At 40.7% G+C, this 546,749-nt stretch overlaps 13 protein-coding genes across 39 annotated transcripts; 7 read left to right on the top strand and 6 right to left on the bottom strand.

Moving 5' to 3' along the window:
* Positions 1-7,199: 7,199 nt before the first annotated feature.
* On the top strand, positions 7,200-36,290 carry ACSM3 (acyl-CoA synthetase medium chain family member 3). Its single transcript, XM_057528449.1, is given in 19 exon segments — positions 7,200-7,418; positions 8,001-8,064; positions 8,067-8,217; positions 19,302-19,484; positions 19,984-20,001; positions 22,357-22,500; positions 22,617-22,773; positions 23,042-23,121; positions 25,126-25,252; positions 26,173-26,224; positions 26,227-26,252; positions 27,484-27,490; positions 30,586-30,680; positions 31,675-31,730; positions 31,732-31,794; positions 31,899-31,922; positions 31,924-31,996; positions 35,208-35,334; positions 36,208-36,290. Coding segments are annotated over 19 exon segments (1,749 nt in total).
* On the bottom strand, positions 34,690-51,208 carry ERI2 (ERI1 exoribonuclease family member 2). 5 transcript variants are annotated; one of them, XM_007189979.3, is made up of 9 exons: positions 50,989-51,208; positions 48,607-48,674; positions 48,437-48,520; positions 47,776-47,903; positions 46,921-47,077; positions 45,427-45,527; positions 44,878-44,959; positions 39,142-39,230; positions 34,690-38,945 (listed from the first exon to the last, which is right to left on the bottom strand). In XM_007189979.3, the coding sequence occupies exons 1-9, from the start codon at positions 51,075-51,077 to the stop codon at positions 37,611-37,613; spliced, it is 2,133 nt and encodes a 710-aa protein (XP_007190041.1). In that variant the 5' UTR covers positions 51,078-51,208; the 3' UTR covers positions 34,690-37,610. The 5 variants fall into 5 exon arrangements, with proteins under 5 accessions (XP_007190041.1, XP_007190042.1, XP_057384426.1 ...); XM_007189980.2 differs by having other exon boundaries at positions 48,405-48,515; positions 50,989-51,043; XM_057528443.1 differs by having other exon boundaries at positions 48,437-48,515; positions 50,989-51,043.
* On the top strand, positions 51,120-97,859 carry REXO5 (RNA exonuclease 5). 6 transcript variants are annotated; one of them, XM_007189981.3, is made up of 20 exons: positions 51,120-51,201; positions 51,549-51,693; positions 56,794-56,906; positions 57,879-58,005; positions 59,094-59,190; positions 62,805-62,948; positions 65,285-65,373; positions 66,329-66,444; positions 68,029-68,167; positions 68,310-68,404; positions 69,345-69,447; positions 72,050-72,153; positions 72,912-73,032; positions 86,071-86,175; positions 86,674-86,811; positions 89,789-89,881; positions 90,519-90,735; positions 90,980-91,164; positions 92,093-92,211; positions 94,410-97,857. In XM_007189981.3, exons 2-20 carry the CDS (start codon positions 51,553-51,555, stop codon positions 94,489-94,491), a joined length of 2,328 nt encoding a protein of 775 aa, XP_007190043.2. In that variant the 5' UTR covers positions 51,120-51,201; positions 51,549-51,552; the 3' UTR covers positions 94,492-97,857. The 6 variants fall into 6 exon arrangements, with proteins under 6 accessions (XP_007190043.2, XP_057384421.1, XP_028024299.1 ...); XM_057528438.1 differs by having other exon boundaries at positions 51,135-51,154; XM_028168498.2 differs by lacking the exon at positions 51,120-51,201 and adding an exon at positions 51,206-51,337.
* Positions 97,860-100,037: 2,178 nt separating this feature from the next.
* Positions 100,038-138,230, bottom strand: DCUN1D3 (defective in cullin neddylation 1 domain containing 3). Of its 6 annotated transcripts, none has more exons than XM_057528980.1 (4): positions 138,113-138,217; positions 133,602-133,693; positions 106,533-107,068; positions 100,038-105,247 (listed from the first exon to the last, which is right to left on the bottom strand). In XM_057528980.1, the coding sequence occupies exons 3-4, from the start codon at positions 106,961-106,963 to the stop codon at positions 104,764-104,766; spliced, it is 915 nt and encodes a 304-aa protein (XP_057384963.1). In that variant the 5' UTR covers positions 106,964-107,068; positions 133,602-133,693; positions 138,113-138,217; the 3' UTR covers positions 100,038-104,763. The 6 variants fall into 6 exon arrangements, with proteins under 6 accessions (XP_057384963.1, XP_007190037.1, XP_007190038.1 ...); XM_007189975.2 differs by having other exon boundaries at positions 138,040-138,193; XM_007189976.2 differs by lacking the exon at positions 138,113-138,217 and adding an exon at positions 137,727-137,932.
* A 108-nt stretch (positions 138,231-138,338) lies between these two features.
* Positions 138,339-165,135, top strand: LYRM1 (LYR motif containing 1). 7 transcript variants are annotated; one of them, XM_057528986.1, is made up of 5 exons: positions 138,339-138,422; positions 141,019-141,121; positions 158,519-158,677; positions 163,174-163,282; positions 164,077-164,199. In XM_057528986.1, the coding sequence occupies exons 3-5, from the start codon at positions 158,519-158,521 to the stop codon at positions 164,181-164,183; spliced, it is 375 nt and encodes a 124-aa protein (XP_057384969.1). In that variant the 5' UTR covers positions 138,339-138,422; positions 141,019-141,121; the 3' UTR covers positions 164,184-164,199. The 7 variants fall into 7 exon arrangements, with proteins under 7 accessions (XP_057384969.1, XP_007190031.2, XP_057384965.1 ...); XM_007189969.3 differs by lacking the exon at positions 138,339-138,422 and adding an exon at positions 138,433-138,749 and having other exon boundaries at positions 163,174-163,266; positions 164,077-165,135; XM_057528982.1 differs by lacking the exon at positions 138,339-138,422 and adding an exon at positions 138,433-138,749.
* Positions 165,136-168,215: 3,080 nt separating this feature from the next.
* Positions 168,216-381,254, bottom strand: DNAH3 (dynein axonemal heavy chain 3). The gene is made up of 62 exons (XM_028168507.2): positions 380,851-381,254; positions 376,556-376,605; positions 372,327-372,431; positions 371,559-371,781; positions 367,919-367,991; positions 367,480-367,654; positions 365,151-365,340; positions 363,487-363,682; positions 358,764-358,889; positions 357,385-357,580; positions 355,500-355,679; positions 351,156-351,292; positions 348,315-348,420; positions 347,947-348,125; positions 331,985-332,169; positions 330,606-330,729; positions 323,442-323,595; positions 322,511-322,655; positions 310,661-310,872; positions 306,508-306,599; positions 302,056-302,170; positions 298,858-298,974; positions 297,735-297,914; positions 296,925-297,061; positions 294,336-294,537; positions 292,633-292,725; positions 290,668-290,778; positions 287,053-287,167; positions 284,884-285,082; positions 283,523-283,631; positions 283,181-283,294; positions 281,895-282,071; positions 279,809-279,900; positions 277,796-278,015; positions 276,753-276,887; positions 273,769-273,880; positions 271,905-272,146; positions 268,783-268,883; positions 266,956-267,061; positions 264,504-264,633; positions 254,945-255,190; positions 230,773-230,876; positions 228,321-228,615; positions 226,563-226,742; positions 218,290-218,413; positions 218,052-218,208; positions 217,663-217,806; positions 216,031-216,697; positions 214,646-214,811; positions 212,452-212,668; positions 210,282-210,464; positions 206,159-206,357; positions 191,275-193,416; positions 185,664-185,889; positions 182,494-182,738; positions 180,440-180,556; positions 176,873-177,027; positions 175,842-176,009; positions 173,437-173,579; positions 170,856-171,060; positions 170,005-170,142; positions 168,216-168,571 (listed from the first exon to the last, which is right to left on the bottom strand). The coding sequence occupies exons 2-62, from the start codon at positions 376,592-376,594 to the stop codon at positions 168,218-168,220; spliced, it is 12,219 nt and encodes a 4,072-aa protein (XP_028024308.2). The 5' UTR covers positions 376,595-376,605; positions 380,851-381,254; the 3' UTR covers positions 168,216-168,217.
* LDAF1 (lipid droplet assembly factor 1) lies at positions 381,182-398,479 on the top strand. Of its 3 annotated transcripts, XR_451721.3 has the most exons (6): positions 381,182-381,319; positions 383,788-383,985; positions 390,768-390,936; positions 392,165-392,342; positions 392,419-392,522; positions 393,204-393,298. XR_451721.3 is itself a non-coding variant. In XM_007189967.3 (5 exons), exons 2-5 carry the CDS (start codon positions 383,890-383,892, stop codon positions 394,657-394,659), a joined length of 441 nt encoding a protein of 146 aa, XP_007190029.1. In that variant the 5' UTR covers positions 381,182-381,319; positions 383,788-383,889; the 3' UTR covers positions 394,660-398,479. The 3 variants fall into 3 exon arrangements, 1 of the variants encoding a protein (XP_007190029.1); XM_007189967.3 differs by lacking the exons at positions 392,165-392,342; positions 392,419-392,522 and adding an exon at positions 394,623-398,479 and having other exon boundaries at positions 393,204-393,342; XR_451722.2 differs by lacking the exon at positions 381,182-381,319 and adding an exon at positions 382,135-382,269 and having other exon boundaries at positions 392,165-392,522.
* Positions 398,480-407,628: 9,149 nt separating this feature from the next.
* Positions 407,629-418,843, bottom strand: ZP2 (zona pellucida glycoprotein 2). Its single transcript, XM_007189966.2, has 18 exons — positions 418,780-418,843; positions 418,606-418,694; positions 417,673-417,756; positions 417,174-417,268; positions 415,490-415,642; positions 414,688-414,729; positions 414,371-414,535; positions 413,504-413,600; positions 413,234-413,415; positions 412,389-412,515; positions 411,366-411,553; positions 411,193-411,284; positions 410,968-411,092; positions 410,620-410,809; positions 409,326-409,461; positions 409,153-409,249; positions 408,660-408,743; positions 407,629-407,785 (listed from the first exon to the last, which is right to left on the bottom strand). Exons 1-18 carry the CDS (start codon positions 418,839-418,841, stop codon positions 407,640-407,642), a joined length of 2,154 nt encoding a protein of 717 aa, XP_007190028.2. The 5' UTR covers positions 418,842-418,843; the 3' UTR covers positions 407,629-407,639.
* Positions 418,844-436,733: 17,890 nt separating this feature from the next.
* ANKS4B (ankyrin repeat and sterile alpha motif domain containing 4B) lies at positions 436,734-452,295 on the top strand. Its single transcript, XM_007189965.3, has 3 exons — positions 436,734-436,925; positions 445,842-448,012; positions 451,870-452,295. Exons 1-2 carry the CDS (start codon positions 436,762-436,764, stop codon positions 446,932-446,934), a joined length of 1,257 nt encoding a protein of 418 aa, XP_007190027.2. The 5' UTR covers positions 436,734-436,761; the 3' UTR covers positions 446,935-448,012; positions 451,870-452,295.
* CRYM (crystallin mu) lies at positions 451,575-475,367 on the bottom strand. 2 transcript variants are annotated; one of them, XM_057528294.1, is made up of 9 exons: positions 475,271-475,367; positions 473,412-473,649; positions 471,098-471,525; positions 470,435-470,588; positions 468,106-468,168; positions 458,420-458,603; positions 454,558-454,679; positions 453,755-453,839; positions 451,575-451,923 (listed from the first exon to the last, which is right to left on the bottom strand). In XM_057528294.1, the coding sequence occupies exons 3-9, from the start codon at positions 471,265-471,267 to the stop codon at positions 451,859-451,861; spliced, it is 843 nt and encodes a 280-aa protein (XP_057384277.1). In that variant the 5' UTR covers positions 471,268-471,525; positions 473,412-473,649; positions 475,271-475,367; the 3' UTR covers positions 451,575-451,858. The 2 variants fall into 2 exon arrangements, with proteins under 2 accessions (XP_057384277.1, XP_057384275.1); XM_057528292.1 differs by lacking the exons at positions 473,412-473,649; positions 475,271-475,367 and adding an exon at positions 464,795-464,896 and having other exon boundaries at positions 471,098-471,458.
* Positions 475,368-482,329: 6,962 nt separating this feature from the next.
* On the top strand, positions 482,330-483,849 carry LOC102999038 (apoptosis-associated speck-like protein containing a CARD). 3 transcript variants are annotated; one of them, XM_007189963.2, is made up of 3 exons: positions 482,330-482,645; positions 482,881-482,892; positions 483,593-483,849. In XM_007189963.2, exons 1-3 carry the CDS (start codon positions 482,330-482,332, stop codon positions 483,847-483,849), a joined length of 585 nt encoding a protein of 194 aa, XP_007190025.2. The 3 variants fall into 3 exon arrangements, with proteins under 3 accessions (XP_007190025.2, XP_007190024.2, XP_028024292.2); XM_007189962.2 differs by lacking the exon at positions 482,881-482,892 and having other exon boundaries at positions 482,330-482,588; positions 483,542-483,849; XM_028168491.2 differs by lacking the exon at positions 482,881-482,892 and having other exon boundaries at positions 482,330-482,597; positions 483,539-483,849.
* A 13,119-nt stretch (positions 483,850-496,968) lies between these two features.
* On the top strand, positions 496,969-527,613 carry LOC102998746 (cytochrome b-c1 complex subunit 2, mitochondrial). The gene is made up of 14 exons (XM_007189961.3): positions 496,969-497,121; positions 499,696-499,779; positions 499,877-500,026; positions 500,983-501,047; positions 502,389-502,445; positions 502,663-502,787; positions 504,768-504,865; positions 514,495-514,552; positions 518,338-518,433; positions 518,738-518,937; positions 521,739-521,819; positions 523,845-523,921; positions 526,009-526,162; positions 527,348-527,613. The coding sequence occupies exons 1-14, from the start codon at positions 497,089-497,091 to the stop codon at positions 527,429-527,431; spliced, it is 1,362 nt and encodes a 453-aa protein (XP_007190023.1). The 5' UTR covers positions 496,969-497,088; the 3' UTR covers positions 527,432-527,613.
* Positions 527,614-528,780: 1,167 nt separating this feature from the next.
* PDZD9 (PDZ domain containing 9) lies at positions 528,781-542,314 on the bottom strand. 2 transcript variants are annotated; one of them, XM_028168506.2, is made up of 4 exons: positions 542,267-542,314; positions 540,195-540,374; positions 533,648-533,837; positions 528,781-529,177 (listed from the first exon to the last, which is right to left on the bottom strand). In XM_028168506.2, exons 1-4 carry the CDS (start codon positions 542,295-542,297, stop codon positions 528,781-528,783), a joined length of 798 nt encoding a protein of 265 aa, XP_028024307.1. In that variant the 5' UTR covers positions 542,298-542,314. The 2 variants fall into 2 exon arrangements, with proteins under 2 accessions (XP_028024307.1, XP_007190022.1); XM_007189960.2 differs by lacking the exon at positions 540,195-540,374 and having other exon boundaries at positions 542,267-542,297.
* Positions 542,315-546,749: the final 4,435 nt, after the last annotated feature.

Here is a 546,749-nt window from a genome sequence, read left to right as displayed (position 1 = left end):
TGTGTGTTTTAATGGAATACTACTCAGCCATAAAAAGGAATGAAATCCTGCGATTTGTGACAACATGGATTGACCTTGAGGGTATTATGCTAAGTAAAATAAGGCAGACAGAGAAAGACAAATACCATATGATTTCACTCATATGTGGAATATAAAACAAACAAACAAATAAAATAAATGAAAACAAACTCATAGATGCAGAGAACCAAATAGTGGTTACCAGAGGGTAAGGGGGTTTAGGGTGGGTGAAATGCAAAAGGAGTAAACTGTGTGCTGATGGATGGTAACTAGTCTTATGGTAGTGATCACTCTGTAGTGTACACAGATGTTGAACTATAATGCTGTACACCTGAAAATTATATAATTAAAAAAATATCAGAGCCCCAGAGACCTGTGGGACTATCACCAAAAAAAAAAATGTAACATTTGTATCATCAGAATCCCAGAAGTTGAGAAAGCTAGGGCAGGGCTGAAAAATTACTCCAAGAAAGTTAAAAAGTTCTAAACTTTGGCAAGAAAAATAACCTATAGAATTTAGCAATATATAAAAATAATTATACACCAGGACCAAGTGGGGTTTATTCCAAGGAAGCAAGGCTGTTTAATATTTGAAAATCAATCAATGTAATCTATCTTATTGACAGGCTAAAGAAGAAAAACCACATGATGGTATTAATTGGTACAGAAAAGGCATTTGCCAAAATTTAAGACTTATTCATGATAAAAACTCTGGAAAATAGGAATGGTGTAGGAGAACTTCCTACACTTGATCAAGTTTTTTGTAGATGCTCTTTATCAAGTTGAACATGAAAGACTGAATGTTTTCCCACTAATATCAGGAACAAGACAGGGATGTCTGCTCTCAACACGCTTAATCAACATAGTGCTGGAAATTCTAGGCGGTCTAGTAAGGCAAGAAAAGGAAGTAAAAGGCATATAGATCTGAAAGGAAGAAGTAAGCCTGTCCCTATTTGCAGATGATATAATTATCTACATGGACAATCCCAAGGAATCAACAACAAAAAAACTCCTAGAACTAAAAAGGGACCAATAAATTCCTCATTTTGTTTAAGTGAATTTGACTTGGGTTTTTCTCATGTGTAACTCAGTCATTTATTTATTTATTTACCCATCAAACATTTATTGAATGCCTAAAATTTGCCAACAACTGTTCTAGGCAATAGTGATACATCCGCAAACAAAACAAATGTTTACTCATAAGGGTGGTAGTAAGAGATGTAAAAAGTGAAAACAGGTTAAAGAGACAAAAATGAGGGATGCTATTTTAGAAAATGTGGTAAGGGAAGACCTCTTTGATAGGACATCTCATACAATGAGGGATTTGGTAAAGGGGATATCCCAGGGAAGAGTGTTCTAGGCAGTGGGAACTGTAAGTTCAAAGATCCCAAGGCTGGGACATGTGTATGTTGGAGGAAAAGCAAGGGGGCTGAGGTGGCTGCAGCAGAGTGAGGGAGAAGAGGAGAGGGCAGTGGGTCAGAGATGACATTGTGCCAGATCATGCAGTTTCTTGTAGTCCATGTAAGGACTTGAGGTTTCACCCGGAGTAAACTAGGAAGTGCTGAAGGATGTGAGCAGAACAGCAACCTGATAGCATTTATGCTGAGTCCTGACCAGTTCAACAGGCCAAAAGATAAACACAGCAACTGGTTCACCGAGACCTAGAGCAACCTATACCTTAATTTCTTTCCTTTCCATTCAAAACAGCTTTATGTCTTCTTCCACCCCTTTTTCTTTCCTTCTTCTGAGAGAAAACTTCCTCAGTCCCTTTACCAGACTAACCTCTCCAGCAACTTCACAGACACTTTTCCTCCTATAAATACATTACTTTCTCAGCCCCACAAAAGCTTGTGGTGTATGTAAATCATTAACTATAAAAGGGATAACCTTGGGGGACTGTGTAAACTTCCAGCGTAAATTTAGCCCAGAACTTCTGCTCCTCCCTCCAGAATATCACACAACTGTCAGACTACTTTTCCCTCTTCTTTTGGTTACTACCAGGACCAAAGCAGATGTGAGAGTTCAAGTTTCAGGGATGCTCTCCTAGGAAGCAGATCTGCCATCATCTCCAGCTGTGTCAGAATCTGTCACTTTAGCGAATATCACCTTATTTGTCTCCTATTTAAGGTTTTCTGGCTGGCACATGAACTTTTGAGCAAAGATAACAAACAAGCAAACAAAACCAACAAATCGAATGCGCTCACTGAAATCTTGGGCGGCTGGGGTGTTTCTATCAGAATTTCTCAGTTGTTGTATAATACTATCTAGTAAGTAACCAGGAGTATGTACACACAAAAGGCTATAAACATAGCAGCTGAGTTTTTTCATTTTAAGCTTTTTGTGCTATTTAATTGTTTAAAAACTATGTCCATATGTTAACTTGTTAAAATGTTTTAGAAAAAAATTCAGTTGAGTCCAAGTAGCAGCTGAGTTTTTCACTGTAGTGTCTACTTAACTCCCTACCCTGCTCAGTGGCAAATAGGAATCCATCTTCTGCATCATCCAGAAAGTATGCAAACTACCTCTAGGAAACTTTGAGAAACATATGCATGCAAACTCAGGGAAATAACCTGGGCGCAGCCACTTTTCTCCATTAGGTGGTCAAGCGTAGATCTAAAAACTCTGTATAGAAGTTTACGGCAGGGTCTCGTTAGGTTGGGGAGAATAGTAGGGGCTTTGTCTTGCTTTGAGGCCATATATGCCAAGCCACTGTTATTACTTGGATTACTTGATGGGGAAAGTATTTATGGAGATGTGGGGAGGCGAAAACCCCCTTGGCACTGCTGTTTAGATGGATGTAGAGGTTGCATTTCAGATGAGACTTTAAATACATTCAAAAGCCCTCTGACCAGTAGTGGTACTGTTTCTATTAGAAGAGTTTTCTATGACTCAGTATAAAAATCTGGACTCACACTGGGAAACTTGTCTCAGCTCTTTCACCTACAAAGAATATTAGAAGCCTGGAAAATGTATGCTATGAAGTGCTAAAATCACTGAAAAGACAGGAAAAGAACTTTGTTGGGGAAAAGGCAGTCTTAAGAGTTTTGATGACAAGGATGTTGAGATTTTCTTTTCGGTGGAACAGAATGGTTAGGCTCGTTTTAAGCTCCAAATGACTGGTCAGTTTTCTTTTCAACGTATGTTTGAAGGATTCTGAATGCAGTGGAGAAAATAGTTTGAAATTTTCACTTTAATTGCAAAATAATGGAAATAATTCAAATGATGATTGATAGGGGACTGGCTTAAGATATTACGGTACAGCTGTTCAATGGAATGCCATGCAGCTGTTTAAAAAACAAAACAAAAGGGGCTTCCCTGGTGGCGCAGTGGTTGGGAATCTGCCTGCCAATGCAGGGGACACGGGTGCGAGCCCTGGTCTGGGAAGAACCCACGTGCCGCGGAGCAACTAAGCCCGTGAGCCACAACTACTGAGCCTGCGCGTCTGGAGCCTGTGCTCCACAACGGGAGAGGCCGCGACAGTGAGAGGCCCGCGCACCGCGATGAAGAGTGGCCCCCACTCGCCGCAACTGGAGAAAGCCCTCGCACAGAAACGAAGACCCAACACAGCCAAAACTAACTAACTAAATAAATGTATAAAAACAAAACAAAACAAAACAAAAAAGCAAAATGAGGACGATCTCTGTGTACTGATATGGAAAGCCCTCCAAGGTTTTATTCTTAAAAAAAAAAACATTTAATGGACGAAACAGTGTATATTTTAGGCTACATGTTATATAAAAGTGGTGAGGAAAAAAGAAACTAACAGTCATTTACTTGAATACACATAAAGAAACCCTGAAACAATACATAGAAATAATAATAGTAGTTTTCTGAGGAAGTGAGGGTGGGATGAAACTGACCAGCTGTGAGACTGGGGGTGGGAGGCAGATTTTTCACTGTGTACCTTTTATGATTTTTGAAGCATTTGAAGATATTATGCCCCAAAATTAAAAACAAAGTTACAACACTAAAATCTTAGTGGTGACTACTTAACTTCTTCTTTCCCACTGAAGTAAGTTGTTAATTCTATTAAGAAGGGAGAGAGCTGCCAAATGTGCAGGATGTAACTTGTCATCAAAGAGCAGAGAAGGGTGGTTCCTCCTACTCAACCCCCACTGCCAAACAGAATGATGCTTGAAGATTCAGGGGCTTATTTCTCTTCTAAAGAGCAGCCTCTTCTAGAGCCTAAGAGAACTACCAAGGGATCTCTGGTTAACACTTTTCCTCCCACGGCCCTCAGATAAGAGAACAGTGATGCGTAATACTTCACTAAACCTGAACTTTTAGAAAAATCTTATCTTGGGAATGCTTCCTCTCAATTTTCCTGTATTTTAATGTTTCATATCACTCCAGTTCTGAGCTGTTATCAATATAGATTAGCACTATCCACAAGAATTTTCTGCAATGATAGAAATGTTTTGGGACTGCACTGACCTGTATATGGTAGCCACTGGCCACATGTGGCTGTTAAGCCCTTGAAATGTAGCTGGTGTGGCTGAAGAACTGATTTTTAAATAGTATTTAAATTAATCTAAATTAGCCACATACGAACAGTGCAAGTAGTCATACATTTCTGGTTAAAGCAGGAGAGGCACTTCTCAGGTCTGCTATAATTCTGAGTTATTGGGAAACAAAACAAAAACTGTGTGCAAAAGTTCTGCCTTCTGAAAAAGTCATTTACTGATTCAGCAAATATTTATTAAGCACTTACTATGGGCCAAATGCTATTATAATTCCCATGAACATAACAAACAACGCCCATACCCTCAAAGACTTTACATTCTAGTGCAAAGATTAGCAAACTGTGGCCTGTGGGCTAAATCCAGTCCTCCACTTGCTTTTGTACAACCTGCGAAACAAGAATGATTTTTGCATTTTTAAATATTTGGAAAAAATCAAAAGAGGAATAACAATCCATGACACATGAAAATTACCTGAAATTCAAGTTTCAGTAGCCATAGTTAGTTTTTTTAGTAGCACAGTTACGCCTATTTATTTATGTGTTGTCAGTGGCTGCTATCTCAACCAGAATGGAGCTGAGCTGCTGCAACAGAGGTCAAAGGGCCCACAAAGCCTAAAATATTTATTATCTGGCCCTGTACAGCGAAAGTTTGCTGACTCCTGTTCTAAGGGATAGTAATATGCTAGGCACCATGATAAGCACTTTGCATGCATTATTTCATGTAATCTTTGGGATGACTCTCTGAGGGAGGTTCTATTAGTCTCTATGTTGGTAAAATGTAAAATTGGGGCCTGAAAATGGGTATTTCTAACAAGTTTCCAGGTGAGGCTGATGCTGCTTGCTCACGGATCATAACCTATAGATCAGTGATTCTCTGCCTTGGTTGCACATTAGAATCCTCTGAGGAAATTTTTTAAAATGTGATTCCCAGGCCCTAACCCCAGAGATTCTGATCTAATTGCTTCATGTCCCAAGCATCAGTACATTTATAAAGCTTTCCTCATGACTCAAATATATAACCAGGGTTGAGAATCACTACACTAATGAAATCCTATTGAACTGTAGTAAAGAGAAAATTCAAAGACCAACATTCTAGTTCTCTCATATCACATTAAAGCAAGTTGCTTCCCCTCTCTGGGGCCGTGTTTTCTTTGCAGGTGAAAAATGAGGAGGCTCAAATCAGATGATCTCAGAGGGCTCAATCTCACTGCCTTGTCAGGTCCTCACACAAATAGGTTGGAGAGTCACAAGAAGTACCCAGGTCTCCCCATGCATTGGGTGCAACAAAATGATGCCCAAATGCCAGGTCCATTTAGGGTACAATTTATGGCTGGTGTCCATTATTAATTATTGTTTGGCAATTTATCAATACAGAAATGCTTCCACATAGATATTCTGCCTTACATACCATACAGTTAGAATTGCAGTTAAAAATGATGATTCAATGATTGTGAGAGTAGTGTTTCATTGTAGGAAATTTGGAAGATTACAGAAAGTATAAAAGTAAAACCCTATAATCCCTAGAACAGTGTTTTTAAAACAGCCTCATTTATGAGACCTCAGCCAAGTAAATGCCATTGTGATCAAATGATTTCCCACAGAAGCCGGGAAGGCTGGGTAGCCCAGAGAAGCCTCCCCGACAAAAGTCCTAAAGGCTTAAGCCCTATTATTATATCTCTGGTAAAGAAACTCCAAGCCTGGACTCAAAGATAGCGTGGGCTCCTATTTGGAGTATGGGAACTGTAACCTATAAACTAGAGGATCTTTGGCAGTGTTTTCATGCATAGTTGGTACTGAGCTACCTCAGTTTCTTCATCTATGGATAATCCACTGTGAAAAATTCTCCTAAACATTTCTGCACTCCTTTTGAAATCGGTAGGTGAAAGATATTAGATTAAAAGCTTAACCCTTTGATTTCACTGAGAGTAACTGGGTGACCCAGATCTTTACTTCTTTAGAAATGTATATGGGAGGTAATAGCCCTTAGTAGTCAGAAGAATGGGCTGGGACCAGATAGTTCTGGGTTCAAAGCCAACCAATGCCTCTGTTACAGACCAAATGCTTGTACCCCCCTCCAAACCAGTTCTTAATGTTGAAGCCTTAACCTGCAATGTGATGGTATTTGGAGATAGGGCCTTTGGAAGGTATTAGGTTTAGATGAGGTCATGAAGGTGAGGCCCCTGATGGGATTAGTATCTCTCAAGAAGAAGAAGAGAGACCAGAGCTCTCTCTCTCTCTACCATGTGAGGACACAGAGAGAAGGCAACAATCTGCAAGCCAGGAACAGAGCTCTCACCAGATAACTGAATCGGCCAGCAGCTTGATCTAGGGCTTCCCAGCCTCCAGAACTGTGAGAAATAAATGTCTGTTGTTTAAACCACACAATCTATGTTATTTTGTTATGGCAGCCAGAGGTGACTGAGACAAACTCTTACTCATCATTTTCTCTATCTGCAAACAGACAATAATTGTATCCACTTCACAGGGTTACGCTGAAGATTTCATGATAAATTGTATGTAAGTAAAACACTGAGCACAGTGTTTGGAACATAGTGAGTTCTCAGAAAATGGTATTTTATGATGATTAACAGTAATAAAACTTAGCTGTTTGGAGACATGGCTACCTTCAAGCCAGAAACAAATGCATGTCTTTCTGCTTGTCTTTTAGATGAGTTGGTCTCTGTAGAAATCCTGAGTGCTAAAACATTCAGCAGGACTGATGCTAGCTCTTGTCACCATGCAGATATTGCTTTGTGCCAAGTATTTTCAGTGCCTAGCAATTCCTTGTTCTTTGAGAGCATTGCATAAAGATTATAGAACAGTAATCTCTCAGGATTTCTCCAACTGTGAATCCATGAAGCAGGACTTTAAACTAGAGATCCCAGAGTATTTCAACTTTGCTAAAGATGTCCTAGACCAATGGACCAATATGGAAAAGGTATGGAGCAAGGGCCAGTCAGACTGCAGTTTCTTAACTGTGAGTGATTTTTCCCCCAAGGGACAGTTGACAATGTCTGGAGACAATTTTGTTGCCATGACTTGGGGGAGGGTGTGTGCTAATGGGTAGAGGCCAGGGGTGCTGCTAAATATCCTGAAATGCACAGGACATCTGGTTCAACATGTTAAGAGTTCCATGGTTGAAAAAGCCTGGGTTACAAAAATGTATGATTATAGGTTAATTTTTTAAAAAGCAAAAAGGAGTAGAGTGAAAAGTGAATCCAAGAGTAAGAAATGGTAGGAAATGAGGCATAGAAAGTGCATTGAGAGAAATACAGAGGGATGCAAGAATTCTAACTTTATGGAAAGAAAAAGGCTAAATGGAAATGATGTATGCTGGAAGAAGTGACATGGCTCCCAACATCTAGAAATAAGGACTCCAGAGTTATTCCCAAATACTACAAGTATGTCCTAACTAATGACCTGTGAATTTTCTTCAGAGAAAATATACCACTAAGTCAGCTGAAACAGAATTTAGCTGCATAACCACCTTTAAATCTATGACTGATTTGTCTTTCCGCAGGCTGGAAAGAGACCTTCCAATCCAGCCTTCTGGTGGATAAATGGAAATGGAGAAGAAGTGAGATGGGGTTTGAAGAACTGGCATCTTTTTCAAGGAAATTTGCAAATATACTTACAGACACCTGTGCCCTGCAAAGGGGAGATCGAGTAATTGTGATTCTGCCCAGGATCCCCGAATGGTAGCTTGCATATGTAGCCTGTCTGTAAACAGGCTAGTAGTGTTTGCGATCTGATCATATTTAAACTAAGGTGGATGAGAGATTTTCCAAAACGTATAAGTAATCATGAGACATTTATTTTGGCAAATTATTTGAGGAACTATACAAAGTATAGTATTATTCTCACGAACCTTGGAAATGTGTTGGAAACATGCCATATCTTTTGACCTAAACTATGAGTTGGGTTTTTCATAATGAAATTCCATTCACTTACCAAAAGTTTAAGTGAGTGGCAATCAACAATTGAACACATTTATACCTACTGCTTTTCTCCTCCTATAGGACCCATGGTCATCTGTAACTCAATCAGTCCCAAACTCAAGGAACCCACCCTAGTTTTTGTTTCAAACCTTTATTCGTCTCCTGGTTAATTACCATTAATCTGGTGCCCTAAGCCAGGCATCTGCTACTCCTTCCTAATCAGTTCCTACATCTTGTAAATTTGACTTCCTACATGCCTCCTCTTCTCCCATTTCATTGCCATTGCCTTACTTCATATCTTTACCGTCTCCTGAGTGGATTTTCCCAAAAGAATCCCTAATTCTGGTCTTGTGTGTGTCCACACCCGACCTCAATCCAATTCATCCTCCATAGCCAGTGTTCTTTCTAGAGCACATATTTTATCCTTTTATTTTGCTGCTTGATATTATTTAATAACTCCCTGTTGCCTACCAGATAAAATCTGAACTTCCTTAGGTGTGTCATGGAAGGCTCTAGCTATCTTCCCTTTGTTTTTCTCATTTCCCCACCCTCATACTCTGCTCCAACCATGTCAAATGGTTTCCTATAAAGTTTGTGATCTTTCTCATCTCCTTGATTTTGTGCACACTATTTCCTATGCTTAGAAAGCCTTTAATTCACACCTAACCACCTGGACAACTTCTATTAGACTTTAAAGTCTCAGCTCTAATGTCACCTTCTCAGCAGCCCCACCCTGATGTCCCAGTCTAGATGCTTTCCTTTTTGGGATCCCCCAAAGAAATACACGTGTTTCTATTTTAACCTATACAGTATTGTCTGGCGATACTATTTGTTCATAAATCTGTCATTCTCATAGGACTATGAAAGCTCCTAAAACACAATGACTGATATATTCATCTCTATGCATCCAAAGATTGGCATACAGTAAGTCTCAGTGAAATATTTGTTGAATTAACATCATTATTATCATAATAAATCATTATGTTAAGTAACCATTCTTAATTTATTATAATCATTGGCATTTGAGGACAGCTATATGCTCTAATCTCATGTGTACATATAAATTATACACTGGAGTTGCACAGTCCACTTTTGCACAGTTTTTTTAACAAAATGACTGCTTTCATGAATGCTGCTTAAGCTCACTGTCTTAGTAACAGACTATTTGATTGCCAGGACCAGAAATCCATTCATATTAATTCAATAATGAAGGAGAATTATTGAACATCTACTGGAGAATCTTACAGGGGAAAAAGTGCAGAAAGAAAAACTGGCCTCTACAAGAGAATAGGCTATTCATCAGGCAGCTTCTATCTCTGTCTCTTTTGCTCTGAAGCCACAGGGCCTCTTGCCTTGCCTCTGCCTTTCTCAAGTACCTGCTCCAAAAAAAAAAAAAATCACCTGCTCCTTTGACCTCTTCTTTCTTGCTAACACATTGCTTCTCTTCATTTTGGTTGGTGCATGGCTTTGATTTGCCAGGCAAATGTCTCAGGCCTTAACACTGTAGGTCGCGTCCACTAATCCACTCAGTCTCTTAAAATTTAGGGCAGAATCTGATTGGCACAGCTTGGGTTAGGCCAATCAGAAGTTATCAGAGGCAGCTTCAACTGATAAAGCTTGGTTACTGGGGCTGTGGGCAGAAGGAAGGCAGATTCTCTTAGAAGAGAGAATGAGAGGGAGGCAATAAATGGTAAATCTAATATACTACTAGTGCTAGTCTTCAGGGCAGAATAAGAAATAAGCTCATAGTTGGAGTTTCCTAATAATTTTTCCCTTTTAATAAACCTTATCTAATTTAAATATTTGCAAGTTGTTTATGTATTACATAGGGCTATATACATATGTGATAAAATGATAAAGAAAGGCAAAGGAATGGTTAACACAATATTCTGGATCATGGCTACCTGATAATTTGGGGTAGAGCACACAGAGGGCATCAAACATATTGTTAAATTCTCTTTTTTAAGCTAGATGGTAGATAATTCTTATTTTCATATTTTTTAAAGGAAATTGTAGATATACACTACATGAATTATGTTGCACAGTTGGTATTTTTTGCAATAAAAAAAGAAAAATGTATAATTGAACAGTGTCTTAGAAGGAGTCTTAAAATGTTTGGAAATGCATTACTAAATGGGAGAGTAGTGAGATAACTGTTACTGTGCTTTCAAAGAAGGAAAAGTACATAGTACTGAAAAGGGATAATATTAAAATATAGCATTTGAAATGAGAATTACTGGGAACTTGGAGAAATGTAAGTTCTTCAGCTCTGCCCAAGATTTACTGGATCTAAAACTAGGGTAGAGATATACAAAACCCAGAAATCTATGTTTTAATAAGCTCTCCAGGTGATTCTGATACATGTTCAAGTTTGAGAACCACCGAGCTAGAGGAAGTGAGCCTCTATCTTACTGGGGGCCCGGAGAATGATGAGACCTTGGTAAACTGAGGAGATCTGGCCACTGGTCACTAATCGGCTTATGTTAGTGTGTGGAGTGGAGCTCTGCATCTTGAGGGAGGCCTCTCATTACCATGTTTATGATACAGGGTATATAAAATGATATTACCAAATTATTAATTTGCCTGAAAGGGCCAAAAGACTGGCATGAGTAGCCCCCTCTCTCCCTGTTAACAGACCTACATGAGAAGAAAAAATTTAGCCAGAAGTTTGTTTAGTGGACAAAACAAGTAACTTTCATAATTCAATTTATTGGCACTGGGGTTTGAAAGCCCAGTTCATCCACCCATCTCTTTATACACACAATCCTTTCAAGCAATAAGTGTTTACTGGGCACCTGCTATGTTTTAGGAGCTGCGGGGTTTAGGGTCCAGTGGGAGAGAGAGTCATGAGTCATGTAAACACATAATGTCACAAGTGCTATAAAGGAAATAACACAGGAGCCATCAGAATGTATAAGAGCAGTATCACTATAGACTGAGAGAAGGTCAGGGGGATATTTAAGCTGAAACCTGAGGGATGAGTCAGCCAGTAGGAGAAGGCATGGGTAATGGGAGCATTCTAGGCAAATGGAAAAGTTTCTACAAAGGTCCTAAGGCAAGAAATAATTTGTAGATTTGAGAAAATCAAAACCGTCCAGTGTGAATGTAGGTACTGGATAGGGGCCACCTCATCCCAGGGACAATAAGTGAAATCCCCTAACAGAGACTTCTCCTCTAGACAGGCTTGGATGAGTACTGTCAGGATTTGCCCTAGTAAGTCTCCTTTTTCTATGTTCTGTGGCTGCAATATCCCTTTCTGAGACCAATTCTATATTAATATATCATATATCAGGGTATGGTTTAATCTTGCTTCTCTGTGAATCATTATGTCTGTTTGCACTGACTATGAATATCTCTGTTCTGATCTATTTTATGCTGAGTTTAAAGTTTAGCTCCTGGAAGGCAATCTATTTCTGTTATTTCCAAGTTCTCAGAGAGATATACTCTATAGTCCCCAGTGCCAACAACAAACTCATATCACATTTTAGTTTTCAAACTCTTTTGTATGTATTGTAGGCCAAATCCTTTTACAACAGAACCCTCAGTATATAATTATTAAAAAATATTAATTGCCAAGAATTTGTTCCTTTAAGTAATATTTACCACAAAAAGCTAGTATAACACCCAATCTCAGCCTACAGGTCTTGAAGAAGTTTCTATAATGTACATGGTCCCTCTGGAATTATAATAAATGTTCACTCATTTGCTCATTTTATCTTCACAAGAGCCTTATGATTAGGAAGGGGAAGTCTCATTTTATAAACAGAGAAGGCAAAGCTTTCATAGATGGGGGAAAAGGAACATTGTCATTTGCCCAAAGGCATTCAGAAAGTCAGTGTAGAGCCCAGTGCACTCTCTAGAACTTTCTAGAAGTTTTACAAAATTTTGAAATAGGAACAGTTCTTTTTTTAAAAAAATTATTTATTTATTTATTTTTTTTTAGCTGTGTTGGGTCTTCGTTTCTGTGCGAGGGCTTTCTCCAGTTGCGGCGAGCAGGGGCCACTCTTCATCGCGGTGCACGGGTCTCTCACTGTCGTGGCCTCTCTTATTGCGGAGCACAAGCTCCAGACGCGCAGGCTCAGTAGTTGTGGCGCACGGGCTTAGTTGCTCCGCGGCATGTGGGATCCTCCCAGACCAGGGCTCAAACCCATGTCCCCTGCGTTGGCAGGCAGACTCTCAACCACTGCGCCACCAGGGAAGCCCCCGAAATAGGAACAGTTCTTAAAAATCAACTATACTCCAATAAAAATTTTTTAAAAGTCATCTAGGTGGGGGAAGTCAGCATCATGGCAATGTGAGATGTTTCCTTTGTTTCTCCCCTTCAATTTACAACTAGTAAAACATATATAACTCTACAAAGGTTCCTCTGCTCAGTACACCGGGACACCAGAGAGATCCACACATCTGTACATCTGAAGGTGGGTGGAATGGCACATAGGAGGTGGAATCAAGGGAACAGTGGAGGGGGTGCCGTAATCCTGGCCCTCTGGCCCATCAGTGGATGAACACACAGCCCCAGAAGAACCCAGTGGTAGCAGGGGAGGTGGTGCACACAACTCCAGCTTCCCAGCTGAGGCAGCACATGCAGCCAAAGGGAACCAGGCAGCAGCAGCAGCAGGGCCTGCGACCCTGGCCCCACCAGCCACAGTGGTGCCCAAGACTCCAGCTGCCCGCCCAAGGCCGTAGTGCCCGCAAACCTGACAAGCCCAACAACCCCAGATGTGGCAGAGGTGCCTGCCATCCTGGTGCCCCAGGGGTGACCTGAGCGACAGCAGCAACGCTGGCAGCAGCAAGGCACCAAGGACCCCAAAGGCACAAGCAGAGACAATGAGGGCTCCAGTGACACCTCTGGCAGGGGTGGTGAAAGGTGGAAAATACTGATTCGACAATACAGTCACGGGCAGGTCAGGTTAGGGAAACCAAAGACTTGTGCTATAGTGCCACCTACTGGAACACAAAAGAAAGTCCTCTAATTACCAACCTGTTGAATCGTTAGAATGAAAGTAAACAAATCTTACCTAATAAGAAATGTGTTCACGCCTTCAAATGGGTGGGCAGAGGAACAAGTCATCAGGCACTGTGAAAAAGCACAGTGGCAAGGTATCAGGAAACAGACAGTTCTCTAGAAACCAAACTCACGGAAGATTGCAATCTGATAGAGAATTTAAAATAGCTGTCATACAGAGTGAAGTAAGTCAGAAAGAGAAAAAAAAATACCGTATGCTAACACATATATATGGAATCTAAAAAAAAAAAAAATTGTCGTGAAGAACCTAGGGGCAAGACGGGAATAAAGACGCAGACCTACTAGAGAATGGACTTGAGGATACGGGGAGGGGGAAGGGTAAGCTGGGACAAAGTGAGAGAGTGGCATGGACATATATACACTACCAAACGTAAAATAGATAGCTAGTGGGAAGCAGCCGCATAGCATAGAGAGATCAGCTCCGTGCTTTGTGACCACCTAGAGGGGTGGGATAGGGAGGGTGGGAGGGAGGGAGATGCAAGAGGGAAGAGACATGGGGACATAAGTATATGTATAACTGATTCACTTTGTTATAAAGCAGAAACTAACACACCATTGTAAAGCAATTATACTCCAATAAAGATGTTAAAAAAAAAAGAAAAAGAAAAAGAAAACTCAGAAAGTCATTTCAATGAGCTCAGGAATAAAATTAATGAGCAGAAGGAATATTTTACGAAAAGACTGAACCTCTAAAAAGGAAACAAATAGAAATTCTGGAGCCAAAGAACTCAATAAATGATATAAAGAATGCAATAGAAAGCATTGTAAATAGAGCAGACCATATGGAAGAAAGAATCAGCAAGCATGAGTACAGAAATCTAGAAATGATCCAGGATGGAGAGGAGAGAAAACTAAGTTTTGTTTTGGTTTTTTTTAATGAATAATTTCTAAGAGAACCATCTCATTCCATTAGGAAAGGCAACACAAGGAGATGAGAGCGAGAAGCGAACAGAGAGTTTATTTAAAGAAATAATAGTTAGAATTTCCCAAACCTGGGGAAGGAACTGTATTACAAGTCCAGGAAGCTAATTACCTCAATTACTTACAAGTCCAGGAAGTTAATTACCAGGAAGCTAATTACCTCAATGCAAAAAAACCTTAACCAAAACACATTATAGAAAACTGTCAAAAGTCAATGATAAAGAAAGAATTTTAAAGGCAGCCAGGGAAAAAAGACAGTAACCTAAAAGGAACCCCCACTAGACTATCAGCAGATTTCTCAGCAGAAACTCTACAGGCCAGAGGAGAGAGAAATGACATACTCAAAATATTTAAAGATAAAAACTGTCAGCCAAGAATACTCTAACCAGCAAAGTTATCCTTCAGATATAAAGGAGAAATAAACGCTTTCCCAGGCAAACTAAAGCTGAGGGAATTCACCACTACACCTGCCTTACAAGAAATGTTGAGAACTTCTTGAAGATGGTGGAGTAAGTGTACATGGCACTAAACTTTCACCTGAACACATCAAAAATACATCTACATGTGGAACAATTCTCACTGAAAACTAATTGGAAACTGACAGGACTCCTGTACAACCAAGGCTGTAAGAAAGACACACACACAATTGGGTAGGATGGGAAAAAAAGGGATTGGGTTGGGACCTGTGCCCCTGGGAGGAAACTTAGAGGAAAAGGGAGATTGCTTGGGTAGACACCTGCCCTAGGGAGTGAGTAGGTCAAGCCACAGACTGGGCACCTCAGCCCTGGGGACCTATGTGGAGGAGACAAGACCCACTGGTTGCTTGGAGAGCCACTGGGACACAGAGAAAGTCTGGAGAAGCTTGGATTCCACTTGTGAGGAGCACACAGGTGCTGGTTTGCCCGCAGGCAGGGCAGAGAGAGGTCTACCCTAGTGGCTATCAGGTTTTGTGAGACCACCTCACTGTGCACCCCAGCCCAAGCTGACCAGCTCCCCCTCACTCCACACCACAGCATGGCACTACATCTAGGGCAACCATAACAGGGAAAAGACACAGTGATGAGCTGCATCTGAATGAAGCTGCAGACACCTACATATATTAATGCATATATGTGGAATCTAGAAAAAATGGTATAGATGACTTTATTTGCAAAGCAGAAATAGAGACAGACATAGAGAACAAATGTATGGATACCAAGGGGGAAAGGGGTGGGTGGGAGGAATGGGGAGATTGGGACTGACACACATACACTATTGATAACTATGTATAAAATAGTCAACTGAGGGGAACATACTGTATAGCACAGGGAACTCTACTTAATGCACTGCGGTGTCCTAAATGGGAGGGAAATCCAAAAGGCAGAGGATATATGTATATGTATGGCAGATTCATTTTGCTGTGCAGTAGAAACTAACACAACATTTTTAAGCAGCTATACTCCAATAAAATCTAATTTAAAAAATCAAAACAACAGTAAAACATCACTGTACACCTATTAGAATGACTATTATCAAAGACAAGGAATAACAAATGTTGGAGGGGATGTGGAGAAAAAGGAACCCTCATACACTGTTGGTGGTACGGTAAATTGGTGCAGTTACTATGGAAAACAGTATGGAGATTCTTCAAAAAATTTAGAACTACCATATGACCCAACTATTCCACTTCTGGGTATTTACCTGAAGAACATAAAAACACTAATTTGAAAAGATATACGATGTCTATACACTTACACAAAATAACAACTGTGAAACAGAAACGGGCATTTCATTTCTGGAAGTTTTGAACTTTTTTTTTTTTTTTTACATGAAACTTAAATATTAGTAGGTATCCTCCTCAGAGAGGCCATCCCCAGCCAACCTATCTAGAACAGCTCCTGCCCCTACCTTCACCCAAAGTGCTCATTCTTTATTTTTTTAAACAAATTTATTATCATCTGATATTGTATATGTGTTTCCAGTCTGTCTAGAATGAGGGCAGGCACCTCTGTCCATTTGTTTTCTACAGTATCCTTAGCACTTAGAAAAGCGTCCACCACATAGTAGGCTTCAATATATTTTTTTAATGAATACAGGTATCCACTGTATTTATAATTGTTACTGAGTCCAAGCTTGCTCTGCTCACTGCAGGACAGGCCAATAAATCAGGAGATGAGGTGTTGAGGCAACTAATAGAGACTTTTTTCGGAAAGCTGGCAGATGGAGAATATGGCGGACTATGGTCCCCAAAAAACCATCTTATTGAGGTCTAGATGCCAGTTTCTTTTAAAGAACAGGGAGGGGGGTGAGGTGAGGAAGTAAAGTAAAAAGGCCATTTATCTTGCAAAACATCTCCTCAAATGGCCTGCAGTGGGGAGGGGATGTGTTAATTTCTTCTTTTCTGCAGCCATTCACAGGTGGGCAGGGTCAGAGTGTCTCTCTGTGAGCTGAACAAAGGCACTTTAGTTTAACAGTCAGGCAGGGGGGCAGGGTTCCCAGTGGCAGGCCATTATGTGTGCTTACAGCTATAGACAGTGATTATAATAACAAAAGCAACGAAAAGCAAAAGTTAAAGAAACAGATCCAACATGGAGTCAGAATTGGCTCTTCCCTGTTACATAATCATCTAGGACATCACTCCAGAGCAATACCAGAAGATTGTTTTATATTTAAAGTAAACAGTGTAATGCTTCCCAAATGATAATTTGGATAGGAAGGGGTTTAATAGGTAAGACTGATCACTGTTAATAGATTCCTTTAAAGATATTTTAGGAATTATGTATTGGCAGAACTTAATTATCTAAGGGTAATGTGTTTAAATAAAGTACTTCTTCTTGGTCATGAAATGTCAACAGTGGGTTTGTTGTAAGTGCCTTTAAATTATGGAAAGGTGTTGGCCATGGCAGGCTTACTACTTATCTCTAGGTGCAACATCTCTAAGGAATAACCTTGGAGTTAAAGCCTCATAAAAATTGCTGCATTGCTTTGTTTAGAAAGGGAAGATATTCTAAAGAACCTTGTGTTTTGGTCCTGGTTGTCTGTTTCTTGAAGGACTCCATGGGAGGGACTTGTCCTTTCCAAAATGGAAAGATAAGCCAGTGTCAAGAGTCCAGGAATGGGGCTTCCCTGGTGATGCAGTGGTTAAGAATCCGCCTGCCAGTGCAGGGGACACGAGTTTGATCCCTGGTCCGGGAAGATCCCACATGACGCGGAGTAACTAAGCCCGTGCACCACAACTACTGAGCCTGCGCTCGAGAGCCCGCAAGCCACAACTACTGAGTCTGTGTACCACAACTACTGAAGCCCGAGGCGCCTAGAGCCCGTGCTCCGCAACAAGAGGAGCCACCGCAATGAGAAGCCCACGCACTGCAACGAAGAGTAGCCCCCGCTCACCGCAACTAGAGAAAGCCCGCGCGCAGCAACGGAGACCCAACACAGCCAAAACTTTAAAAATAAATAAAAAGTTTTAAATAAATAAAGAGTCCAGGAATGACCAGACATATGTTCTTCAAACTTCCTTGCCTGCTGTGTCATCAGGAAGAGGAAAAACCATTATAAACTAAATGCCTTCCACCCCTACTTGAAGGTCTGGAATTTGAGTGGTGGAATCTGGAACACAGATAGAGACAGAGATAGAAATATGATTCAGATATAGATATATTCTTGAAAGTCCATTAATCCTTAGAGAAAATAATAGCTAAATTTTATTCAGTACTCTTCTAAGCTCTATATGCATTTTAACTCATTTAATCCTTAATAATCCTATAAAGAAGGTAGTGTTATTATAATCCCCATTCTACAGATGCAGAACCTGAGAATCCCAGAGGTGAAGTAGTCTTGCTCAAGGCCAAGCACTAAGAGTGTCTGGCTCCAGGACACACTCTTAACCATTACACTACGCCTTACAGTGTAATTTACAGCAGGTGGGAGTAGAAGCACAGAAGAGATAAATGCCTCAACCCTTCTCTTTGGAAAGAAACCATAAAATATTCATGTATGTTTTAAGAGGCACTGAACTGAAGTGGTTAAATGTACAGCTCTGAAGTCAGGCTGCAGGGCTCAGTCCATGCACTGCCACTTGCTACTTCAGTGATCTTGGACATATTATTTACAGGGCGGAGTAAGAATGCCACCTGCTATATCAGCAAACAAAGGATGTTGCGGCCATCAAGCCATCAGCCACTGTAGCTGCCCCTGATGGTAAAGCCCTGAGGGAACTCAGGATGGGAAAGAAGAGGATCTTGGCCCTAGACAGTGGAGGTGCCTATCAAAGGAATGATTTCAGTAAGCCCAGACTCTTGCATCTTCCCATACATAGAAAAGCGCTAAATTCATTAAATTGAGATGTCAGGTTTTCTTTAATTAACAGTAATCTTTTGATGTTCCAACTACCTGGTTTTTGTTGTAAAAACCACCCCTATATATCCTGGCTTCTCCCTTCACCCTCCGGAGCAGTCCCTCAGAGCTATCTGAGAGGCTGCTCCCGGGCTTACATCCTGAGAAAGTCCTCCCAATAAAACATAATGCTCAACTTTTATGTTGTGTATTTTCTTTTTAGTTGACAATAGCTTTTGAGTTTTGTGTTTTTTGGTAGGGATTAAATGTTAAAACATGCAAAACACTTAAATAGCACCTGGCACTCAAAAGTACTAAATAAATGTTGGGTAATATTACTTTTCAATCAAAACCCTCTTCAAGCTGAATGTTATGAATGGTCTCCAGATAGAAGATAATTATCCAGGATTTAATACCCTTTCATGTTAGGTCAAAAGGGTCATAGACTTTGAGATCCCTTGAAAGGCAAAAGCATAATAATGAAAGGAAGACAGATACCTTGCCTAGAAAACCAACTAACTCACTCTGAGAAATACAGAATGTACATGAGTTATCTACATTACCCTAACATGGTGAAGGAAATCCTTTCTAAACATTTTCTTTTCTTCTCCTTTAGGGACAGTTTTAATCCAGGAACCACTCAGATGACCCAGAAAGACATCCTCTACCGACTACAATCTTCAAAAGCAAAGTGCATTAGTACCAATGATGTTTTAGCTCCATCAGTAGATGGTGTTGCATCTAAATGTGAAAATCTGCACTCCAAGCTAATTGTGTCTCAGAGCCCCAGAGAGGGGTGGGAGAAGTGAGTAGCCATAATTGTTGTAGAACAGCTTCCCAAGAAGAAACGCAACATTGATAAGATAGTCAATCCATGACTGACCAGAAAAATGAAAATTAAAACAATAGACAAAGGGAACAACTGGTGATCATTCCTGCACTTATAGTGCAAAGCTCTGAGGCAATAAGGAGCTGGCAGTGTTTTTCATAGGTTGGGATCTCAAGGAAGCACACCCTAAAACAGAGATTAGTTGTGTAAGAAGTTTGTTGAGGAGTTATCTTGCATTAAACACCTGTGAAAGAAAGGGAAAGATGTGGGATTGTACTTCCAAAAAAGCCCTCAGCCAGCCTACTGAGATCTCTGGAGTTTGGATAGCCCTTCAAAGCTCTGCCCAGCTAAAGCAAGAAGTCCTATGCTGATCAGTAACTGGGTATGGGCTGTCCTTAGGAGGCATGACCTTGAGCAAGGCAGCTGTCTTCAGTCAAGGTAGTATCTAAAGAAGGATCCCAGCACCTGGAGGGAGTATGTTTGAAATCCTGCAGCAGGATCTAGGAGGTGCATCACAGCATCAACCACAGAGCTGTTATCTCCCAGGGGAACTGATCACAGTCAATCCTTCTTTGTAGGCTGCATCATTCCCTTGCTGACAGTAACATTTCTATCAGGTTACAGTATGAAGAATATTTAATGGATGCAATTATAAAACTGAATTATACTGACGTTCAAGCCCTGCTCTGGGGTGCTTCCAGGGGTCACTTGGAAATCTCGCCAAGTATTGGTTATATTTTAGCTTTAGGGTGGCAGCAAATTCCCTTTCTGGAATGAGCTTCCTACCTTTACTCAATGATTTTGGAGCATGCTGGCAACTATGGACTTGTTCCTACCTCTTCTAAAATAGTTAACATTTATTGAGTTATCAAAGGCCAAATTCTGTTCTAATAAAAATAATGCTATAATTGCACCATAGCTAACATTTATATGGCACTGATTATGTGCCAAAAACTAATCCAAGCACTTCAGATATATTAACTCATTTAAATATCACAACAACCTAGGGAGTAGGAACTGTAATTATACAGATGAATAAGGTCAAATGCTAGGATCTGGCAGAACTGGGTTTCAAACTTAGGCAGTCTGGTTTCTGAGCCCACATTCCTAACTGCTAGGTATAATGCTTCTGAGAGACTGGTACACTAAACCTGCCTTAGGTTTCAAGAGCAACCATATCTATGATAGAAGTGATAGGTACACAGCTATAGTACTAACTTTTTTTAAAGAAAAAAATTATGGAATTATAGCCTAAACATTTGGTTTATCATTGTTAGGATTTAAAAATAGCTTTTCTGGGCTTCCCTGGTGGCGCAGTGGTTGAGAATCTGCCTGCCAATGCAGGGGACACGGGTTCGAGCCCTGGTCTGGGAAGATCCCACATGCCGCGGAGCAACTGGGTCCGTGAGCCACAATTACTGAGCCTGCGCGTCTGGAGCCTGTGCTCCGCAAGAAGAGAGGCCGCAATAGTGAGAGGCCCGCGCACCGCGATGAAGAGTGGCCCCCGCTTGCCACAACTAGAGAAAGCCCTCACACAGAAACGAAGACCCAACACAGCCATAAATAAATTTAAAAAAAAAATAGCTTTTCTGTATTTCTCATGGCTGGATATTTCTGATTCATTCATTCTCAGCTCAATATTCCCAAATAAAATTCTGTATGCTTCTTAGACACTCAGATGTGCAGAGTTTACCTCCCCTCAGCTACCCTGATGTATGACATGTATCAAAGCCCAATTATCCTTTGGAACCAAAATTTTTTTCTCCTTAACTGAGGCCCTTCCTTCCCTAGGTGGATACTTAGATCCTCTTCAGTCTTATTGTTTACTATATACAGAACTATGTAGACTCTTTTTTGTGAAACAGAAAAACCATCCTTTTGAGGGGTCAGCAAATGTTTTTTATAAAAGGGATGGATAGTAAATATATAGGCTTTGCAGGCCATGCAGACTCTTATCATACCTACTCATCCTTGCTGTCATAGTGTAGAAAGCAGTCACAGACAATATGTAAAAGAATGGACATGGTTGTGTTCCAATAAAACTTTATCTGCAAAAACAGAAGGCAGGCCATATTTGGCCTGTGGGCTATAGTTTGATGATCCCTGCCTTATACCATTAGCCATGACTTCTATTAACATACCCATTTTTTTTTAAATCACAGTTTTCTTCACATATCCATGATTATAAGATCATAGAATCCTCTTTCTGTTGGAGGTATGATAAAATTCTTGAGTTTTTAAACTGCTTCAACTCTTCCTTATACAGTAAAAAGTTATGAAGTCAACTTGTTATAAATGGGCTATTGACAACAAAGTTTAGTTTGCTTCTGGAAAGCACCTTAAAAGATGCAGAGAGAGATGGCTTTTTTTTTTTTAATATTTATTTATTTGGTTGCGCCGGGTCTTAGTTGCAGTGTGCTCCTTAGTTGTGGCATGTGAACTCTTAGTTGCAGCATGCATGTGGCATCTAGTTCCCTGACCAGGGACGAACCCGGGCCTCCTGCACTGGGAGCACAGGGTCTTAACCACTGTACCACCAGGGAGGTCCTGAGAGAGATGGCTTTTACCTTGGAATTCACCCTAAGTCACTGGGGCCTGATCAATGAGATGAAGAGGTCTGAGTAAATCCTTCTCTGTGTTAACAGTCTGTGACGCTGTGTTTGGGACCTCCCTGGTGGTCCGGTGGTTAAGACTCTGCGCTTCCACTGCAGGGGGCATGGGTTTGATCCCTGGTTGGGGAACCAAGATCCCTCATGCTGTGTGGTGCAGCCAAGAAAAAATCAAAACTAAAACAAAAAATATGATGCTGTGTTTAATGTGCAGAATCATTGTAATTCTTCCTTCATAGACATGCCAGTGACAACAACACTTGTGTGAAGACAAAACACAATAAGATGATGGCCACTTTCTTCACCAGCGGAACAAGTGGATCTCCTAAAATGACCGGACACACCCACGGCAGTTTCGGTTTAGGATTATCTATAAATGGAAGGTACTCTCACAGAACTGTAGCTTGAAGTGTCAGTGCTACAAAGGTGATGATTCCTTTACTGGTATTTTAAATTTGTTTTCATATATATATATAAAGTCTATTCTTTGTTTGCCCAGGTTCTGGCTGGATTTGACCCCTTCGGATGTCATGTGGAATACCTCAGACACAGTCTGGGCAAAATCTGCATGGAGTAGTGTTTACTCTCCATGGATCCAGGGAGCATGTGTATTTGCACATTATTTGCCACGGTTTGAGCCAACTTCCGTCTTGCAAGTAAGGCAGAGCAGAAGAGGTCAACATTTAGAAATGCATTAGCACTGTCACTGACAGGACTGGTGCATAAAGTAACTTGCAGAAATCAGAGTAGACAACATGATTTAAAGTATTTCACGTCTGTAAAATCATTAAGACTGAAAAATATACAGAGGAAAGGTGTGAGCGTGTTTACGTTAGAATAAACAATGTTTTAAGTTGTGCTGTATCTACCATAGACATTTAGGCACTTACTAAAAATTGTGGTAAGACCACTTCTAAATTGCAGACACTTTGCAAGTTTCCCATCACAGTCTTCTGTTCAGCACCAACTGCAGATAGAATACCTGTGCAGAATGATAAGACCAGGTAAGAAAGGTTGGTGAATGGGCACTTAGTGGGAGGAGGGGAGAGGAAGAAGAAGAAATATTATAAAATATTTTTTAAAATATTATAAGAAATATTATAAAATATTTTTATTTTATAAAATAAAAGATCTCTCTGCCTAAAAACACAGCTCCAGGCCAGTAGGTATGGGGTTTAGCAACCTCTTCTCCCCTTCCTTCTTGCTAACATTCTGTAAATGATAATTACTATATCCAGGGCGGTTTCCCTCAAGCAAGGAGAGGAAAGGGAGGGTTCAGCCAAGTGTATAGCTCTGAGCCCAGTGGTTATGGATAAGAAGGTGTTTATCCTTTGTATGATGACTGTTACCTGAGCTGAGAAAATATATGTCACCCCTATTTAAAACCCTATCCCAGCAAACAGGAAAGAAGATGAATGTCCTTTATTACTGATTCCATTTGAAAGTGTGGATTGATCACTACTTTTAAATTGACTTTATTTGATTTTTGAACAGGAAACAATTCACATGACATAAAATTCAATAGGTATATAAAAATATATTAGTGAAAGTCTTCCTCCATACCTTGTCCTCAGTCTCAGTTCTCCCTCTCCCTGAGATCTATGCATGCACAAGCCAATATGCATATGTTCTCCCCCTCTTTTTTATAATGGGAACATGATATGCATACAGTTCTGACCTTCCTTTCTTCACCTACAATACATCCTGGAACTGTGCTGTCCAATTTGGTAACCACTAGCCACATGTAGATATTTAAATTTAAATTTTAATTAAATTAAAAATTCAGTTCCAGACTATAGCTAATAATACTGTACAGTAAGTCCCCCACATACACGAATGAATTCCGTTCTGAGAGCACGTTCGTAAGTCCAATTTGTTTGTAAGTCCAATGAAGTTAGCCTAGGTACCCAACTAACACAATTGGCTATATAGTACTGTACCGTAATATGTTTATAATACTTTTCACACAAATAATATATAAAAAACAAACACAAAAAATAAAGAAAACATTTTTAATCTTACAGTACAGTACCTTGAAAAGTACAGTAGTACCAGCTACATCACCATTGCTTTTACGCTTGCTTCCAGACATCCTGGGCTTGAAATAAAGATACTGTACTACTGTCCTCTATACAGTACTGCACAGTAAAGTACACAAAAGCACAACCACTTGTAGAGGATGCACGCACGTGACAATGTATACCAGACACATGAACTTATGTGACTGGACATGCAAACACACGTTCACATCTTTGAAAGTTTGCAGTTTGAAGGTTCGTATGTAGGGGACTTACTGTGTTGCATATTTGAAGTTGCTAAGGGAGTAGATCTTAAAAGTTCTCATCACAAGAAAAAATAGTCTTGTAACCACGTAGGGTAAGAGATGTTAACTAGACTTGTGCTGATCAGTTCACCATATACAAACATCAAATCATTAACATTGTAAACCTAAAACTAATACAACATTATAAGTCAATTATACCCCAATGAAAAACACTCAGGGCCTCAGTTGCACTAGTCATGCTTCAAGTGCTCAACAGCCACACAGGGCTAGAGGATACAATAGTGGACAGCTCAGCATAGAAATTTCTATCATAACAAAAAGTGCTATTGGACAGTACAATCCAGGAGCTTCTTTTTTCTTAACAACTGTAGAATGTTCTATTGTATAAATACTCCACAATTTAACCAGACAATTGGTAAACCTTTCATCACTGATTTAACATATTATGTGGTACCTTCCCTAGGGATGGCATGGCTTTTCTCTGCAACAAATCACCCCCCCGCCCCCACTCCCCCACCCCAGATAAAAGGGAGAAAAAGAAAAAAAAAAACAAACTGGTGTTTCGGGAGTCATTTTATGGTAGAATGGTTTGTTTATTTTGTATTGGAGAAGGGAGTTGGGGGAAAAACTAAAACACTTTGTATGAAATTTCACTAGAAATAACCCGAATTTCCATTTTTTCTCCATTTTCCTCCTAAATTTAACTCGTTATCTGTCTTCTGAGAAACTATAAGTTCAAAAGCTTAAAGCACTGTGTAAGTGCTGGGGAATCAATCAACTCTGAAGTGACTGAACAATGGAGAAACAGGACAGGTCTGGATATCCACGAAGGATATGGACAGACTGAAACGGTATACAGACTACACTGAAAAGACAGGGCTGGACTCAATTCAGTCAGATGAATAAAAACCAAAGTGTTTATTATATCTTTGTGGTTGAGGGATAGGGAGGGAGTGGCGGGATTAGAAGAAGAGTTAAAAAAAAAAACTTGAGGGAAGATAGTTGCAAAAAAGCTCTGTAACAGATACAGTTTAAATAGCCATTCATTGAGGAAAGCCACTATATAATTGATCAGGGCCAGGGCATTAAAAATTTTTTTTAATTAAAAAATACTAGATCTACAAAAAGATCTCCCCTTATGTAGTGAGGAAATTTCTTAGGGCTACCTCAAAAATAGAAAATGCTGAGCTCCTTGTTACTTGAAATATTAAGTTTGCTGGACAACTCCTTGACAAGCACACTCTAAAAAGGTTTATCTAAAGAGCTCGTAGAAATACGAAGAAATTCTAGAGGAAATGAATGACAATAACAAAAGTGGTTATTATGTAGGAAAGGGAGGGGTAAAATTGAGCAGATAAGGGAAAGGCTGAAAGAAATTTTTCAGCGTGTCTTTTTATAATGCTTCAGTTTATGAACCATGAGAAAGTAGTACCTGGTCAAAAATTAGAATACCAAAAATAAAATAAAAACAAAAATTGACGAATTTATTAAATAGAAACAGCATAACAAGTATCATGCAAATATGAGTACAAATGTTTTCATAAATATGGATATTTTAGCAATTATAAATTTACTTAGTGTTATAACTTTATTATATTTATATTTGTTTAGTGTCTATCTCTATACTTCATGAGAGCATAGAATTTGTTTTATTTTGAGCCTGATTCACAGTAAGTTCTGAATAAATATTTGTTGAATGAATGCATGGTGGATGAATGAATAAATTTAAGTTATTTGCAATGTTACTTTACTCTTTCTTCTTCTTAACTAGGTACTAATCTGTGGAAATTTTAAGGGAATGAAAATTAAGCCTGGCTCAATGGGACGCCTTCTCCTGCTTTTGATGTTAAGGTTTGTACATCCCTTCCCAGGAAAATATTTAACAACCCAATCTGTTTACCACCTACCCCACTTCTACTCCCTTACATTCCTAGTTTTGGTGATGATTATGTTACTTCTATGATATCTTAACTTACATATAAAGATGGAAATGGGTTAGAAATGTTAGTTTATTTGTCTCTTTTTTCTCTCAAAAGCAGTTCTTATGCCAAATAGTTCTAAGCATTTTACAAATATTAATTTCCAGAAGGAACCTATGAGAGACATGGCAATATTAGAACCATTTTACAGATGACGCCCAGAGATGTTAAAGACTCACCCAAGGTCACATAGCTAGTAGCTGCTAGTGCTGAGATTCAATCCCAAGGAATCTGGTTCCCGTATCCATACTCTTAACTGTGACACCACACTGCCCCTTCTGGTTAGGGAGCTCCAGACCTCCTAAAAGGGTCAAGTAGGCCAAAAGAGGCTACAGTTTACAATGGTTGCAGCGTTCTCTCTCTCTTCCTAAGCCTGCCTGGCCAGTTCCTGGCTGTCATGTAACCACTGCCATTTTCATCACTTGATCCCTAGGGGGCATCCTATTATCCCGTCAGCAACTTTGTACAGGGTTAGACTTGTTCTCGGATCAACCCAGCCAAAGCTAAGTATAGCCAAAGGAACTTACACTAATACATAAAAGAAAACAATAGCAACAAAAACACAAAATGGATGAATTTACAGAGACCTTAGAATCAATCTTAACTGAGGGTTAGTTGTAGATTAGACCAATGTTTCCCAAGCTTATCTGATCATAAAGAATCACATGGGTACTTGTCAAAAATACAAATTCTCAGGCTCCTTCTCTAGAGAGCCTGATTCAATAAATTTAGGGTGGGATGCTGAAATCTGTGTTTTAAATAACACCTCAGGTAATTCTTATAATCAGGTAAGTTTGAGAAAGTTTAGATGAGATTGATTGCTGATGTCACTATTTATGGAATAAACCAGATGCTGGTTCCTTTCCCTCACTTTCACTTTGCTACAGAAACTTGTCTAAAGGTAGGATTGCCTGATGGTTTTGGTCTGGCTCTGCTATTCACTAGCTGAGTATCTTTGGTTAAGCTGTTAAAGTCTGTTTCCTTATTTGTAAAACAGGAACCAGGGTGAACTTGTCCCAGTTTGCCTGAGACTTATTTAGTTTTAGCCCTGAAAGTAGTACATCCTGAGGATACACCCCTGCCTTAGTCACGGGCAAATCAAGGTGGTTGGTAACTCTAATAATAACAGAACTGATTTCATAGGTTTCTAGTGAGGATTAATGAGGTAATATTTCTAAAGAGCATAGCAAAGTGCTTGGCACATAATAAAGTCCAAAAGATAGGCGCTGTTATTATTCACCTCTCCCTGGAATTCCTTTCCTTTGAAAAACTTTTCTAAGAAGAGATGGTAGAGCAGCATTGGTTACATTCTGTAAAAAGACTTAACAATAGTTCATTGGTTAATAGGCTGAATTGTCTTGATGACAATTCCCAACATGCTATCAGAGTCTCACAGGCATAGCTGTACTCACAGCCATCCCAACTGCAATGTACCACCAGTTCCCCACTCATTTAAGCTCAGTGATTTATTGGAGCAGCTATCTTTGAATGCAAAAATTGTGTGGCCAAGAGGAACAGTACATCCCCAATGAGCATCTCCACTTTCACTTATTTATCCGAATTTCTTTTTATTGTGGTAAAAGACAGATAACTTAAAATTTACCATTTTTACCATTTATAAGTACACAATTCAGTGGTATTAAATAATACCACATTAAATAATGTTGTGCAGGTGTCACCACTATCCATCTCCATAATTCTTTTCATACTGTAAAACTGAAACTCTATATCCATTGAACAATGACTCAATTCCTCTTCCCACCTGTCCCTCACAATCACCATTCTACTTTCTGCCTCTATGATTTTGACTACTCTAAGTACTATGTATAAGTGGAATCATACAGTATTTGTCTTTTTGTAACTGGCTTATTACATTTAGCATAATGTCCTCAAAGTTCATCAATGTTGTAGCATGTGTCAGAATTTCCTTTCTTTTAAGGTTGAATAATATTCCATTGTGTATATATATATACCACATTTTGCTTGTTCATTCATCTATTGATGAGTGCTTGGGTTGCTTCCATATTTTAGCTATTGTGAATAATGCTGTGATGAACATGGGTATACAAATATCTCTTTGAGACCCTGCTTTTGATTCTTTTGAGTATATACCCAGAAGTGGAGTTGCTGGATTATATGGTAATTTTATTTTATTTTTATTTTTAATTTTTATTGCAGTACAGTTGATTTATAACGTTGTGTTAGTTTCAGGTGTACAGCAAAGTGAATCATTTATACATATGGTAATTTTATTTTTAAGTTTTTGAGAAACTGCCATACTGTTTTTCCACATTTTACATTCCCACCAATAGTGCACAAGGGTTCTAATTCCTCCACATCTTTGCCAACACTTGTTATTTTGGTTTTTTGATAGTAGCCATACTAATAGGTGTGAGATGGCATCTCATTGTAGTTTTGCTTTGCATTTCCCTCATGCAGCCACCTTCATTTTTAACTCTTTCCCATGGGCTTTTATTATTGGGCCCCTCCCTACCTAGCTAAGAGCATCTTTAGTGACATTCTGACATCCGGGGATGTACTCTAACCAGCTGGATATCAGATTTTTGCAACTTCAAAGATCAAAGCTCATAATTTTCATGTTTAAACATTCTAGGACCCCCTTGAACAATGAGGAATTAGATTCTTCCCAGAGAAAGAATATTTTATCTATTTTCCCATCTATTAAATAGTAGTCTGTGTTAAGTAATTAGAACTCTTAACATATCTCTTCTTGATACCTGAAACCAAATAATTCTTTAGATGACTGGGTGGGAATTTATACTTTTTTATTTGCAAGAATTTAAAAATAAGTTAACATTTAGAATGCCTTTCAAGTTTCTCGTTAGGGACATAAGCGCTTTTCCTTCTGGAAAGGGCCAGATAAATATCATACCCTTATTTTCCAACAAGCTACATCTCAGGTTTGAAGGGTGTATATAAAAGCAGAGTAGAGGGGCTTCCCTGGTGGCGCAGTGGTTGAGAATCTGCCTGCCAATGCAGGGGACACGGGTTCGAGCCCTGGTCTGGGAAGATCCCACATGCCGCGGAGCAACTGGGCCCGTGAGCCACAACTACTGAGCCTGCGCATCTGGAGCCTGTGCTCCACAACACGAGAGGCCGCGATAGTGAGAGGCCCGCGCACCGCAATGAAGAGTGGACCCCGCTTGCCGCAACTAGAGAAAGCCCTCGCACAGAAACGAAAACCCAACACAGCCAAAAATAAATAAATAAATAATGTAAAAAAAAAAAAAAAAAAGGAACACCCATCTTATAAAAAAAAAAAAAAAAGCAGAGTAGAGTTTTCATATTTAGAAACAGCTAAAAGTAAGAGCAAAATCTGGTATATGAGATGAGCAATCAATCTGAGAAATGCTTATTTGGATTTTTAGAAAATGGACTGAACTCCCTGGAGAGATTCCACAGAGAAGTATAATGATGAAAAGTATAGGATCTAGAGTGTGATTGCTGCGATTTGAATTCCAGCTCAATCATGCACTGTGGCGCTACGTAAACTCTCTGCGCCGCAGTTTCCTCGTATACAAAATGAGCATAATAATACTCCTAACCAGATATGGCTGTTATAAGGACTAAAGAAGATAGTACATATAAAGTAGTTAGAGCATTAGCATTTATTATTTAGGATGCTAGCTACTATTAGGTACTTCAGAGAACACGAGAGGATAAGAGAGCAAGGCTTCGGATTACCCACCACTGTCTCAGCCAGAGAACATTCCCCTTTTCCTGCTTACTCATATTGGGCTTCTAAAGTAAGATTTTGTTTGTTTCACAAAGTTTGAAAACCAGTAATGAAATATTTATTTGAAAGGAAAAGACAATTAAGATATGTTGCTAAATGATAAAAGCAGGTTGCAAAACACTAATATTATAAAGTGATCCTATTTTTTTCTATGTCTATATCATCTCAAAGGATATTACCAAAATGTGATTATTGTTGGATGATAGAATTAAAGAAAAATTTTATTCTTCTTTCACATTTTGCTAACCTGCATTTTACAATATATTTTGCAGTAAGAATTTAGATAAATACATTTCTCTTAGGAATTTAAAGTATACTTAAAATTTTTCTGAAGTCTGCATTCTTAAATGGCAAAAAACAAAACAAAACATTCAAAGCAAAGATTTCAGATGTGGCATTAAATAAATACTCCCTTAAATAAATTATTCTGTTTCACTCTAAATTTTAGATGTAGATGGCAATGTTCTACCACCTGGACAAGAAGGAGATATTGGCATTCGAGTTCTACCTAACCAACCATTTCACCTTTTTACACATTATGTGGTAAGAGACTTATTAAATAACATCTCATTTTCTATTTATTTCTCAAAAGTGCTTGGTAACTATCTCTATTTGCCACAAAATACACCTAGGATAGGTATTCGGCCTTTTCTTGAGAGATTTATTGTCCTGAACAGTAATCCCTCACAGGGAACTGAAGAAATACCCAAATGCTTATTAGAGAAGGGCACGCTGGTCTCCCCAGGCTAGATCACTGCTCCAACCCCGTGAAGGTAAGAGGAAGGGGGCCCTAGAAAGAAGAGAGCCCTTTTAATATCATTAATCCTCTCTGCTGTAAATCAGTACCCAATAATTTTCCTGAAATCTGATTAGTGGTTTCCCTTCATGTAAGGAGTGAGAGAGACAGAGAATGGTGCAGTGAGCTTAAGTAATTTTCTTTCTCCCAAGCTCCTTACTGTTTGCAAACATACTTTCATCTCTAATTACAGTATACAAATTAGAGAAAAGTTTACCTCAGTATAATCAAAGGCCCAGGTTCTAATTGTCAGTGGATTTTACATAATGTAAAAATACTTCCTTTTTCTTCCTGCTAAACTTACAGAATCAATTCTCTACTTTTGTGTAAAACGAAACCAAATACAAAACAAACACAAAAAAACCCCTCTCTGTTGACTCATTCATTAGGTATACTTTCTTCTAACTCTGAGTATTGACTTCTCTTTTTTCCTGCAAGTGTTTAGATATTAACCAATTAGCAAAAGACTTATTTAGCCTTCTCCTCTGAGTGCCTGCAATATTTATTTTGTGACCAATCTAAGAAAATTCTCAGGATGGCAGCATGCCTAGTCTTTGTAATTACAGTTTACCTTTCTGATTATTGGGCTGGCTCAATGTTAGACTTTCATCCCTATTTCCCATGCTTGCTCCTCTTCATTCTAAGGATTCTCAAAAACACCAAACTTTTCTTTCTCCTTAAATACTTAAAAATCCAACTGAAGAATCACATTCAAAATAATATTAATTATTAGTTTTATAGGATAATCCTACAGAAACAGCTTCAACTCTACGAGGCAATTTCTGTATCACTGGGGATGGGCTATATGGATGGACATTTCTAGTTTGTTGCAAGAGTGGATGATATCATATTATCCTCTGGGTAATTTTCGTCTGTGGATATGTTTGTGTTAACAGATTGTAAGTATTCTGGAGTTAACCTTTTGCTCACCTTTACAAATTCCTGCCATATGTTTTGTTTCCCAGTTAATGAATTGGACCGTTTGAGATAAAGTGCCCTGATTGAGCATTCTGCACTTGCAGAGTTAGCTGTCATCAGCAGCCCAGACCCCATCAGAGGAGAGGTAAGAGAACTGATTCGTCTCTACCTTATAGTTTGTTGGCAGTCTAACATACTTCTAAACAGTAGTTCATTGAAACAGAATTATCCAAATGATTCATTCACTATTTAAGTTAGAGACTCATTACTAAATATGCAAGTCAGATAGAAATATGCTAATCAGAGAGAACTGCTACAGAATGAGACTGAAAATACATACTATAAAGAATTTGAATCCTTTCCATGGAGTGCTGGGGCAAAGACGGTGTGAATGCCAGCAACCCAGGCTCACACCAGGATAGGGTGCCAGAAGTCAGGTAGAAGGCTCAAGTTTTTACCCAGAAGGTCTGGAAACCAACGTGGACCCTGGTGTAGCTGAGGAGGATAGGCTGGCATCAGATGTCAGGAATGGGAGCAAGGTCTGAGACAGGAACTAAGTAACCAGAAGTAGGCTGGCTCAGTCAGTAAGTAGAGGGTTCAGGAAATAAACTATGAATAAGACAGGAGTCCTGAAAACTCACTTTTGTTGGGGCTGATCATGTGGTAGTTTGTGTTTAAAGGTTCCATGCCACTCTTCAGTCCCCCTTTGCCAGGCAGGACCTCCAATATTCCAGGTAATGAGAGTATGGAACAGATTCAATGATTATTGAAGTTTGTCCCTTTTCTCTGAACTCCACCAGTAGGGTTTCATGAGTCTATATATATATCTGAATCACTTTGCTGTACACCTGAAACTAACACAACATTGTAAATCAACTACACTTCAATAAAAAAATTTTAAGAGAGAAGGATTCAAAGCTGTAATGTATAGATAGCATGGTTCAATTTTTAAGTATAAATGTATTGGGGAAAAAACAGGAATAATTTATACCACTTCGCTGGTTTTCTCTGGAGAATAGAATTGAAAATGATTTTTAATTTCTTAAAAAGTTTGTGAGGATTAAATAAGTTAACAAAGGTATAGGCCTTATAGCAACATCTGGAACATATTAAGTCATTAAAAATATTAGGTATTAGTTGCAGTAGTAGAAGTACAAGATTTTTTTTTAACCTAAAATCCATAAGTGGGCTTCAAAGTTTCTCTGAAATTCTGTGCAAAAGAAATTACTACAACTAATACCTAATATTTTTAATGACTTAGTATGTTCCAGGTATTGTTAGAAGCCCTATACATATGTTAATTTATTTTATTTATTTATTTTTTTAATTTTTATTTATTTATTTATTTTTGGCTGTGTTGGGTCTTCGTTTCTGTGTGAGGGCTTTCTCTAGTTGCGGCAAGTGGGGGCCACTCTTCATCGTGGTGCACGGGCCTCTCACTGTTGCGGCCTCTCTTGTTGCGGAGCACAGGCTCCAGACGCGCAGGCTCAGTAGTTGTGGCTCACGGGCCTAGTTGCTCCGCGGCACGTGGGATCTTCCCAGACCAGGACTCGAACCCGTGTCCCCTGCATCGGCAGACAGATTCTCAACCACTGCGCCACCAGGGAAGCCCCCATATGTTAATTTATTTAATCCTCACAAACTCCTTTTGCAGAGAAGGAAATTGAGGCAGAGAGAGGTGTCCTAACTTGCCTGAGATTACATGCAAAGTGTGACTTGAACCCAGGTTGTCTGACTTCAGAGTTCATGCTCTTAACCATGTTAGATTGTTCCTTAATAATTTATCATTTTCTGTAATGGTTTATAAAGACTTTTATAAAGATAAATTAGACTTTACCCGAAGTGTACAAGTCATCAATATGCAAACCAGTATTTAGACACTAGTTCTTAAAATAATTTGCCTTTGAACAATTCACTTATAGCAAGGATAATTTTTTTTATTCATAAAAATGTTGATAAGAAATAGAGCAGGCATAAATACGATTAAATTCTATGAAATGTCAAAAAATGGATAGGATAAAATTATATACATGCATACACACACAACTGCTCCATGGCACATGTAATTTAGAAATTTTCAAGGTGTTTTGGTAAAGACAGAAATAAATAATTGCTCATAAAATGTTATAAAACTGCACACTGGTAAGCAATGACCAAAATTTGAAAATTTTATAACTGCAAGTCCTCACTTCTCACTAACTAGTTGTCCTGAGTGACTTAAGTAAGTCTTTCAAATAATCCATTTTTGATCAACTATTTACTCCCAGACCAAGGTAGATAGGTAATGTTGCCAACTTATCTTCAAGCTAGATACATGAATCTGTGAATTCAAAAAGATTTAAGCCTCTTAAGTGCAGAATATTTAATCATAAAATTTACAGGTGACTCTCCTGGAACTATGCCCACAAGGCAGCATCATTCCATGGCAAACCCTAGGCTGGTATTCTGGATTTGGTGGTGCATACTAATTGACTCACCTAGAGTCCTGCCTCTAGGGAAGGCAGTAAATGGCAGTGCTGGCAGTGCCCCAGGAGAGAACATTTAGAATTCCAATACACTCTTGAAGGGGACTACACATGAGGAATGGCCTCTGTCTTCTCCAGTAAAGGTCCAAAATTTCTGGGCAGGATTTTCTAAAACATTTCAAGGAAGGGTGAACTTTGGGGAACAGGATTTGTGAGCATGAAGTGATGAAGTCTTCCCTGTCTTCTGCCAATTATAGAGCAAGGACCATTACCACTTTTACTCTTGTTACTGAAGGCCAGGTAAATGGTTCAGAGCAATAGCAAAGTGACTGCTGGAATCTTCATAGCCTTGCATCAACAGAAATGTCTATGGAATAAAGAGTGGACAGTCTCACTCAGTGAACTGTTCCCTTCAATAAGGATATGGCAAACCCATGAGAATACTGTTTATTAGGCCCACACTGAGGGTGGTGACCTATGAGCTAGACTAGATCAGGCTGGGTTGTTATATAAAAGACTGTGCTTAGTGCATTACCAAGTTTCCAAAAGAAAACTTTTTCGAAGGAGATAAAAGATGAGGCAAGAAGTCAAGAGCAGAGATGATCAGAAACAGGTCAGAAAGTAGAGTTTAAGATGTAGTTAGATGAGAAGGTTCAAGTATAGATCATAATCAAAGCAGGGGTTCCAGAAGCTCTCGTATTAGATACAAAATCTAGGTGTGGGAGTCAACTGGCTGGCTTAAGAGCATAGAGCTGGGATCAGGCCCTAATAAACCTTTTGGCCCACCCCATCAGGTATTTAGATTAGATTCCCAAGTTAAGAGAAAGAAAAGACACACTAAAACATAAGAATATACAACTCATCTTCCTGGTGTTCAAATATTTATTTTAGGTAGTAAAGGCTTTTATTGTTCTGAACCCTGATTAGAAGAAGTCAAACGATCAAGAACAACTGAAGAAGGAGATTCACGAGTGTGTAAAAAGAACTACAGCACCTTACAAATATCCCAGGAAGGCAGGTATTCTGATTATGAACAATATTTGCTTAGTATTCTGGAAATTCTCAGCTGTTTATCTTTTCCATTTTAATGAACATTCTCCTCAAACATGCTATACCAAATATTCCAAACTAAACTAATGACACGGATAAGAATCAGAATCTTTGAGATTAAAATGAAACCCTTAAACTAATTTGTTGGGTCATTTGGCTTACCTGACTTATAGTAAATACAGTAAGTCCCCTATATTCGAACAAGTTCTGTTTGGAGAGCATGTTCATTAAGTCCAGTTTGTTCGTTAAGTCTAACAAAGTTAGCCTAGGTACCCAACTAACACGATCGGCTATATAGTACTGTACTGTAATAGGTTTATAATACATTTCACACAAATAATACATAAAACAAATACAAAAAATAAAGAAAACATTTTTAATCTTACAGTACAGTACCTTGAAAAGTACAGTAGTACAGTACAACAGCTGGCATACAGGGGCTGGCCTCGAGTGAAAAGGCAAAAAGAGTTACTGACTGGAGGAGGGAGAAGAGGTAGAGTTGAAGGATTGTCAGCAATAGGAGGCGGAGGGCAAGCTGCAATTTCACTCAGGCCTGATGCTGATGGCACAGGTTCGGGTTCCTTGCTGGAACCAGATGCACGTTCGCATCTTTGAAAGTTCACAAATTGAAGGTTCGTGTGTAGGGGACTTACTGTACTAAATATCAAGAAAAATATCCTCAACAATACCCCTCTCCCTTTTTTGGTTGTTACCAAAAACCCACCCCAATGGGTGTCCTGATTCTTTCACCTAGAGTTCATAATAGAACTTTTATATAATTGACTTTGTCTAAAGATGAAAACTTCTGGACTAATTTTCTTCCCTTGATATCTACAGGTAGAATTTATTCAAGAGCTGCCAAAGACTATTAGTGGGAAGACAAAAAGAAATGAACTGAGGAAGAAAGAATGGGAAACAATTTAAATTCATTACTTATCATGGTATCTATAAAATAAGGCTCTGTAAAACCACAAGACTATGAAAAGGTGATTTAAAAATGTGACAGTATGCTTATAAACTAATCAATTTAAAATATCTTGTGGGGCTTGCCTGGCGGCACAGTGGTTGAGAATCTGCCTGCTAATGCAGGGGACACGGGTTCGAGCCCTGGTCTGGGAAGATCCCACGTGCCGCGGAGCAACTAAGCCCGTAAGCCACAATTACTGAGCCTGCGCGTCTGGAGCCTGTGCTCCGCAACAAGAGAGGCCGCGTTAGTGAGAGGCCCGCGCACCGCGTTGAAGAGTGGCCCCCGCTTGCCCCAACTAGAGAAAGCCCTCGCACATAAACGAAGACCCAACACAGCCATAAATAAATAAATAAATAAAATATCTTGTGGTTATAACATCATAGGCTGAATTCTGAAATAAAATATTGAGTAAATTCCTCTGCAGTAGTGTCAATGTTCTTATAATTTGGTAACATAAATAGAATACCATCAGCTGCCGAGGAATTTTTAAACATATAGTATAGAAGCGTTTCTGAACCAAATCTCTGACCTGTTGGATTTCAAATCTTAGTTGAATAATTCTTCTGATATGTTGACATACAAATCAGAACCAATTTTCAAGGGTTGAAATAAAACTAAAGTTATAAAAGTTTTTAGAAAAACTTAAAATATTAGATTATCATAATTGAAAACAGTCTAGTGATTTTTATTGGTCACATTTTTATTCAAACAATTAAAAATAGTTTAAAATTTGTTTCAAGGTCTAACTGTAAAAGAAGGATATCATATGTTGTACACCTGAAACCAATATAATATTGCATGGCAATTATAATTCAATAAAAAGAAACAAGGATATCATATACTAGTATTGCTGCTTATTATATTTAATCTAATAAATACAGTTTACCAAGTATTTCATTTGTGGTTCTTCAAAAAAGTATGATAAATTTGGCATGGGTTAATATATGAAATATAAATAAAATAGTATAAGACATTATCAGAATACTCATAATGTGTGGGAATTCAAGGGGCAATCAGGATTCATACATGAACAGAAGACAAATTAGATAACTGGTCAATGAAATTAGAAGCCTGTGAAATTCTTTTTTCTATTTTCAGTGTGTGTGTGTGTGTGTGTGTGTGTGTGTGTGTGAGAATGTGTTGAATAGCCTCAGTGTAGCTTACAGAGCTCAGATACACTATGTCCTCACAACTTGTAGCCCTATACAAATTTTTTTTCTCTTTACTGCAGTAAAAGTCACATTGAGCTAAAAACATAGTTTACATGTAAAAAAAAGTCAATTCCTCATTGAAGGTCTGAGTCTCAATGAATTTTTAGTAGAAAAATCTACATTTCTGTCAAAAATATGGCTTGTTTCTGGAGAGTTAAAAGTGAGTCCCCCTGGAGAATGAGACAGAACTATGCTGTTGGCTCTCTCCTTTTGAAGTGTTTGTTCCCATTTGAAATAACCACAACATTTTCCCTTTTCTTGGTACTTCCCAATAGGACAACAATAGAAGACTTTTCCATGGTTCGGTCCATTATTAGAAGCAACAAGTCTCTTAGATCTTCGGCCACACTTGCATAAAGGAGGTGTTATTTTCCCACCCTTCCAAGGATCTTGTACATTAACCGTAGAAGTTAAGATAGAAGGGAGAACCTTCCTGGAAGAACTTCCCCCTGGGGAGCCATTAGATGACGTAGGCTTTTCTTCATGAATAGTGAAGGTCTGTTTTTTTGCTGGTGGGAAAGGTAGGGGACTGGATGGATTCCTCTTAGCACCACCTAAATGAAGAGGATGTTTCCCCAAAACTAAAGGATGAGACATATTGGCATTAACACTGTTGAAGCTACTTGATTTACATTCAGGTAACTTAAAGTCAAAAGCATCTGAACCTGGATCTTTGGCTTCTTTTATATTATAAATAGTAGTATGTGGACTCTTATATACAATAGACTTAGAGGTATCAGATTTTTGAGGAGTTTCTTCTGTGCCTCCAAAGTTTTCTTGACTTAACATCTCAGATTTTTCTAAAACCATTAATCTTTCTCCAGAATTAAATGAAGTGTCTAAGTTTGAGTCACTAATGGGAGGCATACAATATATATTCTGCTCAGGTTGAGATGATGGCAGTAAAGCTACATCCTCCCAATCAGCCAACATAGGTAAACAGTCAAGAGCAGAACTCATTTCCATATCAGAAACATTATTAACAGATGAAATGGTAGTTGAAACAAGTATCAATCCTGAACCAACTGTTGAAGACTCAGAATTGGTATTAAATGCAAGATGTTGGTTTATTTGCTTCTGCATAGGTGTATTCAAACTGGAAGACTGTAACTGCCCCAGACAGGTCCAGGACTTAGTATTAAAAAGAGATAAACAGCTTTTGACATTCTGAAGACCTGCTTTTCCATTGCCCTTTAGTTGTAACTGATCTTGCTGTACCTTTATAGGAAAATTCACACCAACTGACTTCATTTGAACTTCCTCGTAGGATTTTATTGTATTTTTAGGCTCCCCACCATATATGCTGGGATCATGAATGCTACTGTTGCAGGCTGATATTTCTTCAACTTGATCCATATTCAAATTTCTGGTGAAAATGTTAGGATTCCTCTTAGTGGGAACCTATGATTTCATAGACAAATCCAACAGCTTTAGACATTCTGCATTCATAATTTCTTTAGTACACATTGTATGACAGAAAAGAAAAATGTCATCATTGATTTATAAATGATAGCATACATGACATCTACATTTCAACTTGCCTATGATTACTTCTGGAGTTTGAAATAACAGAATAAAGAGGTAAGACACCACTAACCTTGTTCAAGGACCTTGTAATTTTCATTAAGCAACCATCCCTAATCATTTTCCAAGCAAGAAGGGCAGTATTCCTAGAATCATCCAACCCTGAGGAAAGAGATATCAAACACTGAACTTAGTGGTACCAGTGTAAAGAAATATAGCAAAAAATACCACCACTTAAGCAGACATTGGAATATACTGTTGGTTTTCTGATCATCTACTAATTTTAATCATGAAAAATGGTCTTGTAGAAAGCTGTGGCAGCCTTACCAATGAAAGATTTCTCACATTTACAGAGGAGGAGGTGAAATTTTGTTAGACAGTTCGAAAATATATGACCGAGTCCTGCCCACACTGTCCTGGGAGTGCACGGAGAGCGGTTGCCCATAGGAGACCTACAAGCAGATGCCAGGCCCAGCCCCTGCGGTCCCAGGAGTGCGTGGATAACCCTCACCCCTAGGAAGGCCACAAGAAGCCACCAAACCTGCCCCTGCTGTCCTGGGAATGCGTGGAGACCACCTGCCCATACAAGACCCGAGAGCAGGTGCCAAGCCCTGCCCCCACTGTCTTGGGAGTGTGTGAATAGCAGTCACCCATAGGAGACCCATGAGCAGGTATTCATCACTGGTACTGGCCTGTAATTTTCTTTTTTTGTGGTATCTTTGTCTGGTTTTGGTATCAGGGTGATGGTGGCCTCATAGAATGAGTTTGGGAGTTTTCCTTCCTCTGCAATTTTTTGGAACAGTTTCAGAAGGATAGGTGTTAGCTCTTCTCTAATGTTTGATAGAATTTACCTATGAAACCATCTAGTCCTGGACTTTTGTTTGTTGGGAGTTTTTTAATCACAGTTTCAATTTCATTACTTGTGATTGGTCTGTTCATATTTTCTATTTCTTCCTGGTTCAGTCTTAGGAAGGTACAACTTAGGAAGCTGTACCTTCCTAAGAATTTGGCCATTTCTTACAGGTTGTCCATTTTATCTGCATACAGTTGCTAGTCTCCTATGATCCTTTGTATTTCTGTGGTGTCAGTTGTAAGTTCTCCTTTTTCATTTCTAATTTTATTGATTTGAGTCCTCTCCCTTTTTTTCTTGATGAATCTGGCTAAACGTTTATCAATTTTGTCTATCTTCTCAGAGAACTAGCTTTTAGTTTCACTGATCTTTGCTATTGTTTTCTTCTTCTCTATTTCACTTATTTCTGCTCTGATCTTTATGATTTCTTTCCTTCTACTAAGTTCAGGTTTTGTTTGTTCTTCTTTCTCTAGTTGCTTTAGGTTCCTGAGGTAAGACTGTATTGCTATAAACTTCCCTCTTAGAACTGCTTTTGCTGCATTCCGTAGGTTTTGGATCGTTGTGCTTTTGTTTTCATTTGTCTCTAGTATCATTCTTTAACACCATACACAAAAATAAACTCAAAATAGATTAAAGACCTAAATGTGAGACTGGACACTATCAAACTGTTAGAGGAAAACATAGGCAGAATGCTCTGACATAAATCGCAGCAATATCTTTTTTGACCTGTCTCCCAGAATGATGGAAATAAAAACAAAAATAAAGAAATGGGACCTAATTAAACTCAAAAGCTTTTTCACAGCAAAGGAGACCATAAACGAAACGAAAAGACAACCCACAGATTAGGAGAAAATGTTTGCCAACAATGTGACTGAGAAGGGATTAGTCTCCAAAATTTACAAACAGCTCATGTGGCTTAATATCAGCAAAACAAACAACCCAATCAAAAAAGGGGCAGAAGGCCTAAATAGACATTTCTCCAAAAAATATACAGATGGCTAAGAGGCACATGAAAAGATGTTCAACATCCCTAATTATTAGAGAAATGCAAATCAAAACTATGATGAGATATCACCTCACACCAGTTAGAATGGCTATCATCAAAAAATCCACAAACAATAAATGCTGGAGAGGGTGTGGAGAGAAGGGAACCCTCCTACACTGTTGGTGGGAATGTAAATTGGTGCAGCCACTGTGGAAAACAGTATGGAGGTTCCTTAAAAACCTAAAAATAGAGCTACCATATGATCGTGAAATCCCACTCCTGGCAGGTATCTGGAGAAAAACATGGTCTGAAAGGATACATGCACCCCAATGTTCAGCGTTGTTTCCAAAACATGGAAGCAACCTAAATGTCCATCGACAGAAGAATGGATAAAGAAGATGTGGTACACATATACAATGGAATATTACTCAGCCATTAAAAAGAATGAAATAATGCCATTTGCAGCAACATAGATGGACCTAGAGATTTTCATACTGAGTGAAGTAAGTCAGACAGAGAAAGATGAATATCAAATATCACTTATATGTGGAATCTAAAAAAAATGATACAAATGAACTTATTTACAAAACAGAAACAGACTCACAGACTTAGAGAACAAACTTATGATTGGCAGGGGTGAGTGGGGAGAGGGATAGTTAGGGAGTTTGGAATTGACATGTACACACTGCTACATTTAAAAAGGATAACCGGGGCTTCCCTGGTGGCGCAGTGGTTGAGAGTCTGCCTGCCGATGCAGGGGACACAGGTTCGAGCCCTGGTCTGGGAGGATCCCACATGCCGCGGAGCAGCTAGGCCCGTGAGCCACAATTACTGAGCCTGCGCGTCTGGAGCCTGTGCTCCACAACGAGAGAGGCCGCAATAGTGGGAGGCCCGTGCACCGCGATGAAGAGTGGCCCCCACTTGCCACAACTAGAGAAAGCCCTTACACAGAAATGAAGACCCAACACAGCCATAAGTAAATAAATAAATAAAATAAATAAACCCAAAGTTAAAAAAAAAAAAAAGAAAAATGTTTAAAAAGGATAACCAACAAGGACCTCCTGCATAGCACAGGGAACCCTGCTCAATATTATGTAACAACCTAAATGGGAAAAGGATATGAAAGAGAATAGACACATGTATATGTATTACTGAATCACTTTGCTGTACACCTGAAACTAGCACAACATTGTTAATCAACTATACTCCAGTATAAAATAAAAAGTTAAAAAAAAAAACCCTATAGGGTCATCTCAATAGATGCAGAAAAAGCTTTTGACAAAATTCAACATCCATTTATAATAAAAGCTCTCCAGAAAGTGGGAATAGAGGGAAATTACCTCAACATAATAAAGGCCATATATGACAAACTCACAGCTAACATCATTCTCAATGGTGAAAAGCTGAAAGCATTCCCTCTAAGATCAGGAACAAGGCAAGGCTGTCCACTCTTGCCACTTCTATTCAACATAGTTTTGGAAGTCCTAGCCACGGCAATCAGAGAAGAAAAAGAAATAAAAGGAATCCAAATTGGAAAAGAAGAAGTAAAACTGATACTGTTTGCAGATGATGTGATACTATGCATAGAAAATTCTAAAGATGCTACCAGAAAACTACTAGAGCTCATTGATGAATTTGGTAAAGATGCAGGATACAAAATTAATGCACAGAAATCTCTTGCACTCCTATACACTAACAACAAAAGATCAGAAAGAGAAATTCAGGAAACAATCCCATTTACCATTGCATCAAAAAGAATAAAATACCTAGGAATAAACCTACCCAAGGAGACAAAAGACCTGTACTCAGAAAACTATAAGAAACTGATGAAGGAAATCAAAGATGACACAAACAAATGGAAAGATATACTGTGTTCTTGGATTGGAAGAATCAATATTGTCAAAATGACTATATTACCCAAAGCAAGCTACAGTTTCAATGCAATCCCTATCAAATTATCAATGGCATTTTTCACAGAATTAGGACAAAAATTTTAATTTGTATGGAAACACAAAGACCCTGAAGAGCCAAAGCAATCTTGAGAAAGAAAAAGGGAGCTGGAGGAATCAAGCTCCCTGACTTCAGACTATACTACAAAGCTACAGTAAGCAAAACAGTATTACACTGGCACAAAAGCAGATATATAGATCAATGGAACAGGATAGAAAGCCCAGAAATAAATTCACGCATCTATGGTCAATTAACCTATGACAAAGGAGGCAAGAATATACAATGGAGAAAAGACAGTCTCTTCAATAAGTGGTGCTGGAAAAACTGGACAGCTACATGTAAAAGAATGAAATTAGAACATTCTCTAACACCGTATACAAAAATAAACTCAAAATGGATCAAAGATCTAAATGTAAGGCTGGATACTATAAAACAGAGGAAAACCTAGGCAGAACACTCTTTGACATAAATTGCAGCAATATTTTTTTTGATCTGCCTCCTAAAGTAATGAAAATAAAAACAAAAATAAACAATTGGGACCTAACTAAACTCAAAAGCTTTTGCACAGCAAAGGAAACCATAAACAAAACAAAAAGACAACCCACAGAATTGGAGAAAATATTTGCAAACAAAGCGACCTACAAGGGATTAATCTCCAAAATACACGAACAGCTCAAGCAGCTCTATGTCAAAAAAAACCCAAACAACCCAAATGAAAAATAGGCAGAAGACCAAAATAGACATTTCTCCAAACAAGACATACAGATGGCCAAAAAGCACATGAAAAGATGTTCAACATCACTAATTATCAGAGAAATGCACGTCAAAACTACAGTGAGGTATCATCTCACACCGGTAAGAATGGCCATCATCAGTCTACAAACAATAAATGCTGGAGAAGGTGTGGAGAAGAGGGAACCCTCCTACACTGTTGGTGGGAATGTAAATTGGTACAACCACTATGGAGAACAGTATGGAGGTTCCTTAAAAAACTAAAAATAGAACTACCATATGATCCAACAATCCCACTCCTGGGCATATATCCAGAGATAACCATAATCCAAAAAGACACATGCACCCCAATGTTCAGTGCAGCACTGTTTACAGTAGCCAAAACATGGAAGCAACCTAAATGTCCATCAACAGAGGAATACATAAAGAAGACGTGGTACATACATACAGTGGAACATTACTCAGTCATAAAAAAGAATGAAATAATGCCATTTGAAACTACAATGGATGGACCTAGAGATTATCATACTAAGTGAAGTATGTCAGACAGAAAAATACAAAATATCGTATGATACTGGTCATATGTGGAATCTAATTTAAAAAAAAAGATACAAATGAACTTATTTACAAAATAGAAACAGACTTACAGATATCGAAAAAACCTTATGGTTACCAAAGGGGAAACATTGGGGGGAGGTATAAATCAGGAGCTTGGGATGAACATACACACACTACTATATATAAGATAGATAACCAACAAGGACCCACTGTATAGCACAGGGAACTCTACTCAATATTCTGTGATAACCTATATGAGAAAAGTATCTAAAAAAGAATGAATATATGTATATGTATATATGAATCACTTTGCTGTACACCTGAAACTAGCACAACATTGTAAATCAACTATATTCCAAAATTAAAAATAAAAAAATATATATGACCAACATTCTGTAGGGACCATGTTTTATGAGTAATCTAATAGCCTTGTTCAGTTTTTTCCCTAGTCCACTGTATTATTTGGGCATTTGTTTATAATCTCCATTTGATTTGGCTAATTCTTTTCATTCTTTTTAGCAAGTAGAAAACCACTACATGACAGTCTTTATCTTACAATATTTTATGAAAGTGGTAATTTGAAAATCTTGGAAACAATTTGAATTGTATAGATTAGGGCTTTTTTCAGGCTGAAGGATATTCTTTGTTAATGACATCATCAAAAAATGAAGTTCAAATGAAAGACTGTATAAAGATAGAATGACTTACATAATAAAATTTTAAATTATACTAACCAAAATGTTCTCGTCCCAAGAATTCTATTCCCACCTCCTGCAGGGCACCACTTAGTCCTTTTGGTTTTCTCCTATAGAAAATCTAGTCAAATAAAAGACAATATGTCTTAAAAAATGATTACTATTTGAAAGGCTATGTATTTTTTTAAAAGTTTTTTTAAAAAAAATATTTATTTATTTGGCTGCACAGGGTCTTAGTCGCGGGATCTTTGTTGCAGTACGTGGGATTTTTAGTTGTGGCATGTGGGATCTAGCTCCCTGACCAGGGATTGAACCTGGGCCCCCTGCATTGGGAGTGTGGAGTCTTAACACTGGACCACCAGGGAAGTCCCTTAGGGGCTAGGTATTAACCATTTACTTCTCATAATTTTTATTCTATTAGATTTGGAATGTGCTTATTTTTGTGTTGTTCTATATATTTTAAGAAAAGTATTTATGTGAATGTTTCAAAGCAAAATATTTTGTTTGTAGAAACTCATACCCATGCGTGGGATAAAGTTTAATCATTTTTCAATAGAAAGTGAACATTCCCCCATCTTTGACCCTTACCTTGTAAGTTACTCTGAGATCAATCCAAGAATTAAGGAACACAGGTTTCAGCAACTGTTTTCTTTTACACTCATACTCCAGGCAAACCCCCAAGTCCCAGTCTGCATTAAGTATATTAAAATAGAACAAAGTCAATGATGCCAGCAGTTTTTACTTATGCTATCATTTACAAATAAAATGGTGAAAGATGACATAAAACAGAATAGCAGGACTTAGAATAATATATGAAAGCATATATTATACTATAATAGTATACTATATTTTAAATATAATATATACTACATATGGTATATATAACATACTATATAATATACAAAAGAAGAGTAAAATTTAATTGCCCTGGTAATATCTAACAATTATTCATAACTTACTATTAAGAAATTAGGTTGGTAACTAAGTTTCAAAATGATTTCTTAAAAACCCACTAAAACACACTGATACTTCAGAAAGAAGAGTAAGGTGTCACATTACAAGGTCTAGATGGAAAAGATTATCTGCTTTCAACATTCTAGAAAATATTAATGTAATTGAGAAACCAAACATCTTACAGGGACCCTTTTGGGCTATACCCCACAGGCCTGCAAGCCCTGTACTTGCCCAACCTCACGACAGAATAAAGAGCCCGAATCAGTGACACAGACATCAAGGATTTAATGAACAGGGGGAACATACATGTCTGAAGCAAGGTCTTAGAGCGACACTCCACCATGTGAAGCAGATGGCAGCAGTCTTCTGCTAAGTGTTACCAGTCACAGGGGGAACTGACATCAGGTTGGCTCATGAGTTCCCAGGGAAACCAGCTGAGGAGCAAGCCCTTATGCCCCTTTGATAAGCTATCATGGTGGAGATATTCTGATCTAAAGATTAGAACAATCACTAGCTGCGGCCAGGGGCAAGTATGTATTAAGAGGGGAGGTCAGTCATGTGAGTAGGGTGTAAGTAAAGCAGGGACTGGTCAATCAGGGGATGTACACAGAACAAGAGAACAGCCATCTTGAGTGGCCTGATCATACAGACCCAAGACTATCAGTGCTATGCTATCAATGGCACAGCATTGCTATCAATGACTATTAACGGGAATGCTCTAACATGGGCATAGAAAAGGTCTACTTTAAATGGCCCATTTTTCCCTTGATGTCTACATTAGAAGTGTGAAAGTATAAAAGCAAAGGTTGTGAGTTGAATAAGGACTCTTTTTTTTCAAAGTTGTAGAAATTAGCATGCTAAGAGTTTTCACCAGTCTTTGCCTGGATTCAGGAGAACAGAGAGGAGCAGTCTAGAAAGATTCTTTAAAGTTAGGGCTTAAATTTTTAAGGCATTTAAAAAATTTAAAATATGAATAAATTTACTTTTCTTGGTTAACATCTGCTAGACACTTAGATTTCTTTTCGTGGCCCAGGAAGCTAACAAGTATAATTCCTACCAGAGATAAAGAATTACATGGTGGCAACACTACTCATTTATGATTGATAGATACAACATTTTTTTTTTTACCTGACCAAGTAACAAATGCACATAATTTTACTTCAGAGGTAGAAATATCTGAAACCCTAGTAGCAAAAATAATTTTCTTCTGTTGCTGAATCTTCTGAATCCATTTACAGAACTGAGATAAGCAAATCTTCAGAGGGACTCCTTCATCAACTTGAGCCTGAATAGAGTCATAAAATCTGAATTCAACAACAGAATTCCATAATTATTGAGCACATAAGTAGGCAGTGTTGGGGGGATATACAACAAAAAAGAAGAAATTCTAACTGGCAAAGAGTTCATCTAGTGAAAAGATGTTAAAACACATGGGAGAGAAATAATATAATGGTTAGAATTCTGCCACATGGGAGAGAAATAATATAATGGTTAGAATTCTGCAAGGTAAGAAAAATTCGGTTGATCAATCCAAATCACACAGAAATACAATAAACATATCTCGATCGACAGAAATTTGATGTCACTTAATTTCCATAAAATATGGAAATTGATATACATCTTTATAACACTATTCTTTCTTTCTTTCTTTTTTTTTTTTTTTGGCCACACCACATGGGATCTTAGCTCCCTGACCAGGGATCGAACCTGTGCCCTCGAGGTACAGCGTCTTAACCACTGGACCGCCAGTACAGTGTCTTAACCACTGGGAAGTCCAATTCTTTCTAATTTTTAAAGATTCCAATGGGCTTCTGGAGGGGACATTATTTCTCCTAACAGTGAATAAATCTAATTCCAAATGGCATATAGCTTTTATTTTCTTTTTGAAACTGATTTCTGAATTTTAATAGCTGCATCTCGCCTGCTTGCTTTTTGTTGGGGTGGGAGGATGAGAAGAGAAGTGAGGAAAAGAGAAGGGCATACCTGCTTTATGCCTGTTAGTTCCATGCAAAATTCAGAAAGAATTGGATGCTCCTGAGGCTGAACATAAGCATGGAACTCAGATTCAATCTCTCCAGTTGATGTGTTTAGCAATATAGCTGGAAATTCAACTACATGAAAGAAACATCAATTGACACTTGAATATACAATTGTTAAATTAATGCTGCAATCACTCTAAATATATATTACCATCATTTGGCATTCATTATTAAACAATCATTGTTTTAGTAAAAGCATATTAAAATGAACAAAACAGTGTAATGTAATGGTTGAAGTTATGCCAAAGAATAAGTCAAACTATTAAAGTTACAGGTATATCTACTTAAAACTCTTGAATATATTTCCATAATTAAATATGAAGGCCATATGAAAATTGAAACATACTTCTTTTTGCAAAGGCATTATGTTTTTTTCAGTTTCTATGCAATTGAGATTTTGTATACAATCCTAAAACAATTATTTTATATGATGACACATTTAGGTATTAGGTTTTTGGGTTTTTTTGTCAAGTCAGATTTTATAGTAAATTACCAATTCATAGATCATTTTGTTTTCTTTAACTGTTAACTGTTTTATATCTATAAACTTTAAAGTAACTTATCTAGTGTTACCTTTGGCCATTCGCAGTCAAGTTCAGACTTACTTATTTCCTGGCTACGGTGGCGTTTCCCATCATTCCAACAAGTCGACTCAAAATCAATGACAATTAAGTAGTCAAACAACTGCTCTGCAAAAGATCAGAGTGTCCTTATGTTTTACCAGTGTTAAAAATGCAAGGCTACAGAAAATAAAGAAATGAAGCACACTACTTACTAGATTTGCTTCTTCCTAGATTTCCATTTGCCGGTGCAATTGACTTTCTCCTAATTAATCCAAGCTGCCTAAAAATGTAAAACAATCCAGGTATGCTCAACAAACTCATTCATACTCCTGCTTATATAAGCTAACAAACTGATGGTATAACCCTCATTATTAATGGATTAATGTATTGTGATTGAGAGGAAATTGAACTAGACTGGTTCTTTGCACTCTTTTGACTTTAGCAGTCATTCTACCTGCATGGGCCTCAAAGTGCATATTTGTAAACTTAGACCAATTATTTGTGCTCCCCTTATTTTACAGTAATACTGAGGAACTCAAGTGATTTTAAAGATGCATTGAAAAGCTAAGTGATTTTTGCTTTTGCATTTTTCAAGCCCTTGCTATGTGTACAGCACAGCTGAGAGGAGACAGGGCAGGTCCAGTCTTCTAGGAGCTTAAAATATCTGGGTAAAGAAACTAGATATCCATAGCAAACTACTGAAAGGTAATATATGATAAAGGATCCTTAAGGGCAATATGCTAAGTCCACAGAAAGGGAAGCGCTTGTTACCTGAAAACTGTGCTCCCCTCTTGGTGGCTGTCAAGCCAAAAGACACAATCAAGGCAAAGAGTGGGAGAAGGGGTTCTTCCCTGGTGGCTCAGTGGCTAAGAATCCGCCTGCCAGTGCAGGGAACACGGGTTCGAGCCCTGGTCCGGGAAGATCCCACATGCCGCGGAGCAACTAAGCCCATGCGCCACAACTACTGAACCTGTGCTCTAGAGCCGGTGAGCCGCAACTACTGAGCCCGCGTGCCACAACTACTGAAGCCCACACGCCTAGAGCCTGTGCTCCGCAACAAAGGCAAGCCACAGCAATGAGAAGCTCGTGCACCGCAACGAAGAGTAGCCCCCGCTCGCCAAACTAGAGAAAGCCCGCGTGCAGCAACCAAGACCCAACGCAGCCAAAAATAAATAATAAAATAAAATAAAATAATTTTTAAAAAAAAGAGCAGGAGAGGGAAGGATTTATGACGTGCAGCAATTAAGTAGAACAGCAGGGATCCTTTCCAAAGCAGTGTTTCTCTCAACTGCAAAAATGGGGAAGTTTTCAGCTAAGGGTACATGCATATTCATGAAAGATTCCAAGCTTTAGCTGATAGAAGTCAAGAGGGTCAAAAAAGGTCAACATCAACATCCCTTGGGTTCTAGCTGATCTGGTGGTTGAGCGCCTCAGGCTAATCTTTACCACTGAAACAGAACCAGGAGTCTTTTTTTTTTTTTGGCCGCAGCACGTGGCTTGCAGGATCTTAGTTACTCAACCAGGGATCGAACCCGTGCCCGCTGCAGTGGAAGCGTGAAGCCCTAACCGCTGGACCACCAGGGAATTCCCAGAACCAGTGGTCTTTACAACTAATATATTATCTTTGCCACTGTTGCTTCTCTTGCCTAACAGTCGTTTGTTTCTGCATTCTTTTGTTCCTTTAAGATCATTACTTACTGAGACCTCTTCAAGGACAAGCATTGTGTCCAGGCTTAGATTACAAAATGGCTTCGGCCAAAAATAGCTTCTGTTATGTTAAGAAAGCCATGCCTGGTTCTCTTTCTCCAGGGAACCCCTACCCTAACTGCTTACATGCTTACTGAGGTCCTAAGTGCCCTGAGACAAAACTACTGTGCTAAGTAGAGTTTAACTAGGTAGACACCTCCTGTTCTAGTTTTTTGTTTGACCTGTGATGGGGAGTTGAGAATAATGGCTAACACCTACTGACTGCTTACTACATAGTAGGCACTGAACTAAGATGGTGACCTCCTTTCATCCTCAACAACTGTACAAAGTAGTCACTTTTGCTACCTATATTTAATGGATAAGAAAACGAACTCAGCAATTTGCCAGAAAACACATATTTAGTCTGTGAACCCAGGATCATCCAACTGTGAAACCCATGCTATTCACTAATGCATTATACTGCTTCTATTAATCACAAACGTGAACAGCGTGTCCAAGAATGAGGAAAAAGGCCACAATGATTCTCCCTGTGAATTAAACGGATCACGAGTAAGTGGTGGGGTGAACGGCTTGATGAGTGCGGTCCGGGCTCCCTGCGACCTCCGAACAGCCCTCCAGGGTCGTTCTTAATAGTTTCCCGAGGCCTGGTATAGGCAGACTGTGGCTCAAGGGCACAGAGTCGAGAGCCTTGGTCCTTCCACGCTCGCGCAGAGGGCTGCCTGAGGCTCGAGACTGAGGTCCAGGCAGAGACCTTTCAGTCTGGGCCGGCCAGAACAGGTTGGGACGCCCGAGCTGCAGAGAGCGGAGGCTGACACTGCGCACTCTGACGCGAACGCCAGCGCCGGACCGGGACCGACCCCCGCGCCGCTCGGAGCCCCCTAGCGTACCGTGCAAGCCTCTTGGTCGCCATTCCCGACGCTCCTTTCTCTTCACAGCCCAACTGCCGGAAGTCGCTGTACTCCCACTTCCGGCCCATTCAAACGCCGCGCGCTGCTGAGGAAGCAGCGAAGCGGTCGGCTCCGCCCAAGGCTGAGGCAGCTGCTGGGGTTGTCGGTGCTCTCTGCCCTGCTTCTCTTCCGCGTCTTCGGGGAATCTGTGGGGTGGGGAGTGGTTTTAGCAGGAAAGCAGCTAGGCAGCGCCCCCCTTCCCTCTTTTCCAAAGGGCGGAGGCGCGTTTGCGGTTGGGGAAGCGTATCGAATCCGGCCTCTGGCGTCGCCTGTAAAGCCGTTTGGCTTGGTGCGGCGTGGTTTTCTGCGCCGCGTTAACGGGGAAGACCGTTGGCACCCTCTCTTTCCGCGGCGGGCGGGGAGCGCTTCGTAAACTGAATTAAGGAGAGGATCTGAGGAGGGTTGTAGGCTGTCGAAGCCCTTGTGCTCCCCACTCAGGAGACGGCCCGGGCCATCTGGGCGTCGTGGTTTTCTCGTCTCTAACCGATCTTTCTCCACAGGCTCATGGAGCCAGAGAAGGAAAGGACCGGGAGGACCCCCAAGAAGGGCAGGAAGAGGAGGCTTGTCCCGAATAAGCTGGTCGGGGCGTCTGAGGTGATGAGAGACCGTTGGGATCTTGAGGAGAGGCAGCAGTCCGAGGCCAAGGTGAGCAACGGGGGATCCCGAATGGGCGGCCCGAGGCAGTTTGGAGCTCCCAAATGATAATACAATACCACATACCTTAGGGCTGATATTGGCGGTTTAAAACAGGTGTTGTGCCTGGCACACGGGAAGCATGTTCATTCAACAGATATTTATTGAAGTCTTCTGTGTGCCAGGAATTGCTCTAGCTTCTGGAAGTATCCCAGTGCATAAAAGCACAAAATCCCCTGCCCTCGTGCAGTTTACATTCCCAGAGGGGAATAAGATTGATGATCATCTCTATCATTTATTGAGAGCTAAATAATGCCTTTCATCCCTTTAGTCATCAGATTTCTATTGTCTTCCTTGGCACTTGGGGTACATCAGTGAATAAACAGAGATCGCTACTACCTTTCTAGTGGAGAGAGAAAGAAGATAAACAATAGATAATGATAAATCAGTTATACAGAAGGGAATTAGTGCTATGAAAACGTTTTTTAAATGGGATTCCTTTTTCTTTTTTTTTGCCCTATCCGATTGGCAAAGCAATTTTTTAAAGGTTAACGTGGTAGAAAGTCGAAGGAAGTTGACAATCTCATCACTTTATTTTGAAACAAACTTAAAGAAAATTTGCAAGGACAGTATCAAAAACTACCCCCCAGCCAACATTTGAAAGTACTGTAGTTGCTAACAGAATGCCTCCCCCCACCCATATTTTAGTGTTTACATATTTCCTACAAACAATCTACATAACTAAAATGCAGCCACCAAAATCAGGAAATAACATGGATATATTGCTACCATCTAATACTCAGACCCCATTCAAGTTTCTCCAGTTGTTCTAATAATGTCCTTTTTAGCAATAAGATCAAGTCTAGAATCATGTGTTACAGTTAGTTGTCATGTCTCCTTCAATCCAAACAACTGTTCAGTCTTTTCTTTGACATTTGTGACATTACTACCTTTGAAGAATCCTGGACCAGCTATTTTGTAGAAGTTAGGTTTGTTTGTTTCCTCATTAATTAGATTCAGATTATACATCTCTGGCAGGAATATCACAGAAGTGATATTCTGTTCTCTTGTATTTTATCAGGTTGTACACAAGTTTGATTTGTCCCATTACTGGTGGTGTTAACCCTGATAACTTGATTAAGAACATGTGTGCTAAACTTCTCTAAAGTTACTCTTTTTCTCTGTTATTTTGTGGGGAGATGCTTCCTCATTAAACTTGCAGTTTATTCATTTTTTTATTAGTATGAATTTGTGGATACCTATTTTATTCATTGAGTTATAATCCATTACTGTATTTATTTTGCTGCTCAAAATATCCCAGATTTGGCCATTAAGCTAGCTTCTGTGTCCCTTTAACATGACCCCATCATGCTTGAGCATTTCCTTATTTTTCTGGCACAAAAAGATGTTCCAGACTCTTCTGTGCTTTCCCTGCCCCAGCCCTGGAATCAGCCACTTCTTCCAGGAGACTTAGTTCTTTTTAGTGGAGAGTGACATTTAGAAATCAAGATCTGGGTGCTAGATGTGTTTATTGCTATTGGTATGTCACTAATCCCAAAAAGAGAGCTAGGAAATATGTGTGTATATGTTTATACACACATACGTATGTTTACATTTAAATATTTTTCTGTATACATATTGAAAAACTGAATTCATATCAATATCTCTACTTCCAATCCAATTCCACAGGGTTCATTCTAGTTTTCTCCCTTTTCATATTTATAACTTCCTTATATAACAGTGAGAAACCTGACTCCCATTATCTTAGTATATTTGATCAGTCCCCCATTGCTGCCATTGCCCTAAACCCTCACACCTTCCTTACCCTGCTTGGGCCCTTGTCATTCTGCATCTTATACCAGGTCACTCTCCTATGTGAATGCCTTCATTGCTGCTGTGACAAGCTACTACCCTCATCCTTCTCACATGGACACCCGCACCCTTTTCAGGCTTTGAATTTGGTGACAGCCCTATTTATCCCTCAGCATTGATGCCCTCCTTACTGTAAACAATTTCTGACATCTGATGCCAGCCTCACTGCTCTCCATTTGCCACTGCATGGATGCCCTCCTCATACCGCTTAGGCTTTGACACTTCACATTGGGCCACTGTCCTGCATATATATCCTGGGTTCCTACCCCTAGTCCTGGGCTTTCTCCCCTATAGGATGCCCTCCTCACCCTGCTCAGGCTCTGACATCGCATGTTCAGCAACCATGATTACTCACTGCCACATAGATTCCTTACTCATACATTACCAATATCATATAGTTTTGTTTGGTAAATATAAATTGGTATATTCTTTCAGGAGTTAGTAATATTGTCAGAATATAAGATATACATGCTTATTTTGACCAGGAATTTATCCTGAGAAAATAGGTGTACAAGGATGTCTGTACAAGGATGCTTATCATAATATTGTTCATAATTTTTTAAAACAACAACAGTGTCATCAATAGGGAATTTTTTTCAAATAAATTATAAGTTTTAAGTAAATTGAAAGAGTGGACTATTATTAAAATTGACTTTTGTTATGTTTAACAGATATGGAAAGATATTTACAGATTATTATTTTTTTTGGCTACGCTACGCAGCTTGCGGGATCTCTGTTCCCTGACCAGGGATTGAACCTGGGCCGTGGCAGTGAAAGCGCCTAGTCCTAACCACTGGACTGCTAGGGAACGCCCCAATTTTTTTCTCTCCGTCTTTTTTTTTTCTTGGTGGTGGGAGTTGGTTACAAAACAATGTAAAGTATAATCCCTTGGGAAACATATAAAGTAGAGATGGAAAGAGTTTGGGCTTTGCAGCCTGCATTCTAGTCTTCGTTCTGCCACTTATCTGTTCCTCCATTTCTTTATCTGTAGCTTGCATTCTAGTCTTGGTTCTGCCACTTATCTGTTCGTCCATTTCTTTTTTTTAATTTTATTTTTGGCTGCGTTGGGTCTTCATTGCTGCGAACAGGTTTTCTTTAGTTGCGTCGAGCGGGGGCTACTCTTCGTTGTGGTGCGTGGGCTTCTCATTGCAGTGGCTTCTCTTGTTGTGGAGCATGGGCTCAGTAGTTGTGGCTCGCAGGCTCAGTAGTTGTGGTGCACGGGCTTAGTTGCTCCGTGGCACATGGGATCTTCCCGGACCAGGGCTCAAACCCATGTCCCCTGCATTGGCAGGCGGATTCTTAACCACTGTGCCACCAGGGAAGCCCCTGTTCCTCCATTTCTTTATCTGTAGCTTGCATTCTAGTCTTGGTTCTGCCACTTATCTGTTCCTCCATTTCTTTATCTGTAAAATGGGGATAACAGTAGTGCCCACTTGAGAAGACTTAAGAATTAAATGATTTAATAGATATAAAGTGCTCAGAACTATAAATGACTAATAATAAGTGTTCAACATTAGCTTTAAACAGTCACAGGGGAAAATAGCAATAATAATAATAATAATACCTGGTTTAAGTACTTATCTTAGGGTATGTCAGGCACTGGCCTCAGTACATTGCACTTACAATGTACCTCATTGGTCTTCCCAGTAATCTCATGAGGTAGGATTGTAGTTATTCTGTAAATGAAAAAACCTTAGTCTTAGAGAGCTCAAGGCACTTGTCCCTAAGCTCTTAACATCTTAAGGCACTTAAGATGGTAGAGCTTTGGGGGACTTCCCTGGTGGTCCAGTGGTTAAGAATCTGCCTTCAAGTGCAGGGACGTGGGTTTGATCCCTGGTCTGGGAACTAAGATCCCACATGCTGCGGGGCAACTAAGCCCACGCACTGCAGCTACTGAGCCTGCGCACTCTAGAGCCCGCCTGCCGCAACTAGAGAGCCTGCGTGCTGCAACTACTGAGCCTGTGCACCACAATGAAAGATCCCACATGCTGCAACGAAGATCCTGCACATCGCAACTAAGACCCGACGCAGCCAAATAATTAAATAAAATTTAAAAAAAAATGGTAGAGCTTGGTATTTGAACTCAGGTAGCGTGACTCCAGGGCTTGAGCTCCTAACCACTATTACTCTGCTGCCTCCCAGACCAAATTGAAAGTGGTATTACTTGTACTTGAATTGTACAAATACAGGTGACTTATTTTCACTTATTTGTTGTGTTTTATCTGTTTTACCCTTCTCTATTATCTGACTCTTTTTTAACAAGCATGAATTACTTCAATAACTATATGTAAGTACGAAGCTATTTTAAGGAGAGTCTTAAAGTCTGACTCCTTAGGTTAGACCACATTGATCATCTATGAACTGGCTCCCACTTCTCTCTTCTCTCATATCTCTATCACTCTGCAACATGCAGTCTTGACTCCAGCCAAACCAAACTAAGTGTTTAGACACAATGTTTCCTCCTACCTGGCTGACTCATTATTTTCAAGGTTCAACTCCATTATTTTCATCTCAGTGATGCTATCTGCAAAACTCTCCAATCCCCAAGGCAGTTAGTTAGCCTCCTTTGCTCCCTTACCTTTATAGTAACACCCACATTATATTGGAATTACCTGTTTCTGCATTTTTCCCCCTAGTAGAGTGGACTTCTTCTTTTTTTTTTTTTTTTAATTTAATTTAATTTATTTATTTATTTTTGGCTGTGTTGGGTCTTCGTTTCTGTGCGAGGGCTTTCTCTAGTTGCGGCGAGCGGGGTCCACTCTTCATCGCGGTGCGCGGGCCTCTCACTATCGCGGCCTCTTTTGTTGCGGAGCACAGGCTCCAGACGCGCAGGCTCAGTAGTTGTGGCGCACGGGGCTAGTTGCTCTGCGGCATGTGGGATCTTCCCAGACCAGGGCTCGAACCCGTGTCCCCTGCATTGGCAGGCAGATTCTCAACCACTGCCCCACCAGGGAAGCCCAGAGTGGACTTCTTGAGAGCATGAGTCATGTTTTATTCATCTTGCTATCCCTAGCACATAACCAAGTGTCTATAATTAAGGTTCTGTATCAGTGTTTATTAAATATCCTATTAATAATGTCATATCACAGTTTGTTTTAGACCTTCATTTCTAATTAGTAAGAACCCTCCTTATGTTTAGAGTATGCGAAAATAATAGAAACTAGAATATTTAAAAATTTGCCGTGTTTTGTTGATGTTCTTTATAATCATAATTTGTTATACTCTTATTTATCTTTGCAGAAAGCCCGCTTATCTGCCATTTTATTTGCTGGAAACCGTGAAATAACTCATGGGCAGCTATGTGAATTGCTGAAGCGTGCAGTTCTGGGCAAATTCAGTGTTCCTAAACCTAGGTATGAGAAGAACGTAAATGGTGGGTATAGACCTGAGGTTTCATATTGGTATCTAGAGGCCCATGTCTGCCTGACGTTTTTTATTTGCCACACAGAATGTCCTAAATTTTTTTTTTTTACAAAGTTGCCAACAATTTAAATTGGGAATCCCTTTATATCCATATTTTTTACTTCTTCGAAAAACTCTGGCAACTGTCCCTATGGCAACAATTTGTTGAAGCTGAATAGTGGCCTCCTGTTATAGATGTACACTTCAGTGTCCCACCTGGCCTGCTTCCCTTATTTACAGTATCTGTCTGGCTGCTATAGGTATTTTGGTTTATAACCTCCAGTGGAGACCTGATTGAAATAACATGATCATGTATTAAGAATCCCAATCTTTTTTCTTCTTTTACAAATCAAGGGCAAAGAGAATTTTACTACTCTGATATCCTCAATGCCATTATTAAATGTCTAATGAAAATTGCATTTCTGTATGTACCAATACACAGTAGAGAGATTTTCATATGTACACTTCCGTCTGGGGGTGGAGTGGCTACGTACCTCAAAAGCCCGCTTCTGCCTTAACAGATACTGTCATTGCTCTGTCACTTTATCTGAACTGGCTTTCTGGAAGCTGGTCATGTTACTGGCTTAGGAAGGACTGTAGAGCAGATTGGGATCTTGAAGATATGCCTTTGTAAACTGAGCTTAATTAGTTCCAATTTAAAACAAATCTTAATAGGATTTTGGATTTGAATGCATTGTGTTTCACTTGGTATTATACTTGATTTGAATGGAATAAATAATTATCTCAAGAGATCTTTATTTGAATTCTGTGCAGTAATAGCTGTTCTCCATTTCCAGGCAGTCAGTGAGTGATGATAAACTCCAATATCTGTTGCTCAGTGCTTTTTTCACACTTCCCTTCTGTATGTCTGTAACTGACTTGACGGTATCAGTCTTAGCTTTGTTGGTTTGATTTTTCAACAGCGGGTGCCAGCTTTTTCACCAAAACCACCTGAACAACGTGGTGGTTTTTATACTGCAGGGAATGAGTCAGCTACACTTTTACAGGTTCTATTTGGAGTTTGGGTTTCTCCGAAAGGCATTCAGACACGTAAGTTAAGAAAACTTTGTATTCGGACCTGAGTCAGGTCCTCACACTCAGAGATTAGTGCACATGTCTCAGATTGTGCTCCTTGGCAACCTGATTGAACAAGCAATAGAAGTTGTAGAAAGCTAAAAAGATTACGCTTGATACCTGAGATTAGATTGTTGAAATTAGATTTATCTCTGATTTTTTTCTTTGGTAATCTAGGCAAAACCCTTAATCCCAGATTGCAGTCTAGTTCCCAGATTGTAGTTGATATTGTCACATTTTATTTGGGCTTTGGCATTTTCAAAAATTGTAAAATTTACATAAAATCTATATTTTTTGGCCTCTCTTGACAACATCACAAGATTAGGTTCCCTTAAAATAGTATCTGGAGCTGAATAGCAGCTGTCTTTAGAAAGGGCATGTGCTCTCCATTTTACCATAGGCTCCTCCATTCTTTATCAGACTGTTTCATCCATTTACCCCTGAGAGCATTTGAATTGGTGAGCCCTAACCTAACCCCCTTGGGTCTCCATTTTCTTTTTTGCTTTCATCTATTGAACACTACCTATGTGCTAGGCCCTGTATTAATCATACTATATGCATCATCTTTAATTCTTACAATAGTCCTATAAGAGATACTTTTTTATTCCCATTTTATACATAAGGAAACTGAGTAAAGCACCCAAGTTACAGCCAGTAAGTGGAATTTACAGCTGGAATTGAAGCCCAGGTGAGCCTGAGACTTGAACTCTCAATCTCTTTGCTTTTCTGTGTCATCCACCTGGCATGTTATCCACTAAAGTAATAGATATGAAAGTGCTTTGAAAAATATAAGGAACTTTGCTTTTCTAAGTTATACATTTTTGTAATGTTTGTTTCTTTTGTATAGTGTGTAATTAGAGAAGCAAAGAAAACTTCTGGGGTAGGATAAATGTGGCTTCACTTATTTAGTCACTTTTACAATTTAAGGAAACAGTCCTCATTTTACAATGCAAACAATTAAGGTCCAGATCTTTCATAGCACTGAGCTGACAATAAAAGTCTAGGTCTGAAAGTATTTTAACTGTTTTCAAGCATTTTTGTAAAAACCTATTATGTATCTTCAGAAATTCTGCTTGCCTCCCCCATCATCTGATTTCCTAGCTGATATCATTGGGCTGCAAAAGAAACAAATAATTGGGGATCTGCCTAAAGAAATGGAAGGTATGACTATAAGTAACTTAAGCAGAAAAGCAATTGTGTGTGTGTGTGTGTGTTTTAAGGAAAAAATGGGTAAGTACCAAGGGGGATTAGATAGCAAGAAACATAACCAGGGTTCATGCCTCAGAAATCATTTGGTTAGGTTAGATAGCTAAGTCTGCTCCCTGGATATCACTGACACTGGACTCAAACTGTCACTGGGTCTTTGTACCCACAAGTGTACACATGGGAAGGAAGATCTTGCCTTTGACTAATGTAGGGGATGCTCACTAATACTACTCACAGTGGGGAATAGGCAGATTTGGATGCTGGCCAGCTAAACTATAAATATCCATGATAGCAGTGTTTTTCAAACTGGGTTGTGTCCTGTTAGCAAGTTATAGCTGACCTTCTCTTTTGGGGGGAGAGGAGGTGAGTGATGGAATAGACCTTAACAGTTCATTGCACATAGTAAGGTAAGTATTGTTCAATAATGCTTTTTGTATGTTTGTTCAGAAATAATTAAATTATTGAATAGTTGCGCTGAGGGGACATGAAAAAGTGGTGAGGAATAACTAGTGATTCCTTTCCATATCCTCCATGACTGTGTTTCCTGTTATCTTCTGTCTCAAAAGCATCTAACTTCCTACCTTTCCATTGTTCCCCTTTCCTTCTAATAGATGTCCATATTGGACCTGCAGCTTTGTTTAATTTGACCTCCCACTGTATTTTAAACATCTTTGAGTGAATCACAGAGTAGTCATTATGAGATTCAAAACTCAGGTAAAGACATTGAGTTGTAAAAGAAAAGGGTGTAATCAGAAAAAAGAAATTGATGTGATTGAAGAATATAGGTTGTTGAGGATGATTAGGGGGTGGAGATGGAATAAGAGGGCGGGTAGTGGTGAGAGATGAGGCTTAGAGGTAGGTTAAAGCTTTGTCTTACAGGCTGTAAATGCCATGCTAAGGACTTTGGATTTTATCCTGTAAGCATTGAGGAGCTAGAGGGTTATAGCTACTTCTCTGTCCTCCTAAGGATTTTGCTTCATTTTCCCAACCTAAATAAATATCGAGGTCCCCAAGATATAGTCCATACACTTTAATCTTTCTTCAGTTCTCTTTTGAAATATTCATCTGTTCTTCCCCGGTTTATCCATCACTCTTCTGTGGATAACTCCTCTGTCTTTAGGTTTGATATCCCAAACTCCAGGCCTGTATTTTCAACTGCTACCTGGATGCAGGATGCAGTATGGATGGATGTAGGATGTAGGATGTTGCTACCTGGATGCAGGATGCAGTATGGATGGATGTAGGATGTAGGATGTTGCTACCTGGATACTCCACTGTACCCTCAATCATAGCATATATGAAAGCATTTTTCTCATCCCTAAATAACAGACTCCCAACTTCAAATCCCCTTTTCTGTTGGTACTGTTTTTCTCTAAGCCACCAGTATTGAATTTTAGAATTACTTTTCTTTTGGCTCTCCATACCCAATCTTCACGGCTCATTCCCTTTGCTATTAAGAATCTATTCAAATGTTACTTTATCAGAGAGACCTTCCCTGATTATAAAATATATTACATTAACCCTTTTCCTGCCCCAGCACTCCCTTTCCTCCTTTTTCTCCTTTACTTTTCTCCATAGTCCTTATCCTCACCTGCTATATTATGTATTTGTTTGTTTATTGTCCATCTTCCCAACTAGAATTTAAGTTCACCTAGAATTTAAGAGAATTTTGTTGATTTTGTTCATTGGGGAATCTACTGGCTAGAGCAATGCCAGGCATATAATAAGTACTCAGTAAATATTTTGTTGACTGAACTGAATTACTCTGTCACTATGCTCTACCAGTTTTTCCTTTTTTAAAAAAATATTTATTTATTTGTTTGCTCCGGGTCTTAGTTGCGGTTTGTGGGCTCCTTAGTTGCGGCAGGCGGGCTCCTTTAGTTGCAGCTTGGGAGCTCCTTAGTTGTGGCATGCGAACTCTTAGTTGAGGCATGCATGTGGGATCTAGTTCCCTGACCAGGGATCGAACCCAGGCCCCCTACATTGGGAGTGCAGTCTTAACCCACGCCCCCTGCATTGGGAGCCAACAGGGAAGTCCCTCTACCAGTTTTTCTTGTGTAATGTTCCTTTCTTATAACCTTTTTCCTCCCTCCACCATCTTAATCCAGACTTTTTTTGTTTTTGCCAGAATTATTGCAAAGTCATTTCTCATTTCTCTCTCTACTTCATTTTCCACATATCTTTGAGGTTGATCTTTGTTAAAGTACTGTTTGGTTATGCCATTTCCCTTCTCAGGAACTTTCTGTTGCTCCACCTTATATATGGAATGATGGACTAAAGTTCAAACTCTTGAGCCTGGCATTCACAGTGGTCTACAATTCACTTTTATCCTCCTCTTTCAACCTTGTTTCTTTCTATTTTTTTTTTAATTTATTTATTTATTTATTTATTTTATGGCTGTGTTGGCTCTTCGTTTCTGTGCGAGGGCTTTCTCTAGTTGTGGCAGGTGGGGGCCACTCTTCATCGCGGTGCGTGGGCCTCTCACTATCGTGGCCTCTCTTGTTGCGGAGCACAGGCTCCAGACACGCAGGCTCAGTAGTTGTGGCTCACGGGCCTAGTTGCTCCGCGGCATGTGGGATCTTCCCAGACCAGGGCTCGAACCTGTGTCCCCTGCGTTAGCAGGCAGATTCTCAACCACTGCACCACCAGGGAAGCCCTCAACCTTATTTCTTATACTGCTCTTCTACAAAGACCTTTTTTTCTCCCCGACTGGTCTAGTCACTACCATACCAAGTTTGCTTTGTACATTGCTATCTTACCTGGGATGCCCTCTTTCCTTACTTCTGATTCTTTGGCTCTTTTGGTTGCAAGGACCAGACACTCATTGAGGCCACCTTAAGTGAGAGAGTATTATTTGAAGGATGCATGTGGACTAGAAAATCATCAAGAATCTAAGTGCCTCTGGTGAAGAGCTGTTCTCCATCCCTTTCATGGCATCTTAGCTTCTTTGTTTTCTGTTCTAACTGGTGTGTTCTCTTTATTTCCTAGTTCAGTTCTGGAAGCAAGCAATCTGATCAGCTTAGCTAATTACCCTTGTCCCTTTTGAGCATGTCTTGACAAGGAATATCAAGTCACTGGTCAGTTTATAGATGGCTCCCTCTTTAGCCAAGTCCCCACTCTTAATCCAATCAGTAACCAGCCCTGCCTAAAGAACCAGCACCCCTGCTGGTGCTTGAGCAAGTGGTTAGGGGTGCAGTAGATTTAGGTAGAATGGGCTATTAGGAGTGGCAGACACTGTAACAGACTGGTCTAATACACCAAATATCTGAATTCTGCCTTTTCTTTAAGACTCAGCTAATCTTTTCTTCTCTTGAACCATCTCTAACCATCTCAGCCAGTATATTCTCCCTTTCCCTTTTACAGCTTTTATTATTATAACCCATTTGAGACTTATTTTCTCTTTGTGTTCTTTATAAGTGTATGAGAGTGCAAGCTCCTTTAAAATTGGGGCTGGGTCTTAAAAATCTTTTGATCTTCATCATGCTTACCCTATACAACATTAAAAGGACATGTCCTCTGAGGCCTCTTAAACACAGATTCTAACATATGTACGATTGTCCTTGTTTCAGGGTCTTTACCTTCTTCCAGCTCAAAAGTCAGCATCAACCTGCAGAATGACCCCATCGTTCAAAAGTATGGCTCTAAGAAAGTAAGCTTGACCAGATGCCTTCTCACAAAGGAGGAAATGAAAACATATCACTTTCCATTACAAGGTTGGTTTAGATTTAACCTGATGTTGGTAACAGTGGAAGAATATCTATCAGTTTATTTAAAAATACTACTGTTGAAAGTTCATTTTTATGGGCTGCTTTCCAAGTGATTTATTCCATCTTCTACTAAAGAGGAAATACTTTCAGTGCAATGTTTCCTAAAGTGTAGGCTGTGTACCATTATTGATTTTAGGTAGTATGTGAACATGACCTTAAATATTGTGGGAAAATTATTCCTTTTTCATTTTTCTTTCATTCCTTAGTATATTGAAAAGAAGTCAATATGTCTTTAAAACTTTAACACTTCTCTGGTACTTCTAATCCTCCTCCCAGCCACCCCACCCCCATTTTCTTTAATAAATAGGACAAGTCTAGGCTCAGAGCCTTGGTCCGTTATGTAGCAAGAATTTAATAAAAATTCTTTTATTTATTACCTCTTAATCAGAGCAGTCATGTTAAAATTTCTTTAAAAAAAACAAAAAAACAAAAGCCCTATTGAGATATGATTAACCTACCATACAGTTCACCCATTTAAAGTATACAATTTCAATAGTTTCTAGTATGTTTAGAGTTTTTCAACCATCACCACAATCAATTTAGAACATGTTCATCACCCCAAAAGAAACCCTGTACTATCATTTCCCCCCAGTGCCCTTTAGCCCTAGGCAACTACTAATTACTTTCTGTTAATAGATTTACCTATTGTGAATATAAATGGAATCATACAATATGTGGTCTTTTGTAAGTGGCTTCTTTCACTTAGCATCAAATTTTCAAGGGTCATCCATGTTGTAGCATGTATCATTACTTCATTTATTTTCATTCTAATGATATTCCATGTATGGTTATACATTTTATTTATCCAGTCATCAGTTGATGACATTTGGGTTGTTTCCACTTTGGGGCTGTTATGAATAATGCTACTTTGAATATTCAGATACAAGTTTTTGCGTGGACATATGTTTTCATTTTTCTTGAGTATACACCTAGGAGTAGAACCGCTAGATCCTATGGTAACTCTATGTTTAACCTTTAAGGAACTATCAGACTGTCTTACAAAGCAGCTGCACCATTTTACATTCCCTCCAGCAATGTATAAGGGTTCCAATTTCTGCACATCCTTACCAACACTTGCTATGCTCTGCCTTTTTGATTATACCCATCCTAGTGTGTGTGAAGTAGTATCTCATTGTGGTTTTGGTTTGCATTTCCCTGATGGCTGATGATATTGAGCATCTTTTTATATGCTTATTGGCCATTTGTATATTTTTTCAGATCCTTTGTCCATTTCTTAATTGGGCTGTCTTTGGGGAGTTAATAGTTCATATATCATAGTATTGCCATGAGGATTAATTGAGTTAATGTACAAAACGAGCTTAGCATGGGGCACATAGTGCTTTAAAAAGTTATTCTTTGTTATTATTGGTACTAATAATATAGATAAGGAGGGCAGCAAGTATAATGTCTCCAGGATTTGGGGGTACTCCTTTCTGGTCTAGACTGTATTTTGATTCTTTTAATTGTAATCAGTTGGAAATTTCAGGGTACTGTGACATAGAAACTGGTCAAAGCTTTTCATACTCCCCTTAGTTTCTTGTCAAATAAGATCTAGGTATTACCTTTACTGTTTCAGCCTCTGTCTGAAGGTAGGAATCTTCAATGATTCAGACACTTTTGGGCCTCTGAGCTGAATGTGCCTGGTTATTGACTTAGGGTACACAATGGAAGGGGTACCCTAAGCCTATATCTGAGCCTCTGTAGGGAATTTTCAGGCTATGATTCCAGAAAATGAGGCACGTTTCTAAAGAGAGATCTTGGAGAAATTTTAAGGGTAGAGTTGAGTACAAGAGCGCGTATGGTGAATGTTAAACGTTCTGCCTACCATGAAATCCTTTTATATCTCTGCTATGGTGGAATCTCATTCCTACTTTATCTTGTTTTATTTAGGAAAGAAAGATGCCACATGCAGTCATTTGCATACTTTATTCATCCTTCCTTAGTGCCTACATGGGAAAGGTCCAGTGACTTTGGATTTAGCAACAATTTAATTACAATTTCTAATAAGGAGGAAAAAATTGTTACTTGGTAACTGCAAGGAAGTCCAGGCCCTAGTATCTCCAATAACAGCAGCCTACATTATTCTCCCAAAATGTAAAAATAAGTAGATGGAGAAAAAATTAAGGACAGAAATTGTCTTTTATTTAATTATATATTTCAAGTGTCTAACATAGAGAAGGTGCCCTACAAATGTGGTATCTCAGTTTCCCCTGGATAAATATAGGAGTAATGTTTACCATTTCTAGTTCTAAAGGCAAATATTTTATTCCTTTTCCTCCTAGGTTTTCCTGACTGTGAAAACTTTGTGCCTACAAAATGTTGTGGTTCTATAACCGACAACAGTCCTCTCTTTGGGCTTGACTGTGAAATGGTAAGTACTACTTTTGATTTTTCAACTGGAGTGTTGCAAACTAGGGTCTAGTTTTCTTGAGTGTGTTCAGTTCTAGTATTCAGTTTAAATAACTGAAAGTAGACCCATTTAATCACATTTTAGAAAAACTGGATCTTTGCTCCAGGATGAGAAATAAATATCACGTAAGTTTTCTAACTAGTTGATATATTTAATCTAATTTTTGAATATTACTAGAAGTTGATTGCTTCTGTCTTTTGAACAAGTGTTTTGTTGGTATTGCCTTGAAGACTTTGCCTGAATTACCATTGGTTTGGCTTAGTTTTACACATTTAAGATCAGAAGTAGGATTTTCCTGCTTAAGCTCCCCTTGTGTTTTACTTTGTCTAATTAGTAAGTCTCCTTTCAGAGGCAGTGTATCCCCTCTCACTTAGTACTCAAGTAACAGTTTCTCAACACTGAACAGAGTGGCTAAGAGCTAAGGATTTGGAGTCTGTCGTATCAGGGTGTGTATACTGGCCTTGCCTGTCACCTTGGACAAATTCCCTAATTCTCCCTCTGTGAAGCAGGGATAATATTAGAGGCTACTTCATGGGGTTATTATGAGGTGGTATATAAAATGCTTAGTATTACATTAGATAATAGAGTGTGCTAATAAAAATTATTTTTTGTGGTACTTAGCATAATACTGGGTTGTAGTACACAGTAAATAGTACAATTATAATTGATGTTATTATTTCTGTGCCTCTGGGGCACATCCTTCCCAGAGAAATTGTACTGTGTTGGTTACTTTAAATGTAATGTTCAACAGCCTGCTTAGCTTTAATTTCATTCATATTGGATTCTCTGGTCAGCAAAAGGCTGTGCCATTGTCGCAGAGTAGATTAGAGTAGATGGCAATTGATGTAGTCTTGAATAATGAGAGGAAGCAAGAGCTTCCACAGTTTAGCAGCCTATCTACATCCTGGTCTTTCAGTGCCTGACATCCAAGGGGCGAGAACTAACACGCATCTCATTGGTTGCTGAAGGAGGCTGCTGTGTTATGGATGAACTTGTTAAACCTGACAACAAGATTGTGGACTACCTCACCAGGTATTTTTCACCCTGCCTCCAGCTCTGTATAGCTTTCAGACTAGAGTGGAATGAGACTTAACAGGAATAGCCTGTAGCTTCTGTTTGGTTAGGTATTATCTACTTATTTATTATTAAGTAAAAGTCTGGGGTGCCACAACTAGAAATTTTAATACTGAAATTGCACAATGTCAGTGTATAATGCTCTTACCTTTCTTCCTCTCTAATCTTCCTGTGACCTAAGTCACCAGAATATTATCTTCCTTGTCATAGAATCTGACAGTTGTAATTGTTATCTAGCAACTGCCAAACAGCTTTGCTCTCTGATGAGACCCCATCTGAAAAATCTGCAAATCATCTTCTGGCAGTCAAATGATTTTAGAGCTTAATCTGCCTTGACCCCAGAAACCAAAACAAAACTAAGTGTTTCCACAACAGAAATTTTTTTTTTTTAATTTTATTTATTTATTTATTTATTTATTTATTTTGGCTGTGTTGGGTCTTCGTTTCTGTGCGAGGGTTTTCTCTAGTTGCGGCGAGCGGGAGCCACTCTTCATCGCGGTGTGCGGGCCTCTCACTGTTGCGGCCTCTCTTGTTGCGGAGCACAAGCTCCAGATGCACAGGCTCAGCAGTTGTGGCTCACGGGCCTAGTTGCTCCGCGGCATGTGGGATCTTCCCAGACCAGGGCTCGAACCCGTGTCCCCTGCACTGGCAGGCAGATTCTCAACCACTGCGCCACCAGGGAAGCCCCCACAACAGAAATCTGAAGCTCAAAAATTTTTCTCTCTCTTTCCAAAGATTAGCAAGTAATTTCAGAATGTACACACTACAGTGATTAGGCAAAGAAAAGCCAGTGAAACGTTACCGTTGCTGCCCATTGTAGTTGCACCTATCAATTCATGCTTACTTAGGCACAGAGAGGCCGTGATGGTGATAAAGACTCCGCTCTTGGCAGACATGACAATTAGACAGTATTTTTAGGGAACAATCATATGTGACAAAGATGTATGTATAAGGGTATTTGTCATAGTATTGCAGAAATATGGGAATATGAATGAAAGTAGGGGGTTGGTTAGAATGTTATATTTATCTAATGGAGTACTCTAACCATTTAAAAGGATGTGCTGAAATAGATTTATTGATGTGAAAACTTGTTCATGATATATAGCACATGTTATGATCATATTATAAATAGCATAGGCATTATGATTGCTTTTTTTTGGGCCGTACCATGTGACTTGCGGGATCTTAGTTTCCTGACCAGGGATTGAACCCAGGCCCATGGCAGTGAAAGCATGGAGTCCTAACCACTGGACCGCCAGGGAATTCCCATGATTACATTTTTATAAAAATGAAACATATACATGAATATATATGTATCAAAAAATATGATAGAATATTTACTAAAGTGTAAAAAATGATCTCTGGGTGGTGGGATTATGGGCAGTTTTTAATTTCTTCTTTGTTATTTGATTTTCAACCTTGTTACACTGAGCATTTATTAATTTTTTATTAATTTTTTAAAATATTCTTTTTGAAATGACTTTCCGGGGAGGAAAGCTTATTAATATCATGGTCTGTCCATTTCTCTTTTTTTATTGAAAGTTTCTCAGGAATCACAAAGAAGATTCTTAACCCAGTGACAACCACACTCAAAGATGTACAGAGACAGTTAAAAGCACTGCTTCCTCCCAACGCTGTGTTAGTGGGCCACTCCTTAGACTTAGATCTCAGAGCACTGAAAGTGAGTATCTGATTTAGGACTTAGTTTTTCTAGCATGTGTCCCTGTTTCATTAATCTCAGATCTAAAGCCTTCTATCCCCCAACCCACCTGTTTTTTCCTTTAGCATAGGATGCTACTCATTGTATTCTCTTTCCTTCTCAGATGATACATCCATATGTTATTGATACATCATTGCTTTATGTTAGAGAGCAGGGCAGAAGATTTAAGCTCAAGTTCTTAGCCAAAGTTATTTTGGGGTAGGTTTGTTTGCATATTATAATATTGTCCTGATAGACTCTACATAAGTTAGCATATTGTATCTTATTTAATGCATATTGCAGTGTTCAGCCTCTCTCCTTTCCCTCTTAGTTTGTAAACATTATTATGAATTCTGAGATCCTAATTTCAGAGAGAAGTATGACTCAGAAATGAAAAAACTGTGGGAATACAAAAAGGAGTTGTATTCATAGCTGAAGGTTGATGGATAGAACTGGACAGAGAGGCAGAAAAGTTACCCAGAATTTCGAAACATAACGTTCCTATATTGAATGTATCCTATTATGTACAAACACATATTGTACAAAGATATTCATTATAGTATGATTTAAAATAGTCCAAAAGAATTCAGATATTCTACAGGACTAGTTAAATAAATTATGGTTATCTGCGTGACTAATACTTTGTTACTGAATATGATAGATCTTTATGTGCTAATAAGGGGACCTCTAAGATGCTACTGAGAATAAAATGGAGATGCAGAACAAGATGCGTAGATACTGAGATATTGATTGATGTAGATTAGATTTAGATATATCTATAGACATAAACATATGTATTTTTTAAGATTTTAAAAAACAAAGGATTTTTAAGTATATAATAGAAAATTTCTGGAAGGTAACTTTAAAACAACAGCTACGTCTAAAAAATGAGACAAGGGGTTGGCTGGGGAGTGGACCAGAGACTTTTTATTGAGTAGCCTTTGATGATATGCTTGCTGTAAACAAAGCCGTTCCTGATCATTCTGTACCCTCAGTACCTCTCAGGCCCTGGCACTAAGTAATAAAGGAATCTTGATTGTTGTGACTCAAACCTAATTACTAGAATGCTGAAATTCTACATGTAGCCAGAATATTTGGGATGAAAGAATCTATCATTAAAAGTGCTCCCAGGTATGTCAATTTTACCTTGACTTTCCAGGAAGGATATACAGTGTCCAGATAGGTTTGGTCATGATGCCACAGAAGATGCTAGAACAGCCCTTGAATTGGCTCGGTATTTCCTCAAATATGGCCCAAAGAAGGTTAGTACCTTTGCTTTCCTTAAAATTATGAGACTAGAACAGAGTCACAGACCACCATATCCTGCTGTTACCTTTCTTTACAAAAATGGCAGTGTAATTCAAGGTGAACATGTATTTGAAATTAAGACCTGTATCACTAGCATCATGTAGTGGTTAAATATGTAGTCTCTGAAGTTGGACTTCCTTGTTTTTAAATAGGTCTGGCTATATGATATCTAGCGCAATTTCTCTGAGAAACTTTAGTTTCTAGATCTGTAAAATGGTAGCACACTTCTCTGGGATATTGGTGAGGGTAAATGAGATATTATATAGTATAAAGCTCTTAGCACAGTGCCATGAATATATTAAGCACCATAATGTGGTGTTAATCATTGTAGCTGAGGGACTTCCCTGGTGGTCCAATGGTGAAGACTGCACTTCCACTGCAGGGCGCACGGGTTTGATCCCTGGTTGGGGAACTAAAGATCCCGCATGCCACTTTTAATTCATTGTAGCTGATGCTAATAATTGTGATAATTATAAAAATCTAGATAGATTTTTGCTCTCTTGGGGTGTGAGTAGCATATCATTGTTTCAAAAGCAGTTCAGTGGGCCTGGATTAGAACAGCACATAAAGGAGGCATTGAAGAGGATGTAGTTTCTGACAGACTGTGTTATAACACATTCTAACCTATTAGATTGTCCCATTGTGTGATATTTTCTAACATGACCCCATTATGAAATAAATGGTAGTCCATATAGAATAATAAAAAGCCAGAATAGTTTTTTGTGTCATGGTGATAGAAAGACATTGTAAAATATCTTATGCGGCATGTGAATAATGGCCAACATTCACTGAGATCTTACGAAGTATACTATTCTAAAATGCTTTATATACATTATCTTATCCTTATAGCAACCCTGTAAGTTAACTATTGATATCATTATATATATGATCGTTCAGAGGTTTTGAAAGGTTAATAACTTATTGAGGGTCCTACAGTTAGAGGCAGAACCAGAATTCAAACCAGGGTCTGTCAGATTCTAAAGCCTGTCTTTGCTCTACATGAGGAATTAGCAAACCTTTTCTGTAAAGGCCAAATAGTAAATATTTTAGGCTCTACAGACCATACTGTCTCTATCACAGCTACTCAACTTGCTGTTGGTAGTGCAAAAGCAGCTATAACAGTATGTCAGTAAAAGGACACAGCTATGTGCCAGTAAAACTTTATTTACAAAAAACTGACATTAGGCTGGACTTGATCCAATGACTGTAATATGCCAACCCCTGCTCTAAACCACTGCACTGAGGTTCTAAAAACTTGGTCTCAGGACCCATTTATCCTCAAAGAGCTTTTGTTTTTGTGGGTCATATCTATCAACATTTACCATATTAGAAATTACATATGAGAAAAATTATATTTACTAATTTGTTGAAAATATTTTTAAAAATCATTACATGTTAACATAAAAATGTATTTTTATGGAAAAAAGCATTTTCAAAGAAATTAATGGGAAGACCGTCATTGTTTTACATATTTTGCAAATCTCTTTAATGTCTAGCTATTAAGCTCCTATTAAGGAGACTAGTGACTTTCTCATATCTGCTTTTACGTCTAATCTGTTGTGTTATATAGTTGGAGAAGACAGGACCTTGTAAACTTCCCCCTGACAGGGTCTCTGGAACCCCTAGGAGTTCTCAAGCCACACTTTGAGAACAGTTGCATTCTATTATGCTGCCACTTGATTTCCAGGAAAAATTGCATCTCACTTGAGTAAAATCTCAGGAAATCTGAATTAAGGATGGACTTTAGTTAATAATAAGATACCAGAAAAGAATCTAAAAAAGAGTGGATATATGTATATGTATAACTGATTTGCTTTGCTGTACAGCAGAAACTAACACAACATTGTAAATCAATAATACTCCAATAAAAAATTTTAAAAAGAAAAAAAATAACATATCAATAGTGGTTCATTAATTGTGTCAAATACACCATACTAATCTAAGATAGTAATAATAGTTGAAAGGCAGTTGGATATATGTGGGAACTCTGTACTGTCTTTGTAGTTTTTCTGCAAATCTAAAATGATTCTAAGTAAAAAAAATATCTGTATCTCTATACATCAGAACTCCCAAGTGGGCTCCCACTTTATGGAAAGAGAATAAACTAGAATACTTTTCATGATTTTGTGTTAATCCAATAAAGTCTTTTTCATATTGCCATGAAAGCCATTCTTTTATAATTTCCAAAAGTTGCATGTTTGCAGAGAAGTAAGTTTTAAGCGACTTTGGAATGAATGATGAGCCAAAATTGCCATTGCTTTTCACTTAGCCCTACTTGGCCCTTTCCCATATTCATGTCACAACATCAGCAGCTGGTAACAGATTGCCATTCTTGGCTAAGCAGCCAGAAACCATCTGGTAACTATTGAACCCAGCCTGGGACTGTGGCAACAGCATGGTCACTGTCTACAGAAACAGAGAACACCACTTGAGTGGGTTTTTCTTGGATTTTGGGGGGGTTTGGGTGTTTTTTTGTTTGGTTGGTTTCTTTTTTTTTTTTTAGCCTCAAATACTTTGCAAGATATTAAATGATTTTACCACTTTATTTTCCTTCAGATTGCAGAACTAAATCTGGAGGCACTAGCTAGTCACCAAGAACTAGAAGCAGCACGCCTAGAGCCGAAAAATACAGCAGAAGTAGTTCAGCAGCTAAACACAAGGTAATATTTTTTAGTTCTAAATAGTCGCAAAGACAAATGGAGTATCTGGTTTCTTATTTAACAACAAAACCTGGAATATTTTTTTCCTCTTTTGAGTCTATTGAGAAATGTTTACCAATTATATGAGTAACATTCTTCCATTAGAAAAACCATGGATGGAAAAATACCACCTACTGCCCTAAATAGCATCTGTTTTTCTAATTTTCTGAATCTATTGATTGGTCTTAAAATAACTCACTTTACAAAAAAAGTAAGACATTGAAATACATTGAACTAAGTGGCATTAGGGGAGATGATAGACTAGTGAGTATTTTGATTAGAAGAGTCAGCTATAGCCTTGATGTATTGCCCAGATTGGGAAAAAAACAAACAAAAAACAGACTCAGAAGAGGTTTGTCTTCATACCATAGTAAATGTATCAGATCCTTAGAATCTAGCCTAAATTTTGATAAAGAGTTTTGAGTATATTTTTTGTTTATCCTTCCTCTCCCTAAATGTAGAGCAACAATGTTCAATATGATTTCTGTAATGGTGGAAATGTTCTATATCTGTGCTGTCCAATAAGGTCCATACATGTGGACCTTATAGTACATGTGACTAGTGCAATTAAGGAACTGAATTTTTATTTTATTTAATTTTAATTTAAATAACCACACGTTGCTAACGGCTACCAGGTTAGACAGTGCAAGTATAGAGAAGTAATTCTTGGGTTAGGGAAAACTGTTGTTCCTACCTTGATCTCTTCTCCTTCTTTACAGTGTTTTAGAATGCTTGGACTCAATGGGCCAGAAGCTCCTTTTCTTGACTCGGGAGGCAGATGCTACTGAACTTTCTTCTTCCAAAAACTGTCAAACTATTAAGTGCCTTTCAAATAAAGAGGTGAGTGACCCAGTATCTCTTTGAAGGTTGCATTCAGAGTAGAGGGTAATGTAACCCTTTGCAACCCATGCAAGTATCAAGCTTTTTTTCATTAGCAACCTTGGCTACCATTGGCCAGTCTGGCTTCTATCTCAAATTTTGTGTGGAGCACTTTTAGTCTCAATTACCCCATAGGAGCAGAACTGTCAGCTGCCAGTGTCTGTTTCCAGATTCCAGCAGGCCTGTGGCTTTGGCCTTGCACACCACTTTGAATTTCTGTTCTTTTTTCTGGTTCATGGAGATGTTTATCTTGGCTCTTAGCCTGACTATATCTTTTTGGTTTTCCTATATATATATTTTTTAATATTTTACCTATCATTTTTTTAATATATTTTACCTATCATTGCTGTATGTGTATAGCAGAAGGGATGCATCAAAGCATGAACTTATGTCATCTTGTTCAGAGGCTCTGTAATTTTTTTTAAGCATTTTATTTGGAAATAATTTCAAACTTACAGGAAACTTGCATGAATGGTGGAATATCTGTATACCTTCTATCTAGATTCATCTTCTGTTAATACTCTGCCTCATTTGCTTTATTATTTGTGTGTGTGCTGGGTTGCTCCTTCACTTTTTACACTTTCTTGCTCTCTCTTCCTATGTCTATATGACATTTCATTTTTTAGTTTCCTTTAGTCTGGAACCATTCCTCAATCTTTCTTTGTCTCTCATGACATTGGTAATTTCATTTTGGGTTTCCTCATGATTAGATTCAGGTTATGCCACAACAAGAGGCATATGTTGTCCGTCTGTCCCTCTCTTGTGTTTATTTTGATGACCTTAACAAGATGTTGTCTAGTTTCTCCGCTGTAGAGTTACTATTTTTTCCCCTTGCTTTGAATAAATAATATGTGAGGATATACTTTAAGAACAGCAAATATCCTGCTTTTCATCAAAATCCCCACCTCCTCTTATATTTAGCAAAAACTGATGATTCTTAACTGAACCACTTTTTACTGTGAATTAGTTTTTATTGTACAATGATGGTTTTCCAACTCTATATATTTCCTCCATATTAACTAGTTGTTACTCAGTATTCTATGAGCAAGAGTCCTCCCTTTACCTTATTTGTTCATTCATTCATTCATTCTGTGTGGACTCATGGATTCCTGTTTATTTCAGTGGTTTATAATTTATGATTGTACTAAATTGTTTTGGTTTACACATTTCTCAGATTTGGTAAGCAGTAGCCCCTTCAAGCTGGCCCCTCTGTCCTTGTGACATGCACCCATAATTTTTTTTGAGCATTTTCTTCCTGCTGGCACAATAAGAAAGTCAGGTTCGGGGCTTCCCTGGTGGCGCAGTGGATGAGAGTCTGCCTGCCAATGCAGGGGACACGGGTTCGAGCCCTGGTCTGGGAAGATCCCACATGCCATGGAGCAACTGCGCCCGTGAGCCACAATTACTGAGCCTGCGCGTCTGGAGCCTGTGCTCCGCAACAAGAGAGGCCGCGATAGTGAGAGGCCCGTGCACCGCGATGAAGAGTGGCCCCCACTTGCCACAACTAGAGAAAGCCCTCGCACAGAAACGAAGCCCCAACACAGCCAAAAATAAATAAATTAATAAATAAATGAATCACAAGAAAATAAATTTTAAAAAACCTAAAGGGCTTTGAAAAAACCAAAAAAAAAAAAAAAAAGTCAGGTTCATCTTGGTATTAGAAACCAAGATCTGGGTGCTGGGTGTGCATATTTTTACTGGGATGTCTTTGCTTCTAGACCCTCAAAGCAGACAGAGTTAGGAAATATATGCATGTAGGTAGGATATGCGCACACACACACACACAAATATGTATGTACAAACAAATACATATTTAAGAAATCAAGTGTCTATACCAGTACCTCTAATTTCAGCCCTTGCACAGGATTCTTTGTTGCTTTTCCTCATTTCATCTTTGTATCTCCCTTTATAAGTTACTTGGATTCCTTTTTTCCTCCCCTTCAGATTAGCTCTTATGCATTTAGAATACAGTTGGGTTCATTTGTTTCAATTTGCTTTTAGTTTTAGTTTTTTTTCCTCTCTTCCATCCTTGTTGATTTATTTTTTGGATCTGTAGAACATTAACATGCTTCCAAAGGCGAAACTACACAAACAAGTATACTAAAAGAAGTGTCATTCCTTCTCATATCTATTTCACCCAGTCCGCCCTCCACCTATCTCATGTAAGTAAATAACATTGTTGTTTTCTGATTTATCCTTCCTTTGTTCCATTTTTTGTAAAGAAAAGTAGATATATATACACTTTCTTATTTCTTTTTCTTTCTTACACAGAAGACAACATACTATATAAATAAACTCTTTTGCTTTTTTCCCTTAACAAGATGTCCTGGAAATCATACCAGGACATAAGGTTCCAACTTCCCATTTTTGCATATGGATATCCAGTCTTCCCAGTCTCATTTTTTTGAAGAAACTATCCATTTCACATTGAATGTTCTTGGCACCCTTGTCAAAGATCACTTGACCATATACACAGAGCTTTATTTCTGAACTCTCTTTTGTTCCATTAGTCTATTTGTCTGTCTTTATGCCAGTACCACACTGTTTTGATTACTGTAGTTTTTAATATGTTTTGAAATCAAGAAGTTTGTGTCATCTGACTTCATTCTTTTTCAGGATTATTTTGGCTATTCAGAGTCCTTTGAGATTCCTTATGAATTTTAGGATGATTTTCTTTTTCTGCAAAAAATGACATTAGGATTTTAATAGGGATTGAATTGAATCCATAGATTGCTTTGTATACTGTTGACAACAATAGTGTGTTCCAGTCCCTGAAAATGGAATGTTTCCTTTTATTTGTGTCTTTTAAAATTTCTTTCAGCATTGTTTTGTAGTTTTTAGCATAGAAGTGTTTCACCTCCTTGGTTCAGTTTATTCCTAAGTATCTTACTCTTTTTTGATGCTATTGTACATGAGATTTTTTTCTTAATTTCCGTTTTTGATTGTTCATTGTTAGTATGTAGAAACACAACTGATTTTTTGTGTGTTGATTTTGAATCTTTCAAATTTGCTGAACTCATTGATTAGTCCTGACATTGCTTTTGTAGAATTGTTAGGGTTTTCTACATGTCCTATGTGAACAGAGAGAGCTTTTCCAATTTGGATGGCTTTTGTTTCCTTTTCTTACCTAATTACTCTGGTTAGAACTCTCAATACTGTGTTGAATAGAGTGGCAGGTGCAGGCATCCTTGTTCCTGATCTTAGAGGAAATTTTCAGTCTTTCACCTTTGAGTGTGATGTTAGCTGTGAGCTTTTCATATATGGCCTTTATTATGTTGGGGTAGTTTCCTTCTATTTCTAGTTTGTTGAGTGTTTTTATCTCGAAAGAGTGAATCTTGTCAAATGCTTTTTCTGCATCAGTTGAATGATCATGTGGTTTTGTCTTTTCATTCTGTTAATGTGGTGTATTACATGGAATTGTTTTCATACATTGAACCGTCCTTGCATTCCAGGAATAAATCTCACTTGGTCATGGTGTATAATACTTTTAATGTGCTGTTGAATTCAGTTTGCTGACATTTTGCTATTTAATGTAATCACTAGATTGGAAGGACTATTTCCATTTTGTTGTTTTCTGTATGTCTTACAGCTTTTTGTCCCTCCTCTCCTTTCTACTGTCTTCCTTTGAGTTTTGATTTTTTTTTTTTTGGTAGAGACATGCTTTGATACCCTTCTCATTTCCTTTTGTGTATGTTCTATAGATATTTTCTTTGCAGTTATCATTGCAGTTACATAAAACATCTTAAAATTATAACATTCCATTTTAAACTGATAGCAGTTTAATTGCATACAAAAACTGTACTCCTATAAGCTCCACCCCCTCAACTTTGTTACTGATATCATAAATTGCATCTTTATATGTTATATGCCCATTAACATAGGCATATAGTTATTTTTTTCATGTTTTTGTCATTTAAGTTCTGAATAAGAATTAAAAGTGAATTTATGCACCAAAGTTACATTAATACAGGTTATTATATGTGTCCATGTATTACCTTAACTGGAAAACTTTTTCATGTTGTTGTCTAGTATCCTTTCATCTTGAAGGACTCCCTTTAGCATTTCTTATAAGAGCAGGCCTAGTGATAATAAACTTTCTCAACTTTTCTTTTCCCTGCATTTTTGAAGCATAGTTTTGCTGGATACAGTTTTCTTGGTTGATGGTTGTTTTTTGTTTTTTTTTTCTTTTTTTGGTTGATGGTTTTTTTATCACTTTGAATGTATCATGCCACTCTCTTCTGGCCTGCAAGGTTTCTGTTAAGAAATCCACTGATAATCTTATGAAAGCTTCCTTGTATGTAATGATTCGCTTTTCTCTTGCTACTTCCAAGATTCTCTAATTTTTACTTTTAACAATTTGATTGTAATGTGTCTTTGTGTGGGTCTCTTTGGATTTATCTTTCTTGGAGTTCTTTCAGCTTATTGAATTTGTATGTTCATTTCTTTCCTCAGATATGGAGAGTTTTCAGCCATTATTTCTTCAAATAAGCTCTCTGCTCCTTTCTCTCTTCTTCTGGGACTCCTGTAATTTGTAAATTGGTCCTAAAGATGGTGTCCCAAAGGCTCTTAGACTCTGTTTCCTTTTCTTCATTCTGTTGGTTTTTTTTTTGCTTTAACTTAATGATCTCAAAGATCTGTTTTCAAGTTTGCCTGATCAAGTCTGATGTTGAACCCCTTTAGTGAATTTTCCAACTCACTTAATGTATTTTTCAGATGCAGAATTTGTTTGGTTCTGTTTTCTTTTTTTTTTAATTTAATTTTATTTATTTTTTTATACAGCAGGTTCTTATATAAGTTACCTATTTTATACATATTACTGTATATATGTCAATCCCCATCTCTCCCAATTCATCCCACCACCACATCCCCAACACCTGCTTTTCCCCCTTGGTGTCCATACGTTTGTTCTCTACACCTGTGTCTCTATTTCTGCCTTGCAAACTGCTTCATCTGTACCATTTTTCTAGATTCCACATATATGCGTTAATATATGATACTTGTTTTTCTCTTTCAGACTTACTTCACTCTGTATGACAGTCTCTAGGTCCATCCGCGTCTCTACAAATGACCCAATTTCGTTCCTTCTTATGGCTGACTAATACTCCATTGTATATATGTACCACATCTTCTTTATCCATTCGTCTGTTGATGGGCATTTAGGTTGCTTCCATGACCTGGCTATTGTAAAGAGTGCTGCAATGAACACTGGGTTGCATGTGTCTTTTTGAACTACCGTTTTCTCTGGGTATATGCCCAGTAGTGGGATTGCTGGGTCATATGGTAATTCTATTCTTAGTTCTTTAAGGAACCTCCATACTGTTCTCCATAGTGGCTGTATCAATTTACATTCCCACCAACAGTGCAAGAGGGTTCCCTTTTCTCCACACCCTTTCCAGCATTTGCTGTTTGTAGATTTTCTGATGATGCCCATTCTAACCGGTGTGAGGTGATAACCTCATTGTAGTTTTGATTTGCATTTCTCTAATAATTAGTGATGTTGAGCAGCTTTTCATGTGCCTCTTGGCCATCTGTATGTCTTCTTTGGAGAAGTGTCTATTTAGTTCTTCTGCCCATTTTTTGATTGAGTTATTTTATTTTTAATACTGAGCTGCATGAGCTATTTATATATTTTGGAGATTAGTCCTTTGTCCATTGATTCGTTTGCAAATATTTTCTCCTATTCTGAGGGTTGTCTTTTCATCTTGTTTCTAGTTTCCTTTGCTGTGCTAAAGCTTTTAAGTCTCATTAGGTCCCATTTGTTTATTTTTGTTTTTATTTCCATTACTCTAGGAGGTGGATCAAAAAAGATCTTGCTGTGATTTATGTCAAAGAGTGTTCTACCTATGTTTTCCTCTAAGAGTTTTATAGTGTCTGGTCTTACATTTAGGTCTGTAATCATTTTGAGTTTATTTTTGTGTATGGTATTAGGAAGTGTTCTAATTTCATTATTTTACATGTAGCTGTCCACTTTTCCCAGCACCACTTATTGAAGAGACTGTCTTATCTCCATTGTATATCCTTGCCTCCTTTGCCATAGGTTAGTTCACCATAGGTGCATGGGTTTATCTCTGGGCTTTCTATCCTGTTCCATTGACCTGTATTTCTGTTTTTGTGCCACTACCATATTGTCTTGATGACTGTAGCTTTGTAGTATAGTCTGAAGTCACAGAGTCTGATTCCTCCAGCTCCATTTTTTTCCCTCAAGACTGCTTTGGCTATTCGGGATCTTTTGTGTCTCCATACAAATTTTAAGATTTTTTGTTCTAGTTCCATAAAAAATGCCATTGGTAATTTGATAGGGATTGCATTGAATCTGTAGATTGCTTTGGGTAGTATAGTCATTTTCACAATATTGATTCTTCCAATGCAAGAACATGGTATATCTCTCCATCTGTTGGTATCATCTTTAATTTCTTTCATCAGTATCTTATAGTTTTCTGCATACAGGTCTTTTGTCTCCCTAGGTAGGTTTATTCCTAGATATTTTATCTTTTTGTTGCAGTGGTGACTGGGATTGTTTCCTTAATTTCTCTTTCTGATTTTTCGTTGTTAGTGTATAGGAATGCAGGAGATTTCTTTTTTTTTTTTTTTTTTTTTTTTCAGTTCCCGTTTATTTTTGGCTCTTGGGGCAATGTCATCTTTTCAATATGAAAAAAAGCAGCAAGTTCAACACAATAGAAATCTGAAGTGTAGAATAGGACAAAACCAAGAGTAGGCGGGAAGGCAGTAGCAAAAGTAAGAGATGAGGTGTTGCCAAAAGATGGAGGGTGTCCTGTCCCCTCTCTGGGGAATGACATTTAGGGGGTAGCACATAGCTTTCCATATAGGTACAGAAGGGCTGATAGTCATTTTTTTCTGTAAGAAAGGCAGGGCTGGGGAGGGGCTTTCTGGAGGCTTAGAGACTAGTCTCTCTTGCTGGAATGCAGGAGATTTCTGTGCATTAATTTTGTATCCTGCAACTTTACTAAATTCATTGATTAGCTCTAGTAGTTTTCTGGTGGCATCTTTAGGATTATCTATGTAGAGTGTCATGTCATCCGGAAACAGTGACAGTTTTACTTCTTCTTTTCAATTTGTATTCCTTTTATTTCTTTTTCTTCTCTGATTGCTGTGGCTAGGACTTCCAAAACTATGTTGAATAATAGTGGCGAGAGTGGACATCCTTGTCTTGTTTCTGATCTTAGAGGAAATGCTTTCAGTTTTTCACCATTGAGAATGATATTTGCTTTGGGTTTGTTGTATATGACCTTTATTATGTTGAGGTAGGTTCCCTCTGTGCCCACTTTCTGAAGAGTTTTTATCATAAATGGTGTTGAATTTTGTCAAAAGCTTTTTCTGCATCTATTGAGATGATCATATGGTTTTTTTTCTTCAATATGTTAATATGTTGTATCACATTGATTGAGTTGCGTATATTGAAGAATCCTTGCATCCCTGGGATAAATCCCACTTGATCATGGTGTATGATCCTTTTAATGTGTTGTTGCATTCTGTTTGCTAGTATTTTGTTGAGGATTTTTGCATCTATATTCATCAGTGATATTGGTCTGTAATTTTCTTTTTTTGTAGTATCTTTGTCTGGTTTTGGTATCAGGGTGATGGTTGGCCTCGTAGAATGAGTTTGGGAGTGTTCCTTCCTCTGCAATTCTTTGGAAAAGTTTGAGAAGGATAGGTCTTCTCTAAATATTTGATAGAATTCACCTGTGAAGTCATCTGGTCCTGGACTTTTGTTTGTTGGAAGATTTTTTTTTTAATTTATTTATTTATTTTTGGCTGTGTTGGGTCTTCGTTTCTGTGCGAGGGCTTTCTCTAGTTGTGGCAAGCGGGGGCCACTCTTCATCGCGGTGCGCGGGCCTCTCACTGTCGCGGCCTCTCTTGTTGCGGAGCACAGGCTCCAGATGCACAGGCTCAGTAATCGTGGCTCACGGGCCCAGTTGCTCCATGGCATGTGGGATCTTCCCAGACCAGGGCTCGAACCTGTGTCCCCTGCATTGGCAGGCAGATTCCCAACCACTGTGCCACCAGGGAAGCCCTGTTGGAAGATTTTTAATCACAGTTTCAATTTCATTACTTGTGATTGGTCTGTTCATTTTTTCTATTTCTTCCTGGTTCAGTCTTGGAAGGTTACACATTTCTAAGAATTTGTCCATTTCTTCCAGGTTGTCCACTTTATTGGCATAGAGTTGCTTGTAGTAGTCTCTTATGATGCTTTGTATTTCTGCGGTGTCCATTGTAACTTCTCCTTTTTCATTTCTAATGTTATTGATTTGAGTCATCTCCCTCTTTTTCTTGATGAGTCTGGCTAAATGTTTATCAATTTTGTTTATCTTCTCAAAGAACCAGCTTTTAGTTTTATTGATCCTTGCTATTGTTTTCTTTGTTTCTCTTTCATTTATTTCTGCTCTGATATTTACGATTTCTTTCCCTCTACTAACTTTGGGTTTTGTTTGTTCTTCTTTCTCTAGTTCCTTTAGGTGTAAGGTTAGATTGTTTATTTGAGATTTTTCTTGCTTCTTGAGGTAGGCTTGTATTGCTATAAACTTCCCTCTTAGAACTGCTTTTGCTGCATCCCATAGGTTTTGGATCGTTGTATTTTCGTTGTCGTTTGTTTCTAGGTATTTTTTGATTTCCCCTTTGAGTTCTTCAGTGATCTCTTAGTTATTTAGTAACCTATTGTTTAGCCTCCACATGTGTGTGTTTTTTACGTTTTTTTCCCTGTAATTTATTTCTAATCTCATAGCATTGTGGTCGGAAAAGATGCTTGATATGATTTCAATTTTCTTAAATTTACCGAGGCTTGATTTGTGACCCAAAATGTGATCTATCCTGGAGAATGTTCCATGTGCGCTTGAGAAGAAAGTGTAATCTGTTTTCAGATGGAATGTCCCATAAATATCAATTAAATCTATCTGGTCTATTGTGTCATTTAAAGCTTGTGTTTCCTTATTAATCTTGTGTCTGGATGATCTGTCCATTGGTTTAAGTGAGGTGTTAAAGTCCCCCACTGTTATTGTGTTACTGTTGATTTCCTCTTTTATAGCTGTTAGCATTTGCCTTATGTATTGAGTTGCTCCTATGTTGGGTGCATATATGTTTATAATTGTTATATCTTCTTCTTGGATTGATCCCTTGATTATTATGTAGTGTCTTTTCTTGTCTCTTGTAACATTCTTTATTGTAAAGTCTATTTTGTCTGATACGAATATTGCTACTCCAGCTTTCTTTTGATTTCCCTTTGCATGGAATATCTTTTTCCATCCCTTCACTTTCAGTCTGTATGTGTCCCTAGGTCTGACGTGGGTCTCTTGTAGACAGCATATATATGGGTCTTGTTTTTGTATCCATTCTGCAAGCCTGTGTCTTTTGGTTGGAGCATTTAATCCATTCACATGTAAGGTAATTATCGATATGTTCCTATTACCATTTTCTTAATTATTTTGGGTTTGTTTTTGTAGGTCCTTTTCTTCTGTGTTTCCCACTTAGAGAAGTTCCTTTAGCATTTGTTGTAGAGCTGGTTTGGTTGTGCTGAATTCTTTTAGCTTTTGCTTCTCCGTCAATCTGAATGAGATCCTTGCTGGGTAGAGTAATCTTGGTTGTAGGTTCTTCCCTTTCATCACTTTAAATATATCGTGCCACTCCCTTCTGGCTTGTAGGGTTTCTGCTAAGGAATCAGCTGTTAACCTTATGAGGATTCCTTTGTATGTTATTTGTCGGTTTTCCCTTGTTGCTTTTAAGAATTTTTCTTTGTCTTTAATTTTTGTCAATTTGATTACTATGTGTCTCGGCATGTTTCTCCTTGGGTTTATCCTGTATGGGACTCTCTGCGCTTCCTGGACTTGGCTGGCTATTTCCTTTCCCATGTTAGGGAAGTTTTCAACTATAATCTCTTCAAATATTTTCTCGGTCCCTTCCCTCTCTCTTTTCCTTCTGGGACCCCTAGAATGCTAATGTTGGTGCGTTCAGTGTTGTCACAGAGGTCTCTTAGGCTGTCTTCATTTCTTTTCATTCTTTTTTCCTTTATTCTGTTCTGCGGTAGTGAATTCCACCCTTCTGTCTTCCAGGTCACTTATCCATTCTTCTGCCTCAGTTGTTCTGCTATTGATTCTAGTGTATTTTTCATTTCAATTATTGTATTGTTCATCTCTGGTTGTTTGTTCTTTAATTCTTCTAGGTGTTCGTTCTTTAATTCTTCTAGGTCTTTGTTAAACAGGTCTTGCATCTACTCGATCTTTGCCTCCATTCTTTTTCCAAGGTCCTGGATCATCTTCACTGTCATTATTCTGAATTCTTTTTCTGGAAGGTTGCCTATCTCCACTTCATTTAATTGTTTTTCTGGGGTTTTATCTTGTTCCTTCATCTGGTAAAAAGTCCTCTGCCTTTTCATTTTGTCTATCTTTCTGTGAGTGTGGTTTACATTCCACAGGCTGCAGGATTGTAGTTCTTCTTGCTTCTACTCTCTGCCCTCTGGTGGATGAGGCTATCTAAGAGGCTTGTGCAGGCTTCCTGATGGGAGGGACTGGTGGTGGGTAGAGTTGGGTGTTGCTCTGGTGGGCAGAGCTCAGTAAAACTTTAATCCGCTTGTCTGCTGATGGGTAGGGCTGAGTTCCCTCCCTGTTGGTTGTTTGGCCTGAGGCAACCTAGCACTGGAACCTACAGACTCTTTGGTGGGGCTAATGGCCGACTCTTGGGAGGGCTAACGCCAAGGAGTACTTCCCAGAACTGCTGCCAGTGTCCTTGTTCCTGGGGTGAGCCACAGTCGCCCCCCTAGCCTCTGCAGGAGACCCTCTAACACTAGCATGTAGGTCTGGTTCAGTCTCCTATGGGGTCACTGCTCCTTTCCCCGGGTCCTGATGCACACTTTGTGTGTGCCCTCCAAGAGTGGAGTCTCTGTTTCCCCCAGTCCTGTCGAAGTCCTGCAGTCAAATCCCACCAGCCTTCAAAGTCTAATTCTGTGGGAATTCCTCCTCCTGTTTGCAGACCCCCAGGTTGGGAAGCATGACGTGGGGCTAAGAACCTTCAGTCCCGTGGGTGGGCTTCTGTGGTATAATTGTTCTCCATTTTGTGAGTCACCCACAAAATTTGATTTTATTGTGATTGGGCCACTCCTACCATCTCATTGTGGCTTCTCCTTTGTCTTTGGACGAGGGTTATCTTTTTTGGTGAGTTCCAGTGTCTTCCTATCAATGATTGTTCAGCAGTTAGTTGTGATTCCGGTGCTCTTGCAAGAGGGATGAGCGTACGTCCTTCTACTCTGCCATCTTCTCAGGAAATTTTTAGAAGACATCCATTTTACAACATATGCTTGATATGTAGCTGTTTCTCACCTCTCCACTGCCACTCCAAGAGGAGAGGGCAGGCGGGCAGATTGGTGGCGCTGCACACTGGCAGCCCGTGGCCCTGCTGGCCCAGGCTCGGCCAGCCGCTCCACCCCACCGCCATTGCCTCCGCCGCCACAGTGTGTGTCTGGTTCTTTTTTATAGTTGCTGTCTCTTTAATGAAATACTCATTTTGTTCATGCATAATTTTCCTGATTTCATTAGTTGTCTGTCTATCTTTGTTCTCTTTTAGTTCTTTTTTTTTTTTTTTTTTTTTTGTCAACTACCTCTCCAATTGTTAGTGCCTGGCATGGTGGAAGGGAAGACTTTCACTAATCAGCTCAGCCTGAGGTTTCAGGACCTCTCAAACATACTTTGAGGATGTGTCTTCTCTGAGCTTGTGCAGGTGCTTTTAGTTGTCTCATATTCTCTGAGCAGCTTGTCCCTGTTTCTCCTCAGAGCTTGCAATCTGTTGCTCCTCCTGACATCTGCCTTTGTAACTGCAGCTCTAATGTGCTGTGGTGATTGCATATGTTTTCAGTGGGTTCCAAACAAGGCTGCCAGTCCTATCAGTGCTCTGAGTCAGGTGAGACAGAAACTAGTCCCTCAGGCAGTGTCCAGCCTAGCCATGACATTGGCTGCATGGTCCACTCTTGTTTCTGTCCAGAGGGAAGATCCCCAGTGTGGGAAATTTCCTCTGTGTTGAGCCCTGCTGGGTCAGATAGGGCAGGGACAGATGGGTACACAAAACTACATATTTTCCTTTCCCTTTTGCTGGAATCCCTTCTGGTTGTTGTTGTGTTGTTGTTGTTTCTGGGTGCTGTAACTTCTCAACTGGTCTCTAGAATTGTTGCAAAGGTATTCTGGTCTATATAGTGTTAACTCGGTGTCTGTGGAAAACTGAGGGCCTAAAGCTTCCTTGTACTCTATCTTGCTGATGTCATGCTCTCTTTTTTCTTTTTTTAAAGTGTTGGGGTTTTTTTTGAGAAAGATGTACTGGGAAAAATAAGAAGTTTATAATGCTCTTGGGAGGGATTGGTATTTGTTTTATTTTTTTTTCCCCCACAGGATCCTTAATTTCCCTCCTGATTTCTTTATTTCCTTCTTTTCCTTCACTGCAGTGTCTCCAGCAGGGTATTGCCTCTTCTCTATATATCTGATTCTTCCCCAGAAGCACTGCTTCTCTGAGGCTGTCAAGTCTCTTCCTTGTAGTTAAGTGCTTGAACTATCAAAGTTGTGACCTGTGTTCATTATTTTGAAATTTTGTTGTACTTTCTTTCTGGGGCTGATTTTGTTTCATCCAAGTCTTCCATGCCCCTTGATTTTTTTTTTTTTTTTTCCCCCAGAGTCTCTTGCGTCTCTTCTCCCTCTCTTTATTCACAGGCTTGCAGAATTTAACTTGTTTGTTTACTTAGAGGTAATTTGAAGATTGTAGTAGCCTGCTTCTTAGTAATGCTAAAGATCTGGGTCATATGTGATTCTATTTATTCTCTTTCCTGATTATATGGTTTTTCTACAAGGCTGTGTGGTGTCACCATTTTCTTCTGGACCTTGAAGTCAGCCTCATATTGCTTTTTAATATGGGTAAAAAGACAACTATTGTTTATATTACTGTGGCTCACCTCCATGAGCCACAGTAGACTATTAGGTTCCTGCTTCATCCAGGCTGTGCTGTTTTCTGCAGGTTCTTGAGCAGGCTAGAGTGGAAATCCCCCGGTTTACCTTCAGCATCGTGCAGTTCTCTTTTGAACCCTTTCCACCCAACCTCACTGAGGAGATGAGCAAAAGAGTAAGTGAATGGGTTCTGCTAGATGATTTATTTGACCTATTATAATCTCCCCCCATTAAGGACGGTAATACATACTTCATTAAGTTTACTGTATACTTCTCTAAATTTTTTCTATATGTATTAATATATTACCATTTTCATTTTTATAAAAATGGGAATCAGACTTATATACTGTTTTGCAACTTTGTTTTTTCCTTTAACAGTGTAACTTACACATCTGTTCATAACACTGTATAATCTTATTTCCCTTGTGTTGCATAGTTTTCCATTGTATGATATACCTGTTTTCAGCATTTGCACTTTATAAATTTTTGCTATTCCAAATAATGATGCAGTGAAATCCCTGTATACAAATCCTTGTACATTTGGCAAGTGTGTTTGTGTTAAGAAATTCCTTGAAAGGAATTATCCCATGTTTTGACTCATGATTTCTTTAGATTTGACTTAATTCTCTTTCCACATCCACCTCCTTACTATATTCTGTTGTTTTTCTTATAGATGAGGATCAAGTGGATGGAGATGTCAACTGTCTATGCTGGGCCATTTAGCAAAACTTGTAACCTTAGAGCTCTGAAGAGGCTGTTTAAGAGTTTTGGTCCAGTCCGGTCAGTGACTCTTATTCTTGAAACCCATCAGGTAATGAGACAAGAAAACTTTTTTTTTGATCTTCTAATCTAGTGTGGGAAATTCAGATGCCTTCTAGGGTCCTTCAAGTATTAGTGATTTGAGCTTGATTGTCACCAACTGGAATGTGAGACATGCTCTGTCTCTTGGGAACAGTGTTGACCCATAAGAATGTGTGCCCCATATTGCCAGATCTTCTGATTTTTTTGTTTTGAGAATCGAGAAATCTGCCAATTTTCATATTGTTGGCTCCAATTTTCTTAAATATTATGTAAGCCAGACAAAAAATATGTCTAGTGGTTTAATGTAGTTTATGGGCTTCATGCTTGTGACTTCAGCTTTAAATGATAAAATGCCCTTTCAAAAACAGCAGTAGCTTCCATGTGCCGGGAAGTCTGTAGGGCTTAAATCCAAAGTAGGCTCATAGCTGGGTTAAGATACTAGAGGAGCAGGGCTTTTTTTTGTTGTTGCTGTTAGCTCTCCAATCTCTTGGAGTAAGTTTTGTTTATTAGTTTGTTATTTACATAAAAACCCTATGAAGAGTTTAATTATTTTTACTTTTTAAGAAATAATACTTGTATATGGTTTAAAAAATTCATACTTTTTAAAAGGATGTAATGAGTAAGCCTCTATCTTCATGGTCATAGCAGGAAGTCAGATAAAGACTAAAGTTACTATATGAAGCAATAACAACATTATAAGCACTATGAGACAGGAAGCCATGAAAAGAATTGAAAATAAAAACTTATAACAGAATATCTGTAGAATGATATATAATTATAATAACTGGTAACAATGAAGGCCTCCAGGGAGAGAGAAACTAGGTGACTGGGAACAGGGGTTAGGGGAAGACTTTTCACTGTAAATTCTTTTGTACCTTTAGAATTTCGATATAGGCAACTATTAATCTGGTGCATTAAACTATTATGTGTAATAGCTAATAATATAACTAATAACTATTAGGTTTAGTAACTATTAAAGTGAAGCAAAAATTAAAGTCTCCAAATCGATCTAACTGCAGAATCCTAGATGTTTAAAATGTGCTTTCCCCAAATCTTTTATTGTCTTTCCTACACCTAAAAACAGAAATAAAAAGATCATCCCTGGGAACATAGACTGAGGGATGGGAAAGGGTATTCAAGGGACTGTAACTCCTTCCTGTAAGTCGTCTTGTCTTTTTTTTTTTTCTTTCTTTTTGTAAAGTATACATAAAATTTGCCTTTTAAACCATTTTTACGTATAGTTCAGTGTTATTAAGTACATTCTCTCTAGAACTTTTTCATCATCCCATACTGAAACTCTGTACCCTTTAAACAGTAACTCTCCAGTCCCCTTTCTCCCAGGCCTGTTAACTACTATTGTATTTCCTGTCTTATAAATTTGACTACTCTATGTATATCATATAAGTGGAATCCTACAATATTTGTCCTTTTGTGTCTGGCTTATTTCACTTAGCATAATGTCTTCAGGGTTCACCCATGATGTAGTATGTATCAGAATTTCATTTCTTTTCAAGGCTGAATTATATTCCATTGTATGATTATACCACATTTTTTTTATCCATTCATCCATCGATGAACATTTGGATTATTTCCACGTTTTAGCCATTCTGAATAATGCTACTGTGAAATGAACATGGATGTACAAGTATTTGTTTGAGTCCCTGTTTTCAGTTCTTTTGGGTGATATACACAGATGTGGAATTTCTGGGTTAAATGATAATTCATTTCATTTTTTGAGGAACTGCCATACTGTTTTCTATAGCAGCTGCACCATTTTACATTCCCACCCGCAATGCCAAGGGTTCCAACTTCTCCATATTCCAGCTGACACTTGGGGTTTTTTTTTGTTTTTTGGTTTTTTTTGGTCTTTTTTTGTTGTTTGTTTGTTTTTGTTTTTGGCTGCATCCCATGTAGGATCTTAGTTCCCCGACCAGGGAACGAACCCGTGCCCCCTGCATTGGAAGCTAGGGGGTCCTAACCACTGGACTGCCAGGAATTCCCCTGACACTTGGTTTTTTTGTTGTTGTTTTTGGTTTGGGGGGCATTTTTTGTTTTGATAGTAGCCATCCTAATGGATGTGAAGTATTAATAGTATCTCGTGGTTTTGACTTGCAAGCTCCCTAATGATTAGTGATGTTGAGCATTTCTTTGTATGCTTATTGGCCATTGGTGTATCTTCTTTGGAGAAATGTCTATGCAAGTCCTTTGCCTATATTTTAATTGGGTTGATTTTTTTGTGTTGAGTTTTAGGAGTTCTCTATATACTTTAGATATGAATCCTTCAGTAGATATGTGATTTGCAAATATTTTCTCCCATTCTTTCTGCTGCCTTTTGACATTGTTGGTGGTTGTTCTTTGATACACTTTTTAATTTTGATAAAGTTTAACTTCTCATATTTTTTTTGTTGCCTGTGCCTTTGGTGTCATATTCAGGAAATCATTGCCAAATCCAATAAAATGAAGCTTTTCTATGGGAGCACTTTAATCTCCATGATGATGCTGTGGCTCAGACCATCACATAGATTTAGATACTCTGGTGTTAATCAAGTGCAATTTGAAGATGCAAATCCAGTGGAAGAACTTAACCTCCCCAAGCCTGTAGGAAAGCTGCTTGTCTAAAATTAAGCTAATAAGGCAAATGGGAATCTCTACCTGTGACTTGCAGCGGTAACTTTAGTGATTAATAATAAATGGTATGAACAGCAAGTTGGGTAGTAAAGAATTTGTTAGTGCTTTCCCCATACCACCCAGGGAGAGAAGGCTTCAATTTTAAGTGACAAGATTATTTTCTGAGAGAAACCAAGCCCTGAACCATGATGATTCCACTTAAAATTGATGGTCTGTGATCACTATCTAGCCCAGCACAGCAAGAACATCCATTCAGGTGGCTCTGGCCACTGTAGTTTAGGTGGGCCCCCGTTCCTAGCCCCGTCTCTGGCAGTTTGAGCCTGGAAAGCAAAAGTAAGGAAATCTTGATTTTTCTGCAGCCACATCTCTGTATACAATACGAAATCCTGGAAGGTGCCCAGCTGGCCATAGAGTCTTTGGATGGCATCCTGGTAGAAGGTACCTGCATCAAGGTAGGGTTGCCAGAGAAAGCATAAAGTAGTATACTTCACTCAATCCTGTATTTTCAGTACTTGTATTTACTCAAGCCTGTATTTACAGCACCCTAAGACATAACAGCTTAGACAAGCACCCTCGAGAGGCTTAAGACACAAGATTTTCTGTTATGGAAAGCCTTTAGCCAAGGCCGGCATTCTTATAGTGGTGACCTAAGACATGATAGCTTTTCATTTTTGTCAAAATCAGCCTGGGCTACATCTTCCATGTACTCTTTATCACTACTTAGACCCCAAATGGTTTGTTCAGGGTGGTTTTTTTTGTGGTTGCCCTTTAGCTTTCAGGGGAATCAAATGGTATTTTGATGTTTCTTAACGCAATTAAACAATTTCATTGGTGTAGAAGGCAGAGAACTGATTGCAGTTGGTGGGGGAGAGAAGGAAAGGGAAGAGAGTATTATTTACACAAAAATATTTACATTTTGTATTTATTTATCTATTACTTAAGTTTCTACCGTAGTCCTTTGGGGCAGTTATCATTAGCTTCCTTGTATAGATAAGGAAGCTGCAGAATTAAGCTACTTGCTAGTATGTAACAGGCCTGGGGTTTGAAGTGGTGACTTTTCTACCATTAATGCCATCTTTCCTTGGTTAGGTGCAGAGGCCTGTGACAGAGCTCACCCTTGATTGTGACATCCTTGTGAATGAGCTGGAACAAGATTCTGAGAACCAAGGTACTATATACCTGTCTGGAGTGAGTGAAACCTTCAAGGAACACCTGTTGCAACAGTCCAGCCTCTTCCTGGGCCTGGAAGCTGTGATCTTGCCTAAAGATCTTAAAAATGGAAAGCAGAAAAAATACTGTTTCTTGAGTAAGTCTATGCCATCAAATATAGCCTTGGGGAAGGAGATTAGAGATGGTGGTAACATGAGGTCAGAGAAAGGAAATGGTCAACAAGTAGTCCCTCCTGGGCTGGACCAGGTCAACATCTCCTGATTTTGTCCTTCTCCCCTGGCTCTGGATGGGCTCCAGCTAGGATGGTGATCAGGTTTTTTGTTTTGGTTTTGGTTTTGGTTTTGGTCCTTAGTAACAGGAGGGGGTATTCCTGTTTTCAGGATTCAAAACTTTTGGTAGTGCCCAGAGGGCCCTTGGCATTCTCACAGGCGAGAACTGGAAGCTGAAAGGCAGGCATGCCCTAACGCCCAGGCACCTCCATTCATGGCTCAGGGGCTTACCTTCTGAATCAAGGCCCCCAGGGCTTCATGTCATACCTCCCCCCTCGGAGCAGGAGACCTTGCAGGTGAGTGATTAAAAGTATCCTGGGGTTAGGGGGGAAAGGTAGCTAGCTACCTTGGTTTGCTGGCTCTGGTGGTTGGCCTTCTGATGTTTATGGAAATTAGGCAGGATGGTCCTGCTCAAGTGACACTTAAGCCTTCAATCTTTTTTTTCCTGCCCTGCCACTAGTCTTACTTCACTCTCCAGTGTCTTCCAGCCCTGGACACACCTTTCTTTCTCCAAGATCTCTCATACTTTTGCCCCCTCCAAACTTGCTAAAATCAGGTTTTCCAGGTGTCTCTCCAAGGGACTTTGAGGGGTTAATACAGGAAGTTGGAGAGCTGGACAAGTCTTTAGTGATCTAGGATTTCCTGAAGTGTAGTACATACATACACAATATGATTTTTGGTGGTCATAGATGGACCTCTTTTTTTCACTTTTATTGTTATGAACTTGTTTTTCTAACATTCATTAAAGTATGCAACCACCACATTGAACGTGTGATTTCATGGATAGTATTACTTAGACGAAGCTACGGAAGAAATTGACTCGCTTTAAAGAAAACCATTAGGGAATATGCAACAGAAGGGTGAAGATAGAAGGTGAATGGTTTAAGTTTGGGAAGCCCTGCCGTAGTCTAATGTCCCACACTTAGCAGATGAGAAATAGACACCAGAGCTAGTGAGTGACTTTGCCCAGGTCACAGAGATACTTAATGTCAGAGGCCAGACTAGAGCTCTCCTTAGTGATTTGGTTTCCCTAACTCAGGACTCTAAACTGACTTGGAGGTCTGGGGATGCTGGAGCGGACAGGGAACCCTGCAGTATAGACTCTGGCTTCAGACTGAGGATTTGTACAGAGCCTTTCCTGGGAGCCTGAGGAGGAATGTTGCAGTCCCTCCAAAGGTCAGCGGTGGGTACTCTGACAGTGTCAACACCTGGCTTTGATTCTAGGTGGTGAAGGTGGACCACCCAAAGATAGCAGCCTGGCGCTGGGGCAGGAAGATAGGAGAGCTCTACCACAGCCTGTGCCCAGGCACCCTCTGCCTCATCCTGCTGCCAGGAACTGAGAGGTAAGGACTGAAGGGTTGCCCCTTCATGATTCTGACCTCTGGACTCTCTGGACTTAAGCTTTTCTTGGAGAAAAGCCTTTTGTTGACGTCCAGGCACATAAACGAAAACTGAAATGAATCATCTCTTAACTCTCACAGTTCTAAGAGAGAGGTACTGTATCCCCATTTTACTCATATTTGCTCTTATAACTACACTTAGTGGTCCCTCAGGGAGACAGCTCATCCCAGTTTAAAGGCAGAGGTCTTAGGTCCTGCAGCCTCTCTGGAACAAGAGCCACTTGAGTAAAAATGGTCAGGAAGTTCTAGGGCAAGGCCCAGGCTTAGATGTGACTAGAACCTACCTTTCCCACATATCAGGAGTGTGTTCCTGCCTTCCCTGCCCTTGCCCCCTTTACCATTTCTGTTAACTTTTAAGAGATAGGGCCTGTTTTGCTGTTTCTAAGCCTGAGGAATACTGGAGCAGGACTCTGGGTCCAGTCCCAGCTGTATCACCTATCTCTGCTGACAAGTAGTGGCCAAGCCACTTTCCCACTGTGGATCTCAATTTCCCTTTGGTAAAATGAGGGATTTGGAGTAAATCAGTAATTTTCAAACGCTTGAAACTATAAAACCCTTTCTTTAAAAGAAAAATTGATGTTAAATCTTTACTAAGGCATAAAGATGAGCAATTCTGAAATGGATGAGTAGGTATATGAATGAATGTGTATGCTGGGAGAGGAGAGAAAGAGGGAAAGAGGGCTTTTTTTGAAAAAAGCACAGTTTGAAAATCACTGGATTGTATTATTTCTAAAGTCCCTTAAAATTCTGACATTCTAGGATTCTTTCACAGGCCCAAGGTCCCAGGTGGCAAAACATGAATGCCTCAGGCCTTGAAGCCTGGATCAGAAGTTAACTTCCTATCATAAAATTCTTCTGACATGTATTAGGGCCACTAGTGAAACAGGCTACCTGCTGGGCAGCTTGAGAGAATTACTGTCTCTGAGAAACAGAAATAAGTACTAGGTTTTACAGCAAAAAAAAAAAAAAAATCTTAGACTGATACACTTCAAACAGGCTTATGGGTAGACTTAACAGCAAGAGGTTTAAAAGTGACCAAAAATTGCCAAAGAAAGAAAAAAGAAAGCTCTTTGTTTAAGAGCTTGGACCCTGAGAGGCAAACTTGCCTGCATAAAACTTCTCAGAGCCAGTGTATGGAGGTAGGGGTAAAATAGGGGTTTTCGTGTACCAAGTGGAATACTTAGCTTGTAGTTCCCCATTGTGTAGGTAAACTAAGCCAAGAGAGGGCCAAAGCTTTCTTCTTCCAGAAGTAGCTGGGATGTTCTCAGGGGATGAGGGCTTAGAGGAGGGAGCATTGGGTCAAGGAGCAAAAAAGGCTTAGGTTCTGACTGAGGCAGAGGTCCTAAGGCATGTTTGACAAGTCAGGAGAAAACTCTGGAAATAGCAAATCATGTAGTAACAAAACCTGCTGTTACTCCTTTGTTTTAAAAGTTGCACTCTGATTTCCATAGCCATAATGATCAAACCCAGCAGCAGGAGCATGTATTTCCCCAGACTATAAGCTTGCTGTGTGACTGACTTCTCTGGGCCTCATCTGTGCAACTGTCTCCATGATGCCAGCAGATAACACTTGGGAAAGGGTAAAAGTGGCTCAGGAAGAAGGAGTAGCAAGGAGAGTAGAAGGTTTCCTCGTGCTGGGAGCCTGACTCAGCTCTTAATCCTTATACTTCTGGTGACTGCTAAAATTAATACTGAAAACATTAATAATTGCTATAATTCATCAAACCCTTAATGTGTCAAGTACTGCTAAGTGCTTTTATATGCAGTTTTGGTTAAGGTTGTTGAATCTCCATTTAACAAGATGAGAAAAAGGCTCAGATTAAGCAACTTGCCTAAGGTCACCCAGCTAGTAAGTTGAAGAAACTGAGTCTTAGTTTGAGATCATTCACCCTTAGTTGAGATGTGCCTCACATCTGTTAAGTGGCAGAGCTATGATTTGATTCTAGGCATCTGGGACTAGTCAATATTCTTTCCATTGGACCATTTTCAGCAGGCAGCTTTCCATAAGCTGTCTACCTGCCTGCCCCCTGCCCCATGGCACATACGCATATCAAAAAAAACACCTTTTTCCTCTACCTTAGTTTATAACCATTCATTCAACCCTGTCGACAAAAACTATCTTTACTCCTCATCTGTTGCAGCACTCATGGATCGCTCTCTGGCCTAGGACTGATGGGAATAAAAGATGAAGAGGAAAGCAACAGCCCAAACGAGTGTTTGTGAGTCTGCCCACCATTTTCCATGTGCCATTTCTTAATCCCTCGTGGGCAATAGCAGAGAATTTGGTCAGGCTGCAGGCACTCCAGAGGCTGCCAGACCTCTATATAGTAGACAGTCTGTGGAAACATTGTACCAGCTTAAGGAGTCTAGTCCATTTATATGAAATGTACAAGTTTTCAATAAATGCCTAAAATTCAGACATTCCCCATCTTAAGACAAGGTGAGGGGAGGAAACCAGTTTGTACTTTCTTTGTGTCAGTGGGTTTATACACAGGTATTACAGCAGGTGCTTATTTCATGTAGCGCTCCTATTAAATGGTATACCATATATAGGTAAGGAAACCAGGAGGAGTGACTTCTCTGTGGAGAAAACCCAGGTATTACCTAGTTTGTCAAAGTGGTAACATCTGTGAAGCAAATTTCTGTAAGGCAAACTGTTTTCTATTAATGGCTTTTATAACACTGAAGGAAAAAGATAGGCTGACTGCAAATCTGGCAGGTCCACCAGAGCAAAGTTGAAGACTGACTCTTGTAGCTTTTAACCAATCCAGGAAGCCCCCTTTCAATTCAATTTTCAGGAATGCTGCCTTCCTTTTGGAGTGAGACTGCAGTGTTACCCTTTACCAACAGGTGCCTCCATCACACCAGAGCTCCCCCTTAGAAGCTTTAATTTCAGTAAAAGCCTTTGCTTTTTTTTTTTTAATCAACTCTCAAATTGTCAACATTCTGTGTTGGAAAGGACATGGGCACAGGCACACACAGTTCCAAAACTGATAGAGGTATTAGCTGCCCTCCAGAAAAGATGAATTAATCTGGCATGTAGTATGTATCATTACAAAAAGTCTTGTAAATTTCTCTCTACACTGGGACCCTGCAATTCCACTTCTAGAGTAATATCCTCAAAAACATGTATGGAGGAGATGTCATGGGGTTATTCAGTGGAATTCTAGGTAGCTATTTTTAAAAATTGTGTGTGCACGCACATGTGTGTGTAAATAAAATCTCTAGTGAAAGAGATCTGCAAGAAGCAGCAGTAGACCTCTGGATCCAAACTGCTAGACTCTGAATTCCAGCTTTCCTACTTTTTAATTAGGTGAGCTTGAATTACTGTAAATTATTTAACATCTCTGTGCTTGGTACATAATAATGGTATACATCTTATAGGATTGTTGTGAAGATGAGATTGTGCATTTATAGTATATTATAGGTTGTATAAAGCATGGAGAGTTACAGGATAATCTGTATAGTTTGAGTAGAAAAAAACTATACAAAGATATGCACAGCCTTGGAACAAAACCTGGAAGGCTATATACCAAAATATGAACAGTATTTGTCTCTGGCTGGTGGGATTGGCAGATCTGATTTTACCAAATGCTCTTCTGTATATAGGCCGTTTTTTTTTTTTTAAATCAGCATATATTGCTTTCATAGTTAGAAAAAAATAATTAAAATAACTCTCAAGGTTGGGCATTTGAGGCAGTGTTTAATCCTTTAAATGCAACTTCTGTAAGATCTGGAAGTTGGGAACCAGGAGCCAGAACTGAAGCTCTTGATTTTGGATGAAGTTTCCCTGTAAAGAGCGAAGTTCCCCAGGTATACTGCTGACATCAGCTGCAAGGCCTTGAGAACATCTTGAAACAATGTTGGCTGGATTCTTTCCCCCTGCAGCTGAGCTCCAAAGCTGTGGGAGTTTAGCTGCTGTTTACCTCTTGAGACTCCAGTCCTGAGACACAAAATAAGTGTCTGTCTAGGTTGGCACTTCAGCTGTGCTCCTGGGCCAGTCACTTAACCTTGTTTGAGTCCATTTCTGCAGCTGTATAAAATGAGGATGTATCTACTTTTAAGGATTATTATGAATATTTAAAGATTCAGTTTGTGGAAAATGACCAAATAGTGGGATATGTATGAATTATTTGCCCTCTCTGAGCCTGTTTCCTCATTTTGTTTTTTATTTTTTTAATTTTGGCCATGCCACTCAGCTTGCCAGTTCCCCAACCAGGGCTTGAACCCCGGCTACAGCAGTGAAAGCATGGAATCCTAACCACTAGACCACCAGGGAGCTCCCTTCAGTTTCCTCATTTTAAAGATGGCAACATTAGTACCTACTTCATAAGGTTGTTGTGAGAATTAAATTTGGGAAAGCCTACATTTTATTGAGGATCATCTTCCAACTGCACATTCACAGAGCAGATGAAGGTTCCCTGTGCCAAGAGCACTCCCTTTGCTCCTAGGAACAGCCAAGGCCATTCCTTTTCCTGGGTGGGTGGGGGTGGAAGTTTCCCCACAGGCCCCCAACTCTAGAACTCTACAGAGATAGGCCTGGACCATAAGGTCTCTGAGGCCCCGGTCTGCACACACTGTTCTTTCAGCTGATGCTCCCACCTTTTGGAAGGCAAAGCTGCCAACTTGGCCTCTTGCAAAACACACATTCCATTCATAAGTGCGTTTGTGCATTTTTCCTCCCACACCCTTCTAGGCAGCCAATGCAGAGCTGCCAAGGCAGCTGCAGGAGCAGCTTCTCATTTGGGGGGGAAAGGCAACTTGAAGGGTTTTCACAAAACACTTGGCTTAGGCTTTGAACGTATTACTCCCCAACTTTCTGGCCTCCTCACCCATAGTGGGGTTGTTTAGTAGGACACTCAGCCGTGTCATTTTCATTGCCTTTTGTCCCCCTTTTTGTAAATTCTCTTCCCTATTATAAAGGAAATCCATTAATGGAAACTTGAAAAATCTAGAAAAGTTAAAACCATATCTAATCCCACCACTCAGTCAATGACTGCCCCTGTTTTACAATCTTCTATCATACTTTTTCCATTATTCAAAAGCAGTTTTTAATAGCTGCATAATATTCCAACATGTTGATGCATGCCATAATTTCTAAAACAGTCCCCTACGGTTGGCACTAAGTTGTTCCCAAATGATGCTGCCAATCATATCCTTGCACATACATCTTTGGCAGATAATTATTTCTTGAGGAAAAATTCCTAGAAGTGAAATTACTGGGCTTTTTAAAAAAGTATGAACACTGAAGGATTTTTTAATTCCAGGAAAGTTTTTACCTTGTGTTTGCTAGCATCGATTTGTTTCAAATCTTTGTTAATTTGACAGATTAAAAAAGTTTTTCATTATAGGTTTAATTTCTGTTTATTTGAATACCCTTTAGATTGTCATCTGCTATTTTTTCCAGAAGGTTTTGGCCAATTGTTTTTCTTTAGAGAGTTGTCCGTATCCTTTGCTCATGTTTCTGTTGTCTTTTCCATAATGAATTTTCCATTCTGAATTTTTAAGGTCTCTTTACACATTAAGTATAGTGTCCATTTGTCAATTATTGCAAAAATGTTTCTAGTTTTTTAAGGTAGTAAGTATTAGAAGTTTGTTCTTGTCTTTCATTTTTTTCTATTTGCTTTTATGCTTAAAACATTTTGACTGATCCAGAGATCAACTTAATACTCATTGATAATATATATTACATACATATATTGTTTTTTTAATGATTTTTTACACATATACCTTATTCCTCCTGGAACTTATTTTGACATATGTAACTTTCCCCCAAATATTTAGATTTTATCCAATTATCTATCTTTACTCAGTAAAGGAGGCTGCATTATTTATTATGTAAGTCTGTGTATACAAGAGCCTTGTGTCTATGTGTTCTTCTGTCTTAACACTAGTACCATTTTATTTTGTAGCTCTGTATTGTAATAAACTAGCAATTTCAGCAGCACCACCGCAGATAAACATGGGCCCATAGTCCTCATCAGCATGGATTAAAGAACACTATGCAGAGTTAGGTGCTCTGCTGCTTCCTGCATTGCTGCCATATTCCACTACGACTTTCTTAGCACCCCTAAGGTAAGAAGAGAATCAAGGTTGGAACATTACATAGGAAGAATGTTAAACCCACATAAGAGCCTTATGGCTTTCATAAGACAGGGCATCCTTGGAAGTCATAGCAAAGGAAAGGAAGTGGGAGAGGTTAGGCTGGCTCTCTTGCCTTAACTTCCCAGGCAGACTAACTCTTTAGGACCTAGGTCAAAATCCAGAGCTAAAGAATGACTTCCAGAGCTAACCCAGCCATGTGCTTTGGCAGCTGGATTTGGGAGGAAGGAAGAGGCCAGTGCTGAGTTGACTACTGTTCTCTGAACCCTCAGCGCTACCTTCAGTATACCATTCCACATACTGTTATGCTTATCTGGTGATAGTGTGAATTAATTGCTTATCCCTCATCTAGTCAAAAATTGGATTTTAGCCATACAGCACCATGACAACACTTTGAATAGCTCCATGTTCTATACAAGCACCCAAATCAGTAAACTTCACTTTATTATTCCCCACACCTCTATTTGTAAGGCCTTGGCTGGGCTCAGTAACTCAGAAGAGCCAAAAAAGACACAAGCCCAAGAGCCAACTGGGAAAATAAGTACATGTTTTGAAGGTTTACTTTTTTAAGTGAGGAATAAGTCACCCCCTAGATTTCCTTCCAGCCTCCATCTGATGCTGACCTTGGTAATATGAGAAGAAAAGAAAAATTCCAGTTCATTGAGGAAACCTTATAACCCTCTCCTAGCTAGAAAGAGGAGGTAGTCATGACTCCTAAGCCCTTTCCAACTGAAAAGAAAAATAAAAGCACATCTCATGCCACCACTGTACTTATTTTTAGGAGATACCTATATGAGGCTGGCTGGGAATCTTTGGGAAGGCCACTAGGGCCTGCATCAAAGGCCCTACTTGGCCTTTAAGATGGCTAGCCAATAGCTTTCCTGAGCATAAACAATAACTAGACAGAAAATACAATTAAAGGAAGCTAAGATGTACCACAATTAGACTTCCGGAATGTAAGAGCCAGATGGAGCCATCAGGGATCATGGTAGTCTAAGCCCCCCATCCTCCCAATTTGGCACAGCGGGAAGTTGAGCCCCCAAGAGGGGCAGTGACTTGTGAAGGGTTGTGTGTGACCATGCCAACCTTCTTCTCCGGATTCCCTGCATTACTCACCTAACAGCCTTTTGGAAACCTTAAACTTATGAGTCTTAGGTGCTTTATAAATCACAGAAGTTCTTCTAAATCCTATCATCACTGATAGAAGTAAGTCTCTTGATTTTGCAGATAACTAAAAGGAAATGCAGAATTTAACTTGCCAAAGGTCACAGAGCAGTAGCACTTGACAGTTTTCATCTTGCCTCCTTTGCCTTAATCACTGCCAACCTAGTAGATGTAGGAGCCAACCATTTAGAACAGTGTTCACTTTTTATTCTTCAAGGGAATTGACGTCAGCTGCTAAGGTAAGACTGTTTAGGTAGTGGCCCTGTGAGGACTCATCTGCTTCTTGCCTACAAGTCCTGGGACTCCAAAAGCCATTAAGCTTGGTGAGTGGGAGGTCAACAATCCATGTTTGTAGCTGGGGATCCTGTACCATCCGGATTATTTTACAAAGCACAGGATTTGCCATCCAGTATGTTGGTGGAAGAGGCTCCTGGTGGGTAAAGCTCACCCCAGAATGAAGTCACTGTTTTTTTTGTTTTTGTTTTTTGCAGAATTGTCAATAGTCAAGTAAACAAATTTATTAAGTCCAACAGCAGGTTACCTTCCAAGTAAAAAAGTGACAATAATGTGTGTAACAAGTTAATAAAAATATTCAAGGAGCCATTTGGAGAGTGCAACAGTGCAGAGAATAAAAATCAAAGTATTGACTTTTGTCAACAAATTTGTACAACTTCAAGAAACAGACACACTGGTCACAAACCAAGAGGAATCCACAAAGGTGGAGGGTCACGTGAGTAGTGGACTCATCACCTCAGCGGGTTAAGGCAGGGTATCTTATTTGTAGGACCAATTTATCCAAGCCCCATTTGCCTATTGCTTCAAATTCCCCCTTTGAAACCTAGAATCATATTCATTAGTGCAACAGGTAAGAGCAATTAATAACAGACTCGGGGGCTGGGACCAGGGTCAGAGGGTAGACACTTCTGCCAGAATAAATGTGTGTTGGGAATAAAACCACAGCAGCTGCTGAATGGCTTCCTTTGGCAATATCCAAGATTTGTGTTGAAAGTTTCTACTAGGGAAGGTGGGTGGTGGAAGAGCAGGCTCAGTTTCCAAGAAGAGAAATAGGGAGGAGGATGTGATGCCCTAGCACCTGAATCAGAAGCAGAATCTGATGGTTACTCAATTTTGTCTTTCAATGAGGAAAAACACCTGCAGATCCTCACTGTAAGGCAGTGCCAGTCAAGGTGAACCTGGATATATGCTATAATTGCGCAAAGGAGTAAACTCTGAAGGGGAAGTGGGTGGGAACCCCTCTATATGAATCAGAAAACAGACTGTGGATTAAGAGGAAGATCAATGTCATGTGTTCTCAAATGAGTCCCAATTAACACTTTAATGACTTAATAGTCCTTTTAGTCCATCTTCTTTAAACAAGATACTGCTGGAGTCCCCCAAGGAAGACCCTGTCAATTACCAAGATGTTCAGGTCATCACTAACCAAACATAAGACAGAAATGGCAAAGTGGGCTACTACGGCAAAACAGCAGCTTTCTTCCAGCCCTTATAATTGTGTAATTGGGTCTACCTTTGGGCTTCACTGCACTGAAGACTTTACTTTAAATGTGGCAAACCAAACACAGTCCTAAATACAGATCTTCTGTTTTGTTTTTTAAACTTATACCAGGTCCTTATCCCAGTAATTTCCTACCGTTGTTTAAATTTGGCATGGTATAGTATACGAGGCCATCGTGTGAACTATGGAGTCCCACACCCTGCAGGCTCCAGCACTGAGGACTGAATTTTGCCACCAGTCCTTGGGAGATTGTACTGTTTAAAAGACCAAAAATAATGTGTGGTTTAATCTTTCTTCCTTTCCAAGAAGGCTAGTTTGTGCCTTCCTTAGGGAAGTTTAATTTTGAAAACACTGCCTTGTACGTTTTCTATTGGATTTCCTTGGGCCTGAGGGCTTGGTTGAAATTTGGATCTTTACCCAGCTCTAGATTTTTTTTCTTATCATCAGAAGGGTAGAAATGGGATCTTGGACCCAACTCACACATGTGAGCACATCTGGCAGGGAGAACCGCTGAGACAACTAGCTGAAGCATAGCAAAGTGTCATTACAGGAGGCAGGGCTAAGAATGATACATTCAAATTTGGCAGGGATAGGGGAAGAGCAGTTCAATGAAGCACACTTCATCTCATACAGCTTTCTAATCAATTGCTAAAGAAATACCACAAGCTCACACACAAAACCACTGCCAAAAATCAAGCAATTTCCCAACATATTCAGTTTGTTGTAGCCACTCTGATATTTGCCTATTTTCAAAATGGCATCCACATCCTGCCCCTCTCCACACCACCACACCACTCTGGTGTCATATTGTTAAAGTGAAGGGTGCACTGGCTTACTTGAGGGGCATGCATTGACCTGTTCAACACAATTACTGCTCACTCATTAAGCAGCAAACCTATCTCTAGGTGAAGAAGAACAGGGACCTTTTATTTCCCACAAGTGCAACTGCAAACCCTACACACACACACTACCTTGGATCCCTTTGCAGAAAACTGCTTTTCATGAGAAAGTTAAGCATTGGCCCAGGCTACTGCAGAAGCTTGAATTCCTTGCATTAAGAACTCAAACCTGGAAGGAAACTCCCTCCCTGACCATTCCCTTTTCAGGCTTCTAATTTGCATTTTTGCAACAAATAGACCATTAAATATATAACCCAAAATAATTTTTTTAATGGTTCTTTTGTTGAGGAATCTGAAGAGCTGAATTAAAACAAACAAAAAAAACACCCATCATAGCACACCTAATGCATGGAATTATGCCTTCTTATAGGCTGGGGAAAGAATCCAGTTCCTCCAGAGTCCTCAGGATATTCAGCATCTACCTCTTTTGTGCCCTTCTCTCCATACACCCTTCTGATCTGAGACAGAAAAAGCCTTACCTGGCTAGGAGCAGCCTGCCTTTACCCTTATTCAACCTCTACCCGATCCAGAATTGGGAAAACTGGGGGTTGCACACTGACTGGATGAAAAGGCAGTCTTGTTAACACCTCAGTCTAGGTGCCCTGACTACAGTTGAGCCACAGAACCTGCTAGGACCTCTAGAAACTCTTTATACAGGGATCTTGTGTCTTAGGCTAGAACAAAGCCAGACATCTGGACTGGGACCCTCGTCAGCTTTCCAGCAGTATTGCCAACCTACTGTGGCTGACTTTAAAGTTCCCCATCCATCCTCTAAGAAGGGGCAACTGTCAGGGTTAGGATTCAAAAAAGAAAATCTAACTTCAAATATGTTCCCTATTGTCAATACCAATTTTAGAAAAACATCGACTGCGGAAACTCCTTAAATCATTTTTGTAAATATGGGAGCCCAGAGCCATAGGCTACTAATAAAGGAACTCAAAATAAGTGATTCCTGCCCAGGCTGAGAAACATATACCTGGGAGGGAGATGGGGGTAAGTTGGGGGAGAAAACTCCAAATGTTTAATAGACAAACTCTTCATTACCTCAAGAGTGTAAATATTTTTTTATTTAAAAGATTCCCTTTTCAATCTGTTCCAAAGTGTTGGAAGCTGAACAGTACAAGTTCCTGCCACCCACCCTTCCAGTACAGTTTTATGAGGACACTTTTTTGTTTTTAATGGAAAAATAACAAGAGGACCCTCTACTGAAATCAGGTAGGACCAGAGTCAGCTCCTGTGTGGCAGTTTGGCCAAAGCTGGCCTTATGGAGCGAGCACGCAGAGGAGTCTGGGGAACTGGGACTCCCTCTTGTGAGGAAAAGGCTGAGAAAATTAATCTTCTCTTTAATGAAAATGGTCCAAATTCTGATTCAAAAGCCTCCATTATGATGTTCCCTGGCACTCTTCTTATACTATATATTGAAGGCTCCCTTTTATAGCCAGTTTTAGCAGGCAAAGAAACAAATATAGATACATATATGTGTATATATATATATTTTATATAGGTAAAATATATACATATCTTATATATGTATATATACATATTTGGGGGTAGGAAAAGGAGAGGTGGGTCATGTAAACCTAAACAGTCATCACATTACCCCAAATGAGCCTGACATTAACAAAGAAGAAAATAAATAACTTCTGGGGGTTAAGTGACAACATGGGTGCAGCAAGAAGGGAAAGGGCACACGTTTTAACTATTAAATACATTTTTATATTTGTTTGGCAGAGTTCAAGCCAGCCCAGGCTTCTGCACTTGCCAGACAAGTAAGCTGATGATACTCAATTTAAAAAAATAATAATAATAATAATTCAAGCAGAGCTCCATACCACAGTTTTCCTTCAAGTCAGTTGGCCGGCAGGCACAGTTTTCTGACCACCAGGAACAGAAACTTTGGCTCCAAGGCAAATGAAAAAAAAAAAGTATTTCCACTTACAACGTGAAAATACAGAAAGTTCATCAAAGAAAGAAAACTATCAAAGTCTACTTCCAGCAAAACTGAGGTAGCACTGCTTTCTCTGCATTCAATGCTTAAGTGGTTCTCAGTACAATGTGTTCTAAAAAAACCGCTCACTTGACTGACAGGTGCAGCATGTTGATGGATAAACTCAACATGAAATGCAATAGGTCAAAGAAGGAATGAGCAAGAAGTGAGGAAAATAAGGGTTTCAGATAAATTAGCTTAAAAGGGGGTTGTCACCAGACTACAAATGCTCTTGGCTGGCCTTGGCTCTCCAAGAGCTTTAAATCGCCTGGGAATTAATGCAATGTGGTTAACAGTTAACACTGCTATTCAACTCTGTGTAAATCTTTAAAAATAATTATTACAACCTAAATTCAACGATGTAAACAGCACTACACACAGTACAGACCTGCCCTGAAAAACAAGAATATGCAAAACTGAGATCTGGCACTGTATCGTTTTGTAATGATAATTCAACCTAACTGTCCCATTCCCCCGCTCCCTGCTCTACACCCTCCCCCACCCCCCAAAAAAATCTAATTTGTGCAAGAAGTGGCAGGCTTATTCTATCTGAAGGCTTCAAAAAAAAAAAAAAGATACACAACATGTAGCCAGGTTCAAATATTTTGGGGGACCCTCCCCCCAAAAAAGAAATAACCAAAATAACCAAAAAGTGAAGAAAGTGCCTAAAACATAATACAGCATTTTAGAGCCCTTTCAGATACAAGGCAGAGAAAGGTGTAAAGTAGAAAATATCCGGATCTTCAGTAATTTCCAGAAAGGTCCAATTCCTTGGTTGGCTGCAGGGCAGCGGGCAGATCCTTGCTGCTGCTCCTGAGACAGAGCCACTAAGTTTGCTCCTCGGGACATAAGCCCTCGGGCCCTGAGCTGAGTGCACCTCTCCCTTCCCCTTCTCTTTTCCTTCGCTCCATTTCCCACTCCACAAAGGTATCAAAGAGACTTGGCCAGGCCTCATCTTCACTGTAGTTGCTGAGGTCAGGGCCAATCACCTGAGTGAAGTTAAGGAACATGTTCCAAGTGTCCCTGGAGATGCCCTTGATCCCCGAGGGGTTCTCTGTTAGGAAGTTTAGCCACTGGTCCAATACTGGAGGATTGTTCTGGGTAAAGACTAGTTTCCACAGGGCAATGGCTATTTCCCGATGCAGTGACCGCTGCCCTTCTTCAGAGTCCAGGCCGAACTGAAATGTAAACCGGTAGAGATCCTTGAATTTATCCTCTTGTTTGGCTTCTGTTAAGAGGCTAGGGAACCGTGCACAGATCCCATCAATGCTGTCTGCACTTATTGCTTTGCAGCCATCAAAAAACTCCTTCCTGCAACAGGAAGGAGGGGGCACAATTAATAATTGTAAACGGTATCATTTACTGAGAGGCAATATAGTATCATAATTAAGAGGGTAGCTGTGAGGCTGTCTGGATTTGAATGCCAACTCCTCCGCTAACTGTAGTCCTATTTCTTCATCTGCCAAATGGTGAGAATACTACCTTACTTCATAGGGTTCTGGTGAGGACTAAACAAGTTAATATGTCAGCTGCTTCTAATAGTGCCTGGCACATGGTAGACAGCTGATAATGGTTCATTCATTCATCTATTCATCTTTCCAAAGCTAAACTCAAAGTCTCCTGCTCCATGCTCTGTTTCCCATTCTGCAACAGTGATTAAGCTGTAGACTCTCCTCCAAGATGGGGAGTCTCTTCCTGTTTTCCTTTTGATTCTCTAGGGGTTGTTTGTTTTTGGAATATTTTTGGTGACTGCCAAGGGAAATTTTTGGAGCCAAAGATTCTGGATGAACCTGGGTAACTCTGCCACCAGAGATCAAAGTTCTGTTATTAAAAAACAAAAATTGAGTATGTATTTTTAACATCTATATAACACTTTTAGTTTACAACATGGTCTCACATTGATCATCTTCTCGGAGATTTCTGCAACTGCTGAAGATAGAACGTCTGAGGTCTGTCGAGTAACCTACCCAGGGACTAAAAATTTTATCGAGGGATTCTCAAAGTCAATTCTTCTTACTTACTTATAACCCAGTGCTCTGGAAACCACACCTTGCAGTGACCCTGCCATGTTGTCTCCCACAAACAACCTCTACAGGGATGCATGACCATGACAATGTACACAACTACTGGTTGATAACTAGGGCCAGCTGTCCTTGTTGGCGCATAGGCTGGCTAAGGGTAATGTGCGGAGAGCTAGAAGGGGCAACTGGCTTCATGCAGTTACTGAAGCACATCCCCAGTGGCACTCACTATACTGGCACTCAATGCCTAACACATGATAGGTGTACAATAAATATCGAGTGAGGAAGTGAGTGAATTGACAAGTACAGGAGTGAAAGAAAAAAGTCAAACAGCAGTGGGGTAGGGCAGCAGCTTGGCAACATGGATTATTCCTCATTTAACTTCAGGCAAGGAGGGTTGCTGCCCAGTTCTTCAGAGGCTGAATAGCTTTAGAGAAATTGGTCAGAAAAAGAAAATAAGATTCACCCAAAACCCTATGAAGCCAACCCAGTTCTATCCTAGCTGGGCACCACTGCTCAATGGTGCTCTCTTTCCTCCTCTGATCACCTGGTGACATGAAGTATTTGTGACTAACCTGGTGAATTTGCACATGGTAGCAGCCTGGAACTTCCAAGCCAAGAGCAGCACTCGAAATTCCGTGGGGTCCACACATAGGTCATTGCAAAAGCGCTCCATGCCTTCCTCCAAAATTGCATCCTCCCGCTCATCCTTATAGCGCCTGAACAGTTCTTCCAACCTCTGCAAGGAAGACTCCTCGGCATTTGACCTGGGCTCCCTCCCAGCATCTCCTGAGGATGTTGGCAGCTGGCAGGTCTCAGTAGCAGCCTCTGCCTTCTTGGTCCCATTGACAAGGATATCCCCACCTGGCTTGCCACAGGCTGGCAGCTGTTCCTCACGGTGGCCTGCACCCCGCCTCCCGTGTGACTTGCTGCTGGGGTCACGGTCTCCATTCTTGCTACCCAGAGTTGATGAGGGATTCTTGCACTTGGTGACACACTGGCCCATGATGCTGGTGGCCTGGCCTCTAGAGTGGCCCCCTCTGGATTGGATGCCCTTGTTGCCACTGGCCCACTTGCCTCAACATGCCATCAGCCAGAGGAGCCAGCCAACCTGGAAGGAAATTAGAAAGCAATCACTGCTGGACAGGGAGACAGAGTATGCAAGCTTCCCTCCAGGGACTGCACACTGGAACACCACTCTGTTTCAATGAGCTAACCATGAACCAGGGGAAATTCCCCAAGTTCATCATCACCTCCCTCGCAAGCCCATACCTTCACCTTGGAAATGCAGTGGTTAGAGCACATATGGAGAACCAATAAGGAAAATTCCTAAAATTCTTAAGGTAACATAGATCACAAAGAAGTTGATTCATGTGCAGAATGCATCAAGGAAGACTATGGTTCTGCCAGAAATATTCCAAAGGAAATTTGTCTTGCCAACTTGCCGTCACATAAGAAAGTTATTTGGACCTGTATAAACCCATAAGGTACAAATAAAAGGTTCATCTTCTAGTCTCTAATGTCAAAATTCTCAGATGTTCTTTTTAAGTAGGATGAGTAGGAAGAAGGGGTAGCCACATCCAAAACAACTATATAGTTTCATAATGGCCTAAAGATGAGATAAAGAATTTGCAGAGTCAAGACTAACGGCAGAGTCCTAGCCAAATAACAAAGTAAAATTTGTCTTGATTTCTTCAAATTCCTTTCTGGGACCCACCCGCACAGTAAGTGAAATGCCCTTTCTCCACCCTTCCTCTATCCACCTATGGGAGCCATCCACCAAGACTGTTCTCCACGCCAAGGGTCCCAATCGCTGAGCTTCTTTTCTAACCCCCATCCCCGCCCCCAGCAAGGTGGTATGTAGAGGAAAGTCAAGTTCACACTAAATGTGAATGTCCTGTAGGGCCTGCAGGCTTAGTCTTCCAAGATAGCGTCTCCATTTTAAAAGAAGGGCTGATTTACCCAAATACAGTCTCTAAATGATAGAATAACTGCTAGATGAAAAAGAAAAGTCTGCACTGATACATAACAAACATCACAGTGGTTTATTTATTAAGTAACGAAAAAGTGGTTTTTAAAGAATTGCTAGAAATTTCTGGGCCAGGGATGAGGTGATTTCTCTGAAGACTCTATCTACTCACTCTTATTCTTACCTTCAACTAGTCCGCTAGAAGATCCATCTAAAATTTAGTACTTATAAAAGTTTGCTACCTGCTATAATAACTGCAGCCTCTGAAATTATAATGTTGATAGAAATTTAGACCAAGAACCAGAAGTATAGTCGGGAAAGCAGACCAAATCAATGTCAGTCCCATGCCTCTCCAGCTCTAGGGTCAGGGACCTCCACAATCCAAATTCAAAGCTCTAAGGAGACTGGCAGTGGGGCAGAAGGGTGCTTTTAATGGAAGGCTGGAGCTTTAAACTTTACCTAAAGAACTTTAGCTTCCTCCAAATAGTGCTTGGATAAATTCAGAGTTATCTTCAAAAGGAATTCTAAGGGTATGTTCTGAGCGTACAAGTTTAAAATGAAGACCAGAATCATTCCTGTAGTTACTGGAATCACTCTGTATTGGGGTGTGTCCCATTGTCCACCTTCAAAGAGAATACATGACAGACGTGATTATACACGCCCTTAAAAAAAGACTCGCAGTTCCACTTAGGTTTCAAAAACACGCTGAAACCCTTAGAAGGGTTTTGGTGTGGAAAATGACAGACCCAAGTAAGTTTTTTAAAGCCTTTTTATGCTTTTAGAATATAGCTAGTAAGCCATAAGCACAACTTGTTACAATTTTAAAAGGTAAGGGGTTAATTCTTAGAAGACCAGCATACAAGGGAAGCAACTGTTGTTCAAGCTGAATTATCTCAAAACAAGCAGGACTATACCATGTGGAGGGTCTGGTTTCCAGATTTGTGTTTCTAAAGACTAAAATGCTGAAAGAAACAAAAGGCCCAAACTTACACAAATCCCACATGCTCACAGACTGGCAACTCTAATTCCCAGGCACGCTGACTCACCAGGGTTTGCTGCTCAGCTCGTGCTGCTGAGGGAAGCCCAGGTACCTGGCAGGATAAGAGGATTTCCTGGTTTCCTACTGACCCACCTATCCCAGGCTACTCACCCCTGCCCCACTGGACAGATGCTGCATTATATCAGCTTCCTCCAAATCCTGGCGCCAAGGCCTTCACATAGGGACAGAACAGATGGGCCTCCCAAGAGGCCCTAATCCATTTACCCAACCAGCCCTCCACATGAGAGCATCTTTGATGACCTGGCACAGCAGTACCAGCTGAAACCTGAAGGCATTTTACATGCCCAGCAGATGAAAAAAAGGAGGGGGAAATCAATTTAGACAGATGATCAATCAGCAAGTGCTAGAAGGCTGGATCCCTTCCTTCCATTCTGGTCCTTTTCTTTGAAGCAAGTTGTGGTCTCAAGCCAGAAAAAAGTATTTTCAGATATGATGGTAAGTGTGGCCCCCTGATTACTCAATGAGCTCCCTTCTTTTGTGTCTCCTCTTTCTTTGGGAAAATAGTTCTGTACCCAGAGATTTCTCAGGCTCAATCATGGTGCTCAGCCGTGTGTCCCAGGGTGGCAGCACTTCAAGTGTTTTAAAGTTGAAAGTTTCCCTGGACCCACTAGCTGTTGGCTAATAGCTAATAATAGTAGTTATCAATTACTGAGCGCTTGATACCATGCCAGGCACTATGTTAAGCACTTTATGGACAATAACACTCATATATCCTCACCACAACCCCATTTAAAGACAGGGAAGCTGAGGCACAAAGAAAATTACCCAAGATCACAAGCAGAACCTGGTATGTCTGGCTTGAGAAACCATGACCTTTCACCACTAGGCTGGACTGCTGAGCCCACCTACATCAGATCACCTCGGGAAAGCCCACCAATGGATGGGTCCCAAGCTCAGGAGTGTCACCACACCAATCACAGAGCAGCAAGTTTTACAATTAGCCACTGGAAAAAAAAAACCATGGTCTGTGCCCTGTGCTAAGAAGGGTGTCCTAGCCACTGCCCTCTCCCAGGCAAGCATTACGACCGTGATGCAGGCAGGCAAGATGCCGTTAGGTTCAGTCTCACTAGAGGCGGGGACTAGAATTAGTCCAAAGTTCTTAAACCTGTGATGTTTCAGCCCACCAGCATGGTTAAAAGCTTCAGCTCTTAAAGTCCAACTCTGCCACCAGATGTTTGACCCTGATCAAAACCTGTATTTCTTCAACCTGCAAAATGGTATCTACTTCAAAGAGCAGTTGTAAGGATTCAGTCAGGAAACGCAGATAAAGGGTATCTGGCACACACTGTCCTCCACACAGAAAACACTTGATATGACAGCCATTATTAACAGCCGAGTAGTATCTGATTAGCCTGATGGAAGCCCCAGCTTGTCCCATCTGAACAATGGGCTCCAGGCTTTGGCTTCCCCAGGCCCAGACAGGACGCCTACCCTTGCCTTGAGTCATGCAGTTGGGTCTTGCTCAAAAACAGTCTCTTGAACTACAGCACTGACCCTGCTCAAATGCACCACTGGTCAGAAATACCTGGGGGAATCAGATCCTCCATAGGCTAAGACTTGTGAATGATGCTGAATAAAATCAAGCTGGGTATTTGCTGTGCGCTATGGATACTCTGAATTGCTGGTCACTCCCTGTCCCTAACCTGGGACAACCTTCCAGCCAGTTCCAGATTCCATTCCCTTTCCACTAGGTTCCAGCTCTGTAGATCTGCAAAAGACAGGATTTCTTACTTGCTACTTATTTATACTCATTTATACTTCCCAGTGGTCCTCCTGCCACCTCTCTGAAGTGGATAGCCTCAGCACAAGCTGGGCACCCCAGAGCCAAATTTCACTAACAGAGCATCATTATTAATGAATACCACTTTGTATTTGTTAGTACATTATAACAGCTACATATAAATGTAGCTCTATGAAATAATTACCCCCATTTCATAGGAAGAGAAATGGAGGTACACGGAGGTCAACGAGCTATCTAGGAAGGGAGAAACTGGAGCAGAGTAATTAAGAGGAAGAGCTCTGGGAGCAGACAAACCTGGATCTGAATCATGGTGATGGACCAACTTGTGACCATCAGCATGTAACTTTAATGGGACAGTTGTACCTCATGGTCTGGTGGATAGAGTAAATGAGATAACCCATGTAAAATCCTCTGCCCAATACCTGGCTCATAAAAAGTATTCAGTAAGTGTTAGCCTTTATTACAGTTGTTATTATCACAAAGTTGGTGACAGAATCAAGCCTCCCTTCTAGAACAGTGCTCTTGTCAGCAGCCAGGCCAGGTCTCCTGGGGCAGTTCAGGTATGCTGACGCCCCAAATGCCCACAGCAGCTTTCCTGTTCTTGCAGTAAGTGATTCTGCTCTCCTGTTTCAGCTAAAGTGGCATAAATGAGTGAAATGGAATAAGAGACAAGGAGGGGTGGGAAGAAAGGAAAGGTAGGAAGAAGAATAAAGGGGGCAAAGAAGCCACAAACCAGGAAACCTACTTCTATGCACAGCTTTGGGGGTTTACTTGAAAGACAGTAACTGCTCAGTTTATGCTGGACTAAGATCAGCCTCCAGCTTTTCTCCTTCAATCTCAGCTCTGACTTCGCCTCTCTCCCTCACTCCTTCTCTGCATCAGCTTCCAGCCTCCGTCCTCCCTGTGCCAGCCCCAGCTGCTGTTCCTGGGGATGGGCTTGGCTGCCTGCCTGGCCCCAGGCCTGGCGCTGGCACTGCTGGGCCGAGGGCAATCCCAGAGGTCGTGGTCCCAGTGGATGCTCTGGCTCCAGAGAGCCAGAGAAGAAGAGATCAGGAAACTGTTTCTCTTAGGCAGTTCCATGAAGTGACAATCAGGCAAGTCCCTGTCTTCTAGGACTTACTATCTACCTCTGAAACAGAATCACCTCTTATGGAACAGAAGGACCATGAAGGGCTAAACCACACAAAGACAAATGGAGACAGGAAAGGAGAGCAGAGTGTGGACCAGTGTTATGGAAAGAAAGGTGGAGGGACTGATGAAGAGAAACTGGTATTTGTGGGACATGGGGCTATATGCTTCATATACATCACCTTCAAACCTCACAACAACCTAGGTTGTCAGAGCCCTTACAGATTAGGAAACTGAGGTTTCTTAACCACTTAGCAGTGGGACTAGGAAATAAAACCAGTCTGTCAAGACTCCAAAATCAACTCAATGGGAAAGTTTCACAGAGAATATGAGTCTTGTTCTGGTCCTTCAATGACTGGAAGCGTAAAGTGGAAAGGAAGGAGGCAAAGGACCAATCTGCTTGGTCCAAGTTGAGACAGGATTTTAAAATGTTTATTAATAGCAATACCTTTTAAGTTACATGTATGTATTGAGGAGACTGACATAAATTATCACATTTAACCCACTACAATTCTATGAGGAAGATAATATAAACTTCACTTTACAGAGGGGGAAACTGAACAGAGTTTAAGGGATTTGGCCTGAGGTCATACAGGAAAAGGGATTCAAATCCAGGCAGTGTGATTCTAAACTCACCATTCTACATCACTGGCCTCACTACTTACTGTTCTTTGCTATGATGTATGCCAGGATATATCCTTCCCCTAAGGAGATGCTGATGGCCCAAGAAGAAAAGATACATTATCAACACCTGATTGTACTCCAGAGGTACTGAGTCAACAGGAACAGAGTAAACTCCCAGGAAGCCTTCAGTTCTGGTCTGGGATCTCCGTAAGCAATGTGTGCCCTTGAACAAGTCTCTTAACCTCTCTGAGTTTGTGTTCCCATGATTAAAATCCTTCCAAGTCTAATATTCTGGGACTACCTTCACATTTTGGTATCCAGAGAGGCTGAAGTTCTAGATTTGCAAGCCTTCTCAGGACAGGCATTTTGCCTCCACAGTGAACAGCTCTCATACTTCTTGCCCAAGCCTGTTAGAGCCAAGGGAAAATGAGAAGTCCAAAAAGACAGAGAAAGCAGAGCTACTCCAATCTGAACAAGACGTGAAAGATTACACTGTCTTTGCAGGCTTCCCTGTCCTAATCATCTTAGTTTGAACTCTGCAGGGTCAGGAATAGGCCCTGACATACGGAAAATAGAGCAAGCTGGCTCACTGTTATAGCTGGCTGGGAGCTAAAAAACAGGGGGCAAAGGCTGGCACCAAAATCCAGTGTCAGCAAAGCACTTGAGATCTACTCTGATGACTTCCTTGAGAGAAGGAACTGATCCAATCCACTCCTCCCATTCTGTTCCCATCTAGAGTCTGTTCAGAAGCAAGAAGCCACTGATGAATGTTGGTGCAATAAGCACCAAGCAATAAGAAACCCATCTTTCCAACTTCCATCCAAACAGTTTGTATAGCTAGTTGGGTGCATGATTTTACTTCTTACTATATATGCCAGACACCCAGCTGCCAGGGGCTGAAGCAGCTGTACTGGCAGAAACTATCCCCCTAGGGAGTCTCAAAGCAAGACCACAAGAGCCTCTTGATCCCAACTGGCAGCTGCAGATGCTGAATGACCTGAGAAAAAGTTGGGAAATGGGTGGTGTCCATTTATAAACTACTTCCTAGAAAGTAAACTTGCAAAAATAACAAGGAGGAAAGACTGAGGGAGTACTTTAAAATGCAAAGTCTTCTGCTTACTGTCATTTGGAACTCGGGACTTACAAGAGCACCTTTGGAGATTAGGTCTTACCTAGAGCTACTTGGGAGGAAAAGCTGTTTCCTCTGCCAAAGCAAATGAGACGCGTCTGCTATTTTCATGCTTTTAAAAGACTTTCTGTCCTAAAATGTACTGCAAGCAGCAAGCTAAAACAGCAGTTCCAGTTAGGGATGGGTAGGAACACAAGACTTTCTACATCAACCAATCTCAAAAGTGCGGAAAGAGGGATGGAGGAAAAGAGGGAGGGAGGAAAGGTAAAATTTTTAAAAAAGAAAATAAACCAATTGGTTATATTTCTGTAAAATAATCTTAGGTCACAGGACTAAGACCAGTCAGCTTTGTACAAAAGAATTTTTCTTTTCTTTTTAAAGGGTTCTTACATTCCTTACCTTGCATACTTCAGATATACTAAGGATATATATACAACTGAGGTCTGAGGACTGAAGTCAGTGTGGGCTGGCCAGAACAAATACTACTTGCCAAATACAACCAAGCCAACACACACGTATACTATAAAGTTTCCAAATACCAAAGAATCAAGCATTTTTGGTCTCTGGGTTCCAGAGCTGCTACATGTTTAATCCCACATGACTCAAAACAACCAAAAAAGAGCTGAATTATTCTACTGACCCACACTTGGAATATTTTTGCTGTCACTATTGATCTGGACAAGTCAGACTGTCCACTTATTTGCAAAGTATGCATCATTAACGGGCACCAGATTTCTAGGTTGGCCACTCTTTTTGTTTCTGCACCAGCTTTTTCATTAACTAACTTTCCCTGTTTAAAACCAGAGGGCTGTCTTGGATTTGTGCTCTGTGGTACCATAATAAAAATGGCATGCCTGCTATATGCTATACTCTTTATCTCTGGTTTTAGCTTGGACCTTATCTTCAGGATACAGCCTCATTAGGCCATACTGAAGGTAAAATCACTGGTTAGGCACCACTTCTCTGCTTCCAATTAGCATATGGATACCAGCCACCCTGGAGGTCTACCAGATTGTAGATAATTAGTCCTCAAACACCCAATTACCACATCAACTGTTCACTTTTCAGTCACCTGAGGAATTCAGTAGTCAATAACTGACTGAAAAATAGTTAACTGGAGTTGAGATTTGGTCTTTGCATCTAAGTAAAAGAAAGGCAAGAAAGGAAACTATGAAATGAGTCAAAAGATGAGAAAGGAACCCAATATAAAGATGATAGGGCTTCCCTGGTGGCGCAGCGGTTGAGAGTCCGCCTGCCGATGCAGGGAACACGGGTTCGAGCCCTGGTCTGGGAGGATCCCACATGCCGCGGAGCAACTGGGCCCGTGAGCCACAGCGACTGAGCCTGCGCGTGTGGAGCCTCTGCTCCGCAACAGGAGAGGCCGCGATAGTGAGAGGCCCACGCACCGCGATGAGGAGTGGCCCTCTCTCGCCGCAGCCGGAGAAGGCCCTCGCGCAGAGACGAAGACCCAACACAGCCAAAAAAAAAAAAAAAAAAAAAAAAAGATGATAAATGAGTGCATGCAGACGTCTTAGAGGGGCACCTGAATGACCACAAATGTACAGATGTGGTTTCTAGAGCCACATTTCTTCTAAATAGATCTCAGGTTCAGCACATGGTAACTAATGTGATGTTTGCTAATTCTTTAAAAAAAAAAAAAATCCAAATTCATTAAGGCCACATTTATCAGTTTTTTCCTAGAGGCCCATGATGGAAGCTGACTGCTAATGCACAGTAGATGGGAAGAGGAAGAGGGACAGAAAAAAGATCTGTATAATAAAAGAATATCTGTTTTCAACCACATCAGTAAGCTGGTCAGAGAACTAAGGCCACTAAGACTTTCTTACCCACTGCCAAATTCAAAAGCATTACATAGTTATTCTGTAAAGTTTAGAAAATACGAAGAAGCATAAAGAGAAAAAAGTCCCCCAGTATCCCACCACCTACAATTAATATTTTGGAGTACATCCTTTCAGTGTTTTATATAAGCACATGTGGATGGCACACCTAAGTAACACATGCATGTTCATACTACACACATTGAACTTTTAAACAAAACTGGGTTGTATTGTACATTCTATTTTGCAAATTTTTCCATTGAATACTTTTTCATATAAATCTTCTCTCATCAAATGCTTTTAAAAGAGCAGCATTCAATGGCAGTACTGGTATCACCACTGACACACCAGCTACTTCACATAACACATAAACTATTTATAGCCTACTACTCAATCTGTCAAAAATTTGGTGCTGCACTGCAGAGGGGTTACAGAAAGGTTGAGACTCTCTGTTAAAACAGATTTAATAGCCAGATAGGTCTTTCATTGATAATTTGTCAATTTAAAATAAACTCTCATTGTTGGACATTTAGTTTGCTTCCAATAGCTCACTATTATAAACAATATTGGGATAATAAGCAGAATAGCAGCTAAAATTCAGCACATTTATAATTATTTCCTGAGAATAAATTCCTAGAAGTGGAACAACAGATCAAAGACTGTGCAAAAAAATATTATATATATAATATTCAATGTGAATTCAAAAAAAGTAGTGTCAACTTATATAATGGGAGTGTACTGGGAGTATCTACATCATCTTGTAATATGTGTCAACTAATTCAATTTCTTAAAAAAAAAGCCAAAAAAAACACCTTACCAAAAGCACTTTAAGACATATTTAAGGAAAAATATCAAACCGCCAAAGGAGGATGGAAAACAAGAGAGAGACCATTTGCTTCATTGTAAATCACATCAAAAGACTGACAAATCCAACAATTTTGGCTCCAAGGATTTCAAGACAGTGTTGTTAAATGATGGGGGTGGGGTACGGTGTGGGGGACAGGAAGAGATTAATCATAAGGGTATGTTTCAATTATATCTACATTTCCCCAATTTATTCTTTCAAAAGAAACTGAACCTTCCCCTATGTCCCATACACACACAAAAAAGATAATGCCCATCCTAAGGTCTAATGAGGTCCCCTTATCATAGGTTTAGCGTTTGGGGTAGAAGGGTCTGACCCATGGACTTGAAACTGAGTGAATCACATGCCCAGGGAGCAAGAGCCTCGTTCAAAATGGAACTGTGGCACCCTTGAGACGGTTAATAGGCTGGATTTAGACCACAGACTTATTATATGGCTTTCTAGCTTCAGATTGGACCAAAGGATATTATCGCTTACAGCAGAGACTTGTCTGCTCCCCCAGTCTCCAGGCTCTTCATCAGGTGGCCACCAATTTTCACTAGAAGATTCCTCTCCCTCACTCTTGGTCATGTAAGTTGGGTGGGGCTCATAATGGACCATGTGACTCAAGCCCACCAAAGCATCCTATGCCCTTGGCTTCGATGACTGGGCCAGGAATATGCAGGTAACCTAAGTCAGACAAAGTGAATCTTAGCACCGAAAGCAAAGGAGGTTGGAGCTGCTTTGGTCATCTTACCAGAAAGAGCACCAGGGAAAATAATAATGCCCATCCAAGGGTCACTGTGAGAGTTAAACTGTCCCTTCTTATCAGATGGGTCTCAACTCAAATGCATGTAAGACACCAGAATAAAATCACTACCAAGAGACAAAGAGTAAATCAGTTTTGAAGGCATTATTTGCACCCAGAATCCAACTGTACCTAAGTCAGATCAAAGCCTGAACTTCACAGTTTTATGAGCCAATTAATTCTCCTTTTTCGTAAGCCAGAAGTCAGGTTTTCTGTCACAACAGAAAGAGTCCCTACCAAGATACAGCTGTCACTCAGATCTCTTCTACTCACAGAGCAAAGAAACAGAAGATCTGATACCATGGTCGAAGATCAACTTACTAGGCCACAATTTCAACCCAATATATCAAGAGACCCCTGAGCTGAACCCTAAGACCAACGATCCCAAACTCAAGCAAACTGTAAAATTCCGTTACAACTGGGTGGACCATGATGATGCTATTTAAAAGAATTTAAAAGATGGTATGACTAATGAGAAAAAGAACCTTTCCAATTGCAATTCTTACAACCTTAAGCCTCCTTCAAGCAAATATGCCACAGAGCACTTACAGCTGCTTTTTTCTATTGTGTATACTTCTGTCACCTTCATGTTCCCAAGGAGGAACCTCCTTCCAGCACTCAGACACCACGTGAAAGGCTGTAAAGCAAAAGCTCTTGGAAGTCTTTTCCTATGCAATAACATGATCAATCTTCTGACTAAAATAGGTTATTTGATCTAAACCACATCCTATGAAACCGAAAGACCAGACCTGACCAGAACTTTGCTACCCTCTTGGTTTCAACGACTATTATTGAAACAATTTCTCTTTGGTTTCAAGTACTGAAGAGCCTATTTAGAAAGCATTCAGGTTTTGAAGACGGTGACAGGAAATGCCCATGTTAGTGTGTCTTTATTGGAAATACATTCCCTGCAGGTTGAAACTTGAGGCCCCAAGGTTTGAGCTTTTTTCTTCAAGTCACTTATTTCACAAATGCGACCTCATATGGCATGAGGCCAAAGGGTACATTAACATGGGTAAAGATAAGCAGATAATCAAATAAAAAATAGAGCTTTATACCTGGTGGCTGGCATCATGGTATTACAGGCTTGGCAAAGTAAGACATCTTATGATTCCAGCCCAGTTCCCACCCACTTCCCACCCATACTGATCTGACAAAATTGCCACCACCTAATGGCCAACTGCAATGCTGTCTATTAAAACTCTGCCCTGGGACTTCCCTGGTGGCGCAGTGGTTAAGAATCCGCCTGCCAATGCAGGGGACATGGGTTCGAGCCCTGGTCCAGGAAGATCCCACATGCTGCTGAGCAACTAAGCCCATGCACCATAACTACTGAGCCTGCGCTCTAGAGCCCGCGAGCCACAACTACTGAGCCCGCGCTCTGCAACAAGAGAAGCCGCTGCAATGAGAAGCCCGTGCACCGCAACAAAGAATAGCCCCCCCACTTGCCGCAGCTAGAGAAAGCCCACGCTCAGCAACGAAGACACAATGCAGCCAAAAATAAATAAATAAATAAATAAATAACACAAAAAAATAAATAAACTCTGCCTTAGCAGGTAGGCCCTATTTTCCAAAAAAACAATATGAGAAAATCCTAAAATAAAGCAGCAATGCCACAAGCTCTTTTTGTCACCACCTCTGAAAATCGGAAGACAGCTTTGGATCCCAAAATAAACTGTACATACGTACACACACTCATACTCAAATTTTGCGCCCCATGATTAAGGGTCCATGCATTGCAACTTCTTTGAACTGCATGAGGGTTTTACCTGCACTGCAACCACATTCATTTCCTTCACTCAAAACCAACTGCAGATACTGCAGCTCCTACAGCTGCCTTTCTGGGAAGGATAGGACATGCTTTGGATGCAGAATGACTGGGTCTGTACAGCCCAGCTCTATTCACTTCCCAGCACATACTTAGTCACCCTGCGCCTCTGTTTTCTCACCTGAAAATTGGGACAAAGGGTCACTGTGAAGAATAAATGGCTCCTTCATATCAGATGCACCTCCTTTAAATGCTGAGATGCATTCCCTGTCCAACCAATCTAAAGTGCCCTCTCCCTCTGATCCAGCACACTATTTTATTTCTTCAGCACATACCACTCTCTGAAATTCTTATTTGTTAACTTATTTATTGTCCGCTCCCCCTACTAGAAGGTAACTGCCACAAGAGCAGGGATTTTATTTTATTCACCACTTTGGCTGTGCACGTAAGCTTTGTCATGTAAGCAAATGTTTTGCTAATTATCTCCTGAATAAATAATAATCACTGATATTCTTCGAGCACTTCTATACAAGGCACTAGTCTCTGCACATTTTAAATGTATTAACTCATGCTTGAATAAATGAGTATGGCATATTCAGCACTGTCCCTAGCACACAGTTCTTAACAGATGATCGCTATTCATACCAGTTCTAATTATATGATGATGTTATCACATACTCAACAGTAAAGGAAGTAGAGCCCTAAGAATGTAGAGTAGAACTTAATTTCGCCACTCAAGAGCTGGTTCCTAAGGTCCAATTCCTCCTGAATGCCTTGCCTCTCAACACCCCACTACCTTCAAAGAGAAAGTAGAAAATTGTCTCATTGTTCCAATTACTCCCTACCTCATCAGTTACCATATGTGATACAAACACAGCTTCTCAGCAGTATAGGCTCCATCTCTCCTCACTCCACAAGCTAATTTTCACCTCAAACACAGCAAAAGCCAAAATCTGAAGCTGAAATTGGGAGATGTTCATCCTATAGTGCCTCTTTTTGACCTGTACCTTAGTCCCTGGGAAAAAATTCACATAATAATGGAAATCACTCCTGCCTCTCCTTTGAGCAAGGTTGAAAGTCCAGACAGTTTATTCAAGCCATAGCCATGCAGCACTCTAGGAAGTTCCAAGGGTTCACCAAGCAGGTGAAGTCAGTGAAAAACCTTCTGCTGCTGGTCGGAACTGCTTCTTCTCTACCGCAATGAACAAAGAAATCACATTTAAGGTGTCTAGAGATGCAAGGGCAAAAGCCAGCAGCTTTTTTGCATACTACATAGTGAACACGAAGAACTCACAGCCAGTTTTACACTTCTTAAGCTATCTTGTTCCACTGTAGTATTTTTTAAAATTCGCTTGATGACAGATTGGCTTTTAAGTCTGAGGGATGAAGCACGTACCTTGTCAAAGAGGATAAGGGATGTGGACCATCGAGGTCCTCCATCTCTTTAGAACCACTGGAAACAACAGACTACGTTTCATGTAACGGCAAGAAAAGGACAAGACCTAAAATCCTAATCAGGGCCTTCAAAGCCAGACACACTTGCCAAGAAAGCAAAGAGCAGATCCCACTTCTGCTGGCTGGCAGGCCAGCCCACACTTTCTGCCTAGCCATGTGAAGCAGTCAGCTCTTTCTCTCCCCACCCCCAGGGCCAGTATGTGGGGTAGCGACACGAGCAACTTTTCTAGGAGAGTATTTTATAAAAATAGAGCTTCCAACCTTAGGTTTAAAACTGAAAGGAAAAATAGCCAGAATTAGAAGTTTGTTTTAACACAATACATTGAAAATTATAAGTTTAAGTGCTGGTAGTTGGGGACAGGGATCACACCACCACATGACTTCTCAGTGAGTCATTAAAAAATAGTACAGGCTTGTTTAACTAACAGTGGACATCCACCAGTAATAGAGTTAAGAAGTCCATGTATCAGACGATGGAAAACTAAACTGACACTCCTTCTGCATTTGTTTCAGCAGTGGCAGGACTGACACAAATGAATTGCAGCAGCAATTTACAAGACAGAAACGCTAATAAACGTTTTTTGAGGCTAGTCGAAGAGGAAACGTTTGAAACCCTGAATTGACTCATTTTTCAGAAGTTAAATCAGTTTAACTGGGAAAAAAAGCCTCTAAACTACAATAAATCACTAACTGAAACATTTCAGGATTCCTAACACCCATTCTTGATTAACATACCTTTGTGTCAAAAGCAAAAGCCAAGTGCCAGCATTTAACAGCAAGTTGCTACCCTTTCAGTTATGAGAATCAGTCTGGTAGAACTAGATGAGAACAACAAAAATTAATCTTCACGGGCTTCCCTGGTGGCCGCAGTGGTTGAGAATCTGCCTGCCAATGCAGGGGACACGGGTTCAAGCCCTGGTCTGGGAAGATGCCACATGCCACGGAGCAACTAGGCCCGTGAGCTACAACTACTGAGCCTGTGCGTCTGGAGCCTGTGCCCCGCAACAAGAGAGGTCGCGACAGTGAAAGGCCCGCGCACCGCGATGAAGAGCGGCCCCCGCTTGCCGCAACTAGAGAAAGCCCTCGCACAGAAATGAAGACCCAACACAGCCAAAAATAAATAAATAAATTTAAAAAAAAATTAATCTTCAGGCCTAGATGGATACTGTCAGGATAATAATAAAGACCTCCCCAAAGGGCTTCTGGGTACCATAAATTATATAACAAATCCACTTCTGCCAGGCAGCCAGTATTAACTCCTATTCACCCAGGGTACTACTCAGTGTCACCAATGGGCTTATCAAAATGAAAGCATAACTATCCACCACTGCTCCAAAAAAGACACAGCATGTTGCTCATTGTACATCAGTTTGCTGACATCACTACTCATTATGAGAAGTCACTTAACAATCTTAAATACAACTTTGATACTTTTTTCTTCCAGGCCGGAAAAAAAAAAAAAAAAGAAAGGAAAATATTTCATTAACTCCTTCCCCAGTAAGTTCTTCTGACTGAATTTTTTTTATTGTCTATGATGACATTCTATTATAATAGACAATTATTTCTACTATGCATTCAAGACTTGAATGCACTGTACATTATTTATTCCTATGGAACATAAACATTCATGGCTCTCAAGCAGATAGAAATGACAAGCACAGAAAAGATGCTACTGTTTTAGTGACTGCACCTTGGATTAAAGTTCCAAGAAGGCAGGAAGTGTATATGGTAGCGTGAAAAGGGCTAACTGGCATCTAATAAACACTTTCTAAATTCAAACCATGTTCTACTCTTTCTCAAAATTAGGGATAATGCTTCTCAAGCCCACTTTTGAAAAATACAGAGTTTAAACTGCCTCTTTCAAAAAAGCATACTACAGTAGAGTCATTTTTTTGTTTAGTATGCATAACATAAGTCTTTCAGTCACTGCAAAATGAGAGCAAGTCTTTCAGTCACTGGAAAATGAGAGCTTGAACTAGACCACTGTCTTTCCAACTTGAACTGCAACCTTCAGTAAAAAACACGTTACATCCTGACCAAATGCACATGTATATACACACACATACTACTCATTAAGCAGTATTTACTCTCACTTCAATGATGAACTCTAATTTATGCTATTTCTTTTTTTTAATTCGGTTTTTAATTGTTGGTTATAATCCACTAATTAGATATGACCCATAGTAAGAAAAGCACAAGATCAAACTTAAAGGTTCCCTCCAATATATTTATTGTGCCAGACACAATGCTAGGCATTTTATAGTCATGACAGCAGTTAATCCCTACAGCTACCCTATGAGGTTTGTACTTTTTTTAACTGAGAAATTTTAAAATATTATATTACTTCATTTAAAATATCAATAATATACACACTGCTATATTTAAAATAGATAACCAACAAGGACCTACTGTATAGCACAGGGAACTCTGTAATAACCTAAATGGGAAAAGAATTAGAAAAAGGATACATGTATATGTATAATCACTTTGCTGTACACCTGAAATTAACACAACATTGTTAATCAACTATACTCCAATATAAAATAAAAACTGGGACTTCCCTGGCGGTCCAGTGGTTAAGACTTCACCTTCCAGTGCAGGGGGTATGGGTTTGATCCCTAGTCAGGGAGCTAAGATCCCACATGCCTCGTGGCCAAAAAACCAAAACATAAAACAGAAGCAATACTGTAACAAATTCAATAAAGACTTTAAAAATGGTCCACATGAAAAAAAAAAAACCTTAAAAAAATTAAATTAAAATATTAAAAAATCAAAATACACACCATGTGTTATCATATGACATATGTATGTATTTTAAGCAAGGTTATCAAAGTATGTATAGTACAAAGAATAAAATATTGAAGACTTAGGGAAAGGGGAAGTCTGTATAGGAAAAAAAATAATAGCCTCTAAAATAAATAAATAAATATCAACAATAAACCATGACATGTTAACATAAACAACATTTTTATGAAAAATAACTGTATTTCCAAAAACTTAATGAGAAGAGTGACACTGTTTTACACTTTTGCAAATGTCCCTAAGGTCTGGCTTAAAAGAAGACAGCTAATTTCCCATATATGCTTCTCCATTCAATCTTCTGTGATATAACATGTCATGCAGCCTCTATAAAACTCATAGGAGAATGAAAGTATAAAGGACAAATGATGTTAGTATTATTAAGAAGAGAATTTGATCTTCCAGATCCTGTGAAAGTGTCTTGGGGATCCTCCTAAAAGAGTCTCTGGGACTGAGGCTGGTACTCTTGATATTCCTATCTTACAGAAGAGGAAATAAGCTCAGAAATAAAGTACCTTACTCAAGTCCCTACACTGTAGCACAGACAGAGAAGCTCAGCCAACATTCCATCAGCTCCCCCAGTTTCCCAGCCTCTTCAGTTAGATGGGGAAATGTATCTATTTCTGGCCAAACAGCTGTAGGCAGAAATGACACAGTCAGCTGTAGACAGATGTGATACTTATTTCCAAGCCCAAGCACAGAGCTGCCATATGACATCCCAGCCATCTCTTCCCTTGCCATGGTGACCAAGACAGTTCAGATGGTACAGCACACGATAGTGGAACCCCTATCAGCTTGGGTCCCTGAGAGACTGTATGGAGCAGAGCACCCTTCAGCCTAAAACCCATGTGGGACATGCAAGCAATAAACTCTCATCAGATTATGCCAAACTTTGTAAATTCTAACTCCCTAATTTTACAGTTCAGCCCCCTGCCACCTTTACTGCAGTATTCTCACAGTTTACCTACTTCTGGGATTGCTCCCTCCAGTGTCTTCCACACTGCCACTGGATTGATCTTTTTAACACACATATAGCCCATGTGAATATACCATGTCCCTAGTCAAAATTATTTAATAGCTCCCCTTCATCTACAAAATAAAATCCAGGGGCTTCCCTGGTGGCGCAGTGGTTGAGAATCTGCCTGCCAATGCAGGGGACACGGGTTCGAGCCCCGGTCTGGGAAGATCCCACATGCCGCGGAGCAACTGGGCCCGTGAGCCACAATTGCTGAGCCTGCGCGTCTGGAGCCTGTGCTCCGCAACAAGAGAGGTCGCGATAGTGAGAGGCCCGCGCACCGCGATGAAGAGTGACCCCCACTTGCCACAACTAGAGAAAGCCCTCGCACAGAAACGAAGACCCAACACAGCCAAAAATAAATAAATAAATAAAATTAAAAAAAAAAAAAAAAAAAGAGAGACTCTTTAAAAAAATTTAAAAAAAATAAAAAAATAAAATCCAAATTTAATAAGGCATACAAGGCTCTTCTGAATTTGGCCTCAATTACTGTCATTCTCCTGCTCTCATTCCACATCCCTCAGGCATACTGAAACATGTGCCATTCCCCAAGATGTCATGGCCTCTCATGCCTCTGTAGTTTTACACATACTGTTACCTGTGCTTGGAATGCTTCCTCTCTCTAGTCTTGGTCTTTTGAGCCCTGGTCAGATTTTACTTCTCACAGGACTCCTCTCCTGACTCCTTCAAGTTGACCTAGACCCTCTTTGTCCCTTCACACCTTCATTTATAGCACTAACATTTTGGGCACAGGTTTCACAACATTTTCTATTTGTTGTTCTATCTGTTTTCATACCATAAGGTCCTTAAGAACAAGGTCCACAAAAGGCACTCAAATTTACTGGAATGAAAAACTGGCAACATATAAACATATTTATTTTTCCTGAAGCACCATGCATCCAATCTTAGAGTTGGCACCTTAAGAAAAATGCAGATTACACATACTTCACTTTGAAGACAGTGATGAGAGAATCAAGTTTGGAGGCCAAGACCTAGAAGACAAGTTTTGAGTTTCAGAAGATCTCTGTGAATGATCCACATTCCATCTGGGAAAGCTGGTTCCTTGCTCATATACGTCTAACTTGAAAACTACATAGTCTGGTTCTTCTTAGAAAATAGTTTGTATCTGTTTGGAAACCTTGAGTACCATTAAAGTGTGTTTTTAAAGGTTCTGTCCTGTTAAGCCTCTATTGTAATCTTTTGCTTAAGCAGCCTGAGTCAAAAGTACTAAATACTGGAGATGTTCAGAACTTGGTGTTGAGTGAGTCAATTTAAGCATTGTATGCAAATAGTAAAGCTTCAAATCAGAAAAAGGAGGAGCTTAGGCCAAACTGCTCAGAGGGAAGGAAAAACTGCTTCCAAATGGGGAAAAGGCTACAGGAAAAGATTTTTACCTGTTGCTTAACTTTTTATTATCTCTTTCTGCTACGCCACAGAATGGTTGTGAACTGGAAACTTAGAAAAGCAAATGCTCTGATAAATTAAGCAATTCCGGTTCTTTGACAGGGAGGTTTAAAGTCAAGAGTTAAAGGAAGTCTTCGAGTACACCTTTTTTTTTGACTTGAAGGTTACCATGAAAGTTCAAGTTTCCAGCATCCTAAAAGGGCTTTACTTTAGAAGTGAAAAGACTCCAGATGAATTAAAAGGTTAGTCTACTATAAGAAAACCAAAGTGGTGCTGGAAACATGTAAGAATGGTCTGAAAAGGTCTTGAACTCTACCACTATGTTTGCACATCTTTCATTCTGACTCAAAATTATATTTATCTTTTTAAATGTATGGTCTTGGGCTTCCCTGGTGGCGCAGTGGTTGAGAATCTGCCTGCCAATGCAGGGGACACCGGTTCGAGCCCTGGTCTGGGAAAATCCCACATGCCGTGGAGCAACTAAGCCCATGTGCCACAACTACTGAGCCTGCGCATCTGGAGCCTGGGCTCCGCAACAAGAGAGGCCGCGATAGTGAGAGGCCCGCGCACCGCGATGAAGAGTGGCTCCCACTTGCCACAACTAGAGAAAGCCCTCGCACAGAAACGAAGACCCAACACAGCCAAAAATAAATAAAGTAATTAATTAATAAAAATAAATAAATAAATAAATAAATAAATAAATGTATGGTCTTGAATGCTTATACTTCTATGGAGATTATACTACCACGGAGATAATTATTTGTATGATTGGGAAAGAATAGTTTTTTACGTGGCTTTCATCTTTAAAAGCCCAACTATTCAGCTGCCCTCAAGAAATCTTAACCAAGACTCATTGATCCCATGGCAATTTCCCAAGAAGAGAAGGTACTAAACAACCTCACTCTCGGTTTGCAAATCCTAGTCTATAGACCAAAGGTAAATGCCACAACCCCTGCATATCCCCTTTCAGAATATCTCCACACTCATCAGCAATTATCTATAAATAATGACTAGCCTCTGCACCAAGGGAAATGGACTCTGTCAGAAACCTGACATCTACCTTGAGTAAGGTGGGTCTTGTGAATTTGTGCAAAGGATGAATGTCATGCATGTCACGAAACAGATTTTAGTAAGAAAAGAGATTTTTAATCCTGCAAAATATAGCCCTGAGTACAGGCTTTTTCCCTTTTCCAATGTGCCAAATAACACAGGTCACTATTTCTTCTCGGGAGAGAAGATAGTATGAATGACAAAACCAAAATTTACAAAGTTTGAGAGTTTCTGGCTTGGAACATTAGATTCCACCTCAATCGGGAAACATCTGAGAGTTTCTCATCATGAAAGCATGTCGAAACTTTGTATTAAATAAATGAAGAAGGAAAAAAAATGGAGAAAAAAAATCTTGGGTTACATCACTGTCACCATTTTGTTCTTTTTTAACCTAACCTTGACTAGATAACACAGAAGGATAACAGACTTGGAACCATCTTTATAGCAATTTTTAAAAACTACAATTTGAAACATTCAACAGTTTATGACAAGCAGCTATATACCAGATGCATGGCCCTTTATGTTGAGGTAACTATAGAACAAAATCACTTGCAGAACAGAGGCTAACAACCAAATGTAGATAATGAAAGATGACAGTGTTAATATACACAGAAAATGTCAAGGGAACACAGGTAATTAAGGCTTAAAAAAAAAAAAAAGAAAGAAAAACTCAAGGAACCATTGACTACATCTGAAAGCAGCTTTCTTGGCTCCTATTATGCAATCAAGATTTCATTTTTATTCTGGGTTTTTGCTTAAAAAGAAAGTACCTCCCACAAGTTTATTTCATTTCTACCACTGCTCATTTTACTTCTCAAGACCCCCAGTACACTGAGTTATGACCAAGACGACAAAAAGTGAAATGAAATTTTAAATAAACCTTGCCTCAGAGTTTATCTTCATTTTAGGGCACACGTCACACTGCACCTTTAAAGTAGCTAACAGCAAGAAGTAACGTATAGATCATTAGGATGCGACAGAGTCTTGGCCTTCCAGAACCTAGAACACGTGCACAGGCATGCGTTCAAGAGACAGGGATGGCCTTTTCTCCCTCCCCAACAGAACAAATCGAACCCCTAACTCCTACAATGGGGAGTTCCAACAGCAAAGAGTGAAAGGAACTAATAAAGATCAATCCAGGTTTCGAGGAAACTCCTAAAAGTGAAAGAGGAAGCAACATTATTCATTTTTTATTATTTAAGAAAAGCCACCACCACTAATGTCTACGATAATTTAAACTCTATACAACCAACTTATGGGCATTTTCACCATGAATGCACAAGTATAACTCTGTCAGTTTGCCTGAGTTAGGCAAGTTTTTAAAGCCACTCAAATCTGGGCCTGTCCTGTCGTGTCCGTCACCACGAAGTCTTCATGGAGGCGCCACATCACTGCACTGGAATTACTGAGTCTCAGAACGTATAAACTTCAGCCACTCCTCCACAACCTTTATGATCTTCCATATCCATTTACATCCCAACTACTGTTCCCCTAAGATTTTTCTTGAATCTTAAAAAAAAATCACATCCACTTTAAATATCACCCTAAGCGACATCATCCATGAAGTCATAGGTCTAATATGCTAGTTATATTTTCATTAATACACATTAAAATATAGAATAAGCAAAAAGTATTCATCCAGCAAAAATCATCTCATGTACCATCAATAGTATAAAAAACACACCCTTGCATGCTCATTTCAGCAGCACATATACTAAGAACGTAACCAAAGCCACACTTTGGGAAACAGTGATTTAGTCCCAAATCCTTTGTCGCAGCTAAGGAAACACTCAAAGAGAGGCTATAACTTGCCCAAGTTCACATAGAACTGGTGGCAGAGTCTAGACTAGAATCTAGTACTTAGTCCAGTGGTGGTCCACTAGAATAGAATCTCCAGATGGGTAAGCTACAAGGAGAATTAGACCTGGCCTTCGGGGACTTCCCCAAGAAGTGAACCTCAAGCAGTTGGTAAGCCCTTTGCCAGTGGATCCGGGTTTTTCATTTTCTCTGAGAAGCAACACATATAACATGATACTTGCCAGCTGACTCTCAAAGATTGTCTGGACCGACTGAAATAAATCTGTTGTTTCCTTCCCAAAGTCTCATGCGGTTTTGCCCAACTCATTGAACCTCAAGGCATACTGCCAATGATAAAAATGTCTCCTGGATCAGTTTCCCATTTTTTGATCCAACAATATTCTAGCCACTGAGCCCCTGTCCCCATTGCTAGATTCATGTATGCTCTATATGGTTTCAGGAGGAAGATTTTCCATCTCTGGGTTTTAGGCCAGCTTTGGAAACAGGCTGGAAGTTTCCATTACAGAGTTACTCCTGTATTTCCCAGATACCTAGAGCAGGTTTTATTTTCGAGTGATAGATAACTTGTGTCTACTGTGTGCCTAGCAATGTTTTATACACTGTCCCATACTTCCCATATAAGAGAAGGTAAAATGATATAGTTCCTGGCCCTTTGGGAGCTGCCAATCCCTGTCAGCTTAGCTATATATGCATGTAGCTAATAATAACTAATGTTATTAAATGTTTATCTATATGCCAGGCAATGTGCCACGTCCTGCAAATGTACTGTCTTACTGACTCCTCACAACTACTTACTGTTATTATCCTCACTTAATACATGAAGGAAACAAGGCTTAGAGATGTTAAGTGGCTCATCCAAGGTCAAGTGGCAAGCCGATGGTAAAGTTCAAATGCAAACCCAGACTCCAGGCCGAAGCTCTTAACCAGTGCACTATGAACACCTGAATCTTTAAAGTCACACTGAAAGGAAACATGATTTCTGTGTATCTGATTTCCTATAAGTGAGCTCCTTTCTTGCATTAGGGAGCTCTAGAGGTAGTGCACCTGTTAAATTCAAGAATACATAACACATTCTAGGAGTGCCATTTCATACTGATTGAGGGAAGAGTTTGCTCCTTGTAATCTGAAGCTATGCAATTTGCACTCTCTTGACACCCCCCCCCCAAAAAACACCACCATCAAATTAACAGTAAATGCATATTGTAACTTATCATCTAAATCAACTTTAGGTAACCTTATTCCTACTTATGGGATGCAAAACTGGAGTATTAATGTGATGTAATAAAAAATATATTTGGTCTTTGTCCCCAGTTCCTACCAGAGCTCTTAAAACCCTTGGAATTTCCTTACTGATAGGCTCCTTTGTTTTTCATAAGGATCAGGGTTTGGACCACATCTGAGTTTATGCTAAGAGGTGACTCAGGGTGGGCCCTTTTGATAGTTTTAAGAGAGATGCTGGCCACACTAGAAAGACCAGGCACATGATTGGAACTTTCAGTCCCACCTCCAGCCCATAAGGAAGGGAAGGGTGGTTGAAGTTTCATCACCAAAGGCCAATGCTTTAATCAATTTTGCCTACACAAAGGAACCTCAACAGAAATTGAAACAAGGCTAGGGGCGCTTCAGGGTTGGTGAACACATTGATGTGCTGGGAGGCTGGCATGCTCAGAGGGGACACGGAAGCCCTGTGCCCCCAATTCAAATCTTGCCCTATACATCTCTTCCATTTGGCTGTTCCTGAGTTATAGCCTTTATAATGAAACTGTATTCATAAATATCATGTTTTATCAGCTCTATGAGTCATATGTTCTAGCAAATTATCAAACCTGGGGGAGGGTGGTCGTGGGAAATTTGTACTCTGCCAGGCAGAAGTGCAGGTAGGTAACTTGAGACAACCTGATACTTGGGGCTGGCACCTGAAGTGGGGCAATCTTGTGAGACTGAGTCATTAGCCTATGGGGTCTGCACAAACTCCAGGCAGTTTGCGTCAGAAGTGAATTGTTGGACACTCAGTGATGTCAGAGAATTGTTGCAGGAATGACATAATTAACCTCAGAAAAAAGAGGTCCACATTACAAGCAACTTAACCGATGCTTAGAAGCCACCTCCCTACTTGATCTAATCATTAAATCTATAGCTGTCACCAATTCAGAGTAGTGTTTGCTGTTTTCAGCACTAGAAGGAAATTTGGCCTTCTGTCAGATCCACGAGTACCTGGTAGAATAAAATTTCTTTTAAATGACTAAACAATTAATTTGATCTGCTAAAGAGACCAGGGAATGTTGTAGAAATATGGAGTCAAAATGTATTTTCTTTAATTAATCATTTTAGTTGTGATTTATTTCCCATTTATTATAGTCCCCATAAGAGAATCATGAATTGCCTCAATAGTTTACATGTAACTGTTCCCTTTGGATAACAGACATTGTTAAATGACAATCACCACCAACTAGTATTATGTACTTTAACTCAAACTCTAACAGACCCAGGGACATTACATTCCCTCTTGTTTACCAACTTCTTATTTGTCAAAAGCAAAAGTCAAAAGAGAGATCTCAAAAAAGTTAGGTCAGTACTCCATAAGCAGTCAATCATGACCAACTAGTCAATCTTGAAGATCAATCTGGTCAAACTGGATACTGCATCCCTGCACTCAACCCTCCCCATCAGGAATACACTTTCCAGTCAGGGGAGAGAGTACTGTGGTCAGGGTCCTGGTCAGGGCCAATGGATTACTCAACTCCATAGGTCCCCATCCCCCTCCTTGTGAATGGTGTTCCCTGGCACTGGGCAATCTTGTGGGCCTGCTCCTTCCTGACCCACTCTTCCCCCATCAAGTGCCATTGTTAGCAATTTCCACCCTTCCCCAGCTGGACCATCAATGGGCATTTCTCTTCACCCTGTACACACAGCCCACAATATCACCACCACCACCCTGCCTCCCAAAGGCCGGCTCCCTTACACGTTCTCCTCCCCACAACGGAACCCACCTATCTAAATGTCTCTAGAAAGGTCTTTAGACTTTTCTCTTTCATAAAATGTTAGTAAACCCCCAAGCAAAATTCTCCTACCATAGACATCAGCTATAACCAACTGTTCTGAGTAAATGACTAGACAAGTGACTAGTTATTTCAAAGAAAAATTTACTAGGAGAAAAAGAACCACAGAAACATTCTTTAAAATGAACACAGAACATTCACTACACATCACTCCTCACTTTTGAATTACACTCACTTAGAATAAAGAAAATATCACCACAACTGGGGAAAATGCCTCCTTTGAGGACCTGGAACTTCTAGCATGTCCACAATCCTGCCACCTAGAACCCATGCTGCTAGGGTCCCAGCACCCTCACTGCCGTGGTATTCCTCACCTTCCCTTTCTACTTAAAGAGGAGCCACTAGGTAGTCATTAAGTAGATATAAAGTAAATGTTTAATTGAAAACAAATTTGCTTCACAGATTTTTTAGAAAAAAGAATATGGTGATTGTAGGTATTTCCACAGAGCCATTCTAAAGCTGTTCTGTCAGTGGGTATACCTGGATTTTCCTTTTCAGATTCCAGGGCAGGTCACTGGAAATGGGAATATTCAGGTCAGCATTTTGCACAGGCATTCTGGACAGCATGCCACTAGCTTATCTTAAGAACTTAGAGTGATAAAGCCTCCACTTCTGTTTGAAAGTACTATCATCACTTTCAGAAATATTCTGAGGAGAAAAGGCCAGCTACTTACTAGTACCATTACCATCAATAACTTCACATATGTTTCAAAACTGGTTATAAGGATTTTTCTCTGAAAGAACAGTAGTGTGTGACAAAACGTTTGAGTAAAGAGCCAGTAATATAAAAGACCAAACACCAAGGATTCAATTAAGCTCAAACTCTACTGAGTGCCTACAATGACATATTTGCGGCAATGTAAATAAGAAAACAAAATTAGTGCAGAGAAAGTCCTATTCTAGTCCTGTAGCTGCCAGTACCTTGCTCTGTAACTTTAAGCAAGTTTACTAACCTTTCTAGATTTCCATTTACCTACTGCTTTTTGATCTGTTTTCAGCCTCAAAACATTCTGATTGACTGAAATCTTACGGGGAAACCCAACAGAACAGAATATCAAGGTACCTTCTGCAGAGTGAAGCATGGTTGGGGGGGGGGGGCAGTGAAGTGGAAGGAAGACAGCGAGATGAGGGGGCATACTCCAGAAGTGACCCCTGAGAGGGCTCCGCATAGCCCAGTTTGAAAAACTATCATGCCAGATATTCTAAGGTTCTTTGAGGGTCTTCTTCCTGCTTCTTCCTTAACTGGAGAAAGAATTAAATGCATTCAATATAGTAAATGCTATGACTTGAGTCTTGTTCAGAATCAAAATTACAGGTCACACACCAACCCACTTTAGGCAAACACTGCAGAATCCAAACGCTTCATCAACCAACAAGAGCTAAAAGCTATAACCAAACCCTGCGGTCTTGATATGGTGGAAGCAATCTACTACTAAAATAAGGAAAGCAAGTTTTTCCAACACACTGTCTCCTAGACTGACCAGCAGAGATTAGGGCAAAAATGAGAAGTCCCACACTATGCAGTGATGCTACCCAAGATCCTTGATCAGTCATCATATATCTGGTCTGGATCTCCAGGCCTCAGTGACAGAATTATTTCCAGTCCCCAGGTCCTGAGGCTGAGCCCTCCAGCAGAGCAGGGAGAACAGGAACATGGATTATGCTTCCCAGCACTATGCAACCTAAGCTTCCACGATGCAATTCAGCCTGAAACCCACCAACACAGTACGGGTCAAAGGACACTCCTGAGCAAGGACAAGCCATCGGGAAGTCAGGAGTCGTCAACATGATGCCTACTTTTTCGTGTAATCAGGTTGGTATCAGGGCGCTGGCCATAGATGGCTTACTTTGCTACAAGGGCTAATTACCACCTCAAGATTCCTTTACTGAGCTTCCCTATTCTGATGTATGGTATTTAAATAGTTTCATTTGCACACATCTTAAAGAAGAGGATTTGGCATTTCCCCCCTCCCATTTTCTCCTTTCTACATATCACAACTTCAAAGAATTAGAGTTTGAGCCACTTCCACTAAATTAATATGTTAAGTTCTTATTTGTAATCATTCACTAATCATTCACCTACAAAAACAGATACAAGAACTAGTAAAACTAGATTTTAATTGAAAGACACTAACTCAATAAAACACCCTGGTCCATTGTGCAGAGAGCTTCAGAACACTGTTCCAACATTTAGGGAGAATTGATCCTGGTTCACTGGTATCAACATCTGTAAATAGACACAAAGAGGTAACTGTAAGTTATCAAGAGCTGGGGAAATAGGAGTCACCACATAATTACCATTGTTTCAATCTCAGTTATCACATCTTCATCTTAAAACAACTGGCGGCCAGTGTACAATTAACTGTCCTTACTGCAAAGATATCAAAACAGTAGCAAAATCAGACTAATTTTAAGTCATCTAATGCAATGCATAACACTCACAACTCCAAAAGTAAGTGGCATCAACTCTTCTTTCAGAAGAGTTTGTCCAAAAGCCCTGGGAGTTTAAGAAACAAATCCACTAGTACCCTAGATTAAAAGGCCAGTTTAGGGGACTTCCCTGGTGGCGCAGTGGTTAAGATGCTGCGCTCCCAATGCAGGGGGCCCAGGTTCAATTCCCTGATCAGGGAACTAGATCTCACATGCGTGCGACAACTAAGAGCTCGCATGCTGCAACGAAGGAGCCCGCATGCCACCTGGTGCAACCAAATAAATAGATGAATATTTTTTTAATTAAATAAATAAATAAAAGGCCAGTTCAGCTCTGAGAATCTAAATTCATTTAGATTTGCGGATTCTTTCCCCAAACACAATTAGTGGCCAACGTAGGAGTCGATGGCTTCTCCCTGTATTCAAGTCCCCTTCTGCCCATCCGCCCCCTTTCACAAATTAGAAAAGAGCCACCAGTCTCCAAACTGGCTGATGAAATTTCAGCCTACAGGATACTTTCATACGCGAGTTATAGTAACTATTAAAATGAAGATGAACAGTGGATAGCTTAATAACAGCATTTAAAATCCAGCATTAGGATACAGAGGCCAAAATTCTTCAACCTAGGCCAAAACCATATATATGTTATATATATATTTTTTCAATTCTCAGTTTCTTAGAGTTACTCTGCATTATAAAGGGTGGAGTCTATTGTTTGCCTGGTCCTAGCTGTTCACTTGCTTGCTAACTAAAAGACTTCCTATTTGCATTCAAGTTGGGATTCAGTAAGTCAGTACAGGCTCAACTCCATCCCCTTCATTACCCCAGGACTGCCCAGGAAACTACTCAAGTTATTTTTGATAATCCATCTACCCATGCTAGTAAATTACTAGAACCTAAAATAGGTGACAAGTCCAAAATTTCTGATTCATTTTTCCCAAACACTAAAAGGTTTTACTTAGCATTTCTGATACTAACTTTACTACAAATAGCCTCAGCAATATTTAAGTCTCTCAACTGCCTGGCTCAAAGGGCCAATTCACTCAAAGAACACACTAGTCACTGTTGTGGTGTTCAAAAGAAGAAAACAGCATATTCTTTCTGTTGGCCCACTGTGTCATGGCTCAAGAGGGCCAAGTCAAAAAGGAGTCCCGATTGGGCCTCTCAAGTGGACAATCTGGTCAAGGTGAGGCTGAAAAGCAGCTGACTACTGGAGATGAATGGCCCCAACAGAAGGCAAAAGTAGGCTACATCACTTGGTTACATGCCAGCCCAAAGATGTCGACAGAGTGGGATTATGCCCACAATGGTCATTTATCTAATGTAATCCACTGAGTGTGGATTACATTGGATAAATGTAAACTTTTAGCACCAACCTACACCTCAGCTGAGTGTTGTTAGTCATCAGGTGGATCAGACAAGAGTGGAAATATTGCAACATAAAACCCACCTCCCTACAAAAAATAACTTCAAACTTAGATCCTAATGGTCATCTTTGTAGACCAACAGGGGCATATTATTATCACTTGCCCAACCTTCAGCCCTAAATTCACAGCTGGAAGCAAAGGAGGATTCATATACTAGAACACATTTGGGGTACTCATTATGCAATTTTTAAAAGTGTATAAGGCAAAATCCTGTAAGGAAAAAGGCAATCTCTCAGTTGAACATCCCACTGAATTCTTAACACATGGCTTGAGATTCATCTGCCAGAAAAGACCCAGATGACCATTGCCTCCTCCTCTCCCACTCTCAGCAGGGTGACTTTTTTTTCCTATAACAGTCCAAGAGTACCCTCAAAGTAGCGTGTGGTGAGACTCTAGGAAAGGCAACAGAATTAAAAAGGAACATGATTTTCTATTTCCTTCTCCTTCTTCCTCTTATTTTGCCTACCTATTCTGAGCCTGGCCTCTACCTCTCTGACCTAGACTCTTCTCACTCTCCTCTTTGCTCACTAGACTCTGCTATTACTGCCTCCCTTACTCCCCAACCTCCTCCACCTCCCCTTTCTCCCTACTCCCTGGAACTTGCCAAACTCACTCTAGCCCAGTTTCTGCACTAGCTAGTCCCTAAACCTGGAAGGCTCCTCCCATATCTTTGCCTGGCTGGCTCCTTTTTATTTAAAGCTCAGCTTACGTGTCACCTCCTCAGAAAGGTCTAGACTGTATCCCAGTCAGACACTTTCTATCACAACACTCTTATTTTCTTCAGCACTTATCAAAGTCCGATTTGCTTATTTATCTGTCCCCACCCCACACTCCGAGGTAAGCTCCATGAGAGCGTGGACCTTACTGCTATGTTCACCTCTGTATGCCCACTGACCGAAATACTGGCTAGCAATTAGTAGCCGGTCAATAAATGTTTGTTAAATGAATGAATGAATTTTGGACTTTTTATTCAATGATTCCAAATCAGTTAAGGTGAGAACAGTAGTCATTTTTTTCTTTTGTTGCATTTCTGTGAAACATCTAAACATGCTGTTACTTGTACAATCAAAGCATTAAATATTCTGTTTTATCAGGCTTGAAAGCCCTGATGAGTAGGATGGAACCCGTTGTGATAATTCTTCTAGCAATATGCACATAAACTCAGTTACAGAGGAACAGGATTTACGGACACTTTCTATTCAAAGGATCCCTAAAATTTGGGCACCGTCTCTTAAAGTTCTTTAGAAAACACAGTGCCAGACTCAACAGAGGATTTCCAAAGAAAATATCAACACCAAACTAGGAATCATTACACTTCACTCTGAAATCCCTACAACAGGCTAAAGTAGCACTACTTTTTTTTATTTCCTTAAACCAACAGAACATCAACAAAGAGACCTTCTTTTCCAATCATTCTTTGCTTTCTTCAAATAATTTTTTTTTCTCAAATAATTTTTTCACAGCCGTTACTGGTTTGTATTCTTCCTTAAAACAAAACTAAGCAAATCACATTGTCTCATTTAAGACCACCTATACACAAAGAATAAGCTTAATAAATAAGATGGGAATCAGCACAAGCCAAATGTGTCACTGAAGACTTGTGTGCCAGACACGCAAATGGAGAAAAAGATAAAAGAGCTATTGTCCAGTTGGAGAAACAAAAAAGTAATACGGGGTTTTCTGTTCTCCAAAGTGCATCATGAAGTGTGGGTGGAGAGAAACACAGAAATCCAGAATTAGCCTAACATCAAATCACTTTGGAAAGAGTTGACAACATTTAAATTCCTCACACACAAAGTATTTAGAGCAAGAGACCTTGATTCCTAGGCTATGATGCCATTTAGGAATCCTTGCAAGGGCTTTGGAATTCCAGTATTCATAGGAGAAAACGCTCATCTTAATCGGGAGCGACCAGGCATTGAGAGGTACTCCCAAAGACACACAGCTTGTAACTGAAGTATTACGAAGCTTGCAGTTAAGATCTGGGATGGAGGTGGAACACCAAATTCAAAAGAGGTAACCAAGATACCAAGTGCAATAAAGAAAAAACAAACAAACAACAACAACAACAAAACCCACCACGATTACCACCTAGCCACGCAGAACTAAAGTGGAAAGGAGGGGTATGCAAGGGAGAGGATGGGGGGTGAGGGGGTAACGGAAAAACACAATACATTTGTCACCCTGTCCCACTTCCTATACAGGATACAGGCAAAGCTTCCAGCCCCATTACCTCAGGCACAGATGGTTATCGTTTATAGCAAAGGTGCATAGGAAGGCCTCCAGGTCTGAGCCCCTTAATTCCAGGGCTGTTAATGATTAAAGAGAAAGATGGGGGTGGGGAGGGAAATGAGGGCGGAGGGAGCTGGAGATTCACCCACCACCTCTCGCTTGGGCTCCTACCTCACGGCGCTTACAAGGGGCAGAGGACCAGAGTCTGCACTCCCTTCAGGGCAGCTCCGGCTCCCAGAACCCCAGGCCCTGGGTTGAGGGGTGCTGGCGGTAGGGAGGCAGGGACAGTAGGTAAGTTTTCTGAGCCCTGCGGCTGACACGCCACAGGCTCCCCTCACAGCCTCCTCTTCCAGCGGGACCAGTCCAGACAAGGCGCCGATTTCCACTCCTCCCCTTCCACCCCCCCTTTCTCGAAGGTACCCAACCCCCGCCCCTTCATCTCCCAATGCCTCCCCTTTTCCTCAAACCCCCCCCTCAAACTCACAGCTGCTCCAGAGGTTTCTCCAGTCAAACCCTTTCTGGAAACGACGGCGGCCCGGCGGGTCCAAAACACCTACCATCCCCGCTCGCGTTTCCAGGCTCCCTGCCGCTGCCGCCGCCGCCGCCGCCGCCGCCGCCGCCGCTGCCGCCGCCCCCGCCGCCGCCGCCGCCGCCTCCTCTTCCACCACTGCCGCCGCCTCCTCTTCATCTGCGGCCCACCGGCGGGGGCCGCCCCGAAGCCCCGCCCTCTCCATCGCCTCCTGCATCATCACTTCCGGTAACCCCGCAAGCCGCCCGCTCCAGGACGCGGAATAGGAGAGGGGCGGGTAGGGAAAGAGTGGCAGTTTGCGTCACGACGTACGCAAAGACGTACGAAGCCGTCGCCAAGTAAGGGCAAAGACCTAGCGACGCGGAGGGAGAGCTGGGAGGAGATGGACTGGACCATATTTTTGGCTGTGATGGGGGGAGAGAGGAGAACTAAAGGGAGAAAAGGGAAATAAGGAAAGGATGAACTTAGATATATTGTTGGCTGTACGGCGGAGCGTGGTCTAGCGTTTGAAATTTAAAGAAGGCTCGAGCCTACCCTCGACCTGGGACTGATACTCCCACAGAGGTCCGTCCGGTGGTTTGGTACGGCCTGGCCCACCGGACCTGCCAGAGCTCAGTCGGCCGCAGCTCAGCTGGGCTCCCGGCGCCGCCTCCTCCCAGCCTGCGGTAGGCTGCCGGGCTTCTGTGGGTGGGGGAAGGCTGGACTGATGCAGCGTGAGTGTAGAGAATGGAGACGCTGACTCCTGGCGCGGGAGACTGGGGGAAGGGGTTGGCTCCCCAGGGGCAGGGATGGGGGGGCGGGGTGCGACGTTGCTAGGAGACGAGCCTGTGTGACCCCTCCGCCCCCCCAGCCTCGCGAGGGCGGCTCGGTGTCACCGCCGCTGGCCTCGGCAACTTGCTAAGGGAAGCGGCTTGAGGGCCAGGAAGGGGAGTCCTGGTTTGGGAACGCTGAAATGCTGGTTTGGGGCCCATCTGAGACTTCTCAATCCTTTGGATTCCCGAATGTAAATGGGAGATTAGTAGGGGCAAATCCGGGGCGAGAGGCGTCTAGCTGAGGAAGGTTGACACAGACGAGTCCCCTACACGATACTGAGATTTTCTAAGATAATGAGAACCAGCTTCTTAAATCCCTCGGTCCGCCAAAGGCGTTGCTCCATGACTTTTTATTCGAGTCCGGGAGAAAGTTAAAAAGTAAATCAGTAAGATATCAGCAAGTGAGAAATGCCCCAAAGGTAGTAGTATCAGATGAAGTGGTAGAAGATGGGGGGAGGGCCACTCTAAATCGGATAAGTCTGTTCAGAGGAGGCCGGGTTTACAGAAGTCCGAGAAAAGAGGGAAGCTAGGGAATGAGCTTTCTAGGTGGAGAAAAGAACCAACAGGAAGGGATCTGAGGAAGGAAATGGCGAGAAGGCCATGTGCTTGGAGTAGAAAGGAAAGAACCAGAGCCAGAGTGGTCTGTGATGGAGAAGTGGCAGGGCCTGATGAAGCATAGCCTTTTAGCTCAAGGTGAGGGTTTGGCTGTTTTTTAAATGGAGGGTTTTAAGAAGGAGTGACCAGATCTGATTTACATTTTTAGAAAATCATTCTTGGTTACTGGATAGAGAAGGGTAGACGTAGTGAGACCTGCTAGGAGGCTGTTGCAGTAGGGCCAAGGGGGAGGTGACAGTAGTGTTGTATTCACGTTGGAAATGGAGAGAATTAAATTTGGAATGTACTCTGAAAGTCGAGCTTGCAGGACTTGCTGCCAAATTGGATGTGAAGTGTATGGGAAAGGAAGGAACCAAGGATGACTCCGCAGAGAAAATAGTTTGTAAGGCACTACTATTCTTTTGAACATACTAGTTTTGATAAGTCTATTAATGGTCCAAGTAAAGATGTTGAGAAGTTAAATATACAAGTTAAGGGAAAACTCAGAGAGATAATAAATGTAGCAGTTTATTCCTGGATCACCTAAGAAGAGGGTGCAGATAAAGAGGAAGGCCTCTAAACTCCTTGGGGCTCTTTACATGTAGAGATGATCCAGAGAAGGAAAAGCCAGCAGAGGAGACTCTTCACACACACAAAGCCTCCAAGATGGAAGGAGGCCCTGTAATATCCTTGAATAATGGGACCCACCCTCATAATCATTGATACTCATTCTCAAAGGCCTGGCTCAGATCTCTTTCCTCCTTTCCTCTCCCAGCTGTCAGTGCTTTTGGACTCCTGTTTAGGTGATTTGTGTTCATTATAGCAAACCTTACTTTGCTTATTAATTGTTTATACGTCTGACTACCCTGTGAACTATTTCTTCTTTGTGCCCTGCTGGCTCCTATTTCAGAGCCTTGCCCATGGACCCAACATATAGGAACACTGTGTCCATAATGTATCAACCATGGACTTCAACAGCTTCTGACAAAGGTGCATTTGTCCCCGCTGTTGCTGCCACCTCCACCACTAGATATGGTTGATTTCATAAACTCTAGAAAGGGTATCAGAAGAATAATCAGAAGGCCTGGGTTTCAGTCTTGCATCTTTACTGACCAGCAGAATGGCCTTGAATAAGACCCTTTTCTTTGAGTTTAGGGGTTGGCCTAGATTACAGATTACAAACTGGTGAGACAGATATTGCCTGCAAACGTGGCTTGGCCCACAGATTGATTTAAATTATTTTTTAAAATTTACTTACCAAATTTAAAAATCTGATTTTCAGCTTCATTTGAAAAATGAGACAATCTGGCAACACCAGCTTGAGGTTCCTACAGAGCAACAGTCAGCTGGAGCCAATGAGATTCTTCTCCCTTCCTCTACCAGCCTAACACCTGTGGGCATCTGATTTGCAGTTTTTTGGTCTAGAGCTCTGCTGTCCATATGTAGGCACAAGCTACATGTAGCTATTTAAATTTAAATGAAGTAAAATTTAAAATGCAGTTCCTCAGATGTACTAACCATATTTCAGATGCCCAGTGCCAGTGGCTACCCTGTTGGACAGCGAAGATATAGAACATTTCCATCATTGAAGAACATTCTGTTGGTCACTGTTGGCCTGGAGAAACTCGAAGGTACTCTGGGTGCTAATCATTCTGCGCACTAAAGGTGGACAGTCATTGCTCCTACTCTAAAGGAACTTTGTCTAGTAAAGAGCTCCCATGCTTCTGCAGGTGGGGAAAGTTGCTTATTCAATAGGTGGAGGGTACTTGGAAACTCTCGTGAAGGCGGAGACCTCCTGTGCAGGGTGAGGGTTATATATCAGGTGGTTGGATCAAGGGTTAGGTGTATCTAGTGTTATATAACCAGAGCCCTTTTGTCTGTTTCTTAATCCAGTTTCTTAGGAAATTATCACAAAGAAGGGGTTTGAATGTTTTTTTTTTTGTTTTTGTTTTTTTTTTAGGAATTCCTTTATTTTTATTATTTATTTATTTATTTATTTATTTTTGGCTGTGTTGGGTCTTCGTTTCTGTGCAAGGGCTTTCTCTAGTTGCGGTAAGCGGGGGCCACTCTTCATCGCGGTGCGCGGGCCTCTCACTATCGCAGCCTCTCTTGTTGCGGAGCACAGGCTCCAGACGCGCAGGCTCAGTAGTTGTGGCTCACGGGCCCAGTTGCTCCGCGGCATGTGGGATCTTCCCAGACCAGGGCTCGAACCCGTGTCCCCTGCATTAGCAGGCAGATTCTCAACCACTGCGCCACCAGGGAAGCCCTTGAATGTTTTAATTTAAATGTTTTGTGTTCTCTTGACTTCCCTAGTTCCTATGAAGGGTTCAAATCCTGGGTAGTTACGAACAAATGACTGGGGTTGATCTTCAGCATTGACCAAGTTTTCACCCATTGCCATCACATACACACAACACCCCAGACACACACCTCCTACTTCTGGTAACTTGTTCTCACTACCTCTGATTGACCCTTACCTTGTCTTTGTCTCTTAAAATATGATGATAAGGAAACAGTTGCTTCCATTTCTTTTGAATTGAGAGACTGAAACTTGGTTTCCATATGGAGTTTCTATCCCTGAGGGGGCAAATTGCTGTACATCTCTTGGATACAAGAGCCTGATTGGAGTTCCCCTTACAAGTATAAGCTTGTGTGTGCTCCTGTGCTGATATATTTAGGATGAATATATGTGCCTTACATGATCTTGTTTGGGATAGTTTAGAAATCTTTCAGACATAAATATTTTTGGTTTTTCCCTGTCTTCTGAAGATTTCCCATGTTACGGGGCCTAACCTAATTTCTTTTCCTTTAGATAAAAATATGATATACCCTTTTCTCCCTGACCCGTATCTCTGACATACCATATTGTCAATTTCTGTGTAAAAAGATGCTGTTTCAGAGAATAGCCGTGGTATGATTAAGTACACCACACAAGCATATCCTGAGATATACGAAACAGTGTGTGGCATTACACTTCCCCTTTTGGATTCTAGTAACCAAAAACTGAATCCAGGTCAGGAAACAAGTCCATGGGGCGTGTGTGGGGCAGGGAGATGGGGGCACTTGGTTTAGCTTGAAGGTTATTCAATTTAGGTAAGATGATACTGTATAGGATATAGGAATACATCAGAAAGTCGGGAAGGATAACGGATCTACGAGAAAAGTGCACCCGAAGGATAAGCAAGGAGTAAGAGATAAAGGAAGAAAAATAGGAAGGGAAGCTTGCTCATGCCCTTGGTGTTGGCACCTGCATTGTATTTCCAGTAAGAAGTCTGCTCTGTGGTCTAAAGATAAGCGATGCCTCGGGCAGGGTTATTTACTCATACTGAAGAACAATAGCTCTTTACTGTGCAGGGATTATTAATGATCAGAGGGAAACAGCTTTAGGAAAATCCATTACTGCCACAAAGCGATAATTTCACCAGCAGGCAGCAAAGTTTAGCAGAGATAAAAGAGGCCTCACTGTTCCTCCTTTATTTCCTCCTTTTCAGGTAACATTTGCCTTTGTTAACTCCCAATGCTAAGTGATTTACATGGATTATTATGAACAATCCTCAAAACAACTCTTTGAAGAAGGTTCTGTTGTTTCCCCATTTTAAGAAACTGAGGCTCAGGAAGATTAATATCTTGCCTGATGTGGTGAAGTCAGGATTCAAACCCAGATCATTCCAGAGCCCATTAGTTCATTGTTTGTATTATATCTCCTGTCCTTTACATCTGTGGAAAAATTTTGAATGCCTAAAATCAAGGTAGTCATTCTCTATTCTGCTATCTGGGGCAAGAAAATCTGTTTGCTTTGACATTATAAGAATGCTTCAGTTCCCTGGAGGTTTTCCAAATGACAAAAGCTTTAAGTTATAATTTTTTAGGTTGGTTTTGAACCCTCATCATTTGGGTGCAATGGACCTTATTCCCCCAAAGGATTGTTCTTAAGAAAAAAAATATCAAAAACTCATTTTTCTATATGTTTGATTCTAAGCTTCCTGGAAATACAGTATATCATTTCAGTCCTGTGGACAAACCCTAAGTGGCCTTAAGAGAACTTAAGAGTGAGGGTTATGTAACAGCTGTGTATACTGCCCTAGATGGAAGTGAGAAGACTGCCTCGCCAAATAACACTTAATCTTCAATTCTCACCCTGACACCCACAGTGCCACTCTTGAAAACATCACTGTGAGGGTTAATTAGTATTTTTAAATGCTCTAGGGTCTTCTGTTGCGAAACCTGATCCAAATACCACTGCATATATCTCAGGATGAGAGTGGTAATTACTGGTGATTATTCTGTGTGGGTAAATTTTTTCTTCTAACAAATGTATTTCAAGCTCCAACTCTGGGCCAGGCCTAGGAGTGTAATGGATGAGACAGGGTCCCAACCTGCTTCTCTCTTCCCCTCCCAAAACACACACAGTGGAGGAAGAAACATAAGTCAAACAGAAAATTACAATAGAGTAGAATGAACATTATGATAGGGGTATACACCAGAGCAGGGACGCTGACCCAGTGTGAAGAAGGCACCCCGTGAAAAGTGATGAAAGCCAAAGGATGAGAATCAGCAGTTAAGCAAAAAAAGAATATTTCAGTTGTATGGGTTGGGGCCTTCCATTTGGCAAAAAGAAGGAGTCCCAGATCTAAGAAGATAGGGCAGCAGGACACGGGATAGGTCACCAGTGGTACGTGGTGAACACATATGATGGATTTCACTGGGTGAGTTTCATTATCACCCTCCCCCCAAATCATAAAGTAGTTGGGAGAGAAATTTGACTACATTATATTCATTGGTTATGATTTTTTAAATTTACACCTAAGGACAGATCTTGAAAGAATGGAGTCTCCTTCCACCTGGGGTTTGAAAGTCAGTTAATTTCCCTTGCCTTTTCTGTCCCTTGTTTGTACTGCAACACTTTTTCTTCAGTAGAAGGCAAAGCCTCATGGGAGTGCAACATTTGGAATTTTGACATTCCTGAGACCAGAGTCATACTTCTATAAATTTCATCTGAGGAAAGGGAATTTTCATCTCTGCTCTTAAACTTCTAAGTGTTCATGCAGTGATGCTTTTTCCAAAGGTGAAAGAAAGTGTTCCAAAGGTGGGGAAAAGGGTGAAGTGGATAAAGCCCCTAGTCCTGGCAAATCTTCCTACAGGCCTCCTGCAAAACTAGATCTAGACATGCCAAGTATATAGACCCTTTCACTGTATTTTCATTCTCCAGAGCAAGTAGAAGAGTGAGTGGGTGGTGCTTTTTTTTTTTTTCCCCTAGGAAATTGATCACTGCCTGTTTGGAGTCCCCATTACTGACTCCAAAATAAAAACAGGGAAAAGCTTTCAGTCAGGGAAATAATCATTCAGCTTTTTTGGCTCTTAATCCCAGTTCTCCTGTCAGTTAGGTAGCATTAGGCAAGACTCTTCACCATCTGCAAGACTGGTAGAATCACAGGTACTTATGATACAGTTTGAAATCCAGCATGTTTTTAAAAATGTAAATCAGACCATGATACTCTTACTTGCTTAAAACCTACCACTGTCTTCCTTTTGCTCTTAGACTACAAATCAAACTCCTTTCCAAGGCCTACTCTCCCAGCCTGTGCTGGATTCTGTCCACCTGTGGTCCCACTTCCCCTATAGGCTCTCAACTGTATTAACACTGACGTTGGTTCCCACCTCATAGCCTTTGTTCCTGCTGTTCTTTCTTCCTGCATCACCTTCCCCTGAACTCTTCCCATTAATAGGTTCCTGAACACCATTCAAGACTCAGCTCAAATGTCACTGACCACCCAAAATAACATAACCCCCACCTCTGCTCATTCATATCATATTACTGTTTCATTCCTTGAGAGCACGTATAACCAAAATTATACAAAAATTTTTCTTGTATATCATCTGCCTCTGCCACTAGGATATAAGCTCTAGGAGGACAGGGGACCGTGGCTGCTTGTTTATCACTGTATGCCTAGCCTGGCACATGGGCACTGAATAAATGTTGGATGGATGGATAGATGCTTGGGAGGAAAGAGTAAGACCTGCAGGGTAGTAGCACTGTCATGAGTGCTGGTATCTCTTATGTGATGTCAGCTCCTTTGGAGCGTCAGGGACAGGGTTGCCGCAGGGAACAGAAGAGCACAGCAGTCCAGTTAAGTGCACAGCCTCCTCTGAAGGTGCTGGTGTGTAACATCATTACTGAGGAAGGACAGTTGCAGGGGAGGGGCAGATGGTATATGGAAAACCTTATAAAAGGGTAATTGCAATTCAATCAGGGTGCAAAAAGAATGGTCTTTTGCTCTTTGTAGGAAGGGAGTAGAATTTAGTTCCCATTGTCACAACTGGCTAAGTTCTTTAAAGCAATCAGCAGACATTCAACCACATTTACTGAGATTGAGCAGCCTATTTAGTGATTAGGAGTTGGGGCTCTGACTCCACACTATCTGGTTTTGAATCCTGGCTCCACCTCTTCCTCGCCATGTGACCTTGCTCAAGTTACTTAACCTCTTTTGGCATCAGGTTCCTCCTTTGTAAAACAGGATAATGTAGTATTTACCTGATAGAACTGTGACGATTATGGGAGTTAATATATGTGTGTAAAGTACGTAGGAAGCCTAGCACAGAGGAAGTGCAAAGTAAATGTAGCTATTACTGTTATTATTATCATTCTTATTATTATTATCCTTTTATTATTATTATTATCCTTATTATTATTCCTTTAATGAGCAAAATGCAGTCCCTGCCCTCCAGGAATTCAGAGACTCTGGGAAGAAAAAGACAGTGAAACTGCACAGAACAATAGCTGGATGTGATAGAAGCAGAGAAAAAGGTGCTCCAGAAAAGCCTGAGAATAAACTGGTGTCTACAAGTTGAGGTGGCCAGCAGAAAACAGGCATTCTAAGTGAAATGTTCAGCAGAATAAACACCACAGCAGGGTGCCTTATAGCTACAGTTCCCAGACTCAGGTTTTTTGGGACTCCACATCACAATTTCTGCTATTATTTACCTATGTTTTTTTGTTTTGTTTTGTTTTGTTTTTTTGGCCACACTGCGCAGCATGCCGGATCTTACCCCGACCAGGGATTGAACCCCATGCCCCCTGCAGTGGGAGCGCAGTCTTAAGCACTGGACACCAGGGAAGTCCTACCTATGTTTTAAACCAGCTTAAAAGTTTCTGTTATGTGTTTAAAGGTAGCTCTATATCACTACAAAATAGAAATCACTTTAAATCACGTGTTTGTTGGGCTATTAAAACACATTAAGGGATCACACTAAGAAAATAAATATTTTCTTGTACATCAAAAATTACCTCCCCAACCAGTCTTTGGGACACTTGCTTTAAGGAAAACTTCTGACTATGACCTGAAGCCAAAATGTACTAGCAGCAATATTTGTCAGCCCTTTTTTAATGGTACAGGCTGCACATGGTAGGTGCTTGGTAATGAGTTTTATCCTGGCACTGTGTTTATGCATGAAATACGATTTGAAGAAAAGAGCCCAGTTTCCAGTCACAATTCCTCCCAGGCACACTTCCTATCCCTTATCTTTCCTCATTCTGGGATTTGAGGGTTAAGGAAGTACAAAGCAGAATTTGAAGAAATATCAGTCTCAGAATAAAAGTTATAAAACTTTAACTGTAAAAATTCTTTAAGAACTGACTTCACAGGCAGTTGAGACTGAAGTTCAGTTGTGGTCCTCTAAACAATTTCATATTCCTGATGTCGACCATGGGAGAATCCCAGCAGACCCCACTGCATCAGGTCAACCCCTGATACTAGGGAAGAAGAAGAAGGTCTGACTCGGCCTTTCATCAATAGTGAGAGATCATTGATAGTTTTAGAGGAATAAAAGTTGGTTTCAAGCCATCATACCATAGGGAGGAAGACTCTCAGGGAAAAGTCACTTTTCCTAAACAAGTTGCTTCCTGGGAATAAAAATATAAAAGAAGAGAGCTTTTTAACAATTTTTTAATTTATATGGCTGATTTTGTTTCTAGAATCACAAGCTTTGTAACAACGACTTGCGAATAGTACATAATGGAGAACACAGCTTTAGACTGTGGAAATCTTTTGGACTGTGTTTTCCGGATCACCTGATGTTGGCGAGGAAGACATCACTTATTTCCCTTTCAGGATTAGTTTTCAAAACACTTAAACGTTAAAGGGTTTTGAAAATGGTCTTATTAAATACCAATTGTTAGTTCTGCTTGTTACCTTAAATACCATACTTGCAGGGCATGTGTATCAGCTTATGGTATGTGATCAGTTATAGTTTGAAGCTGTGGTTCAGACAGTAGTAAAAACAAAGAAATGAAAGTCAGACTTTGGAGAAGGTTGCTGCTGTTTTAATATGCCATACTGCCTTCACTTTCCTCCTTAAGTGTCATGCAGTCAAGGAAGTTTCTTCTGTTAATGACAGGGAAGTGAAGCAGTCATTAATAGAGGTTAGTTGCAGACTCTGTTCCTCAGAGGAACTGACTCATGTATTTTCATACGAAACCATGGAGTTTTAGGGAGAGCCAGAAACTCAGAAACCTGTTTCCTTACCAGGAAAAACATCATCAGTTCATCTGAGTTTTCATTACAATTAGCCACAATGCATGATGATCTCTCTTGGTTTATATGAATTCCTTTTAAGCATTTTGTCCTGTGAGGTATAATGGATATCAGGTATGTCCTTTTAACTTTTGAATTGGGTGAAGTAGTGATTTCAAGCTTTTCATCAGATGGTTAAGCCTTGGTTCATTCCTCATTGCTTAAGAAAGGTCATCAGGGTCAGGGTAAGTAAGAGGTGCAATCATACTCAAAAGAGACATTCTCTCTAAGGTGAAGTCCTTCCAATTACTTAGAATTTCTAGATAAACACAGCTCCTTCCAGCTCCCATCTGCTTTCTTTAGCTGCCTAAATTCTCATAAGCTCAGGACCACCCTAAAGCATGCAGTCTCCATGTATTACCCCTCCCCCTTGGGTTGGAAATGGGTCTGTTCTCAAAGGGCAATGAGCAGCCTACTTCTCAACAGATGACCTGTTTGAGGAAAGCCCAGGACTCATAATGAGGTGTCCCAGTGCCTGGTCCTGCTACTCACTTGCTAAATCTGTCTTCCTTGTCTTCCCAGCCTGGTAATTTGTTAAAGGCAGTACAGTGTTCATTCTCCTAAATTTGACTAATCGCAATCCTCTAGTAGTGGGATTTTTTTTCATATCTTCTCTGAATTTCCTTTTTTTTTTTTTTTTTTTTTTTTTTTTTTTTAATGAGGATCTTGAATCAGATGCGTATGTTTTGATTGATTGATTGATTGATTGATTTTTTGGCTGTGTTGGGTCTTCGTTTCTGTGCGAGGGCTTTCTCCAGTTGTGGCAAGCGGGGGCCACTCTTCATCGCGATGCGCGGGCCTCTCTCGTTGCGGAGCACAGGCTCCAGACGCGCAGGCTCAGCAGTTGTGGCTCACGGGCCCAGCCGCTCTGCGGCATGTGGGATCTTCCCAGGCCAGGGCTCGAACCCGTGTCCCCTGCATTAGCAGGCAGATTCTCAACCACTGCGCCACCAGGGAAGCCCTGAATTTCCTTTTTTTTAAATCGAGGTATAGTTGATTTACAATATTATATTAGTTTCAGGTGTACAACATAGTATATATATATATATATATATATATATATATATCACATCTTCTTTATCCATTCATCTGTTGATGGACACTTAGGTTGCTTCCCTATCTTGTCTGTTGTAAATAATGCTGCTGTGAACACTGGGTGCAGTTATCTTTTTGAATTAGTGTTTTTTTCAGATATGTACCCCAGGAGTGGAATTGCTGGATCATATGGTAATTCTATTTTTAGTTTTTTGAGGAACCTCCATACTGTTTTCCATAGTAGCTGCACCAAGTTGCATTCCCACCAACAGTTCCCTTTTCTCCACACCCTCGCCAACATTTGTTATTTATGTTCTTTTTGATGATAGCCATCTGACAGGTGTGAGGTGATATCTCATCATGGTTTTGATTTGCATCTCTCTGATGATTAGCAATGTTGAGCATCTTTTCATGTGACTGTTGGCCATCTCTGTGCCTTCTTTGGAAAAATGTCTATTCAGGTCTTCTGCCCATTTTTTAATCAGGTTGTTTTTTTGATGTTTAGTTATATGAGCTGTTTATATATTTTGCATGTTAACCCCTTATTGGTCATATCATTTGCAAACATTTTCTCCGATTCAGTAGGTTGTCTTTTCATTTTGTTGATGGTTTCCTTTTCTGTGAAAAAGCTTATAAGTTTACTTAGGTCCCATTTGTTTAGTTTTGCTTTTGTTTCCTTTGTCTTAGAAGACAAGTCAAAAAAAACTTGCTACGATTTATGTCAAAGAGTGTTCTGCCTATGATTTCTCCTAGGAGTGTTATGGTTTTCAGTCCTATATTTAGGTCTTTAATCCATTTTGTGTTTATTTTTATAAATGATGTGTGATGCTATTTTGATAACTGTAGCTTGGTAGTATAGTCTGAAGTCAAGGAGCATGATACCTCCAGCTCTGTTCTTTCTGAAGATGCTTTGGTTAATCAGAGTCTTTTGTGTTTCCATACAAATTTTAAAATTATTTGTTCTAGTTCTGTGAAAAATGCCACTGGTATTTTGACAGGGATTGCATTGAATCTGTAGATTGCCTTGGGTAGTATGGTCATTTTAACAATGTTAATTCTTCCAATCCAAGAACATGGTATATCTTTTCATCTGTTTGCATCCTCTTCAGTTTCTTTCATCAGTGCCTTATAGTTTTCTGAGTACAGGTCTTTTACCTCCTTGGTAGGTTTATTCTGAGATAGTTTATTCTTTTTGATATGATGCTAAATAGGATTGTTTCCTTGATTTCTCTTTCTGATAGTTTGTTGTTTGTATAGACAAGTGCAACAGATTTCTATATATTAATTTTGTATCCTGCAACGCTACTGAACTTATTGATGAGCTCTAGTAGTTTTCTGGTGGCATCTTTAGAATTTTTTATGTATGGTATCATGCCATCTGCAAACAGTGACAGTTTTACTTCTTCCTTTCCAATTTGCATTCCTTTTATTTCTTTTTCTTCTCTGATTGCTATGGCTAGGACTTCCAAAACTATGTTGAATTAAAAAATTGGTGAGAGTGGGCTGCTTTCAGCTTTTCATCATTGAGTATGTTACCTGTGGGTTTGTCATATATGACCTTTATTATTTTGTGAGATGTCCCCTCTATGCCCACTTTCTGGGGAGTTTTTATCATAAATGGATGTTGAATTTTTTTTTTTCACTTTTTTTTTTTTTTTTTTTGACCACACCATGCAGCATGCAGGATATTAGTTCCCTGACCAGGGATCGAACCCATGCCCCCTGCAGTGGAAGCATGGAGTCTTAACCACTGGACCACCAGGGAAGTCCCAAATGGATGTTGAATTTTGTCAAAAGCTTTTTCTGCATCTATTGAGATGATCCTATGATTTTTAGTTTTTAATTTGTTGACATGGTGTATCACATTGATTGATTTGCAGATATTGAAATCCCACTTAATCATGGTGTATGATCCTTTTGGTGTCTTGTTGGATTTGGTTTGCTAATAATTTGTTGAGGATTCTTGCATCTACGTTCATCAGTGATACTGGCCTGTAATTATCTTTTTTTTGTGATATCTTTGTCTGTTTTTGATATCAGGGTGATGCTGGCCTCATAGAATAAGTTCAGAAGTGTTCCTTCCTGTGGAATTTTTTGGAATAGTTTGAGAAGGATAGGTGTTAACTCTTCTCTAAATGTTTGGTAGATTTCACCTGTGAAGCCCTCTGGTCCTGGATATTTGTTTGTTGGGAATATCTAAATTACTGATTCAATGTCATTACTGGTAATTGGCCTGTTCATATTTTCTTTTTCTTTTTTTTTGAATTTTATTTTATTTATCTTTTTATACAGCAGGTTCTTATTAGTTATCTATTTTATACATATTAGTGTATAGATGTCAATCCCAATCTCCCAATTCATCCCAGCACCACCCCCACCCCCCTCTGCCGCTTTCCCCCCTTGGTGTCCACATTTGTTCTCTACATATGTGTCTCTATTTCTGCCTTGCAAACTGGTTCATCTGTACCATTTTTCTGGATTCCACATATATGTGTTAATATACGATATTTGTTTTTCTCTTTCTGACTTACTTCACTCAATATCACAGTCTCTAGGTCCATCCACATCTCTACAAATGACCCAATTTTGTTCCTTTTTATGGCTGAGTAATATTCCATTGTATATATGTACGACATCTTCTTTATCCATTCGTCTGTCGATGGACATTTAGGTTGCTTCCATGACCTGGCTATCGTAAATAGGGCTGCAATGAACATTGGAGTGCATGTGTCTTTTTGAATTATGGTTTTCTCTGGGTATATGCCCAGTAGTGGGATTGTTGGGTCATATGGTAATTCTATTTTTAGTGGGGTTTTTTTTGAAGAAACTACAATTATTTTTACTTAAAAATTTGAAAGTGAAATATTATATTTATTGCCTTATTTTTTAAACATCTTTATTGGAGTATAATTGCTTTACAATGTTGTGTTAGTTTCTGCTGTACAGCACAGTGAATCAGCTATACGTACACATATATCGCCATATCCCCTCCCTCTTGTGTCTCCCTCCCACCCTCCCTATCCCACCCTCTAGGTGGTCACAAAGCACCGAGCTGATCTCCCTGTGCTATGCGGCTGCTTCCCACTAGCTATCTATTTTACATTTGGTAGTGTATATATGTCAATGCCACCCTCTCACTTCGTCCCAGCTTACCCTTCCCCCTCCCCATGTCCTCAAGTCCATTCTCTACATCTGCGTCTTTATTCCTGTCCTGCCCCTAGGTTCTTCAGAACCTTTTTTTTTTTTAATTTTTTAGATTCCATATATATGTGTTAGCATACGGTATTTGTTTTTCTCTTTCTGAATTACTTCACTCTGTATGACAGACTCTAGGTCCATCCACCTCACTACAGATAGTTCAATTTTGTTTCTTTTTATGGCTGAGTAATATTCCATTGTATATATGTGCCACATCTTCTTTATCCATTCATCTGTCAATGGACACTTAGGTTCTTCCATGTCCTGACTATTGTAAATAGTGCTGCAGTGAACATTGTGGTGCATGACTCCTTTTGAATTACGGTTTTCTCAGGGTATATGCCCAGTAGTGGGATTTCTGGGTCATATGGTAATTCTATTTTTAGTTTTCTAAGGAACCTCCATACTGTTCTCCATAGTGACTGTATCAATTTACATTCCCACCAACAGTTCAGGAGGGTTCCCTTTTCTCCACATCCTCTCCAGCATTTGTTGTTTGTAGATTTTCTGATGATGCCCATTCTAACCAGTGTGAGGTGATACCTCATTATAGTTTTGATTTGCATTTCTCTAATAATTAGTGATGTTGAGCAGCTTTTCATTTGCCTCTTGACTATCTGTATGTCTTCTTTGGAGAAATGTCTATTTAGGTCTTCTGCCCATTTTTTGATTGGGTTGTTTGTATTTTTAATATTGAGCTGCAAGAGCTGTTTATATATTTTGGAGATTAATCCTTTGCAAATATTTTCTCCCATCCTGAGGGTTGTCTTTTTGTATTGTTTATAGTTTCCTCTGCTGTGCAAAAGCTTTTAAGTTTCATTAGGTCCCATTTGTTTATTTTTGGTTTTGTTTTCATTACTCTAGGAGGTGGATCAAAAAAGATCTTGCTGTGATTTACGTCAGAGTGTTCTGACTACGTTTTCCTCTAAGAGTTTTATAGCGTCTGGTCTTACATTTAGCTCTTTAATCCATTTTGAGTTTATTTTTGTGTGTGGTGTTAGGGACTGTTCTAATTTCATTCTTTTACATGTAGCCGTCCAGTTTTCCCAACACCACTTATTGAAGAGACTGTCTTCTCTCCATAGATTAGTTTACCATAGGTGCGTGGGTTTATCTCTGGGCTTTCTGTCCTGTTCCTGTTCTATATTTCTGTTTTTGTGCCAGTACCATACTGTCTCGATGACTGTAGTTTTGTAGTATAGTCTGAAGTCAGGGAGTCTGATTCCTACAACTCTGTTTTTTACCCTCAAGATTCCTTTGTCTATTCAGGGTCTTTTGTGTCTCCACACAAATTTTAAGATTTTTTGTTCTAGTTCTGTAAAAAATGCCACTGGTAATTTCATACGGATTGCATTGAAATCCTAGATTGCTTTGGGTAGCATATTCATTTTCTCAATATTGATTCTTCCAATCCAAGAACCTGGTATATCTCTTCATCTGTTTGTGTCATCTTTGATTTCTTTCATCAATGTCTTATAGTTTTCTGAGTACAGGTCTTTTACCTCCTTAGGTAGGTTTATTCCTATGTATTTTATTCTTTTTGTTGCAATGGTGAATGGGATTGTTTTCTTAATTTCTCTTTCTGATTTTTCGTTGTTAGTGTATAGGAATGCAAGAGATTTCTGTGCATTAAGTTTGTATCCTGCAACTTTACCAAGTTCATTGATTAGCTCTAGAAGTTTTCTGGTGGCATCTTTAGGATTATATATGTATAGTATCATGTCATCTGCAAACAGTGACAGTTTTACTTCTTCTTTTCCAATTTGTATTCCTTTTATTTCTTTTTCTTCTCTGATTGCCATGACTAGGACTTCCAAAACTATGTTGAATAATAGTGGCGATAGTGGACATCCTTGACTTGTTTCTGATCTTAGAGGAAATGCTTTCAGTTTTTCACCATTGAGAATGACATTTGCTGTGGGTTTGTCATATATGGCCTTTATTATGTTGAGATAGGTTCCCTCTGTGCCCACTTTCTGGAGACTTTTATCATGAATCGGTGTTGAATTTTGTCAAATGCTTTTTCTGCATCTACTGAGATGATCATATGGTTTTTATTCTTCAGTTTGTTAATATGGTGTATCACATTGATTGATTTGCATACATTGAAGAATCCTTGCATCCCTGGGATAAATCCCACTTGATCATGGTGTATGATCCTTTTAATGTGTTGTTGCATTCGGTTTGCTAGCATTTTGTTGAGAATTTTGCATCTATATTCATCAGTGATATTGGTCTGTAATTTTCTTTTTTTGTAGTATCTTTGACTGGTTTTGGTCTCAGGGTGATGGTGGCCTCGTAGAGTGACTTTGGGAGTGTTCCTTCCTCTGCAATTTTTTGGAAGAGTTTGAGAAGGATGGGTGTGAGCTCTTCTCTAAATGTTTGATAGAATTCACCTGTGAAGCCATCTGGTCCTGGACTTTTGTTTGTTGGGAGATTTTTAGTCACAGTTTCAATTTCAGTACTTGTGATTGGTCTGTTCATATTTTCTATTTCTTCCTGGTTCAGTCTTGGAAGGTATACCTTTCTAAGAATTTGTCCATTTCTTCCAGGTTGTCCACGTTATTGGCATAGAGTTGCTTGTAGTAGTCTCTTATGATGCTTTGTATTTCTGCGGTGTCCATTGTAACATCTCCCTTTTCATTTCTAATGTTATTGATTTGAGTCCTCTCCATCATTTTCTTGATGAATCTGGCTAAAGGTTTATCAATTTTGTTTTTTTTCTCAGAGAACCAGCTTTTAGTTTTATTGATCTTTGCTGTTGTTTTGTTTCTATTTCATTTATTTCTGATCTGATCTTTATGATTTCTTTCCTTCTGCTAACTTTGGGTTTTGTTTGTTTTACTTTCTCTGGTTCCTTTAGGTGTAAGGTTAGATTCTTTATTTGAGATTCTTCTTGTTTCTTGAGGTAGGATTGTATTGCTATAAACTTCCCTCCTAGAACTGCTTTTGTTGCATCCCATAAGTTTTGGATCGTTGTGTTTCATTGTCATTTGTCTCTAGGCATTGTTTTGATTTCCTCTATGATTTCTTCAGTGATCTCTTGGTTATGTAATAATGTATTGTTTAGCCTCCACGTGTTTGTGTTTTTTACGTTTTATTTCCCTGTAATTTATTTCTAATCTCATAGCGTTGTGGTCGGAAAAGATGCTTGATATGATTTCAATTTTCTTAAATTTACTGAGGCTTGATTTGTGACCCAAAATGTGATCTATCCTGGAGAATGTTCCGTGTGCACTTGAGAAGAAAGTGTAATCTCCTGTTTTTGGATGGAATGTCCTATAAATATCAATTAAATCTATCTGGTCTATTGTGTCATTTAAAGCTTGTGTTTCCTTATTAATTTTCTGTCTGGATGATCTGTCCATTGGAAGTGAGGTGTTAAAGTCCCCCACTATTGTGTTACTGTCGATTTCCTCTTTTATGGCTGTTAGCATTCACCTTATGTATTGAGGTGCTCCTATGTTGGGTGCGTATATATCTATAATTGTTATATCTTCGTCTTGGATTGACCCCTTGATCATTATGTAGTGTCCTTCCTTGTCTCTTGTAAGATTCTTTATTTTAAAGTCTATTTTATCTGATATGAGTATAGCTACTCCAGCTTTCTTTTGAGTTCCATTTGCATGGAATATCTTTTTCCATCCCCTCACTTTCAGTCTGTATGTGTCCCTAGGTCTGAAGTGGTTCACTTGTAGACAGCATACATATGGGTCTTCTTTTTGTATCCATTCAGTGAGCCTGTGTCTTTTTGTTGGAGCATTTAATCCATTCACATGTAAGGTAATTATCGATGTGTATGTTCCTATTACCACTTTCTTAATTGTTTTAGGTTTCTTTTTGTAGGTCCTTTTCTTCCCTTGTGTTTCCCACTTAGAGAAGTTCCTTTAGCATTTGTTGTAGAGCAGGTTTGGTGGTGCTGAATTCTCTTAGCTTTCGCTTGTCTGCAAAGCTTTTGATTTCTCTATTGAATCTGAATGAGATCTTTGCTGGGTAAAGTAATCTTGGTTGTATGTTCTTCCCTTTCATCACTTTAAATATATCGTGCCACTCCCTTCTGGCTTGTAGAGTTTCTGCTGAGTAATCAGCTGTTAACCTTATGGGAGTTCCCTTGTATGTTATTTGGCATTTTCCCTTGTTGCTTTTAATAATTCTTCTTTGTCTTTAATTTTTGTCAGTATGATTACTATGTGTCTCGGCATGTTTCTCCTTGGGTTTATCCTGCCTGGGACTCTCTGCACTTCCTGGACTTGGGTGGCTATTTCCTTTCCTTATGTTAGGGAAGTTTTCAACTATAATCTCTTCAAATATTTCCTCAGGTCCTTTCCCTCTCTCTTTTCCTTCTGGGACCTCTATAATGCTAATGTTAGTGTGTTTAATGTTGTCCCAGAGGTCTCTTATGCTGTCTTCATTTCTTTTAATTCTTTTTTCTTTATTCTGTTCTGTGGCAGTGAATTCCACCATTCTGTCTTCCAGGTCACTTATCCGTTCTTCTGCCTCAGTTGTTCTGCTGTTGATTCCTTCTAGTGTATTTTTCATTTCAGTTATTGTAATGTTCATCTCTGTTTGTTTGTTCTTTAATTCTTCTAGGTCTTTGTTAAACATTTCCTGCATCTTCTTGATCTTTGCCTCCATTCTGTTTCTGAGGTTCTGGATCATCTTCACTATCATTATTCTGAATTCTTTTTCTGGAAGGTTGCCTATCTCCACTTCATTTAGTTGTTTCTCTGGGTTTTTATCTTGTTCCTTCATCTGGTACATAGTCCTCTGCCTTTTCATTTTGTCTGTCTTTCTGCGAATGTGATTTACATCCCACAGGCTGCAGGATTGCAGATCTTCTTGCTTCTGCTGTCTGCCCTCTGGTGGATGAGGCTAAGAGGCTTGTGCAAGCTTCCTGATGGGAGGGACTAGTGGTGGGTATAGCTGGGTGTTGCTCTGGTGGGCAGAGCTCAGTAAAACTTTAATCCGCTTGTCTGCTGATGGGTGGGGCTGAGTTCCCTCCCTGTTGGTTGTTTGGCCTGAGGAGACCCAGCACTGGAGCCTACAGGCTCTTTGGTGGGGCTAGTGGTGGACTCTGGGAGGGCTAACACCAAGGAGTACTTCCCAGAACTTCTGCTGCTAGTGTTCTTGTCCTTAGGGTGAGCCACAGCTGCCCCCCACCTCTGCAGGAGACCCTCCAACACAAGCAGGTAGGTCTGGTTCAGTCTCCTACTGGGCCACTGCTCCTTTCCCCAGGTCCTGATGCTGACACTACATTGTGTGTGCCCTCCAAGAGTGGAGTCTCTGTTTCCCCCAGTCCTGTTGAAGTCCTGCAGTCAAATCCCGGAGGGGCCACAAGATCTTCAGTCATCAGAGAGATTTTCTGTTGTACTTATTATACAGTTCTTAGGTGGACAAGGAAGTAGACCAACAATTTTGAGAAATATTTTCAACAAGGTTATGATGAACTAAAAAACAGTTTGCAAGCTGACAAACTCTGGGTGGAATTGAGCCTGCAGATTCATTTTATGTTTGGTACTCGCATTTTCAAAAATAAGGAATTACTGTCTTTTTTGAAGTTTCATATTTTAAAAATCTCGACTGCCACCTATTGTTAAGCTATCAGGAAATCTGGCACCCTTAGGCCCTCAATTCTACATGACAGCAGCTGGCTGGGGCAGAGTAGCAACTGTCCTCTTTCAAGGGGGGACATCCTCTCTAGTTGGCCACTGTCCCCACCCAGCCGGTTTCCCTCATTTTGTTACCTGCCAGGCTCCAGAGGCACTTGAGTTTGCAATCCCTGCATTAAACTCAAGTTCACACTTAACTAGAAAATTCAGTTATTCAAAATGTGGCTTCTCCTGTGCACTCAGGTTAGTGATGTAATTTTACCAGAATACACACTAAAAGCATCATTCCTAAGATATTCTGGCAAAGAATATACTGGTTTAAAGAACACTAAATGTGCATTTTGGTTTTGTCATGTTCATAAAAATGGCCATCATGGCAAACAGCAAGGTTGAGCAACCTTCAACCATGGGATGATGTACAAGGCCATCTAAGAGACTGCTGGTATTCATATAACACCGTCCTGGCAATGCTAGCAAACAGATCTGTTCAGAAAGAGCAGTTATTTCTAGACTAATTAAAGAGCTTGATTTTTAAAAATGTACAGCTGCTTCCCTGCCTACTGTCAAATTGAATTTTTATGTAAATTTTTCCTCTTCTATTTTGGTGGGTCGGAAGATGACAACGGCAACACGACAAGAAGTTCTTGGCCTCTACCGCAGAATTTTCAGGCTTGCGAGGAAATGGCAGGCTGCATCAGGGCAGATGGAAGACACCATTAAAGAAAAACAGTACATATTAAATGAAGCCAGAACACTGTTTCAGAAAAACAGAAATGTAAGTAGGTTCTAGCTGGAGATTGCAAGGAGGAGAGCAATTTCTTGTGGTGCTTGTTCATTTCTTTTCTGTTCTAAAGTTGAGAGGACTGAGCAGCACAAGTCAGAGTGACAGAGTGTGGAGCAGGAAGGGGCCAGAGGCACAACCTAGCTGGCTTGCCCAACCACTGAAAAGCAGAGCCCAGCCCGGGCTTCTCTCTCCAGTCTTTTCAGGTCTCAGTCCAGCGGGTAAGTGGCTCAGCATCTTCAGAAGACCCCATGAGCCAGGTGACCTGAGTCAGGCCAATGAGAATTTTCAGAGTAGGATAGGTTCCTCACACACTGTGCCTGTTGTCAGCCACTCCCACAGGAGGTGTGCAGTTAAATTTGTTTTTTTTTCCGATTCATAAGCTATTCAGAGCCTCCAAGTATAAACCCATTCAGAGGGAAGAGAATAGGATTAAGACAGGGTTCCCTTCATAACTTAGCTTTGAACTCAAGCCTCTTTGGCTAGCAGAGAGACTTTGCCCTTTGGGACCTCAGAATTGGGTAAAACAGTGCCTCCATTTGCTAGTTGAACCCAGACACCAGGGAGCCAAAAACCATTCCAAGAGGCTTGATTTGACAAACCATAAAGCATCTAGCTGTCCGCTCCTTAGGAAGACGGCCTGGCCCTAAGCATGGAAGGAAGCTTTCAGCTCCTGACTTTTCTTGCCTTTTTCTCATTGATCTCATGGATTCAGCACTGTCACTGTTCACTTCGTGAAACTTCCTGACAATTTACTCTCTTTACTTTTCCCTCTCTGGCCCCATCTCAGTCTCCTTTTCTGCCCTGTCTTCTTCACACACACGCCTACCAGCTGTAAGCGTCCTCTGAGGTCAGCCCTCTGCACTGAGGCCCAGAGACCATGGTTCCAGATCCCATATCTTGACCTGTCATCAGCCACCTGCAGGAACTCACCACAAGCATAATAGCCTAAAGCAGAACTCATCTTTCCACAAGAACACCTCCCCTTCCCAGCTTTCCCATTTCTGTCATAGCTTCTGCCACTATTTTGTGACCCATTGCTCTCATTCTTTCATTCAACAAGTAGCTGAGTGTCTACCATGTTCCAAACACCAGACTAGACATCAGGGATATAACTGAGCAAAACCGAGACAGGGTCCCTGAAAGATGTTTCAGAGTTAGATAGAAAGAAATGTAAAATTACAATTGGGGTAGTGCTACACAAGAAACCGTCTCAATCTACAATATCCTTCCCTTCTCATAATTCCCGAAGTCTCCCTGCTTTTTTTTTTTTTCCCCCAAGTGACAGGCAGCAATGGCTGCTATTTTTTTTTAATTAATTAATTTATTTATATTTTTGGCTGTGTTGGGTCTTCGTTTCTGTGCAAGGGCTTTCTCTAGTTGCGGCAAGCGGGGGCCACTCTTCGTCGCGGTGCGCGGGCCTCTCACTATCGCGGCCTCTGTTGTCACGGAGCACAGGCTCCAGACACACAGGCTCAGTAATTGTGGCTCACGGGCCCAGTTGCTCCGCGGCATGTGGGACCTTCCCACACAGGGCTCGAACCCGTGTCCCCTGCATTGGCAGGCAGATTCTCAACCACTGCGCCACCAGGGAAGCCCAGTCTCCCTGCTTTTAATACCAACCTGCTTGTGAACCTTTTCTGCTCTTACCATAGACCATGCATACCACATCAGAGTGTATGTACCCCCCAAGGTCCTGAAATAGTCCTTTGAGGAACAGAAGTAAAATATTGTAAGTGCTGTTTCTATTTATTTTTATTGCTCTTTTAAAAATGTCTATTTTATATATATTTATAATGGAATTATTAATATCTTTAATAAACTTATAAATACACATATGGGGCTCAGAATTTTTTTTTTTTTTTTTTTGGCCACACTGTGTGGCACGTGGGATCTTAGTTCCCTGACCAGGGATTGAACCCAGCCACGGCAGTGAAAGTGCCAAGTCCTAACCACTGGACCACCAGGGAATTCTCAGGGCTCAGAAATTTTTTATTGAAAGAAGTAGATGATCAAAAATTTGCAGACCACTGAGCTATACCTACCCCTAATTAGTTGGTGATATTCTCTTTTTTTTTTTCTTGTTTGTTTCATTTATGTTGGTATGGTCTCCTTAACTAGATTGTCAGTTCCTTGAGCACATAGACAGTTTCTTATCCTTTTCTAGTATATCTCGTGGGCCCTGCCTTGTGGTTGTCACTAAATTAATGAGCATTTACAAATACTTTGATTCAGCTGATCTTCTCCAGGAAGTCTTCCTCCAGTTCTCTGCCCTCACCCAACCCCATGATGGCCACCTACTCTGCTATATAGGAATCTATATAGCAGTCTGTAGCAGTCATTGCCCTTGTTGATTATATACCATTGTGTCAGAGTTGTTCTGCCAAGGTAATATCCTTGATAGTTGAAGGCAGGGACCACGGCCTCACAGTGTCTAGTCTGGTGCTGGGGATATCATAGTAGTATGTGCCCAGTAAACCTTTGCAGGTTCACTCACCTAACTACTGCCCAAGACCCTTTGGGTTTTCAGTTAAGGCAATAATAATCCTTCATTTGCCTCTGCTTGAATTGGCCCAATGTGGTGTGAGCCAGAGGGAGGTGTATTTGCCAGTGGTGAAGCCCGCATGCCTAGAGCCTGTGCGCCGCAACAAGAGAAGCCCCCGCAATGAGAAGCCTGCATGCCTCAACGAAGAGTAGCCCCTGCTCGCCGCAACTAGAGAAAGCCCACGTGCAGCAACGGGGAGACCCAACACAGCCAAAAATAAATAAATAAATTTATAAAAAATAAAATAAAATACATACTTGTTTTACCATGTATTAGAAAGAAAACAGTATCAGATAATTTTGCAAGTACTGTGCTTAGAGAGTCCATTTAAAGAAAAAGTTTAATGTTAGTATAGGTAGTTGTGGATATGGCAGAATCGTGCAGGCAGCCTCTGAATGACTGATTTGGAGAACACTAACCCAACTTGTTCAAATGGACAGCTGGAGCCCCAGGAGCCCTCAGCCCCCTTAACCACATCTTTATTAGGGGCTTCTTTCTTCCTAATCCCTCATGTAGACATAAGTAGTCTCCTGTAACCTCACTTGCTATAAGTGCTTAATAATAACCCAAAGGTATCTCATTAATTGGTCTAAATCCTAATGAGCAAATGAGAACATGGAAATCTACTCCCAAGGTGGACATCAGAGCAATAGCTTCTGAGAAATACAGAGGTCAGAAAGCTGAGCCTCTGTCCCAAGGGACTCAGCTGTGGTTCTTTCTATGTGTTGCAGTTTCTGGAACTTTACTCCAAGAGGTACCATAGGACAGAATGCCCTTGGAATTTCCAAGCCACAATGGCCCCAACTTCACTGTGGGTGTCATCTGGGGCTGATGCAATCCCAGCTCTGCCTTGAGGCCCACTTACAAACTCTTAGCAGAGGCATGTGTTGACTCATTTTCCATCCTCGGAGTGAAATGGTTTCTCCCTGGCTTTCTGCTTTTCAGAATGAACTTTTCATTCCTTTACTTGAAGTTGGACTACCACAATTTAACTGTTTTGAAATTTCAAATGTCATTTCTTTTCCTCGCTAATGAGCAAGACAGTTTACAGTTCAAAATAGAAGGTGGATCATTCTCCAATATCTTACTCGGGGTTTCTAGACAGCACTTGCTGATAATTGGGTTACTTGAAAGTAACTTGATCAACAAGGGGAGGGTATGAAGAAGCACTGTTGTTCATTGTCGGTGGGAATATAATTTATAGATTGTTCTTAGGAATGTAAATTGGTACAGCCTCTTAGAGGGTAATTTGAATCTACAGGGAATATCTGTGAGAATTAAAAAAGCATGAACCCTTTAACCTAGCAGTTCTCTCTCTAGGAAATGATCTTTCAAATATATTTGCATGTGAGCCAAAAAAATTTTTAGAAGGATCCACTGTTTATAATGGCAAAAGATTGGAAATAACCTAAATGTCCATCAGTAGAAGATTGGTTAAATTATAATACAGCCTTATGTTGGAATTTTGTGCAGCTGCTAAAAAGAATGGGGCAGCTCTGTATGTGTAAATATAGAAGGAGCTTCAAGTTGTTAGTGAAAAGGCAAGGTTCAGAACTTTCATTTTTGTAAGAAAAAATGCTAAGTTTATAGAGGTATACTTATATATGCATAGAATATCCCTGGAAGAACAAACAAGAAACTTCTGATAATTGTTGTCTCTGAGAAGGGGAACTGGGAGACAGGAAGAAGAGGGAGACTTTGTTTTACATTATATCCATTTGTATTATTTGAATTATTTTTACCATGTGCTTGTATTATCTACCTCAATAATTTTTAAAAGTTAAATCCACAGGAAATTTTATACTAAATTGCTTTTGATTTTTCAAATTACCAATATTTAATTTAGTGGCTAATGAACTGAAAAAAGTTTAAGAAAATGTGTACCTATACTTTATGTAGCATTGGAAAGATGCTAACAGTCTCACCTATTTTTCCCTTTTAATAGCTCACAGACACAGACCTGATTAAACAGTGTATAGATGAGTGCACAGCCAGGATTGAAATTGGACTGCATTACCAGATTCCTTATCCAAGGCCAGTAAGTGTGACTCCAGGTAACATGTGGTGTGTACTTATCCTTGTCAACCCAGTTATTTCCAAGAATGTGTACCAAGAGGGCCAGTGTTTGCTGAGAAGTCTAGAGCTACTGTAGCAGGCATGTTGGAAATAAGCTACCCTCGCGTGGCCACCAGCCCATCACAACAGACTAAAATGTCAATTGAACGCCTGATTTCTCCTACTTGAACAACTTTCCCTTATATGGAAGGGAAAGCCAGCTCACATTTACATAGCTTTCTCTTCTGACTTTCACCTTTTTTATGGAAATATTTTTATTTTCCTTATTGTAAAACACAGGTTTATTGTTAATGAAAGAATAAAATTCAAATATTAAAGGAATTAATAAGGTAGAAAGTGAAAATTGTCAAAAATTCTCACCCTGTGGAAGTGACCACTATAACTGTTGAGTGGGACCATATGAAATTGCCAATATTCTACTCTTGACCTACAAAAACAGCAATTTTATATTGTATTGGCTCAGCCTAACAGTTTGGTAATATATCCTTTTAGTCTTTTTTTCTATACTCATGTACGTACATTTTCTTTACTTAAAGTACATGGGCAAGTTATTTAACCTGAACCTCCATTTTCTCATCTGTGAATATTAGAATAATAATTCTCTATGAGATTATATTGAGGATTAATGTGTATAAGGACTATAAGGAATAATGAGTCAGTATAGAGTTAGCACTTAGCAGAGAGCATGGTACTTAGTAAATCTTCAGTGAATATAAGCTGCTGCAATGGTTATAATTCTTAATATTTTATTATTATTATTATTATTATTCAGATTCATCTACCTCCTATGGGCCTTACCCCACTACGAGGCCGGGGACTTCGAAGCCAGGAGAAATTGAGGAAATTTTCCAAACCAGTATATCTCAAGTCTCACGATGAAGTTTCCTAACCCAGAAAAAAAAGTTTTTTTCTGAGAATGATGAGCGAACTAGGCCTTAAATGTAAACCAGACAGCAAAGCTCTTCTTGATTAGCAGCAAAAATCCAAATATCTTCTTAAAACCTTCGAAATACTGGTACTCACCCCATGATGTGTGCTCACACATCACTACAGTTTGTCAGGATCTTGCTGCCTGAGTGGACAACACTAACCCTAGAGGTCATGGACCTTAAATCCTCACTGAAGCATCATTTGGAAACAAGACTAAGGCCTGTGGGCAGAAGACTGAAGGGTGACAAAGCTCTTCAAGGGAATGCCGATCACCAGACATGCCAGCTGATATGAAGAAATTAGCCAGTTGCTGGAAGTTCTCATGGCTACTATAAAACTATATACCACCCCTCAGAATATTTTTAGGCTTTTTTTTTCAAGTTATAGATTTGCTTAAAAGTGGGCTTTTTGTGTGGGCTTTGTTGTCTTTTGACGCTTCCAATTTCCACATAAACTCCCCTTAAAAAGCGCATCATTGGATCAATCATGGTTTTTCATTGAAATTTTATGAGACCCATCTCTGCCCCAGACATACACATACACAAAAGTTCATGTCTTAGGTAAATGCATATGTTTAGTTTATCTTAAAGCCTATAATTACTTTGGATACACTTAGGATCTGAAAGGCTCACTAGAAACTCATACTGCATTCATTATGAGAATTTTACATTAACATAATTAGGAAGTACATGAGCTAAGCTGGCTTTCAAATTATATCCAGACTGAAATGGGACAAGTAGAGATCAAAACACAAAGGACTTATACCCCTGCATGTGTGGATACAGGTGAGATTCCCCTGCATGTGTGGATACAGGTGAGTTTCCCATGGCAGTTCATTTGTACGTCAGCGTCATTCCCTCTTACCTCCAAAGGGGCTGGGTAATCACCAATAAAGAAAAATCTCTAGTGATTTTGGTCTCTCTGTACTGTTTTCCAGAATGGCCTTGTGATCCTCAAAAGCAGCAGTTGATAACTTCCTGCCCATACCTAGATTTAGGATTCACTTGTCACACAGATTCTCTAATTTAAAATATGTATATTTCAATTTCAAAACCGGTTCCTGTGAGCAGGAACATACTTTTTCATGCTCAGGATAAGTAAGTATTACAGGGTTTGGCAGTGACACGGAGAGCAAATATCATACTGTGTCAGTAGAGAGATAGCATGTACATATTTAACACAAATGCAGCTATAGGCCTTTGATGGAGAGAGAGAAATGTAAATGTGCTGGCAGGCATGTCGGCCCCTCCATGGCCATTCGGTGAGCACATACCCCAGCCTCGCTTCAATCAGGAGACATCAGTCTGCTATTCCGTCAGTCACTCTCCTATCTGATCTCATTGTGGAAGCATTTCCCTACCAAGAGGTGGTTCCGATGTTTAAAGTTAAGTATTTCTAAAGCAATATAAGGCCTGCGAACTCAAGCCAACTGCTTTATCTGGTGGTCAGTCAATGAAACACTGACCTGTTCTTGCATTGGAGGAAAAACTGGCTGTGCTGAACTGAGTGAAACATGACTTGCTGTCTCCATCATTGTCCCTTTCTAAGTAATTCAAGGTGATTTTGAATATGCAATTTTTGTTTTACGCTGTAGGGGTTAGAAACCATCCTTCCTACCCAGACTCTTCCAAAATGGAAGTCCATCTAATGCTAGCTAACCTCTAAGTACCTTCTGTGTGCCAGGAATCTTCCCTAAACGTGAATTTTATATGCCTAGCCTCCTTTGCAAAGATGCATATTCTATTACACAGCAACATAATTTCCTGCCAAACTTTCCATGAAACCTATTTGTTTATAATTTTTTCTTTTCATTTTCTCTCCAACCCTATAAAATTTCCTTCTTTGGTCTTTTAAAGGTATCCCCTACATCCCCTCTTTCAATGAAATTTTCTTCCAATGCTGACAAGGACTGAAAACTATTTACTCAACAGCCAGATTTTTAAAGAGCAAGGACTAGCTTGGTGACAAGGTTTGTCTGATGTCATATGCTGAGGTATTTATAGGCAGGGCCTACAGCTTCTCACGGAGCTGATCTCTGGCCATCTCTGCCCCAGGGCCCAGCCTCTAATTCACCAGGACTTCTGAAGAACCTACTGCTCTCTCCTGGGGGCGGGGCAGGGGGGGGGACATTAATTACCACATGGACCCCAACAGAAAATGACCTTAAATTTAGGGGAATCTTTTGAACTGAGGGAAATTTTTTAAGTTACAAAAATTTAATCCATCGTACAGGAACATTCTGTCCCTTGACCCCTGGGGAACGAAACAGTCCCTGCCTCCCTCAGCTTTTGCCGCTGAAGGTGGAGTTAGATAACTGTAAGAGAAATTCAGTTCTCTTAGCAACCTTCTCACTGCCTTACAGCTTACAATCGGACTTACCTAGCCAGTCGAAGATTCAGGGATTTGGGATCCTGACCGTCTTTCCATCTCACATGGCTTAACAATCTATTTGGAATAATAGACAATAAGGCAGGTCCAGCTATCTATTAATTCTGATTGTCTTTCCTCTATTGGAAAAAGTTATGTTTCTTAAAGAAACAGCTTTTAAGCTACCTACTTGGAGCTGAAAGAGAGTGGCTCCACCTCACTGTCTCTTTATCAGCCCCTGGCAAGATTTGGAGAACTCCCCTTTTGCACTTAGGATAATTAGATGATTTGCTGATCTCAGAATTCAAAGTCCTCAATCAGAATTTGATTGGCTCCACATTCCCATGAAGAAACAAATTTTCTGGAATATGTTTATATGTGGTTCTCAGAAGCTTCATTTAAGAAAAATCAAAGACCCCAAGTCAGGACATTTCTTCTAGTGAAGAGGCAGGGAAGCCAGGCCAGACACATTAAGATTCCCAAAAAGCCTTATGTCTTTGCTCACCTATAGACGGACGAAGGGAATGCCCTAGAAGTAGCCATTTAGAGCCAAAGAGCTATAAGAGAGAGTTGGTTGAGAATATATCAAGAATTTGATTTTTATCTCCCTCAGGATTCTCTTCCAGCTGGCCCTGGGGAGAAACAGTGATAAACAAGAAATTTCTTGGACATGGTGGTTGGAACTACACATCTCTTCTAAGACTCTACATCACAATATAGCGAAGTCCTCAGCAAGGAGGCAGCGTGAAGCAGTAAAAAATGCATAGGTTCTAGAGCCAGACAGACCTTGGCTCAAAACCTGGCTTTTCAATGTGAAAGAGCTGGCTAACTGTAGGCAAGTTAGTCTCCTTGAACCTCTAGAGGGGGAGACAATCATATCCAACATAGGTACAAGCAAGATATCTAAAGGCCCAGGGACAAACCATGGCAAGCAACAAATAATGGTTCTCTCATGTCTCCTTTCTTCCTGAAATTTCTGCCCATCTGTGTAGGCTAATGGAGAAGAATTGGGGTCCCAGTTCTACCACTGGCTAGCTGTAAAATTGAGCTAGTTACTTTTCTAAGCCTCCATCTCTGCATCACTGAAATGGAGATAATGATAATACTGCATAAGATTGTTGTGAGAAGTAAATTTTAAATATATCAAGAGCCTTTAAAAACTAAAAGTGGCCCAAGCATCTTTCAACCTATGAGAAGCCCTAATGTTAGCCCATGTGAATAGACTAGGAGAGAAGCAATTAAAGATCAGTGACAGTTACGGCAAAATAATAGGGAAAAAAACAAAAACAAAAACCCACCAGGGAGCTTAGCCACATGACTAAAGGTCTAGGTTGAAGAGTCCCACTGCCTGTGTTCAAATCTAGGCTCCACTATTTTAGTAGCTATCTGATTTGGAAAATATTGCTTTCTCTATATCACGATTTCTGCAGCCATAAAATAAGGATAATAACCCACTTTATAGGAATGCTCTAAAATACCTGGCTCATAGCAAGTGCTCCATTAATATAATGGTCATCATCATCATCATCATCATCCCATGTGACTATCAAGAAAGGAAAGCTAGATTTTAGTCAAGAATGAAATTCCTTTTATTTTCTGTGTTGAGACAGATGCCATCAGTTATCTAGCTGGCACAGTGAGGCTACTCCTCGGTTTATCCAGTGCTTCTGGGGCCTGTCGGTTGGGAGTTCAATGGATAGGACATAGTTGGTGGAGTGGCCTGTGGTGGAGAGGATACCTCTTCGGGCACTTGTTTTGTAGACTGGACACACATAAGTGTTCTGATGCAGAAACATTGCATTTTCCCCAGGTTTCAGCCAAATAATGGGCAATGGGTCATAGAGGATTTTGGGGAGAGACTCCCCGATCTGCATCGTTTCCCTATCCCAACGGGCACCTTCTAAGAAGAGTCCTTTTATGTAGGCCCCATCTTCTGGGTTATTCTCCATGACTGTTTCTTGTGTGGTTACCTGGAAGACAGGAAGCTGTGCGTTCCATTATCTGCCATTTTCCTAAATGAGGCAGCATTAAGAGATTGAAAAAGTACAAACTGGCTTTACTGTCTGCCTTTCCCAGGATGCATTTCCCAGGACACTGGGGCTTCTCTGATAATATTCCTGCCTGCTACATGGGCCAGGTCTGATTTCTCGTTAGCATGCTGCCCTTATATATGGCAGGCACAGAGAATGCACTAAAGTAAGAGCCAGGAGGCCACATTAACTGTTACCTAGCTTAGTGGCCTTGCACAATCTTTCCCCTTTCTGAACCTGGATCTGTAGTGAGGGGTTAGGTTCAGATGCATGCTGGTAAAACAGTTCTCTAGCAGGAGAAGAGAAACCTTGATTTGTAGTTTCTGTCAATTTCTGTGGTGTAAAGACTCCCACCATGGTCAATTTCAGCCTATCAATTGTTTAACAACCAGCTTTAACTGGTTCTGGTGAGTTAGTATGAGCCAGCTCCAGCATACAACTGTTTAGATTCAGAGGTGATAAATTTCTTCTGGTAAATGCAGAAAATGGTCTAGGTGTAGAAGAATAGGTGGGCGGAGGGGATTATGGTGAAGCAGAGAGCACGAGCTCCATTTAAAATCATTCAAATTCTAATCTTTTTGTTATTGTTAATGGAATGTTTTTCCCATTTCTATTTCGAAGTATTTATTGCTAGAATAGGAAAAGGATTTTTGTATATTTAACCAGTATCCAGTCATCTTACAAATTCTATTAATTCTGATAGGTGTGTTTTTAGGATTTCTAGGTATACAATCATTTCAACATAAAAAAAAGATAGTTTTATCTCTTTTCCAGTGTTTATTCCCGTTATTTTGCGTTCTTATTGCATTAATTTTGGCTTAGCATTGTCTTCAAAGGCCAATCAAGGCAAGTTCATTTATAAACTAAATAAAGACCTAGGGCAATCAGTTTGTGACCTCCGGACTAGATGATTTCAAAGGATCTTTCTATAGAATTTAAAATTCTACAATGCTCTATAACAGTCCATCTTACTACTTTCTCTCCAAATATGGACTGGGTGATACTTGACTATTGGCCATTCCTTTGACTTTAAGCAAAGCACTACACAAGACCATTAACATCCTTCCAAATGAAGAGTCCACCATGTTGAATAAACAATGTGGAAGGTGCTTTCATTTTTCTCGGTACAACTGTGGCAGAATTTTCCTCTGGAAAGATTTCTTTTTATACACACAGAGACAAAGCCTTAGGAATCCTCTGATTCTGTTGGGAATAACTTTTGGAGCTACTTTAAGTCATGCTAAATACTTCATTTGTACCATCTCTGAAGTATTTGAGCCTTAACAGATCCAAATGTTTGGACTCAAGGAAAGGGACAGCACTGCTTTCTCTGGTTGGCCCTTTGAGTTGGTCTAACCCAAGACGCCCCTTACCTCAAACTCAAATCCGATGTGGTCAATGGGGATGGCATATTTCCGAGCGTAATTCTGAGAGACACCTGTCAAAAAAGACTGTGTAAAGTAGAATCCAGAGATCCAAAAGACCACAGGAGGCCCGTTGTCAATCCATTCCTGGAGAGCCACAGAAATAAAAATGCAAAGTCAACAACACAACAAAGATTGTTTAAAGGCAGGTAATACAACGAGTCCCATAAAGAAATAGGCTTTATCTCATTTTTCTTGAAACAGGCAGCCCTCTCAGTTTAGCTTATATTTTCCTCCTTTGAAACGAAAGTACAATAAAATATATCTCTACTTTAAGAAAAGCGCGGGTGCAGGCTGGTGTCAGGGATACGGGAGAGCGTGGTAGGGACTGTAGCAGTGGAGAGTGTGTGCCTTGTCTAAACTGAGCCACAGCCACTCATCTCCAGCAATAGTTGCCATGCAGGAATGCAGGTCCATCGTTTCACGTCTTCCTGTTTTTGCAGGACAAACATCTGTATTTTGATATGTAACAATCCAGTGTTCATATGCTAGCTCAAATTTTTAAATAACCAAGCAGCCAGACCAAATCTATCTACTAGCCCATGAGCTGTGGCCCATGAGACACCAGTTTGTGACATTTATTCTGGTTCCCACTCTTGCCTCTAGAGGCTATAATCTTTTCAAGGAGTTTGAAAAGTCTCCCTCCTGCCCTCAACCCTGGTAAGACTGTTTCCAGTAGGTGCTCAGTCCAGGATGCTGTGAGGCTGCCCTACTCCCTCTGCCTCTAATCCGTCATTTCAGAACATCCTCTCCACCTGAATGAGAATGCCAGGTGCCCAGTTACCCTGACTCCAAGGTACCTGGAAGAAGGCCAAGCGGGCTAGCAGGTCAGCCACGTAGCCTCCCAGGGGCTTCAGTGATGGGTAGGACTTGGCCATCCACATGGCCGGCACTTTACCCACAAGCATGCTACTGAAGACATCCTCCAGCTCCGAGGACATCAAAACCTGCCCTTTAATTGCTCGGCCAAGGTCGATGAGGCTTATGCGAACCACTTTGGTCAATCTGCAAGAACAAAGGAGCAGACTCAGCCTGGCTCTCCAGTGACCTCATTCTACCCCAAGTACACTGACTCCAAGTCTCCTTTTACTTTTCCTCTCTTTAAAAAGTCAGATAATATACATTCATGATAGAAGAATTGTAAAGATGAGAAAAAATTAAATCACCCATTATCTCACCACCTAAAGATAACTTTGATGTATATCTTTCTAGCTTTTTCTTATGTAAACATAAATTATTTTTTAATGGGATCATATTATATATGTGTTTTTTGTAATTTGTTTTTCTCTTTTAGCATATAAGGAACATCTTTCCAATTCAATAGAGACCAAACTAAAATCGTCCTTTTTAATGACTGCAAGGTGTTCCATTTAATTTAACTGTTCCTCTATCACTGAAACATATTATTTCTAGATTGTTGTCACTGTAAACAACATTACTAGGAACATCCACCTATATTAATCACTGCAGAAATTTATAATGATATTCTTACTAAAAGTAGAATTTCTGGGTCAAAGGGTAATGCAGTTTTAAGGCTTCTGATCTATATTGCCAAAGTTGTTCTTTTTATAGACTATGAGGTGCATGCATACCTGAGAAAAGGCAGCTGAAGGGCAGCCTGAAAGATGCCAAGATCACCTGTCTCTCTCTCTGGCCTCTGTTATGAGGCCTCATCAAGTCCAGAGGGAATTCAGCTGAGAGTGCCAAAGAATCTGCTACCAGAGAGAGCTTGTCATGTCCAAAGACTTATGGAATCCCAGCCAATGGACATGAGAATGCTCAAACGCAAGAAACGGATTCCTGGATGTGTAACCACTAAACATTTATATTAAGAGGAATTTAAGGTTCAAACGTGTTATTGGTGTATGTGCTTGGCTGAGGAGTCAAGAGCAAAACTACCCTCTGCGGGATTATGCCACAGACCTCTATTATACCTGAAACCTACTGGGAAAAGTTTTCTTTCTATTCTTGAAACTATGAGCTCTGCTAGTTTCAAGATTTTTAGTACTCAAGGAAGGAATATTTGCCCTAGAAGACACAATAATGGTTCCCCTGAATTGGAAGCTGAACTGTCATTTTGGGCTTCTCATACCACTGGGTGAATAGGCAAAAAAAAGGTAGTGGGGAAGTATGTTACAATATTGCCCAAAGCAGTTAATCCTGAGCATCACTGGAATATAAGATTGCTGTTACCCTCTTCTCTTATATTACAATGGCCAGTGGTAAAGGCTAGTGAAGGCCCCTGTAACCACCAAGAGCTCCAGTGACCTTAGCGGAGAATGAGTGGCAGAGGAGGAAAGTCATTGGCCTGGTGTCTGGATAAATGAGGAATACATCCCATCATACCAAGGTATCTGACTGAAGTAGTCAGCATCTTTGACTCACCCCCCATACTTAGCTTGGTCATCCACATGGCCAACAGCCTACTGACTCTAGGGAGTAACCCTAAGACTAAGGGAGTCAAGAAATTCTTAGTTGACATTCTTCAAGTTCACTAGTCTTTCGGCATCAGGGCTGTCCCTAAAACTGAGCAATGACCAATGAAGCAAAATGGAGACAGCAGCACTTAAGAGCATTTGGAGCAGCAAGAACCTTGACTTGGAGGCAGAAGTGATGAATTTCCTCATTTGGCCTAGATGGTGTTTGGGAACGCTTTCAGTTTTGACTATCTAGAAATCAAATCAAGGTGATCCCACTGGGCTCTATGCTCTAGTACCTGGAGGAGAAGTGAGGAGGGACTAGAATAGAAGGCCGGAGACCCTTAGCCCCATGACCATCTTATAATAGCCCTTCCTTACCCCTGTGGTAGCAGCAATGGGATGAACTGTTCCTCACCCCTTTCTAAGTTTACCCTGATTTCACATACTGGCTAAGTGCATGGGCTCTGGAATCAGAGGGCCTGGATTCAAACTCAGTTCTGCCATTGAATGACTGTGTGACCCTGAGCAAGTTACTTAGCCCTTCTGTTGGTTTTCTCATTTGTAAAATAGTGGTAGAGGGATTACTAACTGTGCATATTTTTAAAGACTATTGTGTGGTTTGAATGCAAAGGCATGAGTGGTGCTTGGAGCCATATCTAGCACTAAAGGCTCAATAAAAGTGGCTTTAATGATTACTTTTACTATTAGCCTGTGCTTGGTATTGGTTTTAACCCCAGTTTACAGATGTCATACGAATGAACAAGAGAGAATGAATAGAAGGAAGTGATTTAACCCTGGGCCAACACATGCTGGGATGGCCCTATTTACAGCCCTTCCTACAAGGTAGGGCAAACCAACTCTTCACAGCAACCCTTATCAAGTGTCCATTCTAGTTACTGCCCATTAGATTCTACCCCTCACACTCTAACTCCCAGGATCCGAGTAAGACCGTACAGCCCACCTGTTGAATCTGATGAGTTCTTGCCTTAGGACAGTGTTCATAGATTCATCATAGACCACAGGGTACAACTTCACGACCAACTCCAAGTCAAAGTCATTGGGAAGCTTGGAGAGTAGGTCCTGGGCCAGCTCCTCAACCACTTCCTTAAAGTGTAAGCATTAGAGAGGTGAATGAGACACAAGGCCAGCGGGCTGTGGCTTTGTCCAGTTAAACCTGAAGCAGCGAGCCTTTGTCTTTTTAAACACAGTCTACAGGACCTTTCTGGGAACTCTCCTACAGAAGCCAATTCTGCCCTGAGGGGAAGGAGGATACCCATCCCACCCACCCCCACCCCCCACCCCTGCCCCCAGCCTTAGGGAGGACACCACCTCTAAGCTGAACAATGAAAGTTCTGAGCAAGGGCCTGAGGGCCAGGTGGGGAATTCCTGCTCAGCCAGCCAGGTAGACTCAGGGCAGTGCTGAACCCTGCAGAACTCCTCCAATCTTCAAGGTCACCCCTGGGAGACAATCTCCCAAGGCTCTCATAGCCAGCCCCTTAGGACCAGCTCCTGGTGCAGGTGGGACTTTGCTCTGTGCCAGTGACATGGACACCTGGGAAGGCAGTAGGCCATTCCTCAGCATTAAGAATAGCCCATAGGGGCTTCCCTCATGGCGCAGTGGTTGAGAATCTGCCTGCCAATGCAGGGGACACGGGTTCGAGCCCTGATCTGGGAAGATCCCACATGCCGCGGAACGACTAGGCCCGTGAGCCACAATTGCTGAGCCTGCGCGTCTGGAGTCTGTGCTCCGCAACAGGAGAGGCTGCGATAGTGAGAGGCCCGCGCACCGCGATGAAGAGTGGCCCCCACTTGCCGCAACTAGAGAAAGCCCTCGCACAGAAACGAAGACCCAACACAGCCATAAATAAATAAAATAAAATAAAAAATTAAAAAAAAAAAGAATAGCCCATGGCAGTGAGTTTAGCCAAGTAGGGAGGGGACAGGCCTAGAGGAAGAGTAGGAAGAGGAGGAGTGGGACGTGGGTGTGGGAGAGAAACACAGCTCTGCCATCCTTTGGCTCTAGGAGGCTGGAATGTACACTTCCTTCCCTCTTCCCACTGTGAGGGGAATTTCCATCCCTAAGCTGAGACACACAAACCAGGCTGCTTTATCTGGCTGCTTTATCTTCACACATATTACGACTTATGGTACTATGAACCAAATTGAGAAACCAAATACAATCATCCCTTGGTATCCACTAGGGATTGGCTGCAAGACCAGACTCCACAGATGGTCAAGTCCCTAATAGAAAATGGTGTAGTATTTGCATATAACCTACACACATCACCCCTCCCCCCATACTTTAAATCATTTCTAGATTACTTATAATACCTAATACAATGTAAATGCTATGTAAATAACTGTAAATACAATGTAAATGCTTTTTAATAATTGCTGAAGTGGGGTGAATGCAAGTTTTGCTTTTTGGAAATTTCTGGAATTTTTTTTTCTGAATATTTCAATCTTTGGTCGAATTCAAGGATGCAGAACCTGTGGATATGCAAGGCCAACTGTATGCAAAGCCCACAGCTGAGCAGGGTTGAACATGGAGTAGCTCAGAAGCTGGAGAAGGGAAGAGAAGGAAAGGAGAGATCAGGGTGGAGTCAGGAGATGTGGTTCTGGGCGTGGCACTGCCTCTGTGTTTCTGAATGCCTTGAAGTGGGTCACTTCTTGTAGGGTTTGTTTTGCCCTCATCTGTAGACCAAGGAGGGTGGACAGGATCAGTCCTTCACAATGTGTGGAATGATCACAAGAGACACCCAAAATGATTCCAGGTGTTTCCAGGACATGGAGCAAATAATGTTGAATCACGTGATGAGAAAGTCACTCTCTTGTCAAGTTTTGGCCACCTTTTTCTTTTCATTCCCTTCAAGGAGAAAGTCTCAGGTCAGGGCTGAGACTGCTCTGTAACACTTGCTGATCCTCCCCTTTTCCCAAGGAGCCAGAAAGACATCAGCAGCATCTGGAAGAACCTAATGATGTTTAGCCTTTGTTTTCTTTTTGTGGCTGTCACGACATTATGGAAATGGTACTGGGTTTCCACTTATGGTCCTGATGTGCAGTTTTTTAAATAAATGTTTTTAAGCAAAAGAGATTTAGTTTTAAGTATTATGTAAATGGAATACAGATGATATGTGAATATAGCAATGAATCATGAAGGTTATACAGGAATAGCTGACATTTTAGAAACACTGGTGCTCTTCCAGCTCAGTATTTAAAGACTCTCAGCAGTAAGACCAGAGCACCCATATCCTCCCTCAGGGGTCTGCCAGGCCTCCACTTTTCTGCCTTCTTGGTCATCAGCCACAATATTGCATGCCCACTAGATGAAAAATTGCCTGGGAAATTGAATTCAAGCCTGGTTACCTGAGGGGACTTGCCACTCCCTCCTGACTGCCTAGGGAGGGTCAGCAGCACCCCTTGAAACAGCTGGTTGGTTTCCTGGTTGTCTTTGGTGATGTCGGCATTCTCGTGCAGGCCAAACACTTCTGGGTGGGCTGTGATAGGGAGGTTCCTGAGATATTCAATATAGGACTGGAAAGGAAATCTTCAGTTGACATAAGTTCAGGTTCCTTGGGGTCCCACAGATCACCCAAGGTTTTGCCAGAGCAGACCCATGCAGGAATCACACTGTTTCGGTAGCACAGGCCATAGACACACACATGCACACACCATCAGGGCCAAGACATCCCAAGCTTTCCCTCATAGAGGTTTTGGAGGAGTGAGTATGAGTATGAAGGTAGATGGACTGAGTATCTCCCCTCCCACCTCTGCTGGCTTCCTCCCTGCTTCCCCAGTAGTCTTAGCTTTGGAGACAAAAATTGGGTTTGGATTCAGGCAGAACAGGATTTGGATCCTAGCTCCATCTTAACCCAACTGTGTAACCTTGAGCTAGTCACCTGAAAGCCCAGTTTCCTTAGCTGTAAGTGGGAAAATAAATGAGGTTATGAAAGAATAAGGCTTTGGCATATTAACAGGTACTCGATGAAAGTAAGCCCTTTTCATTCTTCCTTCAGATTTCTTGTTTTCTTCTTCTTTTTATCATTCTCCCATCCAGTTTTTCTGTCCCTCTCTTTGCCACCTTCTGAACCTTTGATTTCAAGTAGCAATTTCCATCCTGTTCACTACCAAGTCTTCATCTTAAACATCCCTCCCCCTTCTCCCCAGATGGACCCCATATTTTGAAAGATCTTGTCTACCAAATGCCCAGCATTCATTAAACAGTAATAATGTCTATCTTGTAGGCTTTTGGGAAGATTTGAAATAGCTTATGGACCCGAGTCAGGAAGCCCAAGCTATCCCTGGGCCCTCCTTGGATACACTGCAACCCTAGCCACATGGAGACCGCCAAGCCCCTCTGGGGGGACAGAGGGACCTCTCCCTCCCCTGCCCCTCACCTGGTAGGAGCCATGAGGAGGGATGTAGTAAGTGTCTCCAGGAGCAAGGCAGTAATGGTCCTGCTCAATTTCCTTACAGTAGAATGTGGACAGAAGGGATAGCAGGAGCCTTCTGTCTTTGTCATCTGTCACTCGGCCTCCATAATTACATTCTCCTGGGGACAACCGACAGAAGAAGAAGTTGAGCCCATAATGAACTTGGTCATAACCTAAAATAGAGAATTCTTCCAGCCAAGGAGCTCTGCTGAGACGCAGGGCTGCTAAAACCATGCTCAGCTTGGGATGAGACCAGGCCTTTTTGGTATTATGATTGCTACAAAAATAATACATGTTCACCATATTAGAAATTAGAAAATAGTGATAAACTGAAAGAAAAGCAATACAATCACCAATAATTCCAACAAAGGTAACTGTTAACATTTAGGCATCTTCCAGACATTTGTCTGGACATTTGTGTGTATGTGTACATAAATGTGAAAGGCATTATAGAAATGCGGTTCAGGGCAAGAACTCTGGCATGAGACAGTACTGAGCTCCAATTACAGCCAGTTTCTGGGCTCCAACTTTTGCCACTTATTAGCAGTTTCTCATCTGTCTAGAAGTAGAGATAACTGCATACCTATCTTACGTCTTTGTGGCTAACAACGCTTATAAAGCATTTAGTACAATGCTTAGCATATAGAAAGCATTCAATTACAGCTTTTACAAATACGTATAGTTTAGAAAATTAAGATTATCCTATATATACTTCTTTGGGATATGACTCTCCTACCCCCATCCCCATCATCAACATCATTCTCTGAGACTCAGTTTTCTACACTCAGATTTCTACAAAAAGAATTAGGTAATTTTTTGAGGGGTCATCAAATCCATCTCACCAACCCAGGATGCATTTTCTAGCTGGATCAGATTCCACAGTATGTGGGTACCACCTGGTATTTGGAAGCTGGGGACAACACACTAGTCTGCAAGGAAAAGACATCTGTGTGTGTGTGTGTGTGTGTGTGTGTGTGTGTGTGTGTGTGTGTGTGTGTGTGTGTGTGTGTGTGTGTTCGCATGCAAGGGCTCCCCTGAAGGGTGGGCTCATTTCCAATTCCAATCATTCTAGGAAGGGGCAGGTCTACAGACATGAAACAGGAAGTATGACTCAAGTTGAGGAGGCCTCAGCCTCTCTTGGTATTGGAGGGGTCTAAATGTCTAGGAGGAGCATCCTGGTGGCTCATTAAGGAAGAAGTAAGAGACTAAGGGGAAGCTCATATCTACTGAGTAATTTGAGCCCTACAAAAACTGTTTGACCTTAAGCCAGACCATCTAGATCTCTCTCTGTTGACCTCTCAGGCCTTTAGCAAAGTTTAGTTTGAACATTATAGTTTGTCCCAGCTGTAAAGAGGTTTATGACAACACTAGAACTACAATATTAAAGGGAGAGTAGTTCCCCCCTGAAGTCAGCATGGCAGTGCTAGAGAGCAGCAAAGAGGGACTACAAGTGAAGGTAAACCTTAGGTACAGAGTCATGATTCAGGGTCCCACCTCCACTCTCTCATCAGCAAATTTTACTTCAGGGGATACCCTTATAGGCTCTGGGTTTTATGTTTATGAAGGAAGGTGCATTTCTTTACTTATATGTCTCCTCTTTGTAGCAAGAGCACAAGTTCCTAAAGGGGCCAGGATGTGCCTTATATCTCTTCTAGATTCTCCATTGGCTCTGCCACAGGGTTGGGAGTACCAGATTAAGAATGTATTTGACTTTGGCCCATCTAATTCGATAACCACTCTCCAAATAAGACCTGTCTCTCTGGTTAGTCTGTCTCTTGCGGTCAGTACAGAGCTCTAATAATCATCTCTATCTGATCTTCTTTCCTTCCAGGCACATAGGAAGGTTATAACTCCCGGGGCCTCTGGCATTGAGGTGGGGCCAGGTGACAAGTTCTTGCACATTTAACTCCTGGCATGAGCTCTTCAGTGCTACCCTGTGGCAGTGACCACATAAGTATATGTTGAGATGGTGGCATCAAAAGTTGGTGGAGCCTTTGCCAACTGTGCCCCTGATAGATAATTACAATGAGCAGAGACCCTTGCCAAGTCACACTGGACATGTAGAATGGGCAAGAAATGTCTCACACCCTTGAGATTTGGGGATTGCTTGTTATCTCAGACTAACTAGTCTATCCTGACTGGTGCAGTTGGAAAGCGACTATCCTCAAGCCAGCTGGCGCAGTTGGAGCAGGTTGGTTTATGAACTGCAGGTAGTCCAATACTAAGACATCATCCCAGGGCAATTATGCACTCATTCTGTGATCTGAAGGCGAGCCCTGGGATGTGCTTCTGTGTGGTCTGGAATAATGGGAATATGGCTCACTTCTTTGGAAAAGTTCTTTCACCTAATTAAAATCCACTGAACTTATGCTGTGTGTCATTTGGGGTTTTGTTTTAGGAGACACTGTGCTGAGTTAAGGTCTTTGTCACCTTTTACAAATGAATTTAATCACTCTAAAGCAGGATTTCTCAATCTTGGCATGATTAACATGTTGGACTGGGTAGTTCCGTGTTGTCGGGGGCTGTCCTGTGCATTGTAGGATGTTTAGCAGCATCCTTGGCCTCTACCCCGTAGCACATCCATTTAGTTGTGACAACAAAAAATGTCTCCTCAGTTTGTCAGATGTCCCCTAGGAGACAAAATCACCCTTGGTTGAGAACCACTGCTCTAAGGCCTCGGTCTTGTCAGTTGTAAAACAGGGTCACTAAAGTGAAGCTCATAAGATTGCTGTGAAGACTGAATGATGTAGATAAAGTGCCTGCCGTATGATTGGGGAAAGGATCCAGAGTGGAGGGAGGAACTTGTGTGTGACCTGGAAGATGCCCAGGTTTTTCTATTGAGCTGCATTTTGACGTTTGGCCATGATAATCCATTCATTTAGCCCATCTATAGTTTATCTCCTACCTCTGGGATTACATGGTGTGCTTCTTGAGGGCAGTGGCCAAGTCTTATATATTTACATTCTTCCATATTATGTACTAGTATATATTGGATGACTGATAAAAGATTGCTGATGAATTGCTTTAATACAAAACAGCAAGTGTCATTTTCACCTCAGGGTACCTCTGCTGGGAGTGCTCTCCTTCCTTTTTCCCACCGCCTGCCCCCGCTTTCTTCTTCCACTTGTAAAACTCCTACTTATCCCTCAAAACCATCTTTCACGCTTTCAGGAAGTTTTCCCTAATCATCCCCACCCCATGTCTGAAATTTAATCCTTGTGCTATCTTATAAATGTTTCTCTTACTGAACTTATCACTGTACTGTTATTTATTTTGTTATATTTCCCTCCCTTTGTAGACTGGGCACCCCTTAAAGGGAGGGATTGATCTTGATTTTTCTGTGTGTGTTTTTTGTTTTTGTTGGTTTGTTTGTTTTACAATATCCAGCATGGTGACCAGCATCATTAAGAGCTCCATGTCTGTTGAAAGCATAAGTGAGTAAGTGAACAAATGGAGATGGAAGCAGAGGAGCAGGAAGGTGGAGCATAATCGTGGAGGTTTATGGTTGCCAAAGCCTCCTTCCATAAATACCTGTCAGGTAGGTCAGAGCATCCAACGGCACCTCCTTGTAGTCATTCAGAAACATCTGGATCTGCCGCATACTAATCCTCAGGTCGGATTCGTTGAATTCATAAGGAATATTCCAACCTGCATGAGGCAGAGGTAAATTAGATGCTTCAGGGATGAGAGCTCTTAATTTCCACTCAGAGATTGAGCTGGTGGAACTAAGCATCATTATGGATCAAGAGCCTCTTTCAGCCCTGTGAATATCAAGCACCATGCCAACAATTAGCTTTGACATTTACTGCCAACGTGGGAGACATTCTGCCTGAGAAAACATCCATTCTAAAGTCAGTTTCCTTATGGATCTCCCCCATTTGATAAGGAAGATGTTAACATCCTGGGATTTGTGGAATGAGAGTTATTCACCCTGGCTGGAATACTGTGGTAATGCACAGAACGCCAAAAATAACACCAAAGCATAGCTAGGGAGCACTCTCTGTGATTGGGCAATAGAACTAAGTTAGCTTTGAGAATTCCCCTCCTCACACTCATGGGAGAACTAGACGGCTGGCCTTAAAGAAACTATTGCTTGTATTTTCAAGTGTTATAATGATAAATGCCCAGTGGGGCTGCACAAGTGACATAAATGCATGAACCAGGCCGGATGTAAGACAGTAGGGTATGGTAGGACCTGTGCTCAATGGAGATGTTTAATTTCCTCCTAAACATTCACATTCAAATTAAAAATATAATAAAATAACAAAAACTTGGGTTCTGGCAAAGAGAACACAACTGGGCAGTTGACTATAAGCCAAACTGTTGTATGGATGTTTGGAGGTCTGGCACGGGTGGGAGAATGGTGGTGGGAGAATGTGGTGTGTGACATGCAGATGTAGAGGGAGTGTCCCCCTTTGGCTGTCTCGGCTCTGAAACCCTCAGTTGAAGGGTCAGGTGGTCTGTGGAGCTAACTGGGGCAGGTAGAAGGAAAGAGGATGTTGTGAGAGAACCACCAACAGGACGATTTGCCTCCTTTTGTAACCCAAAAGAACGGCTAAGAATACCTTAAGGTGGGTCATTTCAAGAAAAGAATCAGACGCAGCCCATGGGTGAGAGAAAAATCATCCAACCTTAAAACCATGGTGAGGGGCTTCCCTGGTGGCGCAGTGGTTGAGAATCTGCCTGCTAATGCGGGGGACGCGGGTTCGAGCCCTGGTCTGGGAAGATCCCACATGCCACGGAGCAGCTGGGCCCGTGAGCCACAATTGCTGAGCCTGCGCGTCTGGAGCCTGTGCCCCACGACGGGAGGGGCCGCGATAGAGAAAGGCCCGCGCACCGCGATGAAGAGCGGTCCCCGCACCGCGATGAAGAGTGGCCCCCGCTTGCCGCAACTGGAGAAAGCCCTCGCACGAACCGAAGACCCAACACAGCCAAAAATAAATAAATAAATAAATAAATAAATAAAATCAAGTAAAACTTTAAAAAAAAAAAAAAAAACCATGGTGATATGGGATCTGTATTTAGCAGATGATCTGCTCTAACAAGAATATTGAGTCACTTAAGTTAGGCCATGGATAAGTTACATTAATAAAGAAAGTTATGTTTATTTTTTTCAAGGAGAAGCACAAACAGATGTCCCAGCTGTATTTCTTTCATTGTTACGCACAGGTAAAGAGAGCAACCTAAAATGTTATAAATTACCTGGTGACTGATTCCCTGGAGAGTGGCCATGATACCCAAGCTAGGCAAATACACCAAAGGGAAGGGCCTCCAATCTTCTCATTATCATATTACTTCAGTAATTAGGGGACCTCTGATTCTGGAGCATCACCTCTCTTTCCCTGACATTGATATTGACCTGGTTATAGGACTGCCAGACTTGTTAAATAAAATTACAGAGACACTCAGTGAAATTTAATTTCAGATAAACAACAAACCATATTTAGTATAAATATGTCCCAAATATTGCATGGAACATACTTATACCCTATTTTACTGGCAACCCTGAGTACAAACTTGAACGCACCCCTGTATCTGTCTGTGATCTTTCCCCCAGGCAATCCAGGTATGCTGTTATCTCTCACCTAGGGGTCCAAAATTTCTCCTCTCTTGAACGACGGCATGGAAGAAGCAAAGGCCAAACAACAGCTTTTGCCACATCACTGCTTTTGTACAGCTTTGGAAGAACACGGGGTCTGAGATGGGGTCACTGAGGTAAGAGCGCAAAAGGTTGGCCCGGAGCCCTTTGGGGGGTTCATTGGTCATTTTAATCCCATTCTGGAGGATGCTGACTGGAAACTTCTCTGATGGATAGCTGGTTAACCAGAGTCTGGAAGAACAACAGACCCAATTATTTACAGCAATGCAATACATTATATTGAAAAACAGTAACAAAAAATAATAACTACCATTTATTAAGCATCACTAGATGCTGAACCCCATGCTAAGAATTTAATTTATGTCCCTTCATTTACTTTAATCCTCAACAGCCACCCTATGATTTATTATCCCCTTTACCAGTGAGGAAACAGAGGCATGGAGAAGTCAAGTGGGGTGTTCAAGGACACACCACTTAGAAGCAGCAGAACCGAGATGAACTCAGGGCTCCCTGACTCCAAAGGCCCTGTCCTAATCACTACACCATGTTCCTGCCCTGCTGGACTTTCTGAGCATCTATTATGGTCAAATACTACACCCGGCACTCCAGGAGTGGCCGAAATGAGCAAAGCATTGTTTCTTGCTTCTAGATACTCACAGCCTTGCTGCTAGGAGGGGAAATGGGAGCTGGGGAGGGGAGAAAAGACAAGCAAACAGAATGCCAAGGAGTTATAAAATCAAGACCGCAGGGAGGGAGGGAAATACTGGGCCGTGGGGGTCCATGGGAAGAAGAGATTTCCACAGGGTGGAGAGAGCAGAAGTCTGCAAACTACTGCCAGGGAGCCAAATCTAGCCTAAGCCTGTTTTTGTAAATAAAATATTATTGGAACATGGCCACACCTCTTCATTTACAAATTATTTATGGATGCTTTCATGCCACAACAGCAGAGCTGAATAGTTGCAACTGACAACATGTCCTGCAAAACCTAAAATATTTACTATCTGGGCCCTTACAGGAAAAGTTTGCTGACCCCTGTCATAGAGGCCAATGGCATTAGAAATGGGTCTTGAGAATATGGAAGATTTCTTTTCTTAAATAATAAAAGTATATCTATGCCCATAAGAAATGGGAACATAGGTAAAAGTATTTAGAAAGGAAAAAAATACATGATTTTACTATCTACAGGTTAACATTTTGGCATATTGTCTTCCAGGACTTTATTCATTTGTTTTTCTTACTCAAGCTCAGGTTACATACACACTGTGGCATCCTGTTTTGTTTCATTTTTGTGGGTTTGTTTTTCTTTTTTGCTAGACATTAGAGAGGTTTCCAACAGGAGGATTTGGGGATGGAAGGTCATTAAAGACACAGGACACAGGCTGAGCAACTGCAAGGAGGAGGAAAAGTTGGGGGTGTGGTAAGGCCTATAGTGGGCAGCCTGCTGTGGTCCAGGCACAGGGCTCAGAGGGGAGGGAAGAGGCCATAACCTGGGGGCCTGTGGCCTGACTTCAGTCTGCAGATGGGTGATGTTTAACTCTCACCATGCAAACCAACACAATGCTGCAACATATTTTTGAAGTAGTTGCCAACTTTTAAAAATCTAGGGCTTTCTGTTAAAGTTCTAGATTCCCATCTTTCCTTTAAAATCGTCATAAAATCTGGATACAAGAGGCCTGTATTCCTGCTTGGCAACAGCTGGTAGTAGGCAGTAACTGCTCTTCTCTACAGGGCATGTGCCTCTAGTTCACCACAGTCCCCACTACTCTCTACCGGTATTCAACACTGAGGCTGACTGTCCATGATGATAGCTATTGTACTGTGGAAAGTGGAAAATTTCTTGTGCCCAGTCCTCTTCACTCATTTACGTTACATTCCTCGTTGTATAGGCACTTGAGTTTGTGACTTGGGTTAATATCATATTACAGAAGACCTTAAATGTCAACATGAATAATTTTTTCTTCATTGAGTATGTCATTGATGGTCAATGAGTCAACTCAGCATCCAAAATCAAATAGAATTCTTGAAATTAATGGATTTCCTCTTAAACTCTTACATGAATCTTATATGAGCCTTACATGAATACAATCAACTACGGCCTATTCTGGCTTTGTAAATAAACACCAAACACTTTTCTATTTTCAGGCAGACATGACTAAAATAAAAATAACCGGCAAACTTTGTTGCCTAGAGCAGGAGTTGGCAAACTTTTCCTATGAAGGATCAAAGAGTAAATGTTTTAGACTTTGCATGCCATATGGTCTCTGTCACAACTACTTGAAGCATAAAAGCAGTCGTAGACAGTATATGAGTGAGCATGGCTGTATTTCAATAAAACTTTATTTATAGACACTGAAATTTGAATTTCATATAATTTTCACGTGTCATGAAATATTATACTTCTTTCAGTTTTTTTCAACCATAAAAAATGTAAAAGTTATTCTCAGATCGCAAGCTGTACAAACACAGGCAGCAGACTGGATTTGGCCATAGTTTGCTGACCCCTGGCCCAGAATGAAAGAATCACTGAACATTTGAGTTAAAAGGGGCTTTGAAGTCTGTCTCATCTCATCATTCTCTAAATGCAAAAACTTAGGCCCAGTCTTGCTGGGCTTTAAAGTTCACAGAAAATAAATAGCTGTTTCCAATATTGATTAAAATTCCATGGATCTAAACAAGTATGGGATAGATCAAGTGCCTAGACTACAGGTGGATTTTTTTTGTTTTTAGGCAAATAATTTTTAAAACTCCGATTTGCTGGCATTTAATCTACCTTCCCAGGCACATCTCCTATCACCTCCCAAAAACAATTTCTCACAGTGTATACCCAGGAATCATAGAATAACTTCTTGGTCTTTCCTTTGCTTTTACAAATGCTGCCCTTTCTGCCTGGAACGTCCTTCCTGGAAAACTCCTATTCATCTTTCGGTACTCCATGTCTTCCCCAAATTTTCCTTCCCTTTTCCATTCTTATTCAAACAAGTACAGCAGGTATTGCATGGTATCAACATTATTCATCTATGGTCTGCCTTCTACTAGACTGAGAGCTTCTTTAAGGGTAGAACTGTGTCTTGTTCATCTTTGCATTCCCAGCCATCAGCATGACGTCTGGAACTCGAGGTTGGGGCCCAGAGACGCAGTGGTGGGGCAGCATCTCACCTGAATCCCATATTGGTGCTCTCAGGAACAATCACCTCCTCACAGATCTTCTCCAGCGCAGGCATCCAGCTCGTGGCCAGATGACAGTTCTGTAAGACCACCCAGGTCCCATCTTTGATGGCACTGTTAATCATTTTGGCAGCAATAGGGCCTTGGCCTTGGCCAAGGGAGATGGTCTGTGTTTTGGCACCTCCCATGCCAAGATCATCAGCAAATTTCAGCAGGCCTGAGATCAGGAAGAAAAAAGGCTTTTGAAAGAGAACAGGCTATTTAAGACCGTATTAATAATAACAACACAGAAGAAGGGGTCACATTAAAATTCTGGACTCAGAAAGAAAGCCACTGGCTTTTGTTAATTATGAAATTAGCATCTTTCTGAGGAAGCTTTAGACTTCTGGTAAGATGGTGAACGAAGATACTACTGATTCTTCTTTTGCTCTAAATAGATAGACATTCTTCATGAAAAAAAAAAAAAAAAAAGAGTTTGAAAGGAAGAGAAATTCCCAGGTGCCAAAAATGAAGAGGGAACTCCAAACTAGAAAGGTTAGCACATAACCAAAGAACTAGGAACTGGGTTTTTCTTTTTTTTAAAATTTTTATTGGAGTATAGTTGATTTACAATGTTGTGTTAGATTCAGGTGTACAGCAAACTGAATCAGTTATACGTATACATATACCCACTCTTTTTTAGATTATTTCCCATATAGGCCATTACAGAGTATTGAGTAAGAGTTCCCTGTGCTATACAGTAGGTCCTTATTAGTTATCTATTTTATATATAGTAGTGTGTATATGTCAATCCCAATCTCTCAATTTATCTCTCCCCCCCTTACTCTCTGGTAACCATAAGTTTGCTTTCTACATCTGTGACTCTATTTCTGTTTTGCAAATAAGTTCATTTAGGAACTGGGTTTTTGTAAATTTATTTTACTAGGAAAACAGGTATTTGGACAGTGAAATTTCAAATAGATCTCTTTCACATCTCTTTTCCTCAGAGGCAGCCGATGTTACACCTTTTTGTGAGTCCTTCCAGAGATATTTCACGCATTTAAGTAAATGTGTATACACTATTATACTTACATGAATTATAGAACACTATATTTGCTTTTTTCACTTAGATCTTTTCCATATCAGTACATATATAAAGGCCATATTCTTTTTCATGGTTACATAGTATTTCACCTTTGGAAAATACCATACTTTATTTAACCAGTCTAGTGGTTGGAGTTTGTCCACAGGGAATATAGCTTTGCACTTACAAGCGGTGGGACGCTAGAACTGAGACTTTTTTATAAAGTTAGGATCCTCAAACGGCTGCACTCTCATGTAAGAAGGCCAGAAATCTGCTTTGTGTTCTTTCTTTAATGATTTTTAGATGCGTTTCTTTTATGATCTTTTTTAGAGACAATATTAGTCTGCTAGGGCTGCCATAGCAAACAACCAAAGATTGGGTGGCTTAAACAACAGAAATTTATTTTCTCTCAGTTCTGGAGGCTAGAAATCCAAAATCAATGTGCTGGCAGGGTTGGTTTCCTCTGCGGCTTCTCTCCCTGGCTTGTTTGTGGCCATTTTCTCATGTCATATTTTCACTGTGTCCTCACATGGTCTTCTTCCTGTCAGTGTGTCTGTGTTCTAATCTTATCTTATAAGGACACCAGTCATATTGGATTAGCACCTACCCTAATGACCTCACAACTAACTCTTTAAGGACCTTATCTCCAAATACAGTCACATTCTGAGGTACTGGGAATTAGGTTTTAACATACAGATTTGGGAGGGACACAATTCTGCCCATACTGGGGGTTAATTCTTTTGATTGTTCTATGTGCTGATTATGCCTTATAGTGATGTATTTCCTCATGTAGTTTATAATTTTTTTATTGTTGAGTTCACAATCAGCAAGTTTGTGTTATTTTGTGGGAGTCTGATATATCTTGGGTTTTAGGAGTGCCCTAACAGAACAATTTTGCATATGCAGACACTGGTGTCCCCAGCGTCTTGCCATTCTGGATCAATTTTATGGGAAATTTCTCAGCTTGAGAATCCCATACCATAGGGTACTGTAAATCTACACACCTCATCTGCATGTAGCATAGGCTTGGAGTTTTAATTTCACAATTTAATTTTAATTTTAAAATTAAAATTTCATTTTAATTTTAATTCTCACTGAAGAATTGTTTACTTTTTCCACCCAAGCTCCAGGCCAGTGATAAGCTTCCACATTGCTTCTTGAGTCAGTAGCCTAAAATTCAGAGTTCTATGGAAAAAAAAAATACATGGATTTGGAACAAAACAAAACTTCTAGAAATGGAAAGCACTGTCATTGAAGATAAAAACTCAAAGCACTGATTAAAAAAGCAGGTTAGAAAAAAAAAAAAAAAAAAAAAAAAGCAGGTTAGATACAGCCAAAAAGAGAATTAGTGGAAAGTAAGGTCTGCAATCAATGATGCATTCAGTAGTGATGGGAACCCCAGGTCTCCAAATACCATCACCTGCTAAAGGAATTGGAGTTCCTTGGAGAAACGTTTGTTCAAGATAAGCCTGAAATATATATGGTAGTTCTACACAGCAAGGAAGTTATCAAAAACCACTGGGGTATGTGAAAAGGATATTGACACAGAGGTGCTCCCACAGGCCAAAGACTGAATAATCTGAGCATCAAAAAGAATAATGACAGCAGTGGAGTAAAATACCACTATATTTGAAACATCCAATATGTTAAAACCAATACATTAATAATCGTACCAAAAAACCCCATCTTACTGCCTAAGTAACTTTCGAGGTTACTAGGGCACCAATTCATTATTCTGAAAGCTGGTAAATAAAGAGTATGAACCAAGCATCTTTTCTGCCTGTCCTTTTTGAACTATATTTAGAGTAAACCAAAGAGTTGATAAAGAAAAATTCTTCTTTATAGAAGAGTTCCAGCTAATAAATGTGAAAGGAATGATAGAATTAAAATATCATCATTTTGCAGCCCCTAATGAAATAATGGATCTGGGTAATGATTTTCTAAGGCCGATAAAACCATTAGATCAGTGGTTCCCATTGGCTGCACACTGAAATTACCTGAAAAGCTTTATAAAACACAGTGCCTAGGGGGTTCCCTGGTGGCGCAGTGGTTGAGAATCTGCCTGCCAATGCAGAGGACACGGGTTCGAGCCCCGGTCTGGGAAGATCCCACATGCCACGGAGCAACTAGGCCCGTGAGCCACAATTACTGAGCCTGCGCGTCTGGAGCCGGTACTCTGCGACAAGAGAGGCCGCGATAGTGAGAGGCCCGCGCACCGCGATGAAGAGTGGCCCCCGCTTGCCGCAACTGGAGAAAGCCCTCGCACAGAAACGAAGACCCAACAGAGCCATAAATAAATAAATAAACAAAACAAAAACAAAAAAAACCACAGTGCCTGGGTCTCACCTACAAAGATTTAAATTTAATTGGTTGAGGGTGAGGCCTGCACATGGAGATTTTCTTTTTTTTTTTTTCTTTCTTTCAATTTTTAATTGAGACGTTCTCTTTATTTCACTCTCATTCTTGAAAGATAGATTTTATGTTTGCATATTTTGTTTTAGCACAATGATGGTATTATTCCACAAATTGCACTGTTGCTATTGAGACATTTGTTGTCAGTCTAACTGCTGTTCTTTAGAGATAATCTTGTTTTTCTCACTGACTGCTTTTAATTTATTTTTTTACTGAAGTATATAGTTAATTTACAATGTTGTGCTAATTTCTGCTGTACAGCAAAGTGACTCAGTTATACACATATATACATTCTTTTTTATATTCTTTTCCATTATGGCCTATCCCAGGATACTGAATATAGTCCCCTGCACTATACAATAGGACCTTATTGTTTGTCCATTCTACATAAAATAGTTTGCATCTACTAACCCCGAACTCCCAACTCATCCCTCTCCCACCCCCCACCCCCTTGGCAGCCACCAGTCTGTTCCCCATGTCTGTGAGTCTGTCTCTGTTTCATAGATAGGTTCATTTGTGCCATGTTTTAGATTCCACATGTAAGTGATACCATATGGTATTTGTCTTTCCATGGAGATTTTCTTAAAGCTCCCTAGGTGATTTCAATGTGCAGCCAAGATTGAGAACCACCATATTAGGTGAAAGGCTGATGGGAACCTTTATAAAGGAGGCGGTGGAGGAGTAGCGAGCTGAATCACACTGACATGCCTGAACCCACTGATCAATCTTAATGAAAAAAGATGACCAGACAGTATGTACCTCCTAATATGGCACTCTCTGAGGGACACAGTACCTGCAGTTTCCTGGGAAGTTATCCCAGCTGAATCTAATCAAGCCTCTAGCACAGAGGGACAGGAACGAGCCACATACACCGTTGGATTTTACAGGCCTGTCCTCTCCCAACACAGCATCATCATTTTACAGACCATATTCTGACCTTGTCCCCATTTCTCTTCTCTACTTTTCCTGGTTTCCCCTCATTTCTCTTGTATAAGCCTGCCACAGAAAGGACATAGGGGAAGGAGAAAAGATGCTAGAAAGGGGTCATGAATTGAGCTTTGACAATAACAATAATTTGGGTGTAGGAACCTGGAAAGGGTACCAGTTCATTTCAGCGCCTTCCTCTGATTGCCTTTGAGGAGAAGTGCTGGCTTTCTAACCGGGTCAGGATACGTGTCAAATTCCTCAGCTTTCACAGAACTGCCAACTATGTCATTTGCATTTCTGGTATTCTTTCTTCATTCAGCAACAGAGAAAACTAAAGCTTTAAGATTCCCCAACAGAAAAGAAAATGAATCTATTTCTGTCAACAACTCACACCCTTTTATATGCACAAACACTTTCTGGAAAGATACACAAACTGTTAGTAGTGGTTCCCTCTAAGAGGGTTAGGAGGAAGATGTACCTTTCACTTTATGCCAGGGTTTCTCAACCCCAGTACTATTTACATTTTGGGCTGGATAATCTTTCGTTTTGGGGGACTGTCCTGGGCATTGCAGGATAGTTAGCAGTATCCCTTGCTTCTATCTCCTAGATGCCAGTAGCACCCCCTAGTTTTGACAACAAAAATGTTTCCCCAAATGTCCCTTGAGGGGACAAAATGGAGCCATAGTCCTATACTTTTTGCATTGTTTGATTTGATTTTATTTTTTTACTACATGCAGCATTAATTACTCAAAATATTTAAAAATTGAAAGAAAAGAAAGAAGCGTAGCTGAGAGAAGCAACAGTCTGAGAAAATGGTCTAAGACAAAGGTGATAAACTAGCAGTCACTTGGCTAAATCTAGCCCTGGCTTAACCCTCATAAAGTTTTTAAGAAAAAATCTGAATGAGATATCAAGATTTAAAAATGGGTGATTTCTACCTTTCTGGTTCCTCTTGAAATAGCAGATGATCTGGTCATCCTGAGATCACATTATCAGATGGCACAATGCACAAGAGCTGAGTAGCTGCCTGCTTTAGGCAGGAAAAGAAGTCTTATGTTGCCCCAGCCCTGCCTTAGTCTGTTAACTGCTTGACCCTCAAAGCCATTTGAATTTGAGATTCCTGCTGTAAGGGACATGCTATTGTCATCCATCCATGCATTCTGGGCTTTTAATATTCCTCACACAACATTCTGCCCTTACCTGCCATTGGGTCTGCACCCGGAGACAACACGAATATCAATGGTGTGCAGCAGCTGGAATCATTGTAGGACCCCTGGAGATCAAACGTAGGGGCTTCAGTGTATACGTTTCCCATGTGTTCAGCAATGAACTTCCGAATGGCTGGAATCATTTTGTCAGGCCGCAGACATCGGAGGATCACCATCCTCTCCAAACCTTGAAGAAATTTCCAAGATCCAGGGAACATCTCCTCATGGGGCCAGGCTGAGTCATAGATGAGCTTCCATTCATTAGCATTTTGTTCCAAATGTTCCATGAGGCCTTTCAGTTTTGGCAACGCAGATGCACGAACCACTTCTGCCCACGCCTTCTCAGACAGCCATTCGGAAACTGGGTTGGGGAAGGGGTTGTCCAGGGCAACGCCTCCAGTTAGAAGAAAGTACCAAATTTCCTCGTTAATTTGCTTTTTCTCTTTCATGATGCCTATCGTCAAGAGGAGGGAGAAAAGCAGCTTGTCCTTTTCAAACAGAGAGCGGCAGACATTGTTGTAGATGCTTAGAGTGAAATGTTCAGTGATGTACTCAATTCGTAGCTCTAGTTCCTCGCTCCTCCTGCTATGGGCCAGGGAGTGCACGTAGAGGTTTATGAACCATGTCAGGGAGTACTGGTACATGGGTTCGATGTGGACCAGGTCAGAGATACAAAAGAAGATGGTGGCAGAGTGGACAGCCACTGGCTTGTAGCCCATCCGAGTCTCATCGATCTGCATTTCTGTCATTGAAGCAATTTCCTGTTTCTCAGAGATTTCTTCAGAAAGCAGTTTGGAGGAGGACAAAATTTTGATGGCAGTCTCGTCCTCAAGGATGTTGCCCTCAGAAAGGGAAAGGACCTCCAAGATCTTATCTTCAATTTCCTTTAGCTGCTTCTTGTTCTTGGCACTTTCCACAATCAACTTGTTCTTTTTCTCTTCCAGTTCTGGCTTCTCCTTGGCGGCCACGATGCCAAGGAGTTGATCTTGGAGGCCCAAGGGGGTGATCATAAAGTTGAGGAGACAGACTTTCACGGCAACTTCAGGGAGATAATGTGGGTTCCTCAAACGGGTTGTGAGGTATAACTTAAAATCCCTGGAATATTCAATGATGTTTTCACCAAGCCTCATGTACTCAACCCCTTGCTGTCTGAATGTGGACTTGAGCAAGATGGGTTCAATAAAGGCATCCAGCTCTTCCCCAACATTTTCTAGTAAGACCGGGGTACCAAACTGCAGAGCACGTTCCAGCGTCCTCACATAGTTGGTATCCGAGAACTTGATGACTGACAGCCTATTTGCTTTCTCCATATTCTTGATCCACTTATTGGCCTGCCCCTGAGGGTCAATCATTAAGGCCCAGCGCCTGGAATTGGATACAATGATGCCATTGTCAATGGAGAAGGAGTCAGTGGGCAGCCCAGCAATCTGCCAGGCACGAATTTCTACAGGGTCTCCTAATGTGTTGCTAAGACTAAAGTCACTGGAGCCAGGGATGACCTTGTCCTTACATTGGGCCAACCACCACTTTTGGCACTCAGCCCGATAATCCACGGTAAAGGCCCCCAGGTAAGCCACGGTCCCAGAGGACAACAACACATCCCCTGTCAGATTAGTATAGCGGACACCCAGCTGCCGGGCAGCTTCTGTCCATCTGTCCTTCTCTCCCCCAAGACCACTGATCAGTTTTTCTGCTCTGATCAACTTTTGGGAACAGATTTCAATGTTTTCCTCCAACATCTTTTTCTTGGTATTCATCTTTTCAAAGTCATCGTTCAGGGCCTGGAGGCGGCCTTCCACCAGCTTCAGCTCTGCTCGCTTCTGGTTCAGTTTTTGCATCTGTGTATCCAGCTTCCCCTCAGCCTCCTTCAGCCGCTCCCGTTTAGGAGCTACCACTTTGGCCACACGATCATACACCTCCATGGCCCTCACCCACTTGCACAGACCCTCACACGCAGATGACACATTTTTAATGACAGCCGGCTGGAAATCTGGGTGATCAATAAACCTTTCCCGGATCTGCTTCATGATCATTGGTGGGATGTTGTCTTTGTCATATGTCTTAAGACTCTCCAAGAATTTCAGATCTCCGAGAATCTTTCTTGATACCCCCCAGTAATCTTCTATCATTTTACCTGTTTAGGACAACAAACAGAGATAAGACTATTATTAAGACATTCTGCCTGACACTTAGAGCCCTGCAGTGGCTACTTCTCATATTTGGCAAAGAAAAAAAAAAATCCAAGGTCTTACAGAGGATTTTTAGGCAGAAGATATGTTGTATGATACCATAATGATGGATACATGTCATTGCATATTTGTCCAAACTTGTAGAATGTGTAACACCAAGAATGAATACTAATGCAAACTATGGACTTTGGATATAATGATGTGTCCATGTAGGTTCATCAGTTGTAACAAATATACCACTCTGGTGGGGGATGTTGATAATGAGGGAGGCTAGGCATGTATGGGAATAGGGGGTATATGGTAAATCTCTGTATCTTCAACTCAATTTTGCTATGAACTTACAACTGTTCTGAAAAAATAAAATCTTAATTAAAAAAAAAGCCCAAGCTTCTTACCATGGTCTGGGTGGCCCACCAACCTTATCCACCTCATCTTTGCCTTGCTCCCTGGTCTTCAGTCACAAGAACCTTCCTTCAATTCCTTGATGATCCCAAGTGCTTCGCTACCATGAGCTCTTCACCTAGGCTGTAAATGGCATCTAGATGGCTCCTGACCAGACTTCAGGCTCATTTTAAAAGCCACCTCTCGGGCTTCCCTGGTGGCGCAGTGGTTAGGAATCTGCCTGCCAATGCAGGGAACACGGGTTCGTGCCCTGGTCCGGGAAGATCCCACATGCCGCGCAGCGGCTAGGCCTGTGAGCCACAACTACTGAGCCTGCGCGTCTGGAGCCTGTGCTCCGCAACGGGATAGGCCGCGACAGTGAGAGGCCCGCGCACCGCGATGAAGAGTGACCCCCGCTTGCCACAACTGGAGAAAGCCCTCACACAGAAACGAAGACCCAACACAGCCAAAAATAAATAAATAAATTTATAAAATATATATATATATATATATTTAAAAAAAAAAAGCCACCTCTCTGTGGAGCATTTTCTTTCATCTCAGAGGCTAGAACATCCATTCTCTTTATAGCATTGACGGCAATCTGTGATTTTTTTTTTGGTCTACTTTTAATTGTCTGTCTCTCCCTCAAAGCTGTAAGCTTCTGGGGAGAACAAGATAGTGGAGTAGTATGACACTGAGCTCACTTCCCTCCATGAACATATCAAAAATACATCTACACGTGGAGCAAATCTCACTGAAAACCAACTGTAGACTGGCAGAAAGACTCTTCTACAACCAAGGCTATAAACAGAGATCGGCATGGAGTTGGGCAGGAAGGGAGGAGAAGCAATCAGGTTGGGACCTGTGCCCCTAGGAGGAGACACAGAAGAGGAGGGGATATCACAGGCTTGGAGATCCTCCCTGGGAGTGAGGAGTTCAAACACATATTGGGCACCCTTGGGGTCTGGCACCAGGAAGATAAATTCCTTTAGCTGATTTGAAAACCAGTGGGATTTTTAGGACAAACTGAGACTCCACTCATAAAGAGTGCACACAAGCTTGTCTACTCCCGGGAACAAGAGGAAGGAAGCAGATTGAAATTGCCTGGGGCACTGACCAGCTTCCCACCACTGCCCCAGTATGTGCCTGGCCTGCGCCAAGTGCCTGCTCCAGCTCCTCTAGCTCTGGTGTAGCTCCCCACTAGGGTGAAGGCTTCCATTGTTGAGGAGAGTGTGCACTTGTGGGGGTGGGGGTGGGGGTGGACAGAGCTGGTCCAGCCCTGGCACTGCATCTTAATGGGATGAGGGTATCCATTGCTGGAGCTCATGGAGGCAGTGGATCAGGAGCTGTCTGGAGTTCCGACTGGTGTGCTGGGACCATCCCAGCACACACCTAGCCCATACAGGGTGCCTGCTCTGTCCTCCCTTGCTCCAGAACTGCTCCCCTCTGGGATAAAGGTGCCATTGATGGGAGGGGGAGAACACACATTTACAGAGAATGGAACTAGCTTGGACCCAACCCACAGGGCTTCTGCTCCAGCACCATGGGACCTGCCCTGCCCCTGATGGGTGGTGATGACCACTGAGCATAGGAGAAGGCTCATCTCACACCTGGCTCTGGCTCTAGCCCCTCCATCTCCAGCCTTCTTCCCACCAAGGTGATAGCTGCCAGCAGACCCTGGGGAAAGATGTGACCCATACTCACTTCAAGATTCAGCTCTTCCACCAAAGCCACTGGGCACACACAGACTGCATAGGGACACTCCCACACAAGAACACTCCTTCGAGACTGGGATAGGTAACTGTTTCATGTAATTTCATAGACACAGAGACAGTTAAACAAATGAGAAGACAGAGGAATATGTTTGAAACAAAAGAACAAGGAAAAAACCCTAAAAAACAACTAATGAAACAGGAATAAATAACTTACCAGATAAAGAGTTCAAAGCATTAGTAATAAGAATGCTAACTGAACTTGGGAAAAGAATAAATAAGCACAGTGAAAATTTTGACAAGGAACTAGAAAATATAAAAAAGAACCAGTCAGAGCTAAGAATACAATAACTGAAATGAAAAACACAATGGAAGGAATTAACACCAGACTAGATGATACAGAGGAACACATTAGTGATCTGGAAGATAGAATAATGGATATCACCCAATCAGAAGAGCAGAAAGAAAGACAAATAAGAAGAAAAATAGAAAGCAATGTATGAGATCTCTGGAATAACATTAAATGTGCCAACATTTGAATTATAGGGGTCCCAGAAGGAGAAGAGAGAGAGAGAAAAGGGGCGAAATGTATTGGATGAAATCATGGCTGAAAACTTCTTGAACCTGAAGAAGGAAACAGATATCCAGGTCCAGGAATCACAGAGAGTCCCAAACAAGGTGAACCCAAAGAGACCCGTGCCAAGACATATAATTAAAATGGCAAAAATTAAAGAGAGGATTCTAAAGGCAGCAAGAGAAAAACAGAGTCACATACAAGGGAACCCCCATAAAGCTATCAGCTGATTTTTCTGCTGAAACTTTGCAAGCCAGAAGGCAGTGAAATTATATATTTAAAGTGCTTAAAGGAAAAACCCTACAACCTAGGATGCTCTACCAGCAAGATTATCATTCAGAATTGAAGGAGAGATAAAGAACTTCTCAGACAAGCAAAACCTAAGAGTTCATCAATACTAGCCAAAATTAAAAGAAGTGTTAAAATGTCTTCTTTAAGTGGAAAAGAAAAGGCTATAACAAGAAGTAAGAATTTATAGGAAAGGGAAAATCCCACTAGTGAAGGCAAATATATAGAAGAGGCTGTGGATCAACCACTTAAATAAGCTAGTATGAAGATTAAAAGACAAAAATTGTTTAATCAATTATAACTACAACAAACAGTTAAGGGATAAACATGAAGATGTAAAGTATGACATCAAAAACACAAAACATGGGGGAGGGGAGTAGAAAAATATAGCTCATTTAGAATGTGTTCAAGCTTAAATGACTATCAGTTTAAGACAAGTAGATACAATTATAGGTCAACATATATGACCCCCATGGAAACCACAAATCAAAAATCTACAATAGATACACAAGAAATAGAAAGGAACATAGCATAAGACTAAAGAAAATGATCAGGGGCTTCCCTGGTGGCGCAGCGGTTGAGAATCTGCCTGCCAATGCAGGGGACACGGGTTCGAGCCCTGGTCTGGGAAGATCCCACACGCCGCGGAGCAACTGGGCCCGTGAACCACAATTGCTGAGCCTGCGCATCTGGAGCCTGTGCTCTGCAACAGGAGAGGCCGCGATAGTGAGAGGCCTGTGCGCCGCGGTGAAGAGTGGCCCCCACTTGCCGCAACTAGAGAAAGCCCTAGCACAGAAACGAAGACCCAACACAGCCAAAAATAAATAAATAAATAAATAAATTTAAAAAAAAAAAGAAAAAAAAGAAAATGATCAAACCACAAGAGACTAAAAGAAGAAAAGAACTGAGAACTACAAAAACAACCAGAAAAGAAGTAACAAAATGGCAATTAAGTACATACCTATCAATAATCACTTTAAATGTCAATGGACTAAATGTTCCAATCAAAAGACACAGAATGGCTGACTGGATAAAAAAACAAGACTGCTGCTTATAAGAGACTCACTTTAGAGCTAAAGACACACAGACTGAAAGTGAGGGGATGAAAAAGATATTTCACACAAATAAAAATGAAAAGAAAGTGGGGGTAGCAATACTCATATCAGACAAAATAGACTTTAAAACAAAGTCTATAACAAAAGACAAAGAAGAGCATTATATAATGATAAAGGGATCCACATAAGAAGATATAACATTTGTTAACATATATACACCTAATATAGGAGCACACAAATATATAAAGCAAATATTAACAGACACAGGGGAGAAACTGACAATAATACAATATTAGTAAGGGACTTTAATAACACCCTACTTACATCATTAGACAGATCACCCAGACAGAAAATCAATAAAGAAACAGTGGTCTTAAATGACACATTAGGCCAATTGAACTTAACAGATATCTACAGGAAATTCCATCCAAAAACAACAGAATACATATTCTTTTCAAGTGCACATGGAATGTTCTCCAGAATAGATCACATGGTAGGCCACAAAACAAGTCTCAACAAATTTAAGAGGCTAGAAATTATATCAAGCATTCTTTCTAATCACAACAGTATGAAACTAGAAAGCAACTACAGGAAGAAAAATGGTAAAAACACAAACACGTGGAGACTAAGCAACATATTATTAAAAACCAATGGGTCAATGAAGAAATTAAAGAAGTCAGAAAACACCTTGAGACAAATGAAAATAAAAACACAGCTTTCCAAAACCTACGGGACAAAGCAAAAGCAGCTCTAAGAGGGAAGTTTATAGTGATACAGGCCTACCTCAAGAAACAAGAAAAATCTCAAATAAACAACCTAATCTGCCAACTAAAGGAGTTAGAAAAAGAAGAACAGTCAAAGCCTAAAGTCAGCAGAAGGAAGGAAATAATAGAGATTAGAGAAAAATAAATAAAATAGAGATAAGAAAATAGAAAAGACCAATGAAATGAAGAGCTGGTTTTTTTTGAAAAGATAAACAAAAATGATAAGCCTTTAGTTAGGCTCATCACAAAAGAAGAGGACAAAAATAAATGAAATAAGTAATAAAAGAGGAGAAATAACAACAGATATCACAGAAATACAAACCATCATAAAATAATATTATGAATAATTATATGCCAACAAACAGGGCAACCTAGAAGAAATGGATAAATTCCTAGAAACATACAATCATTCAAGACTGAATCAGGAATAAATAGACAATCTGAACAGACTAATCACTAGTAGTGAAATCAAATTGGCAATCAATTAAAAAACTCCCAGCAAACTAAAGTCCAGGACTGGATGGCTTCATAGGGGAATTCTACCAAACATATAAAGAATGGCTAATACCTATCCTTCTCAAACTATTCCAAAAAACTGAAGAGGATGGAACACTCCCAAATTCACTCCATGAGGCCACCATTACCCTGATACCAAAACCAGACAAAGACACTGCAAAAAAAGAAATTTACAGGCCAATAATGCTGATAAATATAGATGCAAAAATCCTCAACAAAATATTAACAAACTGAATTCAACAATATGTAAAAAGGATCATACACCATGATCAAGTGGGATTTATTCCAAGGATGCAAGGATGGTTCAATGTCCACAAGTCAATCAATGTGATACACCACATTAACCAAAGGAAAGATGAAAATCACATGATCATCTCAATAGATGCAGAAAAAGCATTTGTCAAAATTCAATATTTATTCATGATTTAAAACGCTCATCCAAATTGGTATAGAGGGAACATATCTCAACATAACTAAGGTCATTTATGACAAACCCACAGCTAACATCATACTCAACGGTGAAAAGCTGAAAGCTTTTCCTCTAAAATCAGGAACAAGATAAGGATGCTCACTCTGGCCACTTCTATTTAGCATAGTATTGGAAGTCCTAGCCACAGCAATTGGACAAGGAAAAGAAATAAAAGGCACCCAGATTGGAAGGGAAGAAGGAAAACTGTCACTATTTCCAGACGACATGATACTATATATAGAAAACCCTAAAGTCTCCAAGAAAAATAATAATTTTAACTGATAAATTAAATTTAACCAATAAATAACTGATAAATGAATTCAATAATGTTGCAGGATACAAGATTAATATATAGAAAGGTGTTGTTTTTCTATACATTAATAATGAAAGAGGAAGCAGGAAAATAATCTCATTAAAATCATGTCAAAAAGAATAAAATACCTAGGAATAAACTTAACCAAGGAGGTGAAAGACCTGTACTCTGAAAACTATAAAACACTGATGAAGGAAACTGAAGATGACACAAATAAATGGAAAGATATCCCACGTTCTTGGATTGGAAGAATTAATATTGTTAAAATGTCCATATTACCCAAAGGGATCTATAGATTTAATGCAAAAACCTATCAAAATACCAAAAACAGAACTAGAACAAATAATCCTAAAACATACATAGAACCACAAAAGACCCTGAATAGCCAGAGCAATCTTGAGAAAAAAGAACAAAGCTGAACGTATCACAGTCCTTGACTTCAGACTATATTACAAGGCTACAGTAATCAAGGCTACATTATGGTGTTGATACAAAAAAAAGATACAAAGATCAATGGAACAGAATAGAGAGTCCAGAAATAAACACACTCACTTACGGTCCATTAATCTACAACATAGGCGACAAGAATATACAATGGGGAAAAGACAACCTCTTCAATAAGTGCTGCTGGGAAAATTGGACAGCTACATGTAAAGAATGACATTAGAATATTTTCTAAGCTCAAAAATGGATTAAATACTAAATATAAGACTGGAAACCATAAAAGTCCTAGAAGGAAACATAGGCAGAACACTCTTTGACATAAATCATAGCAATATTTTTTTGGATTCATCTCCTAATGCAAAGGAAACAAAAGCAAAACTAAACAAATGGGACCTTATGAAACTTAAAAGCTTTTGCATAGCAAAGGAAACTATGGACAAAACAAAAAGACAACCTACTGAATGAGTGAAAATATTTGCAAATGATATGACTGATAAGGGGTTAATATCCAATATATATAAACAGTACATACAACTCTCTATTAAAAAAACAAACAATCCAACCAAGAAATGGGCAGAAGACTTGAAAAGACATTTTTCCCAAGTAGACATACAGATGGCTAACAGGCACTGAAAAGATGCTCAACATCGCTAATTATTAGAGAAATGCAAATCAAAACCACCGTGAGGTATCACGTCACACCTGTCAGAACAGTTATCATAAAACAGACCACAAATAACAAATGTTGGAGAGGATGTGGAGAAAAGGGAACCCTCAAATACACTGGTGGGAATGTAAATTGGTACAGCCACTATGGAAAACAGTATGGAGGTTCCTCAAAAGACTAAAAATTGATCCAGCAATTACACTCCTGGATATATATCCGGAAAAAACAAAAACAGTAATTCAAAAAGCTACATGCACCCCCAAGGTTCATGGCAGCATTACTTACAATAGCCAAGATATGGAAACAACCCAAGTGCCCATCAAGAGACGATGGGATTAAGAAGATATGGTATACATATATACAATGGAATATTACTTAGTCATAAAAACGAATGAAATACTGCCACGCAGCAACGTGGATGAATCTGGAGGCTATTATGCTTAGGGAAATAAGTCCAACAGAGAAAGACAAGTACTGGTATGTTATCACTGATAGGTGGAATCTAAAAAACAAAACAAATTAATGAATATAACAAAACAAACAGACTCACAGACATAGAGAACAAAGTAGTGGTTACCAGTGGGGAGAGGGGAGGGAGAGGAGCAATATAGGGGCAGGTGATTATGAGGTATAAACGACTATGAATAAAGTAAATAAGCTACAAGGATATATTGTATAACATAGGGAATATAGTCACTATTTTATTATAACTTTATTTTTTTAGATTGGCATCATTTTATTTTTTTTAACATCTTTATTGGAGTATGATTGCTTTACAATGTTGTGTTAGTTTCTGCTGTACAACACAGTGAATCAGCTATAGGTATACATATATCCCCATATCCCCTCCTTCTTGTGTCTCCCTCCCACCCTCCCTATCCCACACCTCTAGGTGGTCACAAAGCACCGAGCTGATCTCCCTGTGCTATGCGGCTGCTTCCCACTAGCTATCTATTTTACATTTGGTAGTGTATATATGTCAATGCCACCCTCTCACTTCGTCCCAGCTTACCCTTCCCCCTCCCCATGTCCTCAAGTCCATTCTCTACGTCTGCATCTTTATTCCTGTCCTGCCCCTAGGTTCTTCAGAATCTTTTTTTTTTTTTTTAGATTCCATATATATGTGTTAGCATATGGTGTGTGTTTTTCTCTTTCTGACTTACTTCACTCTGTATGATAGACTCTAGGTCCATCCACTTCACTACAAATAACTCAATTTCATTTCTTTTTCGTGCCGAGTAATATTCCATTGTATATATTTGCCATATCTTCTTTATCCATTCATCTGTCAATGGACACTTAGGCTGCTTCCATGTCCTGTCTATTGTAAATAGTGCTGTAATGAACATTGTGGTGCATGACTCTTTTTGCATTATGGTTTTCTCAGGGTATATGCCCAGTAATGGGATTGCTGGGTCATATGGTAATTCTATTTTTAGTTTTTTAAGGAACCTTCATACTGTTTTCCACAGTGGTTGTATCAATTTACATTCCCACCAACAGTGCAAGAGGGTTCCCTTTTCTCCACACCCTCTCCAGCATTTATTGTTTGTAGACTTTTTGATGATGGCCACTCTGACCGGTGTGAGGTGATACCTCATTGTAGTTTCGATTTGCATTTCTCTAATGATTAGTGATGTTGAGCATCCTTTCATGTGTTTGTTGGCAATCTGTATATCTTCTTTGGAGAAATGTCTACTTAGGTCTTCTGCCCATTTTTGGATTGGGTTGTTTGTTTTTTTGATACTGAGCTGCATGAGTTGCCTGTATATTTTGGAGATTAATCCTTTGTCAGTTGCTTCATTTGCAAATATTTTCTCCCATTCTGAGGGTTGTCTTTTCCTCTTGTTTATGGTTTCCTTTGCTGTGCAAAAGATTTTAAGTTTCATTAGGTCCCATTTGTTTATTTTTGTTTTTATTTCCATTTCTCTAGGAGGTGGGTCAAAAAGGATCTTGCTGTGATTTATGTCATAGAGTGTTCTGCCTAGGTTTTCCTCTAAGAGTTTTATAGTGTCTGGCCTTACATTTAGGTCTTTAATCTGTTTTGAGTTTATTTTTGTGTATGGTGTTAGGAGGTGTTCTAATTTCATTCTTTAACATGTAGCTGTCCAGTTTTCCCAGCACCACTTATTGAAGAGGCTGTCTTTTCTCCATTGTATACTCTTGCCTCCTTTATCAAACATAAAGTGACCATATGTGCGTGGGTTTACCTCTGGGCTTTCTCTCCTATTCCATTGATCTATATTTCTGTTTTTGTGCCAGTACCATACTGTCTTGATTACTGTAGCTTTGTAGTATAGTCTGAAGTCAGGGAGCCTGATTCCTCCAGCTCCGTTTTTCTTTCTCAAGATTGCTTTGGCTATTCGGGGTCTTTTGTGTTTCCATACAAATTGTGAAATTTTTTATTCCAGTTCTGTGAAAAATGCCGTTGGTAGTTTGATAGGGATTGCATTGAATCTGTAGATTGCTTTGGGTAGTATAGTCATTTTTACAATGTTGATTCTTCCAATCCAAGAACATGGTATATCTCTCCATCTGTTTCTATCAGCTTTAATTTCTTTCATCAGTGTCTTATAGGTTTCTGCATACAGGTCTTTTGTCTCCTTAGGTAGGTTTATTCCTATAATAACTTTTTTTTTTAATTAAAAAAAAGTTTTTATATTTTACTTATTTATTTATTTTTGGCTGCACTGAGTCTTTGTTGCTGCGCGCAGGTTTTCTCTAGTTGTGGCGAGCGGGTGTTACTCTTCGTTGTGGTGCGTGGGCTTCTCATTGCGGTGGCCTCTTGTTGCGGAGCATGGGCTCAAGGCATGCGGGCTTCAGTAATTGTGGCACACGGGCTCAGTAGTTGTGGCTCGCAGGCTCTAGAGCGCAGGCTCAGTAGTTGTGGCGCACAGGCTTAGTTGCTCCGCGGCATGTGGGATCTTCCCGGACCAGGGCTCGAACCTGTCTCCCCTGCATTGGCAGGCGGATTCTTAACCACTGTGCCACCAGGGAAGTCCCCTTATAATAACTTTAAATGGCATACAATCTAAAATAATTTTGAGTCACTATGCTGTACACTCGAAACTAACATAATATAATAAATCAAGTATATATTTTAAAATATTTGTATGCTCCTTCTGTGTTTACTACAATCTGGCACAGTGCCTAATTATCAGTTTTCAGTATGTATTGAATGAATGTTGCCCCTTATCCCAGTCACAGATGAAGAGGGCAACCGGATCCATGGGTATGTGTTTTGAATATTCTTTTTCAAATATGGGAGGTGGGTCGGATGGAGCGCATTAGGCCGTCCTTGTGATGAATCAGTCCTTCTAGTGAGTGAGTAAGTGAGTGAGGCTGTCTCCAGACAAAGAGTGAGGGTGGGGGAAGCAGCTTATAGACTTGCAGCAAAACAGAAGGCTGTCCTTGGCCTGCCCAGAAACAAAGCAGGGCCGTTATTCACCTTAGCAGCCTTCATGCTGACTAATAAATGAGTGAGCCCCGATCCCATCCCAGGGCAGTCCTCCTTTTGTTAACGTGTTAGAAAAAAGTCAAACTCTTTGACTCAGGTAATTATAAACCTTTGCCAAGCTCAGGCTCATCAAAAAAAATTGTACTTGAGATATCATATTAGGTACAACAGGTCAAATACGTCTTATTCCTAAAGCAAGCTTAGACACCAAACAAATATTTCCCATGAAAGTTTTTGTTTGCATTCTAGGAAATGATCTGCTTTGTTTAAATTCAAGGTACCCAAAACTAATTTAATTGCTCTTTTGCTCCGTCCCAATGTACTGGCTAAATTCTGTGGGTTACATGAATAGTACACAAAATACACTTCAATTTTAAAATAAGAAAGGTGAATGATGCATCCTGTGCCCGCCATCAATGATCCAAGAAGAGAACTGATTTTTTTGTGACCTGGCCATGCTTTGCATATCTCAGCAGTTCTCAATCCTGGCTGCACCTTAGAATCACCTGGGAGCTTTAAGAAAAATACTAATGCTCAGGCCACACCCTAGACCAAAGGAATAAGAATGTCTAGGAGTGGGGGCAGGGGCTTTAGCATTCTTTAAGCTGCCAGGTGATTCCAGGGTGCAGCCAGATTATACCTCAGCTGCTTCCCTAGAGGAGTCTCCTGTAATGTCTGCTTCCTGCTTGTCCATCCTGATCACCTTTGCATTTCTTCATGTGGTTTTTGGCCTGAAACCAGCCAAGGAAGAGGGAATGCTAAACAATGGGAAGCAGAAGCCAGAGTCTCCCAAATGAGGGATCAGAAATTTCTAACATATCGGAAGGAATGGAGGAACAGCAGGACTGTTTGAAGGATATGAGGATTCAAAAGATAGGAGATATCCCTGGAGATGGTTTATAAAGTCCTTGTTCAATTCTAAGACACTGGTTTTACTGCAAGATCCTACATCTAATTTGGATTTTAAGAATGAATTTTCACCTATTCATGCTTCTGAGGCTTGATTATATAAGCTTTCCTCTTTCCCTCCCCTATTCCTTTCTCCCCTCTTCTAAGTTTCTGTTTCCTTGTCTTCCTCAGGCCCATCAGTTTCAGTCTTTCCCTCCCTTGCCCCTGTCTCTCTCCCTCTAATCCTTCACCAGCAGCTCACGTTCCTCCTCACCCCGCCCCCAACCCAGACCTCTCCTGTCCTGTCTCTGTGTGTCTTTGTGTCCCTGTCTCTGTCTCTCTTCTTTCTGGTCTCTTTTCTTCCCACTCACTCTCTATTTTCGTATGTCTCTGCATCTCTAGGGGTCTCTGTCTCCATTTCTCACTTTCAGCTTTTCTGTCTCTCTGCCTGTTTTTGTTTGTTTCTCTCTCCCACCCATATCTTTCTCTCTCTGTCTCTCTGTATCTGACATTGTAAGAGTCTCTCCCTCCCTCATTCATCTCCCCACCTTTTGTCTTTCTCCCTCCTGATTTCTTTCCCTCCCAACCTCCCTCTCCCTGTTCACAATCTCTTCGTGTCTATGTGCATGCATATGAAGGCATCTAGGTGTCCGGGTCTGTCCCCATTTATTTCTCAGTCTCTGTCTCTTTCTCTCCATCTCTCTCTCTCTGTCTGTGTCTCATTCTCTATCTTTTTTTCCTCTGGTTATCTCTTTCCGTGTCTGTCTCTTATTCTGTTTCTCCTTTATCTTTCTCTCTCTAGCTCTTTCTGTTTCTCTCTCTTCCTCTCACCCACACGCTACTCTGTGTGCTTGCTCTCTATCAGTCCTCTTGTCTCCATGACCTTCATTTTTGTAATGATTTGTAGGCAGGGGCCTTGACTGAGCTTGGCTTCACCCAAAGATGCCTGCATTTTCCTTACTGACTGAGAGGAGAGAGGATGGTGAAGAAACACAAGTGAGCGCACACGCATCCTGGTGCCTTTCTTATTTCCCCCAAGACACCACGATACTGCCTGCAGGCCTGGGGCCGGATGAGCGGGGGTGCTGGCAGCCTTCCTGCCAGGGGAGCACAGCCCATGCAGGCCGCTGGGTCGGGAGGGGTGCTGGGGGGTGGTTACCGCTGCCACTGGAGTCTGGCTTCCTCTCTGGTCTCAGCCCCTTCATCACACAGATGCTCTCCATGACCAGCTTGACAGGACCTGGTGGGTTCTGCATCGACTTCACCAGTGAGATGTCTGCTGGGTTCAGGGTGTCCAGTGCAGCAAGTGCAGCCTCCAGGGCCGGCATCGCCTCTGCCAGATCCCCTTCACATTCGTTCTGCAGGTGGCACAGAGACAGAAGGGGTTGAGTGCCTGGTGCCCGGCACGCTGTGGGTGAAGCAAGCTCTGCTCCTGGGGGAAGCAGCAGAAGTGAGAAGAGGTGCCTCCCGCCCCAGTGTCCTTCCAGGACAGTGCTCCCTCCCGGAGGTTCGCATGGCGAAGGTGGCTCTCACAGGCAGCAGGGAAGCATGCATGCATTTGGGAGCTGTGGTTTGGATGCCTTGGACATTTGAGAATTTACCGGTTTTGCAATCTTAAAAAAATCAAGCTTTTGGTTTTTAACGAATTCCCAAGAGGTATATGCAGTGAGTGACCTCATACCCACTGATCAAGGATGGGTTGAGAAGATGAAGTAAAGAATGAAGCCTAGGGGTGAGTGACAGATGGGAAGGGGATTACGGCAAGTTTGGGGAAGAATAAGGCATGAGGGGTGGGAGAATGTCAGAGATGGGGTGAGGGTCTGGGATGCACTGTAGCTCAGAGATGGGGTAGGGGTGGAGCTGGGGATAGGGTGGAGTTTAAGGCAAGACTTTAAGGAGGAGGAATGGGGATAGAGATTAGAACTGGGTAGTGAGTTCTGGGAAAAGGAGACCGTATATGTTTTGTCCATTATTTCTTTGTTTGAAAACAAAGCTAATATAATGGAATATTACTCAGCCATAAAAAGAAATGAAGTAACAATTCATGCAACAACATGGATAAACCTTGAGAACATTATGCTAAGTGAAAGCAGCCAGATAGACACAAAATGCCACCTGCTCTATGATTCCATTCACATGAAATGTGCGTAAAAGGAAAACCCACAGAGGCAGAAGGTAGGTTAGTGGTTGCCAGGGGCTGGGGAGAGGGAGGAATGGCTAGTGACTGCCAATGGGTACAGGTTTCTTTCTGGGTAATGAAAATGTTCTAGAAGTAGATAGTGGTGATTGTTGTACAACTTTGTGAATATACTAAAACCTCTGAATTGCATGATTTAAAAAGGTGAATATTAATGGTATGTGAATTATATCTCAATTTTTTTAAAAAAAGGGAAGATTAACATTATAAGATTTCAGAATTTTATAGATTACAGTTGGCCCTCTGTACCTGTAGATTTGGAACCACGGATCCAGAGGGCAGACTGCAGGGGCTTGAGCATCTGCGGATTTTGGTATCTGTGGGGTCAGGGGCCGGGGGGGTGGGGAGGGCTGGACCCAGTCCCCTGCAAATACAACTGCATTTAGCAGTTCAATTACCAAATCCTCCTCCAACAACAACAATGAAACGAGGACTCGAGAGGTAAAATGAGTCAGCCAATGTCACAAAGCTGGTTAGTCAATGAGCCAAGCTCCAACCCTGGGCCCCTGGCTCCCCACTCAGTGAATTTTCTGTTAGTCTCCCAGCGCAGGGACTGATCACACAGCCATGACTGAAGTGAAACTTCACAAGAGAATGTTAAAAGCAGCATGTGTCAAAGTCTATGTCCTGCACGTTTATTGTGATAAGCAAACAAAATAAAGGAGGTTCCACCTTCTTACATACAGGTGTGTGCACATGTGTATATATACACACGTGTGTATATCACGGATTCTTTATTTTAGGTTTTCTGCTTTTCCTATAAACTTATAGCAAGGTTTTATTTGGCTTTCTTATATTAACCCCCACCCCCAGATGAGCCACGTTAGATGTCCCCAGTGTCAAAATGGAACGTCCTGCTTTGGATGGTAAGAATGGCTCAGTTCCAGGGGCAACTCAGTTTGCCCCTTCTTCAGCCCTAGGATATGTGCCAGAGTGCAAGACAAGGGGAAGGACCAGAGCTGACCCCTGCTGCTTCTCATGACCAGCTTCAGAAAGGGTTTGGTGGCAGAGGAGACTACGGGTATTGGCTCAGCTACATCTTTGGATTCTCAGTAGATTTCAACCCTCCCAGGTGTCCCTGGTGTCCTATTATTGATAGTTCTGTGTCCCTTTCTTATAATGTGCCAGACAACTAGTGGTCCGCATTCACATTATGCCTCCCAGTGGCCCGGTAGCTCTGCTTCTTTCCTAAGGGTAAGGCCTGGATTCTAGCAAGTTTGTTTGTTAAGTGACTCAAAAGGCCTCTAATTGTAACATTATCTCTAGCAGTGATTCTCAACCCTGACTCTGCATCAGAGTCACTGAGGAGCATTTAGGGCATCCTCATGGTCAGGCTCCACACCCAGGGATTCTGATTCATTCAGTCTGGGTGGGGTCTGGGCATCTGCATTTTTAAAACTCCAAAGCTCTGTTGAGAGATTCCAGTGGATACTCTGGAAACACTGAAAACAAGGCAGGAAGGAACAGACTTCAATGCCCAATAAGGGAATGGCTACTTGATAGGTGAAGCACCTACTTAAAATGGTCATTAAAATGATTATATGACATTTTGGAAAAACATTTGTGATAAGCTGTTAAGGAAATTAAAAAGCATAAAGCAAATCACAATTATGCTATGATTGCAATAACAAAACTATCCACGTGTATAGACAGGAACTAGAGGAAAACTTGGAAAATTGGAAAGGTGTTAAAGTTGAGCTCTTAAAAATTCTTTTGTATGTGTTATGACACCATTTGTTTCTATGATAAAAAAAAATTATAATTAAAAATGACCTCTGTGGGAACTTCTCTGGTGATCCAGTCGTTGAGAATCCGCCTTACAATGCAGGGGGTGCAGGTTCGATCCCTGGTCGGGAAGCTAAGATCTCACATGCCGCAGGGTGGGGCAACTAAGCCCGCACGCCGCAACTACTGAGCTCGCCAGCCACAACTAGAGAGAAGCGTGTGAGTCCGCACACTCTGGAGCCCACACGCCGCACAATGAAGATCCCGCATGTGGGCCGCAACTAAGACCTGACACAGGCCCCCCCCCAAAAAAACACCCCAAAAAATAAAATAAAAATGACCTCTGTGGCTTAGCAGTGCACAGAGCAGCAGGGCTGTTTGAGGCATGTGAAGCACAGTGCTTGCGGATGAAATGTAATCAACCCTGCAGTACTCCTGACATCATTTATTATCCTTGTTACGGGGGAAAGAAATAATCCATTAGCTTAAAAAGAATCGACCAATGTAAGCAAACCATTTTATTTGGAAGCAAGCTCTTGTTTGAAGAATGGTCAGAAGAATTTTCTAACTGCTAAGTGGAGACACAGGGACAAGCATCTTCAGCTAAGTGCCAAGAGCCTTGGAGTCTGATCCTACCAACTAGCTGTGCGGCTCTGCAAAGTCAATTTACCACTGAACCTCAGTGTTGTTGACGTCTAGACATTGACGGCTGTCATTAGTAAGTCCAAAGTCATTGTGATAATGGAACCGTATACTTCAAAGTGCTTGGGGAAGTATATAACATGCACATTAATCAGATTTTCTTCTAATATCTGAATATAGGTGAAGCCCTTCCCAGGACTGTTCTTCTTTGGTATAAGAATTACCTTCAAATGGGGTCCTCTAGATTCAACAATCTGTCATTTGACAAATATTTACTCCACACCTATGACATGCCAGCCACATTTGAGCAAAACCGTGATTGAGGTGAAGGAGATAGCCAGAGGGAACAGCCAGTGCAAGGGCCCTGGGATGGGAACATGCCTTGTGTTTGTTTGGGGAATAGCTAGGAGGCTGGTGTGGCCAGAAGAGTCAATGAGGGGAAGGTAATAAGAGATAAGGTTAGATCTTGTTGGGGCTTATAGGACTTGACTCTGAGTGAGATGGAGAGTACTTGTAAAACAATAATGCTTCCTGGAGAGAGCCAGGTGTCATTTACTAGCTATGTGATGCTGGGAAAGCATCCTTTCAAGCCTCACTTTTTTCCTCTGCAAGATGGGCATGACCATGCACATTCTGCAAGCCTTTGTTAGGCTCTAGTGAGATAATAGATGAACCCTGAAAATGCTGGTTCCCTTTCTTCTCTCTCAGCAGTTTATACCTTGATTCCTTGAGCAGTGGCGGCAGCAGCATTGGCTTCTTCTTCATCGGCTTGCACCAGAAGTTTCTTGGCATCGGCTTCTCGCGTCTCCCCTTCAATTTTCACCATCATCTTAGCGGTCTCCTCAGAGGTCTGAATTAGTTGGGGTTGGAGGGCAGTCAGTTCTACTTGCATGACGGCCACCTAGCAAGGAGAGGAAGGTGGGAGGGGTGCAGGGTCAGCTATGTCAATGCCGAAAATGGCATGGCTGGCAAAAGTTGAAACGATGCTCTAGCCTATGACACACGCAGAAAATACTAATGATTTTAATGGTACTGGGTACCTATTTGTTGGCTGGAGTTTCTCTCTTTGATCTTTCAATGTTTCGTTACTGAGTTCATGCTATGTGTTGTTACCAAGCTCTGTGGTAGGCACTATACATACAACAGTAAACAAAAAATGTTTTTAAAGATACAACACAAAAAAAGATATTCCTCCTGCATTGAGCCTACACTCTAGTGTTGGGGGCAGTGAAAGACAGAACAAAAGTAAGTTAGGGGGAAAAAAAACCCTACATATTTTAAGGCTGTGAAGGAATCATACATGGCTGAGAGAGCTGGGATAGAAGGAACTTTCAAGGCCATTTTTCCCCAACAGTCTGATGCTCTCTAGAAAATTCCTGCCAAGTAGTTTTCTGGCCACTGTTTGAACACTCCTAATGGTGGGGAGCTCGCCACCTCTCAGGGGAGCTGGGCCATTTTTCAGGCAGCTGAACACATTAGATTTCCTGATAAGGAGTTGGAATTTACCCCCAGGCAGTTTTTCCCCACTGGTCCTGATTCTGCCTTCTAAGGCAGCTCAGATGCTTATCTGAAGAGAGTTTCATGACCTTGAACCCACTGTCCACAGAAAGCCCACATGAGAGAAGAAGCATAGCATGCTGGCCTGATTAGGAACACAGACTCTGCAGTCATGCAGACCTAAGTTTCAGTTTTGGCCTCACAACTTGCACCAGCTACTCACGAAGCTGTGTGATCATGGGCAAGTTGCCTGGCCTCTCTGGGTCCTTGGTCTCTTTGTGTGTAATGTGGTGATAGCAGTACTTTCCTCATATACAGCACCAGGCACGTGGTAGGGCTTCAGTAATGTTAACTGGCACCACAGTCTCTTTACTGGTCTAGACTGTCTCAGGTCATTTTGCTGCTCAACACAGTTTGCTCACCCTTGTCTGGATAGACTCCAATTTTCAACATCTCTCTAAAAGCTAAGGACCCTGAATTGGACCCAGCAACTGCAGGAGCAGAGCAACAGAGGCACCTCTGATGTTCTTTCCCATCCCTGTGCTGCATGTTGGTGGGTCTGCTGTACTCAGTGACAGGTCAACCTACTGCAAACCATTCAGTTGCCTGAGTTCTTTTTTTTTTTTTTTTTTTTTTAACGTTTTTATTGGAGTATAAATGCTTTACAATGGTGTGTTAGTTTCTGCTTTATAACGAAGTGAATCAGTTATACATATACATATTATCCCTTCCTTAGTTCTTTATTGGTGCTGAAAATCCACATCTTAATATGGTTTTGTCAAGTGGCTCAAGCACAAGTCAATTACTAATTTATATGCCAGGCATTTTGCTAAGGGTTACACTTGTGTCAGCTCATTTAATCTTCATAATAGCCCTATGAAGTGAAGACTGTTATTATCACTTCTTTTTATAGAAGAGGAAACTAAGGCCCTAAGAGGTGAAATAACATCTTCAAGGTTCTATAGCTGATAAGTTATAAAGCTGGAATTTGAGTCCAGGCCCTGCTCTTAACCACTGCCTTATTCTGCCCAGTTCCCCACAAGAGTATCCAGGGCTGGGGCAAGGGTGAGGTGAGTAAGGCACTTGCCTTGGGCACAAAATTTAAGGGGGCTCCAAAAAACTCAGTATTCAAGATAAATAGTATTTTACTGTAATGTTGTAAAAAGTTAAAATTAGTTCAAAAAGATCCATGATGAACAAAACATCAAAATCTTAAAGACAGACAGGGCTGGGTTTAGGCCAAGCAAGTGAGGTGAGTTCTGCGAGCACAGGGTCAGAGGCTGTCTTTATTTTATTTGGTGTTCTCTTGACTTCTGCACCTGAACAAGTGCTTTACCGCATCCAATTAGTCTTGGACCTCTTTGTCCCTGTACTATTTTGGCAGCGCTCACCTGTGAAGCTGCAAATTCAAGTTTCTGCAGGCCTGTCAGGTAGCGGGTCTTCATCATATCCACCTCTTGCCTCTTCCTATTCAGGAGCGTCTTGAAGGTTAGGATCAATTCGAGGTAGGAGGTGGGGGTAACGTAGTTGTGTCTGCGAAGTGTGTTGTAATAATCAAGTGACAGCTTTTTCACACTCTCCTGGAAGTATTTGCACATGGAGATGACCCTGCCGAGGACACAAAGGTGGTTAGGCAGGCCCAACTTGCTCCAGAGAGATCCAGTACAGCCTTGGTTCACAGACGTGAGGATGTGAGAAAGCCACTCACTATGGCCCAGTAGAATCCCAAATTCTCTGAAGCATGTCAACAGAGCCTCGAGAATGATTGGGTAAGTATATATTCTTACTAGAATGATTTTTGATTAGGTAATTTCTATCTTTAATCACTTTTGTGACTCACCAGGGCTTAAGCAGGAGTTCTTAACCTTTGTCAGTCTGGTGAAGCTTCTGGACTTTGCAGAATAATGTTTTAAAATGCATAAAATAATATATAGAGGGTTACAAAGGAAACCAATTATGTTGAAAGAGCTTTCAAAATATTTTAAAAACCAAATTTATGATATAGTAATATGTGTGCTTTTATTTATGCATTAAATCAGGGATCAGCAGACTTTTCCTGGTAAGGACCAGATAGTAAATATTTTAGGCTTTGTGGGACGACTTCCCTGGTGGTCCAGTCGTAAAGAATCCACCTTCCAATGCAGGGGACGTGGGTTTGATCCCTGGTCAGGGAACTAAGATCCCACATGCCGCGGGGCAACTAAGCCCGCACCACAACTACTGAGCTCACGCGCCTCAACTAGAGAGCCCGTGTGCTGCAAACTACAGAGCCCATGTGCTCTGGAACCGCTTGCCAAAACTACAGAGCCCACGCACCCTGGAGCCTGCGCACCACAACTAGAGAGAGAAAACCCGCACGTCACAACTAGAGAGAAGCCTGCGTGCCACGACAAAGAGCCCATGCGCTGCAATGAAAGATCCTGCATGCCTCAACCAAGATCCCATGTGCTACAACTAAGACCCGACGCAGCCAAAAATTAAAAAAAAAAAAAAAATTTAGCCCTTGTGAGCCACATGGTCTCAAGAGCAACTATTCAACTCTGCCACTGTAGTGTGCATGGCTGTTTCCCAATAAAACATTATTTACGAAAATAGGCTGTGAACTAGACTTGGCCCATGGATCATCATTTGCCGACTGTGGCATTAAATAGTAAGATTGGACAGCAGGTCTAACAACTACCATCATTTTGAAGGAAATGATATAATTGGGGCATCTGTAATGACTGAATTATTAGATAGATATCAGAATTATTAGACAGAAAATAACTGTGATTCCTACTGGTAACAAAGTCACACAATCCTACTGGGGTTTATTGCCTACATTCATCATTGAAAGAAATGCAAAGTATCAGTTAGATGTCAGTGAAAACGAAGATGTACTTTTTCCCCACTCACATTCACTGTCCCTCTGAATTCTGTTCATGAGCCTATGGACCCAGGTTAAGGGTCTTCTGGCCTAGAGAACAAAGTTCAAAGTTCTTAAAAGCCATGAATATTCTGACTGCTACCTATTTCTTCACTTTCTATTCATTCATTTAATAACCAGTAATTGAACCTACTATGTACCAGGCACTTGCTAGGCACTAAGGCTACAGAAGTATACAAGAAGGTGATATGACCCCTGCCTTCATGGGACACCTAGAGTGGTCAACAGTCTTAACCCTTCTCTTACTGTAGCCAAAATTCAGTGCTTTTTTTTTTTCATTTGTATATCTGTGCTTTATACAAAAAAAGAGTAAGTTATTTTCATAACAAAAAACCCTCACAAGAACCAGTTTTCATCCCCTTGGCAGCAATATCACCCCTCTTGAGAATGCATGCTCTAAGACTATTGAAATAGCTATAGTATTATATCCAGGTTCTCATAGCTATGACAACAGTGCATCTCTAGGACAATTCTGAACAATGAAATGTTATTCTTTTTCAGCAAAGGTATTTTATTAAGTATCTAAATGTGATTTAAAAGTATAAGACATTTTCTATACATAAAATGATAAGTTTTGAAACAGCAACAAGAATAGAGCCAATATCTAGATTTTCATTTGAAAAATTTGGCTGCCGTACTAAAATGCAGCTAACACTTACTCTATCCGAATATTGTCATCGAGCTCCACATCTTCTAGAAATGTGTTGGCTACCAATTCCAGGGCATCTGTGGGCCAAGACTGGAACCAGTCAATTGTGCAGCAATTGATCAGGGAAGGGAACATCCGCAGGCGGTTCCGGAAGGTGTCCCCAATCGGACTCATGGCTAATGAAAAGTAGACTTTGTTAGTTATCTTTCTCCAAGTCAACGAGGCTAAAGGGACAGGCAGGTCTTTCCAAGGATTCTGGTGGGGTAAGGGAGCAGTCATGTTTCCTATTGGCACTCCAGGGTGTGACTGGGAATAGTCAGGATGAGTGCCTGGGAAGCACAGGGGAATCATGGGATATTTTCAGGAAACTTTGTGATGGGAATTCAGTTTATTACAATACCTTCTGGCTCGTCTCCAGTATCCACACTGTCCCTTCCAGATCCTTAGGGTCACATAGCCAGAGTGGTTTGAGCCCTTTGACCCACGTGCTCTGTTTGTTCTGACTCACAGACATAAGGGAGCTGTGGGGCCATCAGCTTGTTTCTGACCTCATCCCCATCCAACCACAAAGGTCGGATTCTATGCCCCAAATTCCGTTCACTGTTTATTTAGACCCAGTGTGGTGGGAGGAAGCATAATGCACAGGTGAAAGTGTGAGGAGGTCAGCGTGGCTGAAAAAGAGAGAAGGGGAAACTTGGTTGGAGATGAGTGTGGAGAGGATGCAGGGGACAGTCTGGCAGGTGGCCTTATAAGACTATAGGTTAGGAATTTTGGTCTTTATCTGAATAGAAAGCAATTTAGGTGTTTTAATTTGTGTATGTGTGTAAATATACAATGATCACATTTGCAATACATGAAAAAAAAATCCCCATCCTGACTCAGTGGAACATAAAGGTCTGGAATGGAGAGAGTGGACATAGAACAGTTAGAAGGCTGTAGAGGTGAGGTCTGAGTGAGACGATAGAGGCTTAGCTAATATGAAGGTGGCAGAGACAGAGATAAGTGGGTAGATATACGAGAGAGAAGGCAAAAATTGACAGGACATGGTAACAAGAGAGAAGTATTAAACACAATCCCTAAGTTTCTGGATAGATTGGAGATATCGTTCATAGAGAGAAGAACTCCAGGTGCTGTTCTGTGAGGTTGCCGGGTAATGTACTAAAAGGAAGGAGAGGGTTCAGAGGAGAATTCAGAGAACTGAGGAGAGTGGAACAGGTTTAAAACAGTTGTTCAGGAGAGTCGAAGTTTCCACAGGAATTCTAGGCACTGACCCGTGGGCGAGTGAGTGCCTTGGCTGGATCATTCCTGGCACCACTGTAAGAGGAACGGGCTTAAGGCACAGGAGATCCTGAAATACCCAGAGGAAAAGGGCAAACTGAATTTGCTTCTTCTTACCAAGGACAATGTGAAGGTTGTTTTTCACTCTGTCAATAAAGAAGTTATACATAGAAAGAGGAGTGGCTTCGATCTTCTCGCTTTCTGTCCTTGCTGCCATTTGCATCTTCTCCACAAGGTCAGCCTTCTCGTCAGCGGGGAAGATGTTGGGCACGTCTCCCGTGTTCAGAAGCATGTTGATGTCCTCAATGAATGACTCGTCCTTGATCTGGTTATCGGTGAGGAGGAACACAGTACTCTTGGAGGCCACACCGACCTGTAGCATGACCTTCTTCAGGTCCTCTCGCCAGTCATTGCCTGAGTAGCTCTTAGTGATCTCGATCTGGTACAGCTCATATGAGTTCATGAATGTGGACAGTTTGCTGGCACTTTGCCGCCCACTGCCCCCAATGCCCACCAGGAGCAAGTGGCCTTTGTCCTGCTTCAGGACCCTGCATATCCTGGAGATGTGCTCAATGGTGAACCTGAACATGACCAAGGACATGGGGGCCTTGCTGATGTTGTTGAACTCTTCCAGGTAATACTCCATGACCACTGTGAGCTGTTTTAAGTCAGTGATCTCATCATAGATTTTTTGGTCACTTTCTGGCTTGAAGAAATCTCCAAAGAAGAGGCTACGGATATTATCATCAACTATCTTTCCAGTGGGTGACAGGTGGATGAGGACCTGTGGGAAAGGTAAGTCTCAGTTAGGCATTCAGCCAGTAGCCCCAGCCACCATGGTACTGGGAGGTGTAGAGGGAGGGAGTAGGGGATGTATTTGCTTCCTCTGAGCATTCTCCAAAGTCATGGTTCATCAACAGTTTTTTTTTTTTCTTTAAACAAAATATGTGGATCTCGTGGTTGTAAAGACTATGATGAAAGGACATTTGAGAAAAGAGTGTGAAAGCAAGGGTCAATCTGTTTGCTAAGTGATTAAAACATTGGTGGTCAGATTGTAAGACCCTAAGAGGAGGTAGTCGAAAGATGGCATCATTTTTAATGTACTTGCTCCTTCACCAAACAGAAGTGCAGGCATTTCCCTGGTCCCCACTCTGTACCCAGAGTAGAAATGTTTTAGATGCCTCTTCTTCCTGATATTAGAAACTGGCAGTGCTTCTGCACTTGGCCTCTGGATGCAACATGAAACACTTGCAATTTTTTCTATGGAGAAATCGTAGCTTCTTAAGAATAGAGGTAGAACTAGATGATGCAAATACACAGGCTTAAAACTTTTCTTATATCAAAATAGAAAAGAGAAAATATTTACAAATGGGAAACCACGACAATCTTTCACTCGGGCTTTACCAGGGCATCAATCAAACCATGAAAATTCATGGTGTATTTATTTCTCAACTCACAAATTAACTGACCTTGAAAATGCATTTTATATTAGTCATAAACAATAACATCATATCATAAACCATAAGTTTGAATGTATCCAAACTTATATGTTACCAGGGAAGTGAAGTGAAATTGGGCCAACTATTATATCACCAAATCGAGTGACTAGTTGGCTCAATACACTGTTTCTTGAGATTCAGAAAGTGGAGCTGTAAGTCTCTAGTAGGAAGACAATCTGAAATCTGAGACTAGCATGATCAAATATTTGGGGCAATTTCTGAGGCCAAATGATCACAGGGTCTGGCTTACCTTTTCCACAGACTGCTTGAAGCAATTGGAGGTGGTTTCCCTCACCGTGTTGAAAAAGACCTGTCTGTCCTCATGATCAATCAGACGGTCATAGAAGACCCGGTAAACCTCATGGATCCAAAGCCGGATAAATTTTTCTACATCCTGAAAATCCAGTTAATTATTTGAATAAATGGCAGGTGGTGACTGAGGTGGTAGTTCTCAAATAGTTTCTAAATCCTGGGGTCGATATGGGGCTTTAATGAGATAATGCTTACAAAATACTTAGCACAATGCTTAGCATAGATTAAATGCTTGATAGAAGTTAGATATCACTCTTATCATTGTATATTCCATGTAGCCAAGGATATCACTGAATGAACTTGATAACAGAAATGATAGCGGCTGACCTGCAGGTGGGTGTGAGGGCAGAGCAATACCCCTTGGATCACCCGTGAGAAGTCCCGCAGGTTAAAGACATAGTGTGACTTGGAGGGAGTTGGCAAGAAATTCTCCACTGCAGCTTTATAAATTGTCATCGTAGCTTGTACCAGCATCTTTCCATACCTTGGGAGGAAGGAGAAGGCAGACCAGTTAAAGAGGGGTCAGAACTGAGGACCCCAGGCCAATAACACAGGAACCTCTTACCTTAAGAACATCACATCAAACCCTTTTCCAAAGTGCCAGTCAGCGATTGAACTGAAAATCTTGGTTAAAATGTCATCCTCAAAGGCATTGATGGAAATGATATTCAGATGGCGAGTGAATCGTCCTGGAAAACATGCACAGGTGTGAGTGTGCATATATTCTCACACTTACCTCCTGGGCCTAGAGATCCTGAGATATAGAAGAGTTTTCCCTCTGCCTTAATGTCCTAGAGCTGTGCTGTCCAATATGGCAGCCTTATGAAAATTAAATAACATTAAAATTTATTTCCTCAGTCCCACTAGCCACATTTCAACTTCTCAAGAATAACATGTGACTAGTGGCTGTTGTATTGCACAGCACAGATACAGAATGTCTCCATGACTGCAGAAGTTCTGGAAATAGAGCTATTCCAGTGCTCAAGGTTGTTAAAAGGTGAAAGCAATATATGATCATTGTAAAATAATCAAACAATTCAGAAATACTTTTATAGAAAGTATCCATTACCTCCCACACACGAAATCCATTCTCTCTCCCCTCCCCACGGTTAGTCTGACATTCTTACATCTCTATATCTGTATCTAGGTACCCAATGTTAGATATCCATATATTTATAGTTATACTATGTATCAGCTTTATTGAGATGTAATTCACATACTATACAATTCATCCATTTAAAGTACACAATTCAATGATTTTTTAGTATTTTAGTTGTGCAACCATTACCACAGTCAATAGCAGAACATTTACATCACCACAAAAAGAAATCCTTTACCCACTAGCAGTCACTCCCCATTTCCCTGCAGCCCTTGGCAACTAACAATCTATTTTTTGTCTCTATAGATTTGCCTGCATATCTTTTTTTAAAAGTATTTTTCTATATAAAGTAAAGCACAGATATAGAAAGCCACACAAAACAAATGTATAGTTTAGTGAATCATTATAAAGTTAACATCCTTACATCTACCATCCATGTCAAGAAATACAACTTTGCCAGCCCTCCATAGAAGCCCCTCCATATATCCCATCCCAATCACAGACCTCTCCATTTCTCCCTCCAAAGGTTGCCACTATCCTGACTTTTAAAGTAATTGCTATCTTGCATCTTTATTAACCATGTGTTCATTTCTAGATACCAGAGTTTAATCCCGCTAATTTAAAAAAATTGATATGTCTTTTAAGTCTCTTTTAATCTATAGGTTCCCCCCCTCCAACCCTTTCTTTTATCTTCTGTCTACTGAATAGCTGGACTGTTTGATCTGTAGAAGTTTCCACAGTCAGGATTTTGTTGATTGCATATTCATGGTGTAGTTTATTTGTTTTCTCTGCCCTTCGTATTTCCTACCAATTTGCAGCTGTATCCAGAGACTTAATCAGATTCAGGTTCCATCTCTTTGGCCAGACCATAGGTGGTGGTGTAGTCCTTCATCAGAGGGCACATGATGTTGTCTCTCCCTCTGCAATGTTGGTAGCTACTGATTCTCAATGGCTAGATCCATTAATTCACTGAAGTTTGCAAAATGGTGATATTCTATCATTTCTCTTTCATTTACTATATAGTTTATTAAAATATTAGGAATATTTTTAGAAAGGGACACTTTCCTTCATCTACTATTTGCTTATACAGTGGTATACTTCATATAAGAAAGTCAAAATAAATGCTTGCTTCTTTCCATTTATTTATCAGTTTTCAAGATAATGAACTGGTTTTTTATCATCCTCTGAAGATGACCAGCTATGATTGTTATTATTGATTCATAGATTTAAATATCTTTCGATAAATTTCAATCCATTTAAATTACTATCATTGTTGAAGCTCAAATTTCCCCGTATTTGCCAGTCAGAGCCTCCTTGTGTTGTTAACTGAATGCTTTTGACATGACTCTGTAGTCTTTGAAAGCTTTCTCATGATTGGATATACGAAAACGTTACAGGCATATATGAAGACATTACAGGCATATCTTGTATATTTCCTGCCCCAGACATGTAATAAGCCATTTCTCCAAGAAGCCTGGTTTATTTTAGTAGGAAACTGGATTTCAAGACCACAGTCTGGGTGCTACGAATTCTTATTGTTAATGAGTTGGTTATTACTTTTTAGACCTAGAACATGAGTCAGTACTGATATTTCAAATTTAGGACTCCAGAGCTTTTTCTTAACTTCTTCTATATTACATCTTGATTTCCTTTTCTCCACACTGAGTCCTGGTTCTCAAGGACACAAGGGACAGTAGAAATAGAAAATGCTATAGTTATTCATATAATCCCACTTTATACATACAACACACTCAGAATAAGAATATACGACCACCACCAATTACAATAACTGAAGAGTTTAAAACTTCTTGTATGTGCCATCCTCATCCCACTCCATTTTCAACTGTTCAATATCTACATCATCAAATCATATAGGCTTTATATGTTATAATCTCTCCCATGTAGTCTTAGTTCAACAAATAACCACATTAAGTAATGCTCACTACCAGTTGTTATATTGATCTCTTTATAGCTATTTTGATCATGTGAAACCCATTTTCTAATAGATTCCTGAGAAAGGGCTTACGGAAATAAGTCTCTGAGTTCTTGCATGTTGTTAATAGTTTTTATTTTATACTTGAAGGTCAGCTTTGCTGGCAATAAAAGCCTTGACTCTCATTGTATTCCCTCAAGTATCATAAATATGTTATTCCATTTTCTCTAGCATAAAGATTGCAGTTGAAAATTCTTAAGATGATCTAATTTTCTTTTTCTTTAAAGTCCAGTGATTTTACTAGTTTTGGTAATGATCATTTTTGAGTCTGTATTCTTAGGTACACAATGTACTTTTTCAATATGTAATTTTCAAAAATACTTTTTTTGGGGGAACATTTTATTGGATTATAGCTTTTATTATTAGTTCTGTTTTCTTCTTTGAAGAAACTTCGGTTTTCTTCTTTAGACACTCCTGTTAGTTGTATGTTGGATTTTCTCTACCTAACTTTAATATTTGTTACTTTCTCTCAAACCTTTTAGTTCCTTCATTTCTTGAAAAAAAATTTATTGTGATAAAATATACATAACATAAAATTGACCATTTTAGCCATTGTTTAAGTGTACAGTTTAGTGGCATCAAGCACATTCACATTGTTGTGTGAACATCACCACCACCTATCTCCAGAATCTTTTCATGTTCTGCAACTGAAACTCATTAAGCACTAACTTCCCATTTCCCTCTCCCTAGCCTCTGGTAACAACCAGTCTACTTTTTGTCTCTGTGAACCTGAGTACCTCATGTAAGTGGAATCATACAATATTTGTCCTTTTGTAACTGGCTTATTTCACTAAAATAATGTCTTTAAGGTTCATCCATGTTGTAGTATGTCTTTATATTTTTCCTGATTAAAAAATTCCTTCTAATTTTTTATTTCTTAAGGCATTACTGATTGTATTTATTCTATTTTTGCTCCTTTTAGTTTTGGCTTCATTTCTAAGGTAACTTTTTTTCCCTAATTCTTGAGTTCCATCATTCATTTCTAAGTTTTTCTAATTCTGATTTATGTCATTCTTTCCTGTCTTGTATTATCTCATCAATGTCTTTCAGATTATTTTGAAGTAATAGATTAAAGTTTTTAAAGTATGTCTTTCTGTTGTGCTTTTTTTTTTTTTTTTTTTTTTTTTTTTTAAAGATTAGTTGTTTTTTTTTTTTTAATACTTTATTTATTTATTTATTATTTATTTATGGCTGTGTTGGGTCTCTTAGTTTTCGTGTGAGGGCTTTCTCTAGTTGTGGCAAGTGGGGGCCACTCTTCATCGCGGTGCGCGGGCCTTTCACTATCGCGGCCCCTTCCGTTGTGGGGCACAGGCTCCAGACGCGCAGGCTCAGTAGTTGTGGCTCACAGGCCCAGTTGCTCTGCAGCATGTGGGATCTTCCCAGACCAGGGCTCGAACCCGTGTCCCCTGCATTAGCAGGCAGATTCTCAACCACTGCGCCACCAGGGAAGCCCCTGTTGTGCTTTTGAAGTAGGGGTGTTTTTCTCTATTCTCTTCCTTCCTACATTAATTTTTTTTTTTTTTTAAAGGAATTTCTTATTTATTTATTTATTTATTTATTTATTTTTGGCTGTGTTGGGTCTTCGGTTCGTGCGAGGGCTTTCTCCAGTTGCGGCAAGCGGGGGCCACTCTTCATCGCGGTGCGGGGACCGCTCTTCATCGCGGTGCGCGGGCCTTTCTCTATTGCGGCCCCTCCCGTCACGGGGCACAGGCTCCAGACGCGCAGGCTCAGCAATTGTGGCTCACGGGCCCAGCTGCTCCGTGGCATGTGGGATCTTCCCAGACCAGGGCTCGAACCCGTGTCCCCTGCATTAGCAGGCAGATTCTCAACCACTGCGCCACCAGGGAAGCCCCTACATTAATTTTTATGAAACATGACCTCAATACTTTTCTTTGCTCATTTTTATATATGCAATTAGAGAAGGCTTGACTCAGATGGCTTTTCTAACTCCACAAAGTTTCCTTTTCTGTTGATTTCTTAAGTGTTCAAAAATATAGTGACTTGCTTTCTGAACTTTCCTGCCTCTGTTCCTCTCTCTCACTCTCATTTTGACCTTCTCTTTCCTTTGTTTCTAGTAATCTTAACTTGCTCAATTCTGATTCAACTCCAGTTTCTCTTCAGTGTAGGGTCTCGCCTTGTATGGGAGACCTGGGTGGTTAGTTTCAAGAAATCACAACTGGGGCTTCCCTGGTGGTGCAGTGGTTGAGAGTCTGCCTGCTAATGCAGGGGACACGGGTTCGAGCCCTGGTCTGGGAAGATCCCACATGCCACGGAGCAGCTGGGCCCGTGAGCCACAATTGCTGAGCCTGCGCGTCTGGAGCCTGTGCCCCGCGACGGGAGGGGCCGCGATAGAGAAAGGCCCGCGCACCGCGATGAAGAGCGGTCCCCGCACCGCGATGAAGAGTGGCCCCCGCTTGCCGCAACTGGAGAAAGCCCTCGCACGAACCGAAGACCCAACACAGCCAAAAATAAATAAATAAGAAAATCCTTTAAAAAAAAAAAAAAAAAAAAAAAAGAAATCACAACTGGCTATAATGCTCTAGTCCCTCAGAGCTCACTGCAGGTTCATTGTGCTTACTTGTTATTTGAGAAGGTAAAAGTCCTGCCAACTTCAGCTCCTGTTCTCAAATTGGCTGCCATGCTTATCAGAGAATACCTGTTTGCTACTTTTGGTTTCAACTATTCTCAGGTCTGTTAGATGTCTCAATACTTCCCTCTGCTTTCTCCCGCACAGATGCAGATAACATGTGGGTCTTGTAGCTGCCAGTGGTTTGTTCCCACCAATTATACTTTAGAATATGTGGGGAATACTCTGCCAACTAGTTTTGTTGTAAATGTTGTTTATAGGTTTTTGGTTTTGCTCTCTAGTTGCTCTGTTTATGGGAATTCGGGAAGAGCCAAAAATGATGATTCCGGCACAGTTGCTGCCATTTTCCCCAAAACTCTTTTCAATATATATATATGGCATTTTTTTTTAAAAAGGAAAATATATATGTCAGTACATAAGTATTATATATATATATATATATATATATATATATATATATATATATACACACACAGACACACACTCCACTATACTTATGTATTGACATATGTAGGTTTTTCTTTTTTAAAAAAAAATGCCAGAATAATATTTTACACATTGATCTGGAACCATCTACAGTTGTGTGAACTTGAGAAATTCACTTACTATTTTGATGATAAGGATACTAATAGTACTTAATGTTTGTTAATGTTACCTAAACCCAGATCAGTCTTCTGCCAAGTCATACTCTCAACCACCATACTATATTGCCTTGAGCTTCAGGTTTCCCATCTCAGCCCTGAAAGCTGGCAGCTGGTCTGGCAAGTATCAGCTAGGCTGTTAGTTCTCCACTGAACAAAATTTCATTAAATATCAACATCAGATGAGGTCACTCCCTAGCTATGATGGAACAAGATAGAAACAAGTTTGCTCTGAAACCATGAAAACTACCCCCTTAGCTAATATGAGTGACTCTACTTCTTTACCAAGCAGAGAAAAAATTAAGATACCCACTCATCAAATTGTCCCCACTTCCTGAGATTACCCAATCCCAAACAGAGTCTCTGGTTCCTTAAGCCTTTCCTCATATCACCCAGCACAAGCCCATTTAACTCTCTTTCACCAGGCACTCTTACTCTCATGGTTCTCAATGCTGTACAGACACCCTTTCTGCAGCAAATTAATAAACCCAATTTCACTTGACTACAGATGTGTTCCTGGCAGACTTTGGGCACTGGTCTTTATTATAGGATCTTTTCAAATATCATATTATGTGACATAGCCTGAAAACTGTCAATTGCTGCACAAATGTTAGTAATTACTCTTTCCATGATATGTACTGGAAACAGATATTCCCTTTTGAATAGATTTCCACCCCCTGCCAGTTTTATTGAGATATAATTGACATATAACATATATAAGCTGAAGGTTTACAACATGATGATTTGATGCATATAGATATTGCAAAATGATTGCCACAATAAGGTTAAGTAACAATTCCATTGTTGCTGTCGTTGTTAACTAGAGTCACCATGCTATACATTAGATTCCCAAAACTTATTCATCTTATAACTGGAAATTTGTACCCTTTGACCAACATCTCCCCATTTCCCCCATCCCCTAACTCCTGGCAACCACCATTCTACTCCTGTTTCTATGAGTTTGGCTTTTTTAGATTCCACATGTAAGTGATATTATATAGCATCTGTTTTTCTCTGTCTGACTTATTTCACTTAGCATAATGTTCTCAAGGTCCATCCATGTTGTCACAAAGGGTAGGATTTCATTCTTTTTTATGGCTGAATAATATCCCATTGTGTGTGTGTGTGTGTGTACACATCTTCTTTACCCATTCATCCATCGATGGACCCTTTGGTTGTTTCCATGACTTGACTATTGTGAATAATGTTGCAATGAACATGGGAGTGCAGATATTTCTTCAAGATAGTGATTTCATTTCCTTCAGATATACCCAGAAGTGGCATTGCTGGATCATATGGTAGTGCTATTTTTAATTTTTTGAGGAACCTCCTACTGTTTTTCATAGTGGCTGCACCAATTTACATTCCCACCAACAGTGTACAAGGGCACTTCTTATCTCTTGACTTTTTGTTAATAGCCATTCTATCAGGTGTGAGGTGATATCTCACTGTGATTCTGATTTTCATTTCTCTAATAATTAGCAATATTGAACATCTTTTCATGTGCCTGTTAGCCATTTGTATGTCTTCTTTAGAAAAATGTCTATTCGAATTCTCTATCCATTTTCAAATCAGATTGTTTGTTGTTTTGCTATTGAGTCGTATGAATTCCTTACATAGTTTGTATATTAACTCCTTATCAGAGAGATGGTTTGCAAATATTTTCTCCTATTGAATGACTAGGTCTTAGAGAAAAGTAATATACCAAGTTCCTCTCCCTCTCACTAGTGAGAGAAGTGTTGAATTTATAGACGCTAAGTGCCTGAGATCCTGTTATATTCAAACCCAAGGCAAAGGTACCCCTGGACTCTATACTTGAAGTGGAAGGTGATGGGTTTGTGTACCCAAGTAAAATCACCCTGCTTATCTTCCTTATTTTACAAATGAGAAAGACAAATGCCACAGGGGAGAGCAAGGTCACAGAATCTTAAGTCTGGAAATGGCATTAAGATTCTTAACCAAGGATGTATCTCAGAATAAAAGTATGAAAATCTGTGGACCTAGATGGATCAAGTTGCACCTGAAGCAAAATATATTCCTGAAGTGTTAGATGACAGGGGAAAAAATCTTATTTACTTGTTTGTTTATTATCATTATGATTTTGCTTAGGCCACTTGGGTTAGGTGTTCTATCTCTGGCAATCCAAAGAATTATAAGAAACACAACAGGTGAATCTGTCACGCACCCTTAGTTGAGAACCTCTGATCTAGCCTCCCTCCTGGAACACATTCTGTCCACACTGAACTCCCCTCTTCATGGGACTCTCTGTTCCTCTAAGCCCTAGCCAAACACTCCTCAAATCCTCTTTTCATCTTCCCATCCTATTTCATACAACTACCAACATGAAATATTCAAATGTCACTCCTTGAAGCTAACTCAAGTGTCTCTGGCTACAGCCTAAACACACCTTTCTCCACCTTCCATCAGGACGAGTGCCCTGCACCAACCCTCCATTCATGAAGGTGGTCTGGCTCTGCAGGGGGTGGGTGAAGAGTAATGAACTCTCTCCTTCACATACCAGTAATGTCATTTCTTCCTCCACCAGGGGGGCCCATGGCTGTCACAAGCAGCACATCAACGATGTCCAGCTTGTTTGTGTCTTTCTTGTCAAACCAGTAACCGTGGTCAATCCATTGCCTCAGGAGCTCAATGGGAGGCTGGGCCCCATACACCTCTTTGGCTGGCATGTTGAGGTCATCTGGGGAAAGAAGCCATGGCCACAGATTGTAAGTCTATGGGATCCTTTGCTCTCACAGGAGGTAGCAGATGATTATCCCTCCATGGGAGAGTCCGTGCCCAGTTGTTACATCCTCACTCTAGGCAGGGCTCAGCCAGTGGACATTCTCACCATAATGGAAGAGCTTTTCCTGGGTTCTGGGCTCTCCTGCTTTATTGACAGATTGGCATTAACAAACAGACATTTAATTTTTTCCCATATTTCCACCAGGGTAGGGATTGATTTTCTAAAATAGCATATTGCTCAGTCCTGGCACATAGAAGGCACTCAATAAACTCCAATGAACATTGATTAAATGCCCAGTTTTGTGTCATGTAAGATTTTAGGAGTTTTATACATATTATCTCATCTAATCAAAATAATGACTTTATAAGGAAGAGAGTATTACCTTTATGTTAGAGGTGAGGAACTGAAGGTCATGGAATAATATGCTTAGGGTCACAACATGCTTAGGGTTAAAAAGTGAGATTTGGACCTAGGTCTGTTTGGCTGCAAAGCTTAATCTGTTTTTGGATATACCATAAAAATGGGAAGGGAGAAAAGACTGGATGAAAGGAGAAAGGGGGAAAAGAAAGGGAAACGAAATAGGATCCCTGCCTTTAAGGAGCTGTTGCTAATTGGCAAGGATATAAATACATGCAACATTTACTATCAATACATGAATTTTAAAGACAGGACATGAGATAACCCAGAAGGGCAGGGCATTACTATTACTAAACGAGAATTTTATGAGTCAGCAGTAAGAGAGTGGAAAAGATAATGTATTTGGCACCAAGAAACCTGGTTTTGGCTCGTGGTTCCAGAATTTTCTAGATGTTTGACCCTGAACAGGAAATTTAACCTCTGGAGCCTCAATTAACTGACTAGTAAAGTGATAATGGTGGCTAATAAACTGATGGGGCCGTGAGGCTCAAACAAAATAAATGAGGAAGTGCTTTGTAAACATAAAATCCTGGGAAAATTCAATGTGCTTACTTCACAAATATTTATTTAGCAACTATTAGATTTCTTCATATACTGATAACATATTTATCTGGCACATAATGGAATAGGAGCTCATGACAAAGTGTGAGTTGCTTCTGGAGATGCAAGAGGGCAAATACCACAATCCCCTTCTGGACCTAACTGCTTCTCACTACAAAGTAACTTTGCCTGATCCACGGGCTCAACTTCATTCCAGGAGAAACTGGGATTCTCCTTCAGGCAAAAAGGCCTGGACCTTGCCTCTCTTACTGAAAATTTGGCTTATAGTACATGGTTAACAAATACTTGGTAATGAATGAAGGAAAGGACAGGAAACAAAAAATGAAAGAAGGAAGAGAGGGAGGGAAGGAAGAGAAGAAGGGATGGAAAGATGGAAGGAAGGAAGGAAGGAAAATAGGAGGGGAGGGAAGGAATGCTGAATTATATTAACCAGAAATATTTTATCTCCCAGAGAGAGTAAAAGGACTATACAGTGGCCCTACAAGGGGAGATTCTGTTTTGCTGCAGCTTAGAGTAGAAGAATTTGGTGTGTCCAGATCCAGGCCAATGCCTTACCCACAAATACCACTGCTTTCTTCCCTATGGGAGGCCCAAAAAGGCCCTTCCGCCGTCGATCCAGCTTGGACATGATGATATCCTGGGTCTGACTGGCTGAAGTTCTGGCAGAGAAATTGATGCAGTTGGGCAGATAAGTATTTTTGGGAAGGCGGAAAAGGAAGTTGTTGGTGATGACTGATTTGCCAGTGCCCGTGGGTCCTACGAACAGCATTGGAATCTCATGGTCCAGGTAGGTTTTCAAGAAGAAGGACTGCCGGGCTGTTTCCATTGTGGGGATGATGAGTTCTGAGACCTGTGCCACAAAGACATGGTGAGTCTTGGTACTGAGCCCAGGAGATTGGGTCTTGGAATTCAGGAGACTTGGGTTCTATCCTTACTATCCATTCAGCTCCATCTCTTATTTATCTTTATGATTTTGAGTATTTTACCTCTCCAGGGGCCTTAGTTTCTTCATCTGTAAAACGGGGATAATAATGGCACCTAGTTCACTGAGCTGCTTTGAGGATTAAATTAAATCTTGCACGTAAATATGGGCATTTTAGAGATGAGGAAAGTCTGTTTTAGAGATGAGGAAACTGAGATCCAGAGCTCACTTACACACCAAGTAAGTAGAAATGCGAGGATTTTAATTCCAGCTTGTCTGATTCCAAGGTTTATATTCTTAACCACTGAAATGTCATATTATAAACACCAATTACAGTAAGGATGGGTCTATAGCTACTGCCGTCTGAGACCATTGCTCTGAACCAAGCTGTCTGCCTTGCCCCAGGAAAGATCCACCTCCCATACGCCACCTATACTGCTTGTTCAAGAAGGGTTAGGTGTGACCCTTGACCCCCATTCCCTGTGCTTGTTCCTCATTTGCTTTTCCTAATGCTCAGATTCTTGGTTGTTCCTATTAACTCCTTTTCCAATACGGAAATTGCAATACTATTCCTGGTGTTCAGGCTCCAATTGGGCTCTAAGGGCTTGGTCTTGAGCTCCTGGAATCCCTATTTCTTATATGTCTACTACTTATATGTCTCGACTAGAAGGGGCTAGTGAACATGGAGCCACTGTGTTGGGTAACTCTAGGGAGCACCATTCACACTATGGGTTATGTAAATGGTGCCCCTAAAGCAAAACTAGACCATAATGCAAGTGGCACCAACAGGGACTGTGCAACATGGTGGCCTTGTGTATATTGGTAGACAAAGTCTTGGCTTCTTTTGATAAATAATTTGATCAAAGTAAAAGGAGCAGATAGAACAAAGGAATTGAAGTGGTGAGGAAGAGAATTAACAGGTGTTGAGCTACGGATGTTTCGCCTCTGTTATTCGCTGCAGCTTTCCCAATAACCCTCTGAGGCAGGTATATTATTCGCTCACTTTTTCAGATGAAAAAATTGAGACTGGAGGATGGCTGGCTAACTTGTCCAAAGCCACATAGCCAGTAAGTGATACTGAATGCAGAACCAGGTACCAAGACTAGGAATTTAAAGCAGGTTTTGTTTCATAGATTTTTATTTTCAGGGGCTAGAACAATTTTTTGACAAAGGAAAAATTCCCAGCAGAACTAAAATATTTTCTGCATTGGACTTTTATTTGTATGAATCCAGCTAGATTTCAAACCCCTGGAGCTCAGGTGATGAAGCTCTTTAAGGAGAATGAAAGTTTAGGGCCTCAGTGCTGTGGGGTTCTTTACAAGACTCAGCCTCCAGGGTGTGTCCTGAACTCAACACACATTCACTCCTGCTTATTGCACCCTTTTCACAAGCAGCTGTGCTCCTATCTGGTGTCTGACTTTGTCATTGATATTTCCACTTTCCCATCCACCTCCTTCTACTCTGTCTGGGGCCTGAACAATCTACAGTCACCCCCAGAAAGATAAATTATGTCCACTAGATAACTGCAAATAGAGGCATGAAATTCCACATCTGGAAAAAATTTTCCACAAAGAAATGAGCAGGAGTTGTAGGTGAATTGTCTGCTAACCAGAAAATCTATTAATCAGCACCCATTTTTCTGAGAATTCTGATTAAAGAAATCTTTCTCTGGGGATTTCAAAGAAAAGGCAAGGATCTTTTTGGCTGAGATATCTGAGAGGTGGACTGATGACCATCTGGCATTATAGACAGTGATAATAATCAGAATAGCAACAGCATAATCTAGCACACAGTGTGTGCCACAAACTCAGGTATAATGTCTTCAATCCTTGCAGCCATCCTTTAGGTATTTTTTTCTGCTATTGTGTAGTTGAGTAAATTGAGGCAGAGAGAGTGAAGGCTGAGTAAGGAATCTGGGACTCTCTGATTCTAAAGTCCATGTTTTGAAGGCTCAATCCAGCTCATGTTTGAACCTTTTCCTAAAGTAAGTTCTTAAAAATGCTAACACAGACCTGCTGTTAACCTCTCCACTTTGCTGAATATCAGGTCATTACCAAAGTTCCATGGCCAATAACTCTCTTTTACCTTTGCATCTGCTGGGATATTTTCCTCCTCTTTGGTGATATACTCTGTCCATGTGTACCAATGTCCACCACCTTGCTTGAGGAAATAAAAATCATAGATGCTTCCTGGACCCAAAGAAATAGAATAGGTTATTAGTACATCAGGGGTTTACATTTCATATTTGAGGTATTTAACTACCTCAGCCATAGGCATCTGAAATGTATAACTACCAGTACTGGCATAGTTGTGTAACGGTATAACCTGGAACAACACCTTTTAAAGAGGAATAACTTTATTATACGTATAAAAATAATAGGTGCTAATTATACAAATAATTATTCTTAATAATATAAAGAGGAAGTATTGAAAAGAACAAAAAAGGAAGAAAACAAATCGCTCCAAATCTCACATCTAGAGATAACTTTTGATGGCAATCTTTCCAGTCCTCTCTCGAGGCACACAAACATATTAAAGATGGAAGTATAGGTAGATGAAAGAAAGGATTTTATTAGAATAGGATCATTTGATATTATATATCATACACTATGTATATATATATGATTTATATTAATACAACATAAAATATAATAATATATATTTTTATATATTATACTATTAAAAATAAAAACATTAAATCTAATTTTACTTAAATTAGAAGAAAAGGAGACTAAAATGAAACTGAAGGACCTGCTGAACTTCAGATAATCATTATTCACTACAAGAGATATTGGTTCCTAAAAGTGGTTTCTTTTTTTTTAATTCAATTGAGGTATAATTGACAAATAACATTATATTAGTTTCAGGTATAAAATATAATGATTCAATATTTATATATACAGTGAACTGATCACATTATAAAATTATATTAATAAAGATTGTATGTATAATATATAATGCATATAATGTCAAATGATTCTATTCTTATAAAATCCGTCACCATACATAGAATTTTTTTTCTTGTGAGGAAAACTTTTTTTTAATTGAAGTACAGTTGATTTACAAAGTTGTGTTAGTTTCAGGTGTACAGCAAAGTGATTCAGTTACGCATATATATGTATATATGTATTATTTTTCAGATTCTTTTCCATTATAGGTTATTATAAGATATTGAATATAGTTCCCTGTGCTATACAGAAGGTCCTTGTTGATTATCTGTTTTATATATAGCAGTATGTATATATTTTTTAATAAATTTATTTATTTATTTATTTATTTTTGGCTGCATTGGGTCTCCGTTGCCATGTGCAGGCTTTCTCTAGTTGTGGTGAGCGGGGCCTACTCTTCATTGCGGTGAGCAGGCTTCTCATTACGGTGGCTTCTCTTGTTGCAGACCATGGGCTTGAGGCACACAGGCTTCAGCAGCTGTGGCACGTGGGCTCAGTAGTTGTGAATCACGGGCTCTAGAGCATAGGCTCAGTAGTTGTGGCGCAAGGGCTTAGTCGTTGCGTGGCTTGTGGGATCTTCTGGGACCAGGGCTGGAACCTGTGTCCCCTGCATTGGTAAGTGGATTCTTAACCACTGCACCACCAGGGAAGTCCAGTAGTGTGTATATGTTAATCCCAAACTCCCAATTTATCCTTCTCCCTCCTGTCCCCTTTGGTAACCATAAGTTTGTTTTCTATGTCTATGAGTCTATTTCTGTTTTACAAATAAGTTCATTTGTATCATTTTTTTAAGAGTCCACAAACTGGTGATATCATATATTTCACTTTCTCTGTCTGACTTCACTTCATATGATAGTGTCTAGGTCCATCCATGTTGCCATAAATGGTGTTATTTCATTCTTTTTTCTGGCTGAGTAATATTCCATTGTATATATATGCACCACATTTTCTTTATCTATTCCTCTGTTAATGGACATTTAGGTTGCTTCCATGTCTTAGCTATTGTAAATAGTGCTGCTATGAATACTGGGGTGCATGTATCTTTTCAAATTATATTTTCTCCAGGTGTATGCCCAGGAGTGGGATTGTTGGATCATATGGTAACTCTATTTTTAGTGTTTTGAGGACCCTCCATACTGTTCCCCATAGTGCCTGCACCAATTTACATCCCCACCAACAGTGTAGGAGGGTTACTTTTTCTCCACACTCTCTCCAGCACTTATTATTTGTACACTTTTTGGTGATGGCCATTCTGACTGGTGTGAAGCGATAACTCATTGTAGTTTTGGTTTCCATTTCTCTAATAATTAGCGATACTGAGCATCTTTTCATATGCTTCTTGGCTATCTGTATGTCTTCTTTGGAAAAATGTCTATTTAGGCCTTCTGTCCATTTTTTTGACTGGGTTGTTTGTTTTTTTGATATTAAGCTGTATGAGCTGTTTGTATAGTTTGGAAATTAATCCCTTGTCAGTTGCATTGTTTGCAAATATCTTCTCCCATTCTGTAGGTTGTCTTTTTGTTTTGTTTATGGTTTCCTTTGCTGCGCAAAAGCTTTTAAATTCAATTAGGTCCCATTTGTTTAGCTTTGCTTTTATTTCCATTACTCTAGGAGATGAATCCAAAAAAATATTGCTGCGATTCATGTCAAAGAGTGTTCTGCTTATGTTTTCTTCTAGGAGTTATATAGTATCTAGTCTTACATTTAGGTCTTTAATGCATTTTGAGTTTATTTTTGTATATGGTGTTAGAGAATGTTCTAATTTCATTCTTTTACATGTAGTTGTCCAGTTTTCCCAGCACCATTTATTGAAGAGGTTGTGTTTTCTCCATTACATAGTCTTGCTTCTTTTGTCATAGATTAATTGACCATAAGTGTATGGGTTTATTTCTGGGCCTTCTGTCCTCTTCCATTGATCTATGTGTCTGTTATTCTGCCAGTACCATACCTTTCTGATTACTGTAGCTTTGTAGTATAGTCTGAAGTCAGGGAGCATGATACCTCTAGCTCCATTCTTCTTTGTCAGGATTGCTTTGGCAATTCTGGGTCTTTTATGGTTCCATATAAAATTTAGGATTATTTGTTCTAGTTTTGTGAAAAATGCTATTGATAATTTGATAAGGATTGCATTGACTCTGCAGATTGCCTTGGGTAGCATGGTCATTTTAACAATATTGATTCTTCCAATCCAAGAACATTATATATCTTTCCATCTGTTTGTCCATCCGTCTTCAATTTCTTTCATCAGTGTCTTACAGTTTTCAGCGTATGGGTATTTTGCCTCCTTAGGTAGGTTTATTCCTAGGTATTCTATTCTTTTTGATGCAGTGGTAAATGGGATTGCTTCCTTAATTTCTCTTTCTGATATTTCATTGTTAGTGTATAGAAATGCAACAGAGTTCTCTATATTAATTTTGTATCCTTCAACTTTACCAAATTTGTTGATGATCTCTACTAATTTTCTGATAGCGTCTTTAGGATTTTCTATGTATAGTGTCATGTCATCTTCTAACTGTGACAGTTTTACTTCTTTTTCAATTTGGATTCCTTTTACTTATTTATTTTTCTTCTCTGATTGCTGTGGCTAGGACTTCCAAAACTATGTTGAATAAAAGTGGAAAGAGTGGGCATCTTTGTCTTGTTCCTGATCTTAGAGGAAATTATTTCAGCTTTTCACCATTGAGTATGATGTTAGCTGTGGGTATGTCATATATGGCCTTTATTATGTTGAGGCTTGTCCCCTCTACATCCACTTTCTGGAGAGTTTTTAATCATAAATGGATATTGATTTTATCAGAAGCTTTTTCTGCATCTATTGAGATGATCGTATGTTTTTTATTCTTCAATTTAATGTGGTGTTCCACATTGATTGATTTGTGGAAACTGATAAATCCCACTTGATCATGGTGTATAATCCTTTTAATATATTGTTGGATTCGGTTTGCTAGTATTTTGTTGAGGTGTTTTTGCATCTATGTTCCAAAACAGATCTATTTGAGTCCAAAGTCTATGGTCTTTCTGCTTCCCCAAACTGAGGTTGGAGACCATGAAAGTAATGCCAAGTCTTCTGCTTATGTGATTTTCTTCTGTACTGTTCAGCAGCTCTGTAGTATGAGTGGAAAGAAAAAAAGGGGTGGTGTATTGATCCAAGATAGAGGTTTTGCCAGGTGTGTATGGCAGGAGGACAAGGGAAGGAGGGAGCAGAGGTGCTGATGAGAGAGAAAGGTGGAGGAGGTGGGCCTTGGGGGCCAAGCTGGAGGGGAGGGCTGGAGGGGCTGGTAGGTAGGGAGACAGCAGAAAGGTTGGGGGGGAGGCAGAAGCCAGTTGTAGCAGAGCTGGAGAGTTACAGGGCTACAAGGTTGTTTGTGAGAAGTCAGGATGCTTGAACTTGGATTCTGAGTTGCCTTCCCACTCCACCAATTCTTCCAAACTACAATCATAGTACCCATCTGGAACCACTCCCCACCTTCCCCACAAAAGTGACACAAAGTTCCTATGATCCTTTTTCCCAGTGAAGTCCCTGCCTCTGTAATTGGTGGGTGTCTTTTTCTTTTTTTCACTTTAAGATGAGGAGTGGGAATAAGAAGGGTGTCAGGGAAGGACCTGGCCTCCCATCCAACTGTTCCTTACTGACTCACTGTGGGGCCCCGGGTGAATGACTCCCTTCTCAATTTCCTCATCTAGAGAATGCCATGAGAAGTCTATGAGATACTGTTTGCAAAGCCTGCAGAATGAAATAAAATTTTTTTTAAAAAAAGAGAAAAACTTTCTGAAGTGGACATGGAGAATTACCCAGGCCCCGGCAAGACAAATGCTAGGCTATGTGATTCACAGCAGCAGTGGGCATGACAGGGCCTGCCCCATTGCCCAGCCAGCCAAGCTGTAAGCACAAGTGACTTGCTTCTCTCTCCACAGGACTCGCCTATAACTGGCCCAAAGTGGGCAGGCTTGGTGGTTGTAGGGTGTATGCGTGTGTGAGCGAGAGAGAGTCTTGAGCTTCAGTTAAAGGGATGAAACATTTCAGTCCATCAGTTCAAACATTTCAGTTCATCAAACATTTCAGTTCATCAGTTTTTTCTGTGATGAAAACTTTTAATATTTACCCTTTTAGCAAGATGCTTCTTAATTTAAAAATATTTTTTTAAGCCATTAGGGCTTAAAGGCATTATAATTTTAAAAATAATTTAATCCAACTTTGTTATTATATTTTAACTTTTTATTGTGAAAAAATTTAAAAATACACAAAAATGAGAATAGTATAATAAACTGCCATGTACCCATTATCTAGCTTCAATAATCTTCAACATTTTGCAACTTTTGTCTCATTCATTTCCCCAACACCAACGACCACCATATTCATTTTCCTTCCCTCCTCACGTCCTCCCTCCCTTTTGTTTTCTTTCTTTGTCTGGAGTATTTTGAAGTAAATCCTGATATCACATTTCATTTGTAAATACATGTGACTCGATGTTAGACCAGTTTCATTGATTCCTTTATGAACTATGACGTGATTAACTCTCACTCTTCCTTCTCCTCTCCTTTGGTTCCTTTTATTGTTCTTGATGATATAACTTTTACTTTTTCAGGGATTATAACACTGACATTTTGTTCTGCAACTATAATTCTCCCATTCCTTAGTCTTAGGTCTCTATTTAAATGGGTTCAACACTCAAACTCAGGGCTTTTAACACAGACTATTTAAGAGTTTTTTTTTTTTTAATTTGACATGTACACTCTGCTATGTTTATTTATTTATTTTTATATTTTATTTTGGCTGCGCCAGGACTTAGTGGCAGCATGTGGTATCTTTGTTGCGGCATGCAGGATCTTTAGTTGCAGCATGTAGGCTTCTTATTTTCGGCATGCAGGCTTCTCAGTTGCAGCATGCATGTGGGATCTAGTTCCCCGACCAGGGATCAAACCCTGGCCCCCTGCATTGGGATTGTGGAGTCTTACCCACAGGACCAGCAGGGCAGTCCCCAAGAGTTCTTTATCTTGATTGATTTGTTAGTTGGCTGATTTCATTTTGTATTTCCAAGAAGGGACTTATCAGGGCTCTATTCTCTCAGATCTTGCATGTTTGACAATGTCTGCCCTTTGTATTTGAACCGTGACTTGGCTGAGAGTAGTATTCTTATGTCACATTTTCTTTCCCTCAGAATGTTGCAGACCATTGTTCCAGTGTGTTTTCTTGCATTCTAGGTTGCTGTGTAGAAGTCTGAGGCCCATCAGATATTTCCACTTTTATTGATTTTTCTTTCCTATACAGATGCATGATGGAAATCTCTTTTATCCTGGAAGTCCAATAATTTAATCATATTATTTCTTTTGGTCAATTATTCTGTATCAGTTTTTCTTGGAATACAGCATACTCTTAAAATTTACAGAAGCAGTTCTTCATTTTAGGAAAAAGTTCTGCATTTATATCTTAGTATATATTGTCTACACTATTTATTGGGTTACCTACTAAAGGAATTAGCACTGTTTAGTCTCCATATCAATCATATTCTTCACAATTGCTCTTAGACTTCGTCTTCTGTAGCAAGTGTAGTTATCTGAAACCTTTCCTTTAAGCCATTTGTTAGCTGTCTAGACTTGTATGCTTTATTCCTTGCTGGTTCTAATTTATTAGATCATTAATAGCACTGTTTAGCTATCAATTTGTTTCTTTGGTTTCTCAACCCCTCTTTTTCTCTGATTCTGTGGTTTTATCACCTCATCTACAAACTTGTAAATGACAGATTTATTAAGATATAATTCACACATGATATAATTCACCCATTTCAATTGTACAATTCAATCGTTTACTAAAAATACATGTATGTATGAATATACTAATATTCACAGAGTTGTACAGTCATTACCATAATCAATTTTAGAACACTTCATTGCACCAAAAAGAAACCTCATACCTCTTAGTTGTCACCTCCCAAATCCTCTTCTCGTCCCTCATCTCCCCGCTTGCCCACAACACTAGGCAACCACTAATGTACTTTCTGTCTCTATAGATTTGCTATTCTGGACATTTCATATAATTGAAGTCATCCAATAGATGTTCTTTTGTGATTGGCTTCTTTTACTCATAATGTTTTTAAGGTTTATCCACGTTGTATCATGTATTATTACTTCATTTCTTTTTATTGTTGAATAATGTTTAATTGTATGGATATACTATATTTTATTTATTTATTCATCAGTTGATGGACATTTGGATTGTTTCCACTTTTTGGTCATTATGAATTATGTTGTTATGAACATTTGTGTACAAGTCTTTGTGTGGACATCTGTTTTTATTTCTCTTGGGCATATATCTAGGAGTGGAATTGCTTGGTCATATGGTAACTCTATGTTTAACTTTCTTTTGTTTGTTTAACTTTTGAGGAACTGCGAAATGCTGTTTTCCAAAGCTGCTGTACTATTTTACATTTCCATTATAACATGTGAGGGTTCCAATTTTCCCACATTCTCACCAACACTTGTTGTTTTCCATCTTTTTTATTATTCTCATTGTAGTTGTGAGTTGGTATCTCGTGTTTTTGATTTGCATTTTCCTGATGGCTAATAATGCTAGTAATGTTGAGTTCTTGTCGTGTGCTTATTGGCCCTTTATATACCTTCTTTGGAGAAATGTCTATTCAGTTACTTTGCCCATATAAAAATTGTGTCATTTATCTTTTTATTATTGAATTATAATACTTCTTTATACATTCTATATACAAGTCCCTTATCAGATATACGATTTGCAAAAAAATTTCACCCATTCTGTGAGTTGTCTTTTTACTTTCTTGATGTTGTCCTATGAAGAACAAAAGTTTTTAATTTTGATGAAGTTCAGTTTAACTATTTTTTCTTTTGTTGCTTGTGCTTTTGGTGTCCTAAGACATTGTTGCCTAGTCCAAGGTCATGAACATTTGCACCTATGTTTTCTTCTAAGCTTTCATAATTTTAACTCTTGAATTTAGATCTTTGATCCATTTTGAGTTAATTTTTGACTATGGTGTAAAGTAGAGGCCCAAATTCATTATTTTACATGTATATATTCATTTATTCCAACACCATGTGTTGAAAGGATTATTCTTTTTCCATAAAATTATCTTGGTACCCTTGTCAAAAATCAAGTCACTATAAATATGAGGGGCTTATTTCTGGACTCTCAATTCTATTCCATTGATCTATATATCTATCCCTTTGCCAGTAGCACATTGTTCATCTATAAATTTTGAAAATTAAATTTATATTATTACTAAGTTCTTGCAACACAAATATTTTATGTTTCTTAGGTCACGTTTTTCTTTTAGATTCTCATTCTCTGTCTCTGTCTCTTTCTTTCTGATGTTCTTATTCTGATATAATCAGGTAAAATCTTGACATTTTCCCCACCATTATCTAGGGTGAGTTTATTTCCCTCACTTTCTTGGCCACAATTCAAGGACTGGTGTGTGGATTTGTCTGGATTTCTTTTCTGTAGCCTGAGGGTACAGGGGTTGGGAAAAGGAAATACTCAGTTGCCCTTACCAGGAAACCTGGGCTTTGCACTCTCTTTCTAAAATTTGGCCAATTTTCCAGAACCATGGGTCCATCCCACTCCCACCCCAGTTAGAGACATGATTCACTCCTGAAAAATTCAGCTCACATCCCCCACCCAGCATGGAGCTCTGGAAGATGCAAACCCTGGTAGTTTCTCCCACTCCTAATAAGGTTCTACCAAATTATGGAGGGGTTTCATGCTCAAAGGTTTCTCTTAGACATTTTTTTTGCAGCTGTCCTGTCACCACTGCCGTCTGCTTTTTCCACACTGGTGATTACCAGTGAGAAGTCTCAGAATTTTGTCAACTCATACCCTTTCCTCTCAGCATCACTTTTAGAAGGACAATGGGGTTGTGGGTTCTGGGTTGAGAGATACAACATGCAGGATCTTTTGTTTCTCTCCTTATCCTCTACCTCTCAATGTTTAAAGAATCAGGCTGTAACTGGGAAATTTTTAGGCTTAAACTGTTGTTATTGTTCATATCATTATGTATTATAGGAGAGAGTTTCTATTATCCTACGTCACTGTGCAGCTCTACCTAGAAGTCAATCTGGTACAACACTTTTAGAAAGCAATCTGGCACTATGCTTACAGAGCTACAAAAATGTCTGTACTCCAAGTCAGAAATCACATTCTGGGAATTTTCATAAGGAAATAATTCATAATGAAAATAATCTCTATACATGAGTATACAGCACCATCTGTGATAACAAAAATTTGAAAATAATTTACATGTCCCACATTAGAAGACCAGTCAAAATTATGTCTTATAAAATGAATGGAATATTTTGCAGTCATTAAAATGATAATTACATTATTTACAAAACAGAAATAGATGCACAGACATAGAAAACAAACTTATGGTTACCAAAGGGGAAAGGAGGGGGGGAGGGATAAATTAAGAATTTGGGATTAACAGATACCACTATATCTAAAATAGGTAAACAACAAGGACCTACTGTATAGCACAGGGAACTATATTCAATATCTTGTAAAAACCTGTAATGGAAAAGAATCTGAAAAAGAATAGCCATATGCATATATATATATGTGTGTTTATATAAATATATTTATATATATATATAAAACTGAATCACTTTGCTGTACACCTGAAGCATTGTAAATCAATTATACTTCAATAAAAAAAAAAAAGAACTAGGGGCAATGATGTAGATGCACATTCTAGAGAGATGAAGTGACCTTAAGAAGAGAATTCACATTATCTAGAACTAAGAGGAAGATAATGAGATATATACCCAATTAATACTTAAGTAAAATAGAAAACTAAAAAATGAAGTTTTAAAATAAATTATCTATTAAATACTTTAAAATGATAGCTACAAAATCTAAGTATTAATATAGAAAAATGCATTCAAGAAACAATGACAGATAAAATAGAAGAATAAAAAATGGAATATATGCCATTATGGCAACTATATAAAGAGATGAAAGCAGATGGACAAGATAGAGAAAGATATTTTGAAAAATGAAATACTTGTGATAGTGTGGTATGAACAAAAATATTTTTGATCATTTTTATTTAATAGAATTAAATTGTTTTTATAATAAAAAAAGAGATAGAAAAAGCATGATTCAGAAAAGCATTTATCCCCTTCTCTTGCTGATGTTATTAGCTAGAGTTAATCTGTGGCTTGATACAGGAACATTTCGGCCAAAGAGAAAAGGTCCAACTGAGTAAAAGTGGATTTACTGCTGTGTGATCTTGGCCAAGGTTACCATTTGCATATCTGTAAAATGGGCCTGATTTTATATAAAGCTTAGAGAATCCCTCTGGAAGGTGAATGAGGTATATGTGTCAGACATTTAGCATAGCTGTGGGCACACAGAGAGGCACTTGAGAACATTTAGCTCTAGGTCTGTTTGGTCCTCATCAGAGTAGTGCTCCTGTTCGCTCTGCACTGTGATTTTAACTCAAACTCTGATGCAAGTGCAGGGGTGGAATGGGGAGAATAGTGGTAGAAATCCAGGAAGACAAATCAGTTCTATCACCTCTGACCACCCCTTGCCCCAGCTGTTTTCCTCGCCTTCACTTGGGAGAACAAGATAAACTACAACAGAGAGGTGAGTGGGTTTTCAAAAGACACACAATGGGGGACTTCCCTGGCAGCCCAGTGGTTAAGACTTCACCTTCAAATGCAGGGGGTATGGGTTTGATCCCTGGTCAGGGAGCTAAGATCCCACATGCCTCATGGCCAAAAAACCAAAACATAAAACAGAAGCAATACTGTAACAAATTCAATACAGACTTTAAAAAAATTGAAAAACAAACAAACAAACAAAACCCAAAAGAATAAAGGGAAATTTAGCACTTCTGGACAAATAAAGATCAATGTTAGATGATGTTAACCCAACTTTGAGGGAATTCCCCAAAGGACTGCTGGCTTTCCTTAGTGTGCATTCCCCAATACAGTTCCTTCAGCACTTATTTGAGAGATCCATGTGCCCCAAGGCTCCTAGATCATGAAAAGCCCAGAAAACAACATCCCATGAGGTCAGAGAAGGCCTCCCTGGAGCTCTCACCATGAGAATTTTAAACCCTGTGGAAAGGCTAGAAAGACATTTTAAGCTTTTTAAGATGGTAATAAGAAAGTAAGATCAAAGCCAGATCAAGAGGCCACATACTACTTGATTCCATGCATTTGAAATGTCCAGAAAAGGCAAATCTATAGAGAGCAGATGAATGGTTGCCTGGGGCTGAGGATGGGAACAGGGATTCATTGAAAATGGGCATGAAGGATCTTACTGGGGTGATCAATGTTCTAAATTTGTTCTAATGTTCCTATATTCTAAAATTGGATTAGACAGTTGCACAACTAGGCAAATTTGCTAAAAACCACTGATTTGCTCACTTAAATGAGTGAATTTTATGATATGTAAATTATACCTCAATGAAGCTGTTATATTAGAAAGAATTCACCCTTGGCAATTAAAACAAATCTTTGGATTCAAATGGGTTCTGTCTAGGAGCTTTGTAATTTCCTATTGTACAATACTTAGGAAGGCACAAGAGAAAGGAGTGGAATAATGTCACTGAAAATAAAGACTAAAAGAAGCTAGGCAGAATCTCCTCTAACTAAATAGTAGATGAGCTGGACTGAGAAATTTTACCTCAAGAGACTGCATGAGAAACAGCAACAGGCCCACTGGGTATACTCCTAGTCCCCCCTCCCCCCACCTCCGGATACAGAGATGCAGAGATGCAGGTGACATCCCACATAGAAAATTAGGCAGCTGTTGCTTTGCCCTGCCAGGTACTACTCTGGGAGAACTGGAAGAACTGTCTCATTTTTTTCTCATCCTTGCCTTGCCAGGCCATCTTTCTACAGCTGATAGGGGTGGCAGGGTCCCAGACCACGATGAGGAAAGAGATAATCGTGGCACTTTAAATTCAGTGAGGTATGGTCTTCCAAAGTAAAGAACCACAGTCGCTCCTCAGTTCAAAAATGTCCTTTTTTAGGGCTTCCCTGGTGGCGCAGTGGTTGAGAATCTGCCTGCCAATGCAGGGGACACGGGTTCGAGCCCTGGTCTGGGAAGATCCCACATGCCGCGGAGCAACTGGGCCCGTGAGCCACAACTACTGAGGCTGCGCGTCTGGAGCCTGTGCTCTGCATCAAGAGAGGCCGCGACAGTGAGAGGCCCGCGCACAGCGATGAAGAGTGGCCCCCGCTCGCCGCAACTAGAGAAAGCCCTCGCACAGAAACGAAGAACCAACACAGCCATAAATAAATAAATTAATTAATAAAAAAAAAAATGTCCTTTTTTAGAATGTTCACAGATGAAACAAATAAAAAGGCTGCTTCCAACAGATGGCATTAGTTGATCACATGTGGTCTTTGGATCTTGGCCATCCCATTGTTCCTGACTCTAGAGTTTACAGCATTTGGGGTTTTTTTAAGGGGGTTTATGAATACCATTTACCCTGATCATGTCCAAAAGTAGTGGAGAGTTTTGAAAACCAGCAAAAAGAGAGATGTATGATTACCATGGAGACAAAAGTAAAGCTTAACTTTCAATGGATATGTTCACATCGGTCACTTGTAAGGTGTCGTTTTGCTCTTACAAACAGCTTTTTCAGAACCAAACCTACTTTTAAGTAGAGTAGTTGTTGCAAAAGAAGGTATATGAAGAAACTAGTCTGCAGTACACGTTGGAAATTATGGGGTCTTTTTAATACTGCATCAGTTGCATAGGACATGGAGGAAGGAGACGAGCCCATTACAGTAGGCAGGAGATGCTGTAGGGAACTTGGAAGCTGTGCACATAATAATTAGCTGCTCAGCTACAGAAGGAAAGGAAAGATGTTGTCACAAAGTGAACCAAGAATGGGGTCAAGGGTACTTCATGTACCAATTTGCTGACACAGAGCATGAAGAGATTGATCTTGAAGCATGGGGAAGCAGACAACAACACATGGAACCTGTGAAAAAATGTTGCAATGTAAAGGAATATAATATGGAGATTAAACTTGAAGAGTATACCTCTGAACCTTGTTTACTGCAGGACGCACAACCAAATTTCAGAAAACCGTTTGATATCCTAAATAGGGTGCAAAAAGACATAATTTTTCCACGAAATAGGAACAGAAAACCATAAGGAGAAAACAGGCTTAGATGAAAAGGCAAAATGAGATTAAAAAAGGGAGATGAATGAGCTAACAGAGATGATGATGAGGAGGAGGACAGCAGTAAAAGTTGCTAATATTTATTTAACACTTTCTGTGTACCACGCTTTATTCTAAATGCTTTTACATGTGTTAACCTGTTTAATTCTTACAAGAACACCATGAATGCATAGTATTATCATTGCCCTCATTTCATAATTGAGGAAACTGAGTGGCGTTAAGGAACTTGCTCAAAGTCACCCAACCAGTAAATACTGGAGCCAGGATTCAAGCTCTGACAATTTGACTTCATGGCCTGTGCTTTTAATCATACACTAAGAAAGGATAGTGAGGAAACAAAAGACACATAGCAGAATTAAAATCACTTAAGGCAGTAAAAGCATAATTGAAGTTGTGGGTGAATCATATTAAAATGAAAAATTGGTATTAAAAAAGGCAAAAACACAAAAATAAGGAAAGAGGAGATGATAGATATGGAAGCCAGAGACTAAAACTTTCCCTTGATGACTGAAAGGACTCATCATGTTCTAGGAAAAATAAACAAAAGAATACCTACATCTAGACATAGTCTGTTAAAAATAAAACTATGATAGAACATTACAAAAAAGAACGTCAACAGGCCAATAAGAACCTGTGACAAGGGCTTCCCTGGTGGCACAGTGGTTAAAATCCACCTGCCAATGCAGGGGACACAGGTTCAAGCCCTGGTCCGGGAAGATCCCACATGCTGTGGAACAACTAAGCCCGTGCACCACAACTACTGAGCCTGCGCTCTAGAGCCTGCAAGCCACAACTACTGAAACCCACATGCCAAAACTACTGGAGCCCACGTGCCACAACTACTGGAGCCCATGCGCCTAGAGTCCGTGCTCCGCAACAAGAGAAGCCATCGCAATGAGAAGCCTGCGCACCTCAATGAAGAGTAGTCCCCGCTCGCCACAACTAGAGAAAGCCCATGCGCAGCAACGAAGACCCAACACAGCCAAAAATAAATAAATAAATTAGTTAATTAAATCTATTAAAAAAAAAGAACCTGTGAAAGACAACTGCTATAGATATATAAAAGTCAATCTCACTCTAATTAAAAAGAGAAGAAATTTAAATTAGATACTATTTTCAAACTTCAAACATGAACAGAACATCAATATACCTGAGGCAAAACTGATGGAACTACAAGGAGAAACAGAAAAATCCACTATTACAGTTGGAGACTTCAATACCCCCCTATCAGTAATTGACAGGTAGCTGGCAGAAAATGATTAAGGATATAGTTAAACTAAGCAGTATCATCATCAGTCAACTGGAACTGATTGACATCTATAGATTACTTCATCTAACAAGAGCAGAATATACTCTTCTCAAGCTCACATGGACCATTCACCAAGATAGACCATATTCTGGGCCATAAAACACATCTTAAAAATTTTTAATGAATAGAAATCACACAGTGTATACTCTCAGACTAGAATGCAGTTAAACTAGAAAGAACTCTGTACTATCTGCTCAATTTTTCTGTAAACCAAAACTGCTCTAAAACTAAAGTCTATTAAACATTTTTTAAAAAGAGAAGAAATGTGGGGATTGGCAAGATGGCAGAATAGAAAGAGTTCACCTCTCACGAGCACACCCAAATCACAACTATCTGCAGAACAACTATCTTTGAAAAAGACTGAAACCTACAAGAAAAGATCTTCTACAACTAAAGACATAAGGAAGGAACCACAATGAGACAGGTAGGAGGGATGGACTGGCAATATAATCAAGTCCCATACCTGTGGGGTGAGGGTGACCCAGAAACTGGAGAATAATTATAGTGCAGAGGTTCTCCCACAGGAGCGAGAGTTCAGAGCCCCAAATCGGGCTCCCCAGCCTGGGACGACCCCCCACCCCCAGAGTATTTGGCTTTGAAGGTCAGTGGGGCTTAATTTTGGGAGTCCCAAAGGACTGGGGGAAATAGAGACTTCACTCTTAAAGGGCACACACACAATATCCCATGCACTGGGGCTCAGGGCAAAAGCAGTAATTTGATAGGAGCCTGGGTCAGACCTACCTGCTGGTCTTGGAGAGTCTTGCAGAGAGGCCAGTGGGTGGGGGGACAGTGCAGCAGTGGCTTACCTTGGGGACGTAGACACTGGCAGCAGCCATATTTGGGAGCTTTGTACCATGTAGACAATGCTGCTGTCAGCAACCATAGTGGGATCCTACCTCTAGCTCATTAGCACAAGACCTGGCCCCACCCAATAGACTATAGGTACCAGTGCTGGGATGCCTCAGGCCACAACTAACTGGGTGGAGACACAGCTCCACCCAACAGCAGACAGGCTTCCTAAAGACTTCCTGAGCTCATGGCCCCTCTAGACATGCCTCTAGACACAGCCCTGCCCACCAGAGGGTCAAGACCCAGCTCTACCCACCAGTGGACAGGCACTGGCCTGGCCCTCCAGGAAACCTGCACTAGCCTCAAGACCAGCCTCACCCATCAGGAGGCAAACACCAGATGCAAGAAAACCACAATCTCACAGACCCTCTCTTCCCACAGCAGGCCAGATCCTACCCTGGGACCAGCTAGGCCCTGGTCCTGCCCAGTGGCAGGCCAACACAAGCTTCGGGACAGCATGGACCTCACAGCTAACTGTCAGGAACTGCCCTGCCCCACCAGGGATCTGACACCAGCTCTGGGATCCCTGGGCTCTACAGCCAGACTCCAAGACCTGGCTCTGCCTGACAGTAGTCCAGAACTAATCCTAGAACCTGGCTTCACCCACCAGTGGGGGATATCAACAGCCCCAGAGTCTTCTGGACCTTGACTCCATGCACCAGTGAGCCAGCACTAGCCCCAGGGACCCTGCAATCAGTGCCTTGTGACCAGGCCCTGCTAACCAGCAGCCAGCAGCATCTGCACAAGGCAGGGCCTGGCAACCTACTGGGCTAGGGACCAACCAAGTGTACCAGACTGCCCACACAGCCCACCATAACTGAAGTACCCAAGCAACACTCTTAGAGGGAATCCCTAGAGCACACAGTTTGGATGACAACAGGGGAGTGCACTGCTGGGACACACAGGATATCTCCTAAGGAAGGCTACTTCTCCAAGTCGAGAAATGTGACTAACCTACCACATACATAAAAATACAAATAGCAACTCAGACAAAATGAGGCAGGAGAGGAACATGTTCCAGATGAAGGAACAAGATAAAACCCCAGAAGAAAACTAAGTGACGTGGAGATAGGCAATCTACCTAAGAAAGAGTTCAGATAATGATTGTAAAGATGATGAAAGAACTTGGGAGAAGAATGGATGCACAGAGCGAGAAGTTAGAAGTTTTTAACAAAGAGTTAGAATATATAAAGAACAACCAAAGAGAGATGAAGAATATAATAAATGAAATGAAAAAATACGTTAGAAGGAATCAAGAGTAGACTAAATGATACAGAGGAACGGATCAGTGAGCTGGAAGACAAAGTAGTGGAAATCACTATTGCTGAACAGAAAAAAGAAAAAAGAATGAAAAGAAATGAGAACAGTTTAAGAGACCTCTGGGACACTATTTAGAACACTAATATTCACATTATAGGGGTCCCAGAAAGAGAAGAGAGAGAGTGAAAGGGGCTGAGAACATACTTGAAAACATAATAGCTGAAAAACTTCCCTAACATGGGAAAGGACACAGTCACCAAGTCCAGGAGGTGCAGAGAGTCCCATACAGGATGAACCCAATGAGGAACACACCAAGACACACTGTAATAAAAATGACAAAAATTAAAGCTAAAGAGAGAATATTAAAAGCAGTGAAGGAAAAGCAACAAATAACATACAAGGGAACTCCCATAAGTCTATCAGCTGATTTTTCAGCAGAAACTCTGCAGGCCAGAAGGGAGTGGCACAATATATTTAAAGTGATGAAAGGTAAAAACCTACAACCAAAAATACTCTACCTGGCAAGGCTCTCATTCAGATTTGATGGAGCGATCAAAAGCTTTACAGACAAGCAAAAGCTAAAAAAGTTCAGCACCACCAAATGAGCTTTATAACAAATGTTAAAGGAACTTCTCTAGGCAAAAAGGAAAGGCCACAACTAGAAACAAGAAAATTACAAAATGAAAAAGGTCACCAGTAAAGGCAAACCTACAGTAAAGGTAGGAAATCATCCACACAAAAAGCTAGTAGGGAGGTTAAAAGTCAAAAGTAGTAAAATCATCTATACCCACAATAAGCAGTTATGAGATACAGAAAACAATTAGATGTAAAAATATGATATCAAAAATAGTAATTCGGAGGGGAGGAGAGTACAAATGCAGGGTTTTAAAAATGCATTTGAAATGAAGAGATCAGCAACCTATACACACACACACCAATACACACACATATACAGACTGCCATATAAAATCCTCATGGTAACCACCACAAACCAAAAATCTAAAATAGACATACACAAAAAAAAGAAAAAGGAATCCGAATATAACACTAAAGATAGTCATCAAATCTTAAGAGAAGAGAAAAAAAGAAGAAAAAGAATAAAATGGCAATATGAACATAAATATCAATAATTACCTTAAATGTAAATGGATTAAATGCTCCAACCAAAAGACATAGAGTGGCTGAATGGATACAAAAACAAGACCTGTATATATGCTGCCTACAAGAGACTCACTTCAGATATAGAGACACACACAGACTGATAGTGAAGGTATGCAAAGAGGTATTCTGTGCAAATGGAAATCAAAAGTAGCAATACTTATATCAGACAAAATAGACTTTAAAATAAAGTCTGTTACAAGAGACAAAGAAGGATACTATATAATTATCAAGGGATCAATCCAAGAAGCAGATATAACAATTGTAAACATATACGCACCCAACATAGGAGCACCTCAATATATGAGGCAAATATTAACAGACATAAAAGGAGAAATTGACAGTAACACAATAATAGTGTGTGTGGGGGCCTTTAACATCCCACTTACATCAATAGATCACCCAGACAGAAAATTAATAAGGAAACACTGGTCTTAAATGACACCTTTGATCACACGGACTTAATTGATATACATAGAGCATTCCATCTGAAAGCAGCAGAATATACATAATTTCAAGTGCACATGGAACATTCTCCAGGACAGATCACATGCTAGGCCACAAAAAAGCCTCAGTAAATTTAAGAAAATTTAAATCATATCAAGTATCTTTTCCGACCACAGAACTATGAGACTAGAAATCAACTATAAGAAAAAAACTGCAAAAATCACAAATACGTGGAGGCTAAACAACCAATGGATTACTGAAGAAATCAAAGAGGAAATAAAAAAGTACCTAGACACAAATGAAAATGAAAACACAATGATCCGAAACCTATGGGATACAGCAAGAGCAGTTCTAAGAGGGAAATTTATAGCAATACAATCTTACTTCAGGAAACAAGAAAAATCTCAAATGAGCAACCTAACCTTACAACTAAAGGAACTAGAAAAAGAAGAATAAATGAACCCAAAGTTAGTAGAAGGAGAGAAATCATAAAGATCAGAGGAGAAATAAATGAAATAGAGACTAAAAAACAATAGAAAAATTCAATGAAATGAAAAGCTGGTTCTTTGAAAAGATAAACAAAATTGATAAACCTGTAGCCAGACTCATCAAGAAAAAAAGGGAGAGGGCCCAAATCAATAAAATCAGAAATGAAAAAGGGGAAATAACCGACACTACAGAAATACAAATGATCATAAGAAACTACTATGAACAGCTATATGCCAATAAAATGAACAACCCAGAAGAAATGGACAAATTCTTGGGAAGGTACAATCTCCCAAGACTGGACCTTGAGGAAATAGAAAACATGAACAGACTAATTGCCAGTAATAAAGTTGAATCAGTAATTTAAAAACTCCCAACAAACAAAAGTCCAGGACCAGAGGGCTTCACAGGTGAATTCTACCAAACATTTAGAGGAGAGTTAACACCTACCTTCTCAAACTATTCCAAAAAATTGCAGAGGCAGGAACACTTCTGAACACATTCTATGAGGCCTGCATCACCCTGATACCAAAACCAAAGTTATCACAAAAAAAGAAAATTACAGGCCAATATCACTGATGAACATAGATGCAAAAATCCTCAACAAAATATTAGCAAACCAAATCGAACAATACATTAAAAGCATCATACACTATGATCAAGTGGGATTTATCCCAGGGATGCAAGGATTTTTTCAATATCCACAAATCAATGTGAAACACCACATTAACAAATTGAAGAATAAAAACCACATGATCATCTCAATAGATGAAAAAAGCTTTTGACAAAATACAACATCCATTTATGATTAATAATCTCCACAAAGTGGGTATAGAGGAAACATACCTCAACATAATAAAGGCCATATATGATAAGTCCACAGCTAACATCATACTCAATGATGAAAAGCTGAAAAAAACTACTACTACTTCATCACCAAAAACTACGACAGTTCATCAATGAATTCGGTAAAGCTGCAGGATACAAAATTAATATACAGAAATTGGTTACACTTCTATACACTGTAAACAAACTATCAGAAAGAGAATTTAAGGAAAGAATTCCATTTACCATCGCATCAGAAAGAATAAAATATCTAGGAATAAATCTAAATAAGGAGGTAAGAGACCTATAATTGGAAAACTATGAAACACTGATGAAAAACTGAAGACAACACAAACAGATGGACTGTGTTCGTGGATTGGAAGAATTAATATTGTTAAAATGACCATACTACCCAAGGTAATCTACAGATTTAATGCAAACCCTATCAAAATATCAAAGGCATTTTTCACAGAACTAGAACAAATAATTGTAAAAGTTGTATGTAAACACAAAAGACCCCCTAATAACCAAAACAATATTTTTTGGATTTGTCTCCTAAGGCAAAGGAAACAAAAGCAAAACTAAACAAATGGGACCTAATGAAACTTAAAAGCTTTTGCATATCAAAGGAAACCATGGACAAAATGATAAAGACAACCTACTGAATGGGAGAAAATATTTGCAAATGATATGACCGATAAGGGGTTATAAACAGGTAATACAACTCAACATCAATAAAACAAACAACCAGATTAAAAAATGGGCAGAGGAACTGAATAGACTTTTTTTAAAAGAGGAAATACAGATGGCCAACAGGCACATGAAAAGATGCTTAACATTGTTAATCATCAGAGAAATGCAAATCCAAACCACAATGAGGTATCGCCTCACACCTGTCAGAATGACCATCATCAAAAAGAACACAAATATCTAATGTCGGCCAGGATGTGGAGAAAAGGGAACCCTTGTACACTGTTGGTGGGTGTCTAATGGTGCAGCCACTGTGTAAAACAGTATGGAGGTTGCTCAAAAAACTAAAAATAGAACTATCATATGACCCAGCAATTCCACTCCTGGTTATATATCTGAAAAAAACAAAATCACTAATTCAAAAAGATACATGTACCCCAATGTTCTTTGCAGCACTATTTACAATAGCCAGGACATGGAAGCAACCTAAATGTCCATCGACAGACGAATGGATAAAAAAGATGTGGTATATACAATGGAATATTACTCAGCCATAAGGAGAACGAAATTGAGTCATTTGTAGTGATGTGGATGGACCTAGAGTCTGTTATACAGAGTGAAGTGAGTCAGAAAGAGAAAAACAAATACTGTATATTAATGCACATATATGGAATCTAGAAAAATGGTACTGATGAACCTAGTGGCAGGGCAGGAATAGAGACGCAGACATAGAGAACAGCCTTGTGGACACAGCGGGGGAAGGGGAGGCTGGGATGAATTGAGAGAGTAGCATTGACATATATACACTGCCATTGTAAAACAGATAGCTAGTGGGAAGCTGCTGTATAGCACAGGGAGATCAGCTCAGTGCTTTGTGACAACCTAGAGGGATGGGATGGAGAGGGTGGGAGGGAGGCGCAAGAGGGAGGGGATATATGTATACACATAGCTGATTCACTCTGTTGTACAGCAGAAACTAACACAACATTGTAAAGCAATTATAATCCAATAAAGATGTTTAAAAAAACGATACACGCACCCAATATTCATAGCAGCATTATTTGCAATAGCCAAGATATGGAAGCAACCTAAGTGTCCATCCACAGATGAATGGATAAAAATGTGCTATACATACACAATGGAATACTACTCAGCCACAAAAAGAATGACATTTTGCCATTTGCAGCAACATGGATGGACTTGGAGGGCATTATGCTAAGTGAAATAAGCCAGACAGAGAAAGACAGTACTATATGATGTCACTTATATGTGGAATCTAAAAAATACAACCTAGTGAATAAAAAAAGAAGCAGACTCACAGATATAGAGAATTAGTGGTTACAAGAGGGGTGAGGGAACGGGGGAGGGGCAACATTGGGGTAGGGGGCTCAGAGGTACAAACTTCTAGGTATAAAATAAGCTACAAGGATATACTGTACAACATGGGGACTACAGCAAATATTTTATAATAACTATATATGGAGTGGAACCTTTAAAAATTGTGAATCACTATATTGTATACGTGTAACATATAATATTATACATCAACTATACTTAAATAAAAAATATAATAAAAAATTTAAAAAGAGAAAAAAGCTAAAATGAGATACCACTTTCACATTCTTAATTGCTCAAGATTAAAAAAAAAAAAAATGGAAATAGTGTTGGTGAGGGCACAAGGGAAATTTAGCAATAAAAAGCTTTAAAATTTTACTGACTGTTGACTCAGTAATTCTATTTCTAGGGAATTATCCTAAGGAAGTTATCATGAATTAAGCAAATGGGTAGCCACCAGAATGTTGTTCATCAAAACACTGTTAATGATAGCAAAAACTAGAACATAAGTACAGAATGATCCCATGTGTGTAAAAATAAATCTGTAGGCACATACGTGAATAGGGAAATGTCTAAAAGGATGGTCATCAACATGTTAATATTTGTTTTCTTTTTTAAAAAATTATAACTTTTTAATTATATGATACATTCATATTTTTTCTTTAAAAAATTAATAATGAACTTTACACCCATCATGATGGCTATTATAAAAAACAAAAGAAAACATAATATGAGGCTGTGGAGAAATTGAAATGCTTGTTCATTGTTGGCAGGAAGGTACAATGGTGCAATCAGTATGGAAAACATTACGGCAGTTCCTCAAAAAATTAAACATAGAATTACCGTATGATCCAAAAATTCCACTTTTGGGCATATACTCAAAAGAACTGAAAGCAAGAAACTCAAACAAATATTTGTACACCCGTGTTCATAGCACCATTATCACAGTAGCCAAAAGGTGGAAGCAACCTAAGTTTCCATGACAAATGAATGGATAAACACAATGTGGTATATCCATATACAGAAATACTATTCAGCCTTAAAAAGGAAGGAAATTCTGACACACATGCCACAGCATGGATGAACTTTGAAGACATTATGTTAAGCGAAATAAACTAGTCAAAAAAGGACAAATAGTATATGATTTTACCTGCATGATTTTACTTATATTCTAGAGTAGTCAAATTTATAGAGACAAAGTTGAATAGTTGTTGCTAGGGGCTAAGGGAAGGAGGAAATGGGGAGTTACTGTTTAATAAGTATGGAGTTTCCATTTGAAAAGATGAAAAATTTTGGGGATGGATGGTGGTGATAGTTGCACAACAATGTGAATGTATTTAACACCACTGAACTGTACACCTGAAAATAGTTAAAATGGTAAAGTTTATGATATGTATATTTTACCACAATAAAAGATAAAAAAAGAAAATCTTCTGAATTAAAAAAACAGAGGAAAAAAAAAAGAATGGATGTACTACCATCTAACAAGGGGATTTGTACAGGGCCTCCATGCAGTTGATCTGACAGATAACCATGTATCACTTATTTGAAGTGTGCCAGGTGTGCTGGGGAAAGTGTGTGTTTAGGGGGACAACGGCAACTACTTGCTCATTCATTTTTTTTATTATTATGTAAAGTTTCAAACATAAAGAAACACTGAAAACCCTGTACAGTGAACATCTGTATACCCATCTCCTAGATTTTACCATTAGTTTTTCACTTGTTTTATCACATACCTGTTCATCCCTCTATCCATCCATTAAGGCATCTTATTTTTTGACACATTTCAAAGAAAATATATACACTTCCTCATAAATACTTTGGCATGTATATCACTAACTGTTCAATATTTATGTTTTTTCATTTGTTAAAAAATTTGCATACAATGAAATGCACAAGTCTTGTTTTCATTCACTGAGTTTTGAGAATTGCATGTATTTGTATAACCCAAATCTCTCTCAACATATACAACATTACCATCACCCCAGGGAGTTCCCTCATGGGTCCATCATATACTTTTTTATAATTAAGAAAATGTAAAACTATTTGGAATGTATATATAGTATGATCCCATTTTTGCTATAGAAATACAGAAAAAAACTGGAAGAAAAAATATAAAAAGTGATTATTTCTGGATAGTGGGATTACCATTGATATTTATTTTCTTCTATTCCTTTCTCTGTATTTTCTAAATGTGATGTAATGTATTACTTGGGTGGTAAGAAAAAAAGCAGTAAAAGCTACTTAAAAGAAAACAAACATCTTTCAATCTTTTTATGAATGATGTCACACATAGAAGAATATTAATACATCATTAATCATTCTGAAGATAATGTATGTAGCAAAATTATAAATATTTTAATATAATATTAGATTACAATGAAAAAATTAAAGGAAATGTTAATACCATAATCACCATGATATGGCGTGTATACACATAGAACAGGACTGGAAGGGTGTAAGAAAAAAAAGTGGCTATATTTCTCATGCTGTTCCCTGGGGCCTGTTAGAGTGATGAGATTATGAGTAATTAAAAAAAAGTTATATCGACTTTTTCTAAATTAAAAATTAGTAGTTAAAATAACCCATAAGACCCTGACTTCAGGGTCACCCATCTCTACATACACGGGCCAGCTCTGAAGAAGTGAACCCTCTCAGGCAAGCTACAAAATCTTTCCTGGCTTTTGTAAAGGCCTCACGTGGGCCACACATTTTGGTTGGGTTTGGAACATATGTTCCAAACCACTATAGTAAGACAAAACAAACAGGTACTAAGTTACCTCTTTCTGGAAAGATGTTGTTTTTGGTGAGTTTGACGCTTTTGGGTCTTGGGTTGTTATCATCCATACCCATGATGAGGTTGCGGAAAAACAGATCAAATTTCTTTCTGCTGTCTGCGTTGATGGTGCCGGCCACGGTCCACACCAAGGCAAAAAGGAATAGACCTTGCAGCCAGAGGAAGATCTGTTGGCTTGTCAGGCTTTCAAATAATTCACTTTCCTTCTCTTCTATTTCCCTGATTTCATCTAAAAGCAAGAAAAGGAATCTCAGGAAAAGCTGCAGAGTGCAAGAGATATGAATTGGGCAGTTTTGTCTGTGAGGGGCCTGGGAAGAGGATCAATACTGGTTGAGTGGCATCACCTGCCAGATCCTTTATCCACATACATTAAAAAAAAATTTTTTTTTTATTGTGGTAAGATATGCATAACATAAAAATTACCATCTTGGGGCTTCCCTGGTGGCGCAGTGGTTGAGAATCTGCCTGCCAATTCAGGGGACACGGTTTCAAGCCCTGGTCTGGGAAGATCCCACGTGCCGCAGAGCAACTGGGCCCGTGAGCCACAATTACTGAGCCTGTGCGTCTGGAGCCTGTGCTCCGCAACAAGAAAGGCCACGATAGTGAGAGGCCCGCGCACCGCGATGAAGAGTGGCCCCCACTTGCCACAAATGGAGAGAGCCCTCACACAGAAACAAAGACCCAACACAGCCATAAATAAATAAATAAATAAATAAAATTAAAACAAAACAAAACAAAACTTTAAAAAAAATTACCATCTTAACCATTTTAAAGTTCAGTGGTATTAAATACATTCATGTTGTGCAACCATCACCACTATTCATATCCAGAGCTATTTTCATCTTAAAAAGCTGAAACTCTGTATCCATGAAACATTAATTCATTACCCTCTCTCCAACGGCCTGGCAAACAGCATTCTACTTTCTATCTTTATAAATTTGACTAACCTAGATATGTCTTCGAGGTGAAATCATATAGTCTTTTTCTGACTGGCTTATTTCTCTTAGCATAATGTACTCAAGGTTCATCCATGTTGCAGCATGTATCAGAATTTCTTTCTTTTTTTAATTTTGGCCGCACCATGCGGCTTGTGGGATCTCTGTTCCTCAACCAGGGATTGAACCCAGGCCACGGCAGTGAAAGCGCCAAATACTAACCACTAGACCACTAGGGAACTCCCCAGAATTTCCTTCCTTTTTTAAGGCTGAATAATATTTCACCAAATGTATATACTAGATTTATTTATCCATTCATTAGTTGATGGACACTTGGGTTGCTTCCACCTTTGGCTACTGTGAATAATGCTGCTATGAACATGCATGTACAAATATCTGTTTATGTCCCTTCTTTCAATTCCTTTGTATATATACCAGAAGTAGAAGTGCTAAGTCATCTGGTAATTCTATTTTTAATTCTGAGGATCTGACAAACTATTTTCCATAGCAACTGTACCATTTTACATTTCCATCAACAGTGCACAAGGGTTCCAATTTCTCTACATCCTCATCAACACTTGTTCTTTTGGTTGTTGATGCTGTTGATCTTGTTGTTTGGATAGTATCCATCCTAATAGGTATGAGGTGGTATCTCATTGTGGTTTTGATTTACATTTTCCTAATAATTAGAGATGTTGAGCATCTTTTCATGTGGTTATTAAACCATTTGTGTATCTTCTTTGGAGAAATGTCTATTTAAGTCCTTTGCCTATTATTTATCATATTATTTGTTTTTGTGTTGTTAAATTTTAGGAGTTCTCTATATATTCTGGGTGTTCATCCTTTACATATATATGATTTGTAAATATTTTCTCCCACTTGTGGGTTGCCTTCTTATTCTGTTGCTAGAGTCTTTTGATGTACAAAAGTTTTCAATTTTCATGCAATGTATTTGTCTTTTTTTCCTTTTGTTGCCTGTGACTTTGGTGTCATATCCAAGAAATCATTGCCAAATAGCTTTCCACCTTATGTCTTCTAGAAAGTTTATAGGTTTAGTTCTTATGTTTAGGTCTTTCATCTGTTTTGAGTTAATCTTTTTAGATGGTATTAAGGGTCCAACTTCATTCTTTTGTAGTGGATATCCAGGTTTCCTGACACCATTTGTTGAAAAGACTGTCCTTGCCCCATTGAAATGTCTTGGCATCCTTGTGGAAAATCATTTGACAATACATGTAAGGGTTTATATCTAGACTTTCTGTTCCACTCCATTGGTTCATACATCTGTCTTTATGAGTACTGCACTGTTTTGATTATTTTAGCTTTGCATTAACTTTTGAAATCAGAAAGTGTTCTTTGTTCTCCAACTTTCTGTTTCTTTTTCAAGATTGTTTTGGCTATTCAGGGTCTTTGAAATTCCATATGAATTTTAGGATGGATTTTTATATTTCTGCAAAAAATGTAATTGGGATTATAATAGAAATTGCACTGAATCTGCAGATTATTTTGGGTACTATTGACATCTTAACAATACTTAGTCTTCCAATACATGAACTTGGAATGCCTTTCTATTAAAGTGTTCTATAATTTCTTTCAGCAATGTTTTGTAGTTTTCATTGTAGAAGTCTATCACCTTCTTGGTTAAGTTAATTCCTATGTATTTTATTCTTTGTTAGGCTACTGTAAGTGGCATTGTTTTCTTAATTTAGATTTCGAATTGCTCATTGTCAGTGTACAGAAATGCAACAGAAATACACTGATTTTGTGTGTTGATTTTGTATCCTGTCACTTTGCTGAATTTGTTTATAACAGTTTTTGTGTGTGTGCGTGAAATCTTTAGGATTTACTACGTATTAGATCATATAATCTGCAAACAGAGATAATTTTACTTCTTCCTTTCTAATGTGGATATATATTTTTATTTCTTTTTCTTGCCTAATTACTCTGGCTAGTACTTCCAATACTATGTTGAACGGAAGTGGTGAAAGCAAGCATCCTTTCCCTGTTCTTTTTTTTTTTTTTTCAAACATCTTTATTGAAGTATAATTGCCCCACAATCCCTGTTCTTGATCTTAGCTGAAAAGCTTTAAGTCTTTCACCATTGAGTATAATGTTCACTGTGGGTTTTTCATATATGGCTTTTATTAGGTTGAGGTAGTATCCTTCTATTCTTACTTTGTTCAGTGTTTATCATGATTTCATGAATTTTGTCAAATGATTCTCTGCATTAATTGAGATAATGTGTTTTTTTCCCCTTCGTTCTGTTAATTACATTGTATTACATGTATCACACATTGATCAATTTTCATACATTGAACCATCCTTGCACTACAGAAATAAATCTTAGTTGGTCACAGTGTATAATCCTTTTAATATGCTGCTTAATTTGGTTTTCTGGTATTTTGGGGGGAATTTTTGCATTAATCTTCATAAGGGATATTGGTCTGTAATTTTCTTGTAGTGTCTTTGTCTGGCTTTGGTGTCAGGGTAACGCTGGCCTCATAGAATGAGTGAGGAAGTGTTCTCTTTTAAACATTTTGTTAAAGTTTGAGAAGGATTGATATTAGTTCTCTAAATGCTGGTTGAATTCACCAGTGAAGCCATCAGATCCAGGACTTTTCTTTGTTGGGAGCTTTTTGATAACTGACCAAAACTAGTCACTGGTCTATTCAGATTTCTTCATGATGCAGTCTTGGTAGGTTTTGTGTCTTGGTAGGTATTTGTCCATTTCATTTAAGTAATCCAATTTTTTGGCATAAAATTGTTCACAGTATTCTCTTATAATCCTTTTTATTTCTGTACAATGAGTAGTAATGTCCCCATTTTCATATCTGATTTTAGTAATCTGAGGATAAAGACATGCTGAAGGGACACAGGAACCAACCTGAAGGTGCTCCCAATGGCAAAAACCATTTGAACAGCAAAATAAGTAATTATAGCATTGGATTATAATCCATAGAATAAAATAAATATCCATGAGTCCATACTTTGATCAATAAATAATTAAATAAGTAAATAAATATGGAAGAACAGTTTTTCTTTACAGAAGAATTCTAATTTGTAAAAGGAATATAAATATAAATAGAAAATTTACATTAGGAAATGCCACCATAATTATTGTTATAGGCAAGATCTACCAATGAATGTTAAAATCAGTGCATGAAAGTTTGAGGAGAAATAGGATATCTGCATAGTTTCAAATTATCTTCCCCAATGTACTTATTGATAACAAAGGAAAAAATAGTAACATTAACAGTGGAGAAATATAACTATGAACAAAGTTAATTTTGACCAGAGCCTTCACCAGTAATAAGATAGATCAATATCATGTACCCACTGATGATGCACTGAGGATACAGCATCACTTCTGTGGTATTCTCACTAAAAATGCAAACCTTGATTTTTGTTTATCTTTTCAAAGAACCAGCTCTTAGTTTCACTGATCTTTTCTATTGGTTTTTTGTTTGTTTGTTTGTCTCTATTTCATTTCTTTCTGCTCTGAACTTTAAGATTTCTTTCCTTCTGCTAACTTTGTGTTTTGTTATTCTTTTCCTAGTTTCTTTGGGTATAAGGTTAGGTCATTTATTTGAGATTCTTCTTGTTGGCTCAGGTTTGTATCACCGTAAACTTCCCTCTTATAACTGCTTTTGCTGTGTCCCACAGATTTTGGATTGTTGTTTGTTTTCATTTGTCTCCAGGTATTTTGTGATTTCCTCTTTGATTTATTCAGTTATCCATTGGTTGTTTAATAGCATATTGTTTAGCCTCTTTGTACTTTTTGCAGTTTTTTCTTGTACCTGATTTCTAGTCTCATAGCATTGTGGTTGGAAGAGATGTTTGATATGATTTCAATTTTCTTAAATTTACCAAGGCTTGTTTGTGGCCTAGCATGTTATCTATCCTGGAGAATGTTTTGTATGCACTTGAAAATAATGTGTATTCTGCTGCTTTTGGATGGAATGTTCTATACATGTCTATTGGGTCCATCTAGCCTAATGTCATTTAAGGCCAGTCATCTAAATCTTTAGCCAGATTCATCAAGAAAGCAAGAGAGAAAGCCCAAATCAATAAATTCAAAAATGAAAAAGGAGAACTTATAATCAACACCACAGAAATACAAAGTAATTGTAGAGATTACTATGAACAACTATACACCAATAAAATGGACAACCTAGAAAAAAATGGACAAATTCTTAGACAGGTACAAGACTGAACCACGAAGAAAAAGAAAATATGAACAGACCAATTACCAGTAATAAAATTGAATAAGTAATTTAAAAACTCCCAACAAATGAAAGTCCAGGACCAGAGGGCTTCACAGGTGAATTCTACCAAACATTTAGGTAAGAGTTAAAACCTACCTTCTCAAACTATTCTGAAAAAATGCAGAGGCAGGAACACTTTCCAACTCATTCTATGAGGCCAGCATTACCCTGATACCAAAACCAGACAAAGATATCACAAAAAAAGAAAATTACAGGCCAATATCACTGATGAACACAGATGCAAAAACCCTCAACAAAATATTAGCAAACTGAATTGAACAATACATTAAAAAGATCATACACCATGATTAAGTGGGATTTATCCCAGGGATGCAAAGATTTTTCGATATCACAAATCAATCAGTGTGATACATCACATTAACAAATTGAAGAATAAAAACCATATGATCATCTCAATAGATGCATAAAAGCTTTTGATAAAATATATACAATATCCATTTATGATTAAAAAAAATCTCCAAAAAGTGGGTATAGAGGAAACATACCTCAACATAATAAAGGCCATATATGATAAGCCCACAGCAAATATCATACTCAATGGTGAAAAGCTGAAAGCATTTCCTATAAGATCAGGAACAATACAAAGGTGCCCATTCTCAGCACTTTTATTCACCATAGTATTGAAAGTCCTAGCCACAGCAATCAGACATGAAAAAGAAATAAAAGGAATCCAAATTGGAAAGGAGAGGTAAAACTGTCAGTGCTTGCAGATGACATGATACTATATATAGAAAATCCTAAAGACATCACCAAAAAACTACTACAGTTCACCAATAAATTCAGTAAAATTGCAGGATTCAGTAAAATTAATATGCAGAAATTGGTTGCACTTCTATACACTGAAAACAAACTATTATAAAGAGAAATTAAGGAAAGAATCCCATTTAACGTTGCATCAAAAAGAATAAAATATCTAGGAATAAATCTAAATAAGGAAGTAAGAGACCTATATTCGGAAAACTACGAGACACTGATGAAAAACTGAAAACGACACAAACAGATGGAAAGATATACTGTGTTCATGGATTGGAAGAATTAGTATTATTAAAATGACCATGCTACCCAAGGTAATCTACAGATTCAATGCAATCCTTATCAAAATATCAAAGGCATTTTTCACAGAACTAGAACAAATAATTCTAAAAGTTGTATGTAAACACATAAGACCCCCTAATAGCCAAAGCAATCTTAAGAAAGAAGAACAGAGCTGGAGGCATCATGCTCCCAGACTTCAGACTATACTACAAAGCTACAGTAATCAAGACAGTATGGTGCTGGTACAAAAACAGAAATATAGATCAATGGAAAAGAATAGGGAGCCCAGAAATAAACCCATACACTTATGGTCAATTAATCTATGACAAAGGAGGCAAGAATATACAATGGAGAAAGGACAGTCTCTTCAGTAAGTGGTGCTGGGACAATAGGATGGCTATATGTAAAAGAATAAAATCAGAAGATTTTCTCACACCATACATAAAAAATAAACTCAAAATGGATTAAAGACCTAAATGTAAGACCATAAACCATAAAATTCCTAGAAGCAAACATAGGCAGAACACTCTTTGACATAAATCGTAGCAATATTTTTTTGATTTGTCTCCTAAGGCAAAGGAAACAAAATCAAAACTAAACAAGTGGGACCTAATGAAACTTAAAAGTTATTGCATATCAAAGGAAACCATGGACAAAATGATAAGACAACCTACTGAATCAGAGAAAGTATTTGCAAATGATATGACTGATAAGGGGTTAATATCTAAAATACATAAGCAGGTCATATAAATCAACAACAAAAAAACAAAAAACCTGATTAAAAATGGGCAGAAGATCTGAATAGACATTTTTCCAAAGAAGAGATACAGATGGCCAACAGGCACATGAAAAGATGTTCAACATCTTTAATCATCAGAGAAATGCAAATGAAAACCATAATGAGGTATCACCTCACACCTGTCAGAATAGTTATCATCAAAAAGACCACAAATATCTAATGTTGGTGAGGATGTGGAGAAAAAGGAACCCTCGTACACTGTTGGCAGGTATGTATATTGGTGCAGCCACTGTGGAAAACAGTATGGAGGTTCCTCAGAAAACTAAAAATAGAGTTGTCATATGATCCAGCAATCCCATTCCTGGGCACATATCTGAAAAAACAAAAACACTAATTCAAAAAGATACATGCACCCAACATTCATAGCAGCATTATTTACAATAGCCAAGATATGGAAGCAACTTAAGTGTCCATCCACAGATGAATCATTAAAGAAGATGGATGACTCAGCCATAAAAATGAATGAAATTTTGCCATTTGCAAGAACATGGATGGGCTTGGAGGTTATTATGCTTAGTAAAATAAGTCAGACAGAAAAAGACAAATATTGCATGTTATCACTTATACGTGGAATCGAAAAAGTACAACACACTAGTGAATATAACAAAAAAGAAATGGACTTACAGATATAGAAAACAAACTAGTAGTTACCAGCGGGAAGAGGGACAGGGGAGGGGCAAGACAATGTTTGGTGATTAAGAAGTACCAACTACTATGCATGTAACAAATAAGTTACAAGGATATATTGTACAACACAGGGAATATAGCCAGTATTTTATAATAACTTTAATGGAATATAATCTTTAAAAATTGTGAATCACTGCATTTTACACCTGAAACATATAATATTGTAAATCAACTATACCTCAATTTTTTTAAAAAGCACAATCTCAATCTAATTATGAGAAAATATGAGGCAAACTTAAATTGAGAAGCATTCTATAACATAACTGGCCAGTCTTCATCAAGTGAAAAGGTTATGAAATATACGGAAAGACTGAAGAACTGTCATAGCTTGTAGGCGACCAAAGAGATAACAACAATTAAATACAATGTGGCATCTTGAATTGGATCCTGGATCAGAAGAAGAACATTTGTGGAAAAATGTGAAATTCAAATAAAGTGTAGTTAACAGTATAGTATCAATGTTAATTTCCTTATTATGATAATTGTACCTTCATTATATAAGATGTTAACATTAAAGAAATCTCAGTAAAGGGTATATGTGACTCTACATTCTTTTAGCAATTTTTCTTTAAGTCTAAAATTATTTCAAAATAAAAGGCTAAAAATGTATTCAGTGTTCCTTATCTCAAGTCTTTGTTAATCACAGCTACCATGTTCTTGCATTTTAACATTGACAGAGTAAAAAGTTAGAGCCCCAAAATCAAATATGTGTGCATTCAAACCCAGTCCCCCATTTTTAGTAGTTGTGTGTATTTGAGCACTCCTGAGAGGATTCATAGCTATAGATTCAGGAAGGCAAGAGATGAGGTTACTCAGGACTGTGGACAATAAGTTCACTTCTCATGCTGGTGCTTTCTTTCCTGGAGGAGATACTACACAAGGATAGTAAAAGGAGCGTGGGAAAGTATGCAAAATTTACAAATAAAAATACAAACATATGATATTGTATGAATTAGTGTGCTTTTAAAAATATTGCCTGTAATTTTAATTTTAGAAAATCAAATAATATTTAGCTAGAGAAAGTCTCCACTCAACAGTTTCCCGTGTTACTTTTTTTTTTAATCTACATCTATAATGCCTTTGGAAGAAATGCCTTTGGAAGAAAATATGTTCATGTAGCAGAAGCTGTAAGAAGATTCACCTTCAGTTTGAATTATGTATTATCTTGAGAAAGAAATGGCATCCAATAAAAGTTCTCCAAATTAACACATCTTTTGTTATTTCCAATAGAATCTTGTAAAATTTGATTTATGTGAAATGGTTATAGAGAACTTCTCCAGGACATTTAAACCAATGGTTCTCCATGTCCTGGAGAAGTTCCCTAGTTCTGGAGACTAATGTGATCAGTTTTTTTTATAGTGTATCTATGTGTTTTATGAATTCAGATTTTTGTAATCTAAGTTTTCTTAACATGGAAAAACTTCCTATCTTATTCTTTTCAGAATCTTTTTTTTCTGATATACATTTACATATGTCATCTAAATTCATTTTCCTCTGGTATATCCCTGTTAGGTAAAGAAGAACAGGAATTATTATTCCCACTGTGTGGATGAGGAATCTAATACTGAGGAAGAATGGGCTAATTTGCACAAGAATACCCAGGAAGTCAATGTAAGATCAAGCCAAAATATATGGACTCTTTCCACCAAATTCTACTATCTACACTCAAAAGACTTGCTGGTTCTAGACCAAAATGCTGGTTTCATTGTAACTCATGGAGGGAATAATAGGGGTGGGAGCAGAAGAAATGGCCAAGGCACACCATACGCTCATCTGGCTTAGGAACTGTAGGGCAGTACTTACCTAGCAGAGAGGAGTACAGTCTCATCATTGAGAAGGCAAGGTGGATGGGAGATGTTTGGACCACAAATTTACACTGAAGGTGAATAAATTCCAGGCAGGGCTGGACAAGCCACATGAACATGTCATTGATCTAAGAGTAGAAAGTGAGATTTGACATTATTAAAAAGTGTGTTTAAGACCAAGAGCTTGGTACACCTCGAGGAGGCTGGAAATGTTGGTAAGATTGCTGATTACTTTTGAGTCTAGGTGTACTGAGGAAAGTCCACAGGCACCAAGACAGATGCCCCCAGCTTCCTATTTAATGGACTGTGCAGCCCACTGGCCATTCCCCACCCCTCCCATTCCACTAAGCTGAATACTCAAGAGAAGCTTGGAGCCACTATGGGTCAGCTACAGGATGCATGAAATAGTTTTAGGTCCCAGCCACTGTATCTGCCTTTGTTTCTATAAAAAAAAAATGTTAGGAATTCTAAACAACTGATTTGCAAATGACTGACTGGCATTTATAAGGCAGGTCTCCTGTAGAAAGTGGCCACAGGGAATTTCAGGCTTATTTTCAGTAATTCCCCCGTATGTATCCATGTACATACTTATTGGTGGGTATGTTAATTGTTGTCTCTTGGCTCTGCTCCCCACCCAATTTAAAACAGATAACTAATGAGAACCTACTGTATAGCACAGGGAGCTCTACTCAGTGCTCTGTGGTGACATAAATGGGAAGGAAATCCAAAAAAGATGGCATATATGTATATGTATGGATGATTCACTTTGCTATACAGCAGAATAGCAAACACAGCAGACACAGCAGACACAGCAGTGTAGAGCAACTATACTCTAATAAAAAATATTTTAAAAAATTACTTGACTCACTTTCTCCCCTTAGTGTTTTTTTCATTTTTGTTACACTTTGTGACTTTTGCTGTAAATTACCTTAAGTTATTTTTTTGTAAGTAGGCAGGTCATCACTAAATAAATATACTCATACTGATTATATATGGATATGTGTGCATATATGAATGTACAGATGTCTTTATATGTATGTATGACTATACATGAGTACACAGATATGTGGTTTTCAGTCAGCAAAATTTATTGTGCATCTACTAAATGCAGTGTGGTAGGTGCTAAGGATAAATGATGAACAAGATAGACAAGGTCCCTGTCCTCATGGTTTACAGTCTGAGGGGAAGGGAAGACAAACAAAAAATAAATAAACAAGCAAGGAAATGGACTAAGTATTTACAAATCATGAATGTACTAGCAGGAAACAAATAAAGGTATTACAGTGGGAAATAACAGGTAGGGTTTAATAGGGTGGTCAGGGAAGACTTCTTGGAGAAGGAGGCCTTTATGCTGAGACCTGGATGACAAAAGTGAATCATCCCTTATGAGAATAAATGGGGCAGGAATTCCAGACAGAGGAATAAAAAGTGCAAAAGCTTTGAGGTAGTAAAACCTGGGGTTTTCTAGGAATGGAAACAAGACCCAAGGGCTGGAAGATAATGAGCTGAGGCTGAGAAGAGGGTAGGTGAGGTTGGAGAGGCAGGCTGGGTGGGATCACAGTCTCAGAGGCCTTGATAAGAAGTTAGACTGTACTAAGGACACTGGGAAGTTTCTGAAGGCTTCCTGTGCATGTGTAGATTGGTTTCTGACTGTGCATGTGGATATGTGTCTATGTAAATAAACATGCTATATATATATATTGTACATGTATGTAAATGTGACAGGAGAGGGGCTGTTCTACACAGTTCCCCAGACTGTTTCCACAGTGGGAAGAGAATCCACCTCAGATACTTCTTGGCTTCTTCAGTGGGAAACTTTCCTAGGGAATCCTGTTAATGCAGGGAAAGACAAGAAACACCATAAGAACTGGTTCTCCCTTCCTACTTCCCTTGTCTGAGTGTGTGCTAATGTAACCTGAACATTCACATCTCTTTTAGGAAGGGAAGAAGAAAATGGACACTCTTAGTAGCTGCACTAAGAGAATTTCTAACTGGTTCTGGCTCCCTAAATATAGAAGGTATGGAGTCTAGGTTACAGGGATGGGAAGTGGCAGTGAAGAGAGGAACACAGGTCTTCCTAACCTGGTCCATCTTTAGAGCAACTTCCAGAGGCATTTCCGCTAGTAGGCAATGGGGAAAGGGGTGACATTCCAGTCATCAAATAGAACGTTTCTCAAGCACCAGAATTCTCCACTGGGGAGCCAAGAAGTAATGCAGAAGGTGGAAGAGAAAGGAGAAATTGACTGCATCACCCCATGCCCACCACATGGAGAAGAAAGTCAGAAAAATGGCAGGTAGCCAGGAAGCAAGATAATTAGGGACAGTCAGGGAGTCTCCTGCTCCTTCTTGCCTTCTGTAATTATGAACGTGAAAATGATCCTAGAAGACCTTTGAGATGAGGAGTAGGGAGACAGGGAGGGACAGGAAGGAAAGGGACCAGAGGATCTCACCAACTCCTTGTGCTCCTCGGTGAGACTGGAAGGCAGGGTGTCCATGTATGAATCCTTCAGGGGCTTCCAGCCTAGCTGATGGGGCTCCATGTAGATCATCCCACACCTGGCAAGCACAAACAGAGGACCAGCCTGGTCCACATCTGGCTCCCAAGCACGTAGGGGTGAAGTAAATGTAGGCGGCCATGGTGAGGTAAGAGGCTGGAGCTTGGGTCGGGGCATAGACCCTCACCAGCTCCAAGCCAAAGGAAAGATGCACAGATTTTGCCAGGAAAGGGTGGAGACCAGTGCTAAGAGTTGGGTCTTGAGAATCAGAGACCTGGATTCAAATCCCAGCCCCAGACTTTACTAATTGAGTGACCTTGGGCAAATTTCTTTACTGTCTCTGAACTTCTGTGTCCTTGTCTGTAAATTGAGGAATATAAAAAATATGTAGTTCATAAGGCTGTTGTAATGGTTAAATGAAAGGCCTAGCACACAGAAAACTCTTAATCAATGAAAGCTACTATTATCATTACCATAATGTTAGTACATTACCATGCACTGACATGTAACATTTTATTTAGCACTTTTTTTCCCCATTCTGTTATATCTAGGCACTCTCTCCTTTGTTACTAACACTGGCTACCATTTATTGAACACCTACTGCGTGTCAGCCACTATGCTAAGTCTTAATGGCCTTCATCTCTAAATATTCCGCTTTATGGTATACATTTTAGACATGAGGAGACTGTAGCTCAGAGAGACTAAGTGACTCGGAAGAGGTCACACAGCTAGCAAGTGCTGTGGCCAGGGTGGGAGCCCAAGTTGGTCTAACTTGCCATATGCTCTTTCTATTCCCTTACATTGCCTTTGGGAATGTGGGCTGATTTTATTTTATTTTATTTTTTATGGACTGAAGTTACATTATTGGATTAATTCTTATCCTTGGCACACTCATCATTAGCCCATGCATGGCCTTTCTTAGTTAATTGTTTTCAATAATGTACTAAGTGCCCATGAACCCAATACCCAGGCAGAAGCTAGGGTCTTGACAATAACCTTCATCTAACCATATAGTCTCCCTTATCCTATGCCCCTGGCTTTCCCCACCTGAGGTTATACAGCATCTTGAATCTCATGCTCACCTGTGCTTTGATTTCTTTCCTTCTTATAGAGTTTTATAGCATATATATATATGTGTATATATATATATATATATATATATATATATATATATATACACACACATATATATATATTTACTTGTTTTTAATAATTTAAAAGGGGACACTATGCTGTATGTAATATTACAGGCTTACTTTCATACATAATATTGTTAAGATTTTATCTTTAATTTTACTAAGATTTATCTTATATAGTTGCTTGTCAGTACAGTTCATTTATTTTGAATGACATACAAATACTACGATTTGTGATCTTATACTTTTTAATTCGCTCCTGTTAATGGGCATTTGGGTCGTTTCTAAGTGTTTGTTATTGTAAATTATGCTACTCTGAAAATTCTGGTACATGTCTCCTATTGTACATGGGCAAAAGTTTCTTTTGGGTATATATCAATACTTACAAGCAGAATTGCTGGGTCTTGAGGCATAAGAAAGATCAACTTTAGGAGATGATATCAATCTCTTTTCCAAAGTGACTGCCTGATTTTAGATCCCTACTAGCACTGTGGATTGAGGACTAACTTTATGACAAATCTGACAACAAGTAATGTAGGTGATCTGCTAGAGTTTAATCACATTTATGGATTTTTACAGCTTTCCCTCCTGCTTAGGGTTAGTGAGGCCTCACATTCCCTCAGGGGGTCCATGCAAGCTGACTGACCTGCTCACAGTGGCGGGGGAGGCCTGCTCCAGGTCAGCTGGCTCGAAGATCAGACTCATCTTGGAGCTCATCTGGATAATCTCTCCACTCATTAAACAAAGCTGAAAGTACAAAGCAGAGGGGTGGAGGGCAGCAAACGAATTAAATTCCATCTGCAAATGAAAGGCATCAGTGGGGACAGAGATGGTTTGAATTCATTCAGCAAATACTTCTTGAGCACCTGTTCTGTGCCAGGCACTATGCTAGTTGTGTAGAATAAAACAGACAAAAATTCCTGTCCTCTTGAGGTTTGCATTCTGCTCGGAGGAGACAGATGATAAGCAAAATATATAGAATATACAGTGATGAAAGTGCTTTGGAGAAAAATAAAGTCGAAGAGGGGCTGGAGAATGCTGTGTGTGGTGAGCTGTAATATTAAATAGGGAGGTCAGAGAACCACTGACTTGCAGCCTTAGATGAAGAATCCAGAAATTATCAGACTACAGCAAGTTTCATGGTTCCTTCCTCAGTGGAAGGAATTTAATAGCACACCCCCATCCAGTTTTATTTGCTCAAGTTTCCCACAAAGACTCCTTTTGGAATCCCTCATGGACTGGCCCAGGGTTAGAATGACAAGAATATCTCCACATCCTTTTTTGGAATGGAAGGAAAGACGATCACAAGTCCTAGTGTTTAGCAGGCATATCCCTGCAGAAAGTAGTGCAAATACACAGGGCAGCCTCTGAGTATATACACCAAGTCCGTGGTGCTGCTTCTCATTTGCCAACATGGGTTAAAGTGAGATGTTTAAGCCGTAAGATGGCCTGAGGCCTTGGTCTCTCAGGGGAAAAGAGGAAACTCCATTGTTCCCTGCTTCTCATCCTAAATTGTGGTTTAAAAAGTTTCTGATATATTATCTGACCCACATCAAACACATCTGGAACAGGTCATTACGTGTAACCCTAGGAAGGTCACAGCTGTTATGGGACTGATACCATTAACAGTGTCATCTCTGAAAATCAAGAAAAGTGAAATAGACCCATACCTGTGACAGTAGTTTGATTTCATTCAGAGTTGTGAAGAGCCATCAGGAAATTCACTGATTATGACTCTTTATACTTCTGATCTCAAGACCAACCAATACATGTGTACAATTAGTTTATATAACATAGCCCATATCATGTAATAAAACTTACTTCTTTTTTATATGCTATATAATCAAAATTATGAACATGATATTATTAGTGTATGTATATAATTTGGATAATTAGGCCTTCCATTGTTGAGCATGACTCACTCTTAGTCTTGTGAAATTTAAATGCAGAAGGAAAATATATTTTGATTTGATAATGATGTATAGTCAGTGTAAGAACTCTTCCTTGAAATGGTGATAAATATTATTTTATTTTATTTCAACAGTTATATAGCACTTGCTACATGCCAGGCAATATTATAATCAGTTTGCAAATATTAATTTATCTAATCTTCCTAACAACATTATGACATAGATACTGTTATTCTCATTTTACAGATGATGTAATTGAGGCATAGAGAGACTAAATAGCTTGCCTGAGGTTACATGACTGCTAAGTGGTTCAGGACAGCATCTGAACCCAGGCTGTCTGGCTCCAGAGTCTAAGCTCTTTAGCCACTACATTTACTGTGGCAGAATGTATTTTCCAAAGACTGCTGCAACACTATTCCACGTACACTTCTGCAATGTGACCTCGCCCACCCCCTTGAATCCAGGCAGGCTCTGTGACTTCTTTGATTAATAGAATTCAGAGAAAGTGATGCTGTGCCAGTTCCAAGCATAGCTCTTAATTTCCTGAAAACACACTGCCTGCCTCTTGGAAATTAACCGTCATCTAAGAAGTGCCACTACTCCAAGACCACCAAATGATAAGCCCAAGCCACGTGGAGAGGCCTGGAGGATAAGATGCTTTTTGAGAGAAAGGCAGAGAGACAGAGAGACAGAGACACAGAGAGAGTTACACAGAGATAGACAAGACGAGGAAGGATGAGCCCGCAGACACTGAGTGAAGAAGCTACCACGGACGTGGCTCCTCTAGCCCCAGCTGCCCCAGCTGACCTCATGAGGATTCGCTGAAGCCACCTGAGCCCTTCCAAAATTTATAATCCACAGTATCAAGAGCAAAGTTAAGCCACGAAGTATTAAGGTAGTTTGCTATACAGCAATGGATAACCAAAACACACCTCATGTATCAGGCACTATATATGGACTATCTTATTTAATTACCAACACCCTTATTTATTACTACCTTTTTACACAAGAAGAAACTGGTTCAGAGAAGTTATGTGACTTGCCCAATATAACAGCTCAATTGTAGAGCTAGCAGGCCAATGTGATGCCAGCACCAAGGCTTTTAACCACTATATAGCAGTGTCTCTAAACACACATAACTTACCCACTACAAGTACAAACAAAAGCATAATTCATGAATTGATAACTGTTACTTTCTTGTGGGGCATTTATTCTTAGTGTAATAAATGTATATATTATATCTTTTTTTTAACATTTTTATTGGAGTATAATTGCTTTACAATGGTGTGTTAGTTTCTGCTTTATAACAAAGTGAATCAGTTATACATATACATATATCCCCATATCTCTTCCCTCTTGCATCTCCCTCCCTCGCCCCCTCCCTATCCCACCCTTCTAGGTGGTCACAAAGCATGGAGCTGATCTCCCTGTGCTATGCGACTGCTTCCCACTAGCTATCTATTTTACATTTGGTAGTGTATATATGTCCATATATACACTACCACTCTCCCACTTTGTCCCAGCTTACCCTTCCCCCTCCCCGTGTCCTCAAGTCCATTCTCTAATAGGTCTGCATCTTTATTCCCATCTTGCCCCTAGGTTCCTCATGACCATTTTTTTTTTTTTTTTTAGATTCCATATATATGTGTTAGCATACGGCATTTGTTTTTCTCTTTCAGAGTTACTTCACTCTGTATGACAGACTCTAGGTCCATCCGCCTCACTACAAATAACTCAATTTCGTTTCTTTTTATGGTTGAGTAATATTCCATTGTTATATTATATAGTTTTGATCAATCACTAACTTCAGTAAAAGAGTTTATTCCACATCCATGTAAAAGTGATATCAGACAGGTACCTTTTTATTGTCATCCAGAACAGTATTCATATTTTCAATCCAAACAGCATCCACTGGCCCATCAAATATAATCCACTTGCGGTCATCAGACGAAGTAGATGCTTGCTCCCGGAAAGCATTGGCAAGAACACCATCTGTCCACTCATGGCTCACTTGGTCAAAGCACCCATACAGCTGCCCCATGGTGATAGCCTTGGGGTTAATGATCTTATACTCCACAGCAAATTCCTCCATCTGGTTGGCTGGGCAAGAAGGTCCAACACAAGTTACAAAAGTTCTGGTGACACCAGAACATTAGGACAAGAAATAATGCCATCTAAAAGACCAAACAACTTTTATCAATATGCCATCCAAGGATAGTCCTTAAAATTGGTACTCAGTCCGTATAAAAATTGGGATAACTGGATAGGCAAAGCCTTAAGTTGTTAGGTTATTACAGCTATTAGTTTCTCACCATATTGTTTTCTGAGGCTCATTTCAAACAAGTCAAATGTGCCAGTCAGATCTAAAGAAGTCTGCCTGGGTCTAAAAGAACTCAGGCAGTAAAGGAGAGAGATGCCATATAATCAGGTCTCTTTATGTACCTGACTCTTTATGTACCTGGCTACCCTAGAACCTTGGCTTTGACTTGAGATGAGGAAACAGCTGACAGGTAAAAGATTCTGGAAAATGATGGTTATTTTCCTTTTGTCTATCTGAAGGGCTAGCTTAGCCCTGAAACCTCTTCTTTAGCTGCCCAATAAGTGTCCCGTGAGAAATGGAGCACCAGGACCCAACCAGAATACACAGGCTGATGGATGGCACATTGTATGTATTTAATAACAGAAAATAACCACACTTTTACATGATCCTTCAAAGTAAGGAAAAACTGGAGTGCCTGAGCCATGAACTAAATAAAGAATCATTTCTGCAGAATTCTGAGGCAAAGACAATGGGGTAACCTCCTTTCTCTTCATTTAGTTTCCTAAATTATATTCAATGCCAAAATTATTACTTAAGTTTGAAATGCCCAAGTTATTAAGGCCAAGTTAGTGCCCAAAACAAAAAACTCAAAAATTCCACAGTAACTCAATCAGCAGTAATTCAATGTTATTAGAAAAAAATATTAAAATGAAGCATACTGGAAGGGATCGTGTAAACACAGGCACAGCAAGGCACTGCTTTTCAAAACCACAGCCTTGCGTTTTATAAAAGAAAAAAACCTCAAAACTGTTTCTCTGGCAATAAACATGGCTTTTATTTGTTGAGCTAGGTTATTTACCTGCATAATCTCATTTAATTATCACAACAATCCCATTTTACAGCTGGGAAAACAGAGGCAAAGAGAGGTTTAGTTATTTGCCCGAGGTCTGGGTTTCATTCAAAAGTCTGAGGTCTTATCTTTTACATTAAATTGAAGGAAGGAAAGAAGGAAAGGAGGGAGGGAAGGAGGGAGGCAGGGTGGATGGGAGGCGGGGAGAATGGGAGGGAGAAAAAAGGAAAGGGGAGGGAAAGAAAGAGAGGGAAAGAAGGGATGGAAAGAAAAATAAGGAAAAGAAAAGAAACCATGCAATGATCTGCTTTTAGAACAGTTTTGTTTAGGCAAGTGGCATGAGTTTTCCTCTCACTGGGAAACCTTTGGAGAAGCCACTGTTCAGCATTTGAGAAAGTTCCTCCAGCTTTAATGATGCACATAAAATCCCCTGTTAGAAGCTCTCCCCCTCTCTATTCTCTGCCCGCAGACCTCTGTGTGCCTTGTTCTATTCCTGGCTCTAATGTCACAAATCAGGGATGGTAAAGTTAACAGCCTGGCATCATCTCTGTGGAGCCAGTCAACTGAGTGGGGACTCCTGTCCTCCCTGGAAGCCAGGGACATGAGTTTTACCTTCGTGTAAATCACCCAGAGCTGCAGCCAACACTTTATAAGCACAGGTCTTGCCACCCATGGGGTCTCCGACAATCATATAGCCATGTCTTACCAGCATCATCTCGTAGATCTGGGAGGAGACATCATATAAGAAGTTAATCATTGCAAACCTCCCAGAACTGCAATTAGTCAAAAGTCCACAAGGAACAAGGACTGCAGTCATTTATTTGTCATCTATTGTTTAAATATCTTTTGGATGAATAACTATATGTGTGCATCTCAGATTATTTAAGGGATGGGAAATACTATTTGCTCTGCACCTATCTATGTGCCAAGTGACTTACCTAAGTTATTTCATTTAATCCACTCAGGTATCATTAACTACTTTTAAATGGTGGGAACACTGAGCCCAAGAGAGGCTAACTAACTTGCCCAAGCTCATCAGTGGTGGAACCAGGATTTGACCACAGGGCTCTCTGACTTCAATGCCACTAATCTTTTCATTGCACCATTTCTACTTGCTTTTAAAGAGGAAAAGGAAACAATGGTCATTTTAGCCAACTGCATTTCTATTGGAAATTTCCTTTCTCAAGGCCTAAATGCTATTCTGACTTGATTGGAACTCTCAATAGATTAAAATGTATTTTCTGAGCCAGGGGTGATGCTGTAAAATATAAATGAACCTCCATGTAATTTTAGCCCCTACCCTTGAGAATCAACAGCTAAGTGGAAGCTCATTTTTTGAATTTTCTCATTGTTTTGTCTGTGACAAGTAATCCATGACAGTTGAAATGCAAATGCTTTGGTCATTTATATTAATGTGAAATGTTTTCTCTCTCCTTTTAAACTGTGAGTCTCTCAGCAAAAGGGAATATATGAAGCTTTTTATTTTAAGGATTGTTTGCATTATTTTTCACATTGGAAGTGAGTTATACAGAGGGTGTAAATTAGGACAATGGGGGTGGTACAGGTACTGACAAAAGTGAGTTAGCAAATATTTGTTAAACACCTATTATGTGCCAGATACCGTTCTAAGTTCTACAGACAGAGATGACAAAACAACAAAATCCCCAACCATCAAGTAAGGTCTACATTCAAGAAGATTGCAAAGACATTTCAGATTGAATAAAGATAAATGGAGTTGACTGTGCATTAGAAAAAAGAGAGAAAGGCACTTATGATTCAATAGCCTCTCACCTTCCCCCTCACATAACTTTAAATGGATTATCAAGGTATCAGTATACAAAAGGGAAGGTAGCTCCATATATTTTGCTTTTGAAAATTGGTACTAAACTATAGAAAAGTTCATCTGTAGGTCTGCAAATTACTTTGAAATACATAAAAAAGTAAGATAAGTTGATGGATGGATGGATGGATAGATAAGTGGTAAAGCAAGTATTATAAAATGTTAATTATAAAATCTGGGTGGTGGGTACATGGGTATTCTCAGTAAAATTCTTTCAATTTTTCTGCATGTTTAAATTTTTCATTATAAAATATTGGAAATAAAAGCTCATGCCTAGTTTAAAAAGTTCCATCTATAAAATCCCAACAAATAGATTGGGATTCAATATCGAGTTAAATGAATTGTGTCAAGACTAGCACATTTGATGAATAGTAGGGAAAAATCTTTTATTCTTAATGACATAGTAGGAAAAAATTCTTATTCCTAAAAATTTTTATTCTGATCTCAGAATCTGGAGACCTGGGTCCTACCTTGACCTTTAATTCTAAATAACAATATGATTTTGGGAAATGATGATATTTCTGATGTTTGTGGAGATGGTGAGGTTGATTTTGATATAGTCATCAGGCACTATATCTAGCACTTTATGTACTTCTTGTCTCAAAATTACTCTGTGGGGAAGGTTTTACTCCCTCCATTTTACAGATGAAGAAACTAGGGCTCAGAATGGTGAACTAACTTGCCTAAAATCTCACAGCAAAAAACTGATGGGGGTGAGATTTGAAACTCGGTTTATATGAATCCAAATCTGTTCCCTCTCTGGATGCCAGTGTTCTTAAGGAGCCAGGAGCAGATGGCATTTAAGGTCCCTTGTAGTTCTGTCCTGTGATTCTGTAGAAAAAGTGCATTTGGGGCTTATTTTATTCAACTTATGACTTTAAGTCAGTTTTACATAGAAAGTGATCCTAGGGAAGGATCCCTGAAATTAGTGTGAAGTTTCACTAAGGTTCTCCAGGGTCAAGACTGTAGAAACATTTCTTTCGCCTATTGATAACAGCACCCTGATTTTCCCTGAGGAACCACCACTTCATGGTTCAGTCCACATGACTTGGGTGGCTCTGACTCTACCTCCACTTCTGGCAGAGGTGGGGTGGTTATGGTCTACTTCTTATCTCTGTAATTGGTTCAGGGATGGTCACGTGACTTTATGAGCACCATTCAAAGCTAATCCTGAGACTTTTGCTGAGGACACTCCAGGAATGATGCTCTTTTTCCTTCTGGGCTTGAACATGGGACAATCTAAGTGTGAGGCTACTGGGGGCCCAACTGAAAATGAATTTTTCATGCAGAGAGAGGCAGAATCCAGAAATGAGGACAGGCAGATTCCTGATGACATTATCTAAAAACCTGTATCCCACTATGCCTGAAACCAACATATTTCTGGACTTTCCAAGTTAGGTAAGTGAGTAAATTCCCTTTTGTTGACTAAGACAGTTTGAATTGGATTTCTGTCACTGGGAACCAAAAAAGTTGGTTTTTGACTAATTCAAAGCCCAATGCCCTGAAAGGTTCTGTTTCATCCCCAAATGATGAAAAAGAAACCCCAGGGAAGATGGTCATAGGAAAAATATTGGATTTTAAAAGTCAGCTCCTGGAAATGAAAACTGAAGGCACAACAGATTGTTGAGTGTCTTCATCTGTAATCAGGCATCTCCAATTGCTGTCAGTTCAGTTCCAATCTACCATAGTTCTTTCTAATTCCTGACCTCAGCAAACAGTAAACAGGTACATTCCCACATGGGTACAAGGACTCAACCTGGATAATTTTTCCAATAAACCAAGGTACTGGCTGGAGTTTCATCTTTTTGATGTTCTCATTCAGCACTTCCATAAAAACTTCATAGTCTGGCTTTGGAAGAACAACTCCAGGAAACAAATCTGATATAATTCCCTGTTAACAAAAATTCAAGATGGGAAAAAGATGAATTATCAGATACATAACCTCAACATTTTTCTAAAATGAGATCTACAGGTAGCAGGAATCCTTGGAAAATTCCAAACGTCATTTTTCCTATACCAAAACTTATCTACAATTACAAATTCCAACAATATCTGTTAAACATGATTTTCCTTCCCCAAAATTTTAAAAGTCAGCAAACATTTAATAAGTCTGTGCTGTCTTTCAGTCATTATACTAGCAATGAACAAGACAGTCATGATTTCTGTCTTAAATTTTTTTTTTTTTAAACTTTGGGTTTATTTATTTATTTATTTATGGCTGTGTTGGCTCTTCGTTTCTGTGCGAGGGCTTTCTCTAGTTGCGGCAAGTGGGGGCCACTCTTCATCACGGTGCGCGGGCCTCTCATTATCGCGGCCTCTCTTGTTGCGGAGCACAGGCTCCAGACGCACAGGCTCAGTAATTGTGGCTCACGGGCCTAGTTGCTCCGCGGCATGTGGGATCCTCCCGGACCAGGGCTCGAACCCGTGTGCCCTGCATTGGCAGGCAGATTCTCAACCACTGCGCCACCAGGGAAGCCCATGATTTCTGTCTTAAAGAGCTTAAAGCCTAGTAAGGAAGATAGGCATTAAAATAATTCCAAAAGAAAACTAATTACATTTGATATAAACAATTACACTCAACAGCAAATATCCTAACAGTGAAACTATTTTTATTAAAATCAGGAATTAGGGATATTGCTATTACCATTATTATTTAACATTTGGGGGAGGGTATCTGGCAAGAGGTATGCTGGCTAGAGAATGGAGGGGGTGTCAGGAGATGGAAGAGGTGCCAAAAAAATTTTTCATCTTTGGATGTCACGTCTCAGTGCTTAGCCAAGGTCCCAAACCACTACATACCTGAAATAGAGGGACATCTTGAGCCAAGAACTTGGCCAGGTTGACATCAAGCAAGGCCCGGAGCAGCAGGACACTCTCATTCTCCTCTGGATACTTCAGCTTCAGGTTGCCAGCGGCAGTGAGCACAGACTTGACAGCACGCATGCCATAGTCATAGTGATGCTGGGAGGAAAGTTGCTCTGAACACAGGCGGTAGGTTGCAACAATCTTCTGGGCAAGACTGGGAGGGCAAAGACATGTCTGCAGACCCTCTAGAGAGGACCATGTCCTGCTCAGCAGACATTCCCAACATGCTTGTGCCCTGTCCCTTCAGAAGCCAGGCCTGCCCACGAACTTGATGGAGAAACCCTATCATTTGAAGGCCTCTTCACAGAGTTACCATAATGAGCTAAGGAAGCACTGTAACTCTCTTTCAAAGGCAGGATGAAAAACAGCAAGCACATACATATGTATAACATATACTGTACAAGAAGTTATATGTGTTTATACTTTTATCTGTATATATGAATGTATGTGTACACCACACACCCACACACACACAAACACACACTTGGGAAGATTACATCAAACGATTAACAATGTTAATGCCTAGAGAGTAGGACTAAGGGTCACAGAGGGGACACTCATTTTTGCATTTCTGTAACATTACAATTTTTTTTAATATCCATGTTTTACTTTTTTAATGTAAGAAAACCAATTCAAAATGCAATAGACTCAGCACACAACACATGTATGCTCATGTGCGCTGCCGTATCTTGTTTTTCCTGGGCACACGGCGGGGCCGCACTTCCTAGCCTCCCACACAGTTACGGGTGGTCACATCACTGAGGCCTAGCCAGTGGCATATGAATGAAAGGGAAGTACGCCACGTTGAGGGCTGGCCCATAAAAACCTCCTCCATAAGATCCTCTATGCTCATGTGTTGTAGCTGTGAGATATAAGTAACCTGGGTCCCTGGGGAAGAACTCCTCTGATCACAAACACCCATTTTAGATGTCTAGGGAGTGAAAAATAAATTTTTGCTATGCTAAGCCATTGGAATTTGGAGGTCAGGTTTACCCTAACTAATGTACTTATGCACATTCCCCTTGCAGGGCTCCTCTCTAACAAGGCTGATTTACTTTAAAAGCAAAGACCGTGTTGCTCATCAGCACCTAGCACAGGGCTGGGCATAAGGTAGGTGGTTTGCCAATTGAATAAATAAATGAATTGAACAGGCAAATCAATGTAACCCAAGTCTCCTATAGAAAAAGTAAACCTCTTATGACTGAGGCAGCCTCTTAGCCTAGGAAGGATGGCACATTCTGTTGAGAACATCTGCAGCCCCTCGCATTAACAGCAAGGACCTCCAGGCCACAAAGACACTGTGGGCCTTGTGGAGATAACTGCAGTAACAAAAAATCAATTGATTATGGGCAAGACAATGTAAAAAGACAAATGTAAAATTTGAAATAGATCAATAAAAGCCATTTTACAATAAATATTCACAACTCTGGGTGCACGTGATAAAGACACTGATGCTTGTGTATGTCTACGTCTTAGAAAACTGGGTAATACTTGAATGAGAGATAACCAAGTTGATTTGAGTAAATAAATATTATATTGATAACAATGTTAATTCTAAATTATATTAATTTTTCCTCTTCAATCTTGGAATAACTTCATGTTTTTCAGTCTCGCCTTAAGTCATTTAGGAGTATGTGTGTGTGTGTGTGTGTGTGTGTGTGTTAGAGTGAAGGGTAGAGAAGAGATGAGCAATTCTTCCTTAGAAGAAGTCCAGGTGTATACAAATAGAGTGGAGGCCCTTTCTTGGTAATCTGAGCCATTTCCTAGTCAGGGATGGGGTCAGGACCAAGACCAGGGCTATGTGCTTTCAGATCAACTTGTGAGTAAAAGCAGTTTCTCAAGTTTCTCTCTTTTTTTTCCAATGGAAAATTTACCTTGAATCCACCCCACAAAAAGCCACTCTGTCACTCTTTCTTTAGAACCCACTAGAAAGCCAATATAACATACCTTCTGGAGTCTAGAAACCCCATAGAGTAGAGGGAGATTTCTCCAATGAGGGCATAATCTGGCACCATCATGGCCACTGTCCGAAACAAGGCCTGGAAAAGAAACAGCACATTCAGAACCTAAACACATAAGGTGAAAATGGGGGAAGGCACATCTACAGAGGCAAAGAGAAGTAACATGATCATTCAGAGCACCCAGTGACAATCAAGGAAAGGAGGGCCGGAGGACAAATCAGTGTAGAAGGATTGTCTTTACTGGACAGATCCACTGCTCCATGAACCTCCCCACTAGCCTTGTCCAGGTACATGTGTCACATTGGGTCCCTCAGTGGTTGTGTGGAAGGCCTTAGGTGCTGGTATCCTAGCAACACCTCATCCTCCTATGCCAAATGAGCATCATTCAACTATTGGAGCTTTCCGGTGTTCTACGTAGACAGTAGAAGTCATTCAGGGATGCAGGATAATTATGTACCAGAAGAATCCTGAAGTCAGACAAATCTTGATTTGAGTCCTTGTTCTGCTACCTACTAACTGTGGGTAAGTTATGTAACCCCTCTAGACCTCAGGTCTTTCATCTCAAAATGTACTAACAACTGTGCCCTCTTCATAGCTATCATGAGAACAAATGATATTATGTAAGTGAAGTGCTTAAAAAGGTGTGTGGCACATAGTGAGGGCTCAGTAAACATCAGCTATTGTTTCTAATATCTTAGGTCTTAGAGGAGAAGTGACTTGCCCAAGTCATGCAGTTAGAGGTAGAGCCAGGACTAGAATCCAGGCTTCCTGACACCAACCCTGGGTACCTTCTACTATGCCACACTGTCTCATGAAAGTTGTTTGTGCAGATCTAACATGGTTGTTGGCTGGGAGCGGTGCAGGGGGAGTTACATCAACTGGGCACTCTAAAATGAGAAATGTGGGTCCAAATTCTACTCTGCTGTCCCCTGGCCTATGCTGACCTAGAGAGGAAGAGTCACCCTTAGGGATCTCTTTGACTTCTTTTCCATTCCCAGGGAGGAGGAGGAGTGGCTTGTCTGAATTAGATTCCAGGGAACTAATCAGAATGTGCTTCTAGCAGATGGAGCATCATGTACTAAAGTCAGTGAATGTGGGTTTTGTCCAGGTCTCTCTTACGTCTTTCAGGCAAGGGAATGGAGCAATAACTTGAAAGGAAATCCATAAAGAAGCAGGCCTAGAATTTTCCCTCTGGTTGCTCTTTTCATGCAGTTGGGGTGCTAGGTGCTCTTCCCACAGGTGAAGACCCATTCATCTTGCACTTTGTGTTTTTTCCTTCCATGAGAGCAGCATGCTATGGTCATCTAGTGCCTGTTCCCTTAAGATGGCCTGGTTGGAATTCTCTCTCTCCCCCTTCAGAGGCACTTTCCTTCTCCCACTAGCAGCAGGGCCAATGCTTATTGCCACAGCTATTGCTCAGGCCAGCTCAGCAGTAGGTACCAGGGACATATAAGCTCTCTTGTTATCTCTCTAGCTGGTTGCAACAGCCTGCTTTGGTGTGGACACCACTTAGGCCTAACCAGCTTAGCTCCATGTGCTCTAGTCTTGGTCTACCAGCGTTCTCTGTGTTGAACTTTGATGCTTTCTTATAAGCAGATCTGTTTTATTTGACCTACAGTGATTTTTTTTTTCATTGAGCCAGGATTTAAAAATAAGATTTCATGTAAAAATCCAAATTTCTGGCTTTTCCTGAAAAATGAGAAGATCTGACAATTCCTGCTTGGCAACAGCAGCGCCTCTAGATGGGGCATTTGTCAGAGTCCCTACCAGGCCCAGCTGGCTTTCCTCATTTATATTAACTGTCTGACCCCCGTAGACAACAGAAATAGTGATACTTATTCCAGTGTTCATTGTTTCCTCTTTGCCATTGGTTATTATGTATATATTTCCTCCCATCTCATGAGACCTAGTTGGGGAGACGATTGAGTTCTGAAGCCAAGTAACGTCTTTACTTCTCACAGCTGAAAAATGTCAACTGGTCCTATTATTTGGCTTCTCTGTGAGACCCTCGGATACTTCCAAAGGTTTCTATACCATAAAGTACACCCTGTAGTTACACACTCAGTATTTACCTTGAGGTTATCTGGCAGCTCAGCCCTGCCAGCATACCCAGGGTTCATGGTGATGAAGACAGCACAGGTTGGGTTCAGAGAGAGCTCAGTGCCTTCAAAGATGAACATCTTTAGCTTCCGGATAATGGCTTGTTGAATGCTGAGAATCTGCTGAGCTACCACAGACAGCACTTCTACCTGGAGTGAGAATGGCTCGTTGATTTGAGCTCCTGCTTCTGACAGCCACCAACCCCACTATGCCAAAGTACCCTTCACTTAGCAAAGAAAGAACCCCATCACCTGAGAATAAGACCTTCACATTCAAAATTAGGAGCATGATTTAGGGTTTGGGTAAAGGGAAGGAAAATTGGTGTGTATATGCATGCATACATGTGCATACGTGTGTGTGTGTAAGTAGTTTCCATAGTATCTTATCTTTGTTTTACCTTTGTTCCAGCACCTAGCATAATGCTTCACCCATAGTATGTGTTTATTGGTTCAAGTTGCATGTTTACATTTCCTAATCTCAATTCCCTACCCAAATAGAATTAACCACCCCCTCTTTTGTGATGACTCCTTTGTACCACTGCTATAGACTTCTCTCATATTCTATTTGTATCGTTTAATTTTTATTTCCCTTTGCTAGACTATAACAGTCTAGAGGGCAAAACCATTTTTTGCTCATCTTTGTATCATGAACACGTGCAGAGTATCCGACATAGAGTAGCTGCTCAATAATTTTTTTTTTTTAAAGAGGTTCAGCATGTTTTTTTTTAAAAAAATAATTAATTAATTAATTACTTTTGGCTGTGTTGGGTCTTCATTTCTGTGCGAGGGCTTTCTCTAGTTGCGGCAAGTGAGGGCCACTCTTCATCGTGGTGTGCGGGCCTCTCACTATCGCAGCCTCTCTTGTTGCGGAGCACAGGCTCCAGACGCGCAGGCTCAGTAGTTGTGGCTCACGGGCCTAGTTGCTCCGCGGCATGTGGGATCTTCCCAGACCAGGGCTCGAACCCGTGTCCCCTGCATTGGCAGGCAGATTCTCAATCACTGCGCCACCAGGGAAGCCCTCAATAAATTTTTGAATGAGCGAGTGAGGGAATCAATTTGGTGAGAATGTTTATGTGTATAAAATATGCATTTTGTCTCCTTGGGGCTGTTTTTGTTTGGTTCATTGAGTACTTACTCTGTGCAACGGGCCTCAGAGGAGACATAAGTGACACAAGTCCCTGTCACTGAGGAACTGAGAGCCCAGAAAAAAGTCCCTGCCTGTCCAAACCCTCCATTCAATAGCCCAGTAGCAGAGTTACCTCAATCCTGTTGAATTCATCAAAGCAGGCCCATGCTCCAGCCTGGGCCAGCCCTTTGAAGAACTTCCCCATGGCTTTGTAATCTAGACCATCTGAGCAGTTGAAGACCACACACTAGAAAGAGGGAGGATGTGGGCACCATTCAGGATGGGTTTCCTCCCATCTGAATCACCCTGCACCAAGAAACAGAGGTGGGGCTCCCCTCTTCCTGTTCCACTGGAGGAGGTGGATCCCCACTCTGCCTGTTACTCTGAACCATCCTGAACTTCATGCCAATTCCCCTGGACAGGGGTCCAGAGAGGGATGGGAAAAAGAGTGTGCGGGTGGACAGCATTTCTCTACCTGCTTGGCCAAAGCTCTGGCTAGATCTTTGGTGGTTTCTGTCTTGCCTGTCCCAGCTGGACCCTCTGGGGCTCCCCCAAGGTTCAGCTTCAAAGCCCCCATCAGCGTCCTAAGGAGAAGAGAATAAGAACTCAGTGCCAAGTCCTAAGGCACAGGAAAGAAACTTGCTTTTGGTTTATTTTGTTTTGACTCAGACAAGTAATTAAATATTTTTCCCTGATTATATGAGCAATACATCATCATTGTAAAAAGTTCTATTTTACTCAGTGTTGTAATCTCGGCACCTGGTACATGGGTGACACCTATAAGCATTTGTTTGAATGAATGATTGAATGGATAAATGAATATATACTTACTAAATGAATCAAATAAAAGTAAAAAATCCTCATAAACTCCACATTCCAAAGATCACCAATGCCAATGGAATGATGAAAAATAAATATATTTCTCCCACTAGGTTATGAACTCTTGAGTTCAGGACCCACATTTGATTCAGTTCCATATGGTAGGCACAAGATAAATGCTAGAAATGTGTTAACTGTGGTTCCACAGCCCCTTGTATGAGCCTCTATAATTTCAGTTAACACACTTTCTTGTTATCACCTGAGGGTGTGTCTCTCCCCCACCCCATTAGGTTGAGGGTTCCTGGAGGTCATACATCATGCACAGGAAAGTTCAAGAAATGGTTGTTGAATAATGAGTGGAATAGATAAATGAATGAAGAACAGAAATCATAGAACATAGAAAACAAGTGACTGAGGACTCTGAAATAAAAAAAAATACTCAAGTACTATTTTTATAATTAAAAAAATTCCACTCTAAGGAATGTATAAAATCAAAGAAAACTCTAAACATCACAAAATTGACAAGTTCACAAAGTCCAGATTTCTAAAGTTATAAATTCCAAGCAAAGTAGCAAAGCACTTTGCTGAGCACAGAATGGCCATACCTCTTCATCAGACTGGTGGCAGAGCTCAGAGACTCCTTGCCTGGGTCCTGTGCCTGGCCCCTTTTCTACCTCTGGCCATGGGATCTCCAGGCACCATCTTGATTCCTGCCACTGGAGACCCTTCTACTTAAGCACTGTGCCATTTTCAAGGAGAGGCATCAATGTGCTAATTGTTGGTTTGAACACAATAATTTGCATTAGGACTCCTACTGGGTTCTCATTTCTGGCCTAAGGCCCAGTGTCAGTGCCCATCTGTGGGACCATGGTGACGAAGGGAAAAATTGTAAAATCTGAGAAACTAAAATATAGACGGTAATGGTAACAAACTCAAGATGCCCTAACCTTCTTCCCCAGGTTTTCCTTTTGGAATTCTCTATTCACCCTTCGGGTCTGGGGGAGCCCCAGAGTTTACCTGTAGCAGCGGTCAGTGAGGGGCGTAATCACCAGCCGGGGGGAGTTTCCCAGGTACTCATAGCCGTATAAGGCTTCTGTAGTGATCATCTGCACCTGTACATCCTTGGTATCCCAGTAGTAGCGCAGCTGGGAGATCCACTGGAAATCATTCAGATCACAGACACTGTCTTCAGATAGCTTGGCGACCACATCACGAGCTGTGGGGACACAGACGTGGAAACACACACTCGCGGAGCCATCAGCATCCTCCCATCTTCATGGATTCCTCAGAAAGGTTTGACTGAGGATGTCATCAAGGCCACCCCTCACTATCGCGACAATTTTAGGCTCAACTATCCTCCTTGCCCATCCCCAAACTTCAAGCAACATCTGTATTTATGCACTATATAAATTTATAGTATTAGCTACTGTTATCATTCCCAAACTCTTGGGAGGCTGAACCAGAGGGGTTTGCAATATGTAGTTACCCCAAATGCTATCTTATCCCCAGTGTGACCCTTTTGGCCCTGTTCCAGGCCTCTAGATATCCCAGGAGAACACGATCTGCCTTGCCTGATATAGTTAGCAAGGGTAGGGGTCCCAAGAATCCTTGTTAGATGTATTCTTTCCATGAAGGGGGGTGTCTGAGAAACTAACTAGGAGATACATTTCTAGGTTTTCTCCTTTCTGTCATGGGATTGTGAGGCTAATTTAATTTTCTCACAGTGATGGGAGCCCTGAAGTTGATGAGTGGACATAAGTTTATGAGAATCATTCGTTATTTTTTAGGTAACTCACAGGGCAAGTGCTATTGTGATCTCAGAACTAGTAGAACAGCTTGAAGTCAGGATCTCAGAAATATAACTTTGCAAAGGGACACTTCTGTAAGTCTACTGCCTCTCTGTGAGAGAAATCTTTATTACAGTAAAATCCAAAACCCTACAGAGAAGAGTCCTTTCAGAAGATTACACCAGCAGCTCTTCCATTCACCCCAAGGAATTTAATTCCACGCCAGATTCCTGGGAGAACCCAGAGAGTGGTGGCAGGAGCAGGGTATGTGTGAGAAATCCAAGGGGAAGGTGAATCTCAAGGCACTGGGTTGGGGATACCTTCCCTACGCAGTGTATGTTCGTGTGTTTGTGCATGAATGTGTGTGTGTGTGCGTGTGTGTAAACCCAACCACTCTGAGGTATCCTGGGCAGTAACCATGCTTGCACTTATTACTCCTACCAGTTAAATATGTAGCCAGATGAAGATCACATTCTCCCTTCTCGCCTCCGGATTTTATGCTAGTCTATCCAAATGAAATCAGATTGAAATGAGCATCAGGGATTGAAATGAGCATCAGGGAGTTCCCTGGTGGCCTAGTGGTTAGGATTCCAGGCTTTCACTGCCGTGGCCCAGGTTCAATCCCTGGTCAGGGAACTGAGGTCCCACAAGCCGTGCGGCCGAAAAAGAAATGAGCATCAGCCTCACAGAGAGTAAGATGCATGAACTGCCAGTAGGAAGCTGGGTGTGTAAGCAAAAGAGACACTGTTCCCAGGCAACCAGTTTGGTCCAGCCCTAGTTTCCTTGGTGATGATGGCGTGAGGGTGTGGGGGTGGTTTGCTCTATATAAAGACCCTGGTTCTTCTTCCTCCTTTCCTCCTTCTCTCCTTCTCTCTCTCTCTCTCTCTTTTTTAGGAAGAGCTGGAAGGCATCCTCTCTTACCCCTTCCCTCCCTGCATCAATGCCCATTTCCAGTCTCTGGGTTTGGAATCAGACATAAGTTCAAATTACAAAAGCGTCTCTGCTACTTACTAGCTGTGTGCCTCTCAGCAAGTTATTTGCCTCTACAAACCTCAGGCTCTTAATCTGTGAAATGTGTATAAAAATAAGACAATGTATGCCAAGCACTTAGCACAAAGCTTGGCACCAAGTAAGTATTCAAAAATGTTCATTAAGATCAGTACAAGGAAATCGATTCGAGTTGGTAAATCTCAGAAAGGTTGGGGATGGGAGGGGAAAACATAAGATGGAGATACACAGAAGCATTGACTCCTCTCCTTACCCCCTCACTTACTTTCAGTTGGAGAAGTCTCTTCCTAATGAGAAAAGGGACCTGAGTCATTCCATCCAGAAGGGAGAGAGGCAAGCCTGGCAGCTCTTACTGGACCGTCAGTAATGCGAGGGAAACCTCCTTGCTTACCGTGGACATCAATGACGGTGAGGGCCCCAAGGGTGAGTCGAGCCCCACTGCTCAGCTTTCCTCGCACCAGCTGGACAATCTGTGCCATCTGATCATTGCTCTTTTTCAGAAAATCCTAGCAGGGGAGTAAGATGGAACAATGGGTTAAACTGGATTCTCTTCTGGTAATCCCTTTTCTGGAATGACACCATCCACCACCCCATGGTCCAAACCAGACTCCTGGATGTCATCCCTCAAGCTCCCTTTCCCTCACCCCCAGTCATTAACATTGAGACAAATTTCAAATGCATTACGCTAACTGAAAGAATTCAGATTTGAAAGCCTACATACTATATGATTTCATTTTTATAATATTGTGGAAAAGACAAAACTATAGGGACAGAAAACAGAATGGTAGTTGCCAGAGGCTGAGAATAGGGGAAAGGGTTGACTACAAAGGGTATGAGGAAAATTTTAGGGTGTTTGGAACTGTTCTATGTCTTGACTGTGATGGTGGTTACACAAATGTATGTGCTTGTCAAAATTCAGAAATGCACACTAAAAAGGGTGAATTTTACTATATATAAATTAGGTAGTAGGGCTTCCCTGGTGGTGCAGTGGTTGAGAATCCGCCTGCCAATGTAGGGGACACGGGTTCGAGCTCTGGTCTGGGAAGATCCCACATGCCGCGGAGCAACTGGGCCCGTGAGCCACAACTACTGAGCCTGCGCGTCTGGAGCCTGTGCTCTGCAACAAGAGAGGCTGCGATAGTGAGAGGCCCGTGCACCGCGATGAAGAGTGGCCCCCGCTTGCAGCAACTAGAGAAAGCCCTCGCACAGAAACGAAGACCCAACACAGCCAAAAATAAATAAATAAATTTAAAAAAGAAAAGATGACTATTATCTTTAAAAAAAAAAAAAATTAGGTAGTAAACCAGAATTAACAAAAATACCTGAAACTCAGATTAAAGTAGACAAAGGAGTTATGAAAACTAAATGCATGTAAACATGTAATCCTGGATTGGATCCTGAACCAGGATGAGTATAAAAGGTTTCTAGAATAGATAATAATATTGTATCAGTGTTGATTTCCTGATTCGGATAATTGTACTGTGGTTATGTAAGATGTTAATATGTGGGGAATCTGGATGAAGAGTATATGGGAATTCTTTGTATTATTTTTGCAACGTTATTTGCAGGTCTGACATTATTTCAAAATAAAGAGTTAAACAATAAAAATGAATTAAAAATGGGACTTCCCTGGTGGTGCAGTGGTTAAGAATCCGCCTGCCAATGCAGGGTACACAGGTTCGAGCCCTGGTCTGGGAAGATCCCACATGCCACGGAGCAACTAAGCTTGTGCGCCACAACTACTGAGCCTGCGCTCTAGAGCCCACGAGCCACAACTACTGAGCCCACAGGCCTAGAGCCCGTGCTCCGCAATAAGAGAAGCCACCACAATAAGCCCCTGCACTGCAATGAAGAGTAGCCCCCGCTCACTGCAACTATAGAAAGCCCGCACGCAGCAACGAAGACCCAACGCAGCCAAAAATAAATAAATAAATAAATAAAAACTGAAAAAAAAAAAAGAATTAAAAATAAGTGAGACCACCTTAGGCTCATCTCATTTTCCCCACTTTCTTGTTATGGTCTTCTTTGGCAAATGACTTTAACGCTCTGAGTCTCAGTCTCCTGATCTGTCAAATCCCGATAATTATCGCTATTCTTCAAGTGGTTTTGAGGATTAAATAAGATAGTGTATGTAAAGCACTTGGCACAATGTCTGGTGTGAATAAAGCACCCAGTAAATAGTGGTGGTTGTTATTGTTATTAATTATAATATCCATAGCACATAGCAAAAAAAAAAAAAAAAAGCCTTTTTGATGTGTCCCCATCACCCTCAGTGTGTCTATAAAGCCGTTGGTGATGGAACTGCCCCCTGCATCTCTCTTAACCACATGCATTCCACAGCAATTCTGGACCAAACTGCCTTCAGTTGCTGGAATGCACCGTACTTTTCATCGTCGGACTTTTGCACATTCTGGTCTCTCTCTCCTCTCTCTCTCTCCTCTCTCTCTCGGGAGTGCTCTTTCTCCTGTTCTTTGCTTGGCTACTCCCTATTCATATTTTATGTCTCCTCTTAGACACTGTTTTTCTGGGAAATCTTCCCCTCTCTTACTTTTCTCCTTCCTTCCCATGCTTTCTGGATCCCTGTACTTTCAGTATCATAGTTCTATAAAAGAGCCTTTTTATCTCCCCCCACTAGACTGTAAATCCGTGAGGACAGGGACCATGACTGTCTCATTCACCTCTAATTCCCTTTGCCTAGCAGCAAAGTCCCAGTTGCAAAGTCAAACAAATATTTGTTAAATGAACAATGGGTAGATGGATGGATGGATAGCAATTCTGTACCAACACCTTTAGGATGCCAAGGCACATCATTCAGCATTCATTGTACTCCAGGGCTTGAGTGTGTGATGGGAAGCACTCTCCTCTTTTACAGGTAGGAATACTGGGGCACAGAGATACAGTCACAAAAGTCAGAATTTTTTAGTGTTTCTGAGGTTTGAAATGATGTACGTGAAAGCAGTTTGCACGTGTAAAGTGCAACACATCTTTTAGGAATTATCAACAAGAAATCTGTAAAAAGTGAAACTTGGTCAAATACTAATGTTCTAATTTTAATGTATAAAGCAAAATATAGTAAATTAAAATATATTCTAGCCACAGACAATCATATTGTATATAGGGGAATAACAGGAATTCTGATGAGATAATCATGGGAAATTATACCATGGTAAAAATGTTGGGAATGGAGTTACCATGTATTCAGTCAAAAAATATTTATTGAGCAACTACTATGTGCTTGACACTGCAATAACCCCCTGAGATATAATAGTGAGCGAAGAAGACATGCCCCCTGCCCTGTGGGGTTTATAGCCTAGGATCTAAGTACTGAATAATTTACTAGCATCTCATTTAACCCTTCACAGTAGTAAGGTGTGGTGCTACAATTCCTTCCATTTTATAGACAAGGAGACTGAGGTTCAGGTTACGTAACTTGACCATGGTCACATATCTAACAGGTGGAGGTGTCAGAATTTGAACTCAAATCCATCCAGGTCTTGAACTCTCAAGTACAGGCATCAGTGGCAGAGTTAGCTGGAAATATGTGTGTCTGGATCTGAAGATAAGCAGGACCTGAGCATTCTTGGTCTCAAGAGAAAGCTGAAGGAAAAGCTGGAGGTGGGTTAGTGTTGGACTGGAGGTGGTAAGAAGGGATATGGTGGAGGAAGAGGAGAGGAAAACAGGATCAGGTGGCTTCTTGGCCCAGGAAGAAGATGAGCAGTCTCTCTTGGTAGAAATTCTGCCAGGTTGACACTTGGAAGCAAAGGCTGATGAAACTTAGGATACTGCGGCCTAGAATTTCCATCTGGGAAGAAATGTGAGAGTTCTTATACAGAACTCCAGGACAGCCCTAATTCCCAAATCTCTGTCCTGAAGAGAACCCTGCCTTCTGTGACACCATGGGGCTGTTTATTTTTTTGTTTAGAAAAATGGCTACTCTAATTATATGTCATTCAAATCATAATCAAGCTCAAATCTCCTCTACAAGCTTCATGACAGGCTCACTTACCGGTAGGGTCTTTTCAACCAGGGCTTGGGAAACCTCCTGGGTCCAAAAGATGGAGGAGACACAGATAACCACCTGGCCAGGCCACTGCAAGACCCAGTGATTACGAGGGACCTGGGAAAGTGCAGTGGGGCACATTGTAGGGTCAGTTCATCTTGTGTGATTTAAACTGACTTCCTAAAAACATCCACCACCATCTTACCCCCTCAACAAAAACAAAATTCATCCCCAACCTCAGGGGCTACAAGGCTTGACATTTCTGGGATTACTGATTTATGTCTTCCTCCCTGAATTTTATGAAAAAGAAAAGGATCATCACCAACAATTTCATTAACTCTGTCGCCTATAAGTTGTCACTTGCCATCTACCTCTACAAGGATTAAGTTATGACCTGCTGCAGCTGCTGACCTTCAACACCCCCTGCAAGGAGTTCAGGGTGGAGATCAGGAATGAGGCACTCTGTGCTCTGGGAAAAACTGGCAGAACAGGTCTTCAGATAATTGGATATTTTCAGGAAAGCATTTTATGAGCCCAATTCTTGTATCTCCTCATATCTAGAAAAGCATTAAAACCCTTCATGGTGACATCTGCTCCTCGTGGCTAGCAGCAACCTTCACGAGACTAGAAGAAAACTTCTGCAAAAAATATGTGACGATTGCATGTACTTCCCCTTCACCAAAATCACATATATACTGACCTTCCCCCCTACTTCTTTGGAGCATTTTCTGAGAGATATCTGAAATGCTGTCTCCCAGTCTATAGTCCTCATTTTGCCCCAAATAAAACTTAACTCACAACTCTCATGTTGTGCATTTTTTTTTCAGTCAACAACTCCTTTCTTTCTTTTTTTTCTTTAATGCTCCCATCCAGGGATTTTACATAGTTATAATCAAGGTGTTGTTCAGAAAGTATTTATATAACTACTCCTTTTGATAGCTACATAACACTGCAGTACTGCCCCACGATTTTCTTAGCCATGACCGCCCTAACTTTTTTTAACTATAGATAGGGAAATTATAGCCTGAGGGCCAAATATGGCCATATCTGTTTTTGTAAATAAAGTTATATTGTAATACAGCCATGCCCACTGTTGAACCCATCATCCAAGGCTCCTTTTGTATTAGAAAGGCAAGGATAAATAGTTGTGCCTGGTGTATATTGCCTGCAGAGCTGAAAACATTTACTATCTGGTCCTTTACAGAAAAAGTTTGCTGTGTCTGGCTACAGATGCAATTGCGTGAAATAACTTCATACAGGTAGCCGTTTTTCTTTAACCTAATTTTTTATTTGTAATATATCATGGGACAAAGGACTGGTCTTTCATTTACAAGGCAAATACTACTGAGAGGGGCAGCAGGGTCAGTCCTTGGTACTTTAGTGGGAAGGTGTTAATTGAATACCCCTTTTTTTGATGGAAAAAGTCCTGGGGATAGGGGTGGGGGCCCCAAAGTGAGAAGCACCTAAAGTAGAGGAGACCAAATATCTAGTCTGACAACATTAACCTTGCGAGGAGCTGGCTAAAGAGTAATTGCAACAGGTTCTTTTCCCTTAGGCCTTCTGTTATACAGGTCACCTAAAGCTTTGGGAGCTTAAGGAGTTGTGCCCTTCAAGGCATGTGTAATGTTAATAAAAGCCTGGGGCAGGGGATGCTTAATTGGGAAGGGGCTCTAAATAAACCACTTGCCATCAATTATTTTCACAGAAAGCCCTGGCCCACAGCAAACAAAGGGTTCTGGCTCACAGGCTATGCTAGTGTCAGCTGCTTCTAACTGCAAACGTTTTATATTCAGAAATATATACATTGCCCCAGGATTTACAGGGAAAGGAGAAAGAGGCACAGAGTGGTCAGGTGTTACTCAGCAGGAGAGGGGTGGGTTTTAGCAGAAGACAGGCTTCCATTTAACCTTGTCCCCAAAGTTCTTGTTGGTGTACCAACACCCTGGCATGTGTACCCCAATTTTCATTTACCTGGACATACGCTTCAATCCCAAGTCTAATAACTTCCTGCATACTGGCAAGCATCATCTGTTCCACCTGCTGGAGCCATCTTTCCACCATGCCCTGTGGGTTGAGACAGACAGAGAGGCAGTGACAGTTAGCCAAGCCTGGAGGGAGGGACCATGGGCAGAAGCCAGCTTTCTCTCTGGACAGGGCTGGAGGGAGGCCAAAGGTTTGCACACCTTCAAGCCAGTATTCTTTAACTATTGGTTTTACACTTATTTACTGTATTCTAAGAAGTGTACGTCTCAAAAAAGGGGCAATAGGGAGTTTTTAACATGCACTTCTTTCATATCATATTCTGGAAGACAACTGTAAATAATGTTATTTATGTCTCTCTCAGGAGACAAATGACAGATTTGCACTTCAGTTTGAGAAATAAAATATTGCCTCTGCCATATCAGTAATCAAAAGATGCTGCAGCCATCAGTGACTGCAGCCACCACCTCCCAAAGGGAGCTGGTGAGCCCTGGGGGAACTCAGGGTGAGAAAACACAGGATACTGGCCCCAGATAGCTGACGTGCATATCAAAAAAATGATTTCAATGAGCCTAGACTTTTGCATTTTCCCATCCATAGAAAAGCACTAAATTCCTTAACTTGAGGTATCTGGTTTTCTTAAATTAACAATAATCTTTTGAAGTTCAGACTACCTGCCCTTTGTTGCAAAACTCCTATATATCTCCCCTCCTTGCCTCCTCCAAGCAGTTTTCTCAGGGTTACTTGAGATGCTGCCTCTCCAGCTTGAAGTCCTAAGAGTGTCCGCTGAATAAAACACAACTCTTAACGTTTAGGTTGTGCATTTTTAATTAGTCGACAAGTTCATAAAATAAATTGCTCATTTCTAATTGAACAGTTCTAATTCTCGCATTATTCCAGTGGTCCCCAAACTTGGCTGTGCACTGGAATCATCTGGAGATCTTTAAAAATTATGGATGCCTGACTCCCACTCCCAGACATTCTGATTTAATTGGTATGAGATGCAAGCAGGGCATTTGGATTTTTTAAAGCTCTGCAGGTAATTTGAATGTGCAGCATATTATTCAGTGTTAGAATTTCAGGAAACTGTACCTGCTGACCTCAGGTGCTTGTGAGCTAGCTGGTGTCTGGTTTTAAGGTATGATCCCTGGTTGTTGCAACTTAAATGTGTGGGTGGCAAAAAACAGCAAGGCAAGAGTGCTTGTCTATTTCTACGCTGGGGTGCTGTCATGTTCAGCAAGAGTGGAAGTAACTTACATTTTACTCATTTGATAAGGGCACATGTATGAAAAATCTGAGTTAAATGGCATTAATTCCATGAAATATTATTGACCTTTAAAAACACCTGCCCCATCTGACCAGATCTCTTTAAACTGGGCTCTGCTCATGGGGATTTAAACAGCATTAGTTGTTTGGATCTGATTCCTGCTGCTGCCTCCACATCAAGTTTGGTTGAAATCCTTCCACAAATTTAGGATGCCATGTGAATTGCAGTATAATCTCCATCTTAGAGATGAGCAAGCAGACTCAGAAAGATTAGTTCCCCAAAGTCACCCTGTCATTAAGTTGTGTAATCTAAGTGTTCCACACCCAGGCAGTCTGGAACCAGAGTCCAAATGCTTAACCAACAATCTGCCTCTCTCTGTTTCGCTCTGTTATGACGATAAGAACCAAAAATGGGTAAGTGGAGTTACTTTGGCTTGAGCTGGGGAGATTTTCTGTTTGAATGGAACGATTTCTTTTTCTGAGCTAATCATGCCCACAATCTCCAGACTGTCTGTAAACTCCAGCTTGGCAATTCCTTCAAAGCACTTCTTCAAGTGTGGTTGAACTCGGAGGGGGTCCTTTGTCTCTGACAAGATCTCCAGCAGCTCATCATTTGATAGGAAGAAGAACCTATTGCAAAGCAAAGGAAGATGGCTACTGGAATCTCTTCTAAGAGCTTCTTTTTCCAACAAGGTGATACTCCCCAACAGGTAGATGACACTCCCGTGAACGCCAGCTACTTCTAGAGTCTTATCTGAGGCCCACTCCTCTTCACCATTTTTCATCTAGGGCATAGAGGGTGGAGATGGTTTTGACTTAGCAAAAGAAAGGAAGAAAGCTGGTATATGTGGATTTTATATGGCTGGGAGAGAGCGGTTGCTACCAGGTGAAAGAAACCTGGATAGAGCAGTGGTTCTTAACCTTGGCTGCACTTTAGAATCATCTGCAGAGCTTATAAAAAAATTTCCAATGCCAAGGTTCCACTTCCCAGAGATTATAATATAACTGATCTGGGATTGGGTCTGGGAATTTGTATTTTTAAAAATCCCAGGCGATTCTAATGTGCAGTCAGTGTTGAGAACAGCTGGGTAGGAGGAGAAAAGACTTCCCTTTCTTTCCTTATCTCCAGAAAAATGTTACAGGTGGGAAGTAAGAAGTGCATGTTAATAATGAGCCTATTCATGTGCAGAGGGCTTTATCATGTTTTATATTAGAGGTAATAAGATAGCTTCATTCTCTTGCTTATACCCTAAGCAACAACAAACCTTCAGAAAATGTTCAAGGGACAAACCTCTACTGTAACCACTAGGTTTTAAGTTCCATAATGGAGGGATCATATGATGATGGTTTTCACTGTATTTGGTGGATTACAAAAAGACCACAATATTTGCAGCTTCTCTCTTTAAGAGGTGGAGTTTGTTTTCACATCTCTTGAATCTTGGCTGGGTCTGTGTCCTGCTTTGGCCAATAGACTGTGGCAAACATGAATTTGTACTAGTACCAAGCTTAAACATCAAGAGGCCTTGAAGCTTCCACTCTTGCTGCTCTTGGGAACCCTACAACCACCACCATGTGAATAAACCCAGGCTAGCATTCTGGAGGATAAAAGACATGTGGCCCAATTATCCTCACTGCCCTGGTCAACAGGAAGCTAACCACCAGACAAGTGACTGAGGCCACTGACTGCCAGTTGACTGTAGTCACTTGAGTGAGCCCTGATGAGACCAGAAGAACTACCCAGCTGAGCTCAGCCCAATCTTCCAACCCACAGAATTGTGAGCTAAGTAAAATAGCTGTTGTTTTAAGCTTCTAAGTTTTGGGGTGGCTTGTTATGCAGCAAAGCAAATTAATACACTATAACTGCAGCACTGAATGGGTAGGAATAGCTCAATAATTATTTGTTGGCTGGTTGACTAACCAATATCTAATGAGGATGTCAATTTCTCCCACTCCCAAGTGAAATTCAAATAGCTGACCTCTATGGATTCATCATGTAAGATAATGAATAAGGCCAATGGCCGTAAGAGTAATAATTAATATATCTGTATAATTTAAAACTAAAATCATTATTCAGCACTGTATTTTCAAGCTAAAATTAATTTAAAATATGTGACTATCAATAACATTTTCAAAGTGTTTGTTGAGAGTGTTTAATTTTATTCCATAAAAATGCACAAAGAAATATTGAGATACTTTGTGTATGTGTTTAATTAACTTACGGAGAAAATGAAGCTCAGAGAATTTAAATAACTGAGTGTCTTACCCAGACTACCTGAATTTGAATTCTAGCTTGTTCTTTTACCAGTCTTGTGCTTTTTGGCAAGTTACTGTTTGTTTCCTCATTCGTAAAATGGGGGTAAAAATAATGTTAGCAACCTCATAGGATTATTGTAAGGGTTAAATCAGATAATTCATGTAAGCACTTAAAGTGGTGACCTGGCATATGGTAAATGCTGTATGGGTGTTGGCTATTATTCATATTTTTATTAGGAATAACAGTAGTGGGTATAGGACTAGAAGCCCAAATTTCAGAGGTCTCCTCTTACTAAGTTTTGTGCTTCCAAATCGAGGTTCTTTCCACTATTTGTGCTATATTTGTGTTGTCCAGCACTGAAGCAATTAGCCAAATGTGACTATTTACATTTAAAAAATTAATATTAAATAGGTTAAAAATTTGCTTTCTAAGTTACACTAGCCACATTTCAAGCACTGGATAGCCACGTGTGGCTAAGGACTCAAACTGAGGTCTGTTTAACTCCAAAGTCCAGGCTCTTGAGTACTATACCCCTCTAATTGGGTATTTGACCATGCTGGTTCCATTGGTGTCCATTCAACCTCACTCTAAATAGTGACCGTGAAGACACGCCTTACCCCTGAGAGCTGTCTTTTGGGGAATGGAAAACCTAGAAAGAATATGGAATAGATGGGTAGAAGCTAACTCTCAGTATGAAAAAATGTAATTCTACCTATATATGCGTCAAGAGGGCAACTTCAAGCAAGAGAATGATACTGGATACCTGGGGAAAAATAGTCTCTTCTTCTCCAAGTAATCATTCAGCCCCTTCTGGATGTCCTCCAACAGAAGGTTGGCTTCTTGAAGCCTCTCAGCCATCCGTGGTTGGTCTGCTGCTATCAGAACCCTGGTATCTTTTACCTAGGTTCCATAAAAAAAGGTGATAATCATCATGGGGTTCCCAGATTCTGAGACTGGTTATTGTAATGAGTGTGCGACCAGCCCATCAACTAATGACCCTCCTACCCTAATCATCTCCTAATCCCACAAGGTTGACTGCTCATATAACATGACCCTCTTCCTCTGGCCATGGTTGACTGGGGGTTGGGCACCTGAAACCAACGAAGCCAATTATATTTTAACTTCTGGGATTGTGGAATTCAGACCACGACATTCTATACTAGTCTGCGCTGGCCCCTTGAACATTTGTTAAACAACTGAGTAACTGAATACAGAGAATTATCTGAATTCTAAAATTATTCTCGATGTATACAAGCTTTATTGCATTATCGTGTAACAAATAAAATCTTATACCTCGTTAGGAATGAGAGCTAAATTATCCAAACTGCTAATAGTTACCTCTACAAAGGTGGGATCTCAAAAGGCGTCTACTTTTTATATTTCCTATTTCCATGTTTGAATTTTTAATAACAAATAACTTTTGAAATTAGAAAAAATTTATAAAGATATTGAATTTGCAAAAATCCAGTTTACTAATAGGTTTCAAGGGACATGGCTGCATTGCACAATGAGGAGCATCTGTACGGCATCCCACATTCCTGATGGTGAGATGTGCTAGGTAGTAAAAACTCACGGCTTGGGACATGAGTGATTTCCAGTAACTGTCAATGACGGCAAATTTCCTGCCCTCTTCTGGCATCTGGGCTATGATGTCCTCTGAACTGAAGATTGGTTCCAGGTATAGCCAGGTGGCTTGGCATTTTAACCAGGCATCCAAAATTTCCTGCACGCGAACTAGCTTTTCTTCCCAGTTCTGCAAATTTAGCATTTCATATCTGAGTCATTAACATGCCACTCTGCATCACAGACCCACCGACAAATTGACGCATTCACTCATTCACTTGTTCCACAAATACGTATTGAGTGCCCGCTATGTCCTGGTCACTCTTCTAGGCAAAGTGGATACAGCAATGAGAGAAAAAAACGAGTCCTTGCCCTCATAGAGTTCTTTTCCTAGTGGAATAATCATAATAATAACAAAAACAACAACAATAATATTTATAAGGCTTACTCTGTGACAAGTGATGGTCTGAGTGCTTTATGTATGCGAAACCAATTTAATCCAACAGATTTATGAGGGAGATATTATTACAAAGCTCACTTCACAGGTGCAGAAACTGACATACAACTAATTCAAGTAACTTGTCCAAGGTCATACAACTGATAAGGGGCAGAGTCAGAATTTGAACCCAGGCAGTCTGGCTCAAGTTTGTGTCCTTCGCCTATCCCACTTCTACAAACAAAGAGCAAAGGAGGCCAAACCTCATGTAATTTACATTCTAGATTACTATAGCCCGTAAGATACTTTCCAAATGTATTTTTGTTTGGTGCATTCAAATAGTCTCATCTTCTCTTTCAGCAGACTGTTGCAAAAGCTTCTGGCAGACTGTTATAAAGGCTTACTTGGATGGTTATTGCTTTCAGTCTTTTGTTGTGTTTTTTTTTTTCTAATCAAGAGAAAGTGAGTTTCTTTGTTAATTGGACTTAAAAACCTTCTTCCGGGACTTCCCTGGTGGTCCAGTGGTTAAGACTCCGCTCTTCCGCTGCAGGGGGTACGGGCTGGATCCCTGGTCAGGCACCTAAGATCCCTCATGCCACACAGCCAGAAAAAAAAACAAAAAAAAAACCTTCTTGCTCCTCCAAGAAACCCGGAGCTAACGGGCCATCACAAAACATTCAACCTCATTTCCTCTTACCCGGCATTCTGCTTCTATTGGTTTGACAAATGGAGAGCCACACATGGTCTGGGTCTTTATCACGTGATCATCAAGTAGCAGTTGAATGTCATCAACTGCACACAAGATGCTTGTATCCTGTGAATAAAAATGACCACCCCGTCAAAATCGCAAGACCTCTCCCCCACAGATTTTTATGCTGATCCTCAAAGTCCTCACAGCTCAGATCTCCACCCTTGTGGGACACTATGTCTTGTAGGAGGTGGAAGTTTCTATTTTCTTCCTTGAAAATATTCTTAAAGACTTTTTTACCTCCTTTGCAGAAATCAAACACGGTCCAAGCCTAGACCTGCAACTAGCATCTGTTTAGAAGAGGAAGAGTTCTGTCCCCTTCCCTGTGTTCCTGCTTTTCTGTTCACTTGTTTTCCCAGTTCTCCCTCAGGTAGAATCAACTGCTAATCTGGTTAGGTCTAGACCTTTGGTTCCCAAACCGTGTGCCCCAGGGCACTGCAGCAAACTCACAGCAAATAACTGTGGTTATTTTAAAACAAAATACAAATGTTTTTCTTTTAATTTATATGCACTTTTTCCCAGACCTTTGTTCAGTTGATGGGACACAAATACTTAAGTTGTTTGAACCCAATTACTTCATAAACAAAGCTGTTAAGTATTTCTTTTGGACTAGGGAAGGGAACCATTTAAAAAGTACTCAGATACCAACAGCACTGTGAACCAAGAAAGTTTGGGAACCTCTGACTAAATAATTATTTGGCCATATTTTACTGGTAGTTAGGGTTACTGTGCCTTAAAGGTTAGCCCCTGTAGATGGACTTTTCCTCCTGGGCCATGTGGCAAGAAAGCTGATAAGGGTCTGTCCCTTTGTGGTAGGTCTGGTCTTTCTTGCTCTGTTTTCACTTCTTTCAAACCTACATCTGGGTGGTTAATTTGGAGTGAGGATATATTCTCTCATCCACCTTTTACCAGCAGCTCTGCACTGAGGGGTGTCCAGCTATTAATGAAGTGGTACCTCGATTCCCATTTTGCTGTTGACCCTTGTCTATAGCTACTTCAGTCAAAAACTCTGAAGACTGGCCAGATGTAACTGAGCTGTTATCAGGTTCCCCAACTTAACTCCTCATCTCAGCCCCACAGCCTCTAGCAGTATCTAATCCAATCAGATCCTGTAACACCAAGCTGCTGGGACACACGGTCACCTGGTCTTGCTGGGAGAGGCCCCCAGTTCTCCTCCCTCCCACTGGCTTGTCTACAGTTCTTAGTCAAGTGAAATCAAGGCATCAAGACAAAAAGGAAAAGAAGTCACAAAAGGATAACATGCAGCCTGGGGGAGGGAGGAGTATGGGAGCCTTTAGGGTTTTAGTTCTCAATCCACACTGCACTTTAGAAAAACCAGGGGTGCCTTAAAAATACAGATGCTCAGGCCAGAGTGATATTGTGATTTATAATAAGAAACATATTTGGTCTTTGTTGCTGGCACAGCTCCTAAAACCCTTGGAATTTCCTAAGGGATGAGAGCAATAAACGCATCTTTTATTTTGTTATTGAGGTGGCTTTTTGGACCACATCTAAGGTTGGGGGCTGGTTGCCAGGAGAGCCAACCCTGTGATTAGAGGGTTGAAACTTTTAGTTCTACCATCCTGACCTCCTGGGAGGGGAACAGGGATAGAGATTGAGTTCAATCACCAGTGGCCAATGATTTAATCAATTATGCCAAAGTAATGAAGCCTCTATAAAAACACAAAAGGAGAGGGTTCAGAGAGCTTCTGAGTTGGTGAACACGTAGAGATTTGGGGAGAGTGGCATGCTCAGAGAGAGCATGGAAGCCTCATACCACTTCCCCACAGGCATTCCATCTGGCTGTTCCTGGGTCCTATATCCTTTTATAACAATCCAGTGATCTAGTAAGTGAACTGCTTCTCTCAGTTCTAACAAATTAATTGAACCCAAGGAGGGTGTCGTTGGGACCTCCAATCTATAGCTGGTCGGTCAGAAGCACAGGTGATACCCTGGGCTTGAGACTGGCATCAGAATGGGGGAGTGAGGGGGTTTGCAGTCTTGTAGGACTGAACCCTTACCCTGTGGGATCTGATGCCATCTCCAGGTAGATAGTGTCCAAGCTGAGTGGAATAGGAAGGCACCCAGCTGGTGTCAGAGAATTGCATGGTGGTGTGGGAACTCCAGCCACCCACCCCAAACACACACACATTGGAACTGAGTGACCAGAAGTGTACCAGGGTTGAAATGCACTGGTTTAAGAGCTGACGGCCTGCAGTATGTGAGTTTCTGCCTGTTGCCTCCATGATTTACAGCTAACCCAAGCAGCAAGTCCTCCTACCCATGGCCCATCCCAAGAGCAAGCCAGACCCCGGAGATGGCTGAGCAAACCCTTCAGGTTCATGCAGCTCCACAGGCACTCTGTGAACTTATATGTTTTCTACAAATGCCAGTGACAAGAAAGTCTACAGCTTTGCTCTTCAAAATGTGGTCCAGAGACCACAGCTTCAGTATTATCTGGGAGCTTGTTGGAACTGCAGAACCTCAGGCCCCAGCCAAAACCTGTTGAATCAGAACCTGCACTTTAGAAAGATTCTCAGGTGATTCCTGCACTTAATATAATAACACTGGAGAAGTGCTAAGTATTGTCTACCTCAGGTATACTTCTGAGGGACCTGGGGTGCCCTCCCAGGGAGATGCTAATTCAGGAGGCTTGCTCAGCTCCTTTTCAACAGAAAGCTTGTTGCTCTGAATCAAAAGGCCTTTCTCATTTGAAAATGCATCCCTCCATGGTGTCTGGGAGGAAGGCTGACTGGCACAGGAAGGCGGACAGGAGGAAACAATCTGATACAACGGCATAGTGATTATAGACAACAATACTGTATTAAAAACTTCAACGCTGCTAAGAGACTAGACCTTAATTATCCTACCACAAAAAAGGAAGGATAATTATGTGAGGTGATAGAGGTGTTAGCTAGGGTGGTAATCATACTGCAATATGTAAAAGTGTTACATCAACACACTGTACATTGTAAATTTACACAATGTTATATGTCAATTATATCTCAATAAAAAATTCGAAAACAGATTGGTTAGAGATCCTTCTTCTTTGAGTTCTGTTGCGGTTCTGAAACGAATCCCTTCTGTAATTTACTACAGAATAAATGGGCTGCTCTCAGGGGGCCAAACAGTTGGACTGAGACTCACCGTGTCCCTGTACTTCACGAAGTTGAACGTCATGTTAACCCAGTCTAACTTCATTTTCTCCAAGTTCTTCTCCAGAGAGTATTCCTTACTGGCAGCTGCACCAATGGGCTCCAGTCTAAAGAGAGAACACAGCAACAGTAACATCAACGGAGGAGGCCTCAAAACACATCAAAGGAGGAATTTCAGCTCAGCCATTAGAGAAATTTAAAAAGCCTTTAATTTTACTAAAATGTTTACCATCCTACTCTAATATTTACCAGCTATCTCCAGTGTTTTGGAGGGTTTCTTTACACTTGGCACTAGTGACTTTTTGAGCTGTGTTACGCACTGAATTGTATCCCTCCAAAAATCATATGTTGAAGTCCTAACCAGCAGTACCTCAGAATGTGAGGTACCCTATTTGGACGTAGGGTCTTTAAAGAGGTAGTTAAGTTAAAATGAGGTCATTAGGGTGGGTCCTAATCCAATATACCTGGTGTCCTTATAAGAAGAGGAGATTAAGACACAGATACGCACAGAGGGAAGACCATGTGAGGACACAGGGAGAAGGCAGCCATCTGCAAGTCAAGGAGAGAGGCCTCAGAAGAAATCAACCCCCTGAAAACCTTGACCTTGGACTTCCAACCTCCAGAATTGTGAGAAAATAAGTTTCTGTTGCTTAAGCCTATGGTGTTTGTTATAGCAGCCCTAGAAAACTAATGCAGGTTGGATAATTCTTTGGTGTGGGGGGCTGTCCTGTGCACTGCAGGATGCATAGCAGCATCCTTGGCCTTAATCCACTCGATGCCAGTAGCTGACTCCCCCAGTCCCCACCTCTTGCCAGTCGTGCCAACCAAAAATGTCTCCAGATGTTGCCAAGTGTCCCCTGGGGGTGGATACCCCCAGTTGAGAACAACTGTTTTAAGGCCATTAAAACAAGACTTCCTTTTTCCATTTTTATTTACTCCTTATTATTCCTATTTACTTCAGAATTATTACTGACTTCTTATTCAGGTCTTAGACCTTCTGTTAACTTATATGATGGCTTTTTTCCCACTCCCTGTCCCTATCTTTTAAAAAAACACCTGCTATTTTCCTGATGCACTGGGTCCATCCATCTACAGCCCCTCTGTTCTATAGAAAGGGGGAGGGAGGGAGAGAAGGGGAAGATAAATTCCTTTCTTCTTGTTTCCACAGGAGAGCTGGGTACTAAATGCAGACGTGGCTAAAAAATTGGGAAGCAAAGGTTTTGGAGGGAAAAGGAGGGATTATTCTCTCTGCCTCAGCACTGTCTTTCATTGTATCCTCAACCATCTGGTCTTTACTTACACGTCAGGAAACTGAAGCCCAGAGGAAGCAAGTGACAGGTCCAAAGCCACACACACACAGCTGGGGAGTGCCAGAACCAGTTCCTCTGACTCCTAATCTGGTGTTTCTTCCTCCCCTACTATGTGCCTTCTCCTCTCTGTCAGAGGAGCAAAAGAATTGCTCACATGTGGTCAGCCAAACAGCGCAACTAAATAGAGCTGAAAACCCTTATCTAGCCTCATGTAGGGAGGTAGAAGAGGCACGGATAATGCCAGACAATGAATGATCAACACCTCAGCAGCATGGTCTTCAGTCTAAATGTGGCCTTCTTGGGAGACAACCAAACTGAGCGTGCATATAGAGAATAATAAAGGCAGGTGCCAATCCAGATGAGTATGAGACAAACAGGCTGGCGGTGTGGCCATGACCAAGTCACTTGACAGGCTTTCAGTCCCCATCTGCTCATATCAAGCATTGTTGGTAAAATTAAATAAGATAAAATGCTTGTAATGTGCCTTATGACTTATAATTATGCAAATAATTGCACAGGGGAGGAATTAATGAGGTTGGGAGTCTATGAAGTATATCGAGTTGACCTTATCCAAATGTACTCAAGATGCTCACTAGGGCTTCCCTGGTGGTGCAGTGGTTGAGAATCCGCCTGCCAATGCAGGGGACACGGGTTCGAGCCCTGGTCTGGGAAGATCCCACATGCCGCGGAGCAACTAGGCCCGTGAGCCACAACTACTGAGCCTGCGCGTCTGGAGCTTGTGCTCCGCAACAAGAGAGGCCGCGACAGTGAGAGGCCTGCGCACCGCGATGAAGAGTGGCCCCCACTCGCCACAACTAGAGAAAGCCCTTGCACAGAAACGAAGACCCAATACAGCCAAAAATAAATAAATAAAGTTATTTAAAAAAGATGCTCACTAACGGTGAGCTGTGATAAAACTGCCTTAACTATGGGATAGTGGGATACAAGGAACATCACACTTCACTAATAGGTAGTAGCTGAGATCTTAGACATTAAATCAGTTCAGGTTACATGCCTTATCTTATAATCCTCACAATAACTCCAATCATCTAGCTACTATTATTATTTCCATTTTACAGATAAGGAGACTGGGCACATAGAGGTGAACAACTTGGCCAAGGCATCACCACTTCTAGATTTGTCACAGCTGAGCACATTGGCATGAAGCATGGCAGTGTGCTGTGTATCTGCTCAGTCTCTGTCTCCTTTGATGGGTTTATCTTTTCAGGCAGTAAAGGGTAATGGTTAAGGCTCTGAAGTCAGCTAGCCTGGGCTCGGGTCTTGGTTCTTGTGACCTTTGGATATTTGCTTAATCTCTCTAATCAATTTATTTTCTCATCTGTAAAATGTGAATAAAATTAGCTAGAATATTAGGGTGTTGTGATGGATAAGTTGGTTAATTCATATAAAATGCTCAGTGCAGCAAAAGTGTTCTAGAAAAAAAAAAAAAAAGTGTTCTAGAGCTGGTATTTCTTGGGAACATCTTATTGGGGAAATTGAGGCCCTTTAATAAAATAACATAAACCTGGTACAAATGCATGTATCTTGTATGATATCACTTATATGTGGAATTTTAAAAAATGGTACAAATGAACTTACTAACAAAACAGAAATAGAGTCACAGATGTAGAAAACAACCTTATGGTTACCAGGGGGGAAAGGGGGAGGGATAAATTGGGATATTGGGATTGACATATACACACTACTATATATAAAATAGATAACTAATAAGGACCTACTGTATAGCACAGGAAACTCTACTCAATATTCTGTAATGGCCTATACAGAATCTAAAAAAGTGTGGATACATGTATATGTATAACTGATTCACTTTGCTGTACAGCAGAAAGTAATACAACATTGTAAATCAGCTATACTCCAATAAAAATTTAAAAAAATAAAATAAAAGCCTGTGTCTGTAGGCCTGCTCCTTAAAGAGGGACAGTAGTGGTGGTATTGGGGGTCATCAGAGTATTCAGGTAGCAGACAGATTTGGGGGCCTGGAAGGACCTTAGATTAGGTGCTTGCTCTGCCCCAGTATAAAGGAAGGGCTTTCAAACTCTAGCAGGCATCATTATCGCCTAGAGCAGCGCTGTCTATTCGAAATATAACCTGAGCTGCATATGTCATTTCAAAGTTTCTGGCAGCCAATTTAACACAAGTAAAAAGAAACTATTTTACTTAACTCAATAAATCCAAAATATTATCATTTCGACATACAATCAATATTTAAAATAATTAGATATTTTGCTTTTTTTCCCCCTTAATAAGTCTTTGAAATCCAGCCTATATTTTACACATTCAGCACATCAAATTCAGAATAGCTACATTTCAAAGGCTGAGTAGCCACACGTGGCTAGTGGCTCCTGCACTGGATAGCGCTGATATGGAGGATTTGTTTAAACCCAGATTTCAGCTTTCAATCCCCTGAATTTCTGATTCAGCAGATTGGGGTAGGGCCTGAGAATGTGCATTTCTAACAAGTTCCCAGGTGATGCTGATGCCTCTGGTCTGGGGTCACAGTCTGAGAACCTCATGTGTTGAGTGAGAACCAAACCCAGTTGCCTAACAGGGTCTCTGGTCTTAGCAACACATCTCCCCACGCATCACCCTGAAGGAAGTGTGGAAAAACAAACAGGGTCCTGAGAACCTCTGGTCCTAAAAACAGCAGTTCAAATAGTACAAATTCTCACATATGAACTCCAGGGGCATTTGGAGAAGGAGAGAAAGCAAGTGAAGAGATCTCTCATTTGACCATATTTCATGAAATTTTAGAGCTCAGAGAGCCACTCCTCTTTGTTGTTGTTGTTTGTTTAAAGAGGAAGAAACTGAGGCCCAGAAAGGTGAAATGGTTTTGCCCAAAGTCACTGAGAGCTGGGCTTGGAGCTCAGGTTCAGAGAACTATTTTAAAAAATTTCTTTTTGAAATAAAATCTCTGACTCAATTTTCTAGTCATAATCTGACATCAACTCTGCAGCTGGAAATGAAAGCTTCACCAGCAGCTAGTCAGCTGAAGTAGAGTTTACCCTAAACCAGAATGAGAAAAGCAGCCTGCTATGAGGCCATTCAGTCATACAACTGTGAGAATTTATAGATACTTTGACGAAAAAACTTTCTGAAGGGAGAAGCCTTACTTTTCAATGAATTTGCCAAATCCAAATTCCAGCATATTTGAGAGGCAAGTCGTTTCAGTGGGCTTTATTTCATAGCCGACAATCTCACTAATCTGCAAAGAGAAAAACAAGTGTGTATTGTCCAAGGTAGTGTTGTCCAGTAGACTTTCTGTGATGATTGAAATGGTCTCTATCTGTGCTGTCTTGTGCAGGAGCCACCAGTCACATTCAGCTGTTGAGCACTGGAAAGGTGGCTAGTGTGACTGAGGAACTGATTTTCAAATTTTATTTAATTTTACTTAATTTATATTTAAATAGCTACGTGTAGCTAGTGGCTACTGAATTGGACAGCGCAGGTCTAAGGTTTTGGATGGTGGCCTAGGGTCCACCCTGCGTTGTGTCTGGTTTGCTGGGGGTTGTTCTCCCACCAGGAATTGGCATAATGCAAACTTGTGGGCACCTTACAGACTCACAACCAGGTCTGGTTTGTTTTTGTGCTCCCAGGACTGAGTGCAAAACCTGGTCCATGACAGAAGCTGCTGTAAGCATTTGCTGAATAAAAGGAGGAAGTCATGAGTAAATGGGACAGGCAGATTCCCAAATCCTGTGATCTGAGGATGTTGGGAAGGAGGAAGGACTCCCCCACCAAAATCTTCCTTTCTAACCCAGTGTGCTAACTTGTTGGAAATGTTAGCACCTGTGCCCATTCCTTTGGTGTAAATATTACCCCAACCTTATCTTTTAAGTGCAAATATCCCTGTGAAAGGCCTTTGATGAAGTCTCTGATGGCTTTGAACATCTTTCTCAGGGACTGAGAGATCTGGGCAGTACGAGGGTTATGTGTGCTCAAGAAGAGCACAGGGGTTAACGGGAATGAGGCTCTGTAAAAAACCTCACCTACTGCCCAGTTTTGTCTCTGTCCAGCTCCAGCAGGACTAAAGAATGTCAGAGCAGGAAGAGACATGAAAGTCACATCATGTTCTGTCTTATTCAGCCCTGTGTCCCTAGGGCCTAATATGCAGTAGGCATCAATAAGCACTTGTGGAGTGAAAGCATGAGTGAACCAGCTAATTCAAACAGATTCCAATCTGGCTTCTGAGGTCACCTGGAGGACCACTGAGGTAATGGAAATAATAAAAGTAATTAACATTTATTGAGGGCTTATTATGTGGTAGGCTGGTTTTAAGAGCTTTATGTACTTATTTCATTCTCCCAACATGGTGAGGAAGGTACTGGTATATTATTACTCCCATTTTACATACAAGGAAACTGAGACAAAGAAATTAAGTTTATGATCATCTAGCTAATAGAGCATAATAGCCATTGCAGAACTGGGACTTGCATCTGATTCTGACTCCAAAGCTCTCATCCATCATATGCTAGTGTTTCCTGCAGGTCTTCTATGTATAATTGTGCAGATTATATACTGCATAACTCTAGAAAGTACAATTCCCACTGTAGTGCACAAAAATAGCATTCCCTAGAGCATAACTGCACAATTATTCCCGGTGGCCCAGGGCTCTCATTTATTCTCTAATACCTGCAAGTATGGCTTAGAACAACACAGTAGCTATCTCTAGGATTAAATGACATAACTGTGTAAAGCACTTGACATAATAAATACTTGGCCTATGGAAGGACTCAGAGATCTGTAGTTTTATTTTTTAAATTGCTTTTGTTAACTATAGAGATTAACAGGCATCTGGTTTTCTAATTCTAAGAAACCGAAGTTATGCTGTCCAATATGTAGCCACTAACCCCTTGTAGCTACTGAGAACTTGAAATGCATCTAGTCCATATCAAAATGTGCTGTAGGTAAAAGCACACCATATTTCGAAGACTTAGTATGAAAACTGTAATGTAAAAGATCACATTAACATTTTTATACTGATTACTTATTGAACTGATAATGATTTAGATATGTTTGGTTAAATCTCTTCATACAATTTATTTCACCTTGTTTATACTTTAAAAAATGTGGCTACTAGAAACTTTAAAATTATACATATGTTCATAGTATATTTCCACCGGGCAGCAGTGTCCTAGAAGGCCAGCTTTGGTACATATCAGTGCAGTGTTACCTTGTTCCATCCTGTTTTAAACCACAGTAGCAATAAAGTCTATGTCTCAAATACGGAGACTAGCCTTTCCTGCTTAAGTTCTGGGAAATGGTCAGAAATCTCAATACAACCACCTCATGACCCTAGAAGATCCATCTTGTAGCCTTGAGAGCTACAGGTGGTTTAGCCTACAGAGCCCCCTGCCAGAGCCAAATCTGTGCACAGGGATCTCCTGAGTTAGGCATTAGAACTGAGAATGCTTCCCCAAGCCTGGGGCTATCACTGGGCTGGCTTGTTGTGTGACCTACAGGCAGAAATGGGCTCTGAGTGGGGGCAACCCTGAGGGTATCTTGTGGCCTTTGTCCTTTCTGTGCTTATCTTCAACTGTTTAGCCCATTGAGATCCCACTGTAGGTGCTCTTTACTCAGGAGCCACCTTACCTCTCGCCTATACTAAGTGGAATATAGTATATTTCATTCTTATCTATAGCTCACTGCCCCCTACTGTCCACTCCCTCTCTCTGACCTGATATTTCTTGCCCTCTTTTCACACATCAAGGCTGAGTCAAAAAGACCTAGATTCCAATTCTCTTCCCCACCCCTCACTGGCCACATGACAATTTATTGTCCCTACTTCAAAGGGTTGTTGGGAGGATGAAATGAGAGAATCCGCATAAAGTATATAACAGTACCCAGTATAAGTTGGTACTCAATACACTTTAGCTATTATTGTTATTATTATTTTAATTCCAGGGAATTTTTTTCCCCAATCTGTCCATCTAAGTGGCCTATAAATGAGAATTATTAATGTCTAGGAATGGTTGGGATTTTTAAAGTGCCCATGTGTGAGAATACTGTCATCACAGGGGGAGCACCAGATGGAGGGGATGGCTTTCTGAGCACCCCCAGAGCACCGTTTAAATGCCATTGATGAGGGCACTTTCTATAATGTCATCTCATGGAGAGACCTAGCACTGCTGGAGGGCACCTGTCTAACTCTCTAAATGGTCAAAGTTCTAGTCAGGCTAGATCCGCAGGGAGAGGCACCCTATGAGTACCAAGCGAGGGCAGCTGCCGCCGTGCAGACCCCTCTGCTGGGGCAGCTCAAGACCCAAAGTCTACCAGATGACCTTTGTTCTGCCTTCTTTACATCTTTGCTTAAGTCTTGAATTTCAAGGCTTTCTGGAAAATTGAAAGCAGCTCCTCTCTACGGAAAAAATCTTGAATCTCTCACATATCAAGATCTCTGTTGTCCCAGGGAGATCAAAATACTCCTAATGGTTATGCTCTCAGACTGAGTACTTCTAGAGACAATGTCCTCAGTCTTGTGCATGGTTCCTGGAGAGGGAATTTCAGGCCCAGTCAGAGAGGAATTTGCCTACGGAGAGCCAGTCTCTTCTCCACCTCCACACAGAGCAATTCCCTGGTAGAAGATGTTTCAAGGCCATTGCTAGCTCTTGAATGTGACAATTATTTTAGAAACACAGTGAGTTTTCTTTCTTCTGTTTAGTATTCATACTACATTTATCACCCTCACACTTGGTTGCTTATAAAAATCCCATCATTTTTAGGGAGAATATTTATTATTCTCATTTATAGACTCAAAGGGCTGAAGAAAGAGTGCAAAATTACTTCTGAACATAGCCTACTGGTTGAGGAAGCTGAAGTAGGAATCATCTGGCATTGTTAGGAGCCCCCAGGGATAAATGTGACTTTCTCTTTTGTGTAGCCTAGGATAAGGAACAAATCCAGGCCCCTCCCATTGTAATTCAACACCCTCATCACCTTTTAGGATGCTGAACAGCCATTTGCTTAGGAAAGCAGATTAGGAGAGCCTTTGTGGCCACTGGCTGGACAAATACTCAACCACCAGCAATGGGGTCCCCAAAGAAAAGGATCGGCCTGTTTATGTGGAGAGGCAGGAAGTTATTCCCTTTCTTCAAAAGGCTATCACCCCCTTTACTACTCTCTTGGCCTCAAGTAGATTCTCCTTTTAGAAAGAAGAAGCTTGACCCATTAATGGTCCCTGCCTTCCAAAGGGCTACCAGGACCAGGGATGGGCTGGCCTGACGGGGGGGGGGGGGGGGGGGGGGGGGGGGGGGCAGTGACAGGGACCTGCTGCCAGTGCCGGTCTTTCATTCCTGGGTTGCAGGAAATGCTGAGGATAGGAATGTGCTGCTTGAATTTATCAATCTTGATTTTCACATTCTCTGCTAAGCGCCTGGGTGCAGGCAAGTCAGCTAAGGTCTTGGTCAATTTATATATCGTCCTCCACATATTCCCTATTTCCTCCACGATCTCCTCAGCATTCAGTAAAAAGAGGGGTCCTGAAATAGAAAAGATGGGGTGAGGGAAAGGTCAGATCACCAAGTAGTGTTAGTCACATGTACCTTTAATTCCCTGAATTTAGAATTGTGTCTATGGTATGGATATTGGAACAAGCACAGGCTTTAGAGTTGGGTCTGAAACCTCTACTTAGCCACTGAAGCCTTGGGGATACTGACTGAACTTTTCTAAGCCTCAGCAGTCTCACCTGTGACACAGGGGTAATACTGGATACCTTGGAGGGTGACTGTAAAAATTACATGAGATAAGTGGCTAACATATTGCCTGGCATACAATGCAAGAGTAGTTAGGGAATCAATTGTTAGCATAAGTTATAGATGCTATTATAGAAGTATCAAAACGTGCTTCACAAATGCTGTGAAATATTAACAACTGGGGAATGTGGATGAATAGGGACATAGGAGTTAACTGTACAGTTCTGACAGCTTTTATGTAAGTTTGAAATTATTTAAAAATAGATTATCTTTAAAACAGAAAATGACACCTCATTTATAAAAAAAAAAAAAACTTCACCAAAACATTCATTCTCTTCTCCTTTTCTTTTACAGGTATCTTTTAGCATTTGGGTTTTCACATTCAGCTTTTCCATGCTGCTGCTTCCTTCCCCTTTGTTATTTCAAATTAGTATTAACTCTTGCATTATGATTTGCTAATTAACTCAAAAACACTTTTCTTTCAGGGCTGCCAAGACTAAAAATAGATTCATTCATATAGCTTCATTAATTAATAACATGCTTTATCAACCTAATATTTTTTGTTAAGTAATAAAATATTAAAATTTTTTAAAAAGAAGAAAAGAAATATGTATGACTTCCATACAATATATAAAAAGAATAATACACCATGTCCACGTGGGGTTTATTGGCGGAATGCAAGGTTGATTTAATATTTGAAAATCAAGCAATGTAATATACCATATTAACAGTCGAAAGAAGGAAAATCACATAATGTAAATTGATGCAGCAAAAGCATTTGACAAAATCCAATATCCATTCATGATAAAAATCTATAAACAAACTAGGAATACAAGAGAACTTCCTCAGTCTGATAAAGGGCACCCTATAAAAACCTACACTAACATTACATTTTTGTATATATTAAATACGTACAGCTTTTTATATGTTAATCACACAAAAAAAGTGGTTTAAAAAAATAAAAAGTTGTTTAAAAAAATAAAAGCAAAAACCCCATTATACTTAATGGTGAAAGATGGAATACTTTCTCCGTAAGATCAGAAACAAGGCAAGGATTTTTATTCTCATAACTCAGTTAACAGAAAGACAGCTGGAAAAATCCAAAAATACTTGGAAATTAAGCTACATACTTCTTAATAACACATGAGTCAAAGAAGAAATATCAAGAGAAATTTAAAAACATTTTGAGCTAAATGAAAATAAAAATTAACATCAAAAGCTGTGGGATGTCACAGCCAATATAATACTCAATGGTGAAAAGCTGAAAGCATTCCTGCTAAAATCCAGAAGAAGACAAAGATGCCCACTCTCATCACTTCTATTCAACATAGTATTGGAAGTCCTAGGCACAGGAATCAGACAAGAAAAAGAAATAAAAGGTATCCAGATTGGAAGGAAAGAGGTAAAATTGTCATTATATGCAGATGACATGATACTCTATATAGAAAACCCTGAGGATTCCACTCAAAAACTACTAGAACTGATAAACGAATTCAGCAAGGTAGCAGGATACAAGATTAACATACAGAAATTGGTTGCATTTCTTTACACTAACAATGAAATATCAGGAAGGGAATGTAAAAAAAAATCCTTTTTAAAATCCCATCCAGGGCTTCCCTGGTGGCGCAGTGGTTGAGAATCTGCCTGCTAATGCAGGGGACACGGGTTCGAGCCCTGGTCTGGGAAGATCCCACATGCCACGGAGCAGCTGGGCCCGTGAGCCACAACTACTGAGCCTGCGCGTCTGGAGCCTGTGCCCCGCAACGGGAGGGGCCGCGATAGTGAAAGGCCCGCGCACCGCGATGAAGAGTGGTCCCCGCACCGCGATGAAGAGTGGCCCCCACTTGCCGTAACCAGAGAAAGCCCTCGCACGAACCGAAGACCCAACACAGCCAAAAATAAATAAATAAAGTAGCTATAAAATTAAAAAAAAAAAAAAAAAAATCCCATCCAAAAAAATAAAATACAGTAAGTCCCCTACATACGAACCTTCAAGTTGCAAACTTTCAAAGATGAGAATGTGCATTTGCATGTCCAATCACGTAAGTTAGTTCATGTGTCTGGCATATACTGTCACGTGCATGCATCTTCTACAACTGGTTGTGCTTTTGTGTACTTTACTGTACAGTACTGTATAGAGTACAGCAGTACAGTATCACTGGATCATTTTTTAAAGTGGGTAGATAGAATTGAATCCAGCAAGGAACCAGAACCTGTGCCATCAACGTCAGGCGTGAGTGAAACTGTAGCTTGCCCGCCATCTCCTATTGCTGATGATCCTTCAGCTCTACCATCTCCCACCTCCTCTCCCTCCTCTAGTCAGTAACTCTTCTTGCCTGTTCACTCGATGTCAGCCCCTGTATGCCAGCTGTTTTACTGTACTACTGTACTTTTCAAGGTACTGTACTGTAAGATTAAAAATGTTTTCTTTGTTTTCTGTGTTTGTTTGTTATGTATTATTTGTGTGAAAAGTATTATAAACCTATTACAGTACAGTACTATATAGCCGATTGTGTTAGTTGGGTACTTAGGCTAACTTTGTTGGACTTACAAACAAATTGGATTTACGAACGTGCTCTCAGAACGCAGCTCATTCGTATGCAGGGGACTTACTGTACGTAGGAATAAACCTGAGAAAGGAGGTAAGAGACTGAGAACTATAAAACATTAATAAAGGAAACTGAAGATGATCCAAAGAAATGGAAAGATATCCCATGCTCTTAGACTGGAAGAATTAATACTGTTAAAATGGCCATACTACCCAAAGCAATCTATAGATTTAACGTGATCCCTATCAAATTACCCATGACTTTTTTCACAGAACTAGAACAAATAATCTTGAAATTTATATAGAACCATAAAAGACCCAGAATTGCCAAAGCAATCCTGAGGGAAAGAACAAAGCAAGAGGCATAACCCTCCCAGACGTCAGACAATACTACAAAGCTTCAGTAATGAAAACAGCATGATTATTGGCACAGAAACAGACATATGGAATGTAACAGAATAGATAGCCCAGAAATAAACCCGCACACCTACAGTCAATTTATCTTCAACAAAGGAGGCAAGAATATACAATGGAAAAAAAGACAGTCACTTCAGCAAGTGGTGTTGGAAAAGTTGGACAGCCACATGTAAATCAATGAAGTTAGAACACACCCTCACACCATACACAAAAATAAACTCAAAATGGATTAAAGGCTTAATATAAGACATGACACCATAAAACTCCTAGAAGAGAACATAGGCAAAACATTCTCTGACAGAAATCGTACCAATGTTTTCTTAGGTCAGTCTCCCAAGGCAATAGAAATAAAAGCAAAAATAAACAAATGGGACCTAATCAAACTTACAAGCTTTTGTATAGCAAGGGAAACCATAATCAAAATGAATGACTGACAAGGGCTTAATTTCCAAAACATACAAGCAGCTCATACAACTCAAAAACAAAAAACCAAACAACCCAATCAAAAAATGGGCAGAAGCACTAAATAGATATTTCTCCAAAGAAGACATACACACGGCCAAAAAGCACATGAAAAGATGCTCAGTAGGGACTTCCCTGGTGGCGCAGTGGTTAAGAATCCACCTTCTGATGCAGGGGACACAAGTTAGAGCCCTGGTCCAGGAAGATCCCACATGCCACAGAGCAACTAAGTCTGTGCGCCACAGCTGCTGAGCCTGCGCTCTAGAGCCCGTGAGCCACTGAGCCCGCGTGCTGCAACTACTGAAGCCTGCACACCTAGAGCCCGTGCTCCGCAACAAGAGAAGCCACCACTGCAGTGAGAAGCCCGCGCACGAAGAGTAGCCCCTGCTCAATGCAACTAGAGAAGGCCCGCACGCAGCAATGAAGACCCAAAGCGACCAAAAATAAATAAATAAATAAATCGTTTTAAAAAAAAAGATGCTCAATATAGCTAATTATTAGAGGACTGCAAATCAAAACTACGATGAGGTACCACCTCACTGATCAGAATGGCTATCATTAAAAAAATCTACAAATAATAAATGCTGGAGAAAAGGGAACCCACCTACACTGTTGGTGGGAATGTAAACTGGGGCAGCCACTATGGAAAACAGTATGGAGACTCCTCAAAAAACTTAAAATAGAGTTGTCATATGATCCAGCAATCCCATTCCTGGGCATATATCCAGACAAAACTATAATTCAAAAAGATACACGCAAGGCTTCCCTGGTAGCGCAGTGGTTAAGAATCCACCTGCCGATGCAGGGGACACAGGTTCTAGCCCTGGTCCGGGAAGATTCCACATGCGGCAGAGCAACTAAGCCTGTGCATCACAACTACTGAGGCTGCGCGCTAGAGGCCACGAGCCACAACTACTGAGCCCATGTGACACAACTACTGAAGCCCGCGTGCCTAGAGCCCATGCTCTGCAACAACAGAAACCACCACAATGAGAAGCCCGCGCACCGCAACAAAGAGTAACCCCTGCTTGCTGCAACTAGAGAAAGCCCGTGCACAGCAACGAAGACCCAAAGCAGCCAAAATAATTAATTAATTAACTAATTAATTTTGAAAAAGATACATGCACCCCCCTGTTCATAGCAGCAGTATTCACAATAGCCAAGACATGGAAACAACCTACATGTCCATCAACAGATGAATGGGTAAAGAAGATGTGGTACATATACACAATGCAATATTACTCAGCCATAAAAAAGAATGAAATAATGTAATTTGCAGCAGTATGGATGGACCTAGAGATTATCATAGTAAATGAAGTAAGTCACAAAGAGAAAGACAAATACCCCATGATATCACTTATATGTAGAATCTAAAATATGACACAAATGAACTTATCTACAAAACAGAAACAGACTCACAGACATAGAGAACAGACTTGTGGTCGCCATGGGGGAGGGTGGTGAGGGAGGGATGGATTGGGAGTTTGGGATTAACAGATGCAAACTATTATACATAGAATAGATAAACAACAAGGTCCTACTGTATAGCACAGGGAACTATATTCAATATCCTGTAATAAACCATAATGGAAAAGAATATGAAAAAGAATGTTATATATAACTGAATCACTTTGCTGTACAGCAGAAATTAACATAACATTGTAAATCATCTATACACCAATAAAATAAATTTTTTAAAAGTTGTGGGATATAGGGAAAGAAGTATTTAGAGGGAAATTTATAGCATTGAATATATATATTAGAAAAGACCTAAAATCAATAATCTATGCTTTCACTTCAGGAAACTATTAAAAAAGAGCATATTAAATCCAAAGTAAGGGCTTCCCTGGCGGCGCAGTGTTAAGAATCTGCCTGCCAGTGCAGGGGACACGGGTTCGAGTCCTGGTCCAGGAAGATCCCACATGCTGCGGAGCAACTAAGCCCATGTGCCACAACTACTGAGCCTGCACTCTAGAGCCCGCGAGCCACAACTACCGAGCCCGTGTGCCACAACTACTAAAGCCCGCGCACCTAGAGCCTGTGCTCCGCAACAAGAGAAGCCACCACAATGAGAAGCCTGTGCACCACAACGAAAGAGTAGCCCCCACTCGCCGCAACTAGAGAAAGCCCGCGCACAGCAACGAAGACCCAACGCAGCCAAAAATAAATAAATAAATAAATTTATTTTTTAAAAATAAATCCAAAGTAAGCAGAAGAAAAGAAATATTAAAACGAAAACCTGGTTCTTTTAAAAGATCAATAAAATTGATAAATAGCTAGCTAGGCTAACAAAGAAAAAAGAAAAGACACAAATCACTGACATCAGAAATGAAAGAGGAGACATCATTGCACATCTCATGCACATTAAAAGGATAATAAAAGAAGACCATGAAATACTCTATGATCACAAATTTTTTTTTTTTTTTAAAAGCCTTCTTTTTTTTTTTTTTTAAAGATTTATTTTTTTATTGATTAATTGATTGATTGATTGATTGATTGCTATGTTGGGTCTTCGTTTCTGTGCTAGGGCTTTCTCTAGTTGTGGCAAGCGGGGGCCACTCTTCATCACGGTGCGCGGGCCTCTCACTGTCACGGCCTCTCTTGTTGCGGAGCACAGGCTCCAGACGCGCAGGCTCAGTAATTGTGGCTCACGGGCCCAGCCGCTCTGCGGCATGTGGGATCTTCCCAGACCAGGGCTCGAACCCGTGTCCCCTGCATTAGCAGGCAGATTCTCAACCACTGCGCCACCAGGGAAGCCCTGATCACAAATTTGATAACCTAGATTAAACAGACCAATTCCTTGAAAGATACAATTTGCCAAAATTCACACAAGGAGAAACAAACAATCTGAATTGGCCTATATTTATTTAAGAAATTGAATCAATAATTAATAACTTTCCAAAACAGAAAGCATCAGGCCCAGATGATGGTGAATTCTGCCAAACATTTAAGAAAGGAAAAATACCAATTTTTGTACAATCTCTTCCAGGAGACAGAAGCAGAAATACTTCCTAACTCATTCTATGAGGCCAGCACTATCCTAATACCAAAACCAGACAAAGACATTACAAGAAAAGAAAACTAAAGACCAGTATCTCTCATGAACATAGATGCAAGAATCCTCAACAAAATGCTAGCAAATTGAATCCACCTATATATATATTATACATTAACATATATATAAAATTATACACCACAATCAATTGGGACTTATTCCTCGCATGTAAAGTTGTTTCAGTGTTTGAAAATCAATTAATAAAATTCATCACATCAACAGGCAATTGAAGAAAAATCACATGATCATATCAATAGTTTCAGAAAAAGCATCTGAAAAAATCCAATACCCATTCATAATAAAAACTCTCAGCAAATAAGGGATAGAGGAGAAATTCCTCAACCTGATAAAGAACATCTACAAAAACCTACAGCTAATATCATACTTAATGGTAGGAAACTAGAATCTTTCCTGCTAAGATCAGGAACACAGCAAGAATGTTCCCTCTCACCACTCCTTTTTCAACAGCATTTTGTGGTAGTCCTAGATAATGCAATATGACAAGAATAGGAAATAAAAGGTATACAGACTGGGAAAGAAGACATAAAACTTTGTTTGCAGATGACATGATCACCTACATAGAAAATATGAAAGAACCAACAGCAAAAAGAAACCTCCTGAAACTAATTCACAATTATAGCAAGGTTGCAGTTTACATGGTTAATACACAAAAATTAATTGCTTTCCTATATATTATTAATGAACAGTGGATTTGAAATTAAAAACATATCCATTTACATTAGCACCCCCAAAATTGAAATACTTAGGTGTAAATCTAACAAAATATGTACAATGTCTATATAAGGAAAACTATAAAACTCTAATGAAAGAAATCAAAGAAGAAAATAAATGGAGAAAAATTTAATGTTCATGGATAAGAAGATTCAATATTGTCAAGATGTCAGTTCTTTCCAACTTGATCTACAGATTCAACACAATCCCAATCAAAATCCCAACAAGTTTTTTTTAGATACTGACAAACTGATTCTAAAGTTTATATGGAGACATTAAAGACCCAGAATAGCCAATATAATATTAAAGGAGAAGAATAAAGTTGGGGGACTGACATTATCCAGCTTCAAGACTTACCACATAGTTACAATAATCAAATGTGGTACTGGCAAAAGAATAGACATATAGGTCAATGGAACAGAATAGAGAGCCCAGAAATAAGATCCACAATAGTCGACTGATCTTTCACAAAGAAGCAAAGGCAATACAATGGAGAAATGAAACTTTGCAACAAATAGTTTTAGAACAACTGGATATCCACATGCAAAAAAATGAATGTAGAGGGACTTCCCTGGTGTCTCAGTGGTTGAGAATCTGCCTGCCAATGCAGGGGACACGGGTTCGATCCCTGGTCCAGGAGGATCCCACATGCCATGGAGCAACAAAGCCCGTGTGCCACAACTACTGAGCCTGTGCTCTAGGGCCCACATGCTGCACCTACTGAGCCTGGGCACCACAACTACTGAAGCCCACGTGCCTAGAGTCTGTGCTCCACAACAAGGGAAGCCACCGCAATGAGAAGCCCGCACACCACAATGAAGAGAAGCCCCCACTCACCACATCTAGAGAAAGCCCACATGCAGCAACGAAGACCCAATGCAGCCAAAAAAAAAAAAAAAATGAATGTAGATGGAGACTGTACATCCTTGACAAAAATTAATCAAAAATTAATCAAAATGGATCCATTAATCAAGATGGATCATTTACATGTAAATGTAAAATGCAAAACTATAAAACTTCTAGACGATAACATAGCAGCAAAATCTCGATGACCTTGGGTTTGGTGATAAATTTTTAGATATAATGCTAAAGGCATGATCTATGAAAGAAATGACAAACTAGACTTTATTAAAATTAAAAACTTCTGCTTTGTGAAAGACACTGTCAAAAGACTGAAAAGACAGGCCAAAGACTAGTAGAAAAAATTGCAAAAGACATATCTGATAAAGGATTGCTGTCCAAAATATATAAAGAACTCTTAAAACTCAACAGTAAGAAAACAAACTTAATTTAAAAATGGGCAAACCCCCTCCCCCAACCCCAACTGTTTTAATATACACTAGCAATGACCAATTAGAAACTGAAATTTAAAAACATATAGCTCTATAAAAAGAAATACATATAAATTTAACAAAACACATATAGGATCTGTACGCTAAAACCTACAAAACACTGACAAAAAGAAGTCAAAGAAGAGCAAAATAATTAGATGTACAATGTCCATGGATTGGATGATTCAATTAAAGATGTCAGTTCTTTCCAAATTGATTTAACACATTTCCAAGCAAAATTCCAGCAGGTTTCTTATATATATAAATAAGCTGATTCACAAATTTTATGTAAAAGATATAAAGACAAAGGCACTGTAATAGTCATAATAAAATTTGAAAAAGAGATTGAAGTTATATGACAGTCTCAAAAAGACAAAACTATAGTAACAATGAAGAGATCAATAGTTGCCAGGTGTAGGGAGAGTGTGATTATGAAGGGGTAGTACAAGGAAGTTTATTGAAGTCATGGAACTGTTCCATTTTCTGATTGTGGTGAATCAATACATATGTTAAAATTCATAGAACTGTGTGTCAAAAATATCATTTTTACTGTATATGAATTTAAAAAATAAAATATAAAAAATTTAAAATACATTGTCTCTTTCCAACAAAAAGACTTGCTAAATTATAAATACTTCCTTAACACCAGAACTATTTTGTGCCTCAACCAACAAAAAGCATCATGTTTAAAGATGACACTCTGGAGACTTCCCTGGCGGTCCAGTGGTTAAGACTTTGCCTTCCAATGCAGGGGATGAGGATTCGATCCCTGGTAGGGGAGATAAGATCCCACATGCCTCAGGGCCAAAAAACCAAAACATAAAACAGAAGCAATATTGTAACAAATTCAAAAGAGACTTTAAAAATGGTCCACATCAAAAAAATCCAAAATAAATAAATAAATAAAGGTGACACTCTGGAAGAATTCCCATTAAAATCAGGAATAAGACAAAGGTGCCATTATTAACTACTGTTTAATTTGGAGGTGCTAGTCAACACAGAAAAGTGAATTTTAAAAGGGGTGTGAAAGTGATAAATAAGGTCAAATATTCTAAATGTATAGATATGATCGAGTACTTCAAAAAATAAAAAGCATCAATAAAAATATTATTCAAAATGGAAAATTATTTAAATAAGGTGGTTTAGTAATAGAGAAAAAGTGGGAGAGCAAATGAATAGCCTTTTATAAAGTAAGGAATTCAACTGACCAATGTTTTTTTTTTTTTTTTGGCTGCGTGGCATGCAGGATCTTAGATCCCCAGCCAGGGATGGAACCTGTGCCTCACTCCCTGCAGTGGAAGTGCAGACTCTTAACCACTGGACCGCCAGGGAAGTCCCAGGAATGCTTTTTTTTTTTTTTTTTTTTCTCCCAGGAATGCTCTTTAATAATGAAAAAGCACACTTAAAAGTTGTGAAAAAGAAAATACCACTTTAAACATAAAATGAGCAAAAAAAGTTCTTAAACCTATTACTTCCCAAGTTTGTTGAGGGTATGAGGAATGGGCCCTCAAATACTGCTAGAAGAATAATAAATTAAAACATGTAATTTTCTGGAAGGCAATACCAATAACAAAAGCATTTTCTAAAATCCTAATAATTTTTATTATATCCCTTTGATCTAGCCGTTTCACTTTTGGTAAATTATCCTAAGAAAATGATCATTATTGTATACTGAAAATTGGCAACAAAGATGTTCATCACAGTTGTTCTTATAATATCGAAGCACTGGACTTCCCTGGTGGCGCAGTGGTTAAGAATCCACCTGCCAATGCAGGGGACATGGGTTCGAGCCCTGATCCGGGGAGATTCCACATGCTGTGGAACAATTAAGCCTGTACACCACAACTACTGAGCCTGCACTCTAGAGCCCACGAGCCACAACTACTGAGCCCAGCCCATGTGCCACAACTACTGAAGCCTGCGTGCCTAGAGCCCGTGCTCTGCAACAAGAGAAGCCACCGCAATGAGAAGCCCACGCACCGCAACAAAGAGTAGCCCCCGCTCGCCGCAACTAGAGAAAAGCCCGCGCGGAACAACGAAGACCCAATGCAGCCAAAAATTAATTAATTAATTAATTAATTTTTAAAAAATATTGAAGCACTGGAAATAAGCTAAAGGCTCAACCCTGGAGGTCTCAGATTTTGTCCTCTGCTCCTAAATACTCTTCCCAGGCGATGTCATTGATGGTTTTTAATTGTACTCTTACATATCAATTATTCCCCAACATAAATCCCACCCCCACTATAACTTTAATCCAGACTGATATACTGAACTGCTAATTAATATTCCCATTTGGATGTTTGCAGACACCTAACTCAGTGTATTCAAGCTGATGGTTTTTTCCCAACAGATCTGTCATTTCTCTTATTCAGTGATGGCATTATCCACCAGACTTCCTGAGCTAATAATCTGGTATTCACCCTAGATGCTTGCCTCTCCCTCTCTGCCCCCTGCCCCATATCAGATCAATCATTAAGTCCTGTTGACTCTACCGCCTCAACCTCTCTCTAGTGTCCAGGATCTATAGTAAAAGAGGTAGTTTACAGATATCTATGGCACTCTGGCCTTTCTTGCATCAGCGTAATAGGGGAACTGCCACCTTATTCTCCCACCACCTGCCTCTCTGAGTCACTACCCAACCCGTGGCTGTGGGTGGCTGCCTATTCTATTTTACCCTAGCAATAGATCTGGCGCTTTGATCCCCACCTTCCATCATTATCACATCAGAAAAATTTAACTATGGTTGCCTTAATCCAGAGTTTGAGAATATGATAAAAAGTACAGCCAGAATCTGAGGTCCCAATCTTATTTCAGAACTGGCTGGGTTGAATCTGCTACCCCATCGCTATCCTGCCCCAGCAGAGTGAGAATGCGGTATACCATTCATCCATTCCTCCGACTTGATGCTAAACTCATAGGCTGTCACCCACAGCTGCTCGTAAGGCACTTTGTTGGTCATCACGGTTTGTAGAAGAGGGAAGGTACTCTTCTCCTTTTCCAACAGCTCCTCCTCCTTATTGATCAACTGCAGGGCAAAAGGGGATGCTGTTTATTGGGTGGGTGGTTCTCCTGAACCCTAGAAGCCACCATGGCAAGTTCCCCAGTGCTTTGAAAACCAAGTTGAGGAAGATGCATGTTCATCTGGAGAGTAAGACAGGAAAATAAGGCATGAACTCAAGCAGGAATGTCCCTGTGCTACCTCTGAGGGCCATAGCAGCTGAGATCTAGCTGGGGGAAACTTATGATAATTTGCCACTTGCTCCATCACCTTGGCTCCAACTGTATCATATCCATATCCCCATTTTCCCAATTTTCATATATACTTTAGTTAAAGTACATATGAAACTGTTAACACAATGTTGCCTTCTTGTGCTGAATTGCCTCAAAGGTAAGAACTTTAATGATTAAAGAACTTACTAGTGAACTTCAGGGCAAGTTACTTAGCTTCTCCAAGACTTAGTTCTCCCATTTTAAACAGGGATAAGTGAAGATACAGTACCTACCACAAAGGTTTATTATGGATATTAAGTGATAATATCACATATGAAGTCCTTTGCACATTGTGCACATAATACACGCTCAACACATGTGAGCAATTATTCCATTATAATTCTTCTTTGTGTACTCAGTGACTAACAAAAAAGCTGGTATAATGTAGGGGTGTGGAAAAAGGTAGTTGAAAGCACCAATGAAAGAACTGGTCAATCAACTAATACTATCCACCTGACAGGTGATGTTAGGAAAACACAAAACCAAGGGCCAGAACCAACAGAGCAGTACGGTCATAAGTCCCCATCCCAAGACCCCAAACCTCAAATTCCACCAGTGCTTGATCTAGATTCTTTGAAAGCTCATTAAGCTTTTCAACATTGTTCTTCATTTCTTCTGTAGTCATCACTTCACGTTTCCTAAAACCTTCCAGTTCCTTGTTGTAGCCCTCAAGTTTTGCCTCAAATTCTGAGCATCTGAAAGTAAAGACAGCCCAATCACATTTGGACTTTCCATTTATCAGCACTGCTCACCCAATTCAAGCCTAGGGAGAATTTGATCTTTGATCTTCTGATACAATGTATGTAAAACTTATAAATACATGTTATTATATATAATTTGTAATCCCACCTCCCAGAGACAGCTGCTTTGAACCTATGGTGGTTAAATATTTCCAGATGTTTCTCATAGAGGTATATATTAAAAATATATATTATAGTACATATGCTATATAATATAGACATGTATAAAATTTATGTATATACATATTATTCATTTATCCATTAGGCATTAATTATTAAGTGCTTAATATCAAGAACTGCTCTAGGCATCAGGAATGTATTTGTGAAGTACACTATGAAGCTCCCTACCCTCATGGAGCTTGTATTTTAGTTTGGGGAAACCCAGACAGTAAACATATATGCATGAATGAATGAATGGATGAATGGATGGACAGATGGATGGATGGATAAATCCATACACAGATAAAAATGAAATAAGATATTTCTGATAGTGATAAATGTTCTGAAGAAAATAGAACAGGGCAGAGTGACTAGTGGATGCAAGTGAAGGGCTACTTTAGCTAGAGTGATCAGGGAAGACTCTTCCAGAGATTTATCTACTTCATCCATATTATCAACAAAGCAGTTCTCAAATTTACTTCTCCCTTTTCCTAACGAGGTAGATTAACACAGTGTTAAATGGACAGGTTCTAGAGCTGGACAGGTTAGGTTCAAATCCCTACATTGCAACACAGTAGCTATGTGACCTTGGTCAAGTCCTTTAACCTCTGTATGCCTCAGCTAAAGAAAACAGGGATGTATGATAAAGTATCTACTTTAGTATTTAATAAGCTAACATATACAAAATGCTCAGAATTAAGTCTGGTACATAATAATCACTATAAAAATGTTTAGTCTCGTTCACTAGAATTTAAACTCTATCAATGCAGTTTTAACCTCCTTAATGCCTTTTTGTATCTCCAGCACTTAGAAGAGTGTCTGGCATAAAACAGTCAATACTCATTGAATGAATAAGGGGATTTGCCATTCAGAACAGCTAGAGTAACATACCATAAATTTGGCTATTATCTTAAGAACACTTAATTCTGTTATGGCAGTTTTTATGTTCTTTTTTTCTTAAAAGTAATTTAAGAGAGTTAATTTTCAATGGTTTGATTTGGGTTTTATTTCTAATTGCACTGTGTGGTAAGCAGCCTCTGGTAAGGTCCCCAAAGAGCCACACCTCCTGGTACTTCATATCCTTCTGTAACTGTCTCCTTTTGAGTTGGGATAGACCTAGTAACTCACTTCTAACAAAGAATATGGCAAAAGTGATGGGATGTTACTCCCAAGATTAGGTTACAAAAAGACTGTGACTTTCTCTCTGTCTCTCTCCCTCTCTCTCTCTCTTTCTCTCTCTCTGAAGGAAGCCAGCTGCCATGTTATGAGCTACTCTATGGAGAGGTCCATATAGCAAGGAATAGAGGGAAGTTTCTGGCCAACAGCATACGAGGAGCTGAATCCTACTAACAATCATGTGAGTGAGCCTGGATGTAGATCCTCACCCAGTTGAGCCCTAAGATGAGACTGCAGCCTTGGCTGACATTCTGACTGCAACTTCATAAGAGACCTTGAGCCAGAGGTATACTGCTAAGCTGCACCTAGATTTCTGACCCACAGAAACTGTGAGATAATGAATGTTTGATGTTTTAAGTTGCTATTTTTCAGAATGATTTGTCATGCAGAAATAGATAACTAATACACACTATTATAACAGAGTATGGTCAATATCGTTTCTGCTTCTTTAAATATTTTTTCTTGGGAAGGGGTTCCTAAAATATGGTCAATTTTTGTGAATGTCCTAAGGACATTTTTTTAAATAAATTTATTTATTTATTTATTTATTTTTGGCTGTGTTGGGTCTTCGTTGCCACGTGCGGGCTTTCTCTAGTTACGGCGAGCAGGGACTACTCTTCGTTGCAGTGCGCAGGCTTCTCATTGCAGTGGCTTCCCTTGTTGCAAAGCACGGGTTCTAGCATGCGGGCTTCAGTAGTTGTGGCACACGAGCTCAGTAGTTGTGGCTTGCAGGCTGTAGAGCGCAGGCTCAGTAGCTGTGGTGCACAAGCTTAGTTGTTCCACAGCATGTGGGATATCCCTGGACCAGGGATCGAACCCATGTTCCTGCATTGGCAGGCAGATTCTTAACCACTGCGCCACCAGGGAAGTCCCCTAAGGACATTTTTTTTTTAAATTTATTTATTTATTTATTTATTTTTGGCTGTGTTGGGTCTTCGTTTCTGTGCAAGGGCTTTCTCTAGCTGCGGCAAGCGGGGGCCACTCTTCATCACGGTGCGCGGGCCTCTCACTGTCGTGGCCTCTCTTGTTGCGGAGCACAGGCTCTAGACGCGCAGGCTCAGTAGTTGTGGCTCACGGGCCTATTTGCTCCGTGGCATGTGGGATCTTCCCAGACCACGGCTCGAACCCGTGTCCCCTGCATTGACAGGCAGATTCTCAACCACCGCGCCACCAGGGAAGCCCCCTAAGGGCATTTAAGAATAGTTTTTTCCATTGTAGAGTAGAAGGTTTGATACATATCCAACAAATTAAGGTTCTTAATTATTTACTTCCATTACCTCCTTATTCAAGTTTCACTTCATTTATTTTTAATTAATTATTTGATATAAAAGGGTTGATGACTGCTTTAACATTATTTCACCCACCTAAGTAACCATGTTTGAATCACTAATGTTTTTGCCTTGACTTTGACTCTATCTGATATTAATATGGCTGACTCCGTTTTCTTTTTCCTCATATTTGCATGCAGTACTCTTGCTCACAGACAAACTTAAATTTTCTTTGCTACCTATTAGCACAGGAGATCAGGGACAAAGATTAGTAACAGGATTTAAATCAGTTATTAAAATTTTATAGGAAATACAGAGGACAGAGGAACATATTAAATGACACCACAGAGGTGCAATCAGGAAAGTCTAGATCTGGGGGACAAAAGACTTGGTTTCTTTAATAAATAAGTTACAAGGAAAAAACCAAAGGAGATGGAGGGGGGACCTACAGATAAAAGGAAATCTAAGAGACATGTAAACCAATTGTAATGCTGTAGACATTTTTGAATTCTGATTCAAGTAAACAAACCATAAAAAGAAAAAATTAATTAGATCATTTTGGTACCCAGATTAAAAACCATCAGTGACTTTCTACCATACTTAATAAGGAACCCAAACTCATTACCATGACTTCAAGGATGTGCTCCTCTAACTCTTCAGCCTCCTTTTATAGCTACTCTCCTTCTTAGGCAAAGGTATTCCCACGGTGGAGCCATTGCTCACTCTATGCTCGATACCTGGACAGGACCCCCTTCTACTCTCTCCCTCCCCACATTTTCCCTTAATGGGATCCTTCTCATCCTTCAAGTCTTATTTACATGAGCCCTTCCCTGACTTGCCCATTGAATGCAATCACTGTGCTCTGTTTCCCTGTTCTTTTCCTTCATAGAACTTCCATATTTATCTGCTTTATCTTCCATCTCCCATGCCCCTTTTGTTCTCTGTATCCTCAGAGAAGAGGAATGGAGACAGGACCCCAAGAGGAAACTGGGCAAGGTGGCCACTGCCACCCTCTCCTTCCCCTGATTGTTTTTCACCAAAGTCTTAAGGATTCAGAGATAGAGAACGTAAGTGCTATGAAAGACAGCCTGCTTATTCTCAGATTTTTGTTTTGTAATAATCTCTGATTTTAGACTCTGGTAGGTATTAATTTTAGAGAATATCCTTACTGGAAAAAAGTCTCATTCATTCACTCATTCATTCATTCATCAAAAGAGTAAGCACCTGCTATTTGCAAGGCACTGTGCTCTATCTGGATCCCAGAACACAATCTGGGTACTCCCCCTAAGGCAACTTTCTTTCTTCCCAGAAGATGTACTCTTATGGCAAAGAGCAGCTCACATTCCTGAGATGTCTGTCATATATATTCCAGGTCACTTCCAAGCCCGTGGAACCTACCACTGAGTGGAACAAAATGAGGGGAAAGGTGATTCTCCTGTTATCTACACAGTTAGGTGCTGCTGGGTGCCTTTTCACATCGTTAAGATTCTTCTTGAGGCTCCAAACACAGACACACACACAAAGATAAATCTCTGATAAAAGCATTCTTGAATTCTTCCCAGAGGGAAATAGTACACAAACTCAGTGATTATTATAAAATATTATGATTATTATTGTTTTAAATTTCTTTTTTTAAATTTTATTGAAGTATAGTTGACTAACAATATTATTGATATATTGGTCTCAGGTGTATAACACAGTGATTTGATATTTTTATAGATTATACACCATACAAAGTTATTATAAAATATTGACTCTATTCCTTGTGCTGTGCATTACATCCCTGTAACATAACTGACAGTTTGTACTGTTTATAACTGACAGTTTGTACTGTTTTAAATTTTTTATAATTGCTTAGCACATTACAGTTTCTAAAGTGCTTTCATGTCCATAATATATACATATATAAATGTATGTCATTAGTAAATAGTAGATACTCAGGAAATTCAGTTAAGTAAATTGAGTTCTATTTGTGGGACCACCTGGAGTCTATGGGAGAATAATGCAAGAATTTTAAAATGGTGGATTGGTCAGAATTCTGGCAGGAAATAGAATTCACTCTGATGTTCAAAGAAAGAGACTTTAATTAAGGGACTACTTACAGAGGTGAGATGTGGGTAGGGTTAAAGGAACAAAGAGGGGAGAGTGAAGCACCCAGAGACTAGCCTCAGAGGGAAGCCATTATGATCCCTAGGGCCGAGGGGACAATGAGAACTGGAACCACGGAGAAGCAAGAACTGTCATCCAGGAGGGAGGCAGCTACCGGCCAGAGCCCCAGAAACAAGCAGGGAGGGAGAGGGGAAGAAGCCCAGCAGTCCCTCTCTAACCTCCTGAGTGCTCTCCACTGGCCTGGCCCTGTCTGGATCCAATAGACACGGGAGCCAGAGGCTACAGACTGCAGGTATCAGCCAACCAGGCATGGAGTGGACAGAGGAAAGGTGGAAAAGAAACTGGGAGAGGGAGTGGGGACAGCAAGTGGAGAAAAATAAGCATTGAAGCCAAAAAATTATCGTGGGCTGGAAAAATAAGGTCAAGTCTCTTAGAGAGGGAATGGGATTGTTTCCACAGAAGATGAATGAATAAATGAATATTGTTAAGCCCTCCTCAAAGGTTTTTCTCAGGATTTATGCAATAATGATGGACAGCAAGTTTAAGACTTCACCAAAGAGAGGGCTGAGCCCAGGGCTGCAGGCATCCCCTAGAGCTGCTCCTCTGTTGAGCTCTGTGGTTGAGAGCTCAGGGACCAGTTGATGGGGTCAAGCTAGAGTTGCCCCTCCAAGAAGAAGCTTGGCACTCTCCTCTCATCATAAATGACACTTGTTCCCATTTCTTCAGGAGACACCCCTCACTCCTCTTAACTTCAACAGTTACTGTAAATGGTCTTAGAGTAATGTTCTAGAAGTACACTCACAAGGTAGTGGTTTGGAAGTTAAGAAGCATTTTCTCCCCAAAGAAGTCATTGTTTAAGTGCAAAAGAAGCTGACCACTCTTGAATGCCTGTCATGTGCTGGACACCACCTAGGCGCCACTTCAGACCATTTCATTTCATCCTTCAATACAATGACACCTCTCATAAAATGAGATGATCTGAGATTGGTTCTACTATCCCATTTTCCAGATGAGGACACTGAGGCTCAAAAAGATGAAGAAATTTGCTGCTTTTCATCTAACTTACAAAATGTCTGCTTCTTGGTGAGGCATCAAAACTCAGTTCCATGGGGGAGGCTGTGTGTAAGGGGTGAGGGGGTATAGGGGGATCCTATACTTTGTGCTCAATTTTTTTGTGAACCTAAAACTGTTCTAAAAATAAAAATCTATTAGTTAAAAGAAATCAGTTCTACTCATTGGGCTAAATTCTGGGTTCTGGGGACAGTAGCCATTTAGGTAGAGGAAGGAGAAGGCTGTAGGAAAAAACAAATACTCGCACACACACATCTTTTGTTGTTGTTGTTGTTTTTCTGGGCAACAGACCTAAGTCATATTTTGAAGGTAGCAACTAAGTGGGTTTATCCTTCAGCCCAAACTCCCATTCTGTGTAGAAATCCCTGCTTTTATCTACCCTTTTCCTTTCTCCTGAGTATTTGCAGGGATTATGGAACCTAAAGTTGGGTAGTGGGAGTTTCACGTGTGATGGGGATGGTAACTGGTATGAATCTGCAGTTCCTAAACAAAGTGTTACAAGCTGGGATGTGTGTGTTTGTGTGTGTGCGCGTGCACATGCACACAGGTGTGTCTTTACCATATACGTGGTACTTGGCCCACTTCACTTGATATTGTCTGACTTTTTCAGTGTGCAATATTTTCTTTGTCACTGCATTAAAATATTTATTTAGCAGTCAAACACACTTATGTGTCTAGAATAGAGCATAGCACATAGTAAAAATCCATAATAAATACTCAATGAATAAATGATTACAGGCACATTAGCACTGAACGAGACCAGCTGCAAAACAGGCAATTTCTCAGCCTCCAACCATGCCTTTATTATCCTATCTTGATATCTCACATATCTGTAGTCTCCAATGTAAGGCTGACAATTTTGCTATTATTATTGTGAGGCTATTATTACATGTTACTATTTTTGTGTTTTTCTTTCTGCACCACTAAATTCCAATTGTTCAAGGCAGGGAGAGAAGGCATTGGCCGGCATCACTACAGTGAAGCAGGCTTAAAGAGAACATACTTCAATGGGAAACAAAAGGAAATTCCTTCTCCACCAATTGTCTTGAGACTTCACCCACGCACTGCTGGGTGGGGTGGCTCTAGACAGAACCAGGAACATGTAGCATGTTATGAAGCTGGGTATCATTTCTAAATGATATCAAATATCAATATCAAAACAACCTCAGACTTTCCCTGTACCTTTTAATGAGGTCCATCTCTGCCTGATCCCTCTTGCTAAGGAGAAGGTTTCGGCTGTTTTCAAAGATATCTTCAATCTGGTCTGGCCAGAGGAACAGAGTACTGTTCAGTTTGATATCCTCTTCTGCAAAACACACACAGTCTGTTCTAGGACAATGCTCAGCATAGGTCAACTCGCAGGGAATTAATTCAGCAGAACAAGAGGTCAACAGAAGTGAGTATGGGGGTGGCAATTAATGAATGGGCCCATTATTGATGAATGATAGCCAACATTTATTGAACACTTTCCACAGGCCAGGCTAGAAGGTAGACGGTATTATCATCCTCGTTTTTACAGATGGGAAACAAAGTTAAGCCAAGTGGTCAAGGTCACACCAGTAAGAGACAGCAGAGCAGATTTCAAACCCAGGTCTAAGTCTAACCAACTCCAAAGCCTATGTTCTAACCACTGTGCTTCATTATCTTCCCAGGCTAGGTCTGAGTAGAAACCTAGGTTGAAGTTCAGTACTATTCTTTAAACTATTTCACCTCATCTGAGTTTCAGTCTCCCTTTTAGTTAAAGGTCAGTGATAATATCAGTGCCAGATGCTCTACCCATTTTATGGCTCTGGTCAGTTAAAATGCCCTGGGTTCCCTCTGTACCCTTGGGAATTTAGGAGGCAGAGACCACAGTGAGAGAGTCCAGTGTGTGTTCACATGGTCAAGAGCACAGCTCATGAATGTGCAGGTGGATGGTTATGGTGGACCACTTTTCACTCCCAGTCCCTATCTCTACCTTCCATAACCATCCCCCCTAAACACTGTGAACACCAGGTAAGTCACAGTTATTTCCAGACGGAAAAAGGCTCTGAAATTTGGCTTGTAGAGGGCATATTAGTTTTTCCTTCAGAACCTGGTCCTTACAAAGTTAGGTCCTTACTGAGTCCTAACTTGGCTCAATAAGCCTTGAAGGGGCCCTGATCATTTCCTTCCTTTTAATATATGCAGGAGCATGAAGGAAAGTGTCCTGGCCTCCTCAAAGGTGGGATTGTATTTAGATTATAGATGAATGCAACCTACCCACTTATAAAAGGACTCTGCATTTGAAAGTGACTTTTCCAGAAACACCAGGCACAAGATGCAAAGACAGGCATCTAAGAACAAGTCAAGTCCCTAGATATTTCTTCTTTTTGTCTAACAGTAAGATTCTCTTTGATTCAAATTCCGGTGGATAAGAGTGTGGAATTAGTGCCTCTACTATATGGACACACTTGAAAAGTAGCTCTCCCGATACTGATATTTAGTGGTAGAATTGCTAACTCTCCTTCCCCTGGCTCCTTATCCCTAAAAATATAAATATACACATACAGTTGCATGTACACACATGACATTGGACTTACGGGGCAAGTCTGCATAGTCCATCAGGAACTCTAGCCGTTCAGCTGCATCTCTAAGTTGCCGCCTCAGTTTGAACACGGTGACATCGCTGGATTTCTTTAAGAATTGAATGAGGAATACTAGCTCCCCAGTGTTGACAGGAATCTCACTGACTTTGTCTGCAACCATGCTGTACTGATTACAGATGCTACAGGGAAAGAAACAGCCATCATCATTATCTAAAAATAGCTTTCTTATAAGACCCACTATACTAAACAAACATGGTTCCTATTTGGAGACTAGAACAATGTTTTCCAACTTTTCTCTACCTGAAAATTCTTGTTGGATAATATTCACATACATACCATATTTTAGAAATAATAACAGTAGAAATGATAATAATATATGACATGTACTAGGCCCTTTACTATGTGCCATGCCCCATTCTAATCACTGAATGAACATTAACTCATTTAATCTTCACGAAAATTCCAAGAGTTAGGAACTATTATTATCAACATTTTATAATGGAAGAAAGGGAGGCTGAGTAACTTTATCCAAAGCAACATGATGTGTAGATGTTAGAGCCAGGATTTGAACTAGTTTAATTCCTTCCAAAGCTTATACTCTTAACAGATATACCACGGGTAAAATACAGATTTAGACCAAAACAATAACGAATATCACCACTACCAAGAGCAGCAACTCCTCAATTTTATGTTGAAGTAGAACACTAAATTAATTTGTAATCACTCCTCTTAACAGTACACCAGCAAGTTTATCCTCATGTGCTGCAGGTAATTCCTGGTGGCATAGAGAAATTTACATTCAACTACTGGGACCACTAGATCTAACTGCCCACTTATCCTCAAACACAAGACTGTGAAAAAATATGTTATTATAGGGATAATTTGAATATGCTCTAATTTATACAAAAGCTAATGAATGACAGTCTTCAGCATTTTAACTACAATTAGGAACAAATTATTTGCAATACATCCATGCTTAGCACATGCCTTGCAGCCCTCAAGAAATGTTAGCAATAATAGCTATAATAGTTTTTGTTATTATTAATTGATCATTACATGTTGATGGTCATACACTATAGATAGATAAAAACCACTCCTCTCAATGTTTTCAGTCCTTGATATTCCTTCTTAATGTGTGGAGACCCCTCCACAATTGAGCTAATTGTATCAAACTGATGAGAAAATGATTAAAACATCTTTACAGATGATGCTGGGATTTTAGAAATGAATTTTTATACAATTCAGAAACTTGCTATACAGAAAACTTATCTATTGTGCTACATGAATTCATAGTATTCTCCACTTTTGGACTCAGAGCTGGATTATATTTCCCAGCCTCCTCTGTATTTTTACTTGAGTATTTTACCAGTCAGTTTGGACTACCATAACAAAATATTACAGACTGGGTGGTTTAAACAACAAAAATGTATTTTCTCATAGTTCTAGAGGCTGGGAAGTCCAAGGTCAAGGTACTGACCTATTTGGTCCCTACTGAAGGCTCTCTTCCTGACTTGCAGATAGCTGCCTTTTCGCTGTGTCCTCACATGGTGGAGAGGAAAGGAGCTCTGTCTGTTTCTCTTCTTGTAAGGGCACCAACCCTAATGGATTAGGGCCTCATCCTTTTACCTTCTTTAGTCTTATTATCTCCTTATAGGCCCTGTCTCCAAATACAGTCACATAGGGCATTAGTGCTTTGCTATAGACTGAATGTTTGTGTATTCCCAAAATTTGTATGTTGAAACTTAATCCCTAATGTAACAGTATTTTTAAAATTTTTTTATCTTTATTGGAGTATAATTGCTTTACAATGTTGTGTTAATTTCTGCTGTACAACAACAAAGTGAATCAGCTATATGTATACATATATCCCCATATCCCCTCCATCTTGAGCCTCTCTCTCACCCTCCCTGTCTCACCCCTTTAGGTCGTCACAAAGCATCGAGCTGATCTCCCTGTGCTATGCAACAGCTTCCCACTAGCCAACCATTTTACATTTGGTACTGTATATATGTCAATGCTACTCTCTCACTTTGTCCCAGCTTCCCCTTCCCCCCTGTGTCCTCAAGCCTGTAACAGTTATTTTGAGGTGGCCTTTGGGAGATAATTAGGTCATGAGAGCTATGCTCTCATGAATGGGATTAGTGTTTTTATAAAAGAGACCCCAGAGACCCCTCACCCATTCTTCCATGTGAGGATACAATGAGAAGATGGTGGTCTGTGAACAAGGAAGCAGGCTCTCAACAAACAACAAATCTGCTAGAGCCTTGATTTTGGACTTCCCAGCCACCAGAACTGTTAGAAATAGATTTCTATTGTTTATAAGCTACTCAGCCAATGGTAGTCGGTTATAGCAGACTGAATGGACTAAGACAGGCTTCAACATATGAATCTGGGGGAGACACAATTCAGTCCATAGTAGGTATGGTCATGTGATTGAGTTCCAGTCAGTGGGAAGTAGGAAGCAGTGATAAGTATCACTTTCAGGTACAGCACATGAAACTGTCCTTGCATATTCCTCCATGCTCTTTCTTCCTGCCAACAGTCTAGGATATCAACACTTAGAATGACCTTGAAGGCTATATGTTAAAGTTGTAAAGTCACCATCTCCTTGAGTCTCTGAATGCACACAATATGTCTCCCCGCCAATCTGGAGCTATCCCAAGCAAGAATAAACTATTATTTTCAATCATGACATCTTGGTTCTCCTTGTTGCAGCATGTAGCCTGGTCTAATATAGGTAGATCCTCTCAGTGTGATAGACTACCTCTGATAAGGATCCATTCTTCTTCCCTTTTGTATGAGAAAGCATAGAGTAAATATCATGTGGCTAACCTATTAGCTTCTTGCAAGGGCCCAGAAGAGTGGCAGCAGACCCACTGTGAAATAAAGGAAAAATATATATTGGTCTCTGCCCCTGGTTCCTAGCACAGAGCCCATGAAACCTGTAATTTCATGGATAATAAGAGTATCTTTTCTTCTAGTGCGGTGACTCAGGGTGGGCTCCTAGATGGCTCCTGGATGAGGAGTGGGAGGAGTTTCCTGGATGAGGGTCACCGGAAACACCAAGTTATGATTAGAAGCTTGGAGCAAATTAATCAAACCCAAGAAGGGGGTCATTGGAACCTTCAATCTATAGCTGATCAGAGGCAAGGTGACAACCTGGACTTGTGACTGGCGTCTGAAGTAATGGGGGGGGGGCATTTTTATAGGACTGAGCCCTTAACCTGTGCAAGCTGATGCTATCTCTGGGTAGACAGTGTCAGAATTAAGTTGAATTGTAGGGCACCTAGCTGGTGTTACAGAATTGCGTGGTGTGGAGAAAATCCTCCACACATTTGGTGATCAGCAGTGACAAGAATGAAGTGTTCTATATGAAAGTAAAGGGGGGGGGAGTCAAGATGGCAGAGTAGGAGGACACGGAGTTCATGTGTCCTCACCACTAGGGCACCTACCAGGTGCTGGTGGGGGACCTTGGACACCTAAGGGGACAGGAGGAACCCACAAGCGACTGGGTAGGACGTGGGGGGGAGGGAGGGGGAAGGAGAAGTGGAGGCTGGACAGGACAGGCGCCCCTGAGGGGTGGCTGGGGGAGGGGAGGGGCTCCCATGCCTGGAGGGACACACCCACAGCGAGGGGATCAGTGCGGATGGGGAGAGACCCTCTGGGTATCGGAGGATCAGAAGGGAACACAGCCAGCGTTTCCCCTGCCCATTTGGGCCCGGGGAGCCTGCTGAGGTCCAGGGCCCGATCCTCTGCCCTCCGAGGCCCCTTCCTGCTGCGTGGGCCCTGGGGGCGTGGGAGGAAGGGAGGGGGGAGGAAAAGTAGAGCGTAGACAGGGTCAGTGCCCCTAATGGGAAGCTGGGGGAGGGGAGGGGTTCCCACACTCGCTTGGGAGGGGCCCATCCAAGGTGAGATCAGCCAGCAGGAAGGTAGAGAGACACTCGGGGGATAGGAGGTTCAGAAGGAAACGGGCCAGTATTTCCCCTGCCCACTCTGGCCCCAGGGGGCCTGCTGAGGTCCAAGGCCTGATCCTCAGCACTCCAAGGCCTCCTCTGGCTGCACTGAGCCTAGGCACTACCCCCCCACCCCCTGCCTTTTACCTCCGCTCTGGTCCTGAGCCTAGGCCCTGCCCCCGCCTAAGCCCCGGCTGGACCTAAGGTCCCCCACCTCTACACAGCCAAGGCCTTTTCCAGTTTTTTGTTTTGTTTTGTTTTGCTGTTGTGGTTGTTTTACCTTGCTTCTTTTTTTTTTTTTTTACAATTGTTCATTACAACTTTATTTACAAAAGCTAGAAACTTTTTGATGATCCACACTCCAATGTCCTTCAGCATGGATTTTCAGGAATAAATTCACATAAAAGTCAATTCAGATTTCCATTTAAATATTGGAACAATATAAAATGTGGCTTTCAATATGCCACTGTCAACAATACCATCCTTAGGGTAAAAATCTTACATTCTATTAAAAACACAGAAGGTTATATATAAGAAATGTTATTTCTAATTCTGCCCACTCCATTTTCTACCAATTCCACCTAAATTCTTTTTTTGTTGTTGTTGAATTTTATTTTATTTATTTTTTTAATACAGCAAATTCTTATTAGTTATCTATTTTATACATATTAGTGTATATATGTCAATCCCATATTTTCTATTTCTTCCTGGTTCAGTCTCGGAAGGTTGTGTTTTTCTAAGAATTTTTCCATTTCTTCCAGGGTGTCCATTTTATTGGCATATAGTTGCTTGTAGTAATCTCTCATGATCCTTTGTATTTCTGCAGTGTCAGTTGTTACTTCTCCTTTTTCATTTCTAATTCTATTGATTTGAGTCTTCTCCCTTTTTTTCTTGATGAGTCTGGCTAGTGGTTTATCAATTTTGTTTATCTTCTCAAGGAACCAGCTTTTAGTTTTACTGATCTTTGCTATTGTTTTCTTTGTTTCTCTTTCATTTATTTCTGCTCTGATCTTTATGGTTTCTTTTCTTCTAACTTTGGGTTTTGTTTGTTCTTCTTTCTCTAGTCCCTTTAGGTGTAACGTTGGATTGTTTATTTGAGATGTTTCTTGTTTCTTGAGGTAGGAGTCTATTGCTATAAACTTCCCTCTGAACTGCTTTTGCTGCATCCTATAAGTTGTGAGTCGTCGTGTTTTCATTGTCATTTGTTTCTAGGTATTTTTTGATTTCCCCTTTGATTTCTTCAGTGATCGCTTGGTTATTTAGTAACATACTGTTTAGCCTCCATGTGTTTGTGTTTTTAATGTTTTTTGCCCTGTAATTCATTTCTAATCTCACAGCATTGTGGTCGGAAAAGATGCTTGATATGATTTCAATTTTCTTAAATTTACCGAGGCTTGATTTGTGACCCAAGATGTGATCTATCCTGTAGAATGTTCTGTGTGCACTTGAGAAGAAAGTGTAGTCTGCTGTTTCCAGATGGAATGTCCTATAAATATCAATTAAATCTATCTGGTCTATTGTGTCATTTAAAGCTTGTGTTTCCTTATTAATTTTCTGTCTGGATGATCTGTCCATTGGTGTAAGTGAGGTGTTAAAATCCCCCACTATTACTGTGTCACTGTCAGTTTCCTCTTTTATAGCTGTTAGCATTTGCCTTATGTATTGAGGTGCTCCTATGTTGGGTGCAAATATGATTGTTATATCTTCTTCTTGGATTGATCCCTTGATCATTATGTAGTGTCCTTCCTTGTCTCTTGTAATAGTCTTTATTTTAAAGTCTATTTTATCTGATATGAGTATTGTTACTCCAGCTTTCTTTTGATTTCCCTTTGCATGGAATATCTTTTTCCATCCCCTCACTTTCAGTCTGTATGAGTCCCTAGGTCTGAAGTGGGTCTCTTGTAGACAGCATATATATGGCTCTTGTTTTTGTATACATTCAGCGAGCCTCTGTCTTTTGGTTGGAGCATTTAATCCACTCACATTTAAGGTAATTATCGATATGTATGTTCCTATTACCATTTTCTGAATTGTTTTGGGTTTGTTTTTGTAGGTCATTCTCTTCTCTTGTGTTTCCCACTTAGAGAACTTCCTTTAGCATTTGTTGTAGAGCTGGTTTGGTGGTGCTGAATTCTCTTAGCTTTTGCTTGTCTGTAAAGCTTTTGATTTCTCCGTTAAATCTGGATGAGATCCTTACCAGGTAGAGTAATCTTGGTTGTATGTTCTTCCCTTTCATCACTTTAAATATATTGTGCCACTGCCTTCTGGCTTTAGAGTTTCTGCTAAGAAATCAGATGTTAACCTTATGGGGAGTTCTCTTGTATATTATTTGTCATTTTTCCCTTGTTGCTTTTAATAATTTTTCTTTGTCTTTAATTTTTGTCAACTTGATTACTATGTGTCTCAGTGTGTGTCTCCTTGGGTTTATCCTGCCTGGGACTCTCTGTGCTTCCTGGACTTGGGTGGCTATTTCCTTTCCCACGTTAGGGAACTTTTCGACCATAATCTCTTCAAATATTTTCTCGGGTCCTTTCTCTCTCTCTTCTCCTTCTGGGACCCCTATAATGTGAATGTGGGTGCATTTAATGTTGTCCCAGAGGTCTCTTAGGCTGTTTTCATTGCTTTTCACTCCTTTTTCTTTATTTTGTTCCACAGCAGTGAATTCCACCATTCTGTCTTCCAGGTCACGTATCTGTTCTTCTGCCTCAGTTATTCTGCTATTGATTCCTTCTAGTGTAGTTTTCATTTCAGTTATTATATGGCTCATCTCTGTTTGTTTCTTCTTTAATTCTTCTAGGTGTTTGTTCTTTAATTCTTCTAGGTCTTTGTTAAACAGGTCTTGCATCTACTCGATCTTTGCCTCCATTCTTTTTCCAAGGTCCTGGATCATCTTCACTATCATTATTCTGAATTCTTTTTCTGGAAGGCTGCCTATCTATCTCCACTTCATTTAGTTGTTTTTCTCGGGTTTTATCTTGTTCCTTCATCTGGTAAAAAGTCCTCTGCCTTTTCACTTTGTCTATCTTTCTGTGAATGTGGTTTTCGTTCCACAGGCTGCAGGATTGTAGTTCTTCTTGCTTCTGCTGTCTGCCCTCTGGTAGATGAGGCTATCTAAGAGGCTTCTGCAAGCTTCCTGATGGGAGGGACTGGTGGTGGGTAGAGCTGGGTGTTGCTCTGGTGGGCAGAGCTCAGTAAAACTTTAATTGGCTTGTCTGCTGATGGGTGGGGCCGAGTTTCCTCCTTGTTGGTTGTTTGGTCTGAGGCAACCAGCACTGGAGCCTACAGGCTCTTGGTGGGGTTAATGGCAGACTCCAGGAGGGCTCACGCTAAGGAGTACTTCCCAGAACTTATGCTGCCAGTGTCCTTGTCCCTGTGGTGAGCCATAGCCACCCCCCACCTCTGCAGAAGACCCTCCAACACTAGCAGGTAGGTCTGGTTCAATCTCCTATGGGGTCACTGCTCCTTCCCCCTGGGTCTTGATGCACACACTACTTTGTGTGTGCCCTTGAAGAGTGGAGTCTCTGTTTCCCCCAATCCTGTCAAAGTCCTGCAATCAAATCCCACTAGCCTTCAACGTCTGATTCTTGGGAATTCCTCCTCCCACTGCTGGACCCTCAGGTTGGGTAGCCTGACGTTGGGCTCAGAACCTTCACTCCAGTGGGAGGACTTCTGTCGTATAACTGTTCTCTAGTTTGTGAGTCACCCACCCAGTGGTTATAGGATTTGATTTTATTGTGATTGCGCACCTCCTGCCATCTCATGGCAGCTTCTGCTTTGTCTTTGGATGTGGGTATCTTTTTTGGTGAGTCCCAGTGTCTTCCTGTTGATGATAGTTCAGCAGTGAGTTGTGATTCTGGTGCTCTCACAAGAGGGAGTGAGCGCACATCCTTCTACTCTGCCACCTTGAACCCTGTTTTACCTTGTTGTTGTTTCATTTACATTTTTATTTTTTCTAATAGATTTTTAAATTTTTCTAATTTTATTTTCTTTTTTATTCTTTGTTATTGTTCTTCCTTGTTTTTTCTTTTTTCCTGTGCCACACAGCTTGCAGGGTCTTGGCTCCCAGGCCGAGGGTCGGGCCTGAGCTCCTGTGATGGGAGTGCCAAGTCCAAACTGCTCGACTGATAGAGAACCTCAGACCCCAGGGAATATTCATCAGAGTGAGGTCTCCCAGAGGTCCTCATCTCAGCACCAAGACCCGGCTCCACCCAACTATCTGGAAACTCCAGTGCTGGACGTCTCAGGCCAAACAACTAGTAAGACAGGAACACAGACCCACCCATTGAAAAAACATGAGATGACAAAAAAATATCTTACAGATGAAAGAGCAAGGTAAAAACCTAAAAGCCCAAAAAAATGAAGAGGAAATAAGCAACCTACCTGAAAAAGAATTCAGAGTAATGATAGTAAAGATAATCCAAAATTATGGAAATAGAATGGAAGCATGGATCGAGAAAATAGAATAAATGTTTAACAAAGACCTAGAAGAACTAAAGAACAAACAAACAGTGATGAACAACACAATAATTGAAATTAAAAATACTCTAGAGGGAATCAATAGCAGAATAACTGAGGCAGAAGAATGGATAAGTGAGCTTGAAGGTAGAATGGTGGAAATAACTGCCAAGGAGCAGAATTAAGAAAAAAGAATGAAAAGAATTGAGGACAGTCTCAGAGACCTTTGGGACAACATTTAATAACGCACCAACATTCAAATTAAAGGGGTCCCAGAAGCAGAAGAGAAAGAGAAACCGTCTGAAAAAATATTTGAAGAGATTATAGTCGAAAAGTTCCCTAACATGTGAAGGGAAATAGCCACCGAAGTCCAGGAAGCGCAAAGAGTCCCATACAGGATAAACCCTAGGAGAAACATAGCAAGACATATTAATCAAACTAACAAAAAATAAATTCAAGGAAAAAATATTAAAAGCAGCAAGGAAAAAGCAAAAAATAGCATACAAGGGAATCCCCATAAGGTTATCAGCTGATTTTTTCAGCTGAAACTCTGCAGGCCAGAAGGGAGTGGCAGGATATATTTAAAGTGATGAAAGGGAAAAACCTACAACAAAGATTATGCCAATCCACAAGGATCTCATTTAGATTTGACAGAGAAATCAAAAGTTTAACAGACAGGAAAAAGTTAAGAGAATTCAGCACCACCAAACCAGCTTTACAACAAATGCTAAAGGAACTTCTCTAGGTGGGAAACACAAGAGAAGAAAAAGATCCACAAAAACAAATGCAAAACAATTCAGAAAATGGTAATAGGAACATACATATCGATAATTACTTTGAATGTAAATGGATTAAATGCTCCAAGCAAAAGACAGAGGCTCGCTGAATGTATACAAAAACAAGAGCCATATATATGCTGTCTACAAGAGACCCACTTCAGACCTAGGGACACATACAGGCTGAAAGTGAGGGGATGAAAAAAGATATTCCATGCAAATGGAAATCAAAAGAAAGCTGGAGTAGCAATAGTCATATCAGATGAAATGAAGACTGTTACAAGAGATAAGGAAGGACACTACATAATAATCAAGGGATCAATCCAAGAAGATATAACAATCATAAATATTTATGCACCTAACATAGGAGCACCTAAATACATAAGGCAAATGCTAACAGCCATAAAAGGCGAAATCGACAGTAACACAAATATAGTGGGGGACTTTAAAACCCCACTTACACCAAGGGACAGATCATCCAGACAGAAAATAAATAAGGAAACAAGCTTTAAATGACACAATAGACAAGACAGATTTAATTGATATTTATAGGACATTCCACACAAAAGAGGAAGAATGCACATTCTTCTCAAGTGCACATGGAACATTCTCCAAGGTAGATCATATCTTGGGTCACAAATCAAGCCTCGGTAAATTTAAGAAAATTGAAATCGTATCAAGCATCTTTTCTGACCACAACGCTATCAGATTTGAAATCAACTAAAGGAAAAAAACTGTAAAAAACCCAAACACATGGAGGCTAAACAGTGCACTGCTAAATAACCAAGAGGTCATTGAAGAAATCAAAGTTGAAATAAATAATACATAGGAACAAATGACAATGAAAACACAGTGACCCAAAACTTATGGGATGCAGCAAAAGCAGTTCTAAGAAGGAAGTTTATAGCAAATCAATCTCACCTGAAGAAACAAGAAACGTCTCAAATAAACAATCTAAACTTACACCTAAAGCAACTAGAGAAAAAAGAACAAAGAAAACCCAAAGTTAGTAGAAGGAAAGAAATCATAAAGATCAGAGCAGAAATAAATGAAAAGAAATGAAGAAAACAATAGCAAAGATCAATGAAACTAAAAGCTGGTTCTTTGAGAACATAAACAAAATTGATAAATCTTTAGCCAGACTTATCAATAAAAAAAGGGAGAGGACTCAAATCATTAAAATTAGAAATGAAAAAGGGGAAATTACAACTGACAATGCAGAAATACAAAGGATCATAAGAGACTACTACAAGCAACTCTATGCCAATAAAATGGACAACCTGGAAGAAATGGACAAATTCTTGGAAAGATACAACCTTCCAAGACTGAACCAGGAAGAAATAGAAAATATGAACAGACCAATCACAAGTAATGAAATTGAAACTGTGATTAAAAATCTTCCAACAAACAGAAGTCCAGGACCAGATGGCTTCACAGGTGAATTCTATCAAACATTTAGAGAAGAGCTCACACCCATCCTTCTCAAACTCTTCCAAAAAAATTGCAGAGGAAGGAACACACCCAAACTTGTTTTACAAGGCCACCATCACCCTGATAACAAAACCAGACAAAGATACTACAAAAAAGAAAATTACAGACCAATATCACTGAAGAATATAGATGCAAAAGTCCTCAACAAAATACTAGCAAACCAAATGCAACAACATATTAAAAGGATCATACACCATGATCAAGTGGGATTTGTCCCAGGAATGCAAGGATTCTTCAATATACGCAAATCAATGTGATACACCATATTAACAAATTGAAGAATAAAAACCATATGATCATCTCAATAGATGCAGAAAAAGCTTTTGACAAAATTCAACACCCATTTATGATAAAAACTCTCCAGAAAGTGGGCATAGAGGGAACCTACCTCAACATAATGAAGGTCATATATGACAAACCCACAGCAAACGTCACTCTCAATGGTGAAAAACTGAACATATTTCCCCTAAGATCAGGAACAAGACAAGGATGTCCACTCTCATCACTATTATTCAACATAGTTTTGGAAGTCTTAGCCACGGCACCCAGAGAACAAAAAGAAATAAAAGGAATACAGATTGGAAAAGAAGAAGTAAAACTGTCACTGTTTGCAGATGACATGATACTATACATAGAAAATCCTAAAGATGCCACCTGAGAACTATTAAAGCTAATCAATGAATTTGGTAAAGTTGCAGGATACAAAATTTATGGACAGAAATCTCTTGCATTCCTATACACTAACAACAAAAGATCAGAAAGAGAAATTAAGGAAACAATCCCATTTACCACTGCATCAAAAAGAATAAAATACCTAGGAATAAACCTACTTAAGGAAGCAAAAGACCTGTACACCGAAAACTATAAAACACTGATGAAAGAAATCAAAGATGACACAAACAGATGGAGAGATATACCATGTTCTTGGATTGGAAGAATTAATATTGTGAAAATGACTATATTACCCAAAGCAATCTACAGACTCAATGCAATCCCTATCAAATTACCAATGGCATTTTTCACAGAATTAGAACAAAAAATCTTACAATTTGTATGGAAACACAAAAGACCCTGAATAGCCAAAGCAATTTTGAGAAAGAAAAACAGAGCTGGAGGAATCAGGCTCCCTGACTTTGGACTATACTACAAAGCTACAGTAATCAAGCCAATATGGTACTGGCACAAAAACAGAAATATAGATCAATGCAACAGAATAGAAAGTCCAGAGATAAACCCACGCACCTATGGTCAACTAATCTATGACAAAGGAGACAAGGATATACAATGGACAAAAGACAGTCTCTTCAATAAGTGGTGCTGGGAAAACTGGACAGCTATATGTAAAAGAATGAAATTAGAACACTCACTAATACCATACACAAAAATAAATTCAAAATGGTTTAAAGACCTAAATGTAAGACCAGACACTATAAAACTCTTAGAGGAAAACATGAGAGGAACACTCTGACATAAATTACAGCAAGATCTTTTTTGACCCACCTCCTAGAGTAATGAAAATAAAAACAAAAATAAACAAGGGGGACCTAATGAAACTTAAAAGCTTTTGCTCAGCAAAGGAAACCATAATCAAGATGAAAAGACAATCCTTAGAATGGGAGAAAATATTTGCAATCGAAGCAATGGTCAAAGGATTAATCTCCAAAATATACAAACAGTTCATTTAGCTCAATATCAAAAAAACAAACAACCCAATCAAAAAATGGTTGGAAGACCTAAATAGACATTTCTCCAAAGAAGACATACAGATGGCCCAGAGGCACATGAAAAGCTGCTCAACATCACTAATTATTAGAGAAATGCAAATCAAAACTACAATGAGGTATCACCTCACGCCGGTCAGAATGGTCATCATCAAAAAATCTACAAACAGTAAATGCTGGAGAGGGCGTGGAGAGAAGGGAACCCTCTTGCACTGTGAGACTGAAAAAGTCACTGTGGAGAACAGTATGCAGGTTCCTTAAAAAACTAAAAATAGAATTACCATATGACCCAGCAATCCCACTACTGGGCATATACCCAGAGAAAACCATAATTCAGAAAGACACATGTACCCCAATGTTCATTGCAGCACTATTCGCAATAGCCAGGTCATGGAAGCAACCAACCTAAATGTCCACTGACAGATGAATGGATAATGAAGATGTGTACATATATACAATGGAATATTACTCAGGCATAAAAAGCAATGAAATTGGGTCATTTGTAGAGATATGAACGGACCTAGAGTCTGTCATACAGAGTCAAGTAAGTCAGAAAGAGAAAGACAAATATCATATATTAACGCATGTATGTGAAATCTAGAAAAATAGTACAGATGCACCTATTTCCACGGCAGGAATAGAGATGCAGATGTAGAGCACGGACATGTGGATACAGGGGGGAAGGGCAGGGTGGGATGAATTGGGAGATTAGGTTTGACATAAATATACTACCATGTGTAAAACAGATAGCTAGTGGGAACCTGCAGTATAGCATGGGGAGCTCAGCTCAGTACTCTGTGATGACCTAGATGGGTGGGATGGGGGCGATGGGAGGGAGGTCCAAGAGGGAGGGGATATATGTATACATACAGCCGATTCAATTTTTTGTACAGCAGAAACTAACACAACATCGTAAAGCAATTATACTCCAATAAAAAAATATATAGGAGACACACAGAAAAGACACAGTAGAGAAGAACTGGATTTTCCCTACTCAGGAGGTAGACTGAATTGAGTTTTTCCTTTATACCCATTAACTACTAGACCCTCTAAAAAGTCCTGAATATGGGTTGACGATATTAACAATTGGACCAACATAACACCTTAGCAATATCTAGGGATAAACTAAGGACAAGAAATACTTTCTTGTACACGTACTTATAATATCATTTAAAATATAAAGGTCCAGGGGTCCTGTAAGCACAGGGCCGTTCTCTTTCTGGTGTAGGAGATGGCATAAGGGAGACCAATACATTTTGCATCAATCTATGGCCTCTCTCTACCTTGTTGTCACTGTTTGGACAAGATTTCCTACCCTGAAGGAAACAAACAGCCAGACCAGAGGGATAATTTCTTATATCTCTAACTCAGGGCCTTGTGTTTCTGGTCAATATTTCAGGTCATTGTTCTAGCAACTTTAGACCTTGTACCTGTAGTGGAAATGGATGGCATGACCACTTTCTTACCAATGCACTCCAAGGTGCCCCCTGCCTATATGACCAGAGCACCCCTTTCTAGGGCACACCTAATCACTGGAAACAGGAAGGTACTCCACTCAGCAATTACAGGACAATGAAGTAGCAAGGGTTCAGAAGACTCAAACTCACCTAATCGGGCAAGTTAGTTTTTCTCTCTTCATTCAGTAGGGTGTCTTATATCTGTTTTACCTACCTCGTGGGGTGGTTGAGAAGACCAAATGAGTCAGAATCACTATCTTTAAGGTAGAAAGACACTTCAGAACTCAATCACTAACCTGGAGTTTCTGGGTCCTTAGAAATCCCCAGGTTTGTAATGGGACCCTAACTCACTTATATTAAAAAGGCCAAAGGAAATTGTACATTTATTTTGATGAGAAAGAAAGCACTGACCAACCAAGGCACTATGTTGCTTTGATTTGACAGGAACAAATGTTTAAGAAAAAAAAATTGCTTGATGCTCAAACTTTCCAAAGGAAAGTGTCCTAGTAGTCTGAAGGCTGAAAACATTTTACTGCCCTAGTCCCAAATGTTTATTCTATAGGCAAAGGAACTGAAGATCCAAGAGGTGAAGCCAGGGGACACAAGCTAGCAAACAGAAGGTCTTGGATTCAAAACCAAGTCTTCTGGCTCCCAAACCAGGAATCCCACCATTTTGTTACCCAGTGAGAAAGCTGAGTGCAGTGGTGGAGAGCATTAATTTGGAGTCAAAATGAACTAGGCTAAGCCCTGCATATGCCACTTGCTGACCTTTTGGAGTCTCAGTTTCTTCATCAACATAATGCAGAGAATAATGAACAACTTCTTAGGGTTGGTGTAAAGACCTGATTAGATCTTGAATGTTCAGAACACTTACACAGTGCTTGGACTACAACATGTGCTGGAAAAATGGTAGCTATTATCATAATTAATTTCCTGATGAGTTTCTGATACGCAGTTTGTAAACCTTAAAAGAGCTATAAAATGCTAAACATATTTATCTATATGTATATGAATAATATAATATATAACAATTTAATAGTGGTTATTAGTACTAAATCATTTTAGTCTATAGTTTAAAGCTCTCTGAGGAAGAGAGCTAAAATAACACGGGCTAACCACTTTGTAACATTAAAATAGAAACAGAGTAGCAGATAGTTGCTGTCCCAGCCTCTTAGCCTCCTTCCGTTTTCTGTTAACCACAGCCTAAGCCTTCCTGGGGTACCCCATCCTTCTCTTCCTTGGTTCTCATGGTTTAGAGATGAGAACACTACCCGAATCTAAACCATACTCTTGGCTATGGTGTTTGCCTTGCTGTTGCCCAAACAACCCAAATCAGGCCAGTGCCACACCAGCCAGTGTCACAGTGTTGGCAAAAAGGGAAACCACTTTTTCCCCTGTGGATGGAAACCTGGGAGGATGTAAGTCTGGAACTGCTGGGGCCCACAAACTGGAGAGAATCTGTCAAGAGAACGGAGCTGACACAGAGGACAGCCAAGTAGAGGGAGGAAGATTGCATTCTAATTGTAGTGTTGAGGGCCTGAAGCTAGCAACTCCTAAACTTTCCAACATGTGAGCCCCAAATTCCTTTTTTTACATTAGCCAGCCTGGCCTCCTATCCCTTACAACCAAAAACGTCTTTAATAAATACTCATCAGTAAAATGAAGGCACAATATAGTTTAACATTGAATGACAGAATCCCCAGACCCAGACAGTAGAAGTCTGTATAGAAGAGATTCTAAGGGCTGCCTGTAATCACCCTGTGTCTTCAAATGTGTGCTAGACGGCCAGTGAGAGAGCCTGTGACCTCAGACAGTCAAGTAATTTCTCTCTGAAGTTGCCTGCAAGAAAGCAAAGGCTGAAGGATCAGAGATGAACTGCCTCAGGATGCTTTCCACCTTCCTACTCCAAGTCCCAGGTAGTTTTCTCCTTACTGTTCACCTTCTAGCCTGAACCTGATTCCCTGCAACCGTCACTTTGGGCAGAAACAACCTGAACTGGAAGTTCAATCTGGTCATTGCTGGAAGGTGCAAGTTCTGTCCACTTTTCCATTCTCCCATTCGTGCCAATTATCATTGCTATTTCTCTGCATGCAACAATAATACCTGGTGTTGGTGTCCCGGTTTACATCCACTTGGAATTGAATCAGATGGTCTTTAAGATTTTGGGCTCGCTCACAGATATCATAATTTAGGCTCATGGTGTCAAGGCAGAACATGGCCAAAGGCACGGTAATGTGCATGGATGCAATTTCATTTCTCCGCTTTTTTATGCTATTGATCCTCTGTAGAAGAGAGTAGATTCAGTAGCTTAATTTGCCTCTAGCCTCTATGCATTTGCCCCGAGCCTCATCCCCAGCCAATATAGTACAATGTTGAGCATAGTATATATACTAGTGAAACACACTGACTACTCAGTGGATTGTCTGTAGCACATGTAACCAAGATACGAAATGTCAAGTGGCATCTCCTACCATCACAAAATCCTCAATTTCATGATTTTCTTTCAGGAACGCAGTGATGTTTTGCTCTGCCGTGTTATCCAATAAGTCATCATACTTCTTGTATACATTTAAGTATCTTCCATATTGAAGAGCATAAAAATCAAACATACAAATACAGGTCACCAAATCAGATTAGTCAGAGTGGCAAATGAAGAGATAATATCATAAAAACTAGCCCAAATCATGAAAGAGAAATATAACATGGCAAAATAGAGTGAACTGGGAATTCAGAACTTTAGCTTCAAATTCCAATTTTGCCACTTCTTACCTGCATGAACTTAGACAAGATATTTCTCTTTTTCAAAGATCAGTGTCCTTAATTTTAAGTGGAAATGATAATAGCTCACTGGATTGTTGTAAAGATGTAATAATATATATTTAAAGCAATTAATACTATGCCTAACGTACAGTAAATGTGCAATAAACATTACTTCCTATCCCTCCTTCCAGTTCTAAAATTCTACATTTAAATTTTAAGATGAAAATTTGTAACTAATGAACCTAAAGTCTATTGAATAGAATTAAGTTTCCCTCTGTCTGTTGTCAGATGATGCAGAAATGGCTGGACAGATTTCCCCCAAATTGGAGGATGTTTGGGGGATGCTCTGACTTAAAATAAGTTTGAATTAAAATAAAGATGATATGGAGTAAACAGAATTAACTTTGTGGGGCCCAGGGGTATACTTCCAAGAGCTGGCCAACACTTCAGAGACTCTGAAACTGAGATACAAGGAGAAGCCCATGTAACTGTCAGTCTACAAAAACAAACTATACGTATAAGAATCAACAACAGGGAAAACGGAGGTTTCAAATAGATGACACCAGATTAAATTCACGAGGGCAGAGCTTCCAAATCTGAGGCTGTGGTTTTCAGAATAGATTAGCAGCAGTTCTCAGCTGGGGGTGACTTTGCCCCCAGGGGACATTTGGCCATGTCTGAAGACATTTTTGGTTGTCAAAACTGGGGAGGGTCCTACTAACAGGTAGAAGTCAGGGATGCTGCTAAACATCCTACCATACCCAGGACAGCCCCTCATAATGCAGAATTTTCTGGTCTAGTCTTCTTGCTTCCCTTCCTCTTTTGTTCTCTTCTTTTGTGATTTGATGACTATCTTTAGGGTTGTGTTTGAATTGCTTTTTCTTTTTTGCATCTATTGTACATTTTTGGTTTGCAGTTACCATGAGGTTTTGACAGAGCAGTCTCTCTCTCTCTCTCTCTCTCTCTCTATATATATATACACACACACACATATATACATATATACATACAAGATTGTTTTAAGTTGCTGGTCTCTTAATTTCAAATGTATTTCCAATATCTTGCACTTGTAGTCTCCTCTTCTCACGATTGCTGGTTTTGACATATTTGTGACATCATATTTGTGTGTGGATGATTTCCTACCTTTATTGTATGTTTGCCTTTACCAGTGAGCTTTCCCTTTCGTAATTTTCTTGTTTCTGGTTGTGGGCTTTTCTTTTCCACCTAGAGAAGTTCCTTTAGTATTTGTTGTAAAGCTGATTTGGTGGTGCTGAATTCTCTTAGCTTTTGCTTGTCTGTAAAGCTTTTGACTTCTCTGTCGAGTCTCAACAAGAGCCTTGCCGGGTAGAGTATTCTTGGTTGTAGGTTTTTCCTTTTCAACACTTTAAATATATAATGCCACTCACTTCTGGCCTGCAGAGTTTCTGCTGAAAAATCAGCTGATAACTGTATGGGGTTCCCTTGTATGTTATTTGTTGCTTTTCCCTTGTTGCTTTTAATATTTTCTCTGTTTTTAATTTTTGTCGATTTGATTAATACATGTCTCAGTGTGTTTCTCCTTGGGTTTGTCCTGTATGGGACTCTCTGCACTTCCTGGACTTGAGTGAGTGTTTCCTTTCCCATGTTAGGGAACTTTTCAGCTATTATCTCTTCAAATATTTTCCCAGGCCCTTTTTCTCTCTCTTCTCCTTCTGGGGCTCCTACAATGCAAATATTGGTGCATTTAATGTTGTTCCAGAGGTCTCTGAGACTGTCCTCATTTCTTTTCATTCTTTCTTCTTTATTCTGTTCCACAGCAGTGATTTCCACCAATTGATCTGTCTTCCAGCTCACTTATTCATTCTTCTGCCCATTTATTCTGCCATTGATTCCTTCTACTGTATTTTTCATTTCAGTTATTCTATTGTTCATCTCTGTTTGTTTGTTCTTTAAATCTTCTAGCTCTTTGTTAAAGATTTCTTGTATCTTCTCAGTCTGTACCTCCATTCTGTTTCTGAGACCTTGGGTCATCTTCACTATCATTACTCTGAATTCTTTTTCAGGTAGATTGCTTATTTCTACTTCACTTAGTTGTTCTTCTGGGGTTCTATCTTCTTCGTCTGGAACATAGTCCTCTGCCATCTCATTTTGTCTAACTTTCTGTGTTTGTGGTCTCTGTTCTGCAGGCTGCAGGACTGTAGTTCCTCTTGCTTCTGGTGTCTGCCCCATGGTGAGTCAGGTTGGTCCAGGGGCTTGTGCAGGCTTCCTGGTGGGAGGAACTGGTGCCTGCCCACTGGTTAAAATGCGTGAATTTCTAAATGCCAGAACCTGTCTGGCGCCACGGCTTTCATACAATAGAGGTGAACCTGTTATTTGAATTCAGGCTCTCCTATCTATTTGCTGGAAAGTTATGGTTTCCTTATCTGCAAATAGGGATAAATAGTAATACCGATGTAAGTAAACATTGGCTACTCTTATTCTTTCAGGTATGTGGGAACAGGGATCGTTTATTTGATGACAGTTAGGAACTCTAAACCAATGCCAATGGCTAAGTTACAACTAAACCAACTTACTTGTAGGGGCCAACTTGATTTTTCTGAAATACCTCAAAAGTTTGATCCACAAAGTCAGAAACCAGTTTTTCATCAGCATTAACAGTTCCAAGAATCAGATTATATCCTTTCAACTCTGGGAACAGGATAGATTCCACCTAAAGAGGAGAAACCACTTTCATTTTTAAAGATTTATTTTTTGATGTGGACCATTTGTAAAGTCTTTATTGAATTTGTTACAATATTGCTTCTGTTTTATGTTTTTTGGTTTTTCGGCCACGAGGCATGTGGGAATCTTAGTTCCCTGACCAGGGGTCGAACTCACAGCCCCTGCATTGGAAGGCAAAGTCTTAACCACTGGACTGCCAGGGAAGTCCTGAAACCACGTTTAAATGTCACAAGACATCCACAAGACACAAGAAGGAAGACGACACCAAAATGTAAAGTCTCCTGCAATGCACTCATTTCCAGGGACATCGGCTGCATTTCAACTCTATTTCTTCTCGGATGGTGCTGGAAATCACCCCACTGTTTCCTTTACCTCTATTCTCTCTCCTCTTCCTCTGGTTAGATTACTCATCTTTCAAATTCTTGCTCCTTTCAACTCTCATGTCCTTAGAAAGTCCCCCCTGGGCCCCCAGTGGATGTTAGGATTTCCTGCTTAAAGTTCACATTCTAAATTTATCCCACTTGGCACTCATCGTAATTGTAATTAAATGAATGTGTAATGAGCTGTTCTAGGTTTGTCCTGGGATATAAATGCCATGAGGGTCTGGATTCTATCTGACTTTCTTCACTATTGTGAAGGGCCTAACAAGAGCTTGGCACATAGTACATGCACATAAACATTGTGTGAGTGAATAAATACTACAATGGTACCCCTCTCCCCCACCAAACACTTTCCTCTCTAATGAAAAGCTACTAGAGGCATGGGTTCCAATTCAAACTCTGCTGCTAGCTGACTGTGTGACCTTAGGTAAGCTACTTTCTCTGGACTTTAGTTTTCTCATCTGAAGAAAGGGAGAGATGTACTAGATTCTTCTCTCAGTTCAGGAAAAAAAGCTATGTCTTTATGATCTGAGGCACAAAAAGTATTTTTCCTGAGAATTCAACTCTCCAACTCCTTAATGGCACATGTGTATCTCTGAGAATGTTCTCAGTTGCATGACTCATGCAAGCTGCAAGTCCTTGTTGGGGACCCATTGCCTTCCACTGATCTCTCTACTAAGAAAGATTTTAGTGATCTGTATAAGAAAGGACTCTTCAGAGGGCTTTACTGAGTTATGAGTTACATGCAACTGATGAAAATGCATCGATTTAGAAAGGGGGAAAGGCAAGTGCAACTGATCTTTGTCTTCCCTCTTTGGACAATCCAAAGGTTTTTAAACCAGTGGAGAAGCAACTTCTTTGCTGTAGCCATACTGTAGGCAGTGTTTGAAAGCAGGATATGAGTGAAATGGCTTAGGGCAGCACAACTGGAGCATTCAGGCCTTGCAACAGATCATAGGTGGGCAGGATAAGGGATTATCTCTTGGGAAAAGTATTCAATCGAAAGAAGATTTTAAATGTGGCTGGTTCTCGCTATGGAGAACAGTATGGAGGTTCCTTAAAAACTAAAAATATAGTTACCATATGATCCAGTGATCTCACTCCTGGGCATATATCCAGAGAAAAGTCTAATTCAAAAAGATACATGCACCCCAATGTTCATAGCAGCACGATTTATAATAGCCAAGACATGGAAGCAACCTAAATGTCCACTGACAGATGAATGTGGCCTATACACACACACACACACACACACACACACACACACACACACACACACACTGGAATATTGCTCAGCCATAAAAAAGAATGAAATAATGCCAGCTGCAGGAACATGAATGGATCTAGAGATTATTATACTAAGTAAAGTAAATCAGAAAGAGAAAGACAAATACCATATGATATCACTTATATGTGGAATCTAAAATATGACACAAATGAACTTATTTACGAAATATAAACAGACTCACAGATGTAGAAAACAAACTTATGGTTACCAAAGGGGAATGGAGAGGGAGGGATAAATTTGGAATTTGGGATTAACAGATACACACTACTATATACAAAACAGATAAACAACAAGGACCCACTGTATAGCACAGGGAACTATATTCAATATCTTGTAATACCCTATAATGGAAAAGAATCTGAAAAAGAATACATACACATATATGTATAACTGAATCATTTTGCTGTACACTTAAAACTTTGTAAATCAACTATACTTCAATTAAAATTTTTTAAAAATACACCTTTAAAAAAATGTGGCTGCTTCTCCTATGCCCCACAGAGCAGTCTGTAAAACCGAGCCAAGAACAATAGTGCTCTTTCCAGGTAATTATTGTCACTATCTGCTTATCTCCATGGCTCTCTGATCCCAGACTTCTTGGTTTTGTCATTACCTTCAGTGCTTTCTCCTGTATACTTCTCCAACTTTGGCATTTCCCTGGCACTTTGAGTTAGACTATTCTCCCATCAGGAGGGAGACTGACCCAAGCAACCCCATTCCATAGGGGGAGTATACAATTATATATATAATTTAATATATATATATTTATATATATATATAATGTGTTTTATATATCTATATAATGATTATGAAAGTAATGCATCGACTGTTAATGCTGTTTTAAATTCTGCTTATTGCATTTCCAATTTTATAAAATCCTTCCCTTATCTCATCCAGCTTCCTTTTATTTATGTCTCTCATTCACCTCTTTCCATTTCAGTCAGTATTACAGATCCATGTTTTTCTCAGTTTTTTGCTAAGGCAAATATTTCCTAATATTTACTTTGGTTTCCTTTAGTAACTTTCTCACAAATATGCTTTCCTTTTGCACCTTGAGTACTACTTTCAAACATCTCATGCTGACGTTTTTTCCAACTTTTAAAATTCATCTTTAACCATAAATAAGGCAGGACTGATAGGGGATGGGGTACTGTCTATCCATTGCTGTTCTTAGGTATTCTTCTTAGATATTCAACCTGAGGGACTATTCTTTTAAAATGTCACTACCCAGATCAGAGATAATACAGTGTGAGGGGTTCAGAGAGGCAGACTGTGCTATGGGCATCTCTAGATGGAGAATTCACATCCTGGGCTGCTTTTTCTCATAGTCTAGTAGAGTCATCAGCACTTACTTGGGTCTAGCTTTCAAACCTGGTACAAACTATGACCTATGACTATGTCTTCTTGGCATTACAACCCACTAAATCTACTACCAGCCCCTGCTGTTAGCAGCAGCAGCCACATAAGCCCTGGGCTCTCCTAGCCCAGCTGCTCGCAAACATTGCTAATCAACAGCAGTGAAGGGGAACTTGAGTGGTATGTACTTTAACTGTCTCCAAGCCCCACACTTATCCTTCCAAATTACAGGGTCTTCTCTTTCATTTCCTTCCTAGGGATACTGATTGTAGGAGAGCTGCCCACGTTTCTTCCCCCTCTGAACATCCAGTTTTCCTGTTAGTCTGACTTGGTTGGCTTCAAAACCCCCAATTTAGAGTTCTCTGGTGAAATTAACTGGAACATGTGGCTTCACATGCTTCCCTACAAAGTCCAACCCTAATCATGAGCTCTTAGAACCCTCTAAGCATAGGACTGCAAAGAGAAGAGTGCTTAAGAGCATCCAAGCATCATACATAATGCATGGGGAGGGAGGGAGAGCGAGGGATGGGGAGGGGAGAAACACCCTGCAAGTCCCTTCCCTATGCGGGGCTGGACACTGGCCCTTTTGCCACACCAACCACCCAGAGGGGGGACAGAAGATGGAATGCCAAAGAGTCACACTCATGTGGGTGATCCTGCCCAGTTCTAGAAGTCTGCTAATAACTGTCTGTAATCTGATAAGTAATGTCACCCTGGAAAGGAAACTTGGAAAAGGGCTTGGGCCAGGAAGGGAAGCTTTAATCTCTCCCCTAGAAGCCTACAGTGAGTTAAACAGACAAATAAACAAATGGAAATTCAAGAACTAAATTAGATATAGTCTTATGAAAATTCTTGGCAAAGTACATGGCAATTGATCCATCATGAATTATTAACCCAAGATGGATATGGCTTGGGACACATCTGCCCTTTTGAGGTTGGCATCATGTGGGGAACTCTACTTTCTCACAAAGTAACTCTTAGTGTCCTTGTTAATGGGATGTGTGGACATTTCTTTAAGGCCCAAATCCTCTTTCTGGGAGTCAAGTGGGTGTACTCAGGATATATCTCCCAAAGTATCAATAAAACCCTACCTTGTACAAGCAGCCATTTTAAACATATTCTATTCAATATGTGAATAAAAATACAAATGAATAATTAAGTGAATACTGTACCTTGGGAATCCCCCTAGAGTTCTTAATAATTTCCAAGAAAGAGTTGTGTATTAATTCCCAGCAGTCATCAAAGGATGGATTAAAGACAATAATGGGCTCATTGACTTCAAGCTTGATCATAATCAGCTGAGGTTTAAAGAACTCCATCTCTTGGTAGGGCTCCTCGAAATCATTCCCATCCTTCAGGAGAAATAAGATATGGAAATTATTACAAAATGGAACCTTCTAGAATCAAGGGAGTGAATCTTACCCATTTATAGTACTACATGGGCACCAGAAAAGGAAATGAAAGGTACCATGCACTGTTCATATTTAAAATAAGGGCAAAGTATGGCTTAGCCCACCTGAGTTCACACTCTCCCCCTTCTTCGAAGCTTTGATTCAGTACGTTTACTTTGCTTGGAAATTCTTTTGTCAGTATTTCCAAATCCTCCCCATCCTTTAAAATTCAGCTCAAAATCCCCTCCCCTGGGAAGCCTCCCTGCTCCCCAGCAAGAAATAATCTTCCACTTCTGAACTTCCATATTTCCACTTCCTTATGGTATTTTATCTTTCTCTCGAGAGATTTACATGCACATCTTCTCTACACTAAACTTAAGGGCAGGATCTGTCTCTGATCCATCTACATCCTCCAAAATATCCAAAATATCATTTAGTACATCGTAGGTGCTCAATAAAAGTTTGTTGACTGAATCCAAAAGTATAAATAGTTTATCTGTACACCTCACATTAAGTTGCTAATTAGCATATAGTATATTTTAGACACTCAAAATGTCAACCTTCCTGCAGTAGAAATATTGGTGTGGAGATATTTCTAATTCCCAACACAGGTTAGTAACACAAAATACCTTTCATAAACTACAGTGCCTAATGAAATTGGCATGGGGCAGCTGTAAAGTACTTGTCCAAGTAACTGATTCTAGAGATTTCTAGATTGGTTTAAGGATTATTGATAACCATTAGTTGAATGCCTACTAGGTACCAAATACCCATAAATTTCTTTCTTTAAGATATATGAAGATATCAGTTTTCCCGTTGTGTGGAATTTTAGAGTGAGACTTGTTCCCACATCTGAGTTTCTTCTGCTTAGCCAGTGGATGATTACAATGACATGTACAGATTAGCCCACTGTAGAGTGCTAACAGTGCAGTCTAAACTCAACAGCATTGGTTCTACATTCTTTTGAGCAAAAGGGCAATTGTTCATTTTTACTCTATTTGTAAAAATGCTTAGAACTTAACCTTTTCTAACAGGCAATTTTAAATTTTATAGCTCTTTTTAAGATAAAATGGCACATAATATAAAATCCAAAAGAATATTCCTTGATCTCCCAGGTTATCTAAAATTAAGGGATGCTTTGAAAACCAGGACTTAGTGTTTTAGTTTTTATCTAGACTTCACTGAAGTAGTTTCATGAAAGAAGTTATTAGGTCAATAAAGCCTTTTGTTTTTAGAGGTACCCTTTCAAAGACTGAAGAACAAAGGCCAATATCTGCAATGAACACACACATCACTCCCTAAATATCAAGCCAAAGATTGATAACAAACCGTTTTCAACCCCTTCTTTTAATAGAGAGGATGAAAAAGTGACCACTCCCTCTACTGTAGGAGGTATGCATTCCATTTTATTCAATCTTTCTTTAAATTTTCTTAATTTCTCTAGTTCTATAGATTTTTACCAGTATAGTAGGAGGTAATTATCTCAGGAAAGGTTGCTGTGTGTTTAAATAAATCATTTTTATAAACTAATAATCACCTGATATGTGTTCAAATCAAGAATTTTACTTTTTGGCTTGTCTTACAGCTGAGGACCTTACATGACTGAATCCTGAGTCTATCTCAGTTGATTCCACTCCAAAGGGTCTACTGCTGGTCCCCTACATACCTTGTGTATCAAGAAAAAGGAAACGAGGTCCTTCAGAGACTTAATGACCAGCTCCCTGAGCTGGAGTGACATGAAGGATGCAACAGAAGCAAAATATTCCTCAATGCGACGAGAGGAGTCATAGTCACTCTTGGGAGCAAAAAGGACCCACTGCTCCTTCTGGGAGACAAAAAGCTGGGCACAGGTGGGGATCCATCTGTAAAGAAAGCAGGGCGTCTAACTAAGAATCTCTTCCAAGCTCTAAGAAGTCCTCTCAGCCACTCCCCACTCTCCACAACAAGGCAGATGGCTCCTTTCCCATCAAGCAGCTTTGCAAATTGGTACTTGCATATCCCTGGCCACTTCACCTGCCAACATCCCTTTCTGGGGAAGACAGTAATAAGATTTGGATTGAGAGACTATTCTCCCATTAGCAATACCCAAATGAACAGTCCTGCTGAAAGATGAAAGTGTCTATAGTTTCTTCATTATATTCAGAACTTGGGGTAAAGGGGTATAAGGAACTGGAATGTTCTCTCCAACTTCTCTCCCTGGCAGATGTCTGTTTTCTGATTGAGACTTTATAGGGGGAAAGAGAAAGAGGAGAAAAGGAAGAAAACTTGGGAGGAGAAACTCCAGTGTGGCAGTGGCTGCTCAGAAGTTGAGAGCAGAAATTAGAAAACCAAAAGAAGAAATGGATGCCTCACTGTTCCTTTCATCCTACTTCCCCCAATTTCTAATTCCCAATGGGAACCACTGGCATTTGCATCCTATCACGTCTCTTTTCTGACTGCTAAAAAGTACTACTCTAACAATCATAGAAGTACTGGTAATAGTCATAGCTGTAGAGGTAATAATTATATTTAATAGCTACTATGTGCCAGCTATTATATAAACATTTTCTCTGATAATAAAAACCCATTGGTAGGTATTATCACCATCATCTCACATAAGGGAATTTCTCTGGCTCTGGACACAGTCCTGCATGCATTTGCAAAGGAAAAAAGAATTAAGTGACTAAAAACTCCCATCCTTGGAACCCTGCAGGTGTTTATCTGGGCCACCTGAACACAAGTCATTTAAATGCATTGTCCTGTAACCCAGCAAGGCCTACAGGATTTCAGAGGGAGGGAATGGAAGTGGTACTCTCATCAAGGAATGGTAATGAGAGAGTTTCAAAAAGGCAGAGGAAGACTAGGAGTGAGGGTCAAAGATCAGTGTACATGAGGAGGCACAGAGGCTGTCGGGGATGGGAACATGGGAGGAAGAGAACAGAGGAAGATGTCAGTGAGAAGTCAGCAAAATCTGTGCAGCCCCCAGGTTGGATACGTTTTCACTTCACAGAGTTTTTGATCTTTATGATACTGTGATACAGCCCCATTCTGAGGCCAGATACTGACTTGTTGAGAAGAATTTGGCGTGCTTCCATGCAGTGTTTCTGGATGACATCCTGATATTCGTGAGGCTGCAGAGGTAATTTTCCCGCCAGTAATTCTGCTGTTCGAACAAACCTGAGGTCTTTAAATCTGCGGAAAGAGAGGGAAAAACTTCCTAAGCTAAGTAGATGCTTAATAACAAACTTTGTACGACAGGTTCAAAGGAAATATATTTTCATTTTTCAATGAGAGGAGATATAAACAGATTAAAACGAATTATATTTGAAAAATCTGGGAGTCTGAGGAGGGAGTGGATAGTTCACAAGAACTCTTGCAAGGAGTAGATAAACTCAGCAGGCATTACTGAGCCTTCCTATGTGTCCTGCTCCGGGTAACCCATCTGGGGAGTGGGATTTTGACACTGACCTGGAATTTGGCTGGCTGGGAACTGGGATATCAAATGGACAAATCAAAGCTCTTTCCAACAGTGAAGACACAGAAGACAGGGCAAGCAAAGCACCACCTTCATGATCAAGTGGGTTCCACTCAATCCTCAATGTGGCCCCTGGGTGAGCTACTCAAAACAACTTGGAGGTCCACTTTGGTCTGAACCCAAAAAACCCTATAGACCTGCCCCCGACAGCTGACAGGCTCACCGAGACACCCACAGCATCCCTGGCACAGTACCTTACATAGTGCAGGTACTCAATAAGTATTTGTTAAATGAACACGTGAATCTCTTCCTGCCCTCTCTGATGATAATCTAACCTTCTCCTATTTCTCTCAGATTAATGAAGGTTCTGCCGTTTACCACACTCCCCAAGGCCTTTTTTAGCTTACAGGGCCACCATTTCTCTTCCTGACACCTATTCATTCATTTATTTTTTTTTTTTTCAAACATCTTTATTGAAGTATAATTGCCCCACAATAGTATGTTAGCTTCCGCTCTACAACAAAGTGAATTAGCTACACATATACAATACGTTCCCATCTCTCTTCCCTCTTGCATCTCCCCCCCTCCCACCCTCCCCATCCCACCCCACTAGGCGGCCACAAAGCACCGAGCTGATCTCCCTGTGCTATGCAGCTGCTTCCCACTAGTTATCTATTTTACATTTGGTAGTGTATATATGTCCATGACACTCTCTTACCCTGTCACATCTCACCCCACCCCCTCCCCATATCCTCAAGTCCATTCTCTAGTAGGTCTGTGTCTTTATTCCCGTCTTGCCACTAGGTTCTTCATGGCCTTTTTTTTTTTTTTTCCCTTAGATTCCATATATATGTGTTAGCATACTGTATTTGTTTTTCTCTTTCTGACTTACTTCAATCTGTATGACAGACTCTAACTCCATCCACCTCATTACAAATACCTCCATTTCATTTCTTTTTATGGCTGAGTAATATTCCATTGTATATATGTGCCACATCTTCTTTATCCATTCATCTGTCGATGGACATTCATTCATTTATTAATCAGTCTTTTAAATCATCAGTGCCTACAACTTCCCAAACTAGATCTTTGCTCACTTTCTTAGCTTGCCTCAGTTCTCGCTTCTCATTTTCATCATCCACTGTAATGACCCATTAGGCACTTTCCCTCATCCTTCTAAAATCCTGCGGTCTACATTTCTGTTCCTTTTTGGTGGAGGTGGTGAACTTAGTCTTCATCTTGCCCGGCCAGTCACAAAGCACTGCTAGGGGAGAACAAAATTCGAGGACCTCACTCTCCACACACTTTGATAACCAACTCTAGCATGGCCCTGGTCACAACCTGATAACTATGTTACTCATCTTTAGTTCAATCCTAACAAACTTCCCACATTGGCCAGAAAAATCTACTTTTTCTTCAGATCATGACCCTCATTCTGGCCCCTAAACCCTTCACCCTTCACTGATCACTAGGTGACCTCTTAAAATGTTTAAAGCTAAATACTGCAGGTCATATAAGAACATTTTTCTGTAGCATTTCCTTAACAAATCTTTCTCCTTGATGATTTTTTGGTTCAGCTGACAAAAACCTAAATGATTTTGGTTCACTTTTGTGCCTTTGTTGCCTATATAATCTTCTTCAGGGAACCATGAAAAGCAATTCTTCTTATAGTAGAAACTATATGTTCAATAATTTGTCATCTTCACTATATGATCAAATTAAATTCACGTGTACATCCTCTTGGTACTGAACTTCTGGCAATTTTACCAGCCCTGTGACTGACTTTCTTGTTAATTTCTAGGTTAATTTATTTTTTGAGGCCATAAACATGCTTGTAGTTAAAGCAGTATCTTCATTTATTGAACAACTACTGTATGCCAAGCACTGTTCTAAGCACTTCACCCAACAACCCCATGAGGGAAGTATTGTTATAATTCTCATTTTGCATATAAAGAAACAGGGGTCCAGAAAGATTAACTTCCCCAAATCACACAGTTCATCAGGGACAGAGCAAGTACCAGAACCTAGGCTGTCTAGTTTCAGAGCCCACTCTATAAATTATTACTCTTCTATAAATTATTATTATATACTTCTGCCTCATTAAAAAATTAGTTTTTTTCCCCCAACGTCCTTACTAGCACCTCCAATGCCTTAGAAAACTGAATTCAGTTCAAGGAGGGAATGTGCTTACTTCTTATCATTGGTGGGCTCTGTCCTAGGTTGACCTCACCTGCAATTCCTTTTTAAAATATAGGTAAAACTAAGAATGTGAAAAAACAAGTAAGTTATCCAAGTAACAAGGCTCTCCAGAGACTAAACACGTTCACAGCTATAGATCCTCCCCAAACAAAATATTTGAGCTACTGATGAAGTTCACCCAATCAAAATTACATAAACATATCGGCCTCTAATTTTTCTAATAAAAAACCCAGATGGTGGCAGTTCATCATTCATTAGCCTCTGGTGGCCTCATTCTCCCACCAGGATTCACACCCCTTCTTGAGGGGTTCATAAAAAAAATCAGTCTTTCTTCCCAGTGCAACTGATGAATGGATAAACAAAATGTGGTCTAGCCATAAAATGGAATATTATTCAGCCATAGAAAGGAATGAAGTACTGATACATGCTTCAATATGGATGAATCTTGAAAACATGATGCTAAGTGAAAGCAGCCAGACATGAAAGGCCACATACTGTATGATTCCACTTATATGAAATATCCAAAATAGGCAAATCCATGGAGACAGAAAACAGATTAATATTGCCAGGGGCTGAGTGGAAGGGAGAAGAGAGGGTGACTGCTAATGGGTACAGGGTTTCTTTTAGGGATAATGAAAATATTCCCAATATTTTCAGGAAAGTTGCACAAATCTGTGAGTATACTCAAAATTACGGCATTGTACACTTCAAAAGGGTGAATTTTAAAGTATGTGAATAACAATTTAGAAAAATGAAAGAGAAAAAAAAGTGACTCCTGCCTCCTCTGGACTTCTACCAATACCTGTGGCAAATGTAGTCACTGATGAATATAACTGAGACTACTGTTTGCCAACCCTGTGCTGGCCCTGAGTTACATAAAGGAATAACCTCAAAAAACTAAAAATAGAGTTGCCATATGATCTAGCAATCCCACTCCTGGGCATGTATCCAGACAAAACTATAATTTGAAAAGGTATATGCACCCCTATGTTCACAGCAGCACTATTTACAATAGCCAAGATATGGAAACAAGCTAAATGTCCATCGACAGATGAATGGATAAAGAAGATGTGGTATACACACACACACACACACACACACACACTGGAATATTACTCAGCCATAAAAAAGAATGAAATAATGCCTTTTGCAGCAACATGGATGGAACTAGAGATTATCATACTAAGTGAAGTAAGTCAGACGGAGAAAGACAAATATCATATGATATCACTTATATGTAGAATCTAAAATATGACACAAATGAACTTATCTATGAAACAGAAACAGACTCACAGACATAGAGAACAGACTTGTGGTTGCTAACGGGGAGGGAGAGTGGGAGAGGGACAGAGTGGGAGTTTGGGGTTAGTAGAGGCAAACTATTATATATAGAATGGATGAACAACAACGTCCTCCTATATAGCACAGGGAACTATGTTAGATAACCTGTAATAAACCATAATGGAAAAGAATATGAAAAAGAATATATACATGTATGACCGAATTGCTTTGCCATACAGTAGAAATTAACACAACATTGTAGATCAACTATACTTCAATAAAATAAATTAAAAAAAAGAATTTGGAAAGGAAAAAAAACAAAAAGACTCAAGCCCCCATACATTTCATAGGCTAGAGAGAGTCAAAGTCGTAAACATACAATTATAATTCAGTGTGATACATTTCATAATGGAGGTCTAATTAACACCTACTGGATACTTATATCAGGCACTATTCTAAGTACTTTGCATGTATTAAATTATTTCTCTCTCCTACCAACCCTATGAAGTAGGAAGTCTTATTATCCCGAATTTAGAGATAAGGATGTTACCTATGAAGCAGCACAGTTAGAGGTGGACCTGAGCAGGCTGGCTCCGTGTGAGTGCTCTTAACCAGTATGCTCCAGTGCCTACAGACAGGCACTGGGTGCTGTGAAGGCACAAAGGAGGGCCACTTAGCCCTGCATGGAGAGTTGTCACTTGCTGTTCATACACAGTTTGGGTCTAGGATGTTTGTCATTTTACTTCAAGGGCAAGGCTACTCCCACACAAGATGATCTCTTATGTGCGGAAGCAATAAAGAAAGGGAAGAAAAGGGACACGAAGCACTTCTTACTCTGTAAACCACAGCTGTTTCAGGCTGAGCATCAGGGGGTTCACTGTGTGCAGATGGTCCTCGTTCCACTTCTTGGCACTCCTATAGGCACTGTGCCAGGGCACAGGGGCCCGGATCACTCTTTGAGGAAATGCTCGGGGGATGCTCTCGATGAAGAGTCTTTTCCTCTCCATTGGATCCATGAGGATGTAATCAACTATAACCAACAGGGCAAACACTTGTTATTAAGCAGGGGCCTTGAGCACTCTGTGCTCTTCGCTTCAACACTTTAAAGGTAAATGTGCCTCTGTCCATTTACACTTGGAAATGCTCCCTCATTTACAAGGTCAGTGGTAACCCCCTGGGTATAACTAAATTGGGTAGGTTCCACTCTGTTGGTATGTGAGACATTTCAGGGAAACAGGAATATAACTTTACAGTCTGGAGTACTTAGAATCTGGAGTTGAGTCCTGTTAGGATATCTAGCATCATGCATATCAGTGAATTAGTATTTGCTGATACCTCATTACTCATTAACTGATTTCTCACACCAAAATAGTTACATAAAAAATAAACACAATGGATGACATCAGATACCTATGAATGGAAATTTAGAGGCCAAATATTTCACGTGCTAAGGATTGGAAAAAGCCTCACAGAGGAAGTACCATTTAAGCTGGGTCATAAAGAATGAGTAGGATTTTGTTTGAAGGATAAGAAGTGCAGTTCCATGACCTTTGTATAATATACTCAAGGTGCTGTGAGTCATTCTGTGGCAGAAATAACAGGTACAAGTGGTAGAGTTCAAGGTGATAAGACTGGAGAAGTAGGTTGAGGCTGAAATTTGAAGGGCTTTACATGTTTATCCTTATAAGTTTGGTTCTAGCCTATAGCAGACAAGGAGCCATTACACTGACACCATTAGAAGGTTAATTAAGAAATTAAAAATAACTAGACAACTTGGTAAGTATAGCTGTGTTCCAGATAAAATGGGAAGGTGGGGAACTAATATGATCACCTCTCCCCTTTGATGTGTTTCTCACATTATTCACCATCATCAAACATTTCCCAATGACCTACTGTGTGCAAGACAAGACATGGGGCTAAATACGAAGGGGAGGGAGGATTGATGATACATCCGCTAATGTCTAATAAGAGAGCTGAGACCCATAAGAAAGATAATGCCAGTGTTAAATAACCATAGAGAAACAGTGGCATGGGAGAAGTTCCAAAGTGGGATGAGTTGAAAGTAGAAACAAGAAGTGCTATGAATGCAGAGGATGGATGCATCACTGAGGGTTGCAGAGATCAAAATACTTGAGGGAAGAGGCAGGTCTTGAACTAGATTTTAAATGTGAGTAGGCCTCTACTTCTTAGTGTTGCTACTTACAGTAAGTAGCACCTGCATCACCTGGGAGCTTGTTAGAAGTGCAGAATCTTGGGCCTCTCCCAAACTCTACTGAATCAGAATCTGCACTTTAACAAGATCTTTAGGTTACGTAGATGCACATTAACGTGTGGTAAGTACTGGTGTGGACATGAGTGATGGTGGCGGGGAGCATTTGAATGAAAAGTTAAACAATGTTTTTGGTATTTTCAGAGTAACCAGGGTGAAGGACTGACAGTGAGAGGAAAGAAGGTGCCCTCCACATAGGAACCCCTGTCCCATTTATGCCCAGCCTTACCAATGCTTTTCATGAGGCTACTGTAATAGTCATTTTCCTTCTCCTCCACAAGGACAGTCATCAGGGGTTCCAGGAAGGGACTTGTCAGCAGTGTGTTAGAAATCAGCTTTGAAATCCGAACCATCACTTCATCCTCCTCAGGGGCAATCATGTGTTTTTGGACTCCATTGGTCAAATAGTAATAGTATCTCTTCCATAAGCAAACCACCAACAAGAAAATGATCATAATCAATTGGCTAACTGTGCCCACTTGCCCACACCCATCAGCCACCAAGGGACCCTGTTCATACAGCACCTATCTCCATCCTTCACTCGCTCCTGGGCCTGTGACTTCACACTCATTGCAATAAATCGTTGGCGAGTATTCCCCATGACTCTGGAGGAGTCAAACAAAGCCAGAGATATCTCAGCGTGGTATAAGGAAGGACTTGTCAAATGCCATGCAGATAGGAACAGTGGAAGGAGGACTGAGGCCAGGGATGGAGGTGGCATTATCTGGTGAGCTTTAAGAAGAGGAATGACAAGCTCCTCCAGTGGACTCAAATACCCTCCTCAACAACACTGCTCCTATACAAAGGAAGCACTGGATCCTGTGGCTTGTAGCTGTCCCTGGGGAAAAACCCCCAGGTCTCAGTGAGACTGGGGGGTTAGTTCTTCTAATCCAACCATGGGACTTTTGAGTTTAGAAAAGCCACACAAACACAGGAACTGAACAAAAATGCCCAGTGGGACCTGGTGATGTTAGGAAGTTTGGTTTATTTAGGGCTTGCCTCTAAGCTGCTAGATGGCTGAGTGGCTCTGGAAATGAATAATTTCAGATGGATAAGAAGCACAAAGTAGAGGGAAGGGTTTGAAATCAGATTTGACCTTCAGTGCCAATTATCTGTGGTCAGAAGAGGCTGAGCTTACATCTCTTCAACCTTAATACAGGACAAACTTCCAAACTTCCCTCATTATAAGAACTGCCTGGGGTGAGGAGAGAGGCTCCTGTTGAAATGCAGATCCATAGGCCCCCTGCTAGGGCATTTGGGATTTGTTAACAAGCACCCCCGGTGATTCTTATTTTCAGGCACGTTTGAGAAATGCTGTGTAGCTCCTAAAAGCACAGAGATGTCAGTATCAGCCAGACCTGGTCTAAGTTCTAGTTTTGCCTCTTTCTGACCGTATAACCTTGAGCAAGTTACTTAGTCAGTCCTCACCCCAATTTCCACAACTGGACAATAGGCATAATCTTAGTCCCCAGGTCTTGAATGGGGTCAAGCATCTAGAGGGTTTAGCATGGAATTTTGCTAATAGCACATGCTCAGTCACTATGGGTTTTTATTATTGATCATTTTACTATACACTATAAATTCGCAAGCTATTTGTTCCTTTAAGATAGGGGTTGGGGGCTTCCCTGGTGGCGCAGTGGTTGAGAATCTGCCTGCCAATGCAGGGGACACGGGTTCGAGCCCTGGTCTGGGAAGATCCCACATGCCGCGGAGCAACTAGGTCCGTGAGCCACAATTACTGAGCCTGCGCGTCTGGAGCCTGTGCTCCGCCACAAGAGAGGCCGTGACAGTGAGAGGCCCGCGCACCGCGATGAAGAGTGGCCCCCACTTGCCACAACTGGAGAAGGCCCTCGCACAGAAACGAAGACCCAACACAGCCATAAATGGATACATAAATAAATAAATAAAATTTAAAAAAAAAAAAAAGATAGGGGTTGGAAGCTCAAAAGTCTACCTGGGACCAAGCAGGTACTGTTAATAACTGAAAGTTGGCTGTACATAAGAAAATAATAAGGAATTGTGGAGACTGACAAACCAGAGAATGTATTTCTCATCTAAAGGAAGTGGCTACTGTTCAGCTTCAAATATTTTAATTTTTTCAAGAGAGGTTAGAAATCTAGCTTATGTGAGATTTCCTTTATTTTCAAAACACATCTATAGGCCAAATTCAGCTTATGGTAGGGTTGCCGGATAAAATACAGGATGCACTGGGATATACTTATACTAGAAAATTATTCATCGTTTATCTGAAATTCAAATTTAACTGGTGTCTTGCTTTTGTTTTATTTTTGTTTTTCAAAATCTGGCAACCCCAGCCTATGGGTCACCATTCTGCAACCTACATTCTAAGAGGACCCAAAGGCACCGATTTCTAAGACTTACTAGAGCAGAGAATTCAGGCACGCACATCTTCATTCTGTAGTCTGTCATGGGGTCTGGACTTCAGTATTTTTAAAACATTCCTTAGGTGACTCTGCTGTTTTTCTCCAGTTTAGAATCACTGAGATGCCAAGAGTAATACTTAGCAAACTGAGAGAAATGAGGCAATAAGAATGTACCTCCAAGTCTGATTCAGTTGGTTTGGTTTCTTGACTTTCTATTTCCATCTCCTGCTGTAACATCACATCAATCTGTTCTTCTGGACTCATTGGTCTGCTTCCTGGGAGAGTCAAAGATGTCACCACCTCCGTCCTCATAGGTAAGGAGGTTGAGGTGTTGCAGGCCAACCTCGTCCTGAAAAGTAGACACAGCTCAGTCCTTGGTTCCATGGAACACCTCATAGGTTTGTTAGCATTGGTTTTGCTTAGTTGGCTAATTTATTTTTATTTAGAGCCTCAAAAAATTGGATTAAGAGGATTGTTGGGAAAAAAACATGAGTAACTAGGTATCCAGGAATGCTTTAAAGTTAAGAAGCAGAGCATGGCTTTCAAGAGACCACAGCCTTCTTTGGTTCAGCCCAGTGTCCTGCAATCCCCTGTGCCCATAGGGACACCTTACCCAGTGAGATCCTCTTTGTCTTTGGGGAAGAACTTCATTTTCTTCTTGTTAGGCTCTGATGAGCTTTTATTTGCTAGAACAGTAGAGAAGAAAGACATCAGTGATGGGCAGTGGCCTTGGGCTGTCCTCTGTCCACAGGGATGCAAGTCTCAGGGTAGTGCAGGAGAACACTAAGGGGGGTGGACTTGGTGTGGTGGGATGACGCAGGTGATGTGGGCCCTGTACCACTAATTACCTGTGTGACCCGGAGGAAGTGACCATCACTCCAAGCCTCAGCTTCCCCAACTGTGAAATGGGGATGAGCATACCTTCTGTTATCCCATACACTGGACAAGTATTAATAATTGCTCAATTCACTCCCCAATCCTATACGCTCTATTTTCTAAACATCAGGTGTATTACTGCTTAATATTTTTCTTTTAATAGATTCAGACTTTTAAACCTAATATATTTATTTTAAAGAAAATATTATATGATTATCACAAGTAGAAAAACCAGTATCATTTGCAATAAATATAATTATTGCAAATAGAAAAACCGATGTCATTTGTAATAAATAGAAGGTATTGCAATAAATATCATTTGTGATAAATAAATTCAACAAATAATATAAAACTCTACTATTAAACTTTAACTGGATACTTGCTTAAAATTCTAGCCTAAGGAAACTAAGATGTCATAGAGACATGTTAAAGACATACTAATATGAAATTGACGTTTTGAGGGAATCAGAGGATCGAAGACTCTTGCTTAAGATGTATTTTTTTTTTTTTTTAATAATTTCTTTTTCTTTTTTTTTTTTTTTTTTAAAGTTTTACTTGATTTTATTTATTTATTTATTTATTTATTTATTTATTTATTTATTTATTTATTTATTTTTGACTGTGTTGGGTCTTCGGTTCGCGCGAGGGCCCTCTCCAGCTGCGGCAAGCGGGGGCCACCCTTCATCGCGGTGCGGGGACCGCTCTTCATCGCGGTGCGCGGGCCCCTCTCTATCGCGGCCCCTCCCGTCGCGGGGCACAGGCTCCAGACGCGCAGGCTCAGCAATTGTGGCTCACGGGCCCAGCTGCTCCGCGGCACGCGGGATCTTCCCAGACCAGGGCTCGAACCCGTGTCCCCTGCATTAGCAGGCAGATTCTCAACCACTGCGCCACCAGGGAAGCCCTTAAGATGTATTTTGAGTTCATACTTTAATTTCCTCAACCTACTCCAAATATAACAATAATAGAAAAAATATTCTTTAAAATTAAAAAGACAGTGCATTGTTCGAAAAGATGCTCTTCTGGGTGGACTAAAAATAAACACATTGTGAACTAAAAGTCTTAAACTTGCCTTCTGGAGCCAGAAGCAGGCAAAAGTAGTTAGGTGTTTGATACCTGGGGGAATAATAGAACCCAAAACACACCATGATTGTGGGGACTGCAGGTAGGCTCACAGCATGAAGCCAGGGCTGCCCTACCCACAGAAAAGACAGCAACACTCTCATGCAGATAAAGCACTTGTTATCCTCAATTCACATGGTGGCCACAGATAGCAAAGAAAGGCTGATAATACCTAGGCCAAGCCTAACATTGCCTCAGGGACCAGATGTACAATCCCCAAACATCACCTTAGGATGGGAGTCCTAAGCCACCAATATAAGATCTGGTACTAACTTGGGGTCCAAGATGCCAGATGAAGGCATAAGGGAAAAAGGCAAGATTTTAAAAGGTACGTCAAAAGAGTACACTGTTTGAGTACATTTATATGTGAGAACAACCAAAACTAACCTACGGTGACAGAAATCAGAAAGTGGTTACCCTGGGGAGGGATGGTGTTGGGGAGAGGAAGGAACTGATGGGAAAGGAGCACAAGGGAACTTTCTCTCGTGGTGGAAATACACTATATCTTATTTGGGTGGTGGCTATATGGTGTAAACAATTGTCAAAACTCATTGAACTGAACACTTAAGATCTGTGCATTTTATTGTATGCGAATTATACCTCAACCAATGGGGAATGCATGTAGCAAGAAAGGGAAAAACTCTCAATATAAGTCTGCAAACTAAAATCCCACAACACATGAGAAAAACCAATACTAAGAAAGATAGCAAATAAACTCAACAATTGAGGGACATATTTACAAAATGGAAATAATACAGCAATACTAATAATTCTCTAAAATAAATGTTTAAGATCCTCCAAGTGATTGATATTGGAAGGGCTATGTCCATGAGAATAGAATAATAAATTGGCAAGGGTGGTACTCATAAATAGAACCAATTAGGAAATCTGAAAATAAAAAGATACTGACATTAAAACAAAAACCATTCATTAGACACGTTAAACTCAAGACTGAACACAGTTGAAGAGCAAGTTAGTGAGCTGGAAGATATATTTGAGGAATTCACCGAGACACAGCAGAGAGGATAAAGAAAAACATGATAATGAGTTTGAGACAGCAGGCAGATTGAAAGTCTCCAACACATCTCTAACAAAAACTACTAAAGGATATCTTTAAGCAGATATAGGTGTACCCAGTGGGACTAAACAAATTAATACATATAAAGTACTGTGGTAAGCAGCTTCCAAGACGGTCCCCAAGGATCTTCACTTCTTGGAATCATGCCCTTGTGTAATCCTCTTAAGTGTGGGCGGGACCTAGCAACTCACTTCTAACAAAGAGAAAATGGCAAAAGTGATAGGATATCACTTCCAAAATTAAGTTCCAAAAAGATGGTGGTTTCTATCTTGCTGGCTCTCTTCTCTCTCTTGCTCTCTCCCTCGTTCCCTCTAAGGGAAGCCAGAAGTCATATTGTGAACTGCACTATGGATAGGCCCATATGGTAAGAAACTGATGTTTATGGCCAACAGGCAGTGGAGCATGTGAGTGAGATCGGAAGAGGATCCTTCCCTAGTTGCCTTTCGATGACTGTGGCCCTGGCTGACACCTTGACTGTACACTTGTGAGAGATTCTGAGCCAGTTAAGCCATGCCCAGATTCCTGACAGAAACTGTAAGATAACAAATGGTAGTTGTTTTAAACTATTAAGTTTGGGGGTAATTTGTTATGCAGCAATCAACAAGAAGCACATGGAGCAGTGCTTGGTGTATGGTAAATGCCATGCTAGCCATTACAATCATTCCCATTTCAGAGACGAGGAGACTGAGGCTCCATGAGGTTACCCAAAGTTAGCTGCAGCAAAAGGTGGAGCCAGGACTCAAACCCAGGATTAGAAATCTCACTCCAAAGCCCTATCCTGGGGCTTCCCTGGTGGCGCAGTGGTTGAGAATCTGCCTGCTAATGCAGGGGACACGGGTTCGAGCCCTGGTCTGGGAAGATCCCACATGCCGCGGAGCAACTAGGCCCGTGAGCCACAACTACTGAGCCTGCACGTCTGGAGCCTGTGCTCCGCAACAAGAGAGGCCACGATAGTGAGAGGCCCGCACACCGCGATGAAGAGTGGCCCCCGCTTGCTGCAACTAGATAAAGCCCTAGCACAGAAACGAAGACCCAACATAGCAATCAATCAATCAATAAATCTTAAAAAAAAAAAAACAAAAAAAAAAACCACATGGGCTTCTCCAGCTCTGGAGGAGGATTAAAAAAAAAAAAAGAAAAAGCCCTATTCTGCGTGGGTATGGCACAGAGCCAGAAATACCTAATGGCAGCCCCTGAACAATCTTCTCCCTGGGGACATTGATGGTGACGGGCTGGTAGACCTTCAGTAGGTCCTTCAGTTTCAGGTCCTGGGCCATCAAGGAGTAGTTGTTGGCAATGGAGTCGCTGGGTCCACAGTGGTGGAGCTGCTCTTTGAAGGGTGCAGCCAGGGTCCATGATGTGCGTTGCATCAAGGGTGGGTAAAAGCTGTGCGACATGACTGTCTACAAGGGAAGAAATGCAGAGTGACACATGATGGGGGACATCACTCAGGGGGCCTGGGCTCCTTAGGGCCAGGCTCCACTCACACGGAGACTCATGGCATCCCACATGCCTTACACGGTGGCTCTACCTTCTGCACACTGAGTGCAAATACTTTTGGAATGGACACCAAATGTACTTCTCTGACCATTGTGAGCATGATTTCTGATGACAAGGATAACAGCTTGCTTTCAATATTCAGTAAATTTGTGATCAGATAATTTACATCTACTGTCTTTATTGCTATGGATGTGGCTATAAGGTAGAAATAACTGTTCTCATTTTTACAGCTGAATATGGAGAAGTTCAGAGAGTTTAAATAATGCAGCAGGTAAGTGAGAAGGCCAGATTCTAACTCACCTTTGTGTTACTGCATAGCTCTTTCTCCCACGGTGCTGTAGCCTCTTCCAGTGGCAAAAATGACCAAGGCCTCTAATGCCACTTGTCAAGTCTGACTGTTTGCCCCCAAACTAGTACCAGCAGGAGAGTAGCAGCCAGGTGAACATACCTGATAGAGTTCAGATGGTTCCTCGTTAGCAGAAGCAGGCAGAGGAGGCAACTCTGGCCGCATCTGGGAGTGGCTCATGTGATGTATCGAGTCACTTTTGTGGACCTGTGGGAAACAGACACAAAGCCACTCTTCAGGAATTAGGAAAGATTTCCAAGCTTCTGAGGTTGATAAGGAGTAAAAAGGTCCTCAGGAAAGGTTTTAGGCACAAAGTTCTGCCATACAGCACCCTTCTCACCCCTATCCACTGTGTAGGTTTCATTTCTTAATTGTTAATGTCTCTCCTCTAGCATCTCCTCCTTGGCTACACTTCAGTGAGCAAATTCAGATATTTTTTTTTCCCCTGGGAAGAGCCCAAATCTGAGGGCACCTCCAGGTACCCTACCCTGGGTTGTAATTAAAGGGGTTGACTTTAAAACATTGACTCTTGCATTTCACATTGGCAAAATTCCAAATAGAAATTTGCTCATGCAGTGGCATAAGTAACTCTGTGCTTCCTGTGAAAAGAAAAAGTATCATTTAAAGAGTGTGGGCATGTAGGTCCACCATGCCATTCAGTGAGTGTATACTTGAGAGTGAGCCTCAGATAGAGGTGAACCTGTGGCTCCCATGGCCACTCTCAGTTCCCGGTGCCTTTTCACCTCAGAGCTGAAGGTGATTTCGGTGTTGAGAAATGCTGTGTGTGTTTCTGTCCTACACCCAGCCACTATAAGCAAGACAACCACTTCATCTGGGGCTGTGATGGAGGAAAACTTCTGGGCTGGACTTACTGAGAGGTGTTGCTATACAGCACTTTAAAGATGGTTTAATGGATCTGCAAGTACAATTTTGGCTCTTTGTGATTTTTCACCTTAGGCAATGACTGTGTAAGATGAGACATTATTGGACAGATTTGATTTATTTGGGTCAGCAAATTAAGTCATGCAGGGTAATTGGCAGAAGGTAGAGAGGCAGGGGGTATATGAATCAGATATTAGCCATCCCATGCCCCAACCAATCCCTCACTGATGACTCAACCTCATAAAATAATAACATTAACAACAATAACATCTGCCATCATTCTAAATATTATGCACCAGGCACTTATGAGAATTTTTATACCCATGTTCTAGCTGAAACTAAGGCTCACAGAGGATAGGTAACACATACTAGCCACACAGAGGTGCTTTCATTTTTTTTAAGATATTTTTAAAGATTTTTTTTTTTTTGATGTGGACCATTTTTAAAGTCTTTATTGAATTTGTTACAATATTGCTTCTGTTTTATGTTTTGGTTTTTTGGCCATGAGGCATGTGAGATCTTAGCTCCTCGACCAGGGATTTGAACCCGCACCCCCTGTATTGGAAGGCGAAGTCTTAACCACTGGAACGCCAGGGAAGTCCCCAGAGGTGCTTTTAAATACACATCACTCAGCATCCCGACACACTGGAAGTGGCAAGTATCATTTATATGGCAAATTACTTTGGGAATGTGTTGATCTTAAAATTAAACAAAAACATGCAAACTCTTGAACAAAAATGCATACTGAGCCTGGGAGTTTTAAAAACAATAGGTTCACTGATCTAATGGCCTAATTCAGTGGTTTTCAAAAATTTCAGACCCACTAACAGAACTTTATTAAACATGGGGATGCTCAGGCTCCACCTTAAACAAGATGACCCTGTTGCTTTCAGCTTAGCACTGTGCCTGTCTCTCTGCTCTTGACCTCAATTTCAAGGATCTAAGAATCGATGAATCATCTCCAAGAGCCTTCTCTTTCACTACTGAAATTAATATCAGATCTGCACTGATGAGGTAAACAAAATGAAAAAACTCAGCATCAACTTGAAAGGAAGCTGGTCATCCAAAATGGGTACTATACCATCCAAGGTAGATTTTGGCAGCAGTATTTTCAGGGAAATGAAGTCATTCATGGTTTCCTTCAGGATCCCAGATGTGACTGGGACATATACTGACATATACTGATTGATAAGTTAGGGCTGTCTGCATTTTGTCTTTGCAAGCAAGAAGGTTTTGTGGTCAGTGGAAATCTTTCCCTTGGCCTAGCTTTTAAATCTGTTTCAAATAAAAATATTCATTAAAAGAACAACAAGCAAACACCACAGATTTCAGACATCTTGAGCAAGTTACAGTTGAGGAGACTCTTGCAGTTGAGGAGAATATTAACATTATTCAGGAGGTGGCTTAGCATTCATGCTTCTGCTTATGGTTGGGGTAAACCTGATTTCAGCCCTGACATATACTGGGAAGTTACTCTTCCCAGCAAAACAGGCAGAATAGAGCCCTAGTGGACATAACTGGCTCTACTCCAATTTCTGTCCATGCTGTACAGTTTCCAGCCCGTGTCCAGGGTAGAGCATGTGATACAGGTCTGGTCAGTCAGAATACTCTCTCCTCCTAGACACTGTGATTGGTTCAGGGATAGGTGTGTAACCCAGGCTGGGCTAATCACAATCATTCCTGACACTTTTGATAGTGCTATTGAGAAAGAGGTACTCTCAACAGCCATCTTTGCCTTATGTGAAAAAAGTCTTCCTTAGATTAAAGCCAACATAAAAGAAAGCAAAGCACCAGAAGGACAAAGACAGACTCCCAATTACATCAACTGGACCCCAGGATCCAATTTGGACTTCTCAATTACTTGAGCCCATAGATTCTTTTTTGGGTTTGAGCCAGACTGAATTATATGTGAGTCCCTCCATACTGAGAGATGGTCATCCAAGAGATAGACACAGAGGCAGCTGAGTCATCAATATAAAGAGAAAAGCCATTCTTGGGATGATAAAGAAAGAAAACATTTTGCAAGAAAGCAAACTAGGCACTTTGCTGGTGGCACAGTGGTTAAGAATCCGCCTGCCAATGCAGGGGACGTGGGTTCGAGCCCTGGTCCGGGAAGATCCCACATGCTGCGGAGCAACTCAGCCCGCGCGCCGCAACTACTGAGCCTGCACTCTAGAGCCTGCAAGCCACAACTACCGAAGGCCGTGTGCCTAGCGCCCATGCTCCGCAACAAGAGAAGCCACCACAATGAGAACCACACGCACCTAAACGAAGAGTAGCCCCCGCTCACTGCAATTAGACAAAGCCTGCACGCAGCAACGGAGACCCAACACAGCCAAAAATAAATAAATAAAATAAAATAAATAAATTTATATAAGAAAAAGAAAGCAAACTAACATTGAGCATTTTGCAGAGCACAATGGAGAGAAGCAGAACCGCTGAAGAACAAATTAAACTTTAAGCTAGTTCATGGGCACAGACTAAGACTTAAACACACAGAGCCATTAAACCATGATAGCAGAAAACAGCTCAGTTCATGGGACAGGGACACATGGGACACATACAAGATTAGCAGATCTAGAAATCAATTCATAAAACAAAGAGAGTTTTCTTGAACCCACCTGGTTAAGAATCCTCTGTGGCACCTTCAAGGTGAAAGAGATGGAGATTTTTTTAAGAATTACCTGGCTACCCAAAACGGTTTGTTAAAAATATTAATGCGTAAGTGTTCTCTCTGGTAAATTGCAGAGCGTTTCCATTTCAGGGGGTGGGCTCAGTAATTATCAACAAATCCACTTTAATTTTACAAAGTTTTGATTTAAAATGCTCCTCTGGAGTGTAAAATGCTCCATACACTTCAATGTATGGCAACTTAGTGGATCTTGGCTTCTCCACCAAGATTCTGGCACCTAGATTGGGTAGAACTGTTACTTTCAGGTGCTTATTTCTGACTACATGTGATGTTTGCAAGTCCTTCACGGAAGCAGTTTCCAAATGCTCACTTAAGGACCTGCAACAGCAGAGTCACTAGAGTCTTAGCTAAAAATACAGACTGCAGGGCTCCACTCTAGACCTTTGAGATCAGAATCTTTGGGAGTGAGGCCAAGTCTCTGTATTTTCAAGATACTCCCCAGTATATTCTTATGTACCTCCAGTGCTGGGAACTGTTGGATGGAACATATGGTCTAATGGCCTTGAAAAGGAAGGGAAAGAAAGGTGTCTACTTCTGAAATTTTCTCAGCAAAACTTGAAGATGTCCAAAAGCCTAATTCAGAACAAAGCATAATTCAAGGACATTATGTGATTAACATATACGCCTGGTCAAGGAGATCTAACATGGCAATTGGTTTATGACTGAAACATCCCCTTCCCACCCACTCCCAATTTCCCTACATGTTGAAAATACTACAGGTATGAAAAAAGAAATACACCTTAAAATTCATACCTACCTTCTGAGATGAGCAATCCATGTCACTCATGTTGTCCATTCTAATTGGACCTATAAAAATACAAAAAAAGGAACAAAGAGCTCTCAGTTTCTTCCTCTACTATCAGTGGCTCTGAAATTCCTTATAGCGTAATGGGGATGACACAGATTATGGAACTTTCCAGATGTTCTGAAAGCTCTGTTCACAGGGTTGCCTCTCCGAGGTCATGGACTTCAGCCCCCTGAGGAGTTTCCAGGTAGAAGAGGAAAGAAAGGGAAGCTAGAGAATGAAGAAGCAGCCTTGGGGCTCTGCTGGGCTCTGTGCTGCGGCTTCCTGTGATGGCCGTTCTTCCCTTCCACTGAGCAGCACCTCCCTTGGAACTTTTCCAGGAATACACCGAGTTCACTGTAGAGGAAAAACTGAAGCAGAGTTACATACTAACACAGACAAGAGGGAGGAAGTACCCCACCAAACAATCCCCCTGGCAGCCTGAACTCTTCTCTCTCCTCCTCTCGGGTTATTTTTAACACTGGAGGAGCTTGTACCCAGGTCCTGGGGCCAGTCACAAGGCTTCAGTGTCTGTTGCTAGGAAGGAGGGGCCTCTGTTGTGCCCAGATACAAGACTGGTCTTGACTCAGCTCTGTGTCCAGGTCTCTCCCTTTGCTGTAGGCCAGCTGTCCAGCAGGAAGTTTCGGTGACAGGAGGGAAGGTGGGAAGGTGTTTAGCAATGATCCAGGAGGTGAACGGCAACAAGAGGTTGTCCCTTTGGAGGGGCCTAAATGTACACAGAGTGGTGGTTAAATTCTTGGGCCCTAGAGTCAGACAGGTCTGGTTTCAGACCCTGCCCTTCCCATTTAATTAGCTATGTGGCTTGAGCAAATTGCTTCATCTCTCCAAGTATCCTTTACAATGTAAAATGCCAACAATGTGACAACCTACCTCACAGGTGGGCTTGAGAGTTTAATGAGGTAATACCTGTAAAGCAACCTGCACATAGTAGAAGGATGACCAACTTGTCCCAGTTTCCTGGGACTTTCTGGGTTTTAATACTGCAAGTCCTGCACCCTGAGAACTCCCTCAGTCCTGGGCAAACTGAGACAGCTTGGTCACTCAACACAGTAGGCACTCTGTAAGTGTGGCTAACATCATTCTCATGATAAACACAGGAACACGTGCACACGTACGCTCACACACACAAGATACAATTAGCTGCTGCCCAGACATTCAAAGCACACGTTAAGTGGTCACTTTCAAAATTCTCTCAAAATCAAGTTAGACTTATTGAGCTCTTTTTGGAAGACAGGCTTCTATATATATATATGTATGTTTTGTCATTAAATTTTTCCCCAAACTCCATGATGTTGACATTTTATTATTGACGAAACCAAAACTGAGAAAGAAACATAATTTTCCTAAATTGCCAGGACTTGTAAGTAGTGCTGATACAATTTGAACCCTGTCCTTATGACTCCAGATTCCAGTGTTCTTTCCATAAAGTACCTGCCCATAAAACAAACATTTCTGAGATCTTATGATGAGCATTACATAGTACCAAGTACTTCCATTTCTCCTTTTTCTTACTTTTCCCTCAAAGTTTGGCTTTCCATACCTTCAAAATAACCTTGAGGCTCCTCATTCCTTACATTTGCACTCTCTACCATAAGGTATATATACAGTTTCAAAAAGTGTTTGGAATAAATGAGGCAATCCTCACTCGGTGTGACAGGGTTTGAGTCTTTAGATGGAAATGGGGTTATTACCAGGCCTCCTATAATGGGATATGAAACCCCATGTCCCACAAAAAAACCAGCAACTGTAACCCAACAAAGTAAAGAACTTTAGAAGGGGCCTGGTAGGGTGTCCATGAGCCCCATGACCTTGTGGGTGAGTAGGAGACACACCTCCCTTTGAAATTTTGTGCTTTAAGTCTACCTGTGTCCAAAAACATCAAAGCAATAAATACAGCTTTCATTTATTGATGTATATTAGCTGCTGGCACTGTGGTAAGCACTTAATGAGCATCATCTTTCCAAATCTTCTCAACAATGGAGAAGATGAATACAACTATCCCAAGTTTTATGACTGAGGAAACTGAGAAACAGGGAGGTTAAGTAATTTGCCCATAGTCACTCAGCTAGGTCAGCAGCAAAGTTAGAACTTGACCTGATTATGGAATCTGCTCCATGGCTTTAACCAAAAGCCTACATGTAGTCTGAAGAAAGACAGAAAATAAATAAAATATCTGCCAAAGAGAATGAAAATTCCATCATCTCCCCTCTGCCCCAGGCCACCTCACTGGCACCAGAATTGTTTGCTGACTTAATCTTCTGTTCAGCAATTTCCAAGTGAGGATGCAGGCCTCAAATCCCTTAATCAACTTCAAGTACATAGGGTTGCCAGATAAAACACAGGATGCCCAGACATACTTATACTAAAAAGTTATCTGTTGCTCACCTGAAATTCAAATTGAACTGGTGGTCCTGTATTTTTATTTGCTAAATCTGGCAATATGGGGAGAAGAGGTCAGCTAGGTTCTAGGTTATCCCCATCTCTGTGGTGGTAACAGCTTAGAGTCTCAATCTGTTGCTGGAAATTTTCACACGTTTCTAATTCAGAGCCCAGTGTTTCTGGCAGATCTTTTCTGAGGCTTGAAACAGTTGCTTATCCAGGGACTTATTTTATTGACCCATCCAATGGTCAGCAAGAGCCAAGTCCTTGTGCTACTGAGAGATGCTAAGTTTCCCACCGTTGAGTAATATATAGTGTGGTAGAGAAGGCAGCCAATACACAAGGAAAAGCATAATCTGGCTGGCCCTACAAAAATTCAAGTGGAAGGAACTAGAAGATTCACAGAGGTTCCCCTAGATGGCACCCTTGAACAAAATTTCCAGTGAAGGCCTCAATTCAGCTTCCCAAAGCAACACCCACCAGGGAAGGAGGGTTGCAGTTTTGTCCTAGAGAAAAAACCCCTCCAAACCCAAACAATAACCAAACCTTTCCTGGATGGGGCACCCATCACACTGCAGCTGAACAAAAGGCATGAAACCGGACAGGATTGCCTGAAACATAAAAATTTAGGGACACTTTTCCGTCCATGTCCTCTTATCTTCACCATTAGCTCCCCACTTCTTGGCTCTTGTGGAATTAGAGCAGGATCCCTTAGCTTATTATTATTATCCCCAAGCTTATTTCTCTATCCACCAGCCTGATTATTTCTAGAAATATTAGTTGGTAGAAGTAATACATCATTGGTGGGTGGGCAAAATCAGTGAAAGACGTCAAAATAAAACTGTATCGCATATTTGAAAGTTGCTAAGAGAGCAAATCTTAAAAGTTCTCGTCACAAGAAAAAAAATTCCGTCACTGTGTATGGTGACAGATGTTAACTAGGCTTATTGTGGTGATTATTTTGCAATACACAAACATCAAATCATTACGTTGTACAGCTGAAGCTAATATAATGTTATATGTTAACTGTACTGCAATATAAAAATAAACAAAAAAAAATAAACCAAGTAACCATGATAAGACACAGAAAAAAACAAAGCACAATACGTTAAATATTTTTGAGCTCCTCCTATGTTCCCGATAGGTGCTAAGTTCTTTACAGTCATTATTGCACCAGTCCTCACTACAACCCTGTGATTGCTTTTCTCTTTCCTAAAGAGTTATTTTTCAGGTGGCTATGGACACGTGTCACAGAGGAGAGATAGATCAACAAAGGTCCCTGGATGGAAAGGGCATGAGAACTGTGCAGCAGCAGGCCAATTCTCAAGTCTATCCCTCTCTCCATTTTATAGATAAAGCTGAAGCTCAGCGAGGTTAACACATCCACACAGTAAGAGTCTTGACCTGGGATCAGAGTCCAGGACTGTTGGACCTCAGTTCACGGTCTTTACAAGTATGTTCTATGGCAGTTGTTCTCAACCTAGACAACTGTGCCCCCCAGGCGACATGTGCCAATGTTTGGGGACATTTTTGGTTGTCTGCAGGGAAGGAAAGGACTGCTGGCGTCTAGCGGTTGGAGGCCAGGGATACTGCTAAACATCCTACAATACACAGGACAGCCCACTCAACACAGAATTTTCCTGCCCAAAATGTCAATAGCGCTGCCCCTTGAGAAACCCTGCTGTATGGGCTGGATTTCAGGCCAAGGAACATGTGTTCCGGCTCTGACTTGAAACTGAAGGATTTGGGATTAGACTTTTTCATTTATAAAATGGAGATACTAATCGAACCGATCTTTAGGGATCTCACTGGTTCAGGATATCTGCGTTTGAGAAGTCATGGTTCAAACCTTCCAGTCAAGGTCGTACCTCATCACTTGTCTGTCCTGAGCTCCACAGATGCTTCCAGAAGAGCTGGTTCAGGGTATTTAGGCAGCGGAAGCCCTGAGACCCCGGGAAAACCCGTTCTCAGCTGCCAGTCTACCTGTCTCAGAGGTGGCCTGGGCGCCCGCGCTCCAAGCCAAGAGTGTAGGAAGGGCAACTCTCTCTGAGGCTCGGTTTCCTCACGTGCTCCTCACTCGTGGCTTGTCCGGCAGGCTCCACAAAGCTGAGGGAGACAGCGTCCTTTGCGAGAGCTGCAGGCGGGGAGAGCCAAGCGAAGGGGAGGGGAGGGGAGGGGAGGCACGGGGAGGGACGGCGCGGGGCCGCGCGGCGGAGGAAGACAGCTGGCGGGGGTGGAGTGAGGCCGCACGCTCCGGCTCCAGAGCCGCCGCTTGGGCGTGTCTCCTCCAGCTGCCCGCACACTCAGCTGGGCCTGCAGCGCGGCCGCCGGGACCAGGTGAGAGCTGGCAGCTTGGGCGCAGGGGACCCGGCTGGCTAGACCCCCCCTTGCCGAGCGGGACAAATTTTGTTGGAGGGCGCGGGGGGGGTCGGTTGAGAGGTTAGTCGGTGTCCCACGCCCGAAGCCTTCAGCCCGACGTTTGGTAATAAGGGGAGTCTCATCCCTCAGAGCCCCTGCGACACCCCCATACACACACACACACACATACACACACACACACCCCTACACCTACTACTACATTTGGTAAAAGGGTTGCCATTCCCATCCCACCCCGGACCCTTCCCCTTCTTGGGAAACCTGGTTGGGAAGTCTCCAAACTCCCTCTTTAGGATTAATGAAAATGGGTGCCCTCCTCCCTCCCGGGTTCCTCTTCTCTACGGAGGGCCCCTCCCCCCTCACTGCGGAGAGGGGAACTCCAGGTACCACAGGTGGGATTCTCCTCCCCAAATTAACGACGGTGTGCTCGACTCCCCGCCCCCGAGCTCCCGTTTCTCAGCCTCGGTGCCCCCTCGGCCGCAGAGCCCCCTCTGTACCTGCACCAGCCCCCTTTTCCCCTCTCCTTGGATCCCAAGAAACTGGCCGCCTGTCCCCTCTCGCTTCTAGGAAGGCTGAGAGAGTGGAACCAGATGGGGAGGGGGAGGTCTGGATAGGCCCGAGGCGCCCGGCGGCTCCCGGCCTCAAGCCGGAGATGCGACCCCTCCTCCGCCCGGCTGGAATGCTCAGGGTTTCCGTTTGTCCCGGGAGGGGCGGTAGTGGAAGAGCCGGGGGCTTTTGGAGGTGGGGGGGGGCGTGGAAGGGGAAGGGCGGGTTGGCTCGTGTTCTCCTGGCTCAGCCCGGAAGGCGCGGAGAAGGCAGAAGGCGGGGAACTGTGCGCTGCGTCGGGTTAAGGGGTTGCCGTCTTCCCTCCTCCCGAGACCTCTCAGTGCCTGGGGAGGCCCCTCCGAGGAGTGAGTGACTAGGGGGTCTGGGGATTGGTGGCCCGGTGTTTGCATTCCACGGATGTGGCCGCTGGCATTTTACCCACGCTGGCCCCTATTGGACTCCCCAAACCGGTCCGGGTGGCGCTTGGGTTTCCAAGGCCCTGGGAGACCATTAAGGGGAGCTGGGCTAGTTTCTGACCCTTGCAGATTGGAGATGAGGGGAATTGAGTGCTGGGAACTTCGCAAATTCAAATCGGTGCCAGCTGTAGCTTCAGAGACAGTATGGGAATGGGGAGTTTAGTCCTGCCCTGTTCAGGGGATTCCTGTTTCACAAAAGGGATTGTGGCAGAGAATCTCTAGCTGGGGAGATCAAAATGTGCTTTAATTTGGTGCGAGACCCTATAGATATTAGGAGATACCTCTTCCCATCTCACATAATTAGCATGGGGGACGTTCCGTACGGTAAATAAATGTGAGCATCTCTCAGTGAATTTTGTCCACTGTGACAGAATCTTTTAGGCGTTTGTGCTATAGGTCAGGAGATCAGTTGTAAGGGAGAAATGGAAAAGATATCTGTGTCCGGCCCTACAGTGTTCTGGGAAATATAAAATAACAATATATTTGTTTATATGAAAATAAAAAAGGGTTTAAAAGATAGATATCTAACTTAACAAGAAGCTTTTATTAAAAATAAATAATTATGTGAGATTGGGACAGTCCTGGAAATTCCAGGCTGTGGAGTCACAGGGTATAATTGTGGCAAAGTCTGTCCCTCAGGTGCCTCTCTTGTTATGGAGCTGAGACAAGTAAATAGAGAATAAATTATGGCACAGTGTAATTGGGAGCCAGCCTGTTCAGTGTATTGGCCACTGCCACTTGTTTGAGAAAGGTTTAATGGCCAAAAAAAAAAAAAAAAGGCAATAGGACTTGAAATAGTGTATTCAGCTTTCTTACTTTCTTCCTCATTCTTTTCACAATTTTGTCAGGCTAAAAAAATAAACATAAGCTCTCAGAGACAGTACCATTAACATTTTGTTATATGTCCATCTAGATCTTTTATTTTACTATGTATATATACATAAAATACATATATGTCTTTTATATTATGGATATATGCATAAAATATGTAACAATATATAGTATTCTATAATTTTTTCACATCATAGATATATTTTTATTTCACTAAATAAATACCAACATCATTTTAATGGCTGTACAATACTCCATTGTATGAATTTATCATTATTTAACCTATTTCCTATTAGTAGACAGCTGCTTTCCACTGTTTTACTATTTATTATGTATTAGAAACAGGGGTACGCTGCACATCCTTTTGGCATGTTTTGATATAACTGATTATTTCCTTCAAGTTCCTGGAAAATAAATTGTTGGATCAAGGTGTGTGCAGTTTGAAATTCTGATAGATATTGCCAAGTTACCCTCCATCTGCATGCCCACCATCAGTGTGTGAGGACAGTAGACTCTCTTGTTGGGTCAGTTGGGTGAAGACCACTAATGGTTTAAGATACTTTTCATTTCCTCCAGTGACAGCAAGAGACAAGGTGACATGAGAAATTTGACTGTGCCCTGCACTGAAGAGCTTACTGGTAGAATTAATCCCTAAAGAGACCTGAAGTGGGTTTCAGGATGGTGAAAGAAGAGCCCCCGAGTACTTCAAAGGACTTGCAGGAGCTGCAGAGGAGGGTGTCTTTGCTGATAGCGTCTGTCCAGAGTAACTCAAAGGTCAGTTTCCAATCAGAGCATATAATGGAAGATCCCAAAATAATACTAGCTTAAACACCATACAAAGTTATTTCTCTCTCAAGTAGAAGAAATTTGGAGGTAGGTCAGGAATCTTTCTAACTCACCACCTTGTCATGTCTGAGTTGTGACCTTCAAACTCACTGTCCAAGATGACTGCTAGAGTATCAGCCATTGTATCCATATTCTAGGCAATAAGATGTGGGGAGAGAAAGACTTGCATACCACCTCCAATTTAAGGAGACTTCCTGGAAGTCATACACACACAAAGCTTCCAGTTGCATCTAATAGACCAAAATTTAGTCTTATGATCATCCCTTGTAGCAAATGCAATTCTTTAGCTGGAAATAGAGGCAACTCTTAGTCTTTGCCACAGATACCATCCTTTTTTTTGTTTTGCTGTTAATTTTGACCTGTTACCCTGAAAATGAGAGGCTAACGTCTACTTTGAGCCCAGTGTTCCACTAGATATCCAGTGTTCAATAGAAATACGACATAAGCCACATACGTAATTTAAAAATTATCTAGTAGCCGCATTTAAAAAGTAAAAAGAAGCAGGTGAAATTAATTTTAATAGTTATTTTATTGAACCTATCTAAAATATATTTCAACATGTAATCATTATAAAAAATATTAATGAAAAAAGTTATTGAGATGTTTTACATTCTTTTTTGTACTAAGTCTTTGAAATCCAGTGTGTATTTTACACTTAACAGCACATTTCCATTTGAACTAGCCATTTTACAAGTGCTCAGTAGCCATTCAATGGCAATGGGACTTGAGATAGTATATTCTGCTTTCTTGAACTTTTATCTTTATTGCTTTCTTCTGTGTGCCTTTCAGCATTTTTTCAGGGAAAAAATAACGGCTCTCAGAGATAATATTATTAAAATTTTGCTCTATGTTCTTCTAGACTTTTTTTCTATGCAATATACCCATAAAATACATATGTATATGTAACAAAGTGAACTGGTTGGTGATCTGTTTTTTGTATTGGACACCACTAGGATCTATTTGAGGAGCCAGACCTTTGCAGTCTAGAGCAGTATACTCTTTAGAGATCCTTTCTGAACTCATCCCCAAATGCCTCTGGCACTCTTTGTGGATTTAGCAAGATATTTTTAGGTTGGACAAGCAGCTTTCTAGCCAGCAGGCTGAGACTCTTGTTACTAAAAGTTAGCTCCGTGAGAAAGGTCCTCATTCTCATCTACATGTTCAGTTGATTCTTGTTAAATAATTTGTGTTAGTTCTGTTCTGTTGAGTCACCTCAAACACTGAATTAGCACGTACTGAACAATTGCTCAAACGGGAAGTACAGGATTAGGTTCTGGCAGACTTCTGGTGGCAACATTTTCATCAACCAATCAAACCATAACCTGTTTTGTGTGTCTTTTTGTTTAAAGGCACCTTTATTCTGTAGATATTATTGATGCATTAACATTGAACTCCAGGCCAACAGCCTGTACTGTACAGGCAGCTATAACTCTTGCCTGAACGAAGTTTATCTAATACACGTACGGTATTTTCTCTGTGAGGCACGTCACAGCCTTCTTATACTTAGGAACACTAGACAGTACTGCTACACATTTTAAATGGCAAAATCACCAACAGAAAACATAAAAATGCAGAAAAAGGTGGCACTAAATAAACCACGAAAAGGACAGTTGTATAGAGAGCTGAAACAAGAAGGCAGAGTGTTACCTAGTTTGACCTCAGCTGGGAACATGTGCATCAGGTGGCTCACATTTTTCACTGCCTTGTGCACGTCCATGAAAGCAACTCAAAGTGTTGATTCTGGGGTTACAGATCAATTTTAGTGGGTAGGCAAATTCACAAATATGGACTCTGCAAATAATAGGGATTGTGACTGTACGTTAATTAACCTTGGTTGAGCACTTATTATATGCAAAGCACTGTGCTACGCACTTGGCATATCTTAACTTAGTTAACATTCGTGTCTACCTTCTAAGGTAGGCATTTCAAAGCATGTGAACTCTGACTTCTTGACATTTCTTCATTTTTTCACCTTGGATCCTCCGCCATGGTCGTTGGAATAGATTTAGACTAGATAACTTCCAGGGCAGTTGACTCCCAGAATGATGGGACAGATCATCAGTTGGCTAAGCCCTGATGTTCTTCAGATAGTCCTGAGGTAGTTTCTTTTAAATTTTTAAATTATATTAATTGAATTAATTATATTAATTGTGTTTACTGAATAGAGTAATATTGGCAGTAAAGGAAAGGAAATCACCTGTAAACCCATCACTAACAAATCCATTGGTGGTATTATCATTATTGTTGTTGTTGTTGTTGTTATTATTATTAGGCCCCTTTAGTATGTACTTTTTAGATCTAGTGGTTTTAATTGTGGCAGATGTAGTTCTATATTTTTATTTTTGCTTGATATTGTATATTGTTGTTTTTCCATATTAAAGCATAGGTCTTCTGAACAATTGCTTTTCTTGGTGGTAGAACCTTCCCTCAGATTGACATACCATAATTTACATAGTCATCCCCTTGCTTCTATGATATTTAGATGATTTCTTTCCCCCAAGTAATTTATAACCTTTTCTCAAGAGTTAATAAACCCTTTGAGTTCCAGATAAGAATAGATGGCTTCCAGATGGAGTGTTTGTGAAACAGCTCCGTCATCTCTTCTAGGAAACCTCTGGAATGTCAAGTCTTAATTATCTTACTTTTAGACTGACAGAGTCAGAAACCTGTCCCAAATAGCTTAAACAAACAAACAGTGGGACCTGCCAGGGCTTTTGGGAAATGTAAGGCTATCATAGAAGCCAAGGCAGGAAATAAGCAGGGTGGAGCCTCAGGAGGGGTTAGAACCAGGGTCTGGCAGGTCACTGGGGTCAGAGATAACTCTCAGTGCCCTCTCTTGAGACATATTGTTCCTCATCGTAACCCTTCCTTGTGTATCAGCTTCATTCTCCTCTCTTTGCAGCCTGGCTTCCTTTGCTCTTCCATTCACATGGGCAGACATGATCGCCCAGGATGATACCTTCAACTCCCCATGTCTCCTCCAGCTCCCAGCTGAAATCCTCTATGGGACCTGGTCTTGGGAGTGCTTGATTCCTAGGAGCAAGAATCTGCTTGACCAAGTCACCTGTGGCCAGGGAGATGGCAGTTGGGCTGGGGCTTTTCATTTCACTGGTGTAAACATGGCTTCAGGGGCCTACCCCTGCTGTGAGATGGGGCAGTTTTCAGAGAGGAGGGAAGAGAGATGGAGCATGGGCTGGGCAGATGCCCTCCCAGTGGTATCTCCTTGTGTGGATTACCTAGGACAAAATAGTTTTGCTCTCATGCTGGCCCTTTCCTTCCACAAAGGATGTTTTTGAATTACCTCCTTGGCACCTGTATTCTAATCCTGAATCACAAGGACCAAAATCTGGGAGAAACTGTCACACAGCACCTTGGACTTGTCATTACCAGTGGTTTTAAATAATGCTGACCCCTCTGCCCTCCACCCCTCTGGTAGCAAAGACAGTGGATACTGATTATCTTTTGCATTCTAACACCAGGGAATTAGCCTCTCTTCTGAATAGTTCCAGATGGAGCCTTCATGTCCTTAAACACTGGCCATGTTGTCCCTATTTTGGAACCTCCCATACTCATGTGTGCATTTTAAAATAAATCACCTGTGTTTGACCTTGGGCAAGTTGCTTGGGCTCATTGACTCTCCATCTCATCTTCTCTAAAATAAGCAATGCCAGGCTCATAGCTTTGTTGTGAGGATGATCTCAGATGTCGTTTGAGAAGGCCTTAGCACAGAGTCTGGAACATAACGGTGCCAGTCTGTCCCAGCCTGGCATTCCTGGGTTATTTAGCACCGCACCATGCCTGTAAAATCTAGGTTGGATAACCTGTGTCTGCTTCCAGGATGGCGATGGAAAATGTTGCTGAATAATAAGCTCTCCCACTTTCCATCCTTCCATTGTGTCACCCTCTGTTGCCTGGGAGAATGAAAAGTTAATTGCTATAGTCTAATTCCCGGATTTAAATAATGTTAAATTTTGCCTTGTTATCTACCTCGTAGCATTGTAGAGAGAAAAAAATAAGGAAGTTTATTGAAAGCTCTTAAAATAGTGCTTGGCACTTGAGTGTTTAATGAATGTTCTCTATTATTATTAGGCATAACTGAATCTTATCTTCCTCTTCTGAGACAGACCGGTCCGAGCAGGGCCATCCTCCCTAGGGGAAGACAATTGCTGGACTTAACTGTCTGCGTCTTAAATTGGTCTCTCTGCATATCTGAATAACTTTCTATTTTTTCATTGTAGGGCCCAGATTTAGAAGAGGCTAAGAAAAAATTAGATTTCTTAAGGACTACAAGTAGTCCCTTCCTGCTTTTCTCCTCTTGGATCCCCATGCCAAACTGTCTCCTGGTCCTGTTGAATTTTCTTTTGTCATTCCACTTTTATACTGCATCTCCTCCTCCTCGTCCCTCCCTGCCATCAGCCTAGTTTTGGCCATCATTATCTCTTGCTGGCTTCCCTGCAAATCTTCCTCATTGCCTCTTGCGCAGGACCACCAGGTTCATCTTTTTAAAATTATTCCTTTGATTGCATCACAGTCCTGCTCAAATGCCAACAGTTTGCTTCTTGTTTTTTTTCTAGGTAAAATTTGAGTGAGCGCTTTTCAACAGAAATATTATGTGAACCACATATATAGTTTTAAGTTTTCTAGTAGCCATGTTAAAAAACATAAAAAGAAACATGTAAAATTAATCTTAATAATAATATTTTATATAACCCAATATGTTCAAAACAATATAATTTCAACATGTAATCAATATTAAAAAATCATTGATGAGATATTTTACATTCTTTTTTTAATACACTCAGTGCACATCTCAATTCACATGCTGATTTTCCATTGGAAATACTTGGTCTCTATTCAGATTTCATAAAATTGATAAGTGAAAAACTTATTTGAAACATACTCACCTTATTTGAAATGTAATTAAAATTTTTTCAATGACTGAATCAAACATCAGTTTTTAAATTTAAATTAGATTGAAAATCCAATTCATCGGTCACGCTAGCCACATTTCAAGTGCTCAGTGGCCACATGTGGCTTCTGTGCCGGACAGTCTGGGCATAAAGTCATAAGCCTGGCATTCTGGTGTTCCAGCCTCATCTGCTCCCCCGCCACTGTGGTTACTGGGTTTCTTGATTTTAAGGATCAGAGAGAGCAGTTCAGTCTGTCAGATGACCCCTGGAGGTTTACTAAGGATACACGTGGATTAGAGCTGGAAAGCAGTCAAGACCTGAGACAGCTCGAAGGACCATCCAGCCCCACTCGCGTGGCCCCTCTGCCTCTCTCTCACCTTCAGCCGCCCTAACGGGAAGATCTCACTGGGTTCTGATCTTAGAGTATCCAAGCTGGGTATTTCCAGCTCAGAGGTGATTCCTGGCACGGTCACCTCTGGCGAGAGAAGCTGAACAGCCAAGTCTTAGATAGCTTTTGTCAGAAAGGAGTAGCTGGAGGCAGTGTAGTCAGTAGGCGTTATGCCATTTTGGGGCCGGAAGTGAAGTTTGTCAATGCTGAAGCCCCAGGACTGAGAACGGTGGCTTTGTGAAGCGGCCTTTTCTAGTTAAGCAGAGTGAGTCCTGTGCTTTGTCACCATCAACTTGAGCTCCAAAATCCTCCTGCCTTCCAGCTTGCCCCCAATTTCCTCCATTTGAATCACTTGGGTGAACAACTCTTTATAGGAGAACGTGTGTTTTGGTTAGTGGCACCCACCATCACTGAAGCTTAAATTACATCTTCAGTTCACCTGCTGGCCTACATGGCCCTAAGGAATGAGACACAGGAAGGACCAGTTTTGATGGGGAACAGTTCTGGAATGATGGAAGCTTTCAAGGGAACAGGAACTAGCATGCCAGCACTGAGGATAGAGATGGCGTGGACCCTAAGAAGAGAGGGAAGCCCATCCTTGTGAGGATGCCTAGGGCCAGCTCTGTATTAAAGCAGCCCCGCCCCACCCTCCAGTGAGCCAGCTCCAGAACCCTTTTGCCTGGTGGAGGAAGGTAACCTACTTATTAACACAGCATAAGCTTGCAGTAGTCATCAGGCTGTGGCCTGACTGTGGTATCCAGGTTGATGACATGAAAACATTTTCTCCTGATGAAGTGGCAGCCATTGCAAACATGAGACATCTGAAGTGAAAAGATTTAGCTTTGAATGCCTAGATTTTGCCACTTGGAAGCCGTGTGACTCTAGGTGAGTCATTTCGTCCCACTGTTTCTCAAACTTTAATGTGTGTACAAATCACCTGGTGATCTCATTAAAAAACAGAATCTGATTTGGCAGGTCTGGGTCAGGGCCCAAGATACTGTATTTCTAACAAGCTCCCAGGTGATGCCAAGTAGCTAGGACTTAACCTCTCTGTGCCTCCGTGGCCTCAGCTATGAAGTAAGCAGCCAGTTGTACATATATTACAGCAGAGCACACATATGCTGAGGATGCCTTCCGAGAGGGTGTGTGTGAAGCAGCAGAGCCATGCCTGGGTCTTTCCTCCTTTCACAAGACTTGAGATTGGGTGGGGCCCTCAAACTTGCCCCCTGTCCACAGCTGCCTTAAGTTGTTGCTGGGGCAACTCATGTCTTGGGAGGATTATTATTGTTGACTTCTTACCTATGGGCCTTCCAACTTTATAACCTTGGCTTATACTTCCTATAGCTCAGGTGAATTCATCAGCCTGGGGTTCAGACATGACATTCAGTCGTTCTCGTCTCCTTTGCCCACAGGTGGTTGCCTTTATGAAGTCTCCAGTGGGCCAGTACCTGGACAGGCATCCTTTTCTGACCCTCACCTTGCTGGTGTTTGCTGCTGTGTCAGCCGTTCCTGTTGGCGTCTTCCTGCTCCTCGTGGTGCTTACCTCCCTGGCTGCTTTTGTGGGAGTCATATTACTAGAAGGTATCCTACTCAATTACTCTCCCCCTTGGAAAATGACTCACTTGGGATGACAGTATTTATTGGGCATCTGCCACTCTTGTCAAAGGTTCCTGTTCTAGTCAAAATCACATCGACCCAGGCAGGTTGTCAGAGTAGTTAAAACATGGGCTCTGGAGTCTTTTAGAATCCCACCTCCCCCAGTGTGATTTTGGACACATTATTTACCCTCTCTGAGCCTCACATTCCTCATAGGTAAAATAGGGATATAATAATACTATCTCAGAGGGTTGTGAGGATTGAAACTTACAGTTCCATAAAGTACTTAGCACAATCCTTGGCACAGAGTAGCTTCTCCATGAATGCTAACTGTTCTCATTAAACAGAGAAGCCATTCACTCCACAGACAGTTATGGAGCACCTGTTGCATGCCACGTGCCTTGCTATGTACTGAGGTTCCCCCTTCTCCACCTTTCCTCCTGAAGTCCCACTGCCAATTGTCAGCTTCTCCCTGAGTTGCTAAGTTAAAATGACTAAGAAAGTAAATCTGATTGGCTCAGTTTGCCTTTTCAAATCAGATCACAATCCACAAAGAGATGGTTGCCATCTGCTCAGGTGATCACCTCTGGCTCATTCTATGGCTTCCCAGAGCTAAGAGCACCCAGGGTTGCTTCCCTACCAAAGGGATTGTGGACAAGGCAGTTTACACTTGAAGAAGAAGGCAGGCACGGTAGGTGGATGAGCCAAATACAGTATGGCAGAGTGGTTGTTCAGTAGAATATTGATGGATAGATGGGCGAAAGATGAATGAATATTAAAACAAAGGTAAATTTAGAAAGGAATAAGAGAGCCACTACCTTTTTGTGGTATCATACAAAGCTTTACAGGAGAGAGCGCTTTAAAGATGTATAACAACTTTGTCTCAGAGTAGACAAGGAAGGGCTTTCTAGATAGGAGGAACAGCATGTGCAAAGCTGTTCCACTTTAGAGCGGTGGTTCTGCAACTTGAGTCTGCATAAATCTTACTTGCTTTTTGAACATGTGGACTTTTCATGTATCATCCAGAGATTGTTGTTTAGTAGGTCTGGAGTGGGGTCCAGAAATGCAAATTTTCAACAAGATTCCCTAATGCATCTGATTCTGATACAGGTGGTCGTTATCCATCCTTTGAAAAATACTGATCTAAGATTTTGTAAATCTTTATGAAAAGGCAGCACATCTGTTTACATTCTCTACTTTCCTTCCTTTCCAGAGTCCATCCCTGAAACTGTCACTGTGGAGTACTGGGTGGGCTATTTGACAACTCATGAGGCGAGGGAAAGGATGTCTGCCATGCAGCATTTGCCATGTTATTGGTTCTGCACTGGAAAGAGGAATTTTGTTATGAGGAAGGCAAGAGAAAGTGTGCTGGGCAGACAGAAACTGCCACAGTGAGTCACATGTGTGATAGTCATTTAATTGTCATGTCAGCACTTAGAGGTAGTTATTATTGTATTCTTTTTACAGATGAGTTAAACTAAAGCTCCAAGCGGCCCAAAGTCTCACCATAAATGACTTAACTAGGATCAAAGTCAGGCGTGTCAGCTATGAAAATCCATCCTCTTTCCATGGTACCTTTTACTATTTTTCTCCCATAGACCCCATGTTATAAAAATGTATTTTCCCTGCACTTATTAGATGGTAATTCATTAATATTCCCATTAAAAACTTATTTAATGGTGGGTAAAATGACCATTCAGGCCTATGGTTACTGTGTGATAGTTGCCAGGCTGGGTTGTAAAGGATGTAATCAAAAGTTATGTTTAGATTTTACTTTATTTAGCCTGCGTAGCCTTTATTTCCATAGATTGTAGGTAAGTGTAAATTATAGTATTTGTTAGGCAGTTTGAAACACTGGTTGTGATTTACCACCCCCATTACTGTCTTGGCTAACTCCTTCTAGAGGATTCCATTGGGAGCCCATCCATGACCTTGAGAATGAGGGAGTTTCAAATTCAAACACCCATGGGCAAGACAGGTAACAAAAGTGAGCAGAGCGGTCCAAGAATAATACAGTTGGAAGCAGTGGGGCCTGGAAGAAACTGGAAGGCCAGCAGTTGTTGCCATGCAGTGATTCTCACTTGGGTATTGAGCTTACCTCCTTTTTAAGCGATACCAGAAGTCTGGATTTTTGTGGAAAACCTCCTCACTTAAAACATCTGAGTTAACTGTTGTTTTAAACACAGTGGTACAGGGTCTGGTGTTTTCATTCTGTTTTAGATGAGTGATTCTTTTGACTTGCTTTCCTCTAGGACTGGTCATCGCTGTGGGCAGCTTCTCACTGCTTTGTGTCCTCTGTGGCTTGGGCTTCATGTCACTCATCATGTCAGGGACAATCATAGTGTCCTACATGGTAGTCTCCAGCCTCGTCAACTACTGGATTTCTCCCAGGTAAATACGTGTCAGTGCAATAATTTAATCTTTACTATTTGGGGAGATTTTCACAAGTAACACCCTAACCCTGGTCACATCATACTCAGTCTCCCGAGATAGGAGGTGCCTAGCCTCTTCACGTCTCTACTTAAAAAGAGGTAAGGTTTTCTTCTCAGTTTTGTTTTGTTTTTTTAATTATCAGGTAGGAATGCTTTGGTGGCAAGTAATGAAAAACCTAAGTAGATACTAGCTTAAACAAATAGGGATTTATTTTTATTGCATAACAAAAAGCTGGAGATAGCCCAGTCCTGGCACAGCCTCTCTAGTGTCATCAAGGTACCAGGCACCTTCTGCCTTTCTGTGTTGCCATCCTTACCCCACTGGCTTGTCACCTCATGGCCACAAGAAAGCTGCTGCTGGCTATACCAACTTCATTCAAGGCAGAATGAAGAGAGGAAAAAAAATGAGTCCTCCCTCACCAATTGAGTCTGACCTTTTTTGTCAAGTAAATGAAATGTTTCCCAGGACCTACCCGCTTTCTTATCCCAACCAACCTCATTGGCTGGAATTTTGGCAGGTAGCCACCGGAAGCTGGAAGGGAGGCTGGGAAATGGAGTATAAACCCACAAGGAGAAGGGCCTTGGGAATGTGTGTTGGTCAGCCAATCTCTGGTGTGTTCCATAGCTCCCCCGCTTGGGGTATAAGTGTTATTAGCAAGGCTACTTGAAATTCAAAGAGAATCCATAGAGCCAGTTAAGTTAATATCAATAGTGCTACCTCCTCTCTCACTTACCTCTGAAACCTACCATCACTGGGATGAAAAAAGACAGACTTATTTCTCTCCCTGCCCCATCTCCCTTCTTTTAAAGATGTAAAGAAATGGTCAATTAATTAGAATTTGAATCCCAGCTATGCCATTTTTTTACCTGTGTGATCTTGGACAAGCTGTTCAACATCTCTGTTCTCAGTTTTCTTTCATTGGTAAAATAGGGCTACTCCTTGCTCTGCCTCTCTCACTGGATTGTCATGAGGACACAAACAATAATTTGGAGAAAATGCAGTATCCAAATTAGAATGGGAAAAAGGATCATAACCCCTGCCCCTAACTCAGGCATTTTAACCTCTCGGGCTCCCAGTTTCCTCATCTGTGAAGTCAGTGTAGCCCAAAATCTGGTGTGGTTGCACGAAGCAACCAAAACTAAACCAACAAAGAACGTCATTCATTCCGCCATGTATACTCTCAACATTGCTCTTTAAAGAGGCCTTAGAGCTGATCATTTCCTCTTGTTGCCAAACAGACTGTGGACACAACACAACTCCAGTCGCGACTGTTAGCTGGCCATGAAGTCTACACACTTAGAGGGGCTCTACCAGGAATGACCAGCTGAATGGAACCAAAGCTTTTTTTCAAGCACCTCTGGAAAGCTGTTGGATCATCCTTGCCCCTTGGGATTATGGCTCAGAAGGGACTGGGTAGTCAAGCTCTTCCTGGAGGTGTCCTCTAGCTTTTTCACTTATTTGTAGGATCCTGCAGTGGACAGTTTTGAGGATCTTGTTGCTCTTGGTCAGTTCCATCAGCTGACCGACCCTCACATGGAGAATCAGCAGAGAATCTCGATGGCTTGGCGGCTCCTCGCGCCTCTCACCTCCTCTTCTCCAGAGATGCACACCTGACCTTGGCAGAATTTCGAGCCTCTACAGGCCAGTGACTTGACCCCGAAGGCTCAGATCTTGTTTCCGAGGCCCCAGTTTGGGGCAGCCACAGGTGGTTTTTCCTTTTTCTTTCTTCCTTTTTTTTAAAAATGAGAGCTGCTTATTTCTTCACTCATTTGAAAAAAGAGGTGGGGGGAAGAATCCAAAACAGAACAAGCTCTTCTGCCTTATTAGCCTTTTATCAGAAAGACAAACAACATTTGGGAATAATAGCCTCTCAGACAAACTTAGAAAATAGAGTCCAAACTTAACCTTACGGCCAAGAGCATTTTTTTCTAAGTCTAAAAGTATGGTTTCCACTGTTGAGTATTGTTAAGTGATGTTACTCTTTAAAATATTTGCACTTGATACTTTTTTATTGTTTTAAGGACTTGTCTTGTTAAGCCATTTCTTCAAAAAGTCCCATGAAAATGATAAAGGACTACAAAAATTTTTTAAATTCTATGGGATATCTACTTGGTTTATTTCCTGTGGTATTTTATTAAATATTTATTTAGATGAGCTTTTTTTCTTCACTCTATTTCAAAATACCCCCTTTCTAGACATCAGACCCATTTTTTCCTTCTGTGTCAATTTCATGGCAGATCCTGGGTAATAAGGCTTTTTTAGTTGCTAGTGATAGACACTCAACTCAAAATGGCTTTAAAAAGTGGAGGCAGAGGGGGAGGGATTCGTTTCACTGAGCTAAAAAGCCAAGAGGTAGGTCTTTAGGCGCTGCTGGATCCAGGGGCTCAAGTGGTGTCATTAGGCATCTCTCTCCCTTCATCTCTCAGCGCTGCTTTTCTCAGTGTGAGCTGAGTTTTAGGTAGGCCCTCCCCATGTGGAGGTCCCAGCAGCTCTAATTTTACATCAGCCTTATAGTTAGCACTCCCTATTGGACAAGGAAGCTGTTCTTTTCCAGTAGTACATTTAGATTTTTGGCTCCGATTAGACAGACTTGGGTCATGTGAGCAACCCCAAACCAAACACCGTGGCCAGGGGGGATGGAATATGCTGACAGGTCAGGGCTGGGACATGTGTGCATTCTGGAACCAGGGGAGGGGGTGGGTCAGCCCCACTAGTTCTGCATAGGTGGGAGTGCTAGAGTATGTAGAGATGGGAGGACGATCCGATCCCAAAGGAGTATCGCAGGGAAAGGAAATGTATGCCAGGCAGACAGAAGCAAATACTTGCTCTTTGATTCAGGAGGGCATAAAGGCCTTAATTTGGTACTCAAACTTTTCTGTATCCCATGACAGTCAGCCACACCTGTCACTAAAGGGGCCTTCAACTCTATTAGAGAACAAGAACTGCCTTTTCCTGCCAATACATGGGGGTATTAATATTAAGTTACTATTTACTGAATGTTTCTTTCTGACCTGCAAGTGTCTGCCATTAGCTGTCTAAGCTAAATACCCTGCTGGGTTCTGAGGCTTCAGAAAAGAAGAATGAAGAGGGCCCTGGCCTCCTGAAGTTTACTTTCTAATGCAGGAGTCAGCTAACAAGTGTATTAGTTATCTATTGTTGCGTAACAGTTTACAAAGAGCACTTTTGTCATCCTACATTTTCGGTGTGTTAGGAGTACAGGCCTGGCTTAGCTGAGTCCTTTGCAAGAGTACAACAGCAGCGCTGCCACGTTGCTTCTCCTTTGAGGCTCACCTGCGCAAAATCCACATCCGAGCTCACATGGTCATTGGCAACATCCATTTCTTTGTAGGCTTTGGGGCTGAGGCCCTCAGCCCCTGTCATATGGCAGCTCACAGCCTGACAGCTTGCTTCTTCAAAACCACCAAGGGAGACCGTCTCTTAGCAAGATGGACATCACATTCTTATAACACTTAATCATGTATGCATAATCACATACATCCCGTCACTCTCACCACATTCTGTAGGTTAGAAGCAGTCAGGTCCCACTCACACGAAGAGGAGGGCTCACACAAGGGAATGCATACCACAGTTGGGGATCATGGGCTCCACCTTAGATTCTACCCACTACAACAAGTACACAAAATATTAGGTTATTATGATAAGTGCATTGAAGAAAGTAGAAGGGGCAGGCCATGTCAGCCACAGCAGTCTTTTCTTTGAACCACATAATGAGAAGTTGCCACTGTGCTAAGAGCTGGGGGGGGCAGGTATTCCTAGCAGAGGGCACAGCAAAACAAAGGCCCCAAGACTGGCAGGAGCTGAATGTGTTTAAGGAAAAGAAATATCAGTGTGACTGGGCTTGGTGAGTAAAGGGTAAATGGAGGAGAGATAGGAGCCCATCAGGCAGGACCTCGTAGGGAAAGAAATTTACAGCAAAAAACAAAGGGAAGATGTTGAAGAATTTTACACTTTGCATTAAGAGGGACATAATTAGACTTAGATTTTTAAAGGTCACTTGTGGCCAATGGATTGGGAGTCAGAAGTCCAGTTAGGAGGTCTGTGGAGGTCCAGAGCAGAGGATGGTGTGGCTTACACTAGAGTGGAAGTAATGGAGACCCTCCCCATTTGGAGAGCTAGCAGCAGTTGGTGATGGATTGTATGTGGGTAGTGAAGGAAAGGGAGACACAAGGATGGCACATAAATTTTTAATTTGAGCCAGTGGGTAGTCAGTGACACTATTTTCTGATATGGGTGCTGTGTGAATAGTCAAAATCTGCTTTGCTCATATTGAGTCAGATATGCCTTTTTGACACCAAGAGGATGTGACAAATGAACAGTGGCTTAGAGAGTAGGTATGGGCTGGGGATACAAGATTTAGGAGTATTTTCAGTACTAAGAGCTTTACACAGCCTTCTTACGGAATGCTCTCCTGAGAGAAGCCAAGAGATCATTTTAAAACATATTTCTGATCACATGAACAGCCTTGCTTCAAACTCTGCAGAGTGCAAGTTGCCTTCCCACTGCACTTAAAAGTGCTAACTAACTCCTTCCCATCACAAGCTGCACCTGCCAGCTTCTCATTTTTCATATTCCCTTAGCCTCTGGATTTTAGAGGTGAATGAAACTCAGGTTCAGAGCAGAAATGATTCACCAGTTCTGCCAAGAAACGTGGCATCTAAATCAAAGCTTTGCAATTCAGGCTGTCTGTCACACTGCCTGGAGCCTGAGGCCTTTGCCGATCAAACGAAGTAAAATACAGAACCCAGCACAGCGCCTGCCACAGAATAGGCCCATAAACAATAGTTGTCAAAGTGCACGGTGCACCATCATTTGAAACTGAGTGGAACAGTTGTAAGGTTAACCATGGGGAAGGTAGTCAATAATATTGAATTAGCTTTGTATGGTGACATGGTAACTAGACTTATGGTGATGACCATTTCGTAATGTACAAACACATTGACTCACTGATGTACACCTGAAACTAACATTGTGTGTCAATTATACTTAAGTAAAAAAACGGTATTGTTGGCCTTTTAGGCACAGTGCAATGCGTTCCTTATTTGGAAAGGTAATTAAAAGCACGAAACTGACTTTATACAGTCGGAATGTTAATTTATCAGTATAACTATAGGTGTTTGTTTTTGCCATGAGTCGGGTGCTATCTTAAGCCCTCTACACTTCAATACACGTTTTCAGTCAGTTCTCACTACCAGTCATTTTAGAGATGAGGAAGCTGAAAGATTGAGATGCTAAATTGTTTAAGGGCACATAGAAGCAGAAGTGGGACTCCAGCCCAGTTCACCTGACTGAAGAGCCCACCCCTTGTAACCAGTGTGCTGTTAAATGTTAATGCCTCCACCTGCCTTTAAGGCCTGGGATGTGGACCCATGCCCTAATAAGCATTGTCTGCAACAGTTCCTATAACCTTTGCTGCTGTGTCGAATAACTTCAGGGATCCCTGTTTTCATAAAATAGAACGTGAACCGTTGGTTCCCCCTAGAGTCGTGCACATAGAAGTACTGTTTCAACCGCTGCCTCTGCATGGTTTCTACTGTCTGCTCCACATAGAACAGGAGATTCAGCCCGGATGTTGTGACACCCCAGCAAGGTATGGTCAGGTGTGAGTTGTCACAAGGTTGAGGATGACTAACAGTACTTCACTTATATTCTGCTGTGCTTCCTCGAGCAGGAGATAAAAGGTGGAACTAGAGAGAGGGGGTGGAATTTGAGAATAACCTGCTTTCTCTTACCTATTCCACGGCATCCCCCCAAAACACCTGTGTGTGTACAGGCACACACATACCCCGAGTGATTAAATATGTGTGTGCACACACACATACCTGAGTAAGCAAGTGTGCAAATACACACACACACAAACCCTGAGTGGTTGGTAAGAGTTCTGATAATTACAGATTATTGAAGTGCTTTCTTTGCCTTCTTGGGGGCAAGATAGGAGGTGGGGATTACATCCAAATCTGGCATGCCTCTTGGATATGTCTTTATGGTGAATATTATCCATCACGTGTGTGGAAGTTGAAAATGAATGATGTTGGAGCATCCCACTCCACACCTCCTGTTTCCAAACATTTCCACCTTCCACGATCCAGCTCAAGGCTCATCCCTCAGTGAAGTCATGTCTCACTTAGGTACACTGTCTCTACACTTACAGCCCTCATGGACCAGGCATGGTAAGCAAATGACAACCTCTCTGGGCATTGGTTTCCTCAGTCTGTAACGAGAATGCCGCCCAACCTGTCATTGGGAACTGAGGCAAGTGATCGCTAAATTATAAAGGTGCTACAAAACACTAGACGCTTAAACCCTTGCTTGACTAGATTGTCTCTTGTTTGCCACTATTCCCTTATATTTGTCCTTCCTCCCACCTGCCCTGCCTGCCCCCTCTCTTCTAGTGCTCTGGGAATGGAAACAGTGTCTGTATCTTTCCCTTTGGGTAGCCCAGAAACTTAAATGTAGAAACCCCTGCACAATATTTTGCGCTGGCTAGAAAGACTGAGGAAACTGAACCTAGAGGAGTTATCCATCGGGGGTGACGTTTCCCACCGCCACCCTGGGACATTTGGCAGTGTCTGGAGGCATTTTTGATTGTCATGACTGTGTGTGTTTGGGGGAGATGCTGCTGGCATCCAGTGGGTCAAGGTCATGGATGCTGCTCAACATTCTTCAATGCACAGGACAGACCTTTACAACAAAGAACTAAGGGGCCCAAACACCAGTGCCAAGGTTGAGAATCCCTGATCTAGACAAATAATGAGAATTTAGAGCATTAGACCACACAACAGCAGAGCTGGGCTTGAGACAGGCTGGGACCTGGGGTCCTTTGCTGCAGTGTTGCAGTGCTTGCACCTGGACACACCTCTCCTCAAGCAACAAAATACAAAGAAACTGTATGGGACTAAAAATAACTGCGTGATAATTTGGGGCAAATTCTGGACAAAAGATACAAAGAGACCAAAAAAACCCAACTGCCAATTTTGAAGAGCCGGGAGCAAAAACTGGGTGTGGGGAGCAAAAGCAGGGTACCGAGCATGCCCCCTGCACCCAACACCACCTAAGGGGTGGGCAAACCACCTAAGCCACGCCTCCGGCTTGACCCCTGGACACACCCCCTACCCTCACCTCATGTAAGGAATAAGCTTGACCCCCTCAGGGAGCGAGCAAGCAAGGGAAACTGTTGTTTGTTCTTGCTCCCCTCTGCTGCAGTAGGGTCCCCAGTAAAGCCTTGCCTGAGTTTCTTGTCTGGCTTCTAGTCAATTTCTATCGACTGGGGAAGGCTAAGAACCCTGGTCGGTATCAGGCTGAGGCGGGGCTGGAGTTGGCCAGGTCTGCACCAGAGCAGCTGGTTACACTAGCGGCTTCAGGGACAGGTACACCTTCACGTTTGTGAAATATGTCAGGTTTTCAAAGACCTTTCACATATGTTATCATCTTTGACCTTTCATAAGAGTCCTGAGAGGTCCTCCTCTTCTCATTTCCATGCCTGACTAGTCAACTGGCAGCAGAAGAAACTGGGCGAACAAGCAAGTCATTTTCTGAAGGTCTCAGAGAGAGCTAGTGATTAAGCCAGGGACCCACCGTCACCTGGCTCACTCAGGTGCTCTTCCTCTGCTCCCTGCTTTTTGTTAAAGCAGAAGTGGCAAGGGTGAGACATCAGGAAGGTAGACTACTCCGTAATTGGGAATCAGAGAGCCATCTGAACTAGAGAGGGCATGGGCCCCTCTGCTCGGGCAGTAGACATTGATCGGCTTCCCAAAACTGCAGAGGAGACTCAAGCCCCATACATATGTTCTAGTAGTCCTTATGGCCCTATTTAGGAGCTTCAAGCCCCATTTGAAAACCTTAAAGAACCAGCAGAGGGAAATGGAACAGAAGTGTTTCCTAAAGAAAATGTTTCCTAAAGCCAGTAGAGGGCACTCACATCAGGTGATCTGAAGGTGGCTCAACTGAGAGCTGGAAGAAGCTTTAGACTGTGCTTCTTAAACGTTAATGTGCATGTGTACAAGGGGTTAAAAGGCAGATTCTGAGTCTGTAGGTCTGGAGCAGGACCTGAGCTTCTACATGGCTCACCAGCTCCTGGCAAAGCTGTTACTGAACTAGTTTTGTTTGCCCGACCAGCGCTGAGACGCTGAGGTTTACAGCAGAGAAAGGGTTTATTCACAAGGCAGCCAAGCGAGGAGACAGGAGAATAGGTCTCAGGTCCTGCCTCCTCAAAGGCAAGAGGCTTGGGATATTTGTGGGTGGAGAGTATAGGGTCGTCGAAGGTCCAGGGGAAGGTGATTGGAGGCAGGAAAAAGGTGAGGTACTCAATGATCTGCACAAGCATATCTGAGTTACATGCTTCTTCATGGGACACATGCTTAGAAAATGGTGGCACTAGCATGATCGAGGGTGGAGTTTTTGGCCCTCTGACGTCAAAAAGTCACCCATCAGACACTTGTGCAGGCCCAGCTGAATGGTTGGTGGTCTCAACCGGTTTGAACTGGGTAAGACTAGCTCCATGTTCCTTAAAAACAACTTAAGCAAACATTACTCTCAGAGGTGTTTTCTATAAGGGGCTGTTAAAGGAGTCTTGATATATATTGTCCAAGCTACATGACGTTTGGAGGGTATGCAATTTGCAAAAAAAAGTAAGCTTGGTCAGTGAAGGCAGTTTATAGGATATTATTTATTAAGCACATTATAGTTTAAGGGAATCTAACTGATGACTGCCCTCGGTTTCAGAGCCTTCCACTGATCACACCCTGAGTAGCAAGGTAATAGATGCTCTCTCCAATCCTCTCCTTCTACAGCTGGTACACCTGAGGCCCAGAGGGGAAGTGCACACTGTAAGTCTGCAGTGCCAGGGATAGAACCCATGTCTCCTGCATCCAGTTCTTGCTTTATGACATCTTCCCTGTTCCTTTGACCCTGGAACAGAATTAAGGCAGGAGGATTCATCTCTAAGTAAGGGTGAGAAGTAAGTGACTATACTGTTTGCTTTGAATCAAGCTTCTTTGTATTGCATTTTTGCTCAAATCACTTCCCTCACAGAAGCATCAGTGGGAGTTCAAAGATGAACAGAATCAGACTCTGGACCTCTTGAGCCTTGAGGGAGCCAAAGCAAAATAAATTTGTTAACAAAAGGTTTTCTTATTTTTTTGGTTTATACAAATTGGGCTGTTAACCCAAAGCAAAGCTTACATATAACTTGGTGTGTTCTTATGGATGCAAATTATAGTCATAAACTTTATTCTAAAAATAAGGGTTCTTTAAGCCTGAATGATTTGGAATGCTTTTACCTACAGGAAACAAAGTGCCTCCCTTAAAAAATAAGAACTCTTAGCATCTCACTAAACATGAAATCCAGATACAAGTGGTTCTAGGGTTGATTTAGGAAACACAGTGAAGTAATCAGGGATCTAGGCTTTCTGTGTTATTACTCCACCATTCTCAGAGAGCATCTTTAGATTTGTTTCCTCATGGTCACAAGAAAGCTGGCACAGCTCAAGGAATCACAATTCACACAACCACAGCCAAAGACAGGGAGAAAAGGGGCTAGCCTTACATACCTTTTTTTTGAAATGAGGAAAAAGACAGAAAACCCCCTCCCAGTTTCTCTCTTAAATCTCATTGAACAGAACAGTATCATGTACCTACCACTACACAAATATCTGCAAGGGGAATTGAGGCTTTATCTTGGTTATTTAGCCCAATCAGGATACTAGGGGCACGCTATGTCATTCCTGAACAAAGTCAAGTGTCGACTGAAAAAAAATGCACAAGGCAGAAGCTGAGAATTATGTTTTATTCAAGGACATTACTGAGGACTTTAGCTCAGAAACAGCCTTTCAGATAGCTCTGAGGAACTGTTGCAAAGAGGTAAAGGAAGAGTCTGGATGTATAGGAGATTTGCTGAAAACAAACAAACTAGTCAAACATCAAAAGATTGCTAACCGGGCTTCCCTGGTGGCGCAGTGGTTGAGAATCTGCCTGCTAATGCAGGGGACACGGGTTCGAGCCCTGGTCTGGGAAGATCCCACATGCCGCGGAGCAGCTGGGCCCGTGAGCCACAACTACTGAGCCTGCGCGTCTGGAGCCTGTGCCCCGCAACGGGAGGGGCCGCGATAGTGAAAGGCCCGCGCACTGCGATGAAGAGCGGTCCCCGCACCGCGATGAAGCGTGGCCCCCGCTTGCCTCAACTAGAGAAAGCCCTCGCACGAACCGAAGACCCAACACAGCCAAAAAATGAATAAATAAAGTAGCTATAAAAAAAAAAAAAAAAAAAAGATTGCTAATCACAAGAAACAGACATCTCGAGTTAATGATTTTAGTGCTTTTCTATGTATGTGTAGATGCAAGAGTCTGGGCTCTTTGAAATTATTCCTTTGATATGCGTCTTAACTATCTAGGGCCAATATCTTGTCTTTTTCCATCCTGAATTCCCCTCAGGGCGCACCTTGGGGGCAGCTGCAGTGGCTGAGGGCTTGATGGCAGGCAACATTCTTTGTCCACACAGCCTTTGCGTTTGTCTAGCACAGTGATTCTTATCCAGGGTACATGTCAGAATCGTCTGAGGAGCTTGTGTTTGTTTCCTCTCCCTGCTGTAACAAATTACCACAAGCTTAGTGGCTTAAAAATAACACAGGGGACTTCCCTGGTGGCGCAGTGGTTGAGAATCTGCCTGCCAATGCAGGGGATGCAGGTTCGAGCCCTGGTCTGGGAGGATCCCGCATGCCGCGGAGCGGCTGGGCCTGTGAGCCACAATTACTGAGCCTGCGCATCTGGAGCCTGTGCTCTGCAGCAAGAGAGGCCGCGATGGTGAGAGGCCCGCGCACCACGATGAAGAGTGGCCCCCACTTGCCGCAACTAGAGAAAGCCCTCGCACAGAAACGAAGACCCAACACAGCCATAAATAAATAAATAGCCATTAAAAAAAAAAAAAAATAACACAGATTTACTGTCCTACAAATCTGGAGGTCTCTTACAGTTTCACTGGGCTGACGTCAAGGTGTCCGTGGGGCTGTTTCCTTCTGGAGGCTCTGGGGGAAATGTTTCCTTGACTTTTTCAGCTCCTCGTGTCCGCCTGTGTTCCTTGGCTGGAGCCCTTTCCTCCATCTTCAAAGTGCATCAGTCTCTATCTCCATCATCATATCGCCTTCTCCTCTCTGTAGGTGAATCTCATTCTGTCTCCCTTGTATAAGGATGCTTGTGATTACATTCAGGCCCACCTGGATAATCCAGATAATTTCTCGGTCCAGGATCCTTAGATTAATCATGTGTGCAAAGTCCCTTTTGCCATGAAAGGTAACAGTCACAGGTTCCTGGGATGAGGACCTAGATATTTTGGGGCCATTATTCAACCTCCCACAGAGCCTAAACATGCTTAGACCCCACTCCTTAAAGATTCTAGTTCAATAGGTGACGTCAGGGCATCTATATTTTACAAAATATGTGCGTGATCAAGAACCTCTCATCTGTCACAGAATTTTATTCAACCTTCAGTTATTGTTTATAGTATTATGAGGTTTTATCTAGGTGGCTCCAATGCAAATACACTAATATGTTGACTATCTCATTGAACCCTTGCATGCTTCCACAGTAGGTTTTATTCACATTTTCCAGATGTGGAAATAGGCTTGGAAATTGTTCCATCTGCCCAAGGTCACACAGGAAGGAAGACAGATCCAGAACCCAAGCCCAGCTCTTGTTCTAGAGCTGTACACGTTCCATAAAACAGCTTGAAGCAGCAGAACAGGGCAGGGAAGAGAAGTTCAGCATTAAAGGGGGCTTCCCAAGGCACACAAGTCTGCTCCCAGCCCCTGTAAACTGCACCAACAGAACTGTCCAGTAGAATATTAGAATCCCAAATGCCTTTCGTCTACCTCCTGCCACCTGAGTTACAATTACAGCCAATCCCTACCTGGTGAGGGAGAATGCAAACACAGGTTTGGATGAAGGAGCAGCTTCTTGGGATTTGAGCTCCCTCTCTGCCCACACAGCTGCTCTCTGCTTATTAGGCTGCCACCCCCCATGTACAGTAGGATAGGTACCTTCAGAAGATGAGAACACGACTTTAAACAACTGCTCATTATATTTGTTCTAGGATACCATGGCAACTAGTGTTCATTCCAGCAGCTGCTCCACAGCCAGCTTGGCTTTCCTCTCTCAGATTTCTGCCTCAACATTTGCAAACACATCAGAACCAACCTGCCGTGTGGCAGCCTTGAGGCCCAGGTCACTGTGATCCTGGCTTGTGACTCTACACAAATAGACCAGATTGGGGATGAGAGGCTCCACCTCTATAACCAAGATACTCTGATACCTTAGACAAGCTTGCTAGGGCTCAAGTTGCTCATCTGTAAAATGTGCATTTCTAGCAAAGTGTTTTTCAACTTGTGGGTAATGACTCATTAGAGGGTATATTAGTTTTCTGTTTCTGCCGTAACAAATTAATACAAACTAGATGGTTTGAAACAAGTTATTTTATATCTCTGGAATTCACAAGTCCAAAATGGGGCAGCAGAGCTGTGTTCTTCTGGAGGCTCTAGGGGAGAATCCATTTCTTTGCCATTACCAGCTATTAAAGGCTGCCCACATTCCTTGGCTTGTGGACAATATCACTCTGACTTCTGCTTCCACTGGGACATCTTTTCTGACTCTCCTGTCTGTTTCATAGGGAGCCCTATAATTGGGCCCACTTGGATAATCTTCCCATGTCAAGACCTTTAACCACATCTGCAAAGTCCATTTGGGGCCATGACTAGGGAACAATATTCAGTTTTTGGTGATTAGGATGTGGACATGTTGGGGATGGTCATTATTCAGCCTACCAAATGAGATCAGGGAGCCATGTAAGTGGCCAACAGTTTTTTAAATGCTGTTTTAAGAAGTGCATGCAGCAACGCAATATTTCTGATTCTAATATGTAACACTAATATGACGTAGTCACAGAAAAAGTTTGAATCCAAGACCATTTGTTTTATCAGCGACAGATTAATGCCTTATTCTCTTATAAAGAAATGTCTAAAGAATAGCCTTGATGAGAACTTGAAATTTTAGCCCTTATTACTATAGGAAGACCAGACCTTTTATACAATATGAATGCAGTTGTTTCCTTCCCCATACCAGGGCTGAGTTTTACCACATAACTCTTAAAAGGATTTAGAATCAAAAATTGTGTTGAAGAAAAGGCAGAAGGATTCATTATTAAAGACCTACAGTATCATAAGATGATCAAGTATATATAATATTCTTTCAAGGTTTTGAAAAACCCAAGAGTATGACAACTCACAATTGAGGGGTGAAGTCCAAACACTAAAGATGTTCATATTTTGATTCACCTCCACCATGTACAGAGATTTAGAAGCTTTACAACTTTTTTCATAGCAAAAGTTCTTTAGATCCAGACTTTTTCTAGTTGAAGTATACAAGTTAATGTCTATATTAGATATCTTGAATGTGGTCTGTTAGAGCTACAGTGTGAGGCAGACTAGTCATTTTGACATAATTACAGCCTAGTGAAGATGGGGCACCCTCGGGATGGAGCAGCCTCAGGAGGAGGTAATAGTTGAGAGCTAGGTAGTGGGAAAGCAGCTCTCCGGGCTCAGCTAAGAGGCTCGTGACCAGCTGTGTAGTCTTAACGAGGCCAGGAATGTTGTAATTGCACTTACTAAAGCTAGAATCTTTTATTATTCCTTTCCCTCCCCCAAAGGAGATTGCTGGCCTTTAATTGGAATGGGAGTACACGGGAGAATAAATCCCTTAAGTTCTCAGGGAAAGTTTTCTACTCACTGGAAAGACTAATTTGAATTAGGAAATATTACTTAAGTATGATACTAGATTACTTACTTGGGAATACCTGGCTTCCCTTCCTCTGTAGAGAAGGGAAGTTATGCCAAGGATTAGGGGTGACTTCTTGCCCTCCTCATCTTGTATATATGAGTGGAGGGGGTAAAAGACATTAAAGTCACCTAAATGCCCCCCTAGAGGTGGGCTGTCACCAAGCCCCATTAGTCATTGAATTCTCTGGCACTGCCAGTTTTGGGGATGGAGTTCAGAAAAAGCTGAGTGACAGGAAGCACTTAAGTCAGCAATATCCTTATTCATGTCCACACAGAACAAGGCCTGCCCAGAGGACTGTGGAAAGGTACTATATTCTCTAAAGAAGAATGATTGCAAGAAACAGTCCTCGAATTCCATCTAAACTTAATAAGAAAGAAGCAAGAGTCTTACGTTGACCACTTTATTTGAAAATCCAGCTAGTGACTTAGCATTATGGTTCTTTTCTTGCGCAGGTAGCTGATGAGGCTTAACGTTGCCACAGTGCCTGCTGAGGCAACCACAGCAACCATAGTTTTAAAAGCAACATATCCAGCAGTCTCATGCCCTTTAGAGTCCACAGCGTCTGGAAAGGAAGCAGACATTCAAGTCTTAAGATCATTGAAACGAAGTGTAAGTTGAAGCTGAAGTTTTATACATCAAAGCTCCCCAGAGAAGGAAGTGAAATTAAGCTTCAAAGAGCTCATTTGGGAAGCTTGCAACAGGGTATAGTCTTATCCCTCAAGCCAACCTCCTCCTCTCCCTACTCCACTCCCACAGCTGTTCCCACTTCCTACTTGCTTTCACTCAGATCAGATGGGCTGACACCTGGAAAGGACCTTACAGTCCCAGCTCATTGTTTAACATTCTGGCACTAACAGATATGATTAGTTGTCCCAAGTGCATGATTTCTTGCAGCTTATTAGCTAGGGATTTAAGAGAGCTTAATTTCAAGTTCTAGGCCTAAAATTAAGACTATCTGGGCTGAAGATGTAAAATATTAACAGTAACATAATCCAGTAAAGGCTTAAGTTTGATAGTAGCAAGCACATGTCTTCTGACCTATTAGTACTGTTTGTTTTTTTTTTTTTTAAGAAACATAGTCTGAAGTTCTTGTATAGTAGGCCAAGATTTGAGGACCAAGATTTGAGGATTCTAATGTGGCATTAGTGACAAAACTGGAATCCTTTAGTTACTAACAGTGAGAGGTCTCTGTACAGATATAAGATGGCTAAAACAATTTAAAAAGGTTACAGAACAGTAGGTAGAATATATGATTCCACTTGTGTTAAATGGCGATTTTTGGAGGGGCACACAGGAGACTTAACAGAACCTATTGCTGGGAAGAGACTCCTTCTCTTCTTGTCTAATCAGGAGCATGTGTTATCTATGCATAGTTAAATTTGACACAAAACCCAAGAACTTGAGTCCAAGAAGTACCCAAGGCTTTAAATCCATACCTCTGAGTGAAGAGCTGTCTGACAACAGGAGGATGGGACCCGGGAGACTCACTATCATTTTCTCTTCCTCAGTGGCTCCTGTGGCTGGAAACAGATAGTTTGACCTCTGGGATAATGAGTAGTGGTGAGAAGTGTGCTGAGGGATTACCTAGAGCAGCTCCCCATGGAGCCCCTGCTCTAGGTGGTTTTGCCTGCCTTCACAGGAGAGGGCATACACCTTACTGTAAAAGCAGGATGAACTATCAAAGAACATCAGAAGACAAAGTTCAGAGTCTACCTAGACTCAGGAAGAGTAACTTTAAAGTCTGCAGAAGATCAGGCTACAGCTCATGTGCAAAAAAACTTGTCCATAGGACTGATGGAGAACCTGTCTATCTCAGACTCAGGTTTCTTGTGCTCTTGGGACTAGGTAAAGAACAAGGCACTCATTCTTAAATTCTGAAAGGTTGAGGCTTGCTGTAAACTCACATTAATGAGGACTTGAAATTTTTACCTCGCCTGCTTCTGGATGACACAGGGCAAGTCACAGAACACAGAGGGAAGTCAGGAGAGAGTTGATTGCAGATTAACGCACTGCAGTGGAAGTAGACCTGGAGATGGAACAAGAGTTGAGTAAAACTGATGTCTCACATTCGACCTGTCCCAGGTGACTTGTTAATCACTTACCAAGTGAGAGAACCCTTGGGCTCCTGACACAAAGGCAAAGGTCTTCACATCAAACCTCTGATAGTGATTAGGATAGGTCACAGAGGAGCCAACCGGATGGAAGGTGGTTCTGTGGTTGTCCAGGTTGTATTCACAGCTGGAAGGTACATTTCAGGGAGGGACATCAGCTGAATTCACCCGAGTCTAACTCAGCATTTGCTCAAATTCAGTCACACATAACACCTTCTACCTGTACCTTTTTCTTTCTTTTTTTAAATATACCTCTGATTTGGCCTATCCAACAATATTCATGAAGTTATAAGTTGTTCATGCTAGTTTTTCTTCTACTATGTGTTAATACAATTTCAGTACCAATTTGTTTGCCAGCTAAATTCATCAAGAATTATGTAATTCTTCAGATGACACTGGCTTAATTCTTATTAGTCCGAGTATCTATTTTGTCCCAGGCGGTTAGTATATGTTGCTGAAAAAACAAGGTGGAGAACTCCTGCCATTTTATATCTTAGATGCTAGCAGAGTATAGTAGCTATAAATTAGTATGTTAGGTAGCATGTAAGTACTAACAAAAGAAGAGTTAGACCAGGGTGAGGGTGCAGGAGGGTCAGGGTAGGCTTCAAGGAGAAGTGGACACTCGAGCAAGCCTTTAATGGGGTGAAGGAATGAGCTGCATGAACGTGCTGGCTACCATGATCGTGGAGCAGGAGTGCACCTGGAGGATACAAGCTTAACAGATTACAACAGATTCAAAGAAAGATAAGGTGCAGTTCTATCTAGGTGCCAGCAGAGCCAAGAGGACAAACACCAACATACAAGTGGGTAGTCACAACTTCAGAGCATTGTGATATTCAGATCTAGAGTCAGATGGGCATTCCTGTTCTACCATTTACTAAATATTACTTTGGGCTAGTTATTTAAGTAGCAGGCTTGGGTTTCTTTATGAAGTGAGGTGGCTAGTGTCTCTCATAGAGTGATGAGGTTCAAATAATGCATCTGGAGTACGTAGCGCCATGTTTGGCATATGGTAGGTATTCAGTAAATGGATAGGAACTAGAAATCTCTTCTCTCTCCAGATATTGGCATATTAAAGCCAGATTTCCTTGGGAAGGATCTTATACTTTTAGATTCAAGGGTAGTAGGAAAGCATGAGTCACCTTATTAGACCAAGGACTGGTTGCTAAGAAACAAGAACAAAAATCAGGGCCTTTGATATAGTGCTCCTCTCAAGCCCAAGAGCATTTTATTCTTTTTACTGGCAGTGTGATTAGCTGGGCTACCTTCTATGGAGAATACATACCCATGCACGACAATATTCCACTGAGGGAGAGAGGCTGGGTCCATGGTGGATGTTGCCCAGCAGTGATCTAAGACCAGCTTGATGTTGGGGTCGGTCCTGTTTATGACTCTCACTTCTAGGTAAATCGGTTGGCGGAGGTATCTCACCACAGGGTACTCCTTGTCCGCATATGGTTGCAGGTAGGAGTTATCTGAAATGGAGGAGAAGCCCTTCTGGTACTCAAGTAGTTGATGGTCACAACAGAAGCTTAAGCATCGCTACTACTCTAGTCTGGTGGCATCAAAGTTCATTTTAGGGAAGAGTTCCCTGAAAGTATTTAAGCAGATTTTTTAGGTTGTAATGTCTCACCTGGGTAGGTTTGCAGGGTCAAGGCAAGTGGACCCGGCTCCACTGAGGCCATTGGAGGAGGAAGGCTTTCAACACTGGTATTTATTAGCATGTTACTGCTGCTGTAATAGCACCTCACCGTCATTCTGTAAGGGTGGGTGGGTGGAGTTGTTACGAATTTTAGATTAAAAGACTGCTTGAGTTTAAGCTGGGGCTTAAAAAGTCAAGTAGCAATTGCGTTCACACCTGAACTCACTATCTCTGGAAACTGTGCTTGGAGGAAGATCCGCCCAGAAAGCATGGATTTCATTTTCATAGATGACTCTGTCATTCTTGAACTTAGAGTAAGGTGAGAGAAAGTGGTTAATTAGGCATCTCAAAAGTAACTCTTAACCTCTTGCTATGGGGCCAGTACTAACCTTATGTCTTGTTCCACATCCATTCAGGGGTATGTGAAACCGCACCAGCCCCTGAGATGGAGCTTTAAAGATTGGCTGGCAGGATGAGTCTCCCACCCTGAGGGTATCCAAGTTGAGAGCCGGTTTTGTTTGATGGCTGTAGACCTCAACGTCCATAAACCCATCCTGAGTACATAGCTCCCCTGAAACTAGATAGTGGTGAGAGTTAAAAAAAAAAAAAAAAATCTGTCTGCCATGTGACTATTGTCATCTACTAATTTGAAGTGTGATGGAAGTTTGAATTTTCATCAGGAGGCAACAGAATTTGTCTTAAGTCTTTGGGAAAATACCTTGATAAGCAGCTTGAGTTACAAGGGGAGACCCTGAAGGTGCCAAGACAAGAGTGAGGCTGCTCTGTATGAGCAGAAGGATTTTTCATCCAAAGGAAGAGGCAACAGGAGACGTGGGAAGAAGCACCAGGTGAGGTAAGAGACCCATGATAAAAACCTGATGAGGCTTAGAGTGCAGTGCCTTGTGTCATAATGTCCCTTCTTTCAAGGCTCACAAATCTTGGTGGTTTAAGGGGAAGTTGAAGAAGCAACTAATTTTTCCTATTTGGCTTGACCTGATACAGGTCAGCGAATAATAGGAGCAAAGAGGCAGAAGCAATACTACACAAGAGGAAACACCTACTTCCATATTCTTTGAGGAATTTTCAGGAGTTTGGGGAAATACTTGTAGTCCCTGTAGTTTCAGGTTTGAAGCAATCTTATTTAGATGGTAGGCTTAGGCTCCTAACATGAAGTATATCCAGCTTACTTAAAAGCATGAAACAGTTGTGAAACCTACCTGTATGTGTATTTTAGAAGTGTTATCTTCCTTACATCCCTATCACAGCAGCTTAGACTGACATTTCTGGTCTGACCAGCCTTTCATTTCCTCAAAGTATAAGCAATGCAGAGTCTGAACTTCTATACACTTTCCCACATGCCAGAGCGAAGAGAGAAAGAATGTAGGAAACCGTTTAAGAAAAATGGTCTTTACCGATAGAAACTGTCGACTCACAGAGACACTCTGGATAAATCACCATGGATACCATCTCCAGTTGAATGTAAAAGGTCAGCTTGAGTGACGATAAGTAGAACTGATAGGGTAGGCATTTTTCAGAGAACTGAAATGAAAGAATGTCAGTTAACAGCCACAGCCTGCTGGGACCCAGAGCAGTCAGAGGAGGTAGGAAGGAAGTGCACTGAAACCTTCAAAGCGCACTCCAGACTTATTATGGTTTCCCTTTAAGCCAGAACAAGAGACCCTATCATTTCTCCAGATCAGGATCCTTCCCTAGGAAGGAAATTTATTTCTTTAAGCTCATGCCCTCAAGTACCCAGTACTGTATGCTCTTTGTACTAGACACTGGAATTTGATCTGTTAATTCAACCTCAAAAGAGCTGCCAATCCAGGAGTTATAAAATGTTATTGCAAAGTACGCACCAACATAAAATTATTCTCTGGTGTCCCTGGCAATTGCCTCAGTCAAGACTGGCCTCAGTGAGGACAGCTGGGGACACTTGTTTGGCTCAAGCTATCCTGTTTTAATAGGGCATGAGAGGTTAATCATTAGAAGCTTGATAGCAGTTTGTACTATTCAGTGAACTAAGAAACTTAGGAAAACTTCCATTGCAGTTAAAGAGGCTTGGTGTTTGAGAGTAAATTTCAGTTACTTGAGAATTCACTTATGCAAGGTGTTCAAATGAGGCCTTCCAAATACTGAATTTTTTACACTGGCAACTAGAATTTATGGACAAGTCAGCAGCTGTATCAGGGTAGCCTAAAAGGCTATGCTTCAAGCCAGGCTTCCATAAAGCTCAGTGATTGATAATGGAACGTACTTTTGTTTTGAGGAGAGTTTTGCTGAAATGCAACCTCAAGCCATTTGTTGTTTCCATATCAACCCCACTGTCGTGCAGCTGGCTCACAGCAATGTTCCTATTTTCAAAGCTCATGGATTTTAACTTCCCAGGAAACTCTGGTATGGTGAGAGTCATGTGTGTAGCATTACAAGTCACAGGATCTAGAAGGAATGACAGAATGATCAGTTTTGATTAAGCCCCTAGAACAATGTCTTCCACAACTGGAGTTGCCCCTTCCTAGGCACTTACCTGACACGCAAATGAGTCGTGATGATAAGACAATCGTCTGCCCAGGAGATACGTGCGTAAGCTTCAGAGGCACCATGTAGAGGTGGCTGTTACCTTGCTGAGGAGAGGCATTTTCAAAGACATTGGTTTACCTGAATTACTTGAATTTCTAACCAACGCTGGAATAGTCAGGGCAAACATACTCAACTATTGGGCACTGTCTTGGCCCAAGTAGAGTTCAGGCATTTTGTCCCAATTGTTCTGCAGGTGCTCTAGTTTTAAAATCTTGTACTTCATAACATCTGGCAAAGTAGTGTCTACTGATATGACCTGTAGCTGATCATTTCTAAGCAGATATGAGCTCTTGTTTTATGACTATCTTATGGTATCAGCATTCAGAGAGAATGTTTATAAGATTCAGCATATACTCAGTGTATAACAGGACTGTTAACATGGCTGACATTTGAGCACGTAGGTGCCAAGACCTGTTCTAAGTATTTTGGCCCATTAACTGATTTAATGTAGTGTCATGATTGTTGGTCCCCAAAGTACCGGTACCTACTGTAAACACAATACAGGGCAATGATAAAACAGAACACCTTAATTCGTAAAAGAATTTAGTAGTACCATAGCTCCATATTATGTAGTTAATTTAGATCTATGGGGGAAGAGGGAGAACAGATTGAAGTAAGGACCATATCTATTTTGTTCACCATTGTATCTCACCATTTTATCTTTAGTACTTAGTACAGTGCTTGGTACATAGTAAGCATTAAGATACCTGTTGAATGAGTTGTATTCTCAATTTGAGGACATGGTTGAGATCATGCTTGGATTTAGAAATGTTGGTTTGTGCCTGGATTGTGGTACAAAAAGATTCACACCTACCGAGTAGTGAGTCACACCAGTGGCATGGAATGACACTTGGACGCTTATCTTCTGGTTGTCAATCAGGAGGTTATAGCCTTGTGTCATAGCCTCCTGAAGGGTCAGAGTTTGGGCTCTTTCACCGTCACCAACTGCAAAGGTCCATCCCATCTGAGGTTTGGGATCCTAAAGTCAAAAGTTTCATTTAGAGGGCTGGTGCTCACCTTAACCCCAAGACTATTGTCTATTTTATATTTTAACTAGGATTGAAGTTATGTCACCTTTAATATAGAACTAAAGGTTACTTAGGCTTGTAATTTAAAAAATAACTTTCATACCGCACTTTCGTCAGCCATACCCGGAAAAAAGTGAAAGGTAAACTGGAAGACAAAAAAGATGATGTGAGGATTTGATTTGGAGATTTCTGAAATCATGTTACCTGAGAGTATGTGGAAAACACCCAGAGCAACTGCTGTGTGATTCTTACACCACGACGCCTAGTTGTGGGATGTAGTAGAAGCACAGGACCAGTCATGAATCCTAGCAGTGCCCTTAGACATCATTTCCTCTTTGAGCTTTTGATGCCAAAAGGCAATTGGAAGACCTAAGCTCCCTTCCAGTTATAAGCTGAGACACTAAGTCCTTAAATGTACAACTTTTTACTATGTCCATAGAAATCAAATACTCTGTCAAGCCATGCAGTTCCATCATTGTTAATAAAGTATGATTATTTTTGTCCACTGTTGATGTTAGCCGTTAGACTATAAAGTCCACGAGTTTGTGATTGGTCTGTTTTGCTCATTTGCTATATCCTAGTATCTGGCGTAGGGCCTGGCACATGATAAGTATCCAGTTTGTCAAGCTACCAACTGAATCCTTTTTATTGCTAGACATGATGTGCTGAGTGCTGTATCTACCTTCTCAGTCAATTCTTAAAGCCATCCTATGAGGTACTGTTGTCCCCCACTTCAGACTTAGAAACAAAGTCTCAGTGTGGTTAAGAAATCAATCCAAAGCTACACAGCAAGTCAGTAGTGAAATACAGATTGCAATCCTGATCTTGTTCTGAAGCCCAGCTCTGTCTAGACTGCATTTCCCCCGCAGTAGCTGGGTGAGAAGCAGTCAGCCTGCTTCACTCACAGACATGAAATCCTTCAAGCAGACTGTGGATCCCGAATGCTGCTCATGGCTTTCTGCTTGCATAACTGGACAGCTGATGTCATACATGAAAGCCTCTTGTCTTAAAGCAGCAGTGTCGTCCATGAGTCTGATGGTCATCTGATGCTGGCCAAGCTGTATGAAAATGGCATAGTAAGGACAGAGTGCTAGTACCTCAGTGAGAAAGGGGATTCCAGAATACCATCTGACCCAGCTGATTGGTAAAACCCTTAACATTGGCAAAACCCTTAAATTATCAGTACCACGGGTTCTAGAAGGTCCCTCATTCCTGTACCAGGAGATTCTATAGCCTCTTTAGATACCCCAGGAAAGACTCATACATTCATTGGCAGAGAATAGTTCCTTGAGTTTCAGGGCTCAGAGTTCAGTTTTTATTTTCTTTTTACATTCACCCTATATCTGAGTATCAAGGTCCTGTTTGGTTTGGGTCCTGTACCAAGAGATTCAAATACACTTATTGAGCACCTATGTAGCAGCCATTGTGCTGGGTGCTGGACAGAGCCATCTTTGCTATTTCCCCTGGCCCAAGGAACTCACAGTCTAAAGCAGGAGTCAGCCAACAATTTTCTGTTAAGTGTTAGTAAATATATAGACTTTGTAGGCCACGTACGAGTGCTAACATGTTTTAAAAACTCTTTAAAAAAACAAAAAGCATTCTTAGCTCGAGGACCATCACACACAGAGATCATGGGCTGGATGTGGCCCCCCACAGGTGACACTCTGTAGACTCTGGTCTAAAGGAATGCAACCCTAAGCTCCCTAAAGTTGGGAAAGGCCATTTCAGAAGGGAAAGTTTTAATTACTGGAGATCTTCACTATAGAATCAGATGAAGTAGACGGTTAAACTTGCAGACTTCTAGGATGCACCCCAGACCTATTAAGTCATCAACTAAATGAACTAATTCTGTACTTTCCAAGTTCCCTAAGTGATTGTTTGCACACTAAACCTTGAAAATGACTTAGGTTGCTTTTACTGCTCCTAATAACCCTGATTGGGCGGTACTGTTGCTTAACAGTAGAAAATCCTATTGTTCAGCTTCTGCTGGCCTTCCAACACATGTTTTTACAGCCTAGAGGTACCAGCACTCTACTTGCCAGCCCCAAAATAGCCTCCCCTTTTCCATGGGGGTTATAGATCAAAATAGCTCATGTTTGATCATTTGTTGTGTCTAGATGCTATGCCAAGTCCTTCATCTGTATTATGTCATTAATCTTTAGACACCTTATGGAGAGATATCATAATCCATTTTCCAATGGGCAAGTAGAGGCTTAGAAAGATTAGCTAACTTACCCCAAATCACATCTAGATAGTGGCAGAGCCAGAAATCAAGCCCAAATCCTCAACTCCAGGGTCTCTTAACCTCAGCGTTGGCATTTGGGTTCTAACGTGTCTGTTACTGAGGGCTCCTCTGGGCAATGGAGGCTATTTAGCAATATCCTTGGCTTGTACCCACTAGATGGCCAGTAGCTGCCCTTTCCCACCCCACCCCTCAACCACCTGTGATAACCAAAACTGCCTCCAAACATTACAGGATGTTCTCTGGGATGACAAAAGAAATCACCCTGATTGAGAACTACTGCTCTACTCCAAAGCCTTAACTCCTAGGTTACTACTTCCCAAATCACTCCTCCAACAATTACTTACTACTCTTTTGGTACAGGTTTCATATGGGGCCTTCAGGGTGAGCTTTTCTGGGTCCAGAACATAAGTGCAGTTCAGCATTTCAAGACCAAGGGGATCTACAGAAGCAAGAGTAATTTAGACAGGAGATGGCCAAGAAGTACATTTCAGTGACGTTGAGTCAGCCAGAGGTACATAGCCAAGACTGCCAATCCATTTCTAAGGTACTTCAAATCACTTCACTTTTTATTTTCCCACCTGCGTGGTATAACCCAAGCTCTGGGAGATGCTGAGATTTGAAGATAGATGTTTCCTAGGGGATTCTGAGATGACAAATTTCCAAAGAAAGACAGGGTCTTCCACTCTTGGAGGCATCATGCAATTCAAGGCCCCTGTGTCATCATGGGTTTTGGGTGCCAGTTGCTCCAGGGTTTGTGTGCTCTGCTCACCAGAAAGTGGAGATGGCCTTGAGCCAAGGGCTTCTACTAAGTAAGACTAAGATGAGATAATACACATTACTTACCCACCACAGATGCGTGCTGTATCTTGTTGGCAAGAATGCTTTGAAACTGCACTGTCATTCTATTTTCATAGCAAGTGACAGTACCTGAAGAGCAAAGGAAACACATGGGGCATCTTTGAACACAGGAGGCATGATTCCTACAGAAGTGTATTGAGGGAACTCTCCTCTCCAACAGGCAACAGGGAAGATGCCAGTTGGGAGAGGCAAGGCTTGCCCACCACCCTTGAGGAGCTTACAGATTGGTGGGAAAGATATAACTACAATGCAAGATACCAAGAACTGTAGGGAAGGTATCAGTTAGGTGCCTAGGGCTTTCTGAAGTACTCCAGGATAAGCCTGGATTCGGGTTAACACGCATGCATGCAGGAACCAGGCTGGAACCCTGATGGAGATGGGGATGGTAGGTCTGTGAAGAACTGGAGAAAAGTTTTGTCTAAGATTTTTCAATCTGAAGTTTAAAAAATGCCCCAAGTAAGCCCAAGGACACACTTTTTAAAGACTAACCAATCTGCCTATAACCTGACACTGTGCATCCTCTGGCTCAGATGAAAATTTTGAAAAACTCATTACAAGTGGAATGGCTCTGATTTTGTCTGTTATGTTGACGCTTTCCTTAAGCATGAGAATGTGTTTGAAGACGACTGCTCCCAGAGATGGGGGCTTATTGTGTGGTTTGCTACCCTTTGGATGCCGTAAAGCTTGAGGCAGTGAGGGAATAGAAGGTAGTACAGGTGTTTTTGCATGCTCTTCCATTTAGCTGGTAGAGCAAGCTCTAGGTAAGCAATGGAAAAACTGTAGTGACTTGATCAAGGTAATAAAGGGAATGAGTGGAGATTGTCTAACCCATGTTTCTGTTTCCTGGCCATCTAGGCACCCTAGGTGCAATCTGTTCGAGAGGTGCTTAAGAGCACTTCCCTCACCCAAGAGGCCTACCTGGGAAGGCAGGATCCACCAACTGATTAACACGTATTGAGTTCACCGAAGTCAAAAGGGCGAAGAATAGAGGAAATGACCTGTAGGTGCTGGAGGGCGTGGGGGAAAGAGTTAAAGAGGGACGAACTTCAGCAGACAAGGCCATTACGTCCTCTCCCTTCTGCCCCCAGTTACCTCCAGTCTTCAGTAAACCAGCTTGAGGGTCTCCCACTGTCTCCTCTCTGCCTGCACGCCATGACCGAAGACACCACCAAATCAGCCAGCAGAGGGGTGTGCTGCTCTGTGCTTTTATAGCAGGAAGCAGGACATGATCCCGCCCTCTCCACACTGGAGACACCTGAATCTTCTCCAGCCCTCCCAGCTGAGAGGAAGGGATTTGGGAAGGGAGAGCCTTTCTGGAAGGCCTGAAATAAGCAGAGTTCTGCGCTTTCTGACACTTGCCTTGCTGTTCCACCAGCTGCTCTGGAGGCCAACCATGAAACCAGAGTTCCTTGAAACTGGCTCCAGGTGAATGAATTGGTGCTTTTTTTCTGTAACACTGGGAAAAATTAGGAGCTTTTGGACAAAATCTTTACAACTCAAATGTACAGTGAAAGAATGTGGTGGGATTTTTTTGAGGAAAGAACATCTCTCGTTCACACTATCTTTAAGTAAACCTTTCCTTTAAGTTACTCCTGGTCTCCTGGCTATTGTGGACACCATCCTGGCAATGTGCATGAAGAAGTACCTTTAAAAAAAATGGATGAAGCATTATTTTCCCCCAAGTATAGATTTTAAGCTTGCTTCAAAAAATGTCGACAATTACAGAAGGATATAGAGAAAAGGAAAAAGTCATCCAAATTTTACCACTGCTAATACTTAGGTATGTAACTCTATGGTCTTTTTCTGCAAACACCACACACACTTAAAAAACAACCTGAGATTGAAGTATAAATTATGTTTGTAACCTGCTTTTACTACTTTATATGTCATGTACATTTTCCATATCAAATATAAAGATCTCCATTACCATTTTTAGGGTTGCATAGTATTCAATGTCTAGATAAATCAGTGCTTAACTGTTCCCTAATGATGGACATTAATATAGTTTCCTATTTTTCATCATTATAAACAATAATCTGATGGACATTCTTGTACATTTCCCTGGTTAACTCTCAGGATAAATTCCTGGAAATAGAAATTCTGGGTCAAAGGGAATAGTGATCTAAATAAGAATGTCACTGTGTAGCAATTGGGAGTTTACAGGTGGAGAAACTGAGGAAAAGCAACTTGCCCAAGCTGGGTGTCAGGGCCAGGGCCAGACTGAGATACCTAGATGTCTGCAGTCCATGTTCCATAACAGGTGATAATGCTCAAATTCTGTGCAAGTAGTGGGGTGGCACTTGAAATATTTATTTATGTGTTGTTTTTTATGTCTTTATTTATGTCTTTATGATGTAACTTGAGGAGTAATCTTCATTCTCTGTTATAGGTGTCTGAAATATTGCTGCTTAGAGTAGTGGTCTCCCCAACTTCCTTGATCAAAACGATCACATGGGGCCCTTGTTAACATCACAGATTCCTGGGCCCCACCCAAAAGCTGCTGAATCAGGCTCTCTAGGGGAGGGGCCTGGGGTACTGTATGTTTAACAAGCCAGGTGAGTCTTATGATCAGGAAAATTTGGGAAATACCTGGAGGGAGGTAGGCAAGAAACTGAATGATTGCCAGTGATTAACTAACTTCTCTATGGGAATCAGTTGATTATATACCAGTGGAATGGGGGAGAGGGAGCAAACTCCAGGATAAGCAGGATTTTGAGGATAGAGATGGTGAAAGGATTTAGATTCTGAGCAGAAGCATGATAGCAATAGTTACTCCTAAGCATAGTTTCCAAAAAGTGGGACATTTTCTACAACTGTGAAGGTAATTTGTTACCACGATGGTTAAGACTATGATAAGAAGACCATTGGAGAGATTAGAAGACCATTCCAACCATTAGAGGATGGAATGCAGGAGCAAGATTCGGAGAGACCTATTAAGAAGGTGGTCAGAGAGGTAACAGATTAATGCGTTGCTCCTCCTTCCCAGGCCCCACCCACAGGCTTGCTTCCCCCAATACTGTACCATTTTTCCAGAGTGTGAGGTTTTGCCTTGGAAAAGGCAGCTCTGGTCAGAGCCCTAAACTGGGGGCTCTGGGAGACTAAGGGGCAGCACAAAGGCCCTGAGCAGGAGGCATGGAGGGAAGGAGGACCACTGTGAGAGCTGGTGAGGGTGGTGAGTACACCAGAGATTAATTTCACTTGCCTTGCCTGACCCAACCAATGCTGTGCTTGGGACAGCCACTGAACAACTAGCTCCAGGCCCCTAAGAATCAATTCTGCATGAGGGCACAAGGATACAAATGTGTTCAGTGTAGCCAGCTTCGAGAATGAGGAAGACATGGCTCTCTACAATAAGATGGTGTCTCATATCACTAGTTAGGAAAACTAAAACCTTTACAAAAATAATAGATCCTTAATATTTTACTAAATAATCAGTAGGATCTCTTTCAGATGTATTTCTGTTTTCCACATTCTTTTCAATGAGACTTTTTAACTGTGTTTATAACTACAGTGTGTTCACTCTCCTCTTCTCTGAATGCCCTGGTCTCTGCTTGACTTATGAGGCCTCTTCTCACCTGTTGCTAATCACCAGGCATTTCTTGAAGAGAGTTTTAGGTTGTAATGCATAACAACAATGCAATATTTTTGCCGCCTTTGGGCAGGTGCCCTCCTTACTTTCTTAAATGCAGTTCTTTTAAACAATAGTTCATAATTCTTAATTTCCAATCCTGTTGCCTTACTTTCCACAACAATTGTAAAAGTATTAATTGAAGATAACCTAACTGTTATCATCAGGAGATGGTTAGATAAACTCTGGAATACTGTTCAGATACTAAAATAAATCTATGGATTCAACTGGATCTATAAATGCTGATATTAAAGACATCCACAATAAATTGGAGTATTAGAGCTGTATGGTTAGTATGTTGTCATATTTTACTTAAAAAAAGAAAAATAAGAAACCTGTGTATTTTCTATCCATTTATGTGTCTATGTGTGGGTATAGAAATGTGTGTTTGCATTTATATGCCGGGGAGCCGACACGTTACCTGAGGGAGGAGACAGTGCAGACATCCAGGCAGTCCACACCAATCCAGCTGTGCTGGACGTTCACAACTGTCATCTGTTCTGATTTGTTTGTGCTCTTGCTGTTATAAATATATGTGATGCATCATTCCCAGAATAGGAATAGGGAGATGGGAGACTCATACTTTTTTTTTTTTTTTTGACATCTTTATTGGAGTATAATTGCTTTACAATGGTGTGTTAGTTTCTGCTGTATAACAAAGTGAATCAGCTATACATATACATATATCCCCATATCCCATCCCTCTTGCATCTCCCTCCCACCCTCCCTATCCCACCCCTCTAGGTGGTCACAAAGCACCCAGCTGATCTCCCTGTGCTATGTGGCTGCTTCCCACTAGCTATTTTACATTTGGTATCATACTTTTTTTTTAAACTTCATTCACTTCTGTATTGATTGAATTATCTTGGTGATAAGTAACCAATTAAAGTAATTTAAAAGTGATAACAGTAAATCTGATTTGTATGTAAGTGATCTATAGAAGCTATAGAATGAAAGGCCGATGAATTCAAGCTTCATGGTATAAAGGTATATTGCCCAAGTGAGTAGATTTGGTTCATGAGGCTTTCAAAGTCCAACTCGCCAATATAAAGTGAGGAAATTAAGCCTAAGAGGTTCTGTGACTTGCCCAAGGTCATACAGAAAGTTAGTAGCAGAGCTCTAGGGAGAAACCAGATCTTCTGATATCTACTCCCAGGCTCATTCTATTTCATTATGATTTTCTGTGTGTGTGTGCTTGTGTGTGTATGAGGGGGTGTTTTAAAACTCTATGCTTCTCTTGCAGTTCACTTAGCTTTAAAAGTACCAGATGGCATTAATTAGAATTTAGCAGTATTAGATAAATAAGAAATACAGAACCTTCTATCAGTTAGGCTAACATAGCTTAAAATAGCTTTCAAATATCAAATATGAATTTAACTTGGAAAAATAAGATAGACTATGTTAATACGAATGTTCTTGAACATCATATAGTAGTTCCTTTAACTATACAATGTAACTATACAATGTGAATGTCATTTTCCGCCTTTGGATCTTTAGACAGATCAAAATTGAATGAGCCTTGTAACGGTGATGGATTCAGAAAGAAATAGGACAAGGGCATAAAAGGCTTCATGGATCTGTTCATGTAAAAATAGGGCAGCTTAGATAAATGAATGACAGAGAAGGCTCAGAAGTTCTAAATAAAAGCTCATTTACATACAGATATTAACACAGATTACTCTATAGGTAGTAGCTAGGGTAATGGTTACCATAGAAATAAAGAAAATGCAATACAGCGTAGTCCTTTTAGTTGATAGAATATGAAATGTTAAACTTCTTAAGGTGATATGGTAGATTAATTGTAAAGGTGCCAATCTGCCCCCCTCCCTGGACTCCCATCCTTAGCAACATGGTTTGCAGTTAGCCTGGTCCTCCTCGCTCCTCCCCCCGCCGCTGAATCTTTGTAACTTGCTTTGGCCAACAGAATGTGGTGGAAGTGGTGGTATGCCTGTCCTGAGACTAGGTCTCTTGAGGCCTGTACACATATGCACTGTCTCTTAGCATACTGCATTCACTGTGACAACAAACCCAGGGTATCCTGCCGGATGATAAACAGTCACAAGGAGCAGAGACAGGTCATCTAGGCTGAGGCCATCCTAGAGCAACTAGTTCCCAGCCGATCTGCCAGTTGACTGCTGATGAATGAGCGAGCCAAGCCAAGGTCAGCTGAGCACAGAGGAATTGACCAGTTGACTGTAGACTTGTGAGCTAAATCAATGCTTATTCTTTTAAGCCACTTAATTTTGGGTGCTTGTTAAGCAGCATGACTGGGGCAATACTTGTCTGTGACTATTATTTAGAATTCCTGTTTCAAAATGAGCCCAATTTTACATTATGAAACTGTGGGTATTCTCCGAGGGAGCATTTACCGAGCAACTATAAAACTGTGAAGTCTCAAAAGAAGCAACACACACATTTGTCCAAGTGCAGACAAAGACTGTCTTTAAGGGGTTTGCTTTCTGATGGGAGAGACCAAATGACTACTTATGTAACAAATAAAACCTAAGCATAAATAAGTAAACTTAAATACACACAGGTATATTCTTTTCTGTCTGGTATCCTTTTCTTTTGGTAGGAACTCTCTTTCCCATTAGATATAGTCTTGGTGAGACTTTCAGTCAAGCTGCCTCCATCACCTTTTGGACAAATGGTAGGCACATGACTAAAGCTAATCAAACAAGGTCTATGGAATTTCAGTCTTGATCAGGGTAACCCAAGTTGAAACTCAGCCCATTTCCTGAAGGGTTGTCTCTTATTCAAGTAACCCCTAATTCTGTTAAATCTCCCTTCACTAAATCTCTGTAATCCACCCCTTTCCCTTTGGGTTTCCCTGTGGGTTTTATAAATCCATGCCTTTATAATTCGCATTTCACCCAGAGTACTGGGAAAGAGTAGGTGGTCCTCAGAAACCCTGTGATTTGATGAGTCTCTGCAGGAAAGAGGGAAGGGAATTTTTGTTCGGGTCCATTGTGTATAGGTCCTGTGCTGGACACCGATGTATAAACCTTCAAGGTCGGAATAAGAAAAGGAAATTAAGGCTCCTCACGGTGAATTTCCCCTAAGTTGATAGCTACTAAGTAGAAAGCTGTTATGGAATGAATTTGCCCTCCTCAAAATTTTTTTATATTTTATTAAAGTATGGTTGATTTAAATGTTGTGTTAATTTCTGCTGTACAGCAAAGTGATTCAGTTATACATATGTATATATATTCTTTTTCATATTCTTTTCCATTACTGTTTATCACAAGATATTGAATATAGTTCCCTGTGCTATACAGTAGGACCTTGTTGTTTATCCATCCTATAAATACTAGTTTGCATCTGCTAAGCCCGAACTCCCAATCCTTCCCTCCCCGAACCACCTTCCTGACAACCACATAGAGAAAGTCTGTTCTCTATGTCTGTGATTCTGCTTCTGTTTCATAGATATGTTTATTTGTGTCATTTTTAGATTCCACATATAGGTGATATCATATGGAATTTGTCTTTCTCTTTTGACTTACTTTGCTTAGTATGATAATCTAATCTAGTCCATCCATGTTGCTGCAAATGGCATTATTTCATTCTTTTTTATGGCTGAGTAATATTCCATTGTATATATGTACCACACTTATTTTTTTTATAAATTTATTTATTTATTTGTTTGTTTTTGGCTGCATTTGGTCTTCGTTGCTGCGTGAGGGCTTTCTCTAGTTGTGGCGAGCAGGGACTACTCTTTGTTGTGGTGGCTTCTCCTGTTGTGGAGCATGGGCTCTATGTGCGCAGGTGTCAGTAGTTGTGGCTCGCAGGCTCTAGAGTGTGGGCTCAGTAGTTGTGGCACACGGGCTTAGTTGCTCTGCGGCATGTGGGATCTTCCCAGACCGGGGCTTGAACCCATGTCCCCTGCATTGGCAGGCGGATTCTTAACCACTGAGCCACCAGGGAAGTCCCTGTACCACATCTTCTTTATCCATTCCTCTGCTGATAGACATTTAGGTTGCTTCCATGTCTTGGCTATTGTAAATAGTGCTGCAATGAACATTGGGGTGCATGTATCTTTTCAAATTACGGTTTTCTCTGGATATATGCCCAGGAGTGGGATTTCTGGATCATATGTTCATCAGTGATATTGGCCTATAGTTTTCTTTTTTTTTTTGCAGTATCTTTGTCTGGTGTTGGTTTCAGGATAATTATGGCCACATAGAATGAGTATGGGAGTGTTCCTTCCGCTACAATTTTTTTGAAACAGTTTCAGAAGAATAGGTGTTAACTCTTCTCTAAATGTTTGATAGAATTCGCCTGTGAAGCCATCTGGTCCTGGACTTTTGTTTGTTGGAAGTTTTTTAATCACCATTTCAATTTTAGTACTTGTGATTGGTCTGTTTATATTTTCTATTTCTTCCTGGTTTAGTCTTGGAAGATTGTACCTTTCTAAGAATTTGTCCATTTCTTCCAGGTTGTCCATTTTATTGGCATATAGTTGCTTATAGTAGTCTCTTATGATTATTTGTATTTCTGTGTCCATTGCAACTTATCCTTTTTCACTTTTAATTTTATTAGTTTGAGCCCTCTCCCTTTTTTTCTTGATGAGTCTGGCTAAAGGTTTATCTATTTTGTTTATCTTCTCAAAGAACCAGGTTTTAGTTTCATTGATCTTTGCTATTGTTTTCTTTGTTTCTGTTTCATTTATTTCTGCTCTGATCTTTATGATTTCTTTCCTTCTACTAACTTTGGGTTTTGTTTGTTCTTCTTTTTCTAGTTGCTTTAGGTGTAAGGTTAGATTGTTTATTTGAGATTTTTCTTGTTTCTTGTGGTGGGATTGTATTGCTGTATACTTCCTTCTTAGAACTGCTTTTGCTGCATCCCACAGGTTTCGGGTTGTCGTGTTTTCATTGTCAGTTGTTTCTAGGTATTCTTTGATTTCCACTTTGATTTCTTCAGTGGTCCATTGGTTATTTAGTAGCATATTTGTTTAGCCTCCATGTGTTTGTGTTTTTTACAGGTGTTTTTTTTTTTTTCTATAATTGATTTCTAATCTCATAGTGTTGTAGTCAGAAAAGATGCTTGGTACGATTTCAATTTTCTTAAATTTACCAAGGCTTTATTTATAACCCAAGATGTGATCTATCCTGGAGAATGTTCTGTGCTCACTTGAGAAGAAAGTGTATTCTGCTGCTTTTGGATGGAATGTCCTATAAATATCAATTAAGTCTATCTGATTTAAGGTGTCATTTAAGGCTTGTGTTTCCTTATTTATTTTCTGTCTGGATTATCGGTCCACTGGTGTAAGTGGGGTGTTAAAATCCTCCACTATAATTATGTTACTGTCGATTTCCCCTTTTATGGCTGTTAGTATTTGCCTTATGTATTGAGGTGCTCCTATGTTGGGTGCATAGATATTTACAATTGTTATATCTTCTTCCTGGGTTTATCCCCTGATCATTATGTAGTGTCCTTCCTTGTCTCTTGTAACAGTCTTTATTTTAAAGTCTATTTTATCTGATATGAGTATTGCTACTCCAGCTTTCTTTTGATTTCCATTTGCAGGGAATATCTTTTTCCATCCCCTTGCTTTCAGTCTGTATGTGTCCCTAGGTCTGAAGTGGGTCTCTTGTAGACAGCATACATACGGGTCTTGTTTTTGTATCCATTCAGCCAGTCTATATTTTTTGGTTGGAGCATTTAATCCATTTACATCAAGATGGCAGAGTAGAAGGATTTGGATCTCACCTGCTCCCACAAATACATCTACAAATGGAACAGTTCTCACAGAACACCTACTGAACATGAGCAGAAGACCTCAAATACCTGAAAGGACAAGAAAGATCTCCATGTAACCAGGTAGGATGAGAGGAAAAAAAAAAAGAGGAAGTGAGATGGGACCTGTGGCCTCGGGAGGGAGCTGAAAAAGAAGAAACGTTCCCGCACACTGTGGGAAGCGACTTCACTGGCAGGGAGACCAGCTGTGACAGAAAGTGAGCTTCAGAGGCTCAGAGGAGAGCACCACAACTGGTTGGTGGCAGGCAGAACAGAGAGAGACTTACACAGACATTTGTGCCACCACCCTGCTCATCGTAGCCTGAGACATGGGTCCGCTGTTATGGGTGGGGCTGGGTGCCAAAACTCGGGATTTAGAGGACAGATCCGGGGAGAGGAGTGCTGTTGGCTGCATGGAGACAGCCTGAAGGAGCTGGAGCGTGGTACAGCCGCAAAGGGGATTGTTTGTGAAAGAAACCCGGGCCACCATAGAAGTGAAGCGCCATTGTTAAGTGGCCCACAAAGGGAGGGGTGGTGCTGCCTTGGTAGCTTTTTTCTCCGTGCACCCCTCCCTGCCTACAGGGGCTCAGGGAGAGCGCATCCCAGCCACCACCTCAGCGGGCTCTTATGCCCCAGACGCCGTCTCAGCAGGCTTCTGTGCCCCAGCTGTCACCTCGGGGCCTCCCACCTCGGTGGTCTCCCATGCCCCAGCTGCTGCCTCGGTAGGCTCTGGGAGCAGATGCCACCAGGTTGCCCACACGCAGAGACAGGGCTGAAACCACAGCTGAGTCCCAGGGCCTGTACGGCTTAGGCGGCAAGGCTGAAATCTCTCCCCCTGGCTGCACAAGCCACGGATTTACACCTCCACTGCCGGCGTTGTAAATTCAGCGCCTGCAGGACATCTGAGTGGACAACGGGTGCTCCTGTGGCTGGGATGGTTCTGGCTTAGCAGCTGTGGGCTTTGTGGGCACACGCACATGGGGCCTGGGCGGGGCCAGGGTATGAGCTGGCTCTATAGTGCTCATAGCGGGTCCAGGTGCATGCCTGCTGCAGTCCTCGGACCTGACTTCAGTGGATCTGCACTGGTTGCCTTGTGAAAACAATACCTGATAGATACCAGGGCCAACTGCTGGCATTCCCAAGGTTGAGACATGGCCAAGGCAGTGCCAACAACACTGTACTTTGTGAGCCTGCACAACGGGTGACAGGTGACACAACAGAGCACATTCACTGGTGAACGTCTGTGGTGGAGGAATACTCAGCGGCTCCTCTCCCAGTGGGAGAGCTCCAATCCCACCTACCCCACACGACAGCTCGGAAACACAGCTCAGAAATGGATCTGGGGGCTTCTATTCCAACAGCTAGGGAACAGACCCGGCCCATGCCAACCACATAGCAGAGAGGAGGCCCCGCTCAATGTCCAGTGCAGGCTCTGGTCACCACAACACTAGTCACACCTCCTATCAAGGGGATAATGGCCAGCATACACTGAGGAAAGAGGTGACAGCCAGCCACACTAAAAACAGCCCTCGCGCCAAAAAATATTAAATCCACGCAAGCTACACAAGGACACTCCCACATAAAAATAGCCCTCCAAGACCACAGTATATAATTGTTTCTCCTAAACTCATAGAGCAAGGGGCATAAGTAAAATGAAGAAGCAGAGCAACCACTCCTAATGAAAAGATCAAGAGAATTTCCCTGAAAGAACAAGCAATGTAATAGTCCTCTTCATTCTAATAGACACTGAGTTTGAAAAAAGAGATAATGAAAATACTGAAGGAATTGCGAATGACTATTGATAGAAATGCTGATTACTATAAAAAGGAGCTAGAAACTATAAAAAGAAACCAAGAAAAATTAGAGAACTCATTTGCCGAGATGAAAACTGAGCTAAAGACAATGAATAGCAGAATGAAAAATGCAGAAGAATGGATAAATGATCTGAAAGATAGAATAATGGAAATCACCCAATCAGAACAGCAGATAGAAAGCCAAATGAAAAAAAAAAATGAAAGCAATATAGGAAACCTATGGAATAACATAAAGCATGCCAATCTACACATAATAGGGATCCCAGAAGGAGAAGAAAGAGAAAAGGGACTGAAAATGTATTTGAAGGAATTATGACTGATAACTTCCCAAACCTAACAAAGGAAACAGATATCCAGGTACGGGAAGCATAGAGGGTTAATATACTTGAATAACAGGGTAACCACAAATCAAAAACATACAGTAGATTCACAAAAACCAAAAAGAAGAGAACATAAGCATAATACAAAAGAAAATCATCAAACCACAAAAGGGAAAACAAAAAGAAAAGGAAAGGGATAAAGAAGAAATATAAAATCAATAGGAAAACAACATTTAAATTGGCAATAAATATATATCTATCAATGATTACCTTAAATGTTAATGGACTAAGTGCTCCAATCAAAAGACACAGAGTGGCATATTGGATAAAAAACGAGCTTATAATATGCTGTTACAAGAGACCCACTTTAGGGCAAAGGATACACATTGATTAAATGTAAGGGGATGGAAAAAGATATTTCATGCAAATGGAAATGACAAGAAAGTGGGAGTTGCAATACCCCTCAAAATTAATGTTGAAACCTCCCCCCCAAAAACCAAGGTACCTCAGAATGTGATTGTGTTTGGAGCTAGGGTCTTTACAGAGGTGATTAACTTAAAATGAGGTCATTAGGGTAGGCCCTAATGCAATATGACTGGTGTCCTTATAAGAAGAAGGAATTTGGGCATAGACATATACAGAGGGAAGACAATGTGAAGACACAGGGGGAAGATGGCCTTTTACAAGTCAAGGACAGAGGCCTGGAACAAATCTTTCCCTCATCACCCTCAGAAGAAACCAATTCTGCCAAAACTTTGATCTCAGACTTCTAGCTTGCAGAACTCTAAGAAAAAAGAAATCTGATGTTTAAGCCACCCACTTTGAGGTACTATTTATGGCAGCCTTAAAAAACCAATATAAACTCCCAGATTGAAATACAGCTCTGTGTGACTATAAAATATATACTCTTTTTACTGTGTTGTAAGGTATAGGATGATAAAAACCCCAGGACCAAGTTCTTATTATCAAAAAGAAAAATGCAGAGGAAAGAGAAGAATGTTTAAGAAAATGCAGGGTCTAGTTTCTGACTTAAGAATCTATGTTCTTAACCATACTGTACTCTGGCTTTATTTCAGTGCAATGCTTGACATTCACATTTTCCTGTCTTCTCAGTCCAACTGTCAGCTTTGAGAAAGTTGAATGGTTTTGATGGTATTTGATAATCTGCTTAACGGTGCTATACCACACCTCCCTTGTGGTAAATTCTGCCATCTTGAAACAAAATGGCCACTGATGTAGGTTTCCCAGTGATCATTGTTCCTGAAGTTTTTATAGGACTTAAGCTTTGTGTGAGGATTTAGGTCATATGATTATGTTGATTGAGGTCTTCAATTCATAAAACCATAATTAATTAGGAAGGGGAAAAGATATAAGATAAAAGGAAATTTGTCCAGCTAACAAAGCCAGTTAATTCAAGCATGGAATTTAAATTCATAGCCCCTGCTTAGACTATCTAATATTCACATTTTAAAGAATTTGTTTTTGGAAACCTTTATAAAACTCTCCACTGTTAAAATGTACTGCCATCTGGGGTTTAGCATTTATAAAATGTGCAGTTAAGAGATGCCAAGAGATTCCTCATGCAAACCAGATGGTACAATAACAGCTCTATTTTTCTGGCAGAAAAAAATAGGACTTTGAGTGTCTTGAAACTTATGTGAATAAATTAAGCCCAGTCAATACCTCAGGGACATTACAATTTCAATACTCAACTTATCCACCTAAATATTTTCATAAATGTTTTCATTTGAAGAAGAAAAAACAAAAGGGAAGACAATGGTTCTTTTGATTGCTTCATGTTTGTGTTTAAACAGTGTTTCTAAGGAAAACAACACCAGTGATCTTCAGTGTGGGAAAGAAAGTTTCTGTATTTTAAGAGTTATATATGAGTTTAAATGACAAGCAGGATTGTTGAAATCTCTTTTGAATAGAAAAAGTCCACATCAAATAGGTTGAACAGTTTTATTACAGTGATAAAGAGGAAAAAATACACATGTAAGTGACATTCCTTAATAATCCATATGAAAATGTCTTTACCTCAACAGATATATTTCTCATAAGCCCATTCAGCACATGCAGTAGTGTGTTAACGATGCTTGGTTCTGCTCTTGCCTGATTCCTCTAAGTTTTCTGGGTAACAACAGGGCTTTTGTAATCCCCTTTATTTTCATTTACTTTCTGCTATTGTTTTTATTTTCAATAGAATTCATAATAAGATACTCATTAGATGAAGTAATCTTGTTAAAAGCAAATGTTCTGCTTGGATATTTTCTTTTTCCTTATTACATAAAAATGTGCTTCCCTACCATACAAGTGAATTTCCTCTGTAATTAGATGTGAGTAGCTTTGAAGAACAAATAATGTCTGCCTTTGAAAGCCAGATCTCTTGCGGTGCAGGGGGCAATCCCATTAATAAAAATATAGGTTGCACAAGCTGTTGAATTTCTTTCCCAAATAGCAGTGAATGGTTTTTGAGAACAAGGGAGAAGTTTGTTTTCCACTTTGCTGGCATTGGTTTTTCGTGGGGTAGACTGGAATTATCAACTACCACTAGTCTTTGTCCCTTCTTTTCCTCTCCCTAACCAAGGGAACATACAGGATTCTGTTTTATAGATAGGTCAAAGCCCTGGATAAATCCTCCATCCAAGGGCTACTTGACCAGGATTGCATTCATGGTATATGGGACTCCTGTTCAGACCACTCAGCTATCAGGTAGCTGCTATTAAAGCAGGAGAGGTCACAGAATTATAAACACAACAATGAAGGGTTGAAAATGGCATTGCATTATGGGAAAGAGGAGACCCACTGGCGAGAGAATCTCTCCAAATGCTGTCCCTGGAAGCTCGTTAACCCTGTTTTCCTATGAGTCTTTGGCAAAAAGAAGTGGTGTCTAGGCAGAAGGGCTTTCAGAGTTACATTCTTGGGGATCCTGGTAATAGGTTGAGTTTCTAGAGTTTTAGAAAAACAAAGGAGGAAATAGAGTCTACCCCTCTGAACCTAAGTAGCAACCAGAACAACACAGAAGACACTTGCAGGATGCTTCTCTAAAGTTATACTAATATTGCAGGAGTGTAGTGAGTTGAGGGCAGCAGGGTTGGTTCCAATAGGATGGTTGATGAGGGCCTTAACTTGCTAGCTAATAGAACAATACAAGGGAGGGTCATCACCACTTAAATCTAATCCTCAAAGTCTCTGTGTGTATGGCAGGTCTTCTCTGACCTTCCAAGAGTCCAGCAGCATACTGTTGGAACAGACTCAAATACATATTTCCATAAGAAAAAAACAGTCAAAAGTCACAATTGCCCCACAATTATCCAACCCCTCATAAGGAATTAGTGTCTACATTGTATGTAAATCTGTGTTAGTTATTTTCATTAATCTCTGCCCTTACCATCTTCTACCAATTTTGCTTTCTTTGGGCTTTGGGGAATAAGGAAGTAGACCACTTATTGAGCTATAGCGCTCTCTCTCTGTCCCCTAAGCCACAATCACACTACTTCCAGTTTGTAATACCATGCTTTATAGTCTGTAAGGAATTTTTTTTTATCTCATTTCACCCTTATTCCTGTAAGCTTAGGTGATGATGATAGGATCATGAGCAATTTCCTCCAATTTTATCCACAAGGAAATAGAGACTCAAATAGATAGAATAACTTGTCCCAGACCATATGGACTCTAGGCCTTCTAGCTCCAAGTTCAACCCTCTTTCTCAACCTCATCTTGAAGGGATGAAGTAAGGAGGATCTTCAAATTCATAAAGATTTGTTTCTGCTTTCCCTCTCCCTCCCCATCCATTCTTCTCTCAAGGAAAAGTTTTCCCAAGGAAATGCCAGAGGATGCCAATATCTTCACCATTAAAAAAAAAAAAAAGAAAAGAAAGCTCAGTTTTTTAACATTTCATAGGAGAGTTTAAGTCCAAGTCGTAAGTACTACTGGAGTTGAGAAACTCTTCCTTCTCCTCTTTGTCTTCCATTTCCAGTTCTTATTCCCCTCCTCTATAATTGCTCTGTCCTCCTTTTCCTTTGCTTCTACCCTAATTCTTATCATTCTGCTCTTCTCATCATTAGTATCATTATCATTAATATCACCATCATCATCTTTATCTGGCAGCAGACTCCTTGTTTGATTGGCACTTAGCATTCTATTACTGTAGAATAGAATAGAATACTGTATAATAGAACAGAGTGTTCTATTCTATTAATCCATCTTTGAGAAGCCCTTTCTCAGGTTACATAAGATTTTCTATTTAGAGTACATTAGTGAATGCAATTGTGTCTAAATTAAAGTGGCTCATACAAAAATGATAGAGCAACAGTGTGACATTGTTCTCAAAGTGTCCACAATCATGTTTGGATATTTCACTTTCTCTAGGCTAAAAAAATTCCTTTTTTTTTTTTAACAAACAAATAATGCTGCCTTCCAGGTTTTGCTTCTACAGCTTCCACTGTTGTTCTCATAGAAACCAAAAAAAGGAACACACATTGACCTTTAGAGCTAATTATTGTGAGGAATTTGCAGTGAATTTGCCCACTATTTCAGAGTGGGCAGATAATTTATCTTGGACTAAAGACTTGGACAAAAAGAGATAAGAGGAATAAGCAGTCACAGACTTCAAATATATACCTTCCTCACATCAATTACATGGACTATTATCCAAACATATTAAATATTTTGTAACAATATGGGAAATATTTATGACGTATTAAAGAGAAGAAAAATTACAACGCAAAATGGTAAGTATTTGATGATGAACACGATGTAAAAGTCATATCACAAGAGAGCATGTAAACAGTTAATCAGTTGTATAAGGATGATGGTTTCTAATTTTATTGCAGTGTCTTCAGAGAACATGATCTACATGAAACCTATTATTTGATGTTTGTTGAGGCCTGCACTGGTTCTATTAGGTGGGCAATTTTTATAAATATTCTCGTGTGCTTGAAAAGAACATGCATTTTCTATTGAGTGCAGTGTTTTATATAGGATTGTTAGATAAAGCTTTTTAATTGTGTTCAATTTTTTTATACCTTTCCTAATCTTTAGTCTGATTGATATATAACATTAAGGAGTTGTGTTAAAATCTCCAACTATGATTGCAGATTTGTTCTTTCTCATTAAATTCTACTACTGTTTGTTTTCTCTATTTTGAGGTTATGCTATTAGGTACATACAAGTTTAGGAGTGTCATATTTTCTTGACGAATTGTTCCTTTTATCATTATGTATTACCTCTCTTTATCCCTGGTAATATTTTTGGCTTAAACTATTTTTTTGTCTGATATAAATATAGCTGTACCAATTTGTTGTTAGTATTTGCTTGATATAACTTTTCCATTTTTTACTTGCAATTTTTTTTGCAATTTTATATTTTAGATGTCTGTTGTAAATAAGACATGCCTGAGTCTTCTAACTGGTGAATTTGGTCTGTTTACATTTATTTTGATTGCAGATAAATTTGGACCATGTTTTTGGTCTTATATTGTGCTCTTTATTTACACTAATTTTTCTATGCTTTTCCTTCTTTCTGTAAGGTGGAAGTTTAAGTTAAGGATTTGAGATCTTCTTTTCTAACACAGGCATTAAAAACTGCAAATTTCCCACCTAAGCTTTGTTTTAACTGCATCCTGTAAATTTTACAATGTTTGCTTTCATTTTCATTAAGTTCAAAATATATCTGATAAAGAATTTGTATCTAGAATATATAAAGAACTCTTATAACTCAATAATAATAAGACAACGTAATGAAAACATGAGTAAAGAATTTATAAAAAGATGTAAGAATGGTTAATAAGCACATAAAAAACATGCTCAACATTGTTATTCATTAGGGAAATGAAAATTTAAACCACAATCATACCACATCACACCCACTAGGATGGCTGAAAATGAAAAGACAGATAACAAATGCTGCAAGGATATGGAGAAATTTGAAGCCTCATACATTGCTGATGGGAATGAAAATCGTACAGTCACTTTGGAAAACAGTTTGGCAATTTCTTAAAAAGTTAAATACAAATTGTCATGTAATTCAGCAATTCCATTCCTTGGTATATACCCAAGAGACATGAAAATATATGTCCACACAAAGACTTGTATGTTCATAGCAGCATTATTCATAAAAACAAAATGTGGAAACAATTCAAATGTCCATAAACTGTTGAATGAATAAAGAAAATGTGGTATATTAGTATAGTAGAAATTATTCAGAAATAAAAAGGAAGGAAATACTGTTACATGCTATAAAATGGATGAACCTTAAAAAATTATTTTAAGCTGAAAAAAAGCTAGACACAAAAGACTATACATTGTATGATTCCATTTATATGAAATGCCTACAAACAGCAAATCTGTAGAGACAGAAAGCAGATTAGTGGTTTCCTGGGGCTGGGAGTGGGAATGAGGATTGACTACAAATTAGCATGAGGGATATTTGGGGGGTTATGGATATGTTATAAAATTGGATTATGGTTGTTACCAAACAGAAGTTGGGCCTGCTCACCCTCAGTGCAGCAAAGCCAATCTACTGAAAATACAGCATTTATTGCAGGGTGCCAAGCAAGAAGAATGGGCAGCTTCTGCTCAAAAGACCCAAACTCACCAATGGCTTTCAGGGAAAGGTTTTTAAACACAGTGTGAGGGAGATGGTCACAGGGTGTGTGATCAGCTCATCCACAATTCTCTTTTTGGTTGATGGTGGAGTAACAGGGTGATATTTTGGGAATCTCAATCATCAACCTTCTGGTGCTAACTGGTCTGGGGTCTATGTGCTGGTGGTCAGCATGCAGTTAACTTTTTTCACCTGATGAAGGTTTTAGTATCTGCAAAGCAACTCAAGCATATGGTTCAGGATATTATCTATAGTCCTCGAGAAGGAACTAAAGGCCCTTGACTTTGTTTTATGGCTAAACTGTTATTATTTTGTTTTGCTTGATGGTTTTTCCTTTGTTTCTGTCTTTTCTCCCTTCTCTGATTAAAGTTGCTCTTTAGAACTCGGGGAAAGCCTAGGAGGCTACAGCTTTTCTATAAACAAGAGGTGGGGGACTAGGTGAGGAGGGGGTCTGTCCCTGGGAAGACCCCACAGGGTCCCGCTTGGTTTCATGGTGATACTTACAGAACTCTAAATTTAGTAATGATCATTGAATTGTACACTTAAAATGGGTGAATTTCATAGTTTGTGAATTATACCTCAATACAGCACTTTAAAAAATAGACCTCTCCAGGGAACTAGACTAGTTCTGAGTGGTTTTGAAATTATTTTCTACATTCTGTGCCTAGATGACCAATATTACATTCAGGACTTGTTAAAGGACAGAAAAAAAACAGTGCCTCAAAACATTCAAGATGAACGCAGCAGTCCTCGATATTCAATGTCATGGCCATTCCAGAAAGAAAAGGTCTAAGTTCAGTGCTGTGAACCTTTCTGGCTGCCTTCCATTGGAGGGAGGTTGGAATGAGCTTTGCCCTGGGCTGACACTCTTCCTTGTCACTGATTAACAAGCTTCGTAGGAAGGCTGCTTCACTGACATCCTGCTTTGCCTGGAGAGTGATATTTGGCAAAGCTTCGGTGAGCAGAAAAAATGTCCACTCGCTACCACCAAGCTGCTAGTGATAGCTACCTGGAACTTCTGAAAGAGGCTACCAAGAGAGATCTGAATCTTTCTGATGAAGATGGCATGACTCCCACACTCCTGGCAGCCTACCACGGGAACTTGGAAGCCCTAGAAATAATCTGCAGCAGAGGGTAATTTCAACCTGATGGTTTTGATTGGAAACTGTTTATGGTAGGATTTTGCAGACAGCAGCAAGAGGCAGGGAAAAAGTGAAAATACTTTGCTTTCTTTCTAGTCTGTGTAAAAAATTGTCGTTTTAGAGAAAAGGAGAAAATTCCCTAGAGATGCTCTCTTTTCACTCTGAGAACTGGCACCATGTGTTGGTTGATCCTTTATGAGCCACACACACAGAGATCCTGAACTCTAAGGCACTATTATTTGCCTTGGGGGAAGATATTTTAATTCTGTGTCTTTTTTTTTTTTTTTTAAGAATTTTATAATTTATATTTATTTATTTAATTATGGCTGTGTTAGGTCTTCGTTTCTGTATGAGGGCTTTCTCTAGTTGCGGCAAGAGGGGGCCACTCTTCATCGCGGTGCGCGGGCCTCTCACCATCGCGGCCTCTCTTGTTGCGGAGCACAGGCTCCAGATACGCAGGCTCAGTAGTTGTGGCTCACGGGCCTAGTTGCTCCGCGACATGTGGGATCTTCCCAGACCAGGGCTCGAACCCGTGTCCCCTGCATTGGCAGGCAGATTCTCAACCACTGCGCCACCAGGGAAGCCCTAATTCTGTGTCTTTAAAAATCTTTTCCATGACATGCAAATTCTTGGCTTTTTAAAAAGAGATTACTGGTCTACTTGGTTTTAAGATGTCAGCCTTGATTGGAACAAATGATGTGTTTTTATTTTTTCATCTATGCCATTAAAATCTCACAGCCTTTTAAAAAAATATTTAATCCTAGTGCAAGCTCATGATTCTTAGATGAAATTTCTGGCTTTATAAGCCATAAAAGGGACCTTCAGCCTGTCTTAACTTCATTACCTCTCTGGCTGTTAGATACATACATGTATACATACTCTCCCTGCAAATTCTGAAGCAGAAATTAGCTAGCAGTTGTCTTCTGCTTGTTACTGGAGGGGCTAGGCAGTGTTGGCAACTATAACCCAAGAAGGCTAAAGAAAGAAAAAAAGAAAATGTGAGTAAAGGAGACAAGTGAATTTATTTCAATCCAATACATATTTATTTATACATATTTATACATATAGTTTTTGTTTACAAAATTTGCTCAGGCTGTTGTACAGTGGTCAGAGAAAATGTTCTGGGGCTGGTTTAACAGTTGAGATGAGGAATAAACTGGACTAGGATAGTGGCAGTGGGAATTGAGAGATGTGGATGGATTTGAGTGGCAATTCTGATGTAGAATTGGTTATGATTGACTGGATGCTGGGGGGTGGAAGAAAAAGGAGGATCAAGGCCCCAGATTCTGGCTTTGACAGCTTGTGGTTGTTGGCACCCTTTACTGAAGGGAGGGGCACTTTAGGAAGTTATAGGAACCAAAGCTGGAGAGAGTTCCTGAGTTGAAAACTGAATGAGGAAGTAAGTAGAGTTGATGTACTCCATTCCTTTTGTTTAACTTCCATTTCCCAGACACTGCCCTGTACCCCAACCCCTTTAGTCAGCCTTCTCCAGATGTAACACTGCATCATCTCTCCTCCTCTCCCAAACTTTCTCCACCTACTCAAAGTATACCACCTCTGCAGGAAGTGCAGATGTCAGTTACTTCACAACCAGTGAAAGCCCTTGTACTTTTGAGGTCCAATTTAAATGAGAATGCCTAGATGTTCTCTTTCTCTCTCTCTCTCCCCTTTGTATGCCTGAAACATTTTCTTATACAAATTGTTCTACTGGTCTTCATTTATCACAAAAGTAACATAAGCTAAGCCCAGAAAATTAAACCATATATATGCACATAAATTATAAAGAATAAAATGTCCCATAATGCCATATACATAGTGTGTATATGTATAGTGTATATAAATATATGTGCATATATGTATATATATTATGTATAAATAAATATGCATGTATATTTGTACACACACATGAAATAGTATACTAAGTAGACATTTTTTTGTGGTATGCAGTTTTTTTTTTTTTTTACTCCTCAATACATCATGAACATTTTTTTCCATGTCAGTGTATATTCTTTTCTTTTTTTTTTAATTTTATTTATTTATTTTATTTATGACTGTGTTGGGTCTTCGTTTCTGTATGAGGGCTTTCTCTAGTTGTGGCAAGCGGGGGCCACTCTTCATCGCGGTGCGCGGGCCTCTCACTATCGTGGCCTCTCTTGTTGCGGAGCACAGGCTCCAGATGCGCAGGCTCAGTAATTGTGGCTCATGGGCCCAGTTGCTCCGCGGCATGTGGGATCTTCCCAGACCAGGGCTCGAACCCGTGTCCCCTGCATTGGCAGGCAGACTCTTAACCACTGCGCCACCAGGGAAGCCCAGTGTATATTCTTTTACAATTTAATTTTCAGGGACTTCTTAGTATTCTAGTTAATAAATATATTATATAAATACATTTCTAAGTCCATCTCTCTTTCAGACAAATAACTTGTTTCCCATAGTTTAAACAGTACTGTGATGATTATCCTTGTATGTAAATCTTTGCTCACATTTTCTTGAGAACAAATTCTACAAAGTGAAATTTCTGGATCAATTGGCATGTACACAATTTAAAGACTTTTTTGGTGTCTATTGACAAATTGCCCTTCAGAAGGTGAGCACCCATTTTTGTCGTTATTATGGGTCCAGAATGATATATCAATGTGCCTTTAATGTTCTTTTCTTTGGTTACTGGTGAGGTTGAAAATTTTTTTATATTTAGTGGCCATAATAGTTCCACTTTTGTGAACTATGTATTTATAACCCTGTCCCACTTATATATTGGGGTCTTCAACATTTCTCATTGATTTATTAAAAAATGCTTTTAAAGTTAGAATATCAGTCTTTTGTCATTATATTTCCAAATATTTTCACAATTCATAATTCATATTTTTGACAGTGATATTTACTATAAATGAAAATATATTTAAGTATATATTTTATATACTTAAGTCTGTCAATTTACTATATAATTCCAGCTTTGAGGTCCTGCCTAAATATTGACAGATATTTTCTTTAGTACTTATTTTAGTTTTAGTTTTTATTTTAAATAATTCATATATCATTTCTTTGATTTAAGATTTGGGGTTATGATCTGACTATGCCTTCTCCAAGTGGTTAGTCATTTGTCCCTAAACATTTTGTTATATAGTCCACCCTTTACCTATTTATTTGACATGGTAATTTCTCTCAGTGTAATGTCAAAATCCAGTCCATTGATTTATATTTATTAAAAACTGATTATGGGCATCAACATTTTAACCCTGATTTTTCTAGTCCTTCCTTCTCAACTCTTATCTTCTGGATCAATTCTAGTACATCCCAGATTTTGTTTCCTTCTCTCCAGAAGCATTTAAGATCTGTTAAGTTGGCCTGGTGTAGTCTTATAAAAATGTCTTGTAAGGGTTTTCATAGGTCACCTCCCATTTTCACCATAGCCAATCTTTAGGCGCTTGTGTGAAAACAAATTGCCCATTAAATTTAAGGGGGCTAAAAAGGGAAACCAATCAAAAATTGAATCAATTATTGAGGTCTATTGCAGTCTGATGATTTTAGTGTTTTCCTGCCGCTACCTGATTGAACCATGGATCATGTGACAACCATTAATATCCAAACTCTGGCTTTGTTAAAACCTGTTTTTCTTTCTTTTTTAATTTTAAAGATGGAAAGCAACAATTACATGTATTATCCTACACTGGGAAGATGGCCTCAATAACACAAAATTTCATTTTGCCTTTAAAATGTGCATGACTTTTTTTTTTTAGTTTTTTTTGTCATTTTCTAAAATGTAATGTTTTCTTCCTTAATGATTCTCAAAGGAATACAAACTTTTTGTAACATTTCATGTCATATTAGAAAATATACTTAATAAAGTAAAAATCACATGAATTCTCTCAGTCATTAACATTTGGGGGTATATCATTTCAGACGTTTCCCTTTGAGAACATGCACTTAAATGTACGTATGTTCAGCCCTTAAAAAGGCAATCACATTATACAAACTGTTCTGGAATCTTCTTCTAATTATTTAATAATACCTCATGGACCATTTGCACTTAAAAGTAGAGATGCATGCCATTATTTTTAATGGCTACATGGTATTCTGTTTTATGGTTTCATCATAATTTATTTAATCAATTGCTTGTTCATGACATTTACTTTGAATCCAGTTTTTGTATAATTTGGAATGAACATCCTTGATCATTTATCTTTGCACAAGGGTCTGATATTTCCTCAGGATAAATTCCTTAAGGCAGAATTATTGATTCAAAAGGGTGCCATGTTTTACAGGCTTTTGGCACATATTGTGCTGGGAAATTTGAACCACTTTATGCTTCCTCCAGCATTGTTCATTTCCTCGCACTCCTGCCAAAACTGAGTAGTAGTATTCTTTTTATTTGTTGCCTATCTGATAGGCAAATAGATGGTGGTACATTGTTTTCACTTGCATTTATTTGATTACTAGTGAGTCTAGATATTCCTTCCTATGTAGAAAAACATTTCTTGAAAGAGTGATTTTTTTTCTGAGAACAACTCCAGAATAATCAAATCAACTTCAAAAAGAGAAACTGAAATGGGACAGATTCTCAGAGTAATTTAATATAAGCAAATTGCCTATTTTGTGACAATAATTGCAATCCAGCTTTAAAAATTATTGCCCAAATGTACTAATCTACAAAAGAGCAAGGGCAAAATATGATTACTTAAAATCTTTTCATTGAGTTTATCTTTTGGGGAAAAAAGGATAGGAAAAAAGTCAAATCAAAATGTTATGCATTTAGATTAAGGAAACAATATATTGAATAACATCAGTACTGGACTCAGATCATCAGATGAGTTTGTGACTATCTGGACAGGTATGTGTAATGGTTCTATCAAGAAATGTGAAGGATATCAGGGATTGAAAGACAAAGACTGATTTTAGAAGGACCCCCAACTTGTCAATAGTAAACATTTTGATTTAAGTTGTACATCAATTTGGCAAGTTGTCTGTAAACAGAATTTATTTCAAGTGGAAATAGCTTAAATGCACCAGGGAAACTCATGAATCAGCTTACTGACAGTTTCATCTTTAAATATGGAATTTTGTGTTTCTTAAGAGAAGAACAGTCTTTGGAGTCACCTCAGGTTTTCTTCATGTTCTTCCTATCTTGAAGGATCATTTAAGATCCCTCAGGATGGGAAAATTCCACTATTTTATGACCTGAAGCATGTAGATTTAACCCAAACTTTTTAATACCTCTAACATCCTTACCACAGTTCAGTCCTCTCAGTACTTTCTCTTTTAACTTACCCAATCTAATTTCAGGCAAATTTAATCCTTATGTTTATGTTTACAGTAATGTCTTAGATGTTTTACAATCCCTCTTTTATGTCTTTTGAGTGTGGTGTTTGGTTAAAATATATAAGAAGTGAAACTCCATCTTTGGGAGTGAGGTACTGTGTTCCCCTAAGATACACAACTATTTTAAGGTTGAAAGAGGTTTCCTTTGATCCAAGACAATTAAATCAGGAAAAAGGCTGTGCAACAGAACTGTGTTATTTAATATATTTGCTTTCCTTAGATTCAATTTTATTTTCTTTCCTTCCTCTTTGAACTTATTTCCCTTCCCCTATCTCTGGTCACACTGAAGTATACTCCTGGTGCCACAAATATGTAACATCACCTATATGTGCATCTGCTTACACTGTTCTCTCTGCTCAGAAGGAAGTTGCCAACTGCCAGCTTATGGCTGGATCTAGCCCACAAATATGTTTTATTTGGACTTCACTGTATTTTTCTCTTAAATTTGAGCCAACATTTAAAAATCAAAAAGCTTCACATGAAATTCTGGATTTCTGGCTTTGTTTGGAACATGGAAACTCTGGCAATATTGTGTCTGCTTTTATTCAAGGTAGCAATCAGCCACAGGTGATCAATGTCTATTCTTTTAGATGGAACTTGCACTTAATTATGACTTTGTTGAAAGAACAAACCTGGCCCCATTAGGTTACTTACATTACATTCTTGGCTTCTTTAGGTTGAGTTTGAGACATCTGCTATGATACATGGATGATATAAAGGACAAAACACACAAAGGACAAAAGACACAGGTTTTGCCCTCTGAGACATATTATCTAGTTGGGGGGCAGGGCATATTTGACAAATTAAGACTATAAGTGTTAAAAAGCCACAAGAGTCATCACAGTGCTGCAGGAATTTACTAGATGGGTGTGAGAAAAAAATAAATGTATGAAATTAAGGATTTTGAGTTTAGAGACAAGGGAAATGGTAACAGGTAAAGTTTATTGAGTATTCATTATGTACCAAGCACGTTTCTAATGCTATATGTATGTTGACTGATTCACGTAATAGTTCTACGAGTAGGTAATATTATCCTAAATTTATAGATGAGGACACTGAGTCCTAGAAAAGTTGAACTTGAGGCCTCACAGCGGGTAAAAGGGAAAAGCTGAGGTGAGTTAACATAAGACCATATTGTGTTGGAGACCAGTAGACTTGGAGGCAGGCCTGATCCAAGGTCTATTGCCCGTGTACTGCTGGGAAAATCAATTATGTGCTTGGAGTCTTATTTTACCCCTCTGATCATTATTCTTTTCTTCCTTCTCTAAGAGAAAGATTGTGCTTGGTGGTGGTGGTGGGGGCAGAGAATGTGTAAGTGCTTTGTAACCAAAAAGCATGAAGAAGCCAAGGATTCCCATGGAGGAATTACAAATCTGATTCACCAAATTATAGGACACTGGTTGGGTCACCTTAACTAGTATAGCTCTCAGCCTGCAGTGAGCCTAACCTGGGGATCCTGTTAAACTTCAGTTTCTGATTCAGGAAGTCTGGGATGCGGTCCAAGATTCTGCAGTTCTAACAACTTGCAGGTGATGTTACTGGTGGGATGTTACCGCTGCTGCTGGTCCAGGGACCAAACTTTAAGTGGCAAGAAATAGAAGGGCCACAGTGCATTAACATGCCAGTCGCAAGGGCATGGACCTTCTCTCCTGTTTCCACCTGCTACTTACCAGGAATGTTAAGAGGCCTTCTCAGGCTCTCTCTCCTGCCATCCCATGGGGCCAACCCGGCCAAAGTTTACTGAGATCCTGATTTTGGAGTCTAGACTAGGGCAAAGGAAGATGCCCTTTTGTACTTGTATTATCAGAGCTCTCAACAGTGGCTTGGGGTCAGAGCCATAGTTAACAGTAAGTTATTACTTTACTTTTCATTTGTGCCTGTTTGTAACTCAAGGCCTCACAGGAGAAGGGCAAGGGGTGGGGGTTAGAGCCTGGGGCAGGATTCCAGTAGATATTCATTCCTCAAATCTTTTTTATCTACCATGTACCCGATTCTGTGTCAGGCATGGGGTCCCTGGCCATAATGCTATCTAATAATGCCCCCGATTCTACCTTAAACGATTGCAGAACTACTCATAATTATGTGGAAATAAACTGAGGAATCAATAGACCCTTTGTACAAATATTAGTTGTATTAGACACTGTTTGCTTCCTGCCCAGTATCCATTCCTCTCTTCTTTCTTGCTGATGGGGAACCAGTTTTGTTCAGTTTTCATTTCCCTACCTGTGACTCAGAGGAGGGTAGCAGTGCTGTACTGGAACTGGAACTGAGCAAGTGGGCTCGTTGCCCACTGTGCAATGGAAAGACCAAGGCAATGGTCTTTTGCAGAGAGAAAAGGCTTTATTGCAGGGTGGAAAACAAGAAGACAGGAGGCACTGCTTTAGATCTGGCTCCTTGACTGGCATTTGAATGGAGTATTTATCTTGGAAGTAGGGAACAAGAGGGGGAGGGTGCTCAGAAATGGTTGATGGAAAGTAAGTGTAAGTTTCAACATAAGTTTCGAGAGTTCAAGGGTTCCTTGCACAGGCCAGACAGTCCTTAATGCCTCTTCATGGGTTGCATGTGCAATTTCAGAGGTGGAGAAGTCCAGTACATAACATGCAGTGGATTTTCAGCCTGTGACATTCAAAGTGTGCTATCAGTCATTCTCGTCCCTCGACGCGCCTGTGTGATGCTCATGCTCAGTTGGAGGGGCTGTCAGCAAGCTGTTTGCATATCTGTGGTTTCCCTGATACTCTGCGAAACAAGCTTGGTGTTCTCCATGTTACAATTTTTGTTTCTATCTTGTTTCTACCTTAGGGACCAAGATCCTTTAAGGTACAAGGTATAGTTTCAGAACCAGCTCTTACCAGCTCAGGAGAGATGACTGCTAAATTTTAGGAAGTTTGAATCAGATAAACAATCCATTATTAAAAATAAAATTATATAAACTTAAAATTTAATAAATTATATTAAAAAGGTAATAGTCAAAACTTACTACTTTCTAATTATTTTACCACATTTTACTGTTATCTTTGCTCTTAAGATTACGCACATCTATTAAATATCTATGTGGTGGGAATAATTTATAATCAATTGACTGTGCATCTCTTCCAAATTCTGTGTCCAGTAATGTCACATTAGGAGCTTGAAATGTGCTATGGTGGTGTATTTACACCACAGAAATTGGCGCATGCTATATAAATCAGAGCTTGATTTTTTTCCTGGGTGAGCTGGTTGTTAACATTTACCAGCACACCATGGGGTAATCCTATACAGGGGAAAAATCTAATTGATTTAAGATAAACAAGGTAGCTCTATTTCCTTTCCCTTAGGCACGTGGCCCAATTCTGGCCAATGAGACAAGAAAGTTGCTCATGTTGGGAGTTTCTTAGAAAGCTTTTCTTGCTTCTAACAAGGAGATACAGGGTAGATATGGGCTTTTTCTGTTTCTGGCCATGTGATGTCTGGATGTGACATATGCGGACTTTCAGAAGTTATCTTGTAACAGTGTCCAGGCAGGATTAACATGCATTTTGTTCTTTTAGTTTTTATTTTTTAGACCTCATGTTCAGAGAAAACAATTAGTATGTATTTTTTATATTTTCTCTTCTAGAGGGGATCCTGATAGATGTGACATCTGGGGAAATACTCCCTTACATTACGCAGCCTCCAATGGTCATGCCCACTGTGTCTCATTTCTGATCAACTTCGGTGCCAACATCTTTGCCCTGGACAATGATTTCCAGTCTCCACTGGATGCTGCTGCCAGCAGAGAGCAGAATGAATGTGTTGGTCTCTTGGATAAGGCTGCCACTGCCCAGAACATCATGAACCCCAAGAAGGTCACCAGGCTGAAGGAGCAGGCTCAGAAGAATGCCAGGAGGCAGATCAAAGAGTGTGAGAGGCTCCAGGAGAAGCACCAAAATAAGATGGCCCGCACCTACAACAAGGAGGAATCTGGGACTCTTTCTTCTTCCAAGGGCACTTTCTCCAGGTCATCCCTTTCAAATGCTTCTGCTTCCAACACATTCGGGTCACTGTCTAAGGGCATTAAAGACACCTTTAAAATAAAGTTCAAGAAGAACAAAGACACAGCAGAGCCGTTAGGGAAGGAGAGAACAAGTGGGCAGAAGAATGTGATGGAAGTGTTCAGAGAGGAGCAGGAGGAGGAGGAGGAGGAGGAAGATCGCTTCTCAGGGGACTTCAGAGAGAAGCTCCAGTTCTCAGTAAAGGGAGACAGCTGGGTGCAACACGAATCCATTCTCAACCGTCCAGGTCTAGGAAGTGTTGTTTTTAGAAGGAACAGAATATTGAGCCCTGAAGACATGTCAGACAGCAAGAGGGAGTTGGGGTTTAAAATGCCCAGTGAATTGCTTCAGAGACAAGGAGGAGCTGAGGCTGATGAAGACGGAGCGGAAAACAACCGTGAAGATGATCTGCCTTGGGATGAGGATGAAGTGGAATGGGAGGAAGATGTGAGTGATGCTACTCCCCTGGAAGTGTTCTTGCAGTCCCACTACCTGGAAGAATTCCTTCCCATTTTCATGAGAGAGCAGATTGATCTGGAAGCTCTGCTGCTTTGCTCTGATGAGGACCTTCAGAGCATACACATGCAGCTGGGTCCCAGGAAGAAAGTCCTTAATGCCATAAACAGAAGGAAGCAGGTGCTACAACAGCCTGGGCAGTTGGTCGACACCAGCCTCTGATGGAGTGTTGGGTCAACTGGGTGGGTCTGCAGCAGTGGGGTGGTGCTGTGGCCCACTGGAAACATTTCAGGCATTACCCACTCTCTACCCAATACCAGACTACTGGGTTTCTAGGGTTTTGGAGGTGTCCATCAAAGAGGCCCAAATTCTACTCTGAGAAATACTCTATATCTCTCCACATAAACCGCTAATGAGAAACTCAAGGAGACCTGGGAATAAGAAAATGGCATCTCTCTTCAATTATCTTTTTGATATTTTTGAATACAGAAAGGATGAAATGGATGACAGAGAAGGGAAAAAACTTTCTTCACTTTCCTAACTCTGGACTCAAAATTATAATCTCTCGTCACATTAGCTGCTGCTTAATTCCTCATCCTCATAGTCTAGGGATTCTAACTCCAGTTCTGTCCTTAGCTCTATGACTTTACCTGTTGGTGGAGACTAAAGTTCCTCCATTGCCCTGTGGCATGATGCCCAACTTAAATGTGTCTAACCCTTCAACAGATGTTTACATGTTTACAAGTAATAGAAATGGGTCTATAGTACTCCTGCCTGGGAACAGAGAGAAGATGGCAGGTAGAGAGAGAGAAGAAAGAAACAATGTATGGTACCTGTATGGACTGAATTTTGTCCCTCCAAAATTCTTATGTTGAAACCGTAATCCCTAATGTGACTGTATTTGAAGATAAGACCTTTATTAAAGAGCTGATTAAGGTTAAATGAGGTCATAAAGGTGAGGCCCTAATTCCATATGACTGTTGTCCTTTGAAGAGGTAGAGACACTGGAGATGTGCACACACACAGAATAGGCTATGTGAAGACACAGCAAGAAGGCAGCCATCTGAAAGCCAAGGAGGAAAGCCTCAGGAGAAATCAAACCTTCTACCACCTTGATCTTGGACTTCCAGCCTCCAGAGCTATAAGAAAATAAATTTCTGTTGTTTAAGACACCCAGTCTGTGGTATTTTGTTAACGGCAGCCCTAGCAGACTAAAACAGTGCTTAAGCAAGAGAGTCAGGGAGGAGAGAAAGAAGGATACAGAAAAGAACTCTGGCTTGTTAGATGATTTTTCCTAAGGGTAAGTACCTCCTAAAACTTAAAAAAAAGGAAAAAGAAATCTAGGTTCTTTGTAGGGAAAATTCAATTGTAGAAGTAAATTTTACATTTTATGCTTATGATATACATATCTTTCATTTACTGTTGTCTATCACCATTTCTGCACGTCTGAATACATGTAGGTTCTACAATATAAATTGTCAACACTAATACTGCTGCTGATGTTATTTAAATGGAAATCCCAAATTTAAGTTGAAACCCTACTTGAATAGCTAAGCTTCACTGGATTTTTATAGCTAGCCTTGCATTAAATGGAATTTATCATTGATTATGTGTATAATATAGAAAAGGCTTCAGCATGCTTCCTGATTCACAGCTGTCTGTGTTACTTTAAGAGGCACAATGGAGGATACAGATGCTCAAATCTGATGAACAATTGGCACATTCTTCCTCAATGAATGGATCGAAAAGGTTGTCAGTCATTGAACAAATATGTTACACTAGGGGATGATTACGTTTACAAATACTGCATTTCATTGTTCTGGAATAAACTGCAGTTGTACATGAAATAATGTACATGAAAGCAGTAGTCACATAGAAGGCACTCAGAAAAAGTTTGTAGTGTCTCAGTCTTTCTCTATTAGTATGTCCTTATTGTAGATGCCAGGATCCTCTCTCCAAGTATCCCCCAGAATCTGCCTGATGAGACACTCATTGCTAGGATATAGGAGAAGTATAAGCCACTAGGAAGGTACTACTGTTAATAAAAAGGATGCTTTCCAGCAGTGCTTTGTACATCATTGTCAGAGGTAAAAATAATATAGAAAGCCTGACAATGTATTCTAGCAAATGAGAGGTGGCATAAAGAATTTTGAGCTGGCAACCAGCATTGCTACTTGGAAGATGATAGAATAGTAAATGGAAAGGTACTCTTAGGGAAAATAAGAAAAGACAGGCCAGCAAAAATGTTACTGGAATTCAGCATTATAGGATTTAGTCCTGCTTCATGGGATTTGATTATTTCTAGTTGGAATTTGTCCATGTTGCCCTACTGGAGGGGTAGCAATTTGCTCAGAAATATGGGAAGGGGACGTTTGCCCAGCAGGACTGGAAGTTCTCACCAGGACCATCCATCCCATTGGACTTTATGTCAGTTCTGTGATGAGATAAAGGGATATGAATTTGAAGAACACCTCAAGCGAGTGTGTGTTCTGTGGTTTTTAAAACCTCGCATAAAACTTCCTTAACATTGCTGGATTAAAAAGGAGAGAGCAAACATAATCCCTTTATATAATAACAGTGAATAACATAAAACACAGTGAGGCCAGAATGGGTTGTTAGAAGGTGTTTGTTTTTTTCCAATAGTTGCGTTTTATTTTTATTAAGGTATCCCAGCTTATAGACGCCATAGGCTCATCCACCATTCTCTGAATAAGTAACTCCTGTTCCATTTAAAGGGTAAATACTATATCGATGATTATTGCAAAGACTGGCTTAAAGTGTATGAACCAAACAGAATTACCTTTGGTCTTACATATCAAGGAGCAAAGGAGGCAAATTAAACGGTTCCAGCTCCTGGGAATTCTCCTATGCCCACTTCCCTAGCAGAGAAGCTAGGTTCTGCCCTACTACAATGTAAGGTCCTTTAGGACAGGGAATTTGCTCTGTCCTGTATTCACTGATATATCCCTTGTACCAAGTGCCAATCCATCACACAGCAGGTATTCAATAAATATTGCTGAACAACAGAATGTGATGCCTAGGCTGAAGGCGGGATGCAGATTACTCTGGTCTGTTGATTCCTATGATTCTGACCGACTTCAGTGGTTCACACGGCATCTGAGGTGGGTGGGCAATGTGAAATGGAAAAGAGAACTTTGAAAGGCAGAAAACTTATTGCAAAACTACTCTCGATCCATTTCCTGCCCTAACTCTAATATAGTTGGAGAGAGTCATCTGTGCTGTTTGGTGTGAGGACTATTTCTTTTCTGTTAGCAGCCTAGCATGAGTTATTGTAGGGACTCTTATGAATGAAAGAAGAAATCTATGAATAAGTTAAGGTGCTTTTGATAATCTCATCGTCACACACCCTTCTCTACACATCCTTAGAGTTGTGACCATTAAGATCCCCAGAAAGACTCCATAGTCACTTGAGGTGTGCAGAGCAGATCACGTGGGTATTTTGTTCTAGCACAAAGGCTAGACAGTGCTAGCCTGGCAAACATGGTAAACTTTTGGGTAAGCTACCTACAGCACAAAGAGGACCTGCCAGGAGGAATTTGGGTAAGAAAACAAAGCAAAATAATATGCTTCTCTTTGCTGCTGACTTATAACCAGCCTAGGGATTGGAGAGGGAGTATCTGAATGGGTCTTTGACAGGACACGGACAACACAGCTCTGCTAGTGACCCAGGGGACCTGAGGAAAGCATTGCTGCACCTCAGTTTTCCCACCTGTAAGTTGAAGAGGTTGGACTGGGTAATTCCTAATGGCCCTTCAACACTGATACTGTAGTGCACACCTGTAGATTTTGCCTACCCAATATACAGTCCTCCCCCTTTTTGGTAAGAGACCCCTTTCCTTTTGTTAGCTCATGTGGACAGATGGGCTGATTGCACTGCTGACTTCAAGGGGGGTCATGTGATCCAGGCCTGGATAATAGGGGAATTAGATCCCCCTGGATGATGCAGTGGTTCAGGGATAAGCATATGGGCCTGACCTGGCCAAAGAGCATATTCCATTTCCTTTAGCCACTATGTTATGCATATGGGCATAGGCCCTAGATGGTCCGGTGTGTCTCCATTCTGAGACTTTTAACTGTTAAGGAAGAGAATGTCTATTTCTGCCAAGGTTGCTGAAGAGGACAGACTATGATTCAAGAGCTGCTGGCACCCATCCTGCCACTATCAGGGGAGAGCTTACTTGATAATGCAGCCAACACCGAAGAAAACAGAGCCAAGGAACAGAGAGAGCAAGACTGGGTCCTGATGACACTTGGACCCCCTGGATACATACAGCTATAGTTGAAACCAGTTACCTGTGTACTTCTTAATCATAAGAGCCAATGAATTCCATTCTTCACTCATTCATTCAACTTAAGGTAGTTTGAGTTATGGTCTCTACCGATTGTGACTGAAGGAGTTCTGACCAATAGAGAAGCTCTGCTGTTCCTTGAAATTTCAATTATAAGAAGCCAGAAACAAAAGGCTACATAATATATGATTCCATTTATACGAATGTCCAGAAAAGGCAAATCCATAACAACAGAAAGTAGATTAGTGGTTGCCAGGGGCTGAGAAGAAGGGGGAATGGGGAATGACTGCTAATGGCTACTGGGTTTCTTTTTGGAGTGATGAAAATGCTCTGAAATTAGACAGTGGTGATGGTTGCACAACCCTGTGAATATACTAAAAAACATTGAATTATATACTTTAAACTGGTGGATTTTATGATATATAAATTGTATCTCAATTAATAAAATAGAAAAAATTTAACTATAGCCATCAGAGCTCCTGCAAGGAGTGAATGGGCGCACTTGATCCCCTCACTTTCCTTGCTGTGAGGGATAGAAGTTACCAAAGCAAGAACGGCAGAACTGGAAAAAGCTTTATTTCAAGGAATTACAAAAGGCAGTGAAATACAGGGGAAAGGGAGTGCTAGTATAATCTGGCATAGCAGAGAATGGCCACTTAGTTTTGCTTTCTAACTACAAACACAAAAGGGGATCTCATTATTTAAGGTAAGACAGGATAAGCACAAAACTATAGATCACTGGGCACTGGGCTCCCTCATTTAATCTAGAGATTATGAGACAACTAGTTTAATACCCCTTGAGCTGTAGCATCCATTCAACACAAAGTTCCTTCGTTTTATTTACCAGATGACCAGGAATCGTACACAAGTTTGGCTGCAACCATGTCTTCCACCGCCATTCCTGGAATGGACAGAAATCTGGTTCACCTTTTGAGCAACTTTTCCTCAAACAGCCCAGGTCCCAGAACTGGCAGTCCCCTGATACAGTGTCCATCAGGGTAACAAGGACTGACGCCCAGAGGTGAGTTCAGGCTTGAAGTATTGGCAAAGGGCAGAACAAGGCAAGCAATGCCCACCAAAGAAATTTTACGTATCCTTCAGAGGTGAGTTCAGGGGTCAGAAAACTTTCTGTAAAGGGCCAGATGGTAAATATTTCAGGCTTTGCAGGCCAATTACTCAACTCTGCCATTGGAGTGCAATGGCAGCCATAGACAACAGGGAAACAGATGAGCTTGACTGTTCTCCAAGAAAAGTTTCTTTATGGACACTCTAGTTTGAATTTCTTAAATTTTCACGTCACGAAATATTCTTAATTGTTTCCCCAATCATTTGAAAATGTAAAAACCATTTCACTTGTGGGCTGTACAAAAACAGGTGGTAGGTTGGGTTTAGCCCGTGGTCTGCAGTTTGTTGGAACCCCTGATCTAGTCCAAACCCTGAATCCTTCAGCAACGTCCCCTTTGTCTTATAGTTTTGGGCACATACCTTAACCTTGAATGGGCATATGTTCTTAAAGGCCAGGGGCCAGTTTTTATTAATTTTTGTAGCTACCACTGCACCCAGTATGGAGCTTGATACATAGCAGGTATTTAACATGCACCTGCTAGATGAACGGATGTGCCGATAAACCAGTCCCCAGAAGTGAGAAAGTAAAAATTGCTCAGAAGTGTAGAGCAGGGCTGTGCAGTGCTGTGTCTCCTGAAGGGAGCCGGCTGACCTCTGATCCGCTAGGAACAATGAGACTTTCAGACCCAACTAGATCAGTGTGATGTCTTTGAACCAGGCTCTAGATAAAGCTTATACTGTGTTTGCCTGTCTTTCTGTGCATGGGAGATTTAAAAAAAATATTTAACAGATGGCAAGGCATGGATACTGACTGATTGGCATGGGTGCTGGGTGGTCAGGGTACTCTTAATACTCTGCCAGGCATTAAAGCTTTGGTTGCTTAATCATTAAAAAGTATGTAAGGTCTGGTGAGGCTGAGGGGCTCAGGGCAGCAAATATTTACCAACCATTTTGAGAGTATTTCAATATTTTAGGTGTAGGAGCTGAATATTAGCTCTGTTACCATGTGTGTCCATTTCTTTAAATCTGGTGGGGTGGGAGAGCTGGGCTGAGGGGCAAACCAGCCACTGGGAGCCCCTTCTTTGTTGGGCTTCTGCCTGTGCTAACTCAGGTAGCAATGGGGCTCCCCACTGAAGACCTTCTTAAATCAGCAAGCAGAAAGGTAGGGAAGGAGGGGAAAAAAAGGTCTCAGGCTGTACTTCCTGTCTGGGTCTCTGTCAGGTTGGGGCTCCCTGCTATTTCTCTTAAGCTCCCTGTTTTTAAACATCTTTTTCTCCTGCCCTCCCACCTCTGAAGGATATCTTCTTCTGAGTGTCATTGTCTTAATGCTGACACTTGCTATGTGCACATTGTTTTGTACACACATCTCACTTAATTCTCACAAAAGCTCCAGGGAACAGGTGGTGAGAAAACTGTGGCTCAGAGAGGTGAGGTCACCTGCCCAAGGACGCGTGTCCAGGGAGTGGCAGAGAAGGGAATCCAACCCAGGACTGCCCAGTTCCAGAGTTCATGGGCTTCACCACTATGCCGACGTAAATAATTGACCTGAGTGATAGACTTCACGATGCTTCAGCTGTGGAACCTGCTGACTCATTCCTCTTCCCACCAGTGGGTAAACCTACCTTGTGCTCTGGTTAAGTTTGTGCCTTGGGAGCAATGGCTCTTACCCAAAGACTTGAACACCGTAGTCTTCTCACAGTGGGCTGGTTTCACTCCCTTTACCACTTCTCCCAGCTCAGCGAAGATCTTGGCCTGTCAAATGAACACACACTGACCCAGGCCATGGGGCTAATGTCTGCTCAGGGCCAGCTTCTGAAGCCAGGACAGGGTGTCCCTGAACTGGATAAGGGATAAACTAGATAAAAACACCTTTTGTAAACTAGATGATGTCAGGAAGGATGCCTCCCCCTTAAACCTTTTTTCTGGGGGGTCGGGGTGAGGGTGGGTGGGCGGGTACCATCTGCCTCTGTGATACTGTGATTGCAGAGATACAAATCTGTAGCCAGGGGAATGTCCTGCCAGGACACTGTCAGTGAGGAAATAGGCCTGTTCTTATCTGAACACTCATTTTGACAGCCCCCTTCTTGCTTCTATGCCCTGATTACAAAAAAAAAAGGCCAGAAAGTGGCCAACCCTAGTCCTAATTTGTTGGCCACATTGGGAAAGTTTCCGGGCTGTAACAGTCTCCTATCTTCCAATCCTACTGCTTTATAGGACAGCCCAGTCCAACAGAAAAGTCCATCAAGCTGCTCTCTTCAGGCAAAGGGGACAGGAAAACACATCACCACATAATGGCCACATTATTCTGGAAGGGGATTAGAAAAGGTTGAGAGATGTTTGGGAGTTGTCATCCCACAAAGAGGTAAGGGTTACCGAGGTCTGAAGCAGGCCAGACAGAAGGGGGTGTTAATGAAACCCTGGGATCCAGGTGAGGCCAGCCAGGCAACAGCCCACCAGAAAGGAGGCTCACCCCTGACAAGAGGACATCTCCAGACTCTTTCAGGGCGGCCTCCTGGGAATCCACATACAGCACAGCCTGTGTCATGAGCTCATCATCCAGCTCTCTCCAGTCAGGTCTGCTGGCGCCGATGGCTAAGAGACAGCAAAACAGACCCTGAGCCTAGAAAAGGTCACAAGGGATACCAAACACTCCAGAGAATGAAAGGGGTGGGGAAAAGGAGGTGACAGAGGACACATGGGAACAGATGTGGAATGCCTCATTTCCCCAGGCCAACTCCCTCCCAATCAACAAAACTGAATTCACTAATAAGAATGATACCCGGGGGGCTTCCCTGGTGGCGCAGTGGTTGAGAATCTGCCTGTTAATGCAGGGGACACGGGTTCGAGCCCTGGTCTGGGAAGATCCCACATGCCACGGAGCAGCTGGGCCCGTGAGCCACAAGTACTGAGCCTGCGCGTCTGGAGCCTGTGCCCCGCAACGGGAGGGGCTGCGATAGTGAAAGGCCCGCGCACCGCGATGAAGAGCGGTCCCCGCACCGCAATGAAGAGTGGCCCCCGCTTGCCGCAACTAGAAAAAGCCCTCGCACGAACCGAAGACCCAACACAGCCAAAATTAAATAATAAATAAAAAAATTAAAAAAAAAAAAAGAATGATACCCGGGCATTTTTTCCTTTCCATTTCATATCCATTCTCATTACTAAAAAAAGATTTCAAGGCAACTTAGCATTCATTTACTGTGTGCCTACTTTCTGTGGGATGTTTCACACATACTATTTATAGTCCTCACAAGCACACTTCACATCTGATTCCCATTTAAAAAGCACACAAAACTGAGGCTCAAAGAAATGGTGCATGCCAAGGTTACGTATCTAATAAGTGCATCTATAGCTCTGAGACAGTACGTGCCTTTCATGCTTCTCCCACTTATCAGGAACAGAGACTTCCTTACAAAACCCCTAAAACAGAGACATCACTTGGAGCTTACTCAGACCCCACACTCCTCTATCTTCTGTCTGTCTGCTTGCTCTTCAGTCATTCCCATTCCTCACCCCCAACCACTTCTCTCTTAATTCACGAGAAAAGAGCCCAGTGTTAGGGTCAGAGAGAAGCCCCAGTAAAGAGGAAACGGGCTGCACCCTGGCACCAAGGTTTCACATCCTCTGCAGAGCCCAGAACCATAATGAGGAATCCGAGGAATCATGACTCCTGGCACTGGGACACAGGAATACGCAGAGGCTGCAACCAAATGCCTGCAGGGCCAGGAAGGTAATGAAAATGAGCAGAACTGGTCAGAGGAAGTGGATTGGAAATGGTGGGGACTGAGGTACAGAGAAGAAAGCAGACCCTTCTAAAGGGGACAGTTATTGTTCAGCTCAAGCTAATTGTTGCCATGTGAGAATGCAGGGCCACTGTTAGAAGGCCTCCCCTACCCCTGCTCCTTTTTTAAAAGAGAAGCAGGAAATCTATTTGCATGTGTTAGTTCTTGATTTTCAGAACACTCTATGGTCTGAAAAAAACACATCTGCTGGCTGGATCCGGCCCATGCCAGCCAGTCTTTGGAAACTGCTATAAAGCTTTATACAAATATAAGGCAGCATTTACAAGCCTTCTCTCACTGCCATCCAGTTTTCTCCACTTGTTCCCTCTCCTGCTGTTCTCTCTCACTCTAATTTTCAAAGAGAGTGATGTAAAAATGTCCATCTTGAAGGCTGTTTGTGTGAGAAGTTCTATAGAACAGAAGCACCAACTAATGAAGCTCATAAATAAATCATAAGCTGGTGGGAAAAACCCTAGCTTCTCAAGCCACCTCTTCTGATTGCACTTGTTCCCCCCAATCTGGAGCAGGGTGAATTCTCGAAGGGCTGCGTAAGGCCACTCAGGCTGATGGGGATGGTCCGGGTAGCAAAGGGAGGGGCTTGACTCGGGCTGGGCCTTGGCCTTCCTACAGTGGGGCGAGAATGGGTGAGGGTCAGATGCTGGCTGTTGGGCTGCGGAGATAGGATGAGGGACATGCAGGGGAGGTTGGAATTGGGCGTATCTTTAGCCAAGCTGTAAAGTAAGTAAAATCTGTTGTTGGTGTTTCCCTGTTGACTGCACTTATAACATACTTTTCTTAAGTATATTTAATGCCTCTGTGAATACATAAACCAATTTCGTCTTTAGCTAGGGAAAGATACGAGATGGCTTGACTCAAAATCAAGTCAGCCCTTCCTGGAGAGAGACTCAAAGTGTGAGAGGGATCCAACATGAGGGAGAGTCTCTGTTGTTGGCTTTGAAGGTGGAGCGTCCACATGAAAAGGAATGTGGACAGCCTCTAGGAGCTGAGAGCAGCTCCAAGGAAAAGGGCACTTTTGTCCTACAACACAAGGACCCTGCCATGACCATGTGGGCTGGGAAGAAGACTCCGGGCTCTGGATGAGATTGCCGCCTGAACAACACCTTGATTTCATCCTTGTGTGAGCAGAGGACTTAGCTAACCCATGCCCAGACTCCTAACCACAGAAACTGAGATAATAAATATGTGCTGTTTTAAGCTGGAAAAAAAAAAAGAAAAAGCTGAAAAAATATTAAGTCAGTCTTGCTGAAGATTCAGCTCTTGTCCATTTCACCAAGAACTGGTTTCTCTTGATTCCCTAAGTCCTTCCAGAAATGGTCTTACTGTTCGAGTCTGGCTTTATGAACAGTAAGACCTACCCCCTGGACCCACATTCATAATACCAGTCCCACACAGGCTGAGACCTTCAATTTGCTATGGCCCATTCCTCAATCATACCACATTTTGTTTCCTTTATAGAACTTATCTTCAGCTGGAACTATCTAGCTCATCTATTTGTTTACTTGTTTGTTGTCTACCTCCCTTCTCTGGAATGTAAGCAGCGGGAAAGCAGTGATCTTGATTGCAGGTTTACTGTGGCATCCTCAGTATCTAGAACAGTGCCTGACACATGGTAGGGATTCAATACATATTTGTGAATGAACACATAATCATGATTCTTGGCCCTTGCACGTGTGTGCAGACATTTTAGATTTTGAGTTCACACTATGTGCTTGTCACTAAAACATGGGGCACTGATACCATGTTTAAATTCTTGAGTCTTCAATTGCTTGCTCATCAGAATCCAGTCTTCTTATTGAAAGATAACATAGGGTATCATTTAAGATCTTGGGCTCTGAGGGTGTATTACCTCAGTTCAAATCCCAGCTTTGCCTCTAAGAACCTCTGACTTTGGGCAAGTTTCTTAATCTTTCCATGCCTTCGTTTACCTACCTGTAAAATGGGGGTCATGATAATAATAGCTCCTACTTCATATGGTTGTTGTGAGGATTCAGTGATATAGTACATACAAAGAATTTAGAACAGCACCTGCAATAGTAAGTATTCAATATAGACCAGATCTTGTTATAACCCCCAGGGCCATTTGAGGATCTTCAGAGGCCCCGGGAACTCTTATGTTTAGAGTCCCAACCATCCTATCCCACATATTAAAAAGCATCCACATGTCACATTAAATGTCTTTTGTGTTGTAATTTTAAAAAATTTGTTTTTGTAATTCCAAGTGTTGTTAAAGAACAAGTGAGTCACTTGGCTTTTGTAATTTAAATTTCATGCCATTTAAGAACTGAGCTATAATTGATCATTTGCTATAATGATACACTTTATAAAACTTTAATTAAATTTATTAGTTTCAGGTTTGTGAGTTTTGTTTCATATTTTGGCGTGAGTATCGTTTTTTTCAGGACTCAACTGTTTCTGAGGCCATTAGAAAGCTCAAGCACTTTGCATGAGTAAAACAGCTCTGCAGATGCAGCCCCCTTGGTCCAGCCAAGGGAGAGTCTGGCCACCCAAGGCTCATGGAGCCACTCTGCTTACCGTTGATGTGAGCCCCGGGCTTCACCCATTCACCAAACAAAATGGGCTCTGTTGCCATGGTGACTGTGATGATCACATCTGCCCCTGTCACAGCCTCCTGAACCGATGAACAGACGCGTACCTCTCCTTGCACTGTGTTCGCAAACTTCTCTGCATTTTCTTTGGTGCGGTTCCATATCCTCACCTTCATTGGGGGTAACAAGAGGGACGTTGGTGCCATGATTACTTGGCTGTTTATGTTTCATTAAGCCCAGGGGTGCAAGGAAAAGTTGAACCACTCTGGGGTTAGGGCTGTAGTTACTTAAATCATTCCGTATGGTGAATGTACATTTGTCTGGGCCAGATATTTGAAAATGACCTTTCTCTATCCCATTCCCCTTTCAAGAAGGGGGGAGGTTTTTCACTTCTAGCTTGGGACACACAGCCTCAGTAGCTTAATAGCTACTATATAGCTTATAGTTTCTGAAGTATATTTAACTTCATTCAGCCTAAGTTTTCATGTCTGTAAAATGCAAATGATAACAGGCAAAGTCAGTATCAAACTCACATTTTATGTTTGGGAGTCTGTAAAGGAGTCATAACAGGTATGAGATTCACAAACAGGATGTGCAGGGCTGTGCTTGGAATAGCTTGATCTCTGAAGGATATGAAGGGAATTAAAATTTGGAAGGGTTTCAAGAGTGAATGGTGCAGCAGAGTAGAAGGCCAAGAGTAATAGCTACAATGAGATTCCTGGGAAGCACTGGGGGGGAGAGGGTGGGTCATTGGCATCACCAGGAGGTGGGGACTTGCTAGCTTGCTTAACAGATTTTGATGTCTGTGGCGGCAGCTGTCAGCCTTCAACTGAAAATAAGGCCTAAAGAATCTCTCATAAGGAAATATAATAAATATGGAAATAAATATTATGTCTGAGTAAGTTCATTAACTAAGGTGAAAAACAATACAATATGCCCATTTATAAGAGAATGGTTAACTATACCACCTTTCTTGATAGAAAAATATGAAATCCTATACAAAAATTAAGTAATCTGGAAAAGTGATGGTGTTACAACATTCAGTGAAAATACAGTATATACAACTGTGTATATCTAACATGATTAAAACTTTAAGAGGTTAATATTCAAAATATACAAAGAAATTATAAAATTTAATATTAAAAAATAAGCAACCTTATTTAAAAATGGGCAGAGGACCTGAATAAATATTTCTCCAAAGAAGACATACAAATGGGCAACAGACACATGAAAAGATGCTCAACATCATTGGAACATAGGGAAATGCAAATCAAAACCACAATAAGATATCACCTCCATTTCCCTCAGCACGACGACTATCAGAATACAATACCAAGTGTTGTCAAGGATGTGGAGAAAAGGGAAATTGAGTTCACTGTTGGTGGGAATGGAAATTGGTGTAGTCACTATGGAAAACAGTATGGATGTTCCTCAAAAAGCTAAAAGACTAGAACTACCATGAGAATTGCAGGACAAGATGGCAGAGTAGAAGGACCTGAGCTCACCTGCTCTCATGAAAACACCAAAATCACAACTAACGGCTGAACAACCAACAACAAAAAAGACTGGAACCTACCAAAAAACATATTCTACTTCCAAAGACGAACAGGAAGCCATAGCAAGAAGGTAGGAGGGGTGCATTCACGATACAATCAAATCCCATACCCGCTGGGTGGGTGATCCAAAACTGCAAAATAATTATACTGCAGAGATTCTCCCATAGGAGTGAGAGTTCTAAGCCCCATGTCAGGCTGCCCAGTCTGGGGGTCTGGCATCAGAAGAAGGAGCCCCCAGAGAATTTGGCCGAAAGTGAGGGGATAGAAAAATATATTCCATGCAAATGGAAATCAAAAGAAAGCTGGAGTAGCAATACTCATATCAAACAAAATAGACTTTAAAATAAAGTCCGTTACAAGAGACAAAGAAGGACACTACACAATGATCAAGGGATCAATCCAAGAAGAAGATAAAACAATTATAAATATATATGCACCCAACATAGGAGCACCTCAATACATAAGGCAAACGCTAACAGCCATAAAAGGGGAAATCAACAGTAACACAATAATAGTGGGGGACTTTAACACTCCACTTACATCAATGGACAGATTATCCAGACAGAAAATCAATAAGGAAACACAAGCCTTAAATGACACATTAGACCAGATGCACTTAATTTATATCTATAGAGCATTCCACCTGAAAGCAGCAGAATACACATTCTTCTCAAGTGCACATGGAACATTCTCAAGGACAGATCACATGCTGAGCAAAAAAGCAAGCCTAGGTAAATTTAAGAAATTAAAATCATTTCAGGCATTTTTTCCTACCACAATGCTATGAGATTAGAAACCAACAAGGAAAAGAACTGTAAAAAACATAAACACGTGGAGGCTAAACAATATGCTACTAAACAAACACTGGATCACTAATGAAATCAAACAGGAAGTCAAAAAATACCTAGAGACAAATAAAAACAAAAACACGATGATCCAAAACCTATGGGATGCAGCAAAAGCAGTTCTAAGAGGGAAGTTTATAACAACACAATCTTACCTCAAGAAACAAGAAAAATCTCAAATAAACAACCTAACCTTACACCTAAAGCAACCGAAGAAAAAAGACCAAATAAAACCCAAAGTTAGTAAAAGGAAAGAAATCATAAAGATCAGAGCAGCAATAAATGAAATAGAGTAGAAGAAAACAATAGAAAAGATCAATGAAACTAAAAGCTGGTTCTTTGAAAAGATAAACAAAATTCATAAACCTTTAGCCAGATTCATCAAGAAAAAATGGGAGAGGGCTCAAAGCAATAAAATTAGAAATGAAAAATGAGAAGTTACAACAGACACCACAGAAATACAAAGGATCATAAGAGACTGCTACAAGCAACTATATGCCAGTAAAATGGACAACCTAGGAGAAGTGGACAAATTTCCCAAAACTGAATCTGGAAGAAACAGAAAATATGAACAGACCAACCACAAGCCCTGAAATTGAAACTGTGATTAAAAAATCCCAACAAACAAAAAGTCCAGAACCTTATGGCTTCACAGGCAAATTCTATCAAACATTTAGAGAAGAGTTAACACCTATCCCTCTGAAAATATTCCAAAGAATTGCAGAGGAAGGAACACTAACAAACTTATTCTATGAGGCTACCATCACCCCGATATCAAAACCAGACAAAAATACCACAAAAAAAGAAAATTACAGGCCAATATCACTGATGAACATAGATACAAAAATCCTCAACAAAATACTAGCAAACTGAATCCACCAATACATTCAGGGTCATACACCATGATCAAGTGGGATTCATTCCTGGGATGCAAGGATTTTCAATATTTGCAAATCAATCAGTGTGATACACCACATTAACAAATTGAAGAGTGAAAACCATATGATCATCTCAATACATGCAGAAAAATCTTTTGACAAAATTCAACACCAATTTATGATAAAAACTCTCCAGAAAGTGAGCATAGAGGGACCATACCTCAACATAATAAAGGCCATATATGACAAACCACAGCTAACATCATGCTCAACAGCGAAAAGCTGAAAGCATTTCCTCTAAGAACAGGAACAAGACAAAGATGTCCACTCTCACCACCTTTATTCAACATAGTTTTGGAAGTCCTAGACACAGTAATCAGAGAAGAAAAAGAAATAAAAGGAATCCAAATTGGAAAAGAAGAAGTAAAACTGTCACTATTTGCAGATGACAGGATACTATACATAGAAAATTCTAAAGATGCTACAAGAAAACTACTAGAGCTCATCAATGAATTTGGTAAAGTTGCAGGATACAAAATTAACACACAGAAAGCTGTTGCATTCCTATACACTAACAACTAAAGATCAGAAAGAGAAATTAAGGAAACAATCCCATTCACCATTGCAACAGAAAGAATAAAATACGTAGGAATAAACCTACCTAAAGAGGTAAAAGACCTGTACTCCAAAAACTATGACACTGATGAAAGAAATCAAAGATGACACAAACAGATGGAAAGATTACCATGTTCTTGGATTGGAAGAATCAATATTGTCAAAATGACTATACTACCCAAGGTAATCTACAAATTACCAATGGCATTTTTCACAGAACTAGAACAAAAAATTTTTAAATTTGTATGGAAACACCAAAGACCCTGAATAGCCAAAGCAATCCTGAGAAAGAAAAACAGTGCTGGCTCCCTGACTTCTGACTATACTACAAAGCTACAGTAATCAAAATACCATGGTATTGGCACAAAAACAGACACATAGATCAATGTAACAGGATAGACAGTCCAGAAATAAACGCACAGACCTATGGTCAATTAACCTCTGACAAAGGAGGCAAGAATATACAATGGAGAAAAGACAGTCTCTTCAATAAGTGGTGCTGGGAAAACTGGGCAGGTGCATGTAAAAAAATGAAATTAGAACATTCTCTAGCACCATACACAAAAATAAACTAAAAATGGATAAAGACCTAAATTTAAGACCAGATACTATAAAACTCTTAGAGGAAAACATAGGCAGAAAACTTTTTGATATAAATCACAGCAATAACTTTTGGATCCACTTCCTAGAGTAATGAAAATAAAAACAAAAATAAACAAATGGTACCTAATTAAACTTAAAAGCTTTTGCACATGAAAGTAAACCATAAACAAAACGAAAAGACAACCCACAGAATGGGAGAAAATATTTGCAAACGAAGTGACCAGCATGGGATTAATCTCCAAAATATACAAGCAGCTCATGCAGCTCAATATCAAAAAAACAAACAACCCAATTAAAAAATGGGCAGAAGATCGAAATAGACATTTTCCCAGGAAGACATACAGATGGCCAAAAAGCACATGAAAAGATGCTCAACATCGCTAATTATTAGAGAAATGCAAATCAAAAGTACCATGAGGTATCACCTCACACCAGTCAGAATGGCCATCATCAAAAAGTCCACAAACAACAAATGCTGGAGAGGGTGCGGCGAAAAGGGACCCCTCTTCCCTGGTGGGAATGTAAATTGATAAGCCACTATGGAAAACAGTATGGAGGTTCCTTAAAAAACTCAAAATAGAGCTACCATATGACCCAGAAATCCCACTACTGGGCACATACCCGAGAAAACCATAATTCAAAAAGAGACATGTACCACAATGTTCATTGCAGCACTGTGTCCTGGCTATTAATTTACAATAGCCAGGACATGGAAGCAACCTCAGTGTCCATCAACAGATGAATGGATAAAGAAGATGTGGCACACATATACAATGGAGTATTACTTGGCAATAAAAAGAAATGAAATTGAGTTATTTGTAGTGAGGTGGATGGACCTAGAGTCTGTCATACAGAGTGAAGTAAGTCAAAAAGAGAAAAACAAATACTTTATGCTAACGCATATATATGGAATCTAAAAAAAAAAAAAAAGGTTCTGAAGAACCTAGGGGCAGGACAGGAATAAAGACACAGATGTAGAGAATGGACTTGAGGACACGGGGAGGGGGAAGGGTAAGCTGGGACAAAGTGAAAGAGCAACATTGACATATATACACTACCAAATGTAAAAGAGATAGCTAGTGGGAAGCACCTGCATAGCACAGGGAGATCAGCTCGGTGCTTTGTGACCACCTAGAGCGGTGGGATAGGGAGGGTGAGAAGGAGGGGCAAGAGGGAGGCTGCAGAAGGGGCATGCTGTGGCCTCCTGCTCTCTAGGCCTCATTCCCAGTTCCTGGATCCCTAAGCCTGAATACTTAAGGACCCCAGATTCTCCTAAGAGAAACAATAGAAAGGGGCCAAAAGAACACCTGAATGTATGTAATGGATATGACACAATCCTTTAAGTAACCGAGTAGGCTCTCTGCGTCCTGCGGCATACCCTGCAAACTGAGAAACTGGAGGAGGTGATTCAGGCCTTTCCCCCAACTCTTCACGTCCAGTGGGACTTCTGGGCAAGTCGTTAAAAGAATGGTCTAGGGACTTCCCTGGTGGCGCAGTGGTTAAGAATCTGCCTGCCAATGCAGGGGACACAGGTTCGATCCCTGGTCTGGGAAGATCCCACATACCACAGAGCAACTAAGCCCGTGCGCCACAACTACTGAAGCCCGCGCACCTAGAGCCTGTGCTCTGCAACAAGAGAAGCCACCACAATGAGAAGCCCGTGCACCACAACAAAGACCCAACGCAGACAAAAATAAATAAATAAATAAATTTATTAAAAAAAAAAAAAAAAAAAAAAGAATGGTCTAGATGGTGGGACTCGCAACCTGACAATTTCAGCATAACCCACACTGTAACAAAGGAGTACAGAGAAAGGTCACTGCTGCTTCCTCCCAGCTTCCTCCACAACCCTCCCTGGACCTACCTCCTTAAAGGAGAACTGCTCTGTGAAGACCTCATAATGGCTATAAGCCTGGACGCCAGCTCCAAGGATACACAACACTTCACTGCTGGGGGGTTTCAAAAACTATTTGAGAGAAATGAGATAGAAAAGGTCAAGGGAGACTCTAGTAGCCAGGAGAAGATCAAATACAGTTTGAGAATCAGGTGAATTTCAAGACCTCTCAGGCAATCAAGGAGATGTCATTGTGTATTTCCGTTTCCACTCTGCAGAGTGGGAAGGGAGGGAAGGAGCTTTCATTGGGTACCTAACATATGCCAGTGCTTAAGCCTCATGATCTCATTTAGTCCAGACAATTGACCCTACGAGCTAGATACTCCCATTGTTATCCTCCTCTTACAGATAAAGAAATTGAGGTCCAGAGAGGTTAAGTAACTTGCTCAGGGCCCTATGACTATTGAATGGCACAGTGGGGCTCTAAAACCACATCTTTCATTCTCCAAAGCCCACATGTTTTCTGCTGTGTTACCCCATCTCAGGGGCATGATAAGCCACACCTGCTTCTCAGAGCTGTTAGTTGCTTCTGGAATCCATGAATCCTTGCGAGCTTAGGTTCTCAGCTATATTTGCTGTGCCCACTCTCTGTTGATCCTGACTCAGCCTCTGTCTTCCTTTAAAGAGGAAGGTCGAGATGGCATTTGTGGCACCTGCTAAGGGTGTATGTGTGTCTTTATTTGCGAGTGAGGTTCTCTGATCAACTCTCCAGTAAAGTCTCTGATCACCCTGATAGATTTCACCACTTCACAGCACTTGTTTGTTTACAAATTTATTTTCCTGTACTGGTATGTAAGCCTCGTGAAAACAGAGACAGTCTTATTTGCACAGAATTGGCATATATCTACCATTACCTATAAGAAATAGAGCAGGGTTTCTTGACCTCAGCACTACTGATATTTGGGCTGGATAATTCTTTGTTGGCAGGTGGGTGGGCTGTCTTGTGCATTATAGGATGTTTAGCTGCATCCCTGGTCTCTGTCCATTAGCACCCCCTATGTCCTCAGTTGTGACAACCAAAACTGTCTCCAGACATTGCTAACTGTCTCTGGGGCAGCTGGCCAAATTGTTTTCAGTTAAGAACAACTGGCATTGAGGAATGACACCACTTGCTCCTCAAACCATCCATATTAAATAAGACCGTCTTCTGCCTTTCCTCTATTTCATTTAATACAAGTTGAGCTCCTTGTGTCTGCTCTTTCTTACAATGCTAATCATTGAGATTCTAGAGTGCAACCTTAAAAATGAGAGTATTCTTAATTATTCATCACTTGCAAAAAGGAGTCTCAAATATTGGCAGGTGATTAGAGATGATGTCTCCTGTAGCTGCAGAAGGAGGGACACCATTTTGTGCCATCAACTATAGTTCAAAGAACCTTGATTTGAAAAGTTTTCAAAATGACAATATCTACAAGACTAGTAATCTTACGCTCCTGTCCAATAAGGAGAATTACGTAATTTTTCCTTAACTACATTTTTTTTTCTGTTCTCAGTTAGTATGAATCTATTCTTGGAAGTACACGTGGGCTTCAGAAATTGTTGCAGTATCCTGTAAAGTATCCTTTAACCTATGATAGAAGAATTAACCTGGTTGATCATCAGAATCAACCAGATACCATAAAAAACCGAAACACCTAGTTTCTTAGGCCCTACCCTCAGCGATTTCAATTCAGTGGTTTTGGGAATCTGAATTAAAAAAAAAAATTCCCCAGATGCTGCTGCTGCTGCGTAGCCTGGGTTGGAAACTACTGATCTGGGACAAGAAGACCCACAGCTACCTGGGTTGTCTGACTACAGGAAACCATAGACTCCGTTTCCTTCTGCACAAAATGAGGCCAGTAATACTTGCTCTGCCTTCCTCCCAGAAATCCAAAAATAAAGCAAGACAATGGTTTGGAAATTATTTTGGAAAAGATCAAAGTCCTTTTCAAATGTAGGGCAGTATTGTTAGAGTCCCTCTGTTCCTAAGTTACCAGGGAACATACCTCAGAGTCCCTTGATCATTTCAATCTGAATTGGGTCTGGATATAATTTTTCAAAGCCAGCTCATCAAGCTGCACACTGTAGTCTACTCCCTTCCTATATAATTACCAGATTTATCCCCACAGTCTTCCCTCCCCATCATGTGTTTAGAAGACCTTAACACACTCACAATTTGAACACCTGGTCTTTGCTCCTCCAACCCTCCGACAGACCCCACATTTCCTTTATGCTTAGGCCTCATACACCAGCATTCCCAGACCTTTAATGTGAAAGATTCCAGCCCTTAACTGTTCCTACAGATACCTCTTCTTCTTAACCCTAGCCTCTAAAAATACTGTTCTTCCTGTAGGACGCCCTTGCACTGCTTAGAAACATCATCACCTCTATCACTTGCTTTTCCTTCTGCCTGGAGAGCTCCTCCCCTCTTCCTGTTTCACTCACTCACTTCTTTTTCGGTCTTTACTCAAATATCACCTTCTCAGTGAGGTCTTTCCTCGATAATTTAAAATATCACCCCTTCCCAATACTCTCAATTCTGCTTTATTTTCTTCCTTCTAGCTGGTGGTGGGGGTGGGCGTGTTATTTTTTTAAAGCAAGTCCTAGCCTATCATTAAACTCAAAAGGGGTTTGCTGTTGGTTAATTATTTTTTAGCAAATCATACTATGTATTTTACTTTTTATTTTATTTATTGTCTCACCTCCCCTCTGCATGTAACTCTCTGTTTCATGCACTACCACATCTCTGACATTTAGAACAGTGCCTGATATGTTGTAGGATCTCAGTCAGTACTTGCTGAACGCATACATTTGTGTGGCTTGGATCTGTTTATCTCCCCCTCTGCTTCTTGTGCAGTACTGACTCTGGCCTATGGGGCAACCACACTGATTTGCCAGGAGCAGTGTGGTAGAGGGGAAAGAAAGCAATCCTGCGAGTCAGAGAGGTCAAGTTTTAAATTCTTGCTCTGCCACTTGTTAGCTGTGTGACCCTGATCAACTCACACAACCTCTCTGAGCCATATTCCTTATACCTGGCAAATGCAGATAATCATATCTACTTTGCAAGGTTGGTGTGAAGATCAGGAATAGCACATGTGAGGTACCTGGAATCTTGGGCTCATTAAATGGTAGCCAATCATTTGGTGAATCACTGTGCTCAGCTGACATCCCATATTTGGCATATGAAGTTCCAGCTATGTCCAGAGAAGATCAAAATGAGTTCCTCACTTCTACCTTAGACATTCAAACTTGAGACACTCAATCCCACCCACCAGCTCAGCACAGCCAGGCACTAATCTCACCTTGGTGGCGATGGCAGATACGGCAGCTGTTCTCTTTGCAGTTATGACATTTCCATCCATGACCTTGGAGGAAAGGAGAGACAGTGAACAAGGGGCACCGCTATCCACCACTTACGCAGAGAGAAGATGCTCTAAAAGAGTTAGCCCTACAAGATGGGAATAAAGACACAGACCTACTAAAGAATGGACTTGAGGATAGGGGGAGGGGGAGGGGCGAGATGTGACAGGGTGAGAGAGTGTCATGGACATATATACACTACCAAATGTAAAATAGATAGCTAGTGGGAAGCAGCCATATAGCACAGGGAGATCAGCTCGGTGCTTTGTGACCGCCTTGGGGGGTGGGATGGGGAGGGTGGGAGGGAGGGAGATGCGGGAGGGAGGAGATATGGGAACGTGTGTATATGTGTAGCTGATTCACTTTGTTATAAAGCAGAAACCAACACACCATTGTGAAGCGATTATACTTCAATAAAGATGTTTAAAAAAAAAAAAAAAAAAAGAGTTAGCCCTAGGAAGCATCATAATAGTCTATAAAGGGAATGTTTTGCCTGGATCCAATTCCTCCACTTATAAGAAATGCAACTTTGAAAAAATATCTTAATCTTTAAGCACCGGTTTCCTACCTGTAAAAACAAAGATAATGGCAACCATTCAGAGGGTTTCTGTGAAGATTAAATGCACTGGCATACATGAAAACATCTAGCATATGGCGAGCCCTCAAGAATTGCCCATTTGCTTTACTTGCCCTGGGATTCTCAAAACATCAAATTAAGGAGAAACTTCAGGAATAAAAGTCACCTGACACCTATGCAAGGGCCCTGAAACTCTATCTCAGTGGCTCTCAACTCCTCCTGCACATGTGGGGAGGTTTGTGAAGATACAGATGCCCAGACATGACCCTTAGGTTGACTGAATCTGAACACTAGGGATGGGACCCAGACATCGTTGTTTTTAAAAGCTCCCCATGTGATTCTGAATTACGCCTGGCTAGTAATAACTACCATCCTTTGCACTGTTCTCTGTTTATATTAATCATCTCAATTGGTCCTCACCAAGTACTATCAGTATTCTCATTTTATGGACAAGGAAGTGAATTGCTTGGCTACTGATCGGATTCAGGAAGAATCTCAGGCCTTGTCATTTAATTCCAAAGCCTGAGGTGGTCCCAATTTCCTGGGGAAGCACTGTTGGTAGGTAGTATGGATGCCATTTCCATTGGATGAGCAGAGACTGGGAAGAGCTAAATACTCTTTTCAGGGGAGTAATAAATGGCCAGCTTCCTTGGGGAACCAGAAATTCTGAGAAGGAGAGTCTAAGGATCCAGGGGTGGTTTGGGTAGAATTAAGGAGTCTGTCCCTGATGAGGACTCAACTGGCTGGCCTCAGAGCCAGGCTGGAGGGCACAGCACACTTTCACTAACCAGTTGTGTGACCTCAAGCAAAGTGACTCTAATACTCTGAGCCTCAGGAACCTCAAAAGAAAGTGGGTGGGGAGGTGAGGGTGTAGTAAAAACTCCCACAGAGGAGTGTTGTCAGAATTGAAGGAGATCAATTTCTCCTGCCTGGCACATGATAAGTGCTCAGTAAGCAGCAGTGAGAAAGGCAGTAGAGCATAGTCTTAAGACAGTATAGGCCTTGGACTTACACAGAGTAGGTCTGAAGTCCATCCATGCCACTATTAGCTATGTAAATTTTGGTAAGTTTGGCATAGATGCTCTATGACTCAGTTTTCTCATCTGCAAAATGGAGGTAATAAATTTACTTACCTCACAGAGTGGTTCTAAGTATTAAGAGAATTAACACATATACAAAGTATTTAGAACAGTGCCTGACACACACAAAATGCTTAATAAATAAGGACTACTACTATTTTTTGATATTATCATTAAATGTTAAAACAGGTCATTGTGTACCCCTTAGAAAAAAACTACCAGGTATTAGAGAGCACCCCTACTCTGTAACTAACGCAACTCCACATTGCAGAGATTCACTAAATAAACGTTTCCTTGGCTACTGGGTTTGTGCAAGCTGTATATTTGGAGTAACCGCTATAGGACAAGAACATTACAAGAATGACGAGATTATTACTTCCACACTGTCACACACTTAAAGCAGCAGTGGGCTCTGGTGCTGGGCTACGCATCCTTAGGCAGTCCTGGAATCAGATACACAGTCACAGATAACCTTCACTGTCACTGGCATCCAGTCCTCAGAGACGGTCATGTGTGGTCACATTCAAAACTCCCCCTGGTCAACAGAGAGCTAACTTCTGAGCCTAGCTCTGTGCACAGGGGCCCTGACCCACCCCTGGGCAGGGAGTTGCTCACCGCCAGAAGGGAGCCATCGCTCGGCTGGAAGAGAAGCACAGTGGCCTGATGGGAGGGGACAGTGGAGGTGGTGCTGTGGCCCTCATAGAAGGTGACCAACTTGGTGGTCAGGGCGTCCTCTGCTGCACTGTAGGCGGGCATGACCCCCAGGAAACTACAAGAAGAGAGGGAGCAGCTTCAACCCCTTCCGGTCAATGCTGAGGTACCCTATCAAGTCCCCATGTCCCTTCCTTTCTCTTGCCTCACTCAGTGCCCTACTGGTCTTCTCCCTCGCCCCCCCCCCCCCGCCCCATCCCTCTGCCATTCCCTCTGGCAGTATGCTGAGTATGTTCAAGAGTCCAGCTCTGGATGAGAAAAATCACCCCAGTTCTGCCACTTACTAGCTGCGTGGCCTTGGGTAATTCACTTCACCTCTTTGAGTCTCAGTTTTCCCATCAGTAAATGCTGCATCAATACCTACCTATATATGGAGTGTGTTGAATTAAACAAGGTAATTCCTGTAAAGCGCCCACTTGACACCGTGGGTTGCACAAATCAGGTGGGAGCTGTTATTAGCAGTGGTTAGGTAAGCCCTCCCTTCCTTCCTCCCGCTGCTTCCCTTCTCACCCCTCCTCTTCCTCCTGTCCAGTTTCTCCAGCCCCTGGCCCGGCCTTCCTCACTCACCCCCTGTGCTTGGCCACGGGCACCACGGTGCGCACCGGCTGCATGACCCCTCCGTCGGGGCCGCTGGAGAAGTTGGCCAGAGCCGCCTCCAGAGGCGGGATGAGTAGGCTGGAGCTGCGGAGGTGGTCCTGCACATCTGCCGCGCTCAGGAACGCTGGCACAGAGCTCATGTCGCCGCCGGCCTTCTACCTCCGCGAGCTCACGGGGATCCGCGCTTCCAGCGCTGCGCCCTATGTGAGAGCGCCCAGGGCGCGCTGCCGCCTACAGGTCACCGCCCAGCTCCGGGGGCGGAGCAAAGCCGGTTTCCTCCAACCCCTATCCGCAGGGGTGGGCGAGCTGGGTCCCCTCCAGACACAGGTTCCCCAAGATTGGAGTTGAGGCGGCGGGCTGGCTGGGAGTTGGTATTCTTGGGTCCACTTTCTCGATTCCTGTAGTTAGCTGTAGTCACATTCCTTGCAAAACATGTTAGTTTGGCGCCCTACCTTCCTCCCTCCCCACCAACTCCACTATTTGCTGTCTAGGTCCTGCTGCCTGGGAAAGAGAAGACAGAGGAGATGGGGGCAAGCAATGATGGGCTCCCTTATTTCTTAAATTATTGCCTGCTTTTTAGGAGCTCTTAGATGAAAGGAGATAGAAGGTTATTAAAAAACATTTTCCTTTCAATTCTGTCCCCATCTGGAGCCTCTTATCCCAACCTCCCTCCCACCCCTACCCCATCCCCACCCCCAGATCCCAGGCTGTTGACCGCTTCGAGTGCACAGTATTCTCCTGGGCTAATTAATTGAACTAACCTTCACATTTAGAAAAGGGGGAAGTTCCCAGGACAAGATATAATGGCCTTAGTCACAAATCGCCAAATGCATAAGATGTCATGTCAGCAGAGGAGTTGGGATCTGCCCTTGAAGTGAGACTCCAGAACTCTACCCCTAGCCATTAGGCTACATTGGCAGAGAGGGTGGAAGAGGGCATTTCGGGCCAGGTTAAACCCAGGGGTGGAAGGAATGTTGTCTCCTCCTTGAGAACAGTGTCTTGCCAGACAGAGTTGGATCGGAACCAGGGACTGATATCTAGGAGCACCAAGACATAAAACTGGGATGCTTCTTGAAGTCAAGCAGCTAAGAAGGGTGATTCTTTGGAAGGGAATTACATGGTTAAAGAGATTAAACATTTAGATAGAAGGGTCTTGTACCAATGCAGAGGGTGAAACAAATGAGCAAGGGTGTAGCCTGGGAGACAGGTCAGGAGACTCCAGTGCATAAGTTGTGCTCCCCTGATATTTTCACTGGGAGCTACATAGGGCACTTCTTAGGAAATGGTCACATCATAATGAAAGACAGTGTAGTAAGTGTCAAAATATGTACCAATGAAATAATAAATCGCATGTAATGTACTTAGCACAGTGCTTGGCACAGAGTAGCCACATAATAAATGAAAACCTCTTATATCATCAAAACACAGAGAAGATGTGGTGGTGGTTGGAAAAGCTTATTTCAATTACACAAATTTGTTTCTTCAGTTCACCATCCTTAGAAGTGCAGGCCCAGGGCTGCTGGGATTGCGAAGTGTTTACGGCTCATTATTTGTGTTGTTATAATTATTATGATGTAACGTTTATTGGGTTTAAAAAATGACAGAGGAATAAAGAAAATAGCAGTGTGTCTCATTATTCTTGAGGAAAAAAAAGCAAAACCAAATACTCACCAACTAAAAGAGAAACGAAATAGGAAAGCCAGATGGTTTTTTGTTTGTTTGTTTCCATTGTGTATTTAAAAATTGAGCCCTGGTCAAGTAGAAAGCTTTTGTATTTGTTTCTAGCAAATCCTGTAGGAACAGGACTAGTCTGTAAATCACCTCAAATCGTGTTCCTTATAAAGCTTTGTGTACCATCACCCAGGCCCTCACTAAAGTAGCGGTGGGAAAATTGGTCTTGATTGAATTAATTCTGTTGGGACTGGAGACCCAGGGAACTAACTGGTCCCAAGTATCCAGAGCCTTTCCAAAATGAAAGTTATGCAATATGCAATATCTGGTTAGGGTCAGGAGTTGTACAACCTGGGCAGGTAGAAGGGAATTCTTAGGTGATCACATACGCTAGGAGTCCAACTGCCAGGTTCTGTTGAAGCTCTAACACCTCCTTGAGATCTCTTTTATTATTTACTTTAAATATATTGTGTTAAAATTTTTACTACTCTTTTTAGCTTCACTAGGAGCAAAATTAGCCTGCTATTGTAGTTTAATATGCTATTTCAATCATTTTGAATTTGCATCAAAACAAATGCATGATTATTCAAAAGACAGTAGGTCTGTGAGTCACCTCAAATCATCTTCCTCATACGGCTTTGGGTGAGATCACCCAGGTCCTCAGCAAAGTTTTAGCTGCCAAACATGGTGGTCTGGTTTTAGCTCAAGGGTCTGGAAAGAAGTCATCATAAAAGGGGAGGGCAGCCTTCTTCCTCCTTCCCAGCCTGGTGGTAGCAGCAGTGGTTCTGGGGAGGCTGGTTGGAATTCCAGGGGAGCAGCACAGGTCTGGTGGCCAACTGTAGAGCAATGATCTAGAATATCGGTTAGAAGCTGTTTTGCAGTGTGGACTGACAGCAGGTTAACCAGTGTACAACAAACCCTGACCCAAATGCTCCAGAGGGAAGGGGGTTGCTGGTGCCACACCACTTGGCTGGGCTATGGAGTTAGCATACTTTTGCATAACATGCAAATAAATACCTTTCTAGGCTTAGTTTACAAGGAGCTTCCATGGAAATTATCATACTGTTTTTTTTAACTCATTGATGTGATACATTGTATGAGCAGATATCCTAACATCTCAATTTGTTTCTAAGGTTTTTATTGGCGTTCTAATGCTTTGGAGATGAAATCCCCACCAAGTCATTTCCCGGTAGAGGATTAGGAACTTTGTACTTTGTGATTCCCAAGTAAGGGCTCTGTGGTCAGCCAGCTTGGATTTGAATCCTAGTTCTGCCACTGTACATGCTGGATGACCTTAAACAAGGGATTTAACCACTCTGATCCTGTTTCCTGCACTGTAAAATCAGATAGTATTAGTAATATTAGAACCAACCTCCCAGAGTTGTGGTGAGGCATAAATGAAATCATTTTGTGAAGTGTTTAGCTGGTAGGTGTTTAATAAGTATTATTGATGCTTTTTAGTTTATATTATTAAAATAATGAAACTACTATTAGCAGTAATGATTTAATAGAAAGAATATTAATAAACTTATTAGTAATGTAGGGGCCAGTAACCAGGATGCTGGTGTAACTCTTCCTTCCCTGCCCTCCACTGAGACCTTGTGCTGGGACACGCCTAGAGGGTTTACAGGCCCCTGTGCCTGCACCTCTGGAAGTTCCTTGCTAAGCCTCCACAGACTCTGGGGAGAAGGTGGCCACTTGCACTTCCCTACCCTTCCCTACTGCCACTACCACACTGAAGCTGACAGTGGGGCAGGGCTGTCACTAGGGTGAGCCAAGCACAGTGACTGAAGTACTCACTTCCAGCGCAAAATTTAGGGACATACTCAGAACTCAAGATACTCAGTACTGAAGATTAAAAAAAATTTTTTTAATGTAATATTGCAAAAAAAAAACACTAAAAAAATTCCATGATAACGAAACTACCAAAATTTTAAATAAAGCTAGGATCAGGATTACTGATTTTTCCTTTTGTTTTAGCCTCCCATATAGCACCTCATGGTACTTTTAAGTTTTTTATTTTGAAAAAATTTTTAAATGTCATATTAAAGTATTTATCTTGCTTATTGAGTTGGTTTCCCCTTAAACAGGCAGGCAAGGCATCCTGGTTACTGGCCCCTACATTACTAATAAGTTTATTAATATTCTTTCTATTAAGTCATTACTACTAATAGTAGTTTCATTATTTTAATAATGCCAAGGCAAGTGTCTCACTCCTCTCACTCCTAGTCTCTGTCTTCGGGAAGTGGGGGACTGTGTGGTGGGCCAGGAGGAGCAAGTGGTAAAATACTGGGGAAACCTGAGACAGGTGGGTTGGGCGAGCCAGGAGCTGGCAGGTTGTCAGGAAGGTAGGGGCTCCAGGGTCCGTGGGCGGGAAAGGGGCCGAGGCAGCGCTTGCTGGGTCCTCCCGCCCGCCTGGTACGGGGTCGGACCTCGCCTTTGAGGGGTTCGCGCGGGGCAGAGGCTGCAAACCTGTCCGCGGGGCCGCCGGCGGGGCGCTCAGGGAAAGCGTTGGAAGGAGGTACCGCGCTGGGTCGACTGGCGCCCCTCAACGGCGGGGCGGAGGCAGTTACCATAGGCCTCGGCCGTGAGTGCACGGACCTCCTCGCCCTTCCTCCTCCTCCCTAAGCCCTCCTAATCGGGACGCTCCGCCTACCCCGCGTCCGCCTTCCAGCCCAAGAGCGTGCTTCCTCCCCTCCCCCCGCCCCTCCCCCCCACCCCAACGCCCTACAGACACGCAAAAACCCACTAGGGACTTAGAGTTAATTTTTAACTGTTTTTATTTTTTATTTTGGTTGTAACAGTGATTAGAAGGAAGGTTTTGGGAGGTTCAGTCAGCTTTAATTTTAATTTGACTTCAGACAAATGAGTTGACCTCTGAATCTCAGCTATTATGTAGGAATATCATTTTACCCATCCCATAGGATTTTTCTTTTTTAAAAAAATTGAGGTAAAATTCACCATTTTAAAGTATTAGAATTCAGTGGCTTTTATTACATTCACAATGCTGTGAAACTGTCACCACTCATTCCAGAACATTTTAATCTTCCCTAAAATAAACCCTGTACTCATGAGCAGTCATTCCTCATTCCCCGTATTTCCACCCACTGGCAACCACAAATCGGCTTTCTGTCTGTATGGATTTGCCAATTCTGGGCATTTCTTATATGGATGGAAATAATCAATAAGCCAATTAGAGCCAAAGGATGATCGCCCGGGAGACGGTCTCTCAGATAACTCTGAGGAACTGCTCCAGAGAAGCATGATTTTCCGCATGGTTTTATATCTCATCAGAACAAAGAACACCAAACAAGTCAGGAATACATTCCTTCAAGATTTCACAAAAACAAAAAAAACAGATCAGCATGTATACAATGAGTCAGTATGGCCTTGGCACCTGGGAAGGGAGTCTTATCATCGAAGAAGTATGCAGCACTGACATCCCAGGAAGGGAGGCATTTAATCTTTATTTTTAAAAAGGCCGTTCTTTACTTCAGGTACCCTTTACTTTAATGATTAAAGCAGATGTACAATGTATGTTTGATAGGCTACAGACTGTTTTAGCTAGCATAAAATTCAAGTTAAATCCTGTATAAGCTAGAATGACTGCCTCATAACTCAATATGTGAACATTTCTTCCATCACATTTATATATAGAATCATTATAATACACGGTCTTTTGTGTTTGGCTTCTTCCACTTAGCATATTTTCAAGGTTCATGAGTGTTGTGTCATGTATTACATTTTGGATAATACCACATTTTGTTCATCCATTCTCATGGACTTTCGGGTTGTTTCCACTTTTTGGGTATTATGAATAATGCTACTGTGTACAAGTTTTTGTGGTGACATATGCTTTCCATTCCTAGAAACCTAGGAATGGAATTGCAAGGTCATATTGTTACCAAGCCCAAGCTCCTTCTGCTCATCGCACGACAGGCCAATAAATCGGGAGAGGAGTTGTTGGAACAAGGAATAACGATTTTAATGGGAAAGCTAGCAGACCGAGAATACGGCAGACTAGCGTCTCAAAAATCCACCTTACCGAAGTCCGAATGCGGGCTCCTTTTATACACCAGAGGGGGAGGGGGCGGGGCCACTGTGGCACCGACCAATGGCTGAGCGGGGCTGCTACAGCTCGCGCCTGCCTCGCAGCTCTCACACCCAGAGTAGAAAGGTGCTACCCCAGAAAGCGGCCAGGTCTGGAGAAGTACCAGGTTGCTCCAGCAACGTCGTCCTCCAGGTCCAGGTGAAGCGAGGCGCAGAAGCCGCTGAGACCCCGGTGGCCACGTGGAGGCGGTTGACACACCCTTTCCTGGGATCGCTGTCTGAAGCGGCGGGCCCCCTGGGCTCAACCCGCGTCTGGCCTCACCGGTCAGTTCATGACTGATGAGGTGGACCGGGAGCAGGTGTCCGCAGAGCGGAGCTCCCGCTCGCCTGCCCGCTTGCGCAGTGGGTGGCCGGCAGGTGCGGGGCCAGGCCGGTGGGCTAGGCCCAGCCTGAGCGCGGAGCGGAGCGGCGGAGCAGCCCCTGCCCCAACCGCGCAGCCGCCGGCGCCAGGGAGGGAGGAGGAAAGGGCCCGTCACAGTTTGGGTTCGGGCTGGGGAGGCCGCTATTACAATATGGTAATTCTATGATTAACTTTTTGAGGTATGGCCAAACTTTTCCACAGCTGCTATATACCACGTTACATTCCCACTAGCCGTGTGTGAGGGTTCCAGTTTTCTACATTCTTGCCAACACTTACTTTGTTTAAAAAATTAAAATGTTTTAAAAATTATAGCCCTCTTAGTGGGTAAGTGGTTTCTCATTGTGGTTTTGGTTTAAATTTCCCTAACAGCTATGTTGAGCATCTTTTCATGTGCTTGTTGGCTATTTGTATAATTTCTTTGGACAAATGTCTATAGATCCTTTTGCCCTTTATTTTATTGGTTTGTCATTTTGTTGTTGAGTTGTAAGAGTTCTTTGTTCGTTCATAACGTGAAATTCTTATCAGATATATGATTTGAAAATATGTTTTCCATTCTATGACTTGTCTTTTCACATTTTTGTCCTTTGATGCTCAAAAGTTTTGATTTTGATGAAGCCCAATTAATGTATATTTTCTTTTGGTGTCATATCTAAGAATGCATTGCTGAATCCAGGTTATGAAGATTTACCTGTGTTTTCTTCTACGAGTTTATTGTTTTAGCTCTTACTTTGGGCTGTTTGATCCTTTTTTTTTTTTTAATTAATTAATTTATTTATTTATTTTTGGCTGCGTTGGGTCTTCGTTTCTGTGCGAGGGCTTTCTCTAGTTGCGGTGAGCGGGAGCCACTCTTCATCGCGGTGCGCGGGCCTCTCACTGTCGCGGCCTCTCTTGTTGTGGAGCACAGGCTCCAGATGTGCAGGCTCAGTAGTTGTGGCTCACGGGCCTAGTTGCTCCGCGGCATGTGGGATCTTCCCAGACCAGGGCTCGAACCCGTGTCGCCTGCATTGGCAGGCAGATTCTCAACCACTGCGCCACCAGGGAAGCCCTGTTTGGTCCATTTTTAATTAATTTTTGTATATATTGTGAGGTAAGAGTCCAACTTTATTCTTTTGCATGTGCCTGTTACCAGGCCCTCTCCAGATTCTTGGACAGCAATACCATAGAAATGAATTTCACTACCACAAGGCTCTTAGGTAAGCAAAACTTTTTATTAAAAGGATAGTTTGTGCACAGCGGAGAAGGCAGAAAAGAGTGCCAACTCCCCAAGGACTTTCAGGGAACAGATTTTAAAGGGAGTGTGAGGGAGGGGGCAGCAGGTGCCCAGTCAGCTTGTGCTCGATTCTCGGATTGGTTGGCATCAAGATGAAGTTTCAAGCATCATCAACCTTCAACTGGCGTGGGGGTCTATGCACTTGCGGTCAGCAGTTTTCATCTGGTGGGGATCTGCCTCCTGCAAAAACAACTTGGGAATGTCTGTCAGGCCTTTATATCTTTCAGGGAACTGGAAGGCTTTAGGCACTTTGTTTTAAGGGATCTGTGAAGCCTGCTTGCACAAGGTCGTTCCCTGGGTCCTTTTCAAAAATGGCTGTACTCTTGTCTTCCAGTCTCACGCCTATTTAGTTGTTTAAGCACTGTTTGTTCAAAAGACTGTTATTTATTGTTGAAAATCAATTGACCGTAGATGTATGGGCTTATTTCTGGATTCTCAATTCTATTTCATTAGATTAAGATATATCTATGCTTATGCCAGTACCATACTGCTTTGATTACTGTCACTTTTGTAGAAAGTATTGAAATCAGGAGCGTGAGACCTCAAACTTTGTTCTTCTTTTTAAAGAAATTTTTGGCTATCCAGGGTTCCTTGCAATTCTATATGAATTTTAGGATCAGTGTATTCATTTCTGCAAAAAAGGCAGTTGGGAATTGACTGACTCAGTAGATCAATTTGGGGAGTTACTGCCGTGTTAACAATATTGAATTTTTCATGAACATGGGCTCTCTTCATTTATTTAGGTCTTCTTTAATTTCTTTTCCCCCCAGTTTTACTGAGGTATAATTGACAAATAAAATTGTACTATATTTAAAGTGTACAACATGATCATTTGATATATGTATACCTTGTGAAAGAATTCCCACATTCAAGTTCATTAGCATATCAATCACCTCCCAAAGTTGCCCCCTCTCCTTTTTTGGTAAGAACACTTACAATTTACTCTCTTAGCAAATTGCAATTATACAATACAGTATTATCAACTATAGTCACCATGTTTTACATTAGATTCTCAGAACTTATTCATCTTATAGCTGAAAGTTTGTACTTTTTTGCCAACCTCTCTCCATCTCCCTCACCCCTTAGCCATGGCAACCTAGAGATTACATTTAATCTATAGATGACTTTGGGCAGTAGGAGCATTTTAACAATAACTCTTCTGATCCATGAACATGGGATAGCTTTCCATTTATTTGTGTATTCTTTCATTAATGTCTTGTTTTCAGTGAATAGATCTTTCACTTCTTTAAATTTACTCCTTAAGTATTTTATTATTTTTTATGCTTTTGTGAATGGGATTGTTTTTTGTCTCCTTGTTGAACCTATCGTTTTGTTCTTGTATTGTCTTCCTGATTTCATTAAATTGTTTATGTGTTCTCTTGAGCTCTCTGAGCATCTTTTGAATAATTATTTTGAATTCTTTGCCAGGCAATTAAATTATCTCCACTTGTTTGGGGTCAGTTACTGGAAGTTTGCTATGTTCCTTTGGTGGTGTCATGTTTCCCCAATTCTTTGTGACCCTGGTAGTCTTGTGTAGGTGTCTGCACAACTGAAAAAATAGTCAACTCTTGCAGACTTTATGGACTGATTCTGGTAATGAAAGACCTTCTGTGGGTGGGAGCATGCTGGAGTCTGTTGTGACTCTGTATCTCATGGTGCAGACTGCGAAGTGCAGGGGCATGTGGCAGCTGTGGGTCCAGGGTGGGGGGTGGGGGCATGATGTCTCTCTGGGTCAGGCCACAGGGGTCCACAGCACTGACAACTGTGTGGTCCTTGGTGAGCATAGTGGGGTATCTGCAATGGCTACAAGGGCTATTGGGGTCATTGTGGTGCCTCCAGGTCCAGAGGCTACATACAAGGGCAGGCAGCAGTGGCATGGAGCTGGTGGTGGTGTGTAAATACTACCAACTGGTGCCTAAGTAATGGCAGAGGCTGGTTGTGGATACACACACAGTGGTAGGGGCCGGGGCCAGGGCCAGGAACAAGGGCCAGGGCCACGTGAGGGTACACAGGCAGCTTCAGAGGCCCTGGATGTTGGTGTACATTCTGTGCCTGCAGGATCTCACATCAGACATGCACAGGAATGGAGGCTTAATGGGGATCTAGCTGGCTGGGTGCAGGTGCACAGTTTGTGGGGACAGCTGCAGGTGAGACTAGTGGTGCAGGCCAGTGACAGGAGATAAGGCCAGAGCTGAGCCCTCAGGCAGCTGTGGGGGCCCCAGCTGTCAGTGTGCAATTCCATGGCTGCAGGATATTGCCACAGGTATGCACACTGCCTTAGAGGCTGGTGATGGGAATCTACTATTATTGTATTGCTGTCTACTTCTCCCTTCAGTTCTTTAAATATTTGCTTTATATAGGTGCTCTGAGGTAGGGTACATAAATATTTATAAATGTTATATCTTCTTAGTTAATTGATCCATTTATCATTATATACACTTTTTCTTTTTGAATTTTGTTTTTTTTTAATACACCAGGTTCTTATTAGCTATCTATTTTATACTTATTAGTGTATATATGTCAATCCCAATCTCCCAATTCATCCCACCACCACCCCTCCCCTGCTTTCCCCCCTTGGTGTCCATACGTTTGTTCTCTACATCTGTGTCTCTATTTCTGCCTTGCAAACCGGTTCATCTGTACCATTTTTCTAGATTCCACAAATACGCATTAATATACTTCCTCCCAGAGGAAGTAGCATTTAACTTAAGACCTAAAGTCTTGAGAGTTTGTCAGGCAAAAAGTGAGGGAAGAGAGCTCCAGGCTGAGGGAACAGCATGTGCAAAGGCTTGGAGAAGCAAAGGGGCCTGGCAGATTAGAGGAATGGAGAGGCCAGTGTGGTTGGAACTCAGAGGTGGAGTTGTGGGGGGGGGGTGTGTGGTGCAAGACAAGGCTGGTGAGGTCCACAGGGGCAGACCAGCAGGGCCTTCCCAGCCATGTTAAGGGCAAGTTAACAATTCAGGGCACAGCTTGGCCTCCAACGCCATCCCACGCCACCTTTCATCTGCTCTTTTGGGTCAAGCCCCCTGACCCCAGAACTGCTCTCTACCCATGACTTTCCCTCCAGTCAAGAATTTTCTCAACCACTGCAAGTGTCTCTTGTCATCGCTTCCTAAGAAGTTCAATTCCTGGGGGACCAAATTCTGGCTCTCCCAGGAAGCATTTGGCAAGGTCCCAGGTACCATCAGGTAGCCCATGTTATCTTGGAATGTTTACTAAGTGGATGAGTGAGTGTTATTATCCCCATTTTATAGATAACGAAACTGAGGTTTGGAGAGATAAAGCACACATAGTTATCTCTACCCTCTTTTTGACACCTCATTTCTCCCCAGTATTCCCCAGAATTTGGGAAGCTACATGGTCTGGCTGTTAGGATTCTATGACTCTGATTCTATGACATGTCAGAGAGGATGCTGAGGTTTAGGGAAACATGAAGATTTCAGGGTTCTAAAATTCCACAGTTCTAAGCCTTAGCACTCCAATAAACCAGGCTCCTAATGTGTGCTAGCTAGTCCAAGCCTGGAGAGGCAGGCACCACCCATGAGCCCTTTTCCACCCGGACTCCTGGGTCCCACCTCGTAGACCAGCCAAAGGATGCGATCTGGGCACCCCCTGATGGCCAGGAGAGGATGGGAAGGAACGGGATAGTCGGGAGCCTTACACCTGAGGGCAATGTTCTGGGGCAGAGGCCGGAGTTGAGAGAAGGCGGGGAGTTCCAGGTCCCGCTGCAGAGCAGACTTCCTGCTTGGCAGACAGCCCGAGTGAGCTACAGTGGGGGACCCCGGGAGCCATGGGGTGCACACGTGATGCCTTCCTGGATGCACTGGAGAACCTGACTGCAGACGAGTTCAAGAAGTTCAAGATGAAGCTGCTTTCAGTGCCGCTGTGCGAAGGCTATGCACGCATCCCACGGGGGACGCTGCTGCCCATGGATGCTGTGGACCTCACCGACAAGCTCGTCAGCTACTATCTGGAGGCGTACGGTGCCAACCTCACGGCGCTCATGCTTCGCGACATGGGCATGCAGGAGGTGGTGGAGCAGCTGCAGGAGACCTTGGGCAAAGGGGAACTCACCTCCTCCACACTTGGCACAGAGGTCCAGACCAGTATGCCCTCATCTGCACCCTCCTCTCAACCCAACGTTTGCCTCTCCCCGCGCTTTTGCTTCCTGTTCCTCCTACCCTTTAATAAAAGCTTCTTCTGCTGGGGAGGCTTGGAACTGACCTTGGCTCCTGGACCAAGAGATCCCTGATCCCAGAAAGACTTGGAGACACCACTTAACATTTTCTTACAGGCCATGGAACCGTGCCAACCGAGATCAAGGCCCCTCTCACCAGACAGCAGCCAAGCCAAGTAAAACCTTCAACACCCAACCTCACCTACCTGGGCACCTCACCAGCCTCGCCCCACTGCACCCCTGCACAGCCTAAATCTGTTGTCCCAAGGCCAAGAGCACCCAGAGAGCGCAAAGCTAGGCCAACCCTCCCCACCCACCTACTCACACACCTCCAGGGCCCGAGCCTGGTTGGGAGGAGAAAGGGAGACAAAGTTAAACTCATCCCACTATATGTAGAGTCCTGGTGGCATGCCCGCCTTGAGCCCCACTCCTTAGGGTTGCATTCAGGGCAATTTCTTTTTTTTTTTTAAATATAAGCAACTTTTTTTTTTTTTAAGATTTCTTTATTGACTGATTGATTGCTATGTTGGGTCTTCGTTTTTGTGCTATGGCTTTCTCCAGTTGTGGCAAGTGGGGGCCACTCTTCATCGCGGTGCGCGGGCCTCTCACTATTGTGGCCTCTCTTGTTGCGGAGCACAGGCTCCAGACGCGCAGGCTCAGTAGTTGTGGCTCACGGGCCTAGTTGCTCCGCGGCATGTGGGATCTTCCCAGACCAGGGCTCGAACCCGTGTTTCCTGCATTAGCAGGCAGATTCTCAACCACTGCGCCACCAGGGAAGCCCAGGGCAATTTCTAAAGAAAGCCTAGTGTTCAAGTGGGACAGGCTCCAGCACCCACCCTGGTCCCAGCGCATCCCCTCTCCCCCCTCTCGCCCCAGCACTGCACTTTGTGGACCAGCATCGGGCAGCCCTCATTGCGCGGGTCACAGACGTGGATGGGGTGCTGGACGCCCTGTACGGGAAGGTCCTGACAGAGGAGCAGTACTGGGCAGTGTGGGCGGAGTGCACCAATCCTACCAAGATGAGGAAGCTCTTCAGCTTTGCTCCAGCCTGGAACCTGACCTGCAAGGATCTGCTCCTCCGGGCCCTGAGGGACACCCAGACCTACCTGGTAGTCGACCTGAAGCAGAGCTGAGGCATCTTCCCCAGCAGCAGTCCCACAGACAACCCCTGGCTGTTCCAGCCATCTTACCTGGAGTCTCTGATTTTTTTTTTATACACAATATATGAAAAACCAGCTTGTACTTGGTGTGTTTTCCTACTTCCAGCCTGGAAGCACATGCGGAGCTGAGCTACACATCCAAGCCCCGCAGAGGCTCAGGTGAAGCTCTAGTCTCTGCCTGTTCCTGGGGCAGCAGGCTCCCCAGACACTTCATCCTTCCTGCCTCAGTCACCATGGAATAGTCCCTCACCATTTTGTGGCTCCTTCAATGCCACCCCAGAGGGTCTGCCCTTGAGACCTGTGAATACAAGTTAGCCTTGTGGCCAAGGTCTAAAAATTAAAATAGAGGTATGTACAAAGGGCCTGGAACTGTGGGGGGCCAGACTTGACAGATGCATTTAGAAACAGACTCGTCTACCAAGCTTCTCAATCTCTCACTTTTTCATAGGAAAAAAAATTGCAAAATGAGAGCAATTTTCAGGGGAAGTGACAAGAGTATCATCTAAACAGGACAGAAGCGCACAAACCACCAAGTACTCCTAGGGGTCCTTCTGGCACTGACACCAGCAGGCGTCACTGCTCCCTCTGCACCTTCCCACCCACTGCAAGAGGGGTTATAGGTTACACTTTGCCCAGAAAACATGCCAACCACAAAAGCAAAACTTTAGGAAATGAGTTCTAGTAGCTGTTCCTTCTCTTGATGGAATTGTGCCAACAAAAGAAAATACGGATATTTATTTCCAGAAAACAGCACTTAAGGAGCCTTTCCAGAGGCTGTTCAGGAACCAGGATCCTAGGACCACATCCTGAGTACATTTTGCACCCAAATTCTTTCTGGCTTAGAAGGGGTGGATGCAAAGCAACAGGCAGGCCCCAAGGAGGCCAGTTACCCTATCCTTAGGAGTCAGATCATCAGACTCAGGGATCCAGGTATGAGGGTGCAAGGTGTACCATTCACAACGATACACCAGTGCAGAATGAACAAAGCTGTATGAAGGCTTCACTTGGAATACCCTCCCTAAACACAAGAATTAGCAAATGTAGTTTTTATTCCCCACCTCCCTCCACACACACACACAGTCTGTGTAACATTTCCCTATTCTGATGACCAGATCACCAGAGCAACAGGAGAAAACAAGTAATTTGCCGTAGGAGGAAGCTACCAAGAAGCTAAGCTAATGACCAGTGTCAAGGCTACACAGTCACATGGGACTGCTCCTAATGCCATTTAGGACTCCAGGAGGAAAGCTGAGCTTCCCCCAAATCGGGAACCGGCCCCAGTACTCAGGATCCCCTGGGCTTATCTTCTTTAGTCAGCCACCCCATAACATAAATGCTGATGCTCCCCATTTCACCCTCAGCCCTTTTCTACCAAGTCTTCTTAAATCTTATAAACCAAGCCTTATTCAATCCCTGAGATGTGTTTGTTCACTTATGTTCTGCAAGGACCTTGCCATTTCCCAAACTGAAGTTGTCTCCCTTTTACTACCCCTGTATCTCGACATATGGCAACAGCAGCAGCCTAACCAGAAAACAAGAAATCCTAGCCTGTTCCATAAGGCCCAGATTTAGTCAGTCTTCCAGCTTATATCCAAACACCTTCCTTTTCAACTTCACTGCCCCCATCTGGCTTATGCCTTCATGTCTTACCCACAACAGGCCTCCTGATCTCCCTGCTTCTGGTCAACCACCTTCAAGGGCCTGAGTGATCAAAACTGATGATGGAAATGGACTCCCTTCTAACACTAGGACACCTAAGCCCCTCTTCCAGCCTGATCCTGAATGATCCATCCAACCTCTCCTATCTTCCTCTTCACATACCCCCGGATCCCAACACTACTTACACCCCATGCCCTAGCACACATTGGTCCCTTAACTCTGGACACCTTGAAACCCATCTCTCCTAGCATGCCCACAGGTGGCCTTCCTCTGGTCTCCAGTGGCACTTTCACCTACTGTCCCTGTGGGAGAGCAAACCATATTGTCATGTCTATTTTCACACAAGACTCTCCCATTAGAGTAAGCCCCATAAAAAGACATATTTTCAACCTTTGTACAGTGCCTTGCATGTGAAAAATAATAAACAGCAGTTACTGTGTATGTCTAGTGCCTGACAGAGGATTTTTTCAAAAACTTCACAGGAACCCAGAGCTTCTCATGAGATGGAGCCATAACTAATACTTCCCTGCACAGCAGATGCTCAAACAGAGCAGCTACAAAAACCAGGGCAGGCCTGAGGCAAAAGGTATGGTTCTAAGAAACAGCTCCCCTAAGTTGAAAGACTTCTTGGGGGCTTTATTTTTCCTTTTTATTGGAGGGGGAGGAAGGGCGAGGCTCAGAGTTCTACCAGCCACAGCACACTGGTTAAGGACACACTTCTGCAGCCAAAGGATAGATTCAAATCCCTGCTCTACCCCACTCACCAGTTATGAGACTTAAGGCCAGTTTGTACCTCAGCATCCCATCTATAAAGCAGGGATAACAGGACATAGCTCCTCACCTAACAGCAGATGGCCCACAGTGAGCACACATTAGTGTCAACAGTGATCTCCAGGATGTTTTCCTTCCTAGCTGCTCAATGGCTTAGGTTCCTCAGTGGCCCTCAATCTGAAACAATCAACATTTTCTGCCCAAACCTCTAAGCATCACAAGACTGAAAAAAGAACAAGCAGATCAATACCCAATGTTCACTGGGCCTGTGCTAATTAGAACAAAAACCCATATGCAAGACCCAGCCTTCTGTGAGTGACCTTTTTCTTAGCTCTCGGCTCAAACTGTCTACATAGAAAGTTTTATACAAAATCAATTACCCCTTCACAGAGAAGGTGGGGGGAATGAGCAGAAAAGGAGTCTCTGCAGAACTTTAGAGCATGGCTCTAAAAGTGTGCTGCTGAAACAGCAGCATCAACATCACCAGAGAGCTTGTGCCCCACCAAGACCTACACACGGAATTGGAACCCACCTGCTAGCCATACTGCCAAGTGATTCAGGTACGTATTCAACTTAGACACACAACGCTACAGGGAGGATTTGGCTCTGCCACCTCAGTCAGACTGCGACAGGTTTGCATAAGCCTTCTTACATAGGGATTTGCCTTGCTTTTCACTCAGGGAAAGAGTACGCAGGATGGGCCTGCTTCCCCTCAAATTCTGGGAAAAAATAAAATAAAACAAACAAAAAACAGCCGTCAGGCTAGATCTAACAGACAGGTTCTTACCGTGAGCAGGCTGCAGTGAGGCCCTAAGGATCCTGCAGAAACAGCTACAGGGAATCAGCGCAATTGTGCAACACTGCCACCCTGAGGTGCATGTGCAAGATGCTACCTAGAAAGCCTGGCTCCTGCTCCCTTCAGTTTCTTCTTCCCATACCCACCCCACCCCACCCTCCTTGGCATTCTCTACCTGGAATTGCCTAAGCTTGGTTCCCTGCTACACACAAGGAACCCCCAATCTTCGACCCTGTAGGCCAAGCTCCCTTCCTGTCTCCAATCCCCACACTGGTGGCTCTCAATCGTCCTTCCTGTTAAAGGAGTCCCTCTTGCTAGCACTATAACCCCAAGGTTTAAGGCTAAGGCCACAATCCAAGAAGCTGAGAGAGCACAATCCATCCACAGAGCACTATTCCCAGACCCAAACTCCTGACATCCGTCTGTTCCTGCCTCAAGCATATTAGGAATTTTAGTATGGCTGTGCAGGGCCCGGGCCTGAGCCCCACATCTGCCAAAGCCTCTGAGGGTCCCGCAGTCCCAATGGACCCGAGCACCAGCCCACCCGTCCAAGCCTCTGTGGTGGCCCATGGGCCACCCCTGACAAAGCCTCCTCTGGCCACATGGGTCCAGGCGGGCCAAGTCCCACCACCCTCCAAAGCCTCCTCTGACTGTCCCGGCCCCTGTGGACACACCTGTGGAAGCCTGCGCCCACCTGCCCTGCATGAGCATGTGTACTCCAGGCCAGCTTCAGGAGCAGATGCTGGTGAAAGGAACACATGCAGAGGTGGGGCTGACGCAGCAGGTCCAGAGACCTACCTAGAGGTCTCGGAGGGCCTCCTGGGGAGGCGGGGATTGGATGTAGCTCACTGTAGGGGCAAGGACACTGATAGCAGAGGCACCAGGGAATTTTTCATTTTTTCAATTTTATTTTATTTTTTGCTGTTGTCCTCTTTCGTTTTGTCATTGTTTCATTTTTATTTTTTTCTAATATATTTCTCATTTTTATTTTATTTTTATTCTGTTATTGTTCTGCTCTTTTTCATTTGTTGTCTGTTTTTTGTTTTTGTTTTCTTGGTGGTGGTGGTTTGTTCTTTTGATATTTTTGTGTTGTTTTCTTTCGTTATTTGTTTGCTTTGTTTTTATCTTTTTTTGTTTTGTCATTTTAGTTTGTCTTTTCTCTTGGCTTTTCTTTTAGTTTGTTTTTTTATTTTGTTTTATTGTTTGTTTTCTGTTTAGTTTTGTTTCTATTATTGGTTATGGTTTGGGGGCCCTCTTGTTTGTTTGGGTGTTTTGTTTTTTGCTATCCATGTTGTTTTGTTGTTTTTGGTTTGTTTTTTGTTTGCTTGATTTGTTTTTGTTATTTGTCTCAGGTTTTGTCTGTTTTCTTTTTTTTTGTTTGTTTGTGTGTTTTTGTTTGGTTGGTTTTGTTATTATTTGCCTTGGGCTTTGTCTATTTTAGGGTTTTTCTGTTTGTTTGTTTTTTGCCACACCATGTTGCTTGCGGGGTCTTGGTTCCCAGGCCGGGGGTCAGGCCTAAGCCCCTGTGGTGGGAGCACCGAGTCTGAGCCACTGGACTACCAGAGAACTTCAGGCCCCAGGAAATATTAATTGCTGTGAGCTCTCCCAGAGGTCCTCATCTCGGCACCAAGATCCAGCTCCACCCAACTGCCTGCAAGCTCCAGTGCTGGACGCCTCGGATCAAACAACCAGCAAGACAGAAACACAGCCCCACCCATCAACAAAAACGAGACGACAGAGAAACGTGTTACAGATGAAGGAGCAAGGTAAACACCTATTAGACCAAATAAATGAAGAGGAAATAGACAATCTACCTGAAAAAGAATTCAGAGTGATGATGGTAAAGATGATCCACAATCTCGGAAATAGAATGGAGGCATGGACTGAGAAAATATAAGAAATGTTTAACAAGGACATAGAACTAAAGAACAAACAAATGGGGATGAACAATACAATAACTGAAATGAAAAATACACTAGAAGTAATCAATAGCAGAATAACTGAGGCAGAAGAATGAATAAAATGAGCTGGAGGATAGAATGGTGGAAATAACTGCCGAGGAACAGAATAAAGAAAAAAGAATGAAAAGAAATGAGGACTGTTTCAGAGACCTCTGGGAAACAGTTAATGCACCAACTTTCGAACTATAGGGGTCCCAGAAGAAGAATAGAAAGAGAAAGGGTCTGAGAAAATATTTGAAGAGATTATAGTCAAAAACGGCCCTAACATGGGAAAGGAAATAGCCACCCAAGTTCAGGAAGCACAGAGAGTCCCATACAGGATAAACCCTAGGAGAAACACACCAAGATACATATTAATCAAACTAACAAAAATTAAAGTCAAAGAAAAAATATTAAAAGCAGCAAGGGAAAAGCAACAAATGGCATACAAGGGAATCCCGATAAGGTTATCAGCTGATTTTTCGGCAGAAACTCTGCAGGCCAGAAGGGAGTGGCAGGACAGATTTAAAGTGTTGAAAGGGAAAAATCTACAACCAAGATTACGGCAAGGATCTCATTCAGATTCGATGAAGAAATCAAAAGCTTTACCAACAAGCAAAAGTTAAGAGAATTCAGCACCACCAAACCAGCTGTACAACAAATGCTAAAGGAACTTCTCCAGGCAGGAAATACAAGAGAAGAAAAAGACCTACAAAAACAAACCCAAAAAAAAAAAAAAACCCAAAACAGTTAAGAAAATGGTAATAGGAACATATGTATCAATAATTCCCTTAAATGTAATTGGATTAAACAATCCAACCAAAGACACAGACAGGCTGAATGTATACAAAAACAAGACCCATATGTATGCTGCCTACAAGAGACCCACTTCAAACCTAGGGACACATACAAACTGAAAGTAAGGGAATGGAAAAAGATACCCCATGCAAATGGAAATCAAAAGAAAGCTGGAGTAGCAATACTCATATAGGACAATACAGACCTTAAAATAAAGACTATTACAAGAGACAAGGAAGGACACTACATAATGATCAAGGGATCAATCCAAGAAGAAGATATGACAATTATAAATACCTATGCACCCAACATAGGAGCACTTCAATACATAAGGCAAATGCTAACAGCCATAAAAGAGGAAATCGACAGTAACACAATAATAGTATGGGACTTTAACACCCCACTTTCATCAATGGACTGATCAACCAAACAGAAAATAAATAAGGAAACAGAAGCTTTTTTTTTAAAATTTAACTTTATTTATTTTTGGCTGCGTTGGGTCTTCGTTGCTGCCTACGTGCTTTCTCTAGTTGGAGCGAGTGGGGTCACTCTTCCATGCAGTGCGCAGGTGTCTCATTGCAGTGGCTTCTCTTGTTGCGGAGCACAGGCTCTAAGGCGCGTGGACTTCAGTAGTTGTGGCACATGGGTTCTACAGTGCAGGCTCAGTAGTTGTGGTGCACGGGCTTAGTTGCTCCGTGGCATGTAGGATCTTCCCAGACCAAGGCTCGAACCTGTGCCCCCTGCATTGGCAGGCAGATTCTTAACCACTGTGCTACCAGGGAAGCCCCAGGAAACACAAGCTTTAAATGACACATTAGACCAGATGGACTTAATCAATATTTATAGGACATTCCATCCAAAAACAACAGAATAAAAGTTCTTCTCAAGTGCACACAGAACATTCTCCAGGATAGATCACATCTTGGGTCACAAATCAAGCTTCAGTAAATTTAAGAAAATTGAAATCATATCAGGCATCTTTTCTGACCACAGCGCTATTAGACTAGATATCAATTACAGAAAAAAAGCTGTAAAAAATACAAACACATGGAGGCTAAACAATATGCTACTAAAGAACCAAGGGATCACTGAAGAAATCAAAAATGAAATCAAAATACACCTAGAAACAAATGACAATGAAAACACGACGACCCAAAACCTATGGGATGCAGCAAAAGCAGTTCTAAGAGGGAAGTTTATAGCAATACAATCCTACCTCAAGAAACAAGAAAAATCTCAAATAAACAACCTAATCTTACACCTAAAGCGATTAGAGAGTGAAGAACAACAGCAACAAAAAACCAAGGTTAGCAGAAGGAAAGAAATCATAAAGATCAGATCAGAAATACATAAAAAAGAAATGAAGGACACAATAGCAAAGATCAATAAAACTAAAAGCTGGTTCTTTGAGAAGATGAACAAAATTGATAAACCATTAGCCAGACTCATCATGAAAAAAAAGGGAGAAGACTCAAGTCAATAAAATTACAAATGGGGGACTTCCCTGGTGGCACAGTGGTTAAGAATCCATCTGCCAATGCAGGGTACATGAGTTGAATCCCTGGTCTGGGAAGATCCCACATGCTGTGGAGCAACTAAGCCCGTGAGCCACAACTACTGAGCCCACGTGCCACAACCACTGAAGCCTGTGTGCGTAGAGCCCATGCTCTGCAACAAGGGAAACCACTGCAATGAGAAGCTGCGCACCATAACAAAGAGTAGCCCCTGCACGCTGCAACTAGCGAAAGCCTGTGCACAGCAACAAAGACCCAATGCAGCCAAAAATAAATAAATAAAATAAACAAATAAATTTATAAAAAAAAGAAGAATGTTACAAGAGACAAAGAAGTACACTACATAATGATCAAGGGATCAATCCAAGAAGAAGATATAAAAATTATAAATATATATGCACCCAACATAGGAGCACCTCAATACATAAGGCAAATGCTATAAAACAGCAATAAAACAGCTATAAAAGAGGAAATGGACAGTAACACAATAATACTGGGGGACTTTAACACCTCACTTACTCCAATGGACAGATCATCCAGACAGAAAATTAATAATGAAACACAAGCTTTAAATGACACAAGAGACCAGATGGACTTAATCAATATTTATAGGACATTCCATCCAAAAATAACAGAATAGAATTTCTTCTCAAGTGCACACAGAACATTCTCCAGGATAGATCACATCTTGGGTCACAAATCAAGCTTCAGTAAATTTAAGAAAATTGAAATCGTATCAAGCGTCTTTTCCGACCACAACTCTATGAGACTAGAAATCAATAACAGGGAAGAAAAAGTAAAAAACACAAACACATGGAGGCTAACCAATATGTTACTAAATAACCAAGAGATCAATCAAGAAATCAAAGAGGAAACCAAAAAATACCTAGAGACAAATGACAATGAAAACACGACAATCCAAAACCTATAGGACGCAGCAAAAGCAGTTCTAAGAGGAACGTTTATAGCAATGCCTCAAGAAAAAAGAAAAATCTCAAATAAACAATCTAACCTTACACCTAAAGCAACTAGAGAAAGAAGAACAAACAAAACCCAAAGTTAGTAGAAGGAAGGAAATCGTAAAGATCAGAGCAGAAATAAATGAAATAGAAACAAAGAAAACAACAGCAAAGATCAATAAAACTAAAAGCTGGTTCTTTGAGAAGAAAAACAAAATTGATAAACCTTTAGCCACACTCATCAAGAAAGACGGAGAGGACTCAAATCAACAAAAAGAGAAATGAAAAAGGAGAAGTTACAACAGACACTGCAGAAATACAAAGCATCCTAAGACACTACTACAAGCAACTCTATGCCAATAAAATGGACAACCTGGAAGAAATGGACAAATTCTTAGAAAGGTATAACCTTCCAAGACTGAACAAGGAAGAAATAGAAAATATGAACAGACCAATCACAAGTAATGAAATTGAAACTGTGATTAAAAATCTTCCAACAAACGAAAGTCCAGGACCAGATGGCTTCACAGGTGAATTCTATCATTTAGAGAAGAGCTAACAGCCATCCTTCTCAAACTCTTCTAAAAAACTGCAGAGGAGGGAACACTCCCAAACTCATTCTACAAGGCCACCATCACCCTGATACCAAAACCAGACAGAGATACTACAAAAGAAGAAAATTACAGACCAATATCACTGATGAAAACAGGTGCAAAAATCCTCAACAAAATACTAGCAAACAGAATCCAACAACACATTAAAAGGATCATACACCATGATCAAGTGGGATTTATCCCAGGGATGCAAGGATTCTTCAATATATGTGAATCAATAAATGTGACACACCATATTAACAAAGTGAATAATAAAAACCATATGATCATCTCAACAGATGCAGAAAAAGCTTTTGACAAAATTCAACACCCATTTATGATAAAAACTCTCCAGAAAGCGGGCATAGAGGGAACCTACCTCAACATAATAAAGGCCATATACGACAAGCCCACAGCAAACATCATTCTCAATGGTGAAAAACTGAAAGCATTTCCTCTAAGATCAGGAACAAGACAAGGATGTCCACTCTCGCCACTATTATTCAACAGTTTTGGAAGTCCTAGCCATGGCAATCAGAGAAGAAAAAGAAAGAAAAGGAATACAAATTGGTAAAGAAGAAGTACAATTGTCACTTTTTGTAGATGACATGATACTATACATAGAGAATCCTAAAGATGTCACCAGAAAACTGCTAGAGCGAATGAATGAATTTAGTAAAGTTGCAGGATACAAAATTAATGCACAGAAATCTCTTGCAGTCCTATACACTAATGATGAAAAATCTGAAAGAGAAATTAAGGAAACACTCCCATTCACCACTGCAACAAAAAGAATAAAATACCTAGGAAAAAACCTACCTAAGGAGGTAAAAGACCTGTACTCAGAAAACTATAAGACACTAATGAAAGAAATCAAAGATGACACAAACAGATGGAGAGATATACCATGTTTTTGGATTGGAAGAATCAATATTGTGAAAATGACTATACTACCCAAAGCAATCTACAGATTCAATGCAATCCCTATCAAATTACCAATGGCATTTTTTACAGAACTAGAACAAAAAATCTTAAAATTTGTATGGAGACACAAAAGACTCTGAATAGCAAAGGCAATCTTGAGGGAAAAAAATGGAGCTGGAGGAATCAGACTCCCTCACTTCAGACTATACTACAAAGCTACAGCAATCAAGACAATATGGTCCTGACAGAAAACAGAAATATAGATCAATGGAACAGGATAGAAAGCCCAGAGGTAAACCCACGCACCTATGGTCAACTAATCTATGACAAAAGAGGCAAGGATATACAATGGACAAAAGACAGTCTCTTCAATAAGTGGTGCTGGGAAAACTGGACAGCTACATGTAAAAGAATGAAATTAGAACACTCCTTAACACCATACACAAAAATAAACTCAAAATGCATTAGAGACCTAAATGTAAGACCAGACACTATAAAACTCTTAGAGAAAAGCATAGGCAGAACACTCTTTGACATAAATCACAGCAAGATCTTTTTTGACCCACCTCCTAGAGTAATGGAAATAAAAACAAAAATAAACAAATGGGACCGAATGAAATTTAAAAGCTTTTGCACAGCAAAGGAAACTATAAACAAGATGAAAAGACAACCCTCACAATGGGAGAAAATATTTGCAAATGAATCAACGGACAAAGGATTAATCTCCAAAATACATAAACAGCTCATGCAGCTCAACGTTAAAAACACAAACAACCCAATCAAAAAATGGGCAGAAGACCTAAATAGACATCTCTCCAAAGAAGACATACAGATGGCAAAGAGGCACACGAAAAGCTGCTCAACATCACTAATTATTAGAGAAATGCAAATCAACACTACATGAGGTATCACCTCACACAGGTTAGAATGGGCATCATCAGAAAATCTATAAACAACAAATGCTGGAGAGGGTGTGGAGAAAAGGGAACCCTCTTGCACTGTTGATGGGAATGTAAATTGATACAGCCACTATGGAGACCAGTACAGAGGTTCCTTAAAAAACTAAAACTAGAATTACCATATGATCCAGCAATCCTACTACAGGGCATAACCCCGAGAAAACCATAATTCAAAAAGACACATGCACCCCAATGTTCACTGCAGCACTATTTACAATAACCAGGGCATGGAAGCAACCTAAATTCCCATCGACAGACGAATGGATAAAGAAGATGTGGTACATATATACAATGGAATATTACTCAGCCATAAAAAGGAACGAAATTGGGTGATTTATAGAGATGTGGATGGACCTAGAGACTGTCATACAGAGTGAAGGAAGTCAGAAAGAGAAAAACAAATATCATATATTAACACACATATGTGGAATCTAGAAAAATGGTACAGATGAACCGGTTTGCAAGGCAGAAATAGAGACACAGATGTAGAGAACAAACGTATGGACACCAAGGGGGGAAAGCGGGGGAGAGCGATGGGATTAAAAAATTAAAAAAAAGTACTGGAGACAGAGATTTGTATGCCATGTTAATCAATTTGAACTTTATCCTGAAAAACATGGGAAATCATTGAAAAAGTTTAAGCAGGTGGGTGACTTGATCAGCAAAATGTTTCTCAAACTTCACTCATTATAACACCTTCATGATTTTTGCCTTATCTTCATATCACCTGTAGTTAATTTACTTAATGTTGTTTAAACCAACCTTTTATTCTTTTACAAACGTATGTCAAGAGGAAACTCATTACCACCATTGCTTGCCATAATAAACATTCAAAATAAATATATAACTATTAAAGTAGAACAATCTTCATTTATGTACCAGCTTTAAATCATCTTATGCACCACTGTGTAACTCTACCACAGTTTTGTGCCAGATTCTTAAGGTCTGTTTGTTTTAATATATTTTGGCCGCACCACCCGTGGCTTGCGGGATCTCTCTTCCTGACCAAGGACTGAATCCATGACAGCGCCGACTCTTAACCACTAGGCCACCAGGGAACTCCTGCCGGATTCTTAATGACCGGGTCTTAGATGTCACCTGGAATCTCCTGTTAGAGAACCACTTGTAAGTGTGAAGAAATTCGGACACAGGCCGAGGGCATAAATTTTGTCTACGCTCTGTAACGCCTACAACCAGCCCTTATGAAATTTTAATGTGCATACGAATCACCTCGGGACCTTGTAAAACTCAGATTTTGATCCATTATGTAATCTGAAGATTCTGCATTTCTAACAAACCCCTAAATGACATTAATGTTGGTTTCCCAACCACGCAACGTTGCAAGGTACGAGATTATACGTCCCTTAAGGGGAGGGACCGTGCCTTAATCTTTAGTATAGTGTCTGGCACAGGCAACTTATTAGCTAACACTCGTTGAAGACAGCACAAAATTTTCTTCCCACAAAAGCAGTCACGTGACTCTCCATATGCAGGCTTCAGATCAGAAGTCTCTCTCACATACACACCACTACTATTCAAAAACACTTTAATTTTTCTAAGACAAAACTATATTTCAGGTTTTATTTTCTACGTAATCTCAGCCTAGAATATAAACTCCATGAGACCAGAGACCTTAGTCGTTTAAGTATTTCCTAGGTTTCGGTCTCGCCTATGTGTGTCCCCGGCCTGGTCTGGGAGTTGGAGCGGCAAATTCATTGGACAAGGGCTCTGTTCCTATGGAGCTAATGAGCTAGTGAGGACCTCACCAAGCAAGAGGCGATCACACCCGGCTTCAAAGCCTATGTCTCTGCAGAAGGGCAGATAGGGAGAAGTCTCCTAAATCCGCCGGCTTCCACGGTGCAGGAAGTCCTGAAGTTCAGAAGGCTGGAGCCCAGAGGCCACGGGTGGAATCCGGCGAACCGGGGCTCTTTCATTGGACAGCCCGGATCGGAAGAATCCAAACTGGAGGGGGGGGTTGCGATGGGCTGTCGCAGACGTAGAAGAGGATTACAGAGCGGATATCCGGGCCAGAAAGAGAACCCCAAAAGCGGTAACTTAAATTATCTTCTGAAAACTGCGTTACGAAATTATGCGTCTCCCTATCCTGCGTCTTGGAGGAGTTGGACTATTCCAACCTCCTCCAAGGAGCAGTAGAGTGCGGTCGGTCGTATAGAGAGTACCCTCACGTAGGAGGCGTGGGAAAGAGTGTCGCGGGGCAGTCTGGGCCGCTCCCGCCGTCGGCCGCCATCTTGCTTTACTCTAAGGAGGCCGTGACCGCGGGTCAGAGCAATCTTGAGCCATGAAGCTAATAGCCAGAGCCGGATCCCTCTCGGTGAGCACAGCTGGCGGGCTTGGGGGAGGGTGGGGGAGCAGATTGTCAGCAAGGTTATACGGACCGGAGGTGCCTGGTTTGGGATCCCGGGGCCTTGGGTTTTGTTCTGCCCTTCAGGTGAATCCTGCCGGCCAAGTGGGCTGCAGGCTGGGTGGATCGGGCGTTGGAGGGCCAGCTTGTGCTCTGAGCAGAGGAGACTTAATGCTGGAAAACCTGAAGAGAGGGGAAGGGCTTAAGAGCGGAGGTGCAGCGACTCGGGTGGAGACACCTTTGAAGGTCACTGCTGCACTTGGCGTGCAGAAGGAGGCCGGCGTAGACCTAGTCCCCCATCCCTAACCTATCAACTGCGGCCTCCGCTTCTTGGCGTATCACGGAGCATCAGCTTCCCCAACGGTTAAGCGTATCACGGAACATCAGCTTCCCCAACGGTTAAGTAGGCTTATGAGTAAAATCATAAGGAAGAAATGAGCTAATGCCTTTATAGCTTTTTTCACTGTGCCTGGAACTTGATTGTTACTGTGGTGTCCTGGCTGTATAAAGTGTGCTTTTCTTGATCTCTTGTTAGAGTTTATCCAGGAGGGTTTCTTGGCGTGCCTTCTAGAGCTTCTTAAGGCTCCTCCTTCAAGCCCGAGTGAAACACAGCTCTCGCTTGGGGAAAACTCCTCTAGGGTCAGTGTTATATCATTGTGAACCGGTGGTTGTCAAGGGGGGACAGTCTCAGTCTCTGAGATTAAAAAAGTTCAGCGAGGCCAATTTTGCCCCCCAGGGGACAGTTGGAAATGTATCTAGAGACATTTTTGGTTGTAACAGCCTTGGGGGGGAGTGCTACTGCTGAACATCCTACGGTGTACAAAGCCACCCACAACAAAGAATTTTCCAGCCCAAAGTGCCAAGAGTACCTGGGTTACTGAGTAACCTAGTAACCTGCTAGAAGGAGGTGCAGAAGACCGGGGAATGGAGTTTCCCTGTGCTTAATGTTTAAATAGATAAAATATGAATTATACAAATGGCTGTAATTTAGGCTGTAATTCTCTTACCCTTCTTAGCACCCCTAGACTAACCAGTGATTAATAATCCTTAGAGAGAAGCCCGGTTAGACTGGCAAAAGGCCCCAAAAGCTCTTCCTCCATTGCATCCATCCCCACCTTCCAGTAGAAAAAAGAACTCAAAGATAACAGAGTTGAAGAGGACCAATGTAAACAAATTGCAATAAGCTTGAAAGCAATTGTTGTTTCTACTTATAACACTTATTTTACATAAGAATAAATTTATACATCTTTTGTTATTTAAACAAAATAGTAGTTGTATGGACAATTACTAGGATAATTCTTTGCAGCAGATTTGAATGGGACAAATTATAGGAAGTACTTAACCAACAAAGTATCACTGTTCAGGCACATTTGAGAGGAGAGCACCTAAATGTACCTTAGCAATGGAACTATGGATTATTTGAACTGCTGTGCCCATGTATCTTAAATTTTTTACTTTCTGGAAAATCAAAAGCTAGAATCAATAGTAGGGTTAACTATACCACACCCAGGAAATGAAATTGATGATGATAAAGCAAAGCTAATTGGAATTTATAATTTGAAAGCATTAACAGGAAATGAAAGCTAGGAACCAGCTTATCGATAGTATAGCATTGATGCTGAATGCACAACAAACAGCCGTCCTGGACAACATGGAGTAGAGGCATTGCAGCCTCTGAGGGGGGGTCCTTGGGAAACTCTAGCAGCATGTTCGTTTGATCCTGGGAATACCAAGGATTAACTCTCAACATATCTACTAGTAACCTTAAGATCCTTAGACATAATCAAAATGCATTCTGTGGCATTGTATATCATTTGCCAAAAAAAAAACTGAATAAAGTTATGCATTTTGGATCCATTATCTGACATTTAAGAGGAGCCCTTTACCCTTCCAGTGGCTGCATATTATATATACTGAGAATCTACTATGGATGAAGCTATTGTTAATCTCAGGGTATATTAGTCAAAGAAGATAAAACCTTTGGTTGTGTAGTCTTAATGTAGCACAGAAGAGAGTGAAGATACTATGGGAAATATTGGGGGCGGAGGAAGTTTTCTTTGATATACTTTGTCTTTTTTAAAGATTACTAAACTGATTAAGGAAATGAAGTCATATTGGAAAATAGACTAAAAAGATGAGACTCTTTGGGCAGATAAGGGAAGCAATAATGCTGAAATCTATAAAAGGGTATGAATGTGGCTATTCCACACTTTTTCAAAAAATTCCAAAGCATTAGAGCTAGAAAGGACCACTTGAAGTTTTAATAAGGTAGTTAAAAGGTAAAAGAAAATACAGTAGTTCTTTACATAGTACGAAATGAACATGTTCAACTCAGTATTCCTTCAGGCTCTACAAATCACAAATAACTAGAGATTTAAGAGTAGCATGGGTAAACTGGTGGGTAGTAATTTCATAGTAAAGTTAATCAGCTAAATCCTCCCATGGAGTTCTTTTACCACTGAACACCCTCTATTGCTTGGGCCCACTTGGATACAATGCACTATTCTTTTGAGAAATGTGGTAACCTGTCTTTTTTGTGTTTAGAGATTTTATTCCCTCAAAGTTGCTCCCAAAGCTAAAGCCACAGCTGCCCCTGCAGGAGCGCCTCCACATCCTCAGGACCTTGAGGTTAGTCCCACTGAGTTGCTCACTGGACACATATGTGCCTTACTGTCCTTGGTAATATAAAGACATTAATCACATCCCTACTTTATTTTAAATACAGTTTACCAAATTACCAAATGGTTTAGTGATTGCTTCTCTCGAAAACTATGCTCCTGCATCAAGAATTGGTTTGTTCATTAAAGCAGGCAGCAGATATGAGGACTCCAACAATTTAGGAACCTCTCATTTGCTTCGTCTTGCATCCAGTTTGGTAAGCATCTTTACTACCTCAGTATGTTTAGAAATCTGTGGCACCTTGGTCCTACAGAAAAGAAAAACTAAAAGCAACATCCCTATATTAGTTTCCTGGAGCTGCCATAACAAATTACTGCAAACAGGGTGGCTTAAACAACAGGAATTTATCCTCTCACAGTTCTAGAGCCTAGAAGTCAAAGTCAAGGTGTCAGTAGAGCCGTGCTCGCTCTAAAGGCTCTAGGAAGAATCTTGCCTTGTCTCTCCTAGCTTCTGGTGGTTGCCAGCAATCCTTGGCATTCCTTGGCTTGCGGCTGCATCATTCCAATATCTGCCCCTGTTCTCACATGGCCCTCTCTGTGTCTCTGTGTCCAAATATCCCTCTTATTGAATTTTTCCAGTCATATTAGATTTAGGGCCCACTCTAATCCAGCATGACCTCATTTTAAATGTTTATGTCTGCGAAGGCTATTTCCAAATAAGGTCACATTTGCAGGTTCTGGGTGGACATGAATTTGGGGGACACTTTCAACCTAGTACAGTTCCCTAATATATCATGAAAAACCACAGGATATTTACCATAGAGAAGCATTAAATTAGTGTCCATCCGAATGTTAGTGCTAGAGCATAAGAAATCAGTAAAAAACAAAATTTTTAATTTTAAAAAAGAAGTGCCAGAAACGGAAAGAAAATTACTCTTTCTCATATGCAGATCTCTTTCAGAATAAATGGATGAATCCAGTAAGCTTGTATTTGATAATGGAATTTTTACCTAAATGTACTTTATATAAAAATCTATACTTGTGCTTTTTGGTCAACTTTGTTTTATAATTCTTAAACTAAAAAGGATTCACTATTCGGTTAGCGTTCCTTTTGAATTTAATGACAATTAGACTTTAGATTTTGAAATAAAGTGATGTTTGGCAAGCTTAGCGTTAAAAAACTACTAAAAACAATTGTTTTTTCATTTCTAAGACTACAAAAGGAGCTTCATCTTTCAAGATAACCCGTGGAATTGAAGCAGTTGGTGGCAAATTAAGGTTTGTTAAAAATAAGTAATCGGAAATAGTGAAAACACCAGAAGATAATCAATTGTAAAGGAACTTCTCTCTGTTATCAAGGTGGTTAACAATTTCTTAAGGCACAAGAAGGAAAAGACTGATGAATTTGACTGCATAAAATGTAAAACATCTTTATGCAAGTAACTAGGAATAGATATTTGCAACATATGTAACATGGAGAGGATTATTTGGAAAAATAAAAAACTACAAATTAGGAAAAAACAACCAAAGAGTAAATGGACAGACAGAGGAGAGGAACAGGCTGTTCCCAGAAGAGGAAGCCAGAAACAATGATCTTTACATAAAATCAACAGTGTGATACCATTTTATACTGCTGATGGGAGTATAAATTGATACATCTACATAGGAAAGAATCAAGGAATATCTATTAATATTGAAAATGAGCATATTCTACAACCTAACAGTTTTTAATCCACATGCACAAAGGGATTCTTTATCGTTATTGAGACCGGAAACAATCTAAATGCCTATCTTTAAAGAGATGGATAAGTGAAGTATGATGTAGTAATATGCTGGGACTACTACACAGCAGTTAAGGAATGAACTCAATCTGTTTCAGCATAGCAGACTTAAAAACAAAATGTTTTGTGGAAAAACAAGTTTCAAGATTTTTTTAAGGTATGAGAATTTTAACAAAATAATATGTAATGCCTATGATTATGTTTGTCTCTAGAGTGGGAGAAAGTGTGAGAGTTAGCCTGGGAATGGTACAAAGAGATCTGCAACTTTAAAGTTGCCCTTTTTTTTAAGTTGTGGTAAAATATACTTAATGTAAAATTTACCATCTTTTATTGTATAGTTCTATGGCAATAAGTGTCATTAAGCAACCATCACCACCACCCATGTCCAGAATGTTTTCATCTTCCCCAACTGAAACTCTGTAGCTATTAAACACTAACTCCCCATTCCCCTCTTCCCCCGGCCCCAGGCAACCACCATTCTGTGTTCTCTTTCTATGATTTTGACTACTCTAGGTACCTCGTATCAGTGGGATCATACAGTATTTGTTGTCCTTTCATGACTGACTGACTTCACTTAGCAAAATGTCTTCAAGGTTTATCCATGTGTAACATGTCAGGATTTTCTTCCTTTTTTTTAAGGTTGAAATATTTGTGGTTTTCTTAAGATTTTTTAAAATATTTTTTAAATTTAGTTGAGTGTATTTTTGTTATACTATTATTTATACTTTATGTACTTCAAAATAATTTTTTCCAAAAGAACTGGTTGATTTAACGAAGATATAAGGGAAAGCTTGTTCTTCTGATTTAGATAATTCACTGTAATTTATTTTTGACTCAGTGTGATTTCAACAAGGGAAAACATGGCTTATACTGTGGAATGCCTGCGGGATGATGTGTAAGTACCTTTGTGTGTTTAGAACATCTGCTTTTAAAGAAATACTAAGTTGCTCAGTTGTAGTCTTTTTTAATGTAGCATTATGACCTCTGATGTTGGTTTCGGATTATTAGTCACAAACTGCCTAAAGTTTAATAATGAGAGCAATACAGTTATGTAGAATGGATGTTGGTTTTAAATTTTTGACTGGTAACTCTTATCTTCATGTCTTCTGTAGTGATATTCTAATGGAGTTCCTGCTCAACGTCACCACAGCACCAGAATTTCGTCGCTGGGAGGTAGCTGCCGTTCAGCCTCAGCTAAGGATTGACAAAGCTGTGGCTTTTCAGAATCCACAGACTCGTAAGTACACTTTCAGATTATATTCCATTGTTTCTAAGATACTGGGTTTTTAAGAAGATCAATTTGTAGAAGGATAAAATTGCTATTGAAATTCTTTTTCTCCTTGGGTTTGAAAATACCCTCTCCAAAAATTTGTCCACTTTTTAAAACATATTGTGCATTTCTAAACATTTGTATTGTTATTTTTCATCTTTGATAGCAAGTAAATTGACTATAGAATCCTAGGCCTTTTGCCTGTGTCGTCCCCCTCCCCCTCCCCCCCATCTCCCCACCCATCCACCCTACCGCCCACCCCACCCCACCCCTGGTGTTTTTTCAGTGGTTGTTTTGCTTACACTAAATCTGGCAGCAGTTTATTGTTGCTGCTGTTGTTATTGTTTAGCCAACTCACTTTTATTGTGTCTTTCCAAAGTAATCAACTTAATTTAAAAAAAAAAAACTTTTTTGTATTCATATTTGTGTTTATGTAATGTTTAGTTATTTAATCTTGACAAGCACATCTGGCAAAACAAATCTTTAAAAAAAGCACCACATTCTCAGAAGTCATAGCACTTCTGGTAGGAGCGGAAGTGTGCAGGTAGACCACTGAGGTGTAAGCAGGTGACCAGCTGCAGGGGCTCAGAATGGGATGGACTTCTCAGATGCAGGCCTGTCAAGAGAGGGTCTCCTGTCAAGTGTCTGGAACATAATGAGTGCTTGGTTCCTGTTAGCTCATATTATTTCATGGAGATAACTTTGTTACTCCAGACCTCTACCAAAGAAATAGATAGAATGGTAAAATTGTACTAAAGATGATTTCAGTGTCCAGAGTAGCTTTCTTCCCCACTGGTAGCAGTGAGGCTGCAGCCCTTATCCTTTCTGCCTGGACAGTTATTGTAGTCTACTGGCTTGTGTCTCTGCCCCCAGGTGTACATCTTCCATCAATGGCAATGTACATCTTAGGTTGCCATTACAGCGATCCTTCTGACATGAAAATCCAGTGAAAATCCTTTAAAGGCAAACTCTTTAACTTAGCATATATGGTAACTAATAATCTGGCCCCTGCCTCCCTCCCTTGTTTCTTGCTCTCTTTCCCTCCTAGCTGCAATTCCGCTTTGAATCAGACTGTTGTCATACTTTATGCCTTTGTCTGTGTCCTCTGCCTCTCTGCCTGAAATGCTGTTCCCAGATCATTCACCTGGGAAACACCTACTCATTCTGTAAGACTCATCCCAAATTTTACTTTTATTACTCCTTTCCAATTCCCACTGCCCTTCCCTAGTGTCCCCGCTGCACTTTTGATATACTACTAACATCACACCCATAATACTTTATTTTACGGTTTTTCCCTCTCAACATTTTGAGGGCACACATGTGTCTTACTGGTCTCTGTATTTCCAGCACAGTGCCTGGCATGGAGGGACGCCCAAATAATAAGCAAATAAAAGAGACATACCTCAAGCAAAGGCACTGAACCAGGAAAGTAGGAACAGTGCCAGGGAGGTGTACAATTTGGCAGTAGCATTTGACCCCTGTAAGCTAGTAATATGACCTAACACTGATACTTTCATATCTCCTCTTACCCTGACGACTCCCTTGTTACCTCGAGAGGGAATCTAGAAGTAAGCAAAATTCAGATTAGATGACTTAATCAAGGTCACACGACAAATCAGTGGCAGAACTGTAATTAGATTCAGACTTCTGTATCTAAAACCCGTATATGGTTTCCAGATGATACCAGGTCGATTAAAGTTAGAGAAGAGTTTAGGTGGACTCTGACATTTAGAAGCTGCTATCATAGAAACTCTTATTTTTCTCAGCACATTCGAGTGGCAGAATTTTAACAGTTCCTAGAGGTTAAATGAAAGTATATTTTCATTCCTCTTAATACTTGAATTCGATGACCAAAGTTGTATAGTTTAATTGCTTTCTAGGCTCTAAACGTCGTGTTGTCTTTATTTAAATCACACTTCTGTAACTGCTTCTTTACTTATTTTACAGACGTCATTGAAAATTTGCATGCTGCAGCTTACCGAAATGCCTTGGCTAATTCCTTATATTGTCCTGATTATAGGATTGGAAAAGTGACACCAGACGAGGTACTGATAAAACACATTACATTTTTTTAAAATTTTTTAATTTAATTTAATTTATTTTTTTATACAGCAAGATCTTATTAGTCATCAATTTTATACACATCAGTGTATACATGTCAATCCCATTCGCCCAATTCAGCACACCACCACCACCACCCCCCCGCGGCTTTATCCCCTTGGTGTCCATACGTTTGTTCTCTACATCTGTGTCTCAATTTCTGCCCTGCAAACTGGTTCATCTGTACCATTTTTCTAGGTTCCACATATATGCATTAATATGCGATATTTGTTTTTCTCTTGCTGACTTACTTCACTCTGTATGACAGTCTCTAGATCCATCCACGTCTCAACAAATGACCCAATTTCATTCCTTTTTATGGCTGAGTAATATTCCATTGTATATATGTACCACAACTTCTTTTTTTTTTTTTTTGTACCACAACTTCTTTATCCATTCTTCTGTCGATGGGCATTTAGGTTGCTTCCATGACCTGGCTATTGTAAATAGTGCTGCAGTGAACATTGGGGTGCATGTGTCTTTTTGAATTGTGGTTTTCTCTGGGTATATGCCCAGTAGTGGGACTGCTGGATCATATGGTAATTCTGTTTTTAGTTTTTTAAGGATCCTGCATACTATTCTGCATAGTGGCTGTATCAGTTTACATTCCCACCAACAGTGCAAGAGGGTTCCCTGTTCTCCACACCCTCTCCAGCATTTGTTGTTTGTAGATTTTCTGATGATGCCCATTCTAACTGGTGTGAGATGATACCTCATTGTAGTTTTGATTTGCATTTCTCTAATAATTAGTGATGTTGAGCATCTTTTCATGTGCTTCTTGGCCATCTGTATGTCTTCTTTGGAGAAATGTCTATTTAGGTCTTCTGCCCATTTTTGGATTGGGTTGTTGTTTGTTTTTTTAATATTGAGCTGCATAAGCTGTTTATATATTTTGGAGATTAATCCTTTGTCCGTTCATTCGTTTGCAAATATTTTCTCCCATTCTGAGGGTTGTCTTTTCGTCTTGTTTATGGTTTCCTTTGCTGTGCAAAAGCTTTGAAGTTTCATTAGGTCCCATTTGTTTATTTTTGTTTTTATTTCCATTACTCTAGGAGGTGGATCAAAAAAGATCTTGCTGTGATTTATGTCAAAGAGTGTTCTTCCTATGTTTTCCTCTGAGAGCTTTATAGTGTCCGGTCTTACATTTAGGTCTCTAATCCATTTTGAGTTTATTTTTGTGTATGGTGTTAGGGAGTGTTCTAATTTCATTCTTTTACATGTAGCTGTCCAGTTTTCCCAGCACCACTTATTGAAGAGACTGTCTTTTCTCCATTGTATATCCTTGCCTCCTTTGTCATAGATTAGTTGAGCATAGGTGCGTGGGTTTACCTCTGGGCTTTCTATCCTGTTCCATTGATCTGTATTTCTGTTTTTTGTCAGGACCATGTTGTCTTGATTGCTGTAGCTTTGTAGTATAGTCTGAAGTGAGGGAGTCTGATTCCTCCAGCTCCGTTTTTTTCCCTCAAGATTGCCTTTGCTATTCAGGGTCTTTTGTGTCTCCATTCAAATTTAAGATTTTTTGTTCTAGTTCTGTAAAAAATGCCATTGGTAATTTGATAGGGATTGCATTGAATCTGTAGATTGCTTTGGGTAGTATAGTCATTTTCACAATATTGATTCTTCCAATCCAAAAACATGGTATATCTCTCCATCTGTTTGTGTCATCTTTGATTTCTTTCATCAGTGTCTTATAGTTTTCTGAGTACAGGTCTTTTACCTCCTTAGGTAGGTTTATTCCTAGGTATTTTATTCTTTTTGTTGCAGTGGTGAATGGGAGTGTTTCCTTAATTTCTCTTTCAGATTTTTCATCATTAGTGTATAGGACTGCAGGAGATTTCTGTGCATTAATTTTGTATCCTGCAACTTTACTAAATTCATTCATTCGCTCTAGCAGTTTTCTGGTGACATCTTTAGGATTCTCTATGTATAGTATCATGTCATCTACAAAAAGTGACAATTGTACTTCTTCTTTACCAGTTTGTATTCCTTTTATTTCTTTTTCTTCTCTGATTGCCATGGCTAGGACTTCCAAAACTGTTGAATAATAGTGGCGAGAGTGGACATCCTTGTCTTGTTCCTGATCTTAGAGGAAATGCTTTCAGTTTTTCACCCTTGAGAATGATGTTTGCTGTGGGTTTGTCATATATGGCCTTTATTATGTTGAGGTAGGTTCCCTCTATGCCCACTTTCTGGAGAGTTTTTATCATAAATGGTTGTTGAATTTTGTCAAAAGCTTTTTCTGCATCTGTTGAGATGATCATATGGTTTTTATTATTCATTTTGTTAATACGGTGTATCACATTGATTGATTTGCGTATATTGAAGAATCCTTGCATCCCTGGGATAAATCCCACTTGATCATGGTGTATGATCCTTTTAATGTGTTGTTGGATTCTGTTTGTTAGTATTTTTTTTAATTAATTAATTTTATTTTATTTATTTTTGGCTGTGTTGGGTCTTCGTTTCTGTGCGAGGGCTTTCTCCAGTTGCGGCGAGCGGGGGCCACTCTTCATCGCGGTGCGCGGGCCTCTCACTATCACGGCCTCTCTAGTTGCAGAGCACAGGCTCCAGACGCGCAGGCTCAGTAATTGTGGCTCACAGGCCTAGTTGCTCCGCGGCATGTGGGATCTTCCCAGACCAGGGCTCGAACCCGTGTCCCCTGCATTGGCAGGCAGATTCTCAACCACTGCGCCACCAGGGAAGCCCTGTTTGCTAGTATTTTGTTGAGGATTTTTGCATCTATATTCATCAGTTATATTGGTCTGTAATTTTCTTTTTTTGTAGTATCTTTGTCTGGTTTTGGTATCAGGGTGATGATGGCCTTGTAGAATGAGTTTGGGAGTGTTCCTTCCTCTGCAATTTTTTGGAAGAGTTTGAGAAGGATGGGTGTTAGCTCTTTAAATGTTTGATAGAATTCACCTGTGAAGCCATCTGGTCTTGGACTTTTGTTTGTTGGAAGATTTTTAATCACAGTTTCAATTTCATTACTTGTAATTGGTCTGTTCATATTTTCTATTTCTTCCTGGTTCAGTCTTGGAAGGTTATACCTTTCTAAGAATTTGTCCATTTCTTCCAGGTTGTCCATTTTATTGGCATAGAGTTGCTTGTAGTAGTCTGTTAGGATGCTTTGTATTTCTGCTGTGTCTGTTGTAACTTCTCCTTTTTCATTTCTGATTTATTGATTTGAGTCCTCTCCCTCTTTCTCTTGATGAGTCTGGCTAACGGTTTATCAATTTTGTTTATCTTCTCAGAGAACCAGCTTTTAGTTTTATTGATCTTTGCTATTGTTTTCTTTGTTTCTGTTTCATTTATTTCTGCTCTGATCTTTATGGTTTCTTTCCTTCTGCTAACTTTGGGTTTTGTTTGTTCTTCTTTCTCTAGTTCTTTTAGGTGTAAGGTTAGATTGTTTGAGATTTTTCTTGTTTCTTGAGGTAGGCTTGTATAGCTATAAACTTCTCTCTTAGAACTGCTTTTGCTGCATCCCATAGGTTTTGGGTCGTCGTGTTTTCATTGTCATTTGTCTCTAGGTATTTTTTGATTTCCTCTTTGATATCTTCAGTGATCTCTTGGTTATTTAGTAACGTAGTGTTTAACCTCCATGTGTTTGTGTTTTTTATGTTTTTTTCCCCTGTAATTCATTTCTAACCTCATAGCGTTGTGGTCAGAAAAGATGCTTGATATGATTTCAATTTTCTTAAATTTACTGAAGCTTGATTTATGACCCAAGATGTGATCTATCCTGGAGAATGTTCCGTGTGCACTTGAGAAGAAAGTGTAATCTGCTGTTTTTGGATGGAATGTCCTATAAATATCAATTAAATCTGTCTGCTCTATTGTGTCATTTAAAGCTTCTGTTTCCTTTTTTATTTGCATTTTGGATGATCTGTCCATTTGTGTAAGTGAGGTGTTAAAGTCCTCCACTATTATTGTGTTACTATTGATTTTCTCTTTTACAACTGTTAGCAGTTGCCTTATGTATTCGAGGTGCTCCTATGTTGGGTGCATATATATTTATAATTGTTTTATCTTCTTCTTGGATTGATCCCTTGATCATTATGTAGTGTCCTTCCTTGTCTCCTGTAACATTCTTTATTTTAAAGTCTATTTTATCTGATATGAGTATTGCTACTCCAGCTTTCTTTTGATTTCCATTTGCATGGAATATCTTTTTGCATCCCCTCACTTTCAGTCTGTATGTGTCCCTAGGTCTGATGTGGGTCTCTTGTAGACAGCATATATATGGGTCTTGTTTTTGTATCCATTCATAGAGCCTGTGTCTTTTGGTTGGAGCATTTAATCCATTCACGTTTAAGGTAATTATCAATATGTATGTTCCTGTGACCATTTTCTGAATTGTTTTGGGTTTGTTTTTGTAGGTCCTTTTCTTCTCTTGTGTTTCCCACTTAGAGAAGTTCCTTTAGCATTTGTAGTAGAGCTGGTTTGGTGGTGCTGAATTCTCTTAGCTTTTGCTTGTCTGTAAAGCTTTTGATTGCTCCATCGAATCTGAATGAGATCCTTGCTGGGTAGAGTAATCTTGGTTGTAGGTTCTTCCCTTTCATCACTTTAAGTATATCATGCCACTCCCTTCTGGCTTGTAGAGTCTGTGCTGAGAAATCAGCTGTTAACCTTATGGGAGTTCCCTTGTATGTTGTCATTTTTCCCTTGCTGCTTTCAAAAATTTTTCTTTGTCTTTAATTTTTGCCAGTTTGATTACTATGTGTCTTGGCGTGTTTCTCCTTGGGTTTATCCTGTATGGGACTCGCTGTGCTTCCTCGACTTGGGTGGCTATTTCCTTTCCTATGTTAGGGAAGTTTTCGACTATAATCTCTACAAATATTTTCTCTGGTCCTTTCTCTCTCTCTCTTCTCCTTTTGGGACCTCTATAATGCGAATATTGTTGCATTTAATGTTGTCCCAGAGGTCTCTTAGGCTGTCTTCATTTCTTTTCATTCTTTTTTCTTTATTCTGTTCTGCAGCAGTGAATTCCACCATTCTGTCTTCCAGGCCACTTATCCGTTCTTCTGCCTCAGTTATTCTGCTATTGATTCCTTCTAGTGTAGTTTTCATTTCAGGTATTGTATTGCTCATCTCTGTTCTTTAATTCTTCTAGGTCTTTGTTAAACGTTTCTTGCATCTTCTCGATCTTTGCTTCCATTCTTTTTTTTTTTTTTTTTTATACAATCTGTTGCTCTTATCCTGATTTCCCCAATTTTTTTTTAAGTATTTGTTTATTTATTTATTTATGGCTGTGTTGGGTCTTCGTTTCTGTGCCCGGGCTTTCTCTAGTTGTGGCAAGTGGGGGCCACTCTTCATCGCAGTGCGCGGGCCTCTCACTATCGTGGCCTCTCTTGTTGCGGAGCACAGGCTCCAGACGCGCAGGCTCAGTAATTGTGGCTCACGGGCCCAGTTGCCCCGCGGCATGTGGGATCCTCCCGCTCGAACCTGTGTCCCCTGCATTGGCAGGCAGACTCTCAACCACTGCGCCACCAGGGAAGCCCTGCCTCCATTCTTTTTCCGAGGTCCTGGATCATCTTCATTATCATTATTCTGAATTCTTTTTCTGGAAGGTTGCGTATCTGCACTTCATTTAGTTGTTTTTCTGGGGTTTTATCTTGTTCCTTCATCTGGTACATAGCCCTCTGCATTTTCATCTTGTCTATCTTTCTGTGAATGTGGTTTTTGTTCCACAGGTTGCAGGATTGTAGTTCTTCTTGCTTGTGCTGTCTGCCCTCTGGTGGATGAGGCTTTCTAAGAGGCTTGTGCAGGTTTCCTGATGGGAGGGACTGGTGGTGGGTAGAGCTGACTGTTGCACTGGTGGGCAGAGCTCAGTAAAACTTTAATCCGCTTGTCTGCTGATGGGTGGGGCTGGGTTCCCTCCCTGTTGGTTGTTTGGCCTGAGGGAACCCAACACTGGAGCCACTGGAGCCTACCTTGGCTCTTTGGTGGGGCTAATGCAGACTCTGGGAGGGCTCACGCCAAGGTGTACTTCCCAGAACTTCTGCTGCCAGTGTCCTTGTCCCCACTGTGAGCCACAGCCACACCCTGCCTCTGCAGGAGACCCTCCAACACTAGCATGTAGGTCTGGTTCAGTCTCCCCTGGGGTCACTGCTCCTTCCCCTGGATCCCAGTGCGCACACTACTTTGTGTATGACCTCCAAGAGTGGAGTCTCTTGTTTCCCCCAGTCCTGTCGAAGTCCTGCAGTCAAATCCCACTAGGCTTCAAAGTCTGATTCTCTAGGAATTCCTCCTCCCGTTGCCAGACCTCTAGGTTGGGAAGCCTGACATGGGGCTCAGAACCTTCACTCCAGTGGGTGGACTTCCATGGTATAAGTGTCCTCCAGTCTGTGAGTAACCCATCCAGCAGTTATGAGATTAGATTTTGCTGTGATTGTGCCCCTCCTACCATCTCATTGTGGCTTCTCCTTTGTCTTTGGATGTTGGGTATCTTTTTTGGTGAGTTCCAGTGTCTTCCTGTTGATGATTGTCCAGCAGCTAGTTGTGATTCTGGTGTTCTTACAAGAGGGAGTGAGAGCACGTCCTTCTACTCCACCATCTTGGTTCAGGCTCCAACACATTACTTTTTTTTTTTTTTTTAAGCAGGTTTTTTTTTTTGTTTTTTTTTTTAATTTATTTTTGGCTGTGTTGGGTCTTCGTTTCTGTGTGAGAGCTTTCTCTAGTTGTGGCAAGTGGGGGCCACTCTTCATTGCGGTGCACGGGCCTCTCACTATCGTGGCCTTTCTTGTTGCGGAGCACAGGCTCCAGACGCGCAGGCTCAGTAATTTGTGGCTCACGGGCTTAGTTACTCCGTGGCATGTGGGATCTTCCCAGACCAGGGCTTGAACCCGTGTTCCCTGCATTGGCAGGCAGATTCTCAACCACTGCGCCACCAGGGAAGCCCCAACAACACATTACATTTTAAAATGTGCTTATTTTCACATTAAATTGAATGTTCATCTACCACTTCAGTTTCGTTTGCTAGTTTTTCATATCTTCTAATTTAAGAAATTCTCTAGCTGGCTTTTTTTCCATCAGCTTGTTTTTTTTTTTTTTGGCCGTGCCATGCAGCTTGTGGGGTCCTAGTTCCCCTACCAGTGATTGAACCGGTGCCCCCTGCAGTGGAAGAGCAGAGTTCTAACCATTGGACCACCAGGGAATTTCCCATCCATCAGCTTGCTTTTTAACTAAAATTCCATCTGAACGATTTTTGTGTATCTTTCAGCTAAAAAATGTTTTTATTACAAAATGGACATGTTCCTTACAGAAATTTCAGAAAATAAAGGGGGAAAAAAGATATCTCACACACCTAAAGGCACTCATTGTTAGCACCTAGGTGTATTTTTCTTCTAGACCCTTTTCTATGTATATCTATCTTTTAAACAGTGTGTAAGTGTTTAAATACCATAATCTTGTGACTAAAAGTCTTCCTTTAACCACTCCAAATACATAGATGAGAATGAACCCCACTTTCTTGCCTCCCATTCTGTCATCAGCTTGCTCACCAGCTCATTTACCTTCTCCAGCACACCTGCCTCACTTTGCTGGCAGTACAAATTTGTCACATGTCACAGCCATGTATATATCATAGAACTTTGTTTCCAAAATGTGAAACATTGAGCATTAAATTTGCAGGTGTAGATATGTGTATATAATCTTGATTTCGTACTCCTACCACTCACCCACCCCCAAAAAAAGTTTTTACCAAGAGACATTAAGAGAAAAACTGGGAATTATCAACACTTTCAAAGTATATATGACTCAGAAATTAGGCTTTTATTCTCATTTCTGGTTATCCACTACAGAAAACTGAATTTGGTATCCCTTTCGTCTTTTGACTTATCTCCTGGTTAAGAAAACTATCCAGTTATCAGTTTAATGCCTACCATTCATATGGTACTGTTAAAAAAAATTATAACTGATATTATCCAACTTGGAACAGCCAACATTTTTCATAAGACTGGCCTCTAGTAAGTTTTTGAAGTTTTTCAGAAATCAAATTCACTCTTGTGAAGATATATTGTTGAAGATATATTATTGAGGTAGCTAAAAGGATGCACATAACAAAACATTTACCTACAAGGATGTCTATTGTGGCCTTGTATGTAATTGTGAAAAATTAGAAGAAACAAATTAAATATCCAACATTAGAGAACTAGTTAAATAATATATTAAATATCTGTAGAATGGAACACTATTCAACCATTCAAAAATATTAATTGCTAATGAAATTTTCATAGCTTATTGTCAAGTAAAGGAAAGGTAATTTATGAATAGGATGTACCAAGGGGTCCCATTTTTTAAAAAATAAGGTGTGTGCATCGTAGACAAATACCAAGATGTTAACCATGGTTATCTCAAAGTTATTAGCATTTTTTAAATGTATCCCTAGGCTAAATGAAATTCTAAAGAAATGGTTGCTAGAATAATTTGAGCAAAGGCAGCATTCAATAGAAAAACATCAACGTTAAAAAAAAAGAATATGACTTTCCAAGGTGGCGCCATAGATGGAGACACCATTCACTTTAGGGCACAGATTCTGATGAATAAAAGTTGAGTTTTATTACCGTAGCTTCACAGTTCTCAACAGTAGCCAAGGAGCCTTTTTAGCCAATACCCACCCCTCATGAATTTTTAATGCCATGGATATACTGTATATCTGTTTATGTACTGTATGTATATTTGTAGTTTATATATAAAGGAATAAGGTTTTTTTCTTAACTGCAAGAACTAATTTTTACTCCCTTGGGAGCAGTAGTGTGCCTGTTTAGAATGCATGTTTTAGCCCTACTTTTGTGTATTAGGTCTAAAGTGATAGTATAAACCAGTGATTGTCAAATCTCACTGATCCTCAGATCACCTGGGTGGTTGATTAGATGGGTGGGTGGTTTGTTTTAAATAAAGATTCCAAGATTTCACATTGAATCTACTATATCGGTCTATACAGTGGGCCCAGGAATAGGATAGGGTGGGGAGACATTGACAGTGTTTTTGTTTTTTAAGCTCCCCATGTAATTCTGTAATCATCCAGGTTGGAAACCCTGGTATAGACAGTAACCTCAGAGCAAAAAAACCTTCAAAGATGCGCAAGAGGGGTATAGTGATATAACTCTATTAGCCCTACTATAGAATGTTAATAACAGTGCTTTATTACTACCTGTATAAAGACAAAAGAAACCTGATGTACTACTTAAATCACATTATAATAAAAATCATAAACTTAGTCCCATATCTTCAAGTTCAAGCCAATGTGTGCTCTAATTTTTAATTGTTTTTTTTCCATTAACAGCTTCATTGCCATGTAATTCACATACCATACAGTTCACCCATTTAAAATGCACAATTCAGTGGTTTTTATTACATTCACAGAGTTACGTAACCATCACCACATTAAGTTCTAGTTCTTTTTAAGCAATGGTTTTTAAAAGCTCAGTTTAATTCAGTACTAAGTAGTCCCTTATAGTTCTTTATGGCAGCTTTTAAGCCTGAGTATTTATCTTCTGCTGAACTGCAGTTTCACGTTTTTATAGCTTTTTATATTTATACCAATATAACCTAATAAATGTTTTTACTTCCTCAGTTACATGACTATGTACAGAATCATTTTACAAGTGCAAGAATGGCTTTGATTGGACTTGGTAAGTTGGGAATTGCCTGCATGTCAGTTTGCTTCTTTTAAGAGTAGTTTTTTAAGTCACAGACATAGAAAACAGACTTTTGGTTGCCAGCGGGGAGGGGGACAGGGGAGGGTTGGATTGGGAGTTTGGGAATAGCAGATATAAACTGTTATATATAGAATGGATAAACAACAAGATCCTATTGTATAGCACAGGAAACTATATTCAATATCCTGTAATAAACCATAATGGAAAAGAATATTTATAACTGAATCACTTTGCTATATACCAGAAACTAACACAACATTGTAAATCTTCAGTTACAAAAAAAGAAGTATGACTTGGCAGATAGTGAAACATGTGACTAACTTATTCAATGAGGAGGTAGAATTATCCTTGAAACTCTGTAAAATCAGGTACTATCATATGTAACTGACTATGTATATATACATCTTTTATAGTTATATATAGATTGATATCTAGATAATTTACAGTTCTATGGTTCTTGGCTCCCAGAGAAAGTGGTAGATAGTCAGAAAATTCACTGAGGCTGCTGACTTTTCCTTTATAATTTGGTGTGGTAGGGGATGGGACACCTTTCCAGTGCATTGTAATTCTGTCACTATATAGGTAACCAGCCTCAATTTATAATATACTCACTTGGGTATTTTCTTAAATTCTGATTATACGATTCTCCATTATGTTGGTCTGTCTCATTCTAGAAAGTGGTTAATTGAAAAAAGAGAAACTCTAAGATGTGCTACTATTAAATGTTGCACTTATAGTTATGAATAAAAGTATTGTTTCACTGTCTCAATGTGAGTCATTTAAAAAAAAGGAGTAGTCCTTTAAGCTATAATTATGTGAACACAGGATTGAACAAAATTTCAGAACTCATCCTCTGTTTATGTCAGAAAGTCAGTATGTGATAGGATTTTAATAGCTAGTCTTTCATGGAAACAACCTAAATGTCCATTGACAGATGAATGGATAAAGAAGATGTGGTACATATATACAATAGAATATTACTCAGCCATTAAAAAGAATGAAATAATGTCATTTGCAGCAACATGGATGTACGTAGAGATTATCATACTAAGCGAAGTAAGTCAGAAAGAGAAAGACAAATACCATATATCACTTATACATAGAATCTAAAATGCGACACAAATGAACATATCTATGAAATAGAAACAGACTCACATAGAGAACAGACTTGTGGTTGCCAAGGGGGAGGGGGATGGGGGAGGGAAGGATTGGGAGTTTGGGATTAGTAGGTGCAAACTATTATATGTAGAATGGATAAACAAGGTCCCACTGTATAGCACAGAGAACTATATTCAATATCCTGTGATAAACCATAATGGAAAAGAATATGAAAAAGAATATATATATGTATAACTGAGTCACTTTATAGCAGAAATTAACACAACATTGTAAATCAACTATACGTCAATAAAATTTAAAAAAAATAAAACTTCCCCAACACAGCTTTATAGCATATAAATAAATCCTCCACAACTCTGAAAAAAAAAATAGCTAGTCTTTTTTATTTTTAAGCAGAATCCAGCATTTAACTTTTTAAAGCACTGGCTTTCAAATTCATTACAGTATTTGCAAAACCTATGACAAAGGGCAGATTTCTCTAAGCAAAGAGCTTTTACAAAGAGCTTTTGTTTTTGTTTTGCTTCGTTTTAAGTACAATTTAGTAGAAAAATAGGCAAAGGGCATGAACAACCAATTCGTGGGGAAAGTGTGTGTGTTTGTGTGTGTGTGTGTGTGTGTATGGCCAATTATTGTAAAAGATGTAATAACTAAAATATTTTTAATCTGTGAAATTGACAAAAATTAAAAGATTGCCACTGCCCAGTATTAACCATGGTATGGAGAAATAGGCACTCTCAAAAATTATTGGTGGGAGTGTAAAATGGTACATTTTTGGAGGTCTTTTGTTTTTTTTTGGCTGTGTTGGGTCTTTGTTGTTGCACGCGGGCTTTCTCTAGTTGTGGTGAGTGGGGGCTACTCTTCGTTTTGGTGCGCAGGCTTCTCATTGCAGTGGCTTGTCTTGTTGCGGAGCACGGGCTCTAGGCGTGCAGGCTTCAGTAGTTGAAGCACGCAGCCTCAGTAGTTGTGGCGCACGGGCTTAGTAGTTGTTGCTCCGCAGCATGCTGGATCTTCCCGGACCAGGGATTGAACCCGTGTCCCCTGCATCAGCAGGTGGATTCTTAACCACTGTGCTACCAGGGAAGTCCCTGGAGGTCTGTTTTAATATATTAAAAGTGTAATTGTTTATTCTCCTGGCCCAGCATTTACTTTTAAGAATTTACCCTGCAGAAACATTTGGTCAAGTTTACAAAATAGTTGCATGAGAATATTATTTGCAGTATTGGGTTTTTGTTCATTTGTTTTATAAATAACAGCTTAATTGAGGTATAATTCACATGCCATAAAATTCACCCTTTTAAAGTGTACAGTTTGTGGTTTTTAGTATACTCACAGAGTTGTGCAACTATTGTCACTATCTAATTTCAGAACATTTTCACCATCCCCAAAAGAAACCCCGTACTCATTAGCAGTCACTCCTCCTTCCACCTCCTCCTTGCCTCTGGCAACCATTAATCTCCTTTCTGTCTGTATAGAGCTGACTGTTCTGGACATTTCATATAAAGGGAATTATACAATAATAGCCTTTGTAACTGGCTTCTTTCACTTAGTCACTTAGCATAATGTTTTCAAAGTCCATCCATATTGTAGCATGTACCAATGTTCCATTCCCTTTTCTGGCTGAAAAATATATTTCATTACCACATTTTGTTATTCATTCATTAGCTGGACATTTGGGTTGTTCCTGAATGTTTTGGCTTTTATGAATATAAACATTCATATATAAGTTTTTTAACAAAACATCTTTTTCATTCTTTTGGGTGTATACCTAGGAGTAGAATTGCCAGGATAGGGTATCTCTCTGTTTAACCATTTGAAGAACTGCCAGACTGTTTTCCAAAGCAGTGGAATCATTTTACGTTCCATCAGCAGTGCACAAGGGTTCCAATTTCTCCACATTCTTATGAACACTTATTATCTGTCTTTGATTATGGCCATCCTAATGGGTGTGAAGTAGTGCCTCATTGTGGTTTTGATATGCATTTCCGTAGTGATTGATAACATTGAACATATTTTTTTGTGCTTTTTGGCTGTCTATATATCTTATTTGGAGAAATGCTTATTCAAGTCCCTTGCCCATTTTTTAATTGGGTTGTTTGTTTTTTTAAATTGTTGAGTTATAAGAGTTCTTTATATATTCTGGATACTAATCCTTACCAGATTTTTTCCCATTTTGTGGATTTTCTTTTCACTCTTTTGAAAATGTCTTTTGATGCACATTGCCATATTGTTTGAATAGCCAACTATTAGAAGCATACTCATGTTCCTCAAGAAGAGATTGATTAAATAAATGATGGTATATCCATATAATAAAATTCTTTATAACCATTAAATGTTTGGTGTAGTCCATTCACTTAGATGTAAATTACAGAAGACAAGTTAGAAACAATATCAATAGAATGACACCATTTTAAAAATAAAAAGGATAATATTAATATTTGCATAGAAAAAGTTCTAGATGAATATATAGTAAAGCTGTAAATGCATATTTCTGGAAGAGTGGCATTATGGGAGGCTGTTATTTTCTTTACTGTTTATTTTTGTAATATTTGAATTGTATAATGATGTATTTTTAAAATCGTGTTTTACAATTGTGTTTTAGAAATTCTGGTTCTAGTTTGTTTTTGTTTCTTTTGAAATAGGTGTGAGTCATCCTGTTCTAAAGCAAGTTGCTGAACAGTTTCTCAACATGAGGGGTGGGCTTGGTTTATCTGGTGCAAAGACCAAGTACCGTGGAGGTAAGCGTTTTGTTCCATTAAGGTTAATTTACCAGGGTGCCGCCTCTCCCCCCAGTAGCATATTGGAGTATAATAGGCCTGATTATTTACTACCAAATAGTATCAATGTGGAAAGAAAGAATTAGATTGCTTGAGTGTTATGTATTAAACATGTTTGTGTATGTGTTGGGGGAAGGGCAGGATAGCAAGGAGAGCACCAGGCCAGGGAAAAGCTTAATCTTAATGGGTTAATACTGTGTTGTAGAGAATATTGAAGAATAAAACCAAAAGCCACTTTCTTCGCTCTTGCCTTACCTGGCCCCAGGTGAAATTCGAGAACAGAATGGAGACGGTCTCGTCCATGCTGCTCTTGTAGCAGAAAGTGCTGCTGCAGGAAGTGCAGAAGCAAATGCGTTTAGTGTTCTCCAGCATGTCCTCGGTGCTGGACCACATATTAAGAGGGGCAGCAATGCCACCAGCTCTCTATACCAAGCTGTTGCCAAGGGAATTCACCAGCCATTTGATGTGAGTCTGAACAGTTCATATCTCTCCTTTTGTTTTCACAGGCTCAGTGTTTACGATGTAGTCCTGATACTTGCTCTTAATGTTAATCTGCTTTTAAAGTTTAAGATGAGGGGCTTCTCTGGTGGTCCAGTGGTTAAGACTCTGCGCGCTTCCACTGCAGGCGGCACGAGTTCTATCCCTGGTCAGGGAACTAAGATCCCGCATGCCACGCAGTGTGGCCAAAAGAAAAAAAAATTAAGATGAACACAAAGAAAATCTTTGTAAAACTGAAGAGACAGCCAGGCTTAATTTTAGTACCTTAGTGGGTCTATCAAAAACTTAACTGTTATTCTAATATAAAAAGAAGAATTGATTGCTTAAAAAGTCAGAAATTCACACTTCAGTTCCCTTTAGAATAAAGTTTTAGATATTAAACATTCCCCTAGATTCTAATTAGTCTTTTTTTCTGATTTCTTCTGTCCCCTTCTATTCTTGTGGCTACTTCCTGAATTTCACTGCTCTTCATGTTTTCCAACCAAGTGTACAAGATATACAGCAAGAAATTACTTACAGACCTGCTCCTCCAGCTTGAGATTAAGTTAAAAGAGAAAAATGACATTTAACCATAACCAAAAGTTATATTGCCTTAGAAGACACCTTTTTATGACAGTGAGGAAAGTGCTAAAGCTTTCAAAATAATGATACTCAAATCAAGAGAATGTAAAATGTCACCGGCAAAATATTTAATGAGTGACGATAGTTTGCCCAATGTAATGCCCCGTGTGACCTTCAATGATATCTTTAAAAAGTAACAAATGTACTAAATTGTAGGATTAAGTATCGTTCATAATTTCAGCAATAGTACATGGCACAGGTAGGTTTATGCCTCAGTAAGTCTTTGGCCATTTGACACTTAATGGTGAAAATTAAAATCAGTCATCTTCTCTTTTTATTTCTCTGTTTAATACTTTAGTGGTAGTGTCAGACTTTTTTTTTTTTTAGCAGAGGAGCCTTTTTCATCAGTGCCATTTCCCAGCTGCAATGCCCAACACAAAAGTTTTTGCTTTTAAAGAAGTTTAGAAGGCTTACTCGACAGTGAAACCCTTGGAATCTTCTGTACAGAGCCTTAGAGTTCCCTGGAGCACAGTTTGAAAACCATTATCTTATTTTTTTTTTTAAGTTTATTTATTTTGGTTGCACCGGGTCTTAGTTGTGGCACGTGGGATCTTCATTGCGGCATGTTTAGTTGTAGCATGCGGGATCTTTTAGTTGCAGCATGCGGGCTTCTTAGTTGCAGCGTGTGGGCTTCTTAGTTGCGGCATGCACATGGGATCTAGTTCCCCGACCAGGGATCGAACCCAGGCCCCCTGCAGCTCAGAGTCTTACCCACTGGACCACCGGGGAACTCCCGAAAACCATTATCTTAAATTAGTCCTAGTCCTAAATTAGATTTTCTCCAGATTTTCTTTCTCCTGGGTCATGGTCTACTCTGTTTTCTTTTCTTCATGCTTTACTCTTCACCATTGAATGTTAACGATGCTTTGGGTAGTTGGAGTTTAATCTAATCCAGTGACATAATTTAATAGAAATTCCTGGGACGTCCCTGGTGGCGCAGTGGTTAAGAATCCGCCTGCCAATGCAGGGGACACTGGTTCAAGCCCTGGTCTGGGAAGATCCCACATGCCGGGGAGCAACTAGGCCCACGTGCCACAACTACTGAGCCCGCACTCTAGAGCCTGCGAGCCACAACTACTGAAGCCTGCGCACCTAGAGCCCGTGCTCTGCAACAAGAGAAGCCAACGCAATTAGAAGCCCAGGCACCGCAAGGAAGAGCAGCCCCCGCTCTCCGCAACTAGAGAAAACCCGCACGCAGCAATGAAGACCCAATGCAGCCAAAAATAAATAAATAAATAAATAAATTTAAAAGATAAATCCACAAAAAAAAAAAAAATTTAATAGAAATTCCTACTTCAGAATTTGGCCAGAAATTGGGAGGATGACTAGTTAGTCTCAGAATTAAACTTCAGGTGATTGAAGTGCATATCTTTGTATGCTTCATATGGGCCGAACCAATGGTTTTCAAACTTCATCTGGAACACTAGTTTAAAATTCGGAATCCCAGACCACATCTTTAGTGATGTGAGTGAGTAGATCTGTTGTAGACCTGAAAGTCTACATTTTTAATAACAACTCAAGTGATCCTTATGTAAACGGTCCACATAAACACTGAAAAGCACTTTACTAGGGTGTCATGTCCACCTTCAGGAACTTAACACTCTACTCAGACTACAGACAGAAATACCCCTGTTTTCCAGAGGCTAAATTTCTTGCTCCCTTGGACATCTGAATAATAGATACTAAGCAGAAATGTGTTTCCTAACCCTTTAACTTTAGTCTATAGGAGAAGTGAAAGCGAATTGGTGAAAAGGAAGTCACCACCAACAGCAGAGGGAAGAAAGCAGGTTTGTCTAATGCCAAAGCCCATGATTTATACCACTCAGCTGTACTGAATCTACAGTAGTAATGTTCACAAGTTAATGTTAGCATTAACTTTTAATCATCAAAAGGTTAGAAAATACCAAGGAAAGTGAGCCATCGTTTTAGAAAGAGTTAAATGAGAAAAGTTAAAACATTATAGTTGTGAAAGAGGTAACCTGTATATAGAACACCTCAGTCCTTAATAGAACCATTTAAGTGAAATATTAATCCATGTCTTTGCTTATACTGTGAAGGTATACGTTTTTGTCTAGACAGCCTTAGGGAAATTGTGCCCTGTTTTACCTGGTAGAATGACATACAGTAAAGTTTCATTATATTTTCAGGTTTCCGCTTTTAATGCCAGTTACTCAGATTCTGGACTCTTTGGGATTTACACTATCTCTCAGGCTGTAGCTGCTGGAGATGTAAGTTGCAAACTCATCAATTCTCACAAGATTTTTTCCCCCATTAACATATTTTTAGTAAGAACATGGAATGTTTGAATGCCTTGATTTATCAGAGTTCTGTATAGTGTAATATCATTAAAGTGTTATCTGCTGTGGAGGAAAGTTAAAAATGAAAAACGCATATACTGATGCTTCCAGGAAAGAGGGAGGAAATGTTTCCTTGGTATTTTCGTTCTGTGTGGACATGTGGCATTGAGTTGTCTCTGGGATATCTAAATGGAGAACTCAGTTGAGGTCAGGGCCAAGATGTATACTGGGAGTCCTCATTATAAAGAGTGTGTTGAAGTCAGGGTTACATGTGAAAGGTTGGAGGAGAAGAAAACTGAAGGTCGAGCTAAGGAAAATGGCCAAAAAAAACAGAAAGAAAAAGAAGAGAAACTGGCATGTTTGGAGGCCAGGAAAGAGAGAATGGTTAACACTGTTTCAATCTACTCTGGATTAACATCCCTTTAGTTACCACAGAGAGGTCTGGTAGTTTTAGCAAACTAGGATAATATTGGTGATACTATCAGTTTTTATCAGAGTATTGGAAGTGAACTAAAATTTATAATATTAAGGAATGAATGAGAAGAAAGAAATACAAAGTTGGTGCAGGCAGGTGGAGCTTAGACTTGTAAGGAGGTGGGTGGTAGTTTTAGGAGAGTTTCCACTGAGAGATTAAGTAGGAAGAGACATTCACACTGAAAGGAAAGAAAATTGGAGCGAATATAGGTGATAAATTATAGATGGATCAAGTCTGAAAAAGCAAGAGCAAGCAGGATCCAAAGTACAATCAGACATTTTAGCCTTGGACACAAAGGCTGATGGGAGAAGAGGATGTTGGTAAGATGAGGAAGTACATCCCTGGTGAGGTAGGAGGCTAAGTCATGTTTTGAGAATAAGAGAAGGGAGGAGAGTTTAAAGAAAGAAACGAGGTTTGGGACAGATGAGTGGCTAGATGCACACAGAATGAGCATAACAGCAGTACAGATGTCTCCTTGAGATAAGTGACCACAAATTCATAGTACAGTCAGACGTCTAGCCTAATGCAGAAATGGAGGAGGTAGGCAGTAGGGTTGATCCCAGGCTGGAATCCTGCAAAGTAGGCAGGTCAGAAGTATGAAAAGATGGCAGGAAGTTGGAAACACTGGCAAGAGTGATTGAAGAGATGATTCATGGATTTAGGCTAAAGAAGTGAAGCCAGGGGGACCTGATAGATTGAAAGTGGACAAATCAAGGAACTAGAGATGTTGATAAAATGGGAGATAAGGATAGCGTGATTAAAGACTTAGGCCAGAGGTCTTGGAATTGAGGATTTCAGAGGTAGGTCAGATCTAGGTTGTGTGCAGGTCTGGGGTATGGCTATGGAAATGGGTAGCTCACCTGGAGGGGAAATGAAGGTCCTAGAGTTTAGGTGATTAGGAAGATCAGTAAGTAGCAGACCCAGAATGGTGCCAGGGTTGGGATAGAGAAAATCATGGGCCAGGTTTATTATTAAGTTATTTATTCAACATATATTTGCCAAGTACCCACCCACATCACTAGAACTTGATTCCTTCATGACTCTAGCACTCCAGGTATGGACAGGCTTTACAGATTGGCTGTGTATGGATTACTACTTTTTTCTTAGTGAATAGTAAGAGATAGCAGTATTAATTACATGATGCTTTGAGAGTCTTGGGAAAATTTTGAGGTGCTTATTCTTTGTAGGCAATTATAAATCCCTGAGTTTTCTTTTCCTAAACCCTACTGCCATCCTCTGCCCTCTGCCACTTAATGTTTGTTAAGAAACTTGGCCACTTGGATATTGTACAAACAGCTGCTTTATGAAACATTGGAAGAGTAAGCAGCACGTAGTGACTTAAGAATTCCAAATGGACACTATACTGTTTCTCTGGAACTAACCTTCCATCTTTTGTTTCTGCCTCAGTAGAGGAGCATTTGAATGCTGCAGCAGACTTTGGCACTGATCAAAGATGACCAGCTTTTACTTGTCTATCCTAGGTTATCAAGGCTGCCTATAACCAGGTAAAAACAGTTGCTCAAGGAAACCTTTCTAATACAGATGTCCAAGTTGCCAAGTAAGTTTCAATATTAATGTTTCATGTTTCAATTATTTGAAAGTTGTATTTTTTCTAGTTACAACACTATTGTAATAAATACACAAAAGGATTGAAAGGTACAGAAAAGTATTTAAAAGGAAAGGGAAATATACTCCTACCCCCTAGAGATATAATTGTTAACATTTTGATTATTTTCTTGACTATTTTTAAACATAATTGTTAATATTGTATATATACTTGTTAATAAATAATACTTATTAGTGTTTATTGTAGAAATTGAAAGTTACAAACACAAAGAAAGACAAAAATTATTTTTCATTCCCTACCAATGATTCTTCTCTTTTTTTAACATTATAATGCTGTTTGCATTTATTCCATTTATTTTTATTACTAAAAATTTGTCATAAACAATTTTAATTGGTGTGTCAAAATATACTTGTTGGACATTTTCAACAAGTTGGCAGTTGGAAATTATAAACTATAAAGGATATCTTTGGGTTTTAAAACATTTTTGTATTTCATATTACTTTCTTGGTATAGATTTGCAGCTGGGCCAAGAGTTATAAACATTATAATGAAAGGCTGTGCATTAAAATATATGTTTGTGTTTATGTAATATTTTTATTTTTATATTTTGGAGTCACAATGTTGAAAGGTTTTACCAGTTGATAAGCACATCGTCAGTATATATGAGAGTGCCTGTTCTACCATAACCTTTGGCAACTTTTTCCTCTTTACTGATTTGATAGACCAAAAAATATATCTGATTAAAAGATTGCTATATCTGTCTCCTATTTGGTGATTTTTAAATTCCCACTGTCCTCATTGAAAGTGCTAACAACACCTCTTAACTCAGTAGCTCTGGGAGTTTCTCTAAAAGAGACAGACTTTGGACAGAGTTGGAAATCAGCTTGCATTTTCATACAGGAGTTTAAAACATTTAAATTTGACTCCATCCATTTAGGACAATTCAGAATATGAATCCTAAAACTCCAGAGGTCTTCATGATCGTTTAGTATTGCCCACAAAGGAAGTATGACAGGGTGAATTACAACCCAGGAGGGAACAATCTTTTACCATTTCTGTTCTCATTAGTATTATTACTTTTGTTATACTGAACACACTAAGAAGTGCATCTCTCAAATAAGTGCAACACAATTTATTAAATATTGTATACATGGAACCAAGGATCGATAGGATGGAGCTCTGCATAATTGCATCAGAAACAAACCTTATAATAAATTGAAACAATGGATAAGCTTAGGAGAAATCTGTTTCAAATCTAATTTATTTAAGAAAATGTGTTTTCTTAATAAGTGTAGCACAGTTCTTACCAGGTACAGCAACATTTAGAAAATGGAATTTTGGTTATTAATGTCAAGATATATTTATTTTCTGCCATTTTGATGGAGTTGATACTTTTTTTGTAAGGTTCTTAGTCCTCCTATAGTGAAAGAGAGAAAGTAAGGTGTCATTGCTGAAGGGACAAACTAATAATCACTTGGTAAAGTTTATTGCAGGTAAAATCTTTTTTCAGTTAAGTGGACAGTGTGGTAAAATTGCTACATTAAATTGTAATTATGTTTAAATGGAAGTCTTGCTACAGAGTGCCAAGGAGATTAGTTTGAGCTAAATAACTCAAGTGCCTTATTGAACATCAATTTCTTTCTGGGATAATTATGAATTGGATTTTGTTTTATTTCAAATTGATGTTTTTGTGCCCATATTTAAGCTACAGGGACTTATAAGACCTATACTGTCCTTCCCCACTTGCCCTACCCTCAATGAGGCAAATCCCAGCACACAAATGGGCTGGGGGTGGGGTTAAGGGAAGTTATATTATCAGCACACAGCATTCTGCTAAAGGGACAGTGAGAAGAGCCCACATAGGGATGTTCTTTAATAGAGATGCCTAAAACCATGACCAAAAATGTATCTAAAATAGTTGGTGAATTGAAGAAATAGAATGGAGACCTTTAGCACTGTAAGATTTCAAAGCTGTTAGTTTGCGTATTTACCCAAACATGTTTAAGGGTTTGGGAACATACTTTGCCTTGCTCTATAAAACTGGCGTCTGCCTTAGTTACACACCTTTTATTGGACAGGAACAAGCTGAAAGCTGGGTACCTAATGTCAGTGGAGTCTTCTGAGGGTTTCCTGGATGAAGTTGGGTCCCAGGCTCTAGTTGCTGGTTCATATGTGCCGCCATCCACAGTCCTTCAGCAGATTGACTCGGTAGCTGACGCTGATGTCGTAAATGTAAGCAAATGAAAATTTTTTTAACATCAAATAACTTGTCCTTAATGATCCAGTTTCAGAAGGAATGTGTAAGCTTCCTTGGGCTGTATATGCTGTTCTCGTGGTGTTTGGTGCCTATGTACCTGGTGTGGAGGCAGAAGGGCTCATCCCCATATCTGCAGATAGCTCCCTTGTCAACTCAGGGTGATGTATCTTCCTCATGCAACTAAATTACCATTAGGTTAAACCATTTTAAATTCTTAAAGGTCAAGAAGAGTCAAATATTGGCAGTTTCATACGATTCAACCTAATTGTCAAGTTTGGTATTTTCCTCCTCACTCCTAAGAAATAAACTCTCTATCCTGCCAATCTTTCATGATCTACCATCTCAAGATTTTCTTTAGTCTTCTCAACCTAAGACCTTCTCCTGCCCCTGCTCTATTTTTTTTTATTTTCACATATATTGTTTCCTATAAAATTGAGTTGTCTTGAGGGCAAGGACTATGTCTTATACCTCTCTGTATTCCCTGCTATGCCTAACAAGTACGTGAACTACAGAATGAACCCAAAATCAGTCCTTTCTCTATTAAAAATGCCAACTCCCCTTCCATGGTCAAGGTCTTTAACCATCTTCTCACCAAGGGGTCTCCCCTTGGGGATAGAAAAAAAGAAGCAGGCTATTTTAAGATAGCAACCCTGACTTGATTTCACTTGGCCCGTAAGTTCATCATTACATACTCTTCCAAATGGCTGTCCTCATCTTATATACCATACTATCATGTGAGTCCAACCCAGCTGCCTGCAACACTGTCTCTTTATTAAAAAAGCTGACCTGAGATAATGTGGGACTGCTCCTCGTGGTATTGCACTTAACCTAAACAACCAGCCTTTGGACTCAAAGTAGCGGCAGAAAGAATACTAGGATATAAAGTGTAACTTTTAAGTTAACAATCAGTGTATTTTTATTGACTCAGACTATTTGCCATTGCAATACCAAAGCAGGGAAGTGCAGCTCTGCTCAAGGAGACTCTGCCCTATTTTGCAACGTCAGAAGGGTTTTCCTTTTCCCTCTTGAACAGCTACGCTCATATTTAGAGGACCACACTTGCTCAGTCACACATAGGATGAAATACTCAAAGGAACAGAAGTTTATCTACTTGCTTATTTCTGTTAACTTTCTGTCTTTTTTTGTTTGTTTACTTAAAGGCTGCAAAGAAGTTTGTTTCTGGCCGGAAGTCAATGGCAGCAAGTGGAAATTTGGGGCATACACCTTTCGTTGATGAGTTGTAGTACTGAAACACATATTGCAGGAAAGAGCTGAACCTTTTCTCAACCCAGAGCAGCAAGTATATGAAAGTGAGACGTCTCTAACATTTATCTTTTTTTCCAATGAGATGAAATATCATAAAGCATAAATGCAGGTAATTGTTCCCAGCTGACCTAAAGTCAATAAAACATTCTGTTTAAATGTTTTTCTTGCGTTTTTCCTAATCAGCTAATCAACAAGTATTTGTTACATGCTGAGTTTTTGTTTTAGATGCTTTAAAGGAGAACAGGAATATAATAATAAAGTACAGAAGCATGAGAAACTATTAAAAATTAAGGCTAAGTGGCTATCAGAGTAACTATTTCCAGATTATTATTGGTGGCTTTTTAAGATAAACGCAGTTAAAAGTCTGTCTTCTTGGGTAAGAATAATTAAATGGTCTGGGTTTTACCCCCTTTTTTGCAAAAGAGTTATTTGTGAAAAATATAAATTCCCTGCCAGTCATATCCTGTATTTGCACTGCTTCATTTTATGTTTAGCTTCACTGTGGCAGAATTTTGTGGTTTTTTTTCCTCATCTTCTCCCTCATCTGTTTCTATCCTGTCTCTTTCAAGTAATTAACTATCAACCCAACATTCAAAGTAACAGTAGGGGGACTTCCCTGGTGGTCCAGTGGTTAAGAATCCACCTTCCAATGCAGGGGACACGGGTTCGATCCCTGGTCAGGGAACTAAGATCCCACATGCTGCGGGGCAACTAAGCCCGAGTGCTCTAGGGCCCATGCGCCACAACTAGAGAGCCCTTGTGCTGCAACTACTGAGCCTGCACGCCACAACGAAAGATGCCGCATGCCGCTACTAAGATCCCGCATGCCAGAACTAAGACCCAGTGCAGCCAAATAAATAAATAAATATTAAAAAAAAAAAAAGTAAAAGTGAGGCTGTAAAGGGGGAAAAAACTAATGTGAACAACTAGGCAAAAATCTCTCATTTCTTTTAAGTAGGGCACTTGAAGTTTACAAACGAGAAACTAAAGTAAAATGTGATACTTACCTTAAAGAGTAAAATTCTCTAGTGTGTTTACACATTCTTGTATTGGGTTCCTCTGCTGCATTTTCTAAAATATGAGACATTCTTCTCAGAAAGGAAGGTCTTAAGGATCTGAATAATTGTGAGGCCTGTGAAACCCCAAGGAAGTCTCTGGATATCACATTGAAGAAGGTCTCTAAAGGTTTTACAACACACTCGTGAAAGAGAAATGTTAAGTCTGCACATATTCCTGTAAGTATAGCAAACGTATACATGGCAGTGCACAAAAAAATGGGTGTTTTCAAGACAAATGCTCCTGTGGTCACAGATTTGCAAACTGCTGCCTAACCAACTTTTGATACAGGTTCATTCTTGCCCTTTTCAACATGGGCATAGTCTTCGAGCCAAAATGCATCTGAGGTAGAGGAGGCCGAGGAGGAGGAGGAGCTTTCATTGTCTTGCTTCACCATTGTCCAGTATGGAGAAGGGGCTCTCACTTCTTTCTTGTGGTCTCTGTGAATCATCACGTCACAGTTAATGTCTTTTCCTACACTAATAGTACAGTTCTTCTTTTTATATCCATGCCATTCTGTGGAGATAGACATTGGTCTCCTTGCAGGGTAATGCCCAGTGGACTGTGGATATTTATAGTACTTAAGTCTTTTATCTAAAACTGCATCTTCATCGTCATCACTGCTTGTGAAAGAGTCATCTTTTGCCTCCTCAGTTTTCTTTGTTGTGCTGAAATAAAAAGAATAGTGAATGAAATGGATTCTTAATGTCTGAACATTCATTATCACCTAAGAGATGTCTTACAACCTGCTTTGGTTCGTAAAAGAAAGAATACAATTTAGCTTTAACACTACCTTTCTGTGTTATTGAAAATTTTCTCTTTTTAAAATTACCTTTAGGGAATTTAGGGAACCCTGGCAGTCCAGTGGTTAGGGCTGTAGCTTTCACTGCCAAGGGCACAGGTTCAATCCCTGGTAGGGGAACTAAGATCCCACAAGCTGCGAGATGTGGCCAAAAAAAAAATTACCTTTAAATTTGTTTCCATTCCTAAATGGAAATCAAATTCTGCCCTAAATTATTTCACATTACTTTTAAAAGCTTTGCACAGACTTAAGCCAGACTATTGACCAGAATATTAGCAGGCCTTAACGGTGGGTTAATTTCACTTCACACAGAATGACAGGTCAATGTGGCTATCTCCTCCACAGAACTCAGTTTTCATGGGTCACATGGGGTCAGCAATAACAGAATATTACTGATTTCCAAGGGGGCATCCAGAAATAATGGCCCTCGAAGATCTTCAACGTGCTAATCTGAGGTTTTTTTTCCTCCCCTGAGCATCATTCTTTGCTTCTCATTTGGGTTTACATATGTGGATCTGTAGAACACCCTTCTATCCAGATGTCTCATCGTTCACTATTCCACCTCGCTGTTGCCATCCAAAAACTTGTAAAGACTTTTTTTTTTGTAATTTGCCAACAACAGTTTTCTTGAACTTTTCTCATGTCTGCAGCACGTGCACCTGCTATTATTTTCCTGAACAAATACTGTCTGTTACTTGCTACCTCTCATTCTGGTGCTGGATTTGCCATCAGATCCAAAACCAGACCTTTGTAATTATGAACCTCGGTTACTTTCTCTGTTACTTTCTGTCCTGCTAATAGGAAATAGATTTCTTCCCTACCCCAGTCCCTCCAAGCTATCAGACTTACTGGTGTTTTCACTAACATCCTTGGAGGCCTGCCTGTTTTATTTGCTCCTAAGCTTTTGAAGCTTTTCCTAAAGTTTATCTCTTCTGGAAATGACATTTGGTATGGAGTCAATTTTACTAAGGGCCGCTAGTCTTAATTGTACTATTTTCTTTTAATCCTTGATTTAGTGCTGTGCAAGGAGATTCAGATCTCAGGACTAGAACAGTTTGCCTTCAGAGTGCAAAGGACATCCTTTGTAACTGTATTAGATAACCGTCAAGGACAGGCGGCAGAGCCAGGTTCTTATTGAACTGCATTAGATAGTAACGCCACAAGCCAGCAGAGGTCAGGGTTAGCTGGAAACAGTTTTTATACGACTAGGCCTGCCCAGAGCATCCTATGGAGTATTCTCTCCATTGTGCACACAGTGCTCTTTGCTCCTGAAGGAAGTCATACCAAATAAGCCTTTTCCTTCCACTTCTGCCCCTTCCCCGCCCCCTTCCACATAAGATGCTAAAATGCCTTAGCTATAAGCACTTTGCTTAATTAAGAAAGGGATTCAGAACATGACTGATATTGTTCCTAAGTTTGTGGATTTTAGCCTCATACTTAAGTTGTGCTGTTCTGTGTTTGCTTTTGAATGGTCAATCTGCCATCCTTAGATTTTTAATATTCTGAACTCTGTGCTTAGAACGTAGTTGTTCTATAAGCAAATGGTTAAGAGCTCAGGTTCGGGAGCTGAACTCCCCAATACAAGGTCCACCAGCTACGTGTGGCTGCTAAATTTAAACTGGTTAAACTTGAATAAAATTTAAAATTCCTCCGTTACAAATCTTCACATTTCAGGGGTTAGTAGCCACCTGTGGCTAGGGGCTACCACATGGGATAACGCAGATACAGAACATTTCCACTATCACAGAAAGTTCTTATTGGACATTGCTGCTCTGGAGACAGACATATACCACTTAGCCCTGTGGCCTCTGGCAAGTTTATACACTCTATTGGCTTCAGTTTTCTTATCTGTAAAACGAGGATAAATAAAAAGAATTGGCATGAGGATTAAATGGTATAATGTTTGTAAAGCAGTGCCCACCACATAGTAAGCAGTTATCACTATTATCATTAATGATTTTTAATCAAATCAGGATTGGTTTAGTTACTGGGAATTTTTTCCCCAATCTGTACCTCATCTGAAGGGGACAACTGCCCAGCTCTAGTCCACTGTCACCATGTGGGAATGCAAGCCCATCTTCTAGTTTTTTCAGGAGAAACCAGAGATAAAGACTCTTTGCATGAAATCTTAGATTTGTACATTTAGCGATTCAAGTATTTTTTCATTAAAAATTTTTTTGAAATACACAGAAAAATGCAAAAAAGTTGAATGAAAAAAATTATAAATACCTTGGTAGCTACTGCCCAGGTCAAGAAATAGCATATTACTGCCCCCTGGAAAAGCACCCCCTATGTATCCTCCTTTCTCTCTACAGTGTTTAAAACACTGAGGGAGACAAGCAAAGCACATCTGCTAGCCATATCAGTTCCTAGGGCCACAAGTTGGACTCTAAAGTAATGTCTATGGAATATGGGCCATTTTTTAGTCTTAGTAAAGTCCCTAGCCATATTTCTTTGAGCCCATCCCAATAAGCAAAGGTGCACAGCTGTAGCAACTAGTGGTCAGGAGTCTGGTCAGAATTAATAAGGACCACTCTTGCATCAGAGCACTGAATTTGTCACTTAAAGAAAAGGGAGATGGAGAAATCAAGCACAACCCGTAAATTTCTGACTTGTTTGACTATGTGAGTGTTCTTCCACTAGGACGGTGGCAAGCTGGCTTTTGATTTTAGGCATAATGAGTTTGAGGGGTTTATGACACATACAAATGCAGATATCAAGTGGGTGTTTATACAAGTTTGGAGATAATACAATTTGAAAATTATTAATTTATGGATACTAATAGAAACCACAGAAATCAAGGAGTTTTTTTTTTAACATCTTTATTGGAGTATAATTGCTTTACAATGGTGTGTTAGTTTCTGCTTTATAACAAAGTGAATCAGCTATACATATACATATATCCCCCTGTCTCCTTCTTGCATCTCCCTCCCGCCTTCCCTATCCCACCCCTCTAGGTGGTCACAAAGCACCGAGCTGATCTCCCTATGCCATGCGGCTGCTTCCCACTAGCTATCTATTTTACATTTGGTGGTGTATATATGTCCATGCCACTCTCTCACTTCATTCCAGCTTACCCTTCCCCCTCCCCGTGTCCTCAAGTGCGTTCTCTACATCTGCATCTTTATTCCTGTCCTGCCCCTAGGTTCTTCAGAACCATTTTTTTTTTAAGATTCCACATATATGTGTTAGCATACAGTATTTGTTTTTCTCTTTCTGACTTATTCACTCTGTATGACAGTCTCTAGGTCCAGCCACCTCACTACAAATAACTCAATTTCGTTTCTTTTTATGGCTGAGTAATATTCCATTGTATACATGTGCCACATCTCCTCTATCCATTCATCTGTCGATGGACACTTAGGTTGCTTCCGTGTCCTGGCTGTTGTAAATAGAGCTGCAATGAACATTGTGGTACATGTCTCTTTTTGAATTATGGTTTTCTCAGGGTATATGCCCAGTAGTGGGATTGCTGGGTCATATGGTAGTTCTATTTTTAGAGAAATCAAGGAGTTTGCTTAGGAGATTGAGAGAAGAAAGCCAAAGATTAAACCTTGAGGAACTCCAAGGTTGGGTAAAAGGAGATCAAGAGGAAGTGACTAGAGGAAATAGGAAAATCATGGGAGTATGGTATCCCAGAAGTCTGGGGAAAATGATGTTTCAACCAGAGTTGAGTGTACAGTGTCTAATGCTGCTCAGAAGCCAAGCAAAATAAAGACTAAGAAGAGTCCACTGAAATCAGCAGTATGAAGGTTGTAGGTGACCCTGGGAAAAAGGACTCTCAGCCAAGGCCTGCACTGAGGGGGGAAATGGTGTCTCCTGAGGAAATGGCAAAGTCTAATACAGCTCTTTCAATGGGTTTGGAGTCAAGGGACAGGGCAGTGGCTGGAAGGGAAAGGAGAGGAGAGTGGAATTAGGTGGGGTTTGCTAAGATGGTAGAGGTTTTAAAAGGGCTTAAATGTTATTGGGAAGGATCCAAAGAGAGAAGTTGAATATGCCGGAGACAAATGAGGAAATGGGATTCACAGCACATGTTTAAGGGCTAACTTTGGAAAAGGCTGGGTCATGCATGTAGGTTTGGAGGTGGAGTTGCCATTGGATAGTTTGGTCTTTTTTTAAACTCCATGTCCAAGGCTCTTGCCTTTATCATTCTGCCTCGTATTAGGTCCTACAGATTGTACTTTCCAAAAGGACTTAGAAACCCACTAAATTGTGGCAGTGTCATCAATCCCTCCTACATGGTCCAACTGATAGTTCTCACATTAAACTAAGACTCTACTTCATAGACCCTGGGGAACTCTAGTATAACAAAGATTCCCTAAACTTAACTACTTACCGTGTAATTGGGAATTTGGTCTCAGGGATTAAATCATATATTTCTTGCCATTCTTGGGGTATGTCAATAAAATCTCGGTAAACCTTGATTTGTAGCACTGTTCCTATGGTGATATGTTGCAAAAGCTTTAAAAATTCTCGAAGAGTATATCCTAACACATTGGCATAGCCAACACTAATCAAAACATCACCTGAAAAAGGAAAAAAAATCAGTAAAATTAAGATAATGGTTTAAAAGGATCATACCATTTCTGGCTTTATTGTGCGATGTTTTTCTTTCTTTTTGGGGGGGGGGTGAGGTATTTCATTTTATGGTTTCATATTGTTGGTTCATTTTGAACCAAAGCCAGGCTTCAGCCTTTATTTAATAAAAATGACCCTCTCAGTGACATAAGTATCCTTTGAATAATGAAGAATACATGCAAGATGGTTCTTAATAGTCAGTGTGGTGGTAGATATTGTAGCATGTTTTTACAACATTTCTAAAGTCCTTGGTGTGACAGATGCTAAAAACCATTTATAATCTGAATCATCCTTTAGGATTCTAAAAATGTGTTTGCTTCAAGTAAAATAAATGGCTATTACTATTAAAGAAAAAACCACTTACACTAAGTGAATAAATGACCTACTTTCTATTATACCTGCCTGGCCATTTCCAATGCCCTCCACAGTAAGCAGACCATATTAAACATCAAGCCTTTTAGTTTAATGTTTGCCCTTACATAGTATTCGTTGAGCAAGTAATTCTACATGCAACACTGGACAATTAGCATGCTTTAATTAAGTTTAAGCTATGTATACAGAGAGTATGTCAGCTCAAAGGGATTTGACAGCTAGGTCCCCTACCATAGCACAGTGCTGAACAGGCAGGGAAGGGTGATGGCCAACCATGGAGCTCCTGAGCCCCCAGCAGATAGGAAGAGAACCACATCTTGACAGCAAGCCCCTGGACCTCCAAACTGGATGTTAAAAAGACCAATTATTCACTTGTACCCAGCAGCTAGGGTGTGAACATGTAAACTAGGTCCAGTTATTTGTCAGTCTCCCTGGGTCACTGAACCTGGAGCAGGAGATGCAGAGAGGTGACAGGAGCACCCAGTTTCCATGGCCCTTTGTTCTCTCACCATTTTTCAAACCTGGTTCTCCAGGCTTTCTGGCAATTCTGTCGGACTCAGTGTTCTAAATCCAATGCCTTAACAGAACTTTTCTATTGCTTGCATTGAAGACCTCTGACTACTACAAGGGCATTCAGCAAGAGAGGAAGGAATACAGGGAAATTGCTTTTTAAGGACAGACAGATAGATACATTGGGTAAAATCTTAGTCATCTGCTCTTACTAGTACTAACATCCTGCCAAATGGTCATGGATACTTTATAGCTAACATCGGATAAAGTGACCCCAATGAGTCCCAAAGGATATGTTCACCTCTCTGTGCATGGGAAGCTAGAGACCCCTCAATCAACCTGAAAGACAGCTGAAGCCTAACCTCAGAGGAGAAAAGAGTCAACATGAAGTACATTCTCTGATACTACTCCCCACTGTGCTATAATTGGGAATTATGCCGATCCCAAAGGAAGCCTCCAAGGAATGCCAAGGACAAATTTCCATAGTGCTAGATCCTATCAGAAACAAAAGTTCACAGTATTAAAGAAAATGAATACTTAGAAGGGTGAAGAAAACCTTCTACTTTGGTCTTTAAAAATAGCTGGGGCTAACTTCAGAATGAAACAGGGCTTCTCCCGGCGACCTGCAGATTGTGCGATCTAAAGCTGTTCACCCCATGGAGGTTAATTAAAATGGAGGGGGGGGAGGAAGAAGACCTCACTGGATGAGCTTACTTGCCTAATCTTAAAAGGAGTGTTTATGGCTTGTCATTCTGCTTAATTATGTTGTTAAAGGGTGACTTTTATCAAGAGGGCAGAAAATAAACAGCTTAATTCCCTGACCGTCCTGGCTGTCAACCAGACATATCATTGTGTGAATGTGAGTACTCTGGCAATAGACATTAACGTTGCCTTTCATAAAGAAACACCAATTTGATATTTATGAATATCAACATTATACATTTTCTTTCTGTTTTAATGGGCTATAGGAACCACATTATATAAACTGTCTCGATTACCTATATTTAATCAACTTTGCAGCAGCCAAGCCACTACCATCTCTACAAACTAGGCTGTAAATTCCATAAGCTCTGTGTGGTTAGAGACCATGTATGTCTGGCTCATCATTATACCACAGTGCCTAGCAGGATGCCCACACAGAGCAGGCATTCAGGAAGTGCTTATTGAATGAATGTGACCTAGTGAGGGTGGTGACCAGTACATGGCTTGTATTTACCTTCAAAGCTATATTAATTTCTTAAGACTCTGGATATCAGAGTTTGCTAAAGCTATACTGGCCAAAAGGATTTTAAAGTTTAGCCAGAATAAACTAATCAGGAAATCGAGATGAAGCCCTATTATGAAACACCAAAAAGAGAGAAATTCAAAGCACATGAATGAGAAATAATGGGGCTGGGAGGTAATGGGGTCAAAAAAACATCAGGTTTCTAAGACTGTCACCTCTCAAAATTTCATAATCATTGTCAAAAGGACTGACTTACAGAGTCTTTGAAACCTAGACCTTGAAGAGAAGTGGCTGACTTGTCATGAAGAGATTTGGGGCCCTGGACTTACTCTCTATTGAAATCTCTTTTCTAGTCAAAGGTATGGGCTTTCTAAGCAGATACAGTTTCAAATCTCAGCTCTGACCACCCACTTAGCTTTGTATTGAACAAATTACTTCATCTCTCTAAGGCTCTATTTTGTTTTGTTATCTACATTCCAGGAGTGTTGCAAAGATTAAATGAGATAATAGATGTGGAAACACCTTGCAAAATGCCTAGGACAAATACTCACTTGCTATTCATTTATCAAGCACAGACATAATAAATGTGCCAGTGCTGTAGGTAAGTTGTGGATTTAAAAGGTGAATTCAAGACTGCCTCTGACCTCCGGGAGCCCACTAACTGTAGCCCCACCAGGAGATTCTGTTTCATGTGCATGAAAGCATACTCCTGTCCCACTCTAGTGAGTGTGCACTCTGGTTATCAACCAGCATCTGTCCCCTGACCCCAGAGAAGCTAAGGAGAACAAGCAGAAAAGGCCCATGGAACCTGGCCTAGAGTACTTTTGGTCTGGAAAGTCCAGAACTCTCTTTCTGTCAGTTTGTTCCCCAGCACCATTTTCTATGTGGAGAAAATGCTCTGGATTTTAAGGTGAGGTAAACTTTTGTAATAGCATCATTGATCTACTTAATTCTTTAATCCACTGCTTCTAACCCTAGCTGCAATTAGAATCACCTGAGGAGCTTTTAAACCATGAACTGCCCTATCCCCAAAGCCAAACCAATTGAATCAGAACCTCTGGGGACATGGGGCCAAGGCATTTTTGTTTTAAAAGGTCTCCAGGTGATTCTAATAGGTAACCAGAGTTGCAAACCAGTGGTTTAATCCACTGGGGGCTCCTGTACCACAATCATTTTTGGTTAACAACAACAACAAAAAAGATACCAGTCCAAAGAATCTCTAAGTAAGAACAGCCCAAGAGAAATGATTGCCAGCATTTCCACAGCACTGTAGTTCTCAAAGCATTTTCATAAAGATTATCTCATCAATTCCTAGCAACTCCTGACAAAGGTGGTATTATCCCAATTTAGAGATGAGGTAACTAAGGCCAGGAAAGTTAAGGGGCTTTGTCCAAGGTCCAAGGCAGAACTAGAAAGTGGCAGAGCCTGGGCCTGAATTCAGGCCAGCTCCCACTGAATGGTCTTTCCTTCCCACCACCTTACCATCCCATTGTGCGTCCCTGACTCCTGAGCACAGCACCAGGCCCAGAGTAGGCGCTGGGAAAACGTCTTGAATTGGATGGAAAATTCATTCACCCAAAGCCAAGAGAAGCAGGGCAGTACTGACAAACAGTGTAACAGAGAGGGTTCAAATCCCCACTCCTTGGTGTGACAAGGTACAAGTTACTAAATATCTGATTCCTTCTCTGTAAGGTGGTTTAATGTAGAATCTAATCAAGGAATTTGGTAAGTTGCAGGATACAAAATTAATGCACAGAAATCTCTAGCATTCCTGTACACCAACAACGAAAAATCAGAAAGAGAAATTAAGGAAACACTCCCATTTACCATTGCAACAAAAAGAATAAAATACCTAGGAATAAACCTACCTAAGGAGGCAAAAGACCTGTACTCAGAAAACTATAAGACAATCATGAAACAAATCAAAGATGACATAAACAGATGGAGAAATATACCATGTTCTTGGATTGGAAGAATCAATATTGTGAAAATGACTATACTACCCAAAGCAATCTACAGATTCAATGCAATCCCTATCAAACTACCAATGGCGTTCTTCACAGAATTAGAACCAAAAATTTTACAATTCGTATGGAAACACAAAAGATCCTGAACAGCCAAAGCAATCTTGAGAAAGAAAAATGGAGTTGGAGGAATCAGGCTCCCTGACTTCAAACTATACCACAAAGCTACAGTAATCAAGACAGTATGGTACTGGCACAAAAACAGAAATCTAGATCAATGGTACAAGATAGAATGCCCAGAGATAAACCCATGCACATATGGGCACCTAATTTATGACAAAGGGGGCAAGAATATACAATGGAGAAAAGACAGCCTCTTCAATAAGTGGTGCTGGGGAAACTGGACAGCTACATGTAAAAGAATAAAATTAGAACACTACCTAACACCATACACAAAAATAAACTCCAAATGGATTAAAGACTTAAATGTAAGACCAGACACTATAAAACTCTTAGAGGAAAACATAGGAAAAACACTCTTTGACATAAACCACAGCAAGATCTTTTTTGACCTACCTCCTAGAGTAATGGAAATAATAACAAAAATAAACAAATGGGACTTAATTAAACTTAAAAGGTTTTGCACAGCAAAGGAAACCATAAGCAAGGCAAAAAGACAACCCTCAGAATGGGAGAAAATATTTGCAACTGAAACAACAGACAGAGGATTAATCTCCAAAATATACAAACAGCTCATGGAGCTCAATAACAAAGAAACAAACAATCCAGTTAAAAAATGGGCGGAAGACGTAAATAGACATTTCACCAAGGAAGACATACAGATGGCCAAGAGGCACATGAAAAGATGTTCAACATCACTAATCATTAGAGAAATGCAAATCAAAACTACGAAGAGGTATCACCTCATGCCGGTCAGAATGGCTATTATCAAAAATCTAGAAACAATAAACGCTGGAAAGGGTGTGGTGAAAAGGGAAGCCCCTTGCACTGTTGGTGGGAATGTAAATTGATACAACCACTATGGAAAACAGTATGGAGGTTCCTTAGAAAACTAAAAAGAGAACTACCATATGACCCAGCAATCCCACTACGGGGCATATACCCTGAGAAAAACCATAATTCAAGAAGAGACATGTACCACAATGTTCATTGCAGCACTATTTACAATAGCCAGGACATGGAACCAGCCTAAATGTCCATCGACAGATGAATGCATAAAGAAGATGTGGCACATACATGCGGTGGAGTATTACTCAGCCATAAAAAGAAACAAAACTGAGTTATTTGCAGTGAGGTGGATGGACCTAGAGTCTGTCATACAGAGTGAAGTAAGTCAGAAAGAGAAAAACAAATACCATATGCTAACACATATATATAGAATCTAAAAAAAAAAAAATGGTATTGATGAACCTAGTTGCAGGGCAGGAATAAAGAGATAGACATAGAAAATGGACTTGAGGACATGGGGTGGGAGGGCGAAGCTGAGGCGAAGTGAGAGTAGCATCGACATGTATACACTACCGAATGTAAAATAGTTGGCTGGTGGGAAGCAGCAGCATAGCACGGGGAGACCGGCTCATTGCTTTGCAATGACCTAGAGGGGTGGGAAAGGGAGGATGGGAGGGAGGCTCAAGAGAGAGTGGATATGGGGACATGTGTGTGCATATGGCTGATTCACTTTGCTGTGCAACAGAAACGAACACAGTATTGTGAAGCAATTATACTCTAATAAAGGTCTATTAAAGAATTTTAAAAAAATTTTTTTAAATGTAGAATCTACCTCAGGGATTGCCAGGAAGGTGAAATAAGATCATGCTTCTAAATGTTAATGATGATTAATACTGCCTACAAAAGAAGAAAGCTTTATCCACAGAGAGCCATAAATGCTGGAGTGATGCTGTGCCTGTATATGAATCCCACCTGCTAGATGGGGGGGAACCTCGACAAGGAACTCAGTCTCACTGAGCCTCAGTTTCCTCACCTGTAAAAGGGGGATGATGATAGTTCCTAGCTAGAGGGTTATTGTAAGAATTCAATGAATAAAAACGCCCAACAGCGAAGGTTATACAAGTAATACCAACTGGCCTGCCCACTGAAAGCTCTCAAACAATGTCATCATTATCATTGTTACAGTGAAACCTGAGTCTCCCTGAAAGCAGACGGGAGGGAGAAAGAGGTGGAGTGTTTGGGAGGCATGGGGAAAGCACAGTCACCTGGCTGGAGTTTTCCATCCCTGGCTGCAGAGCCCTTCTTAATGAGGTGGGTGATCTGAAGGTAGGGCCCATGCTGGATGATGACCAGGCCTAATCCCAGGCTGCCCACAGTGAGTTTGGTCTGCTGAGTTTTGCTCAAGTTGTGTACAGATGGCTTGACCTTGAGGCCGATTTGTCTTTCTAAAAAAGGAGAGATTTGTTTTAGTCCTTCACCTAGACATCAGCATGACAGTAGTAACTGGGGTTCTAAAGCCAGACCCTTGGGACAGTTACTCAACCTCTCTCTTCCTTAGTTTCCTCATCAGTAAAGTGAAGATAATAAAAATGCCCACTCAGACGGTTGTTATGAAAATTAAAGGAGACAGTTAAAGGGCTTTTGCACAGTGCCTAGCACATGGTGAATATTTAATTAATGTTAGTTATTATTATCCATTCACTTAACAAATAGTTATTGATACGGGCAGTGTGCTAGGAAACGTAAGTGTTTCTTGCCCTCATGGATCTTCCAGCCTAGTGGCTGAGACAAATATCAATGAATCATGTAAACATATTTTGAACAACAAACTGTGACACATGCTATGAAGGAAAAGTTCAGAGAGCTCTGAGGGTGACCAACAGGAGGCTAACGTCTCCCGTGAGGAAGGTGGGTCAAGGCTTCACAGAGGAGGTAAAATCTGAATTGAGGTCGAAAAGAACAACAGGAAAGCTTTAAGCAAAGTAGGATGGGAGAGAGCAAATTAGATCAAGATTCTGAGACAGGAAAGAACATAAAGGAGACCAGCAGGGGGCAGGCAGGAGGAGCAAAGGCAGAGCAGACAGGCTGCTTGGCAGGTCTACCTCACTGGAAAAGCTTAGAAGCAATTTCGGCAGGACAAGCTAAGGTCTGCATTCAGAGAAACACACAAACAAAAACCTCTGGCTGTTATATGGATTGTGGGGTCCAGAGTGGAAGTGAGAAACTAAAGGGTTACTGCGTTCACCCAGAGCATGTCACCCAAGCAATGTCAGTGGAAATGGACAGTAGACAAAAAGCATTTGGGAGGAAAATCCAGGAAAAATGGGTAGGGAGGCGTTGAAGTATGTTTTCTACAAAACTAAATCTCACAAGAAAAGTTTCGAAGATGGAGGAGTGATTTAAAACAACAAGTTATTTTCCCAAGAGGAAGCTTCTGAGAAGACTCATTTTCAGCCTACAGGAAGCTTCTGGGGAAACTTGTTTTCAGCACACTCTTCCAGCATTTCACACACACAACACTTTTCCTTAAGGAGAAGTGACAAACTGCTACCTTGCAAACCTTTGCCAAATCCATGTGACTGTGATGTCTCGGGGTGCCCAGGAGTCCTCCCCACTGCTGGGGGAGGGGCTTCCCATGCTCCCACATCTCCAGCTGCAGGGAGCTGGGCAGTTTCATGGCCCTTTCAACTCCAAGCAAGTGTCCTTGCCTATCTCCAACCTCACCCTCCCCCAAACCACAGATGCTCTCTGTCTGGAAAATAAAGTAACCTAGTATAAAGAAGGTACCATCTTCAAGACTTTTCAGGATTACAGGTCATCCCCTCCTCGAGCCTCTGGCTCCTGAGCAAACAGAGAACTGGCATCATAGACAGGGTCTGAGTTCCAACCTCAGCTTGCAAATTAAAGTGCTCATGATATAATCTACTATGAAGCCCAGTCTCAAAAGACAGCAGCGTTAAGTGAAAGAAGCCAGATTCAAAAGACTCCATATCATAGGATTCCATTTTTGTGACATTCTCCATGGAAAGGGCAAAACTATAGAAAACAGATCAGGAGTGTCAGGAGCTGGGGTGGTGAAAGGCGTTGGCAGCAACGGGGCTTCATCACAAGGTAATTTTGGGGGTGGTGAGACCTCCACATCTTGATTGTGGTGGTGGTTAAACGTGGGTATATGATTATCAAAACTCACAAAGCTGTACACTAAAAAGGGGGGGGGGGCTCTTCCTGTATGTAAATTATAGTTTGGTAAACAAATGAGGCCCAAGAGTGTGACTTTCCCATTTTACAGAGGAGGAAAAGTGAAGAAGTCTTGGTCCCCAGGACATCACCCAGTTACCTTTAACGCTTTTGTGGACGGCCTTCTTCATGGCCCCGGGACGGCAGGCCGATCAGGAGGGTCTCCCGGAACCGAAGCTGGAGTCAGTCCAACTCCCAACTGTTTCGAACCCTCCGGGAGCCGGCGCACTGCGGACCGACCGCGGGCAGCGAGGAGATCTCGGGCTGGCCCCCAGGGGACGCTGCGACAACGCCGCCCAGACGTTGCGCTGCAGTGCGGTCACCACAAGGTCCCCAGTGGACCCTGGAAAATGCAGTATGTGAAAATTTGGGTGCAGAAAAACAAAACTTGTACGGACTAACACAGTGCCTGGCTCACAGTGGGTTCCTCACCGATTCTTTTTTTTTTTAAAGAATTTATGATTCCCAGGTGCTGGTCCAGGATCACACTTTGAGAACTACTAGATTTTTTTTTTTTTTTTTTTTTTTTTGGCTGTGTTGGGTCTTCGTTTCTGTGCTAGGGCTTTCTCTAGTTGCGGCGAGCGGGGGCCACTCTTCATCGCGGTGCGCGTTCTCTCACTATCGCGGCCTCTCTTGTTGCGGGGCACAGGCTCCAGACGCGCAGGCTCAGTAGTTGTGGCTCACAGGCCCAGTTGCTCCGCGGCATGTGGGATCTTCCCAGACCAGGGCTCGAACCTGTGTCCCCTGCATTGGCAAGCAGATTCTCAACCACTGCGCCACCAGGGAAGCCCCCTCACCCATTCTTGGGAAACTGAAATGGAGACGGTGGAGGAAGCCCAGAGGCGGGTGTCTCAAAGATGTGAATGGGCTACGGAGGAAGATCATAGCTAGTTCATACAAGAGCACAGATGCCCTGCTGCGCTCCCGATAATGGTGTTTTAAAATACTGTTATATCAACCGCGCCAACTGCTTTGGAACTGCACTTTTTCCACGGATGTTTTGAATAAGAAAAGGCCAAGGGTGGCCTGAAAAAAATGAGTCACGATTAGGAGAGGAATTAATTCTTCCTTCTTTTTTTTCCAAAATAATACTTCCTCCCCCAGACACGTTTACTCATAGAGCAAATATTTACTGGAAGCCCGCTCTGTGGTTTTTGCTGATGCTGGGGACACAACAGTAGACAAAACAAGTAAGGGCTCTATCCTCTTGGAACTTAGATTTAAAAAGCAGATGGAGTGGACAATTTTAGGAAAGTATAAAGTATCAAAAATAAATTCTAGAAGAAATAGAAAACAATGTAATGTAGTAGGTCCTATTGTCATCCTCACTCTGATGAAACCGAAAGGCAAAGCCTCTTGCATTCGTGCCTTCAGCAAATAGTAAACAAGCACTTATTAGTGTGCATAGATTTCCATGGTAAACTGGGAGGTCCCAGCTTATTCAGCTGTTTCTGTGGCTCTACCCAGACAGTAAACCAGGGCAGATTTCCGGTTGGATAAATCTTGTGTTGTAGTGGCTGAGACAGAGGAAATGCAAAGAGTCATCCCATTCCCTGTTACTTTCAGCCTCAAGGCATCTCCTGCAGGTAGCGCCTTGTGATAGATCGCCTGTTTCCTCCTCCAGTCTGGCAAGGCTTCTGTCCAGACACCAAATTAATTCTATTATAAAATGCATCCTTTTCCTCCATTTTCCTATCGGTAGAGAATGGTGAGAGTTTGAAGGAATAAAGCACACCAGCATTTAAGGTCCTGTGAGGGGAGCATATCAGTGCCTGGGGCACAGGGTCCATCCACCTTCCCTCCATCCCAGACTGAAAACTCTTTATTGTGAATGCCAAGATCACACTGATTGGTGGAGCTGAAGGATACAAACTGTTATGGATGCTGTGCTGCCCAGATTCCCCCTTCAGGACTGAAGGACCTATCCCTTTCCCTCCACCCCAACCCTGCCACTAGCTGAAGAGAGCCCCTTGCCCAAGATCACACCTACCCAGGGCAGCTAGCAGCCAGTGACTGAGCAATGCAGGGTACAAAACCTGGCTCCCTCAGCCCAACTTGAACAACTCTAGAGGGACATCCCAGCTTCAGAGCTCCCTAAAGGGTCTGCTGAGGTCCTCCTATGGCTGCACTGCAACCCGACTTCTCCCTCTGCCAGATCCTGCTTCCTTCTCTCCCTCCACAGATGTGGGTCCCAAGAGCACTCCTCAATAAATGTCCTGCAACTCAAGAGTATTTCCTAGAGAACCCAACCTGCAACAGCTTGGTGCCAGGGACAACAGGAAAGAGTAGATGCTAAGATGGGATTTTGGAGCTGGACCCGCTGCCCACGTAATAATGAGGACCCCATCCCCAGTAGAGGAGAAGGATACGTAGCCTTCAGCACAGGGAAGCACTAAGATTGTTCAGTTTTCCACCGGTAGTAAAATGGAATGATGTGGCACTCACATGATCCACCTGGGTGTCTCTTAGTTCTCCTTTGGCCTATTTTACAGTAAATGGACAAAAACAGTAGCCACAGCCTGAGAAGTATATGGCAACCAGTGGCTCAGCCCCCTCAGGGATGGAGGTCTGGGCCACCCCACCATAAGCCACCTAGAGGTGCTAGCAGAGGGTGACAGGAATCTAGGATGGATAGGAGAGGAGGGTATGTTATGTCAGTTACACCTTAAGGTGAGCTACAGCAGCAGCAGCAGCAAGAGCTATACTTTGTCCCACTAACTTTCCTCTTATAAGTTTCCCACAGGAAAAGATGTCCACCAGGGTCCTAAAGGTGCTGCTTTCAGAACTGAAGAAGAAGCAAGTGGATCTGTGCAGCACAATGGGTGCACTGTTGCAAATGCTGCACTGTCATGCCTAGTCCCCTTTCAGGACAGAAGAACCTAGGCCCCAGCTCTTGGGGAGGTTGTAGGTTGACTGCTCTCAGCTGTCAGCTCTCTCAAGGAATTGTCCTTGGCTGGAGAGCCGCCTTACCCAAGGTCATGCCCCATGACTGACATCCAATGACTGGTCCATGCAGAGATACAAAGGCTCAGTTGCCCCCTTTACTCCAACTCAGAACATCTCAGAACAGCCATCCCAGCTTCAGAGCTCCCTCTGGGCTCTGCCAAAGCCTCCTGTGACTGCACCACAGTCAAACTGCTCCCTCTGTCCCATCCTGCTTCCTTCCCTTCCCCCACAGGAATCGATCCTAAGAGCACACCCTAATAAACTTCCTGCACAGTAGACAATAATCTCTTGTCTCCAAGTCAGCTCCAACAGAACCCAATCCATGAGACTAAATGAGACTTGAGCTCAAGGCACAAACTATTAACCTCTGGATTTAGCTCTTTTGTTTCGTCTAGTCCCAGAAACCCCAGGTGAACACATGTGGTGCATCCACATTCTTGGCCTGGATGGTAAACTTAACCTCCAGGGAGGTAGTGTGTTCTCTATCCTGTCAGGTCAAAGATCCTCCTTAAAGAGAAGAGTGATTGCACACTCCCCTCCACAGCTTTCCCTGAGGTCGCATTTGGATTCAGCCTCTGCTGGGCTGAAGCCTACCATCCATCACGATAAAGCACGCTGTGTTCACGGCCCTTTAACAACCACAGAATGACTATTTATGACTTCAGGCTGCCAGCATAGCTCCCTCCTGGGGGCCTTCTATGTTCTTCCGGGTCCTCAAGGATTTTCTGCCTTAAGTAGCCTCATGGCTCATCCTCTCTCTGAATAGAAAAGCCCTAGCTGCTTTGCTTAGGGGTGAGAAGTTGGGGAAGTTCTATCACTGAAGCAGAGTGCCTGACTCTGGGAGTCTGTTGGTCAGATAGGGGAAAGAGGCCCAGAGAGGTGACATGACTTTCCCAAGTTCAAGTCAGTAGCACAGGCGGGACTAAAATATGGTTCTGTATTCTTTTTACTCCGTCACACCACCTGTCCCTAACTCCTAGGGTTTGCCTCTTCTAAAATCTAGATTGAGATACATAGGAGAACAGAATTGATCTGTCCTGTCCTGAGAGCCTTGAGACTTTGAAACACTAGGTACACTGGCAAGCAAGAATGAGATTTGGGGCTAAAAACAGCCCCAAATTAATGGGATTAATGGGAAATCTGTAAACAGAGTATTTGGTCCTGCCCATGCCACCCACCCCACATCCTGGTTGGTAAGGAATGGGATAGGTGACTATTGTCTGTAGTGATATGCAGCTATTAACCTGGTAAAAAAATGTTTTAAATTCTTTTAACTGTGTACTGGTTGTTTTTATGCTTTAATCTTAGATCTAGAACATTTTGTGGAGGGGCAAAGGCTGGAGGGACCAGGAAGGGATGCCTGGGTAGAAGGAGGGATTTATACTTGTATTGTTTAAACACAAGAATCAAGTCATCGTTCCACTTAGCTGGAGTTAGAATAGGCAAATGTTCCAACATTTCACCCTAGGATTCTCATCAACTGCCCAGTAGTGAACATCAGTGGACATTATTTGAGAATTCAGAACTGTATAGCTGGAGTTTCTTCTATTACTTGGCAACAGAAACACCAAAAAGAAGCCAAGAATATGACTCCACCAAACTTCTCCAGTGTTTAAACAACAATAAAATGTGAAACC

The sequence above is a fragment of the Balaenoptera acutorostrata genome, chromosome 15 (genome assembly GCF_949987535.1).
Source record: "Balaenoptera acutorostrata chromosome 15, mBalAcu1.1, whole genome shotgun sequence".
Lineage (NCBI taxonomy): Eukaryota > Metazoa > Chordata > Mammalia > Artiodactyla > Balaenopteridae > Balaenoptera > Balaenoptera acutorostrata.
This window is presented reverse-complemented; position numbering and strand designations above follow the sequence as displayed.

What these genes read in the sequence shown, in the direction of transcription:
- LOC102999038 (XM_007189963.2), top strand. Translation starts at nt 482,330, where the DNA reads ATGGGGTGCACACGTGATGCCTTCCTGGATGCACTGGAGAACCTGACT.
- REXO5 (XM_007189981.3), top strand. Translation starts at nt 51,553, where the DNA reads ATGGAGCCAGAGAAGGAAAGGACCGGGAGGACCCCCAAGAAGGGCAGG. An exon ending in TCAAATATGGCCCAAAGAAG is followed by an intron (nt 69,448 to 72,049) that starts GTTAGTACCTTT and finishes ATTTTCCTTCAG; the next exon opens with ATTGCAGAACTAAATCTGGA. An exon ending in TAGAAGGTACCTGCATCAAG is followed by an intron (nt 89,882 to 90,518) that starts GTAGGGTTGCCA and finishes TTCCTTGGTTAG; the next exon opens with GTGCAGAGGCCTGTGACAGA.
- ZP2 (XM_007189966.2), bottom strand. Translation starts at nt 418,841, where the DNA reads ATGGCGTGCAGGCAGAGAGGAGACAGTGGGAGACCCTCAAGCTGGTTT. An exon ending in ACAGCACGCATCTGTGGTGG is followed by an intron (nt 417,269 to 417,672) that starts GTAAGTAATGTG and finishes TTGCTTCTGTAG; the next exon opens with ATCCCCTTGGTCTTGAAATG. An exon ending in ACGACTCATTTGCGTGTCAG is followed by an intron (nt 413,416 to 413,503) that starts GTAAGTGCCTAG and finishes CATTCCTTCTAG; the next exon opens with ATCCTGTGACTTGTAATGCT.
- ANKS4B (XM_007189965.3), top strand. Translation starts at nt 436,762, where the DNA reads ATGTCCACTCGCTACCACCAAGCTGCTAGTGATAGCTACCTGGAACTT. An exon ending in GAAATAATCTGCAGCAGAGG is followed by an intron (nt 436,926 to 445,841) that starts GTAATTTCAACC and finishes TTTCTCTTCTAG; the next exon opens with AGGGGATCCTGATAGATGTG.
- LDAF1 (XM_007189967.3), top strand. Translation starts at nt 383,890, where the DNA reads ATGGTGAAAGAAGAGCCCCCGAGTACTTCAAAGGACTTGCAGGAGCTG. An exon ending in CTGTCCAGAGTAACTCAAAG is followed by an intron (nt 383,986 to 390,767) that starts GTCAGTTTCCAA and finishes CTTTGCCCACAG; the next exon opens with GTGGTTGCCTTTATGAAGTC. An exon ending in GGGAGTCATATTACTAGAAG is followed by an intron (nt 390,937 to 393,203) that starts GTATCCTACTCA and finishes GCTTTCCTCTAG; the next exon opens with GACTGGTCATCGCTGTGGGC.
- DNAH3 (XM_028168507.2), bottom strand. Translation starts at nt 376,594, where the DNA reads ATGGACAACATGAGTGACATGGATTGCTCATCTCAGAAG. An exon ending in GACAAAGAGGATCTCACTGG is followed by an intron (nt 367,655 to 367,918) that starts GTAAGGTGTCCC and finishes TCTACTTTTCAG; the next exon opens with GACGAGGTTGGCCTGCAACA. An exon ending in GTCGGAGGAATGGATGAATG is followed by an intron (nt 310,873 to 322,510) that starts GTATACCGCATT and finishes TTTCTATTTCAG; the next exon opens with GACCCCTCTTTTTACTGAAT.
- LYRM1 (XM_057528986.1), top strand. Translation starts at nt 158,519, where the DNA reads ATGACAACGGCAACACGACAAGAAGTTCTTGGCCTCTACCGCAGAATT. An exon ending in TGTTTCAGAAAAACAGAAAT is followed by an intron (nt 158,678 to 163,173) that starts GTAAGTAGGTTC and finishes CCCTTTTAATAG; the next exon opens with CTCACAGACACAGACCTGAT. An exon ending in GCCAGTAAGTGTGACTCCAG is followed by an intron (nt 163,283 to 164,076) that starts GTAACATGTGGT and finishes ATTATTATTCAG; the next exon opens with ATTCATCTACCTCCTATGGG.
- LOC102998746 (XM_007189961.3), top strand. Translation starts at nt 497,089, where the DNA reads ATGAAGCTAATAGCCAGAGCCGGATCCCTCTCG. An exon ending in GCAGTTGGTGGCAAATTAAG is followed by an intron (nt 501,048 to 502,388) that starts GTTTGTTAAAAA and finishes TTTTTGACTCAG; the next exon opens with TGTGATTTCAACAAGGGAAA. An exon ending in AAAGACCAAGTACCGTGGAG is followed by an intron (nt 518,434 to 518,737) that starts GTAAGCGTTTTG and finishes ACCTGGCCCCAG; the next exon opens with GTGAAATTCGAGAACAGAAT.
- ERI2 (XM_007189979.3), bottom strand. Translation starts at nt 51,077, where the DNA reads ATGGGCCGGAAGTGGGAGTACAGCGACTTCCGGCAGTTGGGCTGTGAA. An exon ending in GCGACCAAGAGGCTTGCACG is followed by an intron (nt 48,675 to 50,988) that starts GTACGCTAGGGG and finishes TTACATTTTTAG; the next exon opens with GCAGCTTGGATTAATTAGGA. An exon ending in CCACCGTAGCCAGGAAATAA is followed by an intron (nt 47,904 to 48,436) that starts GTAAGTCTGAAC and finishes TCTTTCATGTAG; the next exon opens with TTGAATTTCCAGCTATATTG.
- CRYM (XM_057528292.1), bottom strand. Translation starts at nt 471,267, where the DNA reads ATGAGCTCTGTGCCAGCGTTCCTGAGCGCGGCAGATGTGCAGGACCAC. An exon ending in GCGATGGCTCCCTTCTGGCG is followed by an intron (nt 468,169 to 470,434) that starts GTGAGCAACTCC and finishes CTTTCCTCCAAG; the next exon opens with GTCATGGATGGAAATGTCAT. An exon ending in AGCAGTTCTCCTTTAAGGAG is followed by an intron (nt 458,604 to 464,794) that starts GTAGGTCCAGGG and finishes CCCCCAATGAAG; the next exon opens with GTGAGGATATGGAACCGCAC.
- PDZD9 (XM_028168506.2), bottom strand. Translation starts at nt 542,297, where the DNA reads ATGAAGAAGGCCGTCCACAAAAGCGTTAAAG. An exon ending in GGATGGAAAACTCCAGCCAG is followed by an intron (nt 533,838 to 540,194) that starts GTGACTGTGCTT and finishes TTCCTTTTTCAG; the next exon opens with GTGATGTTTTGATTAGTGTT. An exon ending in ACCAAATTCCCAATTACACG is followed by an intron (nt 529,178 to 533,647) that starts GTAAGTAGTTAA and finishes TTTTTATTTCAG; the next exon opens with CACAACAAAGAAAACTGAGG.
- DCUN1D3 (XM_057528979.1), bottom strand. Translation starts at nt 106,963, where the DNA reads ATGGGCCAGTGTGTCACCAAGTGCAAGAATCCCTCATCAACTCTGGGT. An exon ending in ACCATGTGCAAATTCACCAG is followed by an intron (nt 105,248 to 106,532) that starts GTTAGTCACAAA and finishes TTCCTGTTGCAG; the next exon opens with GAAGGAGTTTTTTGATGGCT.